This window comes from Syzygium oleosum, unplaced genomic scaffold, assembly GCF_021117445.2.
Source record: "Syzygium oleosum isolate NSW1041296 unplaced genomic scaffold, Sole_v2.1 Sole_v2.44, whole genome shotgun sequence".
NCBI classification, from domain to species: Eukaryota; Viridiplantae; Streptophyta; class Magnoliopsida; order Myrtales; family Myrtaceae; genus Syzygium; species Syzygium oleosum.
The window spans coordinates 479,021-1,055,736 of NW_026607528.1; the positions used below are offsets into that span (position 1 = coordinate 479,021).

The 576,716-nt window shown below is 39.7% G+C and overlaps 27 protein-coding genes, 4 long non-coding RNA genes and 9 pseudogenes across 61 annotated transcripts; 9 read left to right on the forward strand and 31 right to left on the reverse strand.

Annotated features, from left to right (window-relative positions):
• Positions 1-553: 553 nt before the first annotated feature.
• On the reverse strand, positions 554-92,106 carry LOC115693882 (26S proteasome non-ATPase regulatory subunit 12 homolog A-like; annotated as a pseudogene).
• Positions 16,834-17,673, reverse strand: LOC130136252 (deoxyuridine 5'-triphosphate nucleotidohydrolase-like; annotated as a pseudogene).
• LOC115693883 (26S proteasome non-ATPase regulatory subunit 12 homolog B-like) lies at positions 19,765-89,815 on the reverse strand (annotated as a pseudogene).
• LOC115693880 (disease resistance protein L6-like) lies at positions 47,878-58,724 on the reverse strand. The gene is made up of 4 exons (XM_030620945.2): positions 58,162-58,724; positions 56,959-58,054; positions 50,892-51,173; positions 47,878-49,959 (listed from the first exon to the last, which is right to left on the reverse strand). Exons 1-4 carry the CDS (start codon positions 58,722-58,724, stop codon positions 47,878-47,880), a joined length of 4,023 nt encoding a protein of 1,340 aa, XP_030476805.2.
• Positions 92,107-94,691: 2,585 nt separating the features above from the next.
• LOC115693877 (disease resistance protein L6-like) lies at positions 94,692-101,859 on the reverse strand (annotated as a pseudogene).
• A 6,014-nt stretch (positions 101,860-107,873) lies between these two features.
• LOC115693881 (disease resistance protein L6-like) lies at positions 107,874-145,043 on the reverse strand. 15 transcript variants are annotated; one of them, XM_056306411.1, is made up of 10 exons: positions 144,400-145,034; positions 143,196-144,291; positions 135,387-135,674; positions 129,786-129,893; positions 110,534-110,638; positions 110,399-110,455; positions 110,125-110,321; positions 109,586-109,882; positions 109,253-109,482; positions 107,874-108,470 (listed from the first exon to the last, which is right to left on the reverse strand). In XM_056306411.1, the coding sequence occupies exons 1-7, from the start codon at positions 144,960-144,962 to the stop codon at positions 110,244-110,246; spliced, it is 2,295 nt and encodes a 764-aa protein (XP_056162386.1). In that variant the 5' UTR covers positions 144,963-145,034; the 3' UTR covers positions 107,874-108,470; positions 109,253-109,482; positions 109,586-109,882; positions 110,125-110,243. The 15 variants fall into 15 exon arrangements, 8 of the variants coding, with proteins under 8 accessions (XP_056162386.1, XP_056162384.1, XP_056162385.1 ...); XM_056306409.1 differs by having other exon boundaries at positions 109,586-109,698; positions 144,400-145,030; XM_056306410.1 differs by having other exon boundaries at positions 109,586-110,321; positions 144,400-145,033.
• On the reverse strand, positions 119,322-145,275 carry LOC130136236 (disease resistance protein L6-like). The gene is made up of 3 exons (XM_056306427.1): positions 145,169-145,275; positions 120,466-121,135; positions 119,322-120,357 (listed from the first exon to the last, which is right to left on the reverse strand). The coding sequence occupies exons 2-3, from the start codon at positions 121,026-121,028 to the stop codon at positions 119,460-119,462; spliced, it is 1,461 nt and encodes a 486-aa protein (XP_056162402.1). The 5' UTR covers positions 121,029-121,135; positions 145,169-145,275; the 3' UTR covers positions 119,322-119,459.
• Positions 145,276-156,413: 11,138 nt separating this feature from the next.
• Positions 156,414-158,133, reverse strand: LOC130136244 (uncharacterized). The gene is made up of 2 exons (XR_008815235.1): positions 157,948-158,133; positions 156,414-157,526 (listed from the first exon to the last, which is right to left on the reverse strand). It is a non-coding gene; the product is annotated as an uncharacterized LOC130136244 (long non-coding RNA).
• A 3,007-nt stretch (positions 158,134-161,140) lies between these two features.
• Positions 161,141-161,827, reverse strand: LOC130136253 (deoxyuridine 5'-triphosphate nucleotidohydrolase-like). Its single transcript, XM_056306458.1, is given in 4 exon segments — positions 161,141-161,403; positions 161,503-161,576; positions 161,689-161,708; positions 161,711-161,827. Coding segments are annotated over 4 exon segments (474 nt in total).
• Positions 161,828-164,457: 2,630 nt separating this feature from the next.
• On the reverse strand, positions 164,458-188,344 carry LOC130136241 (26S proteasome non-ATPase regulatory subunit 12 homolog A-like; annotated as a pseudogene).
• Positions 168,869-176,901, reverse strand: LOC115669476 (disease resistance protein RUN1-like). The gene is made up of 4 exons (XM_056306407.1): positions 175,881-176,901; positions 174,679-175,774; positions 171,935-172,216; positions 168,869-170,619 (listed from the first exon to the last, which is right to left on the reverse strand). The coding sequence occupies exons 1-4, from the start codon at positions 176,432-176,434 to the stop codon at positions 168,877-168,879; spliced, it is 3,675 nt and encodes a 1,224-aa protein (XP_056162382.1). The 5' UTR covers positions 176,435-176,901; the 3' UTR covers positions 168,869-168,876.
• A 120-nt stretch (positions 188,345-188,464) lies between the features above and the next one.
• On the reverse strand, positions 188,465-221,314 carry LOC115667836 (disease resistance protein RUN1-like). 2 transcript variants are annotated; one of them, XM_056306404.1, is made up of 5 exons: positions 220,998-221,314; positions 220,199-220,899; positions 193,467-194,562; positions 190,731-191,012; positions 188,465-190,240 (listed from the first exon to the last, which is right to left on the reverse strand). In XM_056306404.1, exons 2-5 carry the CDS (start codon positions 220,789-220,791, stop codon positions 188,495-188,497), a joined length of 3,717 nt encoding a protein of 1,238 aa, XP_056162379.1. In that variant the 5' UTR covers positions 220,792-220,899; positions 220,998-221,314; the 3' UTR covers positions 188,465-188,494. The 2 variants fall into 2 exon arrangements, with proteins under 2 accessions (XP_056162379.1, XP_056162380.1); XM_056306405.1 differs by lacking the exon at positions 193,467-194,562 and adding an exon at positions 219,001-220,090 and having other exon boundaries at positions 220,998-221,309.
• Positions 200,894-212,402, reverse strand: LOC130136239 (26S proteasome non-ATPase regulatory subunit 12 homolog B-like; annotated as a pseudogene).
• Positions 221,315-234,705: 13,391 nt separating the features above from the next.
• Positions 234,706-307,920, reverse strand: LOC115667933 (26S proteasome non-ATPase regulatory subunit 12 homolog B-like; annotated as a pseudogene).
• LOC130136240 (disease resistance protein RPV1-like) lies at positions 237,971-239,152 on the reverse strand. Its single transcript, XM_056306441.1, has 2 exons — positions 238,942-239,152; positions 237,971-238,869 (listed from the first exon to the last, which is right to left on the reverse strand). The coding sequence occupies exons 1-2, from the start codon at positions 239,141-239,143 to the stop codon at positions 238,517-238,519; spliced, it is 555 nt and encodes a 184-aa protein (XP_056162416.1). The 5' UTR covers positions 239,144-239,152; the 3' UTR covers positions 237,971-238,516.
• Positions 239,175-245,900, reverse strand: LOC115667327 (disease resistance protein RPV1-like). The gene is made up of 6 exons (XM_056306459.1): positions 245,721-245,900; positions 244,922-245,622; positions 243,724-244,813; positions 241,316-241,588; positions 239,277-240,214; positions 239,175-239,181 (listed from the first exon to the last, which is right to left on the reverse strand). Exons 2-6 carry the CDS (start codon positions 245,512-245,514, stop codon positions 239,175-239,177), a joined length of 2,901 nt encoding a protein of 966 aa, XP_056162434.1. The 5' UTR covers positions 245,515-245,622; positions 245,721-245,900.
• On the forward strand, positions 255,957-256,628 carry LOC130136254 (uncharacterized). The gene has a single exon (XM_056306460.1). The coding sequence runs from the start codon at positions 255,957-255,959 to the stop codon at positions 256,626-256,628; it is 672 nt and encodes a 223-aa protein (XP_056162435.1).
• LOC130136255 (uncharacterized) lies at positions 274,484-274,963 on the forward strand. The gene has a single exon (XM_056306461.1). It carries the CDS (start codon positions 274,484-274,486, stop codon positions 274,961-274,963), a length of 480 nt encoding a protein of 159 aa, XP_056162436.1.
• Positions 286,827-299,055, reverse strand: LOC115662598 (disease resistance protein RUN1-like). Its single transcript, XM_056306462.1, has 12 exons — positions 298,179-299,055; positions 296,977-298,072; positions 294,231-294,512; positions 291,211-292,882; positions 288,952-289,031; positions 288,769-288,825; positions 288,495-288,691; positions 288,144-288,249; positions 287,953-288,011; positions 287,819-287,874; positions 287,548-287,624; positions 286,827-286,925 (listed from the first exon to the last, which is right to left on the reverse strand). Exons 1-12 carry the CDS (start codon positions 298,730-298,732, stop codon positions 286,827-286,829), a joined length of 4,335 nt encoding a protein of 1,444 aa, XP_056162437.1. The 5' UTR covers positions 298,733-299,055.
• A 2,638-nt stretch (positions 307,921-310,558) lies between the features above and the next one.
• LOC115663517 (disease resistance protein RPV1-like) lies at positions 310,559-380,388 on the reverse strand. Its single transcript, XM_056306463.1, has 5 exons — positions 380,300-380,388; positions 338,605-339,274; positions 337,401-338,496; positions 334,672-334,953; positions 310,559-312,331 (listed from the first exon to the last, which is right to left on the reverse strand). Exons 2-5 carry the CDS (start codon positions 339,165-339,167, stop codon positions 310,559-310,561), a joined length of 3,714 nt encoding a protein of 1,237 aa, XP_056162438.1. The 5' UTR covers positions 339,168-339,274; positions 380,300-380,388.
• On the reverse strand, positions 325,268-327,837 carry LOC130136243 (uncharacterized). The gene is made up of 6 exons (XR_008815234.1): positions 327,758-327,837; positions 327,623-327,679; positions 327,349-327,545; positions 326,475-326,921; positions 326,322-326,399; positions 325,268-325,680 (listed from the first exon to the last, which is right to left on the reverse strand). It is a non-coding gene; the product is annotated as an uncharacterized LOC130136243 (long non-coding RNA).
• LOC115666344 (disease resistance protein L6-like) lies at positions 349,389-359,649 on the reverse strand. Of its 2 annotated transcripts, XM_056306422.1 has the most exons (7): positions 359,443-359,649; positions 358,674-359,344; positions 357,470-358,565; positions 354,780-355,061; positions 350,300-350,407; positions 350,106-350,209; positions 349,390-350,020 (listed from the first exon to the last, which is right to left on the reverse strand). In XM_056306422.1, exons 2-6 carry the CDS (start codon positions 359,234-359,236, stop codon positions 350,138-350,140), a joined length of 2,121 nt encoding a protein of 706 aa, XP_056162397.1. In that variant the 5' UTR covers positions 359,237-359,344; positions 359,443-359,649; the 3' UTR covers positions 349,390-350,020; positions 350,106-350,137. The 2 variants fall into 2 exon arrangements, with proteins under 2 accessions (XP_056162396.1, XP_056162397.1); XM_056306421.1 differs by having other exon boundaries at positions 349,389-350,209.
• On the reverse strand, positions 367,245-375,199 carry LOC115666307 (protein SUPPRESSOR OF npr1-1, CONSTITUTIVE 1-like). Its single transcript, XM_056306464.1, has 6 exons — positions 374,989-375,199; positions 373,663-374,805; positions 370,047-370,102; positions 369,755-369,857; positions 369,233-369,348; positions 367,245-367,481 (listed from the first exon to the last, which is right to left on the reverse strand). Exons 1-6 carry the CDS (start codon positions 375,197-375,199, stop codon positions 367,245-367,247), a joined length of 1,866 nt encoding a protein of 621 aa, XP_056162439.1.
• Positions 377,051-380,266, reverse strand: LOC130136237 (disease resistance protein L6-like). The gene is made up of 2 exons (XM_056306428.1): positions 379,532-380,266; positions 377,051-379,423 (listed from the first exon to the last, which is right to left on the reverse strand). The coding sequence occupies exons 1-2, from the start codon at positions 380,092-380,094 to the stop codon at positions 378,295-378,297; spliced, it is 1,692 nt and encodes a 563-aa protein (XP_056162403.1). The 5' UTR covers positions 380,095-380,266; the 3' UTR covers positions 377,051-378,294.
• Positions 380,389-401,847: 21,459 nt separating the features above from the next.
• LOC130136256 (uncharacterized) lies at positions 401,848-403,354 on the reverse strand. Its single transcript, XM_056306465.1, has 2 exons — positions 403,262-403,354; positions 401,848-402,090 (listed from the first exon to the last, which is right to left on the reverse strand). Exons 1-2 carry the CDS (start codon positions 403,352-403,354, stop codon positions 401,848-401,850), a joined length of 336 nt encoding a protein of 111 aa, XP_056162440.1.
• A 5,450-nt stretch (positions 403,355-408,804) lies between these two features.
• On the reverse strand, positions 408,805-415,192 carry LOC115684209 (disease resistance protein RPV1-like). Of its 2 annotated transcripts, XR_008815225.1 has the most exons (6): positions 415,123-415,192; positions 414,357-415,026; positions 413,153-414,248; positions 411,947-412,219; positions 409,016-410,848; positions 408,848-408,913 (listed from the first exon to the last, which is right to left on the reverse strand). XR_008815225.1 is itself a non-coding variant. In XM_056306408.1 (5 exons), the coding sequence occupies exons 2-5, from the start codon at positions 414,917-414,919 to the stop codon at positions 409,172-409,174; spliced, it is 3,609 nt and encodes a 1,202-aa protein (XP_056162383.1). In that variant the 5' UTR covers positions 414,920-415,026; positions 415,123-415,192; the 3' UTR covers positions 408,805-409,171. The 2 variants fall into 2 exon arrangements, 1 of the variants encoding a protein (XP_056162383.1); XM_056306408.1 differs by having other exon boundaries at positions 408,805-410,848.
• A 9,219-nt stretch (positions 415,193-424,411) lies between these two features.
• Positions 424,412-429,514, reverse strand: LOC130136266 (uncharacterized). The gene is made up of 5 exons (XR_008815242.1): positions 429,373-429,514; positions 429,212-429,283; positions 426,353-426,494; positions 426,119-426,281; positions 424,412-424,663 (listed from the first exon to the last, which is right to left on the reverse strand). It is a non-coding gene; the product is annotated as an uncharacterized LOC130136266 (long non-coding RNA).
• A 6,327-nt stretch (positions 429,515-435,841) lies between these two features.
• Positions 435,842-436,971, forward strand: LOC115684247 (umecyanin-like). The gene is made up of 2 exons (XM_030608986.2): positions 435,842-436,135; positions 436,562-436,971. Exons 1-2 carry the CDS (start codon positions 435,961-435,963, stop codon positions 436,915-436,917), a joined length of 531 nt encoding a protein of 176 aa, XP_030464846.1. The 5' UTR covers positions 435,842-435,960; the 3' UTR covers positions 436,918-436,971.
• A 3,018-nt stretch (positions 436,972-439,989) lies between these two features.
• Positions 439,990-441,797, forward strand: LOC130136247 (blue copper protein-like; annotated as a pseudogene).
• A 2,763-nt stretch (positions 441,798-444,560) lies between these two features.
• On the forward strand, positions 444,561-445,743 carry LOC115684270 (blue copper protein-like). The gene is made up of 2 exons (XM_030609012.2): positions 444,561-444,861; positions 444,997-445,743. The coding sequence occupies exons 1-2, from the start codon at positions 444,639-444,641 to the stop codon at positions 445,614-445,616; spliced, it is 843 nt and encodes a 280-aa protein (XP_030464872.1). The 5' UTR covers positions 444,561-444,638; the 3' UTR covers positions 445,617-445,743.
• A 2,979-nt stretch (positions 445,744-448,722) lies between these two features.
• Positions 448,723-449,823, forward strand: LOC130136248 (umecyanin-like). The gene is made up of 2 exons (XM_056306448.1): positions 448,723-449,022; positions 449,393-449,823. Exons 1-2 carry the CDS (start codon positions 448,833-448,835, stop codon positions 449,725-449,727), a joined length of 525 nt encoding a protein of 174 aa, XP_056162423.1. The 5' UTR covers positions 448,723-448,832; the 3' UTR covers positions 449,728-449,823.
• A 1,179-nt stretch (positions 449,824-451,002) lies between these two features.
• LOC130136267 (probable acylpyruvase FAHD1, mitochondrial) lies at positions 451,003-454,235 on the reverse strand. The gene is made up of 7 exons (XM_056306527.1): positions 454,020-454,235; positions 453,728-453,893; positions 452,729-452,781; positions 452,182-452,244; positions 451,805-451,855; positions 451,592-451,709; positions 451,003-451,343 (listed from the first exon to the last, which is right to left on the reverse strand). The coding sequence occupies exons 1-7, from the start codon at positions 454,125-454,127 to the stop codon at positions 451,228-451,230; spliced, it is 675 nt and encodes a 224-aa protein (XP_056162502.1). The 5' UTR covers positions 454,128-454,235; the 3' UTR covers positions 451,003-451,227.
• A 4,122-nt stretch (positions 454,236-458,357) lies between these two features.
• LOC130136269 (umecyanin-like) lies at positions 458,358-459,450 on the forward strand. Its single transcript, XM_056306528.1, has 2 exons — positions 458,358-458,655; positions 459,028-459,450. The coding sequence occupies exons 1-2, from the start codon at positions 458,466-458,468 to the stop codon at positions 459,360-459,362; spliced, it is 525 nt and encodes a 174-aa protein (XP_056162503.1). The 5' UTR covers positions 458,358-458,465; the 3' UTR covers positions 459,363-459,450.
• LOC130136270 (uncharacterized) lies at positions 459,159-460,015 on the reverse strand. Its single transcript, XR_008815245.1, has 3 exons — positions 459,694-460,015; positions 459,512-459,596; positions 459,159-459,288 (listed from the first exon to the last, which is right to left on the reverse strand). It is a non-coding gene; the product is annotated as an uncharacterized LOC130136270 (long non-coding RNA).
• A 585-nt stretch (positions 460,016-460,600) lies between these two features.
• LOC130136268 (probable acylpyruvase FAHD1, mitochondrial) lies at positions 460,601-465,347 on the reverse strand (annotated as a pseudogene).
• Positions 465,348-471,892: 6,545 nt separating this feature from the next.
• LOC115684234 (disease resistance protein RPV1-like) lies at positions 471,893-505,263 on the forward strand. The gene is made up of 4 exons (XM_030608957.2): positions 471,893-472,579; positions 472,688-473,783; positions 478,210-478,491; positions 504,646-505,263. The coding sequence occupies exons 1-4, from the start codon at positions 472,017-472,019 to the stop codon at positions 505,261-505,263; spliced, it is 2,559 nt and encodes an 852-aa protein (XP_030464817.1). The 5' UTR covers positions 471,893-472,016.
• Positions 505,264-510,203: 4,940 nt separating this feature from the next.
• On the reverse strand, positions 510,204-512,471 carry LOC115684188 (probable clathrin assembly protein At4g32285). The gene has a single exon (XM_030608888.2). The coding sequence runs from the start codon at positions 512,209-512,211 to the stop codon at positions 510,403-510,405; it is 1,809 nt and encodes a 602-aa protein (XP_030464748.1). The 5' UTR covers positions 512,212-512,471; the 3' UTR covers positions 510,204-510,402.
• Positions 512,472-515,288: 2,817 nt separating this feature from the next.
• LOC115684241 (BRAP2 RING ZnF UBP domain-containing protein 1) lies at positions 515,289-521,623 on the forward strand. The gene is made up of 11 exons (XM_030608976.2): positions 515,289-515,723; positions 516,014-516,122; positions 516,217-516,331; positions 516,431-516,528; positions 517,867-517,973; positions 518,078-518,327; positions 518,641-518,694; positions 519,516-519,659; positions 520,243-520,307; positions 520,999-521,053; positions 521,178-521,623. The coding sequence occupies exons 1-11, from the start codon at positions 515,407-515,409 to the stop codon at positions 521,328-521,330; spliced, it is 1,467 nt and encodes a 488-aa protein (XP_030464836.1). The 5' UTR covers positions 515,289-515,406; the 3' UTR covers positions 521,331-521,623.
• Positions 521,624-522,711: 1,088 nt separating this feature from the next.
• Positions 522,712-544,910, reverse strand: LOC115684239 (topless-related protein 4-like). 13 transcript variants are annotated; one of them, XM_056306498.1, is made up of 25 exons: positions 544,173-544,892; positions 541,661-542,756; positions 537,043-537,336; positions 533,753-536,090; positions 533,440-533,552; positions 532,401-532,563; positions 532,094-532,203; positions 531,948-532,017; positions 531,706-531,779; positions 531,501-531,596; positions 531,328-531,423; positions 530,556-530,683; positions 530,225-530,459; positions 529,985-530,149; positions 529,818-529,910; positions 529,521-529,661; positions 527,418-527,528; positions 527,128-527,307; positions 526,529-526,630; positions 526,347-526,442; positions 525,092-525,220; positions 524,912-525,007; positions 524,330-524,524; positions 524,026-524,192; positions 523,193-523,910 (listed from the first exon to the last, which is right to left on the reverse strand). In XM_056306498.1, exons 1-25 carry the CDS (start codon positions 544,832-544,834, stop codon positions 523,712-523,714), a joined length of 7,149 nt encoding a protein of 2,382 aa, XP_056162473.1. In that variant the 5' UTR covers positions 544,835-544,892; the 3' UTR covers positions 523,193-523,711. The 13 variants fall into 13 exon arrangements, with proteins under 13 accessions (XP_056162479.1, XP_056162473.1, XP_056162471.1 ...); XM_056306496.1 differs by having other exon boundaries at positions 527,385-527,528; XM_030608965.2 differs by having other exon boundaries at positions 529,818-529,916; positions 544,173-544,891.
• Positions 544,911-559,517: 14,607 nt separating this feature from the next.
• Positions 559,518-569,590, reverse strand: LOC115684196 (topless-related protein 4-like). 2 transcript variants are annotated; one of them, XM_030608905.2, is made up of 26 exons: positions 569,431-569,590; positions 569,120-569,263; positions 568,764-568,943; positions 568,506-568,619; positions 568,236-568,394; positions 567,965-568,142; positions 567,730-567,853; positions 567,385-567,497; positions 566,295-566,463; positions 565,989-566,098; positions 565,843-565,912; positions 565,646-565,719; positions 565,442-565,537; positions 565,268-565,363; positions 564,440-564,567; positions 564,117-564,351; positions 563,879-564,043; positions 563,722-563,814; positions 563,427-563,567; positions 562,266-562,376; positions 562,004-562,183; positions 561,343-561,471; positions 561,161-561,256; positions 560,595-560,783; positions 560,290-560,456; positions 559,518-560,174 (listed from the first exon to the last, which is right to left on the reverse strand). In XM_030608905.2, the coding sequence occupies exons 2-26, from the start codon at positions 569,197-569,199 to the stop codon at positions 559,976-559,978; spliced, it is 3,396 nt and encodes a 1,131-aa protein (XP_030464765.1). In that variant the 5' UTR covers positions 569,200-569,263; positions 569,431-569,590; the 3' UTR covers positions 559,518-559,975. The 2 variants fall into 2 exon arrangements, with proteins under 2 accessions (XP_030464765.1, XP_056162482.1); XM_056306507.1 differs by lacking the exons at positions 559,518-560,174; positions 560,290-560,456; positions 560,595-560,783; positions 561,161-561,256; positions 561,343-561,471 and adding an exon at positions 561,533-561,634.
• Positions 569,591-576,716: the final 7,126 nt, after the last annotated feature.

Consider the following 576,716-nt stretch of genomic DNA (forward strand, 5'->3'; position numbering starts at 1 on the left):
GAAGCTCCCTAGAAACAGATTTTTAAAACTGCCAATAGCCAAGATTGCCAAAAGAAACAAGCTCTCTCCGCTGAAGACGAAATTCAAATGCGAAATGACATAAAAAATAACATTCATCTGCCTTTACTATGGAGAGCTAATGTTATCCCCAATGTTAGAAAAACATAAGCACCAGCAAAATTTGTAATGCGAAACAGAATTTAGTAACAACGTGCTCATTTCTGTTGCAATGAGTGCACATCTTGTACTGATACCAATTCCATTGGCACAAGTTTTGGACCTTGAGAGCCCAAAAATCTCCAATGGAGAAAGTGTACTCAGTGTATCATTTCAGTCCAAAATATGTATGATTTCAGTCCAAAACAAGGCCCAGATCTGGTCCACCAGCAAAATATCCAATCAAATTTAAGACAACTACACGAGAGTTCTATGATGAACATCTTTAGTCCCCACTTCAAAGCACAATGTGAAGCTGCATTCTTCAGCTTCTCTCTTTTGGTGAGAGAGAGGAGGCTCAAGAGGAGAGAGATCATTCATTCAACTAAGAACATCTTCAATCTCTCAAAGCAGTCTTATGAACCATGGTTTACTTGTGGATTTGGTGGCGGCTTTTCTCAACAAGGTCGAGGAGATTTTCCAAATTTGTAGCCCATAAGTTCAAGATGATATTGCTGTCCTTTGTCGTCTGGAAAGAGACAACTCCCATCGGCCAGTCTATCTTTGCCACCAGGGACTTGGAAACAACCATTTCAGAGAGATGCTTCTCAGCTTCCTAAAACGGTAATACAGAATGATTAAAGCTCTCTACAACTGCGGTAACAGAACCCCCCAAAAACAGAGCTCTTTTCCTTGAGTGATTCAGCTACATAGATTTTCTGAACACAATAAGAAAGCTCTAATCGCGAGATATACTTTGGCAACACAGTAAATGGTGAGTGATGGCAGAGCTCCTCCCACCCTTCTAAAGAGCATCAGAATTTTAGGCTCCATGGGACAAGAAATGGTTTCAAAGTGCCAGACAATGACACTTATAGCTACAACAAATTCTATGAGCAGAAGTTGACTAAGTGAAGTCTACACATATATGTCGGTCAGAAATGTTTACTGAACAAAACTACGAAGGCAACATTCTCAACCTCACGACAAACCTTTGGCTTACAAGGCATCAAAACTTCTTTTAAGTCCAGCAACCATGTCCCGCAGGGATCATGGGCAGAGAGGCTGGTCAGGGTTAAATGAGGGGTCTAGGCAATCATTCATAAAGATTGACATTGATAAAGAATGTAAACAAATGTTCAGCATAATCAACCTGTATGCTGAGGCATAACAGCTCTGCAAGTCTCTTCAAGGCAATCCACGAGTAATACTTGGAAACAACAATAACATTCCGCAGAAAATAGAGTGAGTCACATCTGAATGATGATCCAATGAAAAGAACAAAAATGACAAAGTTCTGTAATTACATGTTCGATGATCTGTCTAAGATCTTCTGCTGCCTTCACAACAAGTGCGTCTCCGATCATGTTTTTCTCATTCTTAAATTCATCTTTGAAAATACTCCAAAGATCATTCATTGGATAACCACCATGGTGACCAATTTGTTTTTTGACCAGCAACCTGCATTAAAATAACGAAGCCACAGTCAACCGATTTCTCTGGCACATTATTGAGATATTGCAAGATGTACAACCAATTACCTAGAAACAATTCAAAGATGTACCTGAATTGGATTTCTGAAAGATTTTTATCTTCTAAAGTGGCATTGAGGCTTGACTGCATACGATCATGTGGTGACTGAACTAAGTACCAGGAGATTTTCCTTTGAACCTGCAATTAATTAAATCAAAGAATGAACAGCTGTGCCTTAAAATCCTTAGTGAAGACTTAACAAAGCCTCATATGAAAGAGCTTCACTGGTATCAACTGCTCTGAATTTTCCCTTCACTGATGGAATCTCATATATCGCCTTATAGCATCGACAAATCTCAAGGTAATCATTGCAATGTGTATTGTCGCGACCTAAAATTCCTCTCAGGCTAATGGATTGTTAAGACTAAGCCTAACTCGGGCCCTCCCAAGCCCTACCAATTCGCAACTCAAGGTTTAAGTTTTTAACATGCAAAAATTTTCATGCTTGGAGTCGCCACTAATCTATTTATGGTAGGTCGATTAGAAACCTAAATAAAACATAGGGAGATATGTTTTATTCCTACGAACCAGAAATTCTAAGCTCGGGGACTTGGTTACGCTAGATCTAGTCTAATGCCCTTTCGGTACCTTTTCTTTTCAAAAAATGTTTATGAAGGCAGTCTGGATCCATTTTATTACCTAATCACTAACATGTGAGGTGTTCATGCGGGTGCGCAAATCACCAATTTAACACCCAAGAAAGCAGTAAATAAATAGCAGGATAACATACCTTAAAGCCACGCAAGCATCTGCATTGTTAGTAGAAAATCATATAGACAATCCTAATATGATTTCTAATTAACAAAGCAAGGTGTTCATTAGGGTTTGCGCTTTATTAAAATGCAAACTAACCTACATGCAATGGCGTTCAAAAAATGACATGCGATTAATGCAACCTAGCATGCGAACTATATGTCATGCGACGACGTGACCTAATTCTAATGACGGACAAATGATTTATTTTTTAATGAATTTCGGAATTAAAAAAAAATGCCTAAATTAACATGCAATCTATTCTAAAAAAAAGGATAATTTAATCTATCCTAAAGTGACTTCTTTTTGGTATTTTTATGAAAATTCGAAATCAAGAATTACCCTAAAATGAACCATCGGGATTAGGATAATATCTAAATTAAACTAGGAAATAAATTACTCTAATTCCTAATTTAAATTAAAAAGTCATCCTATCGACTTATTCAAAGAAAGTTATTCTAAACCTATCCTAAACATGCATCATTATCTTCTAATAAGATCAATACGATCAAAACCAATCCACGCGATCCGCAAGATTTGTTTTATTATCTTTGAATTAGGGAAACGATATAAACCGGCGATCATATCCATGTGGTTATGGATATTGATGGAAGGCTATTCATTTGAATTTGGGAACAAAATAAAATCTACTATCGTATCCAAATAGTTATGGACAGGATAAAGATTTTCCGTGCCACCGAGTATCGTATCTCATGGTTGAGATCGGATAGTCGTCCCGACACGTTGTTAAGTTAGGAATTTCCTAACTTTGTGTATTTTTTGGAATCTTGCGAATATGGCATGCATCATTCAAATATATCTACTAACTAACCAAAGACAACAAAATCACTCGAATTAGGAATTTAAATATTTGAAACGATATCGGATAAAGTTTCTTACCTAATTTACGGATAACTTCCAAATTCGAGCTTGATGCCGGATCGGGTTTGCGGATTTCTTTCCAAATTTGAATCGCCGGGATTGCGGATCGGGACGGTGACCGACGGTGGGTGATCGACGGCAGACGCGGCGGCGACGATGAGAGGCGGCGGCGATGCTGACCGAGCTTGCACGGGTCGACGATATCAGCGACGAGCGGTCTTCGGACCTCGCGGAACAGCAGCAGCTCACCACGGGAAGGCAGCGACCGTCAAGGATGGCAGCAACTTCGGAGGATGTCGGCGTCGTGGTGGGGCAGCAGCTGGTTTGGCTCCACAGGAATCGAGTAATCCCAAAGAAAATTTTCTTTGGTCCTTTTACTTTGACCAATAACAAACTTTGATAACCGCTTGACTTTTGACTGAATCTGACTGCTCTTGTGACGATTTTCTTCAATTATTGAACTTTGATTCTCAAAGCCCAACAATCAAGTTCTTTACTTGTCGCTTGGAGGATAGCTTGATGGCAAAACCGGTCTGGTCGTGCAGGGACGTCGGGCTGAAGTCGTCGTGGCAGGACAGCAAAATAAGCAGGTGGATCTGACTGAGAACAACAGTAGGCGGCTTCGTGGGCAGCAGAGATTAGTAGCTTGGCGTCGTCATCAGTTGATCAGCGGAGGAAGCAGCACGGAGCAGGGGCAGACCTCCCGTGGCTGCAGGTCTGGCCGCGAGGGAGGTGGTGGCTCAGCACGAGTACAAGGCGGCGCGGTCGCAAGGCGGCGCAACGGTGAGGAGGGCGCGTGTGCAACCGACTCTCTCTCTCTTGCTCCTTGCTCTCACTCTCGGTCACGTGTCTCTCGTGCTCTCAAAAATCGTGTTCTGAAAATTGTGACAGCCCCCCTCTTGATCGAAAGGGTATAATCACATATTTATATCACAACCCTAGGTTAATTGGCCGGGCTTCCTAGTTCTAATGGGCTTAGACTTAGGCTTTATCCTTTAATTTTTATTTAATTCCAAATAGGCTAAATTAATTCGGGCTGATCTAAGCTCAAATTAAAACAACCAAAGCCTTTTAGACTTGTGAATTTTGGCCCCCTATCCCTTGAGTGAGCCGAGTGCTCGAGCTCGGTTTACGCGATGAATTTTCAGCTTTCTCGCTACCGCCGGTCCGATGTGGAATGCAACTAACCTACATGAACTTAAACTATATGCTATGCAATTTTAATATTTTTGTTTAGGGGTTAAAATTTAATCCCTAATTTTCTATGCAAATTATTATTAAATGGTTAATCAAAATTTAGGTGTCAACAGCTGCCCCTCTTTGAAGGTGAGCTCGAAGAGGTTGCATTCAAAGACTAAATGATGCCTAAATTTTGATCATGAAAATGCAATGAATGTTATTTTTTATGGGAGTATTAATCCCGTTTTGGAATGCAATATGTCATGATGGATGCTAGCGTAAAATAGAAAACATACCTAGAGTTACTCACCTAACTTGAGTGGTGAAGTAATTTGAGGCATTGCCATGATTCTTGAGATTGTTTGGCAAATGTTTGGACTCTATCCCAAAGGTATTGCCTGATGAACGCCGATGAACTCCGGTGACCTGCAATTCAGTCGAGACACGCGAAGAAAGCTCGACGTATCCAGTTATCATCTGGGGTTCTCGAGAGAAAGATTTAGCAAAATGGAAAATGTTCCGACCTTTACAAACTACCTATACATCGCCATAGGTATTCGTAAAGATTTGGACGCTGCACCTAATTATCATTGTAGGTGCGACACGGGGAAACTTTCCGAGATCAGGAGGATATTCCGACCTTTACGAGATACCTATACATCGCCATAGGTATTCGTAAAGATTTGGCCGCTTCACCTATACCTTCCTCATAGGTGAGCCGCGGGGGAACATCTGGGATTAAGAGAACATTCCGACCTTTACGAGATACCTATACATCGCCATAGGCACTTGTAAAGATTTGGCCGCTGCGCCTATACCTTCCTCATAGGCGTGTCACGGGGGAATCTTTTGAGATTGGGAGAACATTCCGACCTTTACGAGATACATATACATCGCCATAGGCACTTGTAAAGATTTGGCCGCTGCACCTATACCTTTCCTCATAGGCATGTCACGGGGGAACATCTGGGATTGAGAGAACATTCCGACCTTTACGAGATACCTATACATCGCCATAGGCACTTGTAAAGATTTGGCCGCTGCGCCTATACCTTTCCTCATAGGCATGTCACGGGGGAACATCTTCTGAGATTGGGAAAACATTCCGACCTTTACGAGATACCTGCCATAGGCACTTGTAAAGATTTGGCCGCTGCGCCTATATCTTTCCTCATAGGCATGTTACGGGGGAACATCTTCTAAGATTGGGAGAATATTCTGACCTTTACGAGATACCTATACATCGCCATAGGCACTTGTAAAGATTTGGCCGCTGCGCCTATACCTTTCCTCATAGGCATGTCACGGGGGAACATCTTCTGAGATTGGGAGAACATTCCGACCTTTACGAGATACCTATACATCGCCATAGGCACTTGTAAAGATTTGGCCGCTGCGCCTATACCTTCCCTCATAGGCGCGTCACGGGGGAATATCTTCTGAGACTATGTGAAAAGTATGCCTAACAAAATATCTAGTTATCATCTAAGATATTTGAAAGGACTTGATCAATAAATACCTGGATATCGTCGCAGGTACTTAACGATTAGCTGAACCAGGGGCTAGCCCGAATGTTCAGGGGTTCCTTGACAAAGTATCTGGATATCATCAAAGGTACCGGAAAAGGCTTGATCAATAGATGCCTAGATATCGTCAGAGGCGTCTAGATATCGCAACAAAATGATCAAATATGGGACCTGACAATTACTCGAACAGGTTAGGGATACCTGGATAGTCACAGACATCCAAGGGATAGAGATATACTTACCTAGTGATATTTCCGACTCTTGAGGACGTGTCTCCTGCTGGACACGGTTTTAGGCAACATGTAACATGCATTCATGGACAATCAAGAACACATATACTGATGCACTATAAATTCAACTGGTTTTCATGCATGACGGTTTTGTCAAATCAGCATTACTAAATTTCATTGGGAAAAATCATGATAAGGCAATCCGAACTCACAAGTGGGTATCTTGAAAATGTCAAATGAGGGACTTTCGGTCCGAAAGGGCTTTCACTCACTCTCATCGAAAAGTGGCTAATTTATGAAAATCACTCTATCTCACCATCATCATGTCGACAAGGGTCCGAGTATTCTCGCAAGCGGTACGACCTTACCAATCTGAGAGGTCTTTGTCAGGACCGTAACGTGGGCTTGGTCAATGGCTTAGCAAAAGGGGACTCTTTGAGTCAAGGCTATTGAAAGAACAATACTCTGCAATTGTCTCCGGGTTTACAAGTCAAGAACCCTGCAAAATGAGATAGAAATGGACTTACTCGCACTTCTTCGAGTTAAGCTTATAAACACCCGAATCCTACGTTAGTTCAAGTGCCCTAATCTGAAGAGACTTTGTAAGGGACGTAACATAGGCTAGGCTCATAGGTTGAGAAATGAATGGATCATTAGGCTCAAAATGTGTATAAATTAGGGTGAATAAGTTGGTGATCATCTCAGCATTGTCACCAGTCTTCTTCTTCATCCTCAGGCATTGTCATTTCAGTAAATGCTCCATTGGCCTCGAGAGCTTATCACTTGACTCCTTAAGACTGTGGATAACTTTGACACATCTTAACATTTTCTGCTCCGAAGTTCTCTCCTTTTTCTTCATTTTTTTTCTTTTATTCTCTTCTTCTTCTTTTCTTTTTTTTTTCACGGGCATTAGCCTTGCTTTTACCAGGCACACTGCTTTTTCATGCCCCCTAGTTTTTCTTTTTTTTTTTTTTTGCTTTTTTGACTTTTGACACACACTGTCTACAATGCATATATTGGCCAGCCACCCTTTGGCTTGTTTTGACCGAATGATTAACATTTGGACTTTCAGGGTCTTCGTCTTCTATCGGCGCTCCGGATATGCTGCATGGACAGTGATGACTTTTGCCTTGCCCCAGTATGGGGGATGATCACCAACTGGATTTTTATGAAATGAAATTGCAGGCTCAAGTGGGCTATACAATGGATATAAGTGTGTATAGGATAGAGAAAGAAATGCTCTTCGTCATCCTAAGGCACTTGAACTTCGTGTGAATTCATCTGAAAAAGCAACACTCAAAGATTGATGTAAGTGAGAGCAAGACAATCTCTATTCATTTTTCCACCTTATAATGCTGACTTACCTCCAATTTGCCCCAGTGTGGGGTGATTCTTGACAGGGGTAATTTGAAAGGATTTCTCCAAGCATTTAGGCTCAAAGCGGTGAAACAATGGATAAACTGTAGTGTTTGGGATAAAGAAATGAATTGCCTTTCGTCACTTCGGTTGTCGTACCTTTTGCGAGATAACCCTTTTCCTTACCGACATGGAATTTTTCTTCACTCAACTCACTGGAGATTAGTGTATGAAACCGTATATGGGGTGTGTTTTGCCTTTCTTCATCCCGATGTACCTCATTCAACACATTCAATTCATTCCACATGAGTTATCAGATTGTCCAAATAGATTCCCCTTTTGAAATCGATGATGCAGACTGACAAAATGATCAAGCAGAATTTAAAGCCAATGCACACATTCCATCTTTAAATTGATTGAAACCATTTATTCATAAGTGAAATGTTTGTGACTCAGAGTATAAAATCAAACACTTGAAAACTTTTGCCGCAAAAATATTAGATCTTATCAGGGATAATACATCTTCACAACATCAGAATTAACATGTGTGGAAAACTCACAACCGTCCATTTCTGCGAGAATCAGGGCACCTCCGGGGAGCACCTTTTTAACCACGTATGGACCGATGTAGTTTGGGGCAAATTTACCCCCAGGAACAGGAAAGACCAGGAGTACCTTCCTTGGGACTAGATCATTTACCTTAAAGTGTCTTTGACGCACTTTTTGGTTGAAAGACTTACCTACTCATGCGGCAACTGGATCGGGCGTTTCGTCTCACTCTCAGGGGGATTTGCCCCTCTCTTCACTTCTCTGGTTTCCTTCGCATCACCCAAGTTAATAATGACAGTTTGGTCTGACGTGAGAACTTTGGACCTTTCACGTCATTCTAGGCCACACAGCATTTTCGAGGAATCTTCGAGTTCGTCGGTGTCATCGAGATCAGGCTCGGCGGCACATAATTCATTAGATTGGACCGTTCCCATACCCTCACGTGTCACAAGATTGCCCCTGAAACATAAAGTAGGAGGTTCAGAAAGACAAACAAGGCTAAATAGTATTTTTATTTTGAATTTTTTGGTGATTTTTCAAAATTCTTTTCAAAAACGTTTTAACACAAGGGAGCATGAAGAAGCCCAGGCCTCAGAATTCTCCTTGGACTATGTTTTTTCTTTTATCGATTGGATATCATCACCGGACTGGTTTGATGTACCTCAACATGCCTTCAAAAATGAAAATAATTTGTAATTTCATTGATTATCACTAAATGAATTACATTTATTGAATGAAAATTGCAATGGTGAGTCCTAGAAATGAAAAACCCTAAAAAGCAGCTCCCGAGACGGGGCAAGTCCTAGAAAGCAGTAAAAATTCCCACGCAGGGGAGTGCGCGAAAAAAGTAAAGGTGTTACTCTTGCGGGCCAGTGCCCATTCCATCCAACGGTCCTTCCTCGATAGCTTCAATAAAGAAATCATCGAACAGGATAGTGATTCCCTCCATCGCATCATCAGAGTTTTCTGTCACTGGAGGTGTCGGATCATCCATACCTCCCCATCCGTCAGGGATAATATCTATGAGCCACCCGTCTCTTAGCCCTATCTCAATCTATTCGCCTATGGGGATGAGTTGATTGAAGCTCTCAGCCGGAATGGCTACCATCCGATTACGGTACTCGAACGGGAGAGTTTTAATGAACATCCTCTTCAATTCACTATCTATAGGTTCTGGGACAACCTGAGTGGCTATATTTCTCCATCTGATAGCATAATCTTTGAATGACTCAGTCTTTTCCATTTGAGCACGGTCGAGGTCTTCGCGGGTGGGAATGATGTCCGTTATGAACCTGTATTGCTTTAGGAATGCTTCACTAACTTCCTTCCAGGTTTTGAGGCCATTTATCTTCTTCATGAGATACCAGTTCAAGGCAGGACCCGTCAGACTTGCTTGAAATGCATGAATCATCAGGAGTTCATTATCAACGTACGGGGTCATTTGTACGTGATATAGCTGTAGGTGGGCTTTTGGGCAGGAGGTGCCATTGTACTTGTCAAAGTCTGGCATCTTGAACTTCTTCGGGATTTTGATCTGTGTGTACAGAGACAGGTCGATCAAAGGTGAATCCTGTGAACCTTCCAGCTGCTTCACTCTCTCTTCAAGTTTGTTGACCCGTTCATCAGGTTCGTCCTTGTTGACGATAATCTGGACGGGGTCATCTACTAAATCGGGAAGATCGTCATCTTCCTCACTATCAGCATTCTTTTTACCTTTATGCTTTGGGGCTGATGCCTCATGGGATGCAGGAATGGGAGTCAGCCGAAGGGCTTTGATCTCAGCGGACATCTGTTGCATTGCGGCGAGGACTTGCTTCATTTGGTCCTCAATGCCAACGACACGATCTCGTAAGTCAGTTTGATCTGCCATTCTAGTTCTCGACCGCGTACGAATAGGCGATCATGATCGGTTCGTAATTACCCGATGTAAAGGAAATGAACCAAATAAGCACATGGTCAAGACAAGGTTGGTTCATGACACGCTTCTAGTCTTTTTTTGTTTATTCATGAAAATATTCGTATATGGACGAGACTTTATGAAAAGTGATCTAGGCAAAGAAATGTAAATAACGCCCTAGACACAACCTAGGAAATAGAAGCACCAAAATCCCTAATCATAAAACTATGAAAAACAAAAATTGAGACTCCCTAGAAACTATGAATTGAAAACAAATTCTCTAAAGCCCTTTTTTTTTGTAAAAGAAAGACAACGGCAAACTTCTTAGGAAAATAATTACCTATGACACATCTAGGAAAATAAAGACATAGATTGAAAATAAATTCTCTAAAAGAGCTTTCTTTCTTTTCTTTTTTTTTTAAAAGGACTCAATGATTATTACTTTCAAATTTAAAACCAACCTAGACCTATCATGGACCGACCCGAAAATTGTAATAACTAAGTTAATTGCAAAAAGGAGAGTTCAGAAGACTTACTTCACCCAGTAGGACCATGGCAACCACATAGACATGCGCATAAAACGTGAGGTTCGATTTCTATCTAGACTTTGGCTTGCAAAGTGAAGACGCGAGGATTACCAGGCTAAACCAGTCATGGTGGTAGTTAGGCCGGGGTTCCCCTGACTCCGGCTCAGTCAAGGAGCCGACCCGGGTTGCAAAGGGTGCAACCGTGGTGGGAACTCAATGACACCGTGAAAGAACTTTCGGGACCAAGGAGGGTGACCCGTACCACGCGGGTGTGGTCGGCGTGTCCACTATCTTAGTACCATCCTAAACCTGTGCCGCCCAGGTCCGACAGCGGGTAGTGTGTGTGGTGTAGTGTAAATGCAAGGCATGCACAGCAGGTTATATCATACAGCGCTTCGTGCATAAAATAAACCAAACATCCAAAAACACCTCCCTGCAAAACAATGGTTAACAATCACGCCTCCCCTTATACCTCCCATTCTGCAAAAACATTTAACACCTAAAGTGTTAGGGACGTACCTGGGATCCTCGCTGCCAAACAAAAATATTTTTTTGAAATGAAAAACTGGCCTAAGTCCACTAAGAGTTTTAACTCAAGTCCCCAGCGGAGTCGCCAAGCTGTCGCGACCTAAAATTCCTCTTAGGCTAATGGATTGTTAAGACTAAGCCTAACTCGGGCCCTCCCAAGCCCTACCAATTCGTGACTTAAGGTTTAAGTTTTTAACATGCAAAAATTTTCATGCTTGGAGTTGCCACTAATCTATTTGTGGTAAGTCGATTAGAAACCTAAATAAAATATAGGGAGATATGTTTTATTCCTACGAACCAGAGATTCTAAGCTCGGGGACTTGGTTACGCTAGATCTAGTCTAATGCCCTTTCGGTACCTTTTCTTTTCAAAAAATGTTTATGAAGGCAGTCTGGATCCGTTTTATTACCTAATCACTAACATGTGAGGTGTTCATGCGGGTGCGCAAACCACCAATTTAACACCCAAGAAAGCAGTAAATAAATAGCAGGATAACATACCTTAAAGCCACGCAAGCATCTGCATTGTTAGTAGAAAATCATACAGACAATCCTAATATGATTTCTAATTAACAAAGCAAGGTGCTCAAGGTGTTCATTAGGGTTTGCGCTTTATTAAAATGCAAACTAACCTATATGCAATGGCGTGCAAAAAATGACATGCGATTAATGCAACTTAGCATGCGAACTATATGTCATGCGACGACATGACCTAATTCTAATGACGGACAAATGATTTATTTTTTAATGAATTTCGGAATTAAAAAAAATGCCTAAATTAACATGCAATCTATTCTAAAAAAAAAGGATAATTTAATCTATCCTAAAGTGACTTCTTTTTGGTATTTTTATGAAAATTCGAAATCAAGAATTACCCTAAAATGAACCATCGGGATTAGGATAATATCTAAATTAAACTAGGAAATAAATTACTCTAATTCCTAATTTAAATTAAAAAGTCATCCTATCGACTTATTCAAAGAAAGTTATTCTAAACCTATCCTAAACATGCATCATTATCTTCTAATAAGATCAATACGATCAAAACCAATCCACGCGATCCGCAAGATTTGTTTTATTATCTTTGAATTAGGGAAACGATATAAACCGGCGATCATATCCATGTGGTTATGGATATTGATGGAAGGCTATTCGTTTGAATTTGGGAACAAAATAAAATCTACTATCATATCCAAATAGTTATGAACAGGATAAAGATTTTCCGTGCCACCGAGTATCGTATCTCATGGTTGAGATCGGATAGTCGTCCCGACACGTTGTTAAGTTAGGAATTTCCTAACTTTGTGTATTTTTTGGAATCTTGCGAATATGGCATGCATCATTCAAATATATCTACTAACTAACCAAAGACAACAAAATCACTCGAATTAGGAATTTAAATATTTGAAACGATATCGGATAAAGTTTCTTACCTAATTTACGGATAACTTCCAAATTCGAGCTTGATGCCGGATCGGGTTTGCGGATTTCTTTCCAAATTTGAATCGCCGGGATTGCGGATTGGGACGGTGACCGACGGTGGGTGATCGACGGCAGACGCGGCGGCGAAGATGAGAGGCGACGGCAATGTTGACCGAGCTTGCACGGGTCGACAATATCAGCGACGAGCGGTCTTTGGACCTCGCGGAACAGCAGCAGCTCACCACGGGAAGGCAGCGACCGTCAAGGATGGCAGCAACTTTGGAGGATGTCGGCGTCGTGGTGGGGCAGCAGCTGGTTTGGCTCCACAGGAATCGAGTTATCCCAAAGAAAATTTTCTTTGGTCCTTTTACTTTGACCAATAACAAACTTTGATAACCGCTTGACTTTTGACTGAATCTGACTGCTCTTGTGACGAATTTCTTCAATTATTGAACTTTGATTCTCAAAGCTCAACAATCAAGTTCTTTACTTGTCGCTTGGAGGATAGCTTGATGGCAAAACCGGTCTGGTCGTGCAGGGACGTCGGGCTGAAGTCGTCGCGGCAGGACAGCAAAATAAGCAGGTGGATCTGACTGAGAGCAACAGTAGGCGGCTTCGTGGGCAGCAGGGATTAGTAGCTTGGCGTCGTCGTCAGTTGATCAGCGGAGGAAGCAGCACGGAGCAGGGGCAGACCTCCCGTGGCTGCAGGTCTGGCCGCGAGGGAGGTGGTGGCGCGGCACGAGTACAAGGTAGCGCGGTCGCAAGGCGGCGCGACGGTGAGGAGGGCGCGTGTGCGACCGACTCTCTCTCTCTCTCTCTTGCTCCTTGCTCTCACTCTTGGTCACGTGTCTCTCGTGCTCTCAAAAATCGTGTTCTGAAAATTGTGAGAGCCCCCCTCTTGATCGAAAGGGTATAATTACATATTTATATCACAACCCTAGGTTAATTGGCCGGGCTTCCTAGTTCTAATGGGCTTAGACTTAGGCTTTTTCCTTTAATTTTTATTTAATTCCAAATAGGCTAAATTAATTCGGGCTGATCTAAGCTCAAATTAAAACAACCAAAGCCTTTTAGACTTGTGAATTTTGGCCCCCAATCCCTTGAGTGAGCCAAGTGCTCGAGCTCGGTTTACGCGATGAATTTTCAGCTTTCTCGCTACCGCCGGTCCGATGCGGAATGCAACTAACCTACATGAACTTAAACTATATGCTATGCAATTTTAATATTTTTGTTTAGGGGTTAAAATTTAATCCCTAATTTTCTATGCAAATTATTATTAAATGGTTAATCAAAATTTAGGTGTCAACATGTATAGTACCTAAATTGTCAACCACATGAATGCGAGGTAGATGTGTATTCAAATCCATTAAGTACATCTCAAACGTCATAGGTTGCAAAAAAGCTAGAAAGGAAAAAGAGTACGTGTTAGATGAATAAAGCCATGGCATGAACCGCAAACTGAATACAAGGTAGGGCTTGATTGACAAAATATTTAAGTTAAAACAGATAGTAGACACAACATTGAATAAGTAAAACACAAATTCACTGTACCATGAGTTCATATTATATCTGTTTCAACTCCAGTAAGTGACGGAATATCAGCTGGTGCTTCTTCCACAATATTTTCCCCTTGTTTAAGTTTTTCTTCTCTTTGGAAGGATCTGCATCAAACACTCGAGGGATGATCTTCCTGGAAAGGATTTGTGCACAGACAGAATTCTGGCAATCAAAGCACAAAAGAACCTGCAAAATCCATCGATCAGAGAACCAATCATAGTAATAGTGCATAAACGGCTAAAAGCAATACAAAAATCCTGTACTTGTTCAAGGATAAAGGCAATCTTCTCCGTCTTTGCCACTGCTCCAAAAGTTTCCACTGCAATTCAACCGAATGGTAGACAGGAAAAAACCAATCACAAGATCAGCGACCACAGAAGTCAACTTCTTGTTCCTGCAATCTCTCGCATCAAATCAGTAGCTTCTGCTATGAGATCCGGTTCTTCCTTTATTCTTTTAAGTTTCTTGATGAACCATGCTCTCTCAATTTGGACATATATTTGCAGAATGAAACTAGCTATAGGAACCAAGAAACTAAAACGGATTGCTCATGAACTTCAGCTGCAATAGAATTTGATTTCACATATTCACCTCCAGCAGTGACAGAGTTAAGTGTCCTAATAACCTCTATCTTGGTCTCAAGATCAGGACTCCAGTCAATATATTGCATAGCCTGCTGCAACATTGCTGTCATAGCCTGTTGATAAGAAAATAGCAATAGCAATGCATATGTCACCATCCAATCAAGTCATGACTTGACTGTGTCTAGCGCACGATTAAAACTTTGAGTTGAACTATTTGATTAGAAAATTATTCATTCTAGAAAGAAAATACAGTTCAAAAAGGAACCGAAAGGGGTAATAGCAAGGTGCAATACAACTACAGCTATCTCTATCAAGAGTATCCAAGCCAATTGAAAATACTTGCAACCAGCATGGGCACTATATTGTCCCCATAAAAAGCATATCATGAAATGTATCCTAAACTTGACTTGAGAAAAGAGTCTTGTGATTCATACATTTGTAGGAGAACGAGAAGATGTGAAAATTTGAGCATACATGGGGAAGAATCCAGAAACAGAAGGCGAGAAACTGAAGAGGATTCCCCAATACTAGATTCTAGAGCACAAGCACCAGGACAGGATTCTTGCATCTCTAGAGATTGCACAGAGCCGATACCCTTATAGATATGCCAACATACACTCGTTAGATGGCATGTTACAACTACACACAACAACAGTTCAAGATAATTGAAATCTTAAACCAAATCTACTAACAAGGATTAGCATTTTGAATCACCCCTCTAGCACCCAATCTCAATTTTTTTTCTCCCCGGTTTCTTTTTTATGTAAAAGGTATAATAAGTAAGGCATCAAGGAAATACCTGTCCATCTAAAACAAAAAGAATCCATCCCTATACAAGATAATTCAAATCGTAAACCAAATCTACTAACCAGAAATAAAATCAAAGAGGAGCACCAACTACTGACTTCACTAAACCCTGAAGAGATGATGAAACAAAATAAAACTACTTAACTTAAACAATGTGCCTTTTCTTAACTTAAACAATGTGCCTTTTCCCTTTGTCATCATAGACTAAGGATATCTATCTTTCAATCGTTCACTCACAGATGTTTACTTCAATTCTAAAGGGATGGTCCATCTTGTAAGAGTACAAGTTCAAAGTATTTTGTTAGTAACTGCCTACTAGATACTAGTAGATAGTACCACAATGTCCAGCTTATCCTCATAGCTTTGTGCATTATTTTCCTACTCAGTTGAAAGAGTTATTTCTCTGCTTTGTTAATGAGAACTTCCAATTAGTGTTCTTGATAGGATGCAACATCGGAAGATCTTACGTTGACTTGATGGATTAGGGAGATATTTACCGATAACTAATCTTAGTTGAATGTTTCCTTTAAGTTACCAAGTAATCTTTCAACAATTTCTACCTATTGAGTATGTTGTCTCCTTTTTTTTTGCTTTTGAGAGCAAGCGACAACACTAGGGGTTATGGTGGATACTCACTTTGTACTCCTTTGGTGACGAAGACTCATTGATGTTGATCAATTTCGCTACATAAAGTAAATACAGTACCCTGCTAGAAAGGATATCCCAGGCTAACCTTTTGCTTTTTACCCATTCTTTGTTTACGCAGGAGCACCATTGGACTTCCACAGAAATATAAACCCCAATCTTCATTCAATAAAGAGTTCCAAAAGCACATCTTTTAAGCAATTCTTCCAAATCTCGCCGACTTGAATAATTTATTACCCAGGGAAAGTTAACTTCAATAATTAATGTAAAAGGAGGTGGCAGACCCTAAAAAAAATCATTTGCAAGATAGTGCATCCGCTAAATCAACAATGTCACACATATTCCATAATCATGGCACTAAACCAAGAAGTTTAGGTAAAAGCACTGAGAATCCCCTTATATAGTTGCCCAATACCATCACCTAGGACTAATACGTAAGCCAGCAATTGACTAGCTAATTACTTGCCGCAAGGCTCAACCAAGCAAACTAGCAACTCGAAAAGCACGATCTAAATTTCACAATAAAAGAGAGAGAGGCTGAGCACATAACGATCAGCAGATATTTGCACACCAAGTGTTCGACAAGATTTCTCTCCAACATAATGCTCCTCCCAGGCTGCGTGCATCCTAGGCACAATGTAAAACCCAATGAAAATAAACCTATAGACAATAAATTTGACTGCCAAAACCTAACACACGGGCCTCACACCCCCATCAACCCAAACCCGCCCTTGCCCCTCAAGAGTCGAGTCCAGGTTCTCAACCTCCGCAACATCGGGAGTCACGATCCCATGATCAGCTGCGCAACCCTGTCGCCCACCTTCACTTTAAAGTCGACGTCAGGTTGAACAGGATTACCCCAACCGGGCCTCTGTAGTCCACATCGATCATGCCCGCACCGATGTCAATCGAATGCTTCCATGCCAAACCTGATCCCGGTGCTGAAGCAACAAATGTACAAGCGATTTGATTCAGCCCTCGTCGATTATCCAAAACAAGGTATTGAAAGAATGTTTTGAGGTAAGAAGTTGCACATTACCTATTTGAACATATGTTCCCTAGGGCATTGTGATGCTCAGATCGGTAGGGAGGAGCGCTTATCCTCTCGCTGGCACTTCCGTCTCAGCCATGTTTTTAATCAACAAACGAAGAAACCCACATTCAAAAACCATTGCGATCTCTCAACAAGGACCGAACTCGAGATTCTGAAGAAAGTAACATTTGGGGTCACGTTTTTTGCCTCGAAAGATCGTAGCCCGCTTGGAGAGAGGGGACGCTCGCGAACGCAAGGCAGCCTTCCGGGACAGCTTCTTCCCTCTAAGCAGAGAGAGAGCGGCCCCTTGGCAGCTCCCACGACGCCATTGTTGTGGAGCTTCGGGATCTTGGGGACTTGGCTCGACCATCTTCAGTGGCTGAAGAAGACGGTGATGGGTATGAGTTGAAAGACAACACTCCGGTTTGAACAAGAGGCAACGGTCTCCAAGAAATGGCGCGAAGACCTTGAGCTTTGGATGAAGAAAGCGTAAGCATCCGATTTCGCCATTTGGGCCGTTTTTTGTCTGGATTGATTTCGGCCCAACAACAACTCCAACCGAGATCCTGGGAAAGTGGGAAAAGAGCAAGAGCCTCTATACTTTATGGGGGAACGATTCGGGTAATAGTTAGTCATGGCCACGGTTCGGAACCGGCGGTTCCGGTTCGTGGCCATGTGTGAACCGGGGTTCATAATTTAAAAATTAAAAAAAATAAATTATGAAATAAAAAAATAATGAATTATAAAAATATGAAATAATGAATTATTCAATATAAATTATAATCAAAATGAAAATTATAGGGGTGATCGGTTCCCGGTCGGAACCGGAAACCGAACCGGTAAGACCGGTCCTTTAATTTTAGAACTAGGAACCGGACTGGCAAATCATAGAACCGGGAACCAGACCATTGGTCCGGTCCGGTTCTAGGCGGTCCAATGGAACCCTTTGCTCTTAACTAGCAAAGGATCGTAGCCACAAAAGACATGCAACTTCACATGCTCATGGCTTGGCTTGGGTTTTATAAACAACCCCTTTGATGGTCTCTTCATTCCCATTCGATGTAGGACTCTTGGCATTTGCATGAAGACAAGCCAAGCGTCTCACATTGAAGGTGTTCAAGGCAAGCCAAGAGTCCCACATCGAATGGGAATGAAGAAACCATCAAAGGGGTTGTTTATAAAACCCAAGCCAAGCTTTGTAATTAGAGTTCAACACACTCAAGCCAAGCATTGTAATTGGAGATCAATGCACTTACAATGCATGGCAATTAGAGTTCAATTTTTTTTATAAAAAAAAATTTAAATAATGAATTTTTTTAAAAAAATATTCATTTTTTTTAAATAATTTGGAACCGGAACCGGACCCGTAGGCCACGGGCCGGTTCCGGTTCCGAACCGCGGGCCCGGTCAACAAGCTGGGCCGGTTCCGAGCCAAAACCGGCCCGTGGCCATGACTGGGTAATACCAAATAATAAGAATACAAATTTTCAATTAAAAGAAGGGTTAATATCACCTTAACTCCCTCGACTTTCTCTTCCCTTTTTTTTTCTTCAAAGGCTATGTCTACTTTTTAAAATTTACCACGTAATTGATGTGGATTATCGAAATGTTGACAGTGTAATATCGGCCTCTTTAAAATGACTATACGTAGGATGGAAAAGTAAGAAAAGAAAAAGTAATTGAAAACGGAAGAATTGTATAAAAAAAAAAAGGGAAGATGGGATTTAAGGTTCTGTAGAAAAAAACAAACAAAGGAAAAACGGATTAGGGTTTTCAAATTGGTACCACTCCAATTGGGCGAAAATTGTCCACTAAAATTAATGGCGTCTTCTTCATCAAGCATACGATCCACCCTTACTGTAATGAACATCACAAACTTTTTCTTACGTTAATTTTTATCCAACAAAATGTTTTGAATGCTTTATAGCAGTTGTTTTTTTTCTTTTTCAGAATTTTAATTGGTTTTAGTACGTGGCGAAAAGAGATCTTCAATTAATGGCCGAAAAATTGATTTTTTGCATTACCTCGAATTTTCCCGACACTTGAAATAGGGCGTTGACAATTACACTAAAACATGTTTATGGTCGCTTTAAACTGAAAACTAAATTTTTAAGAAAAAACAGTTTACTTCTCATAAATAATTGATCATGTTAATGAGGATCTCAAAAATGACTTTCAAATGTATCTTATGATGATTGATGTAATTTCCAAGTATTGACGGCACATATAACAAGAAAGGTCAGTACATTGAAATTGTGCTTTGTACTTAGTGGGCATAACTATTTCCACAGTCCAAAGTTGTCGTGGCCACAACTTTTCCCAATTTTTTCAGTTTCCATGAAGAAAATGATGGACCTGGAAATCTGGAGAACAAGGTCCATCTCATATCAGGTATCAACTTGGAGAAAAATAATGTCCTTCGAGGAAATAAAAAGTGCAGTTATCTTATTGAAATGAAGCTCCCTAGAAACAGGTGCTCATTTTGAATGTGAAATGAAATGGAAAGGTAGCATTCATTAAGCCTTTAATCTGGAGAGATAATGTTATCCCCGATGTTAAGAAAAACACAAGCACCGGCAATATTTGTAATGCGAAACACAATTCTGTAACAAGGTGCTTATTTCAGTCCAAATGAGTGCACATCTCGTGCTAATACCTGTTCCATTGGTACAAGTTGTGGACCCTGAAAGCCCACAAATCTTCAATTAAAAGGAGGGAGGAAAGAGTAAAGAAGAAAGATGAAAAGACCAAACTACATTCCTATACAGAAAGTGTATTCAGTATATCATTTCAGTCCGAAACAAGGCCCGGATCTGGTCCCCCTGCAAAATATGCAATCAAATTTAAGACAGCTACGCAAGAGTTCTATGATGTATATATCCAGTCCCCACTTCAGACACAATGTGAAGCAGCATTCTTCGGTGAGAGAGAGAGAGAGAGAGAGAGGCTCGAGGGGAGAGATCATTCATTCAACTAAAAACATCTTTGAGCCCTCAAAGCAGCCTCATGAACCGTGGTTTCCTTGGGGATTTGGTGGCAACTTTTCTCGACAAGGTCAAGCAGCGTTTCCAAATATGTCGCTCCTGAGTTCAAAATCTCATTGCTGTCCTTTGTCGTCTGGAAACTGACAATTCCTATTGGCCGGTCTATCTTTGCCACCAGGGACTTGGAAAAAACCATTAAGGAGAGATGCTTCTCAGCTTCCTAAAATGGTAATATAGAAGAGGTCAGGCTTACAAAATATCATACGAGCTTGTATAATTATCATTATATGGTCTCTTGATCAGATGATAGTGTTGATTTAATAAATTGACGCATGTGGTTGATTAAAGCTCTTAACAACAGCAGTAAGAGAACCCAAAAAAGAGCTCTTTCCTTGAGTGATTCAGCTATTAAGATTTTCTGAACACAGGAAATGGTGAGTGTTAATACTAGCAGAAAAAGCGCATCAGAATTTCAGGCTCCACAGGACAAGAAATGGTTTCACAATGCCAGACAATGACACTTATAGCTACAACAAATTTATGAGCAGAGGTTGACTAAGCCAAGTGTACACTTATATGTCGGTCAGAAATTTTTATGAAACAAAACTATGAAGACAACATTCGCAAATCCATGACAAGCCTTTGGCTTTCATCGCACCAAAACCTCATTTACACATATTTTGGATCTTGTATCCAAGTCCAGCAAGCATGCCCCAATCAGGGATCACAGGCAGAGAGGCTGCTCAGGGTTAAATGAGGGGTCTAGGCAATCATTCATAAAGAGTGACATCGATAAAGAACATCAACAAATGTTCCACATAATCAGACCTGGATGCTGAGGCATAACAGCTCTGCAAGTCCCTTTAAGGTAATCCTTGAGTAATACTTCGAAACGACAATAATATTCTGCAGAAATAGAGTGAGTCACATCTGAATGATGATCCAATGAAAAGAAGAAAAATGACAAAGTTCTGTACTTACATGTTCGATGTTCTCTGTCTTAGATTTTCTGCTGCCTTCTCAACAAGTGCACCTCCTAGCATGTTATCCCATTCTCAAATTCATCTGTGAAAGTACTTTAAAGAGGAGTCCGTTGGATAAACTCCACCATGACCAATTGTTTCAGCAGCAACCTGCGTTAAAATATCAAAGGCATGGTTGACCAAATTCTATGGCACATTATTGAGATATTGCAAAATGTACAACCAATTACCTAGACCAATTCAAAGATGGTACCTGAATTGGGGAATTTCTGAGAAATGTTTAACCTCTAAAGTGGCATTAAGAAGGCTTGACTGCATAGGATCATGTGGTTATAGAACTAAGTACCAGTAGATTTTCATTAGAACCTGCATTTAATTAAATCACAGAATGAACAGCTGTGCCTTGAAAATCTCAATGAAGACTTAACAAGGAAAGAGCTTCACCTGCTCTGGGTTGCCCTTCACTGATGGAATCTCATATATCGCCTTGTAGTATCGACAAATCTCAAGGTAATCATTATTATGTGAGTAATACCTACATTGTTAACCACATAAATGCGAGGTATATTGAGATGCGAGTTCAAATCCATCAAGTACATCTGGAACGTCAGAGTTTGCGATAAAGCTAGAAAGGAAGAACAGTGTGCCAGATATATAAAGCCATACAAGTTCATGGTTTGAACCACAACCTGAATACCAGGTGGCACTTGATTGGCAAAAACAAATTAGTTAAAAGAAAGTGGACACAACATTAGAAAAAGCAAGACACCAATTTACCATATCATGAGTCATTGTATATCTGTCTCAACTCCAGAAGAGACGGAATATCAGCGGGCGCTTGTTCCACAATGTTTTCACCTTCTTTAGGCTTTTTATTCTCTTTGGAAGGATCTGCATCAAACACTCGGGGGTTGATCTTCCTGCAAAGGATATGTGCACAGACATAATCCTGGCGATCTGTGCACAGATGAACCTGCAAAATCCATCGATCAGAAAACCAATCATAGTAATAGTGCATAAATGACTAAAAGCAATACAAAAAACCCGTACTTGTTAAAACATGAAGGCAATTTTCTCTGTCTTTGCCGTTGCTCCAAAACTTTATACCTGGATTTCAAGCCCATCATAGGAATGTTGGACAAGGAAAAACCAATTACAAGATCAGTGACAATAGAGGTCAACTTCTAGTTACCCCGATTTCTTGCATCAAATCAGTAGCTTCTGCTGTAAGACCCTGTTCTTCCTTTCTTTTTGCAAGTTTCTTGATCGACCGTGCTCTCTCAATTTCAACATATATCTGCATTACGAAACTAGCTACAGAAACCACGAAACAAAAACAGATTGGTGCTGAACATAAGCTGCAACAGGGTTTCATCTCACATATTCACCTTCCCAGCGGCGACAGAGTCAAGTGTCTTAATAAGCTCTATCTTGGTCTCAAGATCAGGTGTCTGGTCAACATATTGCATAGCCTGCTGCAGCATTGCTGTCACAGCCTGGTGATAAGAAAACAGCAACATGTAAGTCACTGTCCAATCAGGTGAATAACTTGATAATGTCTAGATCACAATTAAAACTTTGATTTGAACTATTGATTAACAGCACGGAAAATTTGTCACTCTAGAATGAAAATATGGTCAAAAAAGGAACCAAAAGGGACAATAGCAAGGCACAATACAAATACAGGTATCTCTATAAAGAGCATCCCAGCCAATTAAAAACTTGCAAACAGCACAAGCACTATAAAATCCCCATAAAGGACATATCATGAAATGTATCCTGAACTAGACATGAAAAAAAAGTAATGCAATTCATAAATGAGCAGGAGAACAAAAAGTAAAAATTTGGGGCAATCATGGGAGAGAATCAGAAACACAAGGTGAGAAACTGAAGAGGATCCCACAATGCTAGATTCTAGAGGAGTCCACCATACTAGATTCTAGAGCACAAGCACCAGGCCTGAGATCTTGCATCCCACCAGATTGCCTAGAGCCAATTCCCATGTAGATATGCCAAGCACATTCATTTTTTAGATAGTTATACATAGATGGCATGTCACAGCTACACAAAACGACAGTTGATGATCTAATCAGTACACATATGGTAGGCAATCCCTGCAATATAAAATATAACCCTTAAGGTAAAGGTTGTTAAGATTGATACTAAATGATTGAAATTGGACGATACTTTGAATCAATGACCATAAGACGACAGAGAAAATTAAGGTCTAAAGCGATAGATTCTTGATCTTTTTTCTGTACTAACACCTGTGTGTTATCTTTGAAAAGAGGGAATGAATCTCAAAAGTAGAAGACAAAAGCACGAGCATCACCACAGCAGAAGCACATCAGTGAAGAAGCTCTCGTACCTCTTAAAGAAAGTTAACTAGAGAAGCATCCAGGGCAAAAGTTAAGAAGAGAATAAAACAAATGCAAAACCAGATGATAACAGTGTAAGTAAGAAGACAGGAGGATGAAAGAAATAGACAAGGTACAGAGCTATATGCTATTACGTACAAAAGAATTCCGTCCCCAGCCAGAAAAGATGGTTGCCGTACAAAGGTGTCGGCATTGGGCTGTGCTGCTGTTTGTGGAGGCACAGCAGACCTTCCATTTACCCCAACCCAAGCTCTCATGAAGGTAGAGCCCACTTCCAACTCCAGCAATAAAAACTTATTCGTACTACAGCGAAAAGCTTATGGATTCTCCCAAGTCTGTATAGAAAGTATCTTCTGCCTTGCCACAACCACCAATTAAATCTCCCATACAATCTAATTCAGGATGAGAGCAACACCTCATTCTCATTTATAATCTCCTTATAGTTCAATCCCCGAAGGCGGCCCTAATTACACGAACATCAATCCCTGAATTAGTATTATGTAAAAGGTATAATAACGTAAGGCACCATGGAAATACCTATCCATCTAAAACAAAGAGAATCTATCTCTATACAAGACAATTCAAATCCTAAAACAAATCTACTGACCAGAATAAAATCGAAGAGGAGGCCCAACTACTAAACCCTGAAAAGAAGATAAAACAAAAAATAAAACTACCGTAACTTAAACAAAGTGCCTCTTTTCGACAACTTCTACCTAACGAGTTTGCTGAAGAACTCGCCCGATATCAATCAATTTTCACTTCATGAGTAAGTGCAAATTCAAGAACCCTGCCAGAAAGGATATCCGCCGGGCTAAGGCTAATCCCTTTGCTTTTTTGACATATTTTACTTTGTATACATACATAAACACAGGCGCCACCATCAAACTTCCACAGGAACATCATCAACCCCAACCTTCCATCATTCAAGAGGAAGAAGGAGGAGCAGGAGGAGGAGAAGAAGAAGTAACCAGGCGAATCAAGCATCAATCAAAAGAAGAAGGACTAACCAATCTCGATCCGCTCCTAGATATCGGAAGGCGAGCTCGAGGAATCGGCCAAAAAGTCTGCAAGCAACGATCGCTTCGGAGCCCCCTGAGGGGGAAGGAAAAAATGGACAGAGAGAAAGCGAGGACTCGGTGAACCCCCTCCCTCCCTCGCGAAAACTTCTGCTCTTCTTCCGTTTCCCCTCTCTCTCTCCTTCTCTTGAACGCAACTGATGATGAGAGAGAAAACGAAACGGTTAAGAATGAAAAGAGAAAAGAATGAATAATAAAAGAGGAAATGGGAAGAGGAAAATGGGAGGAGATCCGAAACACCTTCTGTCTGTGATCCTCCCCTCCCACTGGCCCAGACGACAACCGACCTCCCACCTCCCTCACTTCCAAGCGGATCCCCCCATCATCACCATCACACCTCCGTCGCCAATGAAGTTAAACGCAACAGGTCCGGTGATTGTCTAAGAGACGGGCTTCCACAACTACGAAAAACTCGCAAGGGTCCCAATCCCTCGAGTTCAACTAAATTTTCGCGACTCCCAGAATAAAAATGCCGCAGATTCTTTAAATTCGAAAGGTCCACTGATTTGAGGGAACGGCAATTTATAATATTCAAATTTATTAAGGATTCTGATCAATCAAGGTTTTGAATTTCAGTTACACTCTGGCAATTTCAAACACCGAGGGTTCTCAGATATTTAAAACTTGAAAAGTCTAGCGATCGTTCGGCGGACGTGCACTTAAAGACGTCCGACACTTGTGCGGATTTTGATCCACCAAGGCCTTGGATTCAACTGAATTCAAGCAATTAGAAAGAGTGAGTTCCTCGAGAAGCTCTGGGACATGTTCAAGCCAGGGGCAATTAGAAAGAGTGAGTTCCTCAAGACAGGTTAGCTGGGAAAGATGGGGCAACGGCGGCTCCTGGCAGGTGATAACTAGAGCTGTTAAGCCAAAGGGTAGTTCTGATAATTCTCGGAGCTTTTCACAATCTCCAACGCTAAGCTCTTGGAGAGAAGAGAGCTTAGAAATGCTTTCTAGCAAGTTCGAAATGCCTGAATTGTCTAAAGAAAGCTCCTCTAGCGAAACCAATTCACATATATTACAAGGTAGTCGTTCTAGTTTTTCGCATTCTTCAACTCCCAACCTCTAGAGTTTTGCCAATTTCCCGATGACATCAGGCAATTCCGTAACAGCAGTTTTTCTAATTTCCGAGATCCTCAAATTTGGCATATTCCCAATGCTTTCAGGTAATTTCGTAATTGATGTGTATCCTAAGTCTAGCTTGGTCAATGATGTCAATTTTCCAATCGAGTCGGGGATCTCTGTCAATGAGAAGCACCCACCTAAGAACAACCTTTGTAAAGATGCTAGATCACCTATGGAGCTGTGTATATGCAGGCTAACAGTCTACATTCATTGGCACTCAAAGTCTTGAGGTCTTTTATGGAACCAATGGATTTAGGTAATTCTTCAATTATCGAACCATATAAGTACAATTGAGTTAACGAAACAAGGGATCCCATAGATTTAGGAAGTTAAGAAAGTCGTTGACAATTCAAGGCAAATAAAGTCTCCAGCTTCATTAAATGACCTCTCGAAATATGAATCTCCTGTATATCAGTGTCATTTATGCAAAACTCCCTCAATTTTACCATTCTACCTATTCCCGCAGGTAGCTCCTTGAGTCTTTTACAACTAGAGACATCCAAGGAAACGAAGGTCTTGATGTCCCCAATAGAAGGATGAATCTCTTCCAGATTCACACAATATGCAAGAATCAAAATCTCCAAGCTTTCGTAAGTAGACATGTCGGGAGTTCTTCTCAAAGATAGACATTTCCCGAGGTTGAGAACTTTGAGCTCAGTTGCCATCTGAAAAAAAAAAAAAAAGAAGAAATGATACCTCAGTGTCATTGGACTATTGCAGCTTGTGATTTTCCACTACTCCTTATGTTTTGACTTTTAGAATTCCTCAAAAAATACCCATGCTCCCCAACTACTTCACGGTTGTCTTATATAATTTTAAATGTCTTTTTTAGTAGTGTTATGCTACGCCAACATATAAATATTTGTTAAGCATATCAATTGCAAAAGAATGTTGGGGATATTCAAGTGCCGACTGCATATATTTCTAAATAACATTTCAAAGGAAATGTTTACTGATTAAATATAAGCAACTTTTATTATCAAGTAGCAGATGACTAATTCAAATGGAAGAGAGATGCAATCATTGGGCACCATGTATTCCTTCAATAGTATGAGATTAAAGATAAATGACTAGTTTAATTATGAAAATCAATTTTCAAATGTTATATGCACAAGGATAAAAAATTATATTGAAAATACTTCAATGCCTTCTTTACATCTTACCTTGAGCAGAGCCCACCCTCTCCAATCCTCCGAAATTGCACTATTTGACAAATCGAGTACAACTAATTTATTCGGATGAAAGTTGGCCGCAGTAAAATCCGAGGGACAACCCACCCACCGAAGCCATCTTAATTTAGGAAGTAAGCTTTGGAAATCTCCAGTGAAATTCACACCATCCGCTAGAAGGAACCTCAAGTTGGTCATTTCTTTAAATTGTTCAGCCGTGTATATTCTTCCCTCACCACAATTGCCAAGAGAAAGTGCCTCAATCTTTCTAGCGCCCTGCAACTTGGAAACATTGTAGACCATAAGTTTTAAATTATGAGATGAGATCAACTAATGTAAAATAAAATGCACTGATTTCAATTTGCTGTCATACTATCATGGCATAGGCTTCTCCTTTAAAAGTAATCTATCAAACATTCTGCTTTTGTAGTTTTGTTGTTTCATTAAAGTTACCAAGAGAAGAGTATTCTCATCACTATACTACCGGGCAAATATATATAGGCAAAAGTACACTAGAAGTGCCATAATTTGTGTACGGTGATCACTCTGGTGTCATAACTTTTTTTCGGATCACTTTGGTGTCAACTTTTTTGAAAATCGATCACTTTAGTGCCAATGCTGACGTGGCTCGTCGGAAATCCGATGTGGCGCTGACACGGCTCGCCGGAGAGGTCCACGGCTCGCCGGAGAGGTCCAATCAGCATTAAAAACCAAAAACGACGTCGTTTAGCCCGCTGACATGTACTTTTTTTTAAAAAAATTAAATTATATTAAAAAAAAAAAACCTGCAGCAGCGGCGAGGGAGCCCTCGCCTCTGCGCTGCCGCCAACCCACCATCGCCGGGAAGGGCCGGCGGTGGTGGGCGCGCGTGGTCGGCGAGGGTCGCCGGGCCCCCGGCCGGGCCGCGACCCTCGCCGAGCCTAGCGAGGGCCGGATTCGGCAAGGCGAGACCTCGCCGTCGCGACCTAGGCGACGGCGAGGTCTCGCCTCGCCAAAGAAAGGCAAGGCAGGACCTCGCCGTCGCCTAGGTCGCGACGGCGAGGTCTCGCCTCGCCGGACGAAGGCGAGGCCGGACCTCGCCGGACGGAAGGCGAGCCGGACCTCGCGCCGTCGCTAGGTCGCGACGGCGAGGTCTCGCCTCGCCGGACGAAGGCGAGGCCAAACCTCGCCGTCGCTCGGGTCGCGACGGCGAGGCGCGGCCTCGCCTTCGCCGGGCGGCGAGACCTCGCCGTCGCAACCCGGGCGACGGTGAGGTCGGCCTCGCCTCGGCCGGGCTAGGCGAGACCTCGCCGTCGCGACCCAGGCGACGGCGAGGTTTGGCCCCGCCTTCGTCCGGAGAGGCGAGACCACGCCGTCGCCGGGGTCGTGACGGCGAGGTCTCGCCTCGCCGGATCCGGCCCTCGCTGGGCTCGGCGAGGGTCGCCGGATCCGGCCCTCCCTAGGCTCGGCGAGGGTCGTCGGGCCCCGACCAGAGGCCGAAGACCCTCGCCGACCACTGTGCCCACCACCGCCGGCCCTTCCCGGCGGTGGTGGGTTGGCGGCAGCAGCGGCGAGGCCTCCCTCGCCGCTGCTGCAACTTTTTTAAAAAAAAAAAAATTTAAAAATTCGAAAAAAAGCCACGTAATTTCCACCGTGTACAAGTCAGACCATTTTTTTTTAATATGAATGCCAGGTCAGCTTTTTGGCCGGAATCACTAAAGTGATCGATTTTCCTCCGACTTGGCATCAAAGTGATCCGAAAAAAAGTTATGGCACCAAAGTAATCGCCGTACACAAGTTATGGCACTTCTAGTGTACTTTTGCCAATATATATATCATTCCTCCGTAAACAAGAAATTGCTCCTCGATTATGTTCTAGAATCAGGCAAAAACAGCAATTAATCAAAATAGCTCTTTTGCTAGTAGAAGCAGCTAGTTTTGGGGAGTCAAGACTGACAACTATTTTTATTTCAAACAAGAAAGGGAAGATGGAACCAAATTCACTGACTAAGACAAGTAGAGAAAATTCTTACCTTGTTTCCGTCAATCACATCTACGGCTTCCTCAGAATTCCATAATCTGCTTCGCTTTTGAGGGTCCTTCGGATTTTCTAGACGAACAATTTCCCTTCCAAGATCTCTCAGTTGATCATGCATCATTAGGTTGCTGTATTTATCAATTTTAATTAGGGACATAAGACTCAATACTTCAATCCCCCTTCTCGGGAAAAAACTACTGGCGTCTCACATGTAAGTTGGATTTTGTTTATGTGATACAATGAAAAAGCATGCAATATCCAAAAATATTTGTTGCTCCTTGTCATCTAATGCTTCATAACTTATTTTCAACTTCTCTTGCACTTTCTTATCGGCACTTTCTTTAATTTCTTTAATGTATCTTTCCATATTTCTTCTCTCTTTCCACAAAAGAACGAGCCTATAACTTCAAGAGCTAATGGGAGCCCCCAACTAGTAGATACAATATCACGAGAGATAACCTCATAATCACTCGGAGGAGAATCCTTTCGAAATACATGTCTACTAATAAAATCAATGATAGTTTTAAAGACAACTCGTTGAGTTGGTACATGTTGCCCGCCCTACCTCCATCGGGAATGCTTTTGTTTCTAGTTGTGATGATGACTATACTTCCCGCTTCAAACCAACTACCATCCCTGACCAAAGCATTCGTGTGAGTACAATCATCCATATCATCTAGAAGAACTAGGACTTTCTTACTCGTAAAACAAGATTTGATGACACTGACTCCTTCGTCGACATTAGCCACATCACACGAACTTCCTATCATGGCAGAAATGAGTTGCTTTTGTACGCATTCAATACCCTTGCACTGAGATGTCTCTTGGATATTTGCCATGAAGCTACGACAGTCAAAATGACTAGAGAGTTTGTTGTATAACACCTTTGCAAGAGTCGTCTTACCGATACCGCCCATTCCGTAAATTCCAATAATCCTTGTACCATTGAATTCAACATCTATCTTGCTCATAATCCGTTGCACATGATCATTGATTCCCACCAACTGTTCAGGGACATTTAGTTGAAAAAGTCTTTTTAACTCGCACATAACTTTTTTGACAACAATTTTAACCAATGTTCCTTCATGCCTGTCAAATAACAATGAAGATTACTATAGGATAGCAATATGTATATTCTTTTTCAAGAAAGATCTATTTATGAAAAATTAAACAATTTTTTGTTGGAGTATAAGGTACCCGTTATCAATTTTCTCCAATTCCCATCCTTTCAAGGAGCTGACTTCTTTGAGTGCTTCTTCCCATTCCTTCTCAACCATTTCGTCCATATTCTTTTTATGTGCATTGATAGCATCTCTTGATCTCCCAGTAGGTCGCACCTGTGAGGGTTTCGCTTTGTAAAATATGGGCAACACTATCCGCCATTTACTTCTCCTGCACTTCAACATCTCAGCCAGCTCGCGAAGGCACCATTTGCTTGAATCGTAGTTCTCCGAAATAATCGGAATTGAGATCTTAGAATTCGTAATACTACAGAGAAGCTCCGGACCAATCTCCTCACCAACACGGAGCTCATTGTCGTCTCTGAACACGTGAATTCCTGCATGTTCAAGGTTATGATAGAGATGATCGGTGAAACCTTTGCGAGTGTCTTCCCCTCTAAAGCTCAAGAACACTTCGTAATCATTTCCCTTCCGCCTTCATAATCACCTACATGTGGAGAGGTCGATGAGGAAGAGGGCTCGTGGATCGGATATTCTGAATGAGTGGGTTCTTTTCTTTTCATCTCAAGAGGACTGTAAAAGAGATTGATGGAGAAGGAAACAGAGAGAAGAAGTATTTATTCCCAGATCTGGGAATAGCAGAAATGTTTCACAGGACTCAAACTCGGATCTACATTCAAACAACAATAGAAACTCTCAGACAACTCATCAGAAAAAAAGGAGCAATCAAAGCAGGAAACGGAGAAGGGCAAGGAGTCGTCGACTACCTGAGGAGTGTTCGAACAACACAACCCACCCACTGCTGTGATCTCCCCCGATCCTTAGCCTTGGACGTTGGATTACCAACACACAACACTCTCTACTGTGCGTGCTTGAACAATGATGATTGCTGACTGCTTAAAGAATGCTGAGTTATTGCACGCGTAATAATCGCAAAGTATTATGCGGAAGTTGCGGGGAAGCTATGCAAGTGCTTCTTGACTTGACTTGCTTTTTCTTTTAACAAAAAAGTAGAAAAGAAAACAACTTGCAATAAAGATGCTCCTAGTCCTTGCTTTTTCTACCGTGCACGCTTGAACGCTGCTGACTGCTTGAAGAATGCTGAGTTATTGCACGCGTAATTTCGTCAGCATTATGCGGAAGGTGCGTGGAACCTACGCAGGTGCTTTGATTGAAATTTGAGATCCAGCACGACTTGACTTGCTTTTCCATTAATAAATGGAATCGTCGGGGAATTGTAATGGGAAGGTGAAGCGAGTAAGACACCACGATTAGATTGCCGCATGCCAAAATGGAAGGGCAAAGAAATGTGAAGCACAAGCTGTGCGAGAAGTTTGGGAAATTGGTGTGACTGAACAGAGAATCTCGGGAATTTAGTGGTGAATTCGGTAGAGGTTGTGGAGGATCAACATGAACAGTTCCAAAGCTAACTTAAAGACTTGGACAAATGCATTTTGAGGCTCTCACCTGTACCCGTAATTGAAATCCGTTCCGCTACTATGAAAACTCCGTGTCGACATAATTTATGCTAGATTGTTCTTAGCTCTCACTCGTTGCGGGTCAACCCTTATCTATTCACTTTGATAAATGTCAAGCTAAACTTTATTCATTTGTCGATTGACCCATTCTAGGAATTTGTTCACAACTGGTCCCATATGAGTCGATAAGGATGGACTTTTGAGATTTTCATAAGAGGATTTTTACGTAAAGAAATCACAACTATATCTAGATAGATGTTTACACAAACAAATAAAATGTCACTTTATATATGGAATGGAAATGCTTGCTAAAAGTAAAAATCCAATATTGGTCATTGCCTAAACATCGGTTGTCAAATTGCATGTATGTCGTTGTTAAATATGTCTTGAATTTTATGTACTCGGTCCGGTTCATCACCCGACCCGATATATTTTTGTGCGACCCAAAAGTGGAGAAAAAATTAAGATTTAGTTCGTTTGCTCCGGGTTGGGCCGATAGGCCCAACCCGGAGAAAACGAACAAATCTCTATAGCGATTCGCTCGAGCTGGAGCAAGTGAACAAATGTCCAGGGGGGTTCAGGGGCATAGCCCCCGGGGAAATTTTTTGGGGAGCTCTATTTATACCGCGGCTAGGTTTTCTCATTGATGCAAAGAGAATTTTGTTTTCAGAGAGTTTTGTGAGCCGTGAGGTTTTGTCGTTGTTTCGACTTCTGAAAACTGTACTCTCTTTGATTATAGTGGAATCTTGTCTTGCCTCGCCCGTGAACGTAGATCACCTTGTGATCGAACCATGAAAATCCTTGTGTTCTGTATTTATTTTTTCGCATTTGTTTTACAACAAATGGTATCAGAGCCTAGTTCGATTCTAGGGTTCTTTGAGATGGCATCTTTGAAGTTTCAGATCTCATCTTTTGACGGACAGAACAACTTCGGATTATGGAGAATAAAGATGAAGGCTTTATTGAGGCAAGAGGGTACGGTTAGGGCGCTGGACGGAAAATATCTAGACCATATGACCTCGGCTGAGATTGAAGAGATGGACGAGAAGGCGCATAGCGCGATCCAGTTGTCTCTAGATGACAAGGTTTTGCGAGAAGTCGCTGATGAGGAAACAGCGGCCGATCTCTGGAAGAAACTGGAAAGTCTCTACATAAAGAAATCTCTAACATTGAGACTTTATTTGAAGCAGTGTCTTTATACCCTAAAGATGCGTGAAGGTACGTCTGTTCAGGAACACTTGGATGAGTTTAATAAAATTGTTTTGGATATGAAAAATCTAGATATTAAACTCGAGGATGGAGATCAAGCTTTGATCGTGTTATATTCACTGCCTACCTCATACGAGAATTTTGTGAACTCGATGCTTTATTGTAACAGCCCGAATTTCGATGTAATTTCCGGGATCAATGAAACTGATATTATTTCGCATTTCATTTTGGTAAGTCTCACCCAGAGCTGATCACTCTCGGGATACTAATCAATAGGGTATGGCTAACTAGAAGATGGTACGTGGACCGGGGACCCTATCGTGAGACGGATACCAATCACGAGAGATGCTGAGGGAATATTTTGAACCGATGTGGGCCGATCTTAGGAAAGGTAACGGATTTGGTTTGGCCAGGGCCAACGTTGTACACTTAGATCGCAGGTGAATCTGCATGACCGAAAAGTACACGTGGCCAATCAGTCCTGAACCTAAACCGAACGATCGTAGCCTCTGGGGCTAATGATAATTTCTCATTCTCTCAATGATCGAGACCATTACGATACGGGTAGCCCTAGGTCGATATGCGTAATCTCTAAACTGCCGCCCGTTAGTGAGAGACCCTGAAATTGAAAGTTTAGCGGGTTTTGTTCACGGAATTGGGCCCGGATTTCGGTATCGATTTTCAAAGGCTTAAGAGACTATTTTTGGGAATCTGACGTCATATTACGCTGGCCACTCACATGAGGAGTTAGTACGAGTAAAAATTGGAATTTCGGTCCGGGGGTGAAAAATTACGATTTTGCCCCCGGGATGTCAGCGTCGCTTTTCGAGGCCAAATGAGGTTATTTTTCGTGGCCGACGCCATTTTTGGGTGGCCACGCATACCAGGAGTCGTTTTGGCCAAAAATTGGAATTTCGACAAAAATTGGAAAAAATAATATTATTTTATTCCCGAAACTTTGAAGTGGATTTTCGAGGGCTTACGCGATGAATTTCGCGATTCCGACGCCATATTATGTTGGCCACGCATATATGGAACGCGTATGTGCAAAAATTGGAATTTCGGTTCGGGATCGGAAAATTACGAAAATGCCCCTAGGCCATTTTTGATTAATTCCGAAAATTGGATTTAATTTTGGGATTAACCAAGGTGAGTTAAGGCTAAACCAGGTCTGGTCAACCATGGTTAGGGACAAAAGACCATTTCACCCCTAAATTATTGGATATGGATTAATCTTGGCCATTGGATCAAGGGCAAAATTGTCCAATTGGCCTAGATTTTGACACTTGGATTCAACCCACACTTTGTTGACCTATTTGACCAGACCCTCTCTCTCTTCGAGTTCATTCGGCCAAATTTTTCCCGAATTTCCCTTCTTCTCTCCCGTTTCCATTTGCGCAGTTTGCGTTTCTCGCACATCCCTGGTGCTGTTCGTTCAGGAACAGACCCAGTGAGCTGTCCCCGCGAGCCAGCACCACCAGCAGACTAGTTTCACCCAAGAGCAGCCACCATCAGCCCCGGTTTGAGTCCAAAAACAGCTCTCTCTCTCTCTCTCTCTCTCTCTCTCTCTCTCTCTCTCTCTCTCTCTCTCTCTCTCTCTCTCTCTCTTTTTCCTCTTTTCTCATTTTTTCTGTTTTACAAACAGTACCGCCGGAGCTTCGCCGGAGCTCCGATCGCCGTTCCGTCGACACCCAGGCCTCCAGCACGTCCATACTGTCGCCCGTTCAGCCCCGTCCGTACAGGTGACCGTACGGTTCACGTTAACCGTCCGTACGGTTCATCGTTCATCTGCACCGTACGGCCGCCGCCGCCGTGACCCGGCGCCTCGCCGGCCACCGTTCCCGGCGTCCGTACGGTGTGTCCGTACGGTGGTGCATTCACGCCGTCCGTACGGTGGTGATGTTCACCCCGCCGTCCGTACACCGCGCCGCCGTCCGCCGGGAAGTCCGCCGCCGGTTTCACTGTTCACCAGTGATCGGCCGCCGTTCCCCGACGTCGTGACTTTGGATTAGGTGAGTAAAATTCCTAAACCCGGATTAGGACTGATAGTGCGTTTTTCCTGGACTGGTTTAGGTATTATCGGTGCATTTTTGACTGGCTTAGATAATAGTAGTGTGTATTTGAGACTGGGTTGAGGACCGATTAGTAGAATTTATTATCGGGAAAATTTAGTGGTTTAATGAGAACTATTGGGGAGGAAAATGGGGTTTAATGATCAATTTAGGAGCTTGTTGGTGAAATTGCCGGGTATGCCCGGATTGACTGATGGTATGTAATTCGTGCTTAATTGTGATTGATTGCGTACTGCCATGTCGCATGTTGTGTGGCTGCATTTGTGGAGTGCGATTGGCCACTGTTTGGCTTGTAGTTAATTATTGAGTTGTGAATCGCACGTTGGGCCACACGGTATTAATTGGGCCAATTAAGCACGTGTTGTGACATTAGGTGTCTAAATTACATTGGTGCTCGTGGTGCATTGCATTACATAACATGGACACGCATTGTGTATGCCAAGAGTGAGGCATGTGATGAAATTGTGCGAGAATGCGTGTACGCCATGAGCATGTGATCACCTAAAATACCCCGGCGTTATACGCCGGGTTCGATAATAATGAGCCGTGTGATCACCTAAGGACCTTCGGGTCGATACCGTCCTCATGCACTTTGAAGCGGGACGATGCCCGTACGTCGGAAGGCGACCATCCTCATGCACTTTGAAGCGTGCTCGGTTCGCAAGGAGAAACGATGTTGCGCCTCATGCACTTTGAAGCGTGCTAGAGACACCGGGCCGGATCGGCTTCGCGCCTCATGCACTTTGAAGCGAGGCTAGACGCACCGGGCCATGAAAAATTGATGACTCGAGTCGTAATAATAATTAATTGGGCAAGTGTGCCAGTGTGGGCCAATGGGCCAAAGAAATGTGCATGACATGTCAATGACATTTGCATGCATAAACATGCATTGAATAGCATGCGAGTGTGTGAGACTCGATGCATGAGCATGTGTTTGGCGTACGTGTGACTGTGTGTGCCACATATGTGCCATGATTGTTATATATTGATCTGTCTAACCTGCAGGGTCAGAGAATTGTATGATTATGGTTGTTTTATGATTTTAAATGTTTGTTTCCAGTCGGGGAGATTGCATGCTAGCCTAGCCTAGGTTTAGGGGTTGAACTCATTGAGATTCGTCTCACGGTTGTGTAAACCGAAACATTTCAGACCCCCAGCAGTAGGATGTCGAGGTCACCACCTCTTTTTGGGAATATCGCACTTTATCTGGCAGTCGTCGAGCATACACCTCGGTGGGAATGAAGCAGAACGGAGAAGTGGCTGTTTGGGTTATTCCCAGCTGTTGGTGTTTCCTTTTTGGTTGTCGTGAACACTGTAAAAAGAGTTTTAAAATAGTAATATAAGTATGTACATATTTTCTGCGTTGATCGTTGTTTATTGGATGGCTATCCTTGGCTCATATTGTAATTGTCTGGGTTTGTTATTTTATACTTTCGCTTGTGCTTGATCTCTGTGTGGGCGTGGGTCGGCGACGCTTCCTGGGACGTCGCAATTTATCGACCGAAGGTGGGATGCTCACGCTTCGTGGGGTACGGGGCGTGACATTTATGGACGTGAATCCATAACTTTGGAGGATGTTAAAGCATCTTTGAATTCTGCATAACTGAGAACAAAATTGAATGGGAATACCAGTTAAAACAAAGCAGATGGTTTGTTTGTGAGAGGCAGGACCAAGAGCAGGGATAAAGCTTCCCGAGAGAAATTTGTTGGTCGTTCAAAATCTAAGCCACCTGGAGATAAGATGAACGTTGAGTGCTACTATTGTCACAAAAAAGGACATTACAAGTTAGATTGTCCTTCACTCAAGAAAAAGGATAAGCAGAAAGGTCAAAGACAAGATTCGGCGAATGTTGCAAATGAAAATGAGTCTAATGTGCCTTACCCAAAAAAAAATGAGTCTAATGTGTCAGACAGTGTTCTTACAGCATGCTCTGCTGTTAATTTCTCCAATGATGTTTGGATAATGGATTCGGGAGCATCATATCACATGTGCCCAAATAGGGAATGGTTCACCACATACGAGCCATTGAATGGCGGATCAGTTTTGATGGGGAATGATGTTGTATGCAAAGTCGTGGGTATTGGTACTGTTCGGATTAAGTGCCACGACAAAGCAGTGAGAACCTTGATTGAAGTAAGACATATACCAGACTTAAAGAGAAACCTTATCTCGTTGAGCAGTTTGGATTCCATTGGATGTGTATACTCAGGTGGAGGTGGAGTTCTCAAAGTTTCAAAAGCCAATCTGGTTGTGATGAAAGGAAGCAAGATGAATCACTTGTATCATTTGCAGGGTAGCACAGTTATGGGTCCTTCAATTGGCACAAGCAATTCCGTTTCTGATAATGATAGAACGAAATTGTGGCATATGCGTTTGGGCCACATGAGTGAGCGTGGCATGACAGTTTTGAGTAAACGTGGTTTACTTTGTGGGGAGCAGACGACCTCGCTAGATTTCTATGAGCATTGTGTTCTTGGCAAGCAATGCAAAGTCAGATTCAGTACGGGGACGCATTCGACAAAGAGTACACTCGACTATATCCATTCTGATTTATGGGGACCAGCACAGGTTCCATCTAAGGGTGGTGCTCTTTACTTTGTGACGTTCATTGATGATTATTCCAGGTAGGTTGGGTTTACTTTCTGAAAAGAAAAAGTGATGTGTTTGAAACCTTCAAGAAATGGAAAGCCCTTGTTGAGAATCAGATAGGGAAGAAGATTAAACGTCTTAGGACCGATAATGGTCTTGAGTTTTGTGGTGGCGATTTTAATGAATTCTGTGCAGATGCAGGTATCGTTCGACACCGTACAGTTAGGCACACTCCACAGCAGAATGGAGTGGCAGAACGTATGAACAGAACTCTATTGGAGAGAGCAAGATGCATGCTCTCTAATGCTGGCATGGAAAAAGATTTTTGGGCGAAGCTGTTAACACGGCTTGTTATCTGGTTAATCGTTCTCCTTCAACAGCAATAGAATGTAAGACTCCTTTTGAGATGTGGTCAGGTAAGCCTTGTGATTATTCTAATCTAAAGGTTTTTGGATGCCTTGCTTATTATCATGTTAAGGATGGTAAGTTAGAACCTAGAGCAAAGAAATGTATTTTTGTTGGGTATGCTGATGGGGTGAAAGGTTATCGTTTATGGTGCCACGAACCTAACTCACCTAAGTTCATTATTAGTAGGGATGTTACATTTAATGAAATGCATATGCTTGATCAAAGGAAAGTTGTTGATGAGTCTGCAGGAAAACATGAGAGTGATACGAATGAGGTGGAGGTTCAGGTGGAGCTTCCAGAAAAGACCTCTCAGAATGATTTGAACGAGCAAATTGCTCCTGTTGATTCAAGTTCAGATGAGGAAGCTGTAGATGAGGTGGAGCAGCCATACTCTATTGCTACTGGCAGAGAAGGAGGCAGACCCGGCCTCCTCAGAATATGGGTTCTCTGATCTGATGGTTTATGCTCTTACGACAGCAGAAGATATGGGTATTCAGGAACCTTCTACCTATACGGAAGCTGTTACTTGCACAGAATCAGAGAAATGGGCCGTTGCTATGGTTGAGGAACTTGAATCACTTCACAAGAACCAGACTTGGGACTTGGTGCAGTTGCCTAAGGGAAAAAGAGCCATTGGGTGTAAATGGGTCTTCAAGAAAAAGGAAGGAATTCCAGGTGTTGAAAATGCTAGATGCAAGGCTCGGCTCGTAGCTAAAGGCTACAATCAGAAGGAGGGAATTGATTATGATGAAGTTTTCTCCCCTGTGGTAAAACATACTTCCATTCGTGTGTTGCTAGCTATAGTTGCTCAATTTGACTTAGAGCTTGAGCAACTTGATGTGAAAACTGTTTTTTTGCATGGCGAGCTTGAGGAAACTATTTATATGGCCCAGCTCGAGGGCTATTATGTAGAAGGCAAGGAAGATCATGTTTGTAGATTGAAGAAATCCTTGTATAGTCTGAAGCAGTCACCAAGACAGTGGTATATGAGATTCGACAGTTTTATGATGGGGAGCGGTTATCATAGGAGCAACTATGATAGTTGTGTCTATTTCAGGAAGGGTTCAAATGGATCCTTTCTCTATCTTCTCTTATACGTGGATGACATGCTCATTGCTGCAAAGAACATGTTAGATGTGTTGATCTTGAAGAAACGGCTCAGTGAGGAGTTCGAGATGAAAGATCTGGGTCCTGCCCAGAAGATCTTAGGAATAGAGATTCAGAGGGACAGGAAAGGAGAGAAGTTATATCTCTCACAGAGGAGTTATATTGAGAAGGTACTTGAGAGGTTTGGCATGCAAAACGCTAAGCCCGTGAGTACACCGTTGGCATCCCATTTTAGACTCTCAGCTCTACATTCACCTCAATCAGAGGTCGAGGAGGCTGCGATGTCTCGTGTCCCATACTCCAGTGCAGTTGGTAGCATTATGTATGCTATGGTATGCACCCGTCCAGACATTGCACAGACAGTTAGTGTGGTTAGTAGATATATGGCGCATCCTGGAAAGGTCCATTGGCAGGCAGTGAAATGGATACTTAGGTATCTTAGAGGCTCTGCAGAGTTGGGCCTAGTATTTGATAAAAATAGTTCCAACGGTACCTCAGTTGTGGGATTTGTGGATTTCGATTTTGCAGGTGATCTCGATAAGAGGAGATCTTTGACTGGCTATCTTTTCATACTATCTAGTTGGGCTATTAGTTGGAGGTCAACCTTACAGTCGATAGTTGCTTTGTCTATTACAGAGGCAGAGTATATGGTAGCAGCAGAAGCAGTGAAAGAAGGTATTTGGTTAAGGAATCTTGTTCAGGAACTTGGGCTCCAGCAAGAAGACAATTCGGTTGTCTTTTGTGACAATCAAAGTGCTATATACTTGATTAGAAATCAAGCATATCATGAGAGGACTAAGCACATCGATGTCAGGTATCACTTTATTCAAGAGGCAGTTGCTGAGAGAAATATGACGGTAAAGAAAATTGGTACAGCTAACAATCCTGCTGATATGTTGATCAAGCCAGTCCCCGCCAACAAGTTTAAGCATTGCTTGAACTTGATTGGCATGCTTGGTTGAGTTTGCCCCTTCTAGGGCTTTGGTGGTGAGGTAAATGACAGTTCTACATTTGTTTTTGAAGTGGATATGTTATTTCGTTGCAGCCCTTGTTTCCTACACCGAGTTAGCTCACATAGGCTTAGGGATGTCGAGAGAATGTGTTTGGCTTCTTGACTGTTTTGTTTTGGGAAATTCAAGCCAAGGTGGAGATTTGTTAAATATGTCTTGAATTTTATGTACTCGGTCTGGTTCATCACCCGACCCGACATATTTTTGTGCGACCCAAAAGTGGAGAAAAAATTGAGATTTAGTTCATTTGCTCCGGGTTGGGCTGATAGGCCCAACCCGGAGCAAATGAACAAATCTCTATGGCAGTCCACTCGAGCTGGAGTAAAATAGTCAAAGAGAATTTTGTTTTCGGAGAGTTTTGTGAGCCATGAGGTTTTGTCGTTGTTTCGACTTCTGAAAACTGTATTTTCTTTGATTATAGTGGAATCTTGTCTTGCCTCACCCGTGGATGTAGATCACCTTGTGATCGAACCACGTAAATCCTTGTGTTCTGTTTTTGTTTTTTCGCATTTGTTTTACAACAGTCGTTGTATGTAAACCCCTTGAAATTATTTTCTTGCATTGCCTACTTAAATGATGAAATGAATGTTTGGTTTCTTTCGAATGACAACAGATCTATTCAGGTGCTACGTTTTCTCGAATGTCACACATTCAGCTGGTTTCAGTTTCAATTTCATGACAATTTCCACGAAAGTCACTTGGCAATCGTACCTGAAAGGGTCATGAAGTGACCATGAATTTCTCCCATAAAATGCAAGAAACTTCTCACGGGTTTTCCATTGAACTTCCTTGAAACCCTTATCACCTCATCCACCAATGGGTGTTGTGCTCACCTTATTCTTTTATGCGAATGTGGGGACCTGAATGTGATCATGATTCTCCGACGTTCAAGAGATTACAAAAGCTGTCGGCTCAGACCCGCAAAGAGAGTCCACGACAAAATAAAAATTCCAAGCCCCTGATGCCAAGCACTTTAGATATGTACTAATCGGACTCCTCTTATTATTCGTTTCAGTCTCCAAGCAAGTTGTTTGTGGTAGAATCCCTTTCTTTTTTAAACTAATCCAGGTCTATAATCTCCTTCGTGCCATAAGATCCGCCTCCTCTTGAAACAAATAGACAGCACAAGCTAGAGGAGGAAGGAAACAATAGTATCCGGATGACTGAGTTGCTAGGTCGCGCGACACCTCAGCCTTCCAAGGGTCAATTTCACATGTTTGACTCCATGGCATGTTTTGCCACATAAACGGACACATCGATTGTTCATCGGAGCATCTTGTGGATAATGGCCGATCCGCATCAATTGGAAGTCAAGTGAAGTTCCATACATCTGATGAATGAAATTGAAGTTTAGTTGATTCCAATTGATGATGAACCCTATGATAGCGACGACGCATAAATTGACCTATGCTTGTGGTCTATTTAGCAAGCATGCACCGTCGTGATAAAGGAAAAGCTGCATTGCTTTATAAATGGAGGAAAGGAAGAGAAAAATTTTGAATTTTCTTCCCACTTCTTCTCATAAAAGTTTCAAGAATTTATTTCATTTTCCTCCCCTTCCCCTCCTTCCCAAATAAAGTATTAAGGCAGTAACTCGGAAAATCGAAGCATAAATATGGAAGGATGAAATATAGGGCAGCCTTGCTTTCTTCTCATAATACCAACCATAGTAATAGTGCATAAACGGCTAAAAGCAATACAAAAAACCCTTACTTGTTCAAAGATAAAAGGCAATTTTCTCCGTCTTTGCCATTGCTCAAAAAGTTTCTACCTGCAATTCAAACCCATCATAGGAATGTTGGACAAGGAAAATCCAATCACAGGAGCAGTGACAACAGAAGTCAACTTTTAGTTACAACAATTTATTGCATCAATTCAGCAGCTGCTGCTGTAGTACCCTGTTCTTCCTCTATTTTTGCAAGTTTCTTGATCAACTAGGCTCTCTCAATTTCCTCTCAATTTTGACATATATCTGCATAACGAAACTAGCTATAGAAACCATGAATAAAAACAGATTGCTCATGAACATAAGCTGCAATAGAGTTTGATTTCACATATTCACCTTCCCAGCAGCAGCAGAGTTAAGTGTCTTAATAAGCTCTATCTTGGTCTCAAGATCAGGCTTCTGGTCAATATTTTGCATGATCTGCTGCACCATTGCTGTCAAAGCCTGTTGATAAGAAAACAGCGACACGTATGTCACCATCCAACCAATGTTGAGAGCACAATTAAAACTTTGAGTTAAACTATTTGATTAACAGCACAGAAAATTATTCATTATAGAATGAAAATATAGTCAAAAAAGGAACCACAAAGGATAATAGCAAGGTGCAATACAAATACGGTATCTCTATCAAGAGGATCCCAACCAATTGAAAACTTGCAAACAGCACAAGCACTAAAATATCCTCATAAGGGACAAATCATGAAACGTATCCTGAACTAGACATGAAAAGAAAGTAATGTGATTTATACATGAGTAGACAAGAAGAGCTAAAAATTTGGTGCAATCATGGGAGAAAATCCAGAAACACAAGGCGAGAAAGAGAAGGGGATTCCACAATACCAGATTTTAGAGGATTCTGCCATACTAGATTCTAGAGCACAAGCACCAGGCCTGAGATCTTGCATCTCAACAGATTGCCTAGAGCCAATTTCCATAAAGATATGCCGAGGACTTTTTTGGATAGTTATACATAGGTGGCATGTCACAGCTACACAAAACGACAGTTCAAGATCTAATCAATGCACGTATGGGACGCAATCCCTGCAGTATAAGTACCTATAAATATAATCCTTATGGTAAAGGTTATTAAGATTCATCTCAAATGATTGGTATTGGACCATACTTTGGATCAATGATCATAATAAGCTCTACAGAAAACTAAGGTCTAAAGTGATAGATTCTTAAGCTTTTTTTCTGCACACACATGCATTTTATCTTGAAAAGAGGGAATGAAGCTCAAAAATAGAAAACAAATGCACGAGCATCACCACGACAAAACCACATCACTGAAGAAGCTCTCGTACCTCTTGAGAAAGTTAACTAGAGAAGCATCTGGGTCAAAAGTAAAGAAGACAACAAAACGAATGCAAAATCAGATGACGGCAGTAAAAAGAAGAAGACGAGGATGAAAGAAATAGATGATGGCATTGTGCTGCTCTGCTAATTACTTGCCGCAAGGCTGAACCCAGTAAACTAGCAACTCGAAAAAGTGGGATCCAAATTTCACAATTAAACGGAGAGAGGCTGAGCACAAGGAGATACTTAAAAAGTGTGGCTGAGCACATAGCAATTAGCGATGCCACAAAATGGAAAAAAGACACTACAAGTGCCATAACTTTTGTACAATACCCACTTGAGTGCCATAGTGCCATAAGTTATGTACAGGGTGCATTTAAGTGTCATAAATTTTTTTTTCCGATCACTTGAATTCCATATAATTTTTTAATCGATTACTTGAATGCCGCAATTTTTTTAAAAATGTTTTCCACAAGTGCTATGCCATGTCAAATTTCTAGCACCTTGGCAAACATTTTTAAAATTTTTTTGGCACTTAAGTGATTGATTGAACGTTATGGCACTCAAGTGAACATATTTTAGAAGTTATGGCACTTAAGTAATCGAAAAAAAAAGTTGTGGCATGAACGCGGCACTTGTGATGTTCTTATCTTGAATAAAATTGAAAAGAAAAGAATAGTATGAAAGAAAGGGGAGATGGGATTTAAGGTTATGTTAAAAAATAAAAAAATAAAAACGAATTAGGGTTTTCAAATTGGTACCACTCCAATTTGCCGAAAAATGTCAACTAAAATCGTTGGCTTCTTCTTCGTCAAGCGTACGATCCACCGGTTCATTAGAAAAGTTTAATAGCCTTTTTTTCACAAGAATTGATCTGTTTCAATGATTGCTCTTCCTGATCAATGAAGAATTCGATTTTATCATCAGCTGGGCCTTACTGTAATGAACATCACAAACTTTTTCTTACGTTAATTTTTGTCAAATTAAATGTTCTGAATGCTTTATAGCAGTTTTTTTTTAAAGAATTTTATTGTTTTTCAAGTACGTGGCAAAGAGATCTTCAAATAATGGCCAAACAAAATTGATTTTTGTGTTACCTCTAATTTTCGCTACTATATTTTTTTGTCGAACACTGCAACACTTTAAAAGTAGTAAAACGTGTATTTCTAACCACTTTAAATTGAATATTACGTTTTCTAAAGAAAAAACTATTTACTTCTCATAAATAGTTGGCTATGTTAACAAGGACCTCAAAAATAATTTTTGAGTGATGTTATAACGATCGATATAGTTTTCAAAGCATTGACTATACATATAACGAGAAAAGTTAGTACATCAAAAATCACTAATTTTCTTTGTCTGACATATGCTAAGTAAGTTTTATAATGGCATTCTTCACTAAAATAACGTCCCGGCGATAAAAAGTGATCTTATTGAAATGAAGCTCCCTAGAAACTGGTGCTCATTTCAAATGTGAAATAAAATAAAAGAATAGCATTCATTAGCGTTTACTCTTGGAGAGGTAATGTCATCCCAGATGCTAAGGAAACACAAGCACCATCAGAATTTGTAATGCGAATCAGAGTTTTGTAAGAAGGCGCTCATTTCCGTCCTAATGAGTGCGCATCTTGTGCTGATAACTGTTCCATTGGTACAAGTTCCGGATCCTGAGAGCCCACAAAAATATCAGTTATAAGGAGGGAAAGAGGAAAGATTAAAAGACCAAAACACATTCCAATGCCGAAAGTGTATTCGGCATATCATCAGTCCAAAACAAGGCCCAGATCTGGTCCCCCTGCAGAATATGCAATCAAATTCAAGCCAGCTACACGAGAGTTCTGTGATGAATATCTTCAGTCCCCACTTCAGAGCACAATGGGAAACAGCATTCTTCAGCTTTTCTCTCTTGGCGATAGAGAGAGGGAGGCTCAAGGGGAGAGAGATCATCCATTCAACTAGGACATCTTCAAGCTCTCAAAGCAGCCTTGTGAACCATGATTTCCTTGTGGACTTGGTGGCAACTTTTCTTGACAAGATCAAGGATTTTCTCCAAATTTGTCGCCCACGAGTTCAAGATGTCATTGATGTCCTTTGTCGTTTGGAAACAGACGAATCCCATCAGCCGGCTTATCTTTGCCACCAGGGACTTGGAAACAACCATCTCGGAGAGATGCTTCTCAGCTTCCTAAAATGGGAATATAGAACTTACAGGTCATGAACACATTAGCTATCAGATAAAGGTATTTTATTTTCTTATTACACGATCTATCTATCAGATGATAGTGTTGATTTAATAAATTGAGGAATGTGATTGATTAAAGCCCTCTACAAAAGCGTTAACAGATCCCCAAAAAAACCGAGCTCTCTCCCTTCAGTGATTCATCTACGCAGATATCCTGAACACATTAGCTCTAATAGCGACATACTTTTGTAACACAGAATACTAGCAGAAAAAGCTTGCTCAGCTATTTTAGCAATATAGCATAGCTCCTCCCACCCTTCTAAAGCGCATTAGAATTTCAGGCTCCATGGGACAAGAAATGGTTTCACAATGCCAGACAATGACACTTACCAGCTATCACAAATTTATGAGCAGGAGTTGACTAAGCCAAGTGTACACGTATATGTCGGCCAGAAATGTTCTCGGAACAAAACTATGAAGACAACACTCTCAAATCCATGATAAGCCTTTTGGCAACCAAGGCACCAAAACCTCTTTTACAATAATTTGAAACTTGTATCCAAGTGCAGCAACCATGCCCCAATCAGGGATCGCAGGCAGAGAGGCTGCTAAGGGTTAAATGAGGGGTCTAGGCAATCATTCATAAAGAGTGGCAGTGATAAAGAACATAAATAGATGTTCCACATTATCAGACCTGGATACTGAGGCAGAACAGCTCTGCAAGTCTCTTGAAAGTAATCTTCAAGTAATACTTCAAAACAACAATAATATTCTGCAGATAATAGAGTGAGTCAAATCTGAATGATGATCCAATGAAAAGAAGAAAAACGACAGAGTTTTGTAATTACATGTTCAATGATTCTCTGTCTAAGATTTTCAGCTGCCTTCTCAACATGTGTACCTCTGAGCATGTTTTCTCATTCTCAAATTCATCTTTGAAACTGCTTTAAAGAGGAGTCTGTTGGACAACCTCCATCGTGACCAATTGTTTTAGCAGTAACCTGCATTAAAATATCAAAGGCATGGTCAACCAAATTATATGGCACATTATTGAGATAATGCAAGATGTACAACCAATAACAAACAACAATTCAAAGATGGTACCTGAATTGGGGAGTTTCTGAGAAATTTTTAACTTCCAGAGTGGCATTAAGAAGGCTCGTCTGCATAGGATCATGTGGTGACAGAACTAAGTACCAGCATATTTTCAGTAGAACCTGCATTTAATTAAATCACCGAATGAGCGGCTGTACCTTAAAAAACTCAGTGAAGACTTGACAACTCCCCATACAAAAGGGCTTCACCAGTATCTACTGCTCTGGGTTTCTCTTCACCGATGGAATCTCATATATCGCCTTATAGCATCAACAAATCTCAAGGTACTCACCGTAATGTGAGTAATACCTACATTGTTAACCACATGAATGCAAGGTAAACTGAGATGTGTTCAAATCCATTAAGTACATCTCAAACATCAGAGTTTGCGAAAAGCTAGCAAGGAAGAAGAGTATGAGACAGATAAATAAAGCCAAACAAGTAGATGGTTTGAACCACAACTCGAATACCAGGTAGCGCTTGATTTGCCAAAAATATTTAGTTAGAAGATAGTGGAACCGGAGATATCCAATCTTTTGATAGTTGTGCAACTAGAGATAATAATTCACCCTGTCAAGACCATGCATTTCAACTAGACTCCGGCAATTTTCAGCATGAAATCTTTCAATGGATGTGGATCCAGAGTTGAACTTTCTAGAGATCATAACTGGGCCTCGAACTTCAACTAGAATCTCGTAGTTTGCAACATCTAATTCTTTCAGAATCTTTATACTTGAAAGGTTAAGTGATTAAATGTACATGCAACTAGAGATATTCAAACTCATTTTTGCAATTTGCAACACATACCAGCCTCCGATGTTTTCCATTGAAAGGTCCATTGATTATGCAATGGACATCCATCAGGAGATGTTCAAATTTTCCAAAGATTCTGACCTGTCAAGGCCTTGAGTTTCAACTGGATTCTCGCAGTTTGTAGCATAGAATTCCCTCAGACTCTTCAAACTTGAAAGGTCGAGTCATTGTTGCATGGATGTGCACCCAAAGATTAACAAACTTACCAACAACTGCAGCCCTTCAAGACCATGAACTTCAATTAGATTCTTCCAATATGCTTCCCACAAAGACGTGATTGTACAAAAGACGTGCACCCAAAGATATCCAACCCTTCCAAAGATTCTAAATATCAAGGCCTCGAAGTTCAACAAAATTCTCACAGTTTGCAGCCAGGGAATCTTCTCAACTTCTCTAAACTTCACAGATCCAGAGATATTTGATGGATGTGCACCCATAAATATTCAAATCTTTCAAGGATTCTCACCATTGAGGCCTCAAATTACACCTAGCTTCTAGCAGTTTTCAGCATAGAATTTCTTCGGGTACCTTAAATTTGACACGTTGTGCGATTGTCTAAGAGATGTGCATCCAGAAATATCCAAATTTCTCAAGGATTCTGATCCATCATGGCCTTGAATTTCAACTAGGTTCTCCCACTTTGCAGCATAAAGTGCTCCGGATTCTTTAAATTTGACAGGTCCATTGATTGTCTAAGGACATGCACCCGGAGGTATCCAAAACTTCCAAGGATTTGATCCAATTTCAACTAGGTTCTTAAAATTTGTAGCATAGAAATTCTCTGAATTCTTTAAATTTGACAGGTCCGGTGATTATCTAAGGGACGTGCACCCAGAAATATCCAATTCTTTCAAGGATTCTAATCCATAAAGGCCTCGTATTTCAACTAGGTTCTCACAGTTTGCGGCACTAAATTTCCGCAGATTCTTTAAGTTTGACAGGTCAAGTGATTGTCTAAGGGACGTGCACCCGGAAATATCCACTTCTCCCAAGGATTTTAATCCATCCAGGCCTTGAATTTCAACTAAGTTCTCACAGTTTGCAGCACGGAATTTCCACAAACACCTTAAATTTGACAGATTCAGTGATTGTCTAAGGGACGTGCACCCAAAAATATCCAAATCTCTCAAGGATTCTAATCCATCAAGACCTTGAATTTCAACTAGGTTCTTGCAGTTTGCAGCACAAAATTTCCACAAACACCTTAAATTGGACAGGTCAAGTGATTGTATAAGGGATGTGCACCCAGAAATATCCAAATAACTCAACGATTCTGATCCGTTAAGGCCTCGAATTTCAACTAGGTTCTCGCATTTTTCAGCAGAGAATCTCCATAGATGCCTTAAATTTGACAGGTCCAGTGATTGTCTCAGGGACGTGCACCCGGAGATATCCAAAACTTCTAAGGACTCTAATCTATTAAGATCTCGAATTTCAGTTAGACTTTTGCAATTTGTAACCAGTAGTTCCCTGAGATATTTAGAACTTGAAAGGTCTAGAGATTGTCCAGCGACCGTGCAGTCAGGGATATCCAACATTTGCAAGAATTTTGATCCACCAAGACCTTGAATTTCATCTAGCGATCCTTCAAGCTGAGTTACCTTTGGGCTCGTTAACTTCGAGGAATCTGGGAACACCTCATCGATGTGTAAGCCTCTCAGGTCAAGCCTACATATCTTGGGGCATTGCTGTACATGCAGGTTGGATAGGGATTGCAAACCTTCCAGGCCGGGGACTTCTGTTAGCTCAAAGCACTCGTCAAGAATCAATTCAAATAAGTGCTTCAAGATTGATAAATTCATCAGCGCTTTTAATTTTGCGCAACGTGCAATATATAGCACCGCTAGTCCAACAGGAAGCTCTGGGAGACGTTCAAGCCAAGGGCAATCAGAAATTGTGAGTTCCTTGAGAAGGGTCAGTTGGGAAAGATGTGGCAATGCCGGACTCTGGCAGGTGATACCTAGAGCTGTTAAGCCAAAGGGTAGTTCTGGCAATTCTCGAAGCTTTTCGCAACATCGAACGTTGAGGTTTTGGAGAGAAGAGAGCTTAAAAATGCTTTTCGGCAAGCCTGCAATGGCTGACTTGTCTAAATCAAGCTTGTTTAGCGAAACCAGCTCACCTATATTACTAGGTATTCCTTCCATGTTTTTGCATCTTGAAGCACTTAACTCTTGGAGTTTTGCCAACATTGTAATGGCACCAGGCAATTTTGTAATGGGAGTTCCAAGAATGTCCAAGATCCTCAAATTCTGCAGAGTCCCAATGCTTTCGGGCAATTCCCCAATTGCTGTAAATTTTAAATCTAGTTCAGTCAATGATGCCAAATTTCCAATCGAGTCAGGGATCTCTCTCAATGAGCGGCATCCCTGTAATAACAAGCGCTGCAGAGATGTTAGATGGCCAATGGAGCTAGGAATGAGGGCTAATGACGCACAATTAGAGGCATCAAGAGTCTCAAGCTTCATCAGAAAACCAATGGATTCAGGTAATTCTTCAATCTGTGAATAAGATAAGTCCAGCTGAATTAATGACAAAAGGTAGCCGGTAGATTCTGGAAGTTTAGCAAGTTCTTCACAAGATGAGGCACGTAGAGTCTTTAGCTTCAGCAAACAACCTCTTGAAATAGGAATATCTCGTATAGCTGTATGATCTAAGAGAAGCTCCCTTAATTCTTTCATTCTACCTAATCCTGCCGGTAATTCCTCCAGTTTCCTACATCTCCCGACATTTAAGGAGACAAGGGTCTTGATGTCTTCAATAGAAGGATGAATCTCTTCTAGATCCCAACATCCTTCAAGAATCAGAATCTCCAAGCTTTCGAAAGTGGACAAGTCGGGAGTTCTTCTAAGAAATGGGCAACCAGTGAGATTGAGAACTTTGAGCTCAGTCGACATCTGAAAGAAAGAGAGGATACCTCAATGAGATTGGAGCGCTACAATGTATGCTTTTACCACTACTCTTTGCTTTTTCAGTCATTTTAAAAAACATATAAATGCTTCATTGCACGGTTCCCATGCTATCATTGCTATGATACTCCACTACTTCGCTTTGTTCTATTTAAATGTTTCTTAAGCAGTAGTGTTTGGCTATGTAACCAACATATAAATGTTTTTAAGCATCTCTATTGCAAAAAGAATGTTAGGGATATAAAAGCGCCAACAATATTTTCTTATTGCATTAGGCATATCTTCCAATTTGGCTAAAATAAATATCAACTGATTAGCACTCACAAAAATGACATACAACTCGCCCTCACAAAAACTATTATAAAGCAATGCCCTTACTTTGAAGTAGTAGTGTTTACTTTTGTTTATAAAATAATTGAATCTATCTATGATCATTCAACTAGTATTTCATGTAAAAAGTAGTTAGAGTGATTGTGTAAACGTAACCAAATGATACCTACTAGTTGTAACTTTTCATTTCCCATGAAAGAAAATTGATATAGAAATATAATATGAACCGCTGAAAAGACATACTTTTACTGCGGAGAAATCACTTAGAAGCCATGTAGATTAAAAACAATCAAGATAGGCACAAATACTGTAACTATATTTTAATAGATTTTGATTAATATAATTAAAAAAATTTCTTTATATATGCCCTAAGCTCGACTTGTCTTTAAGATATTATCAATTTAAGATATTAAGGGCAGAAGCTTATGGTATATTTAGTTGTCGACAAGTTCCTCTTATATGTAGAGAAAAAACCTTAGTCTAAAGAAGGATATTAAACCTTTCCAAAAGAACAAAAGGAGAACTCGATGCTATGGGACTTTCGACAATATATGATTATTCACAAGGGGTATGCCTTCTCTACATTTTACCTTGAATAGACCCCATCCTCTCCAGTCCTCCGAAATAAAATTCCACGACAAATCGAGCACGAGTAATTTCTTCGGATGAAAGTTGGCTATCTGGACATGCAAGGGACAATCCTCCCACCAAAGCCATCTTAATTGTGGAAGCAAGTTTTGGAAATCCCCAATGAGATTTGCATTCTTTACATGAAGAAACCTCAAGTTGGTCAATTCTTTAAATTGTTCACCTGTGTACCTTTTTCCCGAGCCATTTTTGTCAAGCCGAAGGGCCTCAATCTTGCTAGTGCCCTGCAAATAGGAAACATTGTGGACCATAATTTTCGAGTGACAAGAAGGGACCAACTATATATAAGAAAAGGTGGACTAATTTCAATTTGCTGTGTCATACTAGTATAGTGTAAGCTTCTCACTTTAAAGTTGTGAAATGACAGGTTATGGTTGCATATTATTTATTTAACTTATGTAAATATGTGAAGCTCAAGAGATATTTCCAAACTTTTCCTCTTCTAATTATGACCTTCACAATTTGCAACTTTTGAATTCCTAAAAATTGCATCCTTTCAAAATTACAATAGAATGCCTCTCTTTATGCATACACTACTTCAAATATATCTATCAAAATTTATATCCTTTAAGTGTGAAAAAACACAACCCTAACTCATATCCTGTGTGAAACAACACAACCTTAACTCATATCCTTTATATGTGAAACAACACAACTCTCATAGTCCATATACATCTATCAACCTTGCCATCAAAACATGTATCAAGATTAAAGAATCCACATGTAGAATCCATCAACCCCCCCCCCCCTTTTTTCTGTTGTATCTTGTTTGTAATTCTCAATAACAAAATGAAAACGAGAATGTCATCCCAAAAGGTATGCACGTGTTTTACATTCCTTTCTTGTCTGTTTTCTTCAATCAGTGTTTTTCATTGTACACACGGAAGAAAAGTCAATCATATATCAAATGTTTTATAAACGATTTTTAATTCTCTTTTGATTACTACTACTTACGTTTGATGCTATCTTTTTATTGTCGTGTTGATTTTGTTATAGCGAAATAGCAGCCGTCTAAGTTTTTGATCAATTTGCCCATTAATTAATGAGATCTTGTTTATGGGTAGATTGGACATGAAGATTCATTAAATTGGATACTTTTTTTTTTGGTCGTGCATTAAATTGGATACTTAACGAACTCAAGTTTTTTAAATTTTTCTTTTGTTGTAACCGAATATTTTAGGAACCCAAATTTGATTTTTGTTTTAGGTGATGAATTGCACGTTGAGCACAAAAGGTGAGAGTCATAACACTGATTTGTTTGGTAGTTTGGATTTTTCCTTCAAACTTTTAGTCTTTCGGATGAGACACTATTTATTTTTCCTTCAAAAGCTTCTTGTATATTTATTGCATTTTTGTCAATAACTTCATAGACACCCTGTTTTCAGTTCTAAGCAATGTTCTATTCAGTTGACTACATTTTCATTTGTGCAAAAATATGCTCGCTCAAAAGATAAACTTGTTACGCCATTATATTATGCATCTCAATGTTTATATTTAGTGTGTTTTTAACTAACGATAGTCATGGCATTATAATTATGTCATTATATCCTGTTCTGTTGGTCTGCTTCTTGCCGAGATCAATCAAAGTTAAATGTAGTCTTTATCATGCTGCTTAAAGAACCAAACATGAAACTTCATATCATATTAGAAAATAAGGACATTATTAACTGTTATTATGTGAATACGTGGTTCTAAAACTTACGTGATGTTGAAAAATTTAGAATCAACATTATTACTTATCCAAAATTTGATGATTGAATAAAAAAATATTCATATAATATTGAGATATATGGTTTTGAATTTTTTTTTAGTTTTTATTACTAATTATCATTCTTTTATAACTTCTAAAAAAGTTGTGAACTTAAGGTTTTTATATCACTAAATCAGGAACTTTGATGATTCTCTATTAAAAAATCATATATATATTGTTAAAATATTTAAATTCCAACATTAATAAATATCATGTTAAAATTTTAGTTTTGATAATACTTAAACATTAAAAACTTTCCAATTATGTGATTGTAGATGTACGTTTGTGGGGAATATATAGGGGTCTCAAATTAAATTATAAAAATATTGCTGAAAACATATCATTGCGAATATGTATATTCTTATAACCACAGTATAATGTAACGTTGTGCTACTCATAATTCTCTCATTTCTAGAATTCGAGATCGAAGTAACCCATCAAGTAGTGTAATTTACTTAATTATTGCATGAAAAGAGATTTCTCTTCCTAAAATGACATTTAACAAACACTACGTTACTCATGTTTTGATTAACAGATACCTCTCTCGAAAGTAATATCCTTGGACCAGACACTACTTTTTGCATTTTGAGTGGCGTAGTTTTTAGATACCTTTATTTGTTTTTTTTACAGTACAACATTATTTTTAGTTCCTTTCTTTCGTTGCCCTTAGTGATATCAGTTAATAATATTTACTTCTTTTATGTTCACATTAAACAACACTTCTTTTTGAATAAGTAAGTTTAAATAGACACATTTTTTCGTATTTTTAAGAGTAATTTAGAAGGTGTTTTTTTTTTAAATAGTATGTCATGTCATTTGCAATTCCTTTATTTTCTCCAATTAAACACATCATGTGACCATATTTAATTTTGATAGACTCAACTTCATGCGTATGATAAAATTCCCCTACATAGAAATTCCTTCTTTTGCTAAAGATGAAATACATATCATAAATCCTTGCAGCTATGTCATTACTCATAACTCAACAACTTTCTGGCTATCTAAAACAAACGAGAAAAGCCTCTATTCACATGCCACGCACGTGTAATCCATACTAGTGAAGTTTAGAAATTTTTCCATTTTTGCATCCACCATGAATAACTTTCCCATAATTATTCTTGAAATTGAATGACTTTCCACAATGTATCCCTTTTGACACATTATTCAAGTATATATTTTATTCTTTAGTTACTTCGATTTGTCTTTCCCACTTTTTTATCTTAATTTCTTATTAACACATACTTCTTTATGCAACTCCTTTTTTTTTTTTTTTGTGTGTATGACTTCTTTATAACGTCCGCTTCTTTATATTGCATGGACAGAATGTTTAGATTTTCTATTTTTCAAGTGTTGTAGATCCTAATATTAGTGTAAGTCATGTGCTATGCACAAGATTTAAGAGTTACTTGCATTTTCTACTGTAATGTAATATCCCGTAATTTTCGAGGATTAAATAGAAGGTAAGTATGTGATTAACTAAATCTGATCAGACTACGTTTTGTAGAGGAGCTTTAAAAACAGAGAAAAAACAAAAAAGCACGCATGGATCAGAAAAAGAATGTGAGACGGGGAATTGCATGAGTATGTTGCGGGTGATTTTTGCTTAGTCACCAATTATTTCATCAACCATTTGACATGTGCCCAATTCATTCCTCAAACCAATCAGGGGACTAAAAATGGGAAGAGTTAGAGAGATATGGTCTGAATGGTGGTGCATTCCATTCGTATTTGATGGAGTTCCCAAAAAAGTTAGTCTCGATATGGTAAGTGTCGCAGTTTAGATTATTACTGCAAGTCATTGACCACCTCTCCAGTTCTTTGCAGATTGGTCAAATTTGAGAAGAAGGGAGAAGATCGAGTTCTTGATAGTAGTGTGCGCAGCAGAAGCTACAAGTATTTTGAGTGTTAAATTTATAAGTAAAATATTTAGGGCTCTATCAGTCTTGTTTATTGTAAGATTTTAACATCTTATTTTAAGCTAAAGATCTTACCACATAACATTTGCCATTTAGTTGTACACATATAATAATTCTTAGTTACATATATTTTTTTATAGCAATGGGATTATTACAATATGTTTAGATTATAACAGCATGTATAGTTGCAGTAATGGCTGTTATAGCCTATTAATATATTTACTTGCAATAATAGCTATTACAGAGCCAAGCTGTAATAGCTATTTCCAAAATACTCATACCTTATTACAGCCTGGCTGTAGCTATATTTATGTATAATATTTATGTCATGAAAACGTCAATTATACTTATCTTGACTTTGATCACGTGTAATATGATTAACAAATAAAATATATAATTGTTGTCGATGAAATACTGAATAGATTATCTTGATAATACATAATAATTTATTATGTTAAAAGTTGTTTATAATAAATATTAGTTGCTCCCTATTAGGTACGGTTATCTAAATTCTTCATTACTTTATATCATAGTATTCATAATACAATGATTATCTAAATTACAAGTAATATTAATTAGCTCTTGATTGTGATGAAATAATTATGTTATACTATTGATTATGTAACAAATAATATTTGTTCTTCATGATCCCATGTTATATGATTATATTTGACCATAATCATAAATTAATTATTACATGATAGAGAAAAATTCCTATATTAAATTGTAATATCTTGATGATATTTGTGGTCTATTACACTCATGATTGACTATTAATTGATAATTACTATAATATAATATGTATTTTCATGTAATTACATGTTATGTCCTTAATTTTTAATTACAATCATAAATAAATATTTGATGATTGTATATCTAAAGGTTCATGTGGGTATTAAACTTATGAATCAGGATTGATTATAAAAGAAATGATCATCATATTCCCTCTAATTCTGATTATAGGGGTATTTTGGGAATTCTACCGCTATCCCCCCTTCTTACCTGTGTCATTCACGAATAAAACAGAAACCAAACACTGTAATAACTATTATCATTACTTAAACCAGACAATGTATACCTATTACAATGTCATTGGGTTACAATTTTAAAAGTTATTACATTCAATGGTTTCAAATAATTTCATCAACATGAGTGCTCTCTATCGAACAAAAAAATTTCTATTGCTCGTTCCGAAACCTTTCAGCCTTATTCTTTTACTCTATCCATGCGGGTTGTTGGCATTAGTCGTTGACCGCCTCTCTAGTTTTTGCAGATTCATCAAATTTGATAAGAATAGGGAAGATCAACATCTTTAGACTAAAGTGCACAGTAGAAGCCAAAAGTTTTTTTAGCGTTAGAAATCTAAGTAAAATATTTACGGCTCTATTAATACCATCTATTGTAAAATTTTAACTTTTTTCATCTAATGCAGAGTTTTAATCAACAAATCTTACCACGTAACATATGCCAGTTAGTTGTACACATATGTTAAATTTTATTTACGTATATATTTTATAGCATGGATTTATCATTTATTATGAGCAATGGGGGGCTCTTATTTGACAAATAACAAATATCAAAATCATACTTGTCAAATAATATTATCAAAAAATCATTATCATATTGGACTCATATTTGACAAATAAATAATATCAAGAGATCAATAAGAAAGATATACATCATCTCAAAAAAATTGTTGAACATGCCTTAGAAATGAATGAATAAAGTAAAATTAGCCATCATAGAAGGAAAGAAAAGCATATCTTTAGAGGAATCTAGTACATGACTGCGTATATTTCAACAATAACTATAACAAAATGTCTAATAAGTGATGACTATTATGATTGAAAAGGTGCATGGATACCCATTGTGACTAAATAATATCCTCACAAAAATTACAGAACCAGAATAGCTAATCATCACAAATAAATGGAGGTCTCATTTATCATAGCAAACAACTCATGAGAAGTCAATACTCAGCAAAAGAAAAAATAAAAAACTTCACAAGAAATCAAAAGATGAATCCAAACATCAAACTTGCGCATCAACAGATATGTCGGAAAAGCATGGCCATGTCAAGTTTTCTCTGGTTCCAGCATTGAAGTTACCAGACAAGTGTCCCCATTACAATACTACAATGTATATATATATATATCAACAACCAAGAAATTTCTCCTCAATTATGTCCCAGAATCAAGCCAGAACAACAATTAATCGAAAGAGCTCTTTTAGAGGTAGAAGGAGCAAGTTTTAAGGATTCAGGATTGACAATAATTTATATTTCAAACAAGAAAGCGAAGATGGACTCATTCACGATCTAAGACTGGTAGAGAAAGCTCTTACCTTATTGCTATCAAGCACATCAACGGCTTCCTCATAAATCCAAAATCTGCTACGCTCTTGAGGCTCCTTTAAATTTTCTAGTCGAACAATTTCCCTTCCAAGATCTCTCAGTTGATCATGCATCATGAAATGGCCGTCTTTGTCAATTTTAATTAGGGACATAAGACTCAATGTTGCAATCCCCTTCCCCGGGAAAAAACCACAAGCATCCCACATATAAGTCGGACTTTGTTTAGGTGATCCAATGAAAAAACATGCAATATCCAAAAATATTTGTTTCTCCTCGTAATCTAATGCTTCATAACTTATCCTCAACTTCTCTGCCACTTTCTTATGAGGCACGTTCTTTAATTTCTTTAATGTATCTTTCCACACTTCTTCTCCCTTGTTACGTAACGATGAACCTATAACTTCAAGAGCTAAGGGAAGCCCCCCAGTAGTAGATACAATATCACGAGAGAAAACCTCATAACCGCTCCATGGAGAGTCCTTTCCAAATGCATGTCTACTAAATAAAATCAATGATTGCTCCAAAGGCAACTCGTTGAGTGGATACATATGGCCTGCTCCGGCCTCTTCAAGAATACTCTTGTTTCTAGTTGTTATGATGATTATACTTCCCGCCTTAAACCAACTACTATCTCCAACCAAAGCATTCAAGTGAGCATTATCATCCATATCATCAAGAAAAATGAGGACTTTCTTACTTGTAAATCGAGATTTGATGATAGTGATTCCCTCGTCAACATTGGACACATCATATGGACTTCTTAGTACATCATCAATAAGTTGCTTCTGTATGCATTCAATACCACTACGTAGAGATGTTTCTCGAATATTTGCCACAAAGCTGAGATGTTCAAAACAACTTGAGAGATTGTTGTACAGGACCCTTGCAAGAGTTGTCTTGCCTATGCCACCCATTCCATAAATTCCGATAATCTTCGTATCATTAGATTTAGCATCTATCAAGCTCATAATCTCTTCCACATGATCATCAATGCCAACCAACTCTTTAGGAACAATTAGCTGGAAAGTTCTTTTTAACTCACTAATAACTTCTCTAACAACAATTTTAACCAATGCTCCCTCGTACCTGTCACATAACAATGATATTCAGTATAGGATGGCAATTTTATTTTCTTTTTCAAAATAAAATTATTTATGAGAAATTAAATAATGTTTTGATGGAGAATAATGTACCCATTATGAATTTTCTTTGATTCCCATCCTTTCAAGGAACCCACTTCTTTGAGTGCCTCTTCCCATTCCTTCACAACCATTTTGTCTAAATTCTCTTTATGTGCTTTGATAGCATTTCCCAATTTCCCAGTAAGATGTCGCACCTGTGAGGGTTCCACTTTGTAAAAAATGGGCAACACTATTTGCCTTCTGATTCTCTTGCACTCCAACATCTGTGCCAGCTCGCGAAGGCACCATTTGCTGGAAGCATAGTTCTCCGAGATAATCGGTATCGAGATCTTAGACTGCATAATACTGTAGAGAAGTTCCTGACCAAACTCCTCACCAACACGGAGCTCATCGTTGTCTCTAAACACATTAATTCCTGCATCGACAAGACTAGTATAGAGATGATCGGTAAAGCCTTTACGAGTATCTTTCCCTCTAAAGCTCAAGAACACTTCATAGTCTTTTCCTTTTGGCTTTTTGGTTCTGCCTGCATAATCACCTACTTGTGGAAAGGTTGATGAGGAAGACGCCCCGTATATTGGATTTTCTGAATGAGGGGGTTCTTTTCTTTTCATCTGGGGAGGATTATTTATACTAATACAGAGGCAGTAAAAGATTGATGGAGCACAGCGCCTCAAAAGAAGGCCATATTACAGTCCAAGAGAAGAGATACGGAATCCCAGATCTGGGAATTGCAGATATGTCTCTTAGAATTCGATTCAGAACTCATCAGAATAAAATGGAGCAACCAAAGCAGGAAACAGAGAAGAGAAGAACAAGGAGTCATCGATTACCTGAGGAGTGGTCAAACAACACAATCCACCCACCGCTGTCATCTCTACTGATTCTGAGCCCTCGAACTATGCTGAGTTCTTGCCATCCAAAGCAGGAAACAGAGGAGATATATGGAATCCCCGATCTGTGCGTGCTTGTACAGCGCTCTCCACAAAAGAACTCACACGTACCTTAATCAGAAGAAAATGCAGCAATCAAAGCAGGAAACAGAGAAGAGCAAGGAGTAGTCGACTACCTGAGGATGCTCAAACAACACTACCCAACCACTGCTGGTGATCTCCACCGATTCTCAGCCTATGCAGATTGTAATATTTGTGTATAAAAGTGAAAAAGTTGAATGGTCAAAGGTCGAAAGAAGGTAGAAAGAAGTGGCAGATTTAGTCTTAAAAAAAATAAAGGTGGGGACAGCAACATTTATTGGGGGCGCTCTCCTGAGAAAGATAAAAATAAAGGAAAAGAAAAGGAGATTTGAGCATAAAGGGAGAGAGAGCGAAACCGAGTTTCGCGGGTGGTTTCGCGCGTACACCCACGGACAACGCGTAAGGACACTATTTCGAAATTATGTGAAATTTAAATTGCGAACTCCGATTTTTAAATTTTTAAGCTGAGAAATTTCATGAAAATAATAAATTAAGACATTGTGAAGCCATGAGGTTTGACGAAAATCGCTTTGGAGTAATGGCTTAGTCAAAGTGAAATTCTAAAATTTTGCGCTCAAAATCCGCGTTGCGAATAATTTTGAATATCTACTTCAGACAAGAGTTTTGTGAGCGCGTGAAAGTTAGTTTGTTAGCGAGTATGTAGTTGAGGTAGTGTTTTACTCGATTTTGATATTATTTCTCACTCATTTGATAGGATTGAGAGTTCAACAGTTACGGTAACTTTCGTTGTTTTATTTTTGGCATTTTTAAGTGAGTGGTGCTATCTATTCCATGAATTTCTAAACTCATATTTTGAAAGCGATAGGGATTCGATGTCCTATGAGTTATCCAAGAGAATATTCGTTCTATAAAAATCTAGATTGGGCATTTACTACTTTTAAGTTATTTGTTAATGGTTTGAGAAACGTTTTATGAAAGACGTTTTGAGAAACATTCTATGAAAGACATTTCGAAAGATTATACATATTTATTTGTGAATGTTATTTATGAAATGAATTCCGAAATGATTTAAGAAATATCTTGTGAAATATATTGTTTGATAAACCGAGTTGCGAAAGAATATATGTTTTAGTTTGTAAGATGTATTTTGATTTTGAGATGGATCTAGATTTGGTATTATGGTTTATTGGAGATGATGGTTTAATGCTCAATACGCTGTGAATCTTGGTTAGGAGTTTCTAGGTATGTATATTAGTTTTAAGATATCCTTTTGGGCCGACCCACCGACTGATAATAGGAGGAGACCTAGCCAAGGGGGAATCTTTGTCGTCTTGTCACCTAACGTTGTGTCATGACTATGATTTGATATTAAGCAATAGATTGGTCAATGGAATTGACCATTGACGTGTGATTTGATCGAGATTGATCAATGGACTTAACCATTAATGTTTGAATTGTGATGATGGATTAAATGAGTATTTAAGATTTGTATAAAGCTTTATTGAAATAAAACAATTCATATTTGATTTGATATATTTATATATATATATTATATCTTGAGATTGAAATATGAGTTTTCTGTATTGCTTTATATATATGCACAGTGGTTGTTCAATCTGCTTAAAAGAGATGTATTACTTTTTAAGCTGTAGTTGCTCATACCCATTCGTCTTAAACGTTTTCAATTTCCTCGATTAGCGGCAAGTAGGGCGAGAGCGCTATTAGCGGGGAATTTTCGGTGGTAGGACTTCTGGTATGAGTTAAGTTAGTCGTTAGTTAGAGAGGTGTGCAGATCTTTTTTTTTATGGATTATAGAAACTCTGATGTTGGAACTAACCTGTTCGTTTATCATACACATACATATATAATATATATTGAGATATATATATTGATAGCAGGTTGTTGGTTTCCGTTTGAGGTTGCGTTCTTTGAGCGAAAGGATGACCGTGTCTTCCTCCATTCTTGATGAATTCGGGGTGTGACAAGGAAGGTGTGTGGAACCTATGCAGGTGCTTTGATTTGTAAAGTTCTTGCCGTCCAACGGTACAATTATTGGATGCGATGCATGTCGCACGATATGGACAATTATGGCCTTTTCTATTAATAAAAAAATGAAAAAGGAAAATTAACGACCAATACTCACATGCTCCTGGTGCTAATGTGCATGAGTCAATGACAAAAATATTCGAATCGTCGAATCATAAAGGATTTTGCTAATATATATCTCCTGGACACTTGTTGATAAGGAGTAAAGTAATAGTAATTCCTTTCGATTGTGGTACATACTATGTGTTTCTACAGGAGGAAAGAAAGATGCCGCTTGAGAACTAAATTTGGAGCGACATCTATTCAAACAAAAACGAAAGAACTCTCACACACCTTAATCAGAAAAAAATGGAGAACTCAAAGCAGAAAGCAGAGAAGAGAAGATAAGAGGAGCAAGGAGTCATCGATGCCCTGGGGAGTGCCCGAACTACAAAACCCACCCACTTCTCCACTGCTGTGATGTCCACCCATTCTCAGCCTTTCGACTTTGGTTTACCACTGCGCAACGCTCTACCGTGCTTTCTTGGATAATGCTTAGTTCTTGCTGATCGAACCGCTGCGATGCATGCTGCCGAAAAAGACAATTATTGCACGCTTCTTGACTGACTCTAGCTTTTTCTGTGAATTAAGAAATAGAAAAGAAAACGAGCAACCAACACTCATGTTCCTGGTGCTAATGTACATGAGTCAATTACAAAAACGTTCGGTTGACAAAAACATATTAATCGTCGAATGATATACGATTTTTTTAATAATTATCATCAGGACACTATTAACATTCAAATATGGAAATTTTGCTATACTCAATCCACAATCGAACTTTTTTTTCCAAAAAGATTCCTCTAGAAAAGTAACTCCCAAAATTAATCTCTCCCAAAACAATTTTCTCAAACTAGATTTCTCCATGCCGCATCATGCCTAAGTAAAGATTATCTAGGCATCACCTCCTCACCCATGTCACTTATTATTGCGATCTTAGGTGTACCACCGAAGGGAAAACTAATTGACTACTAAACAAGAAAGGTTCCTCTCACGAGGTAATCGTTCGCGTTTAGCAATGCATGAGATGCAATTTTAATTATAAATTAGGTCTACATAATACTAATTTAACATGACATGTAATATGCAATATTGCAATCTATATGACCTAATTCTGATGACAAATAAGCAAATATGAACTATTCTCATGTGACATGCAATGTAGATTATATGACCTAAACATGCCATCACTAAATGACATATATTGAATGACATGGCATATGATGATGTGACATAAATGATGGCATGATATTGATGACATGGCAATAATGATGACATGGCATATGTCGTAACAATGAAATGGCAATGATGACATAGCAACAATGCAACTAAATCTAGAGATTATATTCAAGCTATTTTTTGTGATCTTCTTCTCAAGTCAAAATATGAAGCTATCTATAATATGAGATTATTTAATTAAATTAAATCCTATTTTACATCGAAACTTTCCTAAAGTACTATATTATTCCTAGACATGCAATTATAAATTAGGAAATAAATAGGAATGCAATCGATCATATTATGCAATGCAATTTTTTTATATTTTCAAATAAGGAAATAAACAACATATAATATAATCGTTCCACGAAATCATATATTCCAATCAACCAAAGTAGGAAACAAAGGCAATCCATAACCCAATCTTATGCTTAAAGATCAAATTACCGATTATACGCGTATCTTAAAACACGAAAATCTTGTAGATTGGATATGCCTAACAATTCCAAACAAATCAAGTTAGAATCAAAATAATCCTATTTAGGAAATCAATATATTTCGGCTCGAGAAATTACCTAGATTGGAATATTTGCTTCCAAAAAAGGGGACCGGCGGCAGAAGGCTTGGCAACCGGCGAGGCTCTGGTGGGGAAACCGATGGTGAGCAAAGGAGCGTAGCCAAGGCAGCAGCAACAAGGAACTCACCGGCACAGTGAACTACTGGACTGTCCAGCGGGGAGGAACAGAACAGCAACAGAGGCTGCTGGGTATCTCCTGGACGCTGCAGTGAAAACTACCGGGAAGCTGAATTTGTCACCAGAAAACCAAGGAGTCCGGAAGTGTCAGATGGCCAAGACCAGCGCAGGAGCTGCTGTAGATAGGGATGGTATAGTGCTAGATCTCGCTGAGGGATTTCCCAGGCTACTGGCGTCGAGCTAGATTCTCACCGAGGACTCTGGTGCACGGCGAAGACGCTGCTCTCGACTGGAGGTGGCTGGACTGCGCAGGCTGTAAGGTGTATGGTCGTGGCTGCTGTTGGAAGCTCGCTGATTTCCGGGCTGCGCTGGTCTCGCTTGGTGATCGCTGTCATTACTGGGAATTCGCTGCTGCGTCGGTGGTGCTCGCGATGGTCAGCGTTGACGATGCGGGGAAGCAACGCGCGGACAGCGATTGGCAAACGTCAGGAGACCGCTATTGCTGTCAGGAATGGGTCTCGGTGGAGCAACAAGGCGCAGTTTTGCTGGATTCTCACAAGTGTAGCGATGAGCAAGGACGAAGAAGAGTATTCTCGTGAGCGGTGGGTGCTGCCCTCTTCGTTCTCTTCAGTGTGTTGCGTATCTCTCTCTCGAATGTCTTGTCTCCTTTTGCGAAAGAACCACACTTTTTCTCCTTTGAAATTATGGCCGTCTCTTCTCTAATTGTGGCCATCTCTCCATTGTGAACCACTGAACCCCCCCTGCCCTTTTTCGTGGATGCCCAAAAGCCTCTTTCATATGGGAAAGAAGTGGTCCCCCTGTGATGAGGTGAACGTGCACCCTTGCTAAGTGTCGAAGAGAATCATCTTTTCTAAAGAAAGAAGACCTCCGCAATTGATTTCCAAAAGAGCTTGTCAATATTCTTGTGGTGCTATTTCCTTTTCCTGTGAATCACTCGTCGGAAGAGGTGACCGAAAATTCTGATTCTTAGACCCACAATCATGTATAAAATATTTGGCTAAAGATATTCTGCGTTCAACCACAAGCATGCGCTCTGTTGTTGAGATACATTTGCTTTAGATCAATATATTGCCCAACATTCCTGACCATGGACATATCTTTCTATTCATTGCTCAATATCTCTTTCCCTCTTGGTCCTTTTTTTGACCTGAAGAATTTTCCTTTGACATATTTCGCAAGCCACTTGTCGACACTCCAATCTCTAATGGCTTGACCAAAATTCATGTTCTGTAGACTTAGTCAGTTTAATTAATCAAGTTCAGAACCTTTCGTTTAAGTTCATCCGCCGCGGTCCAATAAATATGCAAACTATATGGTTTAATTAACTATTAATGCATATACTCCTAATATCTATATGCAATTTAACTAATATTTTTGTTTAGGGTCAAGGTCAATCCCTAATGTTCTATGAAATGAATGCCTAAATGGAACCTAAAAATTTAGGGGGAAAATTATCCAAAAAGTCCTAAACGTATTACACTTTTACCAATTCAATCTTAAACCTTTCAATTCTGCTAATTTAATCCTAAACTTTTTGCATTTGTGTATATTCAGTCTATCCGGCCAATTTTGGCCAAGCGGTGTCGATCGTTCGGCCAATGCTAACGTGGCAATTTTTTATTTTTTCGAATTTTTTTCTTTTTTTTTTCTTTTCTTTCTTTTCTCTTTTCTACCCTTCCCTCGCCGGTCTCTGGTGAAGCTCTTCCCCGTCGGCCACTGGCGAGGGTGAGCCTCGCCTGCCCCTGGCTGGGCAAGGCCCGCCAAGCCAAGGCGAGGTCGACCTTGCCGTCATTCGGCGAGGTGGAACCCAGAATGGCGAGGCCAACCTCACCGTCGCTGGGTGTGGTGGAACCCAATGACGGTGCGGTCGGCCTCGACCTCACCCAGCCAAGGGCGGGTAAGGCTCGCCCTCGCCAATGGCCGGCGAGGTCAACCTCGCTGGCCCGTGCCTCTTGCTGGTCACTGGACTAGCTAGAGGGAAGAAGGGCAGAAAAAAAAAAGAAAGAAAAGAAAAGAAAATCGAAAAAATATTAAAAAAATTGTCACGTCAACATTGGCCGGATGACCGGCGGCCACGTTAGCGCCTGAATTGGCAAAAGGTGAAAATGTTTAAGATTGAATTGGCAAAATCGAAAGGTTTAGGACTTTTTGGACAATTTTTCTAAATTTAGGTGTCAACACTTATGTCTTTCCTTGAATTAATTATTTGAAACATTTTGCATAACATTTATTCTTGCAGTGTTACATTTAGGAATTCTCAGCCAACGGCTTCTCCACAATCGAATAATTACTCGATGATACTTCATACCTTTTTATTTCATTTTTTATTGAACTTTTTATTTCATGTTGACATTCTTTTATTTCTTAGCTTTTTAGTCAAGATAATCACTTATTTAGTTAAGGTTGTTTGCCATTAGTTATTGGATATTATGAACCAATTGTATCAAAATATCACAACTTTCACCAATTATATTGTTATATAGTATTGTATCATAACCAATTGCTTTTTTTTGTTACCTAAGTAGAATCGGTTTTATTAAAAGGCTTAATGTACTACCGCAAATTACAAATGGAAAAAAAAAATGAAGCATTACAATATGGTGGACATTGTAGTTCACGAGAATGATACGTTAAAGGTTACGTGTTTCGTTACGGAAGAAATAATCAAGCACATGCATATAATAAATGTTAAATAATAAAGCTAAAACAATATAAATTGGTATAAGTGTATCATCAATCTTAGAAATTATTTAGAAGTGCAATCGAGTTTTAAAACTTTCGGATAATACAATCAAGTCCAAAAACTTGTCAAATAGATGCAATTAAGAACCCATCTAATTTAACTAACGGAAAATGCCAATGTTGCATTTTCTGGGAAAATTACCAAAATAGTTTTAAACCCTTTTTTTTGCGCCAATTTAGTCCTAAATCTTTTGTATCTGTGCCAATTCTGTCCATCTAGCCAATTTTGGCCGGTTGGCATTGACGTGAATGTCGGCCGGCGTCGGTTGTCCGGTCGACGCTGACGTGGACATCGGCCGGAGTCGACTGTCCGGTCGACGCTGACGTGGTAATTTTTTGATATTTTTTCGATTTTTATTTTATTTTTTTCTTTTCTTTTTTTTTTTTCCTTTCCTTCTTCCCATGGCCGGTCGCCGGACAGCTAGAGGCTAGGCCCAGTGAGGTCAACCTCGCCGGCCACTGGTGAAGCTCGCCCTCACCGACTTTGGCGAGAGCGAGTGATGAAGAAGCGCGAAAGAAATTAGGCTAAACAGAAGAATCGAAACGATAATGAGGAACAAATTATTCTCTCAATCGATTAACTATAAAAAATATCCAAAGTCCCCCTCCAACAAAACCCTAAAACCAGCTTATATATCCCCAAACCTAACCCTACTAGGATTAATAAACATCAAAATGAAAAATTACGAAACTGCCCTTTACTAGATTAACCCATAAAAAATACTAAAATAATAGAAAAACCCATCTAAACGACCCCGAATCGCGAAAATCCATTGTTAGTCATAGCCAACGGCAGTGCGTATTGATCAGCACGCCGTTTCGCTTCAGCCGACCAAATTTGAGCTCAATCCGAGATCATTGACTTCGAGCCCGTCAGTTCGTCTAGTCGCATAACGGGTCCGTCAGTTCCCTAGGTGCATCATCCTCCCCTGCTAGAGAAAGATTCGTCCTCGAATCTGCTTCGTCTTCATTGTCGTCAATCTCTTCAGGATCTTCTTCCTCTTCAGCATAGTAAGGTGACAAATCTGTTACATTAAAAGTTCCGGATACATTATACTTACCCGGCAAATCGATCTTGTAAGCATTGTCACTAATTCGCTCCAAAACTCTGAAGGGTCCATCAGCTCTAGGTTGAAGCTTGCCAAACCTACTTGCTGGAAATCGTTCTTTCCTAAGGTGAATCCAAACTAGATCACCTTCCTTGAAAACGACTCTTTTCCTGTGTATATCCACGCGCTGCTTATACTTCATGTTCTGCCTGTTGATCTAATTATGGACCTAGAAATGCAGCTCTTTGATATGCTTTGCATGTTCTTCAACTTCCAAACTAAATTGCTTGAGAACTGGTATCGGTGTGAGATCCAATGGAGTAATTGGATTACGCCCATAAACCATCTCAAAAGGAGTCTTGCCTGTAGTTCGGTTCTCAGATTTGTTATATGCAAATTCTGCCTAAGGCAATGCCAAGTCCCACTGTCGCGGATTATCTCCAATCAAACTCCGTAGCAAGTTCCCTAAGCTTCGATTGACAACTTCTATCTGACCATCAGTCTGAGGATGATGAGAGGAACTAAACTTCAAACTTGTGCCCACGTATCTCCAAAGAGTGCGCCAGAAGTGACTCACAAACTTTACATCACGATCTGAGGTTATGGACTTAGGAATTCCATGTAGCTTAACAATCTCCTGCAGAAACAATCGAGCAACCTGTGAAGCATCATAGGACTTGCTACACGGGACAAAGTGGGCCATCTTCGAGAACCTATCGACAACCACCATTATTGAATCCTTACTCCACTGCGTTCTTGGCAAACCCAAGACAAAGTCAAGACTGACATCCTCCCACGGTGCAACTGGAATAGGTAGAGGCATATATAGTCCAGCATTAGTACTCTTGGTCTTTGCCACATGACATACGCTGCACCTCTCTATAAAACGCGTCACGTCACGCTCCATCCGAGGCCAATAAAAATGTTCACTTAACAAGGCCTTCGTCTTATCTACGCCAAAGTGCCTAGTTAAACCGCCTGCATGTCCCTCAATAATAATAGATTCCCTCAAAGAATATTGAGGAACGCACAATCTGTTACCTTTAAATAGGTAACCTTCCACGATCTGAAATTGCTGAAAAGGTTCCGTTTTGCTCTTCCTCCAGATATCCCCAAAATGAGGATCATCAACATATAAATCTTTAAAAGTATCAAAGCCTAGAACTTGTACCTGCATTGTAGAGAGCAAAGAGTATTTTCTGCTCAATGCATCTGCCACACTATTTAGCACTCCCGCTTTATGCTTGATGGAAAAACTGAAAACCTGAATGAACTCCACCCACTTCGCATGCCTTGCGTTCAATTTGTGCTGCCCATTGATGTATTTCAAGGCTTCATGATCAGAAAATAAGATAAACTCTTTCGAAATAAGATAGTGCCTCCAATGCTCCAAACTCCTCACAATAGCATAAAATTCTTTATCATAAGTTGAATACTTCATTTTCGCCTCATTCAACTTCTCACTAAAGAATGCTACAGGTTTACATTTTTGACTCAAGACACCCCCAATACCAACACCTGAAGCATCACAGTGCACCTAAAAAATCTCATTAAAGTCAGGAAGCACGAGAACAGGTGCTTCAGTCACCTTCTTCTTTAATAATTGAAAGGCAGCTTCTGCCTCCTTAGTCCACACAAATTTACTTCCTTTCAGATAATCTGTCATAGGTGCAATAATAGTATTGAAATCCCGAACAAATCTCCGATAAAAAGACGCAAGCCCATGAAAGCTACGTACCTCATGAATATTTTTCGGAATCTCCCAATTTGTAATAGCCTCAATCTTAGCTAGGTCCATCTGAATGCCCTCTTTGGTTACTATATATCCCAAAAAGGTCACACGATCAGTCAGGAAGTCACACTTCTTGGTATTAGCATATATTTTCTGCTCCCTCAATGTCTCGAACACCCTTCTCAAATGCTGCAAGTGTTGATCAGTCGATGCACTATAAACCAAAATATAATCGAAATATACGACGACAAACTGGCCAATAAAAGGATGAAACACCTGATTCATCAGTCTCATAAAGGTGCTCGGCGCGTTAGATAACTCGAAAGGCATCACCATCCACTCATACAGACCATCTCAAGTTTTAAAAGCGGTCTTCCACTCATCTTCAGGACGCACCCTAATCTGATGATATCCACTCCTCAAGTCCATCTTCGAAAAGATAGTCGCTCCATACAGCTGATCAATTAAATCATCAAATCTCGGGATAGGAAAGTGATATCTGATCGTGATCTTGTTGACAGCTCTGCTATCCACGCACATTCTCCACGACCCGTCTTTCTTAGGAACCAACAAAGCTGGCACTGCACAAGGGCTCATACTCTCTCGAATTGCACCCTTTTCTAATAGTTCCTGCACTTGCCTCTGCATCTCCTCATGCTCCTTAGGATTCATTCTGTAAGCTGCCTTATTAGAAATAGCAGCACTTGGAACGAGATCTATACAATGCTGAATGTCCCTCATGGGTGGCAATCCAGGTGGCAATTTCTCTGGTACGACATCAGCAAACTCTTCAAGTATAGGCAGAACTTGAGTTGAAATTTCTGGACTATCAAGATTTTGCTCCATGACTGCAACAGCAAAAAGCTCTCGGGCATTCACCGCCTCCTCCTAGAACTCTGATTTGGAAAGCAGATTACTTTTCCCTTTTTTTCTCAAATCTGAAGGACCCACCCAGAGTAATGGTCCGACCATCCTTCTTGAAGGTGTACGTATTGTTGAATCTGTCATGTTGTGTTTTCCTGTCAAACTGCCAAGGTCTTCCTAATAGAATATGACAAGCATCCACTGGAACTACGTCACCTCACACTTCATCAGTATATTTCTTCCCAATCGAGAACTGCACTAAACACCTCTTGCTCACTTTTACCTCATTCCCCTTCCTAAGCCATGACAGCTTATATGGTTGAGGATGTTCGACAGTTTTCAAACCCAACTTTTCTACCATAGTGGTAGATATCACATTCTCGCAACTTCCCCCGTCAATTATCATACTACACACTTTTCACCCCATTAGTGCACTTAGAATGAAAGATATTATGCATGAGCCACGATTCATTATTTACCTCAGCAATATTTAAAACCCGACGCATAACTAAAGACTCACCAGAATCGGCATAGACAATGTCCTCTTGATCTGGATCCGCATCTTCTTGCTCTCCATCAGATTCATCATAAGTTGGGTCTTCATCAAAAGTTGGATTATCTACAAGTGTCACAAACTGTCGGTTCGGACAATCAGCAGCAAAATGCCCGAGTCCTTGACACTTGAAACATCGCTTGCCTGCAGCTCCTTTTGTTGCTGATTTTGAACAAGCGCCCTTAACTGCCGCCGGGGCTGAAGAACTCCCTGCTTTCCCTCGGGACTCTTTATCTGACCACTTGGAACTGCTGCCTGACCACTTAGAACCGCTGCTTGACCACTTGGACTTACTGCTCTTTCTTTTAAACTGCCCATCCACCTTTAGGGCTAGTTTGCACACATCCTCATATGTCCAATACTGCTGTAATTGGACAACATCAGAGATCTCATATCGCAGCCCTGCCAGATATCGAGCAATTGTTTGCTCGTCTTCCTCCGCCACATCACAACGCATCCGCAAGCGATCAAATTCCTCTGTAAATTCCTTAACTGTTTTATCACCTTGCTTGACGTTATGATACTCGATAAACACCTCCTGCCTATAATGGGTAGGCAAAAAAAAAATTTGCAACAATTTTTTTATCTTCTCCCAGCGATCTACCTTCGGCTTCCCCTCTCTAGCGCGTTGCTTTTTCACGTATTCCCACCAAATCGAAGCATGTTTTCACAGCCTAATAGCCACCAACTTCACTTCTTGCCCCTCAGTTAGGTCTTTAAGATCAAAAATCCATTCTACCGTATGTAACCAATAAATAAACTCATCAGGATGAGTCTTACCATTAAACTCGGGAATCTCGATCTTCATCCCGAAATTTTGAAAAGAGCGCTGATTTCCAGGTCGTACTCCTCAATTCTGCCCCTGGTTCATAACCCCGAAAGGGTTTATGTCCTCCTCTTCATCATCGAATGGATCCTTAGATTATGCTTCTTCTTCGGATTGCGCATCAAGCCCTGCCTCCACAAGACGTTGCTCTAAATCCTGGATTCACCTTCTCTGTTCCTGAATTTCTATTTCTCGCAGGTCTCTCAGACGCGACTGTTCATCTGCATCAAGAACGACTCCACGCCCTCGGCCTCCACGAGCACGCTGTCTTCGACCACCTCGATTATGTTCAGCCATTGATTCAGGTAACCTATGCTCTGATACCAATTGATGCCGAAGCGCGAAAGAAATTAGGCTAAACAGAAGAATCGAAACGATAATGAGGAACAAACTGTTCTCTCAATCGATTAACTATAAAAAATATCCAAAGTCCCCCTCCAACGAAACCCTAAAACAAGCTTATATATCCCCAAACCTAACCCTACTAGGATTAATAAACATCAAAACGCAAAATTATGAAACTGCCATTTACTAAATTAACCCATAAAAAATACTAAAATAATAGAAAAACCCATCTAAACGATCCCGAATCGCGAAAATCTATCATTAATCACAGCCAACGGCAGTGTGTATTGATCAGCACGTCGTTTCACTTCAGCCGACCAAATTTGAGCTCAATCCGAGATCGTTGACTTCGAGCCCGTCGGTTCGTCTAGTCGCATAACGGGTCCGCCGGTCCCCTAGGTGCATCAGCAAGGCTTGCCCAGATCTTGCAAGGTCAGGCTTCGCCATGGCTGTGGGCAAGGTCAAGCCTCGCCATGGCTGTGGGCGAGCTTGAGCTTGCCCAGCCACGGTGAGGCGAGGGCTAGCCTCGCCATGGCTGTGGACAAGATCGAGCTCGCCCTCGCCAGTGGCCGGCGAGGGTGACCTCGTTGGCCCTAGCCTTTAGTGGACGGCCATGGAAAGAAGGAAATGACAATAAAAAATAAAAAATATTTAAAATTGCCACATTAGCGTCGGCCATTGTCCACGTCATGGTCGGCTGACTGGCCGGCCGGCATCCACGTTAGCGTCGGCCGGCCAAAATTGGCCGTATGGACTGAATTGGTACAAATGCAAAATGTTTAGGACTAAATTGACATAAAAAAATGTTTAAGACTGAATTGACACAATTGCAATAGATCTATGACTGTTTTTGTAATTTTCCCTGCATTTTCTTTTTTTTAGGAGAGAGGTGTTGACGTGGCATCTACAACTCCAACAACTTCTTCCTCCGTTGGCTATCAACCAAATGCATCCACCATCAACCAAATCCATCGACTGCTATCTTCGCCTGACTCTGTGACTGCTCCCCCAACCACTGCACCCCCAACTCCAATCTGCCCATCCCTGCATCCTCCTTGTCATCGTCCTCAAGGTCGACCTCCACGAAACAATGTATGGAAGCTCGAGCGACCATGACCAAGCTCGACGAACTTGGAGTGGCCCTGGCCGCGAGCTTGAATAAACTTGGAAGCTGGTGCCGCTAGATTGAGCTCAACAAAACTCGAGCGGCCACAGCTGCCAGTTGAAGACAGTTATATTTCAACCTACCCCAGCTCCGATCCACCTATGACTGCTTCCTCCTTGTCACCGTCCTCAATGTCGTCCTCCTTGAACGATGTTCAGAAGCTCGAGCGTCATGACCGAGTTCGACGAAGCTTGAGTGGCCATACCTGCGAGCTTTGAAGAAGCCTAGAAGCTAGAGCGGCCATGATCTAGCTCCATGTAACTCGAGCAGCCATGGCCATGGATTCGAAAAAGCTCAAGCGACCATGGTTGCTAGTGTGAAGAGCTATGCTTCGACCTTCTAATCCGCCCATTGTCGATGCCTCCTTGTCGCCATCCTCAAGGTTGACCTCCACCAAACGATGTTTGGGAGCTCAAGTGACCATGGCCAAGCTCAATGAAGCTCAAGTGGTCATGGCCACGAGCTAGAAGAAGCCTAGAAGCTGGAGTAGCCACAGCCAACTTTGTAACAACCCGAATTTCGACGTAATTCCGGGATCAATAAAATTGACAATATTTCGCATTTCATTTTAGTAAGTCTCGCCCAGAGCTGATCACTCTCGGGATACTAACCAATGGGGTATGGCTAACTAGGAAACGGTACGTGGACCAGGGACTCGACAGTGAACGGGACACCGATCTCGAGATACGATGAGTGAATATTTTGGGCCAAAGGTGATGGATTTGGTTTGGCCAAGGCCAGCGATGTACAATCGGATCGCAGGTGATTCTGCAAGACCGAAAGTGCACGTGGCCAACCAGTCCTGAACCTGAACCGAACGATCGTGATCTTTGGAACTAATGATAATTTCTCATTCTCTCAATGATCGGGACCGTCGTAATTCGAATAACCCTAGGTCGATACGCGTATGTCCTAAAATGCTACCCGTTAGTGAGAGACCCCGAAATTGGAAATTGAGCGAGTTTTGATCACGAAATTGGGCCTGGATTTCGATGTTGATTTTCGAAGGCTTAAGAGACTATTTTTGGGAATCTGACGTCATATTACGCTGGCCACACACGTTTGGAGTTAGTACGAGCAAAAAGTGGAATTTCGGTCCGGGGGTGAAAAATTACGGTTTTGCCCCTGTGGGCACCGAGGCTGGATTCGGAGGCCGTTTGAGGTTATTTTTCGCGGCCAAGATCATTTTGCGGTGGCCACGCACATTTAGAGTGGTTTTGGCCAAAAATTGGAATTTCGACAAAAATTGGAAAAATAATATTATTTTATTCCTGAAACTTCGTAGTCGATTTTCGAGGGCTTAGAAAGTGAATTTCGCGAATCCGACGCCATATTATGTTGGCCACGCACATATGGAACACATATGTGCGAAAATTGGAATTTCGCCCCGGGACCGGAAAAATGACGGTTTTGCCCCTGGGCCGTTTTCGGGTCCGAATTTTTGGGAAATTTTTGGGATAAGTAACTGTGGTTATCAGCTGCATTATTGGCACCAAAGACCCAATTGCCCCTCAATTATTTAAGCCTATCTCTTTAGAACCGTTAGATTAGGGGCGTTTTGGTCATTTTTCACGGATCGGCGACACGTGGCACTTTGGGCTGCTTTATTTGACCAAGTTGGACTGTTTTCTCTCTCCTCAGCCCTCCCTCATGGCAGAACCAGCCCCCACCAGCAGCTTCTCTTCCTTTTTCCTCTCTTTTTCTCCATTTTCTCTCTTGGTTTTGGCTTCGCCGGAGTTTGCCGCCGGCCACCGGAGTGCCGCCGCCGACCGCCGTGCCCCGCCGTCGACCACATAGTCCCCCAGCTTCAGCCTCGCCGCTGTCCAGCCCTTTTCTCTCTCCCTTTCTCTCTCTTTCTCCCTCTTTTTCTCTTTCCCGTCCGGCAAAAAGGGTCGCCGGAGCTTCGCCGGAGCTCTGATCGTCGTTCCGTCGCCACCCAGCCGTCCAGCCCGCCCGTACGTCGCCATCCAGCCCTGTCCGTACGGACTGTTCATCGCGTCCCCGTACGGATCACTGTTCACGCTGGACCGTACGGCCGCCGTGCCGTCACCGCCACTTCGCCGGCCACCGTTTTTCCGCTCGTTCGTACAAGCCCCGTACGCTGCGAACAGTAATCCGTGAACAGTACCGCCGTGAACAGTGCCGAGTGAACAGTACCGCGTGAACAGTACCGCCGGGAATTCCGCCGCCGGTTTCACAGTTCATCAGTGATCGACCGTCGTTCCCCGTCGCCGTGGTGCAGAAATTAAGTGAGTAAAATTCCTAAACCCGGATTAGGACTGTTAGTGCGTTTTTCTGGACTGGTTTAGGTATTATCGGTACAATTTAGACTGGCTTAGATGGTATCAGTGTGTATTTCAGACTGGGTTGAGGACGGATTGGTAGAAATTATCATTGGGAAATTTAGTGGATTAATGAGAATTAATTGGGGAGATTAATTGGATTAAATGACCAATTTAGGAGCCCGTTGGAAAATTACCGGGTATGTCCGGGTTGACTGATTGCACGTCAATTGTGCTTAATTGTGATTGATTTCGTACTGCTATGTCGTATGTGGTGTGGCTGATTTTATGGAGTGCGATTGGGCATTGTTTGGTTTACAATGATTTACTGATTTGTGAATCGCACGTTAGGCCACACGGTATTAATTGGGCCAATTAAGCACGTGTTGTGACATTGGGTGTCTGAATTATATTGGTGCTCGTGGTGCATTGCATTGCATAACATGGACACGCATTGCGTATGCCAAGAGTGAGGCATGTGATGAAATTGCGCGAGAATGCGTGTCTGCCATGAGCATGTGATCACCTAAAATACCACAGGCGTTATACGCGGGTTCGAATAATAATGAGTTGTGTGATCACCTAAGGACCTTTGGGTCATGACCTTCGGGTCGATACCGTCCTCATGCACTTTGAAGCGGGACGATGCCTGGTACGTCCGGAAGGCGACCATCCTCATGCACTTTGAAGCAGGCTCGGTTCGCAAGGAGAATGCATGTTGCGCCTCATGCACTTTGAAGCAGGCTAGAGACACTGGGCCAGATTGGTTGTTGCGCCTCATGCACTTTGAAGCAGGCTAGACGCACCGGGCCGTGAATGTTGTTGACTCGAGTCGTAATAAATAATAAATTGGGCGATTGCCAGTGTGCCAGTGTGGGCCAGTGGGCCGGGAAATACACGTGACATGTCGACGACATTTGCATGCATGAACATGCATGGACTGGCATGCGAGTGTGTGAGCCTCGGTGCATGAGCATGTGATTGGCGTACGTGTGATAATATGTGCCACATACGTGCCGTGATTATTATATATTGAACTGCCTAACCTACAGGGTCGGAGGATTATTTGATTGTTGTTGCACTATGGTTTCACATATTTATTTTCCGGTCAGGAGATTGCATGCTAGCCTAGCCTAGGTTTAGGGGTTGAACTCACTGAGATTCGTCTCACGGTTGTGTAAACCGAAACTTTTCAGACCCCCAGCCGTAGGATGCCGAGGAGAGCGCCTCCTTTTGGTATACCGCAGTTCATCCAGCGGTCATCTAGTGTGCACCCTTGTGGGGACGGACCTGTAGCCATGGTCGAGGAAGCTGAGGAGCCGAAGTGTTTTTCATTGACCCCTTTTGACTGAGTGGCTGCTGACTGTGTGTTTCCTCTACTGTTGTCTAAATGAATTGTGTAAAAAGTTTTCTTTAGTACTACTAGTATACATACTTTCAGAGGTGTTGTTTGCTGGTTGTGCTACCTTGGCCTCATGTATTTTATTGTCAGGGTGTATATATATATTTATATACGTACTTCCACTTGTGCTTGATCTCTGTTTGGGTTTGGGTCGGCGACGCTTCCTGGGAGCGTTGCACCTTAATCGACCGTGACGGGATGTTGTGCTTCGTGGGGTACGGGGTGTGACAAACTTCGACGAAGCTCTAGCGGCCATGGTTGCAAGTGAGATGACGGCTATGCTTCGACCTCCACAACCTCGGGTCTGGGGTCATGATTGGTGCGAGACTGGAGGACTCATTGATGGTGGTAAAGCCATCGTGATTGGTGCGAGGTCGGATCTATGGCCGCTGGTGGGGTTGAGACCGATTAATGGTAGTGGTGGCGCCATTGCAGAATCGATGGCGGCTGGGTGGCGAGGCCTCCAGGTGGTGGTATTAGATTTTTAGCTTTTTTATTTTTTTAATTCTTCTCCTTTTCTTAAAATTTTTCTATCCCTTTTTCTTTTCTCTTTTTAAATTTTCAATTTTTTCTTGATGTGGCGCTTGGTAGACGTCACGTTGGCGCCATCTACCTTAAGAAAGTAATTTTTAAAAAAAAAAAGCAAAGTCAACATTTTTTGTTAGTTTCGACAAAAAAAAATTTTTTTGGAAGGTTTTAAACTTGATTGTACTATTTGAAACTTTATGACTCAATTGTACTTTCTTAACAATTTTAGAATTTCTGGTGTACTTATCCCAAATGAACTTTAGAGAAGTATATGAAACGCAACTTTTTCACATTGTAATGTGTACTTCTTTCCCTAGTGGTGCTTTTAATAATTAATGGGCATGCTTGATGGATAAATCCTCCTAGAGAAAAATTGAAATCCAGGATGTAATCGGGGCAAAAAAAAGTTTGTCAATCACTATTCGTAATTAACACCAATATATCTTTGGGGGTCTTGGCAATGGGTTGTTGGGCAATTTCTTTCAAGGTAGCCCACTAATTACGGTCGTGCCATTGGATTGTGAGAAAACACCATTATATCTTTGGATAAGCTTTATTTTAGGCTCCGTTCGTTTCGCAAAAAATGTGACGTTTTCAAAAAATATTTTTCAGAAAAAAATAATATTTTTTGATGTTTGGCTGAAACCTGAAAATGAACTATAAAATATTTTCCGCTGTTTGATATTTGATTTGATTTTCTGGGGAAAATTACCAAACAAATTCAATTTTTAAATTTTTTTCTTTTTTTCCTTTTTCTTTTTTTTCCTTTTGCTTCTTCCTTGACTGGTTGCCGGCCATAGGTGAGCTCTAGCCTCGCCGTAGGCCGACGAGGCTCGAGCTTGCCACCTCGCCGGCCTATGGCAAGGCTCCGCCTCGTCGGATCCAACGAGATGGGCAAGGCTCGACAGGCTCTAGTGACCTTGAGTGAGGCTAGACTCGTTGTGGTCGGTCGCTGGCCGCCACTATGGTTGGTTAAGGAAGAAGAAAAAGGAAAAAGAAAGAAAAGCAAAAAAATTAATTTAAACTCGATTTTTAAAAAAAGAAAAAAAAAGAAAAAATAATAATAAAAGGAAAATATGTTTGGTGAAAGAAAGTGATGTGAAAGAAGATATGGAAAATGTTTTCTGCTTTCTGAAAAGCAAAAAATATTTTCCCCAATTTCGAAGGTGTTTTTTCCATTGGCGGAAAATATTTGCCATAACTAGTTTATTTTCCATGAACCGAACGCCGGAAAAGCCGAAAAAAGTTTTCCTGAAAATTATTTTTCGTGAATCGAATGGAGCCTTAGATAAATTTACGTGTATATTAAGTAGATTAAATGTAACTTTTCTTTGTTGATAGTTTGATTGATTTCTTTGTTTACTTTTATTTCAAATTAAATGGAATTTTTATTTAACTTCTATATGCTACGCCAGTTTAATTTTCTCAGAGATTCTTTCATTCGTTTCCTTTTTTTTTTTTTGAAGTGGGAATATTGCTACGTAAAACATAGACAAGTTCCACATAAAATAGGACATTTTTAATTGCATTCATAAAGTGAATTGATGTTTTAAGATAAATCTTTCTGAATGAAAATAATGTTATACTTATGAGATAACAATTTAATTTGGTTGATAAAATGTAGTATTAGCTATTTATTTTTAATTCTAGTCTTTTTTTTGTCGAATTATAAATTCTAGTCTAACTTGTGATAAAATGGATGTATTTAAATTTACTTGCAATGAACATTTTGTTTTTAGCGGTTTACAAATTTAGAATAAATAATTCCATACTTGTAAATTGTATTTCAAAATATCCTCATCCATATTATGAATTCAAAATTAATAACATATTAAATTTGTGGAGTAACAGATCAATAATATAAAACTTGGTTGGATGTGTGCAACTCTTCTTCAGATTTAATATTTGTTATAAATATATTGAAAAGAAAGGTTGTGCAACATGTTAAAAATTAATACGAGGAGAGATGTAGAAGTGATTGGGATGAAGGCATGATGACAAGCAATCTGAAAGCATGATGTGGCATAGAGAAGTCTAGTTTGGGAAATAGTTTCAAAAGAGATCTATTGTAATAATTAGTTTTGTAGAAAGATCCATCTTGAATAAAAAAATTCGTCACAGTCTCTCCGTATTATGTCTAATTAGTTACTAAAACTAGAAAGACTCTCTTATCAATATGGTTAACAAGTGCTTTTTGAGTACTCGTTAATAAGATTAGATTATGTGAATTTCGTATGGACCCAACATCTTTCATTAGTCTCAATTAACAAGATTTTAGTTTTGTTTTGACAAAAATTAATAGGGAAAATAATTCAAAAAGTCATAAACATATGATACGGCGGTTCAGTTGTGCGAATTTAATTCTAAACCTATTGTACGATAGCCAATTCAATCATAAACCTTTCAATAGTATCAATTTAGTCAAAAACTTTTTTACTATTTAATAATTTAGTCATAACTTTTTTGACAATTTGTCAATTTAGTTCTTCCGACCAATGTTAGCCGGAAAGCGCTGACATGGTGGTTTAATCAGCGCTGGCCGTCCTACATGGACACCCAAGGCATACAAGGGGCAACCTCTATTGAGCCTCGCCCAAAGCTAGCAAGGCTGACGAGGTCAACCCTAGCCAAATCCCGGCAAGGTGACCTTGACAGCCTCGGTGACCTCGCCCCTGTGACTGTGAACCTCGCTAGGCAGACGAGGTCGGCAAGGTCGACCCTCACTAGATCCGGTGAGAGCGAGCCTTGCTGACCCTCACCTGTGGCTGATTGCCAACCATCGCAAAGGCTTAGCAACCGGCGGAGGAAGAAGGAAAAAAAAAAGAAAGAAAAGAAAAGAAAGGAAAAAAATTATAAAAATTTTCACGTCAGCGCCGGCCTTGCCACGTAGGTTAGAGTCCATATCAGCGATTTCCGGCCACATTAGTAAATTGTTAAAAAGTTTAGAACTAAATTGGTTAAATTGAAAGGTTTACAATTGAATTGGCACAAATACAATAGGTTTAGAACTTTTTTTGTAATTTTTCCATAAATTTATATATGATAATTATCAATTCATGGATGAGCTAATTCGCAATCTAATACATTCTTAGGGCAATGTAACAAACGCAAGTCATGTTGATTTCCATGTATTCCCCATTTTGTTGTCGATATAAAAATGTGAGCGTTTTCCACATCGTGAGGGCCAATCATAGGGCATCCATTTTGTCTATTCCGATATTTGCAGCCTAAACAAGAATAAGATGGAAATAGTCCATTACTCCCATAACATGTGTGATTGCATAGGGCAACATCTGTGATTGGGATATTGCACAAATAGCATACATCATATCATAATCAGTTGATAGCATATCGACATCACATGGACCTCTTGATGACCAATTTCTGATTATATAAACTTGAATGTGTTCGGATAAAAGCAAGGATATGATACAATATCAAGGAAACTGCAAAGGTGAAAAGGAGTAATTAATGGAATGACAAACTAGTGCTTACTCAAAACAGTCCGTCGTTACATTGGACTGACCAGTGGCAAACTCGAAATCGATGGACCACAATCTCAACTGGACCCATGGATGGTTGCGGCTATTCACGCACCGAGTTAACCAAGCTTCTGTCCCAAATTAGGCATGACCTAAAGTTTCAGGCTAGAGTTCTTCGAGCCTGAATCAACTTAAGATGGACTTAAAATCAAAATTAGTTATATCTGGCGAGAGCAAGTTTAAGCCCAGCCCAATGTCAAAGTCTTCACACAACACCCCCCCCCCCCCCTCCCTTTTTGTTTCAAAAACCTAATTATTAATTTAGTTTCAAGACCCAAGCATGCAATCACCATATAATTAACACAATATTACTTTAAAATTTATAAAATATTGTTCATAAGAAGTCTATGCCTTCTAACTTTAACGCCTCTATGACTTTCATAAATTTTGTTCAAAGCCACACATCAGTGTGGGCTTTCCATGTCTTTTAGGCCCCAACCCAATTGGGCTCAAGCCCCTCATGAAAAAAATTGAGAACGGTCAGAGAGAGAGAGGGAGAGAGAGAGGTTGCTATTCATTCAAAATAATTGGAAAAAAAATTATTTAATTGCATCAGAATAGTAATGTGTATTATGCGTGGATATTTGACTTTATATTTCAAATCCCAAACTCCATCACCGACTACGCGGAAAATAAAATAATCAGTCAACACGAATTAATGCATATGCCTCACTGCCTGTCCAGCATAATGCAGCCTGCCCGTTACCCTTTTGAACCCGGGAATCACTCACAAGTCACGACTTTGACGAACCAAGGATCACAGAGTCGTTTCTTGGGGGGCGACCTGGGCTTCAAATCGCAACACGAAGCCAAGCCAAAGCTGGCCAACGCCAAAATCACAGCCTGCGCGCTCGCAGTCATGGTCGCGTTTTTTTTGGACGCCGAGGTGACGAATTACACGGTGGGCGGTTCTGGGGGATGGAAGATCCCTTCTAGCACCGGCACATATTCTGACTGGGCAAGCCAACACGCGTTCGAGGTCGGCGACGTTCTGGGTGAGTTAGAAATCGGTTCTCACCCGACATGAATTTTCAAATTCACGTACATTTATGAGTGCAAAGTAGGTATAATATCTAGATATATCTTGAAGAAGACCCAGAATTATGGTGATTTGGTTTTGTGCACCTTTTGAGCTTGTTTTGTAAGTAGATCTCTCATCAGAAAGTCATACAAGGTTTGAGCACAGATCTAGTCAACATGAACATATGAAGATACCGAGGGACATTTTGTCTTCTTTTGGTTGATAACATGTAGGAAATAATGATAAGATGTCTTGTGTTTTATCTTCACGCGATCAAGAAACGGAAGGTTTGAATGCAATTAGACTGATCCATCTCTGCCCTTGATCTGGGGTACTTGCTTTGACCATGATCAATAAGCTTCGCTCTTTGATGCTCATGATCCTTCAAATTTTCCTTTTTGGCGCAGTGTTCGATTTCGACTCGAGCACGAACGACGTCGCGGATGTAACGAAGGAGGACAACGACACCTGCAACGCCGACTCTCCATTCACTGTCCTATCCACTTCTCCGGAAGACAATTGAAGTTCCGTGCATTTGATGAATGTAATCAATGTTTAGTTGATTTCAACTGATGATGACTCTTATGGCAGCAACAACGCATAAATTACCCTACGCTTGTGCTCTATTTAGCAAGCAAGCACCGTCGTGATAAAGGAAAAGCTGCTTTGCTTGGATACACATGGAGGAAAGGAGGAGAGAGATTTTGAATTTTCCTCCTACTTCTTCTCATAAAAGTTACAAAAATTTACTTCTTTTTCCTCCTTTTCTCCTCCTTCCCAAATAAAGCACTAAGGCAGTACCTCGGAAAGTAGAAGCATAAGTATGGAAGGATGGAATATAGGGCGGCCTTGCTTTCTTCCCATAAGACTGTTTACCCAAATAGGGCCTCGAGTTGATTAAATTCTTAATATATGCTAACTAACTCGGATTATAATATATTCCTCATACTGGCGAAATATTGTATAAATGTAGATTAGCGATATGAACGGGGAAATTGCCTTCATTGAATAATAATTCGGGTTGGTTCGTGCAATGGTGAAGGTGTTACATATGAGTCCTTCTCGAAGGGGAATTAAATTCCAATAGGAGCAAGCAGGCAACAGCGACTTTTAAAATCTGGCTTTATATAATTGACCAAGAGAAGAAATTAAAACAGCCTTTATTCATTTTAATAAAAGCTGTGCATGGACATAATCCTGGCAATCTAAGCACAAATGAACCTGCAAGACCCATCGATCAGGATACCAATCATAGTAATAGTGCACAAACAGCTAATCCTGGAAAGGATCTGTGCAGAGACATAATCCTGGCAATCTAAAGCACAAATGAACCTGCAAAATCCATCAATCGGAAAACCAGTCATAGTAATAGTGCATAAACGGCTAAAAGCAATACAAAAAACCCGTACTTGTTCAAGGATAAAGGCAAGTTTCTCCGTCTTTGCCATTGCTCAAAAAGTTTCTTCCTGCAATTCAAACCCATCATAGGAATGTTGGACAAGGAAAAACCAATTACAAGATCAGTGACAACAGCAGTAAACTTCTAGTTACGGCAATTTATAGCATCAAATCAGCAGCTTCTGCTATAGGACCCTGTTCTTCCTTTATTTTTGCAAGTTTCTTGATCAACCGGGCTCTCTCAATTTCGACATATATCTGCATACCAAAACTAGCTATAGAAACCACGAAATAAAAACAGATTGCCCATGAACATAAGCTGCAATAGAGTTTGATTCCACATATTCACCTTCTCAGCGGGGACAGAGTTAAGTGTCTGAATAAGCTCTATTTTTGTCTCAAGATTAGGTGTCTGGTCAATGTATTGCATAGTTTGTTGCACCATTGCTGTCAAAGCCTGTTGATAAGAAAATAGCAACACGTACGTCACCATCCAATCAATGTCGAGAGCACAATTAAAACTGAGTTAAACTATTTGATTAACAGCCCAGAAAATTTTTCCCTATAGAATGAAAATATAGTCAAAAAAGAACCACAAAGGATGATAGCAAGGTGCAATACAAATACAGTATCTCTATCAAGAGGATCCCAGCCAATTGAAAACTTGCAAACAGCACAAGCACTTAAATTTTTCCACAAAGGACAAATCATGAAACGTATCCTGAACTAGACATGAAAAAAAAGTAATGTGATTTATACATGAGTAGACAAGAACTAAAAATTTGGGGAAATCATGGGAAAAAATCTAAGAACACAAGGTGAGAAACAGAAGAGGATTCCACCATACTAGATTCTAGAGCACAAGCATCAGGCCTGAGATCTTGCATCTCTACAGATTGCCTCGAGCCAATTCCCATATAGATATGGCAAAGAGATTCGTTTTCCAGATAGTTATATGTAGACGGTATGTCACAGCTACACAAAATGACAGTTCAAGATCTAATCAGTACACATATGGTAGGCAACCAACGCAGTATAAGTACGTATAAATCTAACCCTAAGGAAAAGGTTGTTAAGATCGATCTCAAATGATTGATTTTGGACCATAATTTGGACCGATGATCATAAGACTACAGAAAACTAAGGTCTAAAATGATAGATTCTTAATCTTTATTTCGGCACTGACACCTGTACGTTATCTTGAAAAGGTGGAATGAGCTCAAAGGTAGAAAACAAAAGCACGAGCATCCCCGCAACAGAACCACATCACTGAAGAAGCTCTCGTACCTCTTAAGAAAGTTAACTAGAGAAGCATCTGGGGCAAAAGTAAAGAAGAGAACAAAACGAATGCAAAAACCAGATGACGGCAGTAAAAAGAAGGAAGACGGAAGGATGAAAGAAGTACACAAGGTAGTGGCACTGTGCTGCACTGCTAATTCCTTGCCGCAAGGCTCAACCCAGCAAACTAGCAACTCAAAAAGTGGGATCCAAATTACACAATTAAACGGAGAGAGACTGAGCACAAGGAGATACTTCAAAAGTGTGGCTGAGCATATAGCAATTAGTAGATATTTACATACGAAGAGTTCGATGAGATTTCTCACCAAGATAATCCTCCTGCCAGACTTGCGTGCATCCCAGGCACAACCTAAAACCCTATGAAATAAACTTATAGAGAACAAAGTTGACGGCCGAAACCTAGCACACTGGCCTCAGACCCCGTCGACCCAATCCTGCCAGCGCCTCTCAGAGTTGAGTCCTGGTCCTCGACCTCCGCAACATCGGGAGTCGTGATCTTCTCAATAATCAGCCACGCTATCCTGTTGCCCACCTTCACTTGCCGAGTGGTTTGAACAGAATTACCCCAATCGGGCCTCTGTAGTCCGCATTGATCACGCCTGCACCAATGTCGATCGAATGCTTCCATGCCAAACCCGATCTTGGCGCTGAAACAACAAATGTACAAGCGATTCGATTCAGCCCTCGTAGATTGTCTAAAACAAGGTATTGAAAGAATTTTTGAGGTAAGAAATTGCACATTACCTATTTGAGCATATGTTTTCTTCGGGTATTGCCATGCTAAGATCAATAGGGACGAGGGCTTTTCCCCTCGCCGGTATTTACGTCTCAGCCGCGCTGTTTTCAATCCACAAACGAAGAAACCCACGTTCAGAAACCATCGCGACTTCTCAACAAGGACCGAACTTGAGACTCTAAGGAAAGTAAAATTTGGGATCACGTTTTTCGCTTCGAAAGATGGTAGCCCGCGCAGAGAGGGGACGCTCGCGAAGGCAAGACAGCCTTCTGGGACAGCTTCTTCCCTCTAAGCAGAGAGAGAGAGCGGCTCCCTGGCGGCTCCCACGACGCCATTGGTGTTCAGCTAAAATTTGAAAAAGTCTCGAAAAATATTTTTCGGTGTTCGGCGACCACCGGCGGCGGGGCCGGTGATGGCCTGCGACGGCCTGCGACCGGTGGCGGAGGCGGCAGCCGACGATGGCGACCAATGGCCGGCAATCGGAGACCGGCGGCGGTAGCGACCGGCGGTGGCGGCGACCGACGGCAGCGGCGGCCGACGACCAGCAACGGAAGGCGACTGGAGGGGAAAGAAAATATTGAAAATAAAATGGTGAAAGAAGAAGAAGAAAAAGAAGATTTGTGGAAAATGACTTCCTCTTTTCAGAGAGAGGAAGTCATTTATCTTAGATTTGTTCATGTTTTCCCTCATTGAGGAAAATTGTTTTTCGAGGAAAAATGTTTTCCGTCCCTGAACACCGAAAAACTCAAAAAATATTTTTATTTTTCGCCAAATCAACGTAGCCTAAGTGAAGAAAGCGTAAGCATCCGATTTCGCCATTTGGGCCGTTTTTTGTCTGATTGATTTCAGCCCAACAACAACTCCAACTGAGATCCTGGGAAAGTGGGAAAAGAGCAAGAGCCCTCTATACTTTATAGGGGAACGATTCGTGTAATACCAAAAGATAAGAATATAAGTTTTCATTTAAAAGAAGGGTTAATATTACCTTTAGTCACTCGACTTTCACTTCCTTTTTTTTTTTTTCAAAAGCTATCTCTACTTTTTAAATTTACCACGCCAATAACGTGGATTGTAATATTACCTTTAGTCCCTCGACTTTCTCTTCCTTTTTTTTTTCAAAAGCTATCTCTACTTTTTAAATTTACCACATTATTGATGTGGATTGTCGAAATGCTGACGATGTAATGTCGGCCCCTTTAAAATGACTATAGGTAGGATGGAAAAGTAAAAAAAAAGAAAAAGTAATTGAAAACGAAAGAATTGTATAAAATAAAAGGGAAGATGGGATTTAAGGTTATGTAAAAAAACAAGAAAAGGAAAAACGAAGTAGGGTTTTCAAATTAGTACCACTCCAATTGGCCGAAAATTGTCGACTAAAATTAATGGCATTTTCTTCATCAAGCATACGATCCACCCTCACTGTAATGAACATCACAAACTTTTTTTTTATGTTAATTTTTGTCCAACAAAATGTTTTGAATGCTTTATAGCAGTTGTTGTTTTTTCATTTTCAGAATTTTAATTGGTTTTCAAGTACGTGGTGAAAAGAGCTCTTCAAATAATGGCCGAAAAATTTATTTTTTGCGTTACCTCGAATTTTCCCTACACTTGAAGGCGTTGACAATTACACTAAAACATGTTTGTTTTTTGGTAAGGACACTAAAACATGTTTCTGGTCGCTTTAAACTGAAAATTAATTTTTTAAGAAAAAACAAATTTTACTTCTCATAAATAATTGATCATGTTAATGAGGACCTCAAGAATGACTTTCAAGTGTATCTTATGATGATTGATGTAATTTCCAAAGCATTGAACGGCACATATAACAAGAAAGGTTAGCACATTGAAAATTGTTAATTTTCTTTGTCTGACTTATGCTAAGTAAGTTCGATGATGATCGCATTCTTTAATAAAATGATAAATACATTTACCTTTGTGAAGAAAGTTGTGCTTTTCACCATTGAAAATTGTGCTTTGTACTTAGGTGAACATAACTATTTCCACAGTCAAAAGTTGTCATGACCACAGGCTTTCCCAATCTTTTCAGTTTCCATGAATAAAATGAAGGAGCTGGTAAACTATAGGACAAGGTGCATCCTGTATCAAGTATCAACTTGGAGAAAAATAACGTCCTTTGAGAAAATAAAAATTGTAGTTATCTTATTGAAATGAAGCTCCCTAGAAACAGGGTGCCCATTTCGGATGTGAAATGAAATGGAAAAGTAGCATTCGTTGAACCTTTACTCTCTGGAGAGCTAATGTTATCCCTGCTGTTAGAAAAACACAAGCACCAGCAATATTGGTAATGCGAAACACAATTCTGTAACAAGGCGCTTATTTCAGTCTAAATGAGTGCGCAGCTCATGCTAATACCTGTTCCATGGGTACAAGTTCTGGACCCTGAAAGCCCACAAATCTTCAATCAAAAGGAGGGGGTAAAGACGAAAGAGGAAAGATGAAAAGACCAAACTTCATTCCTATACAGAAAGTGTATTCAGTATATCATTTCAGTCCGAAACAAGGCCCGGATCTGGTCCGCCTGCAAAATATTGAATCAAATTTAAGACAGCTACGCTAGAGTTCTTATGATGAATATCTCCAGTCCCCACTTGAGACCACAATGTGAAACAGCATTCTTCGGTGAGAGAGAGAGAGAGAGAGAGAGAGAGAGGGAGGCTCGAGGGGAGAGAGATCATTCATTCAACTAAGAACATCTTCAAGCTCTCAAAGCAGCCTTATGAACCGTGGTTTCCTTGGGGTTTTGGTGGCAACTTTTCTCGACAAGGTGCAGCTTTTCCAAATTTGTTGCCCAAGTTCAAAATCTCATTGCTTTCCTTTGTCGTTTGGAAACTGACAATTACCATTGGCCGGTCTATCTTTGCCACCAGGGAAAACCATTAAGGAGAGATGCTTCTCAGATTCCTAAAATGGTAATATAGAAGTAAGAGTCTCTTAACAACAGCAGTAAGAGAACCCAAAAACAAAGCTCTTTTCCTGGAGTGACTCAGCTACAAAGATTTTCTGAATACAGGAAATGGTGAGTGTTAAAACTAGCAGAAAAAGCTTGCTCAGCTATTTCTAGCAATATAGCAGAGCTCCTCCCACTCTTCTAAAGTGCATTAGAATTTCAGGCTCCATGGCACAAGAAATGGTTTCACAAGGCCAGACAATGACACAGCTACAACAAATTTATGAGCAGAAGTTGACTAAGCCAAGTGTACGAAACAAAACTATGAAGACAACATTCTCAAATCCAAGACAAGCCTTCGGCTTTCATTGCACCAAAACCTCTTTTACACATATTTTGGAACTTATATCCAAGTCCAGCAACCATGCCCCAATCAGGGATCACAGGAAGAGAGGCTGCTCAGGGTTAAATGAGGGGTCTAGGCAATCATTCATAAAGAGTGACATTGATAAGAACATAAACAAATGTTCTATATAATCAGACCTGGATACTGAGGCATAACAGCTCTGCAAATCTGTTTAAGGTAATCCTCAAGTAGTACTTCAAAACGACAATAATATTCTGCAGAAAATAGAGTGAGTCACATCTGAATGATCCAATGAAAAGAAGAAAAACGACAAAGTTCTGTAATTACATGTTCAATGATTCTCTGAAGAGGCTCCCAGCTAAAGGTAGCTTGTCTTGCCCAGGTGAAGCCAAAATTCTTCTTTTGACTATGATTGGGCCCTGTTGGGCCCTGTCTAAGATTTTCTGCTGCCTTCTCAACAAGTGCACCTCCTAGCATGTTTTCTCATTGGCAAATTCATCTTTGAAAGTACTTTAAAGACGAGGTCGTAGGATAACCTCCGCCGTGACCAATTATTTCAGCAGCAACCTGCATTAAAATATCAAAGGCACGGTCGACCAATTTCTATGGCACATTATTGAGATATTGCAAAATGCACAACCAATTACCTAGACCAATTCAAAGATGGTACCTGAATTGGAGAATTTCTGAGAGATGTTTATCCTCTAAAGTGGCATTAAGAAGGCTTGACTGCATAGGATCATGTGGTGATAGAACTAAGTACCAGCAGATTTTCCTTAGAACCTGCATTTAATTAAATCACAGAATGAACAGCTGAGCCTTGAAAAACTCAGTGAAGACTTAACAAGGAAAGAGCTTCACCAGCATCCACAGCTCCGGGTTGCCCTTCACTGATGGAATCTCATATATCGCCTTATAGTATCGACAAATCTCAAGGTAATCATTTTTATGTAAGCATTACCTATACCTACATCATTAACCACATAAAATGTGGGGTAAACTAAGATGCGAATTCAAATCTACCAAGTACATCTGGAACGTCAGAGTTTGCGATAAAGCTAGAAAGGAAGAAGCGTATGTGCCAGATATATAAAGCCATACAAGTTCATGGTTTGAATCACAACCTGAACATCAGGTGGCGCTTGATCGGCAAAAACAAATTAGTTAAAAGCTAGTGGACACAACATTAGAAAAAGACAAACACCAATTTACCACATCATGAGCAATAGTATATCCATTGCAACTCCAGAAGTGACAGAATATCAGCTGGCACTTGTTCCACAATGTGTTCATGTTCTTTAGGTTTTTTCTTCTCTTTGGAAGGATCTGCATCAAACACTCAGTGGTTGATCTTCCTGGAAAGGATATCTGCACAGACATAATCCTGCGTTGTAGGCACAAACGAACCTGCAAAATCCATCCATCAGAAAACTAATCATGGTAATAGTGCATAAATGGCTAAAAGCAATACAAAAAACCCATACATGTTAAAAAATAAAGCAATTTTCTCCGGCCTTGCCGTTGCTCCAAAAGTTTCTACCTTCATTACCAACCCATCATCGGAATGTTGGACAAGGAAAAACCAATTACAAGATCAGTGACAATAGAAGCCAACTTCTAGTTACCCCAGTTTCTCACATCAAATCAGTAACTTCAGCTATAAGACCCTGCTCTTCCTTTCTTTTTGCAAGTTTCTTAATCAACGGTGCTCTCTCAATTTCGACATATATCTGCATGACGAAACTAGCTATAGAAACCATGAAATAAAACACAGATTGCTGATGAATATATGCAGCAATAGAGTTTGATTTCACATATTCACCTTCAGAGCAGCGACAGAGATAAGTGTCTTAATGAGCTCTATCTTGGGCTCAAGCTCACGTGTCTGGTCAACGTATTGCATAGCCTGCTGCAATATTGCTGTCACAGCCTGTTGATAAGATAACAGCGACATGGAGGTCACTATCCAATCAAGTCAATGACTTGATTGTGTCTAGATCACCATTAAAACTTTCATTTGAACTATTTGATTAACAGAACGGAAAATTTGTCACTCTAGAATGAAAATATGATTAAAAAAAGGAACCAAAAGGGACAATAGCAAGGTGCAATACAAATACAGGTATCTCTAGAGGATCCCAGCCAATTTAAAACTTGCAAACAGCACAAGCACTATATCCCTATAAAGGATATATCAAGAACCGTATCCTGAACTAGACATGAAAAAAAAGTAATGTGATTCATACATGAGTGGGAGAACAAGAAGTAAAAATCTGGGCCAATCATAGGAGAGAATCCAGAAACACAAGGTGAGAAACTGAAGAGGATTCCACAATACTAGATTCTAGAGGATTCCACCATACTAGATTCTAGAGAACAAGCACCAGGCCTGAAATCTTGCATCCCAACAGATTGCCTAGAGCCAATTCCCATGTCGATATGCCAAGCACATTCATTTTTTAGATAGTTATACTTAGAAGGCATGTCACAGTTACACAAAACGACTGTTCATGATCTAATTGGGACACATATGGGAGGCAATCCCTGCAGTATAAAATCTAACCCTTAAGGTAAAGGTTGTTAAGATTGATCCTAAATGATTGAAACTGGACCACACTTTGGATTAATGATCATAAGACCACAAAAAAATTAAGGTCTAAAGTGATAGATTCTTAATCTTTTTTCTGCACTAACACCTGTATGTTATCTTTGAAAAGAGGTAATGATGCTCAAAAGTAGAAGACACAAACAGGAGCATCACCACAGCAGAAGTACATCACCGAAGAAGCTCTCGTACCTCTTAAAGAAAGTTAACTAAAGAAGCATCTGGGGCAAAAGTAAAGAAGAGAATAAAACAATCGCAAAACCAGATGATGGCAGTGAAAAGAAGAAGACGGGAGGATGAAAGAAATAAACAAGGAAAAGAGCTATATGCTACGACGTAAGAAAGAATTCCGTCCCCAGCCGGAGAAGATGGTTGCCATACAAAGGTGTTGGCATTGTGCTGCACTGCTGTTTGGGGAGGCACAGCAGACCTTCCATTACCCCAACCCAAGCTCTCATGAAGATAGAGCCCACTTCCGACTCCAGCAATAGAAGGTTATTCTTACTCCAGCGAAAAGCTTATGGATTCACCCAAGTCTGTATAGAAAGTATCTTCAGCCTTGAGACAACCACCAATTAAATCTTCCATCCAATCCAATTAAGGGTAAGGGCAAAACCTCATCCTCATTTATAATCCCCTTATAGTTCAATCCCCAAAGTTAGCCCTAATTAGCAGGTTTGGCCTTTGGATATTGTTTTAGACGTACAATGGGTCATGTACAATGAGAACTTGCGCCTAATTTGGTCTACTATGAGGTTGACTCCGGATTAGGAAGCCCATTCCACATCTCCAATGATCCTACTCCTGATCCCAACTGGGAATGATTTTTGATGTGACCAACTTCCATCTTTTTAATTGCATCCTATACAGATAGCAACCCTAAAAGCGATTTTGAAGGTAAAAACTTGTATAGGTATAATTAATAGCCACTAGTCATAATGCTCTGACTAATCCAGAGGAACTTATCAGCATTCAGCATAGCATAACAATGACACACCATCAATGAAGAGCGAAAATTCCACCAGCTTATCACCCAAAAGCAGAGACGAAAAGGCAAATACCTGGACAATGGTTAACCTCAACGACCCCATTCACTCCTAACAATGTGTGTTATTTCTTTTATTACAAGAAAGTTTCGAAGCAACTAAATACAGGTAAAACAATTTAACATATATGAATATCCAAGTATCAGTGTCATCAAATAATTTTGACTGCTTTATATCACTTGAAGAGGAAGGCAAAGAGTGCTTTGAGCTGGGAAGACAAAACTTCATGCCCCAAGAACTAGGTAGATGACCGAATACAATAATCTTGGTTCCTGCTTTTTCAATATTCCTTTCGCCACCAGCAAACGCAACACATGCTGTGTTCATGCAAGGGAGAAACTCCACAGAATGGAGAGGTACAACCCATACTCATAGTTCATCTTTAATTGATTGTATATTAGTTTGTCTGTGGGTAGACGAACATCAATCCCTGAATTAGTATTATGAATCACTCCTCTGGCACCCAATCTCTTTTTCTTTTCTCCCCGATTTCTTTGCTATGTAAAAGGTATAATAAGTGAGGCACCAAGGAAATACCTATCCATCTAAAACAAAGAGAATACATCCCTATACAAGATAATTCAAATCCTAAAACAAATCTACTAACCAGAATAAAAACAAAGAGGAGCACCAAGCACTGACTTCACTAAACCTTGAAAAGATGATAAAACATAATTATACTACTTAACTTAAACAATGTGCCTTTTCTCTGTCATCATAGACCAAGTATATTATATAATTTTCAATCCTTCACTCACACATGTTTTACTTCAATTCCAAAAAGTACAAGTTCAAAGTATTTTGCTAGTAACTACCTACTAGATAGTACCACAATGTCCAGCTTATCCACATAGCTTTGTGGACTATTCCCCTACTCGGCTTCTCCTTCCATTGTTGATGTGAACTTCCGGTTAGTGTTCTTGGTAAGATGCAACATCACACGATCTTACGTTGACTTGATGGATCGGGGGAGACATTTACCGACAACTAATCTCGGTTAAATGTTTCGGTTGTTAAGTTACCAGGTAATCAATCATTCAACAACTTCCACCTGTCGAGTTCGCTGTCTCCTCCAAAGCCAAGCGGTTACGGTGGAAACTCAGTTTGTTACTACTGAGGTGCTGAAGACTCGCCCGATATCAATCAAATTTCACTTCGTAAGTGAGTGTAATTACAAGTACCCTGCCAGAAAAGGATATCGCCCGGGGCTAATCCCTTCGCTTTTTGGACATGTTTTTTGCTTTGTATACATACACAACACAGGCGCAACCACTAGACTTCCACAGGAACATCATCAACCCCAGCCTTTCCTTCGTTAAAGAGCTAACCAGGCGAATCAAGCATCGAAATTTTGGACAATTGCTAGTAAAGGACGATTCGATCCAAAGAGAAAGAACTAACCATCTCGATCCACTCCTAGAAATCGGAAGTCGAGCTCGAGGAATCGGCCAAAAAGTCTGCGAGCAACGATCGCTTCGGAGCCCTCTAAGGGGAAGTGAAAAAATGGAGAGAGAAATAGAGGACTCGGTGAACCCCCCTCCCTCAGTCGCGAAAGCTTCTGCTCTCCTTCCGTTCTCTCTCTCTCTTTCTCCGAACGCAACTGATGATGAGAGAGAAAATGAAACGGTCAAGAACGAAAAGAGAGGAAGAGAAAAGAATGAATGAATAAATGAGGGAATGGGAAGAGAAAATGGGGAGGAGATCCGACACACCTTCTTCTGTCTGTGATCCTCCACACCCACCCCCACACTGGCCCAGACTCCGACTCTCCCTCCGACCTCCCTCACTTCCAGCGGGACGCCAGTCTAATCTGCTCCTCCATCGCCAACGCCTTCAAACGCAACAGGTTCGGCGATTGTCTAAGAGACGGGCATTTATAAGTATCGAAAGATAGCAAGGGTGGCCCTAATCCCTCGAGCCCAATAATATCAACTAAATTTTCGCATCCCGCAGAATAAAAAGCCTGCAGATTCTTTAAGTTCGAAAGGTCCACCGATCTAAGGGAACGGCAATCTATAATTTTCAAATATGTCAAGGATTCTGATCCATCCAGGCCTTGAATTTCAGTTACATTCTTGCAATCCCAAATATGGAGGGTTCTCAGACATTTAAAACCTGAAAAGTCTAGCGATCGTCCGGCCGACGTGTACTGAATGACGTCCGACGCTTGTGAGGATTTTGATCCACCAAGGCCTTGGATTTCAACTGAATTCACGCAGCTTATTGCGGCGTCTGTTCCTCGCAGAATCTTTGAATTGGGAAGATCTAGCAATCTATCGAGCTGAGATGCATTTGGGCTCATCAACTTGGAAGAATCTTCAATCCCATCAACTCTAGATATCTTAGGGCATTGCCCTGCATGTAAGTTGGATAGGCAATGTGAACCTTCCACACCGATGACTCCTGTGAGATCAAAGCAACGTTTGAGACCCAAATATGATAAGTGCTTCAAGTTTGACAAATTCGTGAACGCTTTCAATTTTCCGCAACCTTCAATATAAAGCTGCGATAGTCCAATGGGAAGATCCGGGACACATTCAAGCCAAGGGCAATTAGAAAGAGAGAGTGTCTTGAGACGGGATAGCTGGGAAAGATTGGGCAACAACGGCCTCTGGCAGCTGATAATTAGAGCTGTTAAGCCAGAGGGCAGTTCTGGTAATTCTCGGAGCTTTCCACAAAATCCAACCTTGAGCACTTGGAGAGAAGAGAGCTTAGAAATGCTTTCTGGCAAGCCCGAAATGCCTGAATGTTCTAAAGAAAGCTCCTCTAGCGAAATCAATTCGCATATACTACTAGGTAGTCGTTCTAGTTTTTTGCATTCGTTAGCTCCCAAACTTTGGAGTTTTGCCAACATCCCGATGGCATCAGGCAATTCCGTTATGTCAATTCCACTAATTTCCAAGATCCTCAAATTTGGCATATTCCCAATGCTTTCAGGTAATTTCGTAATCGATGTGTATGATAAGTCCAGCTTAGTCAATGATGCCAATTTTCCAATCGAGTCGGGAATCTCTATCAATGAGAAGCAGTTACGTAAGGACAAGCTTTGCAAGAATGCCAGATCGCCTATGGAGCTAGGTATGCAAGCTAACAGTCTACATCGATGGGCATTTAGAGTCTCGAGCTCCTTCATGGAACCAATGGATTCAGGTAATTCTTTAATTGCTGAACTAGATAAGTCCAATAGAGTTAACGAAACAAGGGAGCCCATGAGTTCAGGAAGTTGAGAAAGTCGTTGACAACTCGAGACACACAGAGTCTCCAGCTTCGTCAAACAACCTCTCGAAATAGGAATCTCTTGTATATCCGTGCTATTTATGCGAAGCTCCCTCAATTTTACCATTTTATCTATTCCTGCCGGTAGCTTTTTTAGTCTTCTACAACCAGAGACATCCAAGGAAACGAGGGTCTTGATGTCCCCAATAGAAGGACAAATCTCTTCCAGATTCCAACAGTATGCAAGAATCAAAATCTCCAAGCTTTCGAAAGCAGACCAATCGGGAGTTCTTTTCAAAGATAGACAATTCGTGAGGTTGAGAACTTTGAGCCCGGTTGCCATCTAGAATAAAGAAGGGATATCTTAGTGTGAATGGACTCTTGCAGCTTCTGATTTTTCACTACTCCTTATGTTTTTGACTTTTCAGAATTCCTCAAAAAATGCCCGTGCTCCGTTATTTCTTCACGTTTGTCTTATTTAATTTTAAGTGTCACTTTGAGTAGGGTTTGACCACTCCAATTGATAAATGTTTTTTAAGCACATCAATTGCCAAAGAATGTTGGGGATGTACAAGTGCTAACTGCATTTATTTTCGTATAATATTTCAAAGGAAATATTTATTGATTTGACAAAAGCAACTTTCATTCAATAGTATGAAATTAAAGAGAAACGGGCTAGTTTAATTATGAAAATCAATTTTCAAGTGTTATACGTACAGGGAAAAAAAATATTGAAAATACTTCAATGCCTTCTTTATATCTTACCTTGAGTGGAATCCATCCTCCCCAGTCCTCCGAAATTGCACTGCGTGACAGATCGAGTACAACTAATTTCTTCGGATGAAAGTTGGCCATAGTAAAATCTGAGGGACAACCCGCCCACCGAAGCCATCTTAATTTAGGAAGTAAGCTTTGGAAATCTCCGGTGAAATTCGCACGATCCGCGAAAAGGAACCTCAAGTTGGTCATTTCTTTAAATTTTTCAGCTGTGTATATTCTTCCCGCACCATAGTTGCCAAGAGAAAGTGCCTCAATCTTTCTAGTGCCCTGCAACTTGGAAACATTGTGGACTATAAGTTTTAAATGATGAGATGAGATCAACTGATGATAAATAAAATGCACTGATTTTAATTTGCTATCATACTATCATGGCGTAGGCTTCTCCCTTTAAATTTTGTGAAATGACATGCTGTGGTTGCATACTATTGATCTAATCTATGTAAAGATGAGAAGCTCAAGTGGTTGTTCCCGAAATTTTCCTCTTCCAATTATGCCCTTTGCAATTTGCACCTTCTGAATTCCCAAAATTTGCATCCATTTGCAACTACAATACAAGGCCTCTCTTCATACATACACTAATTCAAATATATCTATCAAAATTCATGCCATTTATATGTGAAATAACACTACATTTACTTCTATCCTGTATATGTGAACCAATAAGACTCTAACAATCCAAATACATCCATCAAACTTTCCATCAAAACATGTGTCAAAATTAAAGAATCCCAATTGTAGAATCCCCCCACTCTTTCTGGTATACTTCGTTTGCAATTCTAAATATCAAAATGAAAACAAGAATGTCATCGCAAAAGGTACGCATGTGTTTTAATTATGTTCCTTTCTTATCATGTGTTTCTTCGTTGAGGGTTTTGCATTGTACGTGGAAGGAAAATTGATAATATCGAATGTGCTATATATGATTCCTACTTTTCTTTTTATTACTACATATGTTAGATGCTATCTTTTTGTTGTCATGTTGATTTTGTTACAGTGTAGTAGTAGTCATCTAAATTTTGATCAATTTTCCCATAGATTAATGAGATCTTCCGTATGAACAGATTGGAAATGAAGATTGCTAAAATTGCATAATTAAGGAACTCTAGTCTTTTACATTTTTCTTTTGTTGTAACCTAATATTTTAGGAACTCAAATTCGTTTTTTGTGTTTGGTGATGAATTGCACATTGAGCGCAAATCATGAGAAGCAATAATATGGATTTCTTTGGTGGTTTCAACTTTTCCTTCAAACTTTTATTCTTTCAGATGAGTCGCTACTTGTTTTTACATTAAAAATTTCTTGCATATTTATTGTATTTCTGTCAACAACTTCATAGATACCTTTTTTTTTCGCTTCTAAGCAAAGTTCTATTTGGTTGATTACATTTTCCTTTGTGCAAAAATATGCTCGCTGAAAAGCATTGGTAGCGTTTTTTCAATAGTCTTGTTATTTCATTATGTTTTGCATCCCAATGTTTATATATTTTTTGTCTTAACTATACTCGTGACATTTGCACATGCTTGTTTGACGCTTGTACAAATCATTCATATGTTATAATTGCTTTTAGTGGATTACCTTTTAACTTTCATGCTAATAATGAAAATATATCATCACACAAAATTCAAAACAATATTTACTTCGGTTAATAATACCAAAAGTTCCAAACTGGTAGACTTGTTTCACATTTACCTAACACTAATTTTCATGTCACAAAAAATCTCAACTTGGTAAATCCGTGTCACGTTTACCCAAAACTAATTTTCGCTTCACAAAAATAAGATTATATAAATGTTAACTAAATCTTTGCTAAATAAGATGCTCACTAAGAGTTGAACAATAGACAAATAATTATTATAACATGATAGCCTATATTTAACAAATACATATTATTGGAAATTAATAGAAAAATCATACATCGTCACAAAAAGAAAATGTATTAGCAGATTCATAGAAAGAGACTATCCCCTATTATGAAAAGTCTAGACAACGAAAATAATATATGTTTAAAGGGTTATATTACATGGTTACTCATATATCATAAATAAATACAAATGCCACATCAACAAATTGACGGTGTCAACTAACGATTGACCACAAAGGACTTGAATGCACAAAAAAGTGAAAGTTAGAGGACTATATTGAGTAAAAACAAAAATAGATGGGGGACTAAATTGCACAACCAATAATACTTAAGGGATACACTTAACCCAACTTTAATAATATAGGAACCAAGATAGCTAACTCGTCACAAATGAATGGAGGTTTCATTTATCATACCAAACAACTCATAAGCAGTCAATACTTAGTAAAAGAAAAGAAAAAACCTCACAAGAAACCAAAAGACAAATCCAAACATCAAACCCTTGCATCAAAAAAATATGTGGGAAAAGCATGGCCGCAACAATTTATGATTGTCAGGTTTTCTCTAGAAGTACTCTGTCTAACATTATGCTTTTGTAGGTTTGTTGCCGCATTGAAGTTACCAAAAGCGAAGTATCCTCATCACAAAGTCACCAGGTAAAATATATATACACACACACACACCAAGAAGTTGCTCTCCAATTATGTTCTAGAATCAAGCAAATACATCAATTAATCAAAAGAGCTCTTTTGCTAGTAATGCAACAAGTTTTGGGGACTCAAGACTGACAATTATTTTTATCTCAAACAAGAAAGGGAAGATGGACCCACATTCACAAACTACGATAAGTAGAGAAAACTCTTACCTTGTTGTTGTCAAGCACATCTAAGGCTTCCTCATAGATCCACAATCTGCTACGCTCTTCAGGCTCATTTGGATTTTCTAGACGAATAATTTCCCTTCCAAGATCTCTGAGTTGATCATGCATTATTAGCTTGCCATCTTCGTCAATTTTAATTAGGGACATACGACTCAATACTTCAATCCCGTCTCCCGGGAAAAAGCCACAAGCATCCCACATATAAGTTGGACTTTGTCGAAATCCTCCAATGAAAAAACATGCAATATCCAAAAATATCTGTTTCTCCCCATAATCTAATGTTTGATAGCTTATTTTCAACGTCTCTTGCACTCTCTTGTGGGGAACTTTATGTAATTTATCTAATGTTTTCTTCCATACTTTTATTGCCTTTTCATGTAATAATGAACCAATAACTTCTAGAGCTAAGGGAAGCCCCCCCGTAGTAGAGACGACATCACGAGAGATATCCCCATACTCACTTGGAGGAGAATCCTTTCGAAATGCATGTCTACTAAATAAAATCAATGATTGATCCGAAGGCAACTCGTTGAGTTGATACATGGGGCTTGCCCTAGCCTTGTCAAGAATAGTCTTGTTTCTAGTTGTTATGATAACTATACTTCCAGCTTTAAACCAACTACTATCTCCAACCAAAGAATTCAAATGAGTATCGTCATCCATATCATCAAGAAGAATGAGTACTTTCTTACTTGTAAATCGAGATCTGATGACATCAATTCCCTCGTGGAAATTAGACACATCATATGGACTTTTCAGTATATCGTTAATGAGCTGCTTTTGTAGGTATTCAATACCCTTGTGTATAGATGTTTCTCGAACATTTGCCACGAAGCTAAGATGTTCAAAATGACTAGAGAGATTGTTGTACAAGACCCTTGCAAGAGTTGTCTTACCGATGCCGCCCATTCCATAAATTCCAATAATCCTTGTATCATTAAATTTATGATCTATCAAGCTCATAATCTCTTCCACCCGATCATCAATTCCAACAAACTGTTCAGGAACAATTAGTTGAGAAGTTCTTCTTAACTCGCTCGTAACTTTTCTGGCAACAATTTTAACCAATCTTCCTTCGTACCTATCAAAAACAACAAATTTCAGTATAAAAATGGCAATATTTATACTTTTTTTTCCAAAATAAAGATCTATTTATAAGAAATTCAACAATGTTTTGGTGGAGAATAGTAACTACCCGTCATCAATTTTCTCTGATTCCCATCCTTTTAACAAACTAACTTCTTTAAGCGCTTCTTCCCATTCCTTCACAACTTTTTTGTCCAAATTCTTTTTATGTGCATTGATAGCATCTCTCAATCTTCCTGTAGGTTTTCGCAACTGCGAAGGTTCCACTTTGTAAAATATGGGCAACACTATTTGCCCTCCGTTTCTCTTGCACTTTAACATATGAGCCAGCTCGCAAAGGCACCATTTGCTAGAAGCATAGTCTTTTGAGATAATTGGGATTGAGATCTTAGACTGCGTAATACTATGGATAAGCTCCGGACCAATCTCCTCACCAACATGAAGCTCATTGTCGTCTCTGAATACGTGAATTCCTGCTTTGACAAGGCTAGCATAGAGATGATCGGTGAAGCCTTTGCGAGTATCTATCCCTCTAAAGCTCAAGAACACTTCGTAATCATACCCTTTCCGCTGTTCGTCTCCACCTTCATTATCTCCTTCATGTGGAGGGGTCAATGAGGAAGATGCCCGGGAATCCGGATCTTTTGAATGAGTAGGTTTTTGCCTTTTGCAATTTGATTGGCAATTTAAGTTGAGGGGGAAATGAAGAGAAAAGAGAAGAAAGGAATTGGAGACAAAGGAAGAGAAGGAAGAGACCAATTTCCTTTTTCTTGATTGGATGTACATCATGAAGTGATTGACCAAAGAGATCCTTATTCTGTTTTAAAATAGGAGATTGATCGAGCAGAGCCCTAAAAGAAAGCCGGATTTCACAGTCAAGATCTGCGAATTGCACAAATGTCTCTCCGAACTCAGTTAATTCAAACAAAATAAAATAACTCTCACACCCCTTACTTTATCAGAAGAAAATGGAGCAATCAAAGTAGGAAACAGATAAGAGCAAGGAGTCGTGGACTACCTGAGTAGTGCTCAAAGAACACAAGCCTGGGATCTCCACTGATTTTCAGCTTTCAATGTGGGCTTACCAGCACACAACATTCACTACTATGCGCGCTTGAATAATGCTGAGTTCTTGCCAGCCAACGGTCCAAGACTCTTCGTGCTAATCGAACCGCTGCGAACGCATGCTACGGAAAGAACGCATTACACGCGAAATTTCCGCAGCATCATGCGGAAGGGGTGCGGAACCCAACGAGCAAAGACTGACATGCTCACATGCAATCACGTGCAACGCTCACATGCTCCCGGTGCTTTGATCGAAACTCGAAATCCAGCACGATTTGACTTGACTTGAGAGCAATACTCACGTGCTCCTGCTGGGATCTCCACTGACGCTCAGCATTATCTGCGGAAGGTGCATGGCATGTGCTTTCATTGAGATTTGAAATCCAGCCAGCACTGTCTTGACTTGGCTGGGCCTTTTCTATTAATGAACAAAATAGAAAAGAAAACCAAATAGCAGTGCTCCCATGCTCCTTGTGCTAACAAGAGATTCCGTTTATCCCCCAGGATTTTGTTAATAGAAATGTCTGGGGGACGCATAAGTTTGTTCTATCCACAATCTAATTATTATTTATTTCTCAAAAGAGATTGGTCTAGGGAAATAACTCTCAATATAAATCTCTTCCAAAACAATTTTCTCAAATTAGATTTCCCCTTGCCACATCATGCCTACGGATTATCTAGTCATTATCCTACAGGTAAGTCACTTTTATCTCTCTCCTTAAATTTATAACTTTTAACATTTTATGTGAATTTATTTTTGGTACCGCATTTATAAAGTCTCGGCTGACGATTCTCCGCAATCAAATAAATATTTGGTGATACTTTTTTTGGGAAAATTATCTAAAAAGTCATAAACATATTGTATGGTGGCCAATTCAGTCCTAAATATTTCAATTATATCAATTAAATCATGAATCTTTTGATAACTTGTTAATCTAGTACTAAACCTTTCAACTGTCCTAATTTAGTCCTAAAAATTTTGATAATTTGCCAATTTAGTTTTAAATCTTTCGACGATTTGCCAATTTAGTCATTTCGGTTAAAATTGGCCAAAAATCGCTGACGTTGAAATATGTTAAACTCAATTGAATGTGTGCAACTCTTTCTTGCTTAATCAGAAGAAAATGGAGCAATTAAAAGCAGGAAACAGATAAGAGCAGCAAGGAGTCAGTTGACTCCCTGAGGAGTGCTCAAACAACACAGGCCAAAGAGATCCTTATTCTATTTTAAATTAGGAGATTGATTATCCGAGCCTTAAAAGAAAGCCAGACTTCACAATCGAGTTCTGCGAATTGCACTAATGTCTCTCAAAACTCAGTTAATTCAAACCAAAATAAAAGAACTCTCACACCCCTTACTTTATCTGAAGAAAATGGAGCTATCAAAAGCTAGGAAACAGATAAGAGCAAGGAATCAACTGACTACCCGAGGAGTGCTCAAACAACACAACCCTGGGATCTCCACCGATTTTCAGCCTTCGAAGTTGGATTACCAACACACAACATTCTCTAATATGCGTGTTTTGAACAATGTCTGAGTTCTTGCCGTCCAACGGTCCAAGACTCTTCATGCTAATCGAACCGCTGTGAGGCATACCACGGAAAGAACAATCATTGCACGCGTAATTTCCACAGCATCACGACTTGACTCGTTCTTTATATTAATAAGAAAAAAGTAGAAAAGAGAACTGACGAGCAATACTCGCATGCTCCCGCTGTGATCTCCACCGATTCTCAGCATATTGCGCGGAAGGTGCTTGGAGCCTATCCGCGTGCTTTCATTGAAATTTGAGAGATCCAGCGCTGTCTTGACTCGACTTGACTTGCTTTCATTCTCTAGTATGCTGCTAATGTACATGAGTCAATGACAAAAGCATATCAATCGTGATTATATACGATTCTGTTATTAAAAGGCCACTGGACACATTACTTTTTTATATCCACAATGAACCTCTTTTTTTTTCAAAAGCGATCCGTATGGAAAAGTAACTCTAAAATAAATCTCTTTCAAAATAATTTTCTTAAATTAGATTTCTCCGTACTACTTTTTGCTTAAAAATTATTAAGTCATTACCCTCCAGCCAAGTCGCTTTTATCTCTCTCCCTAAATTAATAGTTTTCAACATTTTACATAAATTTTATTCTTTTGGTGTCGCGTTAAAAAATTCTCGGCCAACAGCTGTCCATAACCAAATAATAATTTGGTGATACTTTTTTTTTTCCTTTTTGTGTCATCTTTTGTGACTTTTTATTTCATGTTGACATTCTCGGCAAACGGGTTCTTCACCAAAATATAATTTTTTGCAGCACAATAGAGGAGGATTCAGTATTAGCTTATTTAGCATTAGAAGATGTGATTTGAAAAACTGAAGCTATTAATGAAATACATTAATACGACGAAACTTATGCTACAAATATCTAAAATATTTTGGTCCGTTCAACCAAATTTTTTTTCATGATTGCACCTAACATCGTCTGCACCTAGTTCATTCTACACCTAGTTCATTCTACACTTTTCGAATTCCTTCACATGCATTTTACAGTCCACTTTAACTCCAACTGATGACTTTGAAATGTATGAATCAATCTACAATGTCGTTGAACCCACATGTTTTTAGGCATGGCAATGATCTACCAATCCTAACAACAAAACGTAGGGAGTAATGTATTGCTAGTAAGTCGGATTATGAATGGGCTTTCTCGAATTCAACTTAATTAGAAATATATTTCTCAATATGACTCTTCTATCAACTCAAGTGTGAAATTGGAAAAAACATTCCACGTGACGTTTCTAATCAACTAATTCATATTTGTGCATCTTCTCCTTTTTATTATTTGCGTTGATGTAAATTCCGGATTGTAGTTTCAACACGAGCCTTTTTGTACACTGAAACATGAAAAGCAATGAAGTATCCAAAGCTCTGCACATTGACATCAATAAAGTAATCCGCTTTTGAAGTGAAGAAGAGATGCGCACTTTTCACTTGGGTTGCTTCTGATACTTCCACGAGGGTTTGCCATACATCGTGTACTTACTAGAATTGGAGATTTGCATAAAAGTGTAACTTAAAACTTAAGGATTGAATCATATTTTTGTTGTTCCCTTCAAACATGTTCCATGAAATGAATTAAAGTTCAAAAACTACTCAATGGTTCCCATAGGAGTGACTCTTTTCCCATTTCACTCTATGTCAAGATATTCAAACCCTTCACATCTTCTTCCATAAAGAAAGGAATTTATAAAACAACTGTTTGATGAAATCAATCAAATGATGAGATTAATAAAAAATATGTGATGGTTTCTATACTTCGCCAACCAGAAAATAAAAGTGAAAACAAATTAGACAAAGAAAGAATCCTAAGTTGCTACTTGGAAGCACCGATCGTAAATTGAAAATGGGAAGAGACTATGTAAAGTGAACTTCCATCAAACCTGAAATTTGATAGAGTCGTCCAAGAAACACATTATCCTTAATATTTCAAGCTTCTCATGATATTACCCACAAATACATGCCAAGAGTTGAGAGAAATGACAAAACTAGTCGACATCGAACACATTCTAGTGACCGAAAGTTTAGAGAGAAATGACATCACATTCACAACACTCTCTACTGTGCGTGCTTGAACAATCCTGAGTTATTGCCATCCAACTATTTAAGACTCTTCAACTAATCGAACTGCTCTTTAAGTAATCGAACTGCTGCGATACATGCTGCACGAGAAGGGCAATTATTGCACAAAAGGGCAATTATTGCACGCGTAATTTCCACAACATTGCTCAGAAGGTGCACGGAGCCTACCCATCCATTTTGTTTGAAAGTGAGCATGACTTGACTTCGACTTGACTTGCTTTTTCTATTAATAAAATAATTAGAAAATGAAAGCAAGGGGCAATTATTTCAGGCGTAATTTCCGCAGCACTATGCGGAAGGTGCGTTCAACCTACCTATGCATGTGCTCCTTGACTTGACTTGCTTTTCCCAGTAAATAAGAAATTGAAAAGAAAACCAACTAGCAATACTGATGCTTGGAGTAAGGTCGGCAGAAGATTAGATGCACACGTTTTACGAAAGACTAGAATTGGATGAGACTCTGTATCACGATTTGAATGGAACTAATAAGCATATTCGGACATTTGATATATCAACAATGACTGAAGAATCTATAGTATATGGATATTGCATTATCAAGGCAACTGACAATCGATTGAAGGTAAATACGGAAGGTTTTGTTTGTTCTTGCTTGGGCAAGTTAGACGATTACAACGATCTTGTTTGCACAATCAACAACTAATTGAGTTGCACGAGGTAATTCTGTTAAATCATCTCATTACATACACGTGGTGATTTTGTTGTTCCTTCTTTTTCCTTTTCATGGACTTACAAGTTGGCTCCTCGTGAGTGGGTGGAATCGCAGGTTTATATATTTAGTGTCACATTTAGAAATTCTTGGCCAACGGGTTCTCCACTGTCGAATAATTATTTAGTGATGCCATTTTCCTTTTTATTTCATTTGGTGTTTAGCTTTTTATTTCGTGTTAACATTTTCGGCTTACAAGTTCTACCAAAGTGCATTTTTCCTTAGCACAATATTAAGCTTCTTCGGAATGAAATGATTAGATAATATTAAAAAAAAAGCTCAACGGCTTAGTATGCGAGTGACTAAGCACGACTCATCATTCTAGGATCAAAAGCTTGCAAGCAAGAAGATTAAAAATTGAACGTTATGTCACATGATCAACTAGTGATTTGGAAAGGAAATCCTATGTGCTCGCTATCCAAAAAAAGAAAGAAAAGAAAATCCAATAAGTTATGTAATACACAAATTTAGAAATAATTTCGAGTCGAAAGTTTCAATACATGGGTAAAACCACGTCGCTCAAAGTCTCAATTGTACAATCACAAGCCCATGTCCTATGACAAGGTCCAAACTAGTTCCTTTAATTGAAGATGGACGGAATGCATGAAATGCATAGACCTAATTTAGGATTATGATTTGATGTATAATTAATACTAACGACTATATAAAGAGACATGCCAAATGCCACGATTTGATTTGTTTAGTTGAAGATCTTGTCACAGAATAGTATTAATTGGCAATAGAAGAATAGCACAGCATGCCAACATTGATAAGACCCCCAGCATCCTAATCCCGATTCTAATTCTGTTCTATTAGGCAACTTGACGCAAGCCTTGTTATCACTACATAAAATATTTTCAACTTTGATAGCGGTTCCCTCATGCCTGCACAGCTTTAAATTGTTGTCATGTCCATTTGAGTTTGTACGATACTTATTTACCAGTGTAACAATCCAAATATAGGCAGTGTCGAATTAGATAAATATTTGACATCTAATACCAACAATCATTTTGAATTCCTAATTTTCCCTTAACTTTTTATTCTTTTTTAGAAATATTCTTAAAAGGTGTGGAAATTTGAAAATACGTGGAAAAACCAAGCATAGAAAATGAGTCAACAATCATTTACGTCCATTTATAGGTCTCAAGCTGTAAATGAACACAATTGAAGCTTCTCCTCAAGATCCAAATAAATGATTAACGAAAAGCGTCAATAAGACAAAACTTATGCCACAAATGTCTCAAATATTTTGGTCCGTTCATCCCAAATTTTTGTTTATGATTATGAATGCCCCAGACATTGGCTCCACCTAGGTCATTCTCAGATCGGTAGGGACGAGGGCTTTTCCCCCACCGGTATTTATGTCTCAGCCGCGCTGTTTTCAATCCACAAGCGAAGAAACCCACATTCGGAAACCATCGCGGTCTCTCAACAAGGACCGAGCTCGAGATTCTAAGGAAAGTAACATTTGGGGTCACGTTTTTCGCCTTGAAAGATCATGGTCCGCGTGCAGAGAAGGGACGCTCGCGAAGGCAAGACAGCCTTCCGGAACAGCTTCTTCCCTCTAAGCAGAGAGAGAGAGAGAGCGGCTCCCTGGCCGATCCCACGATGCCATTGTTGTGGAGCTTCGGGATCTTGGGGACTTGGCTCGACCGTCTTAAGTGGCTGAAGAAGACGGTGATGGTTATGAGTTGAAGACAACACTACTCCGGTTTGAAGAAGAGGCAACGGTCTCCAAGAAATGAGCTTTGGATGAAGAAAGTGTAAGCATCCGATTTCACCATTTGGGCCGTTTTTTGTCTGGATTGATTTCAGCCCAACAACAACTCCAACTGAGATCCTGGGAAAGTGGGAAAAGGGCGAGAGTCCTCTATACTTTATAGGGGAACGATTCGCGTAATACCAAAAAATAAGAACATAAATTTTCAATTAAAAGAAGGGCTAATATCGCCTTTAGTCCCTCGACTTTCTTGTCCTTTTTTTTCTTCAAAGGCTATCTCTACTTTTTAAAATTTATCACGTTATTGATGTGAATTGTCAAAATGCTGACTTGTAATGTCGGCCCCTTTAAAATGACCATACATAGGATGGAAAAGTAAAAAAAAAGAAAAAGCAATTGAAAACGGAGGAATTGTATAAAAAGAAAAAAGGAAGATGGGATTTAGTGTTCTGTAAAGAAAAAACAAGAAAAGGGAAAACGAATTAGGGTTTTCGAATTGGTACCACTCCAATCGGGCGAAAATTGTGGACTATAATTAATGGCGGTTTCTTCATGAAGCATATGATCCACCATTACTGTAATGAACATGACAAACCTTTTCTTACGTTAATTTTTGTCCAACAAAATGTTTTGAATGCTTTTATAGCAGTTGTTTTTTTTTTCTTTTTCAAAATTTTAATTGGTTTTAGTAAGTGGCGAAAAGAGATCGTCAAATAATGGCCGAAAAATTGATTTTTTGCGTTATGTCGAATTTTTCCTACACTACAAATAAGGCGTTGACAAGTACACTAAAACATGTTTCTGGTCCCTTTAAACTAAAACTAAATTTTTAAGAAAAAAACAATTTACTTCTCATAAATAATTGATCATGCTAATGAGGACCTCAAGAATGACTTTCAAGTGTATCTTATGATGATTGATGTAATTTCCAAAGTATTGACGGCACATATAACAAGAAAGGTTAGTACATTGAAAATTACTAATTTTCTTTGTCTAACTTATGCTAAGTAAGTTACGATCGTGTTCTTTAATAAAATGATAAATACATTTACTTTTGTGAAGAAAGTTGTGCTTTTCGCCATAGAAATTGAGCTTTGTGCTTAGTGGGCATAACTATTTCCACAGTCAAAAGTTGTCGTGACCACAGCTTTTCCCAATCTTTTCAGTTTCCATAAAGAAAAAGATGGAACTGGAAATCTATAGGACAAGGTCGACGCCGTAGCAAGTATCAACTTGGAGAAAAATAACGTCATTTGAGGAAATAAAAAGTACAGTTTTCTTATTGAAATGAAGCTCCCTAGAAACAGGCGCCCATTTCGGATGTGAAATGAAATGGAAAAGTAGCATTCGTTAAACCTTTACTCTTTAGAGAGCTAATGTTATCCCCGCTGTTAGAAAAACACGCATCGACAATATTTGCAATGCGAAACACAATTCTGTAACAAGGCGCTTATTTCAATCCAAATGAGTGCATGTGCTGATACGTTTCCCATTGGTACAAGTTCTGGACCCTTAAAGCCCACAAATCTTCAATTAAAAGGAGGGGGTAAAGAGGAAAGAAGAAAGCTGAAAAGACCAAACTACGTTCCTATATAGAAAGTGTATTCAGTAAATCATTTCAGTCCGAAACAAGGCCCGGATCTGTTCCACCTGCAAAATATGCAATCAAATTCAAGACAGCTACACGAGAGTTCTATGGTGAATATCTCCAGTCCCCACTTCAGACCACAATGTGAAACAGCATTCTTCGGTGAGAGAGAGAAAGAGGGAGGCTCAAGGGGAGAGAGATCATTCATTCAACTAAAAACATCTTCAAGCTCTCAAAGCAGCTTTATGAACTGTGGTTTCCTTGGGGATTTGGTGGCAACTTTTCTCGACAAGGTCAAGCAGCTTTTCCAAATTTGTCGCCCCTGAGTTCAAAATCTCATTGCGGTCCTTCGTCATTTGGAAACCGACAATTCCCATTGGTCAGTCTATCTTTGCCACCAGGGACTTGGAAACAACCATTAAGGAGAGATGCTTCTCAGCTTCCTAGAATGGCAATATAGAAGTGAGAGGTCATGCTGATAGAATATCATACAAGCTCGTATAATTATCATTAAATGGACTGTCTATCAGATGATAGTATTGATTTAATAAATTGAGGCATGTGATTGAATTAAGCTCTTAACAACAGCAATAAGAGAACCCAAAAACAAAGCTCTTTTCCTTGAGTGATTTAGCTACAAAGATTTTCTGAACACATTAATCAAGATCTCTAGCGAGATATACTTTTGTAACACAGGAAATGGTGAGTGTTAATACAAGCAGAAAAGCTTGCTCAGCTATATCTAGCAATATAGCAGAGCTCCTCCCCCCCTTCTAAAGCGCATTAGAATTGCAGGCTCCATGGCACAAGAAATGGTTTCACAATGCCAGACAATGACACTTACAGCTACAATAAGTTTATGAGCAGAAGTTGACTGAGCCAAGTGTACGAAACAAAAATATGAAGACAACATTCTCAAATCCACGGCAACTTGTATCTAAGTCCAGCAACCATGCCCCAATCAGGGATCACAGGCAGAGGGGCTTCTCAGGGTTAAATGAGGGGTCTAGGCAATCATTAATAAAGAGTGACATTGATAAAGAACATAAATAAATGTTCCACATAATCAGACCTGGATACTGAGGCATAACAGCTCTGCAAGTCTCTTTAGGGTAATCCTCAAGGAATACTTCAAAACAACGATAATATTATGCAGAAAATAGAGCGAGTCACATCTGAATGGTGATCCAATGAAAAGAAGAAAAACGACAAGTTCTGTAATTACATGTTCAAAGATTCTCTGAAGAGGCTCCAAGCTAAAGGTAGCTTGTCTCGCCCAGGAGAAGCCAAAATTCTTCTTTTGACTATGATCAGGCCCTGTCTAAGATTTTCTGCTGCCTTCTCAACCAGTGCATCTCCTAGCATGTTTTCTCATTCTCAAATTCTTCTTTGACAGTACTTTAAAGAGAAGTCCGTTGGATAACCTCCACTGTGACCAATTGTTTCAGCAGCAACCTGCGTTAAAATATCAAAGGCATGGTCGACCAAATTCTATGGCACATTATTGAGATATTGAAAAATGTACAACCAATTACCTAGAACAATTCAAAGATGGTACCTGAATTGGGGAATTTCTGATAGATGTTCATCCTCTAAAGTGGCATTAAGAAGGCTTGACTACATAGGATCATATGGTTATAGAACTAAGTACCAGCAGATTTTCCTTAGAACCTGCATTTAATTAAATCACAGAATGAACAGCTGAACCTTGAAAAGCTCGGTGAAGACTTAACAAGGAAAGAACTTCATCGGTATCCACTGCTCTGGGTTGCACTTCACTGATGGAATCTCATATATCGCCTTATAGTATCAACAAATCTCAAGGTAATCATTGTTATGTGAGTATTACCTATGCCTACATCATGAAACACAAAATGTGGGGTAAACTAAGATGTGAGTTAAAATCTACCAGTACATCTGGAACGTCAAAGTTTGCGATAAAGCTAGAAAGGAAGAAGAGTATGTGCCAGATATATAAAGCCATACAAGTTCGTGGTTTGAACCACAACCTGAACACCGGGTGGCGCTTGATCGGCAGAAACAAATTAGTTAAAAGATAGTGGACACAACATTAGAAAAAGAAAAACACAAATTTACCGTGTCACGGGTCATAGTATATCCATTTCAACTCCAGAAGTGACGGAAAATCAGCTGGCGCTAGTTCGACAATGTTTTCACCTTCTTTAGGCCTTTTCTTTTCTTTGGAAGGATCTGCATCAAACACTCAGGGAGCTGATCTTCCTGGAAAGGATATGTGCACAGACATAATCCTGGCGATCTAAGCACAAACGAACCTACAAAATCCATCGATCAGAAAACCAATAATAGTAACAGTGCATAAACAGCTAAAAGCAATACAAAAAACCCGTACTTGTTGAAAAATAAAGGCAATTTTCTCCGTCCTTGCCATTGCTCCAAAAGTTTCTACCTGCATTTCAAACCCATCATAGGAATGTTCGACAAGGAAAAACCAATTACATGACAACAGAAGTCAAATTCAAGTTACCCCGATTTCTTGCATCAAATCAGTAGCTTCTGCTATAAGACCCTGTTCTTCCTTTATTTTTGCAAGTTTCTTGATCAACCGTGCTCTCTCAATTTCGACATATATCTGGCATGACAAAACTAGCTATAGAAACCACCAAACAAAAACAAATTGCTGATGAATATAAGCTGTAATAGAGTTTGATTACACATATTCACCTTCCCAGCGGCGACAGAGTTAAGTGTCTTGATAAGCTCTATCTTGGTCTCAAGATTAGTTGTCTGGCCAACATATTGCATAGCCTGCTGCACCATTGCTGTCACAGCCTGTTGATAAGAAAACAGCGACATGTCGGTCACTATCCAATCAAGTCAATGACTTTATTACATCGAGATCACAATTAAAACTTTGATTTGAACTATTTGATTAACAGAACGGAAAATTTGTCACTCTAGAATGAAAATATGGTCAATAAAGGAACCAAAAGGGACAATAGCAAGGTGCAATGCAAATACAGGTATCTCTATGAAGAGGATCCCAGCCAATTGAAAACTTGCAAACAGCACAAGCACTATAATATCCCCATAAAGGACATATCATGAAACACAACATGAACTAGACATGAAAAAAATGTAATGTGTATCATACATGAGTAGGAGAACCGGAAGTAAAAATTTGGATCAATCATGGGAGAGAATCCAGAAACACAAGGTGAGAAACTGAAGAGGATTCCACAATACTAGATTCTAGAGGATTCACCATACTAGATTCTAGAGCACAAGCACCAGGCCTGAGATCTTGCATCCCAACAGATTGCCTTGAGCCAATTCCCACTTCGATATGGCAAGCACATTCGTTTTTAGATAGTTATACATAGATGGCATGTCACAGCTACACAAAACGACTGTTCATGATCTAATCAATACACATACGGGAGGCAATCCCTGCAGTATAAAATCTAACCCTTAAGGTAAAGGTTGTTAAGATTGATCCTAAATGATTGAAATTGGACCATACTTTAGATCAATGATCATGAGACTACAGAAAATTAAGGTATAAAGTGATAGATTCTTAAACTTTTTTCTGTACTAACACCTGTATGTTATCTTTGAAAAGAGGGAATGAAGCTCAAAAGTAGAAGATAAAAGCAGGAGCATCACCACAGCAGAAGCACATCACTGAAGAAGCTCTCCTACCTCTTAATGAAAGTTAACTAGAGAAGCATCTGGGCCAAAAGTAAAGAAGAGAATAAAACAATCGCAAAACCAGATAATGGCGGTGAAAAGAAGAAGACAGCAGGATGAAAGAAATAAACAGGGTAAAGAGCTATATGCTATGACGTAAAAAAGAATTCCGTCCCCAGCCAGAAGAGATGGTTGCTGTACAAAGGTGTTCGCATTGTGCTGCACTGCTGTTTGTGGAGGCACAGAAGACCTTCCATTACCCCAACCCAAGCTCTCATGAAGATAGAGCCCACTTCCAACTCCAGCAATAAAAAGCTATTCTTACTCCAGTGAAAAGCTTATGGATTCACCCAAGTCTGTATAGAAAGTATCTTCAGCCTTGCCACAACCACCAATTAAATCTTCCATCCAATCTAATTCAGGATGAGGGCGGCACCTCATTCTCATTTATAATCCCCTCATAGTTCAATCCCCAAAGTTAGCCCTAATTAGCAGGTTTGGCCTTTAGATATTGTTTTAGACGCACAATGGATCATGGACAGTGAGAACTGGGGCCTAATTTCATTTACTATGAGGTTGAGTCCTAATTAAATAGGCAAAGTAGGATATTTGGGACTGGGATTAGGAATCCCATTCTACATATCCAATGATCCTTCTCCTGGTCCCAACTGGGAATGATTTTTGACGTGACCAACTTCCATCTTTTTAATTGCATCCTATACAGACAGCAATCCTAAAAACGATTTTCAATGTAACAATCTTGTATAGATATAACTAACAGCCACTATTCATAATGCTCTGACTAATCCAGAGGAACTTATCAGCATTCGGCGTAGCATAACAATGAAACACCATCAATGAAGAGCGAAAATTCCACCAAGTTATCATGCAAAAGCAGAGATGAAAAGGTAAATACCTGGACATAGGTTAACCTCAACGATCCCATTTGCTCCTAAAAAAGGAGCGCAAGATACTTCTTTTTATTACACGAAAGTTTGGGAGCAACCGACTACAGGAAAAACAATTTAACATGTATGATTATCCAAGTATCAGTGTCATCAAATAATTTTGGCTCCTTTATATCATTTGAAGGGGAAGGCGAAGAGTGCTTTGAGCTGGGAAGACAAAAGTTCATGCCCCAAGAACTAGGCAGATGACTGAACGCAATAATCTTGGTTCCTGCTTTTTCAATATTCCTTTTGCCACCGGCAAACGTAACACATGCTGTGTTCATGCATGGGAGAAACTCCACAGAATGGAGAGGTACAACCCATACTCATAGCTCATCTTTAATTGATTGTATATTAGTTTGTCTGTGGGTAGACGAACATCAATCCTTGAATTAGTATTATGAATCACTCCTCTGGCAACCCAATCTCAATTTCTTTTCTCTCTGATTTCTTTGTTATGTAAAAGGTATAATAAGTGAGGCACCAAGGCAATACCTATCCGTCTCTATACAACATAATTCAAATCCTAAAACAAATCTAGTAACCAGAATAAAAAACAAAGAGGAGCACCGGCTACTACTATCTTCACTAAACCCTGAAAAGATGACAAAACAAAATAAAACTACTTAACTTAAACAATGTGCCTTCTCTCTGTGTCATCATAGACCAAGGATATCATCTATTTTCCAATCCTTCAATCACATATGTTACTTCAACTCCAAAGGGAGGGTCCATCTTGTAAAAGTACAGGTTCAAAGTATTTTGCTAGTAACTGCCTACTAGATAGTCCCACAATGTCCAGCTTATCCACACAGCTTTGTGCATTATTCTTTTACTCAGCTGAAAGAATTATTTCTGTCCTTCGTTGATGAGCACTTCCAGTTAGTGTTCTTGGTAGGATTCAACATCACACAATCTTACATTTACTTGATGTATCGGGGAGATGTTTCCCGATAGCTAATCTTGGTTGAATGTTTTGGTTAAGTTACCAGGTAACCTTTGGACAACTCCTACCTATTGAGTTTGCTGTCTCCTCCAACGCCAAATGGTTATGGAGGAAACTCAAGTTGTTTACTACTGAGGTGATGAAGACTCGCCCGATATCAATCAATTTTCACTTCATAAGTAAGTGCAAATTCAAGAGGCCTGCCAGAAAAGATATCACCAGGGCTATCTCTTTGCTTTTTTACATATTTTACTATGTATACATCCATAACACAGGCGCAACCATTAGACTTCCACAGGAACATCATCAACCCCAAACTTTCCTTCATTAGAGGAAAAAGAAGAAGAAGAAGAAGTAACCAGGCAGGCGAATCAAGCATCGAAATTGGACAATCGCCAAAGGAGGATTCAATAAAAAAGAAAAAGAACTAACCATCTCGATCTGCTCCTAGGAATCGCAAGGCCAGCTCGAGGAATCGGCAATTGGACTCGGTGAACCCCCTCCCTCAGTCGCGAAAACTACTGCTCTTCTTCCGTTCTCTCTCTCTCTCTCCTTGACTGAACACAACTGATGATGAGAAGAAAAGAATGAATGAGGGAATGGGAAGAGAAAATGGGGAGGAGATCCGAAACACCTTCTTTCTGTCTGTGATCCTCACCCCCAACTGGCCCAGACCACCTCCCTCCCTCCCACCTCCCTCACTTCCAGCGGGACAACGCCTTTAAACGCAACAGGTCCGGTGATTGTCTAAGAGACGGACATCCAGAAATAATGAATTCTCGCATGGGTCCTAATCCCTCCAGCCCTCGAATTTCAACTAAATTTTCGCATATGAAAGAACGAAAATGCTGCAGATTCTTTACGTTCAAGAGGTCCACCGATCTAAGGGAAGAGCACCCGCCAATAGTCAAATATGTCAAGGATTCTGATCTATCGGGGCCTTGAATTTCAGTTACACCATTGCAACTCCAAACAAAAAGGCTTCTCAGGTATTTAAAACTGGAAAAGTCTAGCAATCGTCCGGCGGACGTGCACTTAAGGATATCCGACACTTGAGAGGATTTTGATCCACCAGGGTCTTGGATTTCAACTGAATTCACGCAACTTGTTGCGGTGTCCATTCTCTGCAGAATCTTTGAATCGGAAAGATCTAGCGATCCATCGAGCTGAGATGCATTTGGGCTCATCAACTTCGAAGAATCTTCAATCCCATCAACCCTAGCTATCTTAGGGCATTTCCCTGCAGGTAAGTTGGATAGGCAATGTGAACCTTCGAAGCCGGTGACTTCTGCGAGATGAAAGCAATTGGTGAGATGCAAATCTGATAAGTGCTTCGAGTTTGACAAATTCGTGAATGCTTTCAATTTTCCGCAACCTTCAATAAGAAGCTGCGATAGTCCAATGGGAAGCTCTGGGACATGTTCAAGCCAAGGGCAATTATAAAAAGCGAGTGTCTCGAGACGGGATAGTTGGGAAAAATTGGGCAACGGCGGCCTTTGGCAGGTGATAATTAGAATTGTTAAGCCAGAAGACAGTTCTGGTAATTCTCGGAGCTTTTCACAATATTTAACATCGAGCTTTTGGAGAGAAGAGAGCTTAGAAATGCTTTCTGGCAAGCCCGAAATGCTTGAATCATATAAAGAAAGCTCCTCCAACGAAACCAATTCGCATATATTACTAGGTAGCTGTTCTAGCTTTTTGCATCCTCCAGCTTCCAACCTTTGGAGTTTTGCCAACTTCCCGATGGCATCAGGCAATTCCTTTATGTTAGTTCTATGTATGTCCAAGATCCTCAAATTTGGCATATTCCCAATGCTTTCAGGTAATTTCGTAATCGATGTATTTCCTAAGTACAACTCAGTCAATGATGCTAATTTTTCAATCGAGTCGGGGATCTCTGTCAATGAGGAGCAGTCATGTAAGAACAAGCTTTGTAGGGATGCTAGATTGCCTATGGAGCTGGGTATGTTATCTAATAGTCTACATTCAGAGGCATTCAAAGTCTCGAGCTTCTTCATGGAACCAATGGATTCAGGTAATTCTTCAATTGCTGAATCAGATAAGTCCAATAGAGTTAATGAGACAAGGGAGCCCATAGATTTAGGAAGTTGAGAAAGTCGTTCACAACATTCGACACATAGAGTCTCCAGCTCCATCAAACAACCTCTCGAAATAGGAATCTCTTGTATATTAGTGTAATTTATGCGAAGCTCCGTTAATTTTACCATTCTACCTATTCCTGCCGGTAGCTTCTTGAGTCTTTTACACCAAGAGACATCCAAGCAAATGAGGGTCTTGATGTCCCCAATAGAAGGATGAATCTCTTTTAGATTTTGACAACTTACAAGAATCAAAATCTCCAAGCTTTCGAAAGCAGACAAGTCGGGAGTTCTTCTCAAAGATTGACAATTCTCGAGGTTGAGAACTTTGAGCTCGGTTGCCATCTGAAAAAAAGAAATGGTACCTCAATGTCATTGGACACTGGCAGCCTGTGATTTTCCACTACTCCTTATGTTTTGACATTTTAGAATTGCTCAAAAAATGCTTGTGCTCCTTGACTCCTTCACAGTTGTCTTGTTTAATTTTAAATGTCTCTTTTGGTAGTGTTTGACCACGCCAATAGATAAATGTTTTTTTAAGTATATCAATTGCAAAAGAATGTTGGGGATGTATAAGTGTTGACTGCATTTATTTTCGTATAACATTTCAAAGGAAATGTTTACTGATTAAATAGAAGCAAATTTTATTATCAAATAGCATATGACAAATTCAAATGGAAGAGAGATGCATTCTTTGGGCACCATGTATTCCTTCAATAGTATGAGATTAAAGAGAAACGGCTAGTTTAATTATGAAAATCAATTTTCAAATGTTATATGTACAAGGAAAAAAAATTTATATTGAAAATACTTCAATGCCTTCTTTACATCTTACCTTGAGTGGAGCCCATCCTCCCCAGTCCTCCGAAATTGTACTGTTTGACAGATCGAGTACAACTAATTTATTCGGATGAAAGTTGGCCGCAGTAAAATCCGAGGGACAATTCGCCCACTGAAGCCATCTTAATTTAGGAAGTAAGTTTTGGAAATCTCCGGCGAAATTCGCACCATCCGCTAGAAGGAACCTCAAGTTGGTCATTTCTTTAAATTGTTCAGCTGTGTATCTTCTTCCCTTGCCACATTTGCCAAGAGAAAGTGCCTCAATCTTTCTAGTGCCCTGCAACTTGGAAACATTGTGGACCATAAGTTTTAAATGATGAGATGAGATCAATTGATGTAAAATAAAATGCAATGATTTCAATTTGCTGTCATACTATCATGGCGTAGGCTTCTCCTTTAAATTTTGTTTTTGACATGTTATGGTTGCATACTATTTATCTAATCTATGTAAAGATCAGAAGCTCAAGGGGTTGTTCCCAAAGTTTTCCTCTTCCAATTATGCTCTTCGCAATTTGCACCTTCTGAATGCCCAAAATTTGCATCCATTTGCAATTACAATAGATGGCCTCTCTTCATGTATACACTAATTCAAGTATATCTATGAAAATTCATGCCATTTATATGTGAAATAACACTACATTTACTCCTATCTTGCATATGTGAACCAATACGACTCTAAGAGTCCAAATACATCCATCAAACTTGCCATCAAAACATGTATCAAAATTAAGGAATCCAAATTGTAGAATCCCCCCATTCTTTTTGGTATACTACGTTTGCAATTCTAAATATCAAAATGAAAATGAGAATGTCATCACAAAAGGTACTCATGTGTTTTACGTTCCTTTCTTATCATGCGTTTCTTCGCTGAGGGTTTTGCAGTATACGTGGAAGGAAAATTGATAATATCGAATGTTCTATAAATGATTCTTACTTTCTTTTTATTACTATAGATGTTTGACGCTATCTTTTCGTTGCCGTATTGATTTTGTTATAGTGTAGTAGTAGTCACCTAAATTTTGATCAATGTTCCCATAGATTAATGAGATCTTCCGTATGAACAGATTGGACATGAAGATTGATACAATTGTATTCTTAAGGAACTCTAGTCTTTTACCTTTTTCTTTTGTTGTAACCTAATATTTTAGGAACTCAAATTCGTTTTTTGTTTTAGGTGATGCACACTGAGCACAAATCACGAGAGTTAATATTACGGATTTGTTTGGTGGTTTCAACTTTTCCTTCAAACCTGTAGTCTTTCATATGAGACGGTACTTGTTTTTACATTACAAGTTTCTTGTATGTCTATTGTAATTTTGTCAACAACTTCATAGATACCTTTTTTTTTCACTTCTAAGCTATGTTCTATTCAGTTGATTACATTTTCCTTCATGCAAAAATATGCTCGCTGGAAAGAATTGGTAGCATTTTTTTTCAATAGTCTTGTTATTTCATTATGTTGTGCATCGCAATGTTTATATTTAGTTTTTCTTAATTAACGATACTCATGACATTTGCACATGCTTGTTTGATGCTTGTACAAATCATCCACATATTATAATTGCTTTTAGTGGATCACCTTTTAACTTTCATGCTAATAATGAAAATTTATCTCACACGAAATTCAAAACCATATTTACTTTGTTTAAAAATACCAAAAATCCTAAACTGGTAGAATTCTTCCACATTTATCCCATACTAATTTTCATGTCATAAAAAATCTCAAACTAATAGTCCCTGTTACATTTACCCCAATTTAATTTTCGTTTCACAAAAATAAGATAATGGTACACATGTTAACTAAATCTTTGCTAAATAAGATGCTCACTAAGAGTTGAACAATAAACAAATAAGTATAATTGCACGATAGCTTATATTTAACAATAAATAATATCGGGGTATTAATAGAAAAATCATCCATCGTCACAAAAATAAAAAGTATTAGCATATTTATAGAAAGAAACTATCCATTATTATGAAAAGTCTATACAACGAAAATAATATATAACTAAAGGGTGATATTGCATGGTTGCTCATATATCATAAATGCCACATCAACAAATTGACGATGTCCACTAACGATTGACCCCAAAGGCTCGATTGCAAAAAAAAGTGAAAGTTAGAGGACTATATTGAGCAAAAACAAAAATAGATGGGGGACTAAATTGCACTACCAATAATACTTAGGGGATACACTTAACCCAACTTAACAAATACAGGAACCAAGATCACTAAATCATCACAAATGAATGGACGTCTGATTTATCATACCAAACAACTCATAAGAAGTCAATACTAAGTAAAAGAAAAAAGAAATAGAAGACCTCACAAGAAACCAAAAGACAAATCCAAACATCAAATGCGTGCATCAAACAAATATGTGGGAAATGCATGCCCGCAACATTTTATAAATGTCAGTTTTTCTCTAAAAGTACTCTGTCAAACATTCTGTTTTTGTAGTTTTTATCATTGCATTGAAGTTACCAAAAGGAGAGCATCCTCATCACAATACTACTAGGTATAGATATATATTAATCATCCATAACCAAGAAATTGCTCCTCAGTTATGTTCTAGAATTAGGCAAAAACAGCAATTAATCAAAAGAACTCTTTTGCGAGTAGAAGCAGCAAGTTTTTGGGGATATAAAACTAACAATTATTTTTATTTCAAACAAGAAAGGGAAGGTGTACCCACGTCATTGACCCAAACAAGTACAGAAGACTCTTACCTTGTTGTTGACAAGCACGTCTAGGGCTTCTTCATAAATCCACAGTCTGCTACGCTCTTGAGGCTCCTCTAAATTTTCTAGACGAACAATTTCCCTTCCAAGATCTCTCAGTTGATCATGCATAATTAGCGTGCCATCTTTGTCAATTTTAATTAGGGACCTAAGACTTAATACTTCGATCCCCATCCCAGGGAAAAAATCACAAGCATCCCACATATACATCGGACTTTGTTGAGATGATCCAATAAAAAAAACATGCAATATCCAAAAATATCCGTCGTTCATCAAAATCTAATACATCGTAACTTATCTTCAATGTCTCTTGCACTTTCTTATTAGGCATTTTCCTCAATTTCTTTGATGTATCTTCCCATGCTCCTTTTTTCTTTCCGCACAATAATGAACCTATAACTTCAAGAGCTAAGGGAAGCCCCCCAGTAATGGATGCAATCTCACGAGAGATAACCTCATAATCACTTGGAGGATAATCCTGTCGAAATGCATGTCTACTAAATAAAATCAACGATAGATCTAAAGGCAACTCGTTGAGTTCATACATGGGCCTTGCCCCAACCTTGTCAAGAATACTCTTATTTCTGGTTGTGATGATGATTACACTTCCTGCTGTAAACCAAGTACCGTCTCCGACCAAAGCATTCAAGTGAGTATCATCATCCATGTCATCGAGAAGAATGAGGACATTCTTGTTTGTAAATAGAGATTTGATTTTATCAATTCCCTCATCAACATTAAACACATCATCAAAATTTTCTCTTGCAATAGAAATGAGTTGCTTTTGTACGTATTCAATACCCTTGTGCTTAGATGTTTCTCGAATATTTGCCACGAATCTACGACAGTCAAAATGACTAGAGAGCTTGTTGTATAACACCTTTGCAAGAGTTGTCTTACCGATGCCGCCCATTCCATAAATTCCGATAATCCGTGTACCATTGAAGTTAACATTTATCAAACTCGTAATTTGTTCCACATGATCATCAATTCCCACCAATTGTTTAGGAACACTTAACTGGAAAAGTCTTTTTAACTCGTTCAAAACTTTTCTGACAACAAATTTAACCAATGTTCCTTCATGCCTATCAAATAACAATGAATTTCAGTTTAGAATAGCAATATGTATATTCTTTTTTAAGAAAGATCTATTTATGAAAAATTAAACAATGTTTTGTTGGAGAATAATGTACCCGTTATCAATTTTCTCCGATTCCCATCCTTTCAATGAGCTGACTTCTTGGAGTGCTTCTTCCCATTCCTTCACAACCATTTCATCCATATTCTTTTTATGCGCATCGATAGCATCTCTCCATTTCCCTGTCGGATGTTGCACCTGTGAGGGTTCCACTTTGTAAAATATGGGCAACACTATCTGCCCTTTACTTTTCTTGCGCTTCAACATCTCAGCTAGCTCGCGGAGGCACCATTTGCTTGAAGCATAGTTCTCCGAAATAATCGGGATCGAGATCTTAGAATTTGCAATACTGCAAAGAAGCTCCGGACCAATCTTCTCACCAACAGGGAGCTCATTGTCATCTCTAAACACATGAATTCCTGCATCGACAAGGCTATTATAAAGATGATCGGTGAATCCTTTGCGAGTGTCTTCCCCTCTAAAGCTCAAGAACACTTCGCAATAATTTCCTTTTGGCCTTTTGGTTCCGCCTTCATAATCACCTACTTGTGGAGAGGTCGATGAGGAAGACTCCCCATAGATTGGATCTTCTGAATGGGTGGGCTCTTTTCTTTTCATCTCGAGAGGACTGTGAAAGAGATTGATGGAGGAGGAAACAGAGGAGAGAAATATGGAATCCCGGATCTGGTAAAAGCAGAAATGTCTCTCCGGACTCAAAGTTGGAGCTACACTCAAACAAAAATAGAAACTCTCAGACAACTCATCAGAAGAAAATGGAGGAATCAAAGCAGGAAACAGAGAAGGGCAAGGAGTCGTCGACTAAGCGAGGAGTGCTCAAACAACACAATTCACCTAAGGCTATGATCTCCCCCAATCCTCAGTCTTCGACGTTGGATTCCCTACACACCACACAACACTTTCTACCGTGCGCGCTTTGAACAAGGCTTAGTTCTTGCCATCCACTGGTCCAAGACTCTTCACGCTAACTGAACCGCTGTGAGGCATGCCGCAGAAAGAACAGTCATTGCACTCGAAATTTCGGCAGCATCATGCGGAAGGTGTGTGGAACCCGACGAGCAAATACTTACATGCGCACATGCAATCACGCGCAACACTCACGCTCCGAGTTTAATGAAAGAAAATAGAAAAGAGAACTAACGAGCTATACTTTCATGCCCCTACTGGGATCTCCACCGATGCTCAGCATTATATGAGGAAGGCGCATGCCATGTGCTTTCATTGAGATCTGAGATCCAGCCACCACTGTCGTGACTTGGCTGGCCTTTTCTATTAATAAACAAAATAGAAAAGAAAACCAACTAGCAGTGCTCCATGCTCCTCGTGCTAACAAGAGATTCCGTTTATCCCCGAGGATTTTGTTAATAGAAATGTCTGGGGGACGCGTGAGTTTGTTCCGTCCACGATCAAACTATTATTTATTTCTCAAAAGAGATTGGTCTAGGAAAATAACTCTCCAAATAAATCCCTTCAGAAACAATTTTCTCGAACTACATTTCTCCATGCCACATCACGCCTACAGATTATCTAGTCATTATCCCACACGTAAATCACTTTTTATCTCTCTCCTTAAATTTATTTAACATTTTATGTGAACTTTATTTTGGGTACCGCGTATATAAATTCTCGGCGGATGATTCTCCACAATCGAATAAATATTTGGTGATACTTTTTTCAGGAAAATTATCCAAAAAGTTATAAACATGTTATACGTAGGCCAATTCAACCCTCAATCTTTCAATTGTGTCAATTAAATTATGAATCTTTTGACAACTTGTCAATTTAGTTCTAAACTTTTTAACTATCCTAATTTTGTCCTAAACATTGTGATAATTTGCAAGTTTATGTGGATTGGTGATATGCAGTGTGTGTTTGGCCGTGAGATGTGGTGGTGTGATAGTGCATTCGCGTATTGTATTCGCGTGCCAAGAATGTGTGATTGGGTGGCATGTTCGTGTGACGAGAATGTGAAATTGTGAAATGTGTGTGAGGTGTGCGTGTTTGGCAGTGTGTAGGTGTGGCCGTGTGACAAATGTGGTTTGAGTGGAACGAAGGTACTGGAATGTATGATTGGTTTGAAAAGTGAGACCCTGAGGCGTGTACGTTTACGGGGTGAGGTCCGTCCTGAGGCGTGTACGTTTACGCGGGACGATGCCGTCCCTGACGAGGTGACGATGCCCGGCCCGACGGGGTGACGATGCCTGACGTGGTCAGAAGACCGTTGGCCTGATGCGTTTTACGCGGGCGCGGTAGAAGGAAAGTGTGTGTAGGATTCCGTCCTGAGGCATGTACGTTTACGCGGGACGATGCCGTCCCTGACGAGGTGACGATGCCCGGCCCGACGGGGTGTCGATGCCTGACGAGGTCAGAAGACCGTTGGCCTGATGCGTTTTACGCGGGCGCGGTAGTGGTGGAAAGGTTGAGAATGAGCGAGAATTGGCTTGAGGTGCGAGGTTTGAGAAAGTGACGCGTGGTGTGAGTTGGTGTGCGAGTGTGTTTGTATCGCGTAATGCAGTGCGCGATTATGGGATAAAATCTGCTAGGCATGGTATGGGACGTGCCCAAGTAGGTTTTGCTTTATAATCGAGGCACGCGCGCGGCTGTGATGTACTGCTGTGGTATGATTGGCGTGTGTATTGATATGTGGAAAGTATGTGATGGCATGTGTGCAAGAATTGTATGTTGGGATTGTGGGCTAACGGGCATGGTGCGTATGCAGAGAGTCCAGGTATGTGTGAATGTTTGATTGCTGGTTGTGTGGTTGTTTGGTTGCGCGTTTGGATGTGTCTGGAATTACGTGATAGCCTAGATGGGGCTTAGGTTGTGTCTTATTGAGATGTGATCTCATGGTTGTTTCAACCAAACCATTTCAGAGCCCCCGCCTGAATGTCGAGGTTGAGGTCGACTCGGAGTCGTCTGGTGAGCAGACAGCTGCGGAGGATTCAAGTGGTGATGCCAAGGACAGTGAGTTAGAGTGGACGCCTTCGAGAGGGCGTAGGGGATAGTTCTGGGAGGACGATGCGCCCCATTTTTGGATAGTGCTGACCTAGAGAGCTGATCTTGATAATTTGGTGGTTTTGAATTTATAGTTCGGTGTGCTTATAAATTATTTTGTGGTTTGTATTGGCGGATGATGTAAATGTTTGGAAGTGTAATATATGCTTGGTGGTTTGTCGATTTGTTCCTTCCTGGTGTTCTCCAATTTTATTGTCCGGGATTTTTGATTGCTTCCGCCGAGATTTAACTCTGATGTTTGGGTTGGGTCGGCGACGTTCCTGGGACGTCGCAACAAATTCGACCGCAGCAGGGGATGTCGCGAGCTCGATGGGGATTCGGGGCGTGACATTTTAAGTTTCTTGATGAACCACGCTCTCTCAATTTCGACATATATTTGCAGAATGAAACTAGCTATAGGAACCAAGAAACCAAAACGGATTGCTCATGAACATAAGCTGCAATAGAATTTGATTTCACATATTCACCTCCAGCAGCGACAGAGTTAAGTGTCCTAATAACCTCTATCTTGGTCTCAAGATCAGGACTCCAGTCAATATATTGCATAGCCTGCTGCAACATTGCTGTCATAGCCTGTTGATAAGAAAATAGCAATAGCAATGCATATGTCACCATCCAATCAAGTCATGACTCGATTGTGTCTAGCGCACAATTACAACTTTGAGTTGAACATTTGATTAGAAAATTATTCATTCTAGAAAGAAAATACAGTTCAAAAAGGAACCGAAAGGGGTAATAGCAAGGTGCAATACAACTACAGCTATCTATATCAAGAGTATCCAAGCCAATTGAAAATACTTGCAACCAGCATGAGCACTATTATCCCCATATAAAGCATATCATGAAATGTATCCTAAACTTGACTTGAGAAAAGAGTCTTGTGATTCATACATTTGTAGGAGAACTAGAAGATGTGAAATTTGGGCATACATGGGGAAGAATCCAGAAACACAAGGCGAGAAACTGAAGAGGATTCCCCAATACTAGATTCTAGAGCACAAGCACCAGGCCTGGATTCTTGCATCTCTAGAGATTGCACAGAGCCAATACCCATATAGATATGCCAACATACACTCGTTAGATGGCATGTTACAACTACACACAACAACAGTTCAAGATAATTGAAATCCTAAACCAAATCTACTAACAAGGATTAGCATTTTGAATCACCCCTCTAGCACCCAATCTCAATTTTTTTTCTCCCTGGTTTCTTTTTTATGTAAAAGGTATAATAAGTAAGGCATCAAGGAAATACCTGTCCATCTAAAACAAAAAGAATCCATCCCTATACAAGAAAATTAAAATCGTAAACCAAATCTACTAACCAGAAATAAAATCAAAGAGGAGCACCAACTACTGACTTCACTAAACCCTGAAGAGATGATGAAACAAACTAAAACTACTTAACTTAAACAATGTGCCTTTTCTTAACTTAAACAATCTGCCTTTTCCCTTTGTCATTCTAGACTAAGGATATCTATCTTTCAATCCTTCACTCACATATGTTTACATCAATTCCAAAGGGAGGGTCCATCTTGTAAAAATACAAGTTCAAAGTATTTTGTTAGTAACTGCCTACTAGATACTAGTAGATAGTACCTCAATGTCCAGCTTATCCTCATAGCTTTGTGCATTATTTTCCTACTCAGTTGAAAGAGTTATTTCTCTGCTTTGTTAATGAGAACTTCCAATTAGTGTTCTTGATAGGATGCAACATCGGAAGATCTTACGTTGACTTGATAGATTAGGGAGATATTTACCGATAACTAATCTTAGTCGAATGTTTCCTTTAAGTTACCAAGTAATCTTTCAACAATTTCTACCTATTGAGTATGTTGTTTCCTCCTTTTTTTTTTGCTTTTGAGAGCAAGCGACAACACTAGGGGTTATGGTGGATACTCACTTTGTGCTCCTTTGGTGACGAAGACTCATTTATATTGATCAATTTCGCTTCATAAAGTAAATACAAGTACCCTGCTAGAAAGGATATCCCAGGCTAACTTTTTGCTTTTTACCCATTCTTTGTTTACACAGGAGCACCATTAAACTTCCACAGAAATATAAACCCCAATCTTCATTCATTAAAGAGTTCCAAAAGCACATCTTTTAAGCAATTCTACCAGATCTTGCCGACTTGAGTAATTTATTACCCGGGGAAAGTTAACTTCAATAATTAGCGCAAAAGGAGGTGGCAGACCCTAAAAAAAATCATTTGCAAGATAGTGCATCCGCTAAGTCAACAATGTCACACATATTCCATAATCATGGCACTAAACCAAGAAGTTTAGGTAAAAGCACTGAGAATCCCCTTATATAGTTGCCCAATACCATCACCTAGGACTAATACGTAAGCCAGCAGTTGACTAGCTAATTACTTGCCGCAAGGCTCAACCCAGCAAACTAGCAACTCGAAAAGCGGGATCCAAATTTCACAACAAAAGAGAGAGAGGCTGAGCACATAGCGATTAGCAGATTACACATCAAGTGTTCGACAAGATTTCTCACCAACAGAATGCTCATGCCAGCCTGCGTGCATCCTAGGCACAACCTAAAACACAATGAAAATAAACCTATAGACAATAAATTTGATTGCCAAAACCTAACACACGGGCCTCACACCACCATCAACCCAAACCCGCCCTCGCCCCTCAGAGTCTAGTCTAGGTGCTCAACCTCCGCAACATCGGGAGTCACGATCTTCTCCATGATCAGCTGCGCAACCCTGTCACCGACCTTCACTTCAAAGTTGACGTCCGAGAGGTTGAACAGGATTACCCCAACCGGGCCTCTGTAGTACGCATTGATCATGCCTGCACCAATGTCGATCGAATGCTTCCATGCCAAACCTGATCCCGGCGCTGAAGCAACAAATGTAAAGCGATTTGATTCCGCCCTCATTGATTATCCAGAACAAGGATTGAAAGAATGTTTTGCGGTAAGAAGTTGCAATTTACCAATTTGTGCGTATGTTCCTTAGGGCATTGTGATGCTCAGATCAGTAGGGACGAGCGCTTATCCTCTCCCCGACACTTCCGTCTCAGCCGCAATGTTTTTTATCCACAAACAAAGAAACCCACCTTCAGAAACCATCGCAAGTTCTCAACAAGGACCGAACTCGAGATTCTACGGAAAGTAAAATTTGTGGTCACGTTTTTTGCCTGGAAAGATCGTAGCCCACGTGGAGAGAGGGGACGCTTGCGAAGGCAAGACGGCCTTCCAGGACGGCTTCTTCCACAGTCAAAAGTTGTCGTGACCACAACTTTTTCCAATCTTTTCGGTTTCCATAAAGAAAATGAAGGAGCTGGAAATCTATAGGACAAGGTCCATCCCATATCAGATATCAACTTGGAGAAAAATAACGTCCTTTGAGAAAATAAAAAATGCAATTATCTTATTGAAATGAAGCTCCCTAGAAATAGGTGCCCATTTCAGATGTGAAATGACATGGAAAAGTAGCATTCATTAAACCTTTACTCTTTAGAGAGCTAATGTTATCCCCGCTGTTCGAAAAACACAAGCATCAGCAATATTTGTAATGCGAAACACAATTCTGTAACAAGGTGCTTATTTCTGTCCAAATGAGTGCACATCTCGTGCTGATACCAGTTCCAATGGTACAAGTTCGGGACCCCGAAAGCCCACAAATCTTCAATTAAAAGGGGGGTGGGGTTGGGGGCGAAAGAGGAAAGAAGAAAGATGAAAAGACCAAACTAAATTCCTATACAGAGTGTATTCAGTATATCACTTCAGTCTGAAACAAGCCCGGATCTGGTCCTCCTGCAAAATATGCAATCAAATCTAAGACAGCTACGCCAGAGTTCTATCATGAATATCTCCAGTCCCCACTTCAGACCACAATGTGAAACAGCATTCTTCGGGGGGAGAGAGAGAGATGCTCGAGGGGAGACAGATCATTTATTCAACTAAAAACATCTTCAACCTCTCAAAGCAGCCTCATGAACCGTGGTTTCCTTGGGGATTTGGTGACAACTTTTCTCGACAAGGTCAAGCAGCTTTTCCAAATTTGTTGCTCCTGAGTTAAAAATCTCATTGCTGTCCTTTGTCGTCTGGAAACTGACAATTCCTATTGGCCAGTCTATCTTTGCCACCAGGGACTTGGAAAAAACCATTAAGGAGAGATGCTTCTCAGCTTCCTAAAATGGTAATATAGAAGAGGTCATGCTGATAGAATATCAAACGAGCTTGCATAATTATCATTATATGGTCTATCTATCAAATGATAGTGTTGATTTAACAAATTGAGGCATGTGATTGATTAAAGCTCTCAACAACAGCAGTAAGAGAATCCAAAAACAGAGCTATTTTCCATGAGTGATTCAATCAATTGTAACACAGGAAATGGTGAGTGTTAATACTAGCAGAAAAGCTTGCTCAGCTATATCTAGCAATATGGCAGAGCTCCTCCCACCCTTCTAAAGCGCATTAGAATTTCAGGCTCCATGGCACAAGAAATGGTTTCACAATGCCAGACAACGACACTTACAGCTACAATAAGTTTATGAGCAGAAGTTGACTAAGCCAAGAGTACAAAACAAAACTATGAAGACAACATTCTCAAATCCATGACAAGCCTTTGGCTTTCAATGCACCAAAAGCTCTTTTACACATATTTTGGAACTTGTATCCAAGTCCAGCAACCATGCCCCAATCAGGGATCACAGGCAGAGAGGCTGCTCAGGGTAAAATGAGGGGTCTAGGCAATCATTCATAAAGAGTCACATTGATAAAAAAACATAAACAAAAGTTCCATATAATCAGACCTGGATACTGAGGCATAACAGCTCTGCAAGTCTCTTTAAGGTAATCCTTAAGCAATACTTCAAACGGCACTAATATTCTGCAGAAAATAGAGTGAGTCACATCTGAATGATGATCCAATGAAAAGAAGAAAAATGACAAGTTCTGTAATTACATGTTCGATGATTCTCCGAAGAGGCTCCTAGCTAAAGGTAGCTTGTATTGCCCAAGAGAAGCCAAAATTCTTCTGTTGACTATGATTGGGCCCTGTCTAAGATTTTCTGCCGCCTTCTTAACATGTCCATCTCCTAGCATGTTTTCTCATTCTCAAATTTCATCTTTGAAAGTACTTTAAAGAGGAGTCCATTGGATGACCTCCACCGCGACCAATTGTTTCAGCAGCAACCTGCGTTAAAATATCAAAGGCATGGTTAATCGAATTCTATGGCACATTATTGAGATATTGCAAGATGTACAACCAATTACCAAGAACAATTCAAAGATGGTACCTGAATTGGGGAATTTCTGAGAGATGTTTATCCTCTAAAGTGGCATTAAGAAGGCTTGACCGCATAGGTTCATGTGCCTTAGAACCTGCATTCAATTAAATCACAGAATGAACAGCTGTGCCTTGAAAAACTCAGTGAAGACTTGACAAGGAAAGAGCTTCAACGGTATCCACTGCTCTGGGTTGCCCTTCACTGATGGAATCTCATATATTGCCTTATAGTATCGACAAATCTCAAGGTAGTCATTGTTATGTGAGTAATACCTACATCGTTAACCACATAAATGCGAGGTATACTAAGATGTGAGTTCAAATCCATCAAGTACATCTGGAACGTCACAGTTTGCGATAAAGCTAGAAAGGAAGAAGAGTATGTGCCATATATATAGAGCCATAAAGTTTCATTGTACTTGATTGGCAAAAACAAATTAGCTAAAAGATAGTAGACACAACATCAGAAAAAGCAAAACACCAATTTACCGTATCATGAATCATAGTATATCCGTTTCAACTCCAGAAGAGACGGAATATCAGCTGGCGCTTGTTCCACAACGTTTTCACCTTCTTTAGGCTTTTTCTTCCCTTTAGAAGGATCTGCATCAAACACTCAGGGGCTGATCTTCCTGGAAAAGATATGTGCACAGACATAATCCTGGCAATCTATGCACAGACGAACCTGCAAAATCCATCGATCAGAAAACCAATCATAGTAATAGTGCATAAACGGCTAAAAGCAATACAAAAACCCGTACTTGTTAAAAAATCAAGGCAATCTTCTCTGTCTTTGCCGTTGCTCCAAAACTTTCTACCTGCACTTCAAACCCATCACAGGAATGTTGGACAAGGAAAAACCAATTACATGACAACAGAAGTCAAATTCAAGTTACCCCGATTTCTTGCATCAAATCAGTAGCTTCTGCTATAAGACCCTGTTCTTCCTTTATTTTTGCAAGTTTCTTGATCAACCTCAATTTCGACATATATCTGGCATGACAAAACTAGCTATAGAAACCACGAAACAAAAATAGATTGCCAATGAATATAAGCTGAAATAGAGTTTGATTAAACATATTCACCTTCCCAGCAGCGACAGAGTTAAGTGTCTTAATAAGCCCTATCTTGGTCTCAAGATCAGTTGTCTGGTCAACATATTGCATAGCCTGCTGCACCATTGCTATCACAGCCTGTTGATAAGAAAACAGCAACATGTTGGTCACCATCCAATCGAGTGAATGACTTTATCACATCTAGATCACAATTAAAACTTTGATTTGAACTATTCGATTAATAGCATGGAAAATTTGTCACTCTAGAATGAAAATATGGTCAACAAAGGAACAAAAAGGGACAATAGCAAGGTGCAATACAATTACATGTATCTCTATGAAGAGGATCCCTGCCAATTGAAAACTTGAAAACAGGACAAGCACTATAATATCCCCATAAAGGACGTATCATGAAACGTAACATGAACTAGACATGAAAAAAATGTGATGTGTATCAAACATGAGTAGGAGAACAGGAAGTAAAAATTTGGGTCAATCATGGGAGAGAATCCAGAAACACAAGGTGGGAAACTGACAAGGATTCCACAATACTAGATTCTAGAGGATTCCACCATACTAGATTCTAAAGCACAAGCACCAGACCTGAGATCTTGCATCCCAACAGATTGCCTAGAGCCAATTCCCACGTCGATATGGCAAGCACATTCCCACCTCGATAGTTATACATAGATGGCATGTCACGGCTACATAAAACGACTGTTCATTATCTAATCAGTACACATATGGGAGGCAATCCCTGCAGTATAAAATCTAACCTAAAGGTTGTTAAGATTGATCCTAAATGATTGAAATTGGACCATACTTTGAATCAATGATCATAAGACTACAGAAAATTAAGGTCTAAAATGATAGATTCTTGATCTTTTTTCTGTACTAACACCTGTGTGTTATCTTTGAAAAGAGGGAATGAATCTCAAAAGTAGAAGACAAAAGCAGGAGCATCACCACAGCAGAAGCACATCACTGAAGAAGCTCTCCTACCTCTTAAAGAAAGTTAACTAGAGAAGCATCTGGGGCAAAAGTAAAGAAGAGAATGAAACAATCGCAAAACCAGATGACAGCAGTGAAAACAAGAAGACAGGAGGATGAAAGAAATAAACAGGGTAAAGAGCTATATGCTATGACGTAAAAAAAAATTCCGTCCCCAGCCAGAAGAGATGGTTGCCGCACAAAGTTGTTGGCATTGTGCTGCACTGCTGTTTGTGGAGGCACAGAAGACCTTCCATTACCCCAAGCCAAGCTCTCATGAAGATAGAGCCCACTTCCAACTCCAGCAATAAAAAGTTATTCTTACTCCAGCGAAAGGCTTATGGATTCACCCAAGTCTGTGTAGAAAGTATCTTCAGCGTTGCCACAACCACCAATTAAATCTTCCATTCAATCTAATTCAGGAAGAAGGCAGCACCTCTTTCTCATTTATAACCCCTCAAGGTTCAATCCCCAAAGTTGGCCCTAATTAGCAGGTTTGGCCTTTAGATATTGTTTTAGACTCACAATGGGTCATGGACAATGAGAATTGGGGCCTAATTTCATTTACTATGAGGTTGAGTCCTAATTAAATAGGCAAAGTATGATATTTGGGACTGGGATTAGGAATTCCATTCTACATCTCCAATGATCCTACTCCTGATCCCAACTGGGAATGATTTCAATGGAACCAGCTTCCATCTTTTTAATTGCATCCTACACGGATAGCTTTCCTAAAAACGATTTTCAAGGTAAAAATCTTCTATAGGTATAATTATTAGCCACTAGTCATAATGCTCTGACTAATCTAGAGGAACTTATCAGCATTCAGCATAGCATAACAATGATGATGTACCATCAATAAAGAGTGAAAATTCCATCAGCTTATCACCCAAAAATCAGAGATGAAAAGGCAAATACTTGGACATAGGTTAACCTCGACGACCCCATTCCCTCCTAACAAGGGAGTGTACGACACTTCTTTTATTACATGAATGTTTGGGAGCAACTAAATACAGGAAAAACAACTTAACATGTATGAATATCCAAGTATCAGTGTCATCAAATAACTTTGACTCCTTTAAATCGTTTGAAGAGGAAGGCAAAGAGTGTTTTGAGCTAGGAAGACAAAAGTTCATGCCCCAAGAACTAGGTAGACGACTGAACACAATAATCTTGCCTCCTGCTTTTTTAATATTCCTTTCACCACCAGCAAACATAACACATGCTGTGTTCATGCTAGGGAGAACAGTTATTGGAATGGAGAGGTGCAACCCATACTCATAATTCATCTTTAATCGATTGTACATTAGTTTGTCAGTGGGTGGACAAACGCCAATCCCTGAATTAGTATTATTATGAATTACTCCTCTGGCACCCAATCTCAATTTCTTTTCTCCCCGGTTTCTTTGTTACATAAAAGGTATATTAAGCAAGGCACCAAGGAAATACCTATCCATCTAAAACAAAGAGAATCTATCCCTATACTACTGACTTCACTAAACCCTGAAAAAGACGATGAAACAAAAGATAAAACTACTTAACCTAAAAATTGTGCCTTTTCTCTTTGTTCATCACACACGTTTTACTTCAATTCCAAAGGTATATTCTTCACCAGGTAACCTCTCGACAACTTCTACCTATTGAGTTTGCTGTCTCCTCCAACGCCAAATGGTTATGGCGGAAACTCAGATTGTTGCTACTGAGGTGATGAAGGCTCGCCCGATATCAATCAATTTTCACTTCATAAGTAAGTGCAAATTCAAGAGGCCTGCCAGAAAAGATATCACCAGGGCTAATCCCTTTGCTTTTTGGACATATTTTACTTTTGTATACATACATAACACAGGCGCAACCATCAGACTTCCACAGGAACATCATCGAACCCCAACCTTTCCTTCATTAGAGGAAAAAGAAGAAGGAGAAGAAGAAGTAAACAGGCAGGCGAATCAAGCATCAGAAATTGGACAATTGCCAGTAAAAGGACGATTCGATCAAAAGGAAAAGGACTAACCATCTGGATCCGCTCCTAGAAATCGGAAGGCGAGCCTTCAGAAATTTGGCAAAATGGTCTGCGAGCACCATCGATTTGGAAGCCCCCCTCCTTGGGGGAAGGAAAAACAGGAGAGAGAAAGCGCGCCACTCGGTGAAACCTCCCTCGCCAAAACTTGTCCTCTTCTGTTTGTTTCTCTTCTTCGAGCGCACTGATGAGAGAGAAAACGAAACGGTTAAGTAAACAAAAAGTTGAGGGGAATAAAAAAAAGAGAAAAGAGTAAGAGAAAAGAAAGAAAGAATAAATGAGGGAATGGGAAGAGAAAATGGGGAGGAGATCCGAAACACCTTCTTCTGTCTGTGATCCTCCCCCTCACTGGCCCAGACGACCTCCGACCCCCGACCTCCACTTCAGCGGATCCCCGTCGCCGATGAACTTAAACGCAACAGGTCCGGTGATTCTCTAAGAGACGGGCAGTCATCAATACCAAAATATTGCATGGGTCCTAATCCCTCGAGCCCTCGAATTTCAACTAAATTTTCGCAATCTGTTAAAAAAAAAATGTGCAGCTTCTTTAAGTTCGAAAGGTCCACTGATCTAAGGGAAGAGCACCCTCTAATTTCCAAAGCTCTCAAGGATTCTGATCCATCAAGGCCTTGAATTTCAGTTACACTCTTGCAATTCCAAACCCAAAGGGTTCTCAGATATTTCAAACTTGAAAAGTCTAGCAATCGTCCGACTGACGTGCACTTAAAGATGTCCGACACTTGTGAGGATTTTGATCCATCAAGGCCTTGGATTTCAATTGAATTCACACAACTTGCTGCGGCGTTTGTTCCCTGCAGAATCTTTGAATTGGAAAGATCTAGCGATCCATCAAGCTGAGATGCCTCTGGGCTCATCAACTTCGAAGAATCTTCAATCCCATCAACCCTAGATATCTTCGGGCATTGCCCTGCATGTAAGTTGGATAGGCAATGTGAACCTTCCACGCTGATGACTTCTGTGAGATCAAAGCACCCGCAGAGATGCAAATATGATAAGTGCTTCAAGTTTGGCAAATTCGTGAATGCTTTCAATTTTGTGCAACCTTTAATAGCAAGCTCCGATAGTCCAATGGGAAGCTCTGGGACACGTTCAAGCCAAGGGCAATCATAAAAATTGAGTTTCTTGAGATGGGTTAGCTGGGAAAGATGGGGCAACGACAGCCTCTGGCAAGTGATAGTTAGAGCTGTTAAGCAAGAGGGTAGTTCTGGTAATTCTTGGAGCTTTCGACAACGTCCAACGCTGAGCTCTTGGAGAGAAGAGAGCTTAGAAATGCTTTCTGGCAAGCCCGAAATGCCTGATTCATCTAAAGAAAGCTTCTCTAGCGAAACCAATTCGCATATATTGCTAGGTAGTTGTTCTAGTTTTTCGCATTCTCTAGCTTCCAACTTTTGGAGTTTTGCCAACTTCCCGATGACATCAGGCAATTCTGTTATGTCAGTTCCACTAATTTTCAAGATCCTCAAATTTGGCATATTTCCAATGCCTTTAGGTAATTTCGTAATCGATGTGCATTTTAAGTTCAGCTCAATCAATGATGCCAATTTTTCAATCGAATCAGGGATCTCTGTCAATGAGGAGCAGTAACCTAAGGACAAGCTTTGCAGAGATGCTAGATCGCCAATGGAGCTGGGTATGCGGGCTACCAGTGTACACCTAGTGGCATACAAAGTCTTGAGGTTCTTCATGGAACCAATGAATTCAGGTAATTCTTCAATTGCTGAACAAGATAAGTCCAATAAAGTTAACGAGACAAGGGATCCCATAGATTTAGGAAGTTGAGAAAGTCGTTTACAACTTCCAGCATGTAGAGTCTCCAGCTTCATCAAACAACCTTTCAAAATAGGAATCTCTTGTATATCGGTGTTATTTATGCGAAGCTCCCTCAATTTTACCATTCTACCTATTCCTATTGGTAGCTGCTTGAGTCTTTTACAATAAGAGACATCCAAGGAAATGACGGTCTCGATGTCCCCAATAGAAGGATGAATCTCTTTCAGATTCCCACAATTTGCAAGAATCAAAATCTCCAAAGTTTCGAAAGCAGACAAGTCGGGAGTTCTTCTCAAATATTGACAATTCTCAAGGTTGAGAACTTTGAGTTCGGTTGCCATCTAGAACAAAGAAAGGATACCTTAGTGTGAATGGACCCTTGCAGCCTGTGATTTTTCACTACTCCTTATGTTTTTGACTTTTTAGAATTCCTCAAAAAATACCCATGCTCCTGGACTATTTCACAGTTGTCTTATTTAATTTTAAATGTCTTTTTTAGTAGTGTTTGGCAACGCCAACATATAAATGTTTTTTAAGAATATCAATTGCAAAAGAATTTTGGGAATGTACAAGTGCTGAGTGCATTTATTTTCGTATAACATTTCAAAGGGAATATTTATTGATTTGACAAAAGCAACTTTTATTATCCAAAAGCAGATGACAGATTCAAATGGGAGAGAGATGCAGTCATTGGGCGCCATGTTTTCCTTCAATAGTATGAAATAAAAGAGAAACGGGCTAGTTTAATTATGAAAATCAATTTTCAAATGTTATATGTACAAGGAAAAAAAATGTTTTATTGAAAATACTTCAATGCCTTATTTACATCTTACCTTGAGTGGAACCCATCCTCCCCAGTCCTCCGAAATTGCACTGTTAAACAGATTGAGTACAACTAATTTCTTCGGATGAAAGTTGGCCGCAGTAAAATCCGAGGGACAACCCGCCCATTGAAGCCATCTTAATTTAGGAAGTAAGCTTTGGAAATCTCCGGTGAAATTCGCACCATCCGCTAGAAGGAACCTCAAATTGGTCATTTCTTGAAATTGTTCAGCTATGTATCTTCTTCCTATACCACATTTGCCAAGAGAAAGTGCCTCAATCTTTCTAGTGCCCTGCAACTTGGAAACATTGTGGACCATAAGTTTTAAATGATGAGATGAGATCAACTAATGTAAAATAAAATGCCCCGATTTCAATTTGCTATCATACTATCATGGTGTAGGCTTCTCCCTTTAAATTTTGTGAAATGACATGTTGTGATTGCATACTATTTATCTAATCTATGTATAGATGAGAAGCTCAAGCGGTTGTTCCCAAAGTTTTCCTCTTCCAATTATGCCCTTCGCAATTTGCACATTGTGAATTCCCAAAATTTGCATCCATTTGCAATTACAATAGCAGGCCTCTCTTTATGGATACAGTAATTCAAATATATCTATGAAAATTCCTGCCATTTATATGTGAAATAACACTACATTTACTCCTATCCTATATATGTGAACCGATACGACTCAAACGGTCCAAATACATCTATCAAACTTGCCATCAAAGCATGTATCAAAATTAAAGAATCCCAATTGTAGAATACCCCCACTCTTTCTAGTATACTTCATTTGCAAGTCTAAATATCAAAATGAAAACGAGAATGTCATTGCAAAAGGTACACGTGTTTTACGTTCCTTTCTTATTATGTGTTTCTTCGCTGAGGGTTTTGCATTGTACATGGAAGGAAAATTGATAATATCGAATGTTCTATACATGATTCTTACTTTCTTTTTGTTAAATATGTCTTGAATTTTATGTTCTCGGTCCGGTTCAACACCCGATCCGACATATTTTTGTGCGACCCGAAAATTGAGATTTAGTTTGCGACGCGGAGAGTTGAGCCGATAGGCCTAACTCGTAGTAAGTGAACAAATCTCTATGGCGATCCGCTCAAGCTGGAGCAAGCGAACCAATGTCTCGGGGGGGTTCGGGGGCGTAGCCCCTGAGGAAAAATTTCGGGAGCTCTATTTATACTGCGGCTAGGTTTTCTCATTGATGTAGAGAATTTTATTTTCAGAGAGTTTTGTAAGCCGTGAGCTTTTGTCGTTGTTTCGACTTCTGAAAACTGTACTCTATTTGATTATAGTGGAATCTTGTCTTGCCTCGCCCGTGGACGTAGATCACGTTGTGATCGAACCACGTAAATCCTCGTGTTCTGTGTTTGCTTTTCCGCGTTTGCTACAACAAACTGGTATCAAAGCTGCGTCCGATTCTAGGGTTCGAGCAAGATGGCATCTTTGAAGTTTCAGATCTCATCTTTTGACGGACAGAACAATTTTGGATTATGGAGAATAAAGATGAAGGCTTTATTGAGGCGAGAGGGTACGGTTAGGGCGCTGGACGGAAAATATCCAGACGATATGACCTCGGCTGAGATTGAAGAGATGGACGAGAAGGCACATAGCGCGATCTAGTTGTCTCTAGATGACAAGGTTTTGCGAGAAGTCGCAGATGAAGAAACAGCGGCCGGTCTCTGGAAGAAACTGGAAAGTCTCTATATGAAGAAATCTCTAACATCGAGACTTTATTTGAAGCAGCGTCTTTATACCCTAAAGATGTGCGAAGGTACGTCTGTTCAGGAACACTTAGATGAGTTTAATAAAATTGTTCTGGATATGAAAAATTTAGATATTAAACTCGAGGATGAAGATCATGCTTTGATCATGTTATGTTCACTGCCTGCCTCATACGAAAATTTTGTAAACTCGATGCTTTATGGACGTGAATCCATAACTTTGGAGGACGTCAAAGCATCTTTGAATTCTGCAGAACTGAGAACAAAATTGAATGGGAATACCAGTGAAAATAAAGCAGATGGTTTGTTTGTGAGAGGCAGGACCAAGAGCAGGGATAAAGCTTTCCGAGGGAAATCTGTTGGCTGTTCAAAATCTAAGCCACCTGGAGACAAGATGAACGTTGAGTGCTGCTATTGTCATAAAAAGGAACATTACAAGTCAGATTGTCCTTCACTCAAGAAAAAGGATAAGCAGCATAGTCAAAAACAAGATTCGGCGAATGTTGCAAACGAAAATGAGGCTAATGCGTCAGATAGTGTTCTTACGGCATGCTCTGCTGTTAATTTGTCCAATGATGTTTGGATAATGGATTCGGGAGCATCATATCACATGTGCCCAAACAGGGAATGGTTCACCACATACGAGCCATTGAATGGTGGATCAGTCTTGATGGGGAATGATGCTATATGCAAAGTCGTGGGTATTGGTACTATTCGGATTAAGTGCCACAACAAAGCAGTAAGAACCTTAACTGAAGTAAGACATATACCAGACTTGAAGAGAAACCTTATCTCGTTGAGCAGTTTGGATTCCATTGGGTGTGTGTACTCAGGTGGAGGTGGAGTTCTCAAAGTTACAAAAGGCAATCTGGTTGTGATGAAAGGAAGCAAGGTGAATCACTTATATCATTTGCAGGGTAGCACAGTTATGGGTCCTTCGATTGGCACAAGCAATTCCGTTTCTGATAATGATAGAACGAAATTGTGGCACATGCGTTTGGGCCACATGAGTGAGCGTGGCATGTCAGTTTTGAGTAAACGTGGTTTACTTTGTGGGGAGCAGACGACCTCGCTAGATTTCTGTGAGCATTGTGTTCTTGGCAAGCAATGCAGAGTCAGATTCAGTACAGGGACGCATTCGACAAAGAGCACACTCGACTATATCCATTCCGATTTATGGGGACTAGCACAGGTTCCATCTAAGGGTGGAGCTCTTTACTTTGTGACGTTCATTGACGATTATTCCAGGAAGGTTTGGGTTTACTTTCTGAAAAGAAAAAGTGATGTGTTTGAAACCTTCAAGAAGTGGAAAGCTCTTGTTGAGAATCGACACGGGGAAGAAGATCAAACGTCTTAGGACCGATAATGGTCTTGAGTTACGTGGTGGCGATTTTAATGAATTACGTGCAGATGCGGTATTGTTCGACACCGTACAGTTAGACACACTCCACAGCAGAATGGAGTGGCAGAACGTATGAACAGAACTCTATTAGAGAGAGCAAGATGCATGCTCTCTAATGCTGGCATGGAAAAGGATTTTTGGGCTGAAGCTGTTAACACGGCTTGTTATCTGGTTAATCGCTCTCCTTCAACAGCAATAGAATGTAAGACTCCTTTTGAGATGTGGTCAAGTAAGCCTTGTGATTACTCTAATCTAAAGGTTTTTGGATGGTAAGTTAGAACCTAGAGCAAAGAAATGTATTTTTGTTGGGTATGCTGATGGGGTGAAAGGTCATCGTTTATGGTGCCAGGAACCTAACTCACCTAAGTTCATTATTAGTAGGGATGTTACATTTAATGAAATGCATATGCTTGATCAAAGGAAAGTTGCTGATGAGTTTGCAGGAAAACATGAGAGTGATATGAATGAGGTGGAGGTTCAGGTGTTTTGAACGAGCAAAATGCTCCTGTTGATTCAAGTTCAAATGAGGAAGCTGTAGATGAGGTGGAGCAGCCATACTCTATTGCTACTGGCAGAGAAAGGAGGCAGACTCGGCCTCCTCAGAAATATGGGTTCTCTGATCTGGTGGCTGATGCTCTTACGACAGCAGAAGATATGGGTATTCAGGAACCTTCTACCTATACAGAAGCTGTTACTTGCACAGAATCAGAGAAATGGGCTATTGCTATGGTTGAGGAACTTGAATCACTTCACAAGAACCAGACTTGGGACTTGGTGCAGTTGCCTTAGGGAAAAAGAGCCATCGGGTGTAAATGGGTCTTCAAGAAAAAGGAAGGAATTCCAGGTGTTGAAAATGCTAGATGCAAGGCTCGGCTCGTAGCTAAAGGCTACAACAAGAAGGAGGGAATTGATTATGACGAAGTTTTCTCCCCTGTGGTAAAACACACTTCCATTCGTGTGTTGCTGGCTATAGTTGATCAATTTGACTTAGAGCTTGAGCAACTTGACGTGAAGACTGCTTTTCTGCATGGCGAGCTTGAGGAAACTATTTATATGGCCCAGCCCGAGGGCTATTATGTAGAAGGCAAGGAAGATCATGTTTGTAAATTGAAGAAATCCTTGTATGGTCTGAAGCAGTCACCAAGACAGTGATATAAGAGATTCGACAGCTTTATGATAGGGAGCGGTTATCACAGGAGCAACTATGATAGTTGTGTCTACTTCAGGAAGGGTTCAGATGGATCCTTTGTCTATCTTCTCTTATACGTGGATGACATGCTCATTGCTGCAAAGAACATGTCAGAAGTGTTGATCTTGAAGAAACGGCTCAGTGAGGAGTTCGAGATGAAGAATCTGGGTCCTGCTAAGAAGATCTTAGGAATGGAGATTCAGAGGGACAGGAAAGGAGGGAAGTTATATCTCTCGCAGAGGAGTTATATTGAGAAGGTACTTGAGAGGTTTGGCATGCAAAACGCTAAGCCCGTGAGTACACCGTTGGCATCCCATTTTAGACTTTCAGCTCTACATTCACCTCAATCAGAGGTCGAGGAGGCTGCGATGTCTCGTGTCCCATACTCCAGTGCAGTCGGTAGCATTATGTATGCTATGGTATGTACTCGTCCAGACATTGCGCAGGCAGTTAGTGTGGTTAGTAGATATATGGCGCATCCTGGAAAGGCCCATTGGCAGGCAGTGAAATGGATACTTAGGTATCTTAGAGGCTCCGCAGAGTTGGGCCTAGTGTTTGATAGAAACAGTTCCAACGATACCTCAATCGTGGGATTTGTGGATTCCGATTATGCAGGTGATCTCGATAAGAGGAGATCTTTAACTGGCTATCTTTTCACACTATCTAGTTCGGCTATTAGTTGGAGGTCAACTTTACGGTCGACAGTTACTTTGTCTACTATAGAGGCAGAGTATATGGCAGCAGCAGCAGCAGCAGCAGAAGCAGTGAAAGAAGGTATTTGGTTAAGGAATCTTGTTTAGGAACTTGGGATCCAGCAGGAAGACAATTCGGTTGTTTTGTGACAATCAGAGTGCTTTATACTTGATTAGAAATCAAGCATATCATGAGAGGACTAAGCACATCGATGTCAGGTATCACTTTATTCGAGAGGCAGTTGCTGAGAGAAATATGACGGTAAAGAAAATTGGTACAATGACAATCCTGCCGATATGTTGACTAAGTTAGCCTCGCCAACAAGTTTAAGCATTGCTTGAACTTGATTGGCATGCTCGATTGAGTTTGCCCCTTCTGGGGCTTTGGTGGAGAGGTAAATGACAGTTCTACATTTGTTTTTTGAAGTGGATATGTTTTTTCGTTGCAGCCCTTGTTTCCTACACCGAGTTAGCTCACGTAGGCTTAAGGATGCCGAGAGAATGTGTTCGGCTTCTTGACTATTTTATTTTGGGAAATTCAAGCCAAGGTGGAGATTTGTTAAATATGCCTTGAATTTTATGTTCTCGGTTCGGTTCAACACCCGACTCGACATATTTTTGTGCGACCCGAAAATTGAGATTTAATTCGCGACGTGGAGAGTTGGGCCGATAGGCCCAACTCGTAGTAAGTGAACAAATCTCTATGGCGGTCCGCTCGAGCTGGAGCAAGCGAACCAATGTCTCGAGGGGGTTCGGGGGCTATGCCCCCGAGGAAAAATTTCGGGAGCACTATTTATACTGCGGCTAGGTTTTCTCATTGATATAGAGAGAGAATTTTATTTTCAGAGAGTTTTGTAAGTCGTGAGCTTTTGTCATTGTTTCGACTTCTGAAAACTGTACTTTCTTTGATTATAGTGAAATCTTGTCTTGCCTCGCCCGTGGACGTAGATTACGTTGTGATCGAACCACGTAAATCCTCGTGTTCTGTGTTTGCTTTTCCGCATTTGCTACAACACTTTTTATTACTATAGATGTATGACGCTATCTTTTCCTTGTCGTGTTGATTTTGTTACAGTGTAGTAGTAGTCATCTAAATTTTGATCAATTTTCCCATAGGTTAATGAGATCTTCCGTATGAACAGATTGGACATGAAGATCAATAAAATTGTATTCTTAAGGAACTCTAGTCTTTTACATTTTTCTTTTGTTGAAACCTAATATTTTAGGAACTCAAATTCATTTTTTTATTTTAGGTGATGAATTTCACATTGAGCTCAAATAATGAGAGTCAATAATAACTTTTCCTTCAAACTTTTATTCTTTCATATGAGACGCTACTTGTTTTCATATTATAAGTTTCTTGTTTATTTATTGTAATTTTGTCATCAACTTCATAGATACCTTTTTTTTTTTCACTTCTAAGCAGTGTTCTATTCAGTTGATTACATTTTCCTTCGTGCAAAAATATGCTCGCTGGAAAGCATTGGTAGCATTTTTTTCAATAGTCTTGTTATTTCATTATGTTTTGCATCTCAACGTTTATATTTAGTTTTTCTTAACTGAGGATACTCATGACATTTGCACATGCTTGTTTGATAATTATACAAATCATCCATATGTTATAATTGCTTTTAGTGGATCACCTTTTAACTTTCATGCTAATAATGAAAATTTATCATCACACGAAATTCAAAACCATATTTACTTTGCTTAATAATACCAAAAATCCTAAACTGGTAGACTTCTTCCACATTTACCCCATACTAATTTTCAAGTCATAAAAAATCTTAAACTAGTAATCCCTATCACATTTACCCCAAATTAATTTTCGTTTCTCAAAAATAAGATAACGGTATACATGTTAACTAAATCTTTGCTAAATAAGATGCTCACTTGGAGTTGAACAATAAACAAATAAGTATAATTGCACGATAGCTTATATTTAACAATAAATAATATCGGGGAATCAATAGAAAAATTATTTATCGTCACAAAAAGAAAAGGTATTAGCATATTTATAGAAAGAAACTATCCGCTATTATGAAAAGTCTATACAACGAAAATAATATATATCTAAAGGGTTATATTACATGGTTGCTCATATATAATAAATTAATACGATTACCACATCAACAAATTGACGATGTCAACTAACGATTGACCGCCAAGGCTCGATTGCCAAAAAAGTGGAAGTTAGAGGACTATATTGAGCAAAAACAAAAATAGATGGGGGACTATATTGCACAACCAATAATACTTGGGGCATACACTTAACCCAACTTAACAAATACAAGAACCAAGATAGCTAAATCATCACAAATGAATGGACGTCTCATTTATCATACCAAACAACTCATAAGAAGTCAATACTTAGTAAAAAAAAGAAAAGAAATAAAAGATCTCACAAGAAACCAAAAGACGAACCCAAACATCAAACGCGTGCATCAAACAAATATGTGGGAAATGCATGCCCGCAACATTTTATAAATGTCAATTTTTCTCTGAAAATACTCCGTCAAATATTATGTTTTTGTAGTTTTTATCGTTGCATTGAAGTTACTAAAAGGAGAGCATCCTCATCACAATACTACCAGGTAAAGATATACATTAATCATCTATAACCAAGAAATTGCTCCTCAATTATGCTTCAGAATTAGGCAAAAACAACAATTAATCAAAAGAACTCTTTTGCTAGTAGAAGCAGCAAGTTATAAGACTAACAATTATTTTTATTTCAGACAACAAAGGGAAGATGGACCCACATCATTGACTGAAACAAGTACAGAAAACTCTTACCTTGTTGTTGTCAAGCACATCTAGGGCTTCCTTATAAATCCACAATCTGCTACGCTCTTGAGGCTCCTTTGGATTTTCTAGACGAACTATTTCCCTTCCAAGATCTCTCAGTTGATCATGCATCATTAGCTTGCCATCTTCGTTAATTTTAATGAGGGACATAAGACTCAATACTTCGATCCCCGTCCCAGGGAAAAAATCACAAGCATCCCACATATAAGTCGGACTTTGTTGAGATGATCCAATAAAAAAACATGCAATATCCAAAAATATCCATTGGTCCTCAAGATCTAATGCATCGAAACTTATCTTCAACGTATCTTGCACTTTCTTATTAGGCACTTTCCTTAATTTCTTTGATGCATCTTCCCATGCTCCTTTTTTCTTTCCGTATAAGAATGAACCTATAACTTCAAGAGCTAAGGGAAGCCCCCCAGTAATAGATGTGATATTTCGAGAGATAACCTCATAATCACTTGGAGGATAATCCTTTCGAAATGCATGTCTACTAAATAAAATCAATGATTGTTCTAAAGGCAACTCCTTGAGTTCATACAGGAAGCTTGCCCCAACCTTGTCAAGAATACTCTTGTTTCTAGTTGTGATGATGATTGCACTTCCTGCTGTAAACCAAGTACCGTCTCCAACCAAAGCATTCAAATGAGTATCGTCATCCATATCATCGAGAAGAATGAGGACATTCTTGTTTGTAAATAGAGATTTGATTTTACCGATTCCCTCATCAACATTAGACACATCATCAAAATTTTCTCTTGTGTTAGAAATGAGTTGCTTTTGTACGCATTCAATACCCTTGCGCTGAGATGTTTCTCGAATATTTGCCACGAATCTACGACAGTCAAAATGACTAGAGAGCTCGTTGTATAACACCTTTGCAAGAGTTGTCTTACCGATGCCGCCCATTCCATAAATTCCGATAATCCGTGTACCATTGAAGTTAGCATTTATCAAACTCGTAATTTGTTCCACATGATCATCAATTCCCACCAATTGTTTAGGAACACTTAGCTGGAAAAGTCTTTTTAACTCGCTCAACACTTTTCTAACAACAATTTTAACCAATGTTCCTTCATGTCTGTCAAGTAACAATAAATTTCAGTTTAGGATAGCAATATGTATATTCTTTTTTAAGAAAGATCTATTTACGAAAAATTAAACAATGTTTTGTTGGAGAATAATGTACCCGTTATCAATTTTCTCCGATTGCCATCCTTTCAACAAGCTGATTTCTTTGAGTGCTTCTTCCCATTCCTTCACAACCATTTCGTCCATATTCTTTTTATGCGCATCTATAGCATCTCTCCATTTCCCTGTCAGATGTCGCACCTGTGAGGGTTCCACTTTGTAAAATATGGGCAACACTATCTGCCCTTTATTTCTCTTGCACTTCAACATCTCAGCCAGCTCGTGGAGGCACCATTTACTTGAAGCGTAGTTCTTTGAAATAATTGGGATTAAGATCTTAGACTGCGTAATACCGCAGAGAAGCTCCGGACCAATCTCCTCACCAACAGGAAGCTCATTGTTGTCTTTGAACACGTGAATTCCTGCATCGGCAAGGCTATTATAGAGATGATCGGTGAAGCCTTTGCGAGTGTCTTTCCCTCTGAAGCTCAAGAACACTTCATAATCATTTCCCTTCGGCCTTTCGATTCCGCCTTCATAATCATCTACATGTGGAGAGTTTGAAGAGGAAGACGCTTTGTAGATCGGATCTTCTGAATGAGTGGGTTCTTTCCTTTTCATCTTGAGAGGATTGTGAAAGAAATTGATGGAGCAGAAAACAGAGGAGAGAAATATGGAATCCCAGATTTGGGAATAGCAAAAATGTCTCGCAGGACTCAAACTTGGAGCTACATTCAGACAAAAATAGAAACTCTCAGCCAACACATCAGAAGAAAAATGAAGCAATCAAATCAGGAAACAGAGAACGGCAAGGAGTAGTCGATTACCTGAGGAGTGCTCAAACTACGCAATTCACCCACGGCTATGATCTCCCACAATCCTCAGCCTTCGACGTTGGATTCCCTACACACCACACAACACTGTCTAATATGCGTACTGAGTTCTTGCCATCCAATGGTCCAAGACTCTTCGTGCTAATCGAACCACTGCGAAGGCATGCTGCGGTAAGAACAGTCATTGCACGCGAAATTTCCGCAGCATCATGCGGAAGGTGTGCGGAATCCGACGAACAAAGACTGACATGCTCATGGGGTTCCGAGAGAAACATCACAAGAATGGACAAATGGATTCTTGAGGCTATGACAGTAGGATTTAACGCACCTCCGACAGAATTGGTTGCTGGTATACTTTGGCTGATATGGAAAGCTCGAAATTCCTATGTTTTTCAAGGTCGCAACCCAAATCCAGATACAATCGTGGACGACGCCCTCGCGCTGCAGAAGAGTTTCACGCTGCAATCCCAAACACCCAAGAGTTTAACAACGAAGAGCGGTGATTTACCGATTGGGTGGATGCCGCCGGGAAAAGGCCTTTCGAAGATGAATGTTTACAGATCGTGGGTTATCAGCCATAAATCTTTCAATTGTATCAATTAAATTATGAATTTTTTGACAACTTGTCAATTTAATCCTAAACCTTTCAACTGTCATAATTTAGTCTTAAATATTTTGATAATTTACAATCTTTTGACAAATTGTCAATTTAGTCATTTCGACTAAAATCGGCCAAAAATTGCTGACGTTGCAGTCTAGTCAGCATCGGCCGTCTTACGTGACACGGTAGACGCTATAGTGGACAGTTTTTACAATTTTTTTTTTAATTTTCTAAACTTTTGTATTTTTTTCCTTTATTTTTATTTTCTTTTCTTCTTTTTCCATTTTTACCTTCGGCGGCTATTGTCAGGCCTTGTCAATGGCCAGCAGAGGTCATTGGCCTCAGCGAGGGCAGCCCTTGCTAGCCCAAGAGTGGGCGTCCCTCACTCGAGGCCTGAGGCTGGCGATAGAGCTGTAAACGGTTCGGTTCGGTTCGATTTTCTTGAAAAACCGAACCGAACCGAACCGAACCGTTAAGGAAGCACCCCTGAACCGAACCGAAACTCGCTCGAACTGAATTGAAACCGAACCGAAAAACTGATTTGGTTCGATTCTGTTCGGTTCGGTTCGGATCAGTTTTCGGTTTCTTTTTTTTTTTTTTTTTGCTTTTTATTCATGGCCCGATTTTCTGTTTTTTCTTCTTCTTTTTTGCTTTTTATTCCTATAAAAATATTTTAGTCATTTACTTGGCAGCACAAATTGAAGGAAGTAACAATTTGTAAAGAGGAAGTAACAATTTCTTTCTTTCTTTTATTGTAGTCTCCAGTCCATCATAAAATTTCAGAATCTATATTCATTAACTTGCCAGTTTTCTAAGTTGAATATTAGAGGGAATACTGTGACACAGAAACACGGCAGCGCACCGTGTAACTCGCCCCAGACACTAACACTTAGCATAAAAAAAGAACGACAAAGCTAAATTTTGAACAATAGCATATCGTAACTATATTATCAACAATAATTCAGATGAGGCCAATCTGACTTCCTCATATTAAGACTGAATAACGCATAAAAAGAGAGGGTGACTCACAAACTCGGAAGAAACTATGACCAGTGTCGATCTACAATTACGGAACCTAGGCAACCAAAATTCTTCAGCACCACAATTCACCTAGATGGAGATGGGCAATTCTTCAGTAGCTCAAACTCAGATGACAACGGAACCTGGGCAACCAAAAGAGGGAAAGCAGCGGACTATAGAATCGCCTGACCCAATAAAAAACATAAGAGAGAGACAGAGCACAGCAAGGAGATGACTACTTCTCTTTTGTTCTTCAATCATCAAGGGAAACCAATATCGAGTTCAGCTCCACGGTCACAGTTGACAACTCTACATTAAATTCACAATAAAAATGAAAATTAAAGTATCTATTGCATTAGTAAATGATATAAATGAACGCGAAGCAAACTAGTTCAACAGAACAAACAAACACAAGGATAGAGTCATGGTGAGAAAAGAGAAATACCAAACGAACAGGATGAATTATGAAAGTGACGGAATTACCAATGAATGGGTGTAACACTAGAGTCATTTTGTATTTTTCCGATGTTAGCAATGCTATTTTTGTGAAACTGTCCTAATGCTTTTCAGTCCACCAAAAAAATAAGATGATAATTTCAAAGCTCTTGGGTTTTAAATACCTTAAGGAGGTCAAAAACCTTCTCAGCAATATATTTCTGCTGAAGATTGGCACCTTTTTGCTGCACCTTGTCAGGATGAATACACAAAGTTGCCTTCCTATAGACCTTTTTAACTGAAGCAGCAGCAATCAAATCCGTCATAGAAATAGGTTCCCAACCACATTCAGGCCAGAGCACCTAATAAGAATATGATTAACAGAAATTGCTTAGCCTTATCACTAGAAAGGTATTCTTCAAACAATTGAAAAAGCGAAATAAATGGTAGAGGATACAATCATAAAAAGTTGATATGAGATTTGAGCAAAATGTCTAATAAATAACTTTGGGTGATATATGCCGATAAACACAGGGTAGCTTAAAAACAAGCAGGTAGCTTAAAAATATGCAAAACAGTCCTATGCAGGAGTACATCCAGATCAAGTCAGCAAAAGCTCAATAATGCTATCAATTTAACATGGCTCAATAATGCTTTCCTCATGGGACTTCTTGATGTCCCAAAGGATGAGTAACAGAAGATTGCATAAGACTTGTTGTTGCACCCATCCAATGCCAGTATCATTAAATAAAAAAAAACAAAGCCTAAAGTACTCAGGCCATGTCCAAAGCATCATTTACCTAAAAAGCATGCGTTAGCTACACTAATTTAAGTCCTCATGGGACTTCTTGACGTCCCAGAGCATGAGTACCAGAAGATGCAGCCTGTATTTTTGCAAGCAATGCACAACAGGGAAAAGAACATGGAGGAACACATCTAACTTACATATTGCAAAGTGGATAGCAGAGCACGCAAGTTCCCCTCTTTTCCAGCAGCCCAGCGCTTTATCTCAACATCCAGTGTTTCAGCAATCCTCTGAAGGAATTTGTCAGATAAGCGGTTAACGTTAACTTAAGGAAAACTTAATCGCAGGAGTGTCAGCAAATAGCCATAAAGGATATAGCTTTTCACCGAGAAGATAAATGCGTAATCAGAAGCAAGAGGAATTAGTCACAAGCAAAGATATGCAACTCCAAGCATTTATGGGCACCATGAAGACAACTTTTTGGGAAGTAATGAGCAACCGAACAGGAATTGGAAGACCTGTGCAGACGCGACTAAACCCAATTCACCCAGATAGGAAATGAGATGACCCAGATCGTTTACCTTCCCTCCGGCGGCGGGATCGGCGAGACTAGGGTTTGCGAGCTTGAACAAACGACCTCGAAATCTGGGGTCGAATCAGAGAGGCGCAGCGGGGCAGAGGCAGAGGAGAATATCCCGATCGTGCGCGAGGGGCGAACCGGAGCGCGACACGAGAGAGACCCAGCGAAGAAGATGAAAGCCCAGATTACATGGGCGGCGGGTGCTTCCTCTTTCTCCTCCGCCTCCCTTTTTCCAGCGAGAAGACGATCGGCGAGAAGACAATTGGCGAGAAGACGATCGGCTCAAACCCAGGGCTCGGTCGCGCGGACCGGCGGAGGAAAACGCCCGGCTCGGGCCCGTGGTCCCGGCGGGAGCTGCGGCCGGCGGAGGCTGCGGCGGCGGTGGCGGCGGGGCCGGAGGGGGAAGTCGTGAATTTCGGAGGCGGAGCGGCGAGGAGGAGAGGGAGAGAGGGAGATGCGAGCGCGAGAGAGGGCGACTGAGTGGGCGAGATAGGGCTAAAACCGAAGTTTATTTCAGTTCGGTTCGATCCGAACTAATCCGAACCGAACCGAAATAAACCGAATTGAAAAAAAAAAATTGATTAATTTTGATTATTCGAACCGAAACCGAAATCGAATCGAAATGCATGAAATTTTCGGTTCGATTCGGTTCGGTTCGCATCTCAGTTCGATTTTTTGGTTCGGTTCTGACACCCCTGGCTGGCGACCTCCGATGGCCATCGACGAGGTTTGGTGATGACCGACGGAGGGAAAAAGGGAAAAAGAAAAAAAAATAAGAAAAGAATAAGAAAAATGAGAGAAGAGGGGGAGGACGTCTTGAAAATATATTATATGGTTGCATGTTAGTTGGATGTTGGACGTATTGTACAACTTAATATATTCTCCACTTGCCATTATCATGTTCCGCTTGCCTGGAAGCTACCTGGAGCCTTCCTTCATCAATACAAAAATGCCATTCAGACTAAGCACCAAATACGGGGCTAAGTTTGAGGAAATATTTGGTGAAAGTCTTCGAAGACGAGGAGGTCGTCTCGGAAATATATTATATGATTGCGTGTTCTTTAGATGTTGGACGTGTTGGACATCTTAATATATGTTCCACTTGCCATTACTTTGTTATTGTGTTCCACTTGCCTGGGAGTCACCCACGGCCTTCCTTCATAAGTTAAAAAACCAATTCAGATTCGCACCAAATAGGGGGCAAAACAAAGGAAACAGAGGTTTAATGTTGCATAAGCCAATTAAGCAATCGAACAATAAATTTGACAGAACAATAAAATAAATCGGACACCAGATTTACGTTGTTCGATCGTAGTGACCTACATCCACGAGGAGAGCAGCACGGAATTTCACCATAGATCAAGCGATACAACGGAGATTACAACCACACTCGAGTTACCCAAACACTCTAAGTATTTCCCAAACCCCAATTACACCCAATAATTCACGCAGTATTTAGCCCCATAATTCCTCACGAAATAATCTCTCAATCTCATGAATCTTACCACAAGATTTAATCGCTACAAACACTTGAACTCTTGGTGTAATTCCACGAACAAAATCACAAAGATTGTCCACCGCCAAGCACTCACACACAAGCGGCACTTCAAGAATAACTTCACCTATTCATCAACAAAGGCGTGCCTTCTTTGCTCCAAAAGAACAGCCAAATATATGTTTATCTAAAAACAAGATCAGGATAATCCTTCCGGAAGCACACCTCAATACGGAAAAGGAAAGTTTGAAAACTTGTGGTCAACTTTCTTTTTTTATTACCAAACTTGACCGACTTCAGTAATAAAGGAAATTGAGTGCGCCCACTCCCCTTTTCGTTTATCGGTCGCAATTTCCGCCGGTTCTTGCACACAAATATAATACCAAGACAAAATAGGAAAGCCTATTTTTCTTTCTCCAACGCCGAACAGGAAATATATATATATTTCCACGGAAGACATCCTCGTATAATCAATTTCCGACTTTCCTTTAATAAATTTAGAGTCGGGTTTCATTCACGAGCTCAAACTCGAGACATATATTTTAACATTTTAATAAGTGTGTGAACATAAAGTAATATGAAAACAACATAGAGAAATGGTCCAACCAACCGGATTAGTGGAGTCCTCGAACGTGGTCAGTCCATGGACAGACCGAAACTCCGTGTATGTGATAATTTTCGAATAATTATTCTCGAATATTAAAAAAAGACATATCGGTAGAACCGGCTCCATTTTTCGAAAAATTTAACATCCATTCATTGAATGTCATGGATTGATTTTTCTGAATGTTGATTTGCAATATGAAATTTGATGATTGCATGTCATTGCATTACAAATGAGATATTACATTTGAATCAAGCATGTCATGATTACATTTTGTGAAACTTTTTATTTCATGCTGACATTCTCGGCCAACGAGTTCTTCCCCGAAATATAATTTTTGGCAGCACAATAGAGGAGGATTCAAATATTAGCTTATTTTAACATTAGGATACGTGATTTGAAAAACTAAAGTTATTAAATGAAGAGAGACTTCAATTTACATGAGCCCAATGCGTGATTACTTATATCTTCATAGTTTGCTTATTTCTGCTAGCGAGTGGACACTCTTTCTTTTCTTATAGCTACAAACATTATTCTTGAGCCTTGTAAGCTTCTTAAGAATCCGAAATGATAAGCGGTGATGAGAAAAGTCCAACAGCTTGGTACGTAAGTGACTAACCCCACCTCATTATTCTAGGATGAAAAGCTTACAAGTAAATACATTAAAATTAAAACATTATATCACATGATCATGTGATTTAAGAAGGAAACCCAGTAAGCTCGTTATCTCCAAAAAAAGAAAAGACAATCCAATCAGTCATACAATACACAAATTCAGAAGTAATCTGAGGTCAGAAGATTCAACACACGCTTGAAGTCTCAATTGTACTATCACGACCACATGTCCTCCAACAAGGTCCAAACAGATTTCTTTAATTAGAGATGTGCGGAATGCATGAAATGCATATCCCCAATTTAGTGTTATGATTGGATAGATAATTAGCAGTATAAACTATAAACAAGAGTTATACCAAATAGCCAACACCGATTGGACGCCCAACATCTCATTCTGAATCTTACATTGTTGTGCTAGGCAACTCCACATGAGCCTTGCTGTCATTAGATAAAATATCTTTGGTAATGGTTTGCTAACGTCTTCACGGCTTTTAACTCGTCATGTCGATTTGACTTTGTGTGATACTTATCTATCAGATATATATTTGACACCTAATACCGACACAAACATTTTGAATTCCTATTTTGCCCCCCTATTTTTCATTCATTTTCTGAAATATTTTTAAAAGGTGTGGAAATTCAAAAATCTGTGGAAAGGACAACCCTAGAAAATGTGTTGGTGATCACCTACGTCCATCTATAGGTCTCGAGCTGTAAGGGAACACAATTTAAGCTTCTCCTCAAGATCCTAATTACTTATTAATGAATTGCATTAATATGACGAAACTTATGATGCAAATATCTAAAATATTTTAGTGCGTTCAACCCAAATTTTTTCATGAATGCTGCTCATTCTGACAAGTGTACTTTTCAAATTTCTTCACGTGCATTTTACAGTCCACTTTAACTCCAACTGATGACTTTAAATCAATCTACAATGTCGTTGAACCCACATGTTCTCTGGCATAGCAATGATCTACTAGTCCCAACAACAAAACATAGAGAGTCACTTATTGCTAGTAAGTCAGATTATGATTTCTTGAATTTGACTTAATTAGAAATTATTTATCGAGACGACTTTTCTATCAACTCAAGTGTACAAATGGAAAACACATTCCACATGACATTCATAATCAACTAACACATTTGTGCATATTCTCTTTTATATTATTTGCGTTGATGTAAATTTCAGACCGTTGTATTTAACATGAGCCTTTTTATACATTTACAAAACATGAAAGTAGATGAAGTATCCAAAGCTCTGCACACCGACATTAATGAAGTAATCAGCTTTCATAGTGAAGAAGAGATGAGTACTTTTCGCTTAAGTTGCTTCTCATCCTTCCATGAGAGTTTGCCATACATCTGATACTTACTAGACTTGGAGATCTGCATAAAAGTGTAATGGAAAACTTAAGGAGTGAATCATATTTTGTTTGTTCCATTCAAACATGTTCTCAAGAAGAACTGCTCAATGGTTCCCACAGGATTTACTCTTTTACCATTTAACTCTATGACACGATACTCAAACCCGTCACTTCTTTTTTTGTAAAGAAAAGGGATTTCATACAACAACGGAGTGATGAAATCGAGCAAATGTCGAGATCAATAGGAAATATGTGATGGTTTTTATACTTTGCTGGCCATAAGATAAAAGCGAAAACAAATTAAACAGAGAAACAAAAGTTGCCACTTGGAAGTACCAATAGTAAATTGAAAATGAGAAGCGACTATGTAAAGAAAACTTCCATCAAATCGGATTTTTGATAGAGTCGTCGAAGAAACGCATTATCCTCAATAATTCAAGCTTCTCACTGTATTACCCACATGCATGCCAAGAGTTGAGAGAAATGTCAAAACTAGTTGACATCGAACACATTATGGTGACAAAAGGTATAGAGAGAAATGACATCACAACACTCTCTACTATGCATGTTTGAACAATGCTGAGTTCTTGCCATCCAACGGTCCAAGACACTTCAACTAACTGAACCACTGCGATGCATGGTGCACGAAAAGAGCAATTATTGCACGCGTAATTTCCAAAGCATTGCGCAGAAGGTGCGTTGTTTGAAAGCGAGCACGACTTGACTTCGACTTGGCTTGCTTTTTTTATTAATAAAATAATTGGAAAATAAAAAGCAAAGGGCAATTATTACAGGCGTAATTTCCACAGCATTATGCGGAAGGTGCGGTGAACCTACCAATGCACGTGATCCTTGACTTGACTTGCTTTTCCAAGTAAATAAGAAATTGAAAAGAAGTTCAAAAGAAAACCAACGAGCAATACTGATGCTCGGAGTAAGGTCGGCTGAAGATTAGATGCACACGTTTTATGAAAGAGCAGAATTGGGTGAGACTCTATATCACGATTTGAATGGAACTAATAAGCATATTTGGACATTTGATATATCAACAATGACTGGAGAATCTATAGTATATGGATATTGCATTATCGAGACAACTGACAATCGATCTTGCATTATCAAGGCAACTGACAATTGATTGATGGTAAATATGGAAGGTTTTGTTTGTCCTTGCTTGGGCAAGTTAGACGATTACAACGATCTTATTTGCACAATCAACAACTGATTGAGGTGCATGAGGTGATTCTGTTAAATCATCTCATTACATACACAAGGTGATTATGTTGACTCTTCTTTTTCATTTTCATAGACTTACAAGTTGGCTCCTCCCAAGTGAGTGGAATCGCAGGTTTATATATTCAGAGTCACATTTAGAAATTCTTGGCCAATGGGTTCTCCAATGTCGAATAATTATTTATTGATACCATTTTCCTTTTTATTTCATTTGGTGTTTAGCTTTTTATTTCATGTTAACATTTTCGGCTTACCGGTTCTACCAAAGTGCATTTTTCCTTAGCACAGTATTAAGCTTCTTCAGAACTTGAGATGATTAGATAATATAGAAAAAAAAGCTCAATGGCTTAGTATGTGAGTGACTAAGCACAACTCATCCTTCTAGGATCAAAAGCTTGCAAGCAAGAAGATTAAAAATTGAACGTTATATCACATGATCAATTAGTGATTTGAAAAGGAAATCCTGTGTGCTCGCTATCCAAAAAAAGAAAGAAAAGAAAATCCAATAAGTTATGTAATACACAAATTCAGAAATAATTTCGAGTCGAAAGTTTCAATACATACACGGGTAAAACCTTGTTGCTCAAAGTCTCAATTGTACAATCACAACCCCATGTCCTACGACAAGATCCACACTAGTTCCTTTAATTGAAGATGGACGGAATGCAAGAAATGGATATACCTAATTTAGGATTATGATTTGATGTATAATTAATACTATCGGCTATATAAAGAGACATACCAAATGCCACGATTTGATTTGATTAGTTGAAGATCTTGTCGCGGAACAGTATTAATTGGCAATAGAAGAATAGCACAGCATGCCAACATTGATAAGACCCCCAGCTTCCTAATCCCGATTCTAATTCTCTTCTATTAGGCAACTTGACGCAAGCCTTGTTATCACTACATTAAATATTTTCAACTTTGACAGCGATTCCCCGTTGCCTACACAGCTTTAAATTGCGTCATGTCCATTTAAGTTTGTATGATTCTTATTTACCAGTGTAGCAAACCAAATACAGGCAATGTCGAATCAGATAAATATTTGACACTTAATACCGACAATCATTTTGTATTCCTAACTTTCTCTTATTTTTATTTTATTTTTTTTGGTAACCGAGGATCCGTCACCATTCCCCGGGGACGAGCCCGCACAGGTAATCGGGGCGCCTATACTTCGGGGGAGACTAGCCCAGCAACCCACCGCCAGGGCCCCCCACTTAAATTACGGAACCGAGCGGGGATTCGAACCCAGAACCTCTGAGGAGGGAAGGAAAGCGCCCACCAACTCGGCTATGCGCAGGTGGGTTTTCCTTATTATTTTATTCTTTTTCCGAAATATTCTTAAAAGGTGTGGAAATTTGAAAAATACGTGGAAAAACCAAGCATAGAAAATGAGTCAACAATCACTTACGTCCATTTATAGGTTTCAAGCTGTAAATGAACACAATTGAAGCTTCTCCTCAAGATCCTAATAAATGATTAACGAAAAGCGTCAATATGACAAAACTTATGCCACAAATGTCTCAAATATTTTGGTCTGTCCATCCCAAATATTTGTTTATGATTATGAACGCCCCAGACATTGGCTCCACCTTGGTCATTCTTTCAAGAGTACTTCTTGAATTCCTTCCCATACATTTTTCGGTCCACTTTCACCCAAACTTACGACTTTGAGACCTTTAAATCGGATTACAATGTCAGTTGAACCCAAATGTTCTCAGGCATGGCAATGATGTACAAATCCCGAGGACAAAACGTAGAGAGTTACTTACTGCTAGTATATAGGATAATAAATAATATTTCTTGAATTAGACTTGATTAGATATTTACCACTTGGGCCGACTGTTCTATCAACTCAAGTGTAAATTGAAAAATGCATTCAACACAACGTTCATGATCAACTTATACATAATTGTGCTATTTCTTCTATATTATTTGCGCTGATGTAAACTTTGGAATGTCATACTTTTTTCAAGAACTACTCAAATGGTTCCCATAGGAGTCACTCTTTTTCCATTTCACTCGATAACATGATATTCAAACTCTTTGCCTTCTGTAAAGAAAAGGGATATCAGACAACAACTTATTGATGAAATTAATTAAATGTCGATATCAGACAGCAACTTATGGAGAAAGTATACTCAGTGTATCATTTCAATCCAAAACAAGGCCCACATCTGGTCCACCTGCAAAATATGCAATCAAATTTAAGACAAACTACACGAGAGTTCTATGATGAACATCTTTAGTCCCCACTTTAGAGGACAGTGTGAAGCTGCATTCTTCAGCTTCTCTCTTTTGGTGAGAGAGAGGGAGGCTCAAGGGGAGAGAGATCATTCATTCAACTAGGAACATCTTCAAGCTCTCAAAGCAGCCTTATGAGCCATGGTTTACTTGTGGATTTGGTGGCAGCTTTTCTCGACAAGATCCGGGAGATTTTCCAAATTTGTCGCCCACAAGTTCAAGATGATATTGCTGTCCTTTGTCGTCTGGAAAGAGACAACTCCCATCGGCCAGTCTATCTTTGCCACCAGGGACTTGGAAACAACCATTTCGGAGAGATGCTTCTCAGCTTCCTAAAACGGTAATATAGAATGATTAAAGCTCTCTACGACTGCGGTAACAGAACCCCAAAAACAGAGCTCTTTTCCTTGAGTGATTCAGCTACATAGATTTTCTGAACACAGTAAGAAAGCTCTAATCGCGAGATATACTTTGGTAACACAGGAAATGGTGAGTGATAGCAGAGCCCCTCCCACCCTTCTAAAGACCATTAGAATTCTAGGCTCCCTGGGACAAGAAACAGTTTCAAAGTGCCAGACAATTACACTTATAGCTACAACAAATTCTATGAGCAGAAGTTGACTTAGTGAAGTCTACACATATATGTCGGTCAGAAATGTTTACGGAACAAAACTACGAAGGCAACATTCCCAACCTCACGACAAACCTTTGGCTTACAAGGCACCAAAACTTCTTTTCCACTTTTTTGGGATTTGTATCCAATTCCAGCAACCATGTCCCACAGGGATCATGGGCAGAGAGGCTGGTCAGGGTTAAATGAGGTGTCTAGGCAATCATTCATAAAGATTGACATTGATAAAGAATATCAACAGATGTTCAGCATAATCAACCTGTATGCCGAGGCATTGCAGCTCTGCAAGTCCCTTCGAGGTAATCCTCGAGTAATACTTGGAAACGGTAATAACATTCTGCAGAAAATAGAGTGAGTCAATCTGAATGATGATCCAATGAAAAGAACAAAAATGACAAAGTTCTGTAATTACATGTTCGATGATCTGTCTAAGATCTTCTGCTGCCTTCACAACAAGTGCGACTCTGAGCATGTGTTTCTCATTCTCAAATTCATCTTTGAAAGTACTCCAAAGATCGTTCATTGGATAACCTCCACGGTGACCAATTTGTTTTTTTAGCAGCAACCTGCATTAAAATAACGAAGGCACAGTCAACCAAATTCTATGGCACATTATTGAGACATTGCAAGATGTACAACCAATTACCTAGAAACAATTCAAAGATGTACCTGAATTGGATTTCTGAAAGATTTTTATCTTCTAAAGTGGCATTGAGGCTTGACTGGATACGATCATGTGGTGACTGAACTAAGTACCAGCAGATTTTCCTTTGAACCTGTAATTAATTAAATTAAAGAATGAAGAGCTGTGCCTTAAAATCCTCAGTGAAGACTTAACAAAGCCTCATATGAAAGAGCTTCACTGGTTTCCACTGCTCTGAATTTTCCCTTCACTGATGGAATCTCATATATCGTCTTATAGCATCGATAAATCTCAACGTAATCAGTGCAATGTGTATAGTACCTAAATCGTTAACCACATGAATGCGAGGTAGATGTGTGTTCAAATCCATTAAGTACATCTCAAAAGTCAGAGGTTGTGAAAAAGCTAGAAAGGAAAAAGAGTACGTGTTAGATGAATAAAGCCATGGCTCGAACCGCAAACTGAATACAAGGTAGGGCTTGATTGACGAAATTTTTTAGTTAAAACAGATAGTAGACACAACATTGAATAAGTAAAACACAAATTCACCGTACCATGAATTCATATTATATCTGTTTCAACTCCAGTAAGTGACAGAATATCAGCTGGTGCTTCTTCCATAATATTTTCACCTTCTTTAAGTTTTTTCTTCTCTTGGAAGGATCTGCATCAAACACTCAGGGGATGATCTTCCTGGAAAGGATTTGTGCACAGACAGAATCCTGGCAATCAAAGCACAAAAGAACCTGCAAAATCCATTGATCAGAGAACCAATCATAGTAATAGTGCATAAACGGCAAAAAGCACTACAAAAATCATGTACTTGTTCAAGGATAAAGGCAATTTTCTCCGTCTTTGCCACTGCTCCAAAAGTTTCCACTGCAATTCAACCCAATGTTGGACAGGAAAAAACCAATCACAAGATAAGTGACCACAGAAGTCAACTTCTTGTTCCTGCAATCTCTTGCATCAAATAAGTAGCTTCTGCTATGAGATCCTGTTCTTCCTTTATTCTTTTAAGTTTCTTGATCAACCATGCTCTCTCAATTTCGACATATATTTGCAGAATGAAACTAGCTATAGGAACCAAGAAACCAAAACAGATTGCTCATGAACATAAGCTGCAATAGAATTTGATTTCACATATTCACCTCCAGCAGCGACAGAGTTAAGTGTCCTAATAAGCTCTATCTTGGTCTCAAGATCAGGACTCTGGTCAATATGTTGCATAGCCTGCTGCAACATTGCTGTCATAGCCTGTTGATAAGAAAATAGCAATAGCAATGCATATGTCACCATCCAATCAAGTCAATGACTAGATTATGTCTAGAGCACGATTAAAACTTTGAGTTGAACTATTTGATTAGAAAATTATTCATTCTAGAAAGAAAATACAGTTAAAAAAGGAACCGAAAGGGGTAATAGCAAGGTGCAATATAACTACAGTTATCTCTATCAAGAGTATCCAAGCCAATTGAAAAGACTTGCAACCAGCACGAGCACTATTTATCCCCATATCATGAAATGTATTCTAAACTTGACTTGAGAAAAGAGTCATGTGATTCATGCATTTGTAGGAGAACGAGAAGATGTGAAAATTTGGGGCATACATGGGGAAGAATCCAGAAACACAAGGCGAGAAACTGAAGAGGATTCGCCAATACTAGATTCTAGAGCACAAGCACCAGGCCTGGATTCTTGCATCTCTAGAGATTGCATATAGCCTATACCCAAATAGATATGCCAACATACACTCGTTTTCCAAATAGTCATACATAGATGGCATGTTACAACTACGCACAACAACAGTTCAAGATAATTCAAATCCTAAATCAAATCTACTAACAAGAATTAGCATTTTGAATCACTCCTCTAGCACCCAATCTCAATTTTTTTTCTCCCCGGTTTCTTTTTTATGTAAAAGGTATAATAAGTAAGGCACCAAGTAAATGCCGGGAAAATTACCAAAAAAGTCCTAAACCTTTTGCAATTGTGCCAATTCAGTCATAAACCTTTTTTTTTTTTGCCAATTCAGTCCTAAACCTTTTACAATTGTGCCAATTCAGTCCATCCGGCCACTTTTGGCCGCCTGGCGCTGACGTGGCCGCCGGCCGGCTGACGTGGCGCCGGCCAGCGTCCACGTGGCAATATTTTTATTATTTTCGAATTTTTTTCCTTTTTTCTTTTTTTTTGTTTTTCCTTCTCCCCCCTGGTCGGACAGGCCAGGGGGAGGCTCGCCGGCGAGGGCCCAGCTCCGGCGAGGCGAGCTGGGCCCTCGCCCAGATCTGGCCACGTCAGCGCCGGCCAGCCAAAAGTGGCCGGATAGACTGAATTGGCACAATTGTAAAAAGTTTAGGACTGAATTGGCACAATTGCAAAAGGTTTAGGACTTTTTTGGTAATTTTCCCAGGAAATGCTTGTCGATCTAAAACAAAAAGAATCCATCCCTATACAAGATAATTCAAATCGTAAACCAAATCTACTAACCAGAAATAAAATCAAAGAGGAGCACCAACTACTGACTTCACTAAACCCTGAAGAGATGATGAAATAAAATAAAACTACTCAACTTAAACAATGTGCCTTTTCTCTTTATCATCATAGACTAAGGATATCTATCTTTCAATCCTTCACTCACAGATGTTTACTTCAATTCCAAAGGGAGGGTCCATCTTGTAAAAGTACAAGTTCAAAGTATTTTGCTAGTAACTGCCCACTAGATAGTACCACAATGTCCAGCTTATCCTCATAGCTTTGTGCATTATTTTCCTACTCAGTTGAAAGAATTATTTCTCTTCTTTGTTAATGAGAACTTCCAATTAGTGTTCTTGATGGGATGCAACATCAGAAGATCTTACGTTGACTTGATGGATCAGGGAGATATTTACCGATAACTAATCTTAGTTGAATGTTTCCTTTAAAGTTACCAAGTAATCTTTCAACAACTTCTACCTATTGAGTATGCTGTCTCCTCCTTTTTTTTTTCTTTTCTGAGAGCAAGCGACAACGCTAAGGGGTTATGGTCGATACTCACTTTGTACTCCTTGGGTGCTGAAGACTCACTGATGTTGATCAATTTCACTTCATAAAGTAAATACAAGTACCCTGCCAGAAAGGATAGCCCAGGCTAACTTTTTGCTTTTTACCCATTCTTTGTTTACGCAGGAGCACCATTAAACTTCCACAGAAATATAAACCCAAATCTTCATTCAATAAAGAGTTCCAAAAGCACATCTTTTAAGCGATTCTTCCAAATCTCGCCGACTTGAATAATTTAATAGCCATGGAAAGTTAATGCCAATAGATAATGCAAAAGGAGGTGTCAGACCCTAAAAAAAATCATTTGCAAGATAGTGTATCCGCTAAATCAACAATGTCGCACATATTCCATAATCATGGCACTAAACCAAGAAGTTTAGGTAAAAGCACTGAGAATCCCCTTATATAGTTGCCCAATACCATCACCTAGGACTAATACGTAAGCCAGCAATTGACTAGCTAATTACTCGCCGCAAGGCTCAACACGGCAAATTAGCAACTCAAAAAGCGGGATCCAAATTTCACAATAAAAGAGAGAGAGGCTGAGGACATAGCGATTAGCAGATTTTTACACACCAAGTGTTCGACAAGATTTCTCACCAACATAATGCTCCTACCAGCCTGCGCGCATCCTAGGCACAATATAAAACCCAATGAAAATAAACCCATAGACAATAAATTTGACTGCCAAAACCTAACACACGGGCCTCACACCACCATCAACCCAAACCCGCCCTCGCCCCTCAGAGTCGAGTCCACGTCCTCCACCTCCGCAACATCGGGAGTCACGATCTTCTCAATGATCTGCTGCGCAACCCTGTCACCCACCTTCACTTCAAAGTCGACGTCCAAGAGGTTGAACAGGATTACCCCAACCGGTCCTCTGTAGTCCGCACTGATCACGCCCGCACCGATGTCGATCGAATGCTTCCATGCCAAACCTGATCCCGGCGCTGAAGCAACAAATGTACAAGCGATTTGATTCAGCCCTCGTAGATTATCCAAAACAAGGTATTGAGAGAACGTTTTGAGGTAAGAAGTTGGACGTTATCTATTTGAGCATATGTTTCCTTCGGGTATTGCGATGCTCAGATCGGTAGGGACGAGGGCTTTTCCCCTCGCCGGTATTTACGTCTCAGCCGTTCTGTTTTCAATCCACAAACGAAGAAACCCACAATCAGAAACCATCGTGACTTCTCAACAAGGCCCGAACTTGAGACTCTAAGGAAAGTAACATTTGGGGTCACGTTTTTCGCCTCGGAAGATCGTAACCCGCGCAGAGAGAGGGGACGCTCGCGAAGGCAAGACGACCTTCCGGGACAGCTTCTTCCCTCTAAGCAGAGAGAGAGAGAGAGAGAGAGAGAGAGAGAGAGAGAGCGGCTCCCACGACGCCATTGTTGTGGAGCTCCGGGATCTTGGGGACTTGGCTCGACCATCTTCAGTGGCTGAAGAAGACGGTGATGGTTATGAGTTGAAGACAGCACTCCTGTTTGAACAAGAGGCAACGGTCGCGAAGACCTTGAGCTTTAGATGAAGAAAGCGTAAGGCGTAAGCATCCGATTTCGCCATTTGGGCCGTTTTTTTGTCTGGATTGAATTCGGCCCAACAACAACTCCAACTGAGATCCTGGGAAAGTGGGAGAAGAGCAAGAGTCCTCTATACTTTATGGGGAAACGATTCGTGTAATGCCAAATAATAAGAATATAAGTTTTCAATTAAAAGAGGGGTTAATATGGCCTTTAGTCCCTCGACTTTCTCTTCCCTTTGTTTTTCAAAAGCTATTTCTACTTTTTAAATTTATCACGTTATTGATGTGGATTGTCGAAATGCTGACAGTGTAATGTCGGCCACTTTAAAATGACTATAGGTAGGATAGAAAAGTAAAAAAAAAAAAGAAAGTAATTGAAAGCGAAATAATTGTATAAAAAGAAGGGAAGATGGGATTTAAGGTTCCGTAAAAAAAACAAAAAAAGGAAAACGAATTAGGGTTTGCAAATTGGTAACACTCCAATTGGGCGAAAAATATTGGACTAAAATTAACGGCGTCTTCTTCATGAAGCATACGATCAACCCTTACTATAATGAACACGACACACCTTTTCTTAGGTTAATTTTTGTCCAACAAAATGTTTTGAGCGCTTTATAGCAGTCGTTTTTCTTTTTTTATAAATTTAATTGGTTTTCAAGTACATTGCGAAAAGAGATCTTCAAATAATGGCCGAAAAATTGATTTTTAGCGTTATCTCAAAAATTCCCTACACTTGAAATAAGGCGTTGACAATTACACTACAACATGTTTCTGCTCATATTAATGAGGACCTCAAGAATGACTTTCAAGTGTATCTTATGATGATTGATGTAATTTCCAAAGCATTGAACGACACATATAACAAGAAAGGTTAGTACATTGAAAATTACTAATTTTCTTTATCTGACTTATGCTGATCGCGTTCTTTAATAAAATGATAAATGCATTTACTTTGTGAAGAAAGTTGTCGTGACCACAACTCTTCCTAATCTTTTTAGTTTCCATAAAGAAAATGATGGAGCTGGAAATCTATAGGACAAGGTCCACGCCGTATCAAGTGTCAACTTGGAGAAAAATAACGTCATTTGAGGAAATAAAAAGTACAATTATCTTATTGAAATGAAGCTCCCTAGAAATAGGTGCTCATGTCGAATGTGAAATGAAATGGAAAAGTAGCATTCCTTAAGCCTCTAATCTGGAGAGCTAATGTTATCCCTGATGTTGGAAAAACACAAGCACTGGCAATATTTGTAGTGCGAAACACAATTCTGTAACAAGGCGCTTATTTCAGTCCAAATGAGTGCACATCTCGTGCCGCTAACTATTACATTGGGACAAGTTCTGGATACTGAAAAGCCCGCAAATCTTCAATTAAAAGGAGGGGGTAAAGAGGAAAGAGGAAAGATGACAAGAACAAACTACATTCCTATACAGAAAGTGTATTTAGTATATCATTTCAGTCCGAAACAAGGCCCGGAACTGGTCCCCCTGCAAAATATGCAATCAAATTTAAGACAGCTACGCGAGAGTTCTATGATGAATATCTCCAGTCCCCACTTCAGACCACAATGTGAAACAGCATTCTTCGGTGAGAGAGAGAGAGAGAGGCTCGAGGGGAGAGAGATCATTCCTCCCACCCTTCTAAAGCGCATTAGAATTTCAGGCTCCATGGCACAAGAAATGGATTCACAATGCCAGACACTGACACTTACAGCTACAATAAGTTTATGAGCAGAAGTTGACTAAGCCAAGTGTACGAAACAAAACTATGAAGACAACATTCTCAAATCCATGACAAGCCTTTGGCTTTCAATGCACCAAAAGCTCTTTTACACATATTTTGGAACTTGTATCCAAGTCCAGCAACCATGCCCCAATCAGGGATCACAGGCAGAGAGGCTGCTCAGGGTTAAATGAGGGGTCTAGATAATCATTCATAAAGAGTGACATTGATAAAGAACATAAACAAATGTTCCATATAATCAGACCAGGATACTGAGGCATAACAGCTCTACAAGTCTCTTTACGGTAATCGTCAAGCAATACATCAAAATGGCACTAATATTCTGCAGAAAATAGAGTGAGCCACATCTGAATGATGATCCAATGAAAAGAAGAAAAATGACAAGTTCTGTAATTACATGTTCGATGATTCTCTGAAGAGGCTCCTAGCTAAAGGTAGCTTGTATCGCCCAGGAGAAGCCAAAATTCTTCTGTTGACTATGATTGGGCCCTGTCTAAGATTTTCTGCTGCCTTCTCAACATGTGCACCTCCTAGCATGTTTTCTCATTCTCAAATTCATCTTTGAAAGTACTTTAAAGAGGAGTCCATCGGATGACCTCCATCGCGACCAATTGTTTCAGCAGCAACCTGCGTTAAAATATCAAAGGCATGGTTGACCAAATTCCATGGCACATTATTGAGATATTGCAAGATGTACAACCAATTACCAAGAACAATTCAAAGATGGTACCTGAATTGGGAAATTTCTGAGAGATGTTTATCCTCTAAAGTGGCAGTAAGAAGGCTTGACTGCATGGGTTCATGTGCCTTAGAACCTGCATTCAATTAAATCACAGAATGAACAGCTGTGCCTTGAAAAACTCAGTGAAGACTTGACAAGGAAAGAGCTTCACCGGTATCCACTGCTCTGGGTTGCCCTTCACTGATGGAATCTCATATATCGCCTTATAGTATCGACAAATCTCAAGGTAGTCATTGTTATGTGAGTAATACCTACGTCGTTAACCACATAAATGCGAGGTATACTAAGATGCGAGTTCAAATCCATCGAGTACATCTGGAACGTCAGAGTTTGCGATAAAGCTAGAAAGGAAGAAGAGTATGTGCCAGATATATAGAGCCATAAAGTTTCATTGTACATGATCGGCAAAAACAAATTAGCTAAAAGATAGTAGACACAACATCAGAAAAAGCAACACACCAATTTACCTTATCATGAGTCATAGTATATCCGTTTCAACTCCAGAAGAGACGGAATATCAGCTGGCGCTTGTTCCACAACGTTTTCACCTTCTTTAGGCTTTTTCTTCCCTTTAGAAGGATCTGCATCAAACACTCAGGGGCTGATCTTCCTGGAAAAGATATGTGCACAGACATAATCCTGGCAATCTATGCACAGACGAACCTGCAAAATCCATCGATCAGAAAACCAATCATAGTAATAGTGCATAAACGGCTAAAAGCAATACAAAAACCCGTACTTGTTAAAAAATCAAGGCAATCTTCTCTGTCTTTGCCGTTGCTCCAAAACTTTCTACCTGCACTTCAAACCCATCACAGGAATGTTGGACAAGGAAAAACCAATTACATGACAACAGAAGTCAAATTCAAGTTACCCCGATTTCTTGCATCAAATCAGTAGCTTCTGCTATAAGATCCTGTTCTTCCTTTATTTTTGCAAGTTTCTTGATCAACCTCAATTTCGACATATATCTGGCATGACAAAACTAGCTATAGAAACCATGAAACAAAAACAGATTGCCAATGAATATAAGCTGAAATAGAGTTTGATTACACATATTCACCTTCCCAGCAGCAACAGAGTTAAGCGTCTTAATAAGCCCTATCTTGGTCTCAAGATCAGTTGTCTGGTCAACATATTGCATAGCCTGCTGCACCATTGCTATCACAGCCTGTTGATAAGAAAACAGCAACATGTTGGTCACCATCCAATCGAGTGAATGACTTTATCACATCTAGATCACAATTAAAACTTTGATTTGAACTATTCGATTAATAGCATGGAAAATTTGTCACTCTAGGATGAAAATATGGTCAATAAAGGAACAAAAAGGGACAATAGCAAGGTGCAATACAATTACATGTATCTCTATGAAGAGTATCCCTACCAATTGAAAACTTGAAAACAGCACAAGCAGTATAATATCCCCATAAAGGACGTATCATGAAACGTAACATGAACTAGACATGAAAAAAATGTGATGTGTATCAAACATGAGTAGGAGAACAGGAAGTAAAAATTTGGGTCAATCATGGGAGAGAATCCAGAAACACAAGGTGGGAAACTGACAAGGATTCCACAATACTAGATTCTAGATGATTCCACCATACTAGATTCTAAAGCACAAGCACCAGGCCTGAGATCTTGCATCCCAACAGATTGCCTAGAGCCAATTCCCACGTCGATATGGCAAGCACATTCCCACCTCGATAGTTATACATAAATGGCATGTCACAGCTACATAAAACGACTGTTCATTATCTAATCAGTACACATATGGGAGGCAATCCCTGCAGTATAAAATCTAACCTAAAGGTTGTTAAGATTGATCCTAAATGATTGAAATTGGACCATACTTTGAATCAATGATCATAAGACTACAGAAAATTAAGGTCTAAATGATAGATTCTTGATCTTTTTTCTGTACTAACACCTGTGTGTTATAATTGAAAAGAGGGAATGAATCTCAAAAGTAGAAGACAAAAGCAGGAGCATCACCACAGCAGAAGCACATCACTGAAGAAGCTCTCCTACCTCTTAAAGAAAGTTAACTAGAGAAGCATCTGGGGCAAAAGTAAAGAAGAGAATGAAACAATCGCAAAACCAGATGACGGCAGTGAAAAGAAGAAGACACGAGGATGAAAGAAATAAACAGGGTAAAGACCTATATGCTATGACGTAAAAAAAAATTCCGTCCCCAGCCAGAAGAGATGGTTGCCGCACAAAGTTGTTGGCATTGTGCTGCACTGCTGTTTGTGGAGGCACATAAGACCTTCCATTACCCCAACCCAAGCTCTCATGAAGATAGAGCCCACTTCCAACTCCAGCAATAAAAAGTTATTCTTACTCCAGCGAAAGGCTTATGGATTCACCCAAGTCTGTGTAGAAAGTATCTTCAGCGTTGCCACAACCACCAATTAAATCTTCCATTCAATCTAATTCAGGAAGAAGGCAGCACCTCTTTCTCATTTATAACCCCCTCAAAGTTCAATCCCCAAAGTTGGCCCTAATTAGCAGGTTTGGCCTTTAGATATTGTTTTAGACTCACAATGGGTCATGGACAATGAGAATTGGGGCCTAATTTCATTTACTATGAGGTTGAGTCCTAATTAAATAGGCAAAGTATGATATTTGGGACTGGGATTAGGAATTCCATTCTACATCTCCAATGATCCTACTCCTGATCCCAACTGGGAATGATTTCAATGGAACCAGCTTCCATCTTTTTAATTGCATCCAACACGGATAGCTTTCCTAAAAACGATTTTCAAGGTAAAAATCTTCTATAGGTATAATTATTAGCCACTAGTCATAATGCTCTGACTAATCTAGAGGAACTTATCAGCATTCAGCATAGCATAACAATGATGATGTACCATCAATAAAGAGTGAAAATTCCACCAGCTTATCACCCAAAAATCAGAGATGAAAAGGCAAATACTTGGACATAGGTTAACCTCGACGACCCCATTCGCTCCTAACAAGGGAGTGTACGACACTTCTTTTATTACATGAATGTTTGGGAGCAACTAAATACAGGAAAAACAACTTAACATGTATGAATATCCAAGTATCAGTGTCATCAAATAACTTTGACTCCTTTAAATCGTTTGAAGAGGAAGGCAAAGAGTGTTTTGAGCTGGGAAGACAAAAGTTCATGCCCCAAGAGCTAGGTAGACGACTGAACACAATAATCTTGCCTCCTGCTTTTTTAATATTCCTTTCACCACCAGCAAACATAACACATGCTGTGTTCATGCTACGGAGAACAGTTATTGGAATGGAGAGGTGCAACCCATACTCATAATTCATCTTTAATCGATTGTACATTAGTTTGTCAGTGGGTGGACGAACACCAATCCCTGAATTAGTATTATTATGAATTACTCCTCAGGCACCCAATCTCAATTTCTTTTCTCCCCGGTTTCTTTGTTACATAAAAGGCATATTAAGCAAGGCACCAAGGAAATACCTATCCATCTAAAACAAAGAGAATCTATCCCTATACTACTTACTGACTTCACTAAACCCTGAAAAAGACGATGAAACAAAAGATAAAACTACTTAACCTTAAAAATTGTGCCTTTTCCCTTTGTTCATCACACACGTTTTACTTCAATTCCAAAGGTATATTCTTCACCAGGTAACCTCTCGACAACTTCTACCTATTGAGTTTGCTGTCTCCTCCAACGCCAAATGGTTATGGCGGAAACTCAAGTTGTTTACTACTGAGGTGATGAAGGCTCGCCCGATATCAATCAATTTTCACTTCATAAGTAAGTGCAAATTCAAGAGGCCTGCCAGAAAAGATATCGCCAGGGCTAATCCCTTTGCTTTTTTGACATATTTTACTTTTGTATACATACATAACACAGGCGCAACCATCAGACTTCCACAGGAACATCATCGAACCCCAACCTTTCCTTCATTAGAGGAAAAAGAAGAAGGAGAAGAAGTAAACAGGCAGGCGAATCAAGCATCAGAAATTGGACAATTGCCAGTAAAAGGACGATTCGATCAAAAGGAAAAGGACTAACCATCTGGATCCGCTCCTAGAAATCGGAAGGCGAGCCTTCAGAAATTTGGCAAAAATGGTCTGCGAGCACCATCGATTTGGAAGCCCCCCTTGGGGGAAGGAAAAACAGGAGAGAGAAAGCGCGGGACTCGGTGAACCCCCTCCCTCGCGAAAACTTGTCCTCCTCTTCTGTTTGTTTCTCCTCTTCGAGCGCACTGATGAGAGAGAAAACGAAACGGTTAAGTAAACAAAAAAGTTGAGGGGAATAAAAAAAAGAGAAAATAAAAGAGGGAATGGTGGGAAGAGAAAATGGGGAGGAGATCCGAAACACCTTCTGTCTGTCTGTGATCCTCCCCCCCACTGGCCCAGACGATCTCCCTCCGACCTCCCACCTCCACTTCAGCGGATCCTCCCATCACCTCCGTCGCGAATTAATTAAACGCAACAGGTCCGGTGATTGTCTAAGAGACGGGCTTCCAGAAATCTCGAAAACTCCCACGGGTCCTAATCCCTCGAGCCCTCGAATTTCAACTAAATTTTCGCTACCCCCAGAATAAAAATGCCGCAGATTCTTTAAATTCGAAAGGTCCACTGATTTGAGGGAACGGCAATATATAATTTTCAAATCTATCAACGATTCCGATCCATCGAGGCCTTGAATTTCAGTTACACTATTGCAACAGCAAACAAAAAGGCTTCTCAGGTATTTAAAACTGGAAAAGTCTAGCAATTGTTCGGCAGACGTGCACTTAAGGATATCCGACACTTGAGAGGATTTTGATTCACCAAGGTCTTGGATTTCAACTGAATTCGTGCAACTTGCTGCGGCGTCCATTCTCTGCAGAATCTTTGAATCGGAAAGATCCAACAATCCATCGAGCTGAGATGCCTTTGGGCTCATCAGCTTGGAAGAATCTTCAATCCCATCAACCCTAGATATCTTAGGGCATTGCCCTGCGGGTAAGTTGGATAGGCAATGTGAACCTTCCACGCCGATGACTTCTACGAGATCAAAGCACTTGTCGAGACTCAACTTTGATAAGTGCTTCAAGTTTGACAAATTTGTGAACTCTTTCAATTTTCCGCAACCATTAATATGAAGCTGCGATAGTCCAATGGGAAGCTCTGGGACACGTTCAAGCCAGGGGCAATGACAAAGATTGAGTTTCGTGAGACGGGTTAGCTGGGAAAGATGGGGCAACGGCGGACTCTGGCAGGTGATCCTTAGATCTGTTAACCCAGAGGGCAGTTCTGGTAATTCTCGGAGGTTTTCACAATATCCAACATCTAGCTCCCGGAGAGAAGAGAGCTTAGAAATGCTTTCTGGCAAGCTCGAAATGCCAGATTGTCCTAAAGAAAGCTCCTCCAACGAAACCAATTCACATATATTACTAGGTAGTCGTTCTAGCTTTCTGCATCCATCAGCTTCCAACTTTCGGAGCTTTGCCAACTTCCCGATGGCATCAGGCAATTCCGTTATGTCACTTTCACTAATTTTCAAGTTCCTCAAATTTGGCATATTCCCAATGGTTTTAGGTAATTTCGTAATTGATGTGTATTCTAAGTTCAGCTTAGTCAATGATGTCAATTTTCCAATCGAGTCGGGGATCTCTGTCAATGAGGAGCAGTCATGTAAGAACAAGCTTTGTAGGGATGCTAGATTGCCTATGGAGCTAGGTATGCGAGCTAACAGGTTACATTCAGAGGCATTCAAAGTCTTGAGCTTCTTCATGGAACAAATGGATTCAGGTAATTCTTCAATTGCTGAATCAGATAAGTCCAATAGAGTTAATGAGACAAGGGAGTCCATAGATTTAGGAAGTTGAGAAAGTCGTTTACAACATCCGACACATAGAGTTTTCAGCTCTATCAAACAACCTCTCGAAATAGGAATCTCTTGTATATTAGTGTCATTTATGCGAAGCTCCCTCAATTTTACCATTCTACCTACTCCTACCGGTAGGTTCTTGAGTCTTGTACACCAAGAGACATCCAAGGAAACGAGGGTCTTAATGTCCCCAATAGAAGGATGAATCTCTTCTAGATTTGGACAATCTCTAAGAATCAAAATCTCCAAGCTTTCGAAAGCAGACAAGTCGGGAGTTCTTTTCAGTGATAGACAATTGTCGAGGTTGAGAACTTTGAGCTTGGTTGCCATCTGAAAAAAAGAAATGTTACCTCAATGTCATTGGACTGTTGCAGCTTGTGATTTTCGACTACTCCTTATGTTTTGACTTTTTAGAATTCCTCAAAAAATACCCATGCTCCCCAAATCCTTCACGGTTGTCTTATATAATTTTGGGAAAATTTCAATTTGATACCCAATGTGGGGTCATTTTCTCAAAAAGGGGTCCAAAGTGGACAAAGTGTCAAATAAGGGCATGAAGTGCCCAATCAGTCTCAAATAGAAGCCCGAAGTGCCCAATTAATCTCAAGTAAGGGCCTAGGTTTGTCGGCCGGTCAAATGCTCACTGGCCGGCGAGTACGTCACTGTTCCGGCGATCAGAATAGGGCAATTTCATCTTTTACTTTCTTTCTCTTTTTTTTTCTCTTTTCCTTTTCCTTTTCTTCTTCTTTTTTTTTTTTCTCTTTTCCCTCTGTTGGCCATAGCCGGGGCCGGTGGAAGTGGCTGGCCTCGCCCGACGTCGACGAGGGTCGGGCGAGGGTCGCTTGACGCCGGCGAGGGAAACCCAGGGTCGACCCTTGCCAGATGCCGGCAAGGGCCACCCTCGCTTGGGCTGGGCGGGCGAGGGCGACCCTCGTCAGATCCGGCGAGGGCGACTCGCCCACCCAGCCCAGGCGAGGGCGGCCCTCGCCCGACGCCGGCGAGGGTGGCCTCTGCTTGAGGCCGGCCACCTCTGCCGGCCCCGGCTATGGCCGGTGGAGGGAAAAGAGAAAAAAAAAATGTAAAAGACGAAATTGCCCCTATTCCGATCGCCGGAACAGTGACGTGCTCGTCGGTTGGCGAACCTAGGCCTTTACTTGAGATTAATTGGGCACTTCGGGCCCCTATTTTGAGACTGATTGGGCACTTCAAGCCCTTATTTAACACTTTGTTCACTTTGGATCCCTTTTTGAGAAAATGACTCCACTTTGGGTACCAAATTGAAATTTTCCCTATAATTTTAAATGTCGTTTTTAGTAGTGTTTGGCTATGCCAACATATAAATATTTTTTAAGCATATCAATTGCAAAAGAATGTTGGGGATATACAAGTGCCGACTACACATATTTCTGAATAACATTTCAAAGGAAATGTTTGCTAATTAAATAGAAGCAACTTTTATTATCAAATAACAGATGACAAATTCAAATGGAAGAGAGATGCATTCATTGGGCGCCATGTATTCCTTCAATAGTATGAGATTAAAGAGAAACGACTAGTCTAATTATGAAAATCAATTTTCAAATGTTATACGTACAAGGAAAAAAAATTATATTGAAAATACTTCAATGCCTTCTTTACATCTTACCTTGAGTGGAACCCATCCTTTCCGGTCCTCTGAAATTGCACTATCTGACAGATCGAGTACAACTAATTTCTTCGGATGAAAGTTGGTCGCAGTAAAATCTGAGGGACAACCTGCCCACTGAAGCCATCTTAATTTAGAAAATAAATTTTGAAAATCTCCGATGAAATTCACATCATCCGCTAGAAGGAACCTCAAGTTGGTCATTTTTTTAAATTGTTTAGCTGTGTATCTTCTTCCCTCACCACATTTGCCAAGAGAAAGTGCCTCAATCTTTCTAGTGCCCTGCAACTTCGAAACATTGTGGACCATAAGTTTTAAATGATGAGATGAGATCAACTGATGTAAAACAAAATGCACTGATTTCAATTTGCTGTCATACTATCATGGCGTAGGCTTCTCCTTTAAATTTTGTGAAATGACACGTTGTGGTCACATACTATTTATCTAATCTATGTAAAGATGAGAAGCTCAAGCGGTTGTTCCGGAAGTTTTCCTCTTCCAATTATGCCCTTCGCAATTTGCACCTTCTGAATTCCCAAAATTTGCATCCATTTGCAATTACAATAGAAGGCCTCTCTTCATGCATACACTAATTCAAATATATCTATGAAAATTCATGCCATTTATTTGTGAAATAACACTACATTTACTCCTATCATGTATTTGTGAACCAATATGACTCTAACAGTCCAAATGCATCCATCAAACTTGCCATCAAAACATGTATCAAAATTAAAGAATCCAAATTGTAGAATGCCCCCATTCTTTCTGGTATAATATGCTTGCAATTCTAAATATCAAAATGAAAATGCGAATGTCATCGCAAGAGGTACGCGTGTGTTTTACGTTCCTTTCTTATCATGTGTTTCTTTGCTGAGAATTTTGCATTGTATGTGGAAGGAATAATATCGAATGTTCTATACATGATTCTTACTTTCTTCTTATTACTATAGATGTTTGACACTATCTTTTTGTTGTCGTGTTGATTTTGTTACAATGTAGTAGTAGTCATCTAAATTTGATCAATTTTCCCATAGATTAATGAGATCTTCCGTATGAACAGATTGGACATGAAGATCGATACAATTGTATTCTTAAGGAACTCTAGTCTTTTACTTTTTTCTTTTGTTGTAACCCAATATTTTAGGAACTCAAATTTGTTTTTTGCTTTAGGTAATGAATTGCACCTTGAGCGCAAATCATGAGAGTCAATAATACGGATTTGTCTGGTGGTTTCAACGTTTCCTTCAAACTTGTATTCCTTCAGATGAGACGCTACTTCTTTTTACATTATAAGTTTTTTTTTGTATATTTATTGTATTTTTGTCAACAACTTCATAAATACCTTTTTTTTTGCACTTTTGAGTAGTGTTCTATTCAGTTGATTACATTTTCCTTCGTGGAAAAATATGCTCTCTGGAAAGCATTGGTAGCATTTTTTTTCAATAGTCTTGTTATTTCATTTTGTTTTGCATCCCAATGTTTATATTTAGTTTTTCTTTATTAACGATACTTATGACATTTGCACATGCTTGTTTGATGCTTGTACAAATCATCCACATATTATAATTGCTTTTAGTGGATTACCTTTTAACTTTCATGCTAATAATGAAAATTAATCATCACACAAAATTAAAAACCACATTTACATCAGTTAATAATACCAAAAATCCCGAACTACTAGGCTTGTTCCACATTTACCCCTCACTAATTTTCATGTCACAAGGAATCCCAAACTAGTTGACCCATGTCACATTTACCCCGAAGTAGTTTTCCTTTCACAAAAATAAGATGATGATATAAATGCTAACTAATTTTTTGCTAAATAAAATGGTCACTAAGAGTTGAACAATAAACAAAAATTTATTATAACATCGTACAAAAAGAATATCGGGAGATATTGTTTTGCTAGAAAAGAGAATATTGGGAGATTAATAGAAAAATCATCCATCATCACAAAAATAAAATGTATTAGCAGATTCATAGAAAGAAACTATCCACTATTATGAAAAGTCTGTACAACAAAAATAATATATGTTTAAAGGGTTATATTACATGGTTGCTCATATATCATAAATAAATACAAATGCCATGTCAATAAATTGATGGTGTCAACTAACGATTGACCACAAACGACTCGATTGCACAAAAAAGTGAAAGTTGGAGGATTATATTGAGCAAATACAAAAATAGATGGGGGACTAAATTGTACAACCAATAATACCTAGGGAATACACTTAACCCCACTAAAAAAATACAGGAACCAAGATAGCTAAATCGTGACAATCGAATGGAGATCTCACTTATCGTACTAAAACAACTCATAAGAAGTCAATACTAAGTAAAATTAAAAAGAAAGAAAAGCCCTATCAAGAAACCAAAAGACGAATCCAAACATCAAATTGCATTAAACAGATATGTTGGAAAAGTATTGCCGGAACAATCTATAAATGTCAGGTTTTCTCTAAAAGTACTTTGTCTTGTAGTTTTGTTGTTGCATTGAAGTTACCAAAAGGAGAGTATCCTACTACCAGGTAAAGATATATATCAATCGTCCATAACCAAGAAATTACTCCTCAATTATGTTCTAGAATCAGGCAAAAACAACAATTAACCAAAAGAGCTCTTTTGTGGTAGAAGCAGCAAGATTTGGGGACTCAAGACTAACAATTATTTTTATCTCAAACAAGAAAGGGGAAACGGACCCATATTCATTGACTAAGGCAAGTAGAAACAACTCTTACCTTGCTGTTGTCAAGTACATCTGGGTTTGCCTCATAGATCCACAATCTGCTACGGTCTTGTGGCTTATTTGGATTTTCTAGACGAACAATTTCCCTTCCAAGATCTCTCAGTTGATCATGCATCATGAACTTGCCGTCTTTGTCAACTTTAATTAGGGACATAAGACTCAATACTTCAATCCCCCTCTCCGGAAAAAAATCACAGGCATCCCACATGTAAGTTGGATTTTGTTTACATGATCCAATGAAAAAGCATGCAATATCCAAAAATATCTGTTTCTGCTCATGATCTAATGCTTCGTAACTTATCATCAATGTCTCTTGCACTTTGTTGTCAGGCATTTTCTTTAATTTTTTTAATGTATCTATCCATACTTCTCTTTTCTTTCCACATAAAAATGAACCTACAACTTCAAGAGCTAATGGAAGCCCTCCAGTAGTAGATACGACATCACGAGAGATGACCCCATAATCACTATGAGGAAAATCCTTTCGAAATGCATGTCTACTAAACAAAATCAATGATTGATCCTTAGACAACTCATTGAGTGGGTATTTGTAGCCTGTCTTAGCATCATCGAGAATGCTCTTGTCTCTGGTTGTAATGATGACTATACTTCCTGCTCCAAACCAACTACCATCGTCGACCAAAGCATTCAAGTGAGCATTATCATCAATATCATCGAGAAGAACTAGGACTTTCTTACTTGTAAATCGAGATTTGATGACACCTATTCCCTCATCAACATTAGACACATGACATGAACTTCTGATTATATCAGAAATTAGTTTGCCCTGTATGCATTCAATACCCTGGCGCTGAGATTTTTCTCGAATATTTGCCACGAAGCTACGATACTCAAAATGACGAGAGAGTTTGTTGTACAACACCTTTGCAAGAGTCGTCTTACCGATGCCGCCCATTCCATAAAGTCCGATAATCTTTGTATCATTAAATTTATCATCTATCCAGCTCATAATGTCATCGATACGATCGTCAATTCCAACCAATTGTTGGGGAACAGTTAGCTGAAAAGTTCTTTTTAACTCGCTCATAACTTTTGTGACAACAATTCTGACCAATGCTCCTTCGTGCCTATCAAATAACGATGAATTTCAGCATAGGAGGCAATATGTATATTCTTTCTCAAGGAAGATCTATCTATGAAAAATAAACAACAATTTAGTGGATATTAATGTACCCATTTTCAATTTTCTCCGATTCCCATCCTTTCAAGGATTTGATTTCTTTGAGCGCTTCTTCCCATTCCTTTACACCCATTTCGTCCAAATTCTCTTTATGGGCAACAATAGCATCTCCCAAGCCCCTTTTAAGATGTGAGGGTTGCACTTTGTAAAATATGGGCAACACTATTTGCCCTATGCTTCTCTTGCACTTCAACATTTGAACCAGCTCACAAAGGCACCATTTGCTAGAAGCGTAGTTCTCAGAGATAATCGGGATCGAGATCGTGGACTGTGTAATGTTGCAGAGAAGCTCCGGACCAATCTCCTCACCAACACGGAGCTCATTGTCATCTCTGAATACATGAATTCCTGCACTGATAAGGCTAGTATAAAGATAATCAGTGAAGCTTTTGCGAGTGTCTTCTCCTCTGAAACTCAAGAAAACTTCGTAATCATTTCCCTTTGGCCTTTTGGTTCCGCCTTCATAATCACCTATGTGTGGAGTGGTCCATGAGGAAGACGCCTCATAGATCGGATCTTCTGAAGGAGTGGGTTTTTGTCTTTTCATCTTGAGAGAATGGTAAAAGAGATTGATGGAGAAGGAAACAGGAGAGAAATATGGATTCCCAGATCTGGGAATAGCAAAAATGTTTTGCAGGACTCAAACTCAGATCAAATTGAAACAACAATAGAAACTCTCAGACAACTCATCAGAAAAAAAGGAGCAATCAAAGCAGGAAACGGAGAAGGGCGAGGAGTCGTCGACCACCTGAGGAATGTTCAAACAATACAACCCGATCCTCAGCCTTGGACGTTGGATTAGCAACACACAACACTCTCTACTGTGCGTGCTTGAACAATGATGTTTGCCGACTGCTTAAAGAATGCTGAGTTATTGCACGCGTAATATTCGCAGCATTATGCGGAAGTTGCGGGGAAGCTATGCAAGGGCTTCTTGACTTGACTTGCTTTTCCTTTTAACAAAAAAGTAGAAAAGAAAACCAACTTGCAATAAAGATGCTCCGAGCCCTTGCTTTTTCTACGAACCAAAAAAAACAGAAAAGTCTTTGCTTTTTCAACTGTGCGCGCTTGAACGATGCCGACTGCTTGAAATATGCTGAGTTATTGCACGCGTAATTTCGTCAGCATTAAGCGGAAGGTGCCACTGCGTGCAACCTACGCTGGTGCTTTGATTGAAATTGGAGTTCCAGTACGGCTTGACTTGCTTTTCCATTAATAAATGGAATCTTCGGGGAATTGTAATGGGAAGGTGAAGCGAGCATGAAACCACGATAACGTTGCTGCATGCTAAAACGGAAGGGGAATGTGAGGTGAAGCACAAGCTGGGCAAGGAGTTTGGGGAATTGGTGAGACTGAGCAGCGAATCTATGGAATTTAGTAGTGAATTTCGGTAGAGGTCGTGGAGGATCAACATGAACATTTCCAAAGCTAAATTAAAGACTTTTTTTTTTGGGTCAAATAAATTAAAGACTTGGACAAATGCATTTGGAGCATCTGCTCTTACCTGTACCTATAATTGAAACCCGTTCCGCTCCTATGAAAAATCCGTGCCAGACATAATTTATGCTAGACTGTTTGTAGCTCTCACTTGTAGCTGGCCGACCTTTCATTTATTCACTTTGATAAATGTCAGGCTAAACTTTATTCATTTGTCGGTCGATCCATTCTGAGAATTTGTTCGCAACTAGTCCCATATTAGACGGTTAGGATGGACTTTTGAGATTTTCATAAGAGGATTTTTACGTAAAGAAATTGCAACTATATCTAGATAGATGTTTACATGAACAAGTAGAATATCACTTTATATATGGAATGGAAATGCTTGCTAAAAGTAAAAATCGAATATGGGTCATTGCCTAAACATCGGTTGTTAAATTGCATGTATGTCGTCGTGTGTAAACCCCGCTAGCGAAATTATTTTCTTGCGTTGCCCATTTAAATGACAAAATGAATGTTTGGCTTCGTTTGGAAGATGGCAGATCTATTTAGGTGCTACGTTTTTTCAAATGTTACACATTCAGCTGGTTTCAGTTTCAATTTCATGACATTGTCCACGAAAATCACTTGGCAAATCATACCAGAAAGGGTCATGAAGTGACCATGAATTTGCTCCCATAAGATGCAAGAAATTTCCCACGGGTTTTCGATGGAGCTTCCTTGAAACTCTCGTCACCTCATCCACCATGTGCTCCCATTACTCCGCTTTATGAATGTGGGGACTGAATATGATGATTCTCCAACGTTCACGAGAATACAAAAACTGTCGGCTCAAACCTGCAAAAAGATAATCCACGAAAAAATAGAAAAGTCCAGGCCCAAAAGGCCAAGCACTTTAAATATGCACTAATTGGAAACTTGAAGCTCACATGGCCATCGGTACCACCTCTCCTTATTATTCCTCTTAGTTTCAAAGCAAGCTGTGTGTGTGGTTGAATCCCTTTCTTTCTTAAACTAGTCCATTGATTGGTCTATAATCGCCTTTGTGCCGTCAGATCCTTCTTCTCTTGAAAAAAAAAATGGACAGCACAAGTTGGAGGACGAGGGAAACAGATAGTATCTGGATTTGGTAGGTCGCGCAACACCTCAGCCTTTCAAGGACCAACTTCACATGTTTGCCTCCATGGCATGTTTTGCCACATAAACTGACACATCAATTGCTCATCGGAGCATCTTGTGGATAATGGCCGATGCACATGAATTGGACGTCAAGTGAAGTTCCATACATTTGATGAATGAAATTAATGTTTAGTTTATTCCAATTGATGATGACCCCTATGCTCGCAATGACGCATAAATTGCCCTATGCTTGTGGTCTATTTAGCAAGCCTGCATCGCCGTGATAAAGGAAAAGCTGCTTTGCTTGGGTACATGAAGGAAAGGAGGAGAGAAAAATTTTGAATTTTCCTCCCACTTCATCTCACAAAAGTTACAAAAATTTACTTCATTTTCCTCCTCTTCCCCTACTTCCCAAATAAAGCATTAAGGCAGTACCGCTGGAAAATCGAAGCATAAGTATGGTAGGATGGAATATAGGGCGGCCTTGCTTTCTTCCCATAAGACTGTTTACCCAAATAAGACCTCAAGTTGATTAAATTCTTAATAAATGCTAATTAACTTGCATTATAATATATTCTCGTACTTGCGAAATATTGTATAAATGTAGATTGGCGATATGAACGGGGAAATTACTTTCATTGAATGATAATTCGGGTTGGTTTGTGCAACGGCAAAGGTGTTACATACAAGTCCTTCTCGAAAGGGAATTAAATTCCAATAGGAGCAAGCAGGCAAAGCGATTTTTAAAATCTGGCTCTATTTAGTTGACCAAGAGAAGAGATTAAAATAGCCTTTATTCATTTTAATAAAATCTGTGCATGGACATAATCCTGGCAATTTAAGCACAAATGAACCTGCAAAACCCATCGATTGAAAACCAATCATAGTAATAGTGCATAAATGGCTAATCCTGGAAAGGATCTGTGCAGAGACATAATCCTGGCAATCTAAGGACAAATGAACCTGCAAAATCCATCGATCAGAAAACCAATCATAGTAGTAGTGCGTAAACAGCTAAAAGCAATACAAAAAACCCACATTTAATCAAGGATAAAGGCAAGTTTCTCCGTCTTTGCCAGTGCTCAAAAAGTTTCTACCTGCAATTCAAACCCATCATAGGAATGTTGGACAAGGAAAAACCAATTACAAGATCAGTGATAACAGCAGTAAACTTCTAGTTATGGCAATTTACAGCATCAAATCAGCAGCTTCTGCTATAGGACCCTGTTCTTCCTTTATTTTTGCAAGTTTCTTGATCAACCGGGCTCTCTCAATTTCGACATGTATTTGCATAACGAAACTAGCTATAGAAATCATGAAATAAAAACAGATTGCTCATGAACATAAGCTGCAATAGAGTTTGATTTCACATAGACACCTTCCTGGCGGCAACAGAGTTTAGTGTCTTAATAAGCTCTATCCTGGTCTCGAGATCATGTGTCTGGTCAATATATTGCATAGTCTGCTGTACCATTGCTGTCAAAGCCTGTTGATAAGAAAATAGCAAAACGTATGTAACCATCCAATCAATGTCGAGAGCACAATTAAAACTGAGTTAAACTATTTGATTAAGAAAATTTTCACTATAGAATGAAAATATAGTCAAAAAAGAACCACAAAGGATAATAGCAAGATGCAATACAAATACGGTATCTCTATCAAGAGGATCCCAGCCAATTGAAGACTTGCAAACAGCACAAGCACTTAAATATCCCCACAAAGGACAAATCATGAACGTATCCTGAACTAGATATGAAAAAAAAAGTAATGTGAGTTATACATGAGTAGACAAGAACTAAAAATTTGGGGCAATCATGGGAAAATATCCAAGAACACAAGGTGAGAAACAGGAGAGGATTCCACCATACTAGATTCGAGAGCAAAAGCATCAGGCCTGAGATCTTGCATCTCTACAGATTGCCTAGAGCCAATTCCCATATAGATATGCCAAAGAGATTCGTTTTCCAGATAGTTATATGTAGATGGTATGTCACAGCTACACAAAATGACAGTTCAAGATCTAATCAGTACACATATGGGAGGCAACCCATGCAGTATAAGTACGTATAAATCTAACCCTAAGGAAAAGGTTGTTAAGATCGATCTCAAATGATTGATATTGGGCCATTATTTTGATCGATGATCATAAGACAATACAGAAAACTAAGGTCTAAAATGATAGATTCTTAATCCTTATTTTGGTACTGACAACTGTATGTTATCTTGAATGGGGGAATGAGCTCAAAAGTAGAAAAACAAAAGCACGAGCATCACCACAACAGAAGCGCATCACTGAAGAAGCTCTCGTACCTCTTGAGAAAGTTAACTAGAGAAGCATCTGGAGCAAAAAGTAAAGAAGAGAACAAAACGAATGCAAAACCAGATGACGGCAGCAAAAGAAGAAGACAGAAGGACGAAAGAAATACACAAGGTAAATAGCTATATGCTATGACGAAAAAAAAAATTCCTTCCCCAGCCAGAAGGGACGGTTGCCGTACAAAGGTGATGGCATCGTGCGGCACTGCTAATTACTTGACGGAAGGATTAACCCAGCAAACTAGCAACTCGAAAGGCTTTATTCCAAATTACACAATTAAATGGAGAGAGGCTGAGCACAAAGAGATACTTCAAAAGTGTGGCTAAGCACATAGCAATTAGCAGATACTTACGCACCAAGAGTTCGATGAAATTTCTCACCAAGATAATCCTCCTGCCAGACCTGCGTGCATCCCAGGCACAGCCTAAAACCCAATGAAAATAAACTTTTAAAGAACAAAGTTGATGGCCGAAACCCAGCACACGGGCCTCACACCCCCGTCGACCCAATCCCGCCCGTGCCTCTCAGAGTTGAGTCCAGGTCCTTGACCTCCGCAACATCAGGAGTCATGATCTTCTCAATAATCAGCACTATCCTGCACTATCATTGTAATGTCAGCCCTTTAAAATGACTATAGGTAGGATGGAAAAGTAAAAAATGAAAAAGTAATTGAAAACAAAATAATTGTATAAAAAGAAGGGAAGATGGGATTTAAGGTTCCGTTAAAAAAACAAGAAATGGGAAAACGAATGACGGTTTTCAAATTGGTACCACTCCAATTGGCCGAAAATTATCAACTAAAATTGATGGGGTTCTTCTTCACTAAGCATATGATCCACCCTTACTGCAATGAACATCACAAACTTTTTCTTACGTTAATTTTTGTCCAACAAAATGTTTTGAATGCTTTATAGCAGTTGTTTTTTTCTTTTTCTTTTTCTTTTTCAGAATTTTAATTGGTTTTCATGTACGTGGCGGAAAGAGATCTTCAAATAATGGCTGGAAAATTGATTTTTTGCGTTACCTCGAATTTTCCCTACGCTTGAAATAAGGCGTCGACAATTACACTAAAAACGGTTTTTTTTTTTTTTTGGTAACCCGGGAACCCCCCGTAGGCATAGGGAGGTAAACCCGAGGTGACGCTAGCGCTAGACCCACCACCACGACGTCACGCCAAGAATCCTAACGCTGGCTGGGATTCGAACTCCTACCCTTCGTGGGGGGAGGGAAGCTCGAAGCCAGCGCAGCCGCTGAGGGCGGTGGTCTAAAAAAGGTTTCTGGTCACTTTAAACCGAAAATTGAATTTTTAAGAAAAAACAAATTTTACTTCTCATAAATAATTGATCATGCTAATGAGGACCTCAAGAATGACTTTGAAGTGTATCTTATGATGATTGATGTAATTTCCAAAGCATTGAACGACACATATAACAAGAAAGGTTAGTGCATTGAAAATTATTAATTTTCTTAGTCTGACTTATGCTAAGTAAGTTGGATGATCGCATTCTTTAATAAAATGATAAATACATTTACTTTGTGAAGAAAGTTATCGTGACCACAGCTTTTCCCAATCTTTTCAGTTTCCATAAAGAAAATGATGGAGCTGGAAATCTATAGGACAAGGTCCACGCCATATCAAGTATCAACTTGGAGAAAAATAACGTCATTTGAGGACATAAAAAGTACAGTTATGTTATCGAAATGAAGCACCCTAGAAATAGGTGCTCATTTCGAATGTGAAATGAAATGGAAAAGTAGCATTCATTAAGCCTTTAATCTGAAGAGCTAATGTTTTCCCGATGTTAGAAAAACACAAGCACAGGCAATATTTGTAATGCAAAACACAATTCTGTAACAAGGCGCTTATTTTAGTTCAAATGAGTGCACATCTCGTGCCGCTACCTGTTCCATTGGTACAAGTTCTGGACCCTGAAAGCCCGCAAATCTTCAATTAAAAGGAGGGGGGAAAGAAGAAAGAAGAAAGATGAAAAGACCAAACTACATTTCCTATACAGAAAGTGTATTCAGTATATCATTTCACTCCGAAACAAGGCCCGGATCTGGTCCCCCTGCAAAATATGCAATCAAATTTAAGACAGCTACGCTAGAGTTCTATGAGGAATATCTTCAGTCCCCACTTCAGACCACAATGTGAAACAACATTCGTCGGTGAGAGAGAGAGAGAGAGAGAGAGAGAGAGAGAGAGAGAGAGAGAGAGAGAGAGAGATCATTCATTCAACTAAGAACATCTTCAAGCTCTCAAAGCAGCCTTACGAACCGTGGTTTCCTTGGGGATTTGGTGGCAACTTTTCTCAACAAGGTCAAGCAGCTTTTCCAAATTTGTTGCCTCTGAGTCCAAAATCTCATTGCTTTCCTTTGTCGTCTGGAAACTGACAATTACCATTGGCCGGTCTATCTTTGCCACCACGGACTCGGAAAAAACCATTAAGGAGAGATGCTTCTCAGCTTCCTAAAATGGTAATATAGAAGTAAGAGGTCATGCTGATAGAATATCATACTAGCTTGTATAATTATCATTATATGGCCTATCTATCAGATGATGGTGTTCATTTAATAAATTGAGGCATGTGATTGATTAAACCTCTTAACAACAGCAGTAAGAGAACCCAAAAACAAAGCTCTTTTCCTGGAGTGATTCAGCCACAAAGATTTTCTAATACAGGAAATGGTGAGTGTTAATACTAGCAGAAAAAGCTTGCTCAGCTATTTCTAGCAATATAGCAGAGCTCCTCCCACTCTTCTAAAGTGCATTAGAATTTCAGGCTCCATGGCACAAGAAATGGTTTCACAAGGCCAGACAATGAAACTTACAGCTACAACAAATTTATGAGCAGAAGTTGACTAAGCCAAGTGTACGAAACAAAACTATGAAGACAACATTCTCAAATCCATGACAAGCCTTCGGCTTTCATTGCACCAAAACCTCTTTTACACATATTTTGGAACTTGTATCCAAGTCCAGCAACCATACCCCAATCAGGGATCACAGGCAGAGAGGCTGCTCAGGGTTAAATGAGGGGTCTAGGCAATCATTCATAAAGAGTGACATTGATAAAGAACATAAACAAATGTTCCATATAATCAGACCTGGATACTGAGGCATAACAGCTCTGCAAATCTGTTTAAGGTAATCCTCAAGGAGTACTTCAAAACGACAATAATATTCTGCAGAAACTAGAGTGAGTCACATCGGAATGATGATCCAATGAAAAGAAGAAAAACGACAAAGTTCTGTAATTACATGTTCAATGATTCTCTGAAGAGGCTCCCAGCTAAAGGTAGCTTGTCTCGCCCAGGTGAAGCCAAAATTCTTCTTTTGACTATGATTCGGCCCTGTCTAAGATTTTCTGCTGCCTTCTCAACAAGTGCACCTCCTAGCATGTTTTCTCATTGGCAAATTCATCTTTGAAAGTACTTTAAAGAGGAGGCCCTGGGATAACCTCCGCCGTGACCAATTATTTCAGCAGCAACCTGCGTTAAAATATCAAAGGCATGGTCGACCAAATTCTATGGCACATTATTGAGATATTGCAAGATGCACAACCAATTACCTAGACCAATTCAAAGATGGTACCTGAATTGGGGAATTTCTGAGAGATGTTTATCCTCTAAAGTGGCATTAAGAAGGCTTGACTGCATAGGATCATGTGGTGATAGAATTAAGTACCGGCGGATTTTCCTTAGAACCTGCATTTAATTAAATCACAGAATGAACAGCTGTGCCTTGAAAAACTCAGTGAAGACTTAACAAGGAAAGAGCTTCACCGGCATCCACTGCTCTGGGTTGCCCTTCACTGATGGAATCTCATATATCGCCTTATAGTATCGACAAATCTCAAGGTAATCATTGTTATGTGAGTATTACCTATACCTACATCATTAAGCACATAAAATGTGGGGTAAACTAAGATGCGAATTCAAATCTACCAAGAACATCTGGAACGTCAGAGTTTGCGATAAAGCTAGAAAGGAAGAAGAGTATGTGCCAGATATATAAAGCCATACAAGTTCATCGTTCGAACCACAACCTGAACACCAGGTGGCACTTGATCGGCAAAAACAAATTAGTTAAAAGATAGTGGACACAACATTAGAAAAAGAAAAACACCAATTTACCATATCATGAGTAATAGTATATCCATTTCAACTCCAGAAGTGACGGAATATCAGCTGGCACTTGTTCCACAATGTTTTCACCTTCTTTAGGCTTTTCCTTCTCTTTGGAAGGATCTGCATCAAACACTCAGGGGCTGATCTTCCTGGAAAGGATATCTGCACAGACATAATCCTGCGAAGTAAGCACAAACGAACCTGCAAAATCCATCGATCAGAAAACCAATCATAGTAATAGTGCATAAACGGCTAAAAGCAATACAAAATACCCGTACTTGTTAAACAATAAAGCAATTTTCTCCATCCTTGCCATTGCTCCAAAAGTTTCTACCTTCATTACCAACCCATCATAGGAATGTCGGACAAGGAAAAACCAATTACATGGCAACAGAAGTCAAATTCAAGTTACCCTGATTTCTTGCATCAAATCAGTAGCTTCTGCTATAAGACCCTGTTCTTCCTTTATTTTTGCAAGTTTCTTGATCAACCGTGCTCTCTCAATTTCGACATATATCTGGCATGACAAAACTAGCTATAGAAACCACAAAATAAAAACAGATTGCTGATGAATATAAGCAGTAATAGAGTTTGATTTCACATATTCACCTTCCGAGCAGCGACAGAGTTATGTGTCTTAATAAGCTCTATCTTGGTCTCAAGCTCACGTGTCTGGTCAACGTATTGCATAGCCTGCTGCAATATTGCTGTCACAGCCTGTTGATAAGATAACAGTGACATGTATGTCACTATCCAATCAAGTCAATGACTTGATTGTGTCTAGATCACCATTAAAACTTTCATTTGAACTATTTGATTAACAGAACGGAAAATTTGTCACTCTAGAATGAAAATATGATCAAAAAAGGAACCAAAAGGGACAATAGCAAGGTGCAATACAAATACAGGTATCTCTATGAAGAGGATCCCTGCCAATTGAAAACTTCCAAACAGCACAAGCACTATAATATCCCCATAAAGGACATATCATGAAACGTAACATGAACTAGACATGAAAAAAATGTAAGGTGTATCATACATGAGTCGGAGAACAGGAAGTAAAAATTTGGGTCAATCATGGGAGAGAATCCAGAAACACAAGGTGAGAAACTGACAAGGATTCCACAATACTAGATTCTAGAGGATTCCAACGTACTAGATTCTGGAGCACAAGCACCAGGCCTGAGATCTTGCATCCCAACAGATTGCCTAGAGCCAATTCTCACGTCGATATGGCAAGCACATTCGTTTTTTAGATAGTTATACATAGATGGCATGTCACAGCTACACAAAACGACTGTTCATGATCTAATCAGTACACATATGGGAAGCAATCCCTTATGTATAAAATCTAACCCTTAAGGTAAAGGTTGTTAAGATTGATCCTAAATGATTGAAATTGGACCATACTTTGAATCAATGATCATAAGACTACACAAAATTAAGGTCTAAAGTGATAGATACTTAATCTTTTTTCTGTACTAACACCTGTGTGTTGTCTTCGAAAAGAGGGAATGAAGCTCAAAAGTGGAAGACAAAAGCACGAGCATCACCACAGCAGAAGCACATCAGTGAAGAAGCTCTCGTACCTCTTAAAGAAAGTTAACTAGAGAAGAATCCAGGGCAAAAGTTAAGTAGAGAATAAAACAAATGCAAATCCAGATGATAACAGTGTAAAGAAGAAGACAGGAGGATGAAAGAAATAGACAAGGTAAAGAGATATATACTATTACGTAAAAAAGAATTCCGTCCCCAGCCAGAAGAGATGGTTGCCATACAAAGGTGTTGGCATTGTGCTGCACTGCTGTTTGTGGAGGCACAGCAGACCTTCCATTTACCCCAACCCAAGCTCTTATGAAGGTAGAGCCCACTTCCAACTCCAGCAATAAAAGGTTATTCTTACTCCAGCAGAAAGCTTAAGGATTCCCCCAAGTCTGTATAGAAAGTATGTTCAGCCTTGCCACGACCACCAATTAAATCTTCCATACAATCTAATTCAGGATGAGGGCAACACCTCATTCTCATTTATAATCCCCTTATAGTTCAATCCCCAAAGTTAGCCCTAATTAGCAGGTTTGGCCTTTGAATATTGCTTCAGAAGTAGAATGGGATTCCTAATCCCAGTCCCAAATATCCTACTTTGTCTATTTAATTAGGACTCAATCTCATAGGAAACCAAATTAGGCCCCAGTTCTCATCGTGCGTGACCCGTAGTACATCTAAAACAAAATCTAAAGGCCAACCTGCTAATTAGGGTTAACTTTATGGATCCAATGATCCTCCTACTGATCCCAACTGGGAATGATTTTGATGTGACCAATTTCCATCTTTTTAATTGCACCTATACAGATAGAAATCCTAAAAACGAATTTCAAGGTAAAAATCTTGCATAGGTATAATTAATAGCCACTAGTCATAATGCTCTGACTAATCCAGAGGAACTTATCAGCATTCAGCATAGCATAACAATGATGTACCATCAATGAAGAGTCGAAATTCCACCAGCTTATCACCCAAAAAGCAGAGATGAAAAGGCAAATACTTGGACATAGGTTAACCTCGTTGACCCCATTCACTCCTAGCAAAGGAGTGTAAGATACTTCTTTTATTACATGAATGTTTGGGAGCAACTAAATACAGGAAAAACAATTTAACATATATGAATATCCAAGTAACAGTGTCATCAAATAACTTTGACTCCTTTACATCATTTGAAGAGGAAGGCAAAGAGTGCTTTGAGCTGGGAAGACAAAAGTTCATGCCCCAAGAACTAGGCAGACAACCGAACACAATAATCTTGCCTCCCGCTTTTTTAATATTCCTTTCGCCACCAGCAAACGTCACACATTCTGTGTTCATGCAAGGGAGAAACTCCTCAGAATGGAAAGGTACAACCCATACTCATAGTTCATGTTTGATTGATTGTATATTAGTTTGTGTGTGAGTAGACAAACATCAATCCCTGAATTAGTATTATGAAGCAATCCTCATTCAAGAAGACTCGCCGACATCAATCAATTTTCACTTCATCAGTAAATACAAGCACCCTGCCAGAAAGGATATCCGCCAGGCTAATGCTAATCCCTCTGCTTCTTTGACATAATTTTCTTTGTATACATACACAACACAGGCGCTACCATTAGACTTCCACAGGAACATCATCAAACCCAACCTTCCATCATTCAAGAAGAAGAAGAAGTAACCAGGCGAATCAAGCATCAATCAAAAGAAGAAGACCTAACCAATCTCAATCTAGTTCTGGAAATCGGAATTCGAGCTCGAGGAATCGGCCAAAAAGTCTGCGAGCAACGATCGCTTCGGAGCCCCCTGAGGGGGAAGGAAAAAATGGAGAGAGAAAGCGAGGACTCGGTGAACCCCCCTCCCTCAGTCGCGAATACTTCTGCTCGTCTTCCGTTCTCTCTCTCTCTCCTTCTCCGAACGCAACTGATGATGAGAGAGAAAATAAAAGAGGGAATGGGAAGAGAAAATGGGGAGGAGATCCGAAACACCTTCTGTCTGTCTGTGATCCTCCCCCCCAACTGGCCCAGACCACCTCCCTCCCTCCGGGCCTCCACTTCCAAGCGGATCCCCCCATCACCACCTTCACCACCGCGTCACCACCGCATTTAAACGCAACAGGTCCGGTGATTGTCGAAGAGACGGGCATCCAGAAATACTGAATATTTGCAAGGGTCCTAATCCCTCGAGCCCTCGAATTTCAACTAAATTTACGCAATTCCAAGAATAAAAACGCCGCAGATTCTTTATGTTCGAGAGGTCCACTGATCTAAGGGAAGAGCACCGCCTAATATCCAAATATTTCAAGGATTCTGATCCATCGAGGCCTTGAATTTCAGTTACGCTATAGCAATTCCAAACATAAAGGCTTCTCAGGTATTTAAAACTGGAAAAGTCTAGCAATCGTCCGGCGGACGTGCATTTAAGGATATCCGACACTTGAGAGGATTTTGATCCACCAGGGTCTTGGATTTCAGCTGAATTCGCACAACTTGCTGCGGCATCCATTCTCTGCAGAATCTTTGAATCGGAAAGATCTAGCGATCCATCGAGCAGAGATGCATTTGGGCTCATCAACTTCGAAGAATCTTCAATTCCATCGACCCCAGATATCTTAGGGCATTGCCTTGCCGGTAAGTTGGATAGGCAATGTGAACCTTCCAAACCAGTGACTTCCGCGAGATGAAAGCAATATTGGAGAAACAACTTTGATAAGTGCTTCAAGTTTGATAAATTCGTGAACGCTTTCAATTTTCTGAAATCTACAATATTAAGCTGCGATAGTCCAATGGGAAGCTCTGGGACACATTCAAGCCAGGGGCAATTAGAAAGATCGAGTTTCGTGAGACGGGTTAGCTGGGAAAGATGGGGCAACGGCGGACTCTGGCAGATGATCCTTAGATCTGTTAAGCCAGAGGGCAGTTCTGGTATTTCTCGAAGCTTTTCACAATATTCAACACTGAGCTCTTGGAGAGAAGAAAGCTTAGAAATGCTTTTTGGCAAGTTTGAAATGCCTGAAAAGTCTAAAGAAAGCTCCTCTAGCGAAACCAATTCGCATATATTACTAGGAAGTCGTTCTAGTTTTTTGCATACTCCAGCTCCCAACCTTTGGAGTTTTGCCAACTTCCCGATGGCATCAGGCAATTCCATTATGGTAGAATTACTAATGTCCAAGATCCTCAAATTTGGCATATTCCCAATGCTTTCAGGTAATTTCGTAATCGATGTGGATCCTAAGTCCAGCTCGGTCAATGATGCCAATTTTCCAATCGAGTCAGGGATCTCTGTCAATGAGAAGCAGGCACGTAAGAACAAGCTTTGTAGGGATGCTAGATTGCCTATGGAGCTGGGTATGCGAGCTAACAGTCTACATTCAGAGGCATTCAAAGTCTCGAGCTTCTTCATGGAACCAATGGATTCAGGTAATTCTTCAATTGCTGAATCAGATAAGTCCAATAGAGTTAATGAGACAAGGGAGTCCACGGATTTAGGAAGTTGAGAAAGTCGTTTACAACATCCGACACATAGAGTCTCCAGCTCCGTCAAACAACCTCTCGAAATAGGAATCTCTTGTATATCAGTGCCTTTTATGCGAAGCTCCCTCAATTTTACCATTCTACCTATTCCTGCTGGTAGCTTCTTGAGTCTTTTACAATAAGAGACATCCAAGGAAACGAGGGTTTTGATGTTCCCAATAGAAGGATGAATCTCTTCCAGATTCACACAACATTCAAGAATCAAAATCTCCAAGCTTATGAAAGAAGTCAAGTCGGGAGTTCTTCTCAAAGATAAACAATTCCCGAGGTTGAGAACTTTGAGCTCGGTTGCCATCTGGAAGAAAGAAAAGATACCTCAATCTAATTGGACTTCTGTAGCATATGATTTTCCACTACTCCTTGTGTTTTGACCTTTTAGAATTCCTCAAAAAATACCTATGCTCCCTGACTCCTTCACGGTTGTCTTATTTAAATTTTAAATGTCTCTTTTAGTAGTGTTTGGCTACGCCAACATATAAATATTTTTTAAGCATATCAATTGCAAAAAGAATGTTGGGGATATACAAGTGCGGACTGCATGTATTTATGAATAACATTTCAAAGGAAATGTTTACTGATTAAATAGAAGCAACTTTTATTATCAAATAGCAAATGACAAATTCAAATGGAAGAGAGATGCATTCATTGGGTGCCATGTATTCCTTCAATAGTATGAGATTAAAGAGAAACGACTAGTTTAATTATGAAAATCAATTTTCAAATGTTATATGTACAAGGAAAAAAAATTATATTGAAAATACTTCAATGCCTTCTTTATATCTTACCTTGAGTTGAACCCATCCTCCCCAATCCTTCGAAATTGCACTGTTTGACAAATCGAGTACAACTAATTTATTCGGATGAAAGTTGGTCGCAATAAAATCCGAGGGACAACCCGCCCACTGAAGCCATCTTAATTTAGGAAGTAAGCTTTGGAAATCTCCGGCGAAATTCATACCATCCACTAGAAGGAACCTCAAGTTGGTCATTTGTTTAAATTGTTCGGCTGTGTATATTCTTTCCTTACCACCTTCGCCAAGAGAAAGTGCCTCAATCTTTCTAGTGCCCTACAACTTGGAAACATTGTGGACCATAAGTTTTGAATGATGAGATGAGATCAACTAATGATAAATAAAATGCACTGATTTCAATTTGTTGTCATACTATCATGGCATAGGCTTCTCCCTTTAAATTTTGTGAAATGACATGTTGTGGTTGCATACTATTTATCTAATCTATGTAAAGATGAGAAGCTCGAGCGGTTGTTCCTGAACTTTTCCTCTTCCAACTATGCCCTTCGCAATTTGCACCTTCCGAATTCCCAAAATTTGCATCCATTTGCAACTACAATAGAAGGCCTCTCTTCATGCATACACTAATTCAAATATATCTATCAAAATTCATGCCATTCATATGTGAAATAACACTACATTTACTCCTATCCTGTATATGTGAACCAATATGACTCTAATAGTCCAAATACATCCATCAAACTTTCCCTCAAAACATGTATCAAAATTAAAGAATCCCAATTGTAGAATCCCCCCACTCTTTCTGGTATACTTCGTTTGCAATTCTAAATATCAAAATGAAAACGAGAATGTCATCGCAAAAGGTACGCATGTGTTTTACGTTCCTTTCTTATCATGTAATTCTTCGCTGAGGGTTTTGCATTGTACGTGGAAGAAAAATTGATAATATCGAATGTTCTATAGATGATTCTTACTTTCTTTTTATTACTATAGATGTTTGATGCTATCTTTTCGTTGTCGTATTGATTTTGTTACCGTGAAGTAGTAGTCATCTAAATTTTGATCAATTTTCCCATATATTAATGAGACCTTCCGTATGAACAGATTGGACATGAAGATTGACAAAATTGTATTCATAAAGAACTTGAGTCTTCTGCATTTATCTTTTGTCATAACCTAATATTTCAGGAACTCAAATTCGTTTTTTGTTTTAGATGATGAATTGCACATTGAGCGCAAATCATAAGAGTCAATATTACGGATCTATTTGGTGGTTTCAACTTTTCCTTCAAACTTTTATTCTTTCATGTGAGACGCCACTTGTTTTTACATTAAAAGTTTCTTGTATATTTATTGTATTTTTGTCAACAACTTCATAGATACCTTTTTTTTTTTCACTTCTAAGCAATGTTCTATTCAGTTGATTATATTTTCCTTCGTACGATAATATGCTCACCGAAAAGCATCAGTAGCATTTTTTTTTCAATAGTCTTGTTATTTCAATATGTTTTGCATCCCAATGTGACTATCTAGTTTTTCTTAACTAACGATACTTACGACATTTGCACATGCTTGTTTGATGCTTGTACAAATCTTCCATTAGTTATAATTGCTTTTAATGGATCACCTTTTAACTTTCATGCTAATAATGAAAATTTATCATCACACAAAATTCAAGACCATATTTACTTCGGTTAATAATATCAAAAATCCCAACCTAGTAGACTTTTTCCACATTTACCCCACACTAATTTTCAAGTCACAAAAAATCACAAATTGGTAGACCCGTGTCACATTTACCCCAAACTAGTATTCGTTTCACAAAAATAAAATGATGATATAAATGTTAACTAAATCTTTGCAAAATAAGATGCTCACTAAGAGTTGAAAAATAGACAAATAATTATTATAACATGATAGCCTATGTTTAACAAATACATATTATCGGAAATTAATAGAAAAATCATACATCGTCACAAAAAGAAAATGTACTAGCATAATCATAGAAAGAGACTATCCCCTATTATGAAAAGTCTAGACAACGAAAATAATATATGTTTAAAGGGTTATATTACATGGTTGCTCATATATCATAAATAAATACAAATGCCACATCAACAAATTGACGGTGTCAACCAATGATAAGCCACAAAAGCCTCGATTGCACAAAAAAGCGAAAGTTAGAAGACTATATTGAGCAAGAGCAAAAATAGATGGGCAACTAAATTGCACAACCAATAATACTTAGGGGTTACACTTAACCCAACTTAAAGAATACAGGAACCAAGATAGCTAAATCGTCACAAATGATTGGAGGTCTCATTTATCACACCAAACAATTCATAAGTAGTAAAAATAAAAAATAAAAAAAGGCCTCACAAGAAACCAAAAGATCAATCCAAACATCAAACACTTGCATCAAACAAATATGTGGGGAAGGCATGGCTGCAACAATTTGTAAATGTCAGGTTTTCTCTAAAAGTAATCTGTCAAATATTCTGCTTTTGTAGTTTTGTTGTAGCATTGAAATTACCAAAAGGAGAGTATCTTTATCACCGTATTACTAGGTAAAGATATAGATCAATTGCCCATAACCAAGAAATTGATCCTCAATTATGTTCTAGAATAAGGCAAGAACAATAATTAATAAAAGAGCTCGTAGAAGCAGCTAGTTTAGGGGAGCCAAGACTCACAACTATTTTTATTTCAAACAAGAATGGGAAGATGGAACCCTATTCACTGACCAAGACAAGTAGAGAAAAGTCTTACCTTGTTTCCGTTAATCACATCTACGGCTTCCTCATTGATCCACAATCTGCTACGCTCTTGAGGCTCCTTTGGATTTTCTAGACGAACAATTTCCCTTCCAAGATCTCTCAATTGATCATGTATCGTTAGCTTGCCGTATTTGTCAATTTTAATTAGGGACATAAGACTCAATACTTCAAGCCCCCTACCTGGGAGAAAACTGCTGGCGTCCCACATGTAAGTTGGATTTTGTTTATGTGATCCATTGAAAAAGCATGCAATATCCAAAAATATTTGTTGCTCCTCATCATCTAATGCTTCATAACTTATTTTCAACTTCTCTTGCACTTTCTTATCGGGCACTTTCTTTAATTTCTTTAATGTATCTCTCCATACTTCTTCTCTCTTTCCACATAAGAATGAACCTATAACTTCAAGAGCTAATGGAAGCCCCCCGGTAGTAGATACGACATCACGAGAGATAACCTCATAATCATTCGAAGGAGAATCCTTTCGAAATGCATGTCTTGTAAATAAAATCAATGATTGATCTAAAGACAACTCGTTGAGTTTGTACATGTAGCCCGCCCTAACTTCATCGAGAATGCTTTTGTTTCTAGTTGTGATGATGACTATACTTCCCGCTTCAAACCAACTTCCATCCCCAACTAAAGCATTTGAATGAGTACTATCATCCATATCATCCAGAAGAACGAGGATTTTCTTACTCATAAATCGAGATTTGATGACACTGACTCCTTCGTCGACATTAGACACATCACACGAACTTCCTATTATGGCAGAAATGAGTTGCTTTTGTATGCATTCAATACCCTTACGCTGAGATGTTTCTCGGATATTTGCCACGAAGCTACGATAGTCAAAATGACTAGAGAGCTTGTTGTACAACACCTTTGCAAGAGTTGTCTTACCGATGCCGCCCATTCCGTAAATTCCAATAATCCTTGTACCATTGAATTCATCATCTATCTTGCTCATAATCTGTTGCACATGATCATCGATTCCCACCAACTGTTGGGGAACATTTAGTTGAAAAAGTCTTTTTAACTCGCCCATAACTTTTCTGACAACAATTTTAACCAATGTTCCTTCATGCCTGTCAAATAATAATGAATATTAGTATAGGATAGCAATATGTACATTCTTTTTCAAGAAAGATCTATTTATGAAAAATTAAACAATGTTTTGTTGGAGAATAAGGTACCCGCTATCAATTTTTTCTGATTCCCATCCTTTTAAGGAGCCGACTGCTTTGAGTGCTACTTCCCATTCCTTCACAACCATTTCGTCCACATTCTTTTTATGTGCATTTATAGCATCTCCCAATCTCCCTGTAAGATGACGCACCTGTGAGGGTTCCACTTTGTAAAATATGGGCAACACTATCTGCCCTTTACTTCTCTTGCACTTCAACATCTCAGCCAGTTCGCGGAGGCACCATTTGCTGGAAATGTAGTTCTCAGAGATAATTGCGATCGAGATCGTGGAATGTGTAATGCTGCAGAGAAGCTCTGGACCAATCTCCTCACCAACACGGAGCTCATTGTCGTCTCTAAACACGTGAATTCCTGCATCGACAAGGCTAGTGTAGAGATAGTCGGTAAAGCCTTTACGAGTGTCTTTTCCTCTAAAGCTCAAGAACACTTCATAGTTATTTCCCTTATGCTGTTCCTCTCCACCTTCATAATCACTTCCTCCATGCGGAGGCGTCGATGAGGAAGCCGCTCTAGAATTCGGATCTTCTGCATGAGTGGGTTCTTTTCTTTTGCAATTCGATTGGCAATTTAAGCAGAGAGGGAAATGAAGGGAAAAGAGAAGAAAGGAATTGGAGAGAAAGAAAGAGAAGGGAGAGATCAATTTCTTTCTTCTTGATTGGATATACATCATGTAGTGATTTGACCAAAGAGATCCTTATTCTGTTTTAAAATAGGAGATTGATCAAGCTGGGCGTTAAAAGAAAGCCAGATTTCTCAGTCCGGATCTGCGAATTGAACAAATGTCTCTCAGAACTCAGTTAATTTAAACGAAAATAAAAGAAATCTCATACCCCTTACTTAAATCAGAAGAAAATGGAGCAATCAAAGCAGGAAACAGATAAGAGCAAGGCATCGTGGACTACCTGAGTAGTGCTCAAACAACACAACCCTGGGATCTCCACTGACTTTCAGCTTTCAATGTGGGATTACCAGCACACAACATTCACTAATATGTGCGCTTGAATAATGCTGAGTTCCTGCCAGCCAACGGTCCAAGACTCTTCGTGCTAATCGAACCGCTGCGAATGCATGCTACGGAAAGAACGGTCATTACACGCGAAATTTCCGCAGCATCATGCGGAAAGGGTGCGGAACCCAACGAGCAAAGACTGACATGCTCACATGCAATCACGTGCAACGCTCACATGCTCCCGGTGCTTTGATCGAAACTCGAAATCCAGCACGACTTGACTTGACTTGTCTTCTATATTAATAAAGAAAACTAGAAAAGAGAACTAACGAGCAATAATACTCACGTGCTCCTGCTGGGATCTCCACCGACGCTCAGCATTATCTGCGGAAGGTGCATGCCATGTGCTTTCATTGAGATTTGACAAACAAAATAGAAAAGAAAACCAACTAGCAATGCACCCATGCTCCTCGTGCTAACAAGAGATTCCGTTTATCCCCGAGGATTTTGTTAATAGAAATGTCTGGGGGACGCGTGAGTTTGTTCCATCCACGATCAAACTATTATTTATTTCTCAAAAGAGATTGGTCTAGGAAAATAACTCTCAAAATAAATCCCTTCAGAAACAATTTTCTCAAACTACATTTCTCCATCCCACATCATTCTTACAGATTATCTAGTCATTATCCCACACGTAAGTCACTTTTTATCTCTCTCCTTAAATTTATAACTTTTAACATTTTATGTGAATTTTATTTTCGATACTGCATCTATAAATTCTCGGTGACGACTCTCCACAATCGAATAAATATTCGGTGATGCTTTTTTCGGGAAAATTGTCCAAAAAATCCTAAACATATTGTATGGCGATCAATTCAATCCTAAATATTTCAATTGTGTCAATTAAATCATGAATCTTTTGACAACTTGTCAATTTAGTACTAAACATTTCAACTGTCTTAATTTAGTCCTAAAAATTTTGATAATTTGCCAATTGAGTTTCAAATTTTTTGACGATTTGTCAATTTAGTCCTTCCAGATAAAATTGGCTAAAAATCGCTAAAAATCGCTGACGTTGCAATATGTTAAACTCGGTTGAATGTGTGCAATTCTTTCTTGGTTTTTTTTTTTGTCAGACAACTCTTTCTTGCTTAATCAGAAGAAAATGGAGCAATTAAAAGCAGGAAACAGATAAGAGCAGCAAGGAGTCAGTTGACTCCCTGACGAGTGCTCAAACAACACAACCCTGGGATCTCCACCGATTTTCAGCCTTCGAAGTTGGATTACCAACAAACGACATTCTCTAATATGCGTGCTTTGAACAATGTCTGAATCGACCAAAAAAAAAAAAAACAATGTTTGAGACCTTGCCATCCAACGGTTCGAGACTCTTCATGCTAATCGAATTGATACGACTTACGAGGCATGCTACGGAAATTTGTGGTAAGGGGCATTGAACAATTCATGCACGCGTCATTGACCTTACTTGCCTTTTGTATATGCGTAAGGGGCATGCAGGTGCTTTCATTGAAATTTGTGGTACAGTACTGGCCTGACTTGACTTGCTCTTTTTGTTAATAAAATAATGGAAAAGAAAACTAATGTGCATGAGTCAATGACAAAAGCATATTAATCGTGGGATTATATATATAGGATTTTGTTATTAAAAGTCCGCAGGACGCATTACTTTCAAATATCCACAGTTGAACTTTCTTTTTTCAAAAGATTGGTCAGGAAAAATAACTCCTAAAATAAATCTCTTCCAAAACAATTTTTTCACACTAGATTTTCCTATGCTACATCATATATTTTTTTGTTCCATTCAAACATGTTTTCAAGAACTACTCAATGGTTCCCATAGGAGTTACTCTTTTACCATTTAACTCTATCGTCACTTCTTTTTTTGTAAAGAAAATGGATTTCATACAACAATAGAGTGATGAAATCGAGCAAATGTCGATATCGATAGGAAATGTGTGATGGTTTCTACACTTTGCCGGCTAGAAGATTAAAGCAAAAAAAAGTTGAACAAAGAAACAAAAGTTGTCACTTGGAAACACCAATAGTAAATTAAAAATGGGAAGCAACTATGTAAAGAAAACTTCCATCAAATCGGATTTTTGATAAAGTCATCAAAGAAATGCATTATCCTCAATAATTCAAGCTTCTCACTGTGTTACCCACGTGCATGCCAAGAGTTGAGAGAAATGTCAAAACTAGTCGACATCAAACACATTATAGTGACAAAAGGTTTAGAGACAAATGACATCTCAACTGTGCATGTTTGAACAATGCTGAGTTCTTGCCATCCAAACGGTCCAAGACACTTCAACAGACCGAAACACTGCGACGCGTGGTGCACGAAAAGAGCAATTATTGCACGCGTAATTTCCACAGCATTGCGCGGAAGGTGCGTAGGGCCTACGCAGGCGTTTTGTTTCAACGCAAGCACGACTTGACTTCGACTTGGCTTGCTTTTTCTATTAATAAAATAATTAGAAAATAAAAAGCAAAGGGCCATTATTGCTGGCGTAATTTCCATAGCATCATGCGGAAGGTGCGTTGAACCTACCTCTGCATGTGTTCCTTGACTTGACTTGCTTTTCCAAGTAAATAAGAAATTGAAAAGAAAACCAACGAGCAATACTGATGCTCGGAGTAAGGTCGGCTGAAGATTAGATGCACACGTTTTACGAAAGACTAGAATTGGGTGAGACCCTGTATCACGATTTGAATGGAACTAATAAGCATATTCAGACATTTGATATATCAACAATGACCGGAGAATCTATAGTATATGAATTGGGTGATTATGTTAAATCATCTCATTACATACACGAGGTGATTCTGTTGGCCCTTCTTTTTCCTTTTCATGGACTTACAAGTTGGCTCCTCCCGAGTGGGTGACATTGCAGGTTTATATATTCAGTGTCACATTTAGAAATTCTTGGCCAACGGGTTTCCCAATGTCCATTTTCCTTTTTATTTCATTTGGTGTTTAGCTTTTTATCTCATGTTAACATTTTTAGCTTACGGTTCTACCAGTGTGCATTTTTCCTTAGCACAGTATTAAGCTTCTTCAGAATGAAATGACTAGATAATATAGAAAAAAAAGCTCAACGGCTTAGTATGTGAGTGACTAAGCACGACTCATTATTCTACGATCGAAAGCTTGCAAGTAAGAAGATTAAAAATTTAACGTTATGTCACATGATCAACTAGTGATTTGAAAAGGAAATCCTATGTGCTCGCTATCCAAAAAAAGAAAGAAAAGAAAATCCAATAAGTTATGTAATACACAAATTCAGAAATAATTTCAAGTCGAAAGTTTCAATACATTGGTAAAACCTCGTCACTTATAGTCTCAATTGTACTATCACAACCCCATGTCCTACGACAAGGTCCAAACTAGTTCCTTTAATTGAAGATGGACGGAATGCATGAAATGCATAGGCCTAATTTAGGATTATTATTTGATGTATAATTAATACTATCGACTATATAAAGAGACATACCAAATGCCATGATTTGATTTGATTAGTTGAAGATATTGTTGCAGAATAGTATTAATTGGCAATAGAAGAATCGCACAGCATGCCAACATTTATCAGGCCCCCTGCATCCTAATCCCGATTCTAATTCTGTTCTATTAGGCAACTGAATGCAAGCCTTGTTATCACTACATAAAATATTTTCAACTTTGATAGCGGTTCCCTCATGTCTGCATAGCCTTAAATTGCGTCATGTCCATTTGAATTTGTACGATACTTACTTACCAGTGTAACAATCCAAATATAGGCAGTGTCGAATTGGACAAATATTTGACACCTAATACCAACAATCATTTTGAATTCCCAATTTTCCCTTATTTTTTTTAATTCTTTTTCCGAAATATTCTTAAAAGGTGTGGAAATTTGAAAATACGTCGAAAAACCAAGCATAGAAAATGAGTCAACAATCACTTACGTCCATTTAAAGGTCTCAAGCTGTAAATGAACACAATTGAAGCTTCTCCTCAAGATCCAAATAAATGATTAACGAAATGACAAAACTTATGCCACAGATGTCTCAAATATTTTGGTCCGTTCATCCCAAATTTTGTTTATGATTATGAACGCCCTAGACATTGGCTCCACCTTGGTCATTTTTACAAGAGTACTTTTCGAATTCCTTCCCATAGAGTTTATGGTCCACTTTCACCCAAACTTACGACTTTGAGACCTGTAAATCGATCAACAATGTCTGTTGAACCCAAATGTTCTCTGGCTTGGCAATGATGTACAAATCCCGACGACAAAATGTAGAGAGTTACTTATTGCTAGTATATAAGATAATGAATAATATTTCTCAAATTAGACTTGGTTAGATATTTACTACTTGGGGCGACTGTTCTATCAACTCAAGTGTAAATTGAAAAATGCATTGAACGCAACGTTTGATCAATTATACATAATTGTGCTATTTCTTCTATATTATTTGTGCTGATGTAAACTTTGGATTGTCATACTTTTTTCAAGAACTACTCAATGGTTCCCACAGGAGTCACTCTTTTTCCATTTCACTCTATAACACGATATTCAAACTCTTTACCTTCCATATAGAAAAGGGATAACAGACAACTTATTGATGAAATTAATGGAATGTCGAGATTAATTAGGAAATATGTTGTGGTTTTTATATTTCGCTAGTCAGAAGATAAAAGCGAAAACAATTAGACGAAGAAATATTCCTAAGTTGCCACTTGGAAGCACCAATAGTAAATTGAAAATGGGAAGCGACGAGAACTTCCATCAAGTCCAAATCTTAACAAATTTGTTGAAGAAACACATTATCCTCAATATTTCAAGCTTGTCACTATATTGCCCACATACATGCCAAGAGTTAAGAGAGACGTGCAAACTAGTCGACATCGAATACATTCCAGTGACAGAAACCTTAGAGAGAAATGAAATCATAACAGAGTGTCATATGATAATGACATCACATCAACTTGGAAAGAAATTATGTCTTTTGATGAGATAAAAAGTGCAGTTATCTTATTGAAATGAAGCTCCCTAGGAACAGATTTTTAAAAATGCCAATAGCCAAGATTGCCAAAAGAAACAGGCTCTCTCTGCTGAAGACGAAATTCAAATGCGCAATGACATAAAAAATAGCATTCATCTACCTTTACTATGGAGAGCTAATGTTATCCCCAATGTTAGAAAAACATAAGCACTAGCGAAATTTGTAATGCCAAACAGAATTTAGTAACAATGTGCTCATTTCTGTTGCAATGAGTGCACATCTTGTGCTGATACCTATTCCATTGGCACAAGTTTTGGACCTTGAGAGCGCAAAAATCTCCAATTAAAAGGAGGGGGGAAGAAGAAAGACAAAAAGATCAAAATTTCCAATGGAGAAAGTGTACTCAGTGTATCATTTCAGTCCAAAACATGAATGATTTCAGTCCAAAACAAGGCCCAGATCTGGTCCACCAGCAAAATATGCAATCAAATTTAAGACAACTACACGAGAGTTCTATGATGAACATCTTTAGTCTCCACTTCAAAGCACAATGTGAAGCTGCATTCTTCAGCTTCTCTCTTTTGGTGAGAGAGAGGGAGGCTCAAGGGGAGAGAGATCATTCATTCAACTAAGAACATCGTCAATCTCTCAAAGCAGCCTTATGAACCATGGTTTACTTGTGGATTTGGTGGCGGCTTTTCTCGACAAGATCGAGGAGATTTTCCAAATTTGTAGCCCATAAGTTCAAGATGATATTGCTGTCCTTTGTCTTCTGGAAAGAGATGACTCCAATCGGCCAGTCTATCTTTGCCACCAGGGACCTGGAAACAACCATTTCGGAGAGATGCTTCTCAGCTTCCTAAAACGGTAATATAGAATGATTAAAGCTCTCTACAACTGCGGTAACAGAACCCCAAAAACAGAGCTCATTTCCTTGAGTGATTCAGCTACATAGATTTTCTGAACACAATAAGAAAGCTCTAATTGCGAGATATACTTTGGTAACACAGGAAATGGTGAGTGATAGCAGAGCTCCTCCCACCCTTCTAAAGAGCATCAAAATTTTAGGCTCCATGGGACAAGAAATGGTTTCAAAGTGCCAGACAATGACACTTATAGCTACAACAAATTCTATGAGCAGAAGTTGACTAAGTGAAGTCTACACATATATGTCGGTCAGAAATGTTTACGGAACAAAACTATGAAGGCAACATTCTCAACCTCACCACAAACCTTTGGCTTACAAGGCACCAAAACTTCTTTTAAGTCCAGCAACCATGTCCCACAGGGATCATGGGCAGAGAGGCTGGTCAGGGTTAAATGAGGGGTCTAGGCAATCATTCATAAAGATTGACATTGATAAATAATATAAACAAATGTTCAGCATAATCAACTTGTATGCTGAGGCATAACAGCTCTGCAAGTCTCTTCAAGGTAATCCACGAGTAATACTTGGAAACGACAATAACATTCTGTAGAAAATAGAGTGAGTCACATCTGAATGATGATCCAATGAAAAGAACAAAAATGACAAAGTTCTGTAATTACATGTTCGATGATCTATCTAAGATCTGCTACTGCCTTCACAACAAGTGCGTCTCCGAGCATGTTTTTCTCATTCTTAAATTCATCTTTGAAAATACTCCAAAGAGCATTCATTGGATAACCACCATGGTGACCAATTTGTTTTTTGAGCAGCAACCTGCATTAAAATAACGAACGTACAGTCAACCAAATTCTATGGCACATTATTTTTGCAAGATGTACAACCAATTACCTAGAAACAATTCAAAGATGTACCTGAATTGGATCTCTGAAAGATTTTTGTCTTCTAAAGTGGCATTGAGGCTTGACTGCATACGATCATGCGGTGACAGAACTAAGTACCAGTAGATTTTCCTTTGAACCTGCAATTAATTAAATCAAAGATTGAACAGCTGTGCCTTAAAACCCTCAGTGAAGACTTAACAAAGCCTCATATGAAAGAGCTTCACTCGTATCCACTGCTCTGAATTTTCCCTTCACTGATGGAATGTCTTATATCGCCTTATAGCATCGACAAATCGTTAACCACAATGAGCTCCTAACAAACCCTCAGTGAAGACTTCACTCATTGCGATGTGTATAGTACCTAAATCGTTAACCACATGAATGCGAGGTAGATGTGTGTTCAAATCCATCAAGTACATCCCAAACGTCAGAGGTTGCGAAAAAGCTAGAAAGGAAAAAGAGTACGTGTTAGATGAATAAAGCCATGGCTTGAACCGCAAACTGAATACAAGGTAGGGCTTGATTGACGAAATTTTTTAGTTAAAACAGATAGTAGACACAACATTGAATAAGTAAAACATAAATTCACCGTACCATGAGTTCATATTATATCTGTTTCAACTCCAGTAGGTGACGGAATATCAGCTGGCACTTCTTCCACAATATTTTCACCTTCTTTAAGTTTTTTCTTCTCTTTGGAAGGATCTGCATCAAACACTCGGGGGATGATTTTCCTGGAAAGGATTTGTGCACAGACAGAATCGTGGCGATCAAAGCACAAAAGAACCTGCAAAATCCATCGATCAGAGAACCAATCATAGCAATAGTGCATAAACGGCTAAAAGCAATACAAAAATCCTGTACTTGTTCAAGGATAAAGGCAATTTTCTCCGTCTTTGCCACTGCTCCAAAAGTTTCCACTGCAATTCGACCCAATGTTGGACAGGAAAAAACCAATCACAAGATCAGTGACCACAGAAGTCAACTTCTTGCTCCTGCAATCTCTTGCATCAAATCAGTAGCTTCTGCTATGGGATCCTGTTCTTCCTTTATTCTTTTAAGTTTCTTGATCAACCATGCTCTCTCAATTTCGACATATATTTGCAGAATGAGACTAGCTATAGGAACCAAGAAACCAAAACAGATTGCTCATGAACATAAGCTGCAATAGAATTTGATTTCACATATTCACCTCCAGCAGCGACAGAGTTAAGTGTCCTAATAAGCTCTATCTTGGTCTCAAGATCAGGTCTCTGGTCAATATATTGCATAGTCTGCTGCAACATTGCTGTCATGGCCTTTTGATAAGAAAATAGCAATAGCAATGCATATGTCACCATCCAATCAAGTCAATGACTTGATTATGTCTTGAGCACAATTAAAACTTTGAGTTGAACAGTTTGATTAGAAAATTATTCATTCTAGAAAGAAAATACAGTTCAAAAAGGAACCGAAAGGAGTAATAGCAAGGTGCAATACAACTACAGCTATCTCTATCAAGAGTATCCAAGCCAATTGAAAATACTTGCAACCAGCACAAGCACTATATTATCCCCATATAAAGCATATCATGAAATGTATCCAAAACTTGACTTGAGAAAAGAGTCATGTGATTCTTACATTTGTAAGCGAATGAGAAGACGTGAAAATTCGGGGCATACATGGGGAAGAATCCAGAAACACAAGGCGAGAAACTGAAGAGGATTCCCCAATACTAGATTCTAGAGCAAAAGCACCAGGCCTGGATTCTTGCATCTCTAGAGATTGCATAGAGCCAATATCTATATAGATATGCCAACATACACTCGTTTTCCAAATAGTTATACATAGATGGCATGTTAGAACTACACACAACAACAGTTCAAGATAATTCAAATCCTAAACCAAATCTACTTAAAGAATTAGCATTTTGAAACACTCCTCTAGCCCCCAATCTCAATTTTTTTTCTCCCTGGTTTCTTTTTTATGTAAAAGGTATAATAAGTAAGGCACCAGGGAAATACCTGTCCATCTAAAACAAAAAGAATCCATCCCTATACAAGATAATTCAAATCCTAAACCAAATCTACAAACCAGAAATAAAATCAAAGAGGAGCACCAATTAATGACTTCACTAAACCCTGAAGAGATGATGAAACAAAATAAAACTACTTAACTTAAACAATGTGCCTTTTCTGTAACGACCCGGATTTCGCGGATGGCGAGGGGATTGCATTGCTCTTGTCCCACATTGCTTAGGGAGTGAGATCTTGGTGAATTTATAAGGCTTGGCCCCTAACCCTTGTGTAACGCGTTTTAAAACCGTGAGGACTTAGTATCCAAAGCGGACAATATTACACAAGGAGTGGCGCAGCGGAAGCGTGGTGGGGCCGAGGTCCTTACATTTTCTCTTTGTCATCATAGTCTAAGGATATCTATCTTTCAATCCTTCACTCACAGATGTTTACTTCAATTCCAAAGGGAGGGTCCATCTTGTAAAAGTACAAGTTCAAAGTATTTTGTTAGTAACTGCCTACTAGATACTAGTAGACAGTACCACAATGTCCAGCTCATCCTCATAGCTTTGTGCATTATTTTCCTACTCGGTTGAAAGAGTTATTTCTCTTCTTTGTTAATGAGAACTTCCAATTAGAGTTCTTCATAGGATGCAACATCAGAAGATCTTACGTTGACTTGATGGAACAGGGAGATATTTACCTATAACTAATCTTAGTTGAATGTTTCCTTTAAGTTACCAAGTAATCTTTCAACAACTTCTACCTATTGAGTATTCTGTCTCCTTTTTTTTTCTTTTGAGAGCGAGCGACAACGCTAAGGGGTTATGGTGGATACTCACTTTGTACTCCTTGGGTGACGAAGACTCATTGATGTTGATCAATTTCACTTCATAAAGTAAATGCAAGTACCCTGCCAGAAAGGATATCCCAGGCTAACCTTTTGCTTTTTACCCATTCTTTGTTTACGCAGCAGCACCATTAAACTTCCACAGAAATATAAATCCCAATCTTCAATCAACAAACAGTTCCAAAAGCACATCTTTTAAGCAATTCTTCCAAATCTCGCCAACTTGAATAATTTAATACCCGTGGAAAGTTAACGTCAATAGATAATGCAAAAGAGGTGTCAGACCCTAAAAAAAATCATTTGCAAGATGGTGCATCTGCTAAATCAACAAAGTCACGCATATTCCATAATCATGGCACTAAACCAAGAAGTTTAGGTAAAAGCACTGAGAATCTTTTAAATACGTAAGCCAGCAATTGACTAGCTAATTACTTGCCGCAAAGCTCAGCCCGGCAAACTAGCAACTCGAAAAGCGGGATCCAAATTTCACAATAAAAGAGAGAGAGGCTGAGCACATAGCGATTAGCAGATATATACGCACCAAGTGTTCCACAAGATTTCTCACCAACATAATGCTCCTACCAGCCTGCGTGCATCCTAGGCACAATGTGAATCCCAATGAAAATAAACCTATAGACAATAAATTTGACTCCCAAAACCTGACACACGGGCCTCACAGCCCCTACAACCCAAACCTGCCCTCGCCCCTCAGAGTCGAGTCCAGGTCCTCAACCTCCGGGAGTCACGATCTTCACCATGATCAGCTGCGCAACCCTGTCACCCACCTTCACTTCAAAGTTGACGTCCGAGAGGTTGAACAGGATTACCCCAACCGGGCCTCAGTAGTCCGCATCAATCACGCCTGCACCGATGTTGATCGAATGCTTCCATGCCAAACCCGATCCCGGCGCTGAAGCAACAAATGTACAAGCGATTCGATTCAGCTCTCATCGATTATCGGAAACAAGGTATTGAGAGAATGTTTTGAGGTAAGAAGTTGCACATTACCTATTTGAGCATATGTTCCTTAGGGCATTGTGATGCTCAGATTGGTAGGGAGTAGGGACGAGGGCTTTTCCCCTTGCGGGTATTTAAATCTCAGCCGCGCTGTTTTCAATCCACAAACGACGAAACCCACATTTAGAAACCATTGCAATCTCTCAACAGGGACCGAACTCGAGATTCTAAGGAAAGTAACATTCGGGGTCACGTTTTTCGCCTCGAAAGATGGTAGCCCGCGCAAAGAGAGGGGACACTCGCAAAGGCAAGACGGCCTTCTAGGACAGCTTCTTCCCTCTAAGCAGAGAGAGAGCGGCTCCCACGACGCCATTGTTGTGGAGCTCCGGGATCTTGGGGACTTGGCTCGATCATCTTCAGTGGCTAAAGAAGACGGTGATGGGTATGAGTTGAAAGACAACAACACTCCGGTTTGAATAATAGGCAACGGTCTCCAAGAAATGGCGCGAAGACCTTGAGCTTAAGATGAAGAAAGCGCAAGCATCCGATTTCGCCATTTGGGCCGTTTTTTGTCTGGATTGGTTCAAGCAAAACTACAACTCCAACTGAGATCCTGGGAAAGTGGGAAAAGAGCGAGAGTCCTCTGTACTTTATAGGGCAACGATTCGTGTAATACCAAAAATTAAGAATATAAGTTTTCAATTAAAGAAAGGGTTCATATCAACTTTAGTCTCTCGACTTTCTCTTCCCTTTTTCTTTTTTCAAAAGCTATGTCTACTTTTTAAATTTACCATGTTATTGATGTGGATTGTCGAAATGCTAACAATGTAATGTCGGCCCCTTTAAAATGACTGTAGGTAGAATGAAAAAGTAAGAACAGAAAAAGTAATTGAAAACGAAAGAATTGTATAAAAAAAAATGGAAGATGGGATTTAAGGTTCCGTAAAAAAAAACAAGAAAAGGGAAAACAAATTAGGGTTTTCAAATTGGTACCACTCCAATTGGGCGAAAATTGTCGACTAAAATTAATGGCGTCTTCTTCATCAAGCATACGATCCACCCTTACTGTAATGAACATCACAAACTTTTTTTTACGTTAATTTTTGTCCGACACATGTTTTGAATGCTTTATAGTAGTTGTTTTTTTTTTCTTTTTCAGAATTTTAATTGGTTTTCAAGTACTTGGCAAAACGAGCTCTTCAAATAATGGCTGAAAAATTGATTTTTTGCGTTACCTCGAATTTTCCCTACACTTGAAATAAGGCATTGACAATTACACCAAAACATGTTTCTGATTGCTTTAAACTGAAAATTAAATTTTTAAGAAAAAAAAAATTTACTTCTCATCAATAATTGATCATGTTAATGAGGACCTCAAGAATGACTTTCAAGTGTATCTTATGATGATTGATGTAATTTCCAAACCATTGAATGCCACATATAACAAGAAAGGTTAGCACATTGAAAATTGTTAATTTTCTTTGTCTAGCTTATGCTAAGTAAGTTCAATGATGATCGCATTCTTTAATAAAATGATAAATACATTTACTTTTGCGAAGAAAGTTGTGCTTTTCACCATCAAAAATTGTGCTTTGTACTCAGGTGGGCATAACTATTTCCACAGTTAAAAGTTGCTGTGACCATAGCTTTTCCCAATCTTTTCAGTTTCCATGAAGAAAATGATGGAGCTGGAAATCTCTAGGACTAGGCCCATCCCGTATCAAGTATCAACTTGGAGAAAAATAACGTCCTTTGAGAAAATAAAAAGTGCAGTTATCTTATTGAAATGAAGCTCCCTAGAAACAAGGTGCCCATTTCGGATGTGAAATGAAATTTTAAAGTAGCATTCGTTGAACCTTTACTCTCTAGAGAGCTAATGTTATACTAAGATGCGAGTTCAAATCCATCAAGTACATCTGGAACGTCGGAGTCTACTATAAAGCTAGAAAGGAAGAAGAGTATGTGCCAGATAGTAGACACAACATCAAAAAAAGCAAAACACCAATTTACCATATCATGAGTCATAGGATATCCGTTCAACTCCAGAAAAGACGGAATATCAGCTGGCGCTTGTTCCACAATGTTTTCACCTTCTTTAGGCTTTTTCTTCCCTTTAGAAGGATCTCCATCAAACACTCAGGGGCTGATCTTCCTGGAAAGGATATGTGCACAGACATAATCCTGGCAATCTATGCACAGACGAACCTGCAAAATCCATCGATCAGAAAACCAATCATAGTAATAGTGCATAAACGGCTAAAAGCAATACAAAAACCCGTACTTGTTAAAAAATCAAGGCAATTTTCTCTGTCTTTGCCGTTGCTCCAAAACTTTCTACCTGCACTTCAAACCCATCATAGGAATGTTGGACAAGGAAAAACCAATCCCAAGATCAGTGACAACAGAAGTCAACTTCTAGTTACCCCAATTTCTTGCATCAAATCAGTAGCTTCTTCTGTAAGACCCTGTTCTTCCATTATTTTTGCAAGTTTCTTGATCAACCGTGCTCTCAAGATTTCGACATATATCTGCATTACGAAACTAGCTACAGAAACCACGAAACTAAGACAGATTGCTGATGAACATAAGCTGCAATAGAGTTTGAAAATACATTCACCTTCCTGCGGCGACAGAGTTAAGTGTCTTAATAAGCTCTATCTTGGTCTTGAGATCAGGCGTCTGGTCAACATATTGCATAGCCTGCTGCACAATTGCTGTCATAGCATTTTGACAAGAAAACAGCGACATGTAGGTCACTATCTATTGACTTGATTATGTCTAGATCACAATTACAAATTTGATTTGAACTATTTGATTAACAGCACGGAATATGTCGCTCTAGAATGAAAATGTGGTAAAAAAAGGAACCAAAAGGGACACTAGCAAGGTACAATACAGATACAGGTATCTCTTATGAAGAGGATCCCAGCCAATTGAAAACTTGCAAACAGCACAAGCACTATAAAATCCCCATAAACGATATATCATGAAATGTATCGTGAACTAGACATGTAAAAGAAAAAAGCAATGCGATTCATACATGAGAAGGAGAACAAAAAGTAAAAATTGGGGACAATCATGGGATAAAAATCCAGAAACACAAGGTGAGAAACTGAAGAGGATTCCACAATGCTAGATTCTAGAGGATTCCACCATACTAGATTCTAGAGCACAAGCACCTGGCCTGAGGTCTTGCATCCCGACAAATTGCCTAGAGCCAATTCCCATGTAGATATGCCAAGCACATTCGTTTTTTAGATAGTTATACATAGATGGCATGTCACAGCTACACAAAACGACAGTTCATGATCTAATCAGTACACATATGCGAGCCAATCCCTGCAGTATAAAATATAACCCTTAAGGTCAAGGTGGTCAAGATAGATCCTAAATGATTGAAATTGGACCATACTTTAGATCAATGATCATAAGGCTCTACAGAAAATTAGGGTCTAAAGCGATAGATTCTTAATCTTTTTTCTGTACTAACACCTGTATGTTATCTTTGAAAAGAGGGAATGAAGCTCAAAAGCAGAAGACAAAAGCAAGAGCATCACCACAGCAGAAGCACATCAGTGAAGATGCTCTGATACCTCTTAAAGGAAGTCAACTAGAGAAGCATCTGGGGCAAAAGTGAAGAAGAGAAGAAAACAAACGCAAAACCAGATGATTCCAGAGGAACTTATCAGCATTCAGCATAGCATAACAATGACACACCATCAATGAAGAGGGAAAATTCCACCAGCTTATCACCCAAAAGCAGAGATGAAAAGGCAATTATACAAGCATGTATAATTATCATTATATGGTCTCTTTATTAGAGGATAGTGTTGATTTAATAAATTGAGGCATGTGATTCATTAAAGCTCTCAACAACAGCAGTAAGAGAAACCAAAAACAGAGCTATTTTCCATGAGTGATTCAGCTACAAAGATTTTCTGAACACATTAATCAAGATCTCTAGTGAGATATACTTTTGTAACACAGGAAATGGTGAGTGCTAATACTAGCAGAAAAAGCTTGGTCAGCTATTTTTAGCGATATAGCAGAGCTCCTCCCACCCTTCTAAAGCACATTAGAATTTCAGGCTCCATGGGACAAGAAATGGTTTCACAATGCCAGGCAATGACACTTATAGCTACAACAAATTTATGAGCAGAAGTCAACTAAGCCAAGTGTACACATATATGTCGGTCAGAAATGCTTACAAAACAAACCTATGAAGACAACATTCTCAAATCCGCGACAAGCCTTTGGCTTTCAAGTCACCAAAACCTCTTTTCCACTATTTTGGAACTTGTATCCAAGTCCAGCAACCAGGCCCCAATCAGGAATTTAAGGCAGAGAGGCTGCTCAGGTTGAATGAGGGGTCTAGGCAATCATTCATAAAGAGAGACATTGATAAAGAACATAAACAAATGTTCCACATGATCAGACCTGGATACTGAGGCATAACAGCTCTGCAAGTCTCTTTAAGGTAATCCTCGAGTAACACTTTGAAACCACAATAATATTCTGCAGAAAATAGAGTGAGTCACATCTGAATGATGATCCAATGAAAAGAAGAAAAATGACAAAGTTCTGTAATCACATCTGAATATCAGATGGCGCTTCTTCCACAGTATCTTCACCTTCTTTAGGCTTTTTCTTCTCCATGGAAGGATCTGCATCAAAAGCTCGGGGGATGATCTTTCTGGGAAGGATATGTGCACGGATATGATCCTGGCGATCTAGGCACGAACGAACCTGCAAAATCCATCGATCAGAAAACCGATCATAGCAATAGTGCATAAACGGGCTAAAGGCAATACAAAAAACCCGTACTTGTTCGAGGACAAAAGGCGATGTTCTCCGCCTTTGCCTTTCGCTCCAAAAAGTTTCTACCAGCTAAGCGGGTTATGGTGGAAACTCAAATTGTTGCTACTGAGGCGATGAAGACTCGCCCGACATCAATCAATTTGCACTTCATAAGTAAGTGTAGATTCAAGTACCCTGCCAGAAAGGATATCATCAGGCTAATCTATTTGTTTTTTGACATATTTTACTTTGTATACATACATGCACACACAGGCGCCACCATTAAACTTCCACGGGGAATATCAACCCCAACCTTCCATCATTCAAGGAAGAAGTAGAGGAAGAAGAAGATGAACTAACCAGGCGAATCAGCACGACAATTGCTAAAGGACGATCCAATCAGAAGAACCAACCCATCTCGATCCGCACGCAGAAATCGGAAGGGCGAGCTCGAGAAAATCGGCAAAAAGGTCTGCGAGCGCAATCGCTGTGGAGCGCCCCTAAGGGGAAGGAAAAGAAGGAGAGAGGAAGAGGACTGGACGAACACCTCGCTCGCGAGGAACTCTCCATTCCTGTCATCTCTCCTCTCTGAACGCGCACCGACGGAAGAGCAAATCGGAGGAGATCCGAAACACCTTCAAGTGAAACTCCCCGCTGGCCCGACCCGACCTCCCCAGCTCAGCGGATCCCCCAGCGCCGCCGCCGCCGCCGCCGTCGCATCTCCGCCGCCGCCCGGAAGTGACGATGCTTCAGTCTCTCTCGGGCGGTAGCAACTGCTGGTGATGACTAATAACGAGCAGAAGGAGTAAAAAAGACCGCGCGGTGACAGGATAAAACGGTGCGAATCTCGTTAAGCCTCGACAGAACCCGACGAATCCGCGGGGGGATCGTGAGCGCCATCCATAAATCCGGCAGCACGATCTCTCTCTCTGTCTCTCTCTCTGTCTCTCTCTCTCTCTCTCCCTCGTTTGCCTGACGTGTTCTTGTACTCCCGCCTCCAGAAGTTCCCTGAATCATCCACAAAAGAGAGAATTGCGGTCGATGAGATATCACGGAACAATTGAAAAAAAAGAAGGAAGAAAATCGAAAGAAACCAATTCAAGCAATCGAGGAAAAGCGAGCGAATTCGCGCCATTCCCAGAGTGCAGGATTTCGATCGTCCAACCTTTAAGAAAACCGAGATGGCTACGGGTCGAAGGCGAAGGGATGTTTCTTGAAGAGCTGCTTGTTCTCTCAAACGTCTTGTGATTTCCACAGCGTAGATATGGACCGGGATGCCCGGCATTAGAAGAAGCGAACAGAAGATAGATAAAAAGTTCAACTCAGCCGTGTGAACAAAACAAACACGTTATAAGATGGCTCGCGAGCGAGCAGAGAGCATCCTTCAAATGCGGAACTTGCGAAAAGATAAATAATTTAAAAGTCTGGTGCTCGTATCGTGTCGAGGATGAAATGACAAATGACAAGTTATTTCCCCAAACGGCACTCTTTTGAACACACAATAGCCTTCAGATGCTTTGATCCGGAAAGATCCGGCGATCGCCCAATATCCGGCATCCTGAGTCCTTCAATTTTGTGATCGAGTCGGGAATCTTCCTCAACGAGCGGCATCCCTTTAATGACAAGTGCCGCAGAGACACAAGGGAACCTATGGAGCTGGGTATGCAGGCTAACGATTTACAATAAGAGGCATTAAGAGTCTCAAGCATTCTCAGAGAACCAATGGATTCAGGTAATTCTTCAATCCCTGTTTCAAATAGGTTCAGTTCAGTCAATGATGCCAACTTTCCAATCGAGTCGGGAATCTCTCTCAACGAGGGGCATCCTCCTAATAACAAGTGCCGCAGAGACACGAGGGAGCCTATGAAGCTGGGTATACGGGCTAAGGATTCACAATAAGAGGCAGCGAGAGTCTCTAGCTTTCTCAGAGAACCAATGGATTCAGGTAATTCTTCAATCCCTGTTTCAAATAGGTCCAATTTAGTCAATGATGCCAACTTTCCGATTGAGTCGGGAATCTCTCTCAACGAGTAGCAACTCGATAATGACAAGCACCGCAGAGACACGAGGGAACCTATGGAGCCGGGTATGCAGGCTAACGATACACAAGAAGAGGCATCAAGAGTCTCGAGCATTCTTAAAGAACCAATGGATTCGGGTAATTCTTCAATCCCTGTGTTAGATAGGTCTAGTTTAGTCAATGATGTCAACGTTCCGATCGAGTCGGGAATCTCTCTCAAACAGGGGCATCCCTTTAATAACAAGTGCCGCAGAGACATGAGGGAGCCTATGGAGCTGGGTATATGGGCTAAAGATTCACAATAAGAGGCATCGAGAGTCTCGAGCTTTCTTAGAGAACCAATGGATTCAGGTAATTCTTCAATCCCTGTTTCAAGTAGGTACAATTCAGTCAATGATGCCAACTTTCCGATCGAGTCGGGAATCTCCCTCAACGAGTAGCATTCCTGTAATGACAAGCACCATAGAGACACGAGGGAGCCTATGGAGCCGGGTATGCGGGTTAACGATTTACAACAAGAGGCATCAAAAGTCTCGAGCTTTCTCAGAGAACCAATGGATTCAGGTAATTCTTCAATCCCTGTTCCAGATAGGTTCAGTTCAGTCAATGATGTCAACTTTCCGATCGAGTCGGGAATCTCCCTCAACGAGCAGCATCCCTCTAATGACAACCACCGCAGAGACACGAGGGAGCCTATGGAGCTGGGTATGTGGGCTAACGATTCACAATGAGAGGCATTAAGAGTCTTGAGTTTTCTCAGAAAACCAATAGATTCAGGCAATTCTTTAATCCCTGTTGCAAATAGGTTCAGTTCAGTCAATGATGTCAACTTTCCGATCGAGTCGGGAATCTGCCTCAACGAGTAGCATCCTGGCAATGACAAGCTTTGCAGAGACACGAGGGAGCCTATGGAGCTGGGTATGCGGGCTAACGATTCACAACAATAGGCATTAAGAGTCTCGAGGTTTCTCAAAGAACCAATGGATTCAGGTAATTCTTCAATCCCTGTATTAGATAGGTTCAGTTCAGTCAATGATGTCAACTTTTCGATCGAGTCGGGAATCTCCCTCAACAAGTAGCATCTCGATAATATCAAGTGCGGCAAACACACGAGGGAGCCTATGGAGTTGGGTATGCGGGCTAACAATTCACAAAAAGAGGCATCAAAAGTCTCGAGCATTCTCAAAGAACCAATGGATTCAGGTAATTCTTCAATCCCTGTTTCAGATAAGTCCAATTTAGTCAATGATGCCAACTTTCCGATCGAGTCGGGAATCTGCCTTAACGAGCAGCATCCTGGTAATGACAAGCTTTGCAGAGACACGAGGGAGCCTATGGAACTGGGTATGCGAGCTAACGATTCACAACAAGAGGCATCAAGAGTCTTGAGGTTTCTTAGAGAATCAATAGATTCAGGTAATTCTTCAATCCCTGTATTAGATAGGTTCAGTTCAGTCAATGATGTCAACTTTCCGATCGAGTCGGGAATCTCCCTCAACAAGTAGCATCTCGATAATGACAAGCGCGGCAAACACACGAGGGAGCCTATGGAGCTGGGTATCCGGGCTAACGATTCACAAGAAGAGGCATCAAAAGTCTCAAGCATTCTCAGAGAACCAATAGATTCAGGTAATTCTTCAATCTCTGTTTCAGATAGGTCCAATTTAGTCAATGATGCCAACTTTCCAATCGAGTCAGGAATCTGCCTCAACGAGTAGCATCCCGGTAATGATAAGCTTTGCAGAGACACGAGGGAGCCTATGGAGATAGGTATGCGGGCTAACGATTTACAAGAAGAGGCATCAAGAGTCTCGAGCATTCGCAAAGAACCAATGGATTCAGGTAATACTTCAATCCCTGTTTTAGATAGGCCTAGTTTAGTCAATGATGTCAACTTTCCGATCGAGTCGGGAATCTCCCTCAACGAGTGGCATCCCTCTAATGACAAGCACTCCAGAGACACGAGGGAGCCTATGGAGCTGGGTATGCAGGCTAACGACATACAATGAGAGGCATCAAGAGTCTCGAGCATTCTCAAAGAACCAATGAATTCAGGTAATTCTTCAATCCCTGTTACAGATAGGTTTAGTTTAGTCAATGATGCCAACTTTCCAATCGAGTCCATAGATTTTGGAAGTTGAGCAAGATCTTCACAAGAGGCATTCTCCAACTTCATCAAACAATCTCTCGGAATAGGAATGTCTAGTATAGCAGTATCATTTAAGAAGAGCTCCTTCAATTCTTCCATCTTATCTACCTGTGCCGGTAGCTTCTTCACTTTTTCACACCAACTAACATCCAATGAAACGAGGGTCTTGATATCCTCGATAGAAGGATGAATCTCTTCTAGATTGTTACATCCTTTAAGGATCAAAATCTCCAAGCTTTTGAAATTGGACAAGTCGGGAGTTTTTCTCAAAGATTGACAATATGAGAGCTTGAGAACTTTGAGCTCAGTTGACATCTAAAAGAAAGAAAAAGTAACTCAGTGATATTGGACCTCTACAAAGTGTGAATTTCCACTGCTCCTCGTTTTCTTTAGACTTTTTAAAATTTCCTCAAATTACTCATGCTCCATTACTCCTTCACAATTGTCTTATTTAATTTTATATATTTCTTATAGTAGTGTTTGGCTACACCAACATATAAACATTTTTTATACGTATCCAATGCAAAAACAATGTTAAGGATATACAAGTGCTGACTGCATTTATTTTTGGATAACACTTCAAAGAAAATATATGTTTATTGATTAGACATGAGCAAATTTTATAATCAAAGAAGCAGATGACGAATTCAAATGGAAGAAACATAAATTCATTGGGCGCCATATTTTCCTTCAATAGTATGAAAATAAAGAGAAACGGCTAGTTTAATTATGAAAAAAAATTACATTTTGTATGTACAAAATATAAAAAGATGTTATATCAAAAAATATGAAAAGCCATTGGAATGATAATTTTGTCACTCTTTCAACATTACTAAGTTATAATTGTGTTATACAGTGACTTCAATAATCAACAAATATAATGAACAAAATTTTCTGTGCAACAAGTCAGAGCAATTCATAAATTATTCCATTACTCTATGATAAAAATGAATTTATAATTTCAGTATGTATGTGCAACAGAAGTCACTGTCATGGAGTTTTTGTTTCTCAATGAAAGAAGATCGATATATACATATAGCAAGAATCTCTAAAAGGACCTACTTTTGCATGGGGAGAAATTAACTTAGGAGCTTTAAACCGTTTAGATTAAAAAAATCAAGATAGGCACATTATTGTAATTACAATTTTAATAGATGTTAATTAATATAGTTAAAAAGAAGTTTTTTCTAGTATATCTAATGCTAAGCATGACAGGGTGTAAAGATGTTATCAATTTAAGATATTAAGTGGCAGAAGCTTAAATTTAGGTGCCTATAAATTCCTCTTATATTAAAAAAATCCTTAATCTGAGGAAGGATATTAAATCTTTCAGAAAGAAAGGAAAGAGAACTTGGGATGATTGCACCCGTGGACAATACGTGATAATGCACGAGATGTGCCTTTTCTACATCTTACCTTGAGTGGACTCCATCCTCTCCAGTCCTCTGAAATCTGAGTATACGACATATCAAGCACGACTAATTTCTTCGTATGAAAGCTGGCCACTTCTAAATCCAAGGGACAATTTTGGCACTCAAGCCATCTTAATTGAGGAAGCACGATATGGAAATCTCCGGTGAACTTCGCATTGATCATTTTAAGGAACCTCAAGTTGGTCAGTTCTTTAAATTGTTCCGCTGTGTAACTTCCTCTCTTGTATAGATGAATGGCCTCAATCTTACTAGGGCCCTGCAATAAGAAAATAGTGTGGACCATAAGTTTTGAATGATGAAATGAGAGCAACTATATATAAGAAAATAGGAATTCATTTCAATTTGTTAATACTATTACGGTGTAGGCTTCTCACTTTCAATTTCGTGAGATGACAAGTTACAATTGCGTATTATTTATCTAATTAATGTAAAAATCCGAAGCTCAAGAGGGTGCTTTCGAACTTTTCCTCTTCTAATTACGCCCTTCACAATTTGCACTTCTTGAACTCCTGAAGGTTCGACCAAAAAAAAAACACTCCTGAAGCTGCATCCTTTTCACAATTTCAATAGATGGCCTCTCTTTTGCAAACGCTACTTCGAATATATCTATCGAAATTCATGCCCTTTATAAGGGAAACAACACAACCCATACTCATATCATTTATATGTAAAACAACACGACTCTTACAATCCAAATACATATATCAAACTTGCCACGAGAACATGTATCAAAGTTAAAGAATCCCAATTGTACAATCCCCCCGCGCCCTTTTGTTTTTTCTTGGTGTGCCTTGTTCGCAATTCTCAATATCAAAATGAAAATGAAAATGTCATCGCAAAAAGTACGTACGTGTTCTACATTCCTTTCTTACTTCATTATATTTTGCATCTCAATGTTTATATTTAGTCTGTTTTAATTAAAGATACTCATCACATTTGCACATGCTTGTACAAATCATCCATATGTTATGATAGCTTTTAGTTGCGTACCTTTTAATTTTCATGCTAATAATGGATATTAATCATCACACAACATTCAAAATCATATTATTTAGACGACAACAAAAATTAAACTTAAAAGTATCGGAATAAGCCATTGCTTTGAATTCACCCACTTTTTTTGATACTACGCATATTAATCTAATCAATAAAATTCAATTTCCCGCTTTTTCGCCAATAAATATGCCATCTTAAAATTTACGTGACAATGGACAACCTTCACATTTAGATCTAATGATAAAAAAGTTTATTTTGACTTACATCTAACTATTACAAAGTAATAAGACCTATCTCTGATTGTAAAAACAATTTATTTTGAATTAAATCTAACTATTACAAAACGACTGCATCGAGCATTTAGGAATAGTTCAAGTACCACATGAAACGAATTAGAAGTCCGACGATGATATTGCACGTTGGGCTAAAGTTTAGAAACTATTGATGTTATTTTATTAACTAAATCTTTGCTAAATAAGATGCTCACTAAAAGTTGAACAATGCTGAAATCATTATTATACAACGATAGCTATATTCGGCAAATAAATGTTATCAAGGGATTAATAGGAATATCCATTGTCACAGAAAAATAAAAAGAGTGAGCAAATTCATAGAAAAAAAATTATCCACTATTATGAAATGTCCATAGAACAAAAATATTATTTATTTAGAGAGTTATAGTACACGATTGGGCATATGTCATGAATAATTATAAAAGCCGTATTAGAAAATCGTGTTAACTAATAGTTGATGACAAAGAACTCAATTGCACAAATTTGAAAGATAAAGGACTATATTGTGCGAAAAAAATAGATAGGGGACTAAATCGCACAAACATTTCTACTTGGGAGACTAAATTTGTGCTTAATCCAATTTGAAAAATACAGGAATCAAGATAGCTAATTGTCACAAATGAATGGAGGTCCCATTTATCATAGCAAACGACTCATAAGAAGTAAATACCTTAGTAAAAGAAAAGAAAGAAAAGACTCACAGGAAATCAAAAGAAGAATCCAAAGATCAAAAACTATGCATCAGACACACGTGTGGGAAAAGCATGGCTACCAACATCAAACTGTGCATCAGACTTGCAAGAATTCGTAGATGCTAGGTTTTCTCTGAAAATGCTCTATCAAACATTATATTTCTATAGCTTGGTTGTTGCATTGAAATTACCAAAGAGAGTGTCCTCGTCAACTATATATGTAACCAAGAAGTTGCTCCTCAATTATGTCCTATAATCAGGCAAGAACAACAATTAACTGAAAGAGCTCTTTTTCTATGCCTGTAGAAGCGGCATTTGGGAACTTAGGATTGACAATAATTTTTATCTCGAACAAGAGAGAGAAGATGGACTCACATCCACTAACTTAAATAAAGTATAGAAAACTCTACCTTGTTGCTGTCAAGCACATCTTCGGCTTCCTCATGAATCCATAATCTGCTACGCTTTTGAGGCTCCTTTGGATTTTCTAGACGGACAATTTCTCTTCCAAGATCTCTTAGTTGATCATGCATCATTAGATTACCGTCCTTGTCAATTTTAATTAGAGACATGAGACTCAATACTTCAATCCCTTTTCTCGGGAAGAAACCGCAGCTTTCCCACATATAAATCGGGCATTGTTTAGATGATCTGATAAAAAAACAGGCAATATCCAAAAATATTTGTTGGTCCTCATAATCTAATGCGTCATAACTTATCCTCAATGTATCTTGCACTTTCTTATGAGGCACTTTTTTCAATTTCTGTGATGTATCTTTCCATACTCCTTGTGTCTTTCCACATAAGAAAGAACCTATTACTTCAAGAGCTAAGGGAAGCCCGTCGGTAGTAGATACGACATCATGAGAGATAACTTCATAATCACTCGGAGGAGAATCCTGTCGAAATGCATGTCTACTGAATAAAATCAATGATTGATCCACAGACAACTCATTGAGTTGGTACATGTGGTCTGCACTAACTTGGCCAAGAACATCGTTGTTTCTAGTTGTTATGATGACTATACTTCCTGCTTTAAACCAACCACGGTCGACCAAATATTTCAAGTGAGCAGCATCATCTATATCATCAAGAAAAATGAGTGCTTTCTTATGTGCAAATCTAGATTTGATGAGACGGATTCCCTCGTCCACATTAGACACATCACATGAACTTCCATTGCCAGATATGACTTGCTTTTGTAGGCATTTAATACCCTCGCGCTGATAAGTTTCCCGACAATCTGCCACAAATCTACAATTCTCAAAATGACCGGAGAGTTCGTTGAATAATGCCTTTGCAAGGGTCGTCTTACCGATACCGCCCATTCCATGAATTCCGATAATCCATGTACCGTTGAATTTAGCATCAATGAAGCTCATAATGTTTTTGATATGATCATCAATTCCAACCAACTGTTGGGGAACAATTAACTGAAAAGTTCTTTTTAACTCGCTTATAACCTTTGTGACAACAATTTTGACCAATGCTCCTTCATGCCTGTCAAATAATAATGAATTTCAGCATAGGAGGGGATATAAATATTCTTTTTCAAAAAAGATCTATTTGTGAGAAATTAAACAACAATTTAGTGGAGAAAAATTGTACCCGTTATCAATTTTCTCTGATTCCCATCCTTTCAAAGAACCGACTTCTTTGAGCGCTTCTTCCCATTCCTTCACTTCTTTGAGCGCTCTTTTCCAATCCTTCAAAACCATTTCATCCCTATTCTCTTTATGTGCCTTGATAGCATCTTCGAATCTCCCTGTAAGATGGCGCACTTGTGAGGGTTTCACTTTGTAAAATATGGGCAGCACTATTTGCCCTTTGGTTCTCTTGCACTTCAACATTAGAGCCAGCTCACGAAGGCACCATTTGCTGAAAGCATAGTTCTCAGAGATAATCGGGATCAAGATCGTGGACTGCTTAATGCTGCAAATAAGCTCCAGACCAATTTCCTCACCAACACGGAGCTCATTGTCATCTCTAAACACGTAAATTCCTGCCTCGACAAGGCTAGTATAGAGATAATCAGTGAAGCCTTTGCGAGTGTCTTCCCCTCTGAAGCTCAAGAACACTTCGTAATAATTTCCTTTTGGCCTTTTGGTTTCGCCTTCATAATCACCTACATGTGGAGAGGTCGATGAGGAAGACCCCCTGCAGATTGGATCTTCTGAATGAGTGGGTTCTTTTCTTTTCATCTCGAGACGATTGTAAAAGAGATTGATGGAGCAGGAAACGGAGGAGAGAAATATGGAAATCCCAGATCTGGGAATAGTAGAAATGTCTCGCGGGACTCAAACTCGGAGCTACAATTAAACAAAAATAGATACTCTCAGACAACTCATCGGAAGATAATGGAGCAATCAAAGCAGGACACACAGAAGGGCAAGGAGTTGTCGACTACCTGAGGAGTGTTCAAACAAAACAACCCACCCACTGCTGTGATCTCCCCCAATCCTCAGCCTTCAACGTTGGATTACCAACACACAACACTCTACTGTGCGTGCTTAAACAATGCTGATTGCTGAGTGCTTAAGGGCTGCTGAGTTATTGTACGAGTAATATTCGCAGCATTATGCGGAAGTTGCGGGGAAGCAATGCAAGTGGTTCTTGACTTGGCTTGCTTTTCCTTTTAACAAAAAAGTAGAAAAGAAAACCAACTTGCAATAAAGATGCTCCTAGTCCTTGCTTTTTCTACAGACCAAAAAACAAGAAAAGTCCTTGCTTTTTCAACTGTGCGCGCTTGAACGATGCCGACTGCTTGAAATATGCTGAGTTATTGCACGCGTAATTTCGTCAGCATTAAGCGGAAGGTGCCACTGCGTGCAACCTACACTGGTGCTTTGATTGAAATTTGAGATCCAGTACGACTTGACTTGCTTTTCCATTAATAAATGGAATCTTCGGGGAATTGTAATGGGAAGGTGAAGCGAGCATGACACCAGGATAACATTGCTGCATGCTAAAATGGAAGGGGAATGCAATGTGAAGCACAAGCTGGGCAAGGAGTTTGGGGAATTGGTGTGACTGAGCAGGGAATCTCTGGAATTTAGTAGTGAATTTCGGTAGGGGTTGTGGAGGATCAACATGAACATTTCCAAAGCTAACTTAAAGACTTGGACAAATGCATTTTGAGCATCTGTTCTCACCTGCACCTGTAATTGAAACCCGTTCCACTGCTATGAAAAATTCGTTTTGACATAATTTATGCTAGACTGTTCGTCGCTCTCACTCGTAGCGGGTCAACCTTTTATCTATTCACTTTGATAAATGTCGGGCTAAACTTTATTCATTTGTTGATCGATCCATTCTAGGAAATTGTTCGCAACTTGTCCCACATCAATCAGTAAACTTTTGATATTTTCAAAAGAGGGTTTTTACGTAAAGAAATCTCAACTATATCTAGATAACTGTTTACACGAATAAATAGAATACCACTTTATTTATGGAATGGAAATGCTTGCTAAAAGTAAAAATCAAATATGGGTCATTGCCTAAACATCGGTTGTTAAATTGCATGTATGTCATTGTGTAAACCTCGCTAGTGAAATTACTTTCTTCCGTTGCCTATTTAAATGACGAAATGAATGTTTGGTTTTATTTGGATGACAGCAAATCTATTCAGGTGCTACATTTTTTCACATGTTACACATCCAGCTGGTTTCTGCTTCAACTTCATGACCTTTTCCACGAAAATCACTTGGCAAATCGCACCACAAAGGGTCATGAAGTGACCATGAATTTGCTCCCATAAAATGCAAGAAACTTCCCACGGGTTTTCCATTGTACTTCCTTGAAACCCTTGTCACGTCATCCACCAATAGGTGCTGTGCTCACCTTATTCTGTCATATGGATGTGGGGACCTGAATGTGACTATGATTTTCTGACGTTCAAGAGAATATAAAAGTTGTGGGCTCAGACCGGCAAAAGAGAATCCACGACAAAACAGAAAATTCCAAGCCCAAAATGCCAAGCACTTTAATTATGTACTAATTGGAAACTTGAAGCTCACATGGCCATCGGTACCCCTCTCCCTTATTATTCCTTTCAGTCTCAGAAGCGAGCAATGTGTTGTAGGATCCCTTTCTTTCTTAAACAGGTCAATTAGTTGATCTATAATCTCCTTCGTGCCTTCAGATCCTCCTCCTCTAAAAAAAATAGATAGCACAAGCTAGAGGAGGAGGGAAACAAATAGTATCTGGATGACTGAGTTGCTAGGTCACGCGACACCTCAGCCTTCAAGGATCAACTTCACATGTTCTTCTCCATGACATGTTTTGCCACATAAACGAACACATCGATTGTTCATCGGAGCATCTTGTGGTAATAGCCAATGCGCATCAATTGGATGTCAAGTGAAGTTCCATGCAAAAAAGATCTCGTTTCTCAAGCAAGCACCGTCGTGATAAAGGAAAAGTGCTTTGCTTGGATACATAAAGAAAAGGAAGAGAGAAGGATTTTGAATTTCCCTCGCATGTCTTCTCACAAAAGTTACAAAAATTTACTTCATTTTCCTCGTCTTCCCCTCCTTCCCAAATAAAGCACTAAGCCAGTACCTCGGAAAATCGAAGCATAAATATGGAAGGATGAAATATAGAACGGCCTTGCTTTCTTCTCATAAGATAAGACTGTTTAGCCAAATAATGCCTCGAGTTGATTAAATTCTTAATATATGTTAACTAACTCGAATTACAATATTATTCCTCGTACCTGCAAGAAATTGTATAAATATAGATTGGCGATATGAACAGGAAAATTGCCCTTATTGAATATCAATTCGGGTTGGTTTGTGCAAAATGGCAAAAGTCTTACATACGAGTCCTTCTTGAAGGGGCAAATTCAATAGGAGCAAGCAGGCAACATCAAGTTATAAAATTTGGCTTTATTTTGACCAAGAGAAGAAATTACAACTGTCTTTATTCATTTAATTAAGGATCGCGCTTTTTCCACTCCTATTGATTAATCACTTTTTTTTTATTTGACCATCTTATCCCTTTTGAAGCCCACCATGTCTGGTACAATTTTTATATGGTCCTATTTTTTTTATTTGGTCAACTCTTTTTTATTTTGTTTATTCTTTTTCTTCATATGGGTCCCACTTTCCTTCTTATTCTTTCCTTTCACGCCTCCCACTCGTCTCTTTCTTGTAGGTCATTCACTTCTTTTTACGCCTCCCATTCATCCTCCTCCTCCTTCTTCCACAAACCTAGCTCGTCGTCCCGTTGTCCTCTATTTATTATCTATGATGCCAACTACGTTGGTTTCCATACTTTCACTGACACTGGTATTGGCCTCACCGGTGACCTTCCCTATGAACCCCTTTTCTCTACTGGGCGCGCTTGAACACTGCTGATTGCTGAGTGCTTAAAGAATGCATTTGCGGAAGTTTCGGGGAACCTATGTTGGTGCTTCTTGACTTGACTTGCTTTTTCTTTTAACAAAAAAGTAGAAAAGAAAACCAACTTGCAATAAAGATGCTCTTAGTCCTTGCTTTTTCTACTGTGTGCGCTTGAACAATGAGCTTAAGAATGCTGAGTTATTGCACGCGTAATTTCGTCAGCATCATGCGAAGGTGCATGGAACCTATGCAGGTATTCTGATTGAAATTTGAGATCCAGCACGACTCGACTGGACTTGTTTTTCCATTAATAAGTGGAATTGTCGGGGAATTGTAATGGGAAGGTGAAGCGAGCATGACCCCAGGATCACGTTGCTGAATGCAAAACGGAAGGGCAAAGAAATGTGAAGCACAAGCTGTGCGAGGAGTTTGGGACATTGGTGTGGCTGAGCAGAGAATCTCCGGAAGTTAGTAGTGAATTTTGTTAGAGGTTGTGGAGGATTAACATGAACAGTTCCCAAGCTAACTTAAAGACTTGGACAAATGCATTTTCAGCATATGCTCTTCACCTGTACCCGTAATTGCCCCATCCTGCTCTCATGAAAAATACGTGTCTACATAATTTATACTAGACTGTTCGTAGCTGTCACTCATGGCGGGCTGAGCTTTATCTATTCACTTTGATAAATGTCAGGCTAAACTTTATTCATTTGTCCGTTGATCCATTCTAGAAAATTGTTCGCAGCTTGTCCCACATCAATCAATAAGGATGGACTTTTGACATTTTCAAAATAGGATTTTTACGTAAAGAAATCACAACTACATCTATATAACTGTTTACCTGAACAAATAGAATACTAATTCATTTATGGAATGGAAATGCTTAATAAAAGTAAAAATCGAATATGGGTCATTGCCTAAACATCGGTTCTTTAATTGCATGTATGTCGTTGTGTAAAGTCCACTAGTGAAATATTTTCTTGCGTTGCCTATTTAAATGATGAAATGAATGTTTGGTTTATTTTGGATGACAGAAGATCTATTTAGATGCAACGTTTTTTCAAATATTATACGTTGAGCTGGTTTCAGTTTCAATTTCAAGACCTTTTCCACGAAAATCACTTGGCAAATCGCGCCTGAAAGGGTCATGAAGTGACCATGAATTTCTCCCGTAAAATACAAGAAACTTCTTACGGGTTTTCCATTGAACTTCCTTAAAACCCTTATCACCTCATCCACCAATAGGTTTTGTGCTCACCTTGTTCTTTTATATGAATGTGGGGACCTGAATGTGATTATGATACTCCGATTTTCAAGAGATTACAAAAGCTGTTGGCTCATACCCGCAAAAGAGAATCCACGACAAAATAAAAAATTCCAGGCCCATGATGCCAAGCACTTTAGATATGTACACATTGGACTCCTCTTATTATTTGTTTCAAGCTGTGTGTGGTAGAATCCCTTTCTTTTTTAAACTAGTCCATTAGTTGGTCTATAATCTCCTTCGTGGCATCAGATCCTCCTCCTCTTAAAACAAATAGACAGCACACACTAGAGGAGGAAGGAAACAAATAGTATCTGGATGACTGAGCTGCTATGTCACGTAAAACCTCAGCCTTCCAAGGATCAACTTCACGTGTTCGTCTCCATGACATGTTTTGCCACATATACGGACACATCATGTGCGTCAATTGGATGTCTAGCGAAGTTCCATGCAAAAAAGATCTTGTTAGCAAGCAAGCAAGCACCATCTTGATAAAGGAAAAGTGCTTTGCTTGGATACATGGAGGAAAGGAAGAGAGAAGAATTTTGAATTTCCCTCTTATGTCTTCTCACAAAAGTTACAAAAATTTACTTCATTTTCCTCCTATTCCCCTCCTTCCCAAATAAAGCATTAAGGCAGTACCTCGGAAAATCGAAGCATAAATATGGACGGATGAAATATAGAACGACCTTGCTTTCTTCTCATAAGACTGTTTACCCAAATAAGGCCTCGAGTTGATTAAAATCTTAATATATGCTAGCCAACTCAGATTATAATATATTCCTCGTACCGGTAGGGATATTGAATAATAACTCCGGTTCATGTATGCAATGGAAAAAGTGTTACATACGAGTCCTTCTCGAAGGGGCAAATTCAAATGGGAGCAACCAGGGCAACAGCAATTTTTAAAAACTAGCCTTATTAATTGACCAAGAGAAGCAATTACAGCAGCCTTTATTCATTTGATAAAATTAGCAACGGCACATTATGTTGATTGGTGTGAGATTGAGATCTATCATGTTTGACGGTCCAAACACATTTTAATACATGCACCGCTCTCACTAGATAATCGCTCAAAAACTTTAGATGGGAACAATCAATCAAGCTGTCGCCTTTGTCAAGTTGTAGTCGAACACCCCAGACAAATCCCCAAACCACCAGGAAAAATAACTAACACAACCAAAATGGAGAACACGGGTTTTTGTCATGGACTTATGACACGCTACATACATAAACATGAAAGCAAACTTGCCTGAATCATGAAGTCCTTGATGTCATGCTCTAAGATATAGGACCACCAAAATAATTTTTTCATGACAATAGTAGACCCCCATGAAATAATTGTCATGTCCTGCTTAAAGCCTTGATTTTAGGATTTCTCCTGATCTTTTTACTCTTTTTTTCAAATGCCCAATTATATGCGAAAAGTTACTATTTAATTGCCTTTCCAGTGAACTAAATCCCAACTTACATTTTTCTCATCACTATAATTCCCATGCTATGCCCAATTAGATGCGAAAGGTTACTATTTACATGCCCTTTCCATTGAACTACTTCCCAACTTACATTTTTCTCATCACTATAATCCCCATGATAGCATAAAAGTGCAGTTTAACTCTAGTTTTGCAACATAAAACCTAAAGCAAAGGAAGTTCCAAGCCTTATTAAAACTTAAATGAAGGTCACCCGAGCCATTTTTATCTCTCTCCTTAAATTAATAATTAGCAACATTTAACATATACCTTTTACATATATATTTATATTAGTGTCACATTAATTTGGAAATTCTCAACCAACAGGTTCTCCACGATCGAATACTTGTTCAATGATACTATTTTCCTTTTTATCTCATTTTTTGTCGAACTTTTTATATCAAGTTGACATTCTTATTTTTCTTAGCTTTTTAGTGAAGATTGTCACTTATCTAGTTAAAGGTGTTTGTCATGAGTGGTTGGATTTTATGAACCAACTGCATTACAAGAACATGACTTTGACCAATTTTATTGTTACATAATATTCCATCACAACCAATTGCTTTTCTTTTCCTTTTTTTTGTTCCAAAGTATAATCTATTTTGTTAACATGTTGAATGTTCTGCCTCGTATTACAAATGGAAAAAAAAAATCATACATGATAATAGGGTGGACATTGTAGTTCACGAGGATGACAACTTACTGTTTACAAGTTTCAATATGGAAGAAATAAACAAACATATGCATATAATAAGATTAGTTCGGATAGCGAGAAAGTGAACAAAAAGGCACAGTTAGACACGGAGACCTATGTTTTTGGTAAATAGTCACTTGGGCTTGACCACTAAGACTTGACGTTAGCAGAAATGATCAAACAGTACTCCCCACGATTCCGATTTAAAGTATGCTCCTATCCAAATCCCTCAGGTAAGAACATCCATTTTACCATAAGTTGCCGTTTCTTTGAGATAATCCCCTGACAAGGGGAAGTCTACCCGCCCCCTGCGGGATGGAGCGACAGAAGTTCTAAGAATGCAAAATATATTTTAGGAAAGAATATGAAATGTAATTATTTCACATTGTAAAGTGTATTTCTTTTTCCTTAATGGTGCTTTTAATATTTGGGCATGCTTGATGGATGAATCCCTCCCTGAAAAAAAAAAATTTGAAATCTAGGATGTAATCAAGGCAAAAAAGTTTTTGTCAACAATATTTTTCTATTAACACCACATATTTTTAATGGGGGATCTTGGCAGTGTATTGTTGTGCTAGTTTTCTGGAGGTAGCCAGTTAATTACGATTGTGCTCTTAGGTCATAAAAAAAAAGCACCGCTATGTCTTAGGAAAAGCTTTATTTTAAATGAATTTATATCTATTGAGTGGATTAAATGTAACTTTTCTTTGTTGATAGTTTGATTGATTTCTTAGTTTGCTTTAATATCAAATTAAATGAATTTTATTTAACTTCTATAAGCTACAATAATTTCAATTTTCTTAGAGATTCTTTCATTCCATGCCCCAATCTTTATTTTGAAGTGGGAAAAAAGCTACAAAAACTATAGATAAGTTTCACAAAAAAATAGGATATATATTTCTCCCGTTGTTCGAGTTTTAATATGATTATAGTCCATCCATTAAGTATGATTGATATTTTAGGAGAAATTCTTGCGATAAAATGAATGTATTTAAAATGACTGTCAATATGAATTTTTTAGCCATTTATCGATGTAAAATTAATGATTCCACATTCGTAAACTGTATTTCAAAATATTGCCATCCAAATTCTGAATTAGAGCTCAATAACATATTGAGTGTGTGGAGGAAAAACTCAATAAATTTAAAACTCGGTTGAAGGTGTGCAACTCTTTCTTGAGAATTAATTATATGTGGTAAATTAATAAAAAAGAAAGGTTGTGCAATATGTTAAACTCGGTTGAATGTGTGCAACTCTTTCTTGCTTAATCGGAAGAAAATGGAGCAATTAAAAGCAGGGAACAGATAAGAGCAGCAAGGAGTCAGTTGACTACCCGAGGACTGCTCAAACAACACAACCCTGGGATCTCCACAGATTCTCAACCTTCGACGTTGGATTACCAGCACAAAACATTCTCTAATATGCGTGCTTTGAACAATGCTTTGTCCTTGCCATCCAACGGTCCAAGACTCTTCATGCTGATCGAACCGCTGTGAGGCATGCTACGGAAAGAACAATTAATGGACGCGTAATTGACTTGACTTGCGTTTTGTATTATATGCGGAAGGGGGCACGCAGGTGCTTTCATTGAAATCTGAGGTACAGTAGTGGCTTGACTTTACTTGCTTTTTCTATTAATAAAATAACAGAAAAGAAAACTAATAGACATGAACCAATGACAAAAGCATCAATCGTGGGATTATATAGGAATTTGTTATTAAAAGTCTGCAGGATGCATTACTTTTTTCTACCCACCGTGGAACTTCTTCTTTTTCAAAAGAGATTTGTCCGGAAAAATAACTTTTAAAATAAATCTTTTCCAAAATAATTTTTTCAAACTAGATTTTCCTATGCTACATCATGCTTAAGAATTATCTAGTCATTAGCCCCCATCTGAGTCACTTTTATCTCTCACTCCTTAAATTAATATTTTTTAACATTTTATCTATATATTTTATCTTTCAACGGCGCATTAATAAATTATCAGCCAACAGTTCTCCGCAATCGAATAATTATTCGTTGATGCTTTTTTTCTTTTTATGTCATCTGTTGTCAAACTTTTTATTTCATGTTAAACATTCTTGGTCAATGAGTTCATCACCAAAATATAATTTTTTGCAGCACAATAGAGGAGGATTAAAATATTAGCTTATTTGACATTAAGAGAGAGAGAGAGAGAGAGAGAGAGAGAGAGAGAGAGAGAGAGAGAGAGAGAGAGAGAGAGAGAGAGACGGCTTACCTTGATACCTACTGTATTATAGCTATATAGTTTGCTTATTTTTTGGGATAAATGTACTAAAAATCCTAAAACTTATTACAAAAGTGCAAATGAGTCATAAATTTTTTTTAAAAAAGTAATCAAGTCCTAAAACTTGTCAAGTTGATGTAATCAAGTCTTTCCATTAACTCCGTCCAACTTGACAAACGGAAAATGTTAACAAGTTTTAGAATTTGATTACACCAATTTGATAAGTTTTAGGACTTTATTGCACTTTTGAAAATTTAAGGACTCAATTACACTTTCGTGATAAATTTTAAGACTTCTAGTGCACAAATTCCTTCACATGCATTTTACAGTCCACTTTAACTCCAACTGATGACTTTAAATCAATCTACAATGTCGTTGAACCCACAAGTTCTCTGGCATGGCAATGATCTACCAGTCCTAACAGCAAAACATAGCTAGTCACTTATTGCTAGTAAGTCAGATTATGATTTCTCAAATTCGACTTAATTAGAAATTATTTCTCGAGACAACTTTTCAATCAACTCTAGTGTAAAACTGAAAAACACATACCACAAGACATTCATAATTAACTAATACATATTTGTGCATATTCCCTTTTATATTATTTGCGTTGATGTAAATTTCGGACTGTTGTATTCAACATGAGCCTTTTTGTACACTTACAAAACATGGAAGGATATGAAGTATCCAAAGCTCTGCACACTGGCATTAATGAAGTAATCAGCTTTCAAAGTGAGGAAGAGATGTTCGCCCATCGGTGATTTAAGTGGGGGGTCGTGGTGGTGGGAAGCTGCGCTAGCCCCCCTCGAGGACTAGTCAGGCATCACCGCTGGTTTGAGCCCTAGCTCGCCGGCCGCGCGGACACCTCGGCTATCAAAAAAAAAAAAAGTGAGGAAAAGATGAGGACTTTTCACTTGAGTTGCTTCTCATCCTTCCACGAGAGTTTGCCATACATTTGATACTTATTAGACTCGAAGATCTGCATAAAAGTGTGATAGAAAGCTTAAGGAGTGAATCATTTTTTTTTGTTCCATTCAAACATGTTCTCAAGAACTACTCAATGGTTCCCATAGAAGTTACTCTTTTACCATTTAACTCTATGACGCGATATTCAAACCCATCACTTCTTTTTCTAAAAAGAAAAGGGATTTCATACAACAATAGAGTGATGAAATCGAGCAAATGTCGAGATCAATAGGAAATATGTTATGGTTTCTATACTTCGCCATCGAGAAGATAAAGCAAAAACAAATTAAACAAAGAAACAAAAGTTGCCACTTGGAAGCACCAATAGTAAATTGAAAATGGGAAGCAACTATGTAAAGAAAACTTCCATCAAATCAGATTTTTGATAGTCATCGAAGAAACGCATTATCCTCAATAATTCAAGCTTCTCACTGTATTACCTATGTGCATGCTAAGATTTGAGAGAAATGTCAAAACTAGTCGACATCGAACACATTACAATGACAAAAGGTTTAGAGAGAAATGACATCACAACACTCTCCTGTGCATGTTTGAACAACGCTGAGTTCTTGCCATCCATCGGTCCAAGACTCTTCAACTAATTGAACCGCTGCGATGCATGCTGCACGAAAAGGGAAACTATTGCATGCGTGATTTCCACAGCATTGCGCGGAAGGCGCGTAGAGTCAATGCTGGCGTTTTGTTTAAAAGCGAGCACGACTTGACTTCGACTTGACTTGCTTTTTCTATATAAAACAATTAGAAAATAAAATGCAAAGGGCAATTATTGCAGGTGTAATTTCCGCAGCATTACGCGGAAGGTGTGTTGAACCTACCTATGCATGTGCTCCTTGACTTGACTTGCTTTTAAGTAAGAAATTGAAAAGAAAACCGACGAGCAATACTAACGCTCGGAGTAAGGTCAACCGAAGATTAATGCACACATTTTACAAAGACTGGAATTGGGTGGGACTCCGCATCCCAATGTGAATGGAGCTAACAAGCATATTCGGACATTTGATATATCAATAATGATCTACAGAATATGAATATTGCATTTTTGAGCCAACCGACAATCGATTGATAGAATATACGGGAGATTTTGTCTGTCCTTGCTTGGGCAAGTTAGACGATTACGATGATCTTGTTTGCACAATCAACGACTAATTGAGCTACGGCGTTATGTTAAATCTATCTCATTATGTACACCGGATGATTCTGTCAACCCTTCTTTTTCCTTTTCACGGACTCTCACGAAGACATTATAGCTGGCTCCTCCTGAGTGGGTAGAATCCCGGGTTTATATATTCAGTGTTACATTTAGATATTCTTGGCTAACGGGTTCTCCATAGTCGAATAATTATTTAGTGGTATCATTTTTCTTTTTATGTCATTTGGTGTTTAGCTTTTTATTTCATGTTAACATTTTCGGCCACCACCAAAGTGCATTTTTTTTCTTAGCACAGTATTAAGCTTCTTCAGAGCATGAAATGATTAGATAATATTAAAAAAAAAACTCAACGGCTCAGTGTGTGAGTGACTAACCACACCTCACCATTCTATGATCAAAAGCTTACAAGTAAGAAGATTAAAATTGAACGTTATATCACATGATCAACTAGTGATTTGAAATGGAATCCTATATGATCGCTATCCAAAAACAAAAGAAAAGGAAAATCTAATAAGTTGTGTAATACACAAATTCAGAAGTAATTTGGAAATACACAGGTGAAACCTTGTTGCTCGAAGTCTCAATTATAGGATCACAATCACATGTCCTACGAAGTTGCCACTTGGAAGCACTAATAGTAAATTGAAAATGGAAAGCAACTATGTAAAGAGAACTTCCATCTAGTCCGAATCTTAACAGAGTTGTCAAAGAAACTTTAGAGAGAAAGGACATCACAACAGAGTGTCTTATGGAAATGACATCACAACATCAACTTGGAGAGAAACTACATCTCTTGAGGAGATAAAATGTGCAGTTATCTTAATGAAATAAAGCTCCATAGAAACAGGCTTTTAGAACTACTAATAGCCAAGATTGGGTCCAAATGAAACAGGCTCTCTCCGCCAAAGAAGAAATTCATATGTGAAATGAAATTAAAAATAGTATTCATCCGCCTTTACTATGGAGAGCTAATGTTATCCCCGATGTTAGAAAAACACAAGCATCGGCAAAATTTGTAATGGGAAACAAAGTTTAGTAACAAGGAGCTCATTTCAATCCTAACGAGTGTACGTCTTGTGCTGATACCTGTTCCATTGGCACAAGTTGTGGACCCTGAAAGCCCAAAAATCTTCAATTAAAAGTTGGGGGGAAAGAGGAAAGATGAAAAGACCTGATAACTAGCAAATTTCTGGGTAAAAAGACAGAAAAAGGACAAGTGACTGCAATGTTTATATCCAGGATCAGAATATCTGCCCATATTACAGCCGCTATGGCATTTGCAAGTTTGGTCCTGCTTGAAAATATGACAATCCTGTGCACTTGGCTTCGTCAACCATGTCTGGACTAAATCAGCTATCATCAGTTGGCGTCTCTGCCACAACTGATGGGTGTATGATCGATGAAACAAGAAGGAAGTAAAACTCTCGGTGGCCAAGAAAGGGCCATTTCTAGTCCCGCGCTTTTACACACAACAATTTTATCATGTCTCTTGTCAACAATTCAATGCAAGTGCTTTATCTTAGCTGTCCATTTAATTTATGTTGGCAATTGTTCAATCAAAACTTTGTCAGTATCAACCTGGAGCATGAAAAGATTGCTGTGTTTAAGGCCACTAGATTGTAGCAACGGTTGGATGATGAGGAAAACTTCTATGGTACATCTGTTGTAATGTACAATATTACGGTGCATCATACTAATTAAATATAACAACATCATAACCTAGGGTAAAATTGTTCTATGACATTACGATATATTATCGTAATCAAGTGCAAAAATAGTGTAACAGAAGTGTGCATCTAAAGATTTTCGGCAGATGAATGGAGCAACCCTCGATTTACCCCTGTATCATGTTTGATTGCATAGGTTACGTTTGTTGACCTAGATATTACGTGAATAGCATATATCATATCATATTCAGTGGATTGTATATTCACATCATATTCGACCTCTTGATGACCAATTTTGGATCACATAAACTTGGATGAGTTCGAATAAAAGCAAGGATACAATATCAAAGAAACTGCAAAGGTAGCATAAAGTAATTAATGGACTGACAAACTGGCACTTACTCAAAATAGTTCGTAGCATGCAATTAACATAATATTACCTGAAAATTTATAGAGTTTCATCCATAAGAAGTATGTGCCATCTAAATTTAACGGCTCATGAATTTCATAAATTTTGTTCAAAGCCACACGTCAGGATATGAAGCTTCTTAGTGACTTTACTTGGTCTTTTTTACATCAATGTTTTATTTTATCTAAACCTTTTTTGAGTGTTTTAAATCTATTTTTCATTCTTTGAGTATGTTTGGGCTAGTGTGGGCTTTCCAGGTCTTTTAGGCCCCAACCGAACATGGCTCAAGCCCCGCACGAACAACCGAAGAGCAAATAGAGGGAGGGAAACTAAGAGACCGAGAGGCGAGAGTTATGTCACGACATTCATTTATTAGTTGGAGCTTTTCAACCAAAACTTCTAGTATCTATCTGTATCACCCATATACATGCCCAAAGAGCTGGGAGAAATGTCAAAACTAATGGATATTGAAACACGTTCCATCGACTGAAAAACCACATTTCCCGAGGAGATAAAAAAGCGCAGTTATCTTGTTGGAAACAAAGCTCCCTGAAATTGGTTTTTAGAACTACCAACAACCAAGATTGGGTCCAAAAGAAATAGGCTCTCCCTCTGCTGAAGAAGAAATTCAAATGTGAAATGAGCTAGAAAATAACATTCGTTAGCCTTTACTCTGGAGAGATACTGTTATCTCCGATGTTATAAAAAAACAAGAACCAGCAAAATTTGTAATGCAAAACAGAAGTTAGTAACAAAGGCGCTCATTTCAGTCCTAATGAGTGCACATCTTGTGCAGCTGTGCTGATGCCTGTTCCGTTGGTACAAGTTCTGCACCTTGCAAGCGCGCAAATCTTCAATTAAAATGAGGGGGGAAAGGGGAAATATGAAAAGACCAAAATACATTCCTATGCAGAAATTTTATCCAGTATATCATTTCAGTCCGAAACAAGTGCCCAGATATGGTCCCCCTGCAAATTATGAAATCAAATACAAGCCAGCTACACGAGAGTTCTATGATGAATATCTTCAGTCCCCACTTCAGAGCACAATCTGAAACAGCATTCTTCAGCTTCTCTCTTTTCGCGCGCGAACCGTATTTTCCTTGTGGATTTGGTGGCAACTTTTGTCAACAAGATCGAGCAGCTTTCCAGATTTGTTGCCCACGAGTTCAAGATGTCATTGCTGTCCTTTGTCGTCTGGAAACAGACAACTCCCATCGACCGGTCTATCTTTGCCACTAGGGATTTGGAAAACCCATTTCGGGAAGATGCTTCTCAGCTTCCTAAATGTAAATATAGAACTAACGGGTCATGCTGATAGAATATCATACAAGCTTGTGTAATTATATTGCACAGTCTCTTTATCAGATGATAGGTGTTGATTAACAAACTGAGGAATTTGAATAATTAAAGCACTCTAAAACAGCAGTAACAGAACCCCATAATGAGAGCTCTTTTCCTTGAGTGATTAAGCTCCATAGATTTCTGAACACATTAAGAAAGCTCTAATAGCGAGATATACTTTTGCAACACAGGAAATGGTGAGTGTTAATACTGGCAAAGAAAGCTTGCAAAGTTACTTTAGCAAAATATAGCAGAGCTCCTCCCACCCTTCTAGAGCGCGTTAGAATTTCAAGCTCCATGGGACAAGAAATGGTTTCACAATGCCAGACAATGACACTTACAGCTACAACAAATTTATGAGCAGAAGTTGGCTAAGCCAAGTGTCCACATATATGTCAGTCAGAAATGTTCACGAAACAAAACTATGAAGAAAACATTCTCAAATCCATGACAAGCCTTTGGCTATTCAAGGCACCAAAACCTCTTTTACACATATTTTGGAACTTATATCCAAGTCCAGCAACCATGCCCCAATCAGGGATCACGGGCAGAGAGGCTGCTCAGGGTTAAATGAGGGGTCTAGGCAATCATTCAAGAAGAGTGACATTGATAAAGAACATAAACAAATGCTCCACATAATCAGACCTGGATACTGACACATAACAGCTCTGCAAGTCTCTCTAAGGTAATCCTCGAGTAATACTTTGAAACGACAATAATATTCTGCAGAAAATGGACTGAGTCACATCTTAATGATGATCCAATGAAAAGAAGAAAAACGGCAAAGTTCTGTAATTACACGTTCAATGATTCTCTGTCTAAGATTTTCTGCTGCCTTCTCAACAAGTGCACCTCCGAGCATGTTATCTCATTCTCAAATTCATCTTTGAAAGTGCTTTAAAGAGGAGTCCGTTGGATAACCTCCACCATGACCAATTGTTTCAGCAGCAACCTGCATTAAACTATCAGAGGCATGGTTGACCAAATTCTATGGCACATTATCGAGATATTGCAAAATGTACAACCAATTACCTAGAACAATTCAAAGATGGTACCTGAATTGGGGAATTTCTGAGAGTTGTTTATCCTCTAAAGTGGCATTAAGAAGGCTTGACTGCATAGGATCATGTGGTGATAGAACCAAGTACCAGCAGATTTTCCTTAGAACCTGCATTTAATTAAATCACAGAATCAACAGCTGTGCTTTGAAAAACTCAGTGAAGACTTAACAAGGAAAGAGCTTCACCTGTATCTACTGCTCCGTGTTGCCATTCACTGATGGAATCTCATATATCACCTTCTAGTATCGACAAATCTCAAGGTAATCATTGTTATGTGAGTAATACCTACATCGTTAACCACATAAATGCGCGGTATACTGAGATGTGAGTTCAAATCCATCAAGTACATCTGGAATGTCAAGAGTTTGTGATAAAGCTAGAAAGGAAGAAGAGTTTGTGCCAGATATATAAAGCCATACAAGTTCGTGGTTTGAACCACAACCTGAACACCAGGTGGCACTTGATCGGCAAGAACAAACTAGCTAAAAAGACAGTGGACACAACATTAGAAAAAGCACAACACCAATTTACCGTGTCGCGAGTCATACTACATCCATTTCAACTCCAGAAGTGACGGAATATCAGCTGGCACTTCTTCCACAGTATCTTCACCTTCATTAGGCTTTTTTCTTCTCTATGGAAGGATCTGCATCAAAAACTCGGGGGATGATCTTCCTGGAAAGGATATGTGCACGGACATGATCTTGGCGATCTAAGCACGAACGAACCTGCGAAATCCATTAATCCAGCAATCAGAAAACCAATCATAGTAATAGTGCATAAACGGCTAAAGGCAATACAAAAAACCCGTACTTGTTCGAGGATAAAAGGCGATTTTCTCCGCCTTTGCCCTTCACTCCAAAATTTTCTACCAGCTAAGTGGGTTATGGTGGAAACTCAGTTTGTTACTACTGAGGCGATGAAGACTCGCCGACATCAATCAATTTGCACTTCATAAGTAAGTGTAGATTCAAGTACCCTGCCAGAAAGGATATCATCAGGCTAATCTATTTGCTTTTTGACAAATTTTACTTTGTATACATACATTAACACAGGCGCCCCCATTAAACTTCCACGGGGAATATCAACCCCAACCTTCCATCATTCAAGGAAGAAGAAGAGGAAGAAGAAGAAGAACTAACCAGGCGAATCAGCACGACAATTGCTAAAGGACGATCCAATCAGAAGAACCAACCCATCTCGATCCGCACGCAGAAATCGGAAGGGCGGGCTCGAGGAAATCGGCAAAAAGGTCTGCGAGCGCAATCGCTGTGGAGAGCGCCTAAGGGGAAGGAAAAGAAGGGGAGAGGAAGAGAACTGGGCGAACCCCTCGCTCGCGAGGAACTCTCCGCTCCTGTCCTCTCTCCTCTCTGACCGCGCACTGACGGAAGAGCCAATCGGAGGAGATCCGAAGCACCTTCAAGTGAAACTCCCCGCTGGCCCGACCTCACCTCCCCAGCTCAGCGGATCCCCCGCCGCCGCCACCGCCGCCGCCGCCGCATCTCCGCCGCCACCCGGAAGTGACGATGCTTCGGTCTCTCTCGGGCGTTAGCAACTGCTGGTGATGACTAATAACGAGCAGAAAGAGTAAAAAAGCCGCGCGGTGACGGGATAAAACGGCGCGAATCTCGTTAAGCCTCGACAGAACCCGACGAATCCCCGGAGGGATCGTGAGCGCCATCCATAAATCCGGCAGCCTGATCTCTCTCTCTATCTCTCTCTCTCTCTCTCTCTCTCTCTCCCTCCTTTGCCTGACGTGTTCTTGTGCTCCCGCCTCCAGAAGTTCCTGAATCATCCACAGAAGAGAGAATTGCGGTTGATTAGATATCGCGGAACAATTGAAAAAAAGGAAGAAGGAAGAAAATCGAAAGAAACCAATTCAAGCAATCGAGGAAAAGCGAGCGAATTCGCGCAATTCCCAGAGTGCAGGATTTCGATCGTCCCACCTCTAAGAAAACCGAGATGGCTACGGGACGAAGGCGAAGGGATGTTTCTTGAAGAGCTGCTTGTTCTCTCGAACGTCTTGTGATTTCCACAGCGTAGATATGGACCCGGATGCCCGGCATTAGAAGAAGCGAACAGAAGATAGACAAAAAGTTCAACTCAGCCGTGTGAACAAAACAAACACGTTATGAGATGGCTCGCGAGCGAGCACAGAGCATCCTTCAAATGCGGAACTTGCGAAAAGATAAATAATTTAAAAGTCTGGTGCTCGTATCGTGTCGAGGATGAAATGACAAATGACAAGTTATTTCCCCAAACGGAACTCTTTTGAACACACAATAGCCTTCAGATGCTTTGATCCGGAAAGATCCGGCGATCGCCCAATATCCGGCATCCTGAGTCCTTCAATTTTGTGATCGAGTCGGGAATCTTCCTCAACGAGCGGCATCCCGTTAATGACAAGTGCCGCAGAGACACGAGGGAACCTATGGAGCTGGGTATGCAGGCTAACGATACACAATAAGAGGCAATAAGAGTCTCGAGCATTCTCAGAGAACCAATGGATTCAGGTAATTCTTCAATCCCTGTTAAAAATAGGTCCAATTCAGTCAATGATGTCAACTTTCCGATTGAGTCGGGAATCTCTCTCAACGAGTAGCAACTCGATAATGACAAGCACCGCAGAGACACGAGGGAACCTATGGAGCCGGGTATGCAGGCTAACGATACACAAGAAGAGGCATCAAGAGTCTCGAGCATTCTCAGAGAACCAATGGATTCGGGTAATTTTTCAATCCCTGTTCCAGATAGGTCCAGTTCAGTCAATGATGCTAACTTTCCAATCGAGTCGGGAATATCTCTCAACGAGGGGCATCTTTGTAATGACAAGTACTGCAGAGACACGAGGGAGCCTATGGAGCTGGTTATGCGGGCTAAGGATTCACAACAAGAGGCATCAAGAGTCTCAAGCATTCTTAAAGAACCAATGGATTCGGGTAATTCTTCAATCCCTGTGTTAGATAGGTCTAGTTTAGTCAATGATGTCAACATTCCGATCGAGTCGGGAATCTCTCTCAAACAGGGGCATCCCTTTAATAACAAGTGCCGCAGAGACATGAGGGAGCCTATGGAGCTGGGTATACGGGCTAAAGATTCACAATAAGAGGCATCGAGAGTCTCGAGCTTTCTCAGAGAACCAATGGATTCGGGTAATTCTTCAATCCTTGTGTTAGATAGGTCTAGTTTAGTCAATGATGTCAACATTCCGATCGAGTCGGGAATCTCTCTCAAACAGGGGCATCCGTTTAATAACAAGTTCCGCAGAGACATAAGGGAGACTATGGAGCTGGGTATACGGGCTAAAGATTTACAATAAGAGGCATCGAGAGTCTCGAGCTTTCTCAGAGAACCAATGGATTCAGATAATTCTTCAATCCCTGTTTCAAATAGGTACAATTCAGTCAATGATGCCAACTTTCCGATCGAGTCGGGAATCTCCCTCAACGAGTAGCATTCCTGTAATGACAAGCACCATAGAGACACGAGGGAGCCTATGGAGCCGGGTATGCGGGTTAACGATTTACAACAAGAGGCATCAAAAGTCTTGAGCTTTCTCAGAGAACCAATGGATTCAGGTAATTCTTCAATCCCTGTTCCAGATAGGTTCAGTTCAGTCAATGATGCCCACTTTTCGATCGAGTCCATAGATTTTGAAAGTTGAGTAAGATCTTCACAGGAGGCATTCTCCAATTTCATCAAACAATCTCTCGGAATAGGAATGTCTTGTATAGCAGTATCATTTAAGAAGATCTCCCTCAATTCTTCCATCCTACCTACTCGTTCCGATAGCTTCTTCAGTTTTTTACACCAACTAACATCCAATGAGACGAGGGTCTTGATATCCTCGATAGAAGGATGAATCTCTTCTAGATTGTCACATCCATGAAGGATCAAAATCTCCAAGCTTTTGAAATCGGATAAGTCGGGAGTTTTTCTCAAAGATTGACAATATGAGAGCTTAAGAACTTTGAGCTTAGTTGACATCTGAAAAGAAAGAAAAAGTAACTCAGTGATATTGGACCTCTACACCGTGTGAATTTCCACTACTCCTCATTTTCTTTAGACTTTTTAAAATTTCCTCAAATTACTCATGCTTCACTGCTCCTTCACAATTGTCTTATTTAATTTTATATATTTCTTGTGGTAGTGTTTGGCTACACCAACATATAAACATTTTTTATACGTATCCATTGCAAAAACAATGTTAAGGATATACAAGTGCTGACTGCATTTATTTTTGGATAACATTTCAAAGAAAATATATGTTTATTGATTATACATGAGCAAAATTTATAATCAAAGAAGCAGATGACGAATTCAAATGGAAGAGACATAAATTCATTGGGCGCCATGTTTTCCTTCAATAGTATGAAAATAAGAGAAACGGCTAGTTTAATTATGAAAAAAAATTACATTTTGTATGTACAAAATATAAAAAAATGTTATATCAAAAAATATGAAAAGCCATTGGAATGATAATTTTATCACTCTTTCAACATTACTAAGTTATAATTGTGTTATACAGTGACTTCAATAATCAACAAATATAATGAACAAAATTTTATGTGCAACAAGTCAGAGCAATTCATAAATTATTCCATAACTCTATGATAAAAATGAATTTATAATTTCAGTATGTATATGCAACAGAAGTCACTGTCATGGAGTTTTTGTTTCTCCATGAAAGAAGATCGATATAGACATATAGCAAGAATCTCTAAAAGGACCTACTTTGCATGGGGAGAAATTAACTTAGAAGCCTTAAACCGTTTAGATTAAAAAAAATCAAGATAGGCACATTGTTGTAATTACAATTTTAATAGATGTTAATTAATATAGTTAATTTTTTTTTCTAGTATATCTAATGCTAAGCATGACAGGTTGTAAAGATATTATCAATTTAAGATATTAAGGGGCAGAAGCTTATATTTAGGTGCCTATAAATTCCTCTTATATTAAGAAAATCCTTAATCTGAGGAAGGATATTAAATCTTTCAGAAAGAAATTAAGGAAGGAGAACTTGGGCTCATTGCACCCGTGTACAATAAGTGATAATGCAGGAGATGTGCCTTTTCTACATCTTACCTTGAGTGGATCCCATCCTCTCCAGTTCTCTGAAATTTGAGTCCACGACATATCAAGCACGACTAATTTCTTCATATGAAAGTTGGCCACTTCTAAGTCCAAGTGACAATCATGGCACTTAAGCCATCTTAATTGAGGAAGCACGATCTGGAAATCTGCGGTGAACTTCGCATTGGTCATTTTAAGGAACCTCAATTTGGTCAGTTCTTTAAATTGTTCCGCTGTGTAACTTCCTCCCTTGTCAAGATGAATGACCTCAATCTTACTAGTGCCCTGCAATAAGGAAATAGTGTGGACCATCAGTTTTGAATGATGAGATGAGACCAACTGTATATACAAAAATATGAACTCATTTCAATTTGTTCATACTATTACGGTGTAGGCTTGTCACTTTCAATTTCGTGAGATGACAAGTTACAAGTGCATATCATTTATCTAATTAATGTAAAAATCCGAAGCTCAAGAGGGTGCTTTCAAACTTTTCCTCTTCTAATTATGCCCTTGACAATTTGCACTAATTGAACTCCCGAAGCTTCGACCAAAAAAAAAAAATCCCAAAGCCACGTCCTTTTCACAATTACAATAGATGGCCATAGATGGCCTCTCTTTTGCACACGCTAATTCGAATATATTTATCGAAATTCATGCCCTTCATAAGGGAAACAACACAACCCATACTCATATCATTTATATGTAAAACAACGCGACTCTTACAATCCAAATACATATATCAAACTTGCCACGAGAACATGTATAAAAATTAAAGAATCCCAATTGTACAATACAAACCCACCCCACTCCCCCTTTTTTTATTGGTGTATGTTGTTTGCAATACTCAATAGCAAAATGAAAATGAGAATGTCATGGCAAAAAGTGCATAAGTGTTCAACATTTCTTTCTTACTTCATTATATTTTGCATCTCAATGTTTATATTTAGTCTCTTTTAATTAAAGATACTCATCACATTTGCACATGCTTGTACAAATCATCCATGTGTTATGATTGCTTTTAGTTGCGTACCTGCTAATAATGGATATTAATCATCACACAACATTCAAAATCATATTATTTAGACGACAACAAAAATTAAACTTAAAAGTATCGGAATAAGCCATTGCTTTGAATTCACCCACTTTTTTTGATACTACGCATATTAATCTAATCAATAAAATTTAATTTCCCGCTTTTTCGCCAATAAATATGCCCTCTTAAAATTTACGTGACAATGGACAACCTTCACATTTAGATCTAATGATAAAAAAGTTTATTTTGACTTACATCTAACTATTACAAAGTGATAAGACCTATCTCTGATTGTAAAAACAATTTATTTTGAATTAAATCTAACTATTACAAAACGAATGCATCGAGTATTTAGGAATAGTTTAAGTACCACATTAAACGAATTAAAAGTCCGACGATGATATTGCACGTTGGGCAAAAGTTTAGAAACTATTGATGTTATTTTATTAACTAAATCTTTGCTAAATAAGATGCTCACTAAAAGTTGAACAATGCTGAAATCATTATTATACAATGATAGCTATATTCAGCAAATAAATGTTATCAAGGGATTAATAGGAATATCCATTGTCACAGAAAAATAAAAAGAGTGAGCAAATTCATAGAAAAAAAATTATCCACTATTATGAAATGTCTATAGAACGAAAATATTATTTATTTAGAGAGTTATAGTACACGATTGGGCATATGTCATGAATAATTATAAAAGCCACATTAGCAAATCGACGGTATTAACTAACAGTTGACGACAAAGAACTCAATTGCACAAATTTGAAAGATAAAAGACTATATTGAGCGAAAAAATAGATAGGGGACTAAATCGTACAAACATTTATACTTGGGAGACTAAATTTGTGCTTAATCCAATTTGAAAAATACAGGAATCAAGATAGCTAATCGTAACAAATGAATGGAGGTCCCATTTATCATAGCAAACGACTCATAAGAAGTCAATGCCTTAGTAAAAGAAAAACAAGGAATCAAAAGAAGAATCCAAAGGTCAAATATGTGCATCAGACACCCGTGTGGGAAAAAAAATGGCTACCAACAATTCACAGATGCTAGGTTTTCCCTGAAAATGCTTTATCAAACATTATATTTCTATAGTTTTGTTGTTGCGTTGAAGTTACCAAAGGAGAGTGTCCTCATCAGTCATCACAATACTACGAGGTAAAGCTATACACATATGCATTTATATAACGAAGAAGATGCTCCTAAATTATGTCCTAGAATCATGCAAGAAGAACAATTAACCAAAAGAGCTCTTTTGCTTGTAGAAGCCGCAAGTTTTGGGGACTCGAGATTGACAATAATTTTTATCTCAAATAAGAGAAAGAAGATGGACTCACATTCACTTACTAAAATAAGTATAAAAAATTCTTACCTTGTTGCTTGCAAGCACATCTATAGCTTCCTCATTAATCCATAATCTGCTACGCTCTTGAGGCTCCTTCGGATTTTCTAGACGTACAATTTCCCTTCCAAGATCTCTCAATTGATCATGCATCCTTAGATAGCCGTACTTGTCAATTTTAATTAAGGACATAAGACTCAATACTGCAATCCCCTTCCCCGGGAAAAAATTGCAGCTTTCCCACATATAATTCGGATATTGTTTAGATGATCCAATAAAAAAACATGCAATATCCAAAAATATCTGTTTGTCCTCATAATCTAATGCGTCGTAACTTATTCTTAACGTCTCTTGCACTTTCTTATGAGGCACTTTTTTCAATTTCTGTGATGTATCTTTCCATACTCCTTGTGTCTTTCCACATAAGAAACAACCTATTACTTCAAGAGCTAAAGGAAGCCCGTCGGTAGTAGATACGACATCACGACAGATAACTTCATAATCACTTGGAGGAGAATCCTGTCGAAATGCATGTCTACTGAATAAAATCAATGATTGATCCACAGACAACTCATTGAGTTTGTACATGTGGTCTGCACTAACTTGGCCAAGAACATCCTTGTCTCTAGTTGTTATGATGACTATACTTCCTGCTTTAAACCAACCACGGTCGACCAAATATTTCAAGCGAGCAGCATCATCTATATCATCAAGAAAAATGAGTGCTTTCTTATGTGCAAATCTAGATTTGATAAGACGGATTCCCTCGTCCACATTAGACACATCACATGAACTTCCATGGCCATATATGAGTTGCTTTTGTAGGCATTTAATACCCTCGCGCTGATATGTTTCCCGACAATCTGCCACAAATCTACAATTCTCAAAATGATCGAAGAGTTTGTTGAATAATGCCTTTGCAAGAGTCGTCTTACCGATACCGCCCATTCCATGAATTCCGATAATCCATGTACCCTTGAATTTAGCATCTTTGAAGCTCATAATGTTTTTGATATGATCATCAATTCCAACCAACTGTTGGGGAACAATTAACTGAAAAGTTCTTTTTAACTGGCTCATAACTGATGTGACAACAATTTTGACCAATGCTCCTTCATGCCTGTCAAATAATAATGAATTTCAGCATAGGAGGGGATATAAATATTCGTTTTCAAAAAAGATCTATTTGTGAGAAATTAAACAACAATTTAGTGGAGAAAAATTGTACCCGTTATCAATTTTCTCCGATTCCCATCCTTTCAAAGAACTGACTTCTTTGAGCGCTTCTTCCCATTCCTTCACTTCTTTGAGCGCTTTTTTCCATTCCTTCAAAACCATTTCGTCCCTATTCTCTTTATGTGCCTTGATAGCATCTTCGAATCTCCCTGTAAGATGGCGCACTTGTGAGGGTTTCACTTTGTAAAATATGGGCAGCACTATTTGCCCTTTGGTTCTCTTGCACTTCAACATTAGAGCCAGCTCACGAAGGCACCATTTGCTGAAAGCATAGTTCTTAGAGATAATTGGGATCAAGATCGTGGACTGCTTAATGCTGCAAATAAGCTCTGGACCAATTTCCTCACCAACACGGAGCTCATTGTCGTCTCTGAACACGCGAATTCCTGCATGGTGAAGGTTATGATAGAGATGATCGGTGAAGCCTTTGCGAGTATCTTCCCCTCTGAAGCTCAAGAACACTTCGTAATCATTTCCCTTCGGCTTTTTGGTTTTGCCTTCATAATCACCTACACATGGAGAGGTCGATGAGGAAGAGGGCCCGTGGATTGGATATTCTGAATAAGTGGGTTCTTTCCTTTTCATCTCGAGACGATTGTAAAAGAGATTGATGGAGCAGGAAACAGAGGAGAGAAATATGGAAATCCCAGATCTGGGAATAGTAGAAATGTCTCGCGGGACTCAAACTCGGAGCTACAATTAAACAAAAATAGATACTCTCAGACAACTCATCGGAATATAATGGAGCAATCAAAGCAGGACACACAGAAGGGCAAGGAGTTGTCTATTACCTGAGGAGTGTTCAAACAAAACAACCCACCCACTGCTGTGATCTCCCCCAATCCTCAGCCTTCAACGTTGGATTACCGACACACAACACTCTACTGTGCGTGCTTAAACAATGCTGATTGCTGAGTGCTTAAAGGCTGCTGAGTTATTGTACGAGTAATATTCGCAGCATTATGCGGAAGTTGCGGGGAAGCTATGCAAGCGGTTCTTGACTTTGCTTGCTTTTCCTTTTAACAAAAAAGTAGAAAAGAAAACCAACTTGCAATAAAGATGCTCCTAGTCCTTGCTTTTTCTACAAACCAAAAAACAAGAAAAGTCCTTGCTTTTTCAACTGTGCGCGCTTGAACGATGCCGACTGCTTGTAATATGCTGAGTTATTGCACTCGTAATTTCGTCAGCATTAAGCGGAACGTGCCACTGCGTGCAACCTACGCTGGTGCTTTGATTGAAATTTGAGATCCAGTACGACTTGACTTGCTTTTCCATTAGTAAATAGAATCTTCGGGGAATTGTAATGGGAAGGTGAAGCGAGCATGACACCAGGATAACATTGCTGCATGCTAAAATGGAAGGGGAATGTAACGTGAAGCACAAGCTGGGCAAGGAGTTTGGGGAATTGGTGTGACTGAGCAGGGAATCTCTGGAATTTAGTAGTGAATTTCGGTAGGGGTTGTGGAGGATCAACATGAACATTTCCAAAGCTAACTTAAAGACTTGGACAAATGCATTTTGAGCATCTGTTCTCGCCTGCACCTACAATTGAAACCCGTTCCACTGCTATGAAAAATTTGTTTTGACATAATTTATGCTAGACTGTTTGTAGCTCTCACTCGTAGCGGGCCAACCTTTTATCTATTCACTTTGATAAATGTCGGGCTAAACTTTATTCATTTGTTGATCGATCCATTCTAGGAAATTGTTCGCAACTTGTCCCACATCAATAAGTAAACTTTTGATATTTTCAAAAGAGGGTTTTTACATAAAGAAATCGCAACTATATCTAGATAACTGTTTACACGAATAAATAGAATACCACTTTATTTATGGAATGGAAATGCTTGCTAAAAGTAAAAATCAAATATGGGTCATTGCCTAAACATCGGTTGTTAAATTGCATGTATGTCGTTGTGTAAACCTTGCTAGTGAAATTACTTTCTTCCGTTGCCTATTTAAATGACGAAATAAATGTTAGGTTTAATTTGGATGACAGCAAATCTATTCAGGTGCTACATTATTTCACATGTTACACATCCAGCTGGTTTCAGCTTCAACTTCATGACCTTTTCCACAAAAATCACTTGGCAAATCGCACCACAAAGGGTCATGAAGTGACCATGAATTTGCTCCCATAAAATGCAAGAAACTTCCCACGGGTTTTCCATTGTACTTCCTTGAAACCCTTGTCACGTCATCCACCAATAGGTGCTGTGCTCACCTTATTCTGTCATATGGATGTGGGGATCTGAATGTGACTATGATTTTCTGACGTTCAAGTGAATATAAAAGTTGTGGGCTCAGACCGGCAAAAGATAATCCACGACAAAACAGAAAATTCCAAGCCCGAAATGCCAAGCACTTTAATTATGTACTAATTGGAAACTTGAAGCTCACATGGCCATCGGTACCCCTCTCCCTTATTATTCCTTTCAGTCTCAAAAGCGAGCAATGTGTTGTAGGATCCCTTTCTTTCTTAAACAGGTCAATTAGTTGATCTATAATCTACTTCGTGCCTTCAGATCCTCCTCCTCTTAAAAAAAATAGATAGCACAAGCTAGAGGAGGAGGGAAACAAATAGTATCTGGATGACTGAGTTGCTAGGTCACGCGACACCTCAGCCTTCAAGGATCAACTTCACATGTTCTTCTCCATGACATGTTTTGCCACATAAACGGACACATCGATTGTTCATTGGAGCATCTTGTGGTAATGGCCGATGCGCATCAATTGGATGTCAAGTGAAGTTCCATGCAAAAAAGATCTCGTTAGCAAGCAAGCACCGTCGTGATAAAGGAAAACTGCTTTGCTTGGATACATAAAGAAAAGGAAGAGAGAAGGATTTTGAATTTCCCTTGCGTGTCTTCTCGCAAAAGTTACAAAAATTTACTTCATTTTCCTCGTCTTCCCCTCCTTCCCAAATAAAGCACTAAGCCAGTACCTCGGAAAATCGAAGCATAAATATGGAAGGATGAAATATAGAACGGCCTTGCTTTCTTCTCATAAGACTGTTTAGCCAAATAATGCCCCAAGTTGATTAAATTCTTAATATATGTTAACTAACTCGAATGACAATATTATTCCTCGTACCTGCAAGAAATTGTATAAATATAGATTGGCAATATGAACAGAAAAATTGCCCTTATTGAATATCAATTCGGGTTGGTTTGTGCAAAATGGCAAAAGTCTTACATACGAGTCCTTCTTGAAGGGGCAAATTCAATAGGAGCAAGCAGGCAACATCAAGTTATAAAATTTGGCTTTATTTTGACCAAGAGAAGAAATTACAACTGTCTTTATTCATTTAATTAAAGGCGGCGCTTTTTCCACTCCTATTGATTAGTCACTTCTTTTTTTTTTATTTGACCATCTTATCCCTTTTGAAGCCCACCAATTCTGGTACAATTTTTATATGATCCTATTTTTTTATTTGGTCAACTCTTTTTATATTATTTATTCTTTTTCTCTATATGGGTCCCACTTTCCTTCTTATTCTTTCCTTTCACGCCTCCCACTCGTCTCTTTCTTGTAGGTCATTCACTTCTTTTTACGCCTCCCATTCATCCTCCTCCTCCTTCTTCCACAAACCTCGTCGTCCCGATGTCCTCTATTTATTATCTATGATGCCAACTACATTGGTTTCCATACTTTCACTGACACTGGTATTGGCCTCACCGGTGACCTTCCCTATGAACCCCTTTTCTCTGCACTCAGACTCTTCTTGCACCATGAAGATTGAGAAGCATTGCTTCTCTCTCTTCCCTTTTTATATATATATTTTTTCTCCTCTTCTTGCACATGTGAGAGTGTAGAGAAAGAAAAAGTGTCTCCACCATGTGTAGGCATAAAAGTCGGGGGCAATAGGCGATAGGCTTAAGCTTTGAATTTTAGGTTAAATTGCATAAAAGTAAAGCAATCTACTCATAGACATTGAGACAAAACCTCCAACATGGAAATCAAAACCACCTAGAATAAAGAGAAAGAACGGACCAAAAGAACAACATAAAGCTGATTGTAGTAACTCTGCCACATGTGACGAAAAATAAAATACAAGCATCTACCCAATTAATTCACAAACACTGTTTGATGCACGCTACACTCCACACTCTAAACGCAGGAGTGAAACACAAGATCAAGCATTTCCACGATCCAAAATTCAAATTCTCTTTGAAGAAAAAATATCAAGAAATACTCAATAGCGACCGAAATGAGCATGATTTCGAGACCAAAAAAACTAAAAAGGAAAAAAAAAAGCTTTCACCAAAACCATACGTCCGATAGCGAATGAGGAGGGCATGGATTGTTGAAGTAAGCAGTTCTTTTTGGATTGCAGATACAGTGGAGATTTGTGGAAGAAGAAGAACAAGAACGAGCGGGAGGCATAGAAAAAAGAGAATGGCCTACAAGAGAGAACACAGAGACAATTGAGAGGCATGGAAAGAAAGAAAAAAAAAGGAAAGTGAGACCATAAGGAATAAAAAGAATTCACCAAATAATAAAAAAAGCACCATATAAAATTGTACCAAAAGTGATAGGTCCCACAAGAGTTAGAATGGTTAAAACAACAAAAAAGTGAGTGTTTAAGCCATATAGGGAGTCGAATAAGTGTGGCACATTAAACATAATCAAATGGGGAATGCAGCATTTTGTCATGGACTTATGACACACTACATACAGGAAACCAAACTTGCCTCAATCATGAAATCCTTGTTGTCGTGCTCTAAGATATAGGACTCCCATGAAATAATTGTCATGTCATACTCAAAGCCTGGATTTGAGAATATTTCCTGAACTTTCCACTTTGTTTTCAAATGCCCAATCAGATGCAAAAGTTACTATTTACAAGGATTTTCCATTGAACTAAATCCCAACTTTCATTATATCATCACTATAATCCCCATGATAGCACAAAAATGCAACTTAACTCTAAGTTTTGTAACATAAAATCTAAAGTGAGGGAAGTCCCAATGTGACATTCTGAAATCCGACCCACTTGGGATTTATGAAATGAATAGTTTATGGACATGCTTGTAGTTAGATCTCGCCCGGAATTGATCACTTCGGGAATACTAACCGTTAGGAAAATGCTAATTAGGGATTTAAATTCGCGCGACCAAAGAACTCGATCGTGAAACGACTTTCGACCATGAGAATTGTCGAGGTGACATTTTGAGCCAGTGTAGGCTGATCCAAGGATAGTCAGAGATCAATTCGCCGATGTCACATTAGTGGATCGCGGGTGATTTTGTTTGACCACGAAATGAATTAACGAATGATCCTAAACCTATACCAAACAATCGTGCCCGTTGGAACTAGCGATCGATCCTCGCGAATAAGTGACAACCGAGGTCGTCATGACCCGAGTGAACTTGAACGTGGCTTGATTTAGTATCGGACACGGGTCAAAAACGCGAATTTCCCCAAAAGCCGCCCGTTAGTTTGAGATTTGCTCAAGTTGCGTTATTTGGAACTTAGTCATTAAATTAGAGACCGAGTTGAGCATTGGAAATTTGGAAAGTCACTACAGATCATTATGACGATATTGTCATTTGCTTGGGTAGCCTCGGATTTGTCCGAATCCTTCAAAAAAATCAAATTTCGGTGAGAAATGGAAAATGACCATTTTACCCCTGGAAGTTTGTTAAGACCAATGCAATTGGGGAAGGGCATTTTGGTCATTTTACCCTAGCTTTACTGTCACGCCCCGAACCACGCGACATCCCTTTTCAGTCAAAATAGTGCGACATCCCAGGAAACGTCGCCGACCCCACGATTACATTAGAGTTCGATCGCGGCGGAAACCAATGAAATAAACCCGGACAATAAAATTGGAGAACACCAGGAAGAAATAAATCGCCAAACCACCAATCATAACTATACCTCGATTTAAGCATATACAATATCCATTTACAAACGAACTTATACCATACCGCCATTTACAAAACCATAAAACATACAGGCACACCAAACTACTAACTACAAACCACCGACGTACAAAAAAAAAGGATCGATAGCCTGGGTAAGCCTATACCCAAAAATGAGACTCTCCAAAAATCTTCCCCATCCTCGCAACTAACCCCTACGCCCTCGGGAGGGCGTCCACTCGGACTCGCTCTCCTCATCCTCCTCGTTTGAGTCATCCTCGGGCACATGTTCATCCGATGACTCTGAATCAGCCTCAATCTCGATCGGGTGATCCTCATCCCCTGACTCTGGCTGAACCTCAACCTGATCCTCCGGCTCCTCTGCGGGCTCATCCTCCGGCTCATCCACTGGCTCGTCTTCGGGATCCTCCTCGTCCCCATCCTCCGGTCCTACCTCGGGTATCCCACCTAGATCTACGTCCATCGGGTCATACCCGGCCTGCGACTCCTCCGGCTCCGGATCCGGCACTGCTACGGTCAGCTCAGGCGCTGCAGGGACATGCTGATGCCCTAACTGAGCTAGACTAGTCTCCAAACTAGTCATCTCCCCGTCGGGAAGGGTTACGGCCATCGGATCCCAGTCCCCTACTCCATCAAAGGGTACATCGAATCCTCGAACGGGTCCAAACTCATCCACTCCGTCCCTAAACATCCATGCCGTATACGTATGAGCCTGCCATAGGGGTAGTCCTATATCTATCCAAACTACCGAAGTGTGCTTAACCTAGGTATGAATCTCGTCTACGGGATACTCTGTGACCTTATGATCGATGTGCATGGGAATCCCAAAACACTGCGGCGGTAACGGCAGAAGGTTCATGGCTCGGGCGGGGGCTCTGAAATGGTTTGGTTGAAACAACCATGAGACACTTCTCAATAAGTTGCAACCTAAACCCCTACCTAGGCTACCACGTATTCTAGACAAGTTCAGACACACAAACGAGCAACACAAACAAACACTATCCATGCAATCGCACTTACCTGGACTCTCGGCATACTCAGCCTGCATGTTAGTTCATAATCACAACATTCAAAACTCGCACGCATTTCAAACTTCACGCACCCCAAACCACACGCATTTCCATGCCCAAAACACATATCGTTCACACCACATTTCCAGCCCACATTTCACGCTCGATCACACACCATCACATCGTTTTTTTATTTATCTTGCCTCATCGTACCAACACTTGCTCAATCACTTTCTTAGCCCGCGTAAACACGCCTCAGGCTCTCACTTTCCCATCGCGACCCGCGTAAACACGCCTCAGCCCCGATCTCACTTTCACTTGCCATACCACACGTCTCATTCTCAATCACTTTTCTCGGCCCGCGTAAACACGCCTCAGGCCCACACGATCGCGCCCCAAGCATCACACGCGTCGGTCCGATCCCACAGTCGTATCACGACCCGCGTAAACACGCCTCAAGCCGGTTCAATTCCCCGTGTAAACACGCCTCACGGATTTAGTGATCACACGAACATACTCGCATACCATATATTTTATCTGAACCCCGCGTAAACACGCCTCAGGACCTTTTAGTGATCACACGCATATCGCATGTCTCAAATCTCACACGTGCACACGCTCGAGCATCAATCAATTGCACATTAATGCAGCCAAATTCATCACCACAATTCAGCCACATTACAAACACACAATCAACATACAAATTGCCATTTTTCTACATCCAAACTACGGCAAATCAATTCCGGCTCTTCACAACATTTTCACACAATTAATCGCCTAATCCAAATACCCAATTTGCATACCGACCCGCATTTTCCAGCATTCAAACCAGCAATTTCCAGCATATACTCGGCCTCTAAATTTCCACCAAAATTTCCCAAATTCATTCCTAAGGCCCGCTAACCAATTCCGCCCCTAAAACTATACTAATCTGTGTCTAAACGGGTCCGAAATTACCCGATAAACTAGGCGAAGGTTTAGATTGAACTTACCCAAACTCTAGGCAGCTGGCAGCGGCGGCGAGCGGCGGACAGCTCGGCGGTGAGCGGCGGCGACGGCGGCTTGGGCCGGTTCCTCACGGCCATGGGAGAGGGAAAGAGAGAGAACCAAGAGGGTGAGGGGGAGAGAAAGAGAGGGACGGCGGCGTGAGGGTGGTGAGGCGGGGCGGCGGCGACGGGCGGTGGCCGGTGGCGGCGGCGCGGCGGCGAGCGGCCAAGGGGGAGAGGGCGATCGGGAGAGAGAGAAGGGGAGGGAGCCGAGAGAGAGAGGTGAGAGAGTGAGGAGAGAGAGAGGATTTTGGGCTTTAAATAATCAAGTCAATAATTGAAATGCCCAAAAGACGATCTTGCCCTTCTCTCACAATCCAAATCGACGGCCCAGATTCGATCTTATCTTGAAATCGATGGCCCGGATCGAATCTTTTCTAAAATATCCAAAGGTAATTTGGGAATTTCATAAAATTCCAAGGGCAAAATTGTCCAACTCAAAAGTTAGGGCAAAATGACCAAAATGCTCATCCCTCTTAACACTTACCCTTTATAAACCTCCAAGGGTAAAATGGTCACTTTTCAATTTCTTGCCGAATTTGAATTTTTCTGAAGGATTCGGGAAGATCCAAAACTGTACGTTCCAATCACAACGTCGTCCTAACGTTCTGTCGTGACTTCCTAATTTTCCGATGTCCAATTTGGGCTTTAATTTAATAATTGAATTTTATTTAGCGTAATTCGAGCGTTTCTCAAACTAACGGGCAGCATTTGGGGAAATTCGCATTTTTGACCTGTGGCCGATACTAAATCAAGTCACGTTCAAGTTTGCTCGGGTCGTGCCGACCTTGATTGTCACTTAATCGCGAGGGTCGATCGCTAGATCCGACGGACGCGATCATTTGGTATAGGCTTAGGGTCGTTCGTCAATTCATTTCGTGGTCAAACGGAATCACCCGCGATCCACTAATGTGAAAATGGCAAACTGATCCCTAGCTATCCTTGGATCGGCGTACACTGGCTCAAAATGTCATCTCGACAATTTTCATGGTCAAAAGTCGGTTCACGATCGAGTTCTTTGGTCGCACGAATTTAAATCCCTAATTAACCTTTCCCTAATGGTTAGTATCCCAGGAATGATCAGTTCCGGGCGAGAACTAACTACGAGTACGTTCATAAAATCAAGCATTTTATAAATCCCCAAATGGGCAAATTTTAGGATGTCACATTTATAAAATGACAATTTTGCCCTTGGATTTTTATGAAATCCCCAAATTGCCCTTGGATATTTTTGGAAAAGATTCGATCCGGACCGTTGATCTCAAGATAAGATCAAATCTTGGCCGTCGATTGAATTTATGAGAGAGGGGCATGATGGTCTTTTTGGCATTTCAATTATTAACTTTGGACTAATTAAGTCCAATATCTCTCTCTCCTCACTCTCTCACCTCTCTCGGCTCCCACTCTCTCTATCCCCCTCACCGTCGACCGCCCCTCTCCCTCGGCAGCGTCGCCGCCGTCCGGCCGTCCGCCGTGCCACCGCCGTCCCGCCACCGAGCCGCACCACCACCCTCACGCTGTCTCTCCCTCTCTCTCTCTCCCCTCGCGGCCATGAACAGCGGCCAAGGAAGCCGCACCGCCGCTCGCCGTCCGCCTACACCGCCTCATCGCTCGCCGCCGCTCACCGCTGATCGCTGCCCCCTTTCCACTCTAGCCGAGCTAGTCTAGAGTTCATGTAAGTCGCGCCCTAAACTCTATTTAGGACTTCGGGTATCGACGGACGAAATTAGAACCGAATCGGGATAATTAGTGTCGGTTTAGGGGTTATATGGGTAGACCGACTTGGGGAACTTTAATTGGTTGAATTGTGAGTGAATTTGTGATGTTTCGGGATTGATTTGATGTGGAGTTGAGTGCTGAAATTTGGGGCGTGAAATGAGGAGCATATGGTCCGATTTAGGGACAAATGGTGTCCGTTTGGTGCGTGGTATGGTGGCTGAATTGTGATGTTCGTTGTGACTTGAAATGAGTTTGGAAATGTCGAATTTATGCTCGAGATATTGGCTGTGATTGTGAGCTCATGAGTGGCCTTGTCTGTTTGATCATGAGCTAATTGATTTGAATGTGGGCTATTATGTGCACGCTTGGGCTGAATTGAATTTGAATGACAATTGGCTGTGTTGGGTGATTATTAAACATGAGAAATATGTGTGATTTGATGCGTGCAAGGACCAAGTGTGATTGGCCAGTTTATTGGCATGTGGGTGTCAAGTAAATGAACGAGTGAGAAATCCTGTGTGGTGTGGTATGTGTGGTTGTGAGAATCCCTGAGGCGGTATCATTATGCGGAGAATTGATCCGTCTTGAGGCGATACGACTACGCGGGACGATGCCCGGTATTACCGGAAGACTGTCAACCTGAGGCGGTACCATTACGCGGGTTGTACAGTAGGTGGTAGGTGTTGAGCCTGAGGCGGTACCATTACGCGGGCAAGATACATGGCTTGAGGCGATACCATTACGTGGGCCGAGAAGTGTTGTGAATATGGCCAACCTCAGGCGGTACCATTACGCGGGTTGTGCACTAGAAGACGGATGTTGAGCCTGAGGCGGTACCATTACGCGGACAAGATACATGCCTGAGGCGGTACCATTACGCGGGCCCAGGAGTGTTGTATATATGAGATGGTCGCAGCGAACCTGAGGCGGTACCATTACGCGGGTCACTGGCGAGTTGAGTAGAAAGTACGAGATGGTCGCAGTGAACCTGAGGTGGTACCATTACGCAGGTCACTGGCGAGTCGAGTGAAATTCGTGTGTGAAATGCTTTGGGAATATACATGTGGTTGGCAATTATGTTATTAGGCTAATGTGCAGGTTGCACGCATGAAAAGGCCAGGTAAGTACAATTGTGTGAATGGTGTGTTTATTAGATGATGTTATGTTTGATTTGTCTGGAGGTACGTGATAGCCTAGGTGGGGTTTAGGGGGTGTACTTATTGAGATGTGATCTCATGGTTGTTTTAACCAACAATTTCAGAACCCCGGCTTGAGCCATGAATCTTCCGCCACTGCCGCCGCAGCGTTTTGGGATTCCTATGCATACCGACCATGACGTTATAGAATACACTATAGACGACAACATGACCTGGGTAAAGCATACCTCTGTAGTTTGGGTAGACATAGAACTACCCCTCTGGCAGGCCTACACTTATACAGCTTGGATGTTCAAAGATGGGATAGACGAGTTTGGTCCCGTCCGAGGCTTCAACGTACCCTTTGATGGCGTTGGGGATTGGGATCCGTCAGCTATACCCCCGCCCGATGGCGAGATGACTAGCTTGGAGACTAGTCTGGCGCAGTCAGGGCATCAGCATGCACCTGTAGCACCTGAACCTACCGTGGCCAAACCTGACCCGGAGCCGGAGGAGTCTCAGGCAGGGTACGACCCCATAGATGTACACCTGGAGGTAATTCCGGAGGAGGATCCAGAAGAAGAAGAAGAAGACCCTGAAGCAAAACCTGAAGAGGCCCCAGAGGTAGAGCCTGAAGCAGAGCCTGAAGAGGAACCGGAGGACGTACCCGAGTATGAACCATGGTATGATCCCGAATTTGTGCCTGAGGACGAGTCGGACGAGGACCCAGTTGAAGAGGAGCGAGTCGATGCTCCAGCAAAGTCGGATGACATAAACAATCCAATCGATATCGAGGCTGAACCGGAGTCCTCAGAGGAGCCGACAGTTCAGGGGAGTTCAGATGCGGGTGATGAGGAATCTGACTGTGAGTGGACGCCAAGCAGAGGGCGTAGAGGCTAGTGTGGGGGTTGGGAGTAGACTTTTTGGAGTGTACCATTTTTGGAGATAAGATACCCAGGCTATCGATCTTTTTTGGACGTCGGTGGTTTATAGTTTAGGGGTTCGGTGTGCTTGTAAATATTATGGTTTGTAAATTGTGGATATTATATAAGTTTAAATAGAGAATGGATGTGTTTTACTCCCTTGTTACCCCTAGTCAATTATTGTCTGGGAATTTATGGCTTCGCTGACTGGTATAAATCTCTGATAAGTTTCATTGGGTCGGCGATACCCTGGGACGTCGCACGAATTCGACCGAGCTTGGGATGTCGCGCGCTTGATAGGCTTCGGGGCGTGACATCACTGTTTAATTTGGTACCAGAGCGAGGTTAGCTCGATCTAAGTTGGTCGAAGTCTAGAGTGATAAGGAGCAGAGACCCTGGGGTAGTAATTTAGGGAGATCTTAGCAAGTCATGGGGTGGAATGAGCTACACGTACCTCCAGATTGTTTGTTGTGATTGTTGGGTGAATGGGTTTTTATAACGATTGAAATGTAGGTGCGTTTGGACCTGAGGTAAGTGCACAGACCCTATTGATTGTGACCTTGTGCTGTGATGATTGATTACCTGCCGAGTGAATTATTGCATTAATTCACTACCTAGGACTAGACTGGTATAGTTGGCCTAGGTTTCTAATTCCTGTATGGAATTATAGCAGGTAGTCGAGTGGTAGATAATCGTGAGGATGAGTTCGCGAGGTAGAGGAACCGGAGGTGCATCCAGTTCGCGAACCCGACCTGCAGGAAATCCGAGAATGGATGCGGTTATGAGGACCTTAGAGGAGATTGGTAACCTGATGGAACGGCAGACTCAGGAAAGAGTTGCCACTATTGCCCAAGCTGCTGAGGCCACTGCTGCCAATAATAATAATGAGAATCAAGGGTAGGGGCAGGTGAATGTGAATAGGCAGATGCACAAATTAGTCGAGCAGTTTCTGAAATTAAAGCCTCCTAAGTTCGATGGTAGAGGCGATCTTGAGGGTGCATCGTTGTGGGTAAAGGAATTAGAGAAGGCTTTTGAGGTGTTGGGATGTACAGATGAGGAGAAAGTGACATTAGCAGTATATCAATTGCAAGGAAATGCAAATGATTGGTGGAAAGCCATCAAAGGTAGAGTGTTTCCGGCTGGTACCGCCCAGACTTAGGCGATATTTGTTGAAACCTTTAATGGTAAATATTTTTCTGAGAGTGCCCAAGAACAGAAATTATCTTAGTTTATGAGGCTACGATAGGGGCAGAGGACAGTAGATCAGTACGAGTCTGAATTTGCTCGGTTGTCTTAGTTTGCCCCGAAGATGGTTGAGGATCCGTTGGATAGGGCTCGGAGGTTCCGAGACGGTTTGAAACCGGACCTTCGCAGCCAAATGATCTTATTGAATTTGAGAGAGTATAACGAGATTTATGATAGGGCTCAAGCGATTGAGCGGAACTTGGCGGATAGGGCCGCCGCTTCTGGGTCGAGATTTGCCCAGGGTAGGGATAACTGTCAGTTGGGAAAGAGGTCAATGACGAGTAATCGGCGCTTTGTTCTTCCTGTTAGAAGGAACATAGGGAAACCGGCCCGTTTTCAGAATGGTCCATGTCGAGTGTGTGGAGAAAGACATGGAAATGGACGTTGTCCTACCAGGGGCGGAGTATGTTGTTAAGGAAAACCCCTATTGATTTTGAAGTTGACAAAACTTTCCATATGTTTGTGAATCTAATTCTGAACTATCTTATTCCAGGTATATATATGTTCTGGAAGTTCAGAAAGAAATTTTTCAGACTTTACAAACTGATTCATGTCGTATTGAAGACCCACATAATCTAAGTTCTAAAATTCAGATGTAGGAATTATTCAGACGCAGACGAAGAAATTTTTCAGAAGCAGACGCAGAAGCTGAAATTTTATAGAAGCAAACGCAGACGCAGAAAATTCTTCAGACGCAAAATTCAGAACGAAACATAACAGCTAGTGATCTGGCATGGATTTTACAGAAGGAAAGTTTTGATTGTTTCAATCTAAGGGTATAATTAATTGACAATCAAATACTATGACAAGTATACATTATAACGGATAAAGCTCTACTTATGGAAATCAAGATTCTGGTTATATGGGCGACCAGAATCAGCGGGATTCAGAATCTGTAAATCCAACGGCTACTCAATCCTTTCTATACAAATCTGTCCAAGGTGAAGATTGGAAGATGATCCTCTGATAGCTGTCCAACGGCTAGTTTGGAAGTAGAGGAGTATTTAAGGAGATCAACGAGCAGCAAAAGGTAGCACAGATTCACGAATCAACAAGTCCAAAGTTTGAGCATACTCCAATCATTTCTCTTATTATTTTGAGCCAAAAATTAAGATCTTGAGGGTTATTTTGTAAGAGTGATTGTGTGAGATAGAGAGTCCTATCATACACGAGAGTGCTATCACTCAGATTCTGTAAATTCCTCTTGATTACATAGTGAAATCCAGCCAGTAGGCTGTAAGCGTGGGAGAGTGGACGTAGGCTTACTATAAGCCGAACCACTATAAACTTGTGTGCAGTTTTTCTATCCCTTATCTCTTTATTTACACACTGCACATTAAGAGCACTGTCTGTATAATCTGTCTTGAATTTGAATATTATTCAGACTCATCTGTGTTCTTTCATTTCCGCATAAATTAATAAAAATTGTTTAAGATCACCTATTCACCCCCCTCTAGGTGATCCTTGCTAGCTACATTAATTGGTATCAGAGCAGGTTGCTCATTTACTGAAGTGTTTTACTTCTGAGCTAACGATCTATATGGCTAGCTTTGGTGCTCCAGGGCTCATTGAAAGACAGAGTAACAACAGACCACCATATTTTGATGGCAAGGAATATAGTGTCTGGAAGAACAAGATGAAGGCATTCATAAAATCGATTGATCACATGCAATGGGATGTCATCATCAAAGGAGTCAATCCAAAATCTTCTGACTCAAAAGAAAAGGCAGATGCTAGCAAAGCAGCAGATCCTCCATTATCTCAAACTGAGATATCTAAAAGAGAAACCTTAGATTCCAAAGCAATTTATTCTCTCTATTGTGCTTTATCTCCCATTGAATATAAAAAAATTGCTGCTTGTGAATCAGCTAAGGAAATCTGGGATACGCTTCACATTACTTATGAAGGAACCGATCGAGCCAAGGAAACTCAGATCAATCTGTTGCTTGGTCAACATGAATCCTTCAAAATGAAGCCTGAAGAATCAGTTGCTGACATGTATGACAGGTTTACTGACATAGTAAACGGTCTTGCATATCAAGGACAACCAGTCATAGACGCTATGAAAGTCAACAAACTTCTGAGAGGTCTGACAAACAAATGGGACAATATCAAAACTTCTCTTCGTGAGACACAAAGGATCAAGCCTCTATTAGTGAATGAGTTGATTGGAACTCTTCAATCATATGAGATTGAGCATCGGAATGAGGAGAATGAATCCAGAGGTAATAAGTCAATTGCATTAAAAACTAACATTGATTCTGATGCAGATTCTAAAGATGAAGATGTGGACGATGAAGAACTAGCTATCTTCATAAAGAAGTATGAGAAGATGAAGATCGGAGGAAGAAACCTCAAAGGGAAGAAGCCTTTTGAGAAAAAGAAGTCTATCGAAGAAATAGAGAGATCAAAGGATATAATATGCTTTCATTGTAGGAAACGTGGACATATCAAGTCAAATTGTCCACTTCTGAAAAAGAAGACCAAATTTGAGAAAGCAAAGAAGGCCTTAAAAGCAGAAACCTGGAGTGACACAGAGTGCGAAGATAATGATGAAGATATCTCAAATTTCTGTCTTATGGCAAAGTCAGATTTAGACTCAGATTCAGATTCTGATCCTAAAGTGGAAATCGAGGTAAAGCAAAATGAAATGTCTATTGAAGTATCAAATTATATTGATGAATTATGCTTTGAATTTAAGACTGCTCTTAAAAGAATCTCTTCATTGAAAAAGGAAAATTCATCTCTGAGGCAACAGGATATTTCACAAAAAGAAAAAATTGATTTCCTTCAAAAAGAATTTCATCAAATCAAGGAAAGTCGGGATTTTTTTTCCAAAGAAAATGCTGTTTTGAAAAAGAAAGTTACAGAAATTACTTCCAAGTTTTCAAAAAGTTCAGAAACCTTGAAGCATATCCTTTCCATCCAAATTCCTTACTATAACAAATTTGGTCTCGGATTTGTGAAGGAAAGTGACAGTTTGATTGATTTTCCAAAGGTCAATGAGAGATTAAGACAAAGACCTCCTCGACAAGTTTATAAAAATCATTTCAAAAAGAATTTTGTCAAACCTGTTGGCCGAAGTGCACTCAGGTGCTCAAAATGTGGAGATTCACAACATTTTGAGAATGAATGTCCTAAGGTCTGGAGACATGTTCGAAGAGATTTTGTTAAGACTGCCTATACTAATCCTCAAGGACCCAAACAAATCTGGGTACCAAAGAAAACTTGAGATCTTGTAATTTTTGCAGGTTACCACAAAGAGAAAAAGGAAGTGGTATCTAGACAGTGGATGCTCTAGACACATGACAGGAGATCCAAGCATATTCATTGAGATACAAAGTCTGAATGGTGGAAAAGTTTCTTTTGGAGGAAATACCAAAGGAAAAATCATTGGCAAAGGAACGGTTGAAATTGGAGGACTTAAATCAATGATGTTTCATCGGTAAAAGGACTCAACTACAACTTGATAAGCATAAGCCAGCTATGTGATATAGGGTTTAGAATCAACTTTCAAGAAGATACATGCTCAGGAACAAGCAAAGATTCTTCTCAAACTTTTACGGGAAGAAGACATGGCAATATTTATCTTCTTGATGTTAATTCAAAATCCACTCATTGCTTGATCTCAATCAAAGAAGATGAAGATCTGTGGCACAGAAGATTGGGACACATCAGTATGAAACAAATCTCAAAGATCTCAAACAAGAAATTGGTTCGGGGTCTACCAGATTTGAAATACAAGAAAACAGAATTATGCAATGCCTGCACCCTAGGAAAACAAGTAAGAAGCTCTTTGAAGTTTATACATCATGTTTCCACTAATCGTGCTTTGCAGCTTCTTCATTTGGATCTGTTTGGACCAACCAGAACACAAAGTATTGGTGGTAAGAAGTATTGTTTAGTTATTGTTGATGACTTCACAAGATTTACTTGGATGTTCTTTCTTGCTCATAAAAATGAAGCTTTTTCATATTTTTCAAAATTTGCAAAAAGAGTTCAGAATGAAAAGGGCTATGTCATTTCCTGCATTAAAACTGATCATGGGGGAGAATTTGAAAATCAAAATTTTTCAGATTTCTGTGAGGAAAATGGCTTTCAACATAATTTTTCTACTCCATATACACCAGAACAAAATGGTGTTGTGGAAAGGAAAAATTGTTCTTTGCAAGAAATGGCAAGAACACTATTGATTGAAAGCAAAATTTCTTTTCAATTCTGGGCAGATGCAGTTTTTACAGCATGTTATATCATCAACAGAGCTTTTCTCAGACCCATTCTTGAGAAAACCCCCTATGAGCTTTTCAAAGGTAGAAAGCCCAATATTTCATATTTTCGTGTGTTTGGTTGTAAATGTTTTATTCTCAAAAATCCAAATGACCGCACTGGTAAGTTTGATGAGAAAGCAGATGAAGGATTCTTCCTTAGATACTCCACAACAAGTAAAGCATACAGAGTTTTCAACAAGAAGTCTCAGACCGTGGAAGAAACAATGAATGTTAAATTTGAAGAAAATATTCAGACTCACAAAGATGAATCTGAACTATCTTCCAACATTCAAGAGCCATCAGAAGCTCAATCAGAATCTCCAAAGATCGTCGAATCCATAGAAAAAGGAAAAGAAGATATCCAGACTCAATCAGAACCTTCAGAGTCTAACGATATTCAGAAAGAAAGATTTAACAGAAACTGGAAGCATAAATCCAGTCATCCGAAAAACCTCATCATTGGAGAAATAGAAGATGGTATCAAGACTAGATCTAAGCACAAGGAAAACATCAGCAACTTGGCATTGATATCAGAAATAGAACCAAAAGAAGTTGGTGAAGCATTATCAGATGAAAGCTGGATCGAAGCTATGCAGGAAGAACTTCAGCAGTTCAGAATCAATCAAGTATGGGAGCTCGTACCAAGACCCAAAAATCATCCAGTAATTGGAACAAAATGGGTATTCAGAAACAAACTAGATGACAAAGGGAAAGTTACAAGAAACAAAGTAAGACTGGTAGCAAAAGGCTATTCTCAAGAAGAAGGCATAGATTATGATGAAACATATGCACCAGTTGCAAGGTTAGAAGCCATCAGGCTACTATTAGCTTATGCTTGTTTCCATAACTTTAAATTGTTTCAGATGGACGTGAAAAGTGCCTTTCTGAATGGATATATCAAAGAAGAAGTATATGTGGAACAACCACCTGGTTTCGAAGAACCAAGGAAGATCGATTATGTCTACAGACTCAAAAAGGCCCTTTACGGTCTGAAACAAGCACCCAGAGCTTGGTACGAAAGGTTAAGTAACTTCCTTCTGCGAAATGATTTCACCAAAGGTAAGGTTGATACAACTTTATTCGTTAAGAGAAAGGGTAAGGATTTTCTACTTGTTCAAATTTATGTTGATGATATAATCTTTGGATCCTCTAACGAATTACTTTGCAAGGAATTCTCTAAGAATATGCAGAACGAGTTCGAGATGAGCATGATGGGAGAATTGACATTCTTTCTTGGTCTACAAGTGAAACAAACCAAAGGTGGTACATTCATTTGTCAAGAGAAGTATGCTAAAGAGATTGTCAAGAAGTTTGGATTGCAAAATTGCAAGAAGACAGACATTCCCATGTCTCAATCATCCAAGCTAGACAAAGATGAAAATGGTAAAAAGGTTGATTAGAAGGTATATAGAAGCATGATAGGATCTTTATTATATCTTACTGCATCTAGACCTGACATACTTTTTAGTGTTTGTATGTGCGCAAGATTCCAATCAGACCCTAGGTAATCTCATTTTCTGCAGTAAAGAGAATAATCAAATACATTGGAACCTATCCAATGTTAGGTCTTTGGTATTCCAAAGATTCAGATTTTACTCTTACTGGTTATTTAGATGCTGATTTAGCTGGATGTAAAGTAGATAGGAAAAGTACTACAGGTACATGTCAATTGCTTGGGAATATGTTGGTATCATGGTACTCAAAGAAGCAAAATACAGTTACACTTTTCACAGCAGAAGCAGGATATGTAGCTTTGGGAAGTTGCTGTGCACAGATTCTGTGGATGAAGCAACAGTTACAAGATTTTGCTATTGAAGGATCAAATGTTGCAATCAAGTGTGACAACACAAGTGCAATCAATTTGACAAAGAACCCCATTCTTCATTCTCGAGCTAAGCATATTGAAATCAAGCATCATTTTATTCGAGATCATGTTCAAAATGGTGATGTGAATATTCAATTCATTGATTCTAAGAATCAATTAGCTGATATATTCACAAAACCTCTTGATAAATCTTCATTTGAGTTCATAAGAAACAAACTGTGCATCACTTATCCATTTTCTTGAAGTGTTTGATAGACAGGAATTTTTTTTCAGACTCAAATGTTCTCAGTCTGAATATTTTTCAGACTCACAAAGAAAGATACGTCCTTTATTCAAATTTTGGCAGGTATATTTTTGGCATTTTTGGCAGGATATTTTTATAATCGGAAGCAAATCAGGTATGTATCCTAATTTATCTGATTAATTATTGTTAAAATTTTGTTATGATATTATTGTGATCATTTGTGTTCCTCAAAGTATATTTCCTTCCTACATGTTCGGGTTTATTTTTTATTTTATCTAAAAATGATCTTTTACAAAATCCTTTCTTCTCGTTTATAAACCAGTCCGTCTCTTTTCAAAACCCTATCAGTACGATCTTTCATTCTCAACACCCTCCGATATTCAGTGACCCTCCTATTCTTCCTTCTCCAAAGATCGAAACTTTCTGCTCAAAAAGTACTCAAAATGCCTCTCAAGAGAAGATCCTCTCGCATTCTCAACCAAGACTCAAAATCTACTGCACCGACGGAGTATATGGAGATTTCAGATAGAGAGTCGGATCATCATGAAGATGCTTCTGAAGCGACACCACCCCAGCGATCATCACCACAAAAATCGTCTGGTAAAACTGACTTTCGTTTCCGAAGCATCAAACATGTATGGAATGCTTATCACAGGTTGAAAAGAAGCAATGCCTCTGCATCGATTTTGCAGGACTGTTTAAGAGACAATGGGTTCTTCTCTGAAGAACATCTTACGCGAGACTACTCTAAGTTTTGCGCTAACACTGAATTTGTTCCGGCCAGCTCTACACCAAAAGAGCCTTCTTCCAGAAAGGGCAAGGAGAAAGTCGGAGAAACTTCCACTCCTTCTGAAAAGAAATCTGTTCAGATAAGCCCTAAGACAAAAAGTGCCTCAAAATTTGTTGTTCCCGACGATGATGCTCGATTTTTTGATACTTTTAAGATGAAGGTGGGAATAGCATCTGATTTGCTTGGTACAGGAGGATTGTTCAGAAGCACTGAGCATAATGTGTGCTATAAGTTGTTACTTGCTAGAGGGGTCATGAACCACAGAACAGTAGATTTTAACTACTTAGAAAAGGCTGGGTTTTCAGTAAAACACATGATTGAGAAGTTAGGGATTTATGAATTTTGCCTTCAAGCTTGCATTGTTTATGCTGAATTGACTGCCTATTTTTATTCCAATCTCTCCATTCTGTCACCCAACTGGATTCAATTTACTGTTGGTGACAAGAAGTTTGATTTAAAAGTGGATGAGTTGGCCAGGATAATTGGAGCAAAACATTCCGAGTTTACTCCATTGGCAGTGAATCTTGAAGATGCTTCCAGAGTAGTTTCTGAGAATCCAAACTTTGCTGAAGGGTCTAAGCGACAACTTTCCTACTCTGACTTATCCAGACGATCTGTGATCTTGCATAAGATCATAATCAACTATATGAAGCCCAAAGCAGCCTCAAAAACTGACCTATCAAAATCAGAAATCAAGCTCATCTGGGCTATCTTAAAAGGACAATCCTTCTCTCTCCCCCATCTCATCATTTTTCATATGTACAGAGCATTGCAGAAGGACAAAGGACAATTACCATATGGTGCTCTAATCTCTCGCATCTTCATGTTTTTCAAAATATCTATTCCTGATGATATGCGCAAGAACCTTGTTCCCTGTATGCATGTTGGAGAAAAAATGCTCTCCAAAATGAAGCACTTTGAAGATGTACGGGAAAGAGTAAGAAGCAAAGAGGCTCAACCATCGGAGGTAAAATCTATGGAAAAGACAGGTGTAAAAGAAAAAGGGCAAACGAAAAGATCTAGTCCAGTCAGCAAGTAAACTGACTCTCCTACTCCAATCAAAGTGTACAGAAAGAAAAGAAAAATTCTTCTGCATGATGAAAGTGATGAAGCAGAAGCAACACACTTTGACACTGGACACACTGAAGGACCAGAACATGTTCCTGAACCAGTTCTCCAAGTTTCAGAACCAATTTATGAAGAACATGTCTCTGAAGATCAAGCACCTACTCAGGGGGAGAATCAATCAGAATCAGACACAGGGTATAATCAGTCCGAGCGAGCAAATGTCCAAGAACAGCCTTCTAACAATCATAACATCCTCTATATTCTGCTCGAGATTAAAGAAAAGCAAGCTACACTAGAACAAGATATGAAGAATCTATAAAGTATTGTTAAGGAAAACTGCAAGACTCAACAACTTCAGGCAGCAGCAGACAAAACAGAACTAAAGGAAGCCATTGCTATGTGCTCATACAACATAGATAAAGCCATCGGTCAATGCAGTTCGAAGATTGAGGAGGCTGTCTCAATATTGAAAAATTTTCAACTTATTCGCACCCCTTCTAAAAAATGACCTGTTTTTCAAAATTTCTCTCCAAACTCATCTCCTTTTAATTTGGTCTGTAATATCACTAACAATTCTTGTTAGACTGATTGTTCATTTAATATTATTGATCTATTCTGTCTATTATTTTTGCTTATGACAAAAAAGGGGGAGAAATTATATATGCAGATTATACTAACATATATGCAGATCATATGCAGGTTATATACAGAGGAAGAAAAAGACACAGATCTCAACAAAGTTTGCTCTTTCAACTTCAATCTATGCTTCATGCGCTTAATATACTTATTTATTTCAAATTGATTAAATCTGCAAGGAAGTTTTGTCACCATAAAAAAGGGGGAGATTGTTGAGGAAAACCCCTATTAATTTTGAAGTTGACAAAACTTTCCATATGTTTGTGAATCTAATTCTGAACTATCTTATTCCAGGTATATATATGTTCTGGAAGTTCAGAAGAAAATTTTTCAGACTTTACAAACCGATTCATGTCTTATTGAAGACCCACATAATCTAAGTTCTGAAATTCAGACGCAGAAATTATTCAGACACAGACGAAGAAATTTTTCAGAAGCAAACGCATAAGCTGAAATTTTACAGAAGCAGACGCAGACGCAGAAAATTCTTCAGACGCAAAATTCAGAACGAAACATAACAGCTAGTGATCTGGCATGGATTTTACAGAAGGAAAGTTTTGATTGTTTCAATCTAAGGGTATAATTAATTGACAATCAACTACTATGACAAGTATGCATTATAACGGATAAAGCTCTACTTATGGAAACCAAGATTCTGATTATATGGGGGACCAGAATCAGCGGGATTCAGAATCTGTAAATCCAACGGCTACTCAATCCTTTCTATACAAATCTGTCCAAGGTGAAGATTGGAAGATGATCTTCTGATAGCTGTCCAACGGCTAGTTTAGAAGTAGGGGAGTATTTAAGGAGATCAACGAGCAGCAAAAGGTAGCACAGATTCACGAATCAACAAGTCCAAAGTCTGAGCATACTCCAATCATTTCTCTTGTCATTCTGAGCCAAAAATTAAGATCTTGAAGGTTACTTTGTAAGAATGATTGTGTGAGATAGAAAGTCCTATCATACACGAGAGTGCTATCACTCAGATTCTGTAAATTCTTCTTGATTACATAGTGAAATCCAACCAATAGGCTGTAAGCGTGGGAGAGTAGATGTAGGCTTACTATAAGCCGAACCACTATAAACTTGTGTACAGTTTTTCTATCCCTTATCTCTTTATTTACACACTGCACATTAAGAGCACTGTCTGTATAATCTGTCTTGAATCTGAATATTATTCAGACTCATCTGTATTCTTTCATTTCCGCATAAATTGATAAAAATTGTTTAAGATCACCTATTCACCCCCCTATAGGTGATCGTTGCTAGCTACATCACATGTTTCGGATGTGGTGGATTTGGTCATCATATAAGATTTTGCCCCAACCTCAGGCAGAATAGATCGCCTGCGTTGCTGCCACCCCGAAACGAGAACCAAACTGGAGCTGCCCAGACAGCTAATCAGAATAGGCCACAGGCCCAAGGACGGGTGTACGCTATGGCCAGAAGAGAGATTGAGAACGCGCCAGGGGTTGTCACACGTACGATTTCTCTGTGCGATCATGCTGCGTACGCTTTATTTGACCCTGGGGCGTCACATTCATTTATATCTCTGAGCAATTTGTTGAGTTGACTGGTACAGAACCACAGTTGCTTGATATTGTGTTGTGTGTTACGACTCCCTTGAATAATAAGATGCTAGTTTCGTTGGAGTGCCCAAATTGTAAGATTGTGATTGGGGATAGGGAGGAAAGGATTGATTTAGCGGTTCTAGCCATGTACGATTTTGATGTGATAGTGAGAATGGATTGGCTATCTAAGCAGAGGGCCGTAATGGATTGTAGTAGCAGGGTGATCCAATTTAATCATGTTGGACATCCGGAATTCAAATTTGTGGGAAATCGAGGGGGACCCTCGATCCCATGGATTTCGTCGCTAGAAATGACTAAGTTGTTGGACGAAGGGTGTCAAGGATTTCTAGAGGACATAGCCGTGGTGTGCGATTATCCCGATGTCTTTCCTCAGGAATTGCCGGGATTGCCACCAGAAAGAGAAGTAGAGTTTGTAATCGAGGTGGCCCCTGGAACTGAGCCAATCTCGAAGGCACCTTATAGAATGTCGTTGTCGGAGTTAAAGGAGTTAAAGGTGCAAATGCAAGAATTATTGGATAAAGGATTTATCCGTCCAAGTGCGTCTCCATGGGGAGCGCCGGTTTTATTTGTGAGGAAGAAAAATGGATCGTTGAGGTTGTATATTGACTACAGGCAGTTAAATCAGGTAACGATCAAAAATAAATATCCCCTGCCGAGGATTGATGATTTGTTTGATCAATTACAAGGGGCTTCGGTGTTTTCTAAAATTGATTTGAGAACGGGATATCATCAATTGAGGATTAGGAAGGAGGATATACCGAAGACGGCATTTAGGACGAGATATGGGCATTATGAATTTACGGTGATGCCGTTCGGATTAACGAACGCTGCTGCTGCCTTTATGGACTTAATGAATCGGGTGTTTAAGGAGTTCTTAGATCAATTTGTGATTGTGTTCATAGATGACATACTGGTGTACTCGAAGAGCCTGGAAGAGCATGAGTTTCACTTGAGTAAAGTCTTGCAGACTTTAAAAGAGAACGCACTGTATGCTAAGTTTAGCAAGTGCGAGTTCTGGCTCAATCGAGTAGCATTTCTCGGACATGTGATCTCTGGAGAAGGAATCTCAGTAGATCCGGCGAAGATTGAGACGGTAATGAAATGGCCGAGACCAATGATGGTAATAGAGGTTCGGAGCTTTTTGGGTTTGGCAGGATATTACCGACGTTTCGTGGAAGGATTTTCGGCAATAGCGACACCGTTGACACATTTGTTGAAAAAGGAAACAAGGTTTGAGTGGACCGACAAATGTGAAAGGAGTTTTCAGGAGTTGAAATATAGATTGACCACGGCACCGGTGTTGACTATTCCATCAGGACCCGGAGGATATGAAATTTATAGCGATGCGTCGTTGAAAGGACTGGGGTGTGTACTCATGCAAAATGGACAAGTAGTAGCCTACGCATCAAGGCAGTTAAGACCGCATGAGCTGAACTACCCGACGCATGATTTGGAATTAGCCGCTGTAGTATTCGCCCTTAAGATTCGATGACATTATCTATGCGGAGAGAAATTTCATATATATACAGATCATCAGAGTCTTAAATATCTGTTTTCTCAAAAGGAGTTGAATATGAGACAGCGTCGGTGGATGGAATTACTTAAGGATTATGATTGTGATATTTTATATCACCCCGAAAAGGCCAACCGAGTAGCCGATGCATTGAGTCGGAAGTCAAGCATCGCACACTTGATGGTCAAGGAATGGGCTTTGTTAGAAAAAGTGCGAGACTCGGAGTTTAAATTTGAAGTAAGTCAAGTCTCGAGTTTGCTAGCCGCGTTAAGGATTGAACCGGAGATCCAAGCTAAGATTAAGACTTTGCAGTCTACGGATCAGGAAATCCAAAGGATTCTAGAGGTGGATGATACCAAAAGAAAGCCGGACTTCCGGATATCCAAAGACGGGATATTGAAGTTCCGTGGACGATTATGTGTGCCGGATGATGCGGAACTTAAGGAAGAAATTTTTTTAGAAGCGCATCGTAGTAGTTATAGTATCCACCCAGGTAGTACCAAGATGTATCAGAATTTGAGACAACACTATTGGTGGAATGGTATGAAACTAGACATAGTCAGACATGTGGCCAAGTGTCTGACATGCCAGCAAGTGAAGGCACAACATTGTAATTCCGGAGGATTATTGCGACCTTTGGAAATCCCAGAATGGAAATGGGAATATATAACTATGGATTTTGTGACGGGATTACCAAGGAGTCAAAGAGACCACGATTCCATTTGGGTGATTGTCGACAGATTGACAAAATCAACACACTTTTTGGCCATGCAAAAGGACTTTGCATTGGATCGATATGTTGAGTTGTATGTGCAACAGATAATTTGATTACATGGAGTACCAGTGACGATTACCTCAGATCGGGATCCTAGGTTTATCGCCAATTTTTGGAAAAGTCTACATACGGCATTAGAATCAAAGCTGCAGTTTAGTACAGCTTAACATCCACAAACGGATAGCCAGTCTGAAAGGACAATTCAGACTTTGGAGGATATGCTTAGGGCATGTGTATTGGACTTTCAGGGTAAGTGGGAAGAGCAATTGCCCTTAGCCGAATTTGCATATAATAATAGTTTTCAGCAAAGTATCGGAATGGCGCCATTTGAAGCATTGTATGGCAGGGCTTGTAGGACGCCCGTGTGCTGGGACGAAGTGGGAGAAAGGAGTATAACCGGGCCAGAGTTAGTCCAACAGTCGGTTGAGGCGGTTAAGATTATACGCGAAAGGTTGAAAACAGCGCAAAGCCGTCAAAAGAGTTATGCAGACAGAAGGCGAAGACCTTTGGAGTTTCAAGTAGGGGATCACATATTTCTTAAGGTATCACCCATGAGAGGACTATCCAAATTCGGTAAGAAAAGGAAGTTGAGTCCCAGGTACGTGGGACCTTTTGAGATTTTAGAAAGAATTGGAGATTTAGCTTATCGCCTTGCACTTCCGCCAAATTTGTCGCAAGTGCATAATGTGTTCCACGTATCGATGTTGAGGAAATATGAACCGGACCCAACTCACGTGTTGAATTATGAGGAGATAGAAGTGGACGACAGGGTGTCGTATGTTGAGAGACCAATAAGGATCGAAGATCGAAAAGAACAGGTTTTAAGGAACAAGACGATCTCGATGGTCAAAGTGGTTTGGAAACATAACGGGACGGAAGGCGCGACGTGGGAAAGTGAAGAACAAATGCAACATCAATACCCCCACTTGTTTGAGTAATTAGTTTGACTTGTAAATTTCGAGGACGAAATTTTTATAAGAGGGGAAGAGTTGTGACATTCTGAAATTCGACCCACTTGGGATTTATGAAATGAACAGTTTATGGACGTGCTTGTAGTTAGATCTCGCCCAGAATTGATCACTTCGGGAATACTAACCGTTAGGGAAAGGCTAATTAGGGATTTAAATTCACGCGACCAAAGAACTCGATCGTGAATCGACTTTCGACCATGAGAATTGTCGAGGTGACATTTGGAGCCAGTGTAGGCCGATCCAAGGATAGTCAGGGATCAATTCGCCGATGTCACATTAGTGGATCGCGGGTGATTCCGCTTGACCACAAAATGAATTGACGAATGATCCTGAATCTATACCAAACGATCGTGCCGGTTGGAACTAGCGATCGAACCTCGCGAATAAGTGACAACCGAGGTCGTCACGACCCGAGTGAACTTGAACGTGGTTTGATTTAGTATCGGCCACGAGTCAAAAATGCGAATTTCTCCAAAAGCCGCTCGTTAGTTTGAGATTTGCTCAAGTTGCGTTATTTGGAACTTAGTCATTAAATTAGAGACCGAGTTGGGCATTGGAAATTTGGAAAGTCACTACAAATCGTTAGGACGATATTGTCATTTGCTCGGGTAGCCTCGGATTTGTTCGAATCCTTTAGAAAAATCGAATTTCGGCGAGAAATGGAAAATGACCATTTTACCCCTGGAAGTTTGTTAAGGCCAATGCAATTGGAGAAGGGCATTTTGGTTATTTTGCCCTAACTTTACAAAATGACAATTTTGCCTTTGGATTTTTATGAAATCTCCAAATTGCCCTTGGATATTTTTGGAACAGATTCGATCCGGACCGTTGATCTCAAGATAAGATCGAATCTTGGCCGTCGATTGAATTTGTGAGAGAGGGGCATGATGGTCTTTTTGGCATTTCAATTATTGACTTTGGACTATTTAAGTCCAAAATCTCTCTCTCTCCTCACTCTCTCACCTCTCTCGGCTCCCACTCTCTTTCTACCCCTCACCGCCGACCGCCCCTCTCCCTCGGCCTCGCTGTTGCCATCCGGCTGTCCGCCCGCCGTGCCACCGCCGTCCTGCCACCGAGCCGCACCACCACCCTCACGCTGTCTCTCCCTCTCTCTCTCTCCCCTCGTGGCCGTGAACAGCGGCCAAGGAAGTCGCGCTGCCGCTCGCCGTCCGCCCACACCGCCTCACCGCTCGCCGCCGCTCACCGCTGATCGCTGCCCCCTTTCCACTCTAGCCGAGCTAGTCTAGAGTTCGTGTAAGTCGCTCCCTAAACTCTATTTAGGACTTCAGGTATCGATGGACGAAATTAGAACCGAATCGGGATAATTAGTGTCGGTTTAGGGGTTATATGGGTAGACCGACTTGGGGAACTTTAATTGGTTGAATTGTGAGTGAATTTGTTATGTTTTGGGACTGATTTGTTGTGGAGTTGAGTGCTGGAATTTGGGGCGTGAAATGAGGAGCATATGGTCCGATTTAGAGACAAATGGTGTCGGTTTGGTGTGTGGTATGGTGGCTGAATTGTGATGTTCGTTATGACTTGAAATGAGTTTGGAAATGCCGAATTTGTGCTCATGATATTGGCTGTGATTGTGAGCCCGTGAGTGGCCTTGTATGTTTGATCATGAGCTGATTGATTTGAATGTGGGCTATTATGTGCACGCTTGGGCTGAATTGAATTTGATTGACAATTGGCTGTGTTGGGTGATTATTAAACATGAGAAATGTGTGTGATTTGGTGCGTGCACGGGCCAAGTGTGATTGGCCAGTTTATTGGCATGTGGGAGTCGAGTAAATGAACGAGTGAGAAATCGTGTGCGGTGTGGTATGTGTGGTTGTGAGAATCCCTGAGGCGATACCATTATGCGGGGAATTAATCCGTCCTGAGGCGGTACGACTACGCGGGACGATGCCCGGTATTATCGAAAGACTGTCAACCTGAGGCGGTACCATTATGCGGGTTGTACAGTAGGTGGTAGGTGTTGAGCCTGAGGCGGTACCTTACGCGGGTTGTACAGTAGGTGGTAGGTGTTGAGCCTGAGCCGATACCATTACGCGGGCAAGATACATGGCCTGAGGCGGTACCATTACGTGGGCCAAGAAGTATTGTGAATATGGCCAACCTGAGGCAGTACCATTACGCGGGTTGTGCACTAGGAGACGGATGTTGAGCCTGAGGCGGTACCATTACGAGGGCAAGATACATAGCCTGAGGCGGTACCGTTACGCGGGACCGGGAGTGTTGTGTATATGAGATGGTCGCAGTGAACCTGAGGCGGTACCATTATGCGGGTCACTGACGAGTTGAGTGGAAAGTACGAGATGGTCGCAGTGAACCTGAGGCGGTTCCATTACGCGGGTCACTGGCGAGTCAAGTGAAATTCGTGTGTGAAATGCTTTGGGAATGTACATGTGGTTGGCAATTATGTAATTGTGGCTAACGTGCAGGTTGCACGTATGAAAAGCCCAGGTAAGTACAATTGTGTGAATGGTGTGTTTACTGGATGATGTTATGTTTGATTTGTCTGGAGGTACGTGATAGCCTAGGTGGGATTTAGGGGGTGTACTTATTGAGATGTGATCTTATGGTTGTTTCAACCAACAATTTCAGAACCCCGGCCTGAGCCATGAATCTTCCGCCACTGCCGCTGCAGCGTTTTGGGATTCCTATGTACACCGACCATGACGTTGTAGAATACCCTATAGACAACAACATGACCTGGGTCTAGCATACCTCTGTAGTTTGGGTAGACATAGGACTACCCCTCTGGCAAGCTCACACTTATACAGCTTGGATGTTCAGAGACGGGATAGACGAGTTTGGTCCCGTTTGAGGCTTCGACGTACCCTTTGATGGCGTTGGGGATTGGGATCCGTCAGCTATACCCCCGCCCGATAGCGAGATGACTAGCTTGGAGACTAGTCTGGCGCAGTCAAGGCATCAGCATGCACGTGTAGCACCTGAACCTACCGTGGCCGAACCTGACCCTGAGCTGGAGGAGTCTCAAGCAGGGTACGACCCCATGGATGTGGACCTGGAGGTAATTTCGGAGGAGGATCCAGAAGAAGAAGAAGACCCTGAAGCAGAACCTGAAGAAGCCCCAGAGGTAAAGCCTGAAGCAGAGCCTGAAGAGGAACCGGAGGACGTACCCGAGTATGAGCCATGGTATGATCCCGAATTCGTGCTCGAGGACAAGTCGGACGAGGACCCAGTTGAAGAGGAGCGAGTCGAGGCTCCAGCGGAGTCGGGTGACATAAACAATCCAAACGAGATCGAGGCTGAACCGGAGTCCTCAGAGGAGCCGACAGTTCAGGGGAGTTCAGATGCGGTTGATGAGGAATCCGACTCTGAGTGGACGCCAAGCAGAGGGCGTAGAGGCTAGTGTGGGGGTTGGGAGTAGACTTTTTGGAGTGTACCATTTTTTGAGATAGGGTACCCAGGCTATCGATCTTTTTTGGACGTCGGTGGTTTATAGTTTGGGGGTTCGGTGTGCTTGTAAATATTGTGGTTTGTAAATTGTGAATATTATATAAGTTTAAATAGAGAATGGATGTGTTTTACTCCCTTGTCACCCCTAGTCAATTATTGTCCGGGAATTTATGGCTTTCGCTGACTGGTATAAATCTCTGATAAGTTTCATTGGGTCGGCGATACCCTGGGACGTCGCACGAATTCGACCGAGCTTGGGATGTCGCGCGCTCGATAGGCTTCGGGGCATGACACCCAAACCTTATTAAAACTTAAATCAAGGTCACCCTCTCATCCAAGTCACTTTTAACTCTCTCCTTAAATTTATAATTTGCAACATTTTACATATATTTTATTCTTTCAGTGTCACATTTAGAAATTCTCAACCAACAGATTCTCCACAATCAAATAATTCAGTGATACTTTTTTTCCTTTTTATCTCATTTTCTGTCGAACTCTTTATTTCAAGTGGACCTTATTTTTCTTAGCATTTTAGTGAAGATTATCACTTATTCAATTAGAGGTGTTTGTCAATAGTGGTTGGATATTATGAACGGACCATATTACAAGAACTTGCCTTTGACCAATTTTATTGTCACGTAACATTCCATCACAACCAATTGCTTTTCTTTTTTATTTTGTTCCAGAGTAAAATCTATTTTGTCAACATGTTTAATATACTTCCTCAAATGACAAATGGAAAAAAATCATAAATAATAATATGCTGGACATTGTAGTTCACGAGGATGACAACTTACTCAATACATGTTTTGTTAGAAATAAACGGACAAATGCATATAATAAGATTAATTCAGATAATGAAAAAGTGAACAAAAAGGCACAATTAGATACGGAGACTTGTTTTTTTTTTTGTAAACAGTCGCTTGGGCTTGGTCACTAGAGCTTTAAGCTAGAAGAAATGAACAAGCATTATTCCCCACGATTCTGACTCAAAGTATGCTCCTATCCAAATCCCTCCCATTTTACCGTTAGCAATAACTTGTTCTTTCTTCGAGATAATCCCCTGAAAAGGGGAGGTCTATGCCCTTTCGGGATAAAGTGACAGAAGTTTTGAGAATGCAAAATATATTTTGGAAAGAATAGAAAATGTAATATTTTCACATTGTAATATGTATTTCTTTTTTCCTAATGGTGCTTTTAATAATTGGGCGTGCTTGATGGATGAATGCCTCCCTGAAAAAAATAATTGAAATCCAGGATGCAATCAGGGAAAAAAAATTTTTGTCAATAATATTTTTCTATTAACACCATATATCTTAAATGGGGGATCTTGGCAGTGTATTGTTGTCCTAGTTTTCTCCGGGTAGTCGGCCTAATTCGATCGTGCTCTTAGGTCATGAAAAAACACCATTATGTCTTGAGAAAAGCTTTATTTTAAATATCTGTATCAAAATATTGCCATTCAAATTTTCAATGTCGAGCTTAATAACGTATTAAAATTTGTGGGATAACAGCTCAATAAATTAAAACTCGGCTGAATGGGTGCAACTTTTTCTTGGGAACTAATTATATGTGATGGGTTAATTTTTTATTTTTCTTTTGGTCGAAATTTGTGTGCAATATGGATGTAGAAGTGATAGGGATGAGGACGTGATGACCATGCAGTCTTAAAGTATGGTGTGGCATGGAGAAGTCTACTTTGGGAAATAGCTTCAAGAGAGATCTATTTTGGGAATTATTTTTGTAAGGAAATCCATCTTGAATAAAAAAAGTCGTCACAATCTTTCTCGTATTATGTCTAATTAGGATACCAAAAAATAAGAAAAGATCCTCTCATCGGATATGGTTAACAAATGCTCTTCGAGTACTCAGTTCTGAAGATCCAACTATGTGGATCTCATGTTGACTCTACATTTTTCAACGGTTGAGATCAACAACACCTTTTTTGCCAATAAATTAACAAGACTACCAAAAGTCATGCCCCTGATTGCTGTTGATTTTAGGGCCTCTCAAAACTACGAGGAAGATGGGGCCGCTCATGTGCTGTTGTGCGCATGGATTATGCCATATCCCCTGTCATCCATCCGATACAAAGTGCTTTAATGTCAGTTATCCATTCGATTTGTGTTGTCAATTGCTCAATCAAAACTTTGTCAATGTCAACTGTCAAATTTAATTAGCATAATAAAATTACTGTGTTCAAAGCCACTGGATCAAAACAAAGGGCAAAAGATGTAGGAATATATCGTGCGTCTATTGTAACGCAGAGTATTACGACGTGTCATAATAATTAAGTACGAGAACATGATAAGATAGGATAATATTGTTTTACGACTTTATGATGTATTTTCGTTATCAAGTGTTGAAATGGTGTAAATCAAAGATGTGCCCCTACATATTTGGGGAATATGAATAGAATCAACACTAAAGCAAGTTCCGCAGGAAATGGACGCGTGATTTCCGTGGATTGATGACTAAAAATGAGCTTTAATTCTGCCTTCTTCTCGGTCGAAATTAATAATAATAAAAAAAATGATAAAGTGTGAGCATTTTACACTTCTTGTGGACCTTCCATGGATTGTGCTCATGGGTGTGTTGGAAATTGCAATACGAAAGAAAACCCAAGTATATCTGCACATCTCTCAAATAAAAAAATGTTCATTTTGATTCGAGCAATGTAATAATATTTGAAAAATATCTGGTTTGTCAAACAATATAGAAGGTGACACAAAATTTAAATATATTTGGGGCCTCATTCTAATTACGTCCACAAATATTGTGGGGTCAATCCCTTTAGAGTTTGCGTAGTTGGTTGAGAAGTAAGAGATTGTCATACTAGAAACTGCTTTGAGTCGGAGCCTTCAAAGTAGTCAAACGGTCGGCTTTTCGTGCCCGAATGTTGTATATAAGCAGTCAGCTTATAGTTTTTTTTCAACTCTCTCTCTACCCAATTGATTCTCCACAGCTCCAAAAAAGGTTCTGCCCGATCAAATTTCCATTTTTCTGATGATGTGAGATTGGATACCTTGGAACCCAAATTCATCGTTTAATTGAAGCATTTCCGTGTTAACCGAAGTCCTTAACATTTCTGAAGGTTGAAGCTTTTCTTTAAGCCACAGGTATTATTCTTTTCAATAATCGGTAGCTACAACTACAAGAAGCTTCAAAGAGGTTTCATCCTCAATTTTTTTTCATTGTCTTTTATAGTGCCAGACGAGATAATTATTAAATTCTAATATTATTAAATGTTAATGATGGGTATATGAATTCCCTCTAATTAGACCAGAAGAAAAAGATTATGTCATATGATTTTGGTAATTTCCCACTTACTATGATGGTCATCCAGAAAGAATTATTCAAGAGATTCATTTTGGTTAGTGAGATAGATTTTTCATTGCTCCTATCAACAAACACAAATATTGTCTAAAGAGATTAATGAAATGGTTAACGCAACTATTAAGAGGGGTTGAATGGATTGTTTTAAGAAAATTAGAACTTTTTCGTGGAAAATGTGTACAGTGTACTGCTGTAGGAGGGTGATTGGTTGTTTTAAGAAAATTAAAAACTTTTTCGTGAAGAACATGTATAGTGTGCTGTTGTAGGAATGTGTACAGTGGGCTGTTGGAGGAGGGCGAATTGGTTGTTTTAAGAAAATTTAAACTTCTTCATGAAGAACGTGCATGGTGTATTGCTTTTGCAGGAAAATAGTTATGCAGGAGTAGTACTTTCTATCCAACGGATAATGAAAGAGTCATAGAGAGAAGAGATGCAAAATAAATTTATAGTGGTTTGACCTTCCACTTGACTTACTACACTCACGACAAGGCTAAGTCCACTAAGTAATCCTCGAGATTTTACGGTTTGTAGAGGGTGCTGCTTCCACACAAAGCTCAATAGACATTCTACAAAACACAAATACCTTTTAGAAGAGCGCATATTTCTTCAGAGAAATACAATCAAATTGCACGGCTTTAATACACAAGAGCATAGACTAAGAGTGTTTCAAGATTGAATCAACCTATATTGACTCAAACCAAATTAATTACATCAGGGAAGAGCTGGTTTAAGCACAGCCCTATGTCAAAATCTCCTCTCTTTTTTATCTCAAAAATCCAATTATTCATATTGTTTCAAAACCTAAGCATGCAGTTAATCAATAATTAACATAATATTACTTAAGAAACCTATAAAATTTCATTCATATGATGCTTGTGCCATCTCACTTTAACGGCTCATAACTTTCATCTAAAATTTAAACCCAACCAAGTTTTCGTTTTACTTGTTTGTTCAGCTTCTTAGTGACTTCGCTATTGGGATTTTGGTATCCAAATCCCATAGAAGGTGATTGAGAAGTGTGGTTCAGACAATTTTGTTTTTCACCGAACAGACATGTCTGTTCTGAATTTTATTTTATTTTATTGATAGATATGTTTGTTCGTGATTGTTTACTCGTTTATTTTCGGATAGATATGTCTGTTCATGAACCGAACGAAACTTTTCGGTTCTTCGTGACTCTTCATTGTTTTTAAATAAAACAAAATACATTTGTGTTTTGGTGCGGCATTTTTCTGCTGCTCTCTTATTCTTCATTATTGTCATTTTCGTGGGATTAATCTGCAAAGTTGCGTTCAAAGGTTTCCTTTGAAGAAGTACCGCTTCATAGGAAAGACGATCCGTTCTATCCTAGGAGACAATTGTTCAAGAACCTTGGGTACCGGTGAAGGGGACAAATTGTCTTAAAGACACAACGTGAATTTGTTGGGCTCGAATCATTCGTCAACATTCGAATTACTCATCTGCGCTTTAAGGTTTGTCGAACAACTTTGTTTTTGCACAAACGAACACTTATGAGTCAACAATCTTAAGACAATTAGTGTGTTTGTAAAGTTGCATTTTCAATAATTTCTGTCTTCGTAACAGAAATGGCTACAACATCGATGACGCCTATTGCGTCTGTTCCGACTCATAGAGAGAAGCCAGAAAAGTTCAATGGGGCTGATTTCAAGAGATGGCAACAGAAGATGTTGTTCTACCTCACCGCTTTGAACTTGGCAAGGTTCCTCATTGAGGATGCTCCTAAGTTGGATGAAGGTTAGACAAGCAAGGAAAAGGTTGCTACCGTAGATGCATGGAAGCATTCTGACTTCCTGTGTCGCAATTACATCCTTAATGATCTGGACAATTCCCTCTACAACGTTTATAGTCCACTGAAAACGGCTAAGGAGTTGTGGGAAAGTTTGGACAAGAAATACAAAACAGAAGATGCTGGATTGAAGAAATTCTTTGTCGGCAAATTTCTGGACTTCAAGATGGTAGATTCTAAAATCGTCTTAAGTCAAGTTCAAGAACTTCAAGTGATTATGCATGACATTCATGCTGAAGGTACGATGATTAGTGAATCATTTCAAGTGGCTACTTTCATTGAAAAGTTACCGCCGTCTTGGAAAGATTTCAAAAATTATCTCAAACACAAGAGAAATGAGTTATCATTTGAAGACTTAATTGTTCGATTAAGGATAGAGGAAGACAATAGGCTTTCTAAGAAGAAAGTTGGCAGCAATCTGGAAGTCTCAAGGGCCAACGTTGTTGAAGAAGGATCGAAAACCAACAAGAAGAGCAAAAAAGTATGGAGAGGGATCCACCCAAGGCCTAAAAAAGTTCATTGGCAAATGCTACAATTGTGGAAAGTCTGGACATCGTGCCAAAGACTATAGAGCCAAGAAAAGAAAGAAGACTCAGGCGAATGTGGTGGAACAGATTTTCAGTGGTGTTGATGATATCAATCTTACTGCTATGATATCCGAGTGCAACATGGTGGGAAACCCCAAAGAATGGTGGATTGATACTAGAGCAACTCGTCATATATGCATCAATAAATCGATGTTCTCATCTTACACGCTTGTGGAAGGTGATGAAAAACTCTACATGGGTAATTCATCGACCTTTAAGGTTGAAAGTGTTGGAAAGGTTGCTCTGAAGATGACATTTAGGAAAATTGTGACACTAAACAATGTGCTACATGTGTCAGACATACGCAAGAATTTGGTCTCCATATCTCTCCTTAGCAAGAATGGTTTCAAGTTGGTGTTTGTATCTGATAAGTTTGTACTCTCCAAAAATGAGATGTATGTTGGAAAGGGTTATCTTAGTGATGGTCTGTTCAAGTTGAATGTAATGGCTGTTGCACCCAGTGATGTTATGAATAAAGTTATTTCTGCTTATGTGCTTGAGTCTCCTAATATATGGCACGCTAGACTAGGATATGTTAATTATAAGTCAATAAAGAAATTAATGAACATGGGTTATTGCCAAAATTTGACTGTCCAAGTGAAAAATGCCAAGTGTGTTTTGAATCTAAGTTTTCTAAACCTCCTTTTTATTCTATAGATAATAGAATCACAGAACCTATAGATTTAATATACACAGACATATGTGATACGAAAGCAATACCGTCAAGGGGTGGTAAGAAGTATTTTATTACTTTTATAGATGACTGTTCGAGATATTGTTATGTTTATTTGCTTAGTAACAAAAATGAGGTTATGAATGCTTTTAGAACTTATAAGTCTGAAGTTGAAACTCAGTTAAATAAGAAAATTAAAATGATAAGAAGTGATAGAAGAGGTGAATATGAATTTCCTTTTAAAGAAATTTGTTCTGAGTTTGGTATTATTCACCAAATTACTCCTCCTTATGCGCCACAAGCTAATGGAGTGACGGAAAGGAAAAACAGGTCTTTAAAGGAAACAATGAATGCATTGTTGATTAGTTTCGGTTTACCATAGAATTTGTGGGAGAAAGCTGTTTTGACGGTGAATTTTATCTTAAATAGAGTACCCCACAAAAAAGCAAAACAAACTCCCTATGAGAAGTGGAAAGGCAGAACGCCTAATTTGAAATATCTCAAGGTGTGGGGGTGCTTGGCTAAGGTTGCGATTCCTAAACCTAAAAAAGTTAAGAGAGGACCGAAAACCGTTGATTTTGTCTTCATTGGATATGCTATTAATAGTAATGCATATCGATTTCTTGTTCATAAGTTTGAGGTCGTAGATATACATATTAATACGATCATTGAGTCAAGGGACGCTTCATTCTTTGAGAATATATTTCCATCTAACATAGTATATGAGCCAATTAATAATGATAAGAGGCCTCAGGATATTACACCTAGAAGCAATCCTATGGAGAATGAACCTAGACGTAGTAAAAGACAAAGAACTTCTCAGTCTTTTGGACTTGATTTTCTAACATATTTGTTAGAGAATGAGTCTCAGACTTTTAAAGAGGCTGTGACATCCCCAGAAGCCCCGTTCTGGAAAGAAGCTATCAATAGTGAAGTTGAATCCATCTTGTCAAATATACTTGGAAATTGGTTAACCTTCCTCTTGGTTATAAACCACTACAATGTAAATGGATTTTCAAGAGGAAAATGAAAGCGGATGGTACTATTGATAAATATAATGCTAGGCTTGTAGTAAAAGAATACAAGCAACGAGAAAGTCTTGATTATTTTGACACTTATTCACCTGTTACTATAATTACATCTATAAGGATGCTAATTGCCATAGCAGCGGTGTACAGGCTTGAAATCCATCAAATGGATGTGAAAACGGCTTTCTTAAACGGGGATTTTGAAGAAGAAATATATTTGGAACAACCTGAAGAGGTTCAATGTTCCAGGACAAGAGAAGAAAGTGTGTTGGCTGATCAAGTCACTCTATGGCTTGAAACAAGCACTGAAACAATGGCATACTAAATTCGACCAAGTCATGTTGTTGAATGGTTTTAAGATTAATGAGTGTGATAAATGTGTCTATGTTAAGAACACTCATAATGGTTTTGCCATTTTGTGCTTGTATGTAGACGACATGCTTATAATGGGTAGTAATAGTGAGGTTGTCAAGACAACCAAATGCATGCTCACAAGTAAATTTGATATGAAAGATATGGGGGTTGCGGATGTTATTTTAGGGATTAAAATTCATAAGACATCTGGATGATTAGCTCTATCATAGTCTCATTACATTGAGAAGATTCTTGGAAAGTGCAAGAATCTAGACATTGTACCAGTAAAGACCCCGGTAGATGTTAATTTATATCTTTCAAAGAATACTAGTAAAAGCAAAGCTCAAAATGAGTATGTTAGTATACTAGGCAGTCTAATGTATGTCATGAACTGTACTAGGCCGGATATAGCTTGTGCTGTGAGCAAGCTAAGTCGATTTACAGTTAATCCAAATGAAAATCATTGGAGAGCTATGAAACGTGTATTGGGTTATTTGAAGCATACTCAAAATTTTGCTTTGCACTACACAGAGTATCCAGCGGTACTTGAAGGATACTGTGATGCAAATTGGATAACCGGCACAAGAGACACAAAATCCACAAGTGGGTATGTGTTTATACTTGGTGGGGGAGCAGTGTCTTGGAAATCATCCAAACAAACTTGTATTGCGAGGTCTACTATGGAAGCAGAATTTATTACTTTGGATAAGGCCGGTGAAGAAGCTAAGTAGCTTCGAAATTTCTTAGAAGACATTCCTAATTAGCCTAAACCAGTGCCAGCTATGTGTGTTCATTGTGATAGTTAAGCGGCAATAGGCAGGGCAAGGAATGTCATGTATAACGAGAAGTCCTGACATATACGTCGAAGACACGATACTATAAGACAACTACTCTCTAGTGGAATTATCACGATTGACTTTGTGAAGTCAAAAGATAATGTTATGGATTCATTAACAAAAAGCCTAACTAGAGAGATGGTTGTGAAAACATCAAGAGGAATGGGTTTAAGGCCTATAAATTAAGTCATCATAGCGGAAACCCTACCTAGTTGACTGGAGATCCCAAGATCTAGGTTCAAAGGGACAACAAAGTTATGCAGGTAGTGTAGAGTACTGTCAACTCTTACTCATTCCCGTATGGAGACAGTATTGACATGTGAAGGTTAAGTGTAAGCTTTTAATTATTCTGTTTTGGGTATATGTTATACCACACATTCAGAAATCACCTATGTGAGTGTGAAGTGAGGGCCGCTTCTATGAAGAATTTGAAAGTCCGAATTCTCGAAAGCACTCATGAAACCGGGTGGTATTCACGGCCAAAACGAACGTAGCAGTGAGAACTAATTTTGTTTGAAAGATAGTTGTGTGATTCCTATTGTCTTGACTTACACCGAAGGCCGATAGTTCAAAGACATCAAGTCTACTGATTGACCGAGTAAGTCCAATAGGTCTCACTAGGGAAAGTTCAAAGTCTCCGACTACTTATCCCAATTCAGCGTTCTCTCATGGAATAATCGCACATTGCATCTCATGCATGCACGAAGAGTCATGATATCTAAACTTCTCATTCATATGGGGGATTATTGGGACTTTGGTATCCAAATCCCATAGAAGGTGAATGAGAAGTGTGGTTCAGACAGTTTTGTTTTTCACTGAACAGACATATCTATTTGGAATTTTATTTTATTTTATTGACAGATATGTCTGTTCGTGATTGTTCGCCCGTTTATTTTCGGACAGATATGTCTGTTCGTGAACCGAACGAAACTTTTTGGTTCTTCGTGACTTTTCATTGTTTTTAAATAAAACAAAATACATTTGTGTTTTGGTGCGGCATTTTGCTGCTGCTCTCTTATTCTTCATTATTGTCATTTTCGTGCGATTAATCTGCAAAGTTGCGTTCAAGGTTTCCTTTGAAGAAGTACTACTTCATAGGAAAGGCAATCCATTTTATCCTGGGAGACAATTGTTCAAGAACCTTGGGTACCGATGGAGAGGACAAATTGTCTTAAGGACACAACGTGAATTCATTGGGCTCGGATCATTCGTTAACATTCGGATTAGTCATCTGCGCTTTAAGGTTTGTCGAACAACTTTGTTTTTGCACAAACGAACACTTATGAGTCAACATTCGCTAGGTCTTCTGAACATGAATACTTTATTTTATCTAATTTTTCTTTTATATTAACTGTTTTAAACATACTTATGATTCACACACACACACATACACATAGAGAGAGAGTAGTATTCATTCAAAATTATTTTTAAAAAATATTTTAATTACACCAGAATACTAATGTGAATGCTTTCATATTTGACTTTACTTTTTAAAATCCCAGACTCCATCACCGACTACGCGGAAGATAAAGATAATCAGTCAAAACCAATCAATTCATGTGCCCCACTACATGTCCAGCATAATGCAGCCTCTTATCGGTACCGACTCAGTATTAAATCCAATCACGCCTTTGACAAACAAGGAGCACAGTCTTTTTGGTGGGGGCGACCTGGGCTTCAAATCGTAACACAAGCCGAGCCAAAAATGACCAACGCGAAAGTCACAACCTGCGCACTCACGGTCACGGTCGTGCTTTTATCGGGCGCCGAGGCGACGAATTACACGGTGGGAGGTTCTGGGGGATGGAAGATCCCTTCTAGTGCCGGCGCATATACCGATTGGGCAAGCCAACACGCGTTCGAGGTCGGCGATGTTCTAGGTGAGTTAGAAGTCGGTTCTCGCCCGACATGAATTTTCAAATTCACGTACATTTATAAGTGCAAAGTATGTATAATATTTATAAGTCGGTTCTCACCCGACACGTCAAATCAAATGTTTTTGAATGCTTTATATAAGTTTTTTTTTTTCAGAATTTTAATTGGTTTCCAAGTACATGGCAAAAATAGATCTTCAAATGATGTGCGTTACCTCAAATTTTTCCTACATTTGAAATAAGGCGTTGGCAATTACACTGCAACACTAATTAAGTCATCTAAAAGTAGTATTTGAACACAAAAAAAAAAACTAAAAGTAAAACGTGTGTTTCTGGCCACTTTAAATTGAAAATTACATTTTCTAAAAAACAAAACCATTTACTTCTCATAAATAATTAATTGCCCATGTTAAAAAGGACCTCAATAATGATGTTTTGTGTAACTTTATGATGATTGATGTAATTTTCAAAACATTGATGGTACATATAACGAGAAAAATTAGTACATTGAAAATCAATAATTTTCTTTGTCCGACTTATGCTAAGTAAATTCGATAATGGCATTCTTTGATAAAATGATAGATAGATATCAAGTATCGACTTGGAGAAAAACAACAACCTTTGAGGAGATAAAAAGTGCAGTTACCTTAATGAAATGAGCACCTCTAAAATGAAGCTCCCTCAAAACGGGTGCTCATTTCAAATGTGAAAGTGACATAAAAGGATCGCATTCATTAGCCTTTATTCTTGGATAGGTAATGTTATCCCGGAAGTTAGAAAAACACAAGCACCAGCCAAAATTGTTTCGCCAAATGCACATTTTGACGGGTTCATACTTCAAGCCATAAGGCGGAACAGAATTCAGTAACAAAGCGCTCATCTCAGTCCTAATGAATGCACATCTTGTGCGGATACCTGTTCCATAGGTACGAGTTCTAGAATGAGGAAAGAGGAAAGATGAAAAGACAGCATTCGTATGCAGAAAGTGTGTTCAGTATTATCATTTCAGTCCGAACCCCAGATCTAGTCCCCCTGCAAAATATGAAATCAAACTTAAGCCAGCTACACGAGAGTTGTATGATGAATATCTTCAGTCCCCACTTCAGAGTACAATGTGAAACAGCATTCTTCAGCTTCTCTCTATTGGAGAGAGAGAGAGAGAGAGAGAGGCTCGAGGAGAGAGATATCATTCATTCAATCAAAAACATCTTCAAGCTCTCAAAGCAGAGCCTATGGACCGTGGTTTCCTTGGGGATTTGGTGGCAACTTTTCTCGACAAGATCAAGCAGCTTTTCCAAATGTCACCTGTGAGTTCAAAATGTCATTGCTGTCCTTTGTCGTTTGGAAACTGACAACTCCCATTGGCCTTTGCCACCAGGGACTTGGAAATAACCATTAAGGAAAGATGCTTCTCAGCTCCCTAGAACGGTAATATAGAAGTAAGAGGTCATGCTGAAAAATTATCATACAAGCTTGTATAATTATCATTATATGGTCTCTTTATTAGATGATAGTGTTGATTTAATAAATTGAGGCATGTGATTCATGACTGATTAATCAAGATCTCTAGCGAGATATACTTTTGTAACACAGGAAATGGTGAGTGCTAATACTAGCAGAAAAAGCTTGCTCAGCTATTTTTAGCGATATAGCAGAGCTCTTCCCACCCTTCTAAAGTACATTAGAATATCAGGCTCCATGGGACAAGAAATGGTTTCACAATGCCAGGCAATGACACTTATAGCCACAACAAATTTATGAGCAGAAGTCGACTAAGCCAAGTGTACACATATATGTCGGTCAGAAATGCTTACAAAACAAGACTATGAAGACAACATTCTCAAATCCGTGACAAGCCTTTGGCTTTCAAGGTGCCAAAACCTATTTTCCACTATTTTGGAGCTTGTATCCAAGTCCAGCAACCAGGCCCCAATCAGGGATTTAAGGCAGAGAGGCTGCTCAGGTTAAATGAGGGGTCTAGGCAATCATTCAAAAAGATTACATCAATAAAGAATATAAACAAATGTTCAACACAATCAGACCTGGATGATGAGGCACAACAGCTCTGCAAGTATCTTCAAGGTAATCCTCGAGTAATACTTCGGAACGACAATATATTCTGCAGAAAATAGAGTGAGTCACATCTAAATGATAATCCAATGAAAAGAAAATGAGAAAGTTTTGTAATTACATGTTTGATGATTCTCCGTCTAAGATTTTCTGCTGCCTTCTCAGCAAGTTCACCTCTGAGTGTGTTTTTCTCATTCTTAAATTATCTTTGAAAGTGCTTTAAAGAGGAGTCCATTGGATAACCTCCATTGTGACCAATTGTTTCAGCAGCAACCTGCGTTAAATTATCAAAGGCATGGCTGACCAAATTCTATGGCACATTATTCAGATATCGCAAGATGTACAACCAATTACCTAGAACAATTCAAAGATGGTACCTGAATTGGGGAATTTCTGAGAAATGTTTATCCTCTAAAGTGGCATTAAGAAGGCTTGACTGCATAGGATCATGTGGTGATAGAATTAAGTACCAGCAGATTTTCCTTAGAACCAGCATTTAATTAAATCACACAATGAACAGCTGCACCTTGAAAAACTCAGTGAAGACTTAACAAGGAAAGAGCTTCACCGGTATCCACTGCTCCGGGTTGCCCTTCACTGATGGAATCTCATATATCGCCTTATAGTATCGACAAATCTCAAGGTAATCATTGTTATGTGAATCATACCTATACCTACATCGTTAACCACATAAATGCGGGGTAAACTAAGATGAGAGTTCAAATCCATCAAGTACATCTGGAACGTCAAAGTTTGCGATAAAGCTAGAAAGGATGAAGAGTATGTGCCAGATATATAAAGCCATACAAGTTCATGGTTTGAACCACAACCTGAATACCAGGTGGTGCTTGATCGGCAAAAACAAATTAGTTAAAAAGACAGTGGACACAACATTAGGAAAAGCAAAACACCAATTCACCGTACCCATGAGTCATAGTATATCCATTTCAACTCCAGAAGTGACAGAACATCAGCTGGTGCTTGTTCCACAATGTTTTCACCTTCTTTAGGCTTTTTCTTCTCTTTGGAAGGATCTGTATCAAACACTCGGGGGCCAATCTTCCTGGAAAGGATATGTGAACAGACATAATCCTGGACATCTATGCACAGACGAACCTGCAAAATCCATCGATCAGAAAACCAATCATAGTAATAGTGCATAATCAGCCAAAAGCAATACAAAAAACCCATACTTGTTCAAAAATAAAGGCAATTTTGTCCATCCTTGCCGTTGCTCCAAAAGTTTGTACCTGCATTTCAAACCCATCATAGGAATGTTGGACAAGGAAAAACCAATTACAAGATCAGTGACAACATAAGTCAACTTCTAGTTACCCTGATTTCTTGCATCAAATCAGTAGCTTCTGCTATAAGACCTTGTTCTTCCTTTCTATTGCAAGTTTCTTGATCGACCGTGCTCTCTTAATTTTGACATATATCTGCATTACGAAACTAGCTACAGAAACCAAGAAACAAAAGCAGATTGCTGATGAACATAAGCTGCAACAGAGTTTGATCTCACATATTCACCTTCCCAGCGGCGACAGAGTCAAGTGTCTTATAAGCTCTATCTTGGTCTCAACATCAGGTGTCTGGTCAACATATTGCGTAGCCTGCTACAGCATTGCTGTCACAGCCTGGTGATAAGAAAACAGCGACATGTAGGTCACTAGCCAATCAAGTGAATGACTTGATAATGTCTAGATCACAATTAAAACTTAGATTTGAACTATTGATTAACAGCACGGAAAATTTGTCACTCTAGAATGAAAATATGGTAAAAAAAAGGAACCAAAAGGGACGATAGCAAGGTACAATACAAATAAAGGTATCTCTATAAAGAGGATCCCAGCCATTTGAAAACTTGCAAACAGCACAAGCACTATAAAATCCCCATAAAGGACATATCATGAAATGTATCCTGAACTAGACATGATAAAAAAGTAACGCGATTCATAAATGAGTAGGAGAATAAAAAGTGAAAATTTGGGGCAATCATGGGAGAGAATCCAGAAACACAAGGTGAGAAACTGAAGAGGATCCCACAATACTAGATTCTAGAGGAGTCCACCATACTAGATTCTAGAGCACAAGCACCAGGCCCGAGAACTTGCATCCCAACAGATTGCCTAGAGCCAATTCTCATGTAGATAGGCCAAGCACATTCGTTTTTTAGATAGTTATACATAGATGACATGTCACAGCTACACAAAACGACTGTTCATGATCTAATCAGTACACATATGGGAGGCAATCCCAGCAGTATAAAATCTAACCCTTAAGGTAAAGGTTGTTAGGATGGATCCTAAATGATTGAAATTGGACCATACTTTGGATCAATAATCATAAGACTCTACAGAAAATTAAGGTCTAAATTGATAGATTCTTGATCTTCTTTCTGTACTAACACCTATATGTTATCTTGGAAAAGAGGGAATGAAGCTCAAAAGCAGAAGACAAAAACACTAGTATCACCACAGCAGAAGCACATCACTGAAGAAGCTCTCGTATCTCATAAAGAAAGTTAACTAGAGAAGCATCTGGGGCATAAGTAAAGAAGAGAATAAAGCAAACACAAAACCAGATGATGGCAGTGAAAAGAAGAAGACAGGAGGATGAAAAAAAATAGAAAAAATAAAGAGCTATACACTATTACGTAAAAAAGAATTCCATCCCCAGCTGTAAACGATGCTTGCCGTACAAAGGTGTTGGCATTGTGCTGCACTGCTGTTTGTGGAGGCACAGAAGACCTTCCATTTACCCCAACCCAAGCTTTTATGAAGGTAGAGCCCACTTCCAACTCCAGCAATAAAAGGTTATTCTTACTCCCGGTATAAAGAATCGCTCCTCCGGCACCCAATCTCAATTTCTTGTCCCCCAGGTTTCTTTATTATGTAAAAAGAACCATCCCTATACAAGATAATTCAAATCCTAAAACAAATCTATTGACCGGAATAAGAACAAAGGGGAGCACCAAGTACTGAATTCACTTTGTATACATACAACCATTAGACTTCCACAGGAACATCATCGAACCCCAACCTTTCCTTCATTAGAGGAAAAAGCAGAAGAAGAAGAAGAAGTAAACAGGCAGGCGAATCAAGCATCAGAAATTGGACAATTGCCAGTAAAAGGACGATTCGATCAAAAGGAAAAGGACTAACCATCTGGATCCGCTCCTAGAAATCGGAAGGCGAGCCTTCAGAGATTTGGCAAAATGGTCTGCGAGCACCATCGATTTGGAAGCCCCCCTTGGGGGAAGGAAAAAAGAGGAGAGAGAAAGCGCGCCACTCGGTGGAACCTCCCTCGCCAAAACTTGTCCTCCTCTTCTGTTTGTTTCTCCTCTTCGAGCGCAACTGATGATGAGAGAGAGAAAATGAAACGGTTAAGTAAACAAAAAGTTGAGGGGAATAAAAAAAAGAATGAATAAATGAGGGAATGGGAAGAGAAAATGGGGAGGAGATCCGAAACACCTTCTTCTGTCCGTGATCCTCCGCCCCCACTGGCCCAGACGACCACCTCCCTCCCTCCAACCTCCCACCTCCACTTCAGCGGATCCCCCCATCACCTCCGTCGCGAATTAATTAAACGCAACAGGTCCGGTGATTGTCTAAGAGACGGGCAGTGGGTAATACCGAATGACCGCAATGGTCCTAATCCCTCGAGCCCTCGAATTTCAACTAAATTTTCGCAACCCCCAGAATAAAAATCCTGCAGATTCTTTACGTTCGAGAGGTCCACTGATTTGAGGGAACGGGAATATATAATTTTCAAATCTATCAACGATTCCGATCCATCGAGGCCTTGAATTTCAGTTACACTATTGCAACCGCAAACAAAAAGGCTTCTCAGGTATTTAAAACTGGAAAAGTCTAGCAATTGTTCGGCAGACGTGCACTTAAGGATATCCGACACTTGAGAGGATTTTGATTCACCAAGGTCTTGGATTTCAACTGAATTCGTGCAACTTGCTGCGGCGTCCATTCTCTGCAGAATCTTTGAATCGGAAAGATCCAACAATCCATCGAGCTGAGATGCCTTTGGGCTCATCAACTTCGAAGAATCTTCAATCCCATCAACCCTAGATATCTTAGGGCATTGCCCTGCGGGTAAGTTGGATAGGCAATGTGAACCTTCCACGCCGATGACTTCTACGAGATCAAAGCACTTGTCGAGACTCAACTTTGATAAGTGCTTCAAGTTTGACAAATTTGTGAACTCTTTCAATTTTCCGCAACCATTAATATGAAGCTGCGATAGTCCAATGGGAAGCTCTGGGACACGTTCAAGCCAGGGGCAATGACAAAGAGCGAGTTTCTTAAGACGGGTTAGTTGGGAAAGATGGGGCAACGACGGACTCTGGTAGGTGATCCTTAGATCTGTTAACCCAGAGGGCAGTTCTGGTAATTCTCGGAGGTTTTCACAATATCTAACATCTAGCTCTTGGAGAGAAGAGAGCTTAGAAATGCTTTCTGGCAAGCTCGAAATGCCGGATTGTCCTAAAGAAAGCTCCTCCAACGAAACCAATTCGCATATATTACTAGGTAGTCGTTCTAGCTTTCTGCATCCATCAGCTTCCAACTTTCGGAGCTTTGCCAACTTCCCGATGGCATCAGGCAATTCCGTTATGTCACTTTCACTAATTTTCAAGTTCCTCAAATTTGGCATATTCCCAATGGTTTTAGGTAATTTCGTAATTGATGTGTATTCTAAGTTCAGCTTAGTCAATGATGTCAATTTTCCAATCGAGTCGGGGATCTCTGTCAATGAGGAGCAGTCATGTAAGAACAAGCTTTGTAGGGATGCTAGATTGCCTATGGAGCTGGGTATGCGAGCTAACAGGCTACATTCAGAGGCATTCAAAGTCTTGAGCTTCTTCATGGAACCAATGGATTCAGGTAATTCTTCAATTGCTGAATCAGATAAGTCCAATAGAGTCAATGAGACAAGGGAGTCCATAGATTTAGGAAGTTGAGAAAGTCGTTTACAACATCCGACACATAGAGTTTTCAGCTCCATCAAACAACCTCTCGAAATAGGAATCTCTTGTATATCAGTGTCATTTATGCGAAGCTCCCTCAATTTTACCATTCTACCTACTCCTACCGGTAGGTTCTTGAGTCTTGTACACCAAGAGACATCCAAGGAAACGAGGGTCTTAATGTCCCCAATAGAAGGATGAATCTCTTCTAGATTTGGACAATCTCTAAGAATCAAAATCTCCAAGCTTTCGAAAGCAGACAAGTCGGGAGTTCTTTTCAGTGATAGACAATTCTCGAGGTTGAGAACTTTGAGCTTGGTTGCCATCTGAAAAAAAGAAATGTTACCTCAATGTCATTGGACTGTTGCAGCTTGTGATTTTCGACTACTCCTTATGTTTTGACTTTTTAGAATTCCTCAAAAAATACCCATGCTCCCCAAATCCTTCACGGTTGTCTTATATAATTTTGGAAAAATTTCAATTTGGTACCCAATGTGGGGTCATTTTCTCAAAAAGGGGTCCAAAGTGGACAAAGTGTCAAATAAGGGTATGAAGTGCCCAATCAGTCTCAAATAGGAGCTCGAAGTGCCCAATTAATCTCAAGTAAGGGCCTAGGTTCGTCGGCCGGTCAAATGCTCACTGGCCGGCAAGTACGTCACTGTTCCGGCGATCGGAATAGGGGCAATTTCATCTTTTACTTTCTTTCTCTTTTTTTTTTTTTCTCTTTTCCTTTTCCTTTTCTTCTTCTTCTTTTTTTTTTTTTCTCTTTTCCCTCTGTCGGCCATAGCCGGGGCCGGCGGAAGTGACTGGCCTCGCCCGACGTCGACGAGGGTCGGGCGAGGGTCGCTTGACGCTGGCAAGGGAAACCCAGGGACGACCCTTGCCAGATGCCGGCAAGGGCCACCCTCGCTTGGGCTGGGCGGGCGAGGGCGACCCTCGCCAGATCCGGCGAGGGCGACCCTCGCCAGATCCGGCGAGGGCGACTCGCCCACCCAGCCCAGGCGAGGGCGGCCCTCGCCCGACGCCGGCGAGGGTGGCCTCTGCTTGAGGCCGGCCACCTCTGCCGGCCCCGGCTATGGCCGGTGGAGGGAAAAGAGAAAAAAAAATGTAAAAGACAAAATTGCCCCTATTCCGATCGCCGGAACAGTGACGTGCTCGTCGGTCGGCGAACCTAGGCTTTTACTTGAGATTAATTGGGCACTTCGGGTCCCTATTTTGAGACTGATTGGGCACTTCAAGCCCTTATTTAACACTTTGTTCACTTTAGATCCCTTTTTGAGAAAATGACCCCACTTTGGGTACCAAATTGAAATTTTCCCTATAATTTTAAATGTCGTTTTTAGTAGTGTTTGGCTACGCCAACATATAAATATTTTTTAAGCATATCAATTGCAAAAGAATGTTGGGGATATACAAGTGCCGACTACACATATTTCTGAATAACATTTCAAAGGAAATGTTTACTAATTAAATAGAAGCAACTTTTATTATCAAATAACAGATGACAAATTCAAATGGAAGAGAGATGCATTCATTGGGCGCCATGTATTCCTTCAATAGTATGAGATTAAAGAGAAACGACTAGTCTAATTATGAAAATCAATTTTCAAATGTTATACGTACAAGGAAAAAAAATTATATTGAAAATACTTCAATGCCTTCTTTACATCTTACCTTGAGTGGAACCCATCCTTTCCAGTCCTCTGAAATTGCACTATCTGACAGATCGAGTACAACTAATTTCTTCGGATGAAAGTTGGTCGCAGTAAAATCTGAGGGACAACCTGCCCACTGAAGCCATCTTAATTTAGAAAATAAATTTTGGAAATCTCCGGTGAAATTCACATCATCCGCTAGAAGGAACCTCAAGTTGGTCATTTTTTTAAATTGTTTAGCTGTGTATCTTCTTGCCTCACCACATTTGCCAAGAGAAAGTGCCTCAATCTTTCTAGTGCCCTGCAACTTCGAAACATTGTGGACCATAAGTTTTAAATGATGAGATGAGATCAACTGATGTAAAACAAAATGCACTGATTTCAATTTGCTGTCATACTATCATGGCGTAGGCTTCTCCTTTAAATTTTGTGAAATGACACGTTGTGGTCACATACTATTTATCTAATCTATGTAAAGATGAGAAGCTCAAGCGGTTGTTCCGGAAGTTTTCCTCTTCCAATTATGCCCTTCGCAATTTGCACCTTCTGAATTCCCAAAATTTGCATCCAGTTGCAATTACAATAGAAGGCCTCTCTTCATGCATAGACTAATTCAAATATATCTATGAAAATTCATGCCATTTATTTGTGAAATAACACTACATTTACTCCTATCATGTATTTGTGAACCAATATGACTCTAACAGTCCAAATGCATCCATCAAACTTGCCATCAAAACATGTATCAAAATTAAAGAATCCAAATTGTAGAATGCCCCCATTCTTTCTGGTATAATATGCTTGCAATTCTAAATATCAAAATGAAAATGCGAATGTCATCGCAAAAGGTACGCATGTGTTTTACGTTCCTTTCTTATCATGTGTTTCTTCGCTAAAGGTTTTGCATTGTACGTGGAAGGAATAATATCGAATGTTCTATACATGATTCTTACTTTCTTCTTATTACTATAGATGTTTGACACTATCTTTTTGTTGTCGTGTTGATTTTGTTACAATGTAGTAGTAGTCATCTAAATTTGATCAATTTTCCCATAGATTAATGAGATCTTCCGTATGAACAGATTGGACATGAAGATCGATACAATTGTATTCTTAAGGAACTCTAGTCTTTTACTTTTTTCTTTTGTTGTAACCCAATATTTTAGGAACTCAAATTTGTTTTTTGCTTTAGGTAATGAATTGCACCCTGAGCGCAAATCATGAGAGTCAATAATACGGATTTGTCTGGTGGTTTCAACGTTTCCTTCAAACTTGTATTCCTTCAGATGAGACGCTACTTCTTTTTACATTATAAGTTTTTTTTTGTATATTTATTGTATTTTTGTCAACAACTTCATAAATACCTTTTTTTTTTTGCACTTTTGAGTAGTGTTCTATTCAGTTGATTACATTTTCCTTCGTGGAAACATATGCTCTCTGGAAAGCATTGGTAGCATTTTTTTTCAATAGTCTTGTTATTTCATTTTGTTTTGCATCCCAATGTTTATATTTAGTTTTTCTTTATTAACGATACTTATGACATTTGCACATGCTTGTTTGATGCTTGTACAAATCATCCACATATTATAATTGCTTTTAGTGGATTACCTTTTAACTTTCATGCTAATAATGAAAATTAATCATCACACAAAATTAAAAACCACATTTACATCAGTTAATAATACCAAAAATCCCGAACTACTAGGCTTGTTCTACATTTACCCCTCACTAATTTTCATGTCACAAGGAATCCCAAACTAGTTGACCCATGTCACATTTACCCCGAAGTAGTTTTCCTTTCACAAAAATAAGATGATGATATAAATGCTAACTAATTTTTTGCTAAATAAAATGCTCACTAAGAGTTGAACAATAAACAAAAATTTATTATAACATCGTACAAAAAGAATATCGGGAGATATTGTTTTGCTAGAAAAGAGAATATTGGGAGATTAATAGAAAAATCATCCATCATCACAAAAATAAAATGTATTAGCAGATTCATAGAAAGAAACTATCCACTATTATGAAAAGTCTGTACGACAAAAATAATATATGTTTAAAGGGTTATATTACATGGTTGCTCATATATCATAAATAAATACAAATGCCATGTCAATAAATTGATGGTGTCAACTAACGATTGACCACAAAGGACTCGATTGCACAAAAAAGTGAAAGTTGGAGGATTATATTGAGCAAATACAAAAATAGATGGGGGACTAAATTGCACAACCAATAATACCTAGGGGATACACTTAACCCCACTAAAAAAATACAGGAACCAAGATAGCTAAATCGTGACAATTGAATGGAGATCTCACTTATCGTACTAAAACAACTCATAAGAAGTCAATACTAAGTAAAATTAAAAAGAAAGAAAAGACCTATCAAGAAACCAAAAGACGAATCCAAACATCAAATTGCATTAAACAGATATGTTGGAAAAGTATTGCCGGAACAATCTATAAATGTCAGGTTTTCTCTAAAAATACTTTGTCTTGTAGTTTTGTTGTTGCATTGAAGTTACCAAAAGGAGAGTATCCTACTACCAGGTAAAGATATATATCAATCGTCCATAACCAAGAAATTACTCCTCAATTATGTTCTAGAATCAGGCAAAAACAACAATTAACCAAAAGAGCTCTTTTGTGGTAGAAGCAGCAAGATTTGGGGACTCAAGACTTACAATTATTTTTATCTCAAACAAGAAAGGGGAAACAGACCCATATTCATTGACTAAGGCAAGTAGAAAAAACTCTTACCTTGCTGTTGTCAAGTACATCTGGGTTTGCCTCATAGATCCACAATCTGCTACGGTCTTGTGGCTCATTTGGATTTTCTAGACGAACAATTTCCCTTCCAAGATCTCTCAGTTGATCATGCATCATGAACTTGCCGTCTTTGTCAACTTTAATTAGGGACATAAGACTCAATACTTCAATCCCCCTCTCCGGAAAAAAATCACAGGCATCCCACATGTAAGTTGGATTTTGTTTACATGATCCAATGAAAAAGCATGCAATATCCAAAAATATCTGTTTCTGCTCATGATCTAATGCTTCGTAACTTATCATCAATGTCTCTTGCACTTTGTTGTCAGGCATTTTCTTTAATTTTTTTAATGTATCTATCCATACTTCTCTTTTCTTTCCACATAAAAATGAACCTACAACTTCAAGAGCTAATGGAAGCCCTCCAGTAGTAGATACGACATCACGAGAGATGACCCCATAATCACTATGAGGAAAATCCTTTCGAAATGCATGTCTACTAAACAAAATCAATGATTGATCCTTAGACAACTCATTGAGTGGGTATTTGTAGCCTGTTTTAGCATCATCGAGAATGCTCTTGTCTCTGGTTGTAATGATGACTATACTTCCTGCTCCAAACCAACTACCATCGTCGACCAAAGCATTCAAGTGAGCATTATCATCAATATCATCGAGAAGAACTAGGACTTTCTTACTTGTAAATCGAGATTTGATGACACCTATTCCCTCATCAACATTAGACACATGACACGAACTTCTGATTATATCAGAAATTAGTTTGTCCTGTATGCATTCAATACCCTGGCGCTGAGATTTTTCTCGAATATTTGCCACGAAGCTACGATACTCAAAATGACGAGAGAGTTTGTTGTACAACACCTTTGCAAGAGTCGTCTTACCGATGCCGCCCATTCCATAAAGTCCGATAATCTTTGTATCATTAAATTTATCATCTATCCAGCTCATAATGTCATCGATACGATCGTCAATTCCAACCAACTGTTGGGGAACAGTTAGCTGAAAAGTTCTTTTTAACTCGCTCATAACTTTTGTGACAACAATTCTGACCAATGCTCCTTCGTGCCTGTCAAATAACGATGAATTTCAGCATAGGAGGGAATATGTATATTCTTTCTCAAGGAAGATCTATCTGTGAAAAATAAACAACAATTTAGTGGATATTAATGTACCCATTTTCAATTTTCTCCGATTCCCATCCTTTCAAGGATTTGATTTCTTTGAGCGCTTCTTCCCATTCCTTTACACCCATTTCGTCCAAATTCTCTTTATGGGCAACAATAGCATCTCCCAAGCCCCTTTTAAGATGTGAGGGTTGCACTTTGTAAAATATGGGCAACACTATTTGCCCTATGCTTCTCTTGCACTTCAACATTTGAACCAGCTCACAAAGGCACCATTTGCTAGAAGCGTAGTTCTCAGAGATAATCGGGATCGAGATCGTGGACTGTGTAATGTTGCAGAGAAGCTCCGGACCAATCTCCTCACCAACACGGAGCTCATTGTCATCTCTGAATACATGAATTCCTGCACTGATAAGGCTAGTATAAAGATAATCAGTGAAGCTTTTGCGAGTGTCTTCCCCTCTGAAACTCAAGAAAACTTCGTAATCATTTCCCTTTGGCCTTTTGGTTCCGCCTTCATAATCACCTATGTGTGGAGTGGTCCATGAGGAAGACGCCTCATAGATCGGATCTTCTGAAGGAGTGGGTTTTTGTCTTTTCATCTTGAGAGGATGGTAAAAGAGATTGATGGAGAAGGAAACAGGAGAGAAATATGGATTCCCAGATCTGGGAATAGCAAAAATGTTTTGTAGGACTCAAACTCAGATCAAATTGAAACAACAATAGAAACTCTCAGACAACTCATCAGAAAAAAAGGAGCAATCAAAGCAGGAAACGGAGAAGGGCGAGGAGTCGTCGACCACCAGAGGAGTGTTCAAACAATACAACCCGATCCTCAGCCTTGGACGTTGGATTAGCAACACACAACACTCTCTATTGTGCGTGCTTGAACAATGATGTTTGCCGACTGCTTAAAGAATGCTGAGTTATTGCACGCGTATTATTCGCAGCATTATGCGGAAGTTGCGGGGAAGCTATGCAAGGGCTTCTTGACTTGACTTGCTTTTCCTTTTAACAAAAAAGTAGAAAAGAAAACCAACTTGCAATAAAGATGCTCCGAGTCCTTGCTTTTTCTACGGACCAAAAAAACAGTAAAGTCTTTGCTTTTTCAACTGTGCGCGCTTGAACGATGCCGACTGCTTGAAATATGCTGAGTTATTGCACGCGTAATTTCCTCAGCATTAAGCGGAAGGTGCCACTGCGTGCAACCTACGCTGGTGCTTTGATTGAAATTGGAGTTCCAGTACGGCTTCACTTGCTTTTCCATTAATAAATGGAATCTTCGGGGAATTGTAATGGGAAGGTGAAGCGAGCATGACACCAGGATAACGTTGCTGCATGCTAAAACGGAAGGGGAATGTAAGGTGAAGCACAAGCTGGGCAAGGAGTTTGGGGAATTGGTGAGACTGAGCAGCGAATCTATGGAATTTAGTAGTGAATTTCGGTAGAGGTTGTGGAGGATCAACATGAACATTTCCAAAGCTAAATTAAAGACTTTTTTTTTGGGTCAAATAAATTAAAGACTTGGACAAATGCATTTGGAGCATCTGCTCTTACCTGTACCTATAATTGAAACCCGTTCCGCTCCTATGAAAAATCCGTGCTAGACATAATTTATGCTAGACTGTTTGTAGCTCTCGCTCGTAGCTGGCCGACCTTTCATCTATTCACTTTGAAAAATGTCAGGCTAAACTTTATTCATTTATTGGTCGATCCATTCTGGGAATTTGTTCGCAACTGGTCCCATATTAGACGGTTAGGATGGACTTTTTGAGATTTTCATAATAGGATTTTTACGTAAAGAAATCGCAACTATATCTAGATAGATGTTTACATGAACAAGTAGAATATCACTTTATATATGGAATGGAAATGCTTGCTAAAAGTAAAAATCGAATATGGGTCATTGCCTAAACATCGGTTGTTAAATTGCATGTATGTCGTTGTGTGTAAACTCCGCTAGCGAAATTATTTTCTTGCGTTGCCCATTTAAATGAAAAAATGAATGTTTGGTTTCGTTTGGATGATGGCAGATCTATTTAGGTGCTACGTTTTTTCAAATGTTACACATTGAGCTGGTTTCAGTTTCAATTTCATGACATTGTCCACAAAAATCACTTGGCAAATCATACCAGAAAGGGTCATGAAGTGACCATGAATTTGCTCCCATAAGATGCAAGAAATTTCCCACGGGTTTTCGATGGAGCTTCCTTGAAACTCTCGTCACCTCATCCACCAATAATTGCTGTGCTCCCATTACTCCGCTTTATGAATGTGGGGACTGAATATGATGATTCTCCAACGTTCACAAGAATACAAAAACTGTCGGCTCAGACCTGCAAAAAGATAATCCACGAAAAAATAGAAGATTCCAGGCCCAAAAGGCCAAGCACTTTAAAAATGCACTAATTGGAAACTTGAAGCTCACATGGCCATCGGTACCCCCTCTCCTTATTATTCCTCTTAGTTTCAAAGCAAGCTGTGTGTGTGGTTGAATCCCTTTCTTTCTTAAACTAGTCCATTGATTGGTCTATAATCTCCTTTGTGCCGTCAGATCCTTCTTCACTTGAAAAAAAAAAAATGGACAGCACAAGTTGGAGGACGACGGAAACAGATAGTATCTGGATTTGCTAGGTCGCGCAACGCCTCAGCCTTTCAAGGACCAACTTCACATGTTTGCCTCCATGGCATGTTTTGCCACATAAACTGACACATCAATTGTTCATCGGAGCATCTTGTGGATAATGGCCGATGCACATGAATTGGACGTCAAGTGAAGTACCATACATTTGATGAATGAAATTAATGTTTAGTTTATTCCAATTGATGATGACCCCTATGCTCGCAATGACGCATAAATTGCCCTATGCTTGTGGTCTATTTAGCAAGCCTGCATCGTCGTGATAAAGGAAAAGCTGCTTTGCTTGGGTACATGAAGGAAAGGAGGAGAGAAAAATTTTGAATTTTCCTCCCACTTCTTCTCACAAAAGTTACAAAAATTTACTTCATTTTCCTCCTCTTCCCCTCCTTCCCAAATAAAGCATTAAGGCAGTACCGTTGGAAAATCGAAGCATAAGTATGGTAGGATGGAATATAGGGCGGCCTTGCTTTCTTCCCATAAGACTGTTTACCCAAATAAGACCTCGAGTTGATTAAATTCTTAATAAATGCTAACTAACTCGGATTATAATATATTCCTCATACTTACGAAATATTGTATAAATGTAGATTGGCGATATGAACAGGGAAATTACTTTCATTGAATGATAATTCGGGTTGGTTTGTGCAACGGCAAAGGTGTTACATACAAGTCCTTCTCGAAAGGGAATTAAATTCCAATAGGAGCAAGCAGGGAAAGCGATTTTTAAAATCTGGCTCTATTTAGTTGACCAAGAGAAGAGATTAAAATAGCCTTTATTCATTTTAATAAAATCTGTGCATGGACATAATCCTGGCAATTTAAGCACAAATGAACCTGCAAAACCCATCGATTGAAAACCAATCATAGTAATAGTGCATAAACGGCTAATCCTGGAAAGGATCTGTGCAGAGACATAATCCTGGCAATCTAAGGACAAATGAACCTGCAAAATCCATCGATCAGAAAACCAATTATATAGTAATAGTGCATAAACAGCTAAAAGCAATACAAAAAACCCACACTTAATCAAGGATAAAGGCAAGTTTCTCCGTCTTTGCCGTTGCTCAAAAAGTTTCTACCTGCAATTCAAACCCATCATAGGAATGTTGGACAAGGAAAAACCAATTACAAGATCAGTGACAACAGCAGTAAACTTCTAGTTACGCCAATTTATAGCATCAAATCAGCAGCTTCTGCTATCGGACCCTGTTCTTCCTTTATTTTTGCAAGTTTCTTGATCAACCGGGCTCTCTCAATTTCGACATGTATTTGCATAACGAAACTAGCTATAGAAATCATGAAATAAAAACAGATTGCTCATGAACATAAGCTGCAATAGAGTTCGATTTCACATAGACACCTTCCCAGCGGCAACAGAGTTAAGTGTCTTAATAAGCTCTATCCTGGTCTCGAGATCATGTGTCTGGTCAATATATTGCATAGTCTGCTGTACCATTGCTGTCAAAGCCTGTTGATAAGAAAATAGCAAAACGTATGTAACCATCCAATAAATGTCGAGAGCACAATTAAAACTGAGTTAAACTATTTGATTAAGAAAATTTTCACTATAGAATGAAAATATAGTCAAAAAAGAACCACAAAGGATAATAGCAAGATGCAATACAAATACGGTATCTCTATCAAGAGGATCCCAGCCAATTGAAGACTTGCAAACAGCACAAGTACTTAAATATCCCCACAAAGGACAAATCATGAACGTATCCTGAACTAGACATGAGAAAAAAAGTAATGTGAGTTATACATGAGTAGACAAGAACTAAAAATTTGGGGCAATCATGGGAAAATATCCAAGAACACAAGGTGAGAAACAGGAGAGGATTCCACCATACTAGATTCGAGAGCAAAAGCACCAGGCCTGAGATCTTGCATCTCTACAGATTGCCTAGAGCCAATTCCCATATAGATATGCCAAAGAGATTCGTTTTCCAGATAGTTATATGTAGATGGTATGTCACAGCTACACAAAATGACAGTTCAAGATCTAATCAGTACACATATGGGAGGCAACCCATGCAGTATAAGTACGTATAAATCTAACCCTAAGGAAAAGGTTGTTAAGATCGATCTCAAATGATTGATATTGGGCCATTATTTTGATCGATGATCATAAGACAATACAGAAAACTAAGGTCTAAAATGATAGATTCTTAATCCTTATTTTGGTACTGACAACTGTATGTTATCTTGAATGGGGGAATGAGCTCAAAAGTAGAAAAACAAAAGCACGAGCATCACCACAACAGAAGCGCATCACTGAAGAAGCTCTCGTACCTCTTGAGAAAGTTAACTAGAGAAGCATCTGGAGCAAAAAGTAAAGAAGAGAACAAAACGAATGCAAAACCAGATGACGGCAGCAAAAGAAGAAGACAGAAGGACGAAAGAAATACACAAGGTAAATAGCTATATGCTATGACGAAAAAAAAAAAATTCCTTCCCCAGCCAGAAGGGACGGTTGCCGTACAAAGGTGATGGCATCGTGCGGCACTGCTAATTACTTGACGGAAGGATTAACCCAGCAAACTAGCAACTCGAAAGGCTTTATTCCAAATTACACAATTAAATGGAGAGAGGCTGAGCACAAGGAGATACTTCAAAAGGGTGGCTGAGCACATAGCAATTAGCAGATACTTACGCACCAAGAGTTCGATGAAATTTCTCACCAAGATAATCCTCCTGCCAGACCTGCGTGCATCCCAGGCACAGCCTAAAACCCAATGAAAATAAACTTTTAAAGAACAAAGTTGATGGCCGAAACCCAGCACACGGGCCTCACACCCCCGTCGACCCAATCCCGCCCGTGCCTCTCAGAGTTGAGTCCAGGTCCTTGACCTCCGCAACATCAGGAGTCATGATCTTCTCAATAATCAGCTGTACTATCCTGCACTATCATTGTAATGTCAGCCCTTTAAAATGACTACAGGTAGGATGGAAAAGTAAAAAAAGAAAAAGTAATTGAAAACAAAATAATTGTATAAAAAGAAGGGAAGATGGGATTTAAGGTTCCGTAAAAAAAACAAGAAATGGGAAAACGAATGACGGTTTTCAAATTGGTACCACTCCAATTGGCCGAAAATTATCAACTAAAATTGATGGGGTTCTTCTTCACTAAGCATGTGATCCACCCTTAATGTAACGAACATCACAAACTTTTTCTTACGTTAATTTTTGTCCAACAAAATGTTTTGAATGCTTTATAGCAGTTGTTTTTTTCTTTTTCTTTTTCAGAATTTTAATTGGTTTTCATGTATGTGGCGAAAAGAGATCTTCAAATAATGGCCGGAAAATTGATTTTTTGCGTTACCTCGAATTTTCCCTACGCTTGAAATAAGGCGTTGACAATTACACTAAAAAAGGTTTCTGGTTACTTTAAACCGAAAATTAAATTTTTAAGAAAAAACAAATTTTACTTCTCATAAATAATTGATCATGTTAATGAGGACCTCAAGAATGACTTTGAAGTGTATCTTATGATGATTGATGTAATTTCCAAAGCATTGAACGACACATATAACAAGAAAGGTTAGTGCATTGAAAATTATTAATTTTCTTAGTCTGACTTATGCTAAGTAAGTTGGATGATCGCATTCTTTAATAAAATGATAAATACATTTACTTTGTAAAGAAAGTTATCGTGACCACAGCTTTTCCCAATCTTTTCAGTTTCCATAAAGAAAATGATGGAGCTCGAAATCTATAGGACAAGGTCCACGCCATATCAAGTATCAACTTGGAGAAAAATAACGTCATTTGAGGACATAAAAAGTACAGTTATGTTATTGAAATGAAGCACCCTAGAAACAGGTGCTCATTTCGAATGTGAAACGAAATGGAAAAGTAGCATTCATTAAGCCTTTAATCTGGAGAGCTAATGTTATGCCCGATGTTAGAAAAATACAAGCACAGGCAATATTTGTAATGCAAAACACAATTCTGTAACAAGGAGCTTATTTTAATTCAAATGAGTGCACATCTTGTGCCGCTACCTGTTCCATTGGTACAAGTTCTGGACCCTGAAAGCCCGCAAATCTTCAATTAAAAAGAGGGGGGAAAGAAGAAAGAAGAAAGATGAAAAGACCAAACTACATTTCCTATACAGAAAGTGTATTCAGTATATCATTTCAGTCCGAAACAAGGCCCGGATCTGGTCCCCCTGCAAAATATGCAATCAAATTTAAGACAGCTACGCTAGAGTTCTATGAGGAATATCTTCAGTCCCCACTTCAGACCACAATGTGAAACAGCATTCGTCGGTGAGAGAGAGAGAGAGAGAGAGAGAGGGAGGCTCGAGGGGAGAGAGATCATTCATTCAACTAAGAACATCTTCAAGCTCTCAAAGCAGCCTTACGAACCGTGGTTTCCTTGGGGATTTGGTGGCAACTTTTCTCGACAAGGTCAAGCAGCTTTTCCAAATTTGTTGCCTCTGAGTCCAAAATCTCATTGCTTTCCTTTGTCATCTGGAAACTGACAATTACCATTGGCCGGTCTATCTTTGCCACCACGGACTTGGAAAAAACCATTAAGGAGAGATGCTTCTCAGCTTCCTAAAATGGTAATATAGAAGTAAGAGGTCATGCTGATAGAATATCATACTAGCTTGTATAATTATCATTATATGGCCTATCTATCAGATGATAGTGTTGATTTAATAAATTGAGGCATGTGATTGATTAAACCTCTTAACAACAGCAGTAAGAGAACCCAAAAACAAAGCTCTTTTCCTGGAGTGATTTAGCTACAAAGATTTTCTAAATACAGGAAATGGTGAGTGTTAATACTAGCAGAAAAAGCTTGCTCAGCTATTTCTAGCAATATAGCAGAGCTCCTCCCACTCTTCTAAAGTGCATTAGAATTTCAGGCTCCATGGCACAAGAAATGGTTTCACCAGGCCAGACAATGAAACTTACAGCTACAACAAATTTATGAGCAGAAGTTGACTAAGCCAAGTGTACGAAACAAAACTATGAAGACAACATTCTCAAATCCATGACAAGCCTTCGGCTTTCATTGCACCAAAACCTCTTTTACACATATTTTGGAACTTGTATCCAAGTCCAGCAACCATACCCCAATCAGGGATCACAGGCAGAGAGGCTGCTCAGGGTTAAATGAGGGGTCTAGGCAATCATTCATAAAGAGTGACATTGATAAAGAACATAAACAAATGTTCCATATAATCAGACCTGGATACTGAGGCATAACAGCTCTGCAAATCTGTTTAAGGTAATCCTCAAGGAGTACTTCAAAACGACAATAATATTCTGCAGAAACTAGAGTGAGTCACATCTGAATGATGATCCAATGAAAAGAAGAAAAACGACAAAGTTCTGTAATTACATGTTCAATGATTCTCTGAAGAGGCTCCCAGCTAAAGGTAGCTTGTCTCGCCCAGGTGAAGCCAAAATTCTTCTTTTGACTATGATTCGGCCCTGTCTAAGATTTTCTGCTGCCTTCTCAACAAGTGCACCTCCTAGCATGTTTTCTCATTGGCAAATTCATCTTTGAAAGTACTTTAAAGAGGAGGCCCTGGGATAACCTCCGCCGTGACCAATTATTTCAGCAGCAACCTGCGTTAAAATATCAAAGGCATGGTCGACCAAATTCTATGGCACATTATTGAGATATTGCAAGATGCACAACCAATTACCTAGACCAATTCAAAGATGGTACCTGAATTGGGGAATTTCTGAGAGATGTTTATCCTCTAAAGTGGCATTAAGAAGGCTTGACTGCATAGGATCATGTGGTGATAGAATTAAGTACCGGCAGATTTTCCTTAGAACCTGCATTTAATTAAATCACAGAATGAACAGCTGTGCCTTGAAAAACTCAGTGAAGACTTAACAAGGAAAGAGCTTCACCGGCATCCACAGCTCTGGGTTGCCCTTCACTGATGGAATCTCATATATCGCCTTACAGTATCGACAAATCTCAAGGTAATCATTGTTATGTGAGTATTACCTATACCTACATCATTAAGCACATAAAATGTGGGGTAAACTAAGATGCGAATTCAAATCTACCAAGAACATCTGGAACGTCAGAGTTTGCGATAAAGCTAGAAAGGAAGAAGAGTATGTGCCAGATATATAAAGCCATACAAGTTCATGGTTCGAACCACAACCTGAACACCAGGTGGCACTTGATTGGCAAAAACAAATTAGTTAAAAGATAGTGGACACAACATTAGAAAAAGAAATACACCAATTTACCATATCATGAGTAATAGTATATCCATTTCAACTCCAGAAGTGACGGAATATCAGCTGGCACTTGTTCCACAATGTTTTCACCTTCTTTAGGCTTTTCCTTCTCTTTGGAAGGATCAGCATCAAACACTCAGGGGCTGATCTTCCTGGAAAAGATATCTGCACAGACATAATCCTGCGAAGTAAGCACAAACGAACCTGCAAAATCCATCGATCAGAAAACCAATCATAGTAATAGTGCATAAACGGCTAAAAGCAATACAAAATACCCGTACTTGTTAAACAATAAAGCAATTTTCTCCATCCTTGCCATTGCTCCAAAAGTTTCTACCTTCATTACCAACCCATCATAGGAATGTCGGACAAGGAAAAACCAATTACATGGCAACAGAAGTCAAATTCAAGTTACCCTGATTTCTTGCATCAAATCAGTAGCTTCTGCTATAAGACCCTGTTCTTCCTTTATTTTTGCAAGTTTCTTGATCAACCGTGCTCTCTCCATTTCGAAATAAAATCTGGCATGACAAAACTAGCTATAGAAACCACAAAATAAAAACAGATTGCTGATGAATATAAGCAGTAATAGAGTTTGATTTCACATATTCACCTTCCGAGCAGCGACAGAGTTAAGTGTCTTAATAAGCTCTATCTTGGTCTCAAGCTCACGTGTCTGGTCAACGTATTGCATAGCCTGCTGCAATATTGCTATCACAGCCTGTTGATAAGATAACAGCGACATGTATGTCACTATCCAATCAAGTCAATGACTTGATTGTGTCTAGATCACCATTAAAACTTTCATTTGAACTATTTGATTAACAGAACGGAAAATTTGTCACTCTAGAATGAAAATATGATCAAAAAAGGAACCAAAAGGGACAATAGCAAGGTGCAATACAAATACAGGTATCTCTATGAAGAGGATCCCTGCCAATTGAAAACTTCCAAACAGCACAAGCACTATAATATCCCCAAAAAGGACATCATGAAACGTAACATGAACTAGACATGAAAAAAATGTAATGTGTATCATACATGAGTCGGAGAACAGGAAGTAAAAATTTCGGTCAATCATGGGAGAGAATCCAGAAACACAAGGTGAGAAACTGACAAGGATTCCACAATACTAGATTCTAGAGGATTCCACTATACTAGATTCTGGAGCACAAGCACCAGGCCTGAGATCTTGCATCCCAACAGATTGCCTAGAGCCAATTCTCACGTCGATATGGCAAGCACATTCGTTTTTTAGATAGTTATACATAGATGGCATGTCACAGCTACACAAAACGACTGTTCATGATCTAATCAGTACACATATGGGAAGCAATCCCTGCAGTATAAAATCTAACCCTTAAGGTAAAGGTTGTTAAGATTGATCCTAAATGATTGAAATTGGACCATACTTTGAATCAATGATCATAAGACTACAGAAAATTAAGGTCTAAAGTGATAGATACTTAATCTTTTTTCTGTACTAACACCTGTGTGTTATCTTCGAAAAGAGGGAATGAAGCTCAAAAGTGGAAGACAAAAGCACGAGCATCACCACAGCAGAAGCACATCAGTGAAGAAGCTCTCGTACCTCTTAAAGAAAGTTAACTAGAGAAGAATCCAGGGCAAAAGTTAAGAAGAGAATAAAACAAATGCAAATCCAGATGATAACAGTGTAAAGAAGAAGACAAGAGGATGAAAGAAATAGACAAGGTAAAGAGATATATGCTATTACGTAAAAAAGAATTCCATCCCCAGCCAGAAGAGATGGTTGCCATACAAAGGTGTTGGCATTGTGCTGCACTGCTGTTTGTGGAGGCACAGCAGACCTTCCATTTACCCCAACCCAAGCTCTTATGAAGGTAGAGCCCACTTCCAACTCCAGCAATAAAAGGTTATTCTTACTCCAGCAGAAAGCTTAAGGATTCCCCCAAGTCTGTATAGAAAGTATGTTCAGCCTTGCCACGACCACCAATTAAATCTTCCATACAATCTAATTCAGGATGAGGGCAACACCTCATTCTCATTTATAATCCCCTTATAGTTCAATCCCCAAAGTTAGCCCTAATTAGCAGGTTTGGCCTTTGAATATTGTTTCAGAAGTAGAATGGGATTCCTAATCCCAGTCCCAAATATCCTACTTTGTCTATTTAATTAGGACTCAATCTCATAGGAAACCAAATTAGGCCCCAGTTCTCATTGTGCGTGACCCATAGTACATCTAAAACAAAATCTAAAGGCCAACCTGCTAATTAGGGTTAACTTTATGGATCCAATGATCCTCCTACTGATCCCAACTGGGAATGATTTTGATGTGACCAATTTCCATCTATTTAATTGCACCTATACAGATAGAAATCCTAAAAACGAATTTCAAGGTAAAAATCTTGCATAGGTATAATTAATAGCCACTAGTCATAATGCTCTGACTAATCCAGAGGAACTTATCAGCATTCAGCATAGCATAACAATGATGTACCATCAATGAAGAGTGGAAATTCCACCAGCTTATCACCCAAAAAGCAGAGATGAAAAGGCAAATACTTGGACATAGGTTAACCTTGTTGACCCCATTCACTCCTAGCAAAGGAGTGTAAGATACTTCTTTTATTACATGAATGTTTGGGAGCAACTAAATACAGGAAAAACAATTTAACATATATGAATATCCAAGTAACAGTGTCATCAAATAACTTTGACTCCTTTACATCATTTGAAGAGGAAGGCAAAGAGTGCTTTGAGCTGGGAAGACAAAAGTTCATGCCCCAAGAACTAGGCAGACAACCGAACACAATAATCTTGCCTCCCGCTTTTTTAATATTCCTTTCGCCACCAGCAAACGTCACACATTCTGTGTTCATGCAAGGGAGAAACTCCTCAGAATGGAAAGGTACAACCCATACTCATAGTTCATGTTTGATTGATTGTATATTAGTTTGTGTGTGAGTAGACAAACATCAATCCCTGAGTTAGTATTATGAAGCAATCCTCATTCAAGAAGACTCGTCGACATCAATCAATTTTCACTTCATCAGTAAATACAAGCACCCTGCCAGAAAGGATATCCGCCAGGCTGATGCTAGTCCCTTTGCTTCTTTACATAATTTTCTTTGTATACATACACAACACAGGCGCTACCGTTAAACTTCCACAGGAACATCATCAACCCCAACCTTCCATCATTCAAGAAGAAGAAGGAGGAGGAGGAGGAGAAGAAGAAGTAACCAGGCGAATCAAGCATCAATCAAAAGAAGAAGAACTAACCATCTCAATCTAGTTCTGGAAATCGGAATTCGAGCTCGAGGAATCGGGCAAAAAGTCTGCGAGCAACCATCGCTTCGGAGCCCCCCTGAGGGGGAAGGAAAAAATGGAGAGAGGAAGCTGAGGACTCGGTGAACCCCTCTCCCTCAGTCGCGAAAACATTTGCTCTTCTTCCATTCTCGCGAAAACATCCCTCTAACGGATGGGAAGAGGAAAATGGGGAGGAGATCCGAAACACCTTCTGTCTGTGATAACTCTCTCCCCCCCCCCCACTGGCCCAGACGACAACCGACCTCCCATCTCCCTCACCACCAGCGGGACTCCCGTCTAATCTGCTCCTCCGTCGCCAACGCCTTTAAACGCAACAGGTCCGGTGATTCTCTAAGAGACGGACATCCATAAATATCGAAAACTAGCGAGGGTCCTAATCCCTCGAGCCCTCGAATTTCAACTAAATTTTCGCAACGTATGGATATAAAATCCTGCAGATTCTTTCTGTTCGAGAGGTCCACCGATCTAAGGGAAGAGCACTCGCCAATACTAAAAAATGTCAAGGATTCTGATCCATCGAGGCCTTGAAGTTCAGTTATACTATTGCATCTCCAAACATAAAGCCTACTCAGGTATTTAAAACTGGAAAAGTCTAGCAATCGTCCAGCGGACGTGCACTTAAGGATATCCGACACTTGAGAGGATTTTGATCCACCAAGATTTTGAATTTCAGTTGAATTCGCGCAACTTGCTGCGGCGTCTATTCTCTGCAGAATCTTTGAATTGGAAAGATCTAGCAATCCATCGAGCCGAGATGCCTTTGGGCTCATCAACTTCGAAGAATCTTCAATCCCATCAACCCCAGATATCTTAGGGCATTGCCTTGTGGATAAGTTGGATAGGCAATGTGAACCTTCCAAGCTGGTGATTTCTGAGAGATCAAAGCACCCGTAGAGACTCAAATTTGATAAGTGCTTCAAGTTTGACACATTCGTGAACACTTTCAATTTTCCACAACCTTCAATACTAAGCACCGATAGTCCAATGGGAAGCTCTGGGACACGTTCAAGCCAAGGGCAATTACAAAGAGCGAGTGTCTTGAGACGGGATAGCTGGGAAAGATTGGGCAACGACGGACTCTGGCAGGTGATAGTTAGAGCTGTTAAGTCAGAGGGCAGTTCTGGTAATTTTCGGAGCTTTTCACAACATGCAACACTGAGCTTTTGGAGAGAAGAAAGCTTAGAAATGCTTTCTGGCAAGCCCGAAATGCCAGAACATCCTAAAGAAAGCTCCTCCAGGGAAACCAATTCGCATATATTACTAGGTAGTCGTTCTAGATTTTTGCATAGGAGGGCGTCCAACCTTTGGAGTTTTGCCAACTTCCCGATGGCATCAGGCAATTCCTTTATGTCAGCTCCACTTATGTCCAAGATCCTCAAATTTGGCATATTCCCAATGCTTTCAGGTAATTTCGTAATCGATGTGTATCCTAAGTTCAGCTTGATCAATGATGCCAATTTTCCAATCGAGTCAGGGATCTCTATCAATGAGGAGCAACCATGTAAGGACAAGCTTCGCAGAGATGTTAGATCGCCTATGGAGTTGGGTATGCGGGCTAACAGTCTACATTTTTTGGCATTCAAAGTCTTGAGGTCCTTCATGAAACCAATTGATTCAGGTAATTCTTCAATTTCTGAACAAGATAAGTCCAATAGAGTTAACGAGACAAGGAACCCCATAGATTTAGGAAGTTGAGAAAGTCGTTCACAACTTCTGGCACATAGAGTCTCCAGCTTCATCAAACAACCTCTCGAAATAGAAATCTTTTGTATATGAGTGCCATTAATGCGAAGATCCCTCAATTTTACCATCCTACCTATTCCTGCCGGTAGCTTCTGAAGCCTTCTACAATCAGAGACATCCAAGGAAATGAGGGTCTTGATGTCCCCGATAGAAGGATGAATCGTTTTCAAATTCTCACAATCTGCAAGAATCAAAATCTCCAAGCTTTCGAAAACGGACAAGTCGGGAGTTCTTTTCAAAGATAAACAATTCTTGAGGTTGAGAACTTTGAGCTTGGTTGCCATCTGAAAAAAAGAAATGGTACCTCAATGTCATTGGACTCTGGCAGCTTGTGATTTTCGACTACTCCTTATGTTTTTGACTTTTTAGAATTCCTCAAAAAATACCCATGCTCCCCGACTCCTTCACGGTTGTCTTATTTAATTTTAAATGTCTTTTTTAGTAGTGTTTGGCTATGCCAACATATAAATATTTTTTAAGCATATCAATTGCAAAAGAATGTTGGGGATATACAAGTGCCGACTGCATATATTTCTGAATAACATTTCAAAGGAAATGTTTACTGATTAAATAAAAGCAACTTGTATTATCAAGTAGCAGATGACAAATTCACATGGAAAAGAGATGCATTCATTGGGCACCATGTATTCCTTTAATAGTATGAGATTAAAGAGAAACGACTAGTTTAATTATGAAAATCAATTTTCAAATGTTATATGTACAAGGAAAAAAATTATATTGAAAATACTTCAATGCCTTCGTTACATCTTACCTTGAGTGGAGCCCATCCTCCCCAATCCTCCGAAATTGCACTGTTTGACAAATCGAGTACAACTAATTTTTTCGGATGAAAGTTGGTCGCAACGAAATCCGAGGGACAACCCACCCACTGAAGCCATCTTAATTTAGGAAGTAAGCTTTGGAAATCTCCGGTGAAATTCACACCATCCGTTATAAGGAACCTCAAGTTGGTCATTTCTTTAAATTGTTTAGCTGTGTATCTTCTTCCTATACCACATTTGCCAAGAGAAAGTGCCTCAATCTTTCTAGTGCCCTGCAACTTGAAAACATTGTGGACCATAAGTTTTAAATAATGAGATGAGATCAACTGATGTAAAATAAAATGCACTGATTTCAATTTGCTATCATACTACTATGGCGTAGGCTTCTCCTTTAAATTTTGTGAAATGAAAGGTTGCGGTTGCATACTATTTATCTAATCTATGTAAAGATGTGAAGCTCAAGCGGTTGTTCCTGAACTTTTTCCTCTTCCAATTATGCCCTTCGCAATTTGCACCTTCTGAATGCCCAAAATTTGCATCCATTTGCAATTATAATAGAAGGCCTCTCTTCATACATACACTAAATCAAATATATCTATGAAAATTCATGCCATTTATATATGTAATAACACTACGTTTACTCCTATCCTGTATATGTGAATCAATACGACTCTAACAGTCAAAATACATCCATTAAACCTGCCATCAAAACATGTATCAAAATTAAAGAATCCCAATTGTAGAATGCCCCCACTCTTTCTGGTATATTTCGTTTGTAATTTTAAACATCAAAATGAAAACAAGAATGTCATCGCAAAAGGTATACATGTGTTTTACGTTCCTTTCTTATCATGTGTTTCATCATTGAGGGTTTTGCATTGTACGTGGAAGGAAAATTGATAATATTGAATGTTCTATACATGATTCTTACTTTCTTTTTATTACTATAGATGTTTGACGCTATCTTTTCGTTGTGGTGTTGATTTTGTTACAGTGTAGTAGTAGTCATCTAAATTTTGATCAATTGTCCCATAGATTAATGAGATCTTCCGTATGAACAGATTGGACATAAAGATTGATACAATTGTATTCTTAAGGAACTCTAGTCTTTTACATTTTTCTTTTGTTGTAACCTAATATTTTAGGAACTCAAATTCGTTTTTTGTTTTAGGTGACGAATTTCACATTGAGCGCAAATAATGAGAGTCAATAATACGGACTTGTTTGGCGGTTTCAACTTTTCCTTCGAACTTTTATTCTTTCAAATGAGACGCTACTTGTTTTCACATTAACAGTTTCTTGTATATTTATTGTATTTCTGTCAACAACTTCATAGATACCTTCTTCTTTTTTTCACTTATAACCAGTGTTCTATTTAGTTGATTACATTTTCCTTCATGCAAAAATATGCTCGCAGGAAACCATTGGTAGCATTTTTTTCTATGGTCCTGTCATTTCATTATGTTTTGCATCCCAACATTTATAACTAGTGATACTCATGACATTTGCACATGCTTGTTTGATGATTGTACAAATCATCCATATGTTATAATTGCTTTTACTGGATCACCTTTTAACTTTCATGCTAAGAATGAAAATTTATCATCACACAAAATTCAAAATCATATTTACTTGTTTAATAATAACCAAAATCCTAAACTGGTAGACTTCTTCCACATTTACAACATACTAATTTTCATGCCATAAAAATCCCAAACTAGTATACCCCAGTCACATATACCCCAAATTAATTATCGTTTCACAAAAATAAGATAATGGTATACATGTTAACTAAATCTTTGCTAAATAAGATGCTCACTAAGAGTTGAACAATAAACAAATAAGTATAATTTCAGGACAGCTTATATTTAACAATAAATAATATCGGGGGATTAATAGAAAAATCATCCATCATCACAAAAATAAAAAAGTATTGGCATATTAATAGAAAGAAACTATTCACTATCATGAAAAGTCCATGCAATGAAAATAATATATATCTAAAGGGTTATATTACATGGTTGCTCATATATCATAAATTAATACGAACGCCACATCAACAAATTGACGATGTCAACTAACGATTGACGACAAAGGCTCGATTGCAAAAAAAGTAAAAGTTAAAGGACTATATTGATCCTTACCAAAAAAAAAAGGACTATATTGAGCAAAAACAAAAATAGATGGGGGACTAAATTGCACAACCAATAATACTAAGGGGATACACTCAACCCAACTTAACAAATATAGGAACCAAGATAGCTAAATCATCACAAATGAATGGATGTCTCATTTATCATATCAAACAAATTAAAAGAAGTCAATACGTAGTAAAAGAAGAAAGAAATAAAAGACCTCACAAGAAATCAGAAGACGAATCCAAATATCAAACGCGGACAGCAAGCAAATATGTGGGAAAGGCATGCCTGCTACATTTTATAAGTGTCAGTTTTTCTCTGAAAGTACTATGTCAAACATTATGTTTTTGTAGTTTTTATCGTTGCATTGAAGTTATCAAAAGAAGAGCATCCTCATCACAATACTACTAGGTAAAGATATATTAATCATCCATAAACAAGAAATTGCTCCTCAATTATGTTCTAGAATTAGGCAAAAACAACAATTGATCAAAAGAACTCTTTTGCTAGTAGAAGCAGCAAGTTTAGGGGATATAAGACTAATGATTATTTTTATTTCAAACAAGAAAGGGAAGATGGACATACATCATTGACCGAAACAAGTACAGAAAACTCTTACCTTGTTGTTGTCAAGCACATCTAGGGCTTCCTTATAAATCCACAATCTGCTACGCTCTTGAGGCTCATTTGGATTTTCTAGACGAATAATTTCCCTTCCAAGATCTCTCAGTTGATCATGCATCATTAGCTTGCCTTCTTCATCAATTTTAATTAGGGACATAAGACTCAATACTTCGATCCCCGTCCCAGGGAAGAAATCACAAGCATCCCACATATAAGTTGGACTTTGTTGAGATGATCCAATAAAAAAACATGCAATATCCAAAAATATCCGTTGGTCCTCAAGATCTAATGCATCGTAACTTATCTTTAACGTCTCTTGCACTTTCTTATTAGGCACTTTCCTTAATTTCTTTGATGTATCTTCCCATGCTCCTTTTTTCTTTCCGTACAAGAATGAACCTATAACTTCAACAGCTAATGGAAGCCCCCCAGTAGTAGATACGATATCACGAGAGTTATCCTCATAATCACTCGGAGGAGAATCCTTTCGAAATGCATGTCTACTAAATAAAATCAATGATTGATCCAACGACAACTCATTGATTTGGTACATGTAGCCCGCCCAACCTTCATCGAGAATGCTTTGGTTTCTAGTTGTGATGATGACTATACTTCCCGCTTCAAACCAACTACCATCCCCGACCAAAGCATTCGAGTGAGTAGTATCATCCATATCATCCAAAAGAATTAGGACTTTCTTGCTCGTAAAATGAGATTTGATGACACTGACTCCTTCATCGATATTAGACACATCATACGAAATTCTTATTATGTCAGAAATAAGCTGCTTTTGTATGCATTCAATACCCTTTCGCCGAGATGTTTCTCGGATATTTGCCACGAAGCTACGACAACGAAAATAACTAGAGAGTCTGTTGTATAACACTTTTGCAAGAGTTGTCTTACCGATGCCGCCCATTCCATAAATTCCAATAATCATTGTGCCCTTGAATTCAACATCTATCTTGCTCATAATCACTTGCACATGATCATCAATTCCCACCAACTGTTCAGGGACATTTAGCTGAAAAAGTCTTTTTAGCTCGCCCATAACTTTTTTGACAACAATTTCAACCAATGTTCCTTCATGCCTGTCAAATTACAATTAAGATCAGTATGGGATAGCAATATGTACATTCTTTTCGAGAAAGATCTATTTATAAAAAATTAAACAATTTTTTTGTTGGAGTATAAGATACCCGTTATCAATTTTCTCCGATACCCATCCTTTCAAGAAGCTGACTTCTTTGAGTGCTTCTTCCCATTTCTTCACAATCATTTCGTCCGTATTCTTTTTATGTGCATTGATAGCATCTCTTGATCTCCCAGTAGGATATCGCACCTGTGAGGGTTCCACTTTGTAAAATATGGGCAACACTATCTGCCCTTTACTTCTCTTGCACTTTAACATCTCAGCCAGCTCGCGAAGGCACCATTTGCTTGAACCATACTTCTCCGAAATAATCGGAATCGAGATCTTAGAATTCGTAATACTACAGAGAAGCCCTGAACTAATCTCCTCACCAACACGGAGTTCATTGTCGTCTCTGAACACGCGAATTCCTGCAAGGTCAAGGTTATGATAGAGATGATCGGTGAAACCTTTGCGAGTGTCTTCCCCTTTAAAGCTCAAGAACACTTCGTAATCATTTCCCTTTGGCCCTTTGGTTTTGCCTTCATAATCACCTACATGTGGAGAGGTCGATGAGGAAGAGGGCTCGTGGGTTGGATATTCTGAATGAGTGGGTTCTTTTCTTGTCATCTCTAAGAGGATTGTGAAAGAGATTGATGGAGAAGGAAACAGAGGGGAGATATATGGATTCCCAGATCTGGGAATAGCAGAAATGTCTCGCAGGACTGAAACTCAGATCTACATTCGAACAACAATAGAAACTCTCAGACAAGTCATCAGAAAAAAAGGAGCAATCAAAGTAGGAAACGGACAAGGGCAAGGAGTCGTCAACTACCTGAGGAGTGTTCAAACAACACAACCCATCCACTGCTGGGATCTCTCCCGATCCTCAGCCTTGGACGTTGGATTACCAACACACAACACTCTCTACTGTGCGTGCTTGAACAATGATGTTTGCCGACTGCTTAAAGAATGCTGAGTTATTGCACGCGTAATATTCGCAGCATTATGCGGAAGTTGCGGGGAAGCTATGCAAGGGCTTCTTGACTTGACTTGCTTTTCCTTTTAACAAAAAAGTAGAAAAGAAAACCAACTTGCAATAAAGATGCTCCGAGTCCTTGCTTTTTCTACGGACCAAAAAAAAGAAGGAAAAGTCCTTGGTTTTTCAACTGTGCGCGCTTGAACGATGCCGACTGCTTGAAATATGCTGAGTTATTGCACGCGTAATTTCCTCAGCATTAAGCGGAAGGTGCCAGCGCGTGCAACCTACGCTGGTGCTTTGATTGAAATTGGAGTTCCAGTACGGCTTCACTTGCTTTTCCATTAATAAATGGAATCTTCGGGGAATTGTAATGGGAAGGTGAAGCGAGCATGAAACCACGATAACGTTGCTGCATGCTAAAACGGAAGGGGAATGTGAGGTGAAGCACAAGCTGGGCAAGGAGTTTGGGGAATTGGTGAGACTGAGCAGCGAATCTATGGAATTTAGTAGTGAATTTCGGTAGAGGTCGTGGAGGATCAACATGAACATTTCCAAAGCTAAATTAAAGACTTTTTTTTTGGGTCAAATAAATTAAAGACTTGGACAAATGCATTTGGAGCATCTGCTCTTACCTGTACCTATAATTGAAACCCGTTCCGCTCCTATGAAAAATCCGTGCCAGACATAATTTATGCTAGACTGTTTATAGCTCTCGCTCGTAGCTGGCCGACCTTTCATCTATTCACTTTGATAAATGTCAGGCTAAACTTTATTCATTTGTTGATCAATCCATTCTGGAAATTTGTTCGCAACTGGTCCCATATCAGACGGTTAGGATGGACTTTTGAGATTTTCATAAGAGGGTTTTTACGTAAAGAAATCGCAACTATATCTAGATAGATGTTTACGTGAACAAATAGAATATCACTTTATATATGGAATGGAAATGCTTGCTAAAAGTAAAAATTGAATATGGGTCATTGCCTAAACATCGGTTGTTAAATTGCATGTATGTCGTTGTGTGTAGACCCCGCTAGCGAAATTATTTTCTTGCGTTGCCCATTTAAATGACGAAATGAATTTTTGGTTTCTTTTGGATGACGGCAGATCTATTTAGGTGCTACGATTTTTCAAATGTGACACATTCAGCTGGTTTCAGTTTCAATTTCATGACATTGTCCACGAAAATCACTTGGCAAATCATACCAGAAAGGGTCATGAAGTGACCGTGAATTTGCTCCCATAAGATGCAAGAAACTTCCCATGGGTTTTCCATGGAGCTTCCTTGAAACTCTCATCACCTCATCCATCAATAATTGCTGTGCTCCCATTACCACACTTTATGAATGTGGGGACTGAATGTGATGATTCTCAAGAGAATACAAAAGCTGTCGGTTCAGACCTGCAAAAAGATAATCCACGAAAAAATAGAAAATTCCAGGCCCAAAATGCCAAGCAATTTAAAAATGTACTAATTGGAAACTTGAATCTCACATGGCCATCGGTACCCCTCTCCCTTATTATTCCTTTCAGTTTCGAAGCAAGCTCTGTGGGTGTGGTAGAATCCCTTTCTTTCTTAAACTAGTCCATTGGTTGGTCTATAATCTCCTTTGTGCCATCATATCCTCCTTCTCTTGAAAATTAAAAAATAGACAGCACAAGCTGGAGGACGAGGGAAACGGATAGTATCTGGATTTGCTAGGTCATGCAACACCTCAGCCTTCCAAGGACCAACTTCACATGTTTGTCTCCATGGCATGTTGTTCATCGGAGCATCTTGTGGATAATGGCTGATGCGCATCAATTGGATGTCAAGTGAAGTTCCATACATTTGATGAATGAAATTAATGTTTAGTGATTCCAATTGATGATGAATCGTATGCTAGCAACGACGCATAAATTGCCCTACGCTAGTGGTCTATTTAGCAAGCATGCACCGTCGTGATAAAGGAAAAGCTGCTTTGCTTGGATACATGGAGGAAAGGAGGAGAGAAAAATTTTGAATTTTTCCTCCCACTTCTTCTCACAGAAGTTACAAAAATTTACTTCATTTTTCTCCTCTTCCCCTCCTTCCCAAATAAAGCATTAAGGCAGTACCGCTGGAAAATTGAAGCATAAGTATGGAAGGATGGAATATGGGGCGGCCTTGCTTTTTTCCCATAAGACCGTTTACCCAAATAAGGCCTCGAGTTGATTAAATTCTTAATATATGCTAACTAACTCGGATTATAATATATTCCTCGTATCTGCAGGAACATTGTATAAATGTAGATTGGCGATATGAACAAGGAAAATTGCCCTTATTGAATATTAATTCGGGTTGGTTCGTGCAAAATGGCAAAAGTGTTACATACGAGTCCTTCTCGAAGGGGAATCAAATTCCAATAGGGGCAAGCAGGCAACAACGATTTTTAAAATCTGGCTGTATTTAATTGACCAAGAGAAGAAATTAAAATAGCCTTTATTCATTGAATAAAATCTGTGCATGGACATAATCCTGGCAATCTAAGCACAAATGAACCTGCAAAACCCATCGATCAGGATAACAATCATAGTCATAGTGCATAAACGGCTAATCCTGGAAAGGATCTGTGCACAGACATAATCCTGGCAATTTAAGGACAAATGAACCTGTAAAATCCATCGATCAAGAAACCAATCATAGTAATAGTGCATAAACGGCTAAAAGCAATACCAAAAACCCCGTACTTGTTCGAGGATAAAGGCAATTTTCTCCGTCTTTGCAATTGCTCAAAAAGTTTCTTCCTGCGATTCAAACCCATCATAGGAATGTTGGACAAGGAAAAATCAATTACAAGATCAGTGACAACAAAAGTCAACTTCTAGGTACTGCAATTTATTGCATCAAATCAGCGGCTTCTGCTATAAGACCCTGTTCTTCCTCTTCTTCTTTTTTTGCGAGTTTCTTGCTCAACCGGGCTCTCTCAATTTCGACATATATCTGCATAATGAAACGGGCTATAGAAACCACAAAATAAAAACAGATTGCTCATTAGCATAAGCTGCAATGAAGTTTGATTTCACATATTCACCTTCCCAGCGGCAACAGAGTTAAGTGTCTTGATAAGCTCTATCTTGGTCTCAAGATCAGGTGTCAGGTCAATATATTGCATAGTTTGCTGCACCATTGCTGTCAAAGCCTGTTGATAAGAAAATAGCAACACGTATGTCACCATCCGATAAATGTCGAGAGCACAATTAAAACTGAGTTAAACTATTTGATTAACAGCACTGAAAATTTTTCACTATGGAATGAAAATATAGTAAAAAGAGAACCGCAAAGGATAATGGCAAGGTGCAATACAAATACAGTATCTCTATCAAGAGGATCCCAGCCAATTGAAAACTTGCAAATAGCACAAGCACATAAATATCCCCACAAAGGACAAATCATGTAACGTATCCTGAACTAGACATGTAAAAAAAGTAATGTGATTTATACATGAGTAGACAAGAACTAAAAATTTGGGGCAATCATGGGGAAAAATCCAAGGACACAAGGTGAGAAATAGAAGAGGATTCCACCATACTAGATTCTAGAGCACAAGCACCAGGCCTGAGATCTTGCATCTCTACAGATTGCCTAGAGCCAATTCCCATATAGATATTCCAAGGAGATTCGTTTTCCAGATAGTTATATGTCAATGGTATGTCACAGCTACACAAAATGACAGTTCAAGATCTAATCGGTATACATATGGGAGGCAACCCATGCAGTATAAGTACATATAAATCTAACCCTCGAGGTAAAGGTTGTTAAGATCGATCTCAAATTATTGATATTGGACCATAATTTGGACTGATGATCATAAGACTCTACAGAAAACTAAGGTCTAAAATGATAGATTCTTAATCTTTATTTCGGTACTGACACCTGTATGTTATCTTGAAAAGGGAGAATGAGCTCAAAAGTAGAAAACAAAAGCACGAGCATCCCCACAACAGAACCACATCACTGAAGAAGCTCTCATACCTCTTGAGATCGTTAACTAGAGAAGGATCTGGGGCAAAAGTAAAGAAGAGAACAAAGCGAATGCAAAACCAGATGACGGCAGTAAAACGAAGGAAGACAGAAGGATGAAAGAAGTACACAAGGTAATGGCACTGTGCTACACTGCTAATTACTTGCCGCAAGGCTCATGTCACACAAAAGGAGGAGATTATTAAAATGAGCCGTTTTGGATGGACAGCAGTCTTGGAGATGATTTTCAACCGCTTAAAAAGTTGAAGTGTTAATTGCAAAAATGAGAATGATAGGAGTGACTCTGCAGCTGACATGAAAAAGTCAAGGGATGTATTTGCAGTTAAGTAAAGACAATAACGTTAGAACTCATGCCATCACTTTGAAGACTCTAGGCCAGTAATTTAGGAAAGGGTAAAAACTCTGTTTGTCCACCCAATTGCAGAGGCTAATGTGTGCATTCGATCCCTGAAATGGGAGGTACCCCATAATGGAACGGGTTTGTATGCAGAATATAACAAGTGAGCATTCTCCACTAGTTGTACATGATAAAAACAATATCGAATTAACTCTCCACTTACATAACCAAGGCGCAAGATTTCAGCTTTTTTATCATTTTCCCAAAATGAAATGCCTGGGAAAATGCCAAAACATTTGGCCTTAGTTATCCTAAAAGGACAATACAGATAAATATCAAATCATGCAGCTTCTGTAATATACCTTGTGCAGACCTACTGAAACAAAGCAAAAAAGTTAAACTGATACAGAGATTTGATGGAGGACAATGAGTGCACAACAAAGAATAAATCGTAAGGCTTCATCACACAAACTGGCAACTCGAAAAGTGGGACCCAAATTACACAATTAAACAGAGAGAGACTGAGCACAAGGAGATACTTCAAAAGCGTGACTGAGCACATAGCAATTAGCAAATACTTACGAACCAAGAGTTCGACGAGATTTCGAACCAAGATAATCCGCCTGCCAGACCTGCATGTATCCCAGGCACAACCTAAAACCCAACGAAAATAAACTTATAGAGAACAAAGTCGATGGCCGAAACCTAGCACACGAGCCTCGCACCCCTGTCGACCCAATCCCGCCCGTCCCTCTCAGAGTCAAGTCCAGGTCCTTGACCTCCGCAACATCGGGAGTCATGATCTTCTCAATGATCAGCTGCGCAATCCTGTCTCCCACCTTCACTTCAAAGTAGACGGCCGAGTGGTTTGAACAGGATTACCCCAATCGGGGCTCTGTAGTCCACATCGATCACACCCGCACCGACATTGATCGAATGCTTGCATGCCAAACCTGATCCTGGTGCTGAAGCAACAAATGTACAAGCGATTTGATTCAGCCCTCATCGATTATCCAAAACAAGGTATTGAAAGAATCTTTTGAGGTAAGAAGTTGCACATTACCTATTTGAGCAAATGTGCCTTAGGGCATTGTGATGCTCAGATCGGTAGGGACGAGCGCTTATCCTCTCCCCGGCACTTTCGTCGCAGCCGCAAATGTTTTTAATCCACAAACGAAGAAACCCACCTTCAGAAACCATCGCAACTTCTCAACAAGGACCGAATTTGAGACTCCAACGAAAGTAAAATTTACGGCCACGTTTTTCGCCTCGAAAGATCGTAGCCCGCCCGGAGAGAGGGGACGCTTGCGAAGGCAAGACGGCCTTCCAGGAGAGCTTCTACCCTCTAAGCAGGGAGAGAGCGGCTCCCTGGCGACGACCACCACGACGCCATTGTTGTGGAGCTTCGGGATCTTGGGGACTTGGCTCGACCATCTTAAGTGGCTGAAGAAGACGGTGATGGTTATGAGTTGAAGACAACACTACTCCGGTTTGAACAAGAGGCAACGGTCTCCAAGAAATGGCACGAATACCTTGAGCTTTGGATGAAGAAAGCGTGAGCATCCGATTTCGCCATTTGGGCCGTTCTTTGTCTGGATTGATTTCAGCCCAACAACAACTCCAACTGAGATCCTGGGAAAGTGGGAAAAGGCAAGAGTCCTCTATACTTTATAGGGGAACGATCCGCGTAATACCAAAAAATAAGAACATAAATTTTCAATTAAAAGAAGGGTTAATATCGCCTTTAGTCCCTCGACTTTCTTGTCCTGTTTTTTTCTTCAAAGGCTATCTCTACTTTTTAAAATTTATCATGTTATTGATGTGAATTGTCGAAATGCTGACTTGTAATGTCGGCCCTTTAAAATGACCATACATAGGATGGAAAAGTAAAAAAAAGAAAAAGTAATTGAAAACGGAAGAATTGTATAAAAAGAAAAAAGGAAGATGGGATTTAATGTTCTGTAAAAAAAAACAAGAAAAGGGAAAACGAATTAGGGTTTTCAAATTGGTACCACTCCAATTGGGCTAAAATTGTGGACTAAAATTAATGGCGGCTTCTTCATGAAGCATACGATCCACCCTTACTGTAATGAACATGACAAACCTTTTCTTACGTTAATTTTTGTCCAGCAAAATGTTTTGAATGCTTTATAGTAGTAGTTTTTTTTTCTTTTTCAGAATTTTAATTGGTTTTAGTAAGTGGCGAAAAGAGACCATCAAATAATGGCCGAAAAATTGATTTTTTGCGTTACGTCGAATTTTTCCTACACTACAAATAAGGCGTTGACAATTACACTAAAACATGTTTCCGGTCCCTTTAAACTAAAAACTAAATTTTTAAGAAAAAAACAATTTACTTCTCATAAATAATTGATCATGCTAATGAGGACCTCAAGAATGACTTTCAAGTGTATCTTATGATGATTGATGTAATTTCCAAAGTATTTTTTTTGGTAAAGGTAAGGATATGTATTACTTTTCAAACCACCATATACAATATAATTTCCAAAGTATTGACGGCACATATAACAAGAAAGGTTAGTACATTGAAAATTACTAATTTTCTTTGTCTAACTTATGCTAAGTAAGTTGACGTTCGCGTTCTTTAATAAAATGATAAATACATTTACTTTGTGAAGAAAGTTGCGCTTTTCACCATAGAAATTGTGCTTTGTACTTAAGTGGGCATAACTATTTCCACAATCAAAAGTTGACGTGACGACAGCTTTTTCCAATCTTTTCAATTTCCATAAAGAAATAGATGGAACTGGAAATCTATAGGACAAGGTCCACGCCGTATCAATTATCAACTTGGAGAAAAGTAACATCATTTGAGGAAATAAAAAGTAATGTTTTCTTACAGAAATGAAGCTCCCTAGAAACAGGAGCCCATTTTGGATGTGAAATGAAATGGAAAAGTAGCATTCGTTAAACCTTTACTCTTCAGAGAGCTGATGTTATTCCCGCTGTTAGAAAAACACAAGCATCGACAACATTTGTAATGCGAAACACAATTCTGTAACAAGGTGCTTATTTCAATCCAAATGAGTGCATGTGCTGATACGTTTCCCATTGGTACAAGTTCTGGACCCTTAAAGCCCACAAATCTTCAATTAAAAGGAGGGGGTAAAGAGGAAAGAAGAAAGATGAAAAGACCAAACTACATTCCTATCCAGAAAGTGTATTCAGTATATCATTTCAGTCCGAAACAAGGCCCAAATCTGGTCCCCCTGCAAAATATGCAATCAAATTTAAGACAGCTACGCGAGAGTTCTATGATGAATATCGCCAGTCCCCACTTCAGACCACAATGTGAAACAGCATTCTTCGGTGAGAGAGAGAGAGAGAGAGAGAGAGAGAGAGAGAGAGAGAGAGAGGCTCAAGGGGAGAGAGATAATTCATTCAACTAAACATCTTCGAGCCCTCAAAGCAGCCTTATGAACCACGGTTTCCTTGGGGATTTGGTGGCAACTTTTCTCGACAAGGTCAAGCAGCTTTCCCAAATTTGTCGCCCCTGAGTTCAAAATCTCATTGCTGTCCTTTGTCGTTTGGAAACTGACAATTCCCATTGGTCGGTCTATCTTAGCCATCAGGGATTTGGAAACAACCATTAAGGAGAGATGCGTCTCAGCTTCCTAAAATGGTAATATAGAAGTAAGAGGTCATGCTGATAGAATATCATACAAGCTCGTATAATTATCATTAAATGGACTGTCTATCAGATGATAGTATTGATTTAATAAATTGAGGCATGTGATTGATTAAAGCTCTTAACAACAGCAGTAAGAGAACCCCAAAAACAAAGCCCTTTTCCTTAAGTGATTCAGCTACAAAGATTTTCTGAACACATTAATCAAGATCTCTAGCGAGATATACTTTTGTAACACAGGAAATGGTGAGTGTCTCAGCCATTTCTAGCAATATAGCAGAGCTCCTCCCACAATTCTAAAGTACATTAGAATTTCAGGCTCTGCGGCACAAGAAATGGTTTCACAATGCCAGACTATGACACAGCTACAACAAATTTAAGAGCAGAAGTTGACTAAGCCAAGTGTACAAAACAAAACTATGAAGACAACATTCTCAAATCCATGACAAGCCTTTGGTGCACCAAAACTCTTACACATTTTGGAACTTGTATCCAAGTCCAGCAACCATGCCCCAATCAGGGATCACAGGCCAAGAGGCTTCTCAGGGTTAAATGAGGGGTCTAGGCAATCATTCATAAAGAGTGACATTGATAAAGAAAATAAACAAATGTTCCACATAATCAGACCTGGATACTGAGGCATAACAGCTCTGCAAGTCTCTTTAGGGTAATCCTCAAGCAATACTTCAAAACAACGATACTATTCTGCAGAAAGTAGAGTGAGTCACATCTGAATGGTGATCCAATGAAAAGAAGAAAAACGACAAGTTCTGTAATTACACGTTCGATGATTCTCTGAAGAGGCTCCTAGCTAAAGGTTAGCTTGTCTCGCCCAAGAGAAGCCAAAATTCTTCTTTTGACTATGATCGGGCCCTGTCTAAGATTTTCTGCTGCCTTCTCAACAAGTGCATCTCCTAGCATGTTTTCTCATTCTCAAATTTATCTTTGAAAGTACTTTAAAAAGGAGTCCATCGGATAACCTCCACTGTGACCAATTGTTTCAGCAGCAACTTGCGTTAAAATATCAAAGGCATGGTCGACCAAATTCTATGGCACATTATTGAGATATTGCAAAATGTACAACCAATTGCCTAGAACAATTCAAAGATGGTACCTGAATTGAAGAATTTCTGATAGATGTTTATCCTCTAAAGTGGCATTAAGAAGGCTTGACTGCATAGGACCATGTGGTTATAGAACTAAGTACCAGCAGATTTTCCTTAGAACCTGCATTTAATTAAATCACAGAATGAACAGCTGAGCCTTGAAAATCTCAGTGAAGACTTAACAAGGAAAGAGCTTCATCGGATTCCCTGCTCTGGGTTGCACTTCACTGATGGAATCTCATATGTCGCCTTATAGTATCAACAAATCTCAAGGTAATCATTGTTATGTGAGTATTACCTATGCCTACATCATGAACCACATAAAATGTGGGGTAAACTAAGATGGGAGTTCAAATCTAGCAAGTACATCTGGAACGTCAAAGTTGCGATAAAGCTAGAAAGGAAGAGGAGTATGTGCCAGATATATAAAGCCATACGAGTTCGTGGTTTGAACCACAAACTGAACACCAGGTGGCACTTGATCGGCAAAAACAAATTAGTTAAAAGATAGTGGACACAACATTAGAAAAAGCAAAATGCAAATTTACCGTATCATGGGTCACAGTATATCCATTTCAACTCCAGAAGTGACAGAATATCAGCTGGCGCTTGTTCGACCATGTTTTCACCTTCTTTAGGTCTTTTCTTCTCTTTGGAAGGATCTGCATCAAACACTCAGGGACCTGATCTTCCTGGAAAGGATATGTGAACAGACATAATCCTGGCGATCTAAGCACAAATGAACCTGAAAAATCCATTGATCAGAAAACCAATCATAGTAACAGTGCATAAACAGCTAAAAGCAATACAAAAAACCCGTACTTGTTAAAAAATAAAGGCAATTTTCTCTGTCTTTGCCATCGCTCCAAAAGTTTCTACCTGCATTTCAAACCCATCACAGGAATGTTAGACAAGGAAAAACCAATTACATGACAACAGAAGTCAAATTCAAGTTACCACGATTTCTTGCATCAAATCAGTAGCTTCTGCTATAAGACCCTGTTCTTCCTTTATTTTTGCAAGTTTCTTGATCAACCTCAATTTCGACATATATTTGGCATGACGAATCTAGCTATAGAAACTACGAAACAAAAACAGATTGCTGATGAATATAAGCTGTAATAGAGTTTGATTACACATATTCACCTTACCAATGGCGACAGAGTTAAGTGTCTTCATAAGCTCTATCTTGGTCTCAAGATTAGTTGTCTGGTCAACATATTGCATAGCCTGCTGCACCATTGCTATCACAGCCTGTTGATAAGAAAGCAGTGATATGTTGGTCACTATCCAATCAAGTCAATGACTTTATTACATCTAGATCACAATTAAAACTTCGATTTGAACTATTTGATTAACAGCATGGAAAACTTGTCACTCTAGAATGAAAATATGGTCAATAAAGGAACCAAAAGGGACAATAGCAAGGTGCAATACAAATACGGGTATCTCTATGAAGAGGATCCCAGCCAATTGAAAACTTGCAAACAGCACAAGCACTATAATATCTCCATAAAGGACATATCATGAAACATAACATGAACTAGACATGAAAAAAATGTAATGTGTATCATACATGAGTAGGAGAACAGGAAGTAAAAATTTGGGTCAATCATGGGAGAGAATCCAGAAACACAAGGTGAGAAACTGAGAAACTGACGAGGATTCCACAACACTAGATTCTAGAGGATTCCACCATACTAGATTCTAGAGCACAGGCACCAGGCCTGAGATCTTGCATCCCAACAGATTGCCTAGAGCCAATTCCCACATAGATATGGCAAGCACATTCGTTTTTTAAATAGTTATACATAGATGGTATGTCACAGCTACACAAAACGACTGTTCATGATCTAATCAGTACACATATGGGAGGCAATCCCTGCAGCATAAGATCTAACCCTTAAGGTAAAGGTTGTCAATATTGATCCAAAATGATTGAAATTGGACAATACTTTGAATCAATGATCATAAGACTACAGAAAATTAAGGTCTAAAGTTATAGATTCTTAATCTTTTTTCTGTACTAACACCTGTATGTTATCTTTGAAAAGAGGAAATGAAGCTCAAAAGTAGAAGACAAAAGCAGGAGCATCACCACAGCAGAAGCACATCACTGAGGAAGCTCTCCTACCTCTTAAAGAAAGTTAACTAGAGAAGCATCTGGGCCAAAAGTATAGAAGAGAATAAAACAATGGCAAAACCAGATGATGGCACTGAAAAGAAGAAGACAGGAGGATGAAAGAAATAAACAGGGTAAAGAGCTATATGCTATGACATAAAAAAGAATTCCGTCCCCAGCCAGAAGAGATGGTTGCTGTACAAAGGTGTTTGCATTGTGCTGCACTGCTGTTTGTGGAGGCACAGCAGACCTTCCATTACCCCAGCCCAAGCTCTCATGAAGATAGAGCCCACTTCCAACTCCAGCAATAAAAAGTTATTCTTACTCCAGTGAAAAGCTTATGGATTCACCCAAGTCTGTATAGAAAGTATCTTCAGCCTTGCCACAACCACCAATTAAATCTTCCATCTAATCTAATTCAGGATGAGAGCAACACCTCAATCTCATTTATAATCCCCTCATAGTTCAATCCCCAAAGTTAGCCCTAATTAGCAGGTTTGGCCTTTAGATATTGTTTTAGACGCACAATGGGTCATGGACAATGAGAACAAGGGCCTAATTTCATTTAATATGATGTTGAGTCCTAATTAAATAGGCAAAGTAGGATATTTGGGACTGGGATTAGGAATCCCATTCTACATATCCAATGATCCTACTCCTGATCCCAGCTGGGAATGATTTTTGAGGTGACCAACTTCCATCTTTTTGATTGCATCCTATACAGATGGCAATCCTAAAAACGATTTTCAATGTAATAATCTTGTATAGATATAACTAACAGCCACTATTCATAATGCTCTGACTAATCCAGAGGAACTTATCAGCATTCGGCGTAGCATAACAATGAAACACCATCAATGAAGAGCAAAAATTCCACCAACTTATCATGCAAAAGCAGAGATGAAAAGGTAAATACCTGGGCATAGGTTAACATCAACGATCCCATTTGCTCCTAAAAAAGGAGTGCAAGATACTTCTTTTTATTACACGAAAGTTTGGGAGCAACCAAATACAGGAAAAACAATTTAACATGTATGATTATCCAAGTATCAGTGTCATCAAATAATTTTGACACCTTTATATCTTTTGAAGAGGAAGGTGAAGAGTGCTTTGAGCTGGGAAGACAAAAGTTCATGGCCCAAGAACTAGGCAGATGACTGAACACAATAATCTTGGCTCCTGCTTTTTTAATATTCCTTTTGCCACCAGCAAACATAACACATGCTGTGTTCATGCAAGGGAGAAACTCCACACGATGGAGAGGTACAACCCATACTCATAGTTCATCTTTAATCAATTGTATATTAGTTTGTCTGTGGGTAGACAAACATCAATCCTTGAATTAGTATTATGAATCACTCCTCTGGCACCCAATCTCAATTTCTTTTCTCCCTGATTTCTTTGTTATGTAAAAGGTATAATAAGTGAGGCACCAAGGAAATACCTATCCGTCTCTATACAACATAATTCAAATCCTAAAACAAATCTAGTAACCAGAATAAAAAACAAAGAGGAGCACCGACTACTACTATCTTCACTAAACCCTGAAAAGATGACAAAACAAAATAAAACTACTTAACTTAAACAATGTGCCTTCTCTCTGTCATCATAGACCAAGGGTATCATCTATTTTCCAATCCTTCAATGACATATGTTACTTCAACTCCAAAGGGAGGGTCCATCTTGTAAAAGTACAGGTTCAAAGTATTTTGCTAGTAACCGCCTACTAGATAGTCCCACAATGTCCACCTTATCCACACAGCTTTGTGCATTATTCTTTTACTCAGCTGAAAGAATTATTTCTGTCCTTGGTTGATGAGAACTTCCAGTTAGTGTTCTTGGTAGGATTCAACATCACACAATCTTACGTTGGCTTAATGTATCGGGGAGATGTTTCCCGATAACTAATCTTGGTTAAATGTTTTGGTTAAGTTACCAGGTAACCTTCGGACAACTTCTACCTATTGAGTCTGCTGTCTCCTCCAGAGCTAAGGGGTTATGGTGGAAACTGACTTTGTACTACTTAGGTGATGAAGACTCGCCGATATCAAGCAAATTCACTTCATAAGTAAACACAAGTACCCTTCCAGAAAGGATATCACCAGGCCATCCCTTCGCTGTTTACATATTTAGGCGCAACCATTAGACTTCCGCAGGAACATCATCAACCCCAACCTTTCTTTCATTAGAGGAAAAGAAGAAGAACTAACCAGGCAGGCGAATCAAGAATCAGAAATTGGACAATTGCTAGTAAAGGACGATTCGATCAAAAGAAGAAGAACTAACCAATCTCGATCCGCTCCTAGATATCGGAAGTCGAGCTCGAGGAATCGGCAAGAAGTCTGCCAGCACCCATCGCTTTTTTCCGTATGAGAGAGGACTCGGTGAACCCCCTCCCTCAGTCGCGAAAACTTCCGCTCTTCTTCCGTTTCCACTCTCTCTCTCTCCTTCTCCGAACGCAACTGACGATGAGAGAGAAAACGAAACGGTTAAGTAAAAAAAATTTAGGGAATGGGAAGAGAAAATAGGAGGAGATCCGAAACACCTTCTGTCTGTGATCCTCCCCCACCACTGGCCCAGACGACCTCTCTCTCTCCGACCTCCCTCCGGGACTCCACTTCCAAGCGGATCCCCCCCATCACCACCTCCACCCCTACGTCGAGAATGATTGCCTTAAACGCAACAGGTCCGGTGATTGTCGAAGAGACGGGCTTCCAGAAATACGGAATGACCGCAATGGTCCTAATCCCTCGAGCCCTCGAATTTCAACTAAATTTTCGCAATCGTAAAGATAAAAATCCTGCAGATTCTTTATGTTCGAAAGGTCCACTGATCTAAGGGAAGAGCACCAGCCAATAATCAAAAATGTCAAGGATTCTGATCTATCGGGGCCTTGAATTTCAGTTACACTATTGCAACTCCAAACAGAAAGGCTTCTCAGGTATTTAAAACTGGAAAAGTCTAGCACTCGTCCGGCGGATGTGCACTTAAGGATATCCGACACTTGAGAGGATTTTGATCCACCAGGGTCTTGGATTTCAAATGAATTTGCACAACTTGCTGTGGCGTCCATTCTCTGCAGAATCTTTGAATCGGAAAGATCTAGCGATCCATCGAGCTGAGATGCATTTGGGCTCATCAACGTCGAAGAATCTTCAACCCCATCAACCCTAGATATCTTAGGGCATTTCCCTGCAGGTAAGTTGGATAGGCAATGTGAACCTTCCACGCCGATGACTTCTGTGAGATCAAAGCACCGGTAGAGAAACAAACATGGTAAATGCTTCAAGTTTGACACATTCGTCAATGCTTTCAATTTTCCGCAATCTATAATATGAAGCCGAGATAGTCCAGTGGGAAGCTCTGGGACACTTTCAAGCCAGGGGCAATTACAAACAGCGAGTTTCTTGAGACGGGTTAGCTGGGAAAGATGGGGCAACGGCGGACTCTGGCAGGTGATCCTTAGATCTGTTAAGCCAGAGGGCAGTTCTGGTAATTCTCGGAGGTTTTCACAGTATCCAACATAGAGCACTTGTAGAGAAGAGAGCTTAGAAATGCTTTTTGGCAAGCTCGAAATGCCGGATTGTTCTAAAGAAAGCTCCTCTAGTGAAACCAATTCGCATATATTACTAGGTAGTCGTTCTAGCTTTTTGCATCCTCTAGCTTCCAACGTTTGGAGTTCTGCCAACTTCCCGATGGCATCAGGCAATTCCGTTATGGCAGTATCACCAATGTCCAAGAACCTCAAATTTGGCATATTCCCAATGCTTTCAGGTAATTTCGTAATCGATGTGTTTCCTAAGTCCAACTCAATCAATGATGCTAATTTTTCAATCGAGTCAGGGATCTCTGTCAATGAGGAGCAGTCATGTAAGAACAAGCTTTGTAGGGATGCTAGATTGCCTATGGAGCTAGGTATGCTAGCTAACAGTCTACATTCAGAGGCATTCAGAGTCTCGAGCTTCTTCATGGAATCAATAGATTTAGGTAATTCTTCAATTGCTGAATTAGATAAGTCCAATAGAGTTAATGAGACAAGGGAGCCCATAGATTTAGGAAGTTGAGAAAGTCGTTTACAACATCCGACACATAGAGTTTCCAGCTCCATCAAACAACCTCTCGAAATAGGAATCTCTTGTATATCAGTGTCATTTATGCGAAGCTCCCTCAATTTTACCATTCTACCTACTCCTGCCGGTAGGTTCTTGAGTCCTTTACACCAAGAGACATCCAAGGAAATGAGGGTCTTAATGTCCCCAACAGAAGGATGAATCTCTTCTAGATTTGGACAATCTCTAAGAATCAAAATCTCCAAGCTTTCGAAAGCCGACAAGTCGGGAGTTCTTTTCAGAGATAGACAATTCTCGAGGTTGAAAACTTTGAGCTTCGTTGCCATCTGAAAAAAAAAAAAAGAAATGTTACCTCAATGTCATTAGACTGTTGCAGCTTGTGATTTTCGACTACTCCTTATGTTTTGACTTTTTAGAATTCCTCAAAAAATACCCATGCTCCCCAAATCTTTCACGGTTGTCTTATATAATTTTGGGAAAATTTCAATTTGGTACCCAAAGTGGGGTCATTTTCTCAAAAAAGGGTCCAAAGTGGACAAAGTGTCAAACAGTGGCATGAAGTGCCCAATCAGCCTCAAATAGGAGCCGGAAGTGCCCAATTAATCTCAAGTAAGGGCCTAGGTTCGTTGGCCGGTCAAATGCTCACCGGCCGGCGAGCACGTAATTGTTCCGGCGATCAGAATAGGGGCAATTTCATGTTTTACTTTCTTTCTCTTTTTTTTTCTCTTTTCCTTTTCCTTTTCTTCTTCTTTTTTTTTTCTCTTTTCCCTCTGTCGGCCATAGCCGGGGCCGGCGGAAGTGGTCGGCCTCGCCTGATGTCGACGAGGGTCGGGCAAGGGTCGCCTGACGCCGGTGAGAGAAACCCAGGGTCGGCCCTTGCCAGATGCCAACAAGGGCCGCCGTCGCCTAGGCTAGGCGGGCGAGGGCGACCCTCGCCAGATCCGGCAAGGGCGACTCGCCCGCCCAGCCCAGGCGAGGGCGGCCCTCACCCAACACCGATGAGGGCGGCCTCCGCTTGAGGCCAAGCACCTCCGCCGGCCTTGACTATGGCCGGCGGAGGGAAAAGAGAAAAAAGAAGAAGAAGAAAAGGAAAAGGAAAAGAGAAAAAAAAATGTAATAGACGAAATTGCCCCTATTCCGATTGCTGGAACAGTGACGTGCTCGCCGGTCGGCGAACCTAAGCCCTTACTTGAGACTAATTGAGCACTTCGGGCCCCTATTTGAGACTGATTGGGCACTTCAAGCCCCTATTTAGCACTTTGTTCACTTTGGATCCATTTTTGAGAAAATAACCCCACTTTGGGTACCAAATGGAAATTTTCCCTATAATTTTAAATGTTGTTTTTAGTAGTGTTTGGCTACGCCAACATACAAATATTTTTTAAGCATATCAATTGCAAAAGAATGTTGGGGACATACAAGTGCTGACTACACATATTTCTGAATAACATTTTAAAGGAAATGTTTACTAATTAAATAGAAGCAACTTTTATTATCAAATAACAGATGACAAATTCAAATGGAAGAGAGATGCATTCATTGGGCGCCATGTATTCCTTCAATAGTATGAGATTAAAGAGAAACGACTAGTCTAATTATGAAAATCAACTTTCAAATGTTATACGTACAAGGAAAAAAAATTATATTGAAAATACTTCAATGCCTTCTTTACATCTTACCTTGAGTGGAACCCATCCTTTCCAGTCCTCTGAAATTGCACTATCTGACAGATCGAGTACAACTAATTTCTTCGGATGAAAGTTGGTCGCAGTAAAATCCGAGGGACATCCTGCCCACTGAAGCCATCTTAATTTAGGAAATAAGTTTTGGAAATCTCCAGTGAAATTCAAACCATCCGCTAGAAGGAACCTCAAGTTGGTCATTTTTTTAAATTGTTCAGCTGTGTATCTTCTTCCCTCACCACATTTGCCAAGAGAAAGTGCCTTAATCTTTATAGTGCCCTGCAACTTGGAAACATTGTTGACCGTAAGTTTTAAATAATGAGATGAGATGAGCTCAACTGATGTAAAATAAAATGCACTGATTTCAATTTGCTGTCATATTATCATGGCGTAGGCTTCTCTTTTAAATTTTGTGAAATGACACGTTGTGATTGCATACTATTTATCTAATTTATGTAAAGATGGGAAGCTCAAGCGGTTGTTCCGGAAGTTTTCCTCATCCAATTATGCCCTTCGCAATTTGCACCTTCTGAATTCCCAAAATTTGCATCCATTCGCAATTACAATAGAAGGCCTCTCTTCATACATACACTAATTCAAATATATCTATGAAAATTCATGCCATTTATATGTGAAATAACACTACATTTACTCCTATCCTATTTATGTGAACCAATACGACTCTAACAGTCCAAATGCATCCATCGAACTTGCCATCAAAACTTGTATCGAAATTAAAGAATCCAAATTGTAGAATGCCCCCACTCTTTTGAGTATACTACGTTTGCAATTCTAAATATCAAATGAAAACGAGAATGTCATCGCAAAAGGTACACATGTGTTTTACGTTCCTTTCTTATGATGTGTTCATCGTTGAGGGTTTTGCATTGTACGTGGAAGGAAAATTGATAACATCGAGTGTTCTATACATGATTCTTACTTTCTTTTTATTACTATAGATGTTTGATGCTATCTTTTCGTTGTCGTGTTGATTTTGTTACAGTGTAGTAGCAGTCATCTAAATTTTGATCAATTGTCCTATAGATTAATGAGATCTTCCGTACAAACAGATTTGACATGAAGATTGATACAATTGTATTCTTAAGGAACTCTAGTCTTTTATATTTTTCTTTTGTTGTAATCTAATATTTTAGGAACTCAAATTCGTTTTTTGTTTTAGGTGATGCACACTGAGCGCAAATCACGAGAGTCAATATTACGGATTTGTTTGGTGGTTTCAACTTTTCCTTCAAACTTATAGTCTTTCGTATGAGACTGTACTTGTTTTTACATTATAAGTTTCTTGTATGTCTATTGTAATTTTGTCAACAACTTCATAAATACGTTTTTTTTCACTTCTAAGTTGTGTTCTATTCAGTTGATTACATTTTCCTTCATGCAAAAATATGCTCGCCGGAAAGAATTGGTAGCATTTTTTTTTTCAATAGTCTTGTTATTTCATTATGTTGTGCATCCCAATGTTTATATTTAGTTTTTCTTAATTAACGATACTCATGACATTTGCACATGCTTGTACAAATCATCCACATATTATAATTGCTTTGAGTGGATCACCTTTTAACTTTCATGCTAATAATGAAAATTTATCATCACACGAAATTCAAAACCATATTTACTTCGTTTAATAATACCAAAAATCCTAAACTGGTAAAATTCTTCCACATTTACCCCCATACTAATTTTCATGTCATAAAAAATCCCAAACTAGTAGTCCCTGTCACATTTACCCCAAATTAATTTTCATTTCACAAAAATAAGATAATGGTATACATGTTAACTAAATCTTTGCTAAATACGATGCTCACTAAGAGTTGAACAATAAACAAATAAGTATAATTGCACGATAGCTTATATTTAACAATAAATAATAACGGGGTATTAATAGAAAAATCATCCATCGTCACAAAAATAAAAAGTATTAGCATATTTATAGAAAGAAACTATCCACTATTATGAAAAGTCTAGACAACGAAAATAATATATAACTAAAGGGTGATATTGCATGCTTGCTCATATATCATAAATGCCACATCAACAAATTGACGATGTCCACTAACGATTGACCACAAAGGCTCGATTGCAAAAAACAGTGAAAGTTAGATGACTATATTGAGCAAAAACAAAAATAGATGGGGGACTGAATTGCACAACCAATAATACTTTGGGGATACACTTAACCCAACTTAACAAATACAGTAACCAAGATTGCTAAATCGTCACAAATGAATGGACGTCTGATTTATCCTACCAAACAACTCATAAGAAGTCAATACTAAGTAAAGAAAAAAGAAATAAAAGAACTCACAAGAAACCAAAAGACAAACCCAAACATCAAATGCGTGCATCAAACAAATATGTGGGAAATGCATCCCCGCAACATTTTATAAATGTCAGTTTTTCTCTAAAAGTACTCTGTCAAACATTTTGTTTTTGTAGTTTTTATCGTTGCATTGAAGTTACCAAAAGGAGAGCATCCTCATCACAATACTACCGGGTATAGATATATATTAATCATCCTTAACCAAGAAATTGCTCCTCAGTTATGTTCTAGAATTAGGCAAAAACAGCAATTAATCAAAAGAACTCTTTTGCTAGTACAAGCAGCAAGTTTTTGGGGATATAAAACTAACAATTATTTTTATTTCAAACAAGAAAGGGAAGGTGTACCCACATCATTGACTGAAACAAGTACAAAAAACTCTTACCTTGTTGTTGTCAAGCACGTCTAGGGCTTCTTCATAAATCCACAATCTGCTACGCTCTTGAGGCTCCTCTAGATTTTCTAGACGAACAATTTCCCTTCCAAGATCTCTCAGTTGATCATGCATAATTAGCTTGCCGTCTTTGTCAATTTTAATTAAAGACCTAAGACTTAATACTTCGATCCCCATCCCAGGGAAAAAATCACAAGCATCCCACATATAAGTCGGACTTTGTTGAGATGATCCAACAAAAAAACATGCAATATCCAAAAATATCTGTCGTTCATCAAAATCTAATGTATCGTAACTTATCTTCAACGTCTCTTGCACTTTCTTATTAGGCATTTTCCTCAATTTCTTTGATGTATCTTCCCATGCTCCTTTTTTCTTTCCGCACAATAATGAACCTATAACTTCAAGAGCTAAGGGAAGTCCCCCAGTAATGGATGCAATATCATGAGAGATAACCTCATAATCACTTGGAGGATAATCCTGTCGAAATGCATGTCTACTAAATAAAATCAACGATAAATCTAAAGGCAACCTGTTGAGTTCATACATGGGGCTTGCCCCAACCTTGTCAAGAATACTCTTGTTTCTGGTTGTGATGATGATTACACTTCCTGCTGTAAACCAAGTACCGTCTCCGACCAAAGCATTCAAGTGAGTATCATCATCCATGTCATCAAGAAGAATGAAGACATTCTTGTTTGTAAATAGAGATTTGATTTTACCAATTCCCTCATCAACATTAAACACATCATCAAAATATGCTATTGCAGTAGAAATGAGTTGCTTTTGTACGTATTCAATACCCTTGCGCTTAGATGTTTCTCGAATATTTGCCACGAATCTACAACAGTCAAAATGGCTAGAGAGATTGTTGTATAACACCTTTGCAAGAGTTGTCTTACCAATGCCGCCCATTCCATAAATTCCGATAATCCGTGTGCCATTGAAGTTAGCATTTATCAAACTCGTAATTTGTTCCACATGATCATCAATTCCCACCAACTGTTTAGGAACACTTAGCTGGAAAAGTCTTTTTAACTCACTCAAAACTTTTCTGACAACAAATTTAACCAATGTTCCTTCATGCCTGTCAAATAACAATGAATTTCAGTTTAGGATAGCAATATGTATATTCTTTTTTAAGAAAGATCTATTTATGAAATATTAAACAATGTTTTGTTGGAAAATAATGTACCCGTTATCAATTTTCTCCAATTCCCATCCTTTCAATGAGCTGACTTCTTGGAGTGCTTCTTCCCATTCCTTCACAACCATTTCGTCCATATTCTTTTTATGCGCATCGATAGCATCTCTCCATTTCCCTGTTGGATGTTGCACCTGTGAGGGTTCCACTTTGTAAAATATGGGCAACACTATCTGCCCTTTACTTCTCTTGCATTTCAACATCTCAGCCAGCTCGCGGAGGCACCATTTGCTTGAAGTATAGTTCTCCGAAATAATCGGGATTGAGATCTTAGAATTTGCAATACTACAAAGAAGCTCCAGACCAATCTTCTCACCAATAGGGAGCTCATTGTCATCTCTAAACACCTGAATTCCTGCATCGGCAAGGCTATTATAAAGATGATCGGTGAATCCTTTGCGAGTGTCTTCCCCTCTAAAGCTCAAGAACACTTCGCAATAATTTCCTTTCGGCCTTTTGGTTCCGCCTTCATAATCACCTACTTGTGGAGAGGTTGATGAGGAAGACTCCCCATAGATCGGATCTTCTGAATGAGTGGGCTCTTTTCTTTTCATCTCGAGAGGATTGTGAAAGAGGTTGATGGAGCAGGAAACAGAGGAGAGAAATATGGAATCCTGGATCTGGTAAAAGCAGAAATGTCTCTCCGGACTCAAAGTTGGAGCTACACTGAAACAAAAATAGACACTCTCAGACGACTCATCAGAAGAAAATGGAGGAATCAAAGCAGGAAACAGAGAAGGGCAAGGAGTCGTCGACTAAGCGAGGAGTGCTCAAACAACACAATTCACCTAAGGCTATGATCTCCCCCAATCCTCAGTCTTCGACGTTGGATTCCCTACACACCACACAACACTTTCTACCGTGCGCGCTTTGAACAAGGCTTAGTTCTTGCCATCCACTGGTCCAAGACTCTTCACGCTAACTGAACCGCTGTGAGGCATGCTGCAGAAAGAACAGTCATTGCACTCGAAATTTCGGCAGCATCATGCGGAAGGTGTGTGGAACCCGACGAGCAAATACTTACATGCGCACATGCAATCACGCGCAACACTCACACTCCGAGTTTAATGAAAGAAAATAGAAAAGAGAACTAACGAGCTATACTCGCATGCCCTTACTGGGATCTCCACCGATGCGCAGCATTATATGAGGAAGGTGCATGCCATTTGCTTTCATTGAGATCTGAGATCCAGCCAGCACTGTCTTGACTTGGCTGGCCTTTTCTATTAATAAACAAAATAGAAAAGAAAACCAACTAGCAATGCTCCATGCTCCTCGTGCTAACAAGAGATTCCGTTTATCCCCGAGGATTTTGTTAATAGAAATGTCTGGGGGACGCGTGAGTTTGTTCCGTCCACGATCAAACTATTATTTATTTCTCAAAAGAGATTGGTCTAGGAAAATAACTCTCCAAATAAATCCCTTCAGAAACAATTTTCTCAAACTACATTTCTCCATGCCACATCACGCCTACAGATTATCTAGTCATTATCCCACACGTAAATCACTTTTTATCTCTCTCCTTAAATTTATTTAACATTTTATGTGAACTTTATTTTGGGTACCGCGTATATAAATTCTCGGCGGATGATTCTCCACAATCGAATAAATATTTGGTGATACTTTTTTCAGGAAAATTATCCAAAAAGTTATAAACATGTTATACGTAGGCCAATTCAACCCTCAATCTTTCAATTGTGTCAATTAAATTATGAATCTTTTGACAACTTGTCAATTTAGTTCTAAACTTTTTAACTATCCTAATTTTGTCCTAAACATTGTGATAATTTGCAAGTTTAGTTTTAAATCTTTTAACGATTTGTCAATTTAGTCCTTCCAGCAAAAATTGATAGGAAATCGCCGACGTTAAGGTCTAGTTAGTATCGGCTATCTTACGTGACACGGCAGAAGCAGAGGTGGACCGTTTTTACAATTTTTTTTAATTTTATGAACTTTTGTCTTTGTTTTTCCTTTCCTTTCCTTTTCTTTTCTTTTCTTCTTTTTCTTTTTCTTTTTCTTTTTTCTTTTTCCATTTTTACCTCCGGCTACTATTGTCGGGCCTTGTCAATGGCAAGCAGAGGTCATCGACCTTAGTGAGGGCAGCCCTTGCTAGCCCAAGCGTGGGTGTCCCTCACCTGAGGCTTGCGGCTGGCGACCTCCGACAGCCATTGACGAGGTCTAGTGATGACCGATGGAGGGGAAAAGGGAAAAAGAAAAAATAAAAGAAAAGAATAAGAAAAATGAGAGTAGACGAGGAGTTCGTCTCGAAAATATATTATATTATTGGATTTTAGTTGGATGTTGGACGTATTGTACAAGTTAATATATTCTCCGCTTGCCATTATCATGTTCCACTTGCCTGGAAGTTACCTGGAGCCTTCCTTCATCAGTAAAAAAATGCCATTCAAACTAAGCACCAAATACGGGGCTAAGTTTGAGGAAATATTTGGTGAAAGTCTTCGAAGGCGAGGAGGTCGTCTCGGAAATATATTATATGATTGCGTGTTCTTTAAATGTTGGACGTGTTGGATAACTTAATATATGTTCCACTTGCCATTACTTTGTTATTGTGTTCCACTTGCCTGGAAGTCACCCACGGCCTTCCTTCATAAGTTAAAAAACCAAATCAAATTCGCACCAAATAGGTGGCGAAACAGAGGAAACAGAGGTTTAATGTGTGTGTGAACATAGAGTAATATGAAAACAACATACAAAAATGGTCCAACCAACCGGATGAGTGGAGTCCTCGAGCGTGGTCAGTCGACGGATGGACCGAAACTCAGTGTTTGTGATAATTTTCGAATAATTATTCTCAAATATTAAAAAAAAGACATCGGTAGAAGCGGCTCCATTTTTTGAAAAATTTGACATCTATTCATTGAATGTCATGGATTGATTTTTCTGAATGTTGATTTGCGATATGGAATTTGGTGATTGCATGTCATTGCATTACAAATGAGATATTACATTTGAAACAAGCATGTCATGATTACATTTTGTCAAACTATATATTTCATGCTGACATTCTCGGCCAACCGGTTCTTAACCAAAATATAATTTTTTGCAGCACAATACTGGAGGAGTCAAATATTAACATTAGGATATATGATTTGAAAAATGAAGCAATTAAATAGAAAGAGACTGCAATTTACAAGAGCCCAACGTGTGATTACTTGGACACCTGTTATATTATATCTTCGTAGTTTGCTTATTTCTGCTACCAAGTAGACACTCACTTCTTTACGCATAGCTATAGACATTATTCTCTTGCCTTGCAAGCTTCTTAAGAATCCGAAATGATAAGCGGCGATGAGAAAAGCCCAACAGCTTAGTACGTAAGTGACTAACCGCACCTCGTTACTCTAGTATCAAAAGCTTACACTGAAATAGACTAAAGTGGAACATTGTATCACATGATCAAGTGCTTTGAGAAGGAATCCCAGTATGCTCTCTATCCCACACACCACACCCCCCCCAAAAAAAAAAGAGAAGAAGAAGAAAAAAAGAGAAAAAAAGAAAAGATAATTCAATAAGTCATGCAATACACAAAATCAGAAGTAATATGGAGTTGAAAGTTTCAACACACGGAAAAAATCCTTGATGCTTGAAGTATCGATTGTACGATCACAATCACATGTCCCATGATAAGGTCCAAATAGATTCCTGTAATTGGAGATGCACGGAATGCATGAAATGCACAGCCCCAATTTAAGGTTATGATTGGATGGATAAATAGTAGTATTAATTATAAACAAGAGTTAAACCAAACGCCAGCACCGATTGGACGCCCAACATTCCAATCCTCGTTCTTACATTGTTGTGCTAGGCAACTCCACCTGAGCATTGCTGTCGCTATTTAAAATATTGTCAGCTTTGGTAATGGTTCGCTTACATCTTCACGGCTTCAACTCGTGTCATGCCGATTTGAGTTTGTGCAATACTAATTTACCAATGTACCGTCTAAACACAGGCAATGTCGAATCAGATAAATATTTGACACCTAATACCGACACAACATTTTGAATTCCAAATATCCCCTCCCGTTTTTCATTCATTTTCTGAAATATTTTTAAGAGGCATGAAATTTGAAAAAATGTGGAAAAAGCAACCCTAGAAAATGTGTCGGCGATCACTTACGTCCATCCATAGGTCTTGAGCTATAAGTGCATGCAATTGAAGCTTCTCCTCAAGATCCAAATAACAGTTTAACGAAATGCATTAATATGACAAAACTTATGCTACAAATATATAAAATATTTTGGTCCGTTCATGTGACGGCCCAAGTCAAGTGGCGGAGTGCGGGGAGGAGGGATGGCGGTGCGTCCGTGCCTACCTCGGACGTGCGCAGGGAAGTGGGGTACCTCTCTTGTCCCACATCGCCTAGAGAGGAAGTTCCGGGCTAATTGATAAGGCTTGAGTGGCCTATATTGTGTAATGCGTTTTTACAGCCGTGAGGGTTAGTGGATTCAAAGCGGATAATATTATACAGTGTAGACCCGGGGTGTTACAGTTCAACCCAAATTTATTCATGAATCACCCTGATATCGTCTCCACCCAGGTCATTCTTACAAGTGTACTTTTCGAATTCCTTCACATGAATTTTACAATCCACTTTAATTCCAACCGGGGACTTTGAGACATATAAATCAATCTACAATGTCGTTGAACCACAATGTTCTCTGGCATGGCAAATTGGCAACGATATACCCATCCTAACAACAAAACATAGTGTCACTTATTGCTAGTAAGTCGGATTATGATTCTCGAATTCACTTAATTAGAAATTTATTTCTTGAGACGACTCTTCTATCAACTCAAGTGAAATTGGAAAACGCATTCCACATAAAGTTCATAATCAACTAATATGCACCACATAAACTGGCAACTAATATGCCTCATCTGCTTCTCCACGTTGAGCAGCTGCTCTATGGCGGCCTCCAAGTTGCCTCCGCCCTCCTGCCACGCCCAGCCACGCGAACCACGAGCATAAAGAATCGGACAATCGCAGGAAATGACGAATCAATCGAAAAAACAACCGGAAAGAAAGACATAGATTGCCGTAGATCTGAAGGCAGGGAGGGCGAACTGACCATCGCAATCTGGTTCTGGAAATCGGCAGGAGCCCTCTGGCGACGGATCGATTCCGGAGCCCTAGGTGAGAGAGAGAGCGGTCGGTGAACCCTCGCCCACGAAACCTTTCTCCTCCTCTTCTTCTTCTTCTGCTTCTTCTGTTTCTCTTCTTCTTCCTTCTCTTTGAGCGCACTGACCGACGCGAGAGGAAAATTAAATTATAAAAAAAAAAAAGGAGAAAAAGAAAAAGAAAAAGAAAGAGTTCCGGGGGGAATTAATAGGAAAATGAATTGAAAAAAATGGAGGAGAGAATCGGGGGACCCGAAACGCCGGAACGGAGGCGAATCTCGGATCCGGATCCGGATCGGGATTGGCCCGACCTGGTCCTCGGAGAAGATGCGATGGCAGGTAAGGATACGGCCTGAAACTTCGCCAAGACGGCCCGGCCGAGCCCGAGAATTACGTGGGCCTTGGATCGGGCCATCTTTCAAATGGAGATGAAGGACTTGTTTGGTTCGGCATTTGAATCTTTGCTTTGGAGCTCTAAAGGCCCTTAGGCAAATGCAAACTTGTTTGGCAATTTTTTTGTAAGCTTTGAAGAGATGCAATTGCATCTCCAAAGCTCCCTAAGGGACTTTGGCTGAATGGAGGGATGGAGGAGCTTTGGGGACTTGCATTTTCGGAATGCAATGTGCACTGTTCACGTGCACTGTTCATCTTCCCGACTGAGACCGACGACCGCCGCCTGAGGGGTCCGACCACCGCCGCCTGAGGGTCGACCGACGTCCAGCGATCGCCGCTTGAGGGTCGGCCGACCCGAGCGGCGTTTGCCGGGTCGGCCGACCCCCAAGCGGCGATCGCGGGCCTCGCGCGACCCGGCGGCGGCGGTCGCGGTCTCGCGCGACCCGGTGCGACGCCGCCTGAGGTCGCGCAACCCTCCGGCAGCGGTCGCGGGTCGCGCAACCCAGCGACGACGCTGAGGTCGTGTGACCTCGGGAGCGAGGCTAGCCGGCGGCCGGATCTCGCGGCGGAGCTTGGCCGGCGACTAGTCCGCAGCGGAGCTTTGGCGGCGACCGGCTACCATGGCTCTTCCTTCTTTGATTTTTTTTTTTAATATTAGCAAAAGTTCTTCACAAAATTAATTTTTACCAAACGGTATTTAGACCAAAGTTGCTTTCAAATGTGAATTTAAAATACACGTTACCAAACACTACTTGCATTTCGAAAAACCCCTTTAACTCAAAGGTATTTTCCATATATGCAAATGCATTCCCCAAAAGCCGAACCAAACAGGCCCGAAATTTCCTTTCCTTGAGGGCGACTGGTGGGCCGCAACCATCGACACCGTTCGCATTTTATATTTAGTCGATTTTGCATGTGAATGGTGCCAGCAATGTGTAATTCATCGATCAAAAGGGTGGTTAGAAATTTAGGGCGCGCATGATAACCATTCTATTTCTTTATTTTTCTGTGTTCCCAGGAAAAGGTTTGAAATAGAAATTCGTTTTGATAACGCAATTTTATTTTTCTATTTCTGGAACAGATTTTGATTTCGGAAATAGGTTTGAAATAGAAATGAGAAGTAAAAATTTTCTTAACTTTTCTATTTCTAGAATAAAAATGAGAAATAAGAGTTCTGCTCGTCGCTCGCCCTCGCTGCCATACTACCATCTTCCCTATTTCTGGTATTCAACTAAAAGAACGAAATTCATACCAAAAGCCGAGAAGTAGCGGACTAAATCAGTAACCATTCCCGACCAGCTTCGACCGGAGATGGGTCGATTTTATGTCCTTCAACTAGCAAAAGTTGCAGGCTTCTTGCACAATCTTGTATGTATACACAAGACCGTTGGCGCGATTTATCCATGGAATTTGCGAAGAGCATATAATGGTGTGATGCTACACTGATCTTCTCTCTTCGCGAGAGTCGTTTTCTAGTGGTTCATCTATCGTGAATGCTACTTTCATGTCGGGGCAGATGTTTATGTACAGATGCTGAGGTTACATGCCGAAACATAGTTTTCTAGCTCTTGAGGTTCAGACTCTTGGTACGAACAAGCTCACCCGATTCCCGAATGGCATCGACCAAAAAGGCTCTTCCGAGTCCCGGTGCTTCTCTTTTCTTCGGGAAGACTCACAATTGCCCCGATCCCTTTCTTCGTGGGCAATCGTGCGAGTTATCCGTGGAATTCGCGAAGAGCAGATATAGGATCGGTGTGGTGCAACACCGATCTCTTCTCGTCGTGAGTCGTTTCCAATGGTGCGTACGTCATGAATGTATTTTGCATGTCTGAGTCGATGTTAGTGTATAGATGTTGAGCTTACACACTGAAACATAGTTTTCTAAGCTGTTTAGACACTTGGTACAAACAAATTCGGCTGATTCTCAGATGACATTGACCGAAAATGCTTTTTCTGAGTCACGGCTCTTCTCTTTTCTTTGGAAAGACTAAAGAAATGCAAATGGTTTGAGCTTAACGGTGCCGCGTTCATTCCCACGCCATCTCCCAATCCGTTCGAGCAACATTTTAGAATCGACTAATTTCACTCCATCAAGAAACGGATGTGAATGCGTCATTCTGACAGAGAATGAACGATTCACACCTGCTTCCTTCATTTTCGATCACAGTCTCGCTCACCAACCACTCAGAAAGTATTGTACTAAGTCGAAGGAACAAAGCTAGTGACTCGCTACACAGTCCATGTGCATCGTTCGCGACATTTGCTTACCACCTATGTTTGCGCTCGAAAACCGCACCTTCGACAAAGAAGAGAAAGCATGGAGATCTAAGGGCGACCTCAACCTGAAATTATAACACAAGCCCGGCCAAAATGGCTAGCACAAAAACTCAGTCTTAGCTCTCGCAGTTGCGACTGCAATTTTTTCGAGAGCAAAGGCAACTGATTTATACAATGGGAGGTTCTGCAGGATGAAGGATCTCTCTCCTTTGCCTAAGTGTTTTTGTACTTTGCCTCCACAAGCTTCCTTAATAATTCACATGTTAATCATTAAATTACTTTGAGCAGTCATAAAAGAACAGACAAAAGAGTTGCAGTTGAATTATACCAGAATGATGAAAACCCAATTCAAGCAGTCAGGAAAAGCAGGCACTACCACGTCATTCTTGAATGTAGGATTTGAAAAACTATTTACTTCTCATGAATAATTGATATGCTAACGAGGACTTCAAGAATAACTTTTAAATGTATCTTATGATGATTGATGTAATTTCCAAAGCATTGAGCGGCACAAAGAACGAGAAAAGTTACTACATTGAGAATCACTCGTTTTCTTTGTCTCACTTATGCTAAGTAAGTTTAACGGTCGCATTGTTTAAAAAACATGACAAATACATTTACTTTGTGAAGAAAGTAAAATGGTGCTTTTTGCTTAGTGGGCATAACTATTTCCACAGCAAAAAGATGTAGTGGCCACAGCTTTTCCCAATTTTTTCAGTTTCCATGAAGAAAATGAAGGAGTTGGAAATCTATAGGACAAGGTCCATTCCGTATCAAGTATCAACTTGGAGAAAAATCACGTCCTTTGAGGAAATAAAAAGTGCAGTTATCATATTGAAATGAAGCTCCCTAGAAACAGGTGCTCACTTCGAATGTGAAATGAAATGGAAAAGTAGCATTCATTAAGCCTTTAATCTGGAGAGCTAATGTTATCTCCGACGTTAGAAAAACACAAGCACCAGCAATATTTGTCATGCGAAACACAATTCTGTAACAAGGTGCTTATTTTAGTCCAAATGAGTGCACATCTCGTGCTGCGACTGTTCCATTGGTACAAGTTCTGGACCCTGAAAGCCCACAAATCTTCAATTAAAAGGAGGGGGGAAAGAGGAAACAAGAAAGATGAAAAGACCAAACTACATTCCTATACAGAAAGTGTATTCAATATATCATTTCAGTCCGAAACAAGGCCCGCATCTGGTCACCCTGCAAAATATGCAATCAAATTTAAGACGGGTACGTAAGAGTTCCATGGTGAATATCTCCGGTCCCCACTTCAGACCACAATGTGAAACAGCATTCTTCGGTAAGAGAGAGAGAGAGAGGGAGGCTCAAGGGGAGAGAGATCATTCATTCAACTAAAAACATCATCAAGCTCTCAAAGCAGCCTTATGAGCCGTGGTTTCCTTGGGGATTTGGTGGCAACTTTTCTTGACAAGGTCGAGCAGCTTTTCCAAATTTGTCACCCGAGTTCAAAATCTCATTGCTGTCCTTTATCATTTGGAAACTGACAATTCCCATTGGTCAGTCTATCTTTGCCACCAGGGACTTGGAAACAACCATTAAGGAGAGATGCTTCTCAGCTTCCTAAAATGGTAATATAGAAGTAAGAGGTCATGCGGATAGAATATCATACGAGCTTGTATACTTATCATTATATGGACTGTCTATCAGATGATAGTATTGATTTAATAAATTGAGGCATGTGATTGATTAAAGCTCTTAACAATAAATTGAGGCATGTGATTGATTAAAGCTCTTAACAACAGCAGTAAGAGAACCCAAAAAAGAGCTCTTTCCTTGAGTGATTCAGCTATAAAGATTTTCTGAACACTGGAAATGGTAAGTGTTAATACTAGCAGAAAAAGCGCATTAGAATTTCAGGCTCCACGGAACAAGAAATGGTTTCACAATGCCAGACAATGACACTTACAGCTACAACAAATTTATGAGTAGAAGTTGACTAAACCAAGTGTACACATATATGTCGGTCAGAAATGTTTATGAAACAAAACTATGAAGACAACATTCTCAAATTCATGACAAGCCTTCGGCTTTCATCGCACCAAAACCTCTTTTACACACATTTTGGAACTTATATCCAAGTGCAGCAACCATGCCCCAATCAGGGATCACAGGCAGAGAGGCTGCTCAGGGTTAAATGAGGGGTCTAGGTAATCATTCATAAAGAGTGACATTGATAAAGAACATCAACAAATGTTCCACATAATCAGACCTGGATACTGAGGCATAACAGCTCTGCAAGTCTCTTTAAGGTAATCCTCGAGTAGTATTTCAAAACGACAATAATATTCTGCAGAAAATAGAGTGAGTCACATCTGAATGATGATCCAATGAAAAGAAGAAAAATGACAAAGTTCTGTAATTACATGTTGATTCTTTGAAGAGGCTCCCAGCCAAAGGTTGCTTGTCTCGCCCATAAGAAGCCGAAATTCTTCTATTGACTATGATTGGGCCCTGTCTAAGATTTTCTGCTACCTTCTTAACAAGTGCACCTCCTAGCATGTTTTCTCATTCTCAAATTCATCTTTGAAAGTACTTTAAAGAGGAGGCCATAGGATAACCTCCGCCGTGACCAATTGTTTCAGCAGCAACCTGCCTTAAAATATCAAAGGCATGGTTAACCAAGTTCTATGGCACATTATTGAGATATTGCAAGATGTACAACCAATTTCCTAGACCAATTCAAAGATAGTACCTGAATTGGGGAATTTCTGAGAGATGCTTATCGTCTAAAGTGGCATTATGAAGGCTTGACTGCATAGGATCATGTGGTGATAGAACTAAGTACCAGCAGATTTTCCTTAGAACCTACATATAATTAAATCACAGAATGAACAGCTGTGCCTTGAAAAACTCAGTGACGACTTAACAAGGAAAGAGCTTCACCAGTATCCACTGCTCTGGGTTGCCCTTTACTGATAGAATCTCATATATCGCCTCATAGTATAGACAAATCTCAAGGTAATCATTGTTATGTGAGTAATACCTACATCGTTAACCACATAAATGCGAGGTAAACTGAGATGTGAGTTCAAATCCATCAAGTACAGCTGCAACGTCAGAGTTTGCAATAAAGCTAGAAAGGAAGAAGAGTATGTGCCAGATATATAAAGCCATACAAGTTCATGTTTTGAACCACAGCCTGAATACCAGGTGGCACTTGATCGGCAAAAACAAATTAGTTGAAAGAAAGTGGACACAACATTAGAAAAAGCAAAACACCAATTTGCCGTATTATGAGTCATGGTATATCCATCTCAACTCCAGAAGAGACGGAATACGATGACTCACGTATATTAGCTGGCGCTTGTTCCACAATGTTTTCACCTTCTTTAGGCTTTTTCTTCTCTTTGGAAGGATCTGCATCAAACACTCGGGGGTTGGTCTTCCTGGAAAGGATATGTGCACGGACATAATCCTGGCGATCTGTGCACAGACAAACTTGCAAAATCCATCGATCAAAACCAATCATTGTAATAGTGTACAAACGGTTAAAAGCAATACAAAAAACCCCTACTTGTTAAAAAATAATGGCAATTTACTCCGTCTTTGCTGTTGCTCCAAAAGTTTCTACCTGCATTTCAAACCCATCATAGGAATGTTGGACAACGAAAAACCAATTACAAGATCAGTGACAACAGAAGTCAACTTCTAGTTACCCCGATTTCTTGCATCAAATCAGTAGCTTCTGCTATAAGACCTTGTTCTTCCTTTCTATTGCAAGTTTCTTGATCAACCGTGCTCTCTCGATTTCGACATATATCTGCATTACGAAACTAGCTAAGAAACCGCGAAACAAAAGCAGATAGCTGATGAACATAAGTTGCAACAGAGTTTAATCTCACAAATTCACCTTCCCAGTGGCGACAGAGTCAAGTGTCTTAATAAGCTCTTTCTTGGTCTCAAGATCAGGTGTCTGGTCAACATATTGCATAGCCTGCTGCACCATTGCTGTCACAGCCTGGCAATAAAAAAACAGCGACATGTAGGTCACTAGCCAATCAAGTGAATGACTTGATAATGTCTAGATCACAATTAAAACTTAGATTTGAACTATTGATTAACAGCACGGAAAATTTGTCACTCTAGAATGAAAATATGGTCAAGAAAGGAATCAAAAGGGACAATAGCAAGGTACAATACAAATACAGGTATCTCTATAAAGAGGATCCCAGCCATTTGAAAACTTGCAAACAGCACAAGCACTATAAAATCCCCATAAAGGACATATCATGAAATGTATCCTGAACTAGACATGAAAAAAAAGTAACGCGATTCATAAATGAATAGGAGAATAAAAAGTGAAAATTTGGGGCAATCACGGGAGAGAATCCAGAAACACAAGGTGAGAAACTGAAGAGGATTCCACAATACTAGATTCTAGAGGATTCCACCATACTTGATTCTAGAGCACAAGCACCAGGCCTGAGAACTTGCATCCCAACAGATTGCCTAGAGCCAATTCTCATGTAGATATGCCAAGCAAATTCGTTTTTTAGATAGTTATACATAGATGACATATCACAGCTACACAAAACGACAGTTCATGATCTAATCAGTACACATATGGGAGGCAATCCCAGCAATATAAAATCTAACCCTTAAGGTAAAGGTTGTTAGGATGGATCCTAAATGATTGAAATTGGACCATACTTTGGATCAATGATCATAAGACTCTACAGAAAATTAAGGTCTAAATTGATAGATTCTTGATCTTCTTTCTGTACTAACAACTGTATGTTATCTTGGAAAAGAGGGACTGAAGCTCTCAAAAGCAGAAGACAAAAACATGAGTATCACCACAGCAGAAGCACATCAGTGAAGAAGCTATCGTACCTCTTCAAGAAAGTTCGCTAGAGAAGCATCTGGGGCATAAGTAAAGAAGAGAATAAAGCAAACACAAAACCAGATGATGGCAGTGAAAAGAAGAAGACAGGAGGACGAAAAAAATAGAAAAAATAAAGAGCTATACACTATTACGTAAAAAAGAATTCCGTCCCCAGCCATAAACGATGCTTGCCGTACAAAGGTGTTGGCATTGTGCTGCACTGCTGTTTGCGGAGGCACAGAAGACCTTCCATTTACCCCAACCCAAGCTCTCATGAAGGTAGAGCCCACTTCCAACTCTAGCAATAAAAGGTTATTCTTACTCCCGGTATAAAGAATCGCCCCTTCCGGCACCCAATCTCAATTTGTTGTCCCCCAGGTTTCTTTATTATGTAAAAAGAATCCATCCCTATACAAGATAATTCAAATCCTAAAACAGATCTATTGACCGGAATAAAAACAAAGAGGAGCACCAAGTACTGAATTCACCAAAACCCTGAAAACTTCTATCAATTGAGTTTGCTGTCTCCTCCAGAGCTAAGGGGTTATGGTGGAAACTGACTTTGTGTTACTTAGGTGATGAAGACTCGCCGATATCAAGCAATTTCACTACATAAGTAAACACAAGTACCCTTCCAGAAAGGATATCACCAGGCCATCCCTTCGCTGTTTACATATTTAGGCGCAACCATTAGACTTCCGCAGGAACATCATCAACCCCAACCTTTCCATCATTAGAGGAAAAAGCAGAAGAAGAAGTAACCAGGCAGGCGAATCAAGCATCAGAAATTGGACAATTGCTAGTAAAGGACGATTCGATCAGAAGAAGAGGAACTAACCAATCTCGATCCGCTCCTGGATATCGGAAGGCGAGCTCGAGGAATCGGCAACAAGTCTGCCAGCACCCATCGCTTTTTTACGTACGAGAGAGGACTCGGTGAACCCCGTCCCTCAGTCGCGAAAACTTCTGCTCTTTCTTCCGTTTCCTCCCTCCCTCTCCTTCTCTTGAACGCAACTGATGATGAGAGAGAAAACGAAACGGTTAAGTAAACAAAAAAGTTGAGGCAGGGGAATAAAAAAAAAAGAGAAAAGAGGAAGAGAAAAGAAAGAATAATAAATGAGGGAATGGGAAGAGAAAATGGGAGGAGATCCGAAACACCTTCTTCTGTCTGTGTGATCCTCCCCCCCCCCCCCACTGGCCCAGACCACCTCCCTCCGACCTCCCACCTCCCACCTCCCACCTCCACTTCTGCGGATCCCCCCTTCGACACCACCCCTACAACACCAACGCATTTAAACGCAACAGGTCCGGTGATTGTCTAAGAGACGGGCATCCATAAATATGGAAAAGTTGCAATGGTCTTAATCCCTCGAGCCCTCGAATTTCAACTAAATTTTCGCACTGGTAAAAATGAAAATCCTGCGGATTCTTTAAGTTCGAGAGGTCCACCGATCTAAGGGAAGAGCACCGGCTAATAAACAAAAATGTCAAGGATTCTGATCCATCGGGGCCTTGAATTTCAGTTATACTATTGCAATTCTCAACAGAAAGGCTTCTCAGGTATTTAAAACCGGAAAAGTCTAGCAATCGTCCGGCGGACGTGCACTTAAGGATATCCGACACTTGAGAGGATTTTGATCCACCAAGGTCTTGGATTTCAACTGAATTCGCACAACTTGCTATGACATCTATTCTCTGCGGAATCTTTGAATCGGAAAGATCTAGCGATCCATCAAGCGGAGATGCCTTTGGGCTCATCAACGTCGAAGAATCTTCAATCCCATCAACCCTAGATATCTTAGAGCATTGCCCCGCATGTAAGTTGGATAGGCAATGTGAACCTTCCAAGCCGGTGATTTCTGCGAGATCAAAGCACCTGCGGAGAGTCAAATTTGATAAGTGCTTCAAGTTTGACACATTCGTCAATGCTTTCAATTTTCTGCAATTCATAATATTTAGCTGCGATAGTCCAATGGGAAGCTCTGGGACACGTTCAAGCCAGGGGCAACTACAAAGATCGAGTTCCTTGAGACGGGTTAGATGGGAAAGATGGGGCAACTGCGGACTCTGGCAGGTGATCCTTAGATTTGTTAAGCCAGAGGGCAGTTCTGGTAATTCTCGGAGGTTTTCACAAACCAAAACATTGAGCTCTTGGAGAGAAGAGAGCTTAGAAATGCTTTCTGGCAAGCTCAAAATGCCTGAACCTTCTAAAGAAAGCTTCTCTAGCGAAACCAATTCGCATATATTACTAGGAAGTCGTTCTAGTTTTTTGCATACTCCAGCTCCCAACCTTTGGAGTTTTGCCAACTTCCCGATGGCATCAGGCAATTCTGTTATGTTAGTTCTCTTTATGTCCAACATCCTCAAATTTGGCATATTCCCAATGCTTTCGGGTAATTTCGTAATCGATGTGTATCCTAAGTCCAGCTCAATCAATGATGCCAATTTTCCAATCGAGTCGGGGATCTCTGTCAATGAGGAGCAGCGACGTAAGAACAAGCTTTGTAGGGATGCTAGCTTGCCTATGGAGCTGGGTATGCGAGCTAACAGTCTACATTCAGAGGCATCCAAAGTCTCGAGCTTCTTCATAGAACCAATGGATTCAGGTAATTCTTCAATTGCTGAATCAGATAAGTCCAATAGAGTTAATGAGACAAGGGAGCCCATAGATTTAGGAAGTTGAGAAAGTCGTTCACAACTTGTGGCACATAGAGTCTCCAGCTTCATCAAACAATCTCTCGAAATAGAAATCTTTTGTATATGAGTGCCATTAATGCAAAGATCCCTCAATTTTACCATTCTACCTATTCCTGCCGGTAGCTTCTGAAGTCTTCTACAATCAGAGACATCCAAGGAAACGAGGGTCTTGATGTCCCCAATAGAAGGATGAATCGTTTTCAAATTCCCACAATCTGCAAGAATCAAAATCTCCAAGCTTTCGAAAACTGACAAGTCGGGAGTTCTTCTCAAAGATAGACAATTCTCAAGATTGAGAACTTTGAGCTTGGTTGCCATCTGAAAAAAAGAAATGGTACCTCAATGTCATTGGACTCTGGCAGCCTGTGATTTTTCACTACTCCTTATTTTTTTGACCTTTTAGAATTCCTCAAAAAATACCCATGCTCCCCGACTCCATCACGGTTGTCTTATTTAAATTCTAAATGTCTCTTTTAGTAGTGTTTGGCTACGCCAACATATAAATATTTTTTAAGCATATCAATTGCAAAAGAATGTTGGGGATATACAAGTGCCGACTGCATATATTTCTGAATAACACTTCAAAGGAAATGTTTATTGATTAAATAGAAGCAACTTTTATTATCAAATAGCAAATGACTAATTCAAATGGAAGAGAGATGAATTCATTGGGCGCCATGTATTCCTTCAATAGTATGAGATTAAAGAGAAACGACTAGTCTAATTATGAAAATCAATTTTCAAATGTTATACGTACAAGGAAAAAAAATTATATTGAAAATACTTCAATGCCTTCTTTACGTCTTACCTTGAGTTGAACCCATCCTCCCCAGTCCTCCGAAATATCACTGCTTGACAGATCGAGTACAACTAACTTCTTCGGATGAAAGTTGGTCGCCGTAAAATCCGAGGGACATCCCGCCCACTGAAGCCATCTTAATTTAGGAAGTAAGCTTTGGAAATCTCCGGTGAAATTCATACCATCCGCTAGTAGGAACCTCAAGTTGGTCATTTGTTTAAATTGTTCGGCTGTGTATATTCTTCCCTTACCACATTCGCCAAGAGAAAGTGCCTCAATCTTTCTAGTGCCCTACAGTTTGGAAACATTGTGGACCATAAGTTTTGAATGATGAGACGAGATCAACTGATGTAAAATAAAATGCACTGATTTCAATTTGCTGTCATACTATCATGGCGTAGGCTTCTTCCTTTAAATTTTGTGAAATGACATGTTGTGATTGCATACTATTTATCTAATCTATGTAAAGATGGGAAGCTCGAGCGGTTGTTCCGGAAGTTTTCCTCTTCCAACTATGCCCTTCGCAATTTGCACCTTCCGAATTCCCAAAATTTGCATCCATTTGCAACTACAATAGAAGGCCTCTCTTCATGCATACACTAATTCAAATATATCTATCAAAATTCATGCCATTCATATGTGAAATAACACTACATTTACTCCTATCCTGTATATGTGAACCAATACGACTCTAATAGTCCAAATGCATCCATCAAACTTTCCCTCAAAACATGTATCAAAATTAAAGAATCCCAATTGTAGAATCCCCCCACTCTTTCTAGTATACTTCGTTTGCAATTCTAAATATCAAAATGAAAACGAGAATGTCATCGCAAAAGGTACGCATGTGTTTTACGTTCCTTTCTTATCATGTGCTTCTTCATTGAGGGTTTTGCATTGTACGTGGAAGGAAAATTGATAATATCGAATGTTCTATACACGATTCTTACTTTCTCTTTGTTACTATAGATGTTTGACGCTATCTTTTCATTGTCGTGTTGATTTTGTTACAGTGTAGTAGTAGTCATCTAAATTTTGATCAATTTTCCCATAGATTAATGAGATCTTCCATATGAACAGATTGGACATGAAGATCGATATGATTGTGTTCTTAAGGAACTCTAGTCTTTTACATTTTTCTTTTATTGTAACCTAATATTTTAGGAACTCAAATTCGTTTTTTGTTTTAGGTGATTGCACATTGAGCACAAATCATGAGAGTCTATAGTACGGATTTGTTTGGTGGTTTCAACTTTTCCTTCAAACTTTTATTCTTTCAGATGAGACACTACTTGTTTTCACATTATAAGTTTCTTGTAAATTTATTGTAATTTTGTCAACAACTTCATAGACACCTTTTTTTTTCACTTCTAAGCAAAGTCCTATTTAGTTTATTACATTTTCCTTCGTGCGAAAATATGCTCGCTGAAAAGCATTGGTAGCATTTTTTTTCTAGTCTTGTTATTTCATTATGTTTTGCATCCCAATGTTTATGTTTAGTTTTTCTTGATTAACGATACTCATGACATTTGCACATGCTTGTTTGATACTTGTACAAATCATCCTTATGTTATAATTGCTTTTAGCGGATTACCCCTTGACTTGCATGCTAATAATGAAAAGTTATCATCACACAAAATTCAAAATTATATTTACTTCGGTTAATAATACCAAAAATCCCGAACTGGTAGACTTGTTCCACATTTATCCCTCACTAATTTTCATGTCACAAAAAATCTCAAACTGGTAAACCCGTGTCACATTTACCTCAGACTAGTTTTCGTTTCACAAAAATAAGATGATGTTATTAAAGTTAACTAAATCTTTGCTAAATAAGATGCTCACTAAGAATTGAACAATAAACAAATTATTATTATAACATGATAGCTTATATTTAGCGAATAAATAATATCGGGAGATTAATAGAAAAATCATCCATCGTCACAAAAAGAAAAGGTATTAGCAAATTCATAGAAAGAAACTATCCACTAGCTTGAAAAGCCTATACAATGAAAATAATATATGTTTAAAGGGTGATATTACTTGGTTGCTCATATATCATTAATAAATGCAAATGCCACATCAACAAATTGACCACAAAGGACTTGATTGCACAAAAAAGTGAAAGTTTGAAGACTATATTGAGCAAAAGCAAACATAGATGGGGGACTAAATTGCACAACCAATAATACTAGGGGTTACACTTAACCCAACTTAAAAAATACCGGAAGTCTCATTTATCATACGAAACAATTCAATAAGTCAATACTTAGTAAAAATAAATAAATAAATAAAAGGCCTCACAAGAAACCCAAAGACGAATCCAAACATCAAACACATGCATCAAATAGATATGTGGGAAAAGCATGGCTACAACAATTTATAAATGCCAGGTTTTCTCTAATAGCAATCTGTCAAACATTTTGCTTTTGTAGTTTTGTTATTGCATTAAAGTTACCAAACGGAGAGTATGCTCATCGCAATACTTCCAGGCCAAGATGTATATCATTCATCCACAACCAAGAAATTGCTCCTCAATTATGTTCCAGAATCAGGCAAAGACAGAAATTAATCAAAATAGCTCTTTTGCTAGTAGAAGCAACTAGTTTTGGGGAGGCAAGACCGACAACTATTTTTATTTCAAACAAGAAAGGGATGATGGAACCACAATCACTAAGACAAGTTGAGAAAACTCTTACCTTGTTTCCATCAATCACATCTACGGCTTCCTCAGAATTCCATAATCTGCTACGCTTTTGAGGTTCCTTCGAATTTTCTAGACGAACAATTTCCCTTCCAAGATCTCTCAGTTGATCATGCATCATTAGATGGCCGTATTCGTCAATTTTAATTAGGGACATAAAACTCAATACTTCAATCCCCCTCCCTGGGAGAAAACTACTGGCGTCCCACATGTAAGTTGGATTTTGTTCATGTGATCCAATGAAAAAGCATGCAATATCCAAAAATATTTGTTGCTCCTCGTCATCTAATGCTTCGTAACTTATTTTCAACTTCTCTTGCACTTTCTTATCGGGCATTTTCTTTAATTTCTTTAATGTATCTTTCCATACTTCTTCTCTCTTTCCACATAAGAAAGAGCCTATAACTTCAACAGCTAATGGAAGCCCCCCAGTAGTAGATACGATATCACGAGAGTTATCCTCATAATCACTCGGAGGAGAATCCTTTCGAAATGCATGTCTACTAAATAAAATCAATGATTGATCCAATGACAACTCGTTGAGTTGGTACATGTAGCCCGCCCAACCTTCATCGAGAATGCCTTGGTTTCTAGTTGTGATGATGACTATACTTCCCGCTTCAAACCAACTACCATCCCCAACCAAAGCATTCGAGTGAGTACTATCATCCATATCATCCAGAAGAATTAGGACTTTCTTACTGGCAAAACGAGATTTGATGACACTGACTCCTTCGTCGACATTAGACACATCATACGAAATTCTTATTATGTCAGAAATAAGTTGCTTTTGTATGCATTCAATACCCTTACGCCGAAATGTTTCTCGGATATTTGCCATGAAGCTACGATAGTCAAAATGACTATAGAGTCTGTTGTATAACACTTTTGCAAGAGTTGTCTTACCGATGCCGCCCATTCCATAAATTCCAATAATTGTTGTACCCTTGAATTCAACATCTATCTTGCTCATAATCTCTTGCACATGATCATCAATTCCCACCAACAATTCAGGGACATTTAGCTGAAAAAGTCCTTTTAGCTCGCCCATAACTTTTTTGACAACAATTTCAACCAATGTTCCTTCATGCCTGTCAAATTACAATGAAGATCAGTATAGGATAGCAATATGTACATTCTTTTCAAGAAAGATCTATTTATGAAAAATTAAACAATTTTTTCGTTGGAGTATAGGGTACCCGTTATCAATTTTCTCCGATACCCATCCTTTCAAGGAGCTGACTTCTTTAAGTGCTTCTTCCCATTTCTTCACAATCATTTCGTCTATATTCTTTTTATGTGCATTGATAGCATCTCTTGATCTCCCAGTAGGATGTCGCACCTGTGAGGGTTCTACTTTGTAAAATATGGGCAACACTATCTGCCCTTTACTTCTCTTGCACTTTAACATCTCAGCCAGCTCGCGAAGGCACCATTTGCTTGAAGCGTAGTTCTTTGAAATAATCGGAATCGAGATCTTAGAATTCATAATACTGCAGAGAAGCTCCGAACCAATCTCCTCACCAACACGGAGTTCATTGTCGTCTCTGAACACGCGAATTCCTGCATGGTCAAGGTTATGATAGAGATGATCGGTGAAGCCTTTGCGAGTATCTTCCCCTCTGAAGCTCAAGAACACTTCGTAATCATTTCCCTTCGGCCTTTTGGTTCTGCCTTCATAATCACCTACATGTGGAGAGGTCGATGAGGAAGCGGGCTCGTGGATTGGATATTCTGAATGAGTGGGTTCTTTTCTTGTCATCTCTGAGAGGATTGTAAAAGAGATTGATGGAGAAGGAAACAGAGGGGAGATATATGGATTCCCAGATCTGGGAATAGCAGAAATGTCTCGCAGGACTGAAACTCAGATCTACATTCAAACAACAATAGAAACTCTCAGACAAGTCATCAGAAAAAAAAGGAGCAATCAAAGCAGGAAACGGACAAGGGCAAGGAGTCGTCGACTACCTGAGGAGTGTTCAAACAACACAACCCACCCACTGCTGGGATCTCTCCCGATCCTCAGCCTTGGACGTTGGATTACCAACACACAACACTCTCTACTGTGCGTGCTTGAACAATGATGTTTGCCGACTGCTTAAAGAATGCTGAGTTATTGCACGCGTAATATTCGCAGCATTATGCGGAAGTTGCGGGGAAGCTATGCAAGGGCTTCTTGACTAGACTTGCTTTTCCTTTTAACAAAAAAGTAGAAAAGAAAACCAACTTGCAATAAAGATGCTCCGAGTCCTTGCTTTTTCTACGGACCAAAAAAAAAGAAAAGTCTTTGCGTTTTCAACTGTGCGCGCTTGAACGATGCCGACTACTTGAAATATGCTGAGTTATTGCAAGCGTAATTTCGTCAGCATTAAGCGGAAGGTGCCACTGCGTGCAACCTACGCTGGTGCTTTGATTGAAATTGGAGTTCCAGTACGGCTTGACTTGCTTTTCCATTAATAAATGGAATCTTCGGGGAATTGTAATGGGAAGGTGAAGCGAGCATGACACCAGGATAACGTTGCTGCATGCTAAAACGGAAGGGGAATGTAAGGTGAAGCACAGGCTGGGCAAGGAGTTTGGGGAATTGGTGAGACTGAGCAGCGAATCTATGGAATTTAGTAGTGAATTTCGGTAGAGGTCGTGGAGGATCAACATGAACATTTCCATAGCTAAATTAAAGACTTTATTTTTTTGGTCAAATAAATTAAAGACTTTGGACAAATGCATTTGGAGCACCTGCTCTTACCTGTACCTATAATTGAAACCCGTTTCGCTCCTATGAGAACTCCACGTCAGACATAATTTATGCTAGACTGTTTATAGCTCTTGCTCGTAGTGGGCCGACCTTTTATCTATTCACTTTGATAAATGTCGGGCTAAACTTTATTCATTTGTCGGGCAATCCATTCTAAGAATTTGTTCACAACTAGTCCCATATCAGACAGTTAGGATGGGCTTTTGAGATTTTCATAAGAGGATTTTTACGTAAAGAAATCGCAACTATATCTAGATAGATGTTTACACGAACAAATAGAATATCACTTTATATATGGAATGGAAATGCTTGCTAAAAGTAAAAATCGAATATGGGTCATTGCCTAAACATCGGTTGTTAAATTGCATGTATGTCGTTGTGTGTAAACCCCGCTACGAAATTATTTTCTTGCGTTACCCATTTAAATGACGAAATGAATGTTTGGTTTCTTTTGGATGACGGCAAATCTATTTAGGTGCTACGATTTTTCAAATGTTACACATTCAGCTGGTTTCAGTTTCAATTTCATGACATTGTCCACGAAAATCACTTGGCAAATCATACCAGAAAGGGTCATGAAGTGACCATGAATTTGCTCCCATAAGATGCAAGAAACTTCCCATGGGTTTTCCATGGAGCTTCCTTGAAACTCTCGTCACCTCATCCATCAATAATTGCTGTGCTCCCATTACTCCACTTTATGAATGTGGGGACTGAATGTGATGATTCTCCAACGTTCACGAGAATACAAAAGCTGTCGGCTCAGACCTGCAAAAAGATAATCCACGAAAAAATAGAAAATTCCAGGCCCAAAATGTCAAGCACTTTAAAAATGTACTAATTGGAAACTTGAATCTCACATGGCCATCGGTACCCCTCTCCCTTATTATTCCTTTCAGTTTCGAAGCAAGCTCTGTGGGTGTGGTAGAATCCCTTTCTTTCTTAAACTAGTCCATTGGTTGGTCTATAATCTCCTTTGTGCCATCATATCCTCCTTCTCTTGAAAATTAAAAAATAGACAGCACAAGCTGGAGGACGAGGGAAACGGATAGTATCTGGATTTGCTAGGTCGTGCAACACCTCAGCCTTCCAAGGACCAACTTCACATGTTTGTCTCCATGGCATGTTTTGCCACATAAATGGACACATCGATTGTTCATCGGAGCATCTTGTGGATAATGGCTGATGCGCATCAATTGGATGTCAAGTGAAGTTCCATACATTTGATGAATGAAATTAATGTTTGGTGATTCCAATTGATGATGAATCCTATGCTAGCAACGACGCATAAATTGCCCTACGCTTGTGGTCTATTTAGCAAGCATGCACCGTCGTGATAAAGGAAAAGCTGCTTTGCTTGGATACATGAAGGAAAGGAGGAGAGAAAAATTTTGAATTTTCCTCCCACTTCTTCTCACAAAAGTTACAAAAATTTACTTCATTTTCCTCCTCTTCTCCTCCTTCCCAAATAAAGCCTTAAGGCAATACCGCTGGAAAATCGAAGCATAAGTATGGAAGGATGGAATATAGGGCGGCCTTGCTTTTTTCCCATAAGACCGTTTACCCAAATAAGGCCTCGAGTTGATTAAATTCTTAATACATGATAACTAACTCGGATTATAATATATTCCTCGTATCTGCAGGAACATTGTATAAATGTAGATTGGCGATATGAACAACGAAAATTGCCCTTATTGAATATTAATTCGGGTTGGTTCGTGCAAAATGGCAAAAGTGTTACATATGAGTCCTTCTCGAAGGGGAATCAAATTCCAATAGGAGCAAGTAGGCAACAACGATTTTTAAAATCTGGCTGTATTTAATTGACCAAGAGAAGAAATTAAAATAGCCTTTATTCATTGAATAAAATCTGTGCATGGACATAATCCTGGCAATCTAAGCACAAATGAACCTGCAAAACCCATCGATCAGGATAACAATCATAGTCATAGTGCATAAACGGCTAATCCTGGAAAGGATCTGTGCACAGACATAATCCTGGCAATTTAAGGACAAATGAACCTGTAAAATCCATCGATCAAGAAACCAATCATAGTAATAGTGCATAAACGGCTAAAAGCAATACCAAAAACCCCGTACTTGTTCGAGGATAAAGGCAATTTTCTCCGTCTTTGTAATTGCTCAAAAAGTTTCTTCCTGCAATTCAAACCCATCATAGGAATGTTGGACAAGGAAAAATCAATTACAAGATCAGTGACAACAAAAGTCAACTTCTAGGTACTGCAATTTATTGCATCAAATCAGCGGCTTCTGCTATAAGACCCTGTTCTTCCTCTTTTTTTTTTTTGCGAGTTTCTTGCTCAACCGGGCTCTCTCAATTTCGACATATATCTGCATAATGAAACGGGCTATAGAAACCACAAAATAAAAACAGATTGCTCATTAACATAAGCTGCAATGAAGTTTGATTTCACATATTCACCTTCCCAGCGGCAACAGAGTTAAGTGTCTTGATAAGCTCTATCTTGGTCTCAAGATCAGGTGTCGGGTCAATATATTGCATAGTTTGCTGCACCATTGCTGTCAAAGCCTGTTGATAAGAAAATAGCAACACGTATGTCACCATCCGATAAATGTCGAGAGCACAATTAAAACTGAGTTAAACTATTTGATTAACAGCACTGAAAATTTTTCACTATAGAATGAAAATATAGTCAAAAAAGAACCGCAAAGGATAATGGCAAGGTGCAATACAAATACAGTATCTCTATCAAGAGGATCCCAGCCAATTGAAAACTTGCAAATAGCACAAGCACATAAATATCCCCACAAAGGACAAATCATGAAACGTATCCTGAACTAGACATGTAAAAAAAGTAATGTGATTTATACATGAGTAGACAAGAACTAAAAATTTGGGGCAATCATGGGGAAAAATCCAAGGACACAAGGTGAGAAATAGAAGAGGATTCCACCATACTAGATTCTAGAGCACAAGCACCAGGCCTGAGATCTTGCATCTCTACAGATTGCCTAGAGCCAATTCCCATATAGATATTCCAAGGAGATTCGTTTTCCAGATAGTTATATGTCGATGGTATGTCACAGCTACACAAAATGACAGTTCAAGATCTAATCGGTATACATATGGGAGGCAACCCATGCAGTATAAGTACATATAAATCTAACCCTCGAGGTAAAGGTTGTTAAGATCGATCTCAAATTATTGATATTGGACCATAATTTGGACCGATGATCATAAGACTCTACAGAAAACTAAGGTCTAAAATGATAGATTCTTAATCTTTATTTCGGTACTGACACCTGTATGTTATCTTGAAAAGGGAGAATGAGCTCAAAAGTAGAAAACAAAAGCACGAGCATCCCCACAACAGAACCACATCACTGAAGAAGCTCTCGTACCTCTTGAGAACGTTAACTAGAGAAGAATCTAGGGCAAAAGTAAAGAAGAGAACAAAGCGAATGCAAAACCAGATGACGGCAGTAAAAAGAAGGAAGACAGAAGGATGAAAGAAGTACACAAGGTAATGGCACTGTGCTACACTGCTAATTACTTCATGTCACACAAAAGGAGGAGATTATTAAAATGAGCCGTTTTGGATGGACAGCAGTCTTGGAGATGATTTTCAACCGCTTAAAAAGTTGAAGTGTTAATTGCAAAAATGAGAATGATAGGAGTGACTCTGCAGCTGACATGAAAAAGTCAAGGGATGTATTTGCAGTTAAGTAAAGACAATAACGTTAGAACTCATGCCATCACTTTGAAGACTCTACGCCAGTAATTTAGGAAAGGGTAAAACTCTGTTTGTCCACCCAATTGCAGGGGCTAATGTGTGCATTCGATCCCTGAAATGGGAGGTACCCCATAATGGAACGGGTTTGTATGCAGAATATAACAAGTGAGCATTCTCCACTAGTTGTATATGATAAAAACAATATCGAATTAACTCTCTACTTACATAACCAAGGCGCAAGATTTCAGCTTTTTTATCATTTTCCCAAAATGAAATGCCTGGGAAAATGCCAAAACATTTGGCCTTAGTTATACTAAAAGGACAATACAGATAAATATCAAATCATGCAGCTTCTGTAATATACCTTGTGCAGACCTACTGAAACAAAGCAAAAAAGTTTAACTGATACAGAGATTTGATGGAGGACAATGAGTGCACAACAAAGAATAAATCGTAAGGCTTCATCACACAAACTGGCAACTCGAAAAGTGGGACCCAAATTACACAATTAAACGGAGAGAGACTGAGCACAAGGAGATACTTCAAAAGCGTGACTGAGCACATAGCAATTAGCAAATACTTACGAACCAAGAGTTCGACGAGATTTCGAACCAAGATAATCCGCCTGCCAGACCTGCATGTATCCCAGGCACAACCTAAAACCCAATGAAAATAAACTTATAGAGAACAAAGTCGATGGCCGAAACCTAGCACACGAGCCTCGCACCCCTGTCGACCCAATCCCGCCCGTGCCTCTCAGAGTCAAGTCCAGGTCCTTGACCTCCGCAACATCGGGAGTCATGATCTTCTCAATGATCAGCTGCGCAATCCTGTCGCCCACCTTCACTTCAAAGTAGACGGCCGAGTGGTTTGAACAGGATTACCCCAATCGGGCCTCTGTAGTCCGCATCGATCACACCCGCACCGACATTGATCGAATGCTTGCATGCCAAACCTGATCCTGATGCTGAAGCAACAAATGTACAAGCGATTTGATTCAGCCCTGATCGATTATCCAAAACAAGGTATTGAAAGAATCTTTTGAGGTAAGAAGTTGCACATTACCTATTTGAGCAAATGTGCCTTAGGGCATTGTGATGCTCAGATCGGTAGGGACGAGCGCTTATCCTCTCCCCGGCACTTTCGTCGCAGCCGCAATGTTTTTAATCCACAAACGAAGAAACCCACCTTCAGAAACCATCGCAACTTCTCAACAAGGACCGAATTTGAGACTCTAAGGAAAGTAAAATTTACGGTCACGTTTTTCGCCTCGAAAGATCGTAGCCCGCCCGGAGAGAGGGGACGCTCGCGAAGGCAAGACGGCCTTCCAGGAGAGCTTCTACCCTCTAAGCAGGGAGAGAGCGGCTCCCTGGCGGCCACCACGACGCCATTGTTGTGGAGCTTCGGGATCTTGGGGACTTGGCTCGACCGTCTTAAGTGGCTGAAGAAGACGGTGATGGTTATGAGTTGAAGACAACACTACTCCGGTTTGAACTAGGGGCAACGGTCTCCAAGAAATGGCGCGAATACCTTGAGCTTTGGATGAAGAAAGCGGAAGCATCCGATTTCGCCATTTGGGCCATTTTTTTGTCTGGATTGATTTCAGCCCAACAACTCCAACTGAGATCCTGGGAAAGTGGGAAAAGGGGAAGAGTCCTCTATACTTTTTATAGGAGAACGATCCGCGTAATACCAAAAAATAAGAACATAAATTTTCAATTAAAAGAAGGGTTAATATCGCCTTTAGTCCCTCGACTTTCTTGTCCTGTTTTTTTCTTCAAAGGCTATCTCTACTTTTTAAAATTTATCATGTTATTGATGTGAATTGTCGAAATGCTGACTTGTAATGTAGGCCCCTTTAAAATGACCATACATAGGATGGAAAAGTAAAAAAAAGAAAAAGTAATTGAAAACGGAAGAATTGTATAAAAAGAAAAAAGGAAGATGGGATTAAATGTTCTGTAAAAAAAACAAGAAAAGGGAAAACAAATTAGGGTTTTCAAATTGGTACCACTCCAATTGGGCTAAAATTGTGGACTAAAATTAATGGCGGTTTCTTCATAAAGCATACGATCCACCCTTACTGTAATGAACACGACAAACCTTTTCTTACGTTAATTTTTGTCCAACAAAATGTTTTGAATGCTTTATAGTAGTAGTTTTTTTTTTCTTTTTCAGAATTTTAATTGGTTTTAGTAAGTGGCGAAAAGAGACCGTCAAATAATGGCCGAAAAATTGATTTTTTGCGTTACGTCTAATTTTTCCTACACTACAAATAAGGCGTTGACAATTACACTAAAACATGTTTCTAGTCCCTTTAAACTAAAAACTAAATTTTTAAGAAAAAAACAATTTACTTCTCATAAATAATTGATCATGCTAATGCGGACCTCAAGAATGACTTTCAAGTGTATCTTATGATGATTGATGTAATTTCCAAAGTATTGACGGCACATATAACAAGAAAGGTTAGTACATTGAAAATTACTAATTTTCTCTGTCTAACTTATGCTAAGTAAGTTGACGTTCGTGTTCTTTAATAAAATGATAAATACATTTACTTTGTGAAGAAAGTTGCACTTTTCACCATAGAAATTGTGCTTTGTACTTAAGTGGGCATAACTATTTCCACGGTCAAAAGTTGACGTGAAGACAGCTTTTCCCAATCTTTTCAGTTTCCATAAAGAAAAAGTTGGAACCGGAAATCTATAGGACAAGGTCCACGCCGTATCAATTATCAACTTGGAGAAAAGTAACATCATTTGAGGAAATAAAAAGTATAGTTTTCTTACAGAAATGAAGCTCCCTAGAAACAGGTGCCCATTTTGGATGTGAAATGAAATGGAAAAGTAGCTTTACTCTTCAGAGAGCTGATGTTATTCCCGCTGTTAGAAAAACACAAGCATCGACAATATTTGTAATGCGAAACACAATTCTGTAACAAGGCGCTTATTTCAATCCAAATGAGTGCATGTGCTGACACGTTTCCCATTGGTACAAGTTCTGGACCCTTAAAGCCCACAAATCTTCAATTAAAAGGAGGGGGTAAAGAGGAAAGAAGAAAGATGAAAAGACCAAACAACATTCCTATCCAGAAAGTGTATTCAGTATATCATTTCAGTCCGAAACAAGGCCCAAATCTGGTCCCCCTGCAAAATATGCAATCAAATTTAAGACAGCTACGGGAGAGTTCTATGATGAATATCGCCAGTCCCCACTTCAGACCACAATGTGAAACAGCATTCTTCGGTGAGAGAGAGAGAGAGAGAGAGAGAGAGGCTCAAGGGGAGAGAGATGATTCATTCAACTAAACATCTTCGAGCCCTCAAAGCATCCTTATGAACCACGGTTTCCTTGGGGATTTGGTGGCAACTTTTCTCGACAAGGTCAAGCAGCTTTCCCAAATTTGTCGCCCCTGAGTTCAAAATCTCATTGCTGTCCTTTGTCATTTGGAAACTGACAATTCCCATTGGTCGGTCTATCTTAGCCATCAGGGATTTGGAAACAACCATTAAGGAGAGATGCGTCTCAGCTTCCTAAAATGGTAATATAGAAGCAAGAGGTCATGCTGATAGAATATCATACAAGCTCGTATAATTATCATTAAATGGACTGTCTATCAGATGATAGTATTGATTTAATAAATTGAGGCATGTGATTGATTAAAGCTCTTAACAACAGCAGTAAGAGAACCCCAAAAACAAAGCCCTTTTCCTTGAGTGATTCAGCTACAAAGATTTTCTGAACACATTAATCAAGATCTCTAGCGAGATATACTTTTGTAACACAGGAAATGGTGAGTGTCTCAGCCATTTCTAGCAATATAGCAGAGCTCCTTCCACAATTCTAAAGTACATTAGAATTTCAGGCTCCGCGGCACAAGAAATGGTTTCACAATGCCAGACTATGACACAGCTACAACAAATTTAAGAGCAGAAGTTGACTAAGCCAAGTGTACAAAACAAAACTATGAAGACAACATTCTCAAATCCATGACAAGCCTTTGGTGCACCAAAACTCTTTTACAGATTTTGGAACTTGTATCCAAGTCCAGCAACCATGCCCCAATCAGGGATCACAGGCCGAGAGGCTTCTCAGGGTTAAATGAGGGGTCTAGGCAATCATTCATAAAGAGTGACATTGATAAAGAAAATAAACAAATGTTCCACATAATCAGACCTGGATTCTGAGGCATAACAGCTCTGCAAGTCTCTTTAGGGTAATCCTCGAGCAATACTTCAAAACAACGATACTATTCTGCAGAAAGTAGAGTGAGTCACATCTGAATGGTGATCCAATGAAAAGAAGAAAAACGACAAGTTCTGTAATTACATGTTTGATGATTCTCTGAAGAGGCTCCTAGCTAAAGGTTAGCTTGTCTCGCCCAAGAGAAGCCAAAATTCTTCTTTTGACTATGATCGGGCCCTGTCTAAGATTTTCTGCTGCCTTCTCAACAAGTGCATCTCCTAGCATGTTTTCTCATTCTCAAATTCATCTTTGAAAGTACTTTAAAAAGGAGTCCGTCGGATAACCTCCACTGTGACCAATTGTTTCAGCAGCAACCTGCGTTAAAATATCAAAGGCATGGTCGACCAAATTCTATGGCACATTATTGAGATATTGCAAAATGTACAACCAATTGCCTAGAACAATTCAAAGATGGTACCTGAATTGGGGAATTTCTGATAGATGTTTATCCTCTAAAGTGGCATTAAGAAGGCTTGACTGCATAGGACCATGTGGTTATAGAACTAAGTACCAGCAGATTTTCCTTAGAACCTGCATTTAATTAAATCACAGAATGAACAGCTGAGCCTTGAAAATCTCAGTGAAGACTTAACAAGGAAAGAGCTTCATCGGATTCCCTGCTCTGGGTTGCACTTCACTGATGGAATCTCATATGTCGCCTTATAGTATCAACAAATCTCAAGGTAATCATTGTTACGTGAGTATTACCTATGCCTACATCATGAACCACATAAAATGTGGGGTAAACTAAGATGAGAGTTCAAATCTACAAAGTACATCTGGAACGTCAAAGTTGCGATAAAGCTAGAAACGAAGAGGAGTATGTGCCAGATATATAAAGCCATACGAGTTCGTGGTTTGAACCACAAACTGAACACCAGGTGGCGCTTGATCGGCAAAAACAAATTAGTTAAAAGATAGTGGACACAACATTAGAAAAAGCAAAACGCAAATTTATCGTATCATGGGTCACAGTATATCCATTTCAACTCCAGAAGTGACAGAATATCAGCTGGCGCTTGTTCGACCATGTTTTCACCTTCTTTAGGCCTTTTCTTCTCTTTGGAAGGATCTGCATCAAACACTCAGGGACCTGATCTTCCTGGAAAGGATATGTGAACAGACATAATCCTGGCGATCTAAGCACAAATGAACCTGAAAAATCCATTGATCAGAAAACCAATCATAGTAACAGTGCATAAACAGCTAAAAGCAATACAAAAAACCCGTACTTGTTAAAAAATAAAGGCAATTTTCTCTGTCTTTGCCATCGCTCCAAAAGTTTCTACCTGCATTTCAAACCCATCACAGGAATGTTGGACAAGGAAAAACCAATTACATGACAACAGAAGTCAAATTCAAGTTACCACGATTTCTTGCATCAAATCAGTAGCTTCTGCTATAAGACCCTGTTCTTCCTTTATTTTTGCAAGTTTCTTGATCAACCTCAATTTCGACATATATTTGGCATGACAAATCTAGCTATAGAAACTACGAAACAAAAACAGATTGCTGATGAATATAAGCTGTAATAGAGTTTGATTACACATATTCACCTTACCAACGCCGACAGAGTTAAGTGTCTTCATAAGCTCTATCTTGGTCTCAAGATTAGTTGTCTGGTCAACATATTGCATAGCCTGCTGCACCATTGCTATCACAGCCTGTTGATAAGAAAACAGCGATATGTTGGTCACTATCCAATCAAGTCAATGACTTTATTACATCTAGATCACAATTAAAACTTCGATTTGAACTATTTGATTAACAGCATGGAAAACTTGTCACTCTAGAATGAAAATATGGTCAATAAAGGAACCAAAAGGGACAATAGCAAGGTGCAATACAAATACGGGTATCTCTATGAAGAGGATCCCAGCCAATTGAAAACTTGCAAACAGCACAAGCACTATAATATCCCCATAAAGGACATATCATGAAACATAACATGAACTAGACATGAAAAAAATGTAATGTGTCCCTTACCAAAAAAAAAAAAATGTAATGTGTATCATACATGAGTAGGGGAACAGGAAGTAAAAATTTGGGTCAATCATGGGAGAGAATCCAGAAACACAAGGTGAGAAACTGACGAGGATTCCACAGCACTAGATTCTAGAGGTTTCCACCATACTAGATTCTAGAGCACAAGCACCAGGCCTGAGATCTTGCATCCCAACAGATTGCCTAGAGCCAATTCCTACATAGATATGGCAAGCACATTCGTTTTTTAAATAGTTATACATAGATGGTATGTCACAGCTACACAAAACGACTGTTCATGATCTAATCAGTACACATATGGGAGGCAATCCCTGCAGCATAAAATCTAACCCTTAAGGTAAAGGTTGTTAAGATTGATCCGAAATGATTGAAATTGGACAATACTTTGAATCAATGATCATAAGACTACAGAAAATTAAGGTCTAAAGTTATAGATTCTTAATCTTTTTTCTGTGCTAACACCTGTATGTTATCTTTGAAAAGAGGAAATGAAGCTCAAAAGTAGAAGACAAAAGCAGGAGCATCACCACAGCAGAAACACATCACTGAGGAAGCTCTCCTACCTCTTAAAGAAAGTTAACTAGAGAAGCATCTGGGCCAAAAGTATAGAAGAGAATAAAACAATGGCAAAACCAGATGATGGCACTGAAAAGAAGAAGACAGGAGGATGAAAGAAATAAACAGGGTAAAGAGCTATATGCTATGACGTAAAAAAGAATTCCGTCCCCAGCCAGAAGAGATGGTTGCTGTACAAAGGTGTTCGCATTGTGCTGCACTGCTGTTTGTGGAGGCACAGCAGACCTTCCATTACCCCAGCCCAAGCTCTCATGAAGATAGAGCCCACTTCCAACTCCAGCAATAAAAAGTTATTCTTACTCCAGTGAAAAGCTTATGGATTCACCCAAGTCTGTATAGAAAGTATCTTCAGCCTTGCCACAACCACCAATTAAATCTTCCATCTAATCTAATTCAGGATGAGAGCAACACCTCAATCTCATTTATAATCCCCTCATAGTTCAATCCCCAAAGTTAGCCCTAATTAGCAGGTTTGGCCTTTAGATATTGTTTTAGACGCACAATGGGTCATGGACAATGAGAACAGGGGCCTAATTTCATTTACTATGATGTTGAGTCCTAATTAAATAGGCAAAGTAGGATATTTGGGACTGGGATTAGGAATCCCATTCTACATATCCAATGATCCTACTCCTGATCCCAGCTGGGAATGATTTTTGAGGTGACCAACTTCCATCTTTTTGATTGCATCCTATACAGATGGCAATCCTAAAAACGATTTTCAATGTAATAATCTTGTATAGATATAACTAACAGCCACTATTCATAATGCTCTGACTAATCCAGAGGAACTTATCAGCATTCGGCGTAGCATAACAATGAAACACCATCAATGAAGAGCGAAAATTCCACCAACTTATCATGCAAAAGCAGAGATGAAAAGGTAAATACCTGGACATAGGTTAACCTCAACGATCCCATTTGCTCCTAAAAAAGGAGTGCAAGATACTTCTTTTTATTACACGAAAGTTTGGGAGCAACCAAATACAGGAAAAACAATTTAACAAGTATGATTATCCAAGTATCAGTGTCATCAAATAATTTTGACTCCTTTATATCATTTGAAGAGGAAGGCAAAGAGTGCTTTGAGCTGGGAAGACAAAAGTTCATGCCCCAAGAACTAGGCAGATGACTGAACACAATAATCTTGGCTCCTGCTTTTTTAATATTCCTTTTGCCACCAGCAAACGTAACACATGCTGTGTTCATGCAAGGGAGAAACTCCACAGAATGGAGAGGTACAACCCATACTCATAGTTCATCTTTAATCAATTGTATATTAGTTTGTCTGTGGGTAGACGAACATCAATCCTTGAATTAGTATTATGAATCACTCCTCTGGCACCCAATCTCAATTTCTTTTCTCCCTGATTTCTTTGTTATGTAAAAGGTATAATAAGTGAGGCACCAAGGAAATACCTATCCGTCTCTATACAACATAATTCAAATCCTAAAACAAATCTAGTAACCAGAATAAAAAACAAAGAGGAGCACCGACTACTACTATCTTCACTAAACCCTGAAAAGACGAAAAAACAAAATAAAACTACTTAACTTAAACAATGTGCCTTCTCTCTTTGTCATCATAGACCAAGGATATCATCTATTTTCCAATCCTTCAATCACATATGTTACTTCAACTCCAAAGGGAGGGTCCATCTTGTAAAAGTACAAGTTCAAAGTATTTTGCTAGTAACTGCCTACTAGATAGTCCCACAATATCCAGCTTATCCACACAGCTTTGTGCATTATTCTTTTACTCAGCTGAAAGAATTATTTCTGTCCTTCGTTGATGAGAACTTCCAGTTAGTGTTCTTGGTAGGATTCAACATCACACAATCTTACGTTGACTTGATGTATCGGGGAGATGTTTCCCGACAACTCATCTTGGTTAAATGTTTTGGTTAAGTTACCAGGTAACCTTTGGACAACTTCTACCTATTGAGTTTGCTGTCTCCTCCAGAGCTAAGGGGTTATGGTGGAAACTGACTGTGTACTACTTAGGTGATGAAGACTCGCCGATATCAAGCAATTTCACTTCATAAGTAAACACAAGTACCCTTCCAGAAAGGATATCACCAGGCCATCCCTTCGCTGTTTACATATTTAGGCGCAACCATCAGACTTCCACAGGAACATCATCGAACCCCAACCTTTCCTTCATTAGAGGAAAAAGAAGAAGAAGAAGAAGAAGTAAACAGGCAGGCGAATCAAGCATCAGAAATTGGACAATTGCCAGTAAAAGGACGATTCGATCAAAAGGAAAAGGACTAACCATCTGGATCCGCTCCTAGAAATCGGAAGGCGAGCCTTCAGAAATTTGGCAAAAATGGTCTGCGAGCACCATCGATTTGGAAGCCCCCCTTGGGGGAAGGAAAAACAGGAGAGAGACAGCGAGCACTCGGTGGAACCTCCCTCGCCAAAACTTGTCCTCCTCTTCTGTTTGTTTCTCCTCTTCGAGCGCACTGATGATGAGAGAGAAAACGAAACGGTTAAGTAAAAAAAAAAGTTGAGGGGAATAAAAAAAAGAGAAAAGAGGAAGAGAAAAGAATGAATAATAAATGAGGGAATGGGGAGAGAAAATGGGGAGGAGATCCGAAACACCTTCTTCTGTCTGTGATCCTTCCCCCCCCCCCCCCCCCACTGGCCCAGACCACCTCCCTCCTTCCGACCTCCACCCTCCACTTCAACAGAATGATTGCCTTAAACGCAGCAGGTCCGGTGATTGTCTAAGAAACGGGCAGTCATCAATATGGAAAAATCGCAAGGGCCCTAATCCCTCGAGCCCTCGAATTTCAACTAAATTTTTGCAACGCTCAGAATAAAAATGCCGCAGATTCTTTATGTTTGAGAGGTCCACCGATCTAAGGGAAGAGCACCGGCCAATACTCAAATATGTCAAGGATTCTGATCCATCGGGGCCTTGAATTTCAGTTACACTATTGCAACCATAAACAGAAAGGCTACTCAGGTATTTAAAACTGGAAAAGTCTTGCAATTGTCCGGCGGACGTGCACTTAAGGATATCCGACACTTGAGAGGATTTTGATCCATCAAGGTCTTGGATTTCAACTGAATTCGCGCAACTTGCTCCGGCGTCCATTCTCTGCAGAATCTTTGAATCGGAAAGATCTAGCGATCCATCGAGTTGAGATGCCTTTGGGCTCATCAACGTCGAAGAATCTTCAATCCCATCAACCTGAGATATCTTAGGGCATTGCCCTGCGGGTAAGTTGGATAGGCAATGTGAACCTTCCAAGCCGGTGACTTCTGCGAGATCAAAGCAATTGTGGAGTTCCAAATATGGTAAGTGCTTCAAGTTTGACACATTCGTGAACGCTTTCAATTTTCCACAATCTGTAATATTTAGCTGCAATAGTCCAACAGGAAGCTCTGGGACACGTTCAAGCCAAGGGCAATTACAAAGAGTGAGTATCTTGAGACGGGATAGCTGGGAAAGATTGGGCAACGGCGGCCTCTGACAGGTGATAGCTAGATCTTTTAAGCCAGAGGGCAGTTCTGGTATTTCTCGAAGCTTTTCACAACATGCAACACTGAGCTTTTTGAGAGAAGAGAGCTTAGAAATGCTTTCTGGCATGTTTGAAATGCCTGAAAAGTCTAAAGAAAGCTCCTCTAGCGAAACCAATTCGCATATATTACTAGGTAGTCGTTCTAGTTTTCGGCATTCTCTAGCTCCCAACCTTTGGAGTTTTGCCAACTTCCCGATGGCATCAGGCAATTCCGTTACGTGAGTTCCAATAATTTTCAAGATCCTCAAATTTGGCATATTCCCAATGCTTTTAGGTAATTTCGTAATTGATGTGTATCCTAAGTTCAGTTCAGTCAATGATGCCAATTTTCCAATCGAGTCTGGGATCTCTGTCAATGAGGAGCAGCGACGTAAGGACAAGCTTTGTAGAGATGCTAGCTCGCCTATGGAGCTGGGTATGCGGGCTAACAGTCTACATCCTTTGGCATTTAAAGTCTTGAGCTCTTTCATGGAACCAATGGATTCAGGTAATTCTTCAATTTCTTAATAAGATAAGTCCAATAAAGTTAACGAGACAAGGGAGCCCATAGATTTAGGAAGTTGAAAAAGTCCTTTACACCATCTGACACGTAGAGTCTTCAGCTTCATCAAACAATCTCTCGAAATAGAAATCTCTTGTATATTAGTGTTATTTATATGAAGCTCCCTCAATTCTACCATTTTACCTATTCCTGCCGGTAGCGCTTTGAGTATTGTACAATAAGAGGCATCCAAGGAAACAAGGGTCTTGATGTCCCCAATAGAAGGATGAATCTCTTCCAGATTCGAACAGTATGCAAGAATTAAAATCTCCAAGCTTTCGAAAGTAGACAAGTCGGGAATTCTTCTCAAAGATCGACAATTCCTGAGGTTGAGAACTTTGAGCTCGGTTGCCATCTGGAAGAAAGAATGGATATCTCATTATAATTGGATTGTCGCAGCCTATGATTTTCCACTACTCCTTATGTTTTTGACTTTTTAGAATTCCTCAAAAAATACCCATGCTTCCCGACTACTTCACGGTTGTCTTACTTAATTTTAAATGTCTCTTTTAGTAGGGTTTGGTCATGCCAACAGATAAATGTATTTTAAGCATATCAATTGAGGGATGTACAAGTGCGATGCATTCATTGGGGGCCATGTTTTCCTTCAATAGTATAAAATTAAAGAGAAACGGCTAGTTGAATTATTAAAATCAATTTTCAGATGTTATATGTACAAGAAAAAATGTTATATTAAAAAAAAAAATACTTCAATGCCTTCTTTACATCTTACCTTGAGTGGAACCCATCCTCCCCGGTCCTCGGAAATTGCACTCCATGACAGATCGAGTACAACTAATTTCTTTGGATGAAAGTTGACCGCAGTAAAATCCGAGAGACAACCCGCCCACCGAAGCCATCTTAATTTAGGAAGTAAGTTTTGGAAATCTCCGGTGAAATTCGCACCATCCGCTAGAAGGAATCTCAAGTTGGTCATTTCTTTAAATTGTTCAGCTGTGTATCTTCTTCCTATACCACATTTGCCAAGAGAAAGTGCCTCAATCTTTCTAGTACCCTGCAACTTGGAAACATTGTGGACCATTAGTTTTAAATGATGAGATGAGATCAACTGATGTAAAATAAAATGCAATGATTTCAATTTGCTGTCATACTATCATGGCGTAGGCTTCTCCTTTAAATTTTGTTTTTGACATGTTATGGTTGCATACTATTTATCTAATCTATGTAAAGATGAGAAGCTCAAGGGGTTGCTCCCAAAGTTTTCCTCTCCCAATTATGCCCTTCGCAATTTGCACCTTCTGAATTCCCAAAATTTGCATCCATTTGCAATTACAATAGATGGCCTCTCTTCATGTATACACTAATTCAAATATATCTATGAAAATTCATGCCATTTATATGTGAAATAACACTACATTTACTCCTATCATGTATATGTGAACCAATACGACTCTAACAGTCCAAATGCATCCATCAAACTTGCCATCAAAACATGTATCAAAATTAAAGAATCCAAATTGTAGAATGCCCCCATTCTTTCTAGTATACTACGTTTGCAATTCTAAATATCAAAATGAAAACGAGAATGTCATTGCAAAAGGTACGCATGTGTTTTACGTTCCTTTCTTATCATGTGTTTCTTCGCTGAGGGTTTTGCATTGTACGTGGAAGGAAAATTGACAATATCAAATGTTCTATACATGATTCTTACTTTCTTTTTATTACTATAGATGTTTGACACTATCTTTTCGTTGTCGTGTTGATTTTGTTACAATGTAGTAGTAGTCATCTAAATTTGATCAATTTTCCCATAGATTAATGAGATCTTCCGTATGAACAGATTGGACATGAAGATTGATACAATTGTATTCTTAAGGAACTCCAGTCTTTTACTTTTTTCTTTTGTTGTAACCCAATATTTTAGGAACTCAAATTCGTTTTTTGCTTTAGGTAATGAATTGCACCCTGATTGCAAATCATGAGAGTCAATAATACGGATTTGTCTGGTGGTTTCAACGTTTCCTTCAAACTTGTATTCCTTCGAATGAGACGCTACTTCTTTTTACATTATAAGTTTCTTGTATATTTATTGTATATTTATTGTATTTTTGTCAACAAATTCATGGATACCTTTTTTTTTTTGCACTTTTGAGTAGTGTTCTATTCAGTTGATTACATTTTCTTTCGTGGAAAATATATGCTCGCTGGAAAGCATTGGTAGCATTTTTCTTTCAATAGTCTTGTTATTTCATTATGTTTTGCATCCCAATGTTTATATTTAGTTTTTCTTAATTAACGATACTTATGACATTTGCACATGCTTGTTTGATGCTTGTACAAATCATCCACATATTATAATTGCTTTTAGTCGATTACCTTTTAACTTTCATGCTAATAATGAAAATTAATCATCACACAAAATTCAAAACCACATTTATTTCAGTTAATAATACCAAAAATCCCGAACTGCTAGACTTGTTTCACATTTACCCCTCACTAATTTTCATGTCACAAACAATCCCAAACTGATAAATCCGTGTCACATTTACCCCAAACTAGTTTTCGTTTCATAAAAATAAGATGATGTTATTAATGTTAACTAAATCTTTGCTAAAGAAGATGCTCACTAAGAATAGAACAATAAACAAATTATTATTATAACATGATAGCCTATATATAGCAAATAAATAATAACGGGAGATTAATAGAAAAATCATCCACCGTCACAAAAAGAAAAGGTATTTGCAGATTCATAAAAAGAAACTATCCACTGTCATGAAAAGTATATACAATGAAAATAATAAATGTTTAAAGGGCTATATTACCCAGTTGCTCATAAATCATATATAAAGCGACATCAACAAATTGACGGTGTCAACTAACGGTTGACCACAAAGGACTCGATTGCACAAAAAAGTTGAAGTTAGAGGACTATATTGAGCAAAAGCAAAAATAGATGGGGTGACTAAATTGCACAACCAATAATACTTAGGTGTTACACTTAACCCAACTTAAAAAGTACAGGAACCTAGATAGCTAAATCATCACCAATGATTGGAGGTCTCGTTTATCACACCAAATAATTCATAAGTAGTAAAAATAAAATATAAAAAAAGGCCTCACAAGAAACCAAAAGACGAATCCAAACATCAAACACTTGCATCAAACAAATATGCGGGGAAAGCATGGCTGCAACAATTTGTAAATGTCAGGTTTTCTCTAAAAGTAATCTGTCAAACATTATGCTTTTGTAATTTTGTTGTAGCATTGAAATTACCAAAAGGAGAGTATCCTTATCACCATACTACTAGGTAAAGATATAGATCAATTGCCCATAACCAAGAAATTGATCCTGAATTATGTCCTAGAATCAGGCAAGGACAATAATTAATCAAAAGAGCTCTTTTGCTAGTAGAAGCAGCTAGTTTTGGGGAGTCAAGACTCACAACAATTTTTATTTCAAACAAGAATGCGAAGATGGAACCATATTCACTGACTAAGACAAGTAGAGAAAAGTCTTACCTTGTTTCCATTAATCACATCTAGGGCTTCTTCACTGATCCACAATCTGCTACGCTCTTGATGCTCCTTTGGATTTTCTAGACGAACAATTTCCCTACCAAGATCTCTCAATTGATCATGCATCTTTAGAATGCCGTATTCGTCAATTTTAATTAGGGACATAAGACTCAATACTTCAATCCCCCTCCCCGGGAGAAAACTGCTGGCGTCCCACATGAAAGTTGGATTTTGTTTATGTGATCCAATAAAAAAGCATGCAATATCCAAAAATATTTGTTGCTCCTCGTCATCTAATGCTTCATAACTTATTTTCAACTTCTCTTGCACTTTCTTATTGGGCACTTTCTTTAATTTCTTTAATGTATCTTTCCATACGACTTCTTTCTTTCCACATAAGAAAGAACCTATAACTTCAAGAGCTAATGGAAGCCCCCCAGTAGTAGATACGACATCACGAGAGATAACCTCATAATCATTCGGAGGAAAATCTTTTCGAAATGCATGTCTACTAAATAAAATCAATGATTGATCTAAAGACAACTCATTGAGTTTGTACATGTAGCCTGCCCTACCTTCATCAAGAATGCTTTTGTTTCTAGTTGTGATGATGACTATACTTCCCGCTGCAAACCAACTTCCGTCCCCAACCAAAGCATTTGAGTGAGTACTATCATCCATATCATCCAGAAGAACTAGGACTTTCTTACTCGTAAATCGAGATTTGAATACACTGACTCCTTCGTCGACATTAGACACATCACACGAACTTCCTATTATGGCAGAAATGAGTTGCTTTTGTATGCATTCAATACCGTTACTGTGAGATGTTTCTCGGATATTTGCCACGAAACTACGATAGTCAAAATGACTAGAGAGTTTGTTGTATAACACCTTTGCAAGAGTTGTCTTACCGATGCCGCCCATTCCATAAATTCCAATAATCCTCGTACCATTGAATTCGGCATCTATCTTGCTCATAATCTGTTGCACATGATCATCAATTCCCACCAACTGTTCGGGAACATTTAACTGAAAAAGTCTTTTTAACTCGCCCATAACTTTTCTGACAACAATTTTAACTAATGTTCCTTCATGCCTGTCAAATAACAATGAAGATCAGTCTAGGATAGCAATATGTGTATTCTTTTTCAAGAAAGATCTATTTATGAAAAATTAAACAATGTTTTGTTGGAGAATAAGGTACCCGCTATCAATTTTCTCCGATTCCCATCCTTTCAAGGAGCTGACTTCTTTGAGTGCTTCTTCCCATCCCTTCACAATCATTTCATCCATATTCTTTTTATGTGCATTGATAGCATCTCCCAATCTCCCTGGAAGATGTCGCAAGTGTGAGGGTTTCACTTTGTAAAATATGGGCAACACTATCTGCCATTTACTTCTCTTGCACTTCAACATCTCAGCCAGCTCGCAGAGGCACCATTTGCTTGAAGCATAGTTCTCCGAAATAATCGGAATCGAGATCTTAGTCTTCGTAATACTGTAGAGAAGCTCCGGACCAATCTCCTCACCAACGCGGAGCTCATTGTCATCTCTGAACACACGAATTCCTGCATGGTCAAGGTTATGATAGAGATGATCGGTGAAGCCTTTGCGAGTGTCTTCCCCTTTGAAGCTCAAGAACACTTCGTAATCATTTCCCTTCGGTCTTTTGGTTCCGCCTTCATAATCACCTACATGTGGAGACTTCGAAGAGGAAGACGCCTTGTAGATTGGATCTTCTGAACGAGTGGGCTCTTTCCTTTTCATCTCGAGAGGATTGTGAAAGAAATTGATGGAGAAAGAAACAGAGGAGAGATATATGGAATCCCAGATCTGGGCATAGCAGAAATGTCTCGCTGGACTCAAACTCGGATCTACATTCAAACGACAATAGAAACTCTCAGACAACTTATCAGAAGAAAATGGAGCAATCAGAGCAGGAAACAGAGAAGGGCATAGAGTCGTCGACTACCTGAGGAGTGTTCAAACAAAACAACCCACCCACTGCCGTGATCTCCCCCAATCCTCAGCCTTGGACGTTGGATTGCCAACACAGAACACTCTCTACTGGGCGCGCTTGAACACTGCTGATTGCTGAGTGCTTAAAGAATGCTTAGTTATTGCACGCATAATATTCGCAGCACTTTTCGGAAGTTGCGGGGAACCTATGTTGGTGCTTCTTGACTTGACTTGCTTTTTCTTTTAACAAAAAAGTAGAAAAGAAAACCAACTTGCAATAAAGATGCTCTTAGTCCTTGCTTTTTCTACTGTGCGTGCTTGAACAATGAGCTTAAGAATGCTGAGTTATTGCACGCGTAATTTCGTCAGCATCATGCGAAGGTGCATGGAACCTATGCAGGTGTTCTGATTGAAATTTGAGATCCAGCACGACTCGACTGGACTTGTTTTTCCATTAATAAGTGGAATTGTCGGGGAATTGTAATGGGAAGGTGAAGCGAGCATGACCCCACGATCACGTTGCTGAATGCAAACGGAAGGGCAAAGAAATGTGAAGCACAAGCTGTGCGAGGAGTTTGGGACATTGGTGTGGCTGAGCAGAGAATCTCGGGAAGTTAGTAGTGAATTTTGTTAGAGGTTGTGGAGGATTAACATGAACAGTTCCCAAGCTAACTTAAAGACTTGGACAAATGCATTTTCAGCATATGCTCTTCACCTGTACCTGTAATTGCCCCGTCCTGCTCTCATGAAAAATACGTGTCTACATAATTTATACTAAATTGTTCGTAGCTCTCACTCATGGCAGGCCGAGCTTTATCTATTCACTTTGATAAATGTCAGGCTAAACTTTATTCATTTGTCGGTTGATCCATTCTAGAAAATTGTTCGCAACTTGTCCCACATCAATCAATAAGGATGGACTTTTGATATTTTCAAAAGAGGATTTTTACGTAAAGAAATCACAACTATATCTAGATAACTGTTTACCTGAACAAATAGAATACTAATTCATTTATGGAATGGAAATGCTTAATAAAAGTAAAAATCGAATATGGGTCATTGCCTAAACATTTGTTCTTTAATTGCATGTATGTCGTTGTGTAAAGTCCGCTAGTGAAATATTTTCTTGCGTTGCCTATTTAAATGATGAAATGAATGTTTGGTTTATTTTGGATGACAGCAGATCTATTTAGGTGCAACGTTTTTTCAAATATTATACGTTGAGCTGGTTTCAGTTTCAATTTCAAGACCTTTTCCACGAAAATCACTTGGCAAATCGCGCCTGAAAGGGTCATGAAGTGACCATGAATTTCTCCCATAAAATACAAGAAACTTCTTACGGGTTTTCCATTGAACTTCCTTAAAACCCTTATCACCTCATCCACCAATAGGTGTTGTGCTCACCTTGTTCTTTTATATGAATGTGGGGACCTGAATGTGATTATGATTCTCCGATGTTCAAGAGATTACAAAAGCTGTTGGCTCATACCCGCAAAGAGAATCCACGACAAAATTAAAAATTCCAGGCCCATGATGCCAAGCACTTTAGATATGTACTAATTGGACTACTCTTATTATTCGTTTCAAGCTGTGTGTGGTAGAATCCCTTTCTTTTTAAACTAGTCCATTAGTTGGTCTATAATCTCCTTCGTGCCATCAGATCCTCCTCCTCTTAAAACAAATAGACAGCACACGCTAGAGGAGGAAGGAAACAAATAGTATCTGGATGACTGAGTTGCTATGTCACGTGAAACCTCAGCCTTCCAAGGATCAACTTCACGTGTTCGTCTCCATGACATGTTTTGCCACATATACGGACACATCGATTGTTCATCGGAGCATCTTGTGGATAATGCGGATGTGCATCAATTGGATGTCTAGAGAAGTTCCATGCAAAAAAGATCTTGTTAGCAAGCAAGCAAGCACCATCGTGATAAAGGAAAAGTGCTTTGCTTGGATACATGGAGGAAAGGAAGAGAGAAGAATTTTGAATTTCCGTCTTACGTCTTCTCACAAAAGTTACAAAAATTTACTTCATTTTCCTCCTATTCCCCTCCTTCCCAAATAAAGCATTAAGGCAGTACCTTGGAAAATCGAAGCATAAATATGGAAGGACGAAATATAGAACGGCCTCGCTTTCTTCTTATAAGACTGTTTACCCAAATAAGGCCTCGAGTTGATTAAAATCTTAATATATGCTAACTAACTCGGATTATAATATATTCCTCATACCGGTAGGGATATTGAATAATAACTCCGGTTCATGTATGCAATGGAAAAAGTGTTACATACGAGTCCTTCTCGAAGGGGCAAATTTTAATGGGAGTAACCAGGGCAACAGCAATTTTTAAAAACTAGCCTTATTAATTGACCAAGAGAAGCAATTACAACAGCCTTTATTCATTTGATAAAATTAGCAACAGCACATTATGTTGATGGGTGTGAGATTGAGATCTATCATGTTTGACGGTCCAAACACATTTTAATATACATGCACCGCTCTCACTAGATAATCGCTCAGAAACTTTAGATGGGAACAATCAATCAAACTGTCGCCTTTGTCAAGTTGTAGTCGAACACCCAATACAAATCCCCAAACCACCAGGAAAAATAACTAACACAACCAAAATGGAGAACACGGGTTTTTGTCATGGACTTATGACACGCTACATACATATACATGAAAGCAAACTTGCCTGAATCATGAAGTCCTTGATGTCATGCTCTAAGATATAGGACCATCAAAATAATTTTTTCATGACAATAGTAGACCCCCATGAAATAATTGTCATGTCCTACTTAAAGCCTTGATTTTAGGATTTCTCCTGATCTTTTTACTCTTTTTTTCAAATGCCGAATTATATGCGAAAAGTTACTATTTAAATGCCCTTTCCAGTGAACTAAATCCCAACTTTCATTTTTCTCATCACTATAATCCCCATGCTATGCCCAATTAGATGCGAAAGGTTACTATTTACACGCCCTTTCCATTGAACTACTTCCCAACTTACATTTCTCTCATCACTATAATCCCCATGATAGCATAAATGTGACATCCTGAAAATTTATCCATTTGGGATTTATAAAATACTGAGTTTTATGAAATGTACTCGTAGTAAATTCTCGCCCGGAACTGATCATTCCTGGGATACTAATCATTGGGGAAAGGCTGACTGGAAATTTAAATTCGTACGACTAAGAGAAAATTCGATCGTGGATGACTTACGACCATAAAATCGTCGAGGTGACATTTTGAACCACTGTTGGCCGATCCGAGGATAACTAGGGGTCAGTTCGCCACTGTTATAGTAGTGGATCGCGGGTGATTCCGCTGGACTACGAAATGAATTGACGAACGATCATGAACTTATACCAAACGATCGTGTCCCTCGGATCTAGTAATTGATCCTCGCGATTTTAATGACAACCAAAGTCGTCACAAACCGAATGAACTTGCACGTGACCTGAATAATTGTCAGTCACGGGTCGAATATGCGAATTTCCCCAACAAGCCGCCCGTTAGTTTGAGAAATGCTCGAGTTGCGTTTAATAAAATTTGATTATTTAATTTAGCCCAAATTGGACATCGGAAAAATTTGGAAGTCACAACGGGACGTTAGGATGACGTTGCGGATGGAACGTGCAATTTTGGATTGTCCCGATTCCTTCAGAAAAATTCGATTTCGATGAGAAATGAGGAAAGTGACCATTTTACCCCTAAGAGTTTGTAAAGGGCATGTTTTATGGAAGAAGGGCATTTTGGTCATTTTGCCCTAACTTTTTGGAATGGACAATTTTGCCCTTAAAATTATATGAAATTCCCAAAATACCCTTGGATATTTTTAGTAAGATTCGATCCGGGTCGTTGATTTCAAGATTAGATCGAATCTCGACCATTGGATTAAAAAGGTTAGAGAGGGGCATTTTGGTCATTTTGGTCATTTTTGCAATTGGGTCAAAATTCATTATTTAGGTCCAAATGACCCTTTCTCTCTCTCCACACTCTCTCTCCCCATTCGGCTCCCCTCCCCCACCGAAACCACCTCTCCGGCCATCTCTCCCTCCCGCCGCGCCACGCCGCCCATCGCCGTCGTCCACCGCCATCACCCCCTCATCGCCGTTCGTCTCTCTCTCTCTCTCTCTCTCTCTCTCTCTCTCTCTCTCTCTCTCTCTCTCTCTCTCTCTCTCTTCTCTCTCTCTCTCTCTCTCTCTCTCTCTCTCCCGCTTAAGTGGCCGAGAGCCACGGCCAAGGAAAGGCCGCCACCGATCACCACCGTCGTCGCCGTCCAAGCCGCCAAGCCGCGCCGCCGTTCGTCGCTGTCCCCTCGCCGTTCGCCGCCGCTTTCCGTTCTAGCCGCGATAGTCTAGAACTAGGTAAGTCGCGCTCTAAACCCGACTTAGGATATTGGGTATCGACGGGTAGTTTTAATTGAAATCGGGTTTATTTGGATATGGAATTGTACGGATTAGGAGTAGAATCAATTGGCGGGCCTAGGATTGAATTCGGGAAATTTTTAATGGAGGTTTTGAGGACAACAGTAGGCTGTGAGTGACTGTTCAATGGGCTGTGATGGGCCGATCGGGATGCAAATTGGATTTTTAGAACCGGCAATTAATTGTGAGAAAGTGTCATGAAGGGCTGGAGTTGATTCGACGCCGTTTGGTTAGAGAAAAATGGCAATTTTGTGTTTAATGTGCATTGGAACTGCAACTGAGTTGTGGTGATAAAATTGAATGCATGGTTGTGAAATTACATGATCGTAATATGCTTATTGGGTGCATGTTTGGGCCAGTCTAATTTAATTGTCAAAATTGGCCATGTCAAATGCTTATTGAGTATGTATTGTGTGTGAATTAATGCGTGCACGGGTCACGTGTGATTGGTCAGTTGAGCGTGGTAAATGCTTGTTGAGCATGTGCATGAGTAAGAAAAAAATATGGTACGACATGTGTTCGTGGAGGTTGTGCCGTCCTGAGGCGTGTACTTCAACGCGGAACGATGCCCGGTATTACCGGAAGACTACCAGCCTGAGGCGTGTACTTCAACGCGGGTTGTGCAGTAGGTGGTAGGTGTTGAGCCTGAGGCGTGTCCTTCAACGCGGGCAAGAAACATGGCCAGAGGCGTGTACGTTAACGCGGGCCCTGAAGTGTTGTGATAAGTGGTCGCAGTGAACCTGAGGCGTGTACTGTAACGCGGGTCACTGGCGAGGAATGTGGAAAAGAGATAATGAGAACGGAATGAGTGCATGACATGAGATTGTACATGTTTGTGATTGTATGTGATGTGCCTGCTATGTGATGATTTGGTGTATGTGTGATTGTGTTTTGTGATTGTTTGGAGGTACGTGATAGCCGAGGTGCGGTTTAGGGGTGTACTTACTGAGATGTAATCTCATGGTTGTTTCAACCAATATTTTTCATAACCCCGACCTGAGCCATGAATCCTCCGCCACCGCCACCAGAGCATTTTGGGGTACCAGTGCACACCGAGTATGAGGTTGCAGAATTCCCTATGGGTGATGGTATGACTTGGATTAAGCATACTACGACTGTTTTTGTAAAAGTAGGACTACCTTTATGGGAGACCCATGTTTATACCGCCTGGTTCTTCCGGGATGTAGCCGGGGATGAGTTCGGGCCCGTTAGGGGTTTTGATGTTCCGTTTGACTTAGTTGGGGATTGGGATCCGTCTGCCATACCCCCGATAGATGGAGAGTTGACTAGTACAGAGGTTAGTTTGGCTCAGTTTGGTTTACATCCAGCGCCCGCAGCTCAAGAATCTTCCGGGGCTGAGCATGAACCCGAACCCGAAGCATCGCAAGCTGAAGACGACCCGATGGATATAGATTTAGAGCCTATTCCCGAGGAGGAACCAGAGGAAATAGAGCCCGAGGCAGAACCCGAGGATGAGCCTGACGAGTTTGAGGAGCCTGAGGAGGAACCGGAGTATATAATCCCGTATGAGCAGTATATGGATCCCAACTTCGTGCCTGAGTACAATTTCTTTGATGTTCTAGCTGAGGAGGATCAGAATGAAGTTCCAGCCGAGTCGGGTGACATTAATCACCCGATTGAGATTGAGGCAAAGCTGGAGTCCTCAGAGGAGCAAACTGTTCAAGAGAGTTCGGATTCAGAGGACGAGGAGTCAAACTCAGAATGGACGCCGAGCAAGGGTCGTAGGGGCTAGTATAGGGGTTCGGAATAGGTTTTTGCAGAATACCATTTTTGAGGTTAGAATACCAGGTCATCGATCTTTTTGTGTATCAGTGGTTTTAAATACGGTGTGCAAGTGTAAATGGCGGTTGTAAATTGTGAATATTTTATAAGTTTGATAATGGAATCGAATATGTGTATTCTCCCTGAATGTTTCCCCAGTTTTAAATTGTCCGGGTACAATTGAGGTATCCGCTGTTGATTTAAATCTCTGATGTTTATAATTGAGGTCGGCGATACCCTGGGCTGTCGCTTAAAAGGACCAGTAGAGGGTGTCGTGCTCTTGATGGGGTTCGGGGCGTGACAATAAAAGTGCAGTTTAACTCTAGTTTTGCAACATAAAACCTAAAGCAAGGGAAATTCCAAGCCTTATTAAAACTTAAATGAAGGTCACCCGAGCCACTTTTATCTCTCTCCTTAAATTAATAATTAGCAACATTTAACATATACCTTTTACATATATATATTTATATTAGTGTCACATTTGGAAATTCCCATCCAACGGGTACTCCACGATCGAATACTTGTTCAATGATACTATTTTCTTTTTTATCTCATTTTTTGTCGAACTTTTTATATCAAGTTGACATTCTTATTTTTCTTAGCTTTTTAGTGAAGATTGTCACTTATCTAGTTAAAGGTGTTTGTCATGAGTGGTTGGATTTTATGAACCAACTGCATTACAAGAACATGACTTTGACCAATTTTATTGTCACATAATATTCCATCACAACCAATTGCTTTTCTTTTCCTTTTTTTTGTTCCAAAGTATAATCTATTTTGTTAACAAGTTGAATGTTCTGCCTCGTATTACAAATGGAAAAAAAAATCATACATGATAATAGGGTGGACAATGTAGTTCACGAGGATGGCAACTTACTGTTTACAAGTTTCAATATGGAAGAAATAAACAAACATATGCATATAATAAGATTAGTTCGGATAGTGAGAAAGTGAACAACAAGGCACAGTTAGATACGGAGACCTATGTTTTTGGTAAATAGTCACTTGGGCCTGACCACTAGGACTTGAAGTTAGCAGAAATGATCAAACAGTACTCCCCACGATTCCGATTTAAAGTATGCTCCTATCCAAATCCCTCAGGTAAGAACATCCATTTTACCATAAGTTGCCCTTTCTTTGAGATAATCCCCTGACAAGGGGAGGTCTACCCGCCCCTTGCGGGGTGGAGTGACAGAAGTTCTGAGAATGCAAAATATATTTTAGGAAAGAATATGAAATGTAATTATTTCACATTGTAAAGTGTATTTCTTTTTCCTTAATGGTGCTTTTAATAATTGGGCTTGCTTGATGGATGAATCCCTCCCTGAAAAAAAAAATTGAAATCTAGGATGTAACCAAGGCAAAAAAGTTTTTGTCAACAATATTTTTCTACTAACACCACATATTTTTAATGGGGGGTCTTGGTAGTGTATTGTTGTGCTAGTTTTCTCGAGGTAGCCAGTTAATTACGATTGTGCTCTTAGGTCATAAAAAAAAGCACCGCTATGTCTTAGGAAAAGCTTTATTTTAAATGAATTTGTATCTATTGAGTGGATTAAGTGTAACTTTCTTTGTTGATAGTTTGATTGATTTCTTAGTTTGCTTTAATATCAAATTAAATGAATTTTATTTAACTTCTATAAGCTACAATAACTTCAATTTTCTTAGAGATTCTTTCATACCATGCCACAATCTTTATTTTGAAGTGGGAAAAAAGCTACAAAAACTATAGATAAGTTTCACAAAAAAAATAGGATATATATTTCTCCCGTTGTTCGAGTTTTAACATTATTATAGTCCATCCATTAAGTATGATTGATATTTTAAGAGAAATTCTTGCGATAAAATGAATGTATTTAAAATGACTGTCAATATGAATTTATTAGTCATTTATCGATGTACAATTAATGATTCCACATTCGTAAACTGTATTTCAAAATATTGCCATCCAAATTCTGAATTAGAGCTCAATAACATATTGAGTTTGTGGAGGAAAAACTCAATCAATTTAAAACTCGGTTGAATGTGTGCAACTCTTTCTTGAGAATTAATTATATGTGGTAAATTAATAAAAAAGAAAGGTTGTGCAATATGTTAAACTCGGTCGAATGTGTGCAACTCTTTCTTGCTTAATCAGAAGAAAATGGAGCAATTAAAAGCAGGGAACAGATAAGAGCAGCAAGGAGTCAGTTGACTACCCGAGGAGTGCTCAAACAACGCAACCCTGGGATCTCCACCGATTTTCAGCCTTCGACGTTGGACTACCAACACACAACGTTCTCTAATATGCGTGCTTTGAACAATGCTTTGTCCTTGCCATCCAACGGTCCAAGACTCTTCATGCTGATCGAACCGCTGTGAGGCATGCTACGGAAAGAACAATTAATGGACGAGTAATTGACTTGACTTGCGTTTTGTATTATATGCGGAAGGGGGCATGCAGGTGCTTTCATTGAAATCTGAGGTACAGTACTGGCTTGACTTGACTTGCTTTTTCTATTAATAAAATAACAGAAAAGAAAACTGATGTACATGAACCAATGACAAACGCATCAATCGTGGGATTATATAGGAATTTCTTATGAAAAGTCTGCAGGACGCATTACTTTTTTGGGATAATGACACAAACAGTCCCTGAACTTTGACTCAATATATAATTTGATCCCTGAACTTTTAATTTATTCAATGTAGTCCCTGAACTTTAAAATAATATTCAATTTGATCCCTGAACTTTTAATTTGTTCAATGTGGTCCCTGAACTTTTAATATGTGTTCAATTTAGTCCCTGAACTTTTAATTTGTTCAATGTGGTCCTTGAACTTTTAATATGTGTTCAATTTAGTCCCTGAACTATATAAAAATGTTCAATATAGTCCATGCACTTGAATTAATGGAATGACTATATTGAACATTTTTAAATAGTTCATGAACTAAATTGAACACATATTAAAAGTTCAGGGACCACATTGAACAAATAAAAAATTCAGGGACCAAATTGAACATTAGGTTAAAGTTTAGGGACTACATTGAACAAATTAAAAGTTCAGGGACCAAATTGCACATTGGGTCAAAGTTCAGAGACTGTTTGTGTTATTTTCCCTACTTTTTTTCTACCCACCGTGGAACTTTTTCTTTTTCAAAAGAGATTTGTCCGGAAAAATAACTTTTAAAATAAATCTTTTCCAAAATAATTTTTTCAAACTAGATTTTCCTATGCTACAGCATGCTTAAAAATTATCTAGTTATTGCCCCCCACTTGAGTCACTGTTATCTCTCGCTCCTTAAATTAATATTTTTTTAACATTTTATCTATATATTTTATCTTTCAATGGCGCATTAATAAATTATCAGCCAACGGTTCTCCGCAATCAAATAATTATTCGTTGATACTTTTTTCCTTTTTATGTCATCTTTTGTCATACTTTTTCATTTCATGTTAGACATTCTCGGCCAATGAGTTCATCACCAAAATATAATTTTTTGCAGCACAATAGAGGAGGATTAAAATATTAGCTTATTTGACATTGGGAGAGAGAGAGAGAGAGACAGCTTACCTTGATACCTACTGTATTATAGCTATGTAGTTTGCTTATTTTTTGGGATAAGTATACTAAAAGTCCTAAAACTTGTCACAAAAGTGCAGTTGAGTCATAAAACTTAAAAAAAAAAGTAATCAAGTCGTAAAACTTGTCAAGTTGATGTAATCAAATATTTTCATTAACTCCGTCCAACTTGACAAACGGAAAATACTAACAAGTTTTAGGACTTGATTACATCAATTTGATAAGTTTTATGATTTTATTGCATTTTTTGAAAGTTTAAGAACTTAATTACACTTTCGTGATAAATTTTAAGACTTCTAGTGTGCTTCCTTCATTTTACTATTCTGAATACCAGCTTAGGCTATAACACCTCCTAAGGTAAGAGCAGATACTCACTTCTTTACTCATAGCTACAAACTCTTTCTCTTGGCTTGATAAGAGGATACAGAAAAGGCTCAATGGCTTAGTCGGCAAGTGACTAACCACACCTCATTATTCTGGGATCAAAAGCTTACACATTAATAGATCAAGATGGAACATTGTATCGCATAATCAAGTAATTTGGAAATTTCAACACACGAGAAAACCCTTGACACTCGAAGTCTCAATTGTGCGATCAGAATCACATGTCGTATGACAAGGTCCAAACAGATTCCTTTAATTAGAGATGTACAGAATGCATGAAATGCATAGCCCCAATTTAGGGTTATGATTGGATGGATAATTAGTAGTATCAACTAAAAAGAAGAATTATACCAAATAGCCAACACCGATCAGACGCTCAACATCCCAATATAGGTTTTTACGTTGTTGTGTTAGATAACTCAACACGAGCCTAGCTGTCACTACATAAAACATTGTCAGCTTTGGAAATGGTTCGCTTACATCTTCACAGTTTTTAACTTGTATCCTGTCGATTTGAGTTTGTGCAATACTTAGCTACTAGTATACCATCTTAACACAGGTAGTGTCATATCATATAAATATTTGACACCTAATACTGACACAAACATTTTGAATTCCTAATTTCCCCCTATTTTTCATTCATTTTCCAAAATATTTTTAAAAGGTGTGGAAAGGGCAACCCTAGAAAATGTGTCAGTGATCACTTATGTCCATCTATAGGTCTCGAGCTATAAGTGAACACAATTGAAGCTTCTCCTCAAGATCCCAATAACTGATTAACAAATTGGATTAATATTATGACGAAACTTATGCTACAAATATCTAAAATATTAAGGTGCGTTCAACCCAGATTTTTTCATGAATGCCCCTGAAACGTCTCCACCTAGATCATTCTTACAAGTGTACTTTTCAAATTCCTTCACGTGCATTTTACAGTCCACTTTAACTCCAACTGATGACTTTAAATCAATCTACAATGCCGTTGAACCCACAAGTTCTCTGGCATGGCAATGATCTACCCGTCCTAACAACAAAACATAGCTAGTCACTTATTGCCAGTAAGTCAGATCATGATTTCTCAAATTCGACTTAATTAGAAATTATTTCTGGAGACAACTTTTCAATCAACTCAAGTGTAAAATTGAAAAACACATACCACATGACGTTCATAATCAACTAATACATATTTGTGCATATTCCCTTTTATATTATTTGCGTTGATGTAAATTTCGGACTGTTGTATTCAACATGAGCCTATTTGTACACTTACAAAACATGGAAGGATATGAAGTATCCGAATCTCTGCACACTGGCATTAATGAAGCAATCAGCTTTCAAAGTGAGGAAGAGATGAGGACTTTTCACTTGAGTTGCTTCTCATCCTTCCATGAGAGTTTGCCATACATCTGATACTTACTAGACTTGAAGATCTGCATAAAAGTGTGATAGAAAACTTAAGGAGTGAATCATTTTTTTTTGTTCCATTCAAACATGTTCTCAAGAACTACTCAATGGTTCTCATAGGAGTTACTCTTTTACCATTTAACTCTATGACACGATATTCAAACCCGTCACTTCTTTTTCTAAAAAGAAAAGGGATTTCATACAACAACGGAGTGATGAAATCGAGCAAATGTCGAGATCAATAGGAAATATGTGATGGTTTCTATACTTCGCCGTCCAAAAGATAAAAGCGAAAACAAATTAAACAAAGAGATAAAAGTTGCCACTTGGAAGCACTAATAGTAAATTGAAAATGGGAAGCAACTATGTAAAGAAAACTTCCATCAAATCGGATTTTTGATAGTCATCGAAGAAACGCATTATCTTCAATAATTCAAGCTTCTCATGGTATTACCTATGTGCATGCCAAGATTTGAGAGAAATGTCAAAACTAGTCGACATCGAACACGTTACAATGACAAAAGGTTTAGAGAGAAATGACATCACAACACTCTTTGCTGTGCATGTTTGAACAATGCCGAGTTCTTGCCATCCATCGGTCCAAGACTCTTCGACAAATCGAACCGCTGCGATGCATGCTGCACGAAAAGGGCAACTATTGCGTGCGTAATTTCCACAGCATTGCGCGGAAGGTGCATAGAGTCAATGCTGGCATTTTGTTTAAAAGCGAGCACGACTTGACTTCGACTTGACTTGCTTTTTCTATAATAAAACAATTAGAAAATAAAAAGCAAAGGGCAATTATTGTAGGCGTAATTTCCGCAATAGTACGCGGAAGGTGTGTTGAACCTACCTATGCATGTGCTCCTTGACTTGACTTGCTTTTAAATAGGAAATTGAAAAGAAAACCAACGAGCAATATTGATGCTCGGAGTAAGGTCAACGTCCAAAGATTAATGCACACATTTTACGAAAGTCTGAAATTGGGCGAGACTCTGTATCCGAATGTGAATGGAGCTAACATGCATATTCGGACATTTGATATATCAATATTCGGACATTTGATATATCAATAATGAGAATATGAATATTGCATTTTTGAGCCAACTAACAATCGATTGATAGAATATACGGAAGGTTTTGTTTGTCCTTGCTTGGGCAAGTTAGACGATTACGATGATCTTGTTTGCACAATCAACAACTAATTGAGTCACGGCGTTATGTTAAATCCATCTCATTATGTACACCGGGTGATTCCGTCAACCCTTCTTTTTCCTTTTCACAGACTCTCACAAAGACATTATAGCTGGCTCCTCCTGAGTGGGTGGAATCATGGGTTTATATATTCAGTGTTACATTTAGATATTCTTGGCTAACGGGTTCCCCACCATCGAATAATTATTTAGTGATATCATTTACCTTTTTATTTCATTTGGTGTTTAGCTTTTTATTTCATGTTAACATTTTCGGCCACCACCAAAGTGCATTTTTTCTTCGCACAGTATTAAGCTTCTTCATAGCCTGAAATAATTAGACAATATTTAAAAAAAAAAAACTCAATGGCTTAGTGTGTGAGTGACTAACCACACCTCACCATTCTTTGATCAAAAGCTTACAAGTAAGAAGATTAAAATTGAACGTTCTATCACATGATCAACTAGTGATTTGAAATGGAATCCAGTATGATCGCTATCCAAAAACAGAAGGAAAGGAAAATCTAACAAGTTGTGTAATACACAAATTCAGAAGTAATTTAGAGTCGAAAGTTTCAATACACAGGTAAAACCTTCTTGCTCGAAGTCTCAATTATAGGATCACAATCACATGTCCTACGAAGTTGCCACTTCGAAGCACTAATAGTAAATTGAAAATGGAAAGCAACTATGTAAAGAGAACTTCCATCTAGTCCGAATCTTAACAAAGTTGTCGAAGAAACTTTAGAGAGAAATGACATCACAACAGAGTGTCTTATGGAAATGACATCACAACATCAACTTGGAGAAAAACTACATCTCTTGAGGAGATAAAATGTGCAATTATCTTAATGAAATAAAGCTCCATAGAAACAGGCTTTTAGAACTACCAGTAGACAAGATTGGGTCCAAAAGAAGCAGGCTCTCTCTGCCGAAGAAGAAATTCATATGTGAAATGAAATAAAAAATAGCATTCATCCGCCTTGACTATGGAGAGCTAATGTTATCCCCGATGTTAGAAAAACACAAGCACCGGCAAAATTTGTAATGTGAAACAAAATTTAGTAACAAGGAGCTCATTTCAATCCTAATGAGTGTACGTCTTGTGCTGATACCTGTTCTATTGGTACAAGTTGTGGACCCTGAAAGCCCAAAAATCTTCAATTAAAAGTTGGGGGGAAAGAGGAAAAATGAAAAGACCTGATAACTAGCAAGTTTCTGGGTAAAAGAGACAGAAAAAGGATAAGTGACTGCAACGTTTATATCCAGGATCAGAATATCTGCCCATATTATAGCCGTTATGGCATTTGCAAATTTGGTCCCGCTTGAAAATATGACAATCCTGTGCACTTGGCTTCATCAACCATGTCTGGACTAAATCAGCTATCATCAGTTGGCGACTCTACCACAACTGATGGGTGTATGATCGATGAAACAAGAAGGAAGTAAACCTCTCGGTGGCCAAGAAAGGGCCATTTCTAGTCCCGCACTTTTACGCACAACAATTTTATCATGTCTCTTGTCATCAATTCAATGCAAGTGCTTTATCGTAGCTGTCCATTTAATTTATGTTGGCAATTGTTCAATCAAAACTTTGTCAGTATAAACCTGGAGCATGAAAAGATTGCTGTGTTGAAGTCCACTAGATTGTAGCAAAGGCCGGATGATGAGGAAAACTTCTATGGTGCATCTGTTGTAATGTACAATATTACGGTGAGTCATACTAATTAAATATAACATCATAACCTAGGGTAAAATTGTTCTATGACATTACGATATATTATCGTAATCAAGTGCAAAAATAGTGTAACAGAAGTGTGCATCTAAAGATTTTCGGAAGATGAGTGGAATCAACCCTCAATTTACCCCTGTATCATGTTTGATTGCATAGGTTACATTTGTTGACCTAGATATTACGTTTATAGCATATATCATATCATATTCAGTGGATAGTATATTCACATCATATTCGACCTCTTGATGACCAATTTTGGATCACATAAACTTGGATGAGTTCGAATAAAAGCAAGGATACAATATCAAAGAAACTACAAAGGTAGCATAAAGTAATTAATGGACTGACAAACTGACACTTACTCAAAATAGTTCGTAGCATGCAATTAACATAATATTACTTGAAAATTTATAAAGTTTCATCCATAAGAAGTATGTGCCATCTAAATTTAACGGCTCGTGACTTTCATAAATTTTGTTCAAAGCCACACGTCAGGATATGAAGCTTCTTAGTGACTTTACTTGGTCTTTTTTACATCAATGTTTTATTTTATCTAAACCTTTTTTGAGTGTTTTAAATCTATTTTTCATTCTTTGAGTATGTTTGGGCTAGTGTGGGCTTTCCAGGTCTTTTAGGCCCCAACCGAACGTGGCTCAAGCCCCGCACGAACAATCGAAGAGCAAATAGAGAGAGGGAAACTAAGAGACCGAGAGGCGAGAGTTATGTCACGACATTCATTTATTAGTTGGAGCTTTTCAACCAAAACTTCTAGTATCTAACTGTATCACCCGTATACATGCCCAAAGAGTTGGGAGAAATGTCAAAACTAATGGATATTGAAACACGTTCCATCGACTGAAAAACCACATTTCCCGAGGAGATAAAAAAGCGCAGTTATCTTGTTGGAAACAAAGCTCCCTTGAAATTGGTTTTTAGGACTACCAACAACCAAGATTGGGTCCAAAAGAAATAGCCTCTCTCTCTGCTGAAGAAGAAATTCAAATGTGAAATGAGATAGAAAATAACATTCGTTAGCCTTTTACTCTGGAGAGATACTGTTATCTCCTATGTTATAAAAACACAAGAACCAGCAAAATTTGTAATGCAAAACGGAAGTTAGTAACAAAGGCGCTCATTTCAGTCCTAATGAGTGCACATCTTGTGCAGCTGTGCTGATGCCTGTTCCGTTGGTACAAGTTCTGCACCTTGCAAGCGCGCAAATCTTCAATTAAAATGAGGGGGGATGAAAAGACCAAAATACATTCCTATGCAGAAAGTTTATCCAGTATATCATTTCAATCCGAAACAAGTGCCCAAATCAGGTCCCCGCGCAAATTATGAAATCAAATTAAGCCAGCTACACGAGAGTTCTATGATGGATATCTTCAGTCCCCACATCAGAGCACAATCTGAAACAGCACTCTTCAGCTTCTCTCTTTTCGCGCGCGCGCGCGCGAGAGAGAGAGAGAGAGAGAGAGAGAGACTCAAGGGGAGAGTGATCAATCATTCAACTAAGAACATCTTCAAGCTCTCGAAGCAGCCTTATGAACAATGGTTTCCTTATCGATTTGGTGGCAACTTTTGTCAAACAAGATCAAGCAGCTTTTCCAGATTTGTTGCCCACGAGTTCAAGATGTCATTGCTGTCCTTTGTTGTCTGGAAACAGACAACTCCCATCGGCCGGTCTATCTTTGCCACTAGGGACTTGGAAAAACCATTTCGGGAAGATGCTTCTCAGCTTCCTATATGGTAAAATAGAACTAACGGGTCAGGCTGATAGAATATTATACAAGCTTATATAATTAGATTACATGGTCTCTTTATCATATGATAGGTGTTGATTAACAAACTGAGGCTTTTGAATAATTAAAGCACTCTAAAACAGCAGTGACAGACCCCAAAATGAGAGCTCTTTCCTAGAGTGATTTAGCTCCATAGATTTCTTAACACATTAAGAAAGCTCTATTAGCGAGATATATTTTTGCAACACAGGAAATGGTGAGTGTTAATACTGCCAAAGAAAGCTTGCCCTGCTATTTTAGCAAAATATAGCGGAGCTCCTCCCACCCTTCTAGAGCGCATTAGAATTTCAAGCTCCATGGGACGAGAAATGGTTTCACAATGCAGACAATGACACTTACAGGTACAACAAATTTATGAGCAGAAGTTGACTAAGCCAAGTGTACACATATATGTCGGTCAGAAATGTTTAAATAACAAAACTATGAAGAAAACATTCTCAAATCCATAACAAGCCTTTGGCCTTTCAAGGCACCAAAACCTCTTTTACACTATTTTGGAACTTGTATCCAAGTACAGCAACCATGCCCCAATCAGGGATCACAGGCAGAGAGGACGCTCAGGGTTAAATGAGGGGTCTAGGCAATCATTCATAAAGAGTGACATTGATAAAGAACATAAACAAATGTTCCACATAATCAGGACCTGGATACTGAGGCATAACAGCTCCGCAAGTCTCTTTAAGGTAATCCTCAAGTAGTACTTCAAAACGACAATAATGTTCTGCAGAAATAGAGTGAGTTGCATCTGAATGGTGATCCAACGAAAAGAAGAAAAATGACAAAGTTCTGTAATTACAATTTACATGTTCGATGATTCTCTGTCTAAGATTTTCTGCTGCCTTCTCAACAAGTGCACCTCCTAGCATGTTATCTCATTCTCAAATTCATCTTTGAAAGTGCTTTAAAGAAGAGTCCTCCATGACCAATTGTTTCAGCAGCAACCTGCGTTAAAATATCAGAGGCATGGTCGACCAAATTCTATGGCACATTATCGAGATATTGCAAAATGTACAACCAATCACCTAGAACAATTCAAAGATGGTACCTGAATTGGGGAATTTCTGAGAGATGTTTATCCTCTAAAGTGGCATTAAGAAGTCTTGACTGCATAGGATCATGTGGTGATAGAACTAAGGCTCAGTTCGTTTGGGGGAAAATATTCTCCTTTTGGAAAATATTTTTCCGGAAGTCATTTTCCTGGAAAATGTTTTCCCGGAACATAATTTTCCGGTGTTCGGCGATCAATATGAAAAAGTTTCGGAAAATATTTTTCACCGGCGACATGAGGCGGCGGCGGCGGCCGACTGGCGGCGGCGGAGGAGACGGTGGCGGCGGCCGGCGACCGGCGGCGGCGGCGGGCGGCCAGCGACCGGTGGCCAATGGTGGTTACCGGCGATCAACTTCCTCTCCCACGGAAAATATTTTCCCTCTCATGGGCAATTTTGCCTTCAATTTGGGGGAAAATGATTTCCTCTTCGTGAAAAGAGGAAATCATTTTCCTCAAAACAATGAAGGATTTGGGGGTGGGGAAGGAAAATGTTTTCCCACGGAAAACATTTTCCGCCCCCGAACACCGGAAAACGCTGAAAATATTTTCCGGAAAAATATTTTTCCGCAAACGAACACAGCCTAAGTACCATCAGATTTTCCTTAGGACCTGCAGTTAATTAAATCACAGAATGAACAGCTGTGCCTTTTGAAAAACTCAGTGAAGACTTAACAAGGAAAGAGCTTCACTGGTATCCACTGCTCTGGGTTGCCCTTCACTGATGGAATCTCATATATCGCCTTATAGTATCGACAAATCGCAAGGTAAACATTCTTAAGCGAGTAATACCTACACCTACATCGTTAACCACATAAATGCGGGGTAAACTGAGATGCGAGTTCAAATCCATCAAGTACATCTGGAACGTCAGAGTTTGCGATAGAGCTAGAAAGGAAGAAGAGCATGTGCCAGATATATAAAGCCATACAAGTTCATGGTTTGAACCACAACATGAACACCAGGTGGCGCTTGATCGGCAAAAACAAATTAGTTAAAAAGACAATGGACACAACATTAGAAAAAGCAAAACACCAATTTACCGTGTCGCGAGTCATAGTACATCCGTTTCAACTCCAGAAGCAACAATATCAGCTGGCGCTTCTTCCACAGTATCTTCACCTTCTTTAGGCTTTTTTCTTCTCTATGGAAGGATCTGCATCAAAAACTCGGGCAATGATCCTCCTGGAAAGGATATGTGCACGGACATAATCCTGGCCTAAGCACAAACGAACCTGCAAAATCCATTAATCCAGCGATCAGAAAACCAATCATAGTAATGGTGCATAAACGGCTAAAGGCAATACAAAAAACTCGTACTTGTTCGAGGATAAAAGGCGATTTTCTCCTCCTTTGCCTTCTGTGACAGAAAATGTAAAGGAAGAAGAAATATTGAAAATGTTCTTGTTGTATATATTCTGTACATGTACATGCCAATATTTGTAGTACAAAGAAAAGATCAAATAAAGAATAAACGAGATACATTTTCCTAATTAATCCCGATTGACTGCATCAATTAATCCTCAATCTTCGTGATTAGAATCAGAATCAAGAATCAAATCGGATCTTTCTCCAACACTCCCCCTCAAGCTGGTGGCTTATATAAGTCAAAGACACCTAGCTTGCTTAGAAGATACGCATGCTGTCTCTTGCACAAAAGCTTAGTGAAGATGTCTGCAGGCTGCTCCGCAATTCTGATTCCTCGAGTTGTAATAATCCCTTCTTGAATTTTTTCTCGAGTGAAATGACAGTCAACTTCTATATGTTTTGTTCTTTCATGAAAAACTGGATTTGCTGCTAATTTGAGTGCTGCATCATTATCACAAAATAGTTTACTCGCTCCATCAATTTGTACCCCAAGATCCGATAGCAAACCTCGTATCCAAATAATCTCGCAAATAGTTTTTGCCATAGCTCGATATTTTGATTCAGCTGATGATAAAGAAACAGTCGATTGTTTCTTTGTATTCCACGAGATTAAAGATCTTCCCAGTTTGATGCAAAAACCTGTGATAGATCTTCTGGTCCTTGGGCAAGTCACATAATCTGTATCACAATAAGCTGTCATTTCCATGTTGCAATCACGAGATAATAAGATTCCAAGTCCTGGACATCCTTTCAAATATTTCACGACTTTTAGTGCTGCATTCATGTGTGATTGTTTTGGGTTATGCATAAATTGGCTGAGTATCTGCACTGCATAACATATGTCGGGCCTGGTCATGGTGAGATAAATCAATTTCCCCACAAGTCGCTGATATCCTGATGGATCTCCAAGTAATGGATCTTCATTGGGTGACGTTGAGCTCTTATCATATTCAAGTGTTGTGAGCTTGACATTCTGTTCAATGGGAATAATAGCTGGCTTACATCCCGATAATCCTGCTTCAGATATGATCTCCAAGACAAACTTCCGCTGACTAAGACATATTCCCTTGTCGGATCTGGCTATCTCAATACCAAGAAAATATTTGGGAGGTCCCAAATCTTTGATATGGAAGGTAGAGCTCAAATAACCCTTAAATTTCTTAATAGCGGAATCATCATTTCCCATAATGAGTATATCATCAACGTATATCAATAAATAAATTGATGAAGTACCTTGGGTCCATGTGAACAGGGCATAGTCATGCTTGGGGTGCTTAAAACCTGCATTTGTGAGTGCAGTTGTGAATTTGGCGTACTACTGTCGAGAAGCCTGTTTGAGACCATACAGGGATTTACGGAGACAGCAAACCCGAGACTTCCCCTGTCTGCGTAAACCCTGTGGAAGTTCCACGTATATTTCTTCGTCCAGATCGCCATGAAGAAAAGCATTATGGACATCGATATGATGTAATTCCCAATTACGAAACGCAGCAACTGATAGAAAAGAGCGGACAGTGACCTCTTTGGGAATGGGAGAGAAGGTTTCATGATAATCAAAGCCTTCTCGTTGCGTGAATCCTTTAGCAACTAACCGAGCCTTGTAATGTTCAATGGAACCATCTGCCTTGTATTTGATTTTATATACCCATTTGTAGCCAATGGGTTTTCTATTTGGAGGCAGAGGAACTATATCCCAAGTATGATTATCCATAAGGGCACCCAATTCAGCTTCCATAGCTTGTTGCCATCGCAGGTCACATGCTGCTTCTTCATAAGATGAAGGTTCCTGTTCCTCAGATATGCAACTAATGTAGCACATGTATTTTGCTGACAGTCAATTAAAAGAGACATATGAAGATACAGGATATTGGGTACCTGGAGAATTCAGCGTGGGGCATATGTAGTCCTTTGTCCATGTAGGGGGACGAATTTGACGTCCGGATCGCCGAGGTGGTTCAGCAGTTGGTTGTTCCAATAATGAAGGAGATGACTGATCAATATGCTGCTATGGAGATGGAATCAATAAATCTTCCTCCTCGGTGGATGGCATAGGTGACTCCATCGTCTGGTTTGAGTATTCAGGAGCTTCTGGTGTTTGATCAGGAGAGACGAAAACATATGGTGAAGTCATACATAAATCTTCTTCAGATAAGAATTGATGATGTTTTGACTCCGATGCAGTTGTTTGGGAAGAATATGTCGATTCGTGAAATGGGAATATATCTTCATGGAAAACAACATCTCTGCTAACAAAGAACCTGCCTGTAGATATTTCCATAACCCTGTAACCTTTCTGGAGGAGAGGATATCCCATGAACACACATCGAATGGCATGAGGGTCCATTTTGTTTCGAGGACCCACATTTGTTGCATAACATAAGCAGCTAAAAACTCTCAGGTGTCCTATTTCCGGTTGTTTGTTGAAAAGCATTTCAAAAGGGGATCGTCCCTCAAGAATTCTTGTCACGCCTCGAACCCCAATGGGCTCGTGACACCCCTCCGAAGGTCGTATTGATCGCGACGTCCCAGGACGCGTCACCGACCCCAAACGAAACACCCAAAGTCGAATGCAGGCGGCAGCGAAATTTAAACAACTCAGATAATTAATAATGACAACAGGGTAGAACAAGCACGAATTAATAAACTCATAACATTAGCTTGAAATCACAAATATTCATACATTAGGCCTCTAGGGTTCAAATCTACCTTCATCGTAAAAAAGGAACAAGTGGCCGGGCAGACTACTAACTGCACAAAAAGGGACTCTACTAAAAAGGCTTGCAGGCCCAACTCCTAAACATCCCTATGGCGTCCAATCCGAATCGGACCCTGAAGATTCTGACTCCGTGTCCTAGTCGATCTTGATCGGCTCCTCCTCATGCTCGGACACTATAGGCTCCTTCTCGGGCTCGGGCTCGGGCTTGGATTCCTCTTCAAGCTCGGGGTCTGCAGGGGACCTAGGTTCAGGTTCGGGCTTCGGAACAGGCGCTGGTTCTGGACTAGGGTTCTCCGGTGGACTATCAGGATCCGACACCTCGCCATCGGGAGTAAACTTGTCCCAGGGCTCCCAATTTACCGCACCCTCGTTAGCATGCTGCAACCCCTCAAAACCTCGGATTGGCCCAGAATTTACCAACTTGACCCGATGGGACCAAGCCAAATAAGTATGGCGTTCCAGCTCCTCTAGTCCCACGTCTACCCAAATAGTGGTACGATGCCTAATATACGTCTCATCCGGGTTCGGTCAAGGATACTCGGTCTCCTCATGCACCGTATGCATGGGAACCCCAAAATGCCTAGGTGGCGACATGCTCAAGGTCGGGGATCTGAAAATGTTTGCACTACAGCAATGAGAATAAATCTCAATAAGCAGACAACCTATACCCCACCTAGGCCAATGCGTACCCAGACAAGTTTAACATGCAATTCATCAGCCAACACAATCAATTCCACACAACATACTTACCTCGCCTCGAACTACGTGCCAACTCTGCATATTAGAATATCCACCATAAAGCAATAGTAATTCAAGAATACATCATCGCCACTCAAATGCCATAATCATGTACTTTCAATCAATTCAATCACACTTAATTCGCATTCGTGATCGAGCAACTTTCTCACGACCCGCGCCACTGTGCCTCAGGTCCATTCTCACTACCCGCGCCACTGCGCCTCAGGCCCAATTTCACTGCCCGCGCTACTGCGCCTCAGGCTCAGCCCTCCGATCAATCCGGCCTCAGTCCCGCGTAACCACGCCTCAGGACATTTCTTTCTTTCCAATGACCCGCGTAACCTACGCCTCAGGTCTAACTCACCTTCCATAGCCCGCGTAAACACGCCTCAGGCTCAGCCCTCCAATCGATCCGGGCTTTTCTCATGCACATGTACCACAACACAAAATTCACCATTTCCTCAGTCGTATAATTCAAATTCAAATCACCACACTTTCATCAATGTCAATCTGACACGCCATAACACCCAATTCAAGTCATGCTTTCCACATCAGCCTACCGATCTGACATTCAAGCTGGCACATTCAAATATTCCATTTCACTCACAAACGCCACGACAACTCGGTCACGTCACCCATCTCATTCAATCACAAATGTAGCCACACAATCACCACCACAATAATTCATAAATTGAGCACATTCAATTTTACTAATCCTCGCCTAATTTAATCCCTAATCCGACACTAAATCACACCCTAAACAAGTCTAAACATACCCATTATACTAAATAGGGTTTAGGAAGTCACTTACTAGGTTTTGTCCAAGGAAAAATCGGCTCGGGCCTAAAATGGCCTGGGTGAACAGTGCTAGCTCGGCACTAGCGAGGGCGCGGGGCTCAGCCATGACTCGGCGCACGGCCCGGCGACTCAGCGCGGCGCTCGGCCACGGCCTAGGACGCTCGGCATGGCCGGGGGCGACTCGGCCACGGCCTGGGCTGGACGGGCGAGTGGCTGGCCACGGCTTGGGCGACTTGGCCTCTGGGCCGGGCCGGGCCGGGCGGCCGGGCTACCGGGCCGGGCTGGGGGCCGGGCCGGGCCGGGCCGGGGCGAGCCGCGATGGCGATGGTGACAAGGTGACTGCTGACGCGGCGGAGACGGCGGAAGGCGAAGAAGAAAAGGGAGGGAAGTCGCAACGACGACGGGGATGCTGAGCGACGGCGACGGCGGAGTTCAGGCATCGGGGCGATGCTGGGGAGCTGACTGGACGGCTGGACGGTGGATGGGACTGGTCGGATGTGGCGACAAGCGGCGGCGACCTCTGGTTCACTGGGAAACGACAATCGGCTCGAACGGCGGTTGGTCGGCACGGCAGTGCAAGGAGGCGACACGACGGTCACCCGGGGGCCAAGCGAAGCAGGTGAGTTGGCGGGGTGGACGGGAGAAGCGGCCGGAGTCGGCAGGCGTGGTGGCGAGCCGAGCTTGCGCGCCCGGGAGGAGAAGAAGACCGAGTCGGGGAGGAGCTGCTAGGCGACGCGGCGGCGCGACGACGGCGCGAGGAGGACGACGGCGTCAGCAGCTGGTGGGGTGGCATCAGGCGGAGGCGGAGGGACGATCGAGCGGCGGTCGGACGAGCAGGACAGAAGCGGAGTAGAACCAATCGAGCCGGGGGAGGAAGAAAGGAAGAAGAAGAAGAAAAGAAGAAAAAAGAGAAGGAAAAGAAAAGAAAGGAAGAGAGAGAAGGGGGGAGGGGACCTTGCATGGGGGAGGGAAAAGGGGGAGTGGACGGGCGTGCATGGGGCAGAGGGCGCAGACGCGGCAGAGGGAGGAGAGAGAGAGAAACAAAAGTCAACGTACTCGATCGCGATCCAACGGTCATGGTTCAAATCCAAAAACAATCCAACGGCCCACGAAAATCCTAATTAATAATATAGGAAAAAGGGCCCAAAGAAAATAACCCAAAACACACTACGAGGGAGGTCTACTAGTCCAAATCCGCATCCGGTCAAAAATTCACTTTTCCACTATTCCTGACAATATCGACTCTGGCCACAATAATATCGACACCGTCCAATTAAATTCGTCCCCGAACTCCGAGAAATTCGACACCAAAGTTTGGGCTCTAAATAACGGCCAAATTCGATCGAGTGCGATTTTAGCGAAATCTCTAATTTAAAAATAATAACCCAAGAGTGATCAGTTCCGGACGAGATTTTATTATAAGCGCACTGACAAATTACACGTTCTATAAATCCCAAAAATGGGCCGAAATTCGAAACGTCACAATTCTAGTTGACATGTGATTAATCAAATAAGCCGCCGTGACCACACAATCACCCCAAAAAATTTCAGGAATAGATGCTTGATACTTTACGGCTCGAGCTACTTCTAAGAGATAACGATGTTTGCGCTCTACAACCCCATTTTGTTGAGGAGTGTAGGTGCAAGAGGTTTCATGAAGTATCCCATGAGAAGCAAGGTAAGAATTGCACTATGTAGTGAAAAACTCGCGTCCATTGTCTGTTTGAACTTTATGGACAGACTTGTCGAATTGATTTTTAATTAAGGAAAAGAAATTCAACAATTTAAAGAATGTTTGACTCTTGGATTGCATGAGGAAAACCCAAGTAGCACGAGTGTGATCATCTACAATTGTTAAGAAAAAACGAGACCCATCATGATTTGAAGTATGATAGGGACCCCAGATGTCTACATGAAGCAGAGAGAATGCATCAGTAGCTCGAGATGTGCTTATCGGAAATGGTGCTCGTGATTGTTTTGCCAAAGGACAAATTTGACAATTTGAATGAGGAAAAAGAGAATGAGTCACCAAAAAGCGTTGATGAAAAAGAGAGAAAATACCACTATGACCCAAATGTTGATGAAAAAGAGAATTTTTATTGCTAGTGGTAGCATTACATGAAATGCTTTTATTGAATAATGAAATATCAAAGCCCTTTGGAAAGTTGATCCAAAAATACAATCCTTGTGCAACACTACCCAAGCCCATCATGTTGCCAGTCGAATGGTCCTGAAAGAAACAGTTTTCGAAATTGAATATGACATGACAAGAGTTGTCTTCACAAATCTTGGAAACTGATATAAGGTTGAATTCAAATTCATGAATGTTGCCATTTGGACTAAGATGAACTGTTCCAATTTTGGTGACATGAGTGACAGTACCATTTGGAAGACGAACAGATGCATCAGGATTTGTTTTGTGGTGATCAGAAAACATTCGCTCATCACAGATTATGTGGTCACTAGCGCCAGAGTCGATTATCCATGCATCAACTAAAATGCTATCATTCTTGGGAAAAGAAGTACCTGAAAAACTTGCTGCCTTGTCTATAATCTTTAATTGATTCAATGCCCTCATGATATGCTGGTATTGATCATTAGTAATAGTCTGATTTGCCCTATCAGTCCCTTGTGTCAAAACTTGATAAGCAGAAAAATCTTTCTCCTTTTTCTCTTTATCATTCGGTTTTTTATGTAACTTCCAACATGTATCAATAGTGTGATGTGGACGTTTGCAATAATCACAATATTTACCTTTGTTTTTAAAATTTTGTCCATTTCCTCTAGCTGACTTGGCGCTTCGTGGACCATATGATTTGAAATTCGGAGCTGTTGTGGCTTGATGGAGGCCACCCGAATCACCCGCATGGATGGCTGAATGAGAGCCGTCTAATCCCTTCTTGTAATATGGACCGTCCATCTTTGAAACCCTATTATTTGGGTCTTCTTCATCCCAGTGACTAGAATTTCTGCTATGTCTCCCGATGGAGGTCTGAGCTCGTGGCGGCAGTGGCGATCCCAGGGCGTTCGACGGTCGCTGTGATGTCCCCGCCGAAGCAGCGAGCGTCACGCTCTCTCCTATCTTCACGTACTCCGTCGTGGCCAGCCGCTGGTTCTCTTCTTGCACCGCCAGCTAATAGATCCGCCCAAGCGGAGGTACGAGATCCATGGCAAGGATTTGGGAACGAAATGGTGAGTAACTTTCGTTTAGAATCAACAAAAAACGGGTTACCTTCTCTCTTTCTCAAATCTTTCTGTACTGTTCTAGTGTCGATTCAGGTCCTTGAAGTTCCTCCTCAGCCGCCTCGAGCTCGTTCCATAAAGCCGAGAGTCGGTTGAAGCAAGTGGTAACCGAGAGGTTCCCTTGCTTCAACTCCGATATGGCCTGTGTGAGCGAGAAATGCTTCACCCGATCCATTTTTCCATACATTTCCCGAATGTTATTCCACATTTTCTTTGAGTCTTCGGTCGGTGGGAGGCCGGCGGCGACGTCGGGGGCTATGCAATTCCCAATCCAAGTGTGAACAAGTCGGTTGCATTTGCGCCAATATCGCTGTATCCGATCATCGGTCGGGAAAGGCATGGTTCCGTCGATGAATCCGTCCTTGTCCTTGGTCACAAGGGCTCGTCGGAGATCCCGAGCCCATGTGTTATAGTTATCAGGACCGGTGAGCTGCAAGTTAATAAGCCGGAGCTCCGGTCCGTCGGCCGGCGATATGTCGCCGGGTTCTGGACGGCCGCTGGCTGCCGGAATGGCGTACGAGTAGAAACTAGGTTGTAGTCCCGGGTAGGGATCCATCCCTTGACCCGGTAAAGTCAAATCGGATCTAGTCGGCTGGGCTTCTTGGGTAACACCAAGTCCGGTATTCGCATTTCCTACGAATGAGCTGTGTTGGCCCCATTGCTAATTGGGCCCAACAGCCCATTGACCTTGCACTGGTATCCATTGTATTGGCGGCCACTGGACATGACTGGAAGGCTCGATTGAAGTTGGTGCTGGAGTCGAGGGATGTTGTATCGGGTCATCTTGGTCTGATTTTTTATTCTGAGGTGAATTGTTGGACGATTCCTCCATCACAGGTAGGGCCGTTTGTTGGTTTTCACTGGTTGGTGGTTTTTTTTGTTCTGACTTTTTGGCATGTATACAGGTGTTTGAATTCCTACCCGAAGTGCTAACTCGTTTTGCCAGGTGAGATTTGCAACAACGAAATTAGAGAGCTATCGGGGGCAATTCGGAAGAATTTGCAGAAGCTAGGTCAGAACCGAAGGCTCTGATACCATGACAGAAAATGTAAAGGAAGAAGAAATATTGAAAATGTTCTTGTTGTATATATTCTGTACATGTACATGCCAATATTTATAGTACAAAGAAAAGATCAAATAAAGAATAAACGAGATATATTTTCCTAATTAATCCCGATTGACTGCATCAATTAATCCTTAATCTTCGTGATTAGAATCAAGAATCAAATCGGATCTTTCTCCAACATTCTGCCCCAAAAAGTTTCTACCAGCTAAGTGGGTTATGGTGGAAACTCAATTTGTTGCTACTGAGGCGATGAAGACTCGCCGACATCAATCAATTCTCACTTCATAAGTAAGTGTAGATTCAAGTACCCTGCCAGAAAGGATATCATCAGGCTAATCTATTTGCTTTTTGACATATTTTTCTTTGTATACGTACATAAACACAGGCGCCCCCATTAAACTCCCACAGGGAATATGAACCCCAACCTTCCATCATTCAAGGAAGAAGAAAGAAGAAGAAGAAGAAGAAGAAGAACTAACCAGGCGAATCAGCATGACAATTGCTAAAGGACGACTCAATCAAAAGATCCAACCCATCTCGATCCACATGCAGAAATCGGAAGGCGAGCTCGAGAAAATCGGCAAAAAGGTCTGCGAGCGCAATCGCTGTGGAGAGCCCCTAAGGGGAAGGAAAAGAAGGGGAGAGGAAGAGCACTGGGCGAACCCCTCGCTCGCGAGGAACTCTCCGCTCCTGTCCTCTCTCCTCTCTGAACGCGCACCGACGGAAGAGCAATCGGAGGAGATCCGAAACACCTTCAAGTGAAACTCCCCGCTGGCCCGACCTCCCCAGCTCAGCAGATCCCCCACCGCCGCCGCCGCCGAATCCGCAGCATCTCCGCCGCCGCCTGGAAGTGACGATGCTTCAGTCTCTCTCGGGCGTTAGCAACTGCTGGTGATGACTAATAACGAGCAGAAGAGTAAAAAGACCGCGGGGTGACAGGATAAACGGTGCGAATCTCGTAAGCCTCGACAGAACCCGATGAATCCCCAGGGGGATCGTGAGCGCCATCCATAAATCCGGCAGCATGATCTCTCTCTCTCTCTCTCTACATTGCCTAACGTGTTCTTGTGCTCCCCGCATCCAGAAGTTCCCTGAATCATCCACAAAAGAGAGAATTGCGGTTGATGAGATATCGCGGAACAATTGAAAAAAAGAAGAAGGAAGAAAAGAAACCAATTCAAGCAATCGAGGAAAAGTGAGCGAATTCGCGCCATTCCCAGAGTGCAGGATTTCGATCGTCCCACCTTTAAGAAAACCGAGATGGCTACGGGTCGAAGGCGAGGGGATGTTTCTTGAAGAGCTGCTTGTTCTCTCAACGTCTTGTGATTTCCACAGCGTAGATATGGACCAGGATGCCTGGTATTAGAAGAAGCAAACAGAAGATAGATAAAAAGTTCAACTCAGCCGTGCGAACAAAACAAACACGCTATAAGATGGCCGCGAACGAGCAGAAAATACCTTCAAATGCGGAACTTGCGGAAAGATAAATAATTTAGAAGTCTGGTGCTCGTATCGTGTCGAGGATGAAATGACAAATGACAAGTTATTTCCCCAAAGGGCACCCTTTTCAACACACAACACACAATAGCCTTCAGATGTTTTGATCTGGAAAGATCAGGCGATCGTGCGAGATATCCAGCATCCTGCATCCTCCAATTTTTTGATCGAGTCGGGAATCTCTCTCAACGAGCAGCATTCCTCTAATAACAAGTACCGCAGAGACACGAGAGAGCCTATGGAGCTGGGTATGCGGGCTAACGATACACAAGAAGAGGCATTAAGAGTCTTGAGCATTCTCAGAGAATCAATGGATTCAGGTAATTCTTCAATCCCAGTTTCAGATAGGTCCAGTTCAGTCAATGATGCCAATTTTCCGATCGAGTCAGGAATCTCGCTCAACGAGCAGCATCCCTTTAATGACAAGCACTGCAGAGACACGAGGGAGCCTATGGAGCTGAGTATGCAGGCTAACAATTCACAATAAGAGGCATTAAGAGTCTCAAGCATTTTTAGAGAACCAATGGATTCAGGTAATTCTTCAATCCCTGTTTCAGATAGATCCAGTTCAGTCAATGATGCCAACTTTCCGATCGAGTCGGGAATTTCTCTCAACAAGCAACATCCCTCTAATGACAAGCACTGCAGAGACACAAGGGAGCCTATGGAGCTGGGTATGCAGGCTAACGATTCACAAAAAGAGACATCAAGAGTCTCGAGCATTCTCAGAGAACCAATGGATTCAGGTAATTCTTCAATCCCAGTTTCAGATAGGTCCAGTTCAGTCAATGATGCCAACTTTCCGATCGAGTCGGGAATCTCGCTCAACGAGCGGCATCCCTTTAATGACAAGCACTGCAGAGACACGAGGGAGCCTATGGAGCTGGGTATACGGTCTAACAATTCACAATAAGAGGCATCAAGAGTCTCGAGCATTCTCAGAGAACCAATGGATTCAGGTAATTCTTCAATCCTTATTGCAGATAGCTCTAGTTCAATCAATGATGCCAACTTTCCGATCGAGTCGGGAATCTCCCTCAACAAGCAACATCCCCGTAATGACAACCACCGCAGAGACACGAGGGAACCTATGGAGCTGGGTATGTAGGTTAACGATACACAACAAAAGGCATCAAGAGTCTCGAGCATTCTTAAAGAACCAATGGATTCAGGTAATTCTTCAATCCCTGTTTTAAATAGGTCCAGTTTAGTCAATGATACCAACTTTCCGATTGAGTCAGGAATCTCCCTCAACGAGGAGCATCCCCGTAATGACAACCACCGCAAAGACACGAGGGAACCTATGAAGCTGGGTATGTAGGCTAACGATACACAAAAAGAGGCATCAAGAGTCTCGAGCATTCTCAGAGAACCAATGAATTCAGGTAATTCTTCAATCCCTGTTCCATTTAGGTCCAGTTTAGTCAATGATGCCAACTTTTCGATCGAGTCCGTAGATTCTGGAAGTTGAGCAAGATCTTCGTAGGAGGCATTCTCCAACTTCATCAAACAATCTCTCGGAATAGGAATGTCTTGTATAGCAGTATCATTTAAGAAGAGCTCCCTCAATTCTTCCATCCTACCCACTCGTGCCGATAGCTTCTTCAGTTTTTTACACCAACTAACATCCAATGAGACGAGGGTCTTGATATCCTTGATAGAATGATGAATCTCTTCTAGATTGTTACATCCTCGAAGGATCAAAATCTCCAAGCTTTTGAAATCGGACAAGTCGGGAGTTTTTCTCAAAGATTGACAATATGAGAGCTTGAGAACTTTGAGTTCAGTTGACATCTGAAAGAAAGAAAAAGTAACTAAGTGATATTGAACCTCTACAACGTGTGAATTTCCACTGCTCCTCGTTTTCTTTAGACTTTTTAAAATTTCCTCAAATTACTCATGCTCCATTACTCCTTCACAATTGTCTTATTTAATTTTATATATTTCTTGTAGTAGCGTTTGGCTACACCAACATATAAACATTTTTTATACGTATCCATTGCAAAAACAATGTTAAGGATATACAAGTGCTGACTGCATTTATTTTTGGATAACATTTCAAAGAAAATATATGTTTATTGAATAGACATGAGCAAAATTTATAATCAAAGAAGTAGATGACGAATTCAAATGGAAGAGACATAAATTCACTGGGCGCCATATTTTCCTTCAATAGTATGAAAATAAGAGAAACGGCTAGTTTAATTATGAAAAAAAATTACATTTTGTATGTACAAAATATAAAAAATGTTATATCAAAAAATATGAAAAGCCATTGGAATGATAATTTTATCACTCTTTCAACATTACTAAGTTATAATTGTGTTATACAGTGACTTCAATAATCAACAAATATAATGAACAAAATTTTATGTGCAACAAGTCAGAGCAATTCATAAATTATTCCATAACTCTATGATAAAAATGAATTTATAATTTCAGTATGTATGTGCAACAGAAGTCACTGTCATGGAGTTTTTGTTTCTCCATGAAAGAAGATCGATATAGACATATAGCAAGAATCTCTAAAAGGACCAACTTTGCATGGGGAGAAATTAACTTAGAAGCCTTAAACCGTTTAGATTAAAAAAAATCAAGATAGGCACATTGTTGTAATTAAAATTTTAATAGATATATGTTAATTAATATAGTTAATTTTTTTTCTAGTATATCTAATGCTAAGCATGACAGGTTGTAAAGATATTATCAATTTAAGATATTAAGGGGCAGAAGCTTATATTTAGGTGCCTATAAATTCCTCTTATATTAAGAAAATCCTTAATCTGAGGAAGGATATTAAATCTTTCAGAAAGAAAGGGAGGAGAACTTGGGCTTATTGCACCCGTGTACAATACGTGATAATGCAGGAGATGTGCCTTTTCTACTTTTTACCTTGAGTGGATCCCATCCTCTCCAGTTCTCTGAAATTTGAGTCCGCGACATATCGAGCACGACTAATTTCTTCGCATGAAAGCTGGCCACTTCTAAATCCAAGTGACAATCGTCGCACTCAAGCCATCTTAATTGAGGAAGCACGATTCGGAAATCTGCGGTGAACTTCGCATTGGTCATTTTAAGGAACCTCAAGTTGGTCAGTTCTTTAAATTGTTCCGCTGTGTAACTTCCTCCCTTGTCAAGATGAATGACCTCAATCTTGCTAGTGCCCTGCAATAAGGAAAGTGTGTGGACCGTAAGTTTTGAATGATGAGATGAGACCAACTGTATATAAGAAAATATGAACTCATTTCAATTTGTTCATACTATTACGGTGTTGGCTTCTCACTTTCAACTTTGGGAGATGACAAGTTATGATTGCGTATTATTTATCTAATTAATGTAAAAATCCGAAGCTTGAGAGGGTGCTTTTGACCTTTTCCTCTTCTAATTATGCCCCTTCGCAATTTTCACTTCTTGAACTCCCGAAGCTGCATCTTTTCACAATTACAATAGATGGCCTCTCTTTTGCACACGCTACTTTGAATATATCTATCGAAATTCATGCCCTTTATATGGGAAACATCACAACCCATACTCATCATTTATATGTAAAACAACACGACTCTTACAATCCAAATACGTATATCAAACTTGCCACGAGAACATGTATCAAAGTTAAAAATCCCAATTGTACAATCTCCCTTTTTTTTTTCCTGATGTACCTTGCTTGCAATTCTCAATAGCAAAAGGAAGACTCACAAGAAATCAAAAGAAGAATCCAAAGATCAAATATGTGCATCAGACACCCGTGTGGGAAAAGCATGGCTACCAACAATTCACAGATGCTAGGTTTTCCCTGAAAGTGCTTTATCAAACATTATGTTTCTATAGTTTTGTTGTTGCGTTGAAGTTACCAAAGGAGAGTGTCCTCATCACAATACTACGAGGTAAAGCTATATACATATACATTTATATAACAAAGAAGATGCTCCTAGATTGTGTCCTAGAATCATGCAAGAAGAACAATTAACCGAAAGAGCTCTTTTGCTCATAGAAGCCACAAGTTTTGGGGACTCAAGATTGACAATAATTTTTATCTCAAACAAGAGAGAGAAGATGGACTCACATTCACTAACTAAAATAAGTATAAAAAATTCTTACCTTGTTGCTTTCAAGCACATCCATAGCTTCCTCATTAATCCATAATCTGCTACGCTCTTGAGGCTCCTTCGGGTTTTCTAGACGAACAATTTCCCTTCCAAGATCTCTCAATTGATCATGCATCCTTAGATAGCCGTGCTTGTCAATTTTAATTAGGGACATAAGACTCAATACTTCAATCCCTTTCCTTGGGAAAAAATCACAACTTTCCCACATATAAGTCGGATATTGTTTAGATGATCCGATAAAAAAACATGCAATATCCAAAAATATCTGTTGGTCCTCATAATCTAATGCGTTGTAACTTATCCTCAATGTCTCTTGCACTTTCTTATGAGGTACTTTCTTCAATTTCTTTAATGTATCTTTCCATGCTTCTTTTGTCTTTCCACATAAGAATGAGCCTATAACTTCAAGAGCTAAAGGAAGCCCCTCGGTAGTACATACGACATCACGAGAGATATCTTCATAATCACTCAGAGGAGAATCCTTTCGAAATGCATGTCTACTGAATAAAATCAATGATTGATTAGAAGGCAACTCCTTGAGTTCATACTTGTGGGCTGCCCTAGCCTTGTCAAGAATACTCTTATTTCTAGTTGTGATGATGACTATACTTCCTGTTTCAAACCAACTGCCATCTCCGACCAAAGCTTTCAAGTGAGCACAATCATCAATATCATCGAGAAGAATAAGGACTTTCTTACCTGTAAATCGAGATTTGATAACTCCGATTCCCGCATCAACGTTAGACACATCACAAGAACTTCTTATTATGTCAGAAATGAGCTGCTTTTGTATGCATTCAATACCATTACGCTGAGATGTTTCTCGAATATTCGCCATGAAGCTAAGATACTCAAAATGACTAGAGAGTTTGTTGTATAACACCTTTGCAAGAGTTGTCTTACCAATGCCGCCCATTCCGTAGATTCCGATAATCCTTGTACCATTGAATTTATCATCTATCCAGCTCATAATTTCTTCCACGGGATCATCAATTCCCACCAATTGTTCAGGAACATGTAGCATAAAAAGTCTTTTTAACTCGCTCATAACTTTTCTGACAACAATTTTAACCAATATTCCTTCATGCCTGTCAAATAACAACGAATTTTATTATAAAATGGGAATATTTATATTCATTTTCAAGAATGATCTACTTATGAGAAATTAAAAAATGTTCTAGTGGAGAATAATCTACCCGTTATCAATTTTCTCTGATTCCCATCCTTTTAGGGAACTAATTTCTTCAAGCGCTTCTTCCCATTCCTTCACAACCATCTCGCCCAAATTCCCTTTATGTGCATTGATTGCAACTGCCCATCTCCCCGTGAGATGTCGCAACTGCGAGGGTTCCACTTTGTAAAATATGGGCAACACTATTTGCCCTTTGCTTCTCTTGCACTTCAACATATGCGCCAACTCGCGAAGGCACCATTTGCTTGAACTGTAGTTCTCCGAGATAATTGGGATTGAGATTATAGACTTTGTAATACAGCAAAGAAGCTCTGGACCAATCTCCTCACCAACATGGAGCTCATTGTCATCTCTGAAGACATGAATTCCTGCATCGACAAGGCTAGTATAGAGATAATCAGTGAAGCCTTTGCGAGTGTCTTCCCCTCTGAAGCTCAAGAACACTTCGTAATCATTTCCCTTCGGCCTTTTGGTTCCGCCTTCATAATCACTTACATGTGGAGAGGTCGATGAGGAAGAGGGCTTGTGGATCGGATATTCTGAATGAGTGGGTTCTTTTCTTTTCATCTTGAGAGGATTGTAAAAGAGATTGATGGAGAAGGAGACAGAGGGGAGATTTATGGATTCCCAAATCTGGGAATAGCAAAAATGTCTCGCAGGACTCAAACTTGGATCTACATTCAAACAACAATAGAAATTCTCAGACAACTCATCAGAAAAAAGGAGCAATCAAAGCAGGAAACGGAGAAGGGCAAGGAGTTGTCAACTACCTGAGGAGTGTTCAAACAACACAACCCACCCACTGCTGTGATCTCCCCCGATGCTGAGCCTTGGACGTTGGATTACTGTCACGCCCCGAATCCTATGAGCGCGCGATCATCCCTTCGTGATCGTAATGTACGCGACATCCCAGGACTTGTCGCCAACTCAATCGAAACACTAACGAGCAACGCATGCGGAAGCAACCTCGAACTCTCCATACAACATATAAACAACGGGATAGTAAAGAGACAAAGAATACACATCAACAAAACACTTTTATAAACATAACATCGATTACAACACATACATTTGCAAGCCTTCTACAATGCCACTATCTACGAATCACGCACAACAACAAGGATCGGGTGGTTGGTAAGCTTAACTCCTCTACAAAAGGGGCACTCAAAAGATGGGGTAACTCGACCTATCCTCAATCCCCGTAGTATCCTGGCAGCGTCTCCGGATCAATCACGGTCGCGGGTCTAAAATAGTTTGGTCATACAACCATGAAAACACTTCTCAATAAACAACTATCTAAGCCTCGCTTAGGCCAAAGCGTGCCTCCGAACAATTCTAAACATGCAATACCGACATCCAACATGTCATAACAATCATAGACACCCTTACCTCGCCTCGGCACATACGTGAGCTCTGCACGTTAGAATATCGCCATAACATGGCCAATTGCCCATTAAGCATACGCAAAGCAATTCATGGCATGATCAAGCATAACATGGTTAATAATCCAGACGTGCTCATCAATTAACTCAGGCAAAGCATTCCCCAATACAAATCGCACTCATTAAGTCCAGATTATTAACGACCCCTCGGGCCACCGAACTCCCGCCGGTCTTCTCACGTAACCAGGCATCGTCCCGCTACGACGGCGACGGCATCGTCTGAAACCCTCGCCCAGATGGCATTCCACAAAGGAGCATCGATCCGGCCTCCACCGCGATCGGCAACGTCTAGAACTCCCGCCTAGATGGCATCCGAACCCCCGTCGGGCGTCGTCTAGAACCCCCGCCTAGACGGAACGTGTCGTGACCATGCACACACTCAACAACCATTACCGATTCTTATCTTTATGAATTAACCAAATGCCAACTAAGCCTACATTCATCAATTAAAAAGCCTCGCCTTTCTTTTGTAACAAAATCTCCGAAAAGTCCCCGAGAGAGAGAAAAACCGAGTATGCATAGAATCGGGGCCAAATTGGGCAGTTGTGCAGTGACCGAAATCCGTTTGAAATAAATAGTAAATCAACTCCAAAAATTCTGATATTTGGATATGTTGTATAAAACATCTTGATAAACATTTTTCATGAGGGATGTAAAATCTAGTTCTAACTGTAAACACCTCATTTTGACACTCAAATCCAGACAGAATCCGATTCGCTCGGACAGCCCCTCAGACCATCAAAATACAACTCATTCAGTACCCAAATTACTTTGGAAAGCTCTGAAATTATTATATGTCATGGACACGAATGTTCTTAACAATTTTTGTGAGGGAAGTTTGTTGAAAAGAGGTCTGGAAAAATTTATAGAAAATCGGAAAGACCAGAAGGTCGGGTGAACAGTAAATCCGGTAGACTGAATACGGTCCAAAAATGGACTTACGAATGACCCTAAATGATCTCCAAAAATTCCAGATTTAATATATGTCATACTTCAAGATGTTATGAACAACTTTCATGAAGAACACTTTCACAAATTCGGCCCACAACAGTCACAGAGAAAATAGCAAAGTCCAGCGACACGGCAGCAACCCTACCGGAGATCAACCAACAAGCACCACCAAGCAAACCAAGCACAACCAGCCACTAAACCAACTATCCACAGCCTTAAACCATCCCTAACATGTTCATTAGTCACCCCTTAGCCTAGTCAAGGGTTAGGAAGTCACTTACTAGGAATCCTAAGCAAGCAAACCAAGAAGAGAGGCAACAGCAACTCCGGCGGTGAGCTGAGCTCACAGCGGCTGGACAGTGGCTGAGGGAGGCGGGCAAAGCGGCTGGCCGGCTGGAATGGAGAGCGAGAAGCGGCAGCAGCGACTAAGGATCAGCCGCGGCCCAGCAGAAGCCAAGAAGCAGAAGTCGAAGAAGAAAGCAGAAGGAAGAAGTAGAAGCAGCAAAGCAGCGGCAACAAGGCAGAAATGAAGCAGAAATGGAAGAAGTGCAGCTCAGCAGAAGCAGCAGCTGCACGTGAGGGTGCAGCGGGAAGTAAAACAGAAGAGTAGAAGTAGTGGCATGGGTGTTCAGCGTGACAGAGGAGTCAGCAAAGCAAAGTCAGCAGAAGCAACAACAGAGCAACAAGGGAATGAGTGGAAGTCAGTCACAGCAACAAGGTCAGCACGTGGGGCAGCTTGAGGAGTCAGCCAAGCATAGGGAAAGCAGAAGCATGGGTGGAGCAGCGACAACAGCAGAAGTCAGAAGCAACGTGGGTTCAGCAGAGGCGTGGGGTAGCTTGAGGAGTCAACAGTCAGCAAAGAGAAGTATGGGAGCAGCAGAAAACAGAAGCAACGTGGGGGCAGCGTGGGGCAGCGGGAAAGAAGGAAAGGAAGTCAGCAAGCAAAACGGAATCAGCAACGTGGGGCTGCTCGACGGGGAAAGAGGAGGAAGTCAGCAGCGTGGGGCAGCGGCGACGTGGGGAGGAGAGAGAGAGAAGAGAGAAGGGTTCAACATTATCCCTCAAAATCTTGCCCAATTTCCTTTTTTTTTTCAAATTCTGATCAACCCAATAATTGGCCACGCTTAATGAGACGACGTCCGATAAATTAGTCGTAGAAATCTTGAAACTTCGACGCCCAATTTGAATTCTAATTAATGGTCAAATTCAATCGAATGCGACTTTAGTGTATCTCGAACTAACGGGCGGCTTTTAAGAATTACACGTATCAACTTGTGGCCGATTCGATATCGAGCCACATCTAAGTTTACTCGAGCCATGGCGATCTCAGTTGTCATGTAATTGCGAGGGTCAATCACTAGTTCCGAATGACGCGATCGTTCGGATTAGGTTTAAGATCGTTCGAAATTCATACAATGGCCAAACGGAATCACCCACGACCCAATTGCACGACATTTGCGAATCGTTCCATAACCATCCTTGGATCGACCTTTAACGGCCCAAAATATTCCCTCGCCAATCCTTATGGTCGAATTCTCAATCCATAGCTAAGTTTTTAGGTCCACGTACTTGATTCCTAGCTAGCCATTCTTTAACGGTTAGTCTACTCGAGAGTGATCAATTCCAAGCAAGATTTCACTGAAAGCGCATTGAAGAAATATTCATTTCATAAATCCCGAAAATGAGTCAAAATTCAGAATGTCACAATTACCAACACACAACACTCTCTACTGTGCGTGCTTGAACAATGATGATTGCTGACTGCTTAAAGAATGCTGAGTTATTGCACGCGTAATATTCGCAGCATTATGCGGAAGTTGCGGGGAAGCTATGGAAGTGCTTCTTGACTTGACTTGCTTTTCCTTTTAACAAAAAAGTAGAAAAGAAAACAACTTGCAATAAAGATGCTCCTAGTCCTTGCTTTTTCTACCGTGCGCGCTTGAACACTGCTGACTGCTTGAAGAATGCTGAGTTATTGCACGCGTAATTTCGTCAGCATTATGAGGAAGGTGCGTGGAACCTACGCAGGTGCTTTGATTGAAATTTGAGATCCAGCAGGACTTGACTTGCTTTTCCATTAATAGATGGAATCGTCGGGGAATTGTAATGGGAAGGTGAAGCGAGTAAGACACCACGGTTACATTGCTGCATGCCAAAATGGAAGGGCAAAGAAATGTGAAGCACAAGCTGTGCGAGGAGTTTGGGAAATTGGTGTGACTGAGCAGAGAATCTCTGGAATTTAGTGGTGAATTTCGGTAGAGGTTGTGGAGGATCAACATGAACAGTTCCAAAGCTAACTTAAAGACTTGGACAAATGCATTTTGAGCATTTGCTCTCACCTGTACCTGTAATTGAAACCCGTTCTGCTCTTATGAAAAATCCGTCTCGACATAATATATGCTAGACTGTTTGTAGCTCTCGCTCCTTTTATCTATTCACTTTGATAAATGTCGGGCCAAACTTTATTCATTTGTCGGTCAATCCATTCTAGGAATTTGTTCGCAACTGGTCCCCTATCAGATGATAAGGATGGACTTTTGTGATTTTCATAAGAGGATTTTTACGTAAAGAAATCACAACTATATCTAGATAGATGTTTACACGAACAAATAGAATATCACTTTATATATGGAATGGAAATGCTTGCTAAAGTAAAAATCGAATATGGGTCATTGCCTAAACATCGGTTGTTAAATTGCATGTATGTTGTTGTGTGTAAACCCAGCCAGCGAAATTATTTTCTTGCGTTGCCCATTTAAATGATGAAATGAATGTTTGGTTTCTTTTGGATGATGGCAGATCTATTCAGGTGCTACATGTTTTCAAATGTTACCCATTCAGCTGGTTTCAGTTTCAATTTCATGACATTGTCCACGAAAATCACTTGGCAAATCATACTAGAAAGGGTCATGAAGTGACCATGAATTTGCTCCCATAAGATGCAAGAAACTTCCCACGCGTTTTCGATTGAGCTTCCTTGAAACCCTCATCACCTCATCCACTAATAAGTGTTGTGCTCACCTTATTCTGTCATGTGAGTGTGGGGACCTGAATGTGATTATGATTCTCCGACATTCAAGAGAATGCAAAAGATGTCGGCTCAGACCCACAAAAGAGGATCCACGTCAAAACTGAGAATTCCAGGCCCAAAATGCCAAGCACTTTAAATATGTACTAATTGGAAACTTGAAGCTCACGCGGCCGTTGGTACCCCTCTCCCCTTGCTATTCCTTTCGGTCTCGAAACGAGGTATGTGTGGTAAAATCCCTTTCTTCTTAAACTAGTCCATTAGTTGGTCTATAATCTCCTTCATGGCGTAAGATACTCCTCCTCTTGAAACAACTGAACACCACAAGCTGGACGAGGAGGGAAACAGGTAGTATCTGGATGACTGAGTTGCTAGGTCGCCTGACACCTCAGCCTTCCAAGGGTCAAGTTCACATGTTTGTCTCCATGGCATGTTTTGCCACATAAGCGGACACATCAATTGTTCATGGGAGCATCTTGTGGATAATGGCCGATGCGCGTCAATTGGAAGTCAATTGAAGTTGCATGCATTTGATAAATAAAATTAATGTTTAGTTTATTTCAATTGATTATGACTCCCGTGGTAGCAACAACGCATAAATTACCCAATGCTTGTGCTCTTTTTAGCCAGCATGCACCGTTGTGATAAAGGAAAAGTTGCTTTGCTTGGATACATGGAGGAAAGGAAAAGAGAAGAATTTTGAATTCCCTCCCACTTCTTCTCACCAAAGTTGCAAAAACTTACTTCATTTGTCGCGACCTAAAATTTCTCTCGGGCTAATGGATTGTTAAGACTAAGCCTAACTCGGGCCCTCCCAAGCCCTACCAATTCACAACTTAGGGTTTAAATTTTTAACATGCAAAAGTTTTCATGCTTGGAGTCGCCACTAATCTATTTGTGGTAGGTCGATTAGAAACCTAAATAAAACATAAGGAGATATGTTTTATTCCTACGAACCAGAGATTCTAAGCTCGGGGACTTGGTTACGCTAGGTCTAGTCTAACGCCCTTTCGGTACCTTTTCTTTTCAAAAAAAAAATGTTTTGGCAGACAGTTTGGATTCATTTTAACTTAGTCACTAGCATGTGAGGTGATCATGCGGGTGCGCAAACCACCAATTTAACACCCAGAAAGCATCAAATAAATTGCAAGTTTGGAAGAATTACTTACCTGGAAGCAACGTAAGCATCTGCATTGTTAGCTAGAAAATCACATTGACACCCTAATATGATTTCTAATTAACAAGCAATTCACTCAATTTCTTTTTTGGATTTTCACTTATTTAAATGAAATCTAACCTATATGCAATGACATGCGAAAATGACATGCGATTAATGCAACCTAGCATGCAAACTATATGTCGTGCGACGACGTGACCTATTTCTAATGACAAGACGAATGATTATTTTTGGTATTTTCTCAATTTAAATTCGGAATAATCAAAATGCCTAAATTAACATGCAAACTATGATGACTTAATCTACCCTAGCATGATTTCTTTTTAGGATTTTTGTTAAAATTCGAAATAATAAAATAACCTGAATAATCTATTAAGATTAGAATATTACTTAATTTAAACTAGGAAATAGATCATCTCAAGTCCTAATTTAAATTAAACAACTACTCTATCTTCTAGATATATTTAGGATTCCTAGACATGCAAAAACTCTAATTCAAATCTAATTAATATTTTTTGAATTTTCTGTTTATTTGAAAAGGGAAAGCAATTAAATAAACAAGGATAGCAACCACATTCAAAACGTCCACGCGATCCGCCATATTTGTTTCAAACTCGGATTAGGCACAAAAATCAAACTATCGGTCATATCTATAGGGTTATAGATATCGACGGAAAGCCGATTATTCAAATTTGGAAAGCGGATAAAAATCATTATCGTACCCAAGTGGTTATGGATAGGATAATAATTTTCCGTATCACCGCGTATCGAACCTTAGGGATAAAGTCGGATAGTCGTCCAGATACGTTGCTAAATTAGGAAGTTTTCCTAATTTTGAATATTTAAAAATATTGCGGATATATAGAACATTATCCTAAGATATCTAAATATCCACATGATATTCACGAAATATTCAAACACCCATATTAGGAAATTAAATATTCTGAAAATATCGGATAATGTTGAATTACCTAATTTGCAGATAACTTCCAAATTCGAATTGTGGATCGGGATCGGACTCGGACGACGGGCGACGCGGCGTCGGCGCGGCGGCTCACGGTGGCGTACGGCGACGGGCGCGGTGGATCACGAGCAGCTGTCTCTCGGTGGATCACGAGCAGCTCATCGGCATCGGTGTCGCAGTGAGGACTCCTCAGCAATGTACTTGACTCGGCAGAAGAGTGCTCTTGGTTTTGCTTAACAGCAACGACAGAATCAAGGAACAACGCTGGAGAATCGTCTAAGGCTTGCTGGGATCGGAAGTTCAGTATAGATTTGTGGGCTTTCGTCTGGTCAAGCTTGAGTCCGTTGAAAGTTTGCTGGGAATTTGCTATTCGTGAGTGGCCTTGGCAAAATTAAAGATTGAACAAGCTGCAGCGAGGACAGGTTTCAAACGGTGCAAGTCTAGAGGAGCCTCTGCTGTTGAAACGTTGTTGGATGCCAAGCGGGAATGTCAGGATCCGTTGGAGTATTGCTAAACGACAAGTGCAACGAAATACCAGCGACGCCGTGGACAAAGACGTCGGCAGAGTTAGATGCGGGGCTGTTGCTTCGTGATTCAGCAAGGCTCGTCACAGCAAGAGCAACAGGTGGAGACGTGAAGCAGCAACGACGGGCAGCAGCAGGACCGTCGTCGCGTAGGGTGAAGCTCGGCGGGGTGACGGCCGTGAAGAGACTCAGCCGCGAAGGGACTCAGCCGCAATGCTCCTTTCTCTCTCTCCCCCTTACTCTTACTCTCGCTCACGTGTGTCTCTCAAAAATCGTGTTCTGAAAATTGTGAGAGCCCCCTAAAATCCTGACCTAATGATGTATATATAACACTAATCTAGGTCAATTAGATGGGCTCTCTAGTCCTAATGGGCTTAGGCTTGGGCTTAGATTTTAATTTAATTTAAATGGGCTGAATTAATTAAGGATAATGGGCTGAATTAAGCTCAAATTAAAACAACCGAGCCCGTTTGACTTGTAATTCCCGGCCCTTGCATTCCAAGCGAGCCGAGTCCCATTCGATGAAATTTAAGCTCGTTCGTCACTGCCGATCTGATGCAAAAAATGCAATTAAATTAAATGGACCTAAACTATATGTTTATGCAATTTAAATATTTTTGTTTAGGGGTTAAAAATTTAATCCCTAATTTTCTATGCAAATTACACTAAATGATACGCCAAAATTTAGGTGTCAACATCATTTTTCTCCCGTTCCCTCCTTCCCAAATAAGCATTAAGGTGGTACCTCGGAAAATCGAAGCATAAATATGGAAGGATGAAATATAGGGCAGCCTTGCTTTCTTTGCATAAGACTGTTTACCCAAATAAGGCTTCGAGATGATTAAATTTTTTTTTTTGGGAGTAAAATGTCAGTATTATAGAGCGAATGAAGTATAGCAGTTTAGGGGTATCCCCCAGCATTACAAATGATGCTAATAGTTCGAGAAGATGGAGGTAGGAAGCCTCCATATAGTAGCCAATATAACATTTTTCTGAGAAGGTTTAATGTTCGCTCTACCTCTTACATTTTTACGCACGTTGGCCAAAATAATATGGATATCAATTGACTTGTTTTGAAACCGTCTTCGGTTGCGCTCCATCCATATGCCATAAATGGTTGCTAGAAAGAATACCTTAAGGAGTCTAGCCGCCAAATCTTTGCCCTTTGTTGCCCTAATTATTCATTGAAGTTCCTCATTTCATCCTCCCAAAAAATGCCTAATCCCCTGTTATGTAAGGATGCTACGCTATATTATTCCTACATTCTTAATATACATTAACTAACTTAGATTACAATATAATTCCTCGTACCTACAGGAATATTGTATAAATGTAGATTGGCGATATGAATAGGGAAATTGCCTTCATTGAATAATGATTCGGGTAGTTCAGTAGCTTTTTTTTTCTCTCCGTAGAGGAGCTTCCATCCCTATCCCAATGGTGATAGTCCTCCCTCAAACCCTAAACTGGCCAGTCCCCCTTTCAAATCCCGCTTATCTCCAAATCACTTGTGGGTAATCCCATTCTCTCCTCTCCCCCACTACTCCTGTCCGTAAAAATCCCCTCTTTACTCATGCCCTAATCAAGCTCCCCCTTACCATTGTCAACGCTTTCCTTTGAGGCGTGGAAAGCTCTGACTTAGCACTTGTCTCCTTGTGTCCAGTAGGTTACCACTCCAAGCAGAAGGACCATGGTGATTTTAGGTTCGGCGAGTATCCCATTTTCCGTATAGACAACCACCCTTCCTTCACTACCACTTCCCCTGTAAATCGAGTCACTCACCGACCGCAACCCCAGGTTCCCGGTCATCCCCAACCTTCCTTTCCACCTCCCATCCCTATCCCTATTTAGCAATGGGAAGAGTTCTCAACCCAGGGGGATAAATAGCGCTTTGTCAACACTTTCAACTCTGAGACAGAAGGTTCAGAAGCCAACGCCTAAAGTAGTTCAATCACAAGTCCAGTTAAGTTTTTTGCATTACAGGGAAACTCAAAGCACGTTCGTGCCGCTACCTCTAGAAGAGTAGCTTAGTATTCCTCAAAGGAATGGGGATCGTTTTGGTGTTTGACGGAAAGAGCCTCTCTCAGAACAGGATAGTATAGTACACCTTTCTCCAGAATCTATGGACAAGGAAGATGATAATGCAGCTCGGGTGGCTGCCCTGTGTAGAGAACTGGGAAACCTCTGGTCAGTAGACGACCTTGTGCTGCTAAAAGGTGACATCCCTGTAGAAAAACAAAAAGAATGCGCATTAACTTTGTATGGGAAATTGTACTCGAAACCAAATGTCAATTTTCAAGCTTTCCTTAACACAATGAAGAGATCATGGAAAACGGACCAAATAGATTGTGAGCTCATTGAACCGGGTTTCTTCTCCTTTTCCTTTACTTCTTTAGAGGAAAAACGGAGAATTTTGGATTCAGGCCCTTGGTCCTTTTCGAGTAACTTACTTGTCCTTCAACAAGGTCATCCGGATACCCTCGACCATTGCTACGAATTCACGCACTGCACCTTTCGGGTTCAACTAACAGGCATCCCCCGAGGGAGGTTAACAGTAGACGTGGCTCGGGAAGTGGCAAGGAAAATCGGCGAAGTGGTAGAAGTGAAACTAGACTCAAGAGGAGGAGGCCCTAATAAAATCTGTAAAGCAAGAGTTCTTTTGAATCTGTCCACTCCCATAAAGACAGGCACCTTAGTAGATCTGGAACACAAGAAAATTTGGGTGGACTTTAGATACGAGAGACTCCCGCACTTCTGCTATTCGTGTGGGAGGATAAGGCACTATGCGTCCTACTGCAAGGAAGTTCCCTTTGAAGAATCAGGCCTCAATGCAAACAATAGGGGCAAATTTGGGCAATGGTTGAGAGCGGAAGTACGAGAACCTAGCCCCTTTTGGAAGATCTTTTACGGCAAGAATATCCCTATCCCTGAGGAAGAAGAGGTAGTTCCGGAAACTCAAAGGGAACTCATCCCTAGAGAGCTTGCACTATCTACATCAAAAGGCAAGGCTGTTATTGGACTGATTGAAGACATACCTCGGGAGGAGAGTTCAAATGAGAGAAATCAGCCAGCTGGATTGTCTGGAGATAATCAGATTGATTGCACAAACCAAGATCCCCAGATGTTTATGTCAGGGTCGACAAAGAAGGGTGGAAGTTCGAAGCATCCTAGAAAGGCGAAGATAGGAACGAAATCTTTCAAGAAAGTGGTAGCATCAAGGAAAGAGAAAAAAATCAACCCGCTAGGAATATGTCAGATCCTCTACCCCTCCATAAATGAGGAGACACTCCTCGATGCTCCAATCAAGGTGGTAGATGGAAGAAATGACTGGGCTCTGGTGGCTAGCCCTAAGAAGCCACCGCGGATTATACGAAACTTTTGAGCTGGAACTGTCAGGGGCTGGGCAATCCCCTAACAGTCCAGCATCTCAGAGCCTTAGTGGCTCAAGAAAGGCCTGATTTAGTCTTCCTGATGGAAACTAAAAATAAGAGAACAGTTGTTGACAGAGTGAAGAGGAGAACCAATTTCCAAAATATAGAGATTGTCGACCCTGTAGGAATTGTAGGGGGTATGGCAGTGATGTGAAACGAAGTGGTGTCGGTGATGGTGGAAGAATCCTCTAGAGAAGTTATTAACTTGCTATGCAGGGATCAAGAAAGTGGAACTCTCATGCGCATCACCTTTCTGTATGCCCCCACAAGCTTCCAGGAAAGGCTCAGGCTGTGGAGCCATTTACAAGTGATAAGCGCAGCTAATCACCTCCCTTGGTTATGTGTTGGGGACTTTAATGAGATCTTGTACCATTAGGAAAAATCTGAGGGTAATGGAGCGGAGCACTACAGGCTAGTAGCATTTCAAGATTGCTTAAACAGATGTTCACTCATGGATATTGAAAGCAAGGGTTGTGCATTCACTTGGGTCAACAACAGGGAAGGAAGAGCACTGGTGCAGGAAAGGTTAGATAGGGCCCTTTGTAATATAAACTGGAGAGTGTGTTTCCCAAATGCGGAAGCCTTTGCACTGCCTGCAATAGGGTCCGACCATAGTCCAATTTTGCTATCCCTCCAACCAAACAGGATTAAAAGGAAAAAAGAATTCAAGTTCGAGGCGTTTTGGCTAGCCGATACGAAGTGTAAGGAGCTGGTGAAAGAAGTTTGGGGTGAACTGGAAGACAACCCAATACTATTCGCTAGGAAATTGAAAAAGACCACTGAAGCTCTAAAATTATGGAGTAAGCAGAAATTCTCCAATGCCCACAACCAAATCGAGATCCTAAAAAGAAGACTTACGATCCTTACAACTTCAGGAAATGGAGGCACAAGCAAGAAAGAAATGCAGCAAATCAAAGGGTAAATACAGAATTTATGGAAACAAGAAGAGCAATATTGGAGTATGCGATCTCGCATTAATTGGATTAAGTGGGGAGATAAAAACACGAAATATTTCCATGCAGCTACGGTCCAAAGAAGACAAAGGAACAAAATTTCAATGCTGAAAATTGATGATACTTGGTGTAGAGACCCAAAAGTTATTAGCCAGCACATTGCCAGTTATTACGATTCCTTGTTCAAGACAGTGGGTACCAGGAACTTCAATCCAATACTAGACCAATGTGCCTTTCCTGGCCAAGAAGAAATGAATGAGGCTTTGATGGCATCGGTTACCTTAGAAGAAGTAAAACAAGCTACATTTCAGCAAGGAGCTACAAAGGCCCCGGGACCTGACGGGATGAATGGCCTATTTTACTAGCATCATTGGGAGGAATTACAGCACGATTTACACGGACTAGTCAACTCCTTCTTCCAATCAGGACACCTTGACCCAGATCTTAACAAAACACGCATCGTGATTATCCCTAAAGTTACAATCACAGAAAGCATCACACAATTCAGACCTATCAGCCTATGCAATTTCAGCTACAAGATCATCTCTAAGGTGATGGCGAACTGCCTTAAGCCCTGACTCCCAAAGCTCATAGCAATAGAACAGAGAGCCTTTGTGAACGGGAGACAGATTCAAGATAATATTTTTATAGTCCAGGAGATCCTTCATCAGCTAAGAGTTCGGGAGAGAAAAAAGAAGTTCCAGGCGATCCTAAAGTTGGACATGCAAAAAGCTTACGACAGAGTTGAATGGGACTTCCTTTGTGCTAGCATGAAGAAAATGGGCTTCTGCGAAGAGTGGGTGTCGTTGGTGAAGGAGTGTATCTCCTCTGTCACATTCAGTGTAAAAGTGAACGGAGAACCTTTAAAGTACTTCCAACCTTCTCGGGGAATTAGACAAGGAGACCCACTATCTCCTTACTTGTTTATAATCATGGCGAACATGCTATCGTCCCTACTAAGAAAGGCTGTAGAGGATGGGAGTTTGAAAGGTATCAAACTAAACAGGAACTGCCCTACCTTGTCACACCTGCTATTCGATGACGATGCTATCTTCTTCCTGGATGGGAATATAGATGAATGTCAAAATCTGGCCAATATCCTAAACCAATACTGTTTCGCATCGGGACAAGCAATCAATTTAAACAAATCCGAGATCTTCTGTAGCACAGGCTGCCCTCAAAACCTCAAAAGCAACATGGCGTCTGAACTAAGAGTACCAATCATGGAGAAAACTGGGAAATATCTTAGCATTCCATCAGATTGGGGACAAACAAAAAAACATATGTTCGCGTGGATACTAGAAAGGGTAAACATGAAGTTGGAAGGCTGGAAGGAAAAGCTGCTCTCAAAGGCGGGCAAGGAGATTTTAATCAAAACAGTGGTACAAGCTCTTCCCCAATATGCAATATCCATATTCAAAATCCCCATTTCGATGTGCAAGGCAATTGAGCAGAAAATAGCCTCCTTTTGGTGGAAACAGAACTCATCTAAATCAGGTATCCACTGGAAAAAATGGGAACTTCTCAAAGAAAGGAAAATAGATGGTGGAATAGGTTTTAAGGATCTAGTTACTTATAACAAAGCCATGCTAGGAAAGCAAGCATGGAGACTTGTTCAAGATCCGATAGCATTGTGGAGCCAGCTACTTAAAGGTATTTACTTCCCCAACGGAAATCTATGGAAAGCCACAAAGGGATCCCGCCCCTTATGGGGGTGGCAAAGTTTACTAATGGGAAGAGATGCCTTAAGCCCAGACGTGAAATGGCTAGTCGGGAATGGAGATTGCATTAACATCAGAGAGGATATATGGCTGGATCGGGGATTAATAGGTGGCCCAGCAAACCGAGATGACCCACAAAAAGTCGCAGAACTGATCAACCAGGAGACAAAAACATGGGATGTTAATCAGTTACAAAGGATGTTTCAAGGGGAAATTGAGAGCGAAATTATGGCCATACGGTTAAAGCCAATCCCGGACAATGATAGACAAATTTGGACAGGAAACTCATCAGGGGAATATTCGGTAAAACAGGGTTACTCCAAGCTACGAGCTGTGTCAACCAAGCTAAATACAGATCTAGCGTCCTCCTCTTATCAGCAGCCCCGCTCACTATGGACAAAGATTTGGAAACTACAAAACGAGCCAAAAATCCGCTTCTTCCTATGGTGTGTGTGTCACAATGCTCTGCCTACATCAGAAAATCTATACAAAAGAAAGGCCTTACCCGACCCTTTATGCCCAATTTGTAGGGAAAACCCAGAAACAACAGAACACATATTCGCCCATTGCAGCTGGACAAACAACATCTGGTCAGATCCGAGGCTTCGAGTGGACGTATAACCAGCAAATTTATCAAGAATGGATAAATGGTTCGACAAATCCCTTACCAACATCACAGAACAGTCCGGCCGAGAGGTGCTTGCGGGAATTCTCTGGCAAATCTGGAAGGCAAGGAACGCCTGGGTTTTCCATCAAATCAGCCCAAGATCAGGAGCAATCGTTGATGAAGCAATTAATCTAAACGGTAACTACTGGGAGCAAAACTTACCTGTGTCGGGGAGTTGGCGGGTGAAATCCAAGGCAGCGCGATGGACGTCCCCAGAACAGGGAAGCTGGAAATTTAACGTAGATGGGTCGTGGACCGAAGGGGAAATAGAGGGATCGGTGGCTGGGGTATGCAGGGATCACAGAGGTTTTGTGTACTGCGGGGTTTGCTAGAACTGTGTTTGCTTCCTCCCTGCTGGAAATTGAAGCAGCAGCAGTGAAGGAAGCTCTGCGCTGTATGGGAGAAGAGGCAGCGACGAAGAACATTCCAGTGCTGGAAGTCTACGTACAGTCAGACAACGCTGCTTCAGTAAAATACACTCATGACCCAGCTTTGAGCCCATGGGCTTTGAGGAGTCTGTTTGAGGAATGTAACAAGTTACTCTCCCAATTAAAGAGGGTTTCTCTAGTCCACTGTCCGCGAGAAACCAATCAAGTAGCAGATTGGATCGCCAAAAATCATCGAAAAGGGACGCTTCCATCCAACCGGGTGTCTAGACCGCCCCAATCTCTTTGGGATTTATTTTGTATTGATGCTAGTCATCTTCACTCTTGTAATCCTCTGTTGAAAGAATGAATGGAAATCTGCATTTCGACCAAAAAAAAAATAAAAATAAAAATAATGATTCGGGTTGGTTTGTGCAATTACAAAGGTGTTACATACGAGTCCTTCTCGAAGGGGCAAATTCAAATAGGAGCAAGCAGGCAAAAGCAATTTTTAAAATCTGGCTTTATTTAATTGACCAAGAGAAGAAATTACAACAGCCTTTATTCATTTAATAAAACACAACCAAAATGGTGAACACGGGTTTTTGTCATGGACTTATGACACACCACATACCTGAAACCAGACTTGCCTAAATCATGAAATCCTTGATGCTCATGCTCTAAGATATAGAACTACCCAAATAAATTTTCGTGACAATGATAGACTCCCATGAAATAATTGTCAATTGTCATGTCATGCTCGAAGCCTCGATTTTCGATTTTTCCTGATCCTTGTACTTCGTTTTCAAATGGCCAATCAGATAATTTACGCCGGCCTGTAGAACTAAATCCCAACTTACATTTTTCTCATCACTATAATCCCCATGATAGCATAAATGTTCAGTATTACTCTTTAAGTTTTGATCGGACCAAAAAAAAAACTCTTAAGTTTTGCAACGTAAAACCTAAAGTGAGGGAAGTCTCAAGCCTTATTAAAACTTAAATCAAGGTCATCCTCTCGATCACCCAAGTCACTTTTATCTCTCTCCTTAAATTTATAATTTGCAACATTTTGAATATATTTTATTCTTTTAGGGTCACAATATATTTCCGAAGTAGAATCTATTTTGTTAACATGTTTAGGGTTCGTTTGGTAATCATTCTGTTCCTGGAAATAATTTCTGCTCAGAAATGATTTTTTTAATTATGTTCCTAGAAACAATTTCTGAGTATTTGAAGGCGCTTGGTAACGGCCCAAAATTTCTATTCCTGAAATAGAAAAAGAACAAAAATGCGTTTTGTAACTATACAAAATTTCTTTTTATTAATAATATTTTGAATTTTTTAATATTTATTTCTCTTCTTTTTATTTTGTTTTTCCTTCCTTGGCCCATGGCCGACAACTGGCCACAGGCCAAGGTTAGCAAGGGCGTCTTGACCCTCGCCGGCCACAAGCGAGGGCCACCCTCGCCGGCGAGGGTGAGGGCTGGACCCTCGCGGCCTGGGCGAGGGCCTCCCTTAAGGCTCGCCGCCTGGGCAAGGGCTGGAAAAGGCCTGCGAGGGCGACCCTCGCCCAGGCCGTGAGGGTCTAGCCCTCACCCTCATCGGTCCTGGCCTGTGGCCAGTCGCCAGGAAAGAATAAGAACCGGCCACAGTCAGGAAGGAAAGAAGAAAAAGAAAAAGAAAATTCTCTTCTATTTCTTATTATTGTTCCCAAAATCAAGAATCAACAATTTTTTTTATTCTTGATTCTATTCCAAAACTGACTCCCGGAACAAATTTGTACCCGGGAATAAAAGAATAGAATCAGTCACTTTTTGGCAAGTTACCAAACACACCCTTAATGTACTGCCTCAAATTAAAAATGGAAAAAAAAATACATGATAATATGGTGGACATTATAGTTCACGTGGATGGCAACTTACTGGTTACATGATGGAAGAAATAAACACACATATGCATAGATTAATTCAGATAGTGAGAAAGTGAACAAAAAGGCACAATTAAATATGGAGACCTGTGTTTTTGGTAAACAGTCGCATGGGCTTGATTCTAGGGCTTAAGTTAGTATAAATGATTGAGCATTTGTCCCCACGATTCCGATTCGGAGTATGCTCCTGTCCAAATCCCTAAGGTAAAATAAGAACGACCCCCATATTCAAACCTCCCATTTTACCATTAGCAATAACTTGTCCTTTCTTCGAGATATTCCCCTGAAAAAGGGGAGATCTCTGCCCGTGCGGAGATAGAGCAACAGAAGTTTTAAAAATGTAATATATATTTTAGGAAAGAACACGAAATGCAAATTTTTCACATGGTAAAGTGTATTTCTTTTTCCCGATGGTGCTTTTAATAATTGGGCGTGCTTGATGGATGAATCCCTCCCTAAAAAAAATTGAAATCCAGGATGTAATCAGGGCAAAAAACATTTGTCAATAATATTTTTCTATTAACACCAGATATCTTAAATGGAGAGTCTTGGCAGCGTATTATTGTGCTAGCTTTCTTGAGGTAGCCGGCTAATTACGGTCATGCTCTTAGGTCATAAAAAAAAACACCATTATGTCTTAGGAAAAGCTTTTATTTAATTAAATTTGCATATATTGAGTGGATTAAGTGTAGCTTTTCTTTGTTGATAGTTTGATTGATTCCTTAGTTTGCTTTAATATCAAATTAAATGGATTTTTTATTTAATAATTATAATTTTCTTAGAGATTCTTTCATTCCATGTCTCCGTTTTTTTTGAAGTGGGAAAAATGCTACAAAAACTATAGATAAGTCTCATAAAAAAATTATATATATATATATTTCTCCTGTTTTTTGACTTTTAACTTATTATAGTCTTCCCATTAAGTAGGATTGATTTTTTAAGAGCAATTCTTGCGATAAAATGTATATATTTAGACTGGCTTTCAATATACATTTTTTGGCCATTTATCGGTTTGACACTAACGGTTCCACATTCGTAAAGTGTATTTCAAACATTTTGTCATGCAAATTTTGAATTCGAGCTCAATCAGATATTAAATTTGTGGGGTAACAACTCAATAAATAAAAACTCGGTTCAATGTGTGAAACTCTTTCTTGGGAATTAATCATTTGTGATAGGTTGATTAAGAAAGAAAGGTTGCGGAGTGTGTTAAAAATTAATTGGAGGATAGATGTAGAAGTGATTGGGACGAAGGCGTGACCCTCGCTGGCACCGGAGAAGTTTAGTATGGGAATTAGCTTCCAGAGAGATTTATTTTGGAATTACTTTTGTAGAGAGATCCATCTTGGATAAGAAAAAGTCGTCACAATCTCTCTCGTGTTTTGTCTAACTAGTATACCAAAAATAAAAATAAAACGATTCTCTTATTGGACATGGTTTTTTTTTTTTCGGAACTTATTGGATATAGTTAACAAATGCTCTTCGAGTACGGATCTCGTATTGACTCTACATTTTTCAGTGGCAAAGATTAACAAGAGGTTTTTTTTTGTTTTTTTGCCAAAATATTAACAAGTCTATTGTGCACCAAAAGCCATGCTCTCGATTGCTTTTCCTTTTCATGCCGTGAGAATGGTCATGTACTAGAACAGAAAAAAGAAAAAAGAAAGAAATACTGAATTTATGGGGCCATTTATGATCCTGCGCTTTTGTGCACATCGGTTTCGCCATATCCCTCTTGTCATCCATTCGATGCATGGTGTTCTAATGTCAGACATCCATTTGATTTGTGTCATCGTATTGGTTGTTCAATCGAAACTTTGTCAGTGCCAATCCTCAAATTCAGCATGATAAAATCGATGTGTTCAAAGCCACTGGATCGGAGCAAAGAATACGTATGTCGTAATATACAACATTGCGACTCGTCATAGTAATTAAGCCCAAGATCATAATGACGTAGAATAAAATTGTTCTATGACTTTACGATGTAGTATGATAATCAAGTGTTGAAACGGTGTAAAACAGAGATGTGCACCTAAATATATTTCGGAATATGAATGGAATCAACACTGACGCAAGTTCCGCAGGAACTGGACGCGTGATTTCCGTGGACTGACGACAAAAGTGAACTTCAATTCTGCCTTCTTCTCGGCAGAAATTAATAATGATAATAAGAAAAAAGATGATAAAGTGAGAGCATCTCACACTTCTTGTGGACCTTCCACGGATTGTGTGGTGGGTTAGAAATTGGAATATGAAAGAAAACCCAGATACATCTGCACATCTCTCTAATAGAAAGTGTTCATTTTGATCCCAGCAATGGAATGACATTCGGAAAATATCTGGTTTGCCAAATAATATAGAAGGTAACACAAAGGTTAAATATATTTTGGGCCTCATGCTAATTACGTCTACAAAAATTGTAAGTTCAATCCTTTAGGGTTTGCTTAGTTGGTTGAGGAGTCGGAGATTTTCGTATTAGAAGCTGGAGGTTACATATTCAAATCTCATCAAAACTACTGTAAGTCGGAGCGTGGTGTTCCATGGGCGTGATTCTTTTCAATCGGTAGCTACAAGAACCTTCGAATAGGTCTTCTCCTCAAATTTTTTTTTTCATTGCCTTTTATAATGTCAGACGAGATAATTATGAAATTCTAATGCTATTAAATGTTAATAATGGGTAAATGAGTTCCCTTTAATTAGCCAAGAAGAAAAAGATATTGTCAGATGATTTTAGTAATTTCCCACGTTACTAAGATGATCATCCAGAAAGGATTATTTAAGAGATTCGTTTTGGTTAGTGAGAGATTTTTCATTGCTCTTATTAACAAACACAAATAGTGTATAAAGATATTAATGAAATGATTAACACGACGATTAAGAGGGGGTGAATTGATCGTTTTTAAGAAAATTAAAACTCTTTCGTGGAGAACGTGTACTGTGCTGCTGTAGGAGGGTAGATTGGTTTGTTCTAAGAAAATTAATAAAACTTTTCCGTGAAGAACGCGTCTAGTATGTTGCTGGAGGAGGGAAGCAGTTATGCGGAAGCGGTAACTTCTACCCAACAGATAATGAAGGAGTTTGACAGATCAAAGCGATGCAAGACAGATTTATAGGGCTCGGCATTCCACTTGACCTACTCCACTCACAACAAGGCCGAGTCCCACTAAGCAATCCTCGAGATTTTATAATTTGTAGAGGGTGCTGCTTCTGCACAAAGCTCAGTGGATGATCCTACAAAACATGAGTACCCCTTACAACTCTATAACTCACTAACTTCCTAAATTGCAGAAGCGCAAATTTCTACAGAGAAATACAATCATAATTACACAGCTTCTATACACGAGCATAGACTAAGATTGTTTCAAGCTTGAATTGACCTAGATTATTCATTTAATTTCAAACCCAATCATGTTGTTGCAGAAATTTATAAAATTTCATTCGTAAGAAGCCTATGCCATCTAACTTTAACGGCTCATAACTTTCATAACTTTCATCTAAAAATTAAAGACAGTTGACCTTATTTTTGGCCTCCCAAGGTGGCATGCTCTTGGCCACTTTTTGAAATCCGGCCCCCTCGTGTTCGTTGCTTCCGGCAAGTTTTTTCTTTACTTGTTTGTTCGGCTTCTTAGCGACTTCGCTAGGTCTTTTGAACATGAATATTTTTATTTTATCTAATTTTTCTTTTATTTTAACTGTTTTAAAGATACTTTTAATTCTCTAAATTTATTTGGGCCATTGTGGGCTTTCCAGGTCTTTTAGGCCCCAACTTATATATATACCTAGATATATATAATTAATACTACGAAAAACCTCAAACTGGTACATTTATGATAAATTTACCTCAAACTAATTTTTCGTGGTACACCTGTGACAAATTTACCCTCCATTAGTTTCTGTTAAATTTTACCGTCAAATTGCTGAGTTGGATGATACATGACAGTTGACAGATCAATCAGTTTGGGATTTTACCCCTCCATTTATGGCAGGTTTACCCATTTGTGATTTTTCGTTGTATTAATCCAATTTTAATAAAGGGTAAACTTGTCATAAATACACCAGTTTGGGATTTTTGGTGGTTAAAAAATTAGTTTTGAGTAAATTTATCACAGGTATACCAGTTTGGCATTTTTTGTGATATTAACCCATAGAGAGAGTACTATTCATTCAAAATTATTGAGAAAAAATAATTTAATTACATCAGAATACTAATGGGAACGCTTTCATATTTGACTTTATCATTTTAATCCTAAACTCCATCACCGACAACGCGGAAAATAAAATAATCGGTCAACACCAATCAATTCATGTGCCTCACTACCTGTCCAGCACGATGCAGCCTGCCTGTTACCTGTATGAAACTCAGGAATCAAGTCATACCTTTGACAAAACAAGGAGCGCAGAGACTTTTTGGGGAGCGACCTGGGGCTACAAATCGTAACACAAGCCGAGCCCACGATGGCCAGCGCGAAAATCACAGCCTGCATGCTCGCGGTCGTGGTTACGTTTTTATCGGGCGCCGAGGCGACGAATTACACGGTGGGCGGTTCTGGGGGATGGAAGATCCCTTCTAGCGCCAGCGCATATTCCGACTGGGCTAGCCAACACGCGTTCGAGGCCGGCGACGTTCTGGGTGAGTTAGAAGTCGGTTCTCGCCTGACATGAATTTTCAAATTCACGTACATTTATGAGTGCAAATTACGTATACTATCTCGATTTATGTTGAAGAAGATCCAGAATTATGGTGATTTTGTTTTGTGCGCCTTCTGAGCTTGTTTTGCAAGTAGATCTCTCATCAGAAAGTCAAACAAGGTTGGAAGCACAGATCTAGTCAACATGAATATATGAAGATACCGAGGGAGATTTTGTCTTCTTTTGGTTGATAACATGAAGGAAATAATTATAAGATGTCTTGTGTTTTATCTTCACCTGATCAAGAAACGGAAGGTTTGAATGTAATTAGACCGATCCATCTCGGCCCTGATTTGGGGTACTTGCTTTGACCATGATCAATAAGCTTCACTGTTTGATCCTTCAATTTTATTTTTTTTGGGGGCAGTGTTCGATTTCGACTCGAGCACGAACAACGTCGCGGACGTGACGAAGGAGGACTACGACGCCTGCAACGCCGACTCTCCATTCACTGTCCTATCCACTTCTCCGGCCTATTACTCCCTTGATACCGCCGGCGACTATTACTTCCTCTGCACTGCTACAGGCCATTGTTCCCAGGGTCAGAAGTTGGCCATCGCCGTCGCTGAGGCTCCGAGCGGCCCGACCTCCAGCCCGCCGGGATCCCTGCCGCCGCCATCCCCCACCACAGGCGCAACCGCATCTCCAACAAGTGTTGGCTCGCCTCTTGGTGTTGCGAGACTAGTCCTGTTCATGTCCATTTTCCTGGGCTTATTGTGTTAGTTCGTACAAGAGGGGGCATCATTGCTTCTCCTAGATAGAGGTGGAAATGTTGGTATATTTATGTCGCAGTTTGACTGGTTGATGTGTAGAGAACACGATTAGAGGAGATATTACTACAAATTCGAATTTACTTAAACTTTTAAAAATACTACATAATAAAATAATGAAATTTGCTAACATGAAATTACTGATATATTTCGACAATTAGCATCAAACAACAAGACTTCGCCATTCGCGAATCAAAAGACGTGTTATGTCAGCTCGCAGATCTATAGGATTTTTGGTACACAAAAGTTATCAATCCACACCGTTCAATCAGCCTTCCATGGTCAAATAAAATGATAAGAGCTCTAATCTTTAATGAAGAATTCCGCAACAAAGTCAGACCACACGAGAAAACTTAGCATATTAACTGGCAATGTTTTAGTATATTTCTTAGAATAAATTAGCTTGATAGCTTTAATTTTTTTTTTAACGAAACAACTTATAGTCTGAGCTTATCACAAAATTCTTTGAGACTGAGAGGAACAACGTTGAATTTGGTTTAACAGTTTCATTTGCAAGGACACTAGTGTTTTGCTAAACATAGTTACTCAAGATAAATCATGGATAAGTATACTGAAAGTCCCGAAATTTATCACGAAAGTACAATTGAGTGATAAAACTTTCAAAAAACACAATCAAATCTAACACAAACCTAGTGCCGTGCCGGCCCATCAAATCAAATGGGCCAGCCAGGCCAATCGACGTTTCATGGTGAATCGAGCCTCGCCAAGCCATGGCGAGGCCGACTCCGCTAGCGCTAGGTGAGGGAGAACCCAACGATAGCGAGGTCGATCGAGCCTCACCAAGCCATGGCAAGGCCAACCCCGTTGTCGCTAGGCGAGGGAGAACCCAACAACGGCGAGGTTGGCATCGCCTTGGCTAGGCGAGGCTCGCCCTTACCAGTGGTTGGCAGGGGGAGCTTCACTAGAGGCTGGCGAGGTCGACCTCGCCGGCCCTAGCCTCTAGCTAGTCACCGGATTGGCCAGAGGGAAGAAGAGCAAAAAAAACAAAAAAAAAAATCGAAAAATATGTTAAAATGTGAAATAATTACCACGTCAGTGTTGGTCGGATGTACTAAATTGGCACAAATGCAAAAGGTTTATGACTAAATTAGCAAAATTAAAAGGTTTGGGATTGAATTGGCAAAAATGTAATAAGTTTAGGACTAAATTGGGCTTGCACGTGAGAGGGTTGTTGAAAATACCCCATGTCGCTAGACAATGATATATATATATACTCTTTACACTTATTAGCTTTAACTTTTCAATTGGACTTTCGTATAACCACGTTGCTTATCCAAAGAGCGGTCTTCAAGTGGAGTCGATGGCACGACACAAAATCTCAAAGGCTCGACGACGATTAACAATGTTTTTCCGGTGTCGGCCCCAAAAATAGATGACAATATTTTCTAATCTGTTCTTCACCCGAGTTTATTTTTGTTGCGTAAAAAACATCAACTAATTTTTTCTGTGAAAACCCCACATCCTGGTTCTCGGATTCGTTTCATCATGTGCATTAACGTGCTTCCATGCTCTCATTGCCTCTTTTTCCTCTTCCATCATTACGATTTCTTTTTTATTAGAGCTTTTTCTCCTATCATTTCAATGAGGTTAGACTTTTGTATTATTTAAATACAAATTTGAAAAATTCGAGATTCTTATGCACGCTGATGGGCTTCACGTAGCAAAATCGATTCCCAAAAGTCAAAGGCTTTGCTAGGCTGGTCGGTGCTCCAAGGATAGATTCGATTCCGCGTATGGATATTAAAATTGTCAAAAGTTATATACGACGCTCACTTTAATGTTAAAAATTTTCGCTTGCCAATTTTTAAAAAAAGCAATTACTTAAGTGCCAACTCCGATTTGGATCGCTGAAAATTCGACACAGTCATAGTTTATTAATAATTCCTACCTACGTAGCTCATCGACGTGCTTCGTCAGCATATTATCTCCTAAACGGCGTCGGTTTCAAGTTTTGACCCAAATTTTAAACCCAAATTCAATTTTTCCCCCAAAAACACGCTCTTTCCCTCCGCGAAGCCGCTTGCGCGTCGCGGTCGCCATCATTCACCACGACAAACACGTAAATGACAAGGACAACGAAACCGGCGGCAGAGGAAAGGAAAGAGAACGAGCTGAGTCAAGCACGCGGTGAGCTTTCAACGAAAGAAATAACCGTGTGTCTTCGTCGGCCATAATGCACCCTGGCCCTCTGCAGCTCCTCGCCAAGCCTGTCAGCGAGCTTCGAATCCACCAGCTCAATGCTCACTTGAGCATCAATGGAGGCCTGAAGGCGACGAATGGACGCGTCGAGCACGAGCATGCGCTGCCGTAACGACTGCTCCTCGCTCGACGTGTGGGCGATGTGCGCGGCGACGTCCTATGTTTCCTCAGAGAGAGAGAGAGAGAGTCAGCAAGTTCAACAACAAAAAAGAAGACAAGTATGCGACATCATTTTTATAAATGGGAGTCGTGTGGCATCGTTTTTGGACGGCTAGCCATGTCAGCTCGTGCGAGGTCGTTTTGTACATTCACATTATTTTAGTTGGAATTTCTCGTCGAAAGCACTTAAGTGATCATTTTTTTTTTAAAAATGATATATAAATTATCCGGCGAAAACTTTTGATACTAAAGTGAGTGCCGTACATAATTTTTAAAATTTCTAACGTGCTTCTTCCATTCAATTCTATTGCATCAATGTAAAAATAATGTGTTACTAAAATATCAAAACCTTTTTTCCCCTTAAAGCACAATCGACAAAGTGATTGATGAAAGCCCCATGTCATCAACATCCTACGTGGAGCCAAGCTCATGCCGACCCGACCCCGTTCCACCTGTCGCATATCCCACGTCGGTGGCTCCACCAAGGGGTCAACGCAATGCACGACAGTGATCATTCCATAAACTTCTTTAATTTTTCGTGTTTAGTCAAAATGATTCTATAAAAAAGTTGGAGCCCCAGGTGGTCTAAGAGCAAAGAGGGGTGTTCAAGTTCAAAACGGACGTTTTCTTTAAAACACAGAGGCCAATGGCAAGGCATCTGAACGGTTTTACTTTCGTGGCGGTTGCTAAGTTGGCGGCGACCGTGGCTTTACTGCCGGGATCTGCAGCACAAACTACTACGCCGCCGCTTGAACATCCGAAAGGGACGGTGACTTACACCGTGGGAGACGCCATGGGGTAGACCATACCCGCAGGCGGGGGCGGCTGCGTATCAAGCTTGGGCTAGCAGCAATATCTTCGAGGTTGGAGACATTTTAGGTGAGTTGAGAAATGATAGTTTAGTATAAAGTCGAAAGCCGTCTTCGTGACTTTAGACATTTTAGGTGGGTTGAGAATAAATCGCCACAATCAAAAAAGGCAAAAGGGATAAAAAGAAATATTTTTAAGCCGATAATCGAAAGGGAGATCCGGTTCAAATACCATGTGAAAATGTCAGATTTAAAAACTTAAACCGATAGACAGATGGAAACTACACGTATAGAGAGCATCTAAGCTCCGTAGACAGAATAATAAGAGATATTTAACGCTCACAAAGCCCGTGCTTTCATCTTCTTGTTAATTTTCTTTTTATGTTTCCGAAAAAACGAAAGAGTTCTTTTTAATTAAGTGCATGAGAAGGGATTAAGAATAAGGGTACAATCGAAAGTGCAACTTTATAGGGATGCTGATTCTCCACAAAATAAAATAAAAAAAAATGAGGGGGGAGGAGGGGGGTGGTGGATAATGAAATTTTTGAGCATTGAAAGCAAAAAGCTGGAGACATCTCTGGCCCACGCGTGGAGCAAAAGCTCTCTACTAAAAAATAAACAAACAAATAAATGAAATTATAAATATAAATATAAAAAGAGAGTAGGAAGATGACAGTGGTTTCGGGTGATACAAAACATTATTAAAATCGATCATTTAGCAACTAGTGGTTTTCCAAATCAGTGCCCTAAAAGAAGGGGAGATTGGCAGGTTTCAAGTCACGCCCATGTGACATGTCCGATTCGTTTTGGAAATTAGTGGGTCGTTCATCATGCGTGTGGTGGGGTCGGCCATCTAATCGAACCGAAAGAAAAAAAAAATCATGGACTTTTTATTCCGAGATAAATTTCCTCTTTTATTTATTATTATTATTTTTTTAAATTTCAGTTCCGAATGCACATTATTCCGTCGGCTAGTTACTAAACTAGACTCGTTATTGCCGTGCCACTTTTGGAAATGGGGTCTCAACCACTCGTGGCTAAAGTCACGAAGACGGCTTTCGACTCGTGTAACAAGGCTAACCCCCTCTCTATCTCGACCGTCCCACCGGCGAGGATCACCCTCACCACCGCCGGCCAGCATTTCTTCATATGCACCATCCCTGGCCATTGCTTGTCAGGCCAAAAGGTTGCCATCAACGTCACCACCTCCAGCCCTTCCGTCACTCCCCTGCCGAACCCCTCTGCCATCCCGCCGCCGTTCTCCTCTATCGCCTTGCCCCCCAAGGCAGCCACTCCTTCTCCCCCCGCCTCTACTCCAACATCCTCTATTGCCACTCCACCTCTGTCGCTCTCCGCCTCCACTCCATCATCCTCGATTGTTTCTCTGCCGACCAGCACCGTGACTCCAGCACATTCCACAATGAGTCCTCCACCTAAAGTGGCGACTCCATCACCCTCCGCCACCATGCCGCCCTCTAGCAAGGCCGCTCCACCATCTTCAACCCTAGCTCCCTCAGCAGTGGCGACATCTCCGGCCGAAGTTGCAGCTCCTCCCATGCAAGGGAACTCGGCACCATCAGTTGGTGTCGCCGTAGTTTTTGCAGTAATTTTGACCACGGCAGTAGCCTTATTTACTTTTCCATAATCGTTGTTGAAAAAAGGTACGTATTGGAGGAAATATACGTAACACTATTTGTTGTAACCAAAAAAATAATAACTCTGAGAAAGCAATAACAACTATAATAATGACCAAGTCAATGAGTAAATTTGTTGAATAAATCTTCTCAACACGGGCAGAGTTCACCAATGTTACAAAAAATATAGACTAGAAAATTTGCTATAAAAAATTACAACAAAATTAAACAAGATGTGAGGTGCGGCTAACCGAATCTCCTTAAGATTATTAGTTTCTACCAACAGTGCAAGGTGTTCACGAACTATATCTCCCAAGATACAACACATCGAACCCATTTGAATAAACACTATACAAATAGGACTCTGTCAAACACTTCTTGAAACCATTACACTTATTAAAATTAGCCCAAGTTTGCTATCTTCTTCATTTTACCACAGTTTACATCCTAATCTACCATGCCATAGATAAGGAGACACAACATTCTAAACTGAAGACTTCTATTTATTAATAGTCCTTGGGTACAAGCATTTCGAATTTACATCAATGATAGCCACATTAGCTTTGAAAAGGTCATTTCACAAGTACCATTTGACCACATACATCCTTCTTTGGAAAGTACAAACCTGTCAAATTCAAATATAATTTTGAAACCCTTCTTGACAAGTATGGGACCGAAAATGAGATTCTTCCGATTCTCCGGTACATACAACACATTTAGCAGGGTAATTTCTTTGCCGGAAGTGAACTTCAGGATCACCTTTCCTCTCTCATCAATCTTTGCTCATGTAGAGTTAGCCATGTGAAGCTTCTCTTCTTTCTCAGCCTTTTCGTAAGACGAGAATATGTGTTTATCCACACAAATATAATTTGTGATACATGTGTCCAACCACTAATCGTTATTGTTCGACACTAAAAATATCTCGGACACCACCACAACAGCTTAGTCTCTCATCATCTTCCTACTCTATCAAATTCAGCCATTTGGCTGCACCATTGGCCTTGCCTTTGTTCAAGCGCTTCTTGCAATCCTTAGCCCGATGGCCGGGTTTATTGCAAACAAAACATGTCCCTCGAAATTTCTGGGATTGTTCCTTCTGCTTGTCTTTCCTTGAAAAGACTTGTTCCTCTTCCTATCTTCATTGGAATTGAAAGATTCAACAAAATGTCGCCCGACTGCCCAGGCGCCGTCGCCTAGGTCAGGCGACCTCGCCGGCCCCTCGTCGGCCCTTCGCCGGCCAGATCCGCCCTCGCCGGCCCTTCGCCGGCCACCCTCGCCGGCCACCCTCACGGTGAAGAAGATGAACAGTAACAGGGCAAAATCGGAAAATTGAAATTTGAGTGAGGGCAATTTGGGAAGGGAAAAATAGGCTTCAGCATTTGTGGAATGCTGAAACCCCAAAGCTGGTCCGGACCAGCTTTCGTCTTTCGACTTTCCGGACTCGGAAAGCCGAACCAAACAGTTCAGCATTTTGGGAAAGGGGTTTTCAAGGCCGAAAGCCCCTTCCCAAAGCTGAACCAAATGGGGCCTACATCAAGATGGGTAGCTTTTGCTTTGAACCCTCTTTAGCAAAAGCCTACTTGCATTGACATATAGAAATTAGTTTGGGTAAATGACGCCAGCCGTACAAGTTGGGAATTTTTTGTGAGGCAAAAATTAGTTTGAAGTAAATGTGGTGCAGGCATTCCGCTTTGGGGATTTCTTATGGTATTAGCTCTATATTTTTTTTAAGGCAAAAAGACACTATAAGTGCCATAACTTGTGTACGACGCTCACTTTAGTGCCAAAAGTTTTCGTCGGCTCACTTAAGTGCCAAAAGTTTTTTTTTTATCACTTCAGTGCTAAAATTTTTAAAAAACGATCACTTAAGTGCCAATCTCCGGCGAGCACGTCAGCTTCAAAAATTAATAAAAAAAATGCCACGTCGGATTTCCGGCGAAAATTTGTGTACGGCACCGGAGTTGACACTTAAGTGATCTTTTTTCAAAAATTTTAGCACTTAAGTGATCGTTTTTCAAAAAATTTAGCACTAAAGTGATAAAAAAAATACTTATGGCACCAAAGTGAGCGCCGTACACAAGTTATGGTACTTGTAGTGTTCTTTTGCCTTTTTTTTTTAATGTGTCCTTCACCTCATTTTTTTCTCCCGAAAAATCAACCAAATTTCCCTGTGAAAGCCCCACGTCCGGATTCTCGGACTCATCTCATCACATATAACGTGCTTCCACGATCTCATTGCATCTTCTTCCTCTTCTGTTAGCGAGCTCTTTTTCATTACAGCTTTTCCATTATTTCAATGGGGTTAGACTTTTTGTGTTGTCTAAATTCAGATTGAAAGTTCGAAAATTCTTGTTCACGCCTCATGGACTTCACGTAGCAAAATCGAACTCCCCAAAAAGTCAAAAGCATTCGCTAGGCTTGGTGGGTTTCTCTTGAGGATTAGATTTATTCTCTATTGCAACAAGCATTAACACTCAAAAGGTCAAAATGTCATTCGAAAAATCTGAGCTCTTTTATCCCCTTATGGCTCAATCGACAAAGTGATTGATCAAAGCCCCACGTCATTAAACATCCTACGGTGCCGAGCTCGTGCCGACCCGACCCGTTCCACTTGTCGCGAATCCGACGGCGGCGGGGACTCCACCAAGGCGTCAACGCAGTGCACGACAATGATCATATATTCCACAGGCTTCTTTAATCTTTCTTTCTCAATCAAAATGGTTCTATAAAAGAGGAAGTCCCAGGAGCACCAAAGAGCAAAAGAGGGATTGAAATTCACAGATTTCGTGAGTAGGAGGAGATAAAGTTAAAGAGCAGGGGCGACCTGACGTTTCTGAGAACACAAGAGGGCAATGGCGAGGCGTTTGGTCGGTGTTATTTTCATTGCGGTGGCGGCGATGACAGCTCTGCTGCCGGGAACTACCGCGCAGGTGCCTGCGCCGCCGCCCGGACATCCGAAAGGGCCGGTGACTTACACGGTCGGAGACACCATGGGGTGGACTATACCCGCGGGCGGCGCGGCCGCATATCAAGCTTGGGCTAGCAACAATATATTCGAGGTTGGAGACATTTTAGGTACGTCGAGAAAGTACATTTTAGTATAAAACAAGACATAGAGAATACGTTATTAGTGAAAAATAATTTTAAGAACAACCTTTAGCAAACTAATTCTTGGGTCCAAAATAATGATGCTCTGATCTTTTCATGCAGTCTTCAACTTCAACAATGGAGCGCATGACGTGGCTGAAGTGACGGAGTCGGATTTCAACTCGTGCAATGGGGCCAACACCCTCTCCATCTCCACCGTCCCGCCGGGGAGGATCACCCTCGCCACCGCTGGCCAGCATTTCTTCATCTGCACCGTCCCTGGCCACTGCTTGTCGGGCCAACAGGTCGCCATCAATGTCACCGCCGCCAGCCCCTCCGGCACTCCGCCGCCGTCCTCCCCCGCCGCCCCGCCCCCCAAGGTGGCCACTCCTCCCTCCTCCGCCGCCACTCCGAAGTCCTCCGCCATGGCTCCGACTCGGTCACCATCCTCCTCCGCCCCGTCATCCTCCTCGGCCACTTCTCCGCGGACCGGCGCCACGACTCCGGCACCTTCCACGGCAAGTCTTCCGCCTAAAGTGGCGACTCCATCACCCTCAGCCACCCCGCCGCCCTCCAGCACGGCTGCTCCACCATCTTCAACCCTGGCTCCCTCGGCGGTGGCGGCATCTCCGGCCGGAGCTGCGGTTCCTCCCACGCAAGGGAACTCGGCAGCATCACTCGGCATCACCGGAGTTTCTGCAGTAATTTTGACCGCGGCCATAGCTCTATTGACTTTTCCATGATTGTTGCGGAGTCATTTTTGGTCATTACATTTTCTTTTTCTGGTTGCGCAAGATGAAAATGATGATGTGAATCGTGATCCTCGAGTTCTCATTCCCCATGCTTTTTTCTATTAAGAATAAAGAATGTTTCGTCGCCACGCTTGTGAATGTTGCATGCCATGCAATGATGTAAAGAAAAGCAGGAAAAGGGAATGACTCCTTCTTTTGTTCGTCCTTTTGGCTTCATTACAAGCCTGATCTAATCCTTCCCCTCATTCCTTCATTTCCACAAATACCAGCAACAAAGGCCGATTTACTTAGGAAAGCTTCTATGCTAGAATGAAGGAGAGATACTAGCCATTGATCAGAAGCAGGGAAGTTTCTCTGTTGAGTTTCAGGCCCATATGGTAATCTTGAGTGAAATAAATACCACGGCTTCGATCCTTTTTCAATAAAATCATCAATTATTGAATCGACAAAGCCCAATTTAATGTCTCTTTCTCCTTCAAGTTTAATTACTACAATACCAGAGTGAATATGATCTCCACCGGACATACGTAAGGCTTTAGCTGGTACTGAGAAGTGTATACCATGATTTTTCTGTCTGTTGATAACTGCATGCATTGTACAATGGATGTGAATAAGTGGACCGTTATCTCGGCAATAATGAACCAAGCTAGTATTGGCAGTGAATCCCCCTGTTAAGTTAGTGCAGACCAAACACATCTACATCTTTCACAGATTTAAGTACCAAATGCTCGGTGGTCTCCACTTCATGACAGAACCCACACTCAGAGCTTACCCTTATCTTTCTTTTACATAGGTAATCAGCTGTAGCAACGGCATCACAGCTAAGTCTCCACGAAAAGAGTCATCTTTTGGGGGCAGTCAATATTCCACCCAAGTGTCCATACCTCATTGACCACCTTGTGGCAACTGGAAGACTTGGTTCTCGTCATCTGCTTTTTCCTCTGTTACATTGCAAAGTGATATGCAGATTCAACTAAGAAAGCTCCACTTCTATTTTAGGGCCACATCACTTTATCTTCGTTTCTGCCCCAGCTAATATGAGTTCATGCACCATGGCCTGTTCCTCTCGATATATTTTCCCTCTTATAGGTTCAGTGTTCAAGGATTCGTTTCATTGTCAATAAGAACTTCAACTTTCAGGCTTCTACCCATCATCAGTGTCAACTGGATGCACCTTGTAATCCCTACTAGAATTCACCCACCTGTCTTCACATACTCTTAACTGATTTTCCATTGGCTATCTTCCATGGAACTCCCCTTTTGATCAGCTCCTTGCCTTCCAAGATACTACCGCATCCCCAAGACATCCTCCCTCCTTTTCTCGTCTCCATGAAGCTGCAATTAGGAAAGTAAAATCCCTTAAGCCTCCCTACTCAGAATTCTGAAAAAATTAGTTTGAATCCTCCAGGCAAGATCGGCAAGGAGAGCTAGGTTGAACTGAGAAAGACTTCTGAAACCCAGACCCCCTTCCAATTTAGCTTCAGTTGAGCTTCCCCAACTTCTCCACTGCGCTGTCCCCTCACTTTTCTGTTGCCCCCACCAAAATTTAGACCCAGCAGCATCCACTTGCTCACTCCACTTCTTAAGAAACTCAAAGCGAGACATTGAGCTAGTGGGGACTGCATATGCCACTGTTTTTATGAGCATTTCTCTCCCAGCTTGAGATACTAAGAGAGATTTCCAGCCTGGAAGCTTTCAACACCCTTTCTTTCGCAAAACCCAGTGCCTAATATCTTCACCCCAAAATGGGGAAACCAGAGCATCACTCACTGCAGCTTTTGAATTCATTTCCCACATTTGAATTGAAGAAGAAGCTGGATTTCTGCACATTGACTTTCTGCCCTGAAGCTCGACAGTAACGGTCAAGAATCCCTTTAAAACTTCTTCAGTTATCCTCATCAACCTGTAGGAAAAATAGTGAACCATCCACAAAAAGTAGATGGGACAACAAGGAATTGCTTCTTCGGTTTAAGGCCTTGGATCTGACCTTCCTGCACAGTATGGACTAACAAATTGAACAAGACACCGGCTACAAATAAGAACAAATAGGGAGATAAAGGGCCTCCTTGACGAATTCCTTTGAAAGGACAAATTTTTATAGGATCTTTCGCCATCTAGCAATAGCTCATAGCCCACAGATCTTTCACAAGTCATAACCCAACCACCAATGTTTCCTCATAAACCATTTTAAGCATTACACATTTTAGGAAACTCCGTCCCGCACGATCACTTGCTTTGCTCATATCAAGTTTTATAGCACCCTATCCATCAATCCCATCTTTCCTCAACTTCATATGATAGAAAGCTTCATGGGCCACAATGGTCATATCTTGTACGAGTCTACCTTCTAGGAACGGATTCTGGATAGGACTTCAGGAGTTATGAATTGAGGAAGAAAATGTTTGAGCCTATTAACTAGGACTTTGGAAATGATTTTATGAATGAAGTTACATGAACTAATGGGTCTACACCCCTTTCTTCACCTACCGCCACCGTCACTCTGTTGCGCTCGCCGTCCACTCATCTGACCATCACCATCATCGGAGGCGCGTCTACCTCTACACTATGGGCGGAAGAGATTGGAGGGGCTGTGCTTTTTTGTGTTAAATGGACTGTTTAGAATATCACGTGCTATTGATCAATATGGTGATACTCGTTACTGATTTACACAAATGATAATTCAAATTTGAGGAAATTTCCGTGAATCAAGATCGGAGATGAGACACGACCTCAACTAAAGTGACTCACTACATAGGGAGTCGAGTTGTAGACAGCTCTCAAACATAGTAAAAGATTATGAAGATGTTCATTGTACCAGTAATTCAAAAAGAACATAAACTATCGCATCTTAGGCTAATGTTTCAATGGTGCATTGTAGAGTACGCATGATTGATATGACCTATTCCAACAAGAAATCAACAAAAGTGACTGAAAATTAATCGAGATTATACAGATTATGAATTGAACTCAGCTCCGAACACAATAGATCTGAGTGTTTTTATATTACATTGTTGATTTGGTTCAGCCAAAGGATATTAAACAATAATCTCTCTCTATCTCTCTCTCTCTCTCTCTCTCTCTCTCTCTCTCTCTCTCTCTCCTATAAAAACTCAGCACTACAAGGAACCGCACGCATTACACTCGGAAGCAGAACACAGATTCGACTGAAGGAGAGCTGAATAACAGAGGGGAGACCTGAAGGAGCACATGGAAATGGCTACTCGCGTGAATTTAACGGCATGGTTGATTATGATGATTGTGGCCGGCTTCATAAAGGTCCACAGGGCGGCGGCGACGTACACGGTCGGAGATGAATTGGGGTGGACTGTCCCCTCCAACATATCCTATTACCAGTCTTGGGCTGCCTCCAAGACTTTCATGGTCGGCGACAAGCTATGTATAAGCCCCTCCTTTTACCTTGTTCTTATTCTTTCGTTTGTTTCCTATTCCTCGTACATGCGCAAGGTTTTCTCTTTCGCCATTAATTTTTCGGGCAATTAGCCAAGTGAGCTATTCAAGAACGGAGCGATTTGCATGTATATATGAGAATGAATCGATTTCCAACAACTCATATTGTCTAGCAAAATCTGACCTTTGGAGGATTTAGTTTTCGCAATCATGTAGAGGTCCAGATTTATGGATATGACTTGATCGATGTCATTGATCTCTCTCTAGATCAAAACAGAGTCATGGCTTCTCGTGTAATTTCTACAGTGTAATCGATTTGCGCGTCATATCATTCATGAAATGAGTATGCTTTGTTTCAGCTTTCAATTGGACCGGGACGCATAATGTGGCCGAAGTATCAAAGGCCGAGTACGACAATTGCACCCAGGTCGTACCTTTTCTGGGCAGTCCGGGGGACATCAAGCTCTTGGAGGGCGGGTCTTACCATTACATCTGCACCGTCGATTCACATTGCAAGCTTGGCCAGAAGCTGTCCATCACCGTCGGATCGGCCGCAGCCGCTCCGGCCTCACCAAGCAATTCCGCTCCGTCGATGCCTCTCGACTCCAGTGTCTTGGTCTCAGCATATATCACCATCGTTTACTGTGTCATTATACTTGCCAGTGAATTGAATGTCGTACGTTATATTGGATAAACGTGTTGGTGTCGCCTCTATAATGTAAGGAAAATAAGGTCAATTGTATCTTTCTTGGCCTATAAGAAAAGAGAGTTAATTCATGTGAGTTAGATTGCTGCTGTTTGTTGATTTCTACTTGTTGATTTCGATCAATGGAATCCACAAACCTGAACTATGAGCGGTGAAGTGAACACCATATCTTTAGAGAAAAGTGAAATTTGAGTCATTCATCCGGGCCCTTCCTAATTACCCCTGCATTATACAATAGGAAAGTCAAAAAATTAGGTGATAAATATAAACAAACATATCTTAAAACAATCCGCCTTCTCCAATTCACGTCCTTAACCACCTGGCTTGCAAAGGCGTAGTGCGCGCACTAATGTATATAACGCTAAGACATGTCTTGTAAGTTGAGAGAGGACCTCCACAAGTTCCATCGCATATGACTAAACCAAACGAGAAACTCGATCTGACGATCAAGAGAAGAAGTGATGAAACCTATTTAGGTTCAGATCCGGCACTCTGCTAATCAAAGTTTTGCCATCAACCGTGCTTCAAGCCGTGGCATTCACTCAATCAATTGTTTATCAATCATACAATTGACATAAAGAAGCCATAAGCAATGTCCAAAAAGATCAAAGCAGAGCAGCACAAGAAAGAGGACTTTTGATGAGGGATTGGCGGTGGGGTTCCTGGGGAAGTTTAATTCTTGTAATGCTGAAGAAAGTGACGCAAAGATAAGTTTGCACCATCTGAACTTAGTGAAGTATATAGTCATCTATCGTTCATCCAATGTCATCGGTCCAAGTGTTATTGGAGCATAAAAAGCAACCAAAAAGTACATGACTTGAAACTGCTTTTCAGTTTCTTCTGGCATTAGGTGATGTACGATGCATAAAAGGATCGATGGCTGATCACGACGTGGCCCGAGTTGAATTAAAGAGCGAGCGGTGGGTACAGCACTCGAAAAGATGGATTTCTCATCTTTGGGATGTAATGCTTACGTAGTTAATGCATCGTCTATATCGCTGCTTATGATATTCGATATTCGTAAATATTATTAGCTCGACCAAGTTAGGATTTCCTTTTTCTCCGGATATTGATTGTTCTGAGCTCTACGTCCTTAAAAGAAATTTCATCCTCGAATTACGTTTTCAAAGGTGGAACCTATGCCTCAAAAAGTTCAATGGACTCCCAAAAGCTAAAAAAAAAAACCAAGTGACTTATGAAAAGCTTTGAGTCGCTTCTTGATCCAAAAAAACAGACAGATATGATAGACCAAGATCGAGAAGCTTCGAGCCAGTCCATTGCTTTGCATGTGGATGTGAAAAAGAATACAACAGTCTATCTTTCCAACACCAACTCCAATTGAACTTGCACGATAGCATTACAGCTCTCTTATCTCTAATTGGTGCAGCCAAAGTTCTCACTTGGACAGTTCAGTTGAATGTCCTTATGAATTTCTGCCAGAACAACACTAAAGCGTGCAAGATTTTGCAATCATTTGAAATGCTTAGTTCAAGAACTTCCTGGTCTTCGACGTTGCTCAACATTGAAGTGAATGTCGATTAGACCTGTTATGCCAGCAGTGATCTTTTGACCTACTTTAACAGGGCCAACACCTTGGGGAGTGCCTGCACAATCGGGTGTAAGAGATCATATGCCCGGTAAAAAACAAAACATTATTAGACACAGAGAAAGCCACTTCTGAATCTAAGGGAAGTCTAAGGAAAGGGAGTCGAGAAACATTAAAGACTTGGTTTTTCAGGTCATACTACTGATAACATACTGTACAAACCAAGAATTCTAGATACTGCAAAATAACTTAATAGCAAGAAGACATCTGACACCAAAAAGTGACACAAAAGATTAAAGCAATTACCTGTCAGTATGACATCTCCCTCAAGAAGGGTCATAATAGAGCTTATGTGGCTAATAAGAAAAGGAAGCTTAAAAATCATGTCCTTGGTTGAACCCTTCTGCCTTATTTCATCATCTACCTGCAGTTAGAGCAAACAACTAGACTAAGATCAGTTTACATAAATGAGAATCAAGCACTCATTGTTCTGTGAATGTAAGACTGAGAATTTGACACCTTGAGCCACAATTCCAAGTTGTCAGGGTCTGGCACCAAAGATTTGTCCAGCTGAGAAAGGTTTTGGAATCAAAACAATAGACAAAATCAGAAAACTGCCAAAAGAGAAAACACTCAAACTAAAGTCAGATACTTGAAAATCTATTATAAGCAATCTATGGAACTCAGTTCTTAAGGTAAGTTTCTTCCAAGCCCACTGGCTGGCTAATCTCAAGTCAGAGTTCATCTATGTTGAATTCGCCAGACAATCCAAACTGACATCGTCAGGCAAAACCTATCATTCATCCCAGCAACCCATCATCCAGAATTTATCCTTCTGCATGACCTCAATATTGAATTTGATAAAAGGAAAATTAAGCAATAGCATTTTCACTTACCACAGAGCTAATTGGTGTGAAAGTATCTTGCCCTTTTGCTACTGTCCATGGAAGACCTGCGGACTACCAACAAGAACAACAGGGAACAGATGAAATCAATTTCATTTAGAGTTGAACGGATCCTCAAGAAGAAAAATTTTTGGATCCACAGAAAAATGAGGAAAATATTATACATGTAGGAGCTGAAAAAATAACAAAAGTAGGTTGGTCTTAGTTGATGTCCACAAAATCATAGGCCCATTAAGTTCCAGGGAATAATCATGTCTAATGTGCTGAGCTAGTTAATCAGCTTAAAAAGACTTTCCCAGTGTTTATTGCGAGGACATGTCACCAAAGGGAAGGTCTCACTCAAATGATAACATTACGATTTGACAAATGCTAAAGTTTCTTCTGAAAACTACCAGCCACCTCATCTTTGATAGCAACTTTTTTCTGAAACAAAAGATACAGCTGGTAGATAATCGAACATTTAGTACATTTCAGGAACAAAGAGAAAGGGAGGCCACCAATTCTATCCGTAAAAGATTTAAAGAAACAGGAAATACACCTTCGCAGAAGATTGGATCTCCCTAGCAGTCATATCCAGTCCAAGAGCATACCCTACAATTCATGAGCATACCAGCTTCACTACCTCAAAGATTGAAAAATCTTCTATCGAACGAAAAGCACAGATCAGAGAAACAAAATCACGAAAAAGACGGAATAGAGAGTCAACGACTGATTAGTTGAACCTTCTAGTTACTCAGTGATCCCTTCACTTAGCATCATAATATCCAAAGCCATCCACATTCAGTATCCCAAACCTCCACAATATATAGAAGTTAGGTGAAAAACAGCTCCAATTACAGATCACACACTCAACCACAATGTAATGTATTTCATGCACCATCCCAGGATCGTAATGTGCATTTAAGCTTGTATAACCGTGAAAAGGTTTGTGCTGCTTGCCCCAAAACACAATCTAATTGACTGAAACTTGAGGAAGGAAAAGCAAAGCATAGACCAGCTCCGTCAGGAAGTTGACGATTTATGCTAGGACGCATTTTGCAAGCGCCAACAACAATGGTGAAGAGCATTAATGGGAATTATAGACGAGAAAAGCATATAGCTTCAATTAGTAGTTTTCAAAATGACATCGCAGTACCTTCTCTTGATCAGGGTCAATTCAACAAGCATAACAATCTAGTCGCCGGTTAAACAGAAACTACAAAGGTAGATAGATATTCATGTCCATGATGACCAAGATATTGTACGGTTCGGGATCATCCCCCCGGAAAAATTAGCTGATTCTCCTATCCAGCTTCATAATCAACCCCCATCTCCAATGAAGTTGTATCAAGAGCAAGACATAAAGTACCATATCATTACTAGTTCGAGTCCAATACCAAATGAAACTCACTCCACCCAAAAGATCCACATAGTCTGAAGGCATCCCCAATCAATATGTGAACGACACCGCGAATCACGACGCCATGAAGCCCGGACACTAAAACGACGGCAGCAAATTCATCAAAGCGCACGAAGCGATCAACAGATTCGAAGTTACCTCCGACATAGTCCATGGCGGCCGACTCGGGAACGTCCCGGGCTTTACGCCCGATCACGACCGCGAGCTCCACCTCGTGGTGGAGCGACAGCAGCGGGGGCGGCACCTCGATCGTCCCCCCGTTTTCCAAGTACGACGACGTCGGCTTCAGGAACAGCACCGGCTCCTAGTCACCGGAAACATCGCGCACGCGAATCGTCGGCGTCAAACGATCGACGCGAACAAAGGAACCGATTCAAGAAGACGACGGAAGGCAGAGAGAGAGAGAGAGGGAGGGAGAGTGTACGGGTACCTTGGGAACGGCGTTGCCGAGCTCCTTGGCGTGGGCGGTGTAGTTGCGGCCGACGGCGACGATTTTGGTGCCGGCCTGGAGCAGCTTCTGGAGCCCGATCGATGCCATCGGCCGTGCGAAGAAGCAGCAGCAGCAGCAGAAAGTCGGTCGATCGATCGATCGATCGAGAGAGAGACCGCAGAAGAGGACGACGAAGTTGAGTGTTCCAATTGCCGTCCACTTTAATATTCTTTGTTTTTTTTCTCTCTCATTTATTTAGCCATCAACAATAAGGAAAATGTTAAAAATAAATATAAATGTGCGGAGCGTGATTAGTAGTAGTAAAGTCAAGAAATTTCGATCGATCAAAATCTAGTGATCCTGTTAAAAGGAAAAATAAGAATCTTCGGTGTTATATTTCTAACATGAGATCCATGAGATTGTACTTTCTGTGATATAGAAATTCAGAAGCCAGGCGATTAATTAATGTGTTTGTGCATACATAGATAACATCGGCGAAAGAAGAAATGCGCATGCCTGTGATAGCAAAAACGAAAAATAAGGTCGTAACCGTGTGTGTATTGAAGATAAATGTTTAGAGATGCACTTATCAAAAAACGAAAAAAAAACGCCTGGAGACTCAAATTAGTTTAGAAAATAAGTAGAGTCGTAAGATGACAAATATTTTATCGTTTAATTTGTAAAGTAGATACATTTCTTGAATTGTCAACGACATTTATCTTGGTGGATTATCAATGTGTTAAGTTACTAACTTTCATTCGGAATGTCAACCTTAATTTGATCGACGTACCTGTACCGCTACATCGTGCAACAGATGTTGGTGAATAAAAATTTGAGGAAAATCCAATACTAGACCTACGTTCGTCCAAGCAATATTAGGTAGGATGCACGCACTTGTAGGGGAGGGAATAACACTTTTCGCATCCTAAACTAGACGTGTTCGTGCTACTTTGCTCCCTGAATTTTCAATTTTCCACAGTGCATTTTTGAAACATGAAATCATGGACAACTTTCCTTTTTCCTGGAAAAAAAAAATTATAAGATTCATTGGATTCAAACGAGCCTCATGCTTCCAATAATTTCTCCGGCCCGTTCCGATTATATAAATTGAAATAAACAAATATCTCCATTCGATACCAAAAGAATGGAACAAATACGATTTTTTCATGAGACTGGCCGCTTTGCCGGGGAAGGTGAATCACAGTTTTCCATCATGGTCGAAAGACGAATGCCAAAGGGAATATAGAAATCCAGGTTTGACCATTGACTATCGCATCTCCCGATCTTCGAAAGGGAGACTAACAAAATTTATCTTCGACCGGAAGCCAAGTCCTCCATCTGCTTACCGCAATACAATTTGCAAATATAGTCCCGATCGATGAGGAGGTCATTATGGTCTTTGCACAAATAGTCCCGATTGATCTTTCTATACCTCAGCATTTTTAATCGGGAAAATGACACAAACAGTCTCTAAACCTTGGCTTAATATGTAATGTGATCTCTAAACCTTTAATTTATTCAATATCGTCCCTGAACTTGTAGTACGTGTTCAATTTAATCCATGAATTATATGAAAATGTTCGATATAGTCCATAAACTTGAATTAATGAAAGGATATTATTGAATATTTTCATATAGTTTAGAGATTTTATTGAACATGTATCTAAGTCCATAAACCAAATTAAATAAATTATAAATTCAGGGTCTACATCGAATATTAAAAATGTACCATCTAAACTTAGTAAAGTATATACTCATCTATCGTTCATCCAATGTCATGGGTCCAAGTGTTATTGGAGCATCAAAAGCAACCAAAAAGTACATGACTTGAAACTGCCCTACAGTTTCTTCTGGCATTAGGTGATGTGCGATGCTTTAAAAGAGATCCATGGCTGATCACGACGTGGCCCGAGTTGAATTAAAGAGCGAGCGGTTGGTACAGCACTCGGAAAGGTGGATTTCTCACTTTGGGACGTAACGCTTACGTAGTTAATGCATCGTCTGCGATCACTGTTTATGATATTCGATACACGTGAAAATTATTAGCACGACCAAGTTAGGATTTCCTTTTTCTGCAAATATTGATTGTGCTGAGCTCTACGCCCTTAAAAAGAAATTTCGCACCCAAATTGCAAATAACGATCCTCGAATTATGTTTTCAAAGGTGGAACCCATGCCTCAAAAAGTTTAATGACTCCCGGTAGTATAAAAAGAAAACCAAGTGAACTATGAAAAGCTTTGAGTCGCTTCTTGATCCAAAAGAACAGACAGATATGGTAGGCCAAGATCGAGCAGCTTCGAGCCAGTCTATTGCTTTGCATGTGGATGTGAAAAAGAATACAACAGTCTATCTTTCCAACACCAACTCCAATTGAACTTGCACGATAGCATTACAGCTCTCTTATCTCTAATTGGTGCAGCGAAAGTTCTCACTTGGAGAGTTCAGTTGAATGTCCTAATGAATTTTCTGCCAGAACAGAACCACACTAGAGCATGCAAGATTTTGCAATCATTTGAAATGCTTAGTTCAAGAACTTCCTGGTCTTCGACGTTGCTAAACATTGAAGTGAATGTCGATTAGACCTGTTATGCCAGCAGTGATCTTTTGACCTACTTTAACAGGGCCAACACCTTGGGGAGTGCCTGCACAATCAAACACCGAAAAAAAAAAACATTATTAGACACAAAGAAAGCAACTTCTGAATCTAAGCCTTGGGAAAGGGAGTTGAGAAACATTAAAGACTTGGTTTTTCAGGTCGTCCTATTGACAACATGCTGTACAAACCAAGAATTCTAGATACTGCAAAAGAACTTCATAGCAAGAAGACATCTGACACCAAAAAGTGACACAAAAGATTGAAGCAAGTACCTGTCAGTATGACATCTCCCTCAAAAAGGATCATAATGGAGCTTATGTGGCTAATAAGATAAGGAAGCTTAAAAATCATGTCCTTGGTTGAACCCTTCTGCCTTATTTCATCATCTACCTGCAGTCAGAGCAAACAACTAGACTAAGATCAGTCTACATAAATGAGAATCAAGCACTCATTGTTATGTGAATGTAAGACTGAGAATTTGACACCTTGAGCCACAATTCCAAGTTGTCATGGTCTGGTACCAAATATTTGTCCAGCTGAGAAGGGTTTTGGAATCAAAACAATAGGCAAAATCAGAAAACTGCCAAAAGAGAAAACACTCAAACTAAAGTCAGATACTTGAAAATCTATTATAAGCAATCTATGGAACTTGGTTCTTAAGGTAATCTTCTTCCAAGCCCACTGGCTGGCTAATCAGGTCAGAGTCCATCTACGTTGAATTTGCCAGACAATCCAAATTGACATCGTCTGGCAAAACCTATCATTCATCCCAGTCCTTTATTTTTTAGCCACATTTTGTAATTGTTGAATTTCTATAGTGAATTTTGTTTTTCCTCTCCTCTGTGGTTTTTCCCGCAGGGGATTTCCACGTAAATCTGCATGTTCTTTTATTATTCTCAGTTTTAACTTCATTGTATTTTTTGCATATGTCATAACGGGGTGTTTGTAATGGTCCTTGAGAATTGAGCCAGTCTATTAGTTGGAAAGCTTCCAAGATTTTGTGTATTACAACATTTTGAATAGGAGTCAAGAAAAAAAATGCAAAGAGGGATAATTTGTTATGATATGAGGATTCGTTTTTTAATCGACCATGAAACTGCCACAATCAATAAAATGTCCAACTCAAAAATTATTTCCTCCATTAAAAAAATTATTTATTCATTGAATCTCCAATGTTATACAGTAGAATAGACGATATGTCATCGTGCATCATACAAGTTTCAGTCCTCAAAATCCCTTTAGCTATACCAGCCACAGTAATTATATCATCTGATGACAACATGGATGACCCGGACAACATGGCAGCGGTGGCGGCGGCTGCAACCACGAGCACGGTGGTGGCAGTTGCAACCACGAGCATGGCGGTTGTGGCTCTATCCACAAGCACGGCAGCAGCAACAGAGGCGTCGGCGGAGTCGGCGGAGTCGGCGGCGTCGGCGGAGTCGGCGGAGTCGTCGGCGTCGGCGGCGTCGGCGGAGTCGGCGGCATCGGCAGCGTCGGCGGCATCAGCGGCATCAGCAGCAACGTTGCCATCGTTGTCGACGGCGACTGAGACGTTAGCTTCTGCGGCAATGTCGGTCACAGATTGATTTTTGGAATCTTAACCGTTAATTTCAGTGAAGTGGCGGTTTGTCTGTCTGTCTCTCTCTCTCTGTCTAAACAATAATATCTCTGTCTCTCTCTCTCTCTCTCTCTCTCTCTCTAAACAATAATATCTCTGTCTCTGTCTCTCTCTCTCTCTCCTGTAAAAACTCAGCTCTACAAGGAACCGCACGCATTACACTCGGAAGCAGAACACAGATTCGACTGAAGGAGAGCTGAATAACAGAGGGGAGACCTGAAGGAGCACATGGAAATGGCTACTCGCGTGAATTTAACGGCATGGTTGATTATGGTGATTTCGGCCGGCTTCATACATGCGGCGGCGGCGGCGACGACGTACACGGTCGGAGATGAATTGGGGTGGACTGTCCCCTCCAACATATCCTATTACCAGTCTTGGGCTGCCTCCAAGACTTTCATGGTCGGCGACCAGCTATGTATAAGCCCCTCCTTTTACCTTGTTCTTATTCTTTCGTTTGTTTCCTATTCCTCGTACATGCGCAAGGTTTTCTCTTTCACCATTAATTTGTCGGGCAATTATTTAAGTGAGCTATTCAAGAACGGAGCGATTTGCATGTACATGTGAGAATGAATCGATTTCCAACGACTCATATTGTCTAGCAAAATCTGACCTTTGGAGGATTCAGTTTTACGCAATCAAGTAGAGATCCAGATTTATGGATATGACTTGATCGATGTCATTGATCTCTCTCTAGATCAAAACAGAGTCATGACTTCTTGTGTGATTTCTACAGTGTAATCGATTTTGCACGTCATATCATTCATGAAATGAGCATACTTTGTTTCAGCTTTCAATTGGACCGGGACGCATAATGTGGCCGAAGTATCAAAGGCCGAGTACGACAACTGCACCCAGGTCGTATCTGTTATGGGCAGTCCGGTGAACATCAAGCTCTTGAAGGGCGGGTCTTACCATTACATCTGCACCGTCGATTCACATTGCGAGCTTGGTCAAAAGCTGTCCATCACCGTCGGATCGTCCGCAGCCGCTCCGGCCTCACCGAGCAATTCCGCTCCGTCGACGCCTCTCGACTCCAGTGTCTTGGTCTCTGCATGTATCACCATCGCTTACTGTGTCATTATACTCGCCAGTGAATTGAATGTCGTACATTATATTGGATAAACGCGTTGGTGTCGCCTCTATAATGTAAGGAAAATAAGGTCAATTGTCTCTTTCTTGGCCTATAAGAAAAGAGAGTCAATTCATGTGAGTTAGATTGCCGCTGTTTGTTGATTTCTACTTGTTGATTTCGATCAATGGAATCCACAAACCTGAACTATGAGCGGTGAAGTGAACACCATATCTTTAGAGAAAAGTGAAATTTGAGTCATTCATCCGGTCCCTTCCTAATTACCCCTGCATTATACGATAGGAAAGTCAAAAAATTAGGTGATAAATATAAACAAACATATCTTAAAACAATCCGCCTTCTCCAATTCACTTCCTTAACCACCTAGCTTGCAAAGGCGTAGTGCGTGCACTAATGTATATAACGCTAAGACATGTCTTGTAAGTTGAGAGAGGACCCTCCACAAGCTCCATCGCATATGACTAAACCAAACGAGAAACTCGATCTGACGATCAAGAGAAGAAGTGATGAAATCTATTTAGGTTCAGATCCGGCACTCTGCTAATCAAAGTTTTGCCATCGACCGTGCTTCAAGCTGTGGCGTTCACTCAATCAATTGTTTATCAATCATACAATTGACATAAAGAAGCCATAAGCAATGTCCAAAAAGATCAAAGCGAAGCAGCACAAGAAAGATGACTTCTGATGAGGGATTGGCGGTGGGGTTCCTGGGGAAGTTTCTTTCTTGTAATGCTGAAGAAAGTGACGCAAATATAAGTTTGCACTATCTGAACTTAGTGAGTGAAGTATATAGTCATCCATCGTTCATCCAATGTCAACGGTCCAAGTGTTATTGGAACATCAAAAGCAACCAAAAAGTACATGACTTAAAAGTTAAAACTGCTTTACAGTTTCTTCTGGCATTTGGTGATGTACGATGCATAAAAGGATCAATGGCTGATCACGACGTGGCCCGAGTTGAATTAAAGAGCGAGCGGTGGGTACAGCACTCGAAAAGATGGATTTCTCATCTTTGGGATGTAATGCTTACGTAGTTAATGCATTGTCTGTGATCGCTGCTTATGACATTCGATATTCGTAAATATTATTATCTCGACCAAGTTAGGATTTCCTTTTTCTCCGGATATTGATTGTACTGAGCTCTACGCCCTTAAAAGAAATTTCATGCTCGAATTGCAAATAACGATCCTCGAATTATGTTTTCAAAGGTGGAACCCATGCCTCAAAAAGTTTAATGGACTCCCAATAGCAAAAAAAAAAACCAAGTGACTTATGAAAAGCTTTGAGTCGCTTCTTGATCCAAAAGAACAGACAGATATGATAGGCCAAGATCGAGCAGCTTCGAGCCAGTCCATTGCTTTGCATGTGGATGTGAAAAAGAATACAACAGTCTATCTTTCCAACACCAACTCCAACTGAACTTGCACGGTAGTATTACAGCTCTCTTATCTCTAATTGGTGCAGCCAAAGTTCTCACTTGGACAGTTCAGTTGAATGTCCTAATGAATTTTCTGCCAGAACAGAACCACACTAGAGCATGCAAGATTTTGCAGTCATTTGAAATGCTTAGTTCAAGAACTTCCTGGTCTTCGACGTTGCTCAGCATTGAAGTGAATGTCGATTACACCTGTCATGCCAGCAGTGATCTTTTGACCTACTTTAACAGGGCCAACACCTTGGGGAGTGCCTGCACAATCGGTTGCAAGAGATCATATGCCCGGTAAAAAACAAAACATTATTAGACACAGAGAAAGCCACTTCTGAATCTAAGGGAAGTCTAAGGAAAGGGAGTTGAGAAACAATAAAGACTTGGTTTTTCAGGTCATACTACTGATAACGTACTGTACAAACCAAGAATTCTAGATACTGCAAAATAACTTCATAGCAAGAAGACATCTGACACCAAAAAGTGACACAAGAGATTGAAGCAATTACCTGTCAGTATGACATCTCCCTCAAGAAGGGTCATAATAGAGCTTATGTGGCTAATAAGAAAAGGAAGCTTAAAAATCATGTCCTTGGTTGAACCCTTCTGCCTTATTTCATCATCTACCTGCAGTTAGAGCAAACAACTAGACTAAGATCAGTCTACATAAATGAGAATCAAGCACTCATTGTTATGTGAATGTAAGACTGAGAATTTGACACCTTGAGCCACAATTCCAAGTTGCCAGGGTCTGGTACCAAAGATTTGTCCAGCTGAGAAGGGTTTTGGAATCAAAACAATAGGCAAAATCAGAAAACAGCCAAAAGAGAAAACACTCAAACTAAAGTCAGATACTTGAAAATCTATTATAAGCAATCTATGGAACTTGGTTCTTAAGGTAATCTTCTTCCAAGCCCACTGGCTGGCTAATCTCAAGTCAGAGTCCATCTACGTTGAATTTGCCAGACAATCCAAATTGACATCGTCTGGCAAAACCTATCATTCATCCCAGTCCTTCATTTTTTAGCCACATTTTGTAATTGTTGAATTTCTATAGTGAATTTTGTTTTTCCTCTCCCCCGTGGTTTTTTCCGCAGGGGATTTCCACGTAAATGTAAATCTGCATGTTCTTTTATTATTCTCAGTTTTAACTTCATTGTATTTTTTGCATATGTCATAACGGGGTGTTTGTAATGGTCCTTGAGAATTGAGCCAGAATCCTTGATGACCGTTGAAAGAAAAAAAATTAAATCTCGTCTATTAGTTGGAAAGCTTCCAAGATTTTGTGCATTACAACATTTTGAATAGGAGTTAAGAAAAAAAATGCAAAGAGGGATAATTTGTTATGAAATGAGGATTCGTTTTTTAATCGACCATGAAACTGCCACAATCAATAAAATGTCCAACTCAAAAATTGTTTCCTCCATTAAAAAAATTATTTATTCATTGAATATCCAATGTTATACAGTAGAATAGACGATATGTCATCGTGCATCATACAAGTTTCAGTCCTCAAAATCCCTTTAGCTATACCAACCACGGTAATTATATCATCTGATGACAACATGGATGACCCGGACAACATGGCAGCGGTGGCGGCGTCTGCAACCACGAGCACGGTGGTGGCAGTTGCGACCACGAGCATGGCGGTTGTGGCTCTATCCACAAGCACGGCAGCGGCGTCGGTGGAGTCGGCGGCGTCGGTGGAGTCGGCGGAGTCGGCGGCGTCGGCCGCGTCGGCGGAGTCGGCCGCGTCGGCGGATTCGGCGGCGTCGGCGGCGTCGGCGGCGACGTTGCCATCGTTGTCGACGGCGACTGAGACGTTAGCTTCTGCGGCAATGTCGGTCACAGATTTATTTTTGGAATCTTAACCGTTAATTTCAGTGGTGAAGTGGCGGTTTTGTCCTTAGGATCACGACGAGATATGAGAAGGACACCGCCAGCAACCCATCATCCAGAATTTATCCTTCTGCATGACCTCAATGTTGAATCTGATAAAAAGAAAATTAAGCAATAGCATTTTCACTTACCACAGAGCTAATTGGTGTGAAAGTATCTTGCCCTTTTGCTACTGTCAATGGAAGACCTGCGGACTAACAACAAGAACAGTATGGAAGAGATGAAATCAGTTTCATTTAGAGTTAAACGGATCCTCAAGAAGAAAATTTTTCGATCCACAGAAGAATGAGGAAAATAATATACATGTAGGAGCTGAAAAAATAACGAAAGCAGGTTGGTCTCAGTTGATGTCCACAGAATCATAGGCCCAATAAGTTCCAAGCAATAATCACGTTTGATGTGCTGAACAAGTTAATCAGCTTATAAAGAATTTCCCAGGGTTTATTGCGAGGACATGTCACCATAGGAAAGGTCTCACTCAAATTATAACCATTACGATTTGGCAAATATTAAAGTTTCTACTGAAAACTACCAGCCATCTCATCCTTGATAGCAACTTTTTCTGAACCAAAAGATACAGCTAGTAGACAACCGAACAAATAGTAAATTTCAGGAACAAAGACAAAGGGAGGGCCACCAGTTCCATCCATAAAAGATAGGGATATGTGCACTAGAAGTCCTAAAACTTGTCACAAAAGTGCAATTGAGTCCTAAAACTTATCACGAAAGTGCACTTCAGTCCTAAAACTTTCAAAAAGTGCAAATAAGTCCTAAAACTTTCAAAAAGTGCAAACTTGTTTTGATACCGCAGCACGAGTCTAGATGGTGTTTGCTTGGATTGATGGAATCGGGGCCACCGCGTAAGAAGTGTCATTCTAGAAAATGAGAAGAAGAAGAAGATGAAGAATCGATGCTGCATATGCCACAAGGTCTACTAGGTATTCCATTCGCCAGGGGTGGAGGGCTAGAGAAGGAACTTAGAACTTAGAACTTAGAACTTAGAACTTAGAATTAGATCTGATACAAACCCCCACTTTTTTCCTTTATTAAGATCCATTAAAATAAGTTAGTAAAAAGATTCCACTTTTCTTGGGACTTCAAAGAAGAAGAAGGTGTACAGCTACCCCAGAAAAGACCTGCTCCAGTTAAGGTCGGGCTTTTCCCCCATTTGATTGTTTTTGTGGAATGGTCAACAAAGGTCTCCTCGTCCAAAGCTTTTGCGGATTCGAAAGGGAGGGCCACCAGTTCTATCCGTAAAAGATTTAAAGAAATAGGAAATACACCTTCGCAGAAGATTGGATCTCCCTAGCAGTCATATCCAGTCCAAGAGCATATCCTACAATTCATGAGCATACCAGCTTCACTACCTCAAAGATTGAAAAATCTTCAATCGTACGAAAAGCACAGATCAGAGAAACAAAATCAGGAGAAAGACGGAATAGAAAGTCAACGACTGATTAGTTGAACCTGCTCGTTACTCAGTGATCCCTTCACTTAGCATCATAATATCCAAAGTCATCCACATTCAATATCCCAAACCTCCACAATTTATAGAAGTTAGGAGATAACTAGCTCCATTACAAATCACACAATCAGGCAATCAGCCACGACGTAATGTATTTCATGCACCATCCCAGGATCATAATGTGCATTTAAGCTTTGTATAAACATGAAAAAGTTTGTGTTGCTTGCCCAAAACACAATCCAAACCACAAAAACTTGAGGAGGTAAAAAGCAAAGCGTAGACTAGCTCCGTAAGCAAGTCAAAAATTTGCGCTAGAATGGATGCTTTTACGAGCACCAACAACAATGGGAAAAGCATTGATTGAAATTAGAGACGAGACATACCATATAGTTCCAGCTAGTCGACAAGATGACATTGCATAACTTTCTCTTGATCAGGATTATCAATTCAACAACGATAACAAGCTAGCCACCGGTTTAAACAGAAAATAAAAAAGGTGCATAATCATGTCCATGATGACCAAGATATTGCACTGTTCAGAATCATCCTCTGGAACAAGCCGCCGATTGTCCTGTTCAGCTTCATACTCACCCCCCATCTCCAATGAAGTTGTATCAAGAGCCAGACATAAAGTATCATATCATTACTAGTTCGAGTCCAATACCAAATGAAACTCACTCCACCCAAAAGATCCACATAGTTTGAAGGCTTCCCGAATCATAATGTGAATGACACCGCGAATCACGACGCCATGAAGTCCGGACACTAAAACGACGGCAGCAAAATCCATCAAGCGCACGAAGCGATCACCAGATTCGAAGTTACCTCCGACATAGTCCATGGCGGCCGACTCGGGAACGTCCCGAGCTTTCCGCCCGATCACGACCGCGAGCTCCACCTCGTGGTGGAGCGAAAGCAGGGGGGGGCGGCACCTCGATCGTCCCTCCGTTTTCCAAGTACGACGACGTCGGCTTCAGGAACAGCACCGGCTCCTAGTCGCCGGAACAACGCGCACACGAATCGTCGGCGTCAAACGATCGGCTCAAACAAAGGAACCGATTCAAGAAGACGACGGAAGGCGGAGAGAGAGAGAGAGAGGGAGAGTGTGTGTACGGGTACCTTGGGAACGGCGTTGCCGAGTTCCTTGGCGTGGGCGGTGTAGTTGCGGCCGACGGCGACGATTTTGGTGCCGGCCTGGAGCAGCTTTTAGAGTCCGATCGATGCCATCGGCCGTGTGAAGAAGCAGCAGCAGCAGAAACTCGATCGATCGATCGATCGATCGAGAGAGACTGCAGAAGAGGACGACGAAGTTGAGTGTTCCAATTGTCGTCTACTTCGAAAAAACAAAAAAAAAAAAAAAGAAATTGTCGTCTACTTAAATTCTTTTTTCTGTCATTTATATTTAGCCATCAACAGAAAAAAAAAATTTATTAAATAAATATAAATGCGAGGAGCTTGATTTCTAAGCCAAGAAATTTCGATCGATCAAAATTTTAGCGATCCTATGAAAAGAAAAATACAATCTTCAGTGTTATTTCTAACATGAGATCTATAAGACTGTGTTTTTTTTTTAACGAAATAGAAATTCAAAAGCCGAGCGATTAATTTATGTATATTGTATGCACGTGATAAAAGAAGGGAAAGAAAAGGTTTTGGTAGTGTCTAGAGGAGATGTTTGGAGATGCACTTATAACAACAACAAAAAAAAAACATGTTTAGAGATGCAAATAATTTTAGAAAAGAAGCAGAATGATTGTAATATGAAGAAAATTTATGTTTATTTGGTAAAGCAAATACAATTCTTGAATTAGTTGAGGAAGAGTTAAGTTTAAGTTTAATCACTTTAACTGATAAATTAAGTTTAATTGATATGATTTGAGCACTTTGGCTATATAAAATTGTTATCATACATCATAAATAAAGACATCGACATCATATGAAACTTTCAGGTTCAAGCTTAGTATCGAAATACTCATTGAATTTGTAGTCTATAAATGTTCATCTAATTAGATTCTTATCACGGCATATTTCTATATGTATGCTAAAAACATATTATCCAATATCAAAGAGATTCAAGTTATACAAGAGAGTTTGATTTATAAGAGTTGTCATACTACGCATTAAGAAGAAATAACAAAAGCCCCGTCGACATAGCCAGATTAGGCTTAGGCTTAGCCTCAACGAGGAGTAAGATCCGGGAGGTCCCTCCTCACCTCCTCGGTACATCCCATGGATTGCGGCGTATTGGGAGGTGTTGCTTTGATCTCATACTAGCGTGTCGAGTTCGAATCCTCCCGATATCGGAGCTGGGAGTCCTCCCGATGTTGCGTGAAGGGTTCACTTGTCACAACCGGCATAAGTAAGGACGATGTGTCTCAGCAAGTCTAAGGCTGCCGTACCCGAAGACTATGTGGGTTGATCTCAAGTCATTGGCGTGCACGCGCGCACTCTCTCTCTCTCTCTCAACAAGACATAAAAAGAACCTTAGCACTTCTTGTGGAACTGAGAATCGATCGAACTAGCTTAGAAGCTTAGGTTTCAAGTGCAAGAAACTGACATATCTTAGTAGAATTCATCTAACTCAATCTCGAAAATGAACCCGAATTGTGCACGTAAGTGAAAAGAGTCGCACGATCAATTTCATTGGAGAATACGAATTTGCATATTTTGGACAAATATTTGATTCAATAGATAGGTCCCGTTGACATGATTAGTATTATAGCGCGACACGTGGCGATTGTGCATATGCTCGTTTATTTCAGTTTGTTGTTACTTTTCTAATTTCAAGACTTCTAGTACTCTTAAGCGTCATTCGCGATTTAGTCCCGAGTAGTATGTTGTGGATAGATACAAAACCAAAAGTTTTGACTTACAAGATCATGAAAAGGGGGTTTTGCTTCAAAGGTAGATAAGACTGGCAATTAATTCATTAAGTGCCTCATGAACTTATGATTGAAGTAACAATTTCAACGTAAGGTTTTTAATGTATGGCAAAAGTTCGCCGTGCTAGAAAGTTCGAAAATTCAAACTCTGGATAATGCAGACCAACTTCACCGAAAAAAGATATTCTCGGATTCCTTTTTCTGGCTTTGGATGCAAATATTGCGGGATAACTACCAAAAAAGTCATAAACGCATTGTATTTGTATCAATTCAGTCATAAACCATTTAATTTGGCCTATTTAGTCCTAAACCTTTCAACAATTTGTCAATGTAGTCAATCCCACCAATTTTGGCTATACATCACACCCGGAAACTTCGCATCTTTATTAATTTTTTTTTCTTTTTTTCTTTCTCTTTTCCTTCTTTTCTTTTTCACTGTGGCTAGCGAGGGTTGCTGGAACTCCTTTTACGACTGTCAAAGAGTCCTCTATTTCGTCGGTTTTCAATTTTCCTTCGATTTCAAGATAGGTCTGCTTGATTATTGATGTTACTCCTAGGATTATTCGAGGATTCCTCTTCTAATCGTCGTGCAAAATTAAAGAGTAATCTTCTATTTATGATTAATGTTAAGGATAGGATGTGATGAGATTTATGAAGCAATGCATTAATTGATGATGAATTTCCTCTTGAATGAAACTTAGGATGAGAAATCACTTGATAAATCATGTTTAGAACACCTAGGCTCGATGAATGCTTGCTGGCCCAGACTCTTCGTGTGTGTTCCTACGTTGATTTTGCTACAATTGTGATGATGAAACCTCACAACCTCACTCAACCTCACACATGGAAGTTAGGTATTCTTCCATACCTCATTTAGGTTCTAGACGACCCCAATAGGGTCGTGGCTCCTTCACATAGAATGATCATAGAATTAATCAAACTAAAAAAAAAAAAAATCTCAACGTTGCATGAGGTAAAGGTTTGCGAAAATCTGCACATGTTGAGGACCATTGGTCCCCAACTGGACATGACCTCTAAACTAGCTTCCCGTTTCCCCTTCAAGATGGTTGTGACACCCTGCCCAAGTCCATGAAGGCTGGGCTTGGATCTCTAATGGCCATGCTTGTGTACCAGGCTCCTTGCCCCAACTAGCGCCCCCCTTGGGTCCATCAAGGCAGGCCTACATGCATCAAATCTAGGCCTGGTTCCTCGAAACCCGGGTCCACGAAGGTTGGGCCCAAGTCCTTCGAGGCTAGGCCACGGACTTCGATGCTCGTGTCTAGGTCCTCAATGGCCATGCCCAGGTACCTGGCTCCGAGCCAAAGTCACTAGCCTAGCCTGAGTCTTTTGTGGTCGAGCCTAGTTCGTCGTTGGTTGGGCCCAAGTCCATAGAGGCATGGCCTAGGTCCTTTGAGGCTTGACCCGAGACCCCAGTGCTCATGCTTGAGTCCATGGAGGTCGGGCTTGAGTCCCTCAAGGCTAGGCCCGGGACCTTGGTGCCCGTGTTTGGGTCCCTCGAGGCTTGGCTCGAGTGCTCGGTGCCCATGCCCGATACACGGCCTCCTCGCCCAAGTCACTAGTGCCTTACTTAGGTCAGGCCCAGTTCCTCGTTGTTTTGGCCAGGGTTCATAAAGGTTAGGGCTAAGTCCCTCGAGGCCACTCGAGACTCCGTGCCCATGTGGTCCTAGGTCTGTTGAGGCCAGTCTCCAGATCCCAAGTGCCCGTGTCCGGGTTCATAGATGTTTGGCTTGGGTCCTTCGTGGCCCGTTCTAAAGGCTCTCTTTTTTTGGGGGGATTAATATCATGAAAAACCCCAAACTGATACACTTATGACAAATTTATCACAAATTAATTTTTTGACCACCAAAAATCCCAAATGGTACATATGTGACAAATTTATCCTAAACTAATTTTTTGACTACCAAAAAATCCAAACTGGTACATTTGCGATAAGTTTACCATCAGTTAGTTTCCGTTAAAATGGTTTAATACGACAAAAAATCACAAACTGGTACATCTGTGATAAATTGAAGGTAAAACCCCAAACTAACGGATGGTAAATTTGTCATCATCTGTCATGTGTCATTTAACTCAGCAATTTGACGGTAAAATTTAACGGAAACTAATGAAGTGTAAATTTATCACAAGTGTACCAGTTTTGGATTTTTGGTGGTCAAAAAATTAATTTGGGGTAAATTTATCACAGATGTACTAATTTAGAGTTTTTCATGATATTATCTCTTTTTTCTTTCAAAAAACAATACTTTTGCATGCATCAAGAACCAAACCATGATTTTCAACGAGACCACTTGAGTTTCGACCCCCCCCCCCCCCTCCCAAAAAAAAGACCATTTGAGCGATCTATATTTTTATAGTAAAATTGTGTAATTTTTGTATTTTGTTATTGAATTCGATTTTTTTATCCAAACACATCAGAGAACACAGAAAAGGAACCAATCGATTCCCATTTCTAAAGTCCCTTTGTTTTTGTCCATTAGCGCGGTGCTCACTCACGTCTCCACTTTGCTCATGTGCCGCACAAAGTCTTAGCCCATGACCCGACCTGAGCATATGAGGTCCCTCATTGATTCGGCGAGCTGGTTGATGGCGTCGCACATTCTTCAAAGGTAACAATTTATGGAGAAAAATTGCTATGAATTAGAGCCCCAGCTAGGTCCGGGACAAGTCGGATATGGGTCGCTAAAATTGTATTGCACAAAAATGGGTTAAATTGATCAACATGGGTCAGATCATTTTCGGCTAGACCCAAACCTGCCCAACCCACCCATTTGATAAGCCTATACTTCACAGAATAATCTTTAGAATATGGATTAAATAAATCAATTTGAGTCAAACCATTTTGATCTGGTTCAATTTCGACTCGACCTACCTATTTGAAATGCCTACACTTCACCAAATAACCCTTAAAATCTGACCAAATGCTTTTCATCGAATTTGCCTTTGATTACTTTAAAACTTACAATTGTTTTTTCTTTCCTTTTCAAAGCCACCGATTTCCCCTTTGTCGCCGAATTTTTATATATCTGCATTCGCTACTTTCCTTTTCTGAAACTCCCAATTCCACTAAGACTTCCAACGGAACTCACTTGGTTTCTTTCTTGATTCTTCGACCAATTTCTCTCAAGCTTTTTGGCTCTATCTCCACCGATTGTGATCTCCACCCAAACTCAAGTTCAGATTTTTCTCCAAGCCCCCTTCACATTTTCTGTTTTTTAGTCCCAGTTCACACGACTCAACCTCTTGGCTGCCGTGGATATGTGCTTTATCCTCCAAGAGAACCCGAATTTCCCATCTTAAAGTCCTTCTTATATCGGCTAAGCCTTCATTTCAAAGTCCAACCCTCATGGATTGCGATCCTCATCCTTAAGCTTGAATCTTATCCTTGCCTCATCCTTAAGATTGAAATTTCCACGATTCTTGGAATTGCAATCCATTTTGTCCGAAATTAGGACTGTCTTCAAACAATCTTTGAGTTAGGTTCACTTCTCACAATCTTAGAGTTAAGAATTCTAGCTCTTCTCGTATGCCGGGCCGTCCATCGTGCTAGTTCCAAAGCTGAGCCCCCATTTCGTTAAATATTAACATGCTTATTCCTAGATCTAAATGTCTCTAATATCTAAATGCGGAGAAATGCAACAAAACATGTGAATGCAGAACTATGTACAACTGAGGTTTTTGTCTAGGGGGCCAATTACATCGATATCGACCAGTTCGATTTTTAGTACTTTTATAAAAATTAATGATAAGTCTGTGATAGATAGATAGATAGATACGTCCTGTGATCAATAATGTGACGGACAACTAATAGCAAGCCAAAATTGTAAGAAAAATTATATATAGACCAATGCAGTATAGAAATCCAGGTTTTTCCGTTGCCAACTGCATCTTCTAATCTTTGAAAGGGTCACCGCAAAATTATATATGACCGGAAGCCAAGTCAAATAAGTCTCAATCTGCTTACCACAATACAATTGCAATTATAGGTGGAATGTGATCCCTCCTCTAGATAAGGAGGTCATTATGGGCTTTAAAAAAATATCCCCGATGGATCTTTCTACTTAGGAAACACAGAAAAAAGAGCAATTGGTCATGATGCAATATTATATAACAGTTTAATTGGTCAAAGTCATGATATTGTAGTATAGTTAGTTCATAATATCCAATTGCTAATGACAAACAACTCTAATGAGTATTGGTCGTTAGTTTTCTTTTCCTTTTTCTTTAATTAATAGAAATCGCAAGTCAAGTCACGCCGGATCTCAAATTTCAATCAAAGCACCATAGATTCCACGCCTTCCGCATAATTGGTGGAGTTTGTGGATTGATAGTAGCAAACTTTCCTTACTTGAATATCAAGGGTCCTGCGGACATTTATTAACAAATCCTATATAATCGAAATCGATATGTCTTTGTCATTGACTAATGTACATTAGCACCAGGAGCATCTGAGTGTTGCTTGTAAGGTTAACAAAATTCTAAATAATCTGGCGATTGATGTACATTAGCACCAATAGCCTCTGAGTGTTGTTCGTTAGTTTTCTTTTCTACGCACCTTCTGCGAAATGGTGCGGCTCGCGTGCAATACTTGGCCTTTCCATGCGGCATGCATCGCAGCCGTTCGATTAGCACGAAGGGTCTTGGACCATTGGATGGCAAGAACTCAGCATTGTTAAAGCACACACAGTAGAGTGTTGTGTGTTGGTACTCCAACGTCGAAGGCTGAAAATCGGTGGAGATCACAGCAGTGGGTGGATTGTGTTGTTTGAGCACTCTCCGGTAATCCATGACTTCTTGCTCTTCTTTTCTCCTCTCTTTCCAGCTTTGATTGCTCCATTTTCTTCTGATGATTTCGAATTATGTTCTGAGACATTTCTGCAATTCCCAGACTTGGGATTCCGTATTTCTCTTCTCTCGGACTTTGATATGGCTTTCTTTTGAGGCACTGCTCCATCAATCTCTTTTACTGCCTTTGTATTGGTACAATCCTCTCAAGATGAAAAGAAAAGAACCCACTCATTTAGAAGATCCGATATACGAGGCGTCTTCCTCGTCAACCTCTCCACAAGTAGGTGATTATGAAGGTGGAACCAAAAGGCCGAAAGGAAATGACTATGAAGTGTTTTTGAGCTTTAGAGGGAAAGACACTCGCAAAGGTTTTACCGACTATCTCTATACTAGCCTTGTCGATGCAGGAATTCACGTGTTCAGAGATGACAATGAGCTCCGTATTGGTGAGGAGCTTGGTCCAGAGCTTCTTTGCAGTATTACCCAGTCTAAGATCTCGATCCCGATTATCTCAGAGGACTACTCTTCTAGCAAATGGTGCCTTCGCGAGTTGGCTCAAATGTTGAAGTGCAAGAGAAGCATAGGGCAAATAGTGTTGCCCATATTTTACAAAGTGAGACCTTCGCAAGTGCGACGTCTTATAGGGAGATTAGGAGATGCTATCAATGCACATAAAGAGAATTTGGACGATATGATTTTGAAGGAATGGAAAGAAGCGCTCAAAGAGGTCAGTTTATTGAAAGGATGGGAATCGGAGAAAACTGATAACGGGTACATTATTCTCCACCAAAACATTGTTTAATTTATCATAAATAGATCTTTCTTGAAAAAGAATATAAATATTGCCATCCTATATCGGAATTTATTGTTATTTGACAGGCATGAAGGAGCATTGGTTAAAATTGTTGTCAGAAAAGTTATGTGCGAGTTAAAGAGAACTTTTCCGCTAATTGTTCCCAAAGAGTTGGTTGGAATTGATGATCGTGTGGAAGAGATTATGAGCTTGATAGATGCTAAATTTAATAATACAAGGATTATCGGAATTTATGGAATGGGAGGCATCGGTAAGACAACTCTTGCAAGGGTCCTGTACAACAATCTCTCTAGTCACTTCGAGCATCTTAGCTTCGTGGCAAGTATTCGAGAAACATCTCTACGCAAGGGTATTGAATGCCTACAAAAGCAGCTCATTTACGATATACTAAGAAGTCCATATGACGTGTCTAACGTCGACGAGGGAACTGGTATCATCAAAACTCGATTCAAAAGTAAGAAAGTCCTCATTCTTCTAGATGATATGGATGATAAAACTCACTTGAATGCTTTGGCCGGAGATAGTAGTTGGTTTAGAGCAGGAAGTATAGTTATCATTACAACTAGAAACAAGAGTATTCTTAACGAGGCTAGGGCAGGCTACATGTACCAACTCAACGAGTTGCCTTTGGATCAATCTTTGATTTTATTTAGCAGACATGCATTCAAAAAGGATTCTCCTCAAAGTGATTATGAGTTTATCTCTCGTGATATTGTATCTACTTCTGGGGGGCTTCCATTAGCTCTTGAAGTTATAGGCTCATTTTTACGTGAAAAGACAAAAAAAGTATGGAAAGATACATTAAAGAAAATAAAGAAAGTTCCTAATAAGAAAGTGCAAGAGACGTTGAGGATAAGTTACGAAGCATTAGATTATGAGGAGCAACAGATATTTTTGGATATTGCATGTTTTTTCATTGGATCATATGAACAAAGTCCGACTTATATGTGGGATGCCTGTAGTTTTTTCCCGGGGAATGGGATTGAAGCACTGAGTCTCATGTCCCTAGTTAAAATTGACAAAGACGGCAAGCTAATGATGCATGATCAATTGAGAGATCTTGGAAGGGATATTGTTCGTCTCGAAAATCCAATGGAGCCTCAAGAGCGTAGCAGATTATGGATTTATATGGAAGCCGTAGATGTGCTTGACAATAACAAGGTATCTTCTCTGCTTGTCTTTGTCCGTGAATGTGAGTCCACCTTCTCTTTCTTGTTTGAGATAAAAATTATTGTCAGTCTTGAATCCCCAAAACTTTCTGCTTCTACCAGCAAAAGTGCTCTTTTGATTAATTGTTGCTCTTGCTTAATTCTAGGACATAATTGAGAAGCAATTTCTTGGTTATTAATGATTAATATATGTCTTTATCTCATAGTATTGTGACGATGACACTCTCCTTTGGTTACTCCAATATAACAACAAAACTACAAACATAATGTGTGACAGAGCACCGTCACATATGACTGTTTGATGCGCATGTTTAATGTTTGGATTCTTCTTTTGATTTTTTGTGTGGTCTTTTCTTTATTTTCTCTATTAGTGAGTATTGACTTCTTATGAGTTGTTTGCTATGAAAAATGAAAACTCCATTCATTTGTGACAATTAGCTATCTTGGTTCCTATATTTTTCAAGTTGCGTTAAGTACAGATTTAGTCCCCCAAGTATTACTGTTTGCGCATCTAGCACGCTATCTGCTTTTTATGTTCGCTCACCCTATCTGCTTTTTATGTTCGCTCAATATGGTACTTTATCTTTCACAGTTTGTACAATTCAGTCCTTTGCCATCAACAGTAACTTAACACCGTCAATTTGCTGATGTGGCTTTGATATTTACTTATGATGCATGCGCAATTGTGTAGTACAATACAACCCTCTAAACATATATCATATTTGTTCTATAGACTTTTCATAATAGCGAATACTTCTGTTTCATGAATTGCTTATACTTTCTTTTCTTCTTCTTTTTTGTGACGTGGATACATTTTCTACCAATCTCTTGCAACATTTATTTGTCAACTGTAGACTATCATGTTATACTTTTATTCCTACATTGTTCAACTCGTAGTGAGGATCTTATTTAGCAAAAGATTTAATTAATATTTATATCACCGTTTTTTAAAAGATGGGCTACCATGTTAAATAATTTTTCTATCGATTTTTTTTGCCAAATATTGACTATCACGTTATAATAGATATTTAGCGAGAATTTTATTTACCACAGAGTTAGTACATTCCTATCATTCATTTGTTAAATATAATCTATCATGAAATCTAAATTTTCTACCGATTTGTTAGTATTATTTACGTATAAATTACAACAAAATATCATCTCATAATGAGTATTTATAGAACTTTCAATCATAACAGCCAACACTTATTATACTTTTTGTTACATGTCATAGAACCCTTTATTTGTAAACCATGTTAAATAATTTTTGTGATGATAGATATTTTTGCGTCAGAATGGGTTTTTCAACCATAATTGTAAGTACCCGGGGTCTACACTGTGTAATATTGTCCGCTTTGGGCCCACTGACCCTCACGGCTTTAAAACGCGTTACACAGAGTAGAGAACCCAAGCCTTATAAACTAGCCCAGGACTCCCCCCCTAAGTGATGTGGGACAAGAGACATGCCCCCCCTTGCCATCCTAGAAGCCTGCTAGGAGCCGCTCCTTGTCCAGGCCATTTGGCCCCGGCGACCACTCCCCGCCCTCGTCGGACCGGGTCGTTACATTCTCCCCTCCTTCGAGCACAGCGTCCTCGCTGTGGCCCCACACGCGGTCGGGAGTCGGCTCTGATACCATTTGTAAGTACCCGGGGTCTACACTGTGTAATATTGTCCGCTTTGGGCCCACCGACCCTCACGGCTTTAAAACGCGTTACACAGAGTAGAGAACTCAAGCCTTATAAACTAGCCCAGGACATGCCCCCCTTGCCATCCTAGAAGCCTGCCAGGAGCCGCTCCTTGTCCAGGCCATTTGGCCCCGACGACCACTCCCCGCCCTTGTCGGACCGGGTCGTTACATTCTCCCCTCCTTCGAGCACAGCGTCCTCGCTGTGGCCCCACACACGGTCGGGAGTCGGCTCTGATACCATTTGTAAGTATCCCGGGTCTACACTGTGTAATATTGTCCGCTTTGGGCCCACTGACCCTCACGGCTTTAAAACGCGTTACACAGAGTAGAGAACCCAAGCCTTATAAACTAGCCCAGGACTCCCCCCTAAGCGATGTGGGACAAGAGACATGCCCCACCTTGCCATCCTAGAAGCTTGCCAGGAGCCGCTCCTTGTCCAGGCCATTTGGCCCCGGCGACCACTCCCCGCCCTCGTCGAACCGGGTCGTTACAATAATTGTCGTCGCTAATTATATATTTGGTTATACTTGTTAAAATATACGCAGTCACATAATAGATTCCTCTAAACATATGCTCTTTTTCTTCTATGATGGGTAATTTTATTGTATTAATTCATTTCTAAAGCACGTTATCTAATTTTTTGCGATGATGGATATCTTTTCTATTGATCTTTTTATATTATTTATTTTTCAAATATGAGTCCAATATGATATTATTTTTTTATATTACTATTTGAGAAAGATGATTTTAATATTATTTATTTGTCAAATATGAGCCCATGGCACATAATAAATGATAATTCGCTAAAGTGTTTCCATTGCTATAAAATATTTATGTAACTGAATGTATGAGTACATCCAAACCAAATATATTGTGTGGTAAGATCTGTGGATTACAGTAAAACATTAGAAGGAAAAAGTTGAAATTTTATGGTAAAAGAGATTAGTAAAGCCATGAGTATTTTACTTCCACTCAAAATACTTTCTGCTATGCACTCCAGTCTCAAGATCTCAATCTTCCTTATTCTTCTCAAATTCGATGAATCTACAAAAACTCGAGAGGTTATCAAAGAATTACACTAACAGCACATATGGTTACAGTAATTGAATAAAATTGGAATATAACAGCTATTTTGCTTTAATGTAATAAAGACGCAATAGTAATATGCTATTTGATGTAAGTAATGTAATAGTTATTACACTATTTTCTTTCTTGAACGACACGTGTAATAAGAGGGGAACAGCACCAAAATTCCCAAAATAACCCTAAGATCAGAATCAGAGAGAATATATAATTGTCACCTTAATAATCAATCATGATTCATGAGTTTTATAGCCCATTCAAATAATTAGATATATAATCTATTTTATCAAATAGTTATGCATATTTTGAGAATATTTATTTATGATTATAATTAAAAATATAGCACATAACATGTGATTATATAAAAACAAATGTTATTTTATGGTGATAATTACTCTATTAGCCAGTCGTGAGTGTAATACTATATATACATCTTTTCGGATCACAGAAAATTCCAAACTGATACATCTCACGACAAATACACCCTTTGTTAGCTTCCATCCTATATTCCCATTTACATATTGAGTTGGAAACACTCGTGACAAACAACTAAGATGATAGGCATGTGATGTGGATTTGACATGGAAATTCAATACAAATGGGTCTCCTATTTACAGACCAAAAAAAAAAACGCCTCATTTTGGGGAAGTCAAATCTAAAGAAATGAACTTAGATTGGGAATTAGCGCAAATTTGAATCTGCTCATTCTTCTCTCTCTCTCTCTCTCTCTCTCTCTCTCTCTCTCTCTCTCTCTCTCTCTCTCTCTCTCTCTCTCTCTCTCTCAAATCACCAAAATATTGGGGCAAAATTAGCTCAAAATTAGGGATTTTACCAAATTTTCAAAAATTGAGAGAGCTCTTAGGTAAAAATTAGCAGAATTTTAGTAGATTTCCCAATCTTAAATTTTAATGATTTGGATATTTTTTTACATGAATAGCTTGGGTAAATGTGGCATCGGTATATCAATTTAAGATTTTTTGTGACACAGAAATTAGTATCGGATAAATTGGCTGGGGTGTACCAGTTTAATTTTTTTTCACATGAAAACTAGTTTAGAGTACTTACCACAAAAAACTAGTTTAGAGTAAATGTGGCATGGGTCTACCAATTTGAGATTTTTGATAATATTAATCTTTTTGCTATTCAGAATTGTAAACAAGGTACACCAGAAATGACGGGATTCTACATTTGGGATATTTTAAATTTGATACATGTTTTGATGGCAAGTTCGATAGATGTATTGGACGGTAAGAGTCATTTGTTTTGCATATGAAGGATATGAATAAAGGTAGTGTTATTTCACACACAGAAGGGCATGAATTTTGGTAGATATATTTAAAGTAGTCTGTACGTGAAGAGAGGCTTTCTATTGTAATTTCAAAGTATGCAGTTTTTGGGACTTCAATGCAAATTGTGAAGGGCATAATTGGAAGAGGAAAAGTTCGAGAGCAACCTCTTAAACTTCACATTTTCTCATAGATTAGAAAAATAATGTGCAATCATAACTTGTCATTTCTAAAAGTTGAAAATAAGAAGCCCACATCGTCATTTTATGACAACAAATTGAAATCAATACACTTTATATTTTATCAATTGGTATCGTATTGTCATTAAAAAATTACGGTCCATAGTTTTTCCAATTTGCAGGGTACTAGAAAGATTGAGGCCCTTCGTCTTGGCAAATATGGTAGAGAAAGAAGATACACAGCTGAACAATTTAAAGAACTAACCAACTTGAGGTTCCTTCAAGTGGATGGTGCAAATTTCACCGGAAATTTTCAAAACTTGCTTCCTCAATTAAGATGGCTTCAGTGGCAAAGTTGTCCATTGGATTTTGCGGCAGTCAACTTTCATCCAAAGAAATTAGTCGTGCTCGATTTATCGTGGAGTGGGATTTCGGAGGACTGGGGAGGATGGGGTCCACTCAAGGTAAGATGTAGAGAAGACATACATTTTGTGAACAATCATGTGTTGTCGAAGGTCCAATTGCACCAAGGTTTAATATCCTTCCTCTGATTAAGGATTTTTCCTCCAATATTTAGAGGAAATTATAAGCACCTAAATACACCAGAAGCTTCAGCCCCTTAATACCTTAAATTGATAATATCTTAGCAACTAGTCATGCTTAATATTAGACATACTCAAAAAATTTAACTACAGTAATTAGCATCTAATAAAGATATAACTAGAATATTGTGCCTATCTTGACTTTTTTAATCTAAATGGTTTATGGCTTCTAAGTTAGTTTCTCCCCATGCAAAAACTTGTCTTTTTAGCGATTCATGTTATGTCTACAGGATATGATGCACCAGAAGTCCTAAAACTCATCATAAAAATACAATTAAATTTTAAAACTTATCAAGTTAGTGTTAAGCCTTTCCGTAAATTCCATCCACCTTGGCTTACTAAAAATGCTAACCCGTTTATGTTATTACTTTTGCTCTCCTATGTGGCCATTAATGTTAACTGAGGTGTGCAATCATGGCCAACACGATGTTGTTTTCCTAAAAACTTCATTTTTTTCCTGAACCTTAATTATGTTATGTTAAAGAGGAAAATACTACAAAAAGGAAAAAAGGAAAAATTTGAAATAAAATTATAAGGCATAAGGTTCAATGTCGATTCTTCATCAATCAGAATTTTGGCCACAGGTTGGCCATTAATTCCTAGCAATCGTCAACGACTTTAAATGCTTTGATTTGCTACATGGGACTTCTCAAACTCCATAACTTCCTCTGATTCGAGCTGCAGTTCTGCTTTTGCTTCTCATCAACGACTTGATCATCATTTTTTTCGACTCGCATCGCCGACACTTTAAAGATCATCGGAACCTTGCTTGCACCATGTTTAGTTTTACAGGGGCAAAGTCCCGAAGGCCACCTCTTCCTTTTCTTCAGAGATGGTTTCCTTTTCAGTTTGTTGACCCTCTACTTTTCTTCTCCAACCAGGTTCTTGGATTTCCTGGGTTTCCGAGGCCTAGAGTATTGCATCTGAGGTTGGGGTTGAATTTCTTATAATTGTTTAAGCATCTGCCACTTTTTTGCATCTTTCTTTTATGAATCTTGGTCAACAAACCATCTGGTCCATCACCAACATAGATCCACTGTCCCTTTGGTGGATCGAAAGGTATCTTCCGAGTTCGTCATCTGGAAGGTCCGACCATGTCTTCTTTTGGGGAATTTTCCCTCGACCTACCCCATCCTATTGGAATGATGTTCCTCAGACCGATCCCTAGACTAAGAGGTATTGTATAATCCACATAATAGTCGAATTTTCCACTAGGCTAACTAGTGTCCCAATGGTAGGATCGCCTTCTTCCTAGCATTGCTTCAGAGATTTCTTCTGCGTCAATTTCTTTTTCGCATAGGTGATCTGCTCAAAGACACTAAGCTGGTCTTCTTTTCCAACCTCATCACGACCGTAAGTAACTTTCCGGTCGCAGCCTGGCTGGACACCTACTTTCATCTTTTCCTTAGCAACTTCACGATCCTCTACCTCAATATCTTGTCGGCAACGTTGGCATAAATTCTTTTGAAGTTGTGTTATTTTGAAGCCTGCTGAAACCGTATTGATCATCTGAGGGAATGGGTCTACATCGATCTCATTTACCCTTTCCCTTGTCATCGACAAATTTAATTTTCCCTTGCTGAATTGCATCTTGGATGGTTTTCTTGAAGACAATGCAATTAACTGTGTTATGGCTCCATGGTGCCATTTAGAGTATCTTTTGTTTCCCAATTCTTCCTTGCTTGGAATAATTTTGCTTTCAGTCAATTTTATCAAGCCATATTTCAGGAGTAAATAAAAACTTTCATCCAATTTGTTGATGTCAAACGAATAATACCGAGTCTCTTGCCCTAGCCTTAGTTGATTCTTTTACTCTGGCAGGTTTTAGTGCTAGACAAACATAAGGTTTATCCAGCACCATTTTTGCTACAGCTACTTCAGCATTCTCATCTGAGTCAAATTCAGTTGCTGACTCATAGTTGTCAACTAGAGCCATGTTCTATTTATATTCCCTATGGGGTTGCTTATCTTTTTCTTTGAGCAGTTGCTCATATTTACAAACTCTTATCGCCAACTAAAACAAGTAGGCAAGCTCTTGGCCTTCCAACCATTACCTAATTTTGACCTTTAGATCGTTAAAGCCTAAATTCGTGAAATCTCTTTCTAGTGTACTGCCAAGTATCGGTTTCTAGAGTTTTTAAACCTAGCAATGAACTGGTCAATCGACTCATTGTTGTACTTATACAACCTAGCTAAGTCGACCATTGACACTTCAAGTTCTGTTCTGTAAAATTGAGAATGGAATAGCCTTTCCATCTTTGTCCAAATATAAATCAAGCTTGCCGATAGGTCGGTATGCCAAGTGAATGCAGTTTTCAATAGAGACAAAGTAAAAAACCTTAGCCTTAGAAATTCATTCGTACCCCGCTTTCCCACAATGGGCAACGAAACGGCCGATGTGTTCAATAATGGACTGATCAACCCCACCATCACAAATGGCATAATTAGGCACTTTAAACCCTCTGGGTTAGGGTTGGTTGTTGACCCATTCAGGATAAGGTTTCCTGTATATATGCCTCACGATACCCCTTTCCAATCCTAAACGCTGCCTAACTTCCTTGACCATTAATGCTATATTTACCGAGCATTTGGTTGGCCATTTTGATGGATTATATTTTAAACAGAATCAGAACAATCACACAGATAATAAAAAAATTGACACACGAGTTTATCCAAACTCACTCTAGAATAGGGCTACGTCCTACAAAGGGATTCCACTATGATATTTAGGTTTACAACCACAATCAACTCGTCACAATGATCTCTCATACAAGTACAATATATAGGACTTAAAATGGGCCCAAAGCCCAAGCCTATCCGAATCCTTTTGATTCCACAACAAACGGATCAGCTTAAAACACAAGCCTAAAAGAAAAAACCTGATGTTGTTTCGGGGGCACTGCCCGCGAGCCCCATCCGCTCATTGGGGAGTAAAACCCTCGCCCACTGTCCGGGCAGCGGGATCCTCGACATTTCGTGCGTATGGGTCACATGTTGTCGATTCATACTTCGGTTTCCCTAAGCTTACGTGGGCGTGCCTGGTATGAGAAACAAGAGTCCCTGAAGTATTCGCCAACTCCAACATTCTCCCACTTGGTGGATACTTCACGCAGACGAGGGCCATACCAACATCACTCCTCTTCAATCCAATCACAATAGAACACCATTCAAACTTTGCAATCTTGACGGTTTTAGTAAGGAAGTCTGAACTATTTTTCACCGTGTCGATCTTTTCAAGCCGAACCACTTTCTTCTCCACCTTCTCTCGGATAAAGTGATATTGTATGTCAATGTGCTTTGTACGTGAGTGAAACGTTGGATTCTTAGCTAAATAAATAGCCCCTTGATTGTCGCATCTCACCTCCATGGAACCTTGCTCAAAACCAAGCTCCAAGCACAACCGCCGTAACCATATGGCCTCTTTTCCAACATGAGTAAGAGCCATATACTCAGCCTCCGTAGAAGAGAGTGCTACCACACTTTGCCTCCTACTCATCCAACTCTGTGCAACTTCAAATAATGTGAAAACATACCCGCTAGTAGATCGTCTACTATCAATGTCTCCACCCCAATCTGTATCTACATGGCCCATGATATCGAGGATGTTTCCATTCCCTATACCTTCAAAACATAAAGAAAAATTTCAAGTTCCATGAAGATACCTGAAAACCCTTTTTACTGCATTCCAATGTTCTTTACCCGGGTTGGACATATATCGGCTCAAGACTCTCACTGCTTGAGCTATATCCGGACACGTGCACACCATAGCATACATCAAGCTACCTACTGCACTTGCGTATGGAACTCGGGCCATCTCTTCAGTCTCCTCATCCGTTTTAGGGTACTGTTCCGCAGATAATTTGGTTACTAAAGGTATAGGGGTACTAATAGACTTGCAGTCCGTCATGTTGAATTTCTTCAACATTTCTTTGATGTATTTCTCTTGCCCTAGCCATAACTTTCGTTTCCCATGGTCCCTGATAATTTGCATGCCCAAAATAAAATTTGCAGGCCCTAAATCTTTCATATCGAACTTCCTAGCCAACAAATTTTTTACGGATTTCACCATCTTCACGCTATTCCCGATTAACAACATATCATCCACGTATAGCGTGAGAATGACAAACTAATCACCAGCCCTCTTCACATAAACACAGTGGTCAGAATTTGAACGCACAAAATCAAGCTGGAGCATGTACGCGTCAAACTTCTGGTACCACATCCTCGGTGACTGTTTCAGCCCATATAAAGACTTTTTCAGCTTACACACCAGATTCTCCTTTCCTTTGCTTCAAACTCTTCTGGTTGCCTCATATAAATCTCCTCCTCCAAGTCCCTATGAAGGAAAGCTATTTTCACATCCATCTGTTCCACCTCAAGATTGTATGCAGCTGCTATGGACATAACAAACTGTATCGAGGTCGATTTCGCCACAGGGGAAAAAATTTTGTCATAGTCAACTCCCTCGATCTGAGAATACCCTTTGGCTACGAGCCTCGCCTTGTACTTTTCCACAGTCCCATCCGATTTCAATTTCCGCTTGAACACCCACTTACACCCAATTGCCTTTCTATCCTTAGGCAATTTACATGGGTTCCATGTCTCGTTATGATCAAGCGACCGCATCTCATCTATCATTGCGAGCTCCCACTGATTCACGTCATCCATGGATCTCACCTCTTTTACAGTACTATGCTCATCCCCGGTAATGCTTAAGGCATGAAACGTACTCAATGCACTAAGTGAGTATCAAAGTGGTACTCACCTCTCCCGCATTGATCTCCTGAGAGCCGGCATGCTATTTGTGTTTGGGTCTTCATCCGAATCTGCATCCTCAATTTCATTAGCCAAGTCCCCTTGTTCCAGATCAGAATCAGACTCCACTGGTATACCTGGTGGAACCATCTCCACAGTTTCAGCTTTCAGGTTTTCTTCAAGTACTATTACTTTCTTAGGCTCATCATTTTTCTGTGTGCCTGCCTAGGATTGTTTTTCACGAAAGACAACATCTCTGCTGTATACAATGATCTTTGATTCAGGATTCCACAGCTTATAGCCCTTGACCCCTTCATTGTATCCAACAAATATGCACTTTTTAGACTTATTATCAAGCTTACCCCTCTTCTCCTTAGGCACATGAACATATGCGTCACACTCGAACACCCCAACATGTGAGAGATTTGGCTTCTTCCCAAACACTGCCTCGAATAGTGTACGGTCCTTCACTGATGAGGTTGGTGACCGGTTCTTCAAATAACTGGCCGTGGCTACGGCTTCTGCCAAAATTCAGGTTTCAAACCTGCCCAACTCAGCATGCATCTCGCCTTTTTTATGAGTGACCGCTTTAATCTTTCGACCACCCCATTCTTTTGAGGCGTATATGGGGTCGTTTTCTGCCTCGCGATACCATTATCCACATAGAAACTGCTCGAACTTGTCCAAACATAATTTACCTCCGATATGCATATGAAGTACTTTGATTTTCCTACCCAATTGGTTTTCAACAAAAGTCTTAAATTCTCGAAATTTTTCAAATGTATTTGATTTACTTTTAATAAAATAAATCCAACTATATCTCGAAAAATCATCTATGAACGATACATAGTACCTGGATCCTCCAATAGATGGAGTCGAAGTAGGCTTGAAAACATCACTGTGAATCAGCTCCAGAATCTCTATTGCTCTCATATCGGCGTGTTGGAAACTAACTCGGTTCTGTTTTCCATGAAGACATTGTTCACAGAACCCGAAACCCATAGAGCAATATGGTACTTCCTCTACTATTTGAGTCGAAGCTAAGGTAGACAGTCCATTTTCATCGATATGCCCTAACCTCTGATGCCACAGCATGGACATAACATATCCATCTTCCTTTGGCTTTTCAGAGATGAACCCGCCATCAGCAGTCACTGTTTTCTCGAGCAACTTGTACAGCGTCCAGTAACGAACTCCTTGTGCAATCACAATAGAACCTCGAGTCATCTTGCACGAATTTTTATAACAACTGAAAGTAATCTCTAAATCAGCCATCGTACCAACCGATAACAAGTTTTTACTCATTGAGGGTATGTGCATCATGTCCAGAAGAGTCTTCACTGTGCCATTAGACATCTTTAGCTTCACCCTGCCACGCCCAACAATCTGAACTGTAGTATCATCTCCGAGCGTGACATCTCCACCATTATATTGCTCATATTCACAAACCAGTGTCTATGAGGCGTCATATGGTATGAAGCACCGGTGTCGACGAACCAAATATCCTTGTCTGATTGCGCCATACATGCAGCAGCCACATACATATCTCCTGTCTCGATCTCCTTCTTCCCCAAGGATGATTCGGCTTCTTAGGATCAGGCTTGTTTTTACATCCCGCTTCACATAGCCCCACTGTTCACATCTCCAACACTGTACCCTCCTCTCCCTGCTCTTCGATCACCCACGAGATTTGGATCTGGACCCTTTCCAATTTAGTCCCTTCTCTGCTAGCCTACCCCTAGCCGTCAACGCCTCTTTACCGGAACTCTCTAACCCCTTTCTTCGCGTCTCCTCTGATAACAAGGCCGAACACACGGTCTCATATGACAGTTCCTTGTCCCCACCACCAATTACTACAATCAGGTTATCCCATGAATCTGGCAGTGAACAGAGTAGTGTTATCACTTTATCATCATCCTAGAACTTAACACCGATTGATACGAGTTAGCTTATCAACGTGTCAAAGTCATACATGTGTGCAGAAAACGAGTCGCCCTCGTGCATCCGAAGATTATATAGGTTCTTCCTCAAGAATAACTTATTTACCAGCGACTTGCTTTGGTACAGCGACTCCAGTTTCTGCCATAAATCCCTGGTTATAGGTTCGTTCATCACGTTCGTCAGAATGGAGCCTGCGAGACAAAGTCGGATCAAACCCTTTGCTTTTGGATCGATCTGATCCTAGTCCTCAATCTCCTTTGGATCTGGCTGTTTGGGAGTTTCATCCGCTTCCTTGCCCACTTCCTTGCCTATCACGACACTAGTCGTCGCAACAACTGGCCTTTCCCTTACGATTGCTTACTAAAGATCTCGATCACAAAGAAGATCCTCCATTTTCATCTTCCACAGATCAAACCACTTCCCATCAAATTTTTCTATCTCAATCCGTGACCCTCCTGGTATCTCAGATAAACCCTAATTCCTCGAACTTGGCTCTGATACCAATTGATGGATTATATCCTAAATAGAATCAGAACAATCACACAGATAATAAAAAAAGTTAACACACGAGTTTACCCAGGTTCACCCCAGAATAGGGCTACGTTCTGCAAAGGGATTCCACAATGATATTTAGGTTTACAACCACAACCAACTCGTTACAATGATCTCTCATACGAGTATAATATGTAGGACTTAAAATGGGCCTAAAGCCCAAGCCTATCCAAATCCCTTTGACCCCACAGTAAACGGGTCAGCTTAAAACACAAGCCTAAAAGAAAAAATCCGATGTTGTTTCGGGGGTGCTACCCCCGAGCCCTCATTCGTTCACCGGGGAGCGGAACCCCCACCCGCTATCCGGGCAGCAGGACTCCCGACATTCCGTGCGTAAGGATCACATGTCGTCGGTTCATACTTTGATTTCCCTACGCTCACGTGGACATGCCTGGTATGAGAAACAAGAATTCCTGAAGTATTCGCCAACTCCAACACATTTTACCCCTGAGGTGATGATGCTGGTCTCACTAGATTTTCTATATTTACATTCATTGACCGGTTAGGCCTAGCAAGGATGTTAGCATTTGGTGGTCCTATACCAACTACTGGTCTCAAATCTTCAACTTCAGGCATTAGACCGAGCTGTCGACTAACCTGGTTTGCCATTCCATTGTTACCCAACCTGATTTCCAAGCCAACACCATTCCCATTGGTAAGACCCTGGTTCAAGGACTCAAGTCTTTGCATAATCCTTATAGGGGGCTAACTTGTACGGCCTACATTATGACAGAGAAAAGAGTTAGGAACATACCCTAGCGCCATGGAACTTCTTTGGATTGGTTGGTTGGATGCTTCTAGCTTAGACAAGGCATCATTCACAGAGTTATTAACCATCGTCTTAATCATGTCGAACATGTGGTTGATGATGTGATTAGCCAAGTCTTTCTGCAACTCCTCAAATAACATTCTCATTGTGTCCACCATTTGAGGTTTTGTTGCAACCTCTCTTGATTGCTCTTCAGTGGGACATCAAAGTAGGTTTGCCCCATCACATTAGCTTTCTTATACCACTCAGTTAACGGCTGAAGATTCAGTATGCAGCAACTTCATTCCTAGTTCGTGGTATTGGGTTGTTGTTACTGACAACATTGTCTGGCTCTTGTTGGTGTCTTGTTCTTACCACAATAGCTTCCTCATATTAACAAACAAGTTATAGTGGCGTGCCAAAAAGATGTTTCGTCCTAAACTGTCGACAAAGCACCTTTTGAAATGTGGATCGATATGAAATCGACAAAGAATGTGAAGGGTCGTTTGTCGATTCTTGGATAGGAAACGCAAATTGACGAGAAAACTATAGGTACGAAGACAAAAGGCAATCATAGCCAGCCATGTAAAGATAATAAAGAACGGTCAGTATTCATTGATTGATTGGTGGTTCTTTGCTCGAATTACAATCCTAATATTTATAGCTAATAGAAGCCGTTATCAACAATTACAAAGAAAGCAACTAACAACCTATGTGATTTCTAGAATTCAGCAACATGTATATACAAGCAGTTACTAATAATCTCACTACTCAACAATCATGGCCTCAACACTCGCCCCAATTCGACGTCTCTTCCACAACTTGTAGCTCCTCTTCCTGACGGCTACACCAACCCATGTTTCTCGGCCATATATTATTAGTGGATTTCGAGACTCCCGGCTATAACAACTGGTAATCGTGCTGACCAAAATTGTTAGCCTCACGACTCGATCACTTACCTTGCTCTTGATTTGCCAATCTTCGCTTCGGTCAAGTATTACTTATCGACATCTCGTGACTCAACACTTTGTAATTTTTTCTTGTGCTGCCTGTGGACTACTCCTCATTGCCTTTGTCTATTATCCGTAGTTGCTAACCAAAAGGACTTAGCAATTTTAACCTTCGCCGTGTCTTGCTCGGTCTTGCTCAGTCCGAATCTAAAGTCAAGGACTTGGGCAATTTTGGATGTCAACACGTCTACTTTTTTCAGTTAAATTTTCCAGGTTTTACGTCCGCTATGTTATCCAATTACACTTCTTAGCTCCCGCCTTGATGAGAATGAGTCCTAAGATAGTTCGATTTTTTTTTTTTGTTTGTGAAGATAGTTTGATTTCAGAGTCAACTTTTACGTGTATTTTATTTCATCATCTCATTCAAATTTTATGAATGATCGGTTTCTGCTCATTTCTCATTTTTTTTTCTTTTAAGTTTTCAGCCTTTTCCTTATTCTTTGTAAAATTTCAAGCTTTTTTGTGACGTGGTGCTACATCAATGTCGTGCCTCATAAAAAATTATTTAAAAATACCACTTTAACATTTTCCATTAATCAAATTGGACAAAACTAACATAGGGACTCGATTGCACCAATTTGATAAGTTTTAAAACTTGATTACACTTTTTGAAAGTTTTAGGACTCGATTATATTTTCGTGATAAGTTTTATGATTTCTAGTGCACTTATCCCTATCTCTATATCAATCTCTTTTCATGGAGAAACAAAAACTTCTTGACAGTAAATTCAGTCTTATCTAAGAGTGACGGAAATAATTTTTGAATTATTATTACTTGTTGCGCACTATATTTATTTCTTATAATTGTTGATTATTGAAGTCACCATATACAACAATATAATTAGTAATGTTATATGAATAATAAAATTATCCTTCCAATGGCATTTGAATATTATATCATATACATATTTTTCATATAATGTACGTATAACATTTGAAAATTATTTTTCATAATTAATCTAGCCACTTCTCTTTAATTTTTCGTACTATTGAAGGAAAACATGGCACCCAATGAATGCAACTCTCTTCCATTTGAATTTCTCATCTGCTTTTTGATAATAAATTTGCTCATGTCTAATCAATAAAGAACGGCATCGCCATAACTTTTAAAAACTAATTATATATTTCCTTTGAAATGTTATCCAAAAATAATTGTAATTAGCACTTGTACATCCCTGACATTCTTTGGCAATGGATATGCTTAAAAAGCATTTATATGTTGGTGTTGCCAAACGCAACTAAAAAAAACATTTAAAATTAAATAAGACAACTGTGTCGAAGTAGTGGAACGTGGGTATTTTGTAGGACTTTCAGAAGTTTGAAAAATCGGAAAAAAAAACTGGTAATGGAAAATCACCCATTGCGCTCATCAGTCTCACTGAGGTATCATCACTTTCTTTCAGATGGCAACCGAGCTCAAAGTTCTCAACCTTTGGCATTGTCATTATTTAAGAAGAACTCCCAACTTGTCCGCTTTCAAAAGTTTGGAGATTTTGATTCTTGAAGAATGTTGGGATCTGGAAGAGATTCATCCTTCTATTGGGGATATCAAGACACTCGTCACCTTGAATGTTAGGAGATGTTGGAGATTGGAGGAGCTACCGCCAGGATTAGGTAGAATGGAAGAATTGAGGGAGCTTCTCATAAATGACACTGCTATAAGAGAGATTCCGATATCGGAAGGTGGTTTGATGAAGCTGGAGACTCTTGATGCCTCGTTTTGTCGTAGACGACTTGGTCAACTGCCAGAATTCATGGGCTCCCTTGTGTCGTTAACTCAGCTGGACCTATCTAATTCTTGGATTGAAAAATTACCCGAATCCATAGGCTCCCTCTTGGCGCTAACTCAATTGCACGTACGTATGACACGGATCAAAGAATTACCCGAATCCATTGGTTTTCTTAAGGAGCTTGAGACTCTTGATGCCTCTGATGCATCGTTAGCCCACATACCCAGGTCAATAGGCCATCTAACATCATTGACTGAGTTGGACTTAAAATGGACAGCAATTACAGAATTACCTGAAAGCATTGGGAATCTACAGAATTTGAGGATCTTGGATGTCAGTGCAACTAACATAACAAAATTACCTTGTGCCATTGGAATGTTGGCAAAACTCCAAGAGTTATGTGCTTCACGTTGCAAAAATCTAGAAGGGCTACCTAGTAACATAGGCGAACTGGTTTCGCTAAACAAGCTTGAGTTGGATAAGTCAGGCATTTCGGGCTTGCCAGAAAGCATTTCTAAGCTCTCTTCACTCCAAAACCTCAGCGTTCAATTTTGTGAAAAGCTTCGAGAACTACCAAAACTGCCCTCTGGCTTAACAGCTCTAGGTATCACCTGTCAGAGTCCATCATTGCCACATCTTTCCCAACTGACCCTTCTCAAGAAACTCACTCTTTCTGATTGCTATTCTCTTGAATGCCTCCCAGTGCTTCCCGTTGGACTATCTATGCTTTTTATTACACATTGCAAAAAATTGAAAGTGTTGATGAATTTGTCAAACTTGAAGCACTTATATGAATTGATTCTTGACAAGTGCTTTGAGCTAACAGAAGTCACTGGCCTGGAAGGTTTACAATCCCTATCCAACTTACGTTTATGCCACTGCCCGAAGATATCTAGGCTTGATGGGGTTGAATCCTTGGAGTCTTTGCGAGACTTACACATCAATGAGGCATTCCCAGATTTTTTTAAGTTAACGAGCCCAAAGGTATCTCAGCTTGAAGGATCGCTTGATCTGTCAAATTCAAAGATTCTGCAGAAAACAAATGCTGCAAGTTGCATGAAACTAGTTGAAACACAAGGCCTTGGTGGATCAAGATCCTCGCAGATGTTGGATATCTCTGAGTGTGCATCCGCTAAACAATCCCTCGACCTTTCAAGTTCCAAATATCTAAGGAAAGTACTTGTTACAAATTGCAAGAATCTAACTGAAATTCGAGGCCTTGATGGACTAGAATCCTTGGAAGTTTTGGTTATCTCCGGGTGCACTTCCCTTAAACAATCATTGGACCTGTCAAATTTAAAGAATCTGAAGAGTTTCTCTGCTGCAAACTGCAAGAACTTAGTTGAAATTCGAGGCCTTGATGGATTAGAATCCCTGAGAGATTTGGATATTTCTGGGTGCACATCCCTTAGACAATCACTCGACCTGTCAAATTTAAAGCATTTGTGGAAATTCTGTGCTGCAAACTGCGAGAACCTAGTTGAAATTCATGGCCTTGATGGATTAAAATCCTTAACAAATTTGACATTTCTGAGTGCCCGTCGCTTAGACAATCACTGGACCAATCAGATTTATAGAATGTGAAGAATTTCTATGCTGCAAATTGCAAGAACCTAGTTGAAATTCGAGGCTTTGATGGATTGGAATCTTGGGAAGAATTGGTTATTTTTTAGTGTACATGCCTTAGACAATCACTCAACCTGTCAAACTTAAGGCATTAATGGAAGTTCTGTGCTGCAAACCGTGAGAATCAATTCAAAATTTGAGTCAGTGATGTTTTAGAATCCTTGGAAGGATAGGATATCTATGGGTGCACATCTTTTGCACAATCACTGGACCTTTCGATTTTCAAACATCTTTGTGGACTGCAAACTCAAGAATCTAATCGAAAGTCATGGCCTTGACGGGCTGGAATTGTTGGTAAGTTTGGTAATCTCTGGGTGCACGCCCATTCAACAACTTCTCGAGCTTTCAAGTTTAAAGAGTCTGAGGGAGTTCTACAGTGCAAACTATGACAATCTAGTTGAAATTCGAGACCTTGACAGGTTAGAATCCTGGAAAAACTTGGACATCTCCAAATGCACGTCTATTCCAAAATCTTTGGATCTTTCAAATTCATAACATTTTGTTGACACCTAAATTTTGCCTATAGATCCATCATGCATTTTCCATCATAAGAAGTTTTGCGAATCGAATTCACTGTCGATGTCAATGACCCCGACAAAAATATAATTAGTTTGTATATCCTTGCATCCATTTTTATTGCTACACCCCATCTACACTTCAAAATTAGAGGCACTGTAGCTTATAGATACATAGGTTTCAATTCATATAGGCCGCTCATTCATCCCATATAGATTAGGGATAAAATTCATTGATAATGGCGCGATTTAACCCCCAATAAAAAACAGGGGTACCGCATCATGGCACATCCTCAATATTGTCTCCGTACCACAACGTTTAGAAACTACACATCCCCATAGTTTTAATATCTCAGCCCCCGTGCCAAGGAATTAGGATTCATGCATGCATTTTTTAAAGGTTAAGGATCGAATTTCCCCGTTGGTTGATAACTACGAAATTCGACCCCTAATTGAAACACATCTGCATTAAGTCATCTGCATCCATTTTTTCCATTAGGTTTCTTATGCACTTAGAAATTAGGGACATCATAGTACTAATACCTCGGCACTGATGGGACCGATAAAGCGATCTTGATCAACGAAGGCACCAAAGCTCACAAACCAATTGAACCCCCACACCTGAACTCAACCATTTTTCTAGGTAATTATTGGCCCAACTCTCCTTCTTGGTTGAAGATCCAAACGAACTCAAATAATTGCAAACTAGGTACCACGGCGAGCGTCTTTGAAGTTATTTTCCAACGGTACTACGCTCGTGTGCTAATCCCGAGGCATAGCTTCCCAAGTTTTGGTTTTTCCGAGGAGGTATCAGTTGATCCCCTGAACCGAGAACGGTAGTTTTGGGCCTTCAAAAGGGGGACTTGTCGGTATCGGTTTGGCCTGAAATTTTTACTCGACCTATATCAACAGGTTTAACTTTCTCCCGTCAAGATTTCAGCCAAAACGGCTGAATGACTAGAGCGAAAGTGTTGTTTCCGTGTGACTGCGCATTCTGCCCGTCTGACCCGAGACAACACACCTCACATTTTTCATTGGGGTCAACCCTCTACCACCGGCCCAATTCCCTAAAAAATCCCCAATTTTACCCTTTATCCCAATTATATCCCAAACTTTTTTTTATCTTATAAAAAACCTCAAACTTTTACTTTTGTCCCAAATCTACCCAATTCACTTTTCGTCCAATTTTTTATTTTTATTTTTTATTTTTTCGATTTTTTTTATTTTTTCTTTTCTTTTCTTTTTCCTTTCCTTTTCTTTTTTTTTTTGTTTCGCCTTCTGGCCGGTCGCCGATCCGGCGACCGGCCAGAGGCGGGGGCCGGCGAGGCGGCCCCGCCGGCCGCCGGGCGAGGCTTGGCCCCGCCCGCCGCCGGCGAGCGAGCTTGGCCCGCCGGCCGGCGAGGTGACCTCGCCAATAGTCGGCGGGGCCGACCTCGCCAATAGCCGGCGGGGCCGACCTCGCCAATAGCCGGGCGAGGCTCGGCCCCGCCGGCGCGGTGAGGCTCGGCCTCGCCGTTCTTGGGCGAGGCCGACCTCGCGGATTCTCGCAGCGGGCCGACCTCGCCAATAGCCGGCGAGGCTCGGCCTCGCCCGGCCGGCGTGGCCGAGTTCTCGCCGAGATCTAGCGAGGCTCGGCCCCGCCAGCAACTAGCGAGGTCGGCCTCGTCCAAGAACGGCGAGGTTCGGCCTCGGCCGACCTCGCCGTTCTTGGGCGAGGCCGACCTCGCCGGTTGCGGCGGGGCCGATCCAATAGCCGGCGGGGCCGAACCTCGCCGTGGCGGGCGAGGTCGGCCCCTCCGCAACGGCGAGGTCGGCCTCGCCGAACGGCAAGGCCGAGCCTCGCCCGACCACGGCGAGGCTCGGCCTCGCCTAACGCCGGCGGGACCGAGCCTCGCCCGGCCACGGCGAGGCTCGGCCTTGCCCAACGCCGGCGAGGCCGAGGCTCGCCCCCGCCGGCCCCCGCCTCTGGCCAGTCGCCGGTCCGGCGACCGGCCCAAAGGTGAAACAAAAAAAAAAGAAAAGGAAAGGAAAAAGAAAAGAAAAGAAAAAATAAAAAAAATTCGAAAAAATAAAAAATAATATTAAAAAATTGGACGAAAAGTGAATTGGGTAGATTTGGGACAAAAGTAAAAGTTTGAGGTTTTTGATAAGACAAAAAAAAGTTTGGGATATAATTGGGACAAAAGGTAAAGTTGGAGGTTTTTTAGGGAATTGGGCCCTCTATCACCCATCCATTCTCCACGTTTCTTCACACCATTCAAGCCCTTGGACCAGCCATCATTCTAGTGGGAGAGCCAAACCGGCCCACCAAGCTGCAGCAAGGTGGCGTACAAACCTGAAATCAAGGACATGGCAGGCCTGCAATTTTCAGAGGGAAAGAGTGAGCTTGAAAACTTGAGTGTGGCAGCATTGATATGCGACTCTTCAAGGGTGATTGGGTTGATAAAGAGCAAGAGGAAACTCGCTAGAAATGGCCATCTCTGCTGCAAAGGGGGCTGAAAACGTGTGATAGAGGGGAGGGAGCAAGACCGTGGGATGTAAGAGGCATGAAGAGAGAGAATGTGGGGGCTTTGTTTGGCCATTCCTTCTTTTGGTTTTTGAGAGCTTCAAAATGTGAGAAGTTGAGAGAAAAAAGCTAGTAAGAACCGTGAGCCAAAGAGGTGAAACCGAGCCCGAGTCGAGTGAGAAACGCAAGGGACAGAGTGAGAACCGAGAGTAAAAGCAAGTGAGTTAGGTGTGGCCGTGAGTTACTAGCCTCGTTCATCCCTTAGCCTCATATTTGTTTCGGTTCCAATTCCGTCGCCGGTGTTGCAATGCTCAGAACCAGAGTTTAAAACCGATGTACAGGAGTTTTCCTTGCCCAAGCTCGTTTCTCCGGTCTACGATCCAATTAGCTCCGTAACAGTGCTCAGACGTGTGTGCCTCAACCTCTAGGCCGTCTCCTTTTGTTCTTGAAGTTACTCAAAGCTAGTTATCGTTTTGAAAATCAAGCAAAACCAGTTGGAGCCTTTTTCGATGCTTGCTAGCCGTGAGCTTGATCTCCGAAGTCTGAACTATCTTGAGTTTGTTCTTGTTTTATTGTTGTCATTCATGATAGATATATCATGCCTGCTAGTGTTAGGATTAGTGTTTAGTAGTCACATTTCGCTCTTAATGCTTTGAATGTCGATTTTGCACCTCGTAACAGGTCTTGTGCATTATAGATACCCCTGCATCAGTTCTGTTCAGATCTGAATGGGAGCGTGTGTAGCCTCATTTAAGCATCATTTGATATTGTGTTGCATGTATGTTAGTGTAGATGTGGGTTCTAATTAGTCCTCATTGATTTCCCAACGTTTTTCCCCGTCACTCCGATATGTTTTATGCCATGTACATCTTCAGTGAGCTTGTTGGCCGCTACCATCCAGCCGTTGGATGGTGGCGTTTCAGCCTTGTTTTGTCCTTGAGACAAGCCTCAGGCCAACCTTCATTGTGTTGAGGAAAACTCCTAATGGATTTTGAAGCTGACAAAACTCTCTATGCAAAATTGATATGCATTCCATTTCAGGTTAATATATTCTAGAAGTTCAAAAGGAAATATCAGAACTAAAAGTTCAGACTCAGGACTAAAAGTTCCAACTCAGACATAAAGATCTTCAGACTTTACCATAAAAGTCATTCAGACTCTTATTATGAAATATTCAGATTTTACTGAAGACTTACGCTGACTCAAGTTCTGAATTAGAAATTCTTCAGACGCAGTAATTATGCAGACGCAGACGCAGATGCTGAAGTTTTTCAGATGCAGAAGCAAAACTCTTTCAGAAGGTATCACAACAGCTAGTGATCTAGCATGGATTTCACAAAATGAAGGTTTTGATTGACTCAATCTCAGTCTAATTGATTGACAATCAAATATTATGACAAGTATGCATTACAACGGATAAAGCTCTACTTATGGAAGCCAAGATTCTGATTGTATGGGCGACCAGAATCAACGGGATTCAGATTTTGTTAACCAACGGCTATTCAATCCATTTTATACAAATCTGTCCAAGATGAAGATTGGAAGATGATCATCTGAAGGCTGTCCAACGGCTAGTTTGGTAGTGGAGGAGTATAAAAAAAGATCTACGAGTAGCAGAAGAAATAATGAAATCCAGAATCAATAAGTCCAAAGTCTAAGCATACTCCGATCATTTCTCTTGTCTTTCTTGAGCGAAACTTTAAGATCTTGAGGGATACTTTGTGAGAGTGATTGTGTGAGATAGAAAGTCCTATCACACACAAAAATGCTGTCACTCAGAATCTGTAATTTCTCTTGATTACATAGTGAAATTCAGCCAGTAGGCTGTCAGTGTGGGAGAGTGGACGTAGGCTTGCTATAAGCCGAATCACTATAAACTTGTGTACAGTTTTTCTATCTATTATCTCTTACTTTACATACTGCACATCAAGAGCACTGTCTATATAAACTGTTTTGAATTTGAATTTTATTCAGACTCAACTATATTCATTCATTTCTGCTTAAATTGATAAAAATTATTTACGATCACCTATTTACCCCCCTCTAGGTGATCCTTGCTAGCTACATCACATTGGTCCCCAAGGGGACGTGTCAGGTCGTTCTCCTAGCAATACCGGTTTTTGTTCATGGTTAGTGTGTCAAGTCCCCTGTCCAGATTTTGTGCTTGCTGAACTGGGGATGTTTAGTAATTTTGTGGCCTTGAATCGTGTCCTCGACGTGTCTCAGGTCGGCCCCCAGTGGCACATCGATGTGCTGGGACATTTTGGTGTTCATTCGCGGTAGTTTAGCAAACGAATTGACGCTTCAATCTTGCTGTGCACGCCGTCTAGGGGGCTTGGCCGTGAGTCTAAAGCCTTAATTTGTCTCTTGCCAAAGGCCTCAAGCGGTGCCAGGGCGTCACAATACATTTTTGCATCGCTCCTGTGCCATATTACCCGCTTGCATCGCATTTTGTGCAATTTCAAGCAACGTACTCGGTTTATTACTTTACTGGCTTGCATTTAGCATAGCCAACGTGTTAAAGCTACTAACTTATACACCAAATTACCAACTTTAATTTGACTGATTAACCAATGTTCGTCACATTAAGATTTCAACTAATTTCATTTACTTATCAACTTTTTATCTTGCTTGGTTTTGAATAATAACAAGATCTACTTATACTTCCAAAATTACCAACTATATTAATATTGTACCGACATTTATTTTGGTGGGTTACCAATTCGTTAAATTACTAACTATTATCTGAAATTGTCAACCCTGATTTGATCATATACCCAAGTTGGTACATCATGCCACGGATATTGGTATTTAAAAATTTTGGAGAAAATCCTGTAGTAACCGTATCGTTCTTGAGCAAGTTGATTAGTTCGGGCATGTCTAAGTGTAACATTAGGCAGGACAGGACTGATTTAAGATATTTCACACAATTTAGAAGCATAAACTAGTTCAAAGGGAATAACTCTTTTTGCGTCCTAAACTTGTCGTGATTGTGCTCCTTTGCTCCCTGCTATTTCATTTTTCCACCATCCAAATTTTTAGCACAACTGGATCACATTCCTAACGCATGTCTTGAACGATCTCATCCCAGGAACAAAATGAGCAGATTCTAAATATGAAATCATGGATCAATTTTCTTTTTTACTGGGCCACACGAGGCAACTAAAAAGTTATGAGATAAATCTGATTCAAATGAGCTCAAACCTCAACTGATTTTGGTAGATCCTATGTGAGATCCACATGATCTAACCGAATGTGATACATTTAGTTAACATGAAGTCAATGCCTCCAATGATTTCTCGAATCCATTCCAACTAGATAAATTAAATAAATAAAGGTCTCTAAGATTACATTTTGCGATGTGAAGGAATTGCATTTCATATTCTTCCTTAAATTTTATTTTATTTTATTTTATCTTTGTTATTTAACTTTTATTAGATGCACACGTTGTTTGTTTCTTTCATAAGGGAACATGTAACCTGTAAATTGTCATTTTCGTGAACTACAAGTCCACCATATTATCATGTCTCGTTTTTTTTTCCGTTTGCAATTTGAGGTAGTACATTAAACATGTTAACAAAAGAGATTCTACTTCTTTATTTTTTGGTCGAAAAAGCACTTTATTCATTAAATGCAATAATCAAAACAAAGATGTTCAATATCGAAACATAAAAAACCCCAAAGGGGTTAGGGGGGGTTTAGTAATCCAATTAGAGGGGAGGGCATTTGTATGAAGACCTTTGACGATCCAATCCACCACATGATCAAGATGAAATAAAGGAAAAGCAAATGGTCAAGATGAAATATTATATAACAATATAATTGGTCAAGGTCATGATATTGTAATATAGTTGGTCCATTATATCCAATCACTAATGACAAACACCTTTTAACTGAATAATTGATCATCTTGACAAAGCTAAGGTTCGACAATATGTGAAATAAAAAGTAAAAAAGCATCACCGCATAATCATTCGATTGTGGAGAACTCGTTGGCTGAGAATTTCTAAATGCGACACCCTGAAAGAATAAAATTTATGTTGGATGTTTTAAAATTATTAATTTAAGGAGAGAGAGATAACAGTGACTTGGGTGAGAGGTGGTAATTAGATAATCTTTAGGCATGATGTGGCACGGATAAATTTAGTTGTGAGAGAATTATTTTTGGGGAGATTTATTTTGAGAGTTACATTTTCTAGTTTTCAGAAGAAGGTTTTTCCGTTCAACATCAGCACATATTGCTGTCCCCTTGTTCTGTGCCAACTCTTCAAGCAGCTTTGCTTTAACCACAGACAACAAGTATAACTAAATCGGTAACTCATAAAAAGCTTGAAGCAGTAGTCTTGTAGAAACCAGATGATTATATGAGACCGTGCAAAAGTTTCCATACACGCATCAATTCTTACGAGCAAGTAGAGAAGAAAATATTCCTGTTCGAAACCAAACGAAACATACCTACTAATTTGATATATCCGTAATCCAACCAAACATAAGTATGTATAATAAAGGACAAAAACACAGAAAAGTGATGCTTAATAAATACAAGGATGTGATATTCGACGGCTTGGCCTGTCAATGGAGTCATTTTCATAAGCAAGCTTGGCGACAAAATCCTCGAGCTCACTCTGAGGTGGTCGAGAAGGCTCGAAGCCCCAGGCATGGCGATTAACACATCCGAGCATATTGCGGGCACTGTCTCTGAGAATAAATACTATCGAAAATTCAATCCCGGGAGTGGTTGTATTGAGAAAGGGCATCAACTGGTGCAGGTTGAATCTGGTGTTTGTTCACGAATTTGCGCGACGCCTCGTGTCTCGCGCCATTGACCCCCTGTCCAACGCAACTCCACAGTTCCCAGCAAATCCGGCAATGTCTCGTCATATTATACCGTCGTCATTGTCTTTTTCAGCTCTCTGTCTCAGGAGCAGGTGAGCATTGGTCGTTAGTCTTCTTTTTCTAAGCAAGTCAAGTCACCTTCCGCAAAATGCTGCGGCAATTACGCGAGCAACAATTGTCCTTACCATGCAGCATGCATCCCAGCGGTTCGATTCGCATGAAGGGTATTGGACCCGTTGGATGGCAAGAAGTTGAAATCAAGGCAACTGCCTTGCATAGGTTCCACGCACCTTCTGCATAGGCTGAGATCGGTGGAGACCATCGCGGTGGGTGGGTTGTGCTGTTTGACCACTCCTCAGGTAGTCGACGACTCCGATCAGAATCATGTTTCCGTCATCCTCAGCTGGTTTGGGAACAAGAAGGAGCTCAGTGCGCGGAAGGAAGGAGAAAAAGAGAAAAAAGAAAAAGGAAAATTTGTATTTCCACAGCAGGATCGGGCAGGCCATTCTATTAACTATCAAATTTGTGTCGCCTTGGTTTGCCTTGGTGCAGACTCGAATTATTCAACACATAAAATTCTGATTCCTTGATTGTTCATGTCTGGAGAAAATTTTAATTTTCTATTCCTTATGCAAATATTATTCCCTGAAGAGTGTGGATATGGATTCTCTAGTTACTCCTAGTATTGAGATTTCATAGCCATCTATTATAGAAAATAACTTAGTATAAAAATGAACCTGAAAATTTTTCTCAAATTAAAAGAAATAAATAAAAAGCGAAGTAAACATGCTTGCGCAGGATCCTGCTGCTTGCTACTATCCCGCTAATGTTTCTCCTTTTTTTTGCGTTAAAAAAAGATTTTCTTACTTTAATATAAAAGATGTCATTGTCGTTTTGAGATTATAAACAATGACAGAAAGTATGTGAGTGTGCAGTTAAAAAGTCCTTTTCATGAGCAGCTTCCTATGAAAGTCGGATAACAACGTCATAAGTATCATAATTTTCGCACGATACTTAATTGAGTATCATAATTTTTTTTCAACCACATGAGTGACAACTTTTAAAAAATGTTAACTTGAGTGCCATAACTTTTAATTGATCACTTGAATGCCAAAAATTCAACATGGTAAGCGTTTTTTAAAAAGTTATGACACTTAAGTGATCGATTAAAAAGTTATGTAGCATTCAAGTAATTGGAAAAAAAAAGTTATGGCACTTGAGTAGGTATCGTACGAAAATTATGGCACTCAAATTATGAAACTCAAGTGATTGAAAAAAGGTTATGACATTAGAGCGAGCACCATACGAAAGTTATGGCACTTATAGTGCTATTTTCGCACATTACTAGGGGTTGGAATCTTTAAGAAAGACATCGAAAAATGTCACCGATTAAAAAGGTTTCTTCACAGTAATGGTCGAACAATTGTTTAAGCTGTGGCGCACGTACAACTGCATCTCTCTATATAACTGCATCTCTCTATATAAACACATATATCATGCAACTTAATTGTGAAGAAACTGAATTGAATAGAGCCAATCAGTTTTATACAAAATGACTAGATGCTAAAAGTTTCTTACTAAAAGTGGCCACCATCTCCAGACATCGCTAAAACAAATCAATGGCAGCTGTTTGAACTAAACCTGCGTTAACTAGCCTGTGTCACCCTTCAGCAGCTGAGAGATTAGACAGGAACTTCGTTTTCGCGTCCCTGTCGGATGAGCCGTAAGAAAAGCACGTTTTTTTCTGCATTATCCTAACGTCAGTTGGCCAACATATAGCAATACATTTTCCAAATTACTCTGTCTGAATGTACGCTTCGCATCAAGGCATCTCCAAGCCCCATATTTTTTTCCTCCTGTAGGAACACACCGTATGCAGCCCAATTGAAAGGAATTGCTGTTATTAACTCCATATCATCAGAGTGTCCTGCATACATTTATTAACAAATCCTGGTCTTGTCATTCACTCGTGTGCCTTTGCACTAGGAGCATGTGAGTATTGGTCATTAGTTTTCTTTGCTCTTCTTTTATTAATAGGAAAGGCAATAATTGTCCATACTGTGCAGCACGCGTCGCATGCAATAATGCCCCGGAAATTGCGCGCACAATAATTATCCTTTCTGGGAAGCATGCATTGCGGCAGTTCGGTCGGCATGAATAATTCAGCATTGTCCAAGCTCACAATTTAGAGAGTGTTGTGTGCTGGTAATCCATCGTCAAAGGGTGAGAATTGGTGGATATCACAGCAGGGGGCGAACTGTGTTGTTTGAGCACTCCTCAAGTAGTCCACGCCTCCTTACTCTTCTCTGTTTCCTGCTTTAATTGCTCCATTTTCTTCTGATTAAAGTGAGTAAGGTTCTTTAATTTTGTTTGAATATGTCACTCTGATTGAGTTCTGAGAGACATTTCTGCAATTCCTAGATTTGGGATTCCATGTTTCTCTTCTTTTGAGGCTTTGCTCCATCAATCTCTTTACTACTGTGGTATCAGTACAATCGTCTCAAGATGAAAAGAAAAGAACCCGCTCATTTAGAAGATCCAATATCCGGGGCGTCTTCCTCATCGACCTCTCAACATGTAGGTGATTATGGAGGCGGAACCAAAAAGCTGAAAGGAAATGATTACGAAGTGTTCCTGAACTTCAGAGGGAAAGACACTCGCGAAGGCTTCACTGATTATCTCTATACTAGTCTTGTCGATGCAGGAATCCATGTGTTCAAAGATGACAATGAGCTCCATGTTGGTGAGGAGATTGGTCTGGAGCTTCTCTATTGTATAAGACAATCGAAGATCTCGATCCCAATTATCTCTGAGGATTATGCTTCTAGCAAATGGTGCCTCCGTGAGCTCGTTCAGATTTTGAAGTGCAAGAGTAGCATGGGGCAAATAGTATTACCCATTTTTTACAAAGTGGAACCCTCGCATTTGCGACATCTTGCAGGAAGATTAGGAGATGCTATCAATGCACATAAAAGGAATTTGGACAAAATGATTGTGAAGGAATGGGAAGAAGCGCTTCAAGAAGTCGGTTCCTTGAAAGGCTGGGAATCAATGAAAATTAATGAGGGGTACATTATTCTCTACTAAAACATCATTTCATTTCTCATAACTAGATCTTACTTGAAATATATATATTGTTGAAATATATATTGTTCTTTGACAGGCATGAAGGAGCACTAGTTAAAATTGTTGTAAGAGAAGTTATGAGCGAGTTAAAAAGACTTTTTCATCTAAATGTTCCCGACCAGTTGGTGGGAATTGATTATCATGTGAAAAAGATTATGAGCTCGATAGATGCCAAATTTGATGATACAAGGATTATCGGAATTTATGGAATGGGCGGCATCGGTAAGACAACTCTTGCAAAGGTGTTATACAACAAACTCTCTAGTCATTTTGAGTATCGCAGCTTCGTGGCAAATATTCGAGAAACATCTCGGCATAAGGGTATTGAATGCATACAAAAGCAACTCATTTTTGACATTACAAGAAGTTTGTGTGATGTGTATAATGTCGACGAGGGAATCACTGTCATCAAATCTCGATTTAAACATAAGAAAGTCCTCTTTCTTCTTGATGATATGGATGACAATACTCACTTGGATGCTTTAGTTGGAGATGGTAGCTGGTTTGGAGTAGGAAGTATGGTAATCATAACAACTAGAAACAAGATTATTCTTGACAATGCTAGGGCAGGCCACATGTACCAACTCCACGAGTTGCCTTCGGATCAATCATTGATTTTATTTAGTAGACATGCATTTCGAAAGGATTCTCCTCCGAGTGATTATGAGGCTATATCTCGTGATGTTGCATCTACTACTGGGGGGCTTCCCTTAGCTCTTGAAGTTGTAGGCTCATTCTTATGTGGAAAGAAAAGAGAAGTATGGAAAGATACATTCAAGAAATTAAAGGAAGTGCCTCATGAGAAAGTGCAAGAGAAGTTGAGGATAAGCTACCGGGCATTAGATTATTATGAGCAACAAATATTTTTGGATATTGCGTGTTTTTTCAGTGGATTTTCTAAACACATTCCGAGTTATATGTGGGATGCTTGTGGTTTTTTCCCGACGAATGGGATTGAAGTATTAAGTCTTATGTCCCTAATTAAGATTGACAAGGATGACAAGCTAGTAATGCATGATCAACTAAGAGATCTTGGAAGGGAAATTGTTCGTATAGAAGATCGAAAGAAGCCTGAAAAGCGAAGTAGAATATGGATTTACGAGGACGCCTTAGATGTGCTTGACAACAATAAGGTAAAAGCTTTCTCTACTTGTCTTAGTCAGTGAACGTGAGTCCATCTTTTCTTTCTTGTTTAAGATAAAAATTATTTTTATTCCTGAGTCCTCAAAACTTACTGCTTCTACTAGCAAAATTTCGATTAGTGTGTGCATAAAGAGAGGTCTTCTATTGTAATTTTGAAAGGATGCAATTTTGGGAATTTGAACGATGAAAATTGCAAAGGGCATAATTAGAAGAGAGGAAAACCTCGACAACAGCCACTTGAGTTTCACTTTTTCTACATAAACTGGATAAATAATACGCAACCACAACCTATCGTTTCATGAAGTTGAAAGTTAGAAGCGTTTGCTATAATATCATGACAACAAATTGAAATTAGTCCATCTTTTCTTATGTGCAGTTGTTCTCCTTTCATCATTCAAAACTTAAGGTCTACAATATTTCATAATTGCAGAGCAGTAGTGAGATTGAGGCCCTTCGTCTTGACAAATATGACCAGCAAAACTACTTAGGTGAACAATTTAAAGAGCTGACCAACTTGAGGTTCCTTCAAATGAATGGTCCAATTGTAGCTGGAGATTTCCGGAACTTACTTCCTCAATTAAGATGGCTTTGGTGGGAGCGTTGTCCATCAGATTTTGCAGTGGCCAACTTTCATCCAAAGAAATTAGTCGTGCTCGATCTATCTTGGAGTAAGTTTTCGGATGATTGGGGAGGATGGGTTCTACTCAAGGTAAGATGTAGAGAAGGCATACCTCTTGTGAATAATCACGTTGTTGAAGGTCCAATAGCACCAAGTTGTCATATCTTTGATTTAGAAAGTTTTAATATCGTTCCTAAGATAAAAGATTGTGTTAATCTAAATGGTTTATGTCTTCCAAGTGATCTTCTGCCCAAGTAAAAGTATGTCGTTTTAGCAATTCTTCTTATATTTATATATCAATCTTCTTTCACGAGAAATACAAAAGTTACAACTATTTTGGTATCGTTTGGTTACGTTCCCACAAAGATTTTAACTGCTTTTTACTTGAAACACTACTTGAATGGTCATTGATAGAATCAATTATTTAAGAAACAAAATTCAACACTACTACTTCAATAAGTGCATTGCTTTATAATAAGTTTTGTGAGGGCGAATTATATGTTATTTTTCTGAGTGCTAACCAGATGATTTTTATTTTAGCCAAATTGGAAGATATGCCTAACGCAATGAGAAACTATGGTTGGCACCTGTATATCCCCGACATTCTTTTTGCAATAGATATGCCCAGGATATATTTCTATGTTGGTGACGTAGCCAAACACTCCTAAGGAACATTTGAATAAAACGAACGTGAAGTAGTGGAGAACCGAAGCAATGATAGCATGGCTGCATGGGAACCGAAAATTGAAACACGTATATGTTTTTTTTTATATAAAAAAAATCTAAATAAAATGAGTAGTGGAGGATGAGTAGTTTTGAAAAATCTTAAGAACACTAAAAAAAAGGAACTAGTGGAAAATCACATGTTGCAGTAGTCCAATCTTACTGAAATATCCTTTCTTTCTTTCAGATGGCAACTGAACTAAAAGTTCTCAACCTCTCAAATTGTCCTTCTTTAAAACGAACTCCTGACTTGTCTGCTTTTGAAAGCTTGGAAATTTTGAATCTTGAAAGATGTTCAGAGCTGCAAGAGATTCATCCTTCTCTCGGGGACATCAAGACCCTTGTCTCCTTGAATGTCAAACATTGTATAAGACTGAAGGAGCTTCCAGCGGGAGTAGGTAGAATGGAAGAATTGAAGGAGCTTATCTTATATGATACCGCTATAGAAGAGATTCCTATTTCGAGAGGTTGTTTGATGAAGCTAGAGACTCTAGATGCCACGTTATGTGAAAAACTTGCTCAACTTCCAGAATCCATGGACTCTCTTGTGTCATTAACTAAGCTAGACTTAGATTTTTGTTCATTAGCCAGCATACCCAGCTCCATAGGCCATCTACCATCTCTACAGCAATTGTCATTACATGGATGCGAGTTGTTGAGAGAGATCCCCGACTTGATCGGACAGTCATCATCATTAACTAAGCTGGATTTAAAATGGACAGGAATTGAGGAATTTCCTCAAAGGATTGGGAATCTGCAGAAAACTGGATCTTGGACATACGAGAAACTCACATCACAGAACTGACGAGTAACATCTACAAACATCTAGCTTCTTCTTTTTTATTGAATCATCCAATTTTTATGCTTATTCGCTTGGCGTGACAGGAGGGCGGAGGCAATTTGGAAGCCACAATAGAGCGGCTGGTGAACATGGAGAAGCAAATGAGATTGGCCGGCAACATCACCAGGACGAAGAAGGTGGTGATGGAGATTTTGCAGCTGTGCTCCGAGGCAAAGGCCTGGAAAACCCGGAATGACCAGATTGTTTTGTTGTCCAAGTGATTAGCTAGTCAACTCCTGGCTTACGTATTAGTCCTAGGTGATGATATTGGGCAACTGAATAAGGAGATTCTCAGTGTTTTTAGCCAAACTTGTTGGTTTAGTACAATGAGTAATGTATGTGTGCGACATTGTTGAGATAGCGTATGCACAATCTTGTAAATGATTTGTTTTTAGGGTCTGACACCTCCTTTTTGCAATTTTTTTTTCCTATTGAAGTAAACTTTTTCACGGGAAATGGTTTATTCAAGTCGGCGAGATTTGGACGAATTGCTTAAATGACGTGCTTTCGGAGCTCTTTAATGAAGGTTGCGGTCTATATTCCTGTGGACGTTTTATGGCGCACCTGTGTAAACAAAGAATGGGTAAAAAGCAAAGGGTTAGCTTTGTGACATCCTATTCTGGCAAGGTATATGTATTTACTTATGTATATATTTTAGGATTTTCAAGAGAAAGAGAATCAATAAGGACCATATTTACTCAATTGGTTTTTTTTTATTATTATTATCAATGTATTAGAGTCAAGGGTGTTTATACTCGAACAATATGTATAGGAAAAAAATAATCAAATCTAACAAGTAAATTAGCTATCTTAGGAAATGACGAAATATCAACTGATATCCTTAATATCCAATAATATTTCTAATAATATTCTTCAATAGGGAAATCTCTAATTTTCATAAATATACTCCATCAACTTATGTGAAGTGAAATTGATTAATAACAGCGAGTCTTCAGCACCTCAGTAGTACAAAGTGAGTTTCCACCATTACCAATTCGCGTTGTCACTTGCTCCCAAAAGAAAGAGACTCAAAACTCAACAGGTAGAAGTCGCGAAAAGGTTGATTGATAACTTAACGGAAACATTTAACCAAGACTATGTATCGATAAATATCTCCCCGATCCATCAAGTCAACATGGCCACTGGGCACGCGGTCTAGTGATAAGGGAATTAAAGGGTAGAGATGCTATATATCATAGATGCGGGTTCGATTTCCGCACTCAACAAAAAAAGCAGAGCAATAGTCTGTGAGAGAGAGATAAGATGTATAGACAGGACAGGCTAAAAAAAATCAAGTCAATATGAGATCGCGTGATGTGGCATCCTATGAAGTAACTATTTCGGCTGAGTAGGAAATCAATGCACAAAGCTATTTGGATAAGCTGGACAGCATGTTAGTGGGCTGGCCATTGTGTCTTTATTATATTCGGGGAAAAAGGTCGATCCGTATGATGCATTAAGGTCCTTTGTATGCAGTGGTCTTTCAATACATTAGAGTTGGAGACCAAGAGAGGAGCCCTTCGGCCCACCTTAGAAAGCCACTCGTCAATCGCTCTTTCGCTGTCCAGCCCACTAACTCGGATTATTTTCACACACACACACACACATATATAGCACGGTCAATGCTAAGACTAGCTGAGGGTCGCCAACCCCTTCTTGTGGCCAACGAGGGTCAACCGGCGACCTCGCCGGCCTAGAGTTGGAAAAAAAAAGAAGAAAAAAGATAAAATAATAAAAACACCATTATAATTTGAATTTTTTTTAAAAAATTGAACAAATTATTCACATCAACGCCGGCCGTGCCATGAAGAATAGTCGATGCTGACTAGACTACTACGTCGGCAATTTCCGCCCAAAATTGACTGGAATAACTAAATTGGCAAATCGTTAAAAAATTTAGGATCGAATTAGCACAATTGAAATGTTTATGACTAAATTGGCAAATTCTCAAAAGTTTAGGACTAAATTAGCCAAGTTGAAAGGTTTATAACTAGATCTATACAAATACAATAGGTTTATGGTTTTTTTGGAAATTTTCCCCTTTTCATTGTGCTTCTATAAGTGATCGACGTCCGTATTTTTTATTGATCTTATTGTAGTAATGATAATGTTTGTATACTGTTTATTTTTTAATTTTTTTTTCTAAATACGAAGATAAGGCTCTCACTTTTTCGGGAATTAGTTTTACATCATGGAATTGGTTTTTTTCGTATACAATTAGGTTATCTTATTGAGCGAAGGATAAAAGGAACTACTCAGACAAAGAAATTAGTTTTCTTGATTGAATTGTTGATAAACAATTAATTTCTCCTACAAAGTTATTCGATTTTATTCTCTGATCATTCATAAATTATTCTTTTTGTCTTAGCATATCTTTTGTGATTTAACTTTCTTTGCAAGCGTTCATCTTTCGTCATAACTAATACGATGTATACGTAATCACTGCACTTTGTTGTCGACTAATACAATATGGAAAAATAAAATTTACTGGAAATGGAAATACTTTGATGCTATTATTAAATATCTCGAAATAGTTAAATTTTCTTTGGGTGAATACCACGAAAAACCTCAAAGTGGTACACTTGTAATAAATTTACTACAAACTAATTTTTTGATCACTAAAAACCCAAAACTGATACACCTGTGACAATTTTACCCTACACAAATTTCTGTTAAATTTTATAGTAAAATTTCTGAGTTAAATGACACGTGGTAGTTAACAGGTGTATCAATTTGGGGTTTCACCCTCCGTTTGTGATAGGTGTACCAGTTTGTGGTTTTCCGTAATATTAATCCAATTTAATTGATAGTAAATTTATCGCAAATGTATCAGTTTTGGGTTTTTGGTGTTCAAAAACTTAGTTTAGGGTAAATTTATCACAGGTGTACCGCTTTGAGGTTTTTTGTGGTCAAAAAATTAGTTTGGGATAAATTTGTCATAAGTGTATCAATTTGGGGTTTTTCGTTGTATTAACCCATTTTCTTTTTTGCAATAGACAATGTCAAAATTTTAATATGAGGTGTCGGCTCTCCATCTAATAAGAATGTATACGAGAAGATATGTAGTAATGTCCCAATTTCGGTGATATGTTATTGAATTTCGACAGAAAAATTCCTGTTTTTTCAAAGATAGTGAATTTTCGACAGAAAAGTTCCTTTCGAGTGGAACATCCCAGTGAATCGATGGAGCCGAGCTCCACCACCATCAGCCATGGAGGTCGTGGTCGCGTGTGACTGCAGATCTCCATTGGAGCAAATCGACGGAGGTCGTGACCTCCATGGCCGCCTCTCTCTCTCTCTTTCTCTCTCTCTGACATCAATCCACTCGATGGAGATGAGCCCAATCACTGCGATCATGGAGGTTGTAGCCCCGCGCGACCAAAGAGAACAAGTATGAATTTATAAATTATTTTATTATTAAAAATTAAGGGAATAATTTCATTGAAAGTAACCAGAGTCGAGTTTACTTATGGCCCATTTGGTTTCAAAAAACATTTCCATTCATTGAAAATGAAAACTATATTCGTTTCCATTTTTCTATCTTCATGAAAAACACGTTTGGCATGAAAATTTTCTGTACGAATTGGAACTAAGAACACACGTTTGGTTTTTTTTTCTTAATAATATATCACGGTACATCGACTTTCTATATTGTGAGGCTTCAGTCTCTTTTTATATGTGTTTGTTAATAAAAGCAACAAAGAAATTATCTTACTAACCAAAAAGTGAAAAATAATCTCTTCATATTTATTTTAATAACTCAAATGCACAAGCGTAGTGGCTTGACTAGTTGAAGGTGTGTGCAACACTCTTCAAATCTTATGAATCAGTTCAATTTACTATCTTTCGCAAGCTTGCGCATATGGCGCCGGCTCATAATAGTTCCGTTGAGATTTGCACATGTGAACTCTAATTTCTAGAACCACTTGTGTACCGAAGCCCAGCTGCTTCTTTTCCCCCTAATCATTTGAATAAAAGCCTTATTTGACCCCCAAAAAAAAAAAAACTCTAATTTCAAAGATGGAAACCTCTTGCTCACCATCCAAATGCGCCAACCTTTGAGGAATTGGACCTGCGATTTTGTAGACGTAATTAGCTCGAGACCTGAAATATCATTTGACAAATGAAATATCTTTCAAATATTATGCCATCCCCTGGGTCGAAGAGAACCTTCTTATTCTTCTTCTTCTTATTAGAGAGACGTACAAATATATTCGATTCTCTTTTAAGATGCGTTCGTTTCATAGGAAATGAGCAATTTAAAAGATATTTTTCGAAAAATAATCGCTTGTATCGCTTATAAAAATAAATTAATGGAGAATCTTTTCATCGCCCACGAAAATAGTTAGGTGTAAATCGTTATTGATGAAAAAAATATTTTCCGTTGGCTAATTTTTCTAAACAATATAAGCAATCATTTTTCGGTAAATATTTTTTAGATCACTTATTTTTCGCGAAACGAACGCACCCTTATATTCCAAATTTGCAACCTGCCCAGGAGCACAATCCAATCCATGGGAGGTCCACGAGAAGCATTATTATTTTTCTGTATCGTTTTTTTTCCTCTGTTGTAAAATTCGGAATTAAGGTAAAGTTTTCGTCATTGAGAGAGAGAGAGAGAGAGAGAGTGGGAATGAGAAGGAAATAGTTAGTGATAGTTGAAAGAGGGAACGCCAACGCAGTGTAGCAATCCGGGTTTGACCGTTGACTATTGCATCTTCTAATCTTCGCAAGGATCGCCACCCCCCAAAACTATCTTGGACCAGCAAGCCAAAGTCAAAGAAGTTTCCATCTGCTTACCACAATACAATCGCAATTATAGGCGAGCGGCACCTCCCCTCCCCTTCTAGATTAGAAGGTCATTAGGGTCTTTGCACAAGTAACCTCGACCGATCTTTCTATGCTTCAACAATTTTAATCTGAATGAATGACTTACACATTCATATATTTTACAACATGAAAACTCGAGATTACCCCAAATGCTGCATATAATTACACTCCCTTCCTTCTGACGCGACGACACTTAATTTCACAAGAAAAACTTCCCCCCAAAAAAAGAATTAAAAAGGAACAAAAATGGTCCAAAAAATGACGAAACACAAATTAGGTCGTGTAATAGAATCCTCCTTGCGGCATCCCGTAAGGCATCGCCATGTTCCCAGGAACAGAACCATTGTAGTAACCTGAACCCACCTGATGCCCTTGCATCGTCCCCTCCCACCCGTGGCTCTCCCACATCTGCTGCTCCTGCACCAGCAACTGCTGCTTCCTCCCGACGTCCGCCATCTGCACGTAAGGAGGCGGCGGCTGCGGGAGCGATGCTGAGAACGGGTCCTGAGGGCCCACCGGTTGGACCGTCCCGTCTGGGGCCGGCAACGCCAGGACCCGGTTCTCGGCCTTGCCCGGGACTACCTGGGAGGCCACGCTGCTCGCGCTGCCTGCGCTAGATTGGTCGGCGCTCACATGCTGCCTCACGGCCCCCTGATCGTACATGCCGTTCAAGAGCAAGGGATCGAATCCACCTGCCATGTCGGCTTGTTGCTTCGCTAGGTTGCTAGCCGTTTCGACTAGAAGTAGTTCCCAATCGGCTTTAGTTTCATCTGCCGCCGGCGTGTCCCATGCTGAATTAGCCTCGGGCTGTCCGTTCAATGCGAATGCTTCCCATGACCCGTTAGTTGTTGCATTTGGTGCGCCTGAGAACAAGGCCACAGCCAACTTGTTGCCCTGCTCGTCAGCCGAAATGCCATCATCTGTTAGATCAATCAGTTCTCCTGTGGCATGCTGAGGCTGCGGCTCGGGTTGGGGTTCGACCAGAGGTGTGGGGGGCATGTGATTCTCCGGAGCAGGAAGCGCCTTTATCTCGTTCATATTCGGATCCTCGACTGGTGGGTTAAGATTCGCTTCCCCAATTCTCTCGGGGCTATTCTTGCTTGGTCTGTTCTGGTTCATCTCCTTCAGCTGCCCATCAAGAGTTCTCAGGACTTCATCAGAAACTCTCTGCACTTCAGGAAACTCGGACATCCGCGCTATCCCCGCGTCCCTGCACCAATTATAGTGCCCCATGAGCTCATCGATCAACTTTGCCGCACCGACGTAAGCATCAAAGGCCTTGAGGCAGTCCCCATATTCCATCAAGGCAAATCGATCTTGAAACACCTCCAAGGCCTCGCTAATCTCGCCGTACAGCCCGAAGCTTTCCTTCAACACCAGGTAGAGCGCGACGAGCACCAATCGACTAGTCTTGGCCGCTCCGGCCGCCCTGCAAGCCAAAACCCGGTCAAGAATTCTCAGTTGGTGATTCAACCTGACCAAAAGTCTCTCCGGCCTCATTTCTTTGATTGACACGACCTCTTTCTTCGCTGGACTGGACCTCCTGTCTTGATCAAATTCATGTCTCTCTTCATATTTACCCTCAGCACCACCACCGCCACCATCCTGTCTCTTATCAAACACCGAAAACTCAACCTTCTCCTCGAGATACATGGCGTAGAACCTCACGAAACTCGAATGGTCCCCCGAATTCGAGTGCGCCTCATCCCGGAAGTGCGACATGTTGAGCAGCCGCATCCCGTGGCGAGAAGCATAGACGATCTTATCTCCGAAATTGGGATGGCCATCAACCACTATCCGGTGTATGAGCAGGAGAGCCTTGAGGGCCACCATCCAATCCCGCGTCTTGCTCAACCGCTTCGAGATCAGGGCAATACAAGTCTCCAGGTACCCTTTGGAGTGCGCGGTGAAGGCCAGGATCTCCCTGACGTGCCTCTCGTCGGCAGGGTCCTCATCGTGGCTGGTGGCTTTCACCACCAGGATCTCGAGCTCCACCGCCATGTTGTTCGAGACCTTGGCGATGCTGATGCTCGTCTGGTCCTTGACGGCCCCGATTGCCTTTCGGATAGTACTAGGTGCCATCGAACACGAAAAAACAATCACTTCGATCGAAGCGGGTCTTTGCTCAAACTTCTCAAGAACAAACTATCAGAACAAGAAGAGGTGTGTCTCGTATGAGCTTGAAGAAAATGGAGAAATTAGAGATGTGCAATGATGGAGGAGGAGATGTGAGGATTGAGATGAGGTGAAGACATGGGTGGTTTCAAGGTCTATATGTCAAAGGTTGAAGAGAGATAACGTGTAGTGTTTGGTGGTGGAAGTTCAAAAGGAGGGAACCGCGTCATTAATGGGCTTTGGCTTCTAGAAGAGGGATTGCACTGTTTTCTTCCCAAATTTATCTTTTGGCAAGCATGTTGATTGGACAGCATATATTAAATAAATAGTTTTATACTATAATCAGCAGCACCTATTAGTTGACCAAGGTAAGTTTTTTTTCTTTCCTGCGATGTTCTTAATTCATAATGACCTAGACTTCCGATGGTATATGTTTCACACATATCAAACTAGCACCAACAAGGACGGGGAAAGGAAAAGCATGCTGGATCCCACTTTACCATATTCTTGAGCCTTCAGCCACCCTAAAAGCTATTCCCAGTCTCCCTCTCTACCCTCTGGCCACCACCTCGTGTACGTCGATGTCGTGCATAGCCTATGGTTTACAGGTCATGTAGACCAGGATCTTTTGGATCGTTAATCATGTGGGTCTCATTATTAGTTTACCGGATTACCTGATAATTATGGTTTCCCTCTCTCTTTCTGAAACAAAATCATGGTCATCGACCTTTGGAGAGAGAGACAATAGAGTCACGATAAGCAAACGGAAGGATTGCATGGTCTTCTTGATTTGAGAAGATCTCAATACACTGAGAGCATCTTTTGTTTCTCTTTTCCCTCCTTTCCTCAATGGATTTGGTGTTCCAAGGAAAAAAGAAAGGCAAGGGGAATAGTTGTGATTGGCAATTTGACAAGGCCTAGGGGTGCAAGAATGTTCTATGAAGCTGAACTCTTGGGCAATGGCCAGTTCTCATGCACAAGAAAGAAAGTCAAACTTGGACTGCCCGCTCAAAATTAGCTTTCTAAGGAGACTTGCTGGCTTGAAGACTAACTTGTCCTAACTTTGACGTGCTCCTTGGAAACTAGGCTTTCGCCCTCGAACCAGGCTTTCGAAGAAGACAAGTCTCAGCATTCTCATTTTTCTGTCAATAGTACATGTCTTTCCCTGTGGAGTTCATTTCTTCTCGGAAATTTTTTTAGTCTTCACATAATCTGATCGTAACGGGAAAGAAAAAGAGAAAAAGAAAAAATGGGAATAGACCGCCAAGTAAAGCTTCGGCTTAAAATGCTCGAAATTATAGCGGTAATAACGTCGCAGGAGTGCGAACTTTTTCTCATCATGCAATCTAATATTCATATGTTAAATGAAGTGCCTCAACTTTCACAACATGGTTTGATATTGAGGTTTTGTATCAGATCACATGATTTTTGCTGAAGTCGGCGGTTTGATTGGGTGAATGTAATAATACAGATAGTCACCTCATTCTTCCAATGAAATACGGAAAAAAAAACTCCTCCTTCTCCTCCTCCTCCCCTTCCTCTTAGCATCGTTTTTGCCCAGATGTCGACCCTCGTGCCTTGCCACCAACCCCAAAACTGGCGATAGCGGTGTGGCTACAGATGGTGGCCGCTAAGTGTGGTTGCCGGTGGCGGTTATGGAGTTGTCCTTGGGGCAATGGCAGCCGGCGAAGGAAGGAGGAAGAAGAAAACCAAGAAGGAAAGGTAAAAGAGAAAAAAACAAGGAAAGGAAAGTTTTCTTTTGTGTTGGGTCGGAAAATAGATGATGACCTAGCTTTTCCACGTCGTTGTTTACAACTAAGTAGATAGTCGACATCGGCAAAATCATACGACATGATGCAGAAGCCAAACATTGAAACACATATCAATAGTCGAGGTGCTCAATTGATCAAAAATAAAATTTAGTTACTAGATTGCATGACGAGGAAAAGTTCAGGTTCTTGTGGTATCATTGTTCTCGACATTTACCTTTTGAGTCTGTTTAATACAACTTTACCGTAGGTGCTACTATGTAGTAAAGGTATATTGTATGTTGGGGAAAAATTGAGCAAAATTGCAGCCTCCTCTAAACCTCAGCAATTTATAGTAGTGTTGTCTCAGCCCAATTTTGAAGTTCTGCGGTTTTACAATATATATTATCAAACACCCGAGTCATACAACTTACAACACGACCAGGTCCGAAAGGCAAATGGGCTTGGCCCAAACTAGGTCCGCATGATTATCACCTCTAATAGCAATTTCTATGCCAAACAAAAGAGACACTGGACTGCTTTTGTATTTCAGTTTTAGAACATCTAGGATTGTTCTAGCTGTTTTAGTCATGGTTTTGTTTTTGGTTAGCCGAAAGAAGAGAATTAGAATCCACGACTTTAGGTTAGTTTAGGCCTCGATCATTTTTTTTTTGCTTCCAATGTCGGGAGAATTCATTACCAATGTTTAAACCTGGATGTATCATCATTTGATAATAAAGTGAGAATGAGCTGATTGCAAAATTATACGTCGAGAAGACATAGCGAGAAATTGAAGGTTAAAGGGTGGTCACGCAAAGCCAGCATCTAGGGAGGGCTAAAAAATTAATTTATTTTTAATAATCCTCGTTATTTTTTCCACCATCTTCTATTCTGGTTATGCCATGCTCCTAAATCTTTATATTTCATTAAGTATGCCCCGCCTTCATGTAGCTCCTACAAATTATTTTGTTCGTGAGCAATCGCATAACACGCTTCCTGTCGTAATTCACATGATTTCGGATCCGCTCAATTAAAAAGTAATTTGGCCATAAAGAAAACATACTATGATCTGCCATACTATCGATTTTAAATTTAGCTTTTTTCGGTTATTTTGAACACGCAAAAATGAATGAAAAAATGTTTGTTGTGCAAATCTCAACTCAACAAGTTCTTTTAAATTTCTCCTATATAATTATTGATATTAAGTTAGTTATATTGTCCGATAATTATTTAAATTGCACCGATTAGGTTTCTTTGCTTGCAACTTGCAAGTAGCAACCTTTATAAATTCTAGGAAGAAGCGTGCGCCATCCTCAGGAGTTACCGCGAGTTTCTTCTCGCTGCTTCGCTCCGCATCCGTCCGCGGCTCGGCGATTCGACTCAGCCCAGCAATCGCAGACCGCCCCGAAGAAAAATGTTCTTCCTCCGGGTCCACTCGGTGGACACCGACCACCCCCTCGCCGCCGGCTGCGGCGGCTTCTCCTCCTCCTCCTCGCCGTCGCCGCCGCCGCCGCCGCCGCCGCCGCCGACGCCGACGCCGAGCCCTAGGTTCACCGAGCGGAGGGGCATGGTCCACCTGTTCCGGACGCTGTCGCACGCGCCCCTCTCGAGCCCCGGCGCTCGCTCCACCACCCTCTTCGCCGTCGCCGTCCCCAATTACTTCTCCCCCGACGACTTCGTCCGGTTCTGCGGCCCCCGGATCGACGACGTCTCTGAGCTCCGATTCATCAGGTAAGGCTTGCTTTCTCCTCCTCTTTTTCGGGCACTTCGACTGGCTTCTTCAGGTTGGTGAAGTGAATTGGCTGAGAATTTGAGGAATTAGCTAGCTTCGCCGATGACCATCTAAAAGCTCGACTCGATTATTGAAAAATTGCTCATGATCATGCCTTGGCGTGTATGAAAGTTCAATTTTTTTGGAAGCATTGCAACGGCGGAACTGAGATTTCTGGTCTGGTTTCTTTTAGATGCTGTTTAATAGTTTTAGTGATCACTGTGTTGCGAATTGTGTGTGCTTGGTGTAGGAATGATGGGATGGAAGATAGGTACAGTGTGCTGATCGAGCTTATCGATCAAAAGACTGCTGACGGTTTCTATTGCACCTTCAATGGGAAGAATTTTTCGCCTGCTGAGGTATTTCCGATTTTTGCACCTGTTTTGTTTGCCGTGAGATCGCATAGCCAATTTCTGTTTCGCTTTTCCTACTCTTCTTCTTCTGGACATTCAGGCTGAGGTATGCCATATCCTATTTCTGCACGAAGTGGACTATACGGAATCAGCTGATGTAGCTAGCACGCCCCCGTCGGGCTTTACGGAGCTACCCTCTTGTCCAGTTTGTCTTGGTAAGTTATGCTAGTGCTCCCTTGCTGATTATGTTTCCCTTGCAGTGAGACAAGTTTATAGAGAGTTGTTCACAGTTGCAACCTTCTTTTTTATGTCAGAGAGATTGGACCCAGATACCAGTGGAATTTTGAGTACGCAGTGTGACCATTCCTTTCATTGCTCATGTGGTACAAAATGGACTTACTTGTCTTGTCAGGTTAGGCATTCTTCTGCGGATACAGATTAGATGAATTTAGACTGTAATTTCTCAGCTACTGCCACTACCTTTCTGTTAATCTGCTGACTGTGGATTAGTTGTTGGTTTTTGATAATTAATATTGGCTATAGCAATTGTGGCAGTATTGTTTCTATCCTGTACTTACACGTTTTTTCTAATCAAGTCCCTTGTACTTTTAATTGTTAAATAAAGTCCTTCTACTTTTGCAAATTTTCTAATCAAGTCTCTCTAACACCGAATCATGCCAAATCGTGCTGGTGTGACCGTCAGGTGTCTTCGTTGTGTGAGGAGGATAAAATTTCTCTGACACCGAATCATGTCACACTTCGAGGTTGTCTACACTGGCTAAATTTTTCCATACACGTCCACTTGGGCATCTGCATATTTTGTTGGCATCATACGCTGTTGTCGTCATCGAATGGCCACTTCAGCTGAATTTGGTCAGATTTAGTGTCAGAAAGACTTGATTAGAAAATTTGTCGAAGTAGAAGGACTGTAGACAAATTAAAAGTATAGAGACATTATTAGAAATAGCGTGAAAGTATATGAACGAAAGTTGAATTTTCCTTTACTCTATTGTGGTTACTAAGTTCAGGATTTCTTTTAAATTATCATGACATTTATTTGGAGATTTGGAATAGGTTAATGGTGTGGCTTCTTGGAGTTATTTTTTGTTGATTATTATATTCTGACACAATAATCTTTGCAATGTCTCATAACGTGTATTTGATCCGATGATCCTATCACTTCTGTGTCAAATTTCTCGTGAGTCAAAGAGTGACAGAAGTAATAGCAGTGGCCAAGCATAAACAATAAGTTTATGTTTGTGTTCACAAGTATAGGGTGATCATACTGATGTCAAAATCCTGATCTTTGACCTCAAACATCTCCTGACTTGAAGCTAAGATGTTTCATGGTCATATTTTACTTTTCAAGTGACATTCTACTATGCTCTGTCCATGTGAATTTGTAGCAAAAAATTACCTTTGCATTCATGTAAATATCAAAAGGTGAAAAAGTGCCATGTAGGAGATATATCGACGGACATGTGCATACTAACTTTTGCATGATTCGTCAATCTTTATGGTTAAAATAAGTCAACATGATGTTCTCTCATGCTGGTGATGTCCCGAGGGTCTTCCTTTGATTTTATTGCAATGTTCAATTACATTGCTAAAGATGTCAATAAAGGCACATATCTTGATTTGATTGCAAGGAATTACCTTTATTGGAAATGTAGTTTCGTTTTGCAACATCATCAGGGATGCTCGTCTGTGAACTGATTGTGAAGAAGATTCTGTTTCTGTTCTTTATCAGGTTTGCCGACTATGCCAACAGCAAGATGAGGTGCCATGCTGCTTTATTTGTGGAACAATGGAAAATCTTTGGGTTTGTCTGATATGTGGTTTTGTTGGATGTGGAAGGTGATAGATCCAGTCATTATGTGCTGGAATTTTCGCTCACTCTAATATTTTTAGTGATTGGATAGGCTGTCTTTATTATAGCTTTTCCTTTTCTGGCTTTGTAGATACAAAGATAAGCACGCAATCAGCCATTGGAAAAATACGCAACATTGCTATTCTCTTGATTTAAGAACACAGCAAATTTGGGATTATGTTGGGGACACTTACGTTCACCGGCTTAATCAATCAAAAGCTGACGGCAAGCTTTTGGAGATGAATTCATACTGTGAATCACTTGAAGGAGATTGTGGTAGCTGTGGTTGTAGCGAGGATTCCGAAATTAGTGGGGCGCTCTTCAGCAGCAAAATTGAAGCAGTAGGTTCATGTGTCCTCTTATTTGTATGCTGTGAATATCTTTGTTTTCTGGTTCTCCTTTCCATGCAAAGATTTGGAGTTTGGACTCAGTTAAGTGAGATGTTTGAAGTTTTGAGGTGCGTGATGCTTTTACTGTTTTAGGTGCTGACAGATGACAATGAAAGATTCTGTTTCTGGTTTTGTGCATCACATGTTCATTTTGTTGGCCAAATGTCACTTGTTTATTATTGGGCCTGCAAAATGCACATTACCTCCATTTTAATTATCAGACTTTCCTCGTTTACTCTGACACTGTAGCGTTACTTTTTTGTAGATTCACGCCGACTATATTCATCTAGCTTCAACTCAGCTGGAAGTGCAAAGAAAAGTAAGCATGCGTATACCAAGACAATTTCAATTCTCCCTGTTTAACATAGTCTTTTACATTAGATTTTTTTGACTGATCAGCGACGGTTATAAGCATTACTCGTGAAAGCTTCTCTCGATTTTGTTTCTGCTTTACGTGATGGTTTTTAAGTACACATATTTTAGGAGAAAACCATAATAGAACATTAGTTTAGTTATTTCAGATTCTAAAATGTTTCTCCATTTTGTTTTTTCTTTTTTAAGTGAACTCATTTTACTCTTGGAACTCTATGGGATTGTCAGAATTGTTTTGAAGAGAAGGAAAGTAGTTACGCTGGTGTTTTATAATATCAGCTTCGTTTGCTTTTATATAGTAGTCAACATTTTATACCTTTCAATTTGCATACTGCATGTGTCTAATGAGCTTATATGGGAAGTATAAAAGAATTAGTGGGCTTGCATCAGCTTCAGAGAATTGCTAAACTTCTGCTATTCTTCTATTCTTTTTCTCACTAATACGTCTGTGGTAGAAAATGAATTGAGTTGCCCTAAGGTGCCAGGACTCTTTTATTATTGACTTGCTGTGTTGGATAGCCTTAGAAGGAATAGTATCTGAATTGAAAACTTGTTAATGTATCAGAAATAGAATCACAAAAGCCATTAGATTTTATATCAACTGCCCATGCTACTGTTTGTGATAGTGTTTTATTTCTAACCTATGTTTGTCATTTTTGTTACATAGACTGCCATCATCCTTAGACTGACTTTAAAGTAAACATATTTAGTCCTTGGACGTATCATCCCTTATTAATTCTTTTGTCTACTCTTGTTTTTCTCTGTTAGCATTATGAGTCTCTCCTGTTAGAAGCCAAAAGTAGAAAAGAAAATTCCAAACTAGAAGCAATCGAGAAAGCTGTGACTTCAAAGATTCAAGACATCCATAGTAAGCTGGAGAAACTTGGTGACGAAAAGAAGGCCGTGGCAGAGGTAAGGGTTCAGCCTTCTCTGTTTTACCTTGTGCGATTTTGGATGTTTAAAGCTTGAGAGGAGGGCTGCCTGAAGCCATGGCTGATTGTTGTTTTGCTTGTTTTTCACATGCCTTATTTTCAATGGGGTTAATACCACCAAAAACCCCAAACCGGTACACTTGTAATAAATTTACCCCAAGCTAATTTTTTGACCACCAAAATCCCCAAACTGGTATATTTGTGGTAAATTTACCCTTCATTAGTTTCCGTTAAATTGGATTAATACCACAAAAAACTATAAACTGGTAAACCTGTGACAAACGGAGGGTAAAACCCCAGACTGGTACACCCGTCAAACTACCACGTGTAATCTAACATAGTAATTTGACGGTAAAATTTAATAAAAACTAAAGGAGGGTAAATTTGTCACATGTGTACCGGTTTAGAGTTTTTGGTGGCGAAAAAATTAGTTTGAGGTAAATTTGTCACAAATGTACCAGTTTAGGGTTTTTCATAGTATTAACCATTTTCAATATTACAATCAGATGCGATAGTTTTCACTAGGGCATAATAGTAACAGATGTCGCTCCTTGTGGTTGCAGCTTAATCAAACTCTTATCAAGAACCAAGATATGATGCGGAGAAAGGTTAAGGAAATTGAAGAGAGGTATGTTTACTTGCTGATTTCTCTAGACAAATCTAAATAGCAATATCTGTCAACTCTGAAACACACCGAACATCTTGTTTGTATATGCTCCATCTGTAATTTTGTTTTCCTCTGAAGTTTTTAGTGCTATTGCTTTAGAGGTTGAACTTTATCACGGAAATCAATGTTGAATACTTCATGGTCGTGGTTCAATTTTGAAGTACTTTTTTCCACACTCGTGAAATTTGAATATTATTCTGTGATGGTTCGGGACTCAAACTTTAATTGATACAGTTCAGCATTGAAATTTTACCAATTCCAATTGAAGTTCAATTGGTTGTTCATACTGTGTCGTGTTGACATTTCAACTTCCACATAATAGAAAATAAAAAGGAAAAGAAGATACACTTGGTAGCCTTCAAACTTATTTGAGCTTCACATTCATGCCAAGCAATGTAGGTATAGATGCCTTTTTAGTACCTTAATATGCATAGAACATTTTCTTTATAGAGGATATATATACAGCCTTTTGAACTATACTCGTCTTGTCCATCTTCATTCAAGTTATGTGAGCTAATCTTCCCATCATTATCGATTGTACCGACACCTCCACAGTAGATGAGTCCAGTCAATTTAAAGCTGTCAAGGGAACTTAGTCTTCCCTTCTGATTTGACATGAATGAAGGACACATGTGCTTCTGTGCATCTGCAGGAAAGCTCTCTCACTGAAGTCGAAGGATGAACTAATACTGGACTTGGAAGAACAGGTATATCTTTTGAACCTTAATACTGTGATAATTTGTAGGGTTTTGATATAATATTGTGACAACTCTACGTGCGCACGCGCGTGTAGTGTGTTGATAGTAATATGTCCCTTGTCATCCTTCACAGATGAGAGACCTTAAGGTGTATATTGGAGCCCAGAAAACACTTGATAAGATGAACGATAAAGATGGCGTCAAAGGAGGAACCCTGTTACCAGTGCCTATGGAGCAGTCAACCCCAGCCAGAAAGAGCAAGAAGCCCAGTCGAAGACGGAAATAAGCTCACTTTGTGTGCAGATACTTGACAAGTAAACGAGAATGACGTGAATATAGTTACTTTTTTTTTTCATTGTATTGACATTCGTCGCGGCATTTGCGGATGAGGGGGTGCTGAGGGGTATTTCACCGCCCAGCCTTCTGTAGAACCTCTCTACTTAGTGGGGTTGTGAATGGTGCAATTCCCCGACTTTCCCCAGTCCTCTTCGATTGAGTCTGAATGTTAGGCACTTAATAACATTGCAAATATATACTTGGCCAAATGATGAAAATTAAAGAAAGATCATTCTCAGTTTAGTTGTTATAGTTCCACCCATCAAACAAAGCATTCTTGAAAGTAATACTTAAACTATGTGACAAATTTAGCATACATTTATATTCATTCTTTTCGGAACAAAATAATAAGTTTATACACCAACCGGAGATGAAACGGAAATTTTGATTCTGCCAATGGCTCTCAGTTTTTTGATTTGGTATTGCTTCTTCTTTTTCATGATTAAACACTTCCATTGACATTTTGTTGAGTTTTGACTTATTATACCTCTTATAAATACTTATTTTACCAAATTGCCTCCCAATGGTATTGGCCAATCTCCTTTTATAATTCTTTGCTACAAGATTTCGAATTAATGATTTGACTTTCATAGAAATTGCTATATAACTGATTCATATTTTGACTATCTAAAAATATATGAATGATTTTGGAAAGAGTATAAATAATTAACGCTAGGGGTACGAAGAAATTTTTTTTATGAGACTATTTGGTACATCAACAACTTCAGCCATGAAAAATGGGTGCTGCAGCTTTTATAAGGTGTTCAACGAACATTTTGCAATTATAGCACCTTTAAGATTACGACAGCTTTTTGGAAATTGCTTCACCCAATTTTGAAGTGTTGGAGCTGTAATCGACACCTATTTTTAGTCGACGGATTCAGCAATATTGGCAATTTAGGCAGTTTTTTAATTAAAAAATATGAATAAATGAACGCAAAATGAAAAATGCAAAAAAATAATAACCCAAGGACGTCAATTCATCGACTAATTGAGAAGGATATTCATTCAGTGCGCTGGGCTCGATCCAATTCGTCCAAGCCAAGCCCCGTGGCCCATGAAAATTTATTGAGTCCAACTTGCATTACTCGCACCCACAAAAGCCCAGAAACCAGACCATGTCTCGTACCAGGCCCATCAATTCCGTTCCTCACTATATTGCCCATTAATTTCGGCAGTGAAGGTTCGAAGCAAATCGTTCGTGTTTGAAGTTTCATCGCCGGCGCGCACTCTCGCCGGGCGACACTTCTCAGATCCTCCTCGTGCAAGCTTGACCAGTAATCGCAACCGAGAGCTCCTCCTTGACAAGGTAATTTCGCATTCCATTCCCCTCTTTCTTGCCCTGTTTTGGAAAGATGCGTGATTGAACCACCTTCATGTAACTCGTGAAGATCACTGATGATCTAGGCTGTAATTTGATGATTTGTAACGGTTTTGTGGTTCTGACACTGATTTCGGGCGAAAATGTAACTTCGATTTCAGGACCAGACTCAATCCCTTCGGTGCACATAGACCGTTGGATGAAATGTCTCTAAGATACGTTATTCCTGATCAAGTTTCTTCTGAAGAAATTTTAGCATAGATTACTTGCTACCAGTTAGTCAGTTAACATTCATATTCGATCCTTGACGTCCTGTGACGTCTCTGTGGTGTTCGTGGTCAATCTCTTGAGACATTTCTCCATTTCGTGTTATGAATATCCATAGATTTAACGTATTAATCTACGAATGAGCTGGTTAGATTCTCAGTTTACTTTGAAGAGGACGACGGGCTGAAAAAGGAAAATATAATAATAAAAAATGACGAAAGATGTAAGAAAAGAGGAAAAACGGATAAATAATAATAAGAATAATAAGATGGGGTTAGCGTGGGCTTAGATACACTAAGATCATGAATTATGGTTATCGGAATTTCTTTCCATATATGCGTTCATTCCACTTCTGTCTCATTAATTCAAACTTTGTAACCATAAGCATTGAGACCGAGCTTTTAGCTTGCGAACTAAAGTTGGATATCTGCCTCCAGCTTGAATACACAACGCCTTCTAAGCAACACCCTAATCTCATGTTCTTCTTTTTTACACTTTCAAATCAGCCTAAATGAACACAACAAAACAAATTATCACCGCAAGACTTGAGGAGAAGTCGAATAGGATGCTTATTGTACCACTCAAGGCATACTGTACTGAACTATATGTCCAGAGGAAGTACCCCCGAGGCTGGAAAATCTACCCTCTGCAGCATCCCTCAAAAACTTGAATCGAGTCCGGCGAAGGAAAACCGGCTCCACATTTTAATGCTCAATGTTCCACAGGAAGAGACATGGCCTGCACTACCTTTGGGGTTGATCTGAACTGGTTGCGCCGGAGGTCATGCTAGGCCCAGTTCCATCTTCAACAGGAGGAGAAGTACCCCACTCTCCTTCAGATTCCAATGGCTCAAGCACATAGACGCTGCCATCGGTAAGCCCTAGTGCAAACTGGTTAGGTTCAGATGGATGTGCTGCAATGACTAGCGGGTAGGCTCTCGAGCTGCCAAATCCATCAGTGAGGGATGAATAACTTGCGAGACTATTGGAACTTCGCGAATGAGACTTGCCATTTTCATAGAGGAATGAGGTTAACTGAGCAGCAATAACCAACTTACCTGGGGTTTGAAGGGATATAAGCGGCAGGATTTATACGGCATCTCAATCTGAGTTCAGAAGCAGTAAGAACACCGATGCTTCCGTCTTTAAAGCTCAAATATATTGATTGGCCATTGCATGAATATGTAGCATCTGTGATTGGACCGCTAGCTTCTCGAGTAACCCACTAGTTGCGATGAACAACGAATCAAAAAGAGTACTTTTGGCACTAAGCAACTCATACTACCTAATATTTTGTTATTTTTATGCAATCAGGATGAGATAAGAGATTGGTTTGTGCACAACAACAAAAATCTTCAATACCTGCTTGTGGCATTTTAGTTTAGGAGCTTCATATATGGCGATCTGTGTTTCATGAACCACCAGCAGATGTATCTGATCCACGTGAAATTGAACACGAGTAATAGCAAGAGGAGCTGTGCTTCGCCTAGTCAGCATCTGCTGAAACTTACTAGGCGGCTCCTCCTCCTCCCATCCCTCAGTGCTCCAAACACACAACTGCAGTGATGAAAGACAACCATCAAAGGGGACATCAACATTGATGCATAAATGAAAGAATAAAATTCTACGTTTGTGTTTGTATTTCAGAATCACACCGATCGTCTATTGTAAGCAACAACAGGACATCATAGCTTCTTTTTTCGTAGTTAATGGGATGGGATTAATTTGTCAACACAGAAGATGAAGTTTTCTGGAAGGATTTATTCTGCCGGTAAAGGATGCCTTCATGACCTGACGTATGCTGAGGACATAAGCATCAATGATTCAATATATCCAGAGTGAACATCAACCCTTTTTTTTGGAGCACTTTAAACTACATTGCTCTCTCTGCCCAAAACTTAGGCATGTTTACTTGGAAAGTAATATGCAGCAGTGATCTGGTACCTGAGAGTCAGCATCAGAAGACACGAGAACATTTAGGACATTAGAGAAGGCAAGGCCTGTTATTCTTTTCTGATGTCCTCTTAGTATTACCTTGACCTGAGAAAGTGAAACAGTCAATAACCATTAACTTTGTTGCGGATAACAAGGTTAACTTTTACCGACAATGAAAACAGGTCTCACCTGACGAGATACTATATCGTAGATTTGAATAGAGGAGTCCTCCATCCCCATTGCAATAATGAAACTGTTTCCAGGAAGGAATGCCAGAAATGTTGCTGCTTGTCGTGCGCGAATAAATGTTGTTATTGTCTGGATATCAACAGGCAAGATAGTATTAACAACTTTATAAGTAAGAGTGGCACATATGTGCCAAGAGGCACTTGCCTCAATTGCATGCAAGTTCGACCATTAGATCTCTAGATGGGTGAAAAAAGGCTCTCGCTTTCTTTTCTTTAGTCAGTAAGAGCCTAAATAGCACCAACGTTGACACGCAACACGTTGACAAGTCAATTCTTAAAAAATAAAGAATTCCGACACGTTGGGACATGTTGTATGTTAAATATATATATTTTACATATATACATGATAAATTATCATTCTTTTGGCTTTATTTTTCTTCAAATCGAAGTTATGCAATGTGATTCAATTATTCTTTTTCGAAAAGAAGAAAAAAATTCAACAGATAATATACTAAAGGAGAAAGTGCGGCCCCAGCGTCACGCGCATGGTGCGAAATCTACTTTGGTAAAGAGAGACCTGAAGCGAAGGGAAGTTTTTTTTTTTTGAACCCCCCGGAGGTTCGGAGTCAGGCGCGGGCAATCAGCTCCGGTAAGGGGAGGAGAGAGAGGGAGAGACACCTGGGTGCGGTGGTGGAGTGTATAAAGGAGAGAGAGAAGACGCAACAGCGAAAAAGAAAGGCCAGAAAAGCTAGAATGGAAGAAAGAATGTGACTCTCTGTATTCCTAACAAAGCAACCTCCCACACCTCTCTCTCTCTCTCTCTCTCTCTCTCTCTCTCTCTCTCTCTCTCTCTCTCTCTCTCCTCTTCCTCCATCTTCATCTCCTCCTCCTCCTTCTCTCTCTGGATCCTCTTCAATCTCTGCTTCACTTAGCATATCAAATATTCATTGTTCTCCCTTTTCTTTTGTTTTTTTTATAGATTTATATTTTGACCCATAATTTATTGAAAATTTTTAAAATTGACCCGTGCGTGTCGGAATTCCGGACCCATAATTTATTGAAAACTTTTAAAATTGACCCGTTCGTGCCGGAATTCCGGACTCGCGTGTCGCTGGCGTCCGACACCTGTTGACCGCGTGTCGGTTTCCGACACCAACACAGCCGCCGTGCTTCCTAGGTAAGAGCATCACGATGCCATTGAAGATAGAGAAAAGCCCTTGTCTCACTTAACGAGTGAAAAAGCGGTGGTGTGGTACCTGAGAGTTAGAGCCAGAAGACACGAGAACAGTTAAGGGAGTTGAGAGGTCAAAGCCTATGACTATTCTCTTATGTCCTTTTAGTTTTGTCTGGACCTGAGAAAGTGAAACAGACAATATCCATAACTTTGTAGCAGATAATAACAAGGTTATCTTTCAACGACAATGAAAACAGGTCTCACCTCATCATCATGAACATCGTAAACTTGAATAGAGGAGTCCTCCATTCCTATTGCAATAATGCCATTATTTGGTGGTGGTGGGGGCATAAATTTTGTCATCGTCTGGATATCACCAGGATAGTATTAACAACTTTATAAGTAAAAGTAGGACAAATGTGCCAAGAGGCACTTGTCTCAATGGCATCTCCCTTCTTTGGAAAGAGAGAGAGGAAGAGCAAGTTCGACCATTAGATTTCTAGATGGGTGAAAAAGGCTCTTGCCTTCTTTTCTTTAATCAGTAAGAGCAAAAAGATTCCGTTACAGATGGAGAAAAACCCTTGTCTCACTTAGCAAGTAAAAAAGGGCATATGCTGCACTTTGGACTCTACCAAATAATCCACATGAAAATCAGAACAATTGATTTTATGGAACTCCTAACAATAGAGTTCAATACTTTTTACACTTGATAGAATCAATTAATTTTAGGTCCCATAAAAATGTGAAAAGGAAATAGTACATGCATATTCAACAGAAAGGGGTAATTCATCATCTCGTGCCTTGTGGATAGTGCTACAAAAAATTGAAAAGAAGATGTAAACATGCTTTGGGAAAATATTCACCTTAAAAGTCATCATATTGAACAAAGAGATCTTCCCCCCTGATACTGATATTAGATAAGAATCATTCTTTGACAGTGCAAAGCACGGAACTGCATCTTCAGGATTTGTATCGCTTGTGTCATTGGTCATCAAATTCCCGCCATAAGGTTGCCATAACTGTGGTACTACACTAGTTGTAGCCTGGAAAGAAGAATTAATGTAGTTTTTTTTTGGAAGCCGAATTAATGTAGTTGAGAATGCGCTAAACCTTGAAATACCTTGCCAATTTCATGAAAAGAAAGATTCCTTACCCTGCCTGTTAAGTTCTGATCATTTCTTGCCCATTTCCAGAGCTTGTGTACAGCATTCGATGATAAAGCCAGAATGGCATGACCTGAGTTTGTATAGATTAATCTCGAGACCTGCTTCATTTTATCAGCTTCAGTGTTGACAGTTAAATGTAATACCCAAAGTGAAAAAGAAAGAGCCCAAGTTACTAGGCACTAAATGATAGATGCAGAAATTGATGCAAAGAGACACTCGGTGACACGCACAGCTCCGCCTGCATATTTATCCAAGAGTATCTGTGTGCATAGGCATATTTACATACTGTGCCTTTACATATGAACAGAGCATATGATACACATGTCGTCAAAACCCAGTTGAAACAGTTACCAAAAAAATTCTGGCAAAAAGTAGAACCTTGACTTAAATCGTCTATCTGTATCACTATAGAACTAAGAGAACTCTGTGCGGTCTACGTGCAAAAATACAGTGTCTTCTGGGAATACCTATCCTTTTGCATCTAGCGTTTGTGTAATTAGATTCAGCAGGTAAATTTCCACTCGAAGTTAAAGTATCTGAATTCACAAGCTTAGCATTCCCGAACGAGCATCAAAGTGTTGCACAATGATATACTTTGCCTGCCATGTACAAAGCCAAATTCATCTCGTGAAGAATCCGTGCCTTTTACCACATGCAACTGCCATGAGAGTCCACAGAACAATCCATCTCATTGGATTCCAAGCAAAGGCTAAAAAAGTCTCGTTATGCAAATATACCGCTACACTCTAAATCAGGCAGCATCCATCTCGCTATTCATCCTTATCATAAAACTCATAACATCCACAACCAACAAAACTCAAGCACCATTGCCACTCCATAATCACAGATTTATTAATGTTGATCATGTCCTTTCCTATTTGTATGGTTGAAACAATCGGTTAACGATGAAAGGCCAAATGAAGAGATGACATAAGTCCTCCAAGTGTTGAGATTTAAAAGATCATTCACTGGACCACATGCGAAAGAAACTAATGAAGCAAATGCATTAAATGCGACCCCTATTCAAATTTGTGCAATCCAGTAGAAACATGATACGCATGGGCCCAATTCCCTTTTTTTTTGTTTTTTTTTTTTGGTCGAATGGCCTAATTCCCAAGCACTAACTTTTACTCCATATCCATAGAATTCGAATTTTTTTTGTCTAAAAAAAAAATCAACTCTAACTTTGTACCCAAATCTGGGCCCCCGTTATCCGTTCAATATTGCCGTTAAAATCTGATGTGTCAAAATTCCACACGAATATTTCTCTCTTTCTCCATTGATGACGTGGAATTTCGGCTCAATTAAATAATTTATGTTAAAAAAAACCTTCTTTTTTTCGATCTCCTTATTTTCGTCTTCTTCTTCGTCTTTCCTCGCAACCTCAATGAAGGGAGGTGCTTGAGCTAAAATCTGAGTCGCTCGACCTCGGATTTGACTCGCATAGTCTCATATGTGAGTCGCATGACCTCTCAAATACGAGGTTGCGCACCTGAATCGCGAGTGGCAAACTCCATTAATGGAGGTCAACCATAGGGCTCAGAGTGAAGGAAACGATCTGCGCCCTCGCGGTCGCGGTGGATTTAGGGAAAGCTTTGGGCTCGTTTTGTCATCGTCTGGCCAGGAAACGATCTTCCATTGATGTGGCATTGTTTGCAGTGATTCTTTGCTGAATTGAATAGATATGAGTATGGGTTGCATTTGTTCTGAGCTCAAGCACCTCCCTTCACAGAGGTTGGGAGAAAAGACGAAGAAGAAAACGAAAATAAGAAGATAGAAAAAAAATAAATTTTTTTAAAGAAATTATTTAATTGAGCCGAAATTTCACGTCATCAACGCATAAAGAGAGAAATATACACGTGGAACTAACACATCAGATTTTAACGGCAATATTGGATGGATAAAAAAGGGGGGCCAGATTTGGGTATAAAGTAAGAATTGATAATTTTTATGAGACAAAAAAAAAAATTCAGACAAGATTTGGATATAGGGCAAAAGTTTAAGTTTGTGCTTTTGAAAAGAATTGGGTCCACATAAATGAGGAAAAGAAATGCTGCATAAGAACATCCTAATTTGGCAATCATTTGTACCGTCGTAGCTGTTGAGTCATCAGGTAGCCTCATGGAGCAGCATTGTGATGGTTCATTGATTTCTGTCAGTTTCCAAATTTGCCATTTGTCTCCTGACTCGTTAGCAATTCTGGGCTTCACATCGGCCATGCCCTCATTGTTCTGTAGAGCTCAAAAAGAGAGGATATCATTAAAAGATGTCCAATGAACATGCACGTACGAGTGCAATTACTACATCATTCAAGCAAAACACGGTAAGCAACAAAAAAAGCTCCTTAAAAACATTTGACTACCTAAGGCAGTAACGATACCACTTACCATACCAACCATTGCTGCCACTGGAGCACATCTATCACCCAGGCTTGCCCCAACAGTAGCATTACCAGAACCAAGTGTTGCAGTTGCCGGTAGCTGCAGCTGCATAAGATTCAAGACATGTAGCAAGCTCATCTCTATGAAGTCAGTGTACCCTTGAAAAAGCTTACCTTCATAAGAGGTCCAGGAGTGACTCTAGAAGCATCAAAAGGCCGATTGTCCACTGTCCGTAGCAGCCTAATCCCATCAGCATTTGCTAAAATTTTGATAGTATCGTCGCTTGTTGAGACAGCTAATAGAATTCCTTCCTTGTTAAATCTAATACAAGGGAAAGCCTGCAAATTTAAGGAGCGAGTTTAATAGAAAGGTTCGGTAAATTCAGTCAGAATAAATTAACAACCATGAATTACCGGCAATCCACCCTCAGCATCGGTACTTGTCAGCAGATTATTATTGTCCATATGCCAAAATTTGACCATGAACTCGTCACCAGCAGCCAAAAATCCGTTTTTGGTGGTATCAAACTGCACAACCCCACCAGATCTCTTTCCAAGTCCATGATACGTACGGTTGACAGCCCCTTCACTTTCATTCCATTCAACCAAGTATGACTCTCCTTCTTTATTGGTCCCAGATGAGAACAACCTATAGCCAAATAAAATCGCTAAATTAGGTTATTTCGGTCAAAAAGAATGACACAGTATGAAATCAAGCTTGAAATGCAATGCTGATGGTCTGAACCTTGTTCCATCGGCGCTGTATGCGATCTTGGTAGAAGAGGGACCCGGTGCATCATAGTCAACTATTGACACCTTGTTGTCATAGAGCCAAGCCTTAATTTTCCCATCTGCTGATGTTGAGAAGATGAACTACACGAAAAAAATTGTATAACCCATTTCAATAACATGCCAGGATAGAGCCCATCCACTTAAAACTCTAATTATGATAACATAGCATCCTAGAATGATGGGTTATCATAAAATCTCTTTGTAATAGAGTGCACACAACCATAATTGTTTAAAAAATTTAAAACGAAGAAAATAACATCGCCAATTGCCGCTCCACTCACACACAGTAAACAGCCTTCTATTATAAATTTAATTAATCATAACTGGAGGAGACATCTAAGGGAGAACAAATGATGGAAGCAGAAGAATTTTCCTTCTGAACACATAATTAAGCAGAAAGTTTATTATTGTGAAGACCTTTATGCAGTTGTTAATGCCTAATAGCATTGCCCAAAAGAATGAAATTTGCAGGTTGATCTTTAGACCATGTCATCATTTTTAAGAAGCACATTCTAATCAAGACAGTTTAAAAGTGGGAAGACTTGAAAACCCTTGAAATGAACAAGGTCCATTAAAACACAGATTCACACTTCTCATACAAATTGAACCAAAATTTTTCACCTAACCAAGTTTTAGCAGACAGAAGTCCAGTGAATAGTCAAGGGTACATGCCGATTGGTCGTGCTTTCAGTGTGTCCTTGTTAGTACACAAAATAACCAGGTACCTGAACATTTTCTTTGCGGTGTAGACATATGGAATATACAGGTGCTTCATGACCCTCGAAACTCCGTTGCATAGCCCCAGTCACTGTATCCCATACCTGCATAATTACTAGCTTGGTTAAAAGGAATCAAACAGCACAACACTATAACACTGAGGAAAACAATCAAAATATACCTTGATCGACCTGTCCTCTCCTGAGGTCACAACACATAACTGTTCGTTTAAATATGAAAAGGCAAGATCATTAACACTTCCAACATGAGCCTCAATCTGTATCAGACAATAGGTTAGAGTCAAAATCAAGTCGAACTCTCATTTAGGTGGCAATTGTCAGCAGAACAAAGAAGAATAATTTTTCTCTCCATGTTTAGCAACAAACCTCAAGGTGGTTCCTTATGTCATCACCACCATGATATGAGTATATATGCACCATTTGTTTGGAATAAGCAACCCCTAAGGAGAACACCACAAATCATCAGTAATAGCAGCATATGAGCACTTCTTCCCGAAAATATTGCAATGAAGTCTGGTTCTCGGCGCTTTAGTTTTTTCATCAATTTGCAACTATGTGATGCCTAATTTACTAGTTGATATACAAGTAGAGGTGACATCTGCCCATACCAAAAAACTTTCCATCAGCACTCCACATTACACGGTTAACCGATGCTGTATAATCATTGGCCAGAGAAGCCTACAAACAATCAAAACCCATAATCACATTGCCAAAAACAAGATACTGTGATTTATTAAGAATTGAACTTCTATACCTGCAGCGCCATTGAACATTTTCCCAGATCCCAAACCTTGAATTTTCTCAAAGCAATCCTTGCATGGCTGCCTACTTCCCATACCATGACATCGCCCATATTTGTTCCCACTAAAAATTATTGAAGCAGAAAATTTGAAGAATCAGATCCCATGATTTCAAATAGCTGAAGCTACTGTCAAAAGGACAACAAAAAGCAATCTTCCATGAACCAAAGCATAAACTTATGGCCTACAACAGGAACAAGTATCTCCAACTGAAGAAAAGCACAAAACGTGTTCTTCATAGAGTAAGAAAGATGTGCTAACCAAGCAGCAGAATTTGTTGCACTGGATGGAAATCCATACTCTTAACAGGTGAATCTTGACTTAGGGTAATGACTACATTTCTGGGCAAGTCATCTGAAGAATTCTGACAGAGGCTCTGGCAGTTGTATGTGACAGGCAGAATGTTTACCGGTAAATTATTTACCTAATAGAAGGCCATAAAGATTACAAAACCAGTGAGTCCTTTTGAAAATTAATCAAAACCATGGCAATCAAAAGATGCAAAATTTATATAAGAGCCCCTCTTTTACTAGCATGCATGAGCACAATGCATGCATGACGGGAGAAGATGTAATTCACACCTACCCAGTTTGCGCTCCTTATTAATGCTGCCAATATTTGACACAGACCATTTACACAACAATACCAAACACAAAAAACACAGACACAGCCCAATATGACACATCACAATATGTTTAACCAGTTTGTTGACTAGATATTTACATGTTTTTCGTCTAATTCAATGGTTTGACATGTCTAATAGAGTCATGATGAATTGACACAATTTCACAAACACAATTAAGACAAGCAGACACGAATTGACAACCATAGCCCTTTTGCTCCTTTCTCTCTCCATCAGACTTTCTTGTAATCCTTCCCATCCTCAATTATTTCATTAGGTTATCATCTAGTTGAGGGTATTTAGAAACCTCAAAACTAAAAGTTTCTCCTGAAGATTCTCAATGCATGATCATATGCCGCAATAGCACCAAAGTTAGAGCACTTTCGGAATGGCATGCACAGAAAGATAATTAAGAAAGAGAAATACAAAAGACGGGGCGATGTATTCTAGCTTCACTTTACAATTCAGGAAAACTGAAAATCTCTACTTACATGAACATAAGACTTAAAATAGCAAGCAATACATGTAACAAGTTTGAGAAGATCTAGTTACGAATGTTGAGGAAAGCATTCCATATATAACAGATAATTGATCAACCAGTAAAATACTTATTTTTGTAGATGGAACATCCGTTAATAACTAAAGAACGATAAAGAAAAAGCAAGATGAAATAAGTACTTCATCTGATGTTCCAAAAGGTCTTGGTCTCTTCAAAACATGTTCAGAATCTGCTGTTTGGTAGACCATGGCTGAGTTGTTGGCAGGAGAAGTCCTGGGACGCTTTAAGAGAACTGTATTGCAAAACAAAATGTAAATAGAATGCAAAACTAACAGTTTGAACTTGTGGAAACTACAAAATCAATTTTCACAGCTTTTCCACGAGGTGTTATAGAAAGGTCCGGGAGACATTCAAGCCAATCAGGAAGAGTAAGTTTCTTAAGAAAGGTTAGTTGGGAAAGATTCGGCAATTGCGGGATCTGGCAGGTAATACCTAAAGCAAGTACGCGAGAGCGCAGTTCTGACAGTTTTTGAAGCTTGTCTAAATCAAGATTGTTTGGCGAAACCAGTTCACCTGGTCCTTCCGGATTTTTTCCTCCTGAAGCTTTCAACTCTTGGAGTTCTGCCAATATTTCCCGATCATCAAGTAATTCTGTCATGGGAGTTCCACTAATGTCCAACATCCTCAAATTCCGCATATTCTTCATGCTTTCAGGCAATTCCATAATCCCTGTAGATTTTAAATGCAGCTCGGTCAATAATGCCAACTTTCCGATGGAGACTGGGATTTCTATCAACGAGTGACATCCCGATAATAATAAGCACTGCAAAGACACGAGGGAGCCTATGGTGTCCGGAAGTTGAGCAAGTTTACTGCATCCCCTTAGGTCAAGGAGAATCAGAGATGTTAGATGGCCTATGGAGTTTGATATGTGGGCTAATTGTGCACAACAAGAGGCATCAAGAGTCTTGAGCTTCTTGAGAGAACCAATGGACTCGGGTAATTCTTCAAATGCTGTAGATTCAAAATGTAGCTTAGTCAATGATTCTAACTTTCCGATCGAGTCTGGGATTTTTCTCAGCGAGTGGCATTTTGATAATGATAAGCGCTGCAAAGACACGAGGGAGCCTATGGTGTCCGGAAGTTGAGCAAGTTTACTGCATCCCCTTAGATCAAGGAGAGAGAGAGATGTTAGATTGCCTATGGAGCTTGATATGTGGGCTAATGATACACAATAAGAGGCATCAAGAGTCTTGAGCTTCTTGAGAGAACCAATGAACTCAGGTAATTCTTCAATTGCTGTAGATTCTAAATGTAGCTCAGTCAATGATTCTAACTTTCCGATCGAGTCTGGGATTTTTCTCAGCGAGTGGCATTTTGATAATGATAAGCTCCGCAAAGACACGAGGCAGCCTATGGTGTCCGGAAGTTGAGCAAGTTTACTGCATCCCCTTAGATCAAGGAGAGAGAGAGATGTTAGATTGCCTATGGAGCTTGATATGTGGGCTAATGATACACAATAAGAGGCATCAAGAGTCTTGAGCTTTTTGAGAGAACCAATGAACTCAGGTAATTCTTCAATTGCTGTAGATTCTAAATGTAGCTCAGTCAATGATTCTAACTTTCCGATCGAGTCTGGGATTTTTCTCAGCGAGTGGCATTTTGATAATGATAAGCTCCGCAAAGACACGAGGGAGCCTATGGTGTCCGGAAGTTGAGCAAGTTTACTGCATCCCCTTAGGTCAAGGAGAGAGAGAGATGTTAGATTGCCTATGGAGCTTGATATGTGGGCTAATGATGCACAATAAGAGGCATCAAGAGTCTTGAGCTTTTTTAGAGAACCAATGGACTCGGGTAATTCTTCAAATGCTGTAGATTCTAAATGTAGCTCGGTCAATAATTCTAACTTTCCGATCGAGCCTGGGATTTTTCTCAGCGAGTGGCATTTTGATAATGATAAGCGCTGCAAAGACACGAGGGAGCCTATGGTGTCCGGAAGTTGAGCAAGTTTACTGCATCCCCTTAGATCAAGGAGAGAGAGAGATGTTAGATTGCCTATAGAGCTTGATATGTGGGCTAATGATACACAATAAGAGGCATCAAGAGTCTTGAGCTTCTTGAGAGAACCAATGAACTCAGGTAATTCTTCAATTGCTGTAGATTCTAAATGTAGCTCAGTCAATGATTCTAACTTTCCGATCGAGTCTGGGATTTTTCTCAGCGAGTGGCATTTTGATAATGATAAGCTCCGCAAAGACACGAGGGAGCCTATGGTGTCCGGAAGTTGAGCAAGTTTACTACATCCCCTTAGGTCAAGGAGAGAGAGAGATGTTAGATTGCCTATGGAGCTTGATATGTGGGCTAATGATGCACAATAAGAGGCATCAAGAGTCTTGAGCTTCTTTAAAGAACCAATTGATTCAGGTAATTCTTCAATTCCCGTCCTTAATAGGTCCAGCTGAGTTAACGACACAAGTGAGCCTAAGGATTCTGGAAGTTGAGCAAGTTGTTCACAATTTGAGGCATCTAGAGTCTCCAGCTTCATCAAACAACCTCTCGAAATAGGAATCTCTCGTATATTAGTGTCATTTATGAGAAGCTCCCTTAATTCTTCCATTCTACCTACTCCTAGCGGTAGCTCCTTCAGTTCCGAACACCCGTTGACATTCAAGGAGATGAGGGTCTTGATGTCTTGGATAGAAGGATGAATCTCTTCCAGATTGTCACAATATTCAAGAGTCAAAATCTCCAAGCTCTTGAAAGCGGACAAGTCGGGAGTTCTTCTCAAATCACAATTCTCGAGGTTGAGAACTTTGAGCTCGGTTGCCATCTGAAAGAAAGAAATGATACCTCCGTGAGATTGGATAAAAATACCCATGCTCCCTTGCTCCTTCACAGCTGTCTTATATAATTTTAATTGTTTCTTTTTAGTAGTGTTTTGGCTACACCAACATATAATTTTTTTTAAGCATATCATTGCAAAGAGAACTTTGGGATGTATAAGTGCTAACTACAATTATTAGCAAATAACATATTTAGGTTTTTGAAGTTATGGCGATGCTGTTATTTATTGATTAGAGATACGCAAATTTTATTATTAAACATAAATGGCTACTTTATTTATGAAAAAAAAAATTAAATGCTATATGTACAAGATATAAAAAAAATGTTATATTAAAAATATTTAAACGCCATTGGAAGGATAATTTAATGACTCATATAACATTACTACTTTGTAATTGTGTTGTACGATGACTTCAACAATGAACAATTATAATGAATAAATATTGTGTGCAACAAGTCAGAGAAGTTCACAAATTATTCCTTTACTCTAAAAGTAACAATAAATTTAGAATTTTAGCATGTATGTAAAACACAAGTCACCGTCAGTAAGTTTTTGTTTCTCCATCGAAGAAGATCCCTATAATATGACAACAATTGCTAAACACATTTTTGCATGGGGAGAAATTAACTAGAAGCCATAAAACCATTTAGATTAAAGTTAAGATAGGCATAGTATTGTATTTATATTATATATATTAATTAATATAGTTAAAAAAAGTTTGCTTTTAGTATGTATAATGGTAAGCATGACTAGTTGTTAAGATATTAAGGGGCAGAAGCTTCTGGCATATTTAAGTGTTTAAAATTCCTCTTATGCTTGGAGGAAAATCCATAATATGAGGAAGGATTTTCAAAAGAAAGAAAGGAAAACTTGGTGCAATTGGAGCCGTCGACAACATGTGATTATTTATAAGAGATATACCTTCTATAGGTCTTACCTTTAGTGGACCCCATCCTTTCCAGTCCTTCAAAATCTGATTCCACGATAGATCAAGCACGATTAATTTCTTTGGATGAAAGTTGGTCACTTCAAAATCCGAGGGACAATTATTCCATTTGAGCCATCTTAACTGAGGAAGCAAGTTCTGAAAATCTCCGGTGAGATTCGCATTGTTCACTTGAAAGAACCTCAAGTTGGTCAATTCTTTAAATTGTTCAGCTGTGTAGGCTGTGTAGCTTCCTCCCAAATCAAAATATCTGTGAAGACAAAGGGCCTCAATCTTACTTGTGCCCTGCAATTAGGAAACAGTGTAGATCATAGTATCGAATGATGGGATGAGACCAATTGTATGTAAGAAAAGATGTATCGATTTTAAATTTGATGTCATACTATTATGATGTAGGCTTCTCACCTTCGACATCATGACATGACAGGTTGTGTTTGCATATTATTTATCTAATCTATGTAAAAATGTGAAGCTCAAAAGGGGGTCCCCAAATTTCTTTCTTCCAATTATGCCCTTCACAATTTGCACCTTTCAAAATTACAATAAAAAGCCTCTCTTCATGCACACACTCTTCAAATACATCTATCAAATCTCATGCCCTTTATCTGGGAAACAATTTATATGTGAAACAACACAACTCTTACGGTTCGAATACATCTATCAAACTTGCCATCAAAACATGTATCAATACTAAAGAATTCCAATTGTAGAACCCCTCTTTTTCTTATGTACCTTGTTTGCAATTCTCCATAGCAAAATGAAAACGAGAATTCCATCCCAAGAAGTACGCACGTGTTTTACATTCCTTTCTTATCATGTATTTTTGCAATGAGTGTTTTTCATTGTATGTTAGATTGAAATTTTTACTTCTCTTTTTATTACTATATATGTTTGATGCTATCTTTTCATTTCGTGTTGATTTTGTTACAGAGAAATAGCAGTCATCTAAGTTTTTGATCAATTTGCCCATAGATTAATAAGATCTTGCTAATAGACAGATTGGACATGAAGATTAATTATATTATGTTAATATTACTTCTGTGTAAGCATATAGCTGTGAAGTTGTTTAGTTTTATTTCTAATTATCGTTCTTTTATAAATTTCTAAAAAAGTTGTGAGTGTAAAGTTATTTTATCACTCAAATGTAAACTTCAATGGTTCTCTATATATAAAAAAAAGGTCATGTATGTATCGTTAAAATATTCAACTTTCAAGTTTAATAAGTATTATGTTAAAAATGTTCGTTTTGATAATACTTCACCATTAAAATTTTTATAATTATGGGATTGAAGATGTATGTTTGTTAATATATGTTTTGTTGAAAATACATGGTTCTCAAATTAAATATTAAAGTATAGTTAAAAACATATCATTGCAAATATGTATTCTTATAGGAGTATAATGTAACGTTGTAAAAAAATCTATAATTTCACCTCTAAAAAAGAATTCTTGTATACACTTTTCCTGGAAATCTTGACTTGGGAATCAACTTTCACATATGTCTATGTATGCATAGATATCGTAATTACTATTCTTCCGTAAAATTGTCGAGATCATTAATATTTGTTGGCAAGTGTTCATTACTCCTCTAAACGAAGTCATTTAGTTTTCTGGTCTTTATTCTTGACCATACACTATATTTTGAATGATAACAATAAGATCTCAAAATAATATATTGCTAATATAATTTACTTCATCAAAATAGTACGGCAATTTTAGATAACTTAGATAGGTAGAGCTTCCATCCATACTCTCATTAACGAACACATCTATTCAAACTATTACATTTAAAGATGCATCACTTTTCAAATTTTTTTAATGGTTGGTTAGGCTCCATTTATTTTTGATACGGTTCGTTTGTTATTCTACTTAAATTTCTGTTATTTCTCGAATTCAAAACAGAAGTACCCATCGATTAGTGTCATTGACTTTATTATTGCATGAAAAGACATTTCTCTTCAAAAAATGACACTCTTCAAAAAATGACATTTAACAAATGGTACATTATTCATATATTTTGCTGAATAGATACCTCTCTTGGAAGTTACATCTTGGACCAGACACGGAAAATTACCAAAAAAGTCCTAAACCTTTTGCAGTTGTACCAATTCAGTCCTAAACCTTTTTTTTGGCCAATTCAGTCCTAAACCTTTTGTAAACCAGCCAATTCAGTCTTTTTGGCCGGCCGGCGTTGACGTGGCCGCCGGCCGACTGACTGCCGGCCGGCGTCCACGTGGCAATATTTTAATATTTTTATTATTATTTTTGAATTTTTTTTCCTTTTTTCTTTTTTTTTTCTTTTCCTTCTCCCCTCTGGCCTGTCCGGCCAGGGGGGAGGCTCGCCAGCGAGGGCCCAGCTCCGGCGAGGCGAGCTGGGCCCTCGCCGCCGCTGGGCAAGCTCGCCCAGCCAAGGCGAAGCTCCGCCCTCGCCCAGATCTGGCGAGCCTCGCCCAGCCATGGCAAGCTCGCCCAGCTCCGGCGAGGCGGAGTTCGCCTTGGCTGGGCGAGCGGCGGCGAGGGCCCAGCTCGCCTCGCCGGTGAGCCTCCCCCCTGGCCGGACAGGCCAGGGGGGAGAAGGAAAAGACAAAAAAAATGAAAAAAATTCGAAAATAATAAAAAAAATATTAAAATATTGCCACGTGGACGCCGGCCGGCGGCCCGTCAGCCGGCCGGCGGCCACGTTAGCGCCGACCGGCCAAAAGGACTGAATTGGCTAGTTTGCAAAAGGTTTAGAACTGAATTGGCAAAAAAAAAAAAGTTTAGAACTGAATTGGCACAACTGCAAAAGGTTTAGGACTTTTTTGGTAATTTTCCCGACCAGACACTCCTCTTTGCATTTTCAGTGGCATATTTGTAGATGACTTTGTTTAACGGTACATGTATTATACTTAGATCTTTTCTTTCTTTGCACTTAGTGGTATCAGTTAATATTATTTACTTCTTTTATGTTTACATTAACAGACACCTGTGTATTTTGAAAGGGTAAGTTTGAATAGACACGTTTCTTCGTATTTTTAATAGTAATTTAGAAGGTGTTTGTTTTTGAAATAGTATGCTTGTTATGTGATTTGCAATTCATCCTCTTTTTCCAATCAAATACATTGCATGACAGCTTGAAATTTCGAATGGACTCAATTTCACTTGTACAATAAAATTCTCTTACACAGAAATTCTTTCTTTTTTAAAGATGAAATACATATCATATGTCCTTGGAGCTATGCCATTACTCATAACTCAACAATTTTCTGGCTACCTAAAAAAATTGAGAAATGCCTCTAGCCACATGCAACGCACATGTAATCTTTGTTAGTAAAATTTAGACTTTTCATCCATCATGAAAAAACTTCCCATATTCATTCTCAAAATTGAATGACCTTCCACATTGTGTCCCCGTCGACACATTATGTGACTATATGTTAATATTCCTAAGTTACGTACATTTGTCTTTCCGCTTCTTTATTTTTATTTCTTAATAACACATACTTCTTTATGCAACTTCTTTTGCTTTTTTTTTTCTGGCTGATAACTTCTTTATATTGCGTCTTCTTCTTATATTGCATGGAAAAAATGCTTAGATTCTCTATTTTCCAAGTGTTGTGGATCCTAATAGTAGAAGTCTTGTGCTATGCACAAAATTTGAGACTTCGCATTTTCTACTGTAATGTAATATCTCGTAATTTTATAGGATTAATTAGAATGTAAGTATGTGATTAACTCAACCTGATTATAACACCTTTTGGGGAGTTCTAAAAAAAGAGAAAAAAGGAAAAAAGAACGCACGGATCGGAAGCAGAATGTGAGATGGCGAGTCGCATGAGTATGTTGGAGGGCATTTTTGCTTACTCGGTGATTATTTCATCAACCATTTGCCACGTGTCCAGTTTATTCTTCAAACCAATCAAGAGACATAAAATGAGAAGAATTAGAGAGATATGGTTCGGATTGATGCAGCATTTCATTCGAAATTTAGATTATAAGTGTGGCAGCAAATCAATCAAAGTGTGGCAGTTTAGATTGTAATTGTAAGTCGTTGACCACTTCTCTAATTTTTGCAGATTGGTTAACTTTGAGAACAATAGAGAAGATCGAGATCTTGATACTGGAGTTTGCAGCAGAAGCTAAATGTATTTTGAGTTTTAAAAAATGTAAGTAGAAAATTTCAGATTTTTTTCTAGTTACTAGATACTTACAGTGGTATTTTATCTTGAAAAAATGTGTATTTCTCTAATTGATTCTGTTACTTCCTTGACACATGCAACGACTAACTTGAATACTCTAAAATTCTGTTTTGTACAAAAATGAAGTATGTGATTGTATTGTATTGTTGAAACTAATCATAGTTTTGACTCTATTACTTTGAATCCATCATTTGGTTTGACTCAAAGTTGTTACTCGAAAGAGTAACACTTGTTTAAGAAAAATCTCTGATAAGCTGTAACACTTGCTAAGAAATAGCAACCTCTTACTATCTAATAACGTCAATGAAATGACACGAGGGAAATAATATTACTAGGTCCTCTGTTCACTAGAGCAAGCACTAAGTAGAGGACCAACATCGCTCTGACAGTAAAACATGGACTTAGGGAAATAAAAGAAGAGACACGCTTACCTTATTTCTCCTTAGCACTTCCATAACTTCCTTGGTGTCCCATAACCTGCTACGGTATTGAGGCTCTCTTTCGTTTTCCTTGCAGATGATATCTCTACCAAGATCTCTCAATTGATCATGCATTATGAGCTCATGATCGTCTCCAACCTTTATTAATGACATCGATCTCAATACTTCAATTCCCTCATTTGGAAAGAAGTCACAAGCGTCCCACATGTAGGATGCGATTCTCCCATCAGTGCCAATGAAAAAACAAGCAATATCCAAAAATATCTGTTGTTGTCCATACTCTAATGCATCATAGCTTATTTTTAGCTTTTCTTGCACTTTCTTGTGAGGGACCTTTCTTAATTTTTTTATCGTATCTCTCCATATGTTTGGCTTTTTATCGCGTAGAAATGAACCCAAAACCTCTAGGGATAAGGGAAGCCCTCCGGTGGTGGATACAACATCACGAGTGAGCACATCAAATTCACTTGGTGGAGCATCCTTTCTAAATGCATGTCTACTAAACAAAATCGAAGATATATCCTCATCCATTTCCTCAAGTTCATAGTTGTAGTCCACCTCGGCATTGTCAAGAATACTCTTGTTTCTGGTGGTAATAATGATTATACTTCCCAAAGAAAACCAATTGTGATTTCTAGCCAAAGCCATCAATTGATCATCATCATCCACATCGTCAAGAAGAATTAGGACTTTCTCACCTTTAAACTTGGATGAGATAAACCTAATCCCTTCATCCCTATTAGAAACTTGATTAGTATGCTTCAATATATCATGGATTAATTGATTTTGCAAGTATTCAGGGCCATTACGCTTATATGATTCCCTAATATCAGCAATGAAGCTACGATGCTCAAATTTGTTGGACAACTTGTTGTAGATGGTTTTAGCAAAAGTTGTCTTACCGATACCTCCCATCCCGTGGATGCCCACAAATAGGGTGGCACGAGAATTGTTATTGACAAATTCCATAACCTTCTTTATATGTCTATCGATTTCGACCAAATTCTCAGAAATAACCAACTCAAACTCTTTCTTCAACTCATTCAAGACTTTCCGGACGACCAATTTCACCAATTCTCCTTCATACCTGTTAAATGCGACAAGAGTTCAGATACCTGGAAATAGTAATTTTATATTGCCAATCTAATGAGAATACTCTAATCCATAAATCTGAGGATAAAAAAACTTTAAGAATCGTATTTGTCACACCTCCATATATAATCTTATATGCTAAGATTAAAAGTGGGAAATGGTGGTGGTTGCTTCAAGCATGCCGACATTCCATTTTTGCTATAGTATAATCTATTGAGCCAGAAGAAACTTGAGGGTATTGCTAATGAATATTGAATATTACATGAATCATGGATCTGACTTAAATTTCAAACTAATTGATTGTTAAAGTTATTAGGGATGATGTGGACGTGACATTGAAAACTTTCTACAGCATTTGAATAGCAAAAACCCAATAAGTCGGCCCAATACGAGAGTTTAGCCATCAATTAATAAATAGGTCATAACTTTTGACGCAAGAGGAATTTAGGTCCTAAAAGTCATTCAGAGTGCTATATTATGAACTACCTTAATACAATTGAGGAAATTTCTCTTTATTTGTGCAATTCTATGTGCTTGCAAGTTTCTACTCTTGTTGTGAATTTAGTATCATTCCAGATTCGTGTTCTTATCAATTTTCTTTGAGCCGTGGGATGATAACAGGTTGTATTTTATTTTCCTTTTAAGTATCTATATTCTTTGACTATAATTGATCTAATATTGATTTTACGGGGAAGTAGAAGAATGATTTTTCCCCAAAAGAAGAACATTACTTCAACTTATGCAGGTGTATGAGATAGAAATTATAGATCGAAGATAGGAAAATTCATTGAACATTATTAAGACAAATATATAATAAAGAAAATCTTTTTTTCCTTCTTTATATTTGTAATCATCATATATAACCAATGAAATATTTCATTTGTAATTTTTTAATAGCAATTAATTGACGACGTTAATGATTTAACAAATGTAACTTGAAGAATTATCGCTTTGACAATCAACAAGCAAGTTATACGATGTTATGAGCTTTAAAAAGGAACCACCAATAAGATGTACTATCAATCTCAAATAAATATGCAAATAGAAAAGTTTGTGATGGAGATTAATGTAGCTTACACTATAAACAGGATAAAAGACGAAGCACAATGCTACAAAATCTATGGACATAAGAGTAATAACTCAATTAAAAAAATCTTATATCATTCAAGCGAATGGGATCATAACAATAAAATCTACAATTAGATTGGTCAATATCATTATAGTAATTCTTCAAAAGAATAACTTATGGAACTCATGCATCGCAGGATCTTACTGCTAGCAACATCTTAGTGCTTTTCCTTTACTAAAAAAACCTAGAAGAAAGAAAATGGAGCAGGTAGTATTCAGAACAACCAGTAAATATCCACACAAACTCAAAGAAAGTAGAGAATGTTTTGGTGAAAACTTTTACCCATCCGCGTTGAATCCTTTCAAGGAACTGACTTCGATGAGTGCTTGCTTCCACTTCTCCAAAATCATTGGGTCAAAGCCCCTCTTGCGCAAACGGCTTTCACGCTCCTGAAATGTCTTTCCAAAACTCCCGATTTGATGCCGCACGTGAGCTACTTCCACTTTGTAGAATATGGGCAACACTATATGCCCCGTGCTATTATTTTTGCACTCCATTATTTGAACCAGTTCATCTAGGCACCAACTGCTCTCACCATAATTCACAGAAAGAATGGGGATCAAGATCTTACTGTTCTTAATGGCTGCCAAAAGATCTGGTCTGATCTTCTCGCCTTGGCGGAGCTCGTTATCGTCTTTGAAAGCATGAATTCCGGCATCGATGAGCCCATTGTAGAGGTGATCGATGAATCCTTTTCGAGTATCTAGTCCTCTAAAACTCAAGAACACCTCATAGTGATTTCTAGATGGTGGGGTCAACGAACTAGATCCACTGGAATCAGCTTCCGTTGTCACAGTTGATGAACCAGATGCGCCAGAACCAGCATCTTTTGCATTTCCATTCACGCCAACTTTCTTCTTATTGAGAAATTTGAACGCGAGCACGGAGAGAAGGATGGGTGCCACGAGCACGGCAAAAGAATGCCCAAAAATGGGACGATGCATCTCGTCTTTGCTCCGACTCTGCCCTTGATTTTTGCTTTCAAGCCTGCCGGAGAAGAAAACCAGAGTGCCTCTCAGGAAACACGAAATGCCTCGCTGTTGCCCATTGTCTCTTTATTGGTTTGAATTACATAATCGAACCAGCTGGCAACCAGAATCGCAACCAATAATTCAAGCTTGTCAGGCTAGATATAAATTAGTAATTCATTGACCGGGAACACTGTCCAAGCGCTTACGGTCGTTGTCTTCGTGCGTGATAATTTCAATACACCAGAAAATCATTTTGATTTTTAAATAAGTTTTCGAATTGGAATCTACTCGAATGCAATGACAAACATAACTTGCTCCAGTTTTGGCTCATGCGCTATTTTTATTAATATGATTCTGACCTAAAAGATTATATCTCTCTCAAATTAATAATAATAATCTTGATCCTTACCAAAAAAAAAATAATAATAATCTTGATGATGATGATGGTGATGATGATACTTCTTTTCTCTGATCTCTCTTCTTTTGAAGTTCGAAACAGAAAAATATCACACGAAATCATAACTATGCCCACCGTTACATCAATAATTCAAACTTTTTTTTGGTAAACTTGTACCGGTGTGACAAAAATATCCTCTGTTTACCATAAAAAATCCTAAACTTTGCGCAGTGTAGACCAATATCCGATATTTGTTCTACTGTATAAATTTGTGGGTTTTGGTTACATGTGGGTTATTGTTGTAACAGTGGACATGATTTAAGATTTTGGTAACACAAAAAAAAGTTTGAAGTGTTGGTATCACAACGACCATAGTTTAGAGTTTAATGGTACGAACCTGGGTCAAAGACTTGAAATAAGGGAAAATTACTAAAATAGTCCTAAACCTAATACAATTGTGCCAATTCAGTTCTAAATTTTATTTTTTTGCGAATTGAGTCCTAAACCTTTTACATTTGTGCCAATTCAATCTATCTGGCCAATTTTGACCATAAATCGTTGATGTAAACTCTAGCCATCCTACATGGCAAGGTCAGTGCTGACATAGATATTTTTAATAATATTTTTTGAATTTTTATTTCTTTTTTCTTTTTTTCCTTTCTTATCTATCCTTTCCTTTTTTTTCCCAACTCCCAACTAAGGATCGGCGAGGGTTGCCGATCGACCCTCGCCGGGCCCTCGCTTGAGGCTAGCAAGGGACGCGACACCTCGCCTGGCCAAATCTAGTGAGGGCATCACGACCTTAGCCCAAAGCCGGCGAGGGCCACAATGCCCTCGTCGGCCCACAGTTGGCAGTTAAGGTAAAACAAAGAAAGGAAAGAAAATAAAAATAAATAAATAAATTCAAAGAATTGTTAAAATATTTTTAAAAAATGTCCACATCATTGCTGGCATCATTGGCTGCATGGACTAAATTAGCAAAACATGAAAAGATTCAGGACTCAATTGGCCAAAAAAACAGTTTTGGACTGAATTGGCAGAATTGTAATAAATTTGTAACTTTTTTGGTAATTCTCACGTTAAAATTGATCACGAAGCTTTATGTTCCCACATTTCGTTACGTATCTATATTCTCATCGATGAAATGCTTAAAATATTTAAGAACTCATCTATCTTCTGGGTGTCAAGTCTGGACCATCCTTAGTACTACATAATAGATGACCCAAATTTTATTGCAGTTTGGAGGGAGGCACACAATTTTATTTAAATCGGTGTGGAGTGCACCTACATAGTTGTGCCGACCATTGATTGGAATTTGTCTAGTTGTTCTAATCTAAGTCTGCTCAGTTGTCCTGTCACGCGGACCCACGCGTTCCCGTTCGGGCGTATTAGCCAAAACGTCGCTCCTCCTCTCCACCACTTTGCTTTGACCGCTACGACAGCTGACGCTCTGAAATCGAAGCCTACGTGTCGCCCTTGCCTCGCATCTCGTGGATACCTTTGGCCACTCGGGATGTATTGCCCCCTCGACCTCACGTGGCGCGGGGACCGAGCGAGTTCCCGTGTTTTCCCCAACCGAGGCGACAGCGCTGTATGGCCAGACAGGCGTGCCTCTATATTTTGGCCTTTTTCTCTAATGAGGGGTCTTACCTCTTTCAAAATTTTTAAAAAAATAAAGATTTTGGTATGCAACCCTTTGATAAAATTTAGGTTGTATTTTTAGAAGAATTGTATAATTATGTACACGACGCTATTTACATATTTTGAATCTTCTAAGTGATTCATGTTAAACAAAAGTTCAGACCGTGAGAGTTACGAGAGAATTGAAAGCAAAAATTAATATATGAAGACTAGATACACAACGGATGTTTGGTTCTTCGTATTTATAAGCAAAAATTATTTCATATTTGGGGACTTATGTCTTGCCTGATCCTTTGCATTAGTTAAGGATTTGTTGATATGTAGATTTATGTTCATAACTTGGGCTTCGTCGTTAAGAAAAAAGCTAGAAGCCAAACCAAATAAATTGTTGAGATATAAAATATATTCAACACTGTACTGTAATGGCTTAAAGTAAATGATTGCACAGGTAATTTCAAGTCAAACCTTATGTACTATATAGCTCGACTTTCAACTTGACTCAACTTGTTTTTTTGCCAAGGCTAAACTTAATTCATTTGTGAAAAATAAGCTGCGAGTACATGCCCGTTTAGATAAAACTGAAAAATAATTACTGAAAATTTCGAGTACTGAATTTCAAATTGGACCATTTTAGATACTTAAAATGAAAGAAAATGTTGTTTGATAATAATTAATTTCCACAGCATAACGCGGTAGCTGCATGGAACCTATGCGCGTGCTTTCATTGATTTTAAAATCGGGGCGTGGAAAGTACTTTTTACCGACAGTGGAGCACACATGGGGCTTTCGCTTTCCTTCATCTCCAATGGCGAAGGCTTCATGGATATTATGAACCAACTATACTACAATATCATGACATAGACCAATTATATTGCTGTATAATATCGCATCATAACCAATTGTTTTAATTTTTTTGTTTTTGTTTCCTATGAAGAATCTATTTTGTTAACATGTTTAATGTACTACCTCAAATTACAAATGGAAAAAAAATGAGACGTGATAAATAGTAGACATTATAGTTCACAACGATGACAGTTTATCGGTTATGTGTTTCGTTATGGAAGAAATAAACAAGTACATGCATATAATAAAGATTAGATATAAAAGAGAAAACGAATTAAAGTTTAGGGAAGAATATGAAATGCAATTTTTTTCACAACATAAAGCTTTTTTTTTTTCTCCTAATGGTGCTTTTACTGATTACTACGCACGCTCGATGGATAAATCTCTCCATAAAAAAAAAAATTGGAATCCAGGATGCGATCGGGGCAAAAGAAATTTTATGAGTCATTTAGAGTGAATGAACCAAACTTCCATTATTAGAATGATGTAATGAAAATTCCTCTCCATCTTGAAATATATATATACACACACATACAAATATATATATATATATATGAATGGGTTAGTCAAATTATTTAGATTAAATATGTTGAAGCATAGGAAGATCGATCGGGGCTATTTGTGCAAAGCACGTAATGCTGACTTATTGCCATTCGCCGGTTCAAGACTCTTCATGCGAAGCGAACCGCTGTGAGGCATATCGCCGAGAGAACAATCATCGCGCGCGTTAGCTTCCGCAGCACCTTACGGAAGGTGTGCAGAACCCACCGAGCAAATACTCACGCGCTCGCATGCACTCGCGTGCTCTTGGTGCTTTTTGATCGAAACTCGAGATCCAGCACGACTTTGAATTGACTCGCCTCTTTATATTAATAAAAGAAAATAGAAAAAGAGAACTAAGGAGTAAATGCTCACGTGCTCCAGCTGTGATCTCCACCGATTCTCGGCATTATGCGAGGAAGGTGCATTGCAGGTGCTTTAATTTAGATTCGAGATCCAGCACTGTCTTAACTTGGTTGGCCTTTCCTAAAAAACAAAACTAACGACCGACACTCACGTGCTCCTGCTGCCAATGTACATGGGTCACTAGAAAAAGCATATCAATCGTGGGATCATACATATGGGTTTTTTTTTTTTATTAAAAGTCTTCAGGATGTATTACTTTTTTTCAAAAAGAGATTCGTTTGGGAAAATAACTCTCAAAATAAATCTCTTCCAAAACAATTTTTTCAAACTAGAATTCTCCCTACTACATCATGTTTAAAGATTATCTTGTCACTTCCTTTCACCCAAGTCATTTTTATCTCTCTCAATAAATTAATCGATTTTTACGTTTCCTGTTGATTTCCTAACTTCCCCTCTAAATTTTTTTAAAAGGTGTGGAAGTTTGAAAACAATGCGGAAAGCGCAACCCAAGAAAATGTGTCGGCGAACACTTACAATGAAACTTCTCATCAAGATCCAATTGACTGATTAACGAAATGCATCAATTCGACGAAACTTATGGTACAAATATTTAAAATATTTTGGTCCGTTCGACCCAATTTTTTTCACAAATGCCGTTGATATCGTTATTCCACCTAGTTCACTCTTACAAGTGTACTTTTCGAATTCCTTCACATGCATTTTACAATCCGCTTTAACTCCATCTAATGATGACTTTGAGACATGTAAATCAATCTACAATGTCATTGAACCCACAATGTTCTCTGGCATGGGCAACCCTAATTCTTGTTCTCCGCCCATATCTTTTGGGCTGACCGAATTCCACTTTCCTCTTGTGAGTGCTTATATATATTATTCTTTGGTCTATCATGCTCACGCCGTGAGTTCCTTTCTTTCTTCACCGTTTTCTTCCTTTTTCTTTTTCTATTTTTGTTTATTCCCTTTCGAGTAGTGTTCAATCACTTCCAGTTTTGACTAAGAAAAATTAACTTGCCTGCTTTTAGCATGATGTGCATCTTTAATATTGGAAAGAATTGGCCAGTTAATTCTCCCAAAAAATGTTCAGAATATATTCCTCAATAACGAAGATTTGCTCCTCCATTCGTGCTAAAGTCCTTATACTGCATATATGATATCTGGTCAAGAAAAGGAAATAAATGGGTTAGGCCGCATTTCTCATTCCCGCAGGCTTAGTCTAATTCACTCAATTAAGCTGAAAGTCTTCTCACACCAATCCAATCAAAATGTAATTGTATGTGGGCTTACCATTAATGAATGAAAAATACTCATAATATTTGCATGTAATTTAACTAATATTTTTTTAGGGATCGGGATCGATCTCTAATTTTTCTATGCAATAAATAATTGACTAGATCCTCAGAATTTATGTGCTAACATCCCTTGCTGATTTTATTTCGCTCACAGCTGCTAGTTTGGCTTAGAGATTTTTTTCCCTCTTGACGCATATGATTAGACAAGTTCATAGAGAGATGTTCACAGTAGTGACCTTTTCTTGGCTTTTGATGTTGTTGAGATTGGACCCACATACCAGTGGAATTTTCAGTATGCAGTGTGACCATTCCATTCATTGCTTATGTAGTACAAAGTAGGCTTACTTGTCTTGTCAGATTAGAGACCGTAATTTCTCAGCTACTGCCACTATCTTGCTGATATTTGCTGACTGCAGTCTTGTCCTTATCCTTCACTTTCACTTTTTCTCTATCGTACTTATACTTTATTGAATCAAGTTCTTCAAATTTTACAAATTTTCTAACCAAATTCATCTTACACAAAATCCAGCCACATCCAGCTAGCATGACCATCAGATGATGTCGCGTGTGACATGAATAATCAAGTCCCTTTAATTTTTTTGGATAGAGTATTATTTGTCATTGTCTTTGTCGTCATGATCACTTAAACAAAGTTATAATTGGGTATTATACTTAATATCTTAGCCATATGTCTGTGTATATAAAATCTATACATATGTGATGAAGGTATAGCAAATGAAGCAATCTTAAGGTAATGTACAAGTTTTTAGCCATTTTGCTTCTTCTTCTTTTTTGTCGAAAGCCAATTGGCTTTGTTGGCAATGTAAGAAGTATTCTCTCTATCAATCTTCATGATCCAATAAATATATTTTCCTTCTCATATTAATAAAAAATAGAAAAGAAAACTAACGAAAGCCATTGTTCGTTAGAATTGTTTGTCATTAGTGATTGGACATTATGAACCAACTAAACTACAATATGATGACTTTGACCAATTATATGGTGATATTGCATCATAACCAATTTTTTTTCTTTTTATTTCTTGAGTAGAATTTATTTTGTGTAGAACCTAAGCTGGTGTTTTGGTTCAAAGCGAGCATGACTTTGACTTGACTTGCGTTTTCTATAAGGGATAATGACCCAAACAATTATTGAATTTTGACCTGATATATAGTGTGATTCTTGAACTTTTAATTTATTCAATGTAGTCTATAAACTTTAGTTTAATGTTCAATATAGTCCATAAACTTTTGATTTGTTCAATACGATTCCTGAACTTTTAGTCTATGTTCTATTTAGTCCATGAACTATATAAAAATATTCAATGTAGTGGGACTTCATTAGAAGTTTAGGGACCGCATTGAACATTAAATTAAAGTTGAATGATCGTATTTAACAAATTAAAATTTTATAAATCATATTATATATTTGGTCAAAATTCAGAAATTGTTTGTGCCATTTTTTCTTTTTATAAATAAAGAAATAGAGAAGAAAACCAATGGGCAATCATTGCACGCGTAATTCCGACAGCAATTTGCGGAAGGTGCGTGGAACCATCCCATGCAGGTGCTTTTTGACTTAACTTTGCCTTTTCTATTAGTACTCCCATGGTCCTGGTGGTGCTAACGAGTGAATCACAAAAACATAACAATCGTCGGATTATATAGGATTTTATTAATAAATGCTAGTAGGACACTTTGTTAAAATATTTAAATAAGGAAAGTTTATTATTTTCAATACACAATCTAACTTGTTTCTTTCAAAAGAGATTCCTCTAGGAAAGCAAATCCCAGAATAAATCTCCCTCCAAACAATTTTCTCAACTTAAATTTCTCCTACAGCATCATGCCTAAAAATTATCTAGTCATCACCCCCTCACCCACACTTTTATCTCTCTCCTTGAACTAATATTTTTTTTTTGACATTTCAGATAAATTTTATACTTTCGATGTCACAATTAGAATTTCTCAGGAAACGGGTCATCCACAATCAAATAACTATTCAGTTTTGACAAAATAAATAACTATTCAGTGATACTTTTTTTCTTTTTATTTCATTTTTGTCAAACTTTTTATTTCAGGTGGACGCTCTTCTTTTTTAGCTTTTTAGTCAAGATGATCACATATTTATCTAAAGGTGTTTGTCATTAGTGATTGGATATTATGAACCAACTATATTACAATATCATGACTTTGACCAATTTTATTGCTTTTTTATTATTGCATCATAACCAACTGCTTTTATTTTTTGTTTTCTTATTTCCTTAGTAGAATCTAAAAAAATGAGACATGATAATATGGTGGACATTGTAGTCCACGAGGATGACTGTTTACTGATAACGCGTTTCTTTGTGGAAGAAATGAACAAGCATATGCATATAGTAAAGATTAAATAGCAAAGATAAAAAAAAAACTTTAGGGAAGAATATGAAATGCAACTTTGTCACATTGTAGATTTGTTGGCAATCTGAGCTCTGATACCAGTTTGTTGAGTAGTCTTGGGCCTCTCTTACCCCAAAAGCTAGCTCAAAGGGTGAGCTTTTCCCTCACACTTATAAATCGACCCACTAGCCCTTTCTATAACCGATGTGGGATAACCTCAACAATTTTATCAAAGGCTGTGATGGGGTGAGACTCTATATCCCAAATTTGAATGGAGCTACAAGCATATTAGCATATTTTATATATGAACAAGTATGAAAAATCTACAATATATGGATATTGGATTATCGAGGCAATTAAAAATCAATTGATAGTATATATGGGAAGGTTTGTTTGTTCTTACCCACCAGCCCTTTCTACAATCAATGTGGGACAATCTCAATAATTTTACCAAAGGCTTGGATGGGTTGAGACTCTATATTCCAAATTTGAATGGAGATACAAGCATATTAGAACAAGTCTGACAAATCTACAATATACGGATATCGGATTGTCGAGGCAATTAAAAATCGATTGATAGTATATATGGGAAGGTTTGTTTGTCCTTACTTGGGCAAGTTGGACGATTATGACGATTGTATTTGCACAATCAACAATTGATTGAGTTGAAGCATTATGCTAAATCCATCTTATTACGTAAACAAGATGATTGTGTTCGATACTTCTTTTTGCCTTTTCACGTACTCCTCCTCCCGAGTGGATGGAATCACAAGTTCGTATTTGAAAATATACGTTAAGGTCATATCATCTCTGCACAAACCTTAAATAATCAAAACTGTGTAATTGGCATCTTACGATAACATGTGAAAAATGAAATCCATAGATGTAAAACTTCTAGCAAGTGCATGTGAAGCTTTGATTGAAATTTGAGATCCAGCATACTTGACTTGCTTTTTTATTAATAAAAGAAATAGAAAATAAAACCGACGACGAAAACTCGTTAAACTCGTTTCGCATTATTGATTGGACATTATGAGCCAACTATGCGACAATATAAAGACTTAGACTTGCCTTTATTCATAACAACAGAAATGGAAAAGAAAACTACAGGGCAATCAATGCACGCGTAATTTCCACGGCATTTTGCCGAAGGTGCGTGGAACCATGCCATGCAACTGCATCTTGACTTAACTTGCTTTTTCCATTAATAAGAGAAATAGAAAAGAAATCTAACCTAGCAATGCAATAATCCCATGCTCCTGGTGCTAATGTACGTGAGTCAATCACAAAAACATCACTCATTGGATTATTATTTTCCATGCACAATCTGACTTTTTTCTTTCTAAAGAGATTCATCTAGAAAAGCAAATCCCAAAAGAAATCTCCCCTAGTTCTCAAATTAGATTTCTCCTTACCATATCATGCCTAAAAGTTATCTAGTCATACCACCTCACCCGTGTCACTTTTATCTCACTCCTTAAATTATTTTTGTTTTTGACATTTTACATTAAATTTATACTTTCAACGTCACATTTAGAATTTCTCAGCTAATGGGTTATTCACGATAGACTAACTATTTAGAAATATTTTTTTTCCTTTTTATTTCATTTTTGCCGAACCTTTAATTTCATGTTGACATTTCTTAACTTTTTAGTAAAGATTGTCACTTATTCATCTAAAGGTGTTTGTCATTTGTGAGCGTATATTATGAACCAACTAAATTACACTATCATGACTTCGACCAATTATATTGTTTTTAACTATTGCATCATTAACAACTGCCTTTTTTTATTTTTTATTTTTTTCCTAAGTAGAATATAAAAATAGTGAGACGTGACAATATGGTGGACATTGTAGCCCACAAGGATGACTATTTACTAGTTACGTGTTTCGCGTATGCATATAGTAAAGATTAGATAGCAAAGACAAAAAATATATATAAATTTTAGGAAAAAAATAAATGCAATTTTTTCACATTGTACAGTTTAATTTTAATTTTTTTCCTAAAGGTGCTCTCAATAATTGGTGGGCTTGCTTGATGGATAAATCCCTCCTGAAAAAGATTGAAATCCAGGATGTGATTGGGGCAAAAAAGTGGGTGAATCATTTAGTGGGGTCTAGAACGGTGTATAGCAACTTTTATAATTCGGAAAGTGTGTATTGCAGCTTTTATAATGTGTTTTGGCGATTACTTTACAGCTGCAGTACCTCCAAAGTTACAATAGCTTTTTAGAAAAATGTCTCACCCAACTTTCAGGCGTGACAACTGTAAAATATGTTGTATCACCAAAAAAAAAAAATTACAACACTTCACAATACAGCACAGTTACGTTTTATCGATGTAATCAGATGGAAAATAAAAAGATTATCAATCATTTATGTTGTCTGAGGAAATATGAATGTTCGCACACTGCTATGATCTTCACCGATTCTCAGCCTTCGACATTGGATACACGACACTCCTTACTGCGCGTGCTTGAGCAAGTGCTGAGCAACGCATAATTGTGCGGAAGGTGCGTAGAATCTGCGCAGGTGCTTTGATTCAAAGCGAGCACGACCTTGACTTGTCTTGACTTGCCTTTCCTGTCAATAAAGATAGAAAAGAAAACCAAAGGGCAATCATTGCACTCGTAATATCCACAGCATCTTGCTGTAGGTGCGTGGAACCTACACAGGTGCTTCTTGACTTGAGTCAATATCAAAAACATCTTATGACATAAATCTCAGTAGGACACTTTGTCAAGACATTCTAATAAGGAAAGTTTATTATTTTCAATCCAAAATCTACTTTCTCTTTCTTTCAAAAGGTTTCCTCAAAAAAAGTACGTAATGCTGAGTTGCCATCCACCGATCCAAGACACAAGCTGTGCGGAAAGGATAATTATTGCACTCCAACATTATGCGGAAGGTGTGTGCGCTTTTTGACTTGACTTGCTTTCGTTATTAATAAAGAAATAGAAACGAAAACCAACAATCAATTTTGATGCTCCGCGTCGGTAAAGCATAATTCTTCACCAGCTAATTTAATCAAAAAGCAGATTGCGATAACGCCTTCTCTCTCTATTTGTAGGGATGGATGTGCTGGGTCAATGTCCGATCGGACTTAATATCGCGAAAGTCCCTTACTCGCTCATGTTAGCGCCTAACGATCGTTGTATGTGCATTGACATACAGTTGTGAAGAGGAGACCTATTTTATTAGAAAATCAGAAGACGACCACTAAACTCATGCGTGAAGTCACCTAGTTACATGTTTTTTAAGACCGATTAAAGATTCGATGCAGATATTTTACCAAAGATTGGAATCGGGTGAGACTCTATATCCCAAATTTGAATGGAGCTACGAGCATATTAGCACATTAAATATATTAACAAGTCTGAAAAATCTACAATATACGGATGCTGGATTATCAAGACAATTAAAAATCGATTGATAGTATATATGAGAAGGTTTGTTTGTCCTTGCTTGGGCAAGTTGGACAATTGTGACGATTGTATTTGCACAATCAATAACTGATTAAGTTGAGGCATCATGCTAAATCCATCTCATTACGTAAACGAGATAATCCTGTACAATCCTTCTTTTTTCCTTTTTACGTACTCCTCATGCCGAGTGGATGGAATCGTGAGTTCGTATTTGGGAATACATGTTATCCAAACCTTAAGTAATCCAAACCTTGTGATTGGCAGCCTGTTATCTGAACAATGAAATCCATAGATGTGAAACTCCTAGCAAGTGCATGGGAAGCTTTGATTGAAATTTGAGATCCAGCACACGTGACTTGACTTGCTTTTCTATCAATAAAAGAAACAGAAAAGAAAACTGACGATCAGTACTCGCTAAAGTCCTTTGGCATTATTGATCGGACATTATGAACCAACTATACGACAGTATGATGACATAGACTTGACTTTTCTATTAATAAGAGACATGGAAAAAGAAAACCAAAGGACAATCTTTGCACGCGTAATTTCCACGGCATTTTGCGGAAGGTACCTGGAACCATCCTATGCAGATGCTTCATGACTTGACTTGCACTTTGTTTCTTTGTTCACACTTGTGGAAAATTTTCCTTTTTAACCTTTTATTGGGGAAGTTTTTCCGGTGAAATTGAGTGTCGATGCATCAGGAGGAGGAAGGGAGTGTAATATATGCAGCATTTGGGTATTCTTGAGTTTCCATGTTGTAATATGTATGAATAGGTTAATAATTTATTCAGATTGAAGAAATGTTGAAGCATAGAAAGATCGATGGGGGCTATATGTGCAAAGCCCATAATGACCTCCAAATCTAGAAGGGGGGATCACACTAACCTATAATTGCAATTTGTATTGTGGTAAACATATTGAGACTTCTTTGATTTGGCTTCCTGTAATTTATTCAGATTGCTATACTGCATTTTGCGTTTTCTTTCAACTAGAATGGGCTATTTTCTTCTCATTCCCACCGAAGACTAATTGTTTTTCGGTTTCCGACATAATGATACGTCACTTTAGCCGTCAAGATCACGATTTGTCACTCCGAAAACTAAATAAGCGATCCAAATTATTTGCACTTGTAAACACTCGTGTATAGTCGTACAGGGAACTATTATTCACTTCCCCGATAAAGTGGCTGTCTCATGGAAAATCGCTTTTGTCCGGTCTTTTGGTATTCTCTTTTTCTTGTTCATTTTTTTTTGGTCGGAAAAGCACATTCATTCATTCAATCTTAAAAAGCTCCACTAGAGCAAGACAAGTAAGTTTCTAAACACAAAATATTCCAAAAGGCCGATGGGCTAAAGACAACCAATTGGTTGGGAGAGTTCTGTTTCGGTGGGTCTTAGCGATCCAATCCGTAACTTGATTAGCCTCGCAAGGGCAATAGACAACTTCCACCTTGTCCAATTGAGCTAACAAGGCCTGGCAGTCTTCAATGATGTCCCTAATATCCCATGGGCTTTCTTCTCGGTCCATGATGCACTCCACATCACAAAGGACAGATCTTTCTTCACGTGCAGGACAGGGCTAAGCATTCATTTACGGCTAGGGCTTCCGTGTTTATTTGGTATGGACTAGGAACCCGCGGTTATTTAATTTATTTAATCGGAACGAGTTCAATAAATCATTGGAGGCATTAGTTTTGGCTAAGTTCAGTGCATCACAACCATTAGATCATGTGGGTATCACGTAGGATGTACCAAAATTAATTGAGGTCTCGGCTTATTAGCCAATGATTTCATATTTCAAAATCTGCTTCTTTTGTATATGGGATGAGATCGGTCAAGACAGGCGTTAGGAATGTGATAATTTTGCTGAAAATTTGGATCGTAGAAAATATCACTTCAGGGACCAAAGGAGCACAATCACGTCTAGGATGCAAAAAGTGTTGTTCCCTTCACCCAAGTGCATGATGCTTCTAAATAATGTGAAAAATCTTGCACTTAGACATGCCCAAACGAATCAACTTGCTCTGGGACCATGCGATTATTGATGTACTAATTGGGGTACATCGGTCAAATTAAGGTTTGCAATTTCGAATAAAAGTAAGTAATTTTAATGCGTTGACAATCTATTAAAATAAATGTTGGTTGATTATTAATGTAGTTGATAATTGTTATAGTATAATTAGATGTCGGTACTTTTCAAAACCTTTTGATAAGTTACTAACATACGACAGGCCAAGCAACTTGCCAATCAATTTCCTTTTAATATAATCATGTTAGGAAAAGAAAATTAATACTTTAACCAAATTCAAGAAATTATTTCTTGACTATATAAAAAGAAAATTCAGGTACTCAATTACCTATGGAGCAAAAATACAAACCCTTATCATGTCATTTTCCTAGAAAAAGAATTTTTTATTTATCTCACTAATGATGTAGGATAATCCTTTACTTTTGATCTAGAGCGAAAGTTTTTGAAAACCTAGCAATATAGGGAAGGGATAAAGTTTAAAACAAATTAATTGAATCATGTAAGTCTTATATATAGGGCCCACGTGAGATCCACATGGTCAGCGGCTGTAATGAATGTGGTTTGCTGGATACTCCCCGTGGCATTGCAAGAGGGGAGAAATGAGGTTTGAAATAAGTAAGTTCTAGTAGTTTCGGACTTAATTGCAGATAAGTTTTGGAGGGAACAATGGTGTTGGTATCTAGTAACAATAATTTCAGTCCCCAATTCGAAAGGCCATTTGCTATTCCTTCCCGGCAACAGCTTCAGCTACGAAAATGTGTATTGCGGCTTTTATAATGTATTTGGCGAATACTTTACAACTGTAACACCTCCAAAGTTGCAACAATTTTTAAATTGTCTCATCCAACCTTTAGATGCTACCACTGTAAAGTTTGTTTTATTAAACAAAAACATTGCAACACTTCACAAATACAGTACAGCTACGTTTCAACTACAGCTACACCAAATAAGCTCCAACTCCCTTCTAAACTCCCTAGTCCTCTTCTCAAAATGGGGGCAAACCCAGTATCTTTCCGATTTGTAAGTGGAACAAATTCCAATTTATTTCGAAATATCTGAAGAAAATGTGCGAGCTACTTTCACTTTGCTTTTAATTACGCAAATTCATTCGTGTAGAAGAAGAATGAGCCTCTTAGATGCAACATCCAAAAATGTCAAGGGTTGTACCCGCTGTATACGAATCAACTCAAGACGCTCTCGGATTGCACTTCCGGCTTCTCCGTTCATTTCGTACTTTCAGCTTTTCTATCCGTTTGAAGTGCGATGACAATGTAGGCTCATACGACGAGAAGTAATACTCTTCGGTGGCGGATACATTAGTACATAAGGTAAGGGTGATCTAGATACAGATAATATAAAAAAAAAAAAAAAAAGGCCCGTTCTCAAGCTCCCACCTGCTCGTATTCATGCAGTTAAACGTACAGTAGAAGCTCGAGGGATAACCGGCTTCGTTCCCCGGTGGAACCGTCCGAGATTAATCCCAGTCAGTCTGTCCCCAACCACAGTTAAACATTGCATCATCCTCAAAAAGATGGAACTTAATTCTGAAAGGTCGCAGTCTAATAAGCAAAAACGTCGAGATTGACCAGGGTGAAGTTTATACTGTCATCCGAGGTCTCGAGTGCTGCCGCACTGAAATCGCCTTCATAGTAGGAGCGTGAGAGGCAGACGAAGTTATGCTTTCGCGGTGAAAGAACAAGGGGAACCTGCTAACAAATGCTCTTTACGCAAATTGAAAAGAATAAATAAAATAAATAAAAGTAAGTATTTTCAGCATAACGCAGAAGGAACAAGAAAAGAAGCCACCTAAGAGAACTAAACCCTGTTCCTCTGGTCCTTTAGCTTGCTAACTAAAAATCAGATAAACCTGCCTCCATCTCGAATATACAACGCCTTCTACGCAACACCCTAATCTCATGTTCTTCTTTTCTTCACTTTCAGTCAGCCTAAATGAATATAATAAAACAAATTATCGCCGCAAGACTTGAGCAGAAGTCGATTAGGATGCTAATTGTGCCACTTAAGACAGACTTTACTGAACTACGTTTCCAGAGGAAGTACCCGGAGGCTGTAAAATCGACCCTCTGCAGCATCCCTCAAAACTTGAATCGAGTGCGGAGAAGGAAAGCCAGTTCAGCATTTTAATGCTCAAAGTTCCACAGGGGGAGACATGGCCTGCACTACCTTTGGGGTTGCTCTGAAGCAGTCGCACCAGAGGTCGTGCTTGGCCCAGCACCATTTTCAACAGGAGGAGAAGTACCCCACTTGCCTTCAGATTCCAATGGCTCGAGCACATAGACGCTGCCATCGGTAAGCCCTAGTGCAAACTGGTTAGGTTCGGACGGATGTGCTGCAATGACTAACGGGTAGACTCTCAAGCTGCCAAATCCATCAGTGTGGAATGAATTACTTGCGAGACTAATGGAACTTCGCAAATGAGACTTGCCATTTTCATTAAAGGACAAGGTTGAATGAGCACCAATAACTAACTTACCTGGGGTTTGGAGGGATATAAGCAGCAGGATTTATACGACATCTAAATCTGAGGGTAGAAGCAGTAAGAACACCGATGCTTCCGTCTTCAAAACTCACATATATTGATTGGCCATCGCATGAATATGTAGCATGTGTGATTGGACCACTAGCTTCTCGAGTAACCCACTAGTTGAGATGAACGACGAATCAAAACAAGTACATTAGGCAAGAAAACAACTCATAATACCTACTATTTAGTAAACTTTTATGCAATCTGGATGAGATAAGACTTCGGTTTGTGCACAATACAAGAACCTTCAATACCTGCTTGAGGCAATCTAGTTTAGGAGCTTCATATATGGCAATCTGTGTTTCGTGAACCACCAGCAGATGTATCTGATCCAGGTGAAATTGAACACGAGTATCAGCAAGAGGAGCTGCGCCTCGCCCAGTTGGCATCTGCAGAACCTTACTAGCCTGCTTCTCCCATCCATCAGTGTTCCAAACACACAACTGCAGTGATGATAGACAATTATCAAAGGAGATATCAACATTGATGCACATTTGAACGAATAAAAGTTCCACATAGTGCTTTTATATCAGAATCACACCAATCATCAGTCATAAGCAACAACAGGACATCATAGCTATTTTTTTCCCACTTAATGGGATGGGATTAATTTGTCACCACAAAAGATGAAGTTTACTGGAAGGATTTATTCTGCCGGTTAATGATGCCTTCACGACCAAACGTATGATAAGGGCGTAAGCATCAATACATCCAGAGTGAACATCAACCCTTTTTTGGGGCACTTTAAACTACATTTCTCTCTCTGCCCAAAACTTAGGCATGTCTACATGGAAAGTAGGATGCAGCAGTGATCTGGTACCTGAGAGTCAGCGCCAGAAGACACAAGAACATTCAAGACATTAGAGAAGGCGAGGCCTGTAATTCTTTTCTGATGTCCTTTTAGTTTTGTCTTGACCTGAGAAAGTGAAACAGTCAATATCCATAACTTTGTCGCAAATAATAACAAGGTTCACCTTCAATGACTAAGAAAACCGGTCTTACCTCATCAACTCGAACATTGTAAATTTGAATAGAGGAGTCCTCCATTCCTATTGCAATAATGTTATTGTCCTGAGGATGGAACGCCAGAAATGTTGCTGCCGGTGGTGGGGGCATAAATGTTGTCATCGTCTGGATATCAGCAGGCAGGATAGTATTAATAACTTTATAAGTAAAAGTGGGACATATGTGCCAAGAGGCATTTGCCTCAATGGCATCTCCCTTCTTTGGAATGGGAGAGAGCAGTTTGACCATTACATCTCTGGATGGGTGAAAAAAGCTCTTGCCTTCTTTTCTTTCATTAGTAAGAGCAAAAAGATTCCATTAGAGACAGAGAAAAGCCCTTGTCTCACTTACATGTGAAAAAAGGACATATGCTGCACTTGTGACTACCACATAATCCACATGAAAATCAGAGTAATTGCTTTCATGGACCTCCTAACAATAGAGTTCAATACTTTTTATTACATGTGACTCGATTAATTTTAGCTCCCATAATAATGTGAAAAGGAAATAGTGTGTGCATATTCAGCACATGATGACTTTTTCGGCATCATTTTGACTTCACTCATCCACAAAGGGGTGGTTCATCATCCCGAGCCTTGTGGATAGTGCTACAAATAATCGACAAGAGGATGTAAACATGCTTTGGGAAAATATTCACCTTAAAAGTCATCATATTGAACAAAGAGATCTTCCCCCCTGATGCTGACATTACATAAGAATCGTTCTTTGACAGTGCAAAGCATGGAACTGCGTCTTCAGGATTTGTATCACTTATGTCATTGGTCATCAAAATCCCACTAGGAGGTTGCCATAAATGTGGTCCTACACTAGTTGTAGCCTGCGAAAAGAAGAATCAATGTAGTTAACAATGCGCTAAACAATAAAATAGCATGCCTATTTCGTGAAAAAAAATTCCTTACCTTGCCAGCTAAGTTCCGATCACTTTTTTGCCATTTCCAGAGCTTGTGTACAGCATTCGATGATAAAGCCAGAATGGCAAGACCCGAGTTTGTATAGATTAATCTCGAGACCTGCTTTATTTTATCAGCTTCAGTGGTGACAGTAAAATGCAATACCCAAAGTTGAAAGAAAATTAAAAAAAAAAAAGACCCTAAAGAACTTGGCAGTAAATGTAGATGATGCACAGGTTCGACTGCATGTTTATCCAAGAGCGTCTGTGTGCATAGGCATATGTACATATTGTATGTTTACATATCAATAGAGCATACGATACACATGACATCAAAACCCAGCTGAAACAGTTAGCAAAAAAAAAGTCTGGCAAAACATAGAACCTTCACTTAAACCATCTAGCTGTATCACTACGGCATAAAGAGAACTATGTGCTGTAAACATGCAAAAATAGAGTAGATTCACCCATGCTACTCCTTTCCAGGAATACCTATCCTTTCACCTCTAATGTTTGTGTATTTAGTTTCAGCAGGTCAATTTCCACTCAAAGTTCTGGAAATTGGCAAGCAGAAAATAGTTCAATTCACAAGCTTAGCATTTCTGACAAGCATCAAAGTGGTGCACAATGATATACTTTGCCTTCCATGTACAAAGCAAAATTCATCTGGTTAAGATTCCGTGCCTTTTAGCACATGTAACTGCACTAGAGTCCACAGAACAATCCATCTCATTGGATTCCAGTCAGCAGCTTAAAAAGTCTCCTCATGTGAATATACCACTACTTTCTAAATCAGGCAGCATCCATCTAATTATTCATCCTTATCATGAAATCTATTCATCCTCATCATAAAATTCATAACATCCACAGCCAACAAAACTCAAGCACAATTGACACTCCACATTCACAAATTATTTAATGTCCGTCTTATCTCCTAATTCTATAGTTGAAACAAGCACTTAACAATAAAAGGCCAAATGAAGAGATGACAAAGTCGTCCAAGTGTCAAGATATAATAAAATTATTCATTGGACCACAGGCAGATGAAACTAATAAAGCAAGTGCATCAATGTGACCTATTTAAATATGTGCTTATATAGTAGAAACATGACAGATAAATGCGGAAAAGAAATGCTGCATAAAAACATCCTGAGGTGGCAATAATTCGTACCCTCATAGCTGTTAAGTTATCAGGTAGTTTTATGGACCGGCATTGTGATGGTTCATTGATTTCTGTCAGTTTCCAAATCCGTGATTTGTCTCCTGACTCATCGGCAAATTTGGGCTTTACATCGGCCATGATCTCACTGTTCTGTAGAGCTCAAAAGAGAGGATATCATCTAAAGATGTCCAATGAATATGCACATAAAAAATGCAATTACTGCACCACTCAAGTAACACAGTAAGCAACAAACGAAGCTCCATAAAAACATTTAACTACCTAAGGCAATAATAATACCACTTACCATACCAACCATTGCTGCCACTGGAGCACCTCTATCACCCAGGCTTGCCCCAACAGTAGCATTGCCAGAACCAAATGCTGTGATTGCTGGTGGCTGCATAAAATTCAAGAAATTTAGCAAGTTCATCCCTATGAAATCAGTGCACTCTTGAAATTACCTTCACAAGAGGTCCAGGAGTGACTCTAGAAGCATCAAAAGGCCGATTTTCCACAGTTCTTAGCAGCCTAATCCCATCAGCATTTGCTAAAATTTTGATGCTATTGTCACTTGTTGAGACGGCTAATAGAATTCCTTCCTTGTTAAATCTAATACAAGGTGAAGCCTGCAAATTTAAAGAGAGGTAATTAATAGAAAGGTTAGGTTAATTCAGCCAGAATAAATTAACAATAAATTACCGGCAATCCACCCTCAGCATCGATACTTGTCAAAATATTGTTATTGTCCATATCCCAAAATTTGACCATGAACTCGTCACCAGCAGCCAAAAATCTGTTTTTGGTGGTATCAAACTGCACAACCCCACCAGATCTCTTTCCAAGTCCATGATACGTACGCTTGACAGCCCCCTCACTTTCATTCCATTCAACCAAGTATGACTCTCCTTCTTTATTGGTCCCACACGAGAACAACCTATAGCAAAATAAAATCGCTAAATAGGTTATTTCAGTCAAAAAAATGACACAGTACGAATTCAATCTTGAATGCTGTTGATCTGAACCTTGTTCCATCAGCACTGTATGCCATCATGGTAGAAGAGTGTCCCGGCGCATCGTAGTCAACTCTTGACCCCACATTGTCATAAAGCCAAGCCTTAATTTTTCCATCCGTTGCTGTTGAGAAGATGAACTACACAAGATAAAAATTGTATAATCAATTTCAATGGCAAGCCCAAATAGAAGGCTTCTTCATACAGAAGCACCAGGGACTGAATAAAGATTCGTAAAAGCACATCCACTTAAAACTCTAGTTATGAGATCATAACATCCTAGGATGATGGGTTAATCATGAAATATCTCTGTGATAGAGTGCACAAAACCATGAAAGTTCAAAAGATTTAAAACGAAAAAGATAATATCGCCAATTGCTGCTCCGCTCAGACACAGTAAACAGCCTTCCATTATAAATTTAACCAATCAGAAATGAAGGAGGCAATTATGGGAGAACAAATGTTGGAAGTGGAAAGGAGAATTTTCCTTCTGAACACATACTTGAGCAGTAAGGTCATTATTGTGAAGACCTTTACCCAGTTGTTAATGCTTAATAGCATCGCCCGAAAGAATCAAATTTGCAGTTTGATCTTTGGACCATGTCACCATTTTAACAAGCACATTCTAATCAATACAGGTTAAAAGTTGGAAGACTTGCAAAACCCTTGAAATGAACAAGGTCCACGAAAACTACAGATTCACACTTCTCATACAAATTGAACCAAATTTTTTCACCTAACCGAGTTTTAGCAAACAGAAGTCCAGTGAATAGTCGAGGGTACATGCCGATTCGTCATGCTTTCAGCATGTCCTTATTTATACGCCACATAACCAGGTACCTGAATATTTTCTTTGTGGTGTGGACATATGGAATATACAGGTGCTTCATGACCCTCGAAACTGAATTGCTTAGCCCCAGTCACTGCATCCCATACCTGCATAACTACTAGCCTGGGTAAAAGGAATCAAACGGCACAACCCTATAGCACTGAGGAAAACAAATCAGAATATACCTTAATTGACCTGTCCTCTCCACAGGTAACAACACATAACTGTTTGTTTGGATATGAAAAGGCAAGATCATTAACACTTCCAACATGAGCCTCGATCTGTATCAGACATTAGTTTAGGGTCAAAATCGAGTTAAACTCACACTTAGATAGTAATTCTCTGCAGAACAAAGAAGCTTAATTTTTTCTCCATGTTTAGCAACAAACCTCAAGGTGGTTCCTTATGTCATCACCACCATGATATGAGTATATGTGCACCATGTGTTTGGAATAAGCAACACCTAAATAGAACACCACAAATCATCAGTGATAGCAGCATATGAACACTTCTTCCTAAAAATATTGCAAAGAAGCCTAGTTCTCGGCGCCTTAGGTTTTTCATCAATTAGCAAGTATGTACATACCGAAAAGGGTTCCATCGGGACTCCACATTACACGGTTAACTGATGCTGTATAATCATTGGCCAGAGATGCCTACAAAGAATCAAACCCATAATCACATGGCCAAAAGCAAAATACCATGATTTTATTTAGAAATGAATTTCTATACCTGCAGCGTCACTGAACATGCTCCTTGATCCCAAACCTTGAAATGTTTTAGAGCAATCCTTGCACGGCTGCCTACCTCCCATACCATGATATCACCCATATTTGTTCCCACTAAAATTATTGATACAGAAAATTTGAAGAATCAGATCCCACGGTTTCAATTAGCTGAAACTAATGTCAAAAGGACAACAAAAAGCAATCTTCCGAGCATCAAAAAGCAAACTTATGCCCTACAAGGGGAAACAAGTATATCAACTGAAGAAAAGCAGGAACATGTTCTTCACAAGAGTAATAAAGATGTGCTAACCGAGCAGCAGAATTTGTTGCACTGGATGGAAATCCATGCTCCTAACAGGTGAACCTTGATTTAGGGTCGTGACTACATTTCTGGGCAAGTCATCTGAAGAATAAGAACTCTGACCGTGGCTCTGGCTGTTGTATGTGACAGGCATAATGTTTACCGGCAAATTATTCACCTAATAGAAAGTCATAAAGTTTACAAAACCAGTGAGTCTGATAGAAAATTAATGAAAGCCATGACACTCAAAAGATGCAAAAGCCATATGAAAGCCCCTGTTTTACTAGCATACATGACCACAATCCATGCATGCTGGGAGAAGATGTAATTTACACCTACCTAGTTCCCGCTCCTTATTAATGCTGCCAATATTTGACACAGGACCATTTACACGCCAATACCAAACACGAAATACGCAGACACAACCCAATATGACACATCACAGTACGTTCAACCAGTTTATTGACAAGATGTTTACATGTTTTAGTCTAATTCATTGGTTTGACATGTTTGATAAAAGTTATGATGTTAACATGAATTGACACAACGACAAACACAATCAAGACACGCGGACATGAATTGCCAATCTTAGCCCTTTTGCACCTCTTTCTCTCCATCAGACTTTATTGTAATACTTCCAATCCCGAATTAGCTCCAAATGGGTTTTCACCGTTTGTATATTCGGTTTCCGGTGAATAACAATCATTAGCTTGTCGGCATAAAAGTTAAGGGTATATAGAAACCTCAAAACTATAGTTTCTCCGAAAGATTCTCAATGCGTGATCTTATGCCGCAATAGTACCCAAGTGAGAAAGTTTTCAGAAGGTTTTCATTCGATGGAGCGCATGAAAAGATCATTAAGATATAGAAATGCAAAAGAAGGGGCAATATACTCCAGCTCCACTTTATAATTGAGGAAAACTGGAAATCCCAACTTGCATGAAAAGAATAGAAGTACATGTAACAAGTCCGATGAATGTTGAGAAAAGCATTTCAGACATATCAGATTGTTAATCACCCAGCAAAGAACTTTTTTTGTGGATTGACCATCCAGTAATAACTGAACAACGATAAAGAAAAAGCAAGATGAAATAAGTACTTCATCTGAGATTCCAAAAGGTCTTGATCTCTTCAAAACATGTTCAGAATCTGCTGTTTGGTAGTCCATGGCTGAGTTGTTAGTAGGAGGAGTCCTGGGACGCTTTAAGATAGCTGTATCGCAAGACAAAAAGTAAATAGAATGACAAACTAACAGCTTGCACTTGTGGAAACCACAAAATCAAATTTCACTGCTTTAAATCTGCATATTATAAAGCCTCACTCCTAAATAATATTTTACATGTTCCGACAAGATACCATCCATATTGCAACTTCTCATAGACCTAGATATTTTGCAATGGTAGCCATGAACTTGAAATTGACATTGTAGAGCAGCTTCATGTACCTGTATTATTTTGTGCGGTCAAACCTATCGGTCCAGCAGATGCTGAGGGGTGAGGTACGGGGTTTGGATTTGCCATCCATCCTGCAAGAGTCGTTGGAAGAGCAGCCGGAGCAGGCTGGAAGGGCTGTAGTAAAGGATGGGGAAGGCACAAAGAAAAAAACACCAACATGAGCTGCCAACATCTAAATGGAAAACCTATCGGGGAAACAGGCTAATTATTCTCCTCCAAACTTACAGCATGAGCAGCCAACGGCGGGAAGGCCCCTGGTTTGGGGACGGCACCCATTAAAGGATTAGTAACAGGGGATGGCGCACGAGCACCATTTGGTTGTCCACAAGTGTGGTCTACAAATAGAGTCTTTATGTCAGGGTTAGGCCTAGGATTCTTGCATAGCTGATGCTGCCAATTTAAACTGCCAGAAGCCATGAAACAGTGAGTACGACAATATTTTTTAGTTAAGAGAATACGTAGAACCTTAACAGGAAGGCAACAGGAAAGCAAGGACCTCTGATTTATTAATGTGCGTAATCTTGAGTTTTTCAATGTGGGAAATTGAAGCTTATCACGAAACAGGGGGTTAGCCTCTATCAACTTTTTCAGTTCAGCCAACATTATACTCCGAGCTGACTTGGTATCACCATACTTTGATAGTTGCTCGTTCTCCCTGCAAGCAGGACATATGTTTACGTCAATGTGATAATAGCAAAAGACCAGAGGTCAACTATAGAAAACTGTCAGTTACAAATTAAAGATTCTCCAACGCAAGACCTCGTACCTAAAGTTCTCCAACGTCAGCAACTGCGTAATTTCCTTGAACAAATCCTCATTGAATGCAGCAAATACTTTCAAGTCCTTAACTAAAATTTCCACGGCTTTAGCACGATCCCTCCTGCAATCGGTCAATAACGCAAGACCAACAACCAGAAAATTAAAAATGCTTGTCGCCCGGCAACCTAACAGATACTCAACCAACAAGCGGAAATGAGCTCGAGCAAATCGAACCCATCAATCGTCCAAAATTTTTTCGACCTACTTGTCCAGAGCTTCGAGATACTTCTGCTTCCGAATCTCGAAGAAAATCTTCATGGAGTATCTATTATCGTCTACCTTCGTGAACCCAGATAGGTACTTCTCCACATCATCCCACTCCCCGTTCGTAACCAAATCCTCGAAGTACCTCATGTTGAAGAAGAACCCCGACTCCTGCTCCAACCTTCGACAGCACGGGGGGGAAAAAACCAACATCAATTCAAGAGGCATACCCTCGCCAGGCGAGCAAAATTCCAAGCTCGAACGACACGAAAGTACGCGACGCACGAGAAAAAAAAAACACAAAACGACAACAACAGGGAGGGAGGGGGGAGGGGGAGGGGAATTAAGGGGGCGTACTTGTGAACAGTCTCCCTGAATTTCTCTTCGTCCAGGAACTGGAGGATCAGGAACACGAGCTCCCTGCTGAGCGAAGACATGCCTCCGTCCTCCTCCGAGATCTAAAACCCCTCCGCAGATCAACGCCTCCAAAGCAGCAAATCCCTAAATCGCACGCCAAGGCCCAAAAAAAAAAAACCGCATCGCGACCACCACGTGAGCAGGCGACAAAAGCACGACCAAACACCAAAACACAGAAAAGCAACAAGGAATCGGGGAGCGACAATTGACGCGACAAGCCGACGAATCAAACGGGGCGCAGAAGCTCGAACCTGCGAAGAGATTTTTGCTCCGGAGACCAGTAGATCGGGAGGCTCCCCGAGCTAATCCTCGCGGCCAAATATACACGGCACGCCTACGGCCCCCTCTCTCTCCTCTCCTCCCTTCCTTCTCCCTTCTCTCTCTAGTTTTAGCTTCGCACTAGTTTCTCGCTCTACTTTCTCTCTCTACTGGTACCGTGCTGGGGTGCTTATATAGAGGGAGGGGGAGGAGAGGAGAGAGAAAGGGGGTTAGGGATTCGGGGAAGAGAGAGAAAGGGAGAGAAAGGGAGATGTGAAGGGAAAGAAAAACAAAGGTATCCAGACAGCCTTAAATACCGCGAGGCGAGCGGACGAGACGACGAGATTTTGATAGCTTATCCACATGATAGGAGGCCCTACCTGCCTATCCCCGAGTGATAAGCAGGTCCGCTTATCACCGGATAGGCCCCCGGCGGCTTATAAGTGCGTTGTCGATACGCCTAGATTTGGAACTGTATCCGGCAGAAATAGCGGGATTTCCGAAGCTTTTGCTTGTTGTAATGTTTCCTCCTCTTCGCGAAACGCATTAGCAAAATAAAAATTGCGTTTGAAATTCCCCGAAAATTAATAAAAAGAAAAAATAAGGAGAAGAAGGAAATTGGCGAATCTATTCGTGCGACGGGAAATTGGTCGGTACCGCGATGCCACTCGCTTATCACGCCGCGTATCATGTTGATCCCCCGCACGAGCTGATTAGTCAGCAGATCTTATCCACGTCCCGCTCGATATGGACAGAAATCCGTGACCCCGAGCCATCGACGACATCATATTTATCGCTCGATTCGAGTTGCTCTGTACGGCGCTTACATGCCCGAAACGCATTGAAAAACGACGGAGCCCATTTTGGGGCGCGCGGATTTTCCCCCTTCTGGATTTTCGAGGGATTAATACCTTTTCAGGCCTTCTAGCTAAGGTCGGAAATTTCCTAGCAACTTTTTAATTCGGCAAGATTTAGTGTGCATATGAGGGCATACCTAATAAGTCCTCCCATTTTCAGCCTATTTCCATATTATCAATATTAATATTATCATTATCATTATTATTATTACATTTTAAGGACAAAAGAAAATTGAAAAGAAAAGGGGACAAGGGACAGGGTGGATAGGACTTGTTTTGGGGTTGGTTGTGAGGTGCAAGAGTGGGGAAGGGGACGTTTGGGCCCCCTATGGGGAGGGTGGTTGGGGTCAATTCTGGCAGAAGGCGACGTCGAATTGACACGTTTCGAAATTCCATTGGACGGATTTGGGGAGGAAAGGAATAAAAAAATATATGTTTTCCTGTCGCTGATCGATTGGCCTAGGTTAGGAAAGGGCGTGGAAAAATTCGAATAAGGGAAGGGCGTTATTCTTAGAAACGTGGATCGTATTTGAAAATAATTTTGATTTCATCCCCTCATTTATTTTTTTAACGTTATGCTCGACTGCTCGTGATTAAGAAAATAAAATAAAACTGATAAAAAAAATCATGGAAAGTTTTACTTTTTATACTACGGCGCGCTCGTGTTGATTCTTCTTTTCTTTCTCACGTAGTAAAATAATTAAATTCTCGACTTGTCGTTTTTGCATGAATTAATCCGCTCATCGAAAAATCACGGGGGTGTAATAATACGTTAACCGGAGGGTAAGTTAAACTTTAGGGGCGCCTAATAATTTCCTAATCGAGTATTATCGTGATGTGTTTGTGCATTAATTGTTCTAGCCCAAAACAGTAATTTTTATATATAAAAAAAAGCTGTATATGTGTACGTGCTTATGTATGTATGTATGTGAGTATATACACTGTAGAAGTTACAGCTACCTGCGACACGCGTACAACTTTGTCAAAACAAGCTGATGGTGATGGTGCTGGTTTTGGCGTTGCGTGGTGCACATTTATTGGGAAACGAACTTTGATGTTTGATCTATCATTTTCTTTTTTATTTTTTTTTTATTTTTTTGTGGTTTTCTTTTATAATAGCATTTTTGGCTGGTCATGGGAACAAATTATCGTCGCAAATGCCGTAGGCACGAGGTTCTCCTTCGATGACAACGTGCCAAATGCGTAGGGTTTTCGTCCATCGAATGGGCTGACAATGCAACAGAACAATAAATAAGTTAGAAAAGGATGGATTTTGATTTTTCTTACATAGCGATAGATGCGACGAATGAAAAGAGAACTTGCGACATGATTCATAAATCTGGCACCAACCCTGAAGTATTCACTACCTGGAACAATCACGTATCGAGTACTTCTTACAAGACTCTGACTCGTGTAAACGAATTCGCTCGCTACAAGCCATGTCATAGCAGCGATTAGGCGGCACGGCATGAGAACTAAGTGTCGTGACCACCTCTGAACTCGCCGGTGACGAAGCACTACTCGTTCGTGTCTTGAGCACCTCATCCAAGGAGTATTGGTAAGCACTAAGGCCACTCATCTTAATGGTGCTCTCACTTGAGTACACTTAATATTGGAGTTCTAATGCTAAAATTTCACTATACTAAAAAGTGTTTCTTGTGAAATAATTCAAATGTCATATATCAGAAGCACCTATATCCTCTCGTTCAAAGTGTAATTTGATAAATGTCCGCCGATTTTGCCATCTTAAAGCTTACCAAGAGCACGCCTTATTCAAGCCTCCTTGGCCATGGCAATCACTCACCACCTTTTTAGGACCAAGCCGTTGTAGGCACCCCAGCTTTCACAAGGTACATCCTTGATCCACAAACTTACTAAAAGAGTTGTGCTTTGATACCGTATTACGACATGTTACCTTGAGTTATTAGATGTTTTATCTATTTTGACATGTCTCATAGTTTTTGTTAAGCACATTTCCAAGAGGTAACCATTTTAGCAGTGCTCTCACTTGAGCATGACTAAATTGGGGATATCCAATGCTAAACGTTATCGCTATATCGAAAGTATTTCCTATCAGTTAATTATAGTTTTACTTTTCTCACTCATATAACCCAATGTACACTCCTCCATATTTGTTGTGTGATTCGATTCAGTCTAGCCCCATTTGTCATCTTAGAAACTTATTAGGATTAGCACCTTATTGGATATCTCTTGACTCCGATGATCACTCCCTTATCGTGTCAAACAAGGTCCTTACAATGGGGGCCTCCTCCAGAATCCTACTTACTTGATGCGGTCTTAGGCTTTAAGTTATAGTAGGAAAAATTAGCCAATCAGTCCTAAACTTATTATACGGACATTAATTCAGTCCTAAACTTTTCAATTTTATCAATTTAGATGCAATTGTTTCACTGAAAGCGTCATGACAATGGAAAATTCCATGAAAATCATTCTCAACGAAAACGGTTAGTTTTTATTTGTTTGTGGTTTAGGGAAAATGTTTTCCTTCTTATCAGAAGAAGAAGTCATTTTCCCCAAATATAAGCTTGTGATCTTATGTCCATGAAAAACGTTTTCCATAAATCGATTAGTTCGCCATCATTCAAACACCAGAAAGTCAAAATAATTTCCCAGAAACAATTTTCCTTAAAACAAACGGACCCTTAGTCCTAAGCCTCTACGCGAGTTTACAATGTAGTCCTTTTGCCAAAAATCGCTGACATAGCGGTCCAGTTATCGTCAATCGTCTTAAGCGGCACCACCACCATGTCAGCGATTCCCAATGAAAATTGACTGAAATGACTATATTAGAATTTTGCTCAAAGGTTTAGGACAAAATTGACAAAATTTAAAATTTAAAAACCGAATTGGCATCGTACAATAAATTTAGGACCAATTAGACCCGTCAATAATAACGAGGACGTCAGTGCGCTAATTCCGAAGTTTGCGATACTCCAATTCCTTCGAAATGTAAGGACCTGTAGCTTTGTTCATAAGTGAAACTCCCTCTTGGATAAACCTGTCAAATGAGTGGGTCAAGTCGGGCTTGGGTAGGGTCGAAAATGGTTCGACTCAAAGTGATCCATTTAACTCATTTTTTATTCATTTCCATGTAATACAAATCTAGTGACCCATAGTTGACCCAACATATACTTTGACTCAATCCATATTGTTAAAACGCTTCCATATTTAACACAATTTAAGAAAACCCATACAAAAACTGAGGTGAGAACGCAGAATGAGCTAACACGAGATCAAGTAAAGAGAGACATATAGGTGAGTTGGGTCTAAGTAAGTTATAAATTAATTTAACACCCATGTTATTTGGACTTTACATTCTTAATCCATTTATGACCCATTTACCGAATATAACTAACTTACGTAACAACTCAACCTATCGAATATGGGTTAAGAGATGGGTGTATAACCGATTCCGACAAGTCTACTTTCAGATGACTACCATCCTGAGTGGTCATCTGAATATTCCTTTTAAAGGGCGCGATGCGTGTGAATTGGGCTTAACCACCACCATGAGTGGTCATTGAGTTAAAGTTGTTTAAATGCTATCTAAGCTTGTCTGTATGCACTGAATCAAAAACGGGTCTTGCAGTCTCCTTTACCAGGAGATAGAAAATTTTGGTTTATTAATGATGACCACAACAAAACTATTTATTGTACTTTGTTATGATATATTCCGAATCACTTTACATCATGTGAGAGAGAGAGAGGATTGAGTATCAGAGGTCACTCGTTCAAAACTCCCGGTTCGTATGTAAAATGATCTAGGTTAAGGCCGTGACGCCACAAACTTGAACTTACTCAGGTTTATGAGGAGTTTTTACATTATTCTTTGAATTATCGCGCGAAGGAGAGAGAGTCTGGGAAACGTTTCATAGACAACTTTCGCTTTCTAAAATTTGTTGGGTGAAATTAAGATGGGTAATTGCTTCAAATAGGCAATTTCTTAGGTTCAAAGGGTTTCAAAATAATTCTGTCGAATACTATTTTGGTCATACTTTGAAAGTGCAGAGCTGTTTTTTGAAATTGATCTAAGCTCACCTTATGGAGAGAGTGAAGGAGCAATGAAAATAACTTAGAAATTAGAATCAGGTTTTTCGTAAGGAATGATAACGAAAATCTACAGTTAAATTCTATAGAGCACAAATCTTCCTCTTTTTATTTTTCCTTTTTTCAATGTAAAGAATAGGATTAATACCACCGAAAACTCCAAACTAGTACATCTGTGATAAATTTACCCCAAACTAATTTTTTGACCACGGAAAACTACAAATTGGTAAACCTGTGACAAATTTACTCTCTGTTAATTTTTGTTAAATTTTACAATTAAATTATCGAGTTAAATGACACGTGCCAGTTGATCGGTGTACCAGCTTACGATTTTACCCTCCGTTAGTTACAGGTGTACCAATTTGTGATTTTTTTGTGGTATTAATCAAATTTAAAGGAAATTAATAGAGAGTAAATTTGTCACAAATGTATCAGTTTAGGGTTTTCGGTAGTCAAAAAATTAGTTTTGGGTAAATTTGTCATAGGTATATAAGTTTGGGATTTTCGGTGGTCAAAAAATTATTTTAGGTTAAATTTGTCACAGGTGCATCAATTTGAGACTTTTCGTGATATTAACTCTAAAAAATAAATTAGTGGCCTTACTTAAACAACATCACCACTCAAACAATGCTAAGCACGTTACAGTTGATTTATCAAAATTCCATACCGTTGCATTTTGATTTGAATCCACATATTTACACATTCTCGATTACAAATACGACACATTTCTTAACACGTTAGTTTTACGAGGATTTTGTTAATAAATGCCCATGAAGCGCTTGCCTCACATCTCCAGTAAGCAAACACGCAACTTCCAAAGTATCGACGGTGCTCGTTAAAGGACAGTCACTTCACTGGAAATTTGAACATTCCCAACTTGGACATCACAAGTAGAGGTGTCAAAATGGGTCTTAAATCTATATATGACCCATTTAAAAATAAATAGGTCATATATGGGTCACTTTAATTTTAAAGAGTCAACCTTAAATGAGTTTTAAATTTTAAAGCTTAAAGATAAATGGGTCTAAATGGGTTGAGTTTGGAACCTGTGTCCAACCCATTTACTAGACCCATCCACACACTCTCTCTCTCTCTTTACAAAAATATTTAAAAAAAAATCGAAATTTAATTATTTTTATTTTTTCTCTTTTTCTTTTATTTTTTCTTTTTTCTTTTCTCTTCTTTCTTTTTCTTTTTTTTTTTTATTTTGGCCACGGCCACCGGCCACCGGGGCGGGACAACCTCGCCGGAGGCCGGCGAGGCTCGAGCCTCGCCCGATTCCGGCGACCTCGAGGCTCGCCCGATCCCGGCAAGGCTCCAGCCTCGCCGATCTGACCTCACCCGAGGCTGGCGAGCTCGAGCTTTGTCGGCCTCGGCCGAGGCTCCACCTCGCCAGATCCTGCGAGGTAGAGCTCGCCCGAGGCCGACGAGCTCGAGTCTCGCCAGATCGGCGAGGCTCCTGAGGCCGGCGAGGCTGGAGCCTCGCCTTAGGCCGGCGAGGCCTCGGCCTCGCCAGATCGGCGAGAACGAGCTTCGCCGGCCTCCGGCGAGCTCGTCCTCGCCTGGCCGGCGACCGGCGATCGGCCAAAAATAAAGGAAAAAGAAAAAAATAAAAAGAAAAATAAAAAATAATTAAAAATTCGATTTAAAAAAATAAAAAAATATTAATTTTTTTTTATTTTCTTAGATAATGACTTTATGGAAAATATTTTCTAGAAATGTCGCATTTTTCGTAAAACAAACAGAACCTCAATTTTAAAAAAAATTATAAAATTTTTTCACTATCTTTGTATTGCATAAAATGTTTTAGCAGTATAATTTAAAAAAAAATCATAAGAAACAAGTATTCCTAGATTAGGTTAAATATAAAAGTGTTTTAGCAATATGGGTCGAGTCGGGTATGGGTTAGGTATGGGTCGGGTCGGGTATGGATCGAAATATTTACACTATGAATAAATGGGTCATAAACGGGTTAATGGATCAATTTGGATCGGACCATTTATGATCCGACCCAAATCCGATCCGACCCACCCGTTTAACAGGTCTAATCACAAGTAACAGGAACACTTATTAAACATTCAAATAAGGAAAAATTTGTCATATTCAATGTATCGAACCGTCTCGTATTACTCGTATTGATTTACGGGCCGGTGAAAAAGAAAGAAAAAACCTTTTCTTAATAAATAAGGACGATGCATTGTTACCACTTTTGGTTGACAGGACGTCGACCGAATTTTAAGACACCATCACAAAGTCAGGGCCGACCGGTCTGACCAACCAACAGGCACGTCCCCAAAAGCCACGAAGGCGCAGAGAGAGAGAGAGAGAGAGTACGGGGGCCGGATGGACTACTC

Bases quoted from the DNA above. Each gene is read 5' to 3' on its own strand.
- LOC115684270 (XM_030609012.2), top strand. From the start codon at position 444,639: ATGGCGAGGCGTTTGGTCGGTGTTATTTTCATTGCGGTGGCGGCGATG. The intron at 444,862-444,996 runs GTACGTCGAGAA...CTTTTCATGCAG, and splicing joins CGAGGTTGGAGACATTTTAG to TCTTCAACTTCAACAATGGA.
- LOC130136236 (XM_056306427.1), bottom strand. From the start codon at position 121,028: ATGAAAAGAAAAGAGCCCACCCATTCAGAAGATCCAATCTATGGGGAG. The intron at 120,358-120,465 runs GTACATTATTCT...GTTATTTGATAG, and splicing joins TCGGAGAAAATTGATAACGG to GCATGAAGGAACATTGGTTA.
- LOC115663517 (XM_056306463.1), bottom strand. From the start codon at position 339,167: ATGAAAAGAAAAGAGCCCACTCATTCAGAAGATCCGATCTATGGGGAG. The intron at 338,497-338,604 runs GTACATTATTTT...GTTATTTGACAG, and splicing joins TTGGAGAAAATTGATAACGG to GCATGAAGGAACATTGGTTA. The intron at 334,954-337,400 runs GTAAGAGTTTTT...TCCAAGTTGCAG, and splicing joins ACGTGCTTGACAACAACAAG to GGCACTATAAAGATTAAGGC.
- LOC115666344 (XM_056306421.1), bottom strand. From the start codon at position 359,236: ATGACAAGAAAAGAACCCACTCATTCAGAATATCCAATCCACGAGCCC. The intron at 358,566-358,673 runs GTACCCTATACT...GTAATTTGACAG, and splicing joins TCGGAGAAAATTGATAACGG to GCATGAAGGAACATTGGTTG. The intron at 350,408-354,779 runs GTAAGACGTAAA...TTTTATTGCCAG, and splicing joins GAGGATGGGTTCAACTCAAG to GCTGTGACAGCAATGGTGCA.
- LOC115684247 (XM_030608986.2), top strand. From the start codon at position 435,961: ATGGCCAGCGCGAAAATCACAGCCTGCATGCTCGCGGTCGTGGTTACG. The intron at 436,136-436,561 runs GTGAGTTAGAAG...TTTTGGGGGCAG, and splicing joins CGAGGCCGGCGACGTTCTGG to TGTTCGATTTCGACTCGAGC.
- LOC115684239 (XM_056306495.1), bottom strand. From the start codon at position 544,834: ATGCATCGTCCCATTTTTGGGCATTCTTTTGCCGTGCTCGTGGCACCC. The intron at 531,597-531,705 runs GTTTGTTGCTAA...TGTCTGATACAG, and splicing joins ACATAAGGAACCACCTTGAG to ATTGAGGCTCATGTTGGAAG. The intron at 529,662-529,817 runs GTAAGTGGTATC...TGAGCTCTACAG, and splicing joins TGGCAGCAATGGTTGGTATG to AACAATGAGGGCATGGCCGA.
- LOC130136240 (XM_056306441.1), bottom strand. From the start codon at position 239,143: ATGCTTGAGACTCTTGATGCCTCTTGTTGTGAATCCTTAGCCCGCATA. The intron at 238,870-238,941 runs GTTCTCTGAGAA...CCGGCTCCATAG, and splicing joins AAAATTACCCGAATCCATTG to GTTCCCTCGTGTCTCTGCGG.
- LOC115684209 (XM_056306408.1), bottom strand. From the start codon at position 414,919: ATGAAAAGAAAAGAACCCACTCATTCAGAATATCCGATCCACAAGCCC. The intron at 414,249-414,356 runs GTAGATTATTCT...GTTATTTGACAG, and splicing joins TCAGAGAAAATTGATAACGG to GCATGAAGGAATATTGGTTA. The intron at 410,849-411,946 runs GTAAAAAGTAGA...TCTTTCTTTCAG, and splicing joins GAGGATGGGATCCACTCAAG to ATGTCAACTGAACTCAAAGT.
- LOC115684196 (XM_030608905.2), bottom strand. From the start codon at position 569,199: ATGTCTTCGCTCAGCAGGGAGCTCGTGTTCCTGATCCTCCAGTTCCTG. The intron at 562,184-562,265 runs GTAAGGAATTTT...TTCTTTTCGCAG, and splicing joins ATCGGAACTTAGCTGGCAAG to GCTACAACTAGTGTAGGACC. The intron at 560,784-561,160 runs GTACCAGATCAC...TCATCACTGCAG, and splicing joins CTTCTGGCGCTGACTCTCAG to TTGTGTGTTTGGAACACTGA.
- LOC130136269 (XM_056306528.1), top strand. From the start codon at position 458,466: ATGGAAATGGCTACTCGCGTGAATTTAACGGCATGGTTGATTATGGTG. The intron at 458,656-459,027 runs GTATAAGCCCCT...ACTTTGTTTCAG, and splicing joins CATGGTCGGCGACCAGCTAT to CTTTCAATTGGACCGGGACG.
- LOC130136255 (XM_056306461.1), top strand. From the start codon at position 274,484: ATGACTAGCTTGGAGACTAGTCTGGCGCAGTCAAGGCATCAGCATGCA.
- LOC130136248 (XM_056306448.1), top strand. From the start codon at position 448,833: ATGGAAATGGCTACTCGCGTGAATTTAACGGCATGGTTGATTATGATG. The intron at 449,023-449,392 runs GTATAAGCCCCT...GCTTTGTTTCAG, and splicing joins CATGGTCGGCGACAAGCTAT to CTTTCAATTGGACCGGGACG.
- LOC115669476 (XM_056306407.1), bottom strand. From the start codon at position 176,434: ATGAAAAGACAAAAACCCACTCCTTCAGAAGATCCGATCTATGAGGCG. The intron at 172,217-174,678 runs GTAAGAGTTGTT...TCGAAGTTGCAG, and splicing joins ATGTACTTGACAACAGCAAG to GGCACTAGAAAGATTGAGGC. The intron at 170,620-171,934 runs GTAAGATGTAAA...TCTTTTTTTCAG, and splicing joins AAGGATGGGTTCCACTCAAG to ATGGCAACCAAGCTCAAAGT.
- LOC115684234 (XM_030608957.2), top strand. From the start codon at position 472,017: ATGAAAAGAAAAGAACCCACTCATTTAGAAGATCCGATATACGAGGCG. The intron at 473,784-478,209 runs GTATCTTCTCTG...TCCAATTTGCAG, and splicing joins ATGTGCTTGACAATAACAAG to GGTACTAGAAAGATTGAGGC. The intron at 478,492-504,645 runs GTAAGATGTAGA...TCTTTCTTTCAG, and splicing joins GAGGATGGGGTCCACTCAAG to ATGGCAACTGAACTAAAAGT.
- LOC115662598 (XM_056306462.1), bottom strand. From the start codon at position 298,732: ATGAAAAGACAAAAACCCACTCCTTCAGAAGATCCGATCTATGAGGCG. The intron at 288,250-288,494 runs GTGAATTGGTGT...TTAACGATGTAG, and splicing joins TACTATGACTCATGGGTACG to GTATAGGTATGATTCACATA. The intron at 287,625-287,818 runs GTTATCCAATGG...TATTTTCTGCAG, and splicing joins AACAATTGGTCACAATGGAG to AATATATTGTCGTTCCGAAG.
- LOC115684188 (XM_030608888.2), bottom strand. From the start codon at position 512,211: ATGGCACCTAGTACTATCCGAAAGGCAATCGGGGCCGTCAAGGACCAG.
- LOC130136256 (XM_056306465.1), bottom strand. From the start codon at position 403,354: ATGGCTGAGCCCCGCGCCCTCGCTAGTGCCGAGCTAGCACTGTTCACC. The intron at 402,091-403,261 runs GTAAGTGACTTC...GAGGGGTTGCAG, and splicing joins TTTTCCTTGGACAAAACCTA to CATGCTAACGAGGGTGCGGT.
- LOC130136237 (XM_056306428.1), bottom strand. From the start codon at position 380,094: ATGAAAAGGAAAGAGCCCACTCGTTCAGAAGATCCAATCTACAAGGCG. The intron at 379,424-379,531 runs GTACCTTATTCT...GTTATTTGACAG, and splicing joins TCGGAGAAAATTGATAGCGG to GCATGAAGGAACATTAGTTA.
- LOC130136267 (XM_056306527.1), bottom strand. From the start codon at position 454,127: ATGGCATCGATCGGGCTCCAGAAGCTGCTCCAGGCCGGCACCAAAATC. The intron at 452,245-452,728 runs GTGTATTTCCTG...TCTTGTTGGTAG, and splicing joins AGATCCAATCTTCTGCGAAG to TCCGCAGGTCTTCCATGGAC. The intron at 451,344-451,591 runs GTAATTGCTTTA...CCGATTGTGCAG, and splicing joins GGGAGATGTCATACTGACAG to GCACTCCCCAAGGTGTTGGC.
- LOC115684241 (XM_030608976.2), top strand. From the start codon at position 515,407: ATGTTCTTCCTCCGGGTCCACTCGGTGGACACCGACCACCCCCTCGCC. The intron at 520,308-520,998 runs GTATGTTTACTT...GTGCATCTGCAG, and splicing joins GTTAAGGAAATTGAAGAGAG to GAAAGCTCTCTCACTGAAGT. The intron at 521,054-521,177 runs GTATATCTTTTG...CATCCTTCACAG, and splicing joins TACTGGACTTGGAAGAACAG to ATGAGAGACCTTAAGGTGTA.
- LOC115666307 (XM_056306464.1), bottom strand. From the start codon at position 375,199: ATGGCAACCGAGCTCAAAGTTCTCAACCTCAGGAATTGTCGATCTTTG. The intron at 374,806-374,988 runs GTAAAATGGTAG...TATCTTATTAAG, and splicing joins AGCGCTACCGGCAGGAATAG to AAATTGAAGAATTACCTGAA. The intron at 369,349-369,754 runs GTAAGGTGAATA...TGGATTTTTCAG, and splicing joins ACTTAACTCTGTCGGCGTTG to GTTCATTTGTGCTTAGATCG.
- LOC115667327 (XM_056306459.1), bottom strand. From the start codon at position 245,514: ATGAAAAGGAAAGAACCCACTTATTCAGAATATCCAATCCACGGGCCC. The intron at 241,589-243,723 runs GTAAGAATTTTT...TCCTTATTGCAG, and splicing joins ATGTGCTTGCAAGCAACAAG to GGCACTAGTAAGATTGAGGT. The intron at 240,215-241,315 runs GTAAGATGTAGA...CTTTCTTTTCAG, and splicing joins GAGGATGGGATCCACTCAAG to ATGTCAACTAAGCTCAAAGT.
- LOC115693881 (XM_056306411.1), bottom strand. From the start codon at position 144,962: ATGAAAAGGAAAGAACCCACTCATTCAGAAGATCCGATCTACAAAGCG. The intron at 135,675-143,195 runs GTAAGAGTTTTC...AATGTTTCCAAG, and splicing joins ATGTGCTTGACAACAACAAG to TTGCAGGGCACTAGAAAGAT. The intron at 110,456-110,533 runs GTAACTTGAATT...TTTGAAATGCAG, and splicing joins ATTTGATGCAAGAAATCGGG to GTAGAAACTTTTGGAGCAAT.
- LOC115667836 (XM_056306404.1), bottom strand. From the start codon at position 220,791: ATGAAAAGAAAAGAACCCACTCATTCAGAAGATCCAATCTGCAGGGGG. The intron at 194,563-220,198 runs GTACAATTTTTC...ATTATTTGACAG, and splicing joins TCAGAGAAAATTGATAACGG to GCATGAAGGAACATTGGTTA. The intron at 191,013-193,466 runs GTAAGACTTTTC...TCCAAGTTGTAG, and splicing joins ATGTGATTAACGGAAACAAG to GGCACTAGAAAGATTGAGGC.
- LOC130136254 (XM_056306460.1), top strand. From the start codon at position 255,957: ATGACCTGGGTAAAGCATACCTCTGTAGTTTGGGTAGACATAGAACTA.
- LOC115693880 (XM_030620945.2), bottom strand. From the start codon at position 58,724: ATGAAAAGAAAAGAACCCCCTCATTCAGAAAATCCAATATACGGGGCG. The intron at 51,174-56,958 runs GTAAGAGCTTTC...TCCTATTTGCAG, and splicing joins ATGTGCTTGATAGCAATAAG to GGCACTAGCAAGATTGAGGC. The intron at 49,960-50,891 runs GTAAAATGTAGA...TCTTTCTTTCAG, and splicing joins GAGGATGGGGTCTATTCAAG to ATGTCGACTGAGCTCAAAGT.